Raw genomic sequence first — 486,692 nt, 5'->3', positions numbered from 1 at the left:
TTGCGCAGTAGCGGTAAGAACGCTGCTAGCACGAGTACTACACGTCCTGGCGTGGAGAGCGGGCTTGCGCTTTGCCAAGAGACAAATAGGGAACAGGACCAGCGAAGAAAGAGAAAACAGCGTCTGGATTCCAATGATCGACCAAGGCACTAACCAGGTCTCCCTGGGACAAGAGCTTTTTTGCTTTCTTTCGCCCCCCAAACCCTTGTCACAATGCTTCCAATTGCCTTCTTTTTTTCTCTTTCGCAAGAGGCGTTCGGTGACTATTCGAACCACCGTCGTCATCTGAGCCCTATGGTGCAGGATACTTTATTCCCGTTTGCCCTCTTACTCTTCTGGCGGGCAAAAGACGACTCCGTATTTCGCCCATTGAGTAACGGCGTGCTCCTAGTAAATTGAAGGTTCATGCACGTCTTCCAGGGTAGCAGCAAAGTAGTGGCAGGTTTTCCCTATAATGTGACAAATGTGATTTGATATGTGTTTCGACCCGTCATGGCGACTTCACCGCCAACGGAGAAAAAATAAAAAGGGCCAGCTAGTGGCTGGATAGTGCCCACAAGGGGACCACCCTATCACACAGCCTTTTCTTCTTTTTTCTCAAGGTATTCCGAAAAAGGGTAGAGGGCTGGAGGAGGGTGCGCCAAACTAAGAAGAAAAGAGAGGAGAGCGACCAAGTAGAAACTTTGCCACCTACCGAAGCTACCTAGTACCGCGCAGTGGTGGTAGCTGAGAGGGGGCCGGGGTAAGTAGTTGAGAAAGCGGTGCAAAATCGGTGACGCCGTGATGAAGCAAACTTGGACCAGCTTCGCGATGTCCGAATGATTTTCCGGCTTGTCCCTGGCCGTTGACCTTTGTTTCAGCTCGCCGGGTTTGGACTTGCCAATTGAGACTTGTTAGAGGGCGTCGTCGTGGATTTGTCTATGCGTTGATGGGCCGGGACATTCCCTCGACATTCCTGTACAAGTCTGGAGAGTTTATTGTCTGGGTCTTGCCTCTTATCAGCCATATTCGCATTAGCAGAGACGCCCCATGAAGCTAGTTGGCTGGGTTTCACATTGTCATGTGGCCACAGGGAGAGGCCCCATCCTTCTTCTGGACGGGCCAATGAGGAGGGTGTGCAGCTGCCATCCATGGCTCTTCTAGAAGCGGACGCAAGTTTGCGCTGTTAGGGGCAAGGAGGATCATGGCCGAGCTATGGCGATATGATATATGCCGGGGTGTGATATGATAGGAAGAACGGACAAGAGGGAAATCATATTATTCACCTTTATGACCATGTACACTCTCTCGTAGTTGGCTGGGAGCGGTTTCCTTGGCTTTTTGCGATAATCTGGGGTATGCCTTTTTCGGGAATAAGTCTCACTCTGTGCGTCTCCCTGCAGAAATGCAGAAAATCGATAGCAGCATAAGCCCAAGGGTAATTCGTATGTCGTCGTCGGAATCCGGTATATCTCCGGCTCAGGTAAATACCAGCGGCAGGTATTCTTGTTTCTCTTCTTCTTCTTCCCTATCTTTCGGCAAGGACGAAATAGGTGGTAAGCAAGACAAGGATGATCTTTAAAAAAAGAAAAAAGCAAATGAAAAGCTTCAATTGAAACTAGTTCGTTTATTCGTTGCCGTGCTTTGGTGGACGTGCGCAAGTAATAGCAGAGGCGATGACCGAAGGCGTCAAGCTTGAATCATGGAAAGAAAATACTCGGAACCCTAAAATCACAGCTGCTCAGGGAGGCTATTTAGGGATTTTCGGAGCGAGCGGCAGCTGAAACGAAACAGGACCCGGCAATTGTTGAGAACGTTTGGATAGTCAAAGGGGGCTACGGAAGACTGAAGAAAAAAAATCAGGAGAGGCGCGGAGCAAGCGGCGTCATTGTCGTGTTCCTTGCAGACCCAGGGACAGCTTCATACTTTCCCCTGAGGATGTCACAAGAGGGGCGCTCCCGGGGTCACTTATACGCCATGCACCCGGGCAATGATTTGCTAATGAAGATATACAATCAACGCGTGCTATCTCGAGTGCGTGTGCTACTACCTATTCCGTAGATAGATGAGATGATGATCTTGCTGCAGCGGTGTGACGAGCACCAGCCCTATCTGTTCCCGCAGTTTATTAGTCCCAATTGCTCCTTTTGGCCAGTACCCGTACTTGGCGATGTTTCAGGAGGATGCTCGGGCTGCGATTGAGCGCCGCCATCCGAGAACGCACGTTGGAAGCCTGTCTGCTACTCTACTCTAACAGTAAAGTATGTACGGAGTACGGGCATGTCAGATTGCGCTTACTTGGACGGGGTTTTGCTCAAGACGCGGGCTTATTACCACGTTGCGCGCCAGACAGAGGCTAGCTAAGCCTTAAGTATCAGATCGTTCTTTTTCTGCCGATCTGCCAAGACAACCCGGAGCGCAAGATCTAGAGCTCATCTCCTGTTGCCGCGTGTACAAAGTACGGAGCCCTCTACCTCCCGGATCTGATAACCGCCAAGTTCGTCCGACTCAGTCGCAGAGCGCGTGGTAAGTAAGCATGCGTAGCTTGTTTGCATCCCATCCCACGGGCTAGCCTGGTTCATGGACACATTTTTGTCATCGCGTCGAAGCCATGGCGTGTTGCAGCTCGCGCCCTATTGTCCCATTGACGGGCTGAAAAGACCCTGCGGCTCCGAGCTCGTATTTGAGTGTTGAAATGCGACAGGCATGCTGTAGCTAGTACTAATGCCAAGGCTGGTAGAGTCAGGCTTGGATTCTTCCCGATATTCTTTCCGCGCTAGGGGCAGGTAAAGGCATGCAATGAATTGAATCCATGGTTATGCATTTCTCGGGGCGCACAGCGCATCAACGATATTGCAGTCGGAGTCCGGATTTCTCTCGGAAAACCCAGGTTTGTAGGGTAGGTCACTTTTACCTACCAAGGTATGTGATGTGCTTTCGAAAACAAGCTGCATACAACATTGCCACCTTCGTGAATCATGCATCGTGTGACTGATACCAGAGGCAGGCAATCGGATGCAATGGATCAGTTCGCCATTCGTCTTATCCGATAGTTGGCGTTCTACACAGGAATGCGGACGGATATCGAGGCCGAGGCTACTATATTTTCAACAGGAACAAGCTTCGAAAATCACCTTCGGCTCGCGGGTTGCCACTTGGCGTAGTTAGTAAATAAACCCTTCTGCCACCTTGGAAAGCATACCCGCGCGGGCGTTATTCCATCTGTCACCAATTCGCTTGCCACTGAGAACCCTTTTCGTTCTCATCCTACTCGGGAATCGAGATGATGAATGCGGCATGTCACATCAGTGGAGAAGAGTGCCATCATCTATCGGTCGTTCTGTCAATGGACGGATATGTAAGCAAGTTGGTAAGGCATAGCTTGTCGACGACGGTACTGGTGTGATATGATTGCGGGGAGAGCGGCCAAGTGGCTAGTCGTGCTACTGTACTGCTGCCACGCGAGCTCTTTGCGTCTTTTGGCTCGTCTCGGGAGAGGAGGCGAGGCAGCGAAGCCGCCAACAAAAACGTGTCTCGGGCCTGAACTCCGCATGCGAATCCTCCGCCCCCGGCAGTGTTTCCCCACAGAGTGACTGTGCCGTCCTCCAATACTTTTGTAAGCCCGTATGCACACACCTGCATGCTGGTATCTGGCATGATTTCAATCGCCAGAACGAGAAGTCATGCGTCGAGTGTAACCCCTGCCTCCGCCGGGTCTGGGCGGGTATCGGCCGTATGAGTGAGCGGCCGATGCTGTGACGTGCGAAAAGCCCGTTTGCGGCCGAACACAGCGGTGGATATGGATGGATTCCTTGGCTCGACCTCCGCTCTCAATTACATGTAGCTTGTAGTTGAATATGCAGTAAGCCGCCATCCATGGCACTGCTTGCTTAGCCATATGCCAAGCAGCTGACGATGAGCTTATTCTCTCCGTCTCTCGCGACCAGCCCCAAGTAGGATTCGTTCAGCGCTGTTAAAGAAGAAAGCCATGCCCCGACAGCCGAACCGAGGCTCTAGGCAAAGGCGAGAGCGATGAAGAGCTAGAAATGCTTATGCTGAGACAATGGCTCTGGCCGGACCAAAGTTTGAGCGAGGTGGATACGCTTCACCGACTCTCAATGGCTCCAAGATGCGCCTGTGTGGGCTGTGGACGGGCGCCACAGTGATTCTGCACCTTGCAAGGGCGCTTCCACAGCGCCCATGGTTCCCGTTAGATGCAAAACCTGGCTTCATGTGTGCATTCCACGTGGCAGATCTAACAATCCTGCCACTTTCCGTAGAACCTTGAACGATAGCCTCGATTCTGGAATTCCGAGGCGCGACTGTGTGTGTACCTCCCCCTGGGTACAGGGCGCCTTTGGTTCCACGACGACCATTTTGTCATCATCTGCAGCAAGCAAAATGAGAAAGCGAAAAAGAGGAGCAGGGCGGTGGTCCAAGCTGCTGTAAGCTCTTGTGGGCTGCGAATGAATCAGTTTCTTGTCGCGATAAGTGTTGGAATTCCAGGGTCACCCTGCTTTGCGATAAAAAACCGTAATGAAAACAGAAGCTTTCTCGCTCAGCTATTGACGCCACTTTTCGCAAGCAGCAATTGAAAAGAAAACAAAATACTACTATAGGCAGAGAGGCGAAACATCTTACACCCTCCGCTCAGCAATGGAAAAGCAAAAGCCAAAGCCAAATCAGCAGTGTCTCAATGCGAGAGCTTTCAGTTGGCGATGCCACTGACGAGCCTGACCTTGGCGGGATATGTCATCCCATGACGCAAGGCCGTGGCGGGAAAGAAGGGCGCTAACATCTGCTGCTTCTACTGTAACCCCGACAAAAATCGTCAACGGCGGCTGCTTGGCCCTTCGGTACCAGTACGAGTACGTGCTTTGTGCCAAAAGAAAGAAACCTCAGTAACGGGGCTGTGCTCGACAGGGTTTGCAGGTGGTTGCAGCCAGTCATCTCGCCTCCCTCGGGCCCCGCTATGCATGTAAGAGAACTTTGGAAAGCTGCTGTGCCCGACCCGCCAATGAGACAGGCGGTGGAGGCCGGCAGAACGGGAAAAGGAGGCACCTTGAACTGGTGGATATCGCATTTTGCCACGTGTTTTGTGAAGATGCACCACGGGGTGTCTGGCAAAGCGAGCCAGCCCCAAAAGCGAGTTATTCCCTGTCGGACTAGGGAAAAGAGGAGAAGGAGGGGCGTGTGCAAGACGGGATGCCAGGGAGCTTCGATTGGATCTCAGCCTTTTACTGGACTGGACTTGTGCACTTGTTTGCGCCTCGGGTGGAAGGATGGAGGTGGTATTACCCATTATCGCGTCCTCGTACGTGTGCGTGTACTCTGTACTAAGATGCCGCAGTTGCATTCGGCTCATGACGTTTATCTCAACAAGTCGACTTGACGATTTGCCTGCTGAGTCGAGCAAAAGGGCTCACACAGCCGAAAAAGGGCAGCCGCAGTGCCAATAGACACGCGAGGTGGTTGCACGGCAGGAAAAGGAGGGTTGCTCGCTTCTGCGAAGCTTGTAAGTAGGCTGCTCCTTGAACTGCCGGGCTTCGGCTTGTCCCTTGACAACATGAATGCTTGCTTGCAGTTGGTTAGTTGATTGCGAGAAACTGCCTGAATGGACGGAGTCGGGGTGGTGTCATTGAAACGTTCTCTCTCCTTCACTCTCTCTCCTCAGCCCAACAAAAGGACTTGCGAGCACAACACTCAGAAATCATTCTTGTTAGTCACAAGTTTATTAACCTTACTGGCAGATTGGCAGCGGTACCTTGCAACTCTTCATGCAAGCATACGGAGCGCACCATGTAAGGGCCTTTTTTTCGCATCTTTTAATCTTAGTAGTGGCCGGGCTATCCTGTCCCGACATACGAGCTGTTCGTGGCTCAGGTATGCCGGCCGAATCTCGCCTTCGCTCCCTCTCGTTATTATCCGAAGATGGCCACATGGCATTTGCCGTGACACGTGCGATAAGTACATCCAACAGCCGTGGGATGTGGATTATGTGCGCCATCCAACAAAGTACAGGCTACCGGCCGTGATACAGGACACAAAGAATGCATGTACGGAGGAGTGGCACAAATCGCCAGCTACACGTACAAAGTACCTAACTGCTTGTCCTTGTCCAGAGCATACGAGCACAATGCCTGATACCGCTAGCATGATTCCATCACTGTCGCTGACGGTTACTTGTCAAATCCTACGGCATGCACCATATATTAACCACCGCCCGTCGACAGTGCCGGATACATGAATATTCCACAGCTTTCCCAATAATCAGTAATCCGCAAAATGTGACATGCTTTTCGCCTTGCACGCGGGCGAAATGGCGTGTCAATAAATAGACTTTTGGGCTTATTGTGGGCCGTGGGCCAGTTTTTTGCTTTTTTCCCCAACTCCAACTGTCCATGGATCGTGAATCAGTTGCAACGGTCGGTAATAAAAGAGTGGCCTGATGTTCGTGATGGCCGAGTTTCTGGTCGGTGGATCGGGTTTGCAAACGAAAAAAACAGGAAGAGAGCAAATCCACGAGTCGGGTTTGAACTGCCGGCTGCAAAACAATGCAACGTCGATAGCATCGACACGCCTCTGTCTAGGCGTTGAGGCCGTCCGGAGCATCCGATGGTTTCATTATTGGATTGGTTCCGGTAGCACACCGCATCAATCGCAATCAATTCGATTCTACACAAGCGCTAACTGCGCTGGTACGGCATGACAGTCATTGAGCCCATCCATCCATCCATGCCCTGGCGCATTTCGGCGGTGAGCTGTCGCTGTGTAAGTGTCGACAAGGCGCTTGCGAGCAGTAGTCGCCCGTTAGCAGCTCGATGGATTCGGGTCCAAGATTGCCAATGGTTCTATTTATGGTGCGCTCATGTATCAGGATCCATCTGACGCATCTCATCTGAAACGGCGATGCCAGCAATTGAGGCCGAATCGTATCCAGCTCTGGCTCCCAAACCCGCCTTATTCCAGCAATATCCATGTTCCCGGCACCCCAAAAGGTAACTGGTACACGAGACTCGTTAGTAATGGGCTGCTAGCTTCGTCCAGCCGCCCAAATGGCAGTTCGAGAGCAAACCAAGATCCGCTCGTGTGCAGCCAGGTTGCGAGTACTTTGCCATGTGTTGCGCATGCACTCCCCCAAATCGCAGAGAGCCAACCAACCCCTGGCACCCTGTCTCGCAGACACACACACGCCCCCTGCAACGAACCAGTCGGCCTTCTTTTTGCCATTCTAATGCCTTCTAAAGGGCTTCCCGTGCCAGGAGCCGACAGATTCCGCATCCAAGAGGGTGGAGAGGCCAAATCTGCCGCAAGAGAAGCAGAATAGGAGTTCGGGCCAAGAAAGAAGGCAAGGAAACGAAGCTTGGCTTGGCCCAGTACCGAGCACACGTTATTGGATCTGCAAGCTGCTCTCTCTTACATGTACACCCACGCCCCCCTGTCGGATACCTTGCCTTGCCTGTGCAGTAGGCGTATGGGACAAGTACCTACTCGCACTTGGCTCTCACGCACGGCAGAACCCTGTTCGGCTCTCGACTCAGCCCAGTGCTCCGTGCAATAGAGCACAAGCAAACCAAGTGGTTGGGGGAGCACTGCTAGTGAGGAGTTGAGTGCCTTAGTTTTGAGCGCGTGCGAGTGACTCTGAGCCAGTCGCAACAGAGCACGCACCCAAAGCAGTTGAAGGCTATATTATGTTGTTATTTCCAAAACCCTGCCCGTGTCCAGGAGCCGTTAGGAGAGAAGCACTCACTTCCCTATTGCGGCACCTAGAAGCCTCTCATTGGCTGCTTCGGGAGGGAGACGATACCTATACCTAACAGAGTGCGTCAATGTAATGCTGCAGTTGGGGCGCGACGCATGTGTCAGTCTATGTTGCTGCATCCAACAAATGAAGGAAACATTAATTCCACAGATATGGTACGAAGAACCACCTAGTGGTCAGTAGTTTGACCCGTGAGACCGGCGTTTGCAGGCCGCATCACCGGTGCTGTTGCTGCGACTGTGCACGTTGTTTCGGCAGTTTTGCAGCAATTCTGCTGCCTGTATAAGGCTCCATTCCCCGGCTCCATATCTTCTCTCGACGGCACTACGAATTGCCTATAACTGATATAATTTCAACTTGAGTCTTTAGCTTAATCTTTACCGCTTCGTGTCTCCAGGCAATGGATACCCTACTCAAGCACTTGTATGAGTACTAGGCGACTCCGCCATCTCCACACGCTTGTCGCAGTACCTGCTACACTCTTGTCATGACAGGACGGTGCAGACCGCCCCCAATTCCACCTTTTGTCCAACGTGATCTCTCCATCTTTGCAAACAACCTCCATTCGCCCCCCACCGTCCTGAGTCAAAAGCAATCAACAAACTGGCCTAGCACATCAGCTTTTGATAACTATCAAGTACGTACCGGGCCTGATCCCAGCCCGCTAGGAGAATTCTCAGCTTTTTTCTTCTTTCTTTTTTTTCTCCCGGGGCTGCCATGTGGGTTTTGTCTTGAATCTAGTTTTTCCATGGCCCCCAACTTTCAGCCATGCGAGATTCATGAGATGGCACACGTGGGGGCGTCACGATATCACTACAGAATCTCGCCTGTCCTGCATACGAGTACACAGTTATGCATCTGTCGCCGCAGACGGAATACAGGCTATGATCTTCAGTTGACATAGGCATCACATCAGCGCCATCACTCGCCACACGCTACTATCGGCCTGCCTACCTAACTGGTACATAGGCATCCAAGGCATCGTACGTGCAGAGCTGCCGCCCGTCCTTGATTCAATATCAGCAGCTCGAAACTTGTTGGCTCGAGCTCCCCATGTTTTTTTTTCGGTTAGAAAATGATGTCTTCTCCAGGACTTCGCCGAACTTCTAGCTCCATCAAAACACTCCGCCCACTTCCCGCCGCTTTCTCGCCTATTGAACTGTCGATGTCGCTCTCTGGGCATCAAAGTGTACTGTAGTATTCGGTACAGGCATGCCGATTCGCCGTGTCTGCAGCAGAGAGCCTGTATTTCATACACAGATCCCCAGACGGCCAAAGCGCTGTGATGCCGGAGTTGCCAATCTCGTCATATGGCACTGATCCATGTTGCTCAACTCCATGGCGGCTATGCCATTGTGATACAGTTTCCACTTGCCAGAACAAGGACATGCCGCACCCATATTCGCCGTTGCTTGGCTAAGTACGGGTATTACAGTTATATGTCCTGCATGAAAGATTGAAAACAAGCGATATATGCCTGTCTTTACCCTGGGACTCGGGGGCTATTATGGTACTAGCTGCAACGTTTCTTTCAGCGCGCAAAGCAATACTGTACTCATTGATCCATGTGCTTCTATAACCGACACCGACATCCCCTCGAAATATCGGCGCATCGCCGTCAACAGACCGTCAGAGCATCTGTGTTGCCTACCTATTCGGACACCCCCGAAATGTTTTCCTTCACCTTGGCCGGACACGCCGTTGGAAATTCTCCGAGGCCATCTGCCTGTCCCAATACAGACATGGAGCTTGTTATGGGTGCTTCTGCTTTGGGCATTGGCAAAGGACCAGCGCGGTCCGCGGCTCAAACGCCTCAATTCTTACAAAGGATTCCTGAAGTCTTTCCACCGGCGAAATTTTTCAAGCCACTCCGCTGCGTGGCTGGTTCGACTGTCCCGACAAACTCTCCTCGATAGCCGGGCCGGACGTCGTGGCTTGAGTTCTCTCTGCTCTGCGCCTTGATGAGCCGCAGTTCTTTGGTTGGAAAGTCAGCCTTGGCCGAATCCTCAGAGACGGCGTTTGCGACGCTTGGCTTACATGCGCGCTATGCATATTCGCAATCGAGTCTGTATATCATCTTATACCTAGGTAAGTAGGTAATGTTTCAGACCGAGGCCTGGCTGTCTGACGCAGATCTGCCGCGGCCGTACGTATTGCGCTTGCGCTCTTCTCCGTATCTACATGGCATGTAATATGCAAGGGTCGACATACATGCACCTAACCCAAGACCCCTAGTCAGCGACGCTTTGAGCAGGCAACAATCTCTACATGTACGTGCGTACGTGCGTGCGTGGCCTGCAATAGGTAGGTCATTAACCTCGCCTCTTGTCGATTCTCTCTTCTAGAAGTCATTGTTATTCCGGACAGGGTCCTCCAGGCACGATCGAAGCCCTTAATAGCAGGCTCGTACATACGAGTAGATGTAAGCCGCATCAATACGATGTGCAACGGCAAAGCTCCGTATGGTCATCTTATATCGTATGCCCCCTCGGTCTGGACTGCCTGTGCACGCACAAGAGGTGCGGGACCGGGCTTATCGAGATTGGGGAGACTTTGCCGTTTACAAGACGGACAGATGCATTTGCTCGCAACGTGGTTCGTGTGTTTCCTGCTGCACGATCCCGGTTTCGATTCCCATGGACAAGGGGCATCACAGCATACACTAATACACACAGAGTGACACGCGTACCTACCTGTCTGCGGGCTACCTACCTATGGAGCAATACCACCTCGTTCGGCTGGGCATGGCGAGTGGAATCGGCAGTAAAGCCTCCATCGGCCGAGACTTGTGCAATGACACTCGTTGCCGCCCCCGTGGTCGTTTATCCATCACTTGGTATATGTACTTTGCACACGGCACGCCGGAAGCCTTTCTCTCTCTGGAATCATCTCCGGTCGAGACACGTAGACCACCGAGCCGCTATGTGATCATACCCTATGCGCATGATTCGTTTTCACAGTAGAGGTGTTTTTCTTTGCCGTGTTTCCCTAATAGGGGATAATTAGGAGGAAGAAACTCGTCGGCAGAGCCCTGGCCACGAGGCATCAATTACCGAGAAGGGCGGCCTTTTGCCAAAAACGACCTTCATCATGGACTAGCGAGCTACCCAATGAGGATACAAATGTAGGGTTTGTTCTTTGTGCTCCTTGCCAAGTTAGCGTTGTGCGGGGGATCCTCGTGAATACAACATGAAGTGATTAAGAGGGATATAACATTGGTAAAACGCCCAGAGTTTGCCGATGATAACTACGTAGGTATCTTGTAAGGACCTCCTTGAAGCTACACCGAAGAACGATATATCGTAAAGGATCGCGGGCTCTTGTCATGAAACGCGATCAAGGATTTGGTCGCATGATTCATGATGGGCACCGGCCTAGTCCGATATCCCTGGTCGTTCTCCTGCCGCAACGTAAGATAAGCATCGTGACGGGATCCGTTTATCGGGTCGGGATTATTGGCTAGGAAACATGGCTTTTTAGCAATTATTTGTCTAACAGTAGGAGCGCGGGTTTGTTTACTGGGGGGTTCTGTTTCTCCGTGAAGGAGGGCTTGTCCGGTTTGGTTTGTGTCAAAAGTCTCCGGTTTAGAAGATGGGCAACGTCCTTGAAGGGAGAGCATCTGATTGTATGATGACGAATGGAGTTGGTATTTGATAGAGCGTGGCGATTTAGTTCGATAAGACATTTATAGGGTTAGTTTGTTGAGCTATACAAGCGTATACTATGGAATAGAGGCTCTGTCTCTCTCTATATAATAAGATATAATTAATATGCACATCTAGAGCGGATTATGTGTCTCAATGGAATTTCAAGTATTCCCTTGGCTTGAGATCACATTTAACTCTAACAGTTACTCGTTCTCGAGAAAGGAATCAACCAATAAACCTCTTTAAAGAAGGATGGTAAAACGAAGGCGTTCTGTTTAGAGGAGCCGACAAACGAATACCCTTCTCTGATAGATTTCTAATCAGATTCGGACTGGTGCAGAAGTTATAGCTGATTGTATGCATTATTAATCTATTTAACCTTTCAATCGGCAATCAGGCGCCACCAGAATGGAAATCATAAATGACCTTTGATGCAACGTTGATCGCTTTTGGAAAGATTTCGGCTAGATTGGGTGGATGTTTAATCCACTGGGTAGTGGTAGATGGGTGTATCCTAGAGATAATGGTGAAAGAATCACTAATTTATTAAAAGGTTCCTGAGGCACGTCTTTCTGCGGATCGACGATATCGTGGACGGTGTTTCGAAAAGTGTACTGACGCCGTCTTGATCTTCTGGAGACCCCTGAGATTAATTTTGTTGTAGGATTGCAGAGGTTCTGTCGCGCATGGCGATTTAGAAGTAAATGACACTGGAAAGCTAGAAGGATGTTTGACAACTGTGTTGACAGGCGAGACAAAAGTTTCGTCAAAAAGGGGTTTATTGCATTTTATGGATGTCGGATCACTAGCTGAGGTCCGTATGCGCTTGAGACTTTACGACATGCTATCTTGGAAGAGGCTCATCGCCGTTTGCGCCTAGAGTTATACCCGACTGCGGACACTGACTTCTCTCAGATTCATCAACTCTATACCATACCTAGCTGCTCGTTTCTTCTCCCAATATCCCAATACATAGAAGCCTAATGTTAGAGAAGATTGCAACCAACTGTTCTATGATGGCGTGTAGGATCAAGATAGACGTATGTGCTGCAGTTCTTCCATGTTTGTTTCTCAACTTTGACTTCAACATGTGTCAAAAACCGCTTGGGACCGAGGTCTTCTTATCTTGGGAGATTGGGTTTATGACCGATAGAGCCTTGAAAGATCTCGCCGATTGCGTCTTGATTACCTCTGCGAGCCCCCAAGGGGTCATTGCATCAATCGTACTCGAAAACGACTTCGAGGCGAATCTGTCACTAACAGGCACCTTTCTGTAAGACCAAATCCCTAGACCATCGTGTAGAGCTGAAAGACTGAATCAAGGTAATATCTAGCCCTCATCACTGTACGAAGTGTACTCAGGGAGTATGAGGAGAGGTGGAGATCGTTTTGGCGGATGTCAACACCCCTCCTGGCGGACCATCTACCTGTTAGGAAAGCGACTCCAGAGTTTATGGGTTCCAAAGGCGTCTCATGGATAGAGAATTCCCACCTCCTTTGTTTTTCTTTAGGTATATAGAAGTCGATGATGACTTCTGATTGGAACGAGCACTTTCTTCTTGTTCTTCTTCTCTTTTTGCAACATCAGTCATCCAGCTACCGCAACCAGAAAGAAAAGTCTATCGCCTAATAACAATGATGCTCCCCTTGTGTCCCGTACAAAGAATATCTTCGAGCCTGTCTACTAAGTATTTGCAAGCTTTGCGTGCGCCCTTGGAAGCTTCGCTGGCCACTCAATTGTAGATCCCGGAAGTCCTGTCAAACCTCTGCCTCCAGCTTCTCTGCCAATGGAATGCCACCATGACAAGAACCAGAATTCCCCTTTTAGTACGAAGGCTTTTGGCCACTTCTCTAATTCTCAATATAGGCGGCCTGAACATGACGATGGTACGAAATAATAGGTTGGCGTTAAAGAGAAGACATAGTAGGTGAGATGTCTAAAGAAGAGATAGCCATTTCATCTTATCATGTTGAGTAATGATTTTGAGAAGACCTTTAATTTCCTCCCAGTAGCTTCGGAATGAAGACCTATCACTAAGAAATAGGTTGATCTTTCCAATAGGCTCGGATGCTGAAGTACAAGAAAGTGAGCTGATACTTGATTAGCAACTTTTACTGCCGAATCCAGCAGAGCCTATTGGAATTAATATGAACATTCTCCTCATGATACAGAGAAAAGAGCCGATTGATAACTCTCCAGCACTAATGTATGAGATAGTGTTTTAGTGAAATATTGGCAGAATTGCCTCAGGTCAAGTTTGAGACCCTGCTGATCATTGGCGAGCGCAGTAAGAGATCAATGATGTTATGAGTGGTGGTATATTTGAGGCATTTCAATTATGATAAATCCTCTTGATTCTGACTTGTTATTCTACTTTACCCAACACGTAGACATATAGCCGAGTTCACCCGATGACGCCGTTTTGAAGGGTTTTGGTGAACTTGGTATTGTTTTACCACATTGTGTAAGCTTGACATATGCCATTCAGCATTCTAGAGGATTGTTTCGCCACAAAATATGGAAGATACACGCATCATGAACTCTGCGGAGGAGTCTGGGGAAGTGGGCCGAGTCCTGGGGGGAAATCTGCCCACGTTCTTGGTTCCCCAGCTTTATCGTATGACTAGCTCACGTTGTGGCCGAGTCACGAGCTATATGCGCGGCTCTTGATTTTTTTTTTCTTTGGGACATTTTCTTCCTGAAGCAAGAAGTTTTCTGTCGATGGATAAACAAAGTGCACACAACTAACTTGTTTGTTCTTGACAGGAAAATGTAAATGGATGGGGAGGTCTTTGGCATGTGATTGAGTAATTGAAATGCCCACCTACCAACTGATTAGGCAATCTATCTACTACCTAATTTACTCATTAAAGCCTGTATATCTAATTCTGCCTCGCTTCTTCAATTCTGGAATGATTAATGGGTATTTGTAACCGGGGAACAAAAGAGCCGTTGTCGCAGCTGGACGCCCAATGGGTGTTCACGGCACAGCGGCTCTACACTCGGTATTTCTCGGCTCGGCAGCACTCCAGCTTTTCTCCAGCGGTCCGGAGAACCCCACGCCCTGAACAGCTCCCCTCAGAGTAACCCCTGAGTGACTTGGTCACATGGGCAGGCAGCGTGCGTCAGCGCAGGTACCGCACAGGTATCGCCAAAGTGCGCACAGGCGCATGACGTCTCTCGGAGCCGGAGTTTCGATCCGCTATCGATTCTTCACCAACTTTTTGTTTTCCTTGATCCTTACAATCATTTGCCCCTTAGCATTTGGCCTCGCTAAACCGTTCAACCGTTGCTGCGATTTTTCCTTTTGTTTTTCTCATCCTCTTTTTTTGCCCTCTTTATTTTGCTTCAAGAACCTGAAAACATCTCCCATTCGACTTCTGCGGGCATGTCGTTTCCATAGACTCGTTTGGTCATCGCAAAACTATCCGCCACTGCGCCGCAATGCCGTCCGCCTATGCGGATCCGGGCTCCATGGCCGATATAGCACGCGACAAAGCTCGACAGCATGGCGCGACTGTGGTTGGCACTGCGGCTTCGGCTCCTGCTCCGAGAAGAAAAGAAGCTGCCATTTCCACTGCAAACGATGAGGTCGTGGCCTCGCGCGCAAAGACTCGCTCATGGGATTACATCTGGAGATCCGGTGTCGCCGGGGGTATCGCAGGATGCGCTGTGAGTTTGCTCGCCTGAGAGACTGATTTGTCGAGATATGCAGGAATTGATTCTTGCTAACCGCTTCACGGACAGGCCAAAACGACAGTGGCGCCTCTCGATCGCGTCAAAATCCTCTTCCAGACCAGCAATCCCCAGTTCGCAAAATACACCGGCTCCTCGTTTGGAGTCGCTTCCGCGATGAAAGACATATACCTCTCAGAAGGCGGCAGAGGGCTCTTCAGGGGCCACTCCGCCACGCTCCTCAGAATTTTCCCCTATGCCGGCATTAAATTCCTTGCCTATGAGCAGATTCGCAACATGATTATCCCCGACAAGAACCACGAGACGCCCTTCCGACGGCTGATCAGTGGCAGTCTTGCCGGCGTGACCTCCGTCTTTTTCACATACCCCCTAGAAGTTGTTCGAGTCCGCCTCGCTTTTGAAACCAGGAGAGATGGCCGGTCATCCTTGACATCGATTTGCCGCCAAATCTACAATGAACACCCCGTTGAAAAATCTCGAACACCAAAACTGCCAAATACACCTGGAATTGCTGCAGCCGTAGACTCAGCCACCTCCGCCGTCGAATCCGTTGCGCCACGAGTCGGCCTTGTGAATTTCTATAGAGGATTTGCTCCCACCATGCTCGGCATGCTGCCGTATGCTGGTGTATCCTTCCTCACTCACGACACCATGTCCGACCTCCTGCGCCACCCTTCCATCGCTGAATACACGACTCTGCCGAAAAAGAAGAACCACCCAGAAGGCAAGGCAGCACCGCTTCGATCCTGGGCCGAACTTACAGCCGGAGGCGTAGCCGGCATGATTTCCCAGACGAGCTCTTACCCTCTAGAGGTCGTGCGACGACGCATGCAGGTTGGCGGCGCTGTTGGCGATGGCCGAAGGCTGCGAGTCGGAGAGACAGCGGCTATGATCCTCCGGGAGCGCGGCTTCAAGGGATTTTTCGTCGGCCTCACGATTGGATATGTCAAGGTGATACCCTTGGCGGCGGTGAGCTTCTACACCTACGAACGCATGAAGCTTGTTTTTGGTATATAAAGAAAGAGGAAAACGAAGGCACGGCTGTACTGGCGTTGGCCATTTTTTTGTCTTTTGGGTTGTAAAGCATTACGTGTAAAGATTTCTGTTCTTTGTCTATTTTTTTGTTGCTCTCTTTTTGTATCATTGAGCCTCCAAGGGTACCTCGAAAGGCCGGAGTTGAGGTTGAGCCCGCTTAGAGTGCGGGACATGGTGGGATTGGTTACGTGTAAAACAGCTCAGAGCGTTTTTGTAGAATGCAATAGAGTTGCATTCAATGCATTCAATGCATTCAGCCGTCTCGTGCCCGTACCGGTGATTTATTGGTTGTGATTCATTTTACTAAACCGAGTGTGTGTGAAGTGGTGCTGAATCAGGCGCTTCAAGTTTCAAACTGAACTGGTTGGACTTGATTTCCATCCATGTGAAATGCACTGGCAAATAGTTGATAGTACCGATACTCACTATATATATAACAAATATTACATAAAGAAAATTTCAGGAATCATTTCACTGGATTTTCACTTTCAAACCATGGTTTAAAAGTCCCTCCAATGGGCACCGTCTGAGCTGTGCTGGCTGAGAGTCAAGCTGCAATCTAATTGGCCGACACGGCGCTGCAGCTTTTTAGCCTCCCTCAGCCTTGCTGCGTTACAACCTCTCTTCACCAACTTACATCTCCCAACAAGGCGTCATCCCCCTACAGCCTCATCACCAGCGGGCCTCTTCTCTCAATGCTACGCGGCGCATCAATTGACCTCTCATAATCAATTATCGATAGCATCGCCCTCTTCCATCTCCCCCAGTTGATCGCCTCTCTTACAAAGCTCGGATCCTTTTCCCACCCTCGCGCCTCTCGCGTCCACCATGGCGCCCACTGACCACGATCCCCTCCTTGTCCTTCGACAGTCCATCTCGAGCAGCCAGCCCTTCATCCCAAGCGCGTCTGCCGATGCATCGGCGCCCGAAGTCCCTCTCTCCAAGGCCACGCACCTGCAGTTCACAGGGCTCTCTCTCTCCTTGCCGATAGACTCGCCCACGCGCTTCATCTCGAGCGACAAGCCTGTCGACCTGCGCAGTATCTATTTTGCCTGGCTCAACCGTGAGCTTGCCATCCCGGAATACAATGCCTCGGCAACAACACTCAACGATGACCTCGCCGCCAACGGGTCGAGCGGCAAGGTGCAGAATTTAGGCTTCATCGAGAGGCTAGATCTGATTACTTGGCTGGAAGGTGCTAGTGAAGAAAGCGAGTACATCAAGCCCCTGGCCGGTGATGCGAGCGCGGCGGCTGCTGGAGCGGCTCCGTCCTCAAAGATTGGTGCTGCGGCTTTGGCTGCGCAAGCGAGGTCCGGTAAGGGGACGATTGACCCGCGGCTGGCGAGCGTGTACGATGGCGAGCGCCGGATGGGCGACCGGAACACGGTCCTGAGGGGCATCAAGCCCACGGTAAGTGAATCGATGCTTTACTTGGAGCTGCTTGTACGCCGTGTACCGGTGGACACTTGGCTGACGCTGCTCTTAGGATTTTTCTCACGTCCGAAAACTCGCCATCCCCTTTATTCAAAAGAAGTCACAGTCCTCTTCCGCTATTGGCTCAACACAGTCGCTCTCCATCAATCAAAAGGGCCCCTCCCGACGCCCCGATCCCATTATTCTGCTTTCTCCATCCGCCTCGTCTCTACTGCGCATGTCCAATGCCCGGTCCTTCCTCGAGGACGGCAAATTTGTGCCTCCTGATGCTGGAGCCTCCACCGCCTCGATGCTTCACGTCCAGCGCATCATTCCCGGCATCGATCCCAACAGACCTATGCGATTCATCCTTGTCGAGGGGTCGGAGCAGTTCAAGCCCGAATACTGGAACCGCATCGTTGCGGTGTTTACCACAGGTCAGACATGGCAGTTCAAGAATTACAAGTGGAGCAATCCCAACGAGTTGTTCAAGCACACCATGGGCGTGTTCGTCGGATGGAGAGGCGACCTGCCGCCGGATAATATCCGCGGCTGGGGCCATCGTGTTATGAGCACCAGTGTGGACCGCTGGCGAGGTGAAGACGACGTTGCCTCGCGATTCAGAGATAAGGAGGTTGTGGAGTATATCTGGAAGTCTATTGAGATGAACATGCGGAGCAAGGGATGGAGGAAAGACGCTGCCCCAACGTCGATATAAGCCAAAAACCTGTGTCGGTCCTTTGGGCAAGATTGAAAAAGGATGGGAAATAGCGAATGGTATCAAGGGATTGGGAAGGATGAACAAAGATGGCAAAGATGCCCCAAAGGTGCGAGGCACTGCCGGGGCTATCGGTGGTTTGGGAGAGAATGTACAACAAACTCAGCACGTATACATTTTTCCTTGTTCGTTTTGGAGCGACGGCGTTTTGGTTTTTTCTTTCCTTTCACTTTCTTTTTCTAACAAAGGGTAGAAGAGAAGAGTGGAAGGACGAGTAAAAGTAAGATAATAAAGAAAATGAAAATGAAAGAATCTATTGCTATTTTTAGCCAATTGTATGAACGATTGTAACGAATGTGATTGATGTAATCCTATTGGCCCTTTTATCAGTACTAGCGCTAACCCGTTGGTAAGTAAATCTTCAATCACCTTGATAGAAAGCCTTCGTTTGCTTGCCATTTATTCATGTAGTGACCTTTCCAATGGCTTTGTCTTTCTATTTATGATATGCAACATACACTTGTCATTGCGGATAGCATAATGTTTGTATAATCTCAAGCGCCGACATGGCCTCTGGCAGCACACATGAAGCAGCAGCTCTGAGGTCATCACCCTCGCCACCATCGTCAATCCTCTTCCAATCGAGTCACAGCAACAACAATGACTCTCCTGCTTTTGTCCTGCTCGACATCCCTCGCTCCCTAGAAGAAGCCCAAGTTCCTCCAGGCCACCGGCCTGCGGCTCGTATCGTCTCCGGAACTCCCCTGCTCGAGCCTTTTGCTACACCGGAGCCGCGCAATGGAGCATCGGCGGGCCATGCGCCGTCTGTGGGAGCTCGCATTGCTGAACTGATGGCTGCGGCGGCTGCTCAGAGCGCATTGGATGAGCTTCGGGGTCAGTATTCGGGGCCTTTTTTTCTGGACCGGGTCTGTCATTCTGCAGAGGAGAAGGGGGTATCTATTGATGACGACCATGTTGATGTCGGCGCTGATGAATCGGCTGAGGCTTCTCGCATCAAGGTTCCGATTGGAGCTGAATACCTCCACGGATCGATCCAAGACTTGCGGCAGACATTTGTCGACACGGCACCGCAGTTCAACCTCATTGTCCTTGATCCTCCATGGCCCAATCGATCTGTTCGCAGGAAAAAGACAGGTAGTTACAGCACTGCCTACAACCTCACGGAAATCCAGCAGCTTCTCCTCAGCATTCCTGTCCCCTTACATCTTGCTCCCGACGGCCTAGTAGCCATCTGGATCACAAACAAGTCTAGTGTTTTCGACCTCGTCACCTCTCCCAGAGGGCTCTTTGCATCTTGGGGTCTGGAGCTGGTAACACAATGGACATGGCTCAAGATCACATCCTCTGGCGAGCCAATCTTCGATATGGAATCCACTTGGAGAAAGCCGTGGGAGACGCTTCTCATAGCAAAGCGCATTGGCGTAAAAGCTCCGACCGGGCTTAAACCTCGGGTCATTGTGGCGGTTCCAGACGTACATTCGCGGAAACCGAGCCTTCGGTTCTTGTTTGAGAATATTCTTGGGAGGGATTACGCTGCTTTGGAAGTGTTTGCACGGAATCTGACTTCTGGGTGGTGGAGTTGGGGGGATCAGGTGTTGCGGTTCCAGGCGGCGGAGCATTGGATCAAGTCTTGACATTGATACAATGTTATTTAAAGCAGAAAGAATTGACCTTATAGTCATTTTGTTCAAGTTCAAGAGTAATATACATAAGGTACATACATACATACATACATACATACATGCCACATTCTATGCATCCAAGTCGTACACTGGCCCGTCGCCATCATCCCCTCTTTTCCTGTATGTTCCCGATTCTTTTTGGTATTCCATTTTCCATTATTCTTTTTGTTTATTTTATTCCTTTTCATGAAGTTGTCGTTGTCTTCTCTGCTGATTTCACAGCCTTATCCTTGCCCAGGATCTGATCCCACCTAGGATCCAAAACAACGTTATTCTCCCACTTGACCTCTCCCGCCAGCATCTTCTTCGCCAAATTACCCAGCTCCACCCGCTCCTTAGGCACCGGCTCCTGGCTCTTGAGCGGGATCTGGAACCGCTGCCGCACGAGCTGCTCCTCGTTCCTCTTCTCAATCGTGTCCTCGCGCATCTTCCACAGCTCGTTGCTCCAGGGCTCCAGGTCCGCGGGAACCTCGGGCCACTGGAAGGGCTTGGCCAGCTCGACCGTCATGATCTTCTGCGGCTGCGGGCGGTACCAGGAGCGCGAGCTGGTGCTGCGCTGGGTGAGCGGCTGCTGCTTGACGTAGGACCGGACGGCTGTGACTTCGACGCTGTAGAGGTTCCAGAGGTAGTCTCGTAGATCGAACTTTGTGAATCGCAGGGGAACCTTGAAGCAGGCTTCGTTGGGGGGGAGGTGTTCTTTTCGGAGCATCGTGATGACATGGTTTGGCCTGGGGTACTGGTGGTGAGTTATTGCGCAAGGGGAGTTTTACGGGCTGTAGAGAGAGTTGGCGTACAAGAAAACTTGCTTCTGGCCCAGCTTGAAGGCGGGCAATTGGCGCGCGGCCGCTTTCACTGCCTCGGCCATGGCTGCAGCGTGAATTGGATCTGGTCGAAATGATGCTATACAGGCATATCAATATCAGATCAGTCTGCGATTTCGATATCCAAAGTTTTGCCCATGTGGGGTCAGGATTGGCCGACACAGTGTCGCGCCATGAGTTACTGTGTTTTAAACACTGTACTGCCATCGTCCAGCCATTTGATGTACTGTAACTGTGTATTGCCATCTTAAACAATGCAAAGCGCATGCATGATGATAATTGGATGTTTCATAAACAAGACTCATCGTCGTCGCTATTCACCCGTTTATCCAATGAGCCAATAAAATGTTACCAGTTGGCTCAATATATCCCCCCATATTCACCAATAGCAGCCGTTCATGATCGCCAAGTTCAACGAAGGATCTAAGTGACATAACCGAATAACCTCTCACTTGTGTTGAGACATTTGTTGTGATTGCTGCGTGAAACAATACCGCAAGTTATATGGAAATAATTTTCTATATCTACCGCCCGTAGCCTGTAGCTTATCTTGGTCTCTCTCTGTCTACAACCACCAGCCAGGAGCCAGATTCCACATTCATACCTTGTCTCTTCAATTTGCGTCTTCCCTATATCACGATCAACATGGCAAATTCCGAACCCCAGATCATCTTATATGACCTAGCTTGCACTAAGGACGTCTGCTTTTCTCCTGTCGTCTGGCGCATTAGGCTCTTGCTCAATTATAAGCAAATTCCCTACAAGACAGTCTTCCTCGAGATGCCAGATATCGAGCCTACGCTCAAGGGACTGTGAGTCTCATTCGTCTCTCTTTCAATGATGACCTATACCATTCCTCTCCCCCAATCACATCTCGGCTCTTTACTACACTCTCGACATACAAATATGCAACCCATTCACTCTAGTTAACATGGAACACAGCGGCTTGCCTCCCCATGACCCTGCCTCTGGGAACTTCAACTACACGGTGCCCACCATCCACCATTTGCCGACCAACAAATACATCATGGACTCGAAACCTATTTCGGAATTCCTAGAGTCGACATACCCAGAACCTTCGGTGCCCCTCACTTCGGAACTGGGCACCGAAATCGAGGCCAAGGTACGCTCCTTGGTTGCCCCAACCTTTTACAGGTCGGCGATGCCGCGCGAGGTTCACATCTTGTCACCACGAGCGCAAGAGTACTTCCGACGCACTCGCGAGGGTCGGTTTGGGAAAACGCTGGAAGAATTGCTCGCGGGCGAAGAGGAGCGCTGGCAGGCGGTCGATGCTGATCGGCGTGCTGTTGGAGAGTTGATGCGGAAAAACAGGGCGCTTGGGCCGTTTATACTCGGTGCTCGTCCGAGTTATAGCGATTTTTTCATTGCGGGATCTCTTCAATCTGTGAAAGTGATTGACGAGGGAGTGTTCCAGAGGAGTGTGGAGTGTCCTGGCTACAAGGATATTTATGAGGCGTGTTTGCCGTACATGGAGAAGAAAGACTGAGTGAGCTTGTAGATGGATTATGGATTCACTTGATAGATGAAGAATGGTTGACTGAGTAATGCGATGCAATCCTGACGATAGATAAATTGAGCCCTGGTCCCTGCAGAACAAGAATCCCATTTCCTGCAAACGCTATTCCATGGCCACTCGACCCCAGCTGCATGTTGCTATCCTCCCGCAAGCCATTTTTAGAGCTGTCAACTTCAACGAATGAAAAGTGGCAAATTGAACAGTGACAGTCGCAATGCTGTTTGTGGCCTCTGCACTTCTTTCAGAATAGGCTTTGTCGAGTGTTGTTACAGAATGGATGTCAAAGAGAGATGCGCGACCCCCTTTTGTCCAAATCGACTTACTCTTTATACTATGAAACCAAGAATAGAACAACATCAAAGCAATGTTTCAAGTTGAACAGGTAATTGATTGCTTCATCTCCTGTGCAAGCTGTTCAAATGCTTCTAGTCTCATGGAACATATATTCCGCCTGTTTGGAGGGCTCGGCCCCCTACAGCTGCAATTGACTGCTGGCATCCTCACTGCATTTAGGTACGCAGCTGCCCAGCACCGCCAAACTGCTTCCCATAGCACATACATAGTGCTCGAGGCACCGTATAATCGCATTGATCCAGCCAAGTTACCGAATCTCTCCCCAAGTCATCCACAAACGCACTTCGTCCACCCATAGAAAAGGGACGTCGAACTCATTCGTCAAGACCGTCCTCGAGCAGCATGCACAATCTCCAGCACTATCTGACTCTAACATATATCCGAATATCTAACCATGGAAACGAAAACACAAACCATCTCGGCCTTGCCTCAAAAGAGCCGTAGCAGCACCCCCCTTCGACGCAAAAAAGCCCGTCGATATCACAAAACGTCACCCAAGAAACGCACCCCCACCCCCCGAAGCTCGCCCTACCGCTGTTCAAAGTCGCCCCGGAAAGTCAACCAGCCACTGATGAGGCTATGGGGAGACGAAGACGACGGCGAGCGGCTCGTATACAGTACGATCTTGGACAGCATGGAGGAGGAGAAGAGGCGATATCTGGGCAGCCAGCGGTGGAATAGGCTGGAGGAGCGGCTGTTTGAGATTCTGTTCCTGCGACAGGAGATTCCGCTCTTGCCGCTGCACTGGGAGGTTGACTTTCGAGGTGTTCCTGTTTCGGGGGATTTGTTCTGTTGGAGAGAGGGGGTGAAGCCGATTGTGTATGCGCACACGAGTGGACTGGGCGGATTTCGAGGTACGAGATCTCTGTTTCCCTTCCTTTCCCTTTCTTTATTTGCTTAGACGGAGCTTTCAAACTGATACAGAAGGTAGCAACTTCGGCGCTGACACGACTCATCGACCTCACTGCCAACGTCCGCACGAACTGCCAGTCGGGTCTTCGACGAAAGGTGCCCCAAATGATTAAGAAAGCCTTAACTAACTACCTCAGCTGGGCTGCTGAGGACGGAGGCTACAGCCATCTAAAGTACATCCCAAACACCACAGTCGAGGTCGTCGATAGGAACGGCGAAGGGTCTACGTTGGCGGCCTTTATCGAGACACGCATGAGGGAGCTAGCACAAGCACACCGAGAGCTGCTCGCCATCAAGCCAGAGCAGGGAACTTATTCAACTGACATGGATGTAGACAAGGAGGTCGAGACGCAAATCAAGACTGAAGCAGAGGCATCCGTCGAGCAGCAGCCCGGTGGCAGCAGAAGCAGATCTTGGAGGACGTTTGGGGCGCGGGTGATGAATAGACTGTTCTCACTACTACGGCGGCCCGTCATCAAGCCAGAATCTCATGGAGAAACATCCGTCATTAACAGCGGGGATGATGAGCCCAACAACCACGCAAAGAGTAGAGTATACGTTAAGCGAGAGAAAGAAGAGGAAGCAAACGAAATCGCAATCAAACGGGAACTGTTTGACGGTTCAGACGACGACATCACAATGGCAGACATCCCCATGGCTTCAACAACAACGCTCCACTCACCAGCCCCTCCAACATCATACATTCGTCCGCCGCCCGTCGTGTTCGGCTTCTTTATAGTTGCCACTTCTGTCATTTTACTCACCGCCGACGCTTCAAAAGAAGACGCCGACATGATTATCAACTTTCACGTAGATATGGACTTCCAGAATCGCAGCCTGGGCGTGTGGAATGCCTTGACGGTGGCGATTGCGACGTGTCTTGCGAGGGACGACATGATGAAGAGGATGGGGGATTTTGAGGAGGAGGGGGTTGTTGAGGAGAGTGATCCGGATGCTTGATTTTCTGATTTTCTTTTTTAAAAGGGGTAGAGGTATGAGAAGAGAAGGTTGTTGAGAATACTGTTGCTGTTATTGCCTGGGGATTTCTGTTCGTGGTATCTATGTTTTTTGATACGACGTCTGTTTGCATCTTGCTGCTGTTTTTTTTTGGTCTGGTCCGGTCTGAGATGAGATACCTTTGGTTGATGTCGTTTCCCTGTGTTAGATAGTGGTATGTATAAATAAAGCCCCCCTTTCTAATACACCGACTTAGAATACAGTGATATTTAACAAAGCAAAATACAAACTGAATGGCGAGTGAATGGTAGGTAGTAATAACACATGTTGGAGATTTGGCACGTATGTCCTTCCCATGCCCTCTATCTATATCATATATCAAAGAATGCCATCTTATCATCCCAGTTCTAAACCCCCTTAAAACGCCTCACACAAAGTGACCGGGTCCGCTCCAAATCCTTCCAATCAGTCCTCCCCCGTTCATTTTTGTAAAACTTGAGTCTTCTTCTTCATCTTTCCCTCATCCCCTTCCCCCCTTCCATCTAGTAAATTTATACATGGTAATATCGCCTCTCGATATTCGCTTCTCCTCTCCGCAATGCTGAGTGTATGTCTTCGCATCATAATGCTCACTGTCAATGTACAAATAAGAAATTAAAAAATAGCAAACGAAGAAAGAAAATGAGCAAGCAAGAGTATCTCTTCTTTTTTAAAGTGCTGCTTCATTCTCAGGATTTTCCAGAGGCATCCAAACCTCCAGCTTGTGAAGCAGCCGCTGGTACAAGAAGAGCATACAGCCGCTCTGGATAAAAGTCCACACGCCACGGGGCCCAACGCCGCGGAACCAGCCGCTCATACCCTCGGTATGGTAGATGACCCTCAGTCCAGTAAAGACGGATGATGTCTTGAGCGCGATGGCACCGGGTTTGGGTCTATGCGTGCTTGGTGACGACGTGGATATCAGTCGCTTCTGCGGGTTGGGGTCCTTAGGCCGGTGCGAATGTTCGGGCTCGGAGGGGATGTTGACCTGCGTCTGCAGGCGAGTCTTGACGACGTCGAGGGGACATGTGATGACGCCGGCGAGACCGCCCGCAGCGGCGCCGGTCAAGAGCTCCAGGGGCACGCCGATGTCGCGGCTCTGCTTGTACACTCTTGACCAAGCCTGGAACTGCTCCCAGAACATGAACTGGAGCGCGGAAAACGGCAGGTCTCGATATAGGGTGGCCTTGTAGCCGTGGAAGAGCGCAGAGGTGCCCTCTGTTCGGATGATTGTGCGTGCGGCGTCGAGGGTGCCGCGGTAGTTGTAGCCTGAGACGAAATGGGGGTTGTTGTAGCGCCCCTGGAGTTGCAGTCGGGTTTTGAGGACTTCGGATGGCACGTAGACAATGGAAGCCGCCAGGTCTCCCAGGAATCCTAGAAAGGGGGGAGGTTAGCTTAGTGTCAACAGCGAGGAATCGCAGGTTTGTTCCAATTGTGACTCACCCGCTGAGAGATAAGCGAGATGGTGGTTAAGGCCGTGATCTATCAAGAACCGCTTGCTCCATTCGTATGTGCCAAAGAACATGAGCGTGCCGGGGAATGAACCGCTCAACGCTGGGAGCCAGCCTCCGTACAAGCCCCTCGCAATGCCCTCCTGCCGCCAGATGGTGTGGTAGGATCGTCCCAAGGAAGAGTATTTCGGAGGGAAATGAGGATCTCCCTGCTGTCGCGTCTTGACGGTATCCAGTGAATGCATCAGCATATCACCCGTTGAGCCTCCAAGGCCTCCCGCAATCATTGCCTTACAAGATGCAACCATTAGCCCTGGAAACACATGAAAAAAGGGACCCCTCATTGCAAGAGCCCCAAAATAAACCACAACGTCATAGCTTCGAATAGCAAAGGAACAAAGAAGGGAAGACCAACGTGAATATATGGCGGCCGACCCTCAGCCTCGACATCTTGGCCCTGCATGGCGTGAACAGATTGGCTGTCGGACGAGGCTATCGAGAAGTGGCCGGCATGACGAGGCTCCAGGGCAGTGTCACGGCCTGCCGCCGCAGTGGAATCGCTGGTTGTCGCGCCGTCGGGCTTTGCGGTCGCAGAATTGAAGCCGGCGAGGGGGAATTGCTCTGAGCTGGAGAGGCCTTCGGACATTTGAGAAAGAGGAGAAAGAGCGCCCAATTGAGAGAACTCTCGGCTTTGTCTAGTATGCGAAAGAGGAAGAAAGAAATGACGAAAGAAGAAGAAGAGTAAAAAAAAGGGTCCACGGGAGAAAAAAAAAACAACAGCCCGGCGCACGGCAGCGCAAAGTCGCAACTCGGAACAAAACTTGTCTCCCCTTGTTCGACGGCCGAAATGAAACAAGCGGGAGAGCAAAAATGCTATGGTGAAAAGGTCGAATTCAACGGCAAAGCCTCTTTTTCCAAGGGTCTCGATGCCTTGGGCGGTCGCGTGGGCTCCCGAACGCTCGCTGAGAACTTTTTGCCCTGAGCCTCCTGATAGGCGGTTTTTGGTTGCTAGACTGCGCCACACGTGCTGATCCGCTGTGGCGTGACCGGTGAATTGACGGGGTTTTGCTTCGGTCAACGAGCCATGACGTTGAGTCCCATACTGCAATACTCAATCCAATGCTATAATTGATACAGTGGTATTTTGTTTCTAACTAATGATACATTCATCTGCCAAAGACGCCGCCCAAATGCATCTTGTAGCAGCCCCTATTACTATCATACATGTACACACTCCCGTAACATTGAATCTCATCCATGGTATCCCACACTTGATCATTCCACCAAAGGCCTGTCATGCTCCCACCACTGGACAGGCCCAAATTTCTTCAACGGATACACGATATGCGTCACTCTCCCCGTCAATAATCTTTTTGAAATTGGTCCATACGTGTTGCTGTCCAGACTTGAGCCTGGCGGACCATCTCCTTCCACCCACACGTGTCCCTGCGGTATCCTGACTGTTGGAACGGGATATGGCTTCTTTGTCTTGATGACATCGCCTTCTAGGGCGACAACCCTCTTGACGGCAATTACCTCGGGATGAAATGGGCTCCTATGATGAGACGATTGCATCAGTATATCCCAGTCTCGTAAATATCATATACCAGAGCGACCGTAATTCATCTTCACACTGAAACAGATCACAACAAACTCACCTCAGCGTCACTATCATCCCTCTCTGCAAATCCTCCTGCGGTGACCACTTGTAGTTCAACACCACGTCCCTCCGCAGCGACGAATCCCTATCCGCATTCATAAACGGATACATTGATGACCCGTCCACAACCGTCAGCTCGGCCACGTGCAGGTTGAACCACGCAATCACTGGTATCCACGTCGCAAAGCCGATGAGATTCAGCGCCGTGGTTCGAGAGAAGCTTGGAGTGCCTCCGGCTGCGCTACCTCTTATTCGTGCCCATAGCGAATTGAGTGCCATGGAGGTGCTCCCTAGGAATACTGCAGTGAAAAAGAAATCTCAGGACTAATACAGCTTATATAAATGTCGTCGCAGAGCAGTGAGCAGTGAGTAGCTCAGTCGATCAGTCCATAAAGCGTTGACAATCTTAGAAATAGCTTAAGCCCTTTGCCAGTACTGATTTGGAAAAAAGTTGCTTAGTGGTGGGGTTAGCTCATCCCACAGTAGAGGTAGAGCCTCAGTGACCTCTTCACAAGTGCATTGAAACACCAGGTTGACATGTATGCGGAATCAAAACTACCTGCCCTCAATCGTCACGTCTACGAGCACAATACATGGCGCAATTTAACATTGTTGATTGTTTTTATGGCTTTTTTTTTTTTTCTTCATATACTTAGATTCTCCACGTAAATCAGACGTCGTAGAGTCTCTGCCAAAATCTACCCCTTACAAATATGCCGAAATCCACGGCTTTTCCACCGTCCATCACGCAAAACGACGCCATTACCCGCCACAAAAGCTTCCTAAACCAAATTCTAGGCTCATGCCTCTCATTTTAGTACGAGCGCTGACGGCTTTTTTCCTTCCTCTTTTTTGTTTGTAAAAGATGGTATCCGCTTTCCCCCGGTCCCAAGTGTAAGAACCGCAGTTTCATCGCTGTTGGCATAGAGCTGTGAGACAGCTTAGATTGTCTCGGGAATGTTGTCGTCGCTGTCGCTGACACTCTCGTCACCGCTGACTTCGGCGTTCTCGCGCTCTCTCTTCTCCATGAGTGCCTGCAGCTCGGCATCGTCGCTCTCGGTAACGGCCTTGGGCTCCATCTTGACGGTCAGGTTGCCACCAGCTGCCTCGATGCTCGTTCGGATATCAACAATGGCCTCCTCCAGACGGGTGATACCCAGTGACTTGTCGAGACATGTGCTGGTAAGCACATAAAGTGGCGGCGAAACAAGTCGGACCTTGACCTGCATGGACTCTGTGTTCTTGGCCTCGGCGGTTCGCAGAGCAGCCTTGACAGCGTCGATACCCTCATAACCGAAGCAGGTAACTTCGACGTCGGCACGGACCTTGGTGGGCTGAGGAGTAAGTCGCTTGCTGATGTACAGCTTCAGCTCGTCGTCGACAACCTGGTTGGGGAACTGAATCTCCTCCCACACCTCGGGGTTGCTACATCCACGTTAGTCTGCCACTCATATAAAAATGTAGAATGCTTGACACTGGCCACGTACGTGATGGACAGCTTGAAAGCGTCAATAGCATGGCCATATTTGCGGTTCAGAGGCCAGGCTATGCTCTCGTATAGGGACTCGATGGGAGTTTGGGTCTTTTCGGCAACGTGTCGCATGATGGAGTGGACCATCTTGCTCTTGTTGTAGCGCTCTTCACACTTGACGATATCCTCGGGCGAAACACGTCGTTTTGACAGATCGATGTATCCTGCGATTTAATATGAGCCTCGCTTTTCCATGACATAACTTAGGAACCGATGATCACCCACCCTTCTCCTTGTCCACACGGAGGACCACCACAACTTCGTTGCGTCCGACTCGGATCAGCTTCTGGATACTTCGAATACGTCTTCGGGACAGCTCAGAAAGCAGAATCATGCCGTCGATGTTGTCGTACTCCAGCAGCTTGACGTAGGCACCCATCTCTGCAATCTACCCATTATTTCAATTTTTTGTCAGATTTTCCGTGCATTTCCTTCTGTCGCTCTCTCTCGGATCCGGAGTAAAAACCCACCTGCTTGACATTGACCATCACAAAGCTGTCAATCTCCGGATACTTCTCCTCGTAAAACCGACAGTTTGTTAAAGACATCTTGGCGGTGTTGTTCGACGATAATCTGGGGAAATGAGAGTCGGTTGGCGAGAAGGAGGAAGATAGGAAGTGGGGGCTGGTTTTTTATAGGACCCGAAACTTTCTCTCGTAGCTGCTCACGCGAGTGTCGATGTGATCGCTTGGAAATTGCTGAATTACTCGAAAACGACGGTCGGACAGACTTTACGGGCAACGAGGCTCGTTCGATGTCGACTCGTAGGAAGGACAGAGCTTCTGTATACGCTGCGATTCTAAAAGATTCGAAGTGGGATGAGGAGTCACAATTTTGATAGTATTTTGCGCTTGAGCCAAACCTTCGTGGCGGGGTGGTTGTGGCTCATGCTTCGGTCGATAACGCCAATGCCCACGCCACAGCCATGCTTCTGGCTTATCTGCACGTGACCTCCAAAGTAAACATCCAAAGCTTCCATCCTGGAAGGAGTTGCTGAATCGTCATAGCAGAGCGTGGGCATTGGCAATGGCTCCAGGTACGTTCGCGGCGGCATCTGGCAATTGCGACTTGATGTTTTTCAATGGATAACTGACAAAGGGCTAGCAACGCAATACGAGCTCTCACCGCCCCCCGGCGACGCGGTATCGTCCATCGCATTCGCGCCCGACTCAGGAACGAAGCTCCTCGTCTCATCCTGGGATAATAAGGTGTATTACTATGACATTACAAACGGTCCAGAGGCCTCGAGCCTCGTCAACACATACGAGCACCGCGCTCCAGTTCTAGACGTCTGCTTCGGCGCTGACGACAATGAAGCCTTCACCGCGGGCATGGATTGGACGGTCAACCGGTATTTGCTACCTCCGATCACGAGTTGGCGACAGCTGAGCTACCTGCTGACCATAGAATGACAGCCTCAATCTCGAGACCGGAGAATTAACCCCCCTGAGCAAGCACACCGCCCCCGTCCGCCGCGTTGTATACAGCAGATCTCACGGTATCCTCATCTCTGCGTCTTGGGACAGCACTCTCAACCTGCACAACCTCAACGACCCTTCCAGCAACCCCATTACCATTACCCTTCCGGGCAAACCTCAAGCTCTGGCTGGTAGCCCCAGCAAGGTTGTCGTTGCCATGACGGGCCGCATCATCAACATCTACGACAATAACTCCATCGTCGAGCTCTTCCGTACCGGCAGCACCGAGCTTAAACCCTGGCAACAGCGCGAGTCATCTCTCAGATACCTCACTCGCGCGGTGTCTTGCATGCCCAACGATGCCGGATACGCCACCAGCAGCATTGAGGGTCGTGTTGCGGTCGAGTGGTTCGAGGATACCGCCGAGTCGCAGGCCAGGAAATATGCGTTCAAGTGCCACAGACAAGCAGCCCCCGACGGCGATGGAGATATCGTTTACCCCGTCAATGCTCTTGCGTTCCACTCTGTCCACGGAACATTTGCGTCGGGAGGCGGTGACGGCACAGTGGCCTTGTGGGATGCAGAGGCCAAGAGGAGGTTAAAACAATATCAGAAGTTCCCCAACAACGTTGCCGCCCTGGCATTCTCGAATGATGGAAAGTATCTGGCTGTCGGAGTGTGTCCTGGATTTGAGACTGGGCAGAACGACTACAGCGGGGCTGGACAGACGTCAATTTTCATCAGAGAGCTAGGCGATAACGAGGCAAAGGGCAAAGGCGCCAAATAAACGACCATGATTCGCGAACCAAAGGCCAGTCCGAGTCGGCGTTCGGGTGGGATATAGGATATTTGAATTTGATGATAGCCATGTGACAGTTGATATGCACAAACCAAAATAGGTAATGTAGATACCCATTAATATAATGAGATGGTTATCAATCTCAACTCGGGTCATCTCTCTCACCGTCGTGCCCATGTCACACATTGATTCTTAAAGCTGAAGCGATGTATTGCTGTTTAATATCCTAATACAACTAGCTAAATGCTCCAAGCAAGTCATACCCAGTTCAAGGTTGCGTATCCTTAACCCCTCGTTTCTCGTTACCCAAGTACTGTAATGATGATCAACGACGTTGGCATCACCGGCTCTCAAAATATTTCGCCTTTTCCTCCCATTCACCAGCCAGGGCCGGCGCCACTATGCATACCATGCTCATGATGGATTTGCTGAGTATTTTGGCGTCCTGGCAACCATCTCCAGCACGACGACCTAAAGCGGACGCTCTACTCTCCTATTTTTGTCGGTGCAATAGCCTGTAGAAACAAACACTTCGTTAGATCTCAAACATCATTGCTGGATAATATTGAATAGGGGCAAAACCTACCTTGGGTTCCGAGACATATTCATAGTGAGCAGCAGACTCAAGGAGCCAAATCTTCTGCTGGGATGGGCCTGGTGCTTTACCACCCCACATCATGTTGTGCGGGAATCCGAAATCAAAGGGGTAAGCGCTCTCAATCTCTTCAATGTCCTCTTCAGTCAACTGCAGAGTGAGGGCCTCAATGTTGTGCTTGAGGTGCTCAATCGTCCTTCCGCCAACAATGGGGAAGACGTAAGGGGTCTTTTGAGTCACATATGCCAGAGCGACGCTCGTGAGAACCGTGTTCTTACGTGCGGCAATCTTTTCAAGCACCTTGCTGACCTGAATGTCGGTTTCGGTAGCCTGTACTTTGCGTCCGACTTCGGCCTTGCGCTGCTCTTCCGTCTTGAACTTGCCTGAGCCGAGGGATCCCCAGGGGGCGAGAGCCATGCCCTCGTCCTTGCACATGGGGATGATGTCGCGCTCGAAGTCACGGTTGGCTGCGGACCAGAGGCCTTGGTAGACGGAGAATTGACGCAGCCCGTGGTTTCGTGCATATTCGTTTGCCTTGCTGTAATCAAAACGTCAGAAGACTAGATTAAAAAGACGAACTCTGTGCAGACTTACCTCACCACCCAGGCAGGAGCGTCACTGATGCCCAGATACAGAACCTTGCCAGACACAACAAGGTTGTTCAATGACTGCATCACCTCCGGAATTGAAGTACCGAAATCCCACCAGTGCACGTAAAGCTAGGATGGATTAGTATCATGATCCAGAAACTAATAATATGGCGTAGATTGCCTCACCAGATCGATGTAATCGGTCTGCAGCTTCTTCAGACTGGCCTCAACAGATACGTTTAGACTCTTTGTTCCGTTTCCGGTGAAGTTGGCGGCGATATGAGGACGAACGGGTCCCAATTTGTAGCAGGTAGTGTACTTTGTTGCAATGACTAGACAAAATATTTAGTAAGTTGATGTTGGATGATGAGTAGCTTGGTCTTTGGTGAGACATACTCATCTCATGGCGGTTTCCCCTCTTCTTCATCCAGTCACCAATGATGGCCTCGGACTCCTCGAACTGGTAGTTGTTTGAAGTGTCAATGAAATTGCCACCCTGTTCGTAGAAAAAGTCCAAGATGGCTTCCGAGGCTGCCTTGTCGCAGTCTCCCATGAAGTCCTTCCTATAAAGCAAGGTCAGCAACGATTATATTTTCCCGCGTTTAACATAAAAGCCATTTACTCACCAATTTGAACCAAAGTTCATGGAGCCCAAGCACAGCGGGCTGACTCTCACGGAGGCATTTGGTGACAGCAACCGGTAGCGGTTGAGCGGGCTCACGGGAGGAGGAGGACCAGGGAAGTAGCTCATGTTGACGAGTCGGTGATGTGGTTCCTTTTAGTTACTTCCAAGGGTGTGTAGGTATCTTTCCTTTTCTTTTTAAGCTTTTATCTCCTAGCAACGTGATAGGATCAGGTTGCGGGAATGTGCTTCACTGTCAGAGGAGAAGGTCAGTTGAGGAGATTGATGGGTTCAAGTTGAGCTGATGGCGAGGAGTTGCGGCGCTTTATAGCTGCAAAACGCAAACGCAGGATGCAACAGCTGCTGCTCGCCAAGTCCGCCCAAGACGGTGCTCTGGCCAAAAATTGGCTCATCGCGTGGCGGACTTGAGCCACGCAATATGGGCAATCGCACTCCAGAGTTGCAATGAGTTGAGGCGATCCAAGCGGGCAGTTGTTGCGGGTGCCAATCCCCAGACATAACAACAGCAAGTACATGAGCATCTTGCATGCAGCAGACAAACCAATTACAAGCAGGCGTTTATTGCATGTACAACAACTGTGCCCTGTACCAAAACAACCGAAACAAAGGTGCCCATTCCTCCAAAGTTCAGGTCCGCACAGCCCTCGGTCAATCTCTTAATTCCATGCGGTAGGTTGCATTTCAGCTCCATGCTAAACTCCGAATTAGAAATGCGACGTTTCGCAAAGCGCATCCGGATGGAGCACCTCGGGCCGCCAAACACCGGGACTTGGTGATATTTTCGGACTTGTGAAGCGGGGTTGTTGGTGGCAGAAGCTCATGCTGTCTCAACAATCCATAAAAGCAAAACACAACGGCGAGTTGTCCAGGCCCCTGAAATGCACGGTGATGTGATGTGTCAAAGGCTTGAGAGGGGAAACTCCGCTGCTGAACAAATCGTGGCGTATGTATCGACTGATCATGGATCTAAATCTGCCTAATACCTGGATGACCTGCATCCCGTGTAAGTGACCTCGGACTTGGTATAATTATATGTCATTACCTACATGGACTACTGCAACCCTAAACCGAGACTACATACATGTACTATCCGTGCTACGATTTTAACACCGAAGTGCGACGTGCAGCAGGGCCTAAAGAGTTAACATTGCCCGCCACTGTTCCTAGAGACAGACGTACATCACCACTCTCTGACAGACTATATCCGGAAAATAGAAAGAGGCTTGCGTCTATTTGGGGACCCAAGTGGCTACAAAATCGCAACACAAAGACTCATTTCAGCCTATCAACATCGAAACTGGTTCAAAACGAATAATGTTGCATGCTAACTGACTGTCGAGCCGTCCACACACACACAAAGCAATTGAAGCGACGAATCAACAAGAATTCCGTCCAACGGAAAAGCTATGCGCCTGGCAACTCAACCGGCGGAAAAGCTATAGTTTTACAAGCAATAGGTCAAAAATTATGGGCAAATGCGCCTCTGTCTCTAGTTTGGATGTCACTCGGATAATATTCAAGCCGCCTCTTTTGTCTAGACACGATCGTCGTTGCGGATGTCGATAAATGTTGACCATAGGACCACCATTATCCCGACTTGCTCGCTATTAAATAACTTCATTTTGGTAAAGCTGTATGAGGAGTTTTTGGATATTCCATTATACACACTTGCCGCCATATGTCCTACTATGCATTTGTTGAGGCTACCAGCTTAAAAACTGACGTCTCACCAGAGAACCTCGCTGCCAGCATCAACTTTAGTCGGCCTTCCAGACGTTGCGTTTTGAGATGCTCCCAGGATCTCATCCAGCTCAAGGACTGGCTTTGTGAAGCTAGACCTCGGCGTCTCATTAAGCCAGAACTACAGGCTATCTACTCTGTGATTAGCTTCAACCAGCTTCGCAATCTAGCCACAAGTTTCTCCACAGTACTCTTCCCGTCGACAGTTTACAGAGTTGGCTTGCCATTGTCACTCTAGAAGATCCGATTCTCAAGTCGAGTGGTGTATTCATCAGCGCTTGGAACGCGAAGGCCGACTCCGGGACATACCGTGATGTCGGCGTCGCAGATCGAATCACATCGAGACTCTTCTCCTCTATATATATTTGTGATACCGAAAAGCAGATGCAGAAGCTCAAATAGGATACCTTTGATGTCCTTTTGCTATTCCAGATCCATCGTCTCGAACAGGTTTGCCAACCTCAAGTTGATCCTTGTCCATCCCCACCCATTGCAACGTTTCCATATAACAGTTCTCGAAGCCGGACTTTGGATAGAGATCTCTCGCTTCATTGTCTTCATGCCTGCTATTTCTTGAGTGTGACAGTGCAAATCTTGTCAACATTCCTAATTTGGCCAGCACCTCTACTGCTGCCAGCGCGTCTTCGAAGAATAGCCTTAGCAAACTGTACTAGCCCTTGAATATCTCACTAAATTCTTCAAATGGGCAAGTCCTTACCCAAGGATCCAATAGGCCAAGCTTAGTGTTAAATGTTGTTCCAGAATACATGCTCTATAGTGGGCTGTAGCTGCTTTATGCGTAACGGATCAGTTATATATATCGTTGGCATCGGTATAATTCAACAGAACGATCTATATTTCCAACAACTACGTTAATCGATAGATTTCAGTGAGTAACTTTATCACGGTGGTAACTACAAAAATACTTTATCATGTAATCAATTCCTGGTCAACGGTTGACTATAGCTAAGCTATTTGACTGAGTGCAGAGAATGGCACATAGTTTGATGCCCACTTGGGTTTATTTGATAGGAACGGGGCCATTAAGAGCAGGCAGCCGACCATAGCATTGCCAAGAACTAATCTGATCATTGAACTCGGGAAGTTGAGTGGTAAGGTCGTCAAATCCAGGATATAGAGAGTCAAATGATGGGCCATTACAGTTGATATGTCTATATCTATTAGTAATTGCTCTATACTGTGGAATAATGTAAGGGGAACCCATGAACTGCAACTTACTGAAAGAAGCGGCAGTTTCCGGCCTCTTTATTTGGTTGTAGGGAGGATATCTTATCGTTGTAGCCATCCGGAACGTTGACTTTGAGATAGATTAGCCAACGATCTTATCATTTGGTGATTTAAGCTAGTGGCTCCGTGAGCATTAAAGAGAAACTTACCACATTCGTTGTAATTAGATAGCACAGTATTACAAGGCGGGCCAAAGTTCACGTCTTTGCAGACACGGACCGAAGGGAATACTCTAATGATCACCGGAGGACCTGCTGGAAGACCTACTGGGGTGGCTAACACTGCTCCAGCAAGAAAGGACACGATCATAGCAAGCCTGGAAAACTCCATTTTGGAAAGGGATTGATGGATTGTAAGTATCAGTGCTTGATAGGCTTTATTCGTAAAAGTGAAGAACTTCCTGGGATACTTTATTTGGCTAAATTACAAGAGAAGCCATTGCTCTATTTATACATTCAAGTTCTACAATATTGTACGTATATGCATCACCAAGCTGGAGTACTTCAAGATAGGCGCAAGGGAATCTTAACAGTATTCCGAAAATAACATTCCTATACTCTTTGTTACATGATTGGTTGTAACGACTAGGATCTGAAATGTCTGAGAATACGAAGTGTTCTAGAACATTTAGCTTTGCAGTACATTTTGCAAATCTCATGTAACACTATCACATCCTTCGAAATATCATTGGCTTCATAAGTTCGGATTTAGAACATGGCTTGGGAGAATCATTCCATAGACTTTCACAGCTGGGTGTAATCGAATTCTAAGAATAGAAGACAGTTGACCTATGGCTCTATACCTACTAGGTACTATGCATCAATCATTTTAAGGTAGGGAGGGCCCAGTTCACATTCCAACATTAACCACGTGCCTCCGTCTCCGCCATGTTGAAATACTGGTAGGATTCTCGTAAGCTGTCTAGTAGGACTGCGGATGGTACAGCACTCGTTCAATCTATGTCTTCTTTTTATTGTGTGGGTGTGTAAGTGAATTCATGTGGTTTGGTACTATCGCTGTGCGTATGGCAGGTAGCTTCATACTCCAACAATCGGCTTTTGTTGGCATCCTTGAACCAAAAGAAGAATTCATCAAGACAAGTTCAATCCTAGGCCACACGAAATCTTTTTGTCATCACTACTAGGTATGCTTTGGCAAGCTTCTTCATATCTCAATCCAACCCATGGCCTTTTCCGGGTAACGGAGGTACGTACCGATGTGCTGCTGCACCACACTTTGGCGGGGTGAGGTACGTACCCCCGCAGCTACCATTGAAATTCTCCCACTACGAGGTATAGCCGAAATATTTGCTCCATCATGCCATGTCCAGAAATCTTACGATAGCTCCGGACAAGATCAAACCGCACTTCACCACCTTGGATGCGCCTAGAATCGCTCAATCCGCCGAATCCCAGAAGCTCAGCTGCAGCTATGGGCCGTCGACATGGCCTCCACCCCTCCCGTTCCTTCTAAAGCGGCGCTCAATGCCCTTCGCGGCGTCCTCTTGACCACTTCATGTTCCGTCGTCTTCCTCGCCGAAGAGCGTCGCCGCCGACTCAAGATTGCTCGCGCCGCCATTGATAATGCGCGCAAGCTGCATACCGTCAAAAGCAGCCGGGGCGCCGTCGCGCTGAGCGAAAGCTGGGAGGATAGGCTGGCGGATCTCGGGGATGAGGTTTTATCGCTGCCGTCTGCTTCGCGCCCCAAGAATTCCTATCGGAGACGACGCCGGAGCAACTCTTCCAATACTCTGCTGAGCGGTGGAGATATCCATGCCAGCAGATTTTCATCCGATCATCGTGAAACTACCAGTGGGATCGCGGCTCCCGGCACGGAACAGAAGACTGCCCAAGAGGGACAGAAAACCAACTTCGGATTAGATACAGCCAGGCTTATTCTCCCATTGGCTGATATCAGGCAGTTGGATGTGTCGTTCAAATCTTTAGCAGCTTCCGCAATACCAACTCTTCCGCTGAGTTCCAGGGAAGAGGACTTGCGCAAAATCGAGAAGGATGTGGATACGAGGGTGAAGGTGTCTCTGCATAGAACTACACTACGCTCTCTAGACTCGAGGGTTGGCTCGGCATCTTTTCATGAGCTTCTACGGCCTGATTCTTCTGTTCCGGCACGCCTATCTTTGACGAACATGCCGACTCAGGACAACACCACTCAATCGCGTCATATTGGTAAGATTGCAGAGCTCGAACAAGTTCTACAGGATTTAGAAATGGGCCAGCCAACACACATTTCAATGTCTGAAATGGTGGATTTGGCTCTTGTCCAGCTACAAAGTTTATCAACATCACGGCCTACAACCCCTACATTAAGCAGTCTTGTCAAATCAAACGGATTGCGGTTACTGAAAATTACGATTGAATCCGAGCCTACTAAAACAGACACCGTTCTTACAGCCCTACTCCCAAAGTTTAAAGACCCTATTCAGATCTTGTCACCTCTAACAAAGTGGCTATGGGAGAAGAAGGATAAAAAAGGCTTAGAGCGACTTCTTCAACTCCTGTCCGACCGCAAACAAACACGGTTCTGGATGCATGGCATGACGCTCTATCGGGTGCTTTCAGGTCTCGACGAGGTCATGGGGAGCTTCAAGGATATCAAACACTTGTATCGACTTCTACAAAGTGCCGGACTGTACCAGAGAATTGTTGTACCTCCCAATATCGAATACAAAATACGTCGCCTTATGGTATCCAAGGCTCTGAAAGCAGGAGACGATGCCTTTGCTCAGGAGGAGATGAAGAGCCTTTACGAAGTGGATCCAGATGCAGTCAAATCTGATATAAAGCTCCAGAGCAGGCTAATAGTGCGGGAAGCTGCTCTTGGCCACTGGGAATCAGTCCGCAATGGCATAGAGGCGCTTGAGGCTACTGACGATACTAAGTCAAACGACTTACGATACATGATTAGCAAAATCACGGATGTATTTGTGCAGACTTGCTCCTCAGAAGGGCTTGAGGCTCTCCTTAGAAGATTTGTGCGCAGTTACAAAATACCCCTCAAGTCTAGATGGGTTAACCTCGTTTTGGACCGGCATGCAAGCCGACATGATCTTGACTCGATGTTTTCATGGCTGCAGTTCTGCCATGATGCCGGGTTTCGGATGGATGACACTTTTATGCAGCGATTCTATTCCGGCTGCCGCAAATACTGGAGCTTCTCAGACAAAACTATAACAGATCTACATCAAAATCTCCAAGAGTTGTCGCCGGCTATCTCGAAACTGCCACCTAGTAAAGCTGATGGAAAGGACTCGACTGACGTCCCGCCTCCTTTACTTGAGTCTCGTCTATGGTTGTCTGAGGCTGACGCTTTCGAGTGCATGGAATGGCTCTCTGTTCGGAATGAATGGGAGCGCGTCTGTGAAGCGTATAGCCGACTACAATCAAGCGAGTTGAAGCCATCAGTCCGCTGCCTTCGTCTAGCAGTCATAGGGCACATCAAGAGGCAAGATGGAAGCATTGATGAAGCAGCATCGCTTATTGACGAAGCTCGTGGGAAAGGCCTCGATGTGACGGAAGCCCTGACCCCTCTTTTACTAGCAAGGCTTGAGAAGGGGGATGATGCAGGCGATTTGATCAAGCACGCTCTGCGTCGCGGCGCTCGCATTCACGACAGTGTGTACAACAAAGCTGCGCAAATACTCTCGGCTAATGGCGATTTGCGAGGCGCTGCCACCATGTGCGAGGTAGCTGCCAGAGAAAACGGAAACGGAGAGCTATTGTACAGCGAGTACAATTTTTCCAACCTGGTTTTTGCATATACCGGCTCCGCCAGCTACAATGCCTTGAAGTCTATCCTGTCCAACTTTACGTCGGAAATCCAATGGTGGCGCGGCAGCCGGGCCTGTAAAGAGAGCATCAAGCTGGCCATGAAGACAACGGCGATGCGAGCCGTGGCACATCCCCAAGAGAAGAATGACCACAAGGATGCTCTCTTCAAGCTCGATGAAGCCCTCATTCATGTCAAGAAGTGCCGCTCAACCAAAGATGATCGAAGGGCGGTGACGGAAGCATTCATACGGGTGATTAGGCCACCGGCAGCCGAATCTGAGCAGGATCCCGCAGATGCGCGGAAGCCAAGCCTAGCTACGGCGGAGATATCACTGCCAGAGCTATCGGAAACGAAAACTTACCAGAGATCGGTTCTAGTGGCTCGTCAAGGATTGGCAGTTGCCGGGGAAGCATGATGAACAAGGGGGATGGCATGTATATACATGATTCATATTGATATAACCGTACGAAAGACTATGTAGTCGACTGAAAGCATCAGTATACAGAGCAAAATAAATGCTACTAGAAACTATTGGCTGAATCTGGAACGAGAAATGCGTCTTGCAATACGTACGACATTATTGTCGCCATGAATTTTATCCAACGTAACGACACATTCATGATTTGAACCAACATCTTGAAAATAAAAACCAGCGAATACTCTTAGTTCTTGTACAATAGTATACAAGTAAGAGCTTGGGAGTATATGTCCTCGATTCATAGACACATCGTCTCATCAGAGACTCGATAAATAGATGAAATACCCGACGGATATCGCAAAAGGGAACACAGAGCGACGTTCTAAACGGTGCCACTAGGGGTACAACAATGACCCATGGGAATTCACACGCATTCAATTGGTATATGTTGCAAGCTAATATGTATTTAGATGAGCAAACGAGGTGACCTTTCCATTTTACATCAAGAATTGTCTAGATAAGGAGCTTTTATGTTGTTCAATAACAGCACAAATCGGGGGCATTGTCTTTCCAAGAGAAATGATATTGTGTAATGATTGCAATTATTCAGTTTGATGCTTTCTCTTCATGGTTGCCATCCATTTTCCACGTTGGACCAACAAACTTAATACAAGGTTAATAATCCTCCTCATTCCGCATCGAAATATTTCCGATATAATCCTTTTATTTATAATTCTTTTATTTTAAATTCATCTTTTATTCATTATCTTTTCCTATTTCCTATTTCTTTTTTTCTTTTTCTTTTCTATTTCTCCGACATACATTAATTATGCAGCATCACTTCTCAATTCCTTGTCCTGACATGTCCAAAAGATCCCTCGCATCGGCAATCAAATCTAAGCCCGGCCAGTCCCTCTCAAAACAAGGTCTCGTGATGGACGATCCAAAGTCTTTACGGAACAATCCTTCAGGACTACACTTCTCATTTCTAGCTACCGTGAAACAAAATTCGTATCTCAGTCTCTCTCCGGGCCTGTGATTTAGATGCTCATTCTCGATTGGAAGTGAATGTCCGAAGGATAGGGTTACATATGCAGATGCAAGCCAGGGAAGCATAGGGAATACTTGGCAAGGGTCTTTCGGCATCGTCGGAATGCTGCTATCATGGGTCAATCACGTTCGGCATCTTTTGGCAAAGTCAATCTCGGTGGTTTTCGGCGTCGTGCCTCATCTTCATGATTGTAAGGTGGTCATCGGTGCTGTAAGTGGTGATAATGGCCAGTGCAGAGCAGCATGTGAACGAATTTTACTCTCACTCAAAGTTCTACGAACCAGAACTAAGTTGGCCAGTAAGAGGACAGAGAAGGCAACTTATAAAAATAAAACCAAAAGGTAGTATTACTCCTTCGCACCGCAAGTGCCGAAAAAGCCGTATGCAAGTTAACGATTAGTTTCAAAGTCAACATTGGAAGAAACAACTAGTTCGCACCAATTGCATCGTAACGCTAGACCATGATCCGCCAAGATTGAATCGCCCAAAGACGCCATGTTCATTTATCTCATTCAATAGCCCATGTAGGCTGCATGAAGTGCAGAGCCGCAATCTTCAACGGTCCCTGTTTCTGCTCGCTTTTCGCTTTCCGCATCCCCCATCTCATTCATTGTATTGTGTGCCTGTTTAGTTTCTCCGGAGATCCGTCAAGTAGCTTCGGCCAAAAGTCTAATAATTGCGGCGCCACGACGATGCGTGCCTTGATTCGCAGACAACATGCTTTGCCTCGCAGGTTAGCAAGAAACGCTCAATTGGCGCTTATATGCTACAAGTCTGGGGGAACGGCCATATTCAACGGTAAAAAACAGCCTTTCAACGGCTTCCCTGGGGAAAGCGGGAAGAGGAGCCGTGCTGAGGTGGTTCGGTAGCTTAATAGCTGCGATGTGTTTGTGCAGAATTATATATGGAGGCGGGAACGGTAAGAATACGAGAACTGGGGCGCAATGGCTTGGGGCAGGCAGCACAGCTCTGGCACTTTGCGGAGAATTTATTATTGAATCCATATTTGTTTGATTTTATCTATAGTTATTTTATTTTATCGTATTTGTGTCAGGTCCAATGCAGGTCTAGACTTGGCAATCTGATATCAAGTCGCCTCAGCGGGCGCCGTCCTTGGGTAAAAGCTGCTCGGCATGCCAACCGAATGTGCACGCCAACCTCCATTTCTCCCATTTCTCCGCAGACAATGGTTTACGGCAAAACATCCTGCAGCCATCAACTGTCACGAAATCTCGATATAACAGCGATCAGCTGGCTCGTTGCACGTAGGTAGATGTACAGAGTCCATGGCGTCAGGCTGCGGTAAAACGATCATCAGGATCAGAGGGGTGTTGCCTAAATAGGAAAGCCTCCCAAATTGACTCTCAACGTGTCCGCTGTTTGTTATTCTTACAACAGTGGCTGGAATATCCCAACGCAATTTGATGCTGTTGGTTCTGATGGAATTTGATCTACTCTACTATTTCAATTGCCGTATTCTCTTCCCCCTCCATTTTGCCAATTGAGGGCAAGCCCTGGGGAGACGTCCCGGCGTTTACAACAACAAAAACAACGAAGCTTTACTGCGGATGAGGGGGGCAGACAAGCCGAGAAACAACACCATGATGTCATGGTTCACGATGACAGAGGCAGCCCGGATCAGCAACGGCAAGGCACGTGAACGGCCCTTCCACCCCCTGAGAATTGCATATCGCATGCATTGTCATCTTTCTGTCTGCTCTTGGCCCAAAGCAGCTCTGCACCACTGCATAGGCCCGAAAGGTGGTTGAGGCCTGCATCATTGGTGACGTTTGGCTGTCCTGCTCCTGCTATCAGGGCCAATGGTTCATGTAGTTTGCCACTGCGGCACAGGTAGCTGCCTCTATATCATTGTCTAGCCGAAGAGAACCGCTCCAACCGACAGTCCATGTCCAGTAGAGCGCGCAGCTGAAGAGCGAAGTGAACAAGGTTTTGCTTCCCTTGGAAATACGCGTCAGGTGAGCAACAAACGATGAGGCACAGAGAATATGATGAGGGCAAATCAAATCCCCAGCGTACCGTCGATGGCTGGCTGCTGGTAGTAAGTAGTAATACGAAGTGCTGAGCCCCCCTCATTGCACCGGAATCTGCTTGTCCCCTTGCAGCCAGTTTGCGCTTCGTTTGCGCTTTTCCCCCGCTCTGTGGAGGCGATGAAAAGAGAATCACATGAGAGGGTGAAATTTTCAGGTCTCGTCGCGCTTCTTACTGGAGGATATTCCTTTCTTAGCACAGGTTGGGGGGATGGCGCGTATTGGTGGTTAATTTGACTGTTAGCCTTCAAAGTTTCGGTCGCATTTTTAATCTACCTAAATGTATTTGCCTATTTTATCTTCAGCTTTTAGCTATTAATTTTTTATTCCCGCGATTTATTTTATCTATTTATCTATATTTAAATCCTCTGGCTGATCGGCGCCATACCACTTCGCGCAATGCAATCCGACACAAGCTTCTGCTCGTTCGAAAGGCTATTTTTCCCATCGACATGTGTCAGCGACAAGAAAACAACGTTCATCCCATGCAAATCAAAACACAATCGTAAATCAAGTGACAGCGCACGCGCCCAAGGGCTGCAGCGGGATGAAGGTATAATAAATTAATCAGCATGGGTCCTTGGATGGTCGAATGTCACTTCGTCATCGAACGGCTGCAGGCGTAGGGCTGGTAGTTGATCAACTGCGGGTTCGATGCGATAGGGCCAGCGCACGCAAAATAGGTACAGCAAGCAGAAGCAAGTAAAATACGAAGTTACAGGGATGCGAGTCTGTGCCTGTGACTGGGCCGATTAAGTGATGAGCACATGCTGATGCATGCACAGCGCCGAGGGCCATGCCGCGTCTGCCATCTATCCCGTTTCCCCTGAAATGACAACAGATAGATTACTTTTCATGTGCTTCTCATGGGCAAGCGACGAGAAATTGAAGCTGTTCCGAAATGCTCAATCCAACCGACAACAACCGTGTTGGTTTACGAAACCTTTTGCGCTTGTCTTATTGGCGGGAATAAGCCGAGGGCCAAAGTCGGGGAGATAAAAGCAACACAAGTCCCTTGTGAGAGCCAACTTCGGTAGCAACTCCGAGCAAAAAGACTCTCAGCCTCTTTTGTCCTCGGTGTAGCTGTCGGGTGGCTTCCGGACGAGGCAAAAAAAGAAAAGAAAAAAGAGGCACCTTTAATTGTTGAATAAATGTTTTGTTAGTTAATCCCATCAACGCCTCGATACGCGCCACAGCAAACGCCGCTGAGAATCTCGCTTGACTCGGCAACAAGATGCCGCAGCGGCAACTTCTCAGCAGTTAATTAGGCCCTGAATCTCGAAAGCCTCACTTTCGCAATAAGCTTTAGCTGTGGTTACGTTGCTCCCGAATCTTCCCCACGGGCTGCGGCGAGCTCTCCAGGCCCCAGGGGTCTTCAGAATGCGTCACGCGTACAACATCAAAACAGATGAACAGGCAATTTAGAGATTCGCATTTAATGACAAGCAAGCTTTCGGAGATGCTACTCGTCAAATAATATAATTGATTAATCCTGCTTACTGGGCAAAGCTTGCCCAGCTTACCTCATATGAAAAAGCTGCGTCACGCGCGTCCGCAGCAAGCGTTTAGGGTCAGCGACAAGTCAACTGAATGCGCACGTGTAAAGCCAGATTCGCTCGCTGAAACAAGCGACCGAAGCGGGCTCAGATCCGGCGCCGGGCTCCATCTTGCTTGCCGAGCGCGACCCGGGAAATCGATCCGCAAACCGGACATGGAGCCGGGAGTCGCGCCACGCCTCAGCCAATGTCATGCTTCTGAATGTCATCAAATCGGACTAAAGGGTGGTTTCGCTTGCAGTTGGTGAGAAAATACGATGGTTACGATGATAGAGGGAGGGTGTATCTTGTAATTCTTGATTTTGCTTCATTTGTAAACATCTTGTTTTAAACAAACAGAGTATCGCCTGCAACCGATGTCATCTTGGGTGAGACTGTATATTTGCCTTTCGCAGAAAGAAGCAAGGCGTAGTAATGCTCGCTTAATCATAAGCAACGCAAAAGGAAGTTGAAATATGGGCAAAAGGAAGATGAGAAGGCTCTCGTAATTCAGCCGACCCCCGGTAATAAACTGAATGGGCGTAGCGTCGAAAGAATTCATCCGCAACAGGTCCAATTATACATCCCCCGTGTCCTTTCGTGGCTGAAAAGCCTCTCTACAATCTTACTGTTCTGTGTCCCAAACAACAGCGCCACAAGCAACTTTGCGCGATTGTGCTAAAGGGAGCATTATCCGCCCTTCCCGCGCAGTTAGATTACAGGCGCATACTCGAGATTCACAACGTGGGCAAACCGCCTAAGCCGCCCAAACCGCCCAAACCGCAAAGCCACCGGCTAGAAGCCACATACGCGGCTTTTGCGGATTTCGCGGGAGTTCAGCTTCATATATCTCTATGCCGCAAGGGGACGCCGGCATGCGGCAACAACTGCGGTGCGCTGCCACGTGTGGCGGCGTTTGCTTGAAGACAATCCCAATGTGAAAGAGGCCGCAGAGGCTGAATGAAGTTGGCTCCCTCCAGCAGATACAACTGAAGTTACAGCACAACTACAAGTGTAGACAAGATAGTAGCCTCACATGAACACTCAACAGCTAAAAGTAAACCCAATGCTATGGATAATAGGTAGCATTCAAGAGCCACTTTTCTGGTTCAGTCAACAACAAGCTTATCAACTGTCTGACTTACACAACCACACAACCCACCCCCATTCTTAGTCAAAAGAGTTCAAGCTTCAGGCAACGAGATATTCACAATGCCCCCACCGAAGGAGTGGAACGTGCCAACTTGCCTCATTGTCCTCTGGCTAGACCGCCCATCCAAAAAGACCAGCGAGTTTCCGTCGGAGAATGACATTCCGGTGGGAAACGGCGGAGACTGCCATTAGGCTAATGAGCGGTATGGGCTGACAATGTTTGGCCCCCGTATTCGGGTTTAAGCCATAGCTGACTTGAACATGCATGCCACACACTCCACCACCCATTGACCAAAATTACCCCAGTGGCGACGGGTTTCCCACGTGTCGCAGAAGCATTCTAGAAGAATGGCTGAAAGCGGGGTCTCGACACCCTCTTTGTCCTTTGTTCTTTTTCTCTGGCGATTTTCTGCGGTCTCCCACGTTTGAGTTTAACGCCATCTCCGACATTCCAGCCCAGCCCGCCTTGGATGTGTCATGTGGAAGGGGACATGACTATGTTAGGCTGTTGGCTGGCAGAAGCAATGAATAATGAAATACCCCAAAGGCCCGCCGGAAGAGGAAAAGACAACGTAAAGACATGTCACCGTTCCCAAAGTCCCTCTCCCACCCCAGAGAAGGAGGTTTCTTCCTCTTAGGGATGTAACGCGACAACAAGCGTTTGGGGTCAACTAGCCAAAACAGGCAACTTTAATATCGGAGCGGTTCTTGTGTTGAGACACGTTGCGGCACGTCGCAACCTCCATTTGTTGCAATCCCTGTCAAATGTAACCTCTGCGAGATAAGAGAAAATGCTTGTTTGTTTCCCATGTGCCTGTACCATATCATATCATATCAAAGTAGGGGATCTTTGTGACAAGGAGAGTAAAGCCAAGAGAGGCGGTATCGTTTCGACTTGCTTGATGCGGTGACAGTCTGCTACGGTACAGCCCCCCAAGCTTCGTATCATCAGTCAATAGGATTGATCCCAAAAAGCATCGTAGCCACGAGACTCATTCTCCGTCCGGGAGACCCCCGAATCACCGCCGTGCCACCTGCAGCCACATTCACCCTCGGCTGGTCTTGCAACCGACGATGGCAAACAAAGAAAGCAAACAATTCTTTTATCCTGCCACATGAATGCCACGAGGCGATGTCATCTCCCATCCAGCCACCTCGCCGAACAGAAACTTGTTACCGAAAAGAAAAAGAATAACCGATCATCTCCATAGAAATCGCGGAGTACCGCACTAGATGGGCAAGACGAAGCGCGGCCGAGAAGTCACCGACGCGCCACAAGTTGCTTCGGAGTGCTGCCGCTGACAGGCCAGATGTCAGTGGCGGTGCGATACTCCGCGTGTTGTCTACTTTGACAGATGTAGCTGTGGCTGGAGAAAAGGAAAACCAACGTTCTGTCTGTTGCCACTGGGTGAATTGCCTGTTTGAGCAAGGAAATCCGGGTGCGCGAAAAGGCTTGAATGCTTTGTCAGAAAAGGCACGTATTTTCCAGACACTTCCGCGGGAGCGACAACCAAAAAAGATGTCAAATAAAATAAAAAACAATACTAAAATAATTCCAGAAAAAAAAGGTAAAATAAAATACTCAATTTATCATTTCATCAATTTTTTTTTTCTCAGCTTATTCCCCCTTCTTCAGGGCATTTGTCAGGCGCATGCGTGCAAACAAGGAAAAGACTCGCAAACAACCGAAATACAGACATGTCAATCCAAACCCGGCAATGACGTAGCCACACAACTTCTCCCCATTGGCCTACCATTGATTCACTTGCGATCGAGGTTCCGAGGCTTGTTCCCCCCTTTTCGCAAGAATATGACCGATTCAAGAAAAAAACCACTAACATCCCCGAAGAGGCGCACAGGCTAAGTCAGTCATTCATTCAGTCCATTCTCTGGTTTCGGTATTTTCCGTTCATTTTAGTTTTGATTATTTCTTTTTCTTTCCCACCGCACCGGCAGCCCCTCTTTTTCTTCGGACCGTAATGCAAAAGCTCATCGGTGAAAGGGCAAGCCCATAATCATCAAGCCCAAACTAGTCCGCAGCGCATTAAATACATCATCTACAGCTGCTCAAGTACAGTTACGTACAGCCGCACTTGGAGGGGGGGTAAGCCTTTGGTTCTTTTCTTATTTCATTGCGGCCCAATTCGTGGGATTCTTTTCATCTCGGGAGGCGTGCGCCCAGCAAAGAAGGACGAGAAAGCAAAAGGAAAATTCCCGGGTTTCAATGCCGAATGTCTTTTTTTCCTTATTTCGCTTTGGCTTGGTAATATTACCGTATACTTGGGTTGGCGTACGAAAAGAATAATAATCATAATTGTTTAATTCATTTATTTTATTATTTGTTTAATCTCTTTATTTTATTATTTCCACGTTTTCGATCTGGGGAAAGCAAGATCGGCCAAACTGTGTAGTTCTGTTCCTGTCACATTGGACCTTGCATGTTACCTCTATTCACACAATCATCACGCACTCAATGCTGATCCAATCCTCTACCGCAACATGACCATCCGCTTGCAAAAAATAAATAAAATACAACAAAGAAATAAATTCGTTGCATCACTAGCTCATCAAGAATATAAAATAAATTAAAATAGAAAAATCTGAAACGTCTCTCTGCAGCCAACATGTCTCGCCCTTCACCGCCACGCCCATTCCCATCTCCATGCGCATGAAAAACTGACCCGATGCACCATCCAGAAAAGAACAAAACATCCCTTAACCCGCAACCAAGCCCCGAAAGAGAAGCCAAACTAAGCATCCAAAAAGCCGGATCTAGGTTGAAAATCCTCCATCGGCGCTCGGTACGCCATCGCCGACGTGCAGTTTCTCTCGCTACGGCTTTCCTCCCCCGGGGGCGCTGTGCTTAGCTTCCGGTGAGACTAAACTACTGTACGGTAAATGCAATGCTGAAGAAAAATGACTGGCTCTGGATTGGTGGGCTCTTAAAGTATTCTTTTCGGGTTGGCATGAGCGCCCTTCTAGACGGATCGTCGTCCGAGTCATTTGGACCCCTATGTTGTGTTGAGACGCCGGTCCTGACGTAAGGACCGTCACCGGCAGTCTGCTGGCTTGTAAGCCGGGCGCTGCAGCACTTATTCGCTCGTGACTCGCCGTAGCTAAAAAAAAAAAATCCAAAGCAGTAGCATCGTCATGCACGCATGCATGCTGCCAAGACAAGGCTTCCCAGCCGAACAAAAAAAAAAGGGGAGGGAGCAGCTGGGCGAAGAATAGTGAGGGAGGTGTCAGAAACAAATGACAAGGCTGAGGGATTCAATGACAACACACTCCTCCTCCTTCATCCCACGCCCCCAGAAAAGCCGGCTTCTCGCAATATCGCCCAAAACTGCAAAAGAAGAACAAGCTCGCCCAGGGAGTTAAAAGTTTCAAGGCCATCATTTCCCCATGGGGGGTCACTCGGAAAGGGAAATCGTCAAAAACCCTGACGCACGCCCGCCCTCTAATTTCCGTCTCCAAGCAAAGCCGCTAAAGGCCGCTTTGGCGCGTGATGAATTTATTTCCCTTCTATGAACGACGCCAACGGAAACGGAAGACGGGAGACGGAAAGAGTAGGGAGACGAAGGGAGACGCCAGAGCCAACGAACAGGCAACAGAATTCATCCCATTGCCCGAACTACAAAGTGTTGTTCTTGGTCTTCCAGTAGTGTAAAGAGAAGTGTAAGTGGGGGGGTTGGTTGAGCACGGATGGGGTTCTGGGGATGGCTTAATCGGGATCTTCATTTGCTCAAAGCGTAATACTGGGGTGGCAGCGTGTGTGATCTCGTCCATGATGATCAGTGTCTTGAGGAGCAACACCCTCTGTTACCCTCCTAACAGGAGGAGAATAGCTTCCCACCACGTCGGTTCAACGTTTAGGCTGCTCCATTTGTTCCATTTGTCAATATAAGTGAGTGTGTGTATGGGTGTGTGTATGGGGCACATTTAGCCATAAGGTAGGCCAAGGTTATCTGTATGTATGTATGTTTCGTTTATGTATGTATGTGCTGTAGGAGCAGCAGCCCTATATCACTGGGGCAGGTGATGGCGATCGTCTGTCGGGAGTCGTCTATCGCTCAACGCAGAGCCTGTCGATGAGCGTGGAGTAAGCATCACGGGGGCCCCCATTATTCCCATCGATCGCTTCTGCCGTGATGCTCGCAAGACTCTCGATGCTCATCCCCCCAAGGCTATGACTTCACTTTCATCATCCATCGAGACTGTCCATCTCGTTCCCATCGCCGGGCAATGGCATCATGACCGGCGCAAATCATGGGCCGGCCAAATTTCGCCCGGTGAAATCGCCCATCGGCAGTATTTTCGGGCATCATAGCCCGTGTGTCCATGTCCACCCAGACCAAAAGCTGTCACTCTGACATTCTCCGTCCGGCGTCTTGTTCCCCAGATCCGCAACGAGAGCAAAGAGGGAAAACGAAGCCGCCAATTATCAGCTCAGCTCCAGCTCTCAGCTCCGAACGCCGCCCCCAGATTCTCTAGCGTCCGGGGAAAGGAAGAGGAAATTACGGAGCAGGAAAAAAACTCAAAAGCCAGCAAACGTGAAGAGGCGTTCCCCAGCTAGCTGAATCCAGCCGCAATAACCTGCTGTGTGGTTTCTAGCCGAACGTAATTTTGCCGGGGAAGCGGAGCCCTGTCCTGCGATGGCGGATAGGCAAAAAAGAGAACAAGCCATGCCATCTGATCTTTGACACTTGTTGCTGCCTCGTGCTCGTAACGTGCTGTTCGTGGAGGGATGGGTGGAAGCCGCGTTTCCTGGCTGCTTGGCATGCTTATTGCTGCATGTGCCCTGCGTGCGTACCTGAATCACGATCTCCTAAAGGATCTTCTTGACGCATTTGGCTCCCTCCTCCTCCAGACAAGTCATATACCTATGAGTACTGTAGAACATACATCAGTTATACAACATGTAGCGTCTTGCACGAGTAGATTGAAATAAACATGATGCTCTAAATAAGCTGCACATCCTAATAGCGCAACAACACAACCCAGGCAGCACTCAAACCTGAATCATGTCCCCGACTCGTCCTGAGCAACCTCCATAACGCCATGTCTGCACTATTCACAGGCCCAAGAACGCCTCTTTTGAACCCTTAACCGCGCGAGATCCGGCCATCCAGCCGTTTTAGCCTCTTGTAATGAATGTGTTGTAACCGCCCATCCCTCCCCAAAAAACCCGCAGATTCCAGGCATCTACCAAAAGAAACCGAAGAGCCGCGCCTTGTTTGTTTTAGCATCCATTGCGCATATCCTTAGACCCGACAAGAAAAACGCCCTTCCGCAACGATCCGAACACCATTTCGTTTCTTTAGCAGAAAAGCGGCAGAAGTTCCGTTCACAGGGGGGAAAGAATTGCCGAAAGCCGCTTCGTCTCTCGTCGGCTTATACTAAACAGAATCAATAGCTCATCCGATCATTGTTCTACCTCATTCCGAGGTCCGAACAAGTTGTGCCATCCTCTTGTTATTGCAACCCGCTCTCTTTCCGCGGTAAAAAGAAAAATCACCGAAACTCAGGCTCCTTCTTTGACAGCTGTCAATTTCCCACTTGTTCTCTCCACCTGTTAAAAAATTGCCGCGCCTCAGAATGAATTGACAAGTTCAAAAGCAACAAGCCACAAACATAATGGATGGGGGTCAAACGATTCAGGAAAATCTACCCCAAATTGGGGGAAAAGCCACACAACAATTATCTCTCTTTTTTTCAATTAATTCTTTATTCTTTGTTTGAAATCAATTGTGTCTTGCCCGCCCCAGAATAAATGTCATTTACTGTACACACACGCATGTTATGCCATTCTTCTCCCCCACCACAACCTGTCAATTTTTCCCACTGCCAACGGATCCTCGGATCTCGTGGCTCTGGCTCCATCGGCAAAAAGAAACTCCCCCCTCACAAATTATTCACAACAAACTCGTGGCCGTAGCCGTAGATTCGAGATCCCCCCTCCAACACATTTTGCTGTGAAATCTAATTGCCGTCATGTCCCCAATCTTCCCTATTGGTCATCACTCAATTGCCGATTTGCGCCCCTTTGAATTGAACACTCGCGGCCCTTGTTCCTCAGCCTCAAACCAGCCCTTAGCTCCAAAAACAGCTCGTGCTAAGCTCTCCAGCTCAAATTCACAAGCAGCATCTCACCCCGAAATCGCGACTACTGTACCTTCTCACTCCCGATTCCGACAACCCCGTAACCGATCCGTAGCCGCGACAATCCGGAATACCGTCCACTTCCATCTCCTTCTCTTTGGTACTCCCCCCAATCCCAATCCAAACCGCCCCCCTCACATCTCGTCTTCTCTTGCTTGCACCGGCTCATTCGGTTTCTGTGGAGTCGCGGTGGACTTCCGCTTCCCAAATGCCGCCCGGCCTCTCTGGGGCGGCTCAAAAATTCTGGGCACCTAACTCGTAGTCGTAGTCATTCTCTTGCTTGTCCCTCCTTCACCGCCATGGGGGACGCGGACGGGAATGAGTCAATATGGGGTCAGTGCCAACGGCCCTACTGTACTTGAAAATTTTCTCATGCCCCAAAGCATCTTACGTGCATGCAGGTCGCGGAAAAAGAATGGATTGCATGTTATCGACCTAGTAGGTAGTTTCGTAGTAGCACCGAGAAAGAAGCAGAGAAGCAGCAAAAAGCCGCTGTTACTGCCAAGGGTATGCGAGCAGAGGTGCCGTACTCGGTACTTGTTGGCAGACGCAACCATCAGCCCAGAAATAGAGTACTATATACTGCAGATTAATCGTTAGTCAAGGAATCAATTAATTGCAAAAGTTCACATGAAGAAACCCCCATGCTATTCCGCCATTTCACTTCACATTGGCATGTCATTGGCACACAATCCTTCACGCGGCACAGAGCAAATGAGCAAGAAAATTTTTCATCAAGAATTTATTAATGTTTTTGGCCAGGCTGTCCATCTAAAAGACACCTTTGTTTGGTAATAACCTTTTGGTTGACATATCTCGTAGAAAACAACACATTGTTTTAGAAAAAAGACCCACGGGAGCTCCTCTTTTTGGCCTCCACTAAGCTTTTCCATCTTTTTGCTGCCTTCTTTTTTTTCGGTCTTCTGTAGACCCGCGCATGGGACTTCTTTTTTTTTTGTCCCCGCTTCATGTCTTCGCTGGAAATAAGAGTAAAAAGAAAAAATTTTCCCTGACCAAGGTCGCCCCTGGAGACAACGCATCTTCCCGACCCACTAGAATACACTCGGTTGAAACAGAAAAAATTCGTGAGCCCCTTCAGAGCCACTGTGAACAAATCGAAAGCTCAGGCCATGGTATCATATGAAAAGCAACGCCACGTAAAGTGCGAATGAGTTTTTGTTTTGAAGTGTCTCAACCAGACATTATGAGACCAAAGATGTAACAAGAGAAGAAGAATGTAAAGAAAAGAAAAGTGTTATGTCGCTTTAGTCATGACGTAGTTCCGTTTCGCCTGTGCAGCCCATGTTTGCTGCCATGATGATGTGAAATCGAAACCCCAAACGCCATTAAATGTGATATACACGGCCAAAGGCATATATAAAAATGATTAAAGCCTTGCCTAACAGGTCAATCGTCGTCATGATCGTCTACCAGCCCTTGGAGTGGTAGCCATTGAATGCCTCCTTGGTGAAGTACTGGTTCCAGCTGCTCGCGTTAACATCCTCAGCCTGCTTCAAGCACGGCCTCTCTGGGTACTGCTTCAGGTTGGCAACATCGTGTGATGTGTGTCGACGCTTGAGGACAGCATTGGCGGTGGACGACTTCTGCTGTCGCTCCCAGAGAAGGTGGCGTCGAAGAGACTCGGTAAGCTCAGTGGCGAGCATGTTGCGGCGGGTTGTTCGAGGAGAGAGAGCAGCCTGGGCATGTACGTGGTTGGCGGTGGCGGCAATGGGCTGGGCACTGGATCGAGGAATCTCATTGATAGGCTTCAATGTTGTTGACTGGCGCATGCCCTTCATCATGAGGGGGCCATCGTCGGAGTCGTTAGGTGAAGCAGCCAGTGACGATCCGTTCATGAGAGATCGTGACCTGGAGAGAGCAGAGGTAGATTGAGAGGCTTGGTTGCCAAGGTTCATGGCACGGTCGTTCTGAGCAAGCATCAAGGTGATGAGCGATGGTCGGGAGGTCAGGTTGACCTTGGACTCAACACGCTGGAAGAACTTCTCATCGACACTGGGCTTTCCGCTCTCATCGATGGAGTCCTCCCAGTCAGAGGAGTCGTCATCGTCATCAATGGCACTCTCATCGATGTACTCACCCTCGGTGTCGGAGTCAATGGCAGACTCGGCATCAAGGTGGTGAGTGATGTTGTTGGTGCTGAAGGAAGTCTGCTTGGCTGCATGACCACTGGCGAGGGAGCTCTCCTCCTCGGAAGAGCCACCAATCTGGAACATGGGCTTCTTGGAAGCCAAGACTGACTTGCGAGTCTCGACGCTCTGGCCAGCCTCACTTGATGAGCATGAAGCTCCAAGGGCAAACCTGGCGGGTTGCTTCTTGGCCTGGACGGGCTTGTGGGCTGGTGATGAGCTGGGCTCGGGAATGCAGTCGTCGATGGAGGCGGTAGGCATGGGGGGAGCTTGGAAGACGGGAATGCCGGCGATGTCCTTGGGGGAAGAGGATTCCATCTCGGCAGATGCTAGTGAGACCTCTGAGGGCTGCTCGGAGAAGCGGGACTCGGTGGTGGTGGATCCAGATCGGGTGATGGACTCGACTGGCTTGCTTAGGGGAGAGGTTTGAGTGGGAGCGGAAAGGGGAGCCTTGTCCTTGACAATGGAGACAACCATCTTCTCAAAGTCGTCGGAGCTGATGTGGCGATCCCGGCGGCTAGCGGAAGAGTCTAGTCGTCGTATCCTGGGGCGGATCTCGAGGGGAGCTGAGACGGAAGTGAATTCGGGAGTGTCGTCGTCCGCGAGGGAGTCGACACTGCCAGAGAGCTGAGGAAGCTCGGGAAGGCGGGCCTCTGAAGGGATGGCTCTGGGGGCAGTCTTGGTAGACTGGACTGTTGATGATCTGTGGGCGTTGTCGATGAGTTGTTCTCGTTGCCAGAGTCTCCAGCTCAGGTTCTCCAATCTGCGGCCTTGTTCAACTGAGTCTGCGCAGCGAGAGAAGACTAAACCATAGTGTGTTAGTGTTGATCCTCGGCTGCCTCTTCCCATTCTGATCGCCAAGTCCTTACCTGTCCACATAGAATACAGGTTGGCAGGGTTTCCGGTGTCGACCTTGTGGATGACGTTGGCATCCACTGTTAACACGTGTGTATCTAGGCGGTAGGGCATCGCTGCCGGGTGAAGATGCTCGAGAGTGTCGAGCGTTGGGTCCACGATGATGGTGAGGTTGAGTGTTGCGGATGATGCAAGAAGGTGTCGGTGGTCAAATTGCCCGGTGATCAAGTTTGAACTCTGGCAATTACCAAGTCCAATCGTCTCCGGAAGTGTAGTGCAGTTCAATCGACGTTGAGGATTCGACCAGATGCGAGCAAAGGCCGAATGCGTATTATATGGAGTCGTCGATGAGGGGGCGCTGCGGGTGAATCGAGCGGCGTCGGATTCGGAGAGGTGCTTTGGGCTGGTGAGAGGGAAGGGTGATTAAGAGTAGAGGATGAGGCCCTTCAAGTATGTTGATGTCGTGCCCTCTTTTGTATGGGTATGCGGAGAATGGAGAATAGAGTCAAGAGGTCGTCGAGAAGCTGGGGAACAAGATCTAGTTATTAAGAAGTAGGGTGTATCTTTGGGCCATGACAGGTTTTAAGAAGAGGGTGGAATTGGGGGGAGTGAAGACGAACGTACTGCCTTCACGCAAGGGCAGGCACCACCCCGGGGTGTGGGAGTGGGGAGTGGGGAGTGGGAAAAGAAATGGAAATGGAGGGGGATGGTACCTTGGCCGTTGTACAGTACAGGTACGGAGGTACTGAGGTACGTACCGCGACCCCGGTTGGGAGCACGGAGGTGCCGCCAGGTGGGCAATTGGGATGAATTTGGCGCTAAGGGTGGGCGAGTCGCTGTGGGGGCACGAAAAGGACAGCCCAGGACTGATTCCAGGGCAAAAAAGCGCTGGCGGCAGGGGTCTCAGCACCAGAGATGCCAGAAGGGGGACGAGGGAAAACCTGTGCGCTGGTTCGGAGAGGTGCCGCCGCCTCCCCGGAGAGATTAGCGCGCACGACCAGTCATACTGGCCTTTCCCCAAAGAGGCATCACTCGCGCCCAGTGATATTAAAAAGATTCCCATATAAGATTAGCGCTTGCTTTTTCTTCTAGTACAATTCAGGAACTGTCCATCTACTCCGTTCTCAGCTCTGAAGCCCTGCCATCCCAGCACGACGTTCGGCCCTGTCGCGACGGACACAATCATGTGACGGTCCCCCTTCAAGAGATCCGTTTAACAGAGAGAAGATGCTTTGCCCCAAGATGTCTAGCTATTCCCCCTTTAAGACTAGACGAAGATCGGTCCGACAGCGCTGTGCCTCAACAGGTAGCTATCGGCCAAAGAGGGAGTCTGGAAATTGCAATTCCCGTCACGCGGTGCACTTTTCTTTTTCTCTTCTCGCTGTCTCCCTCAGCGATTTTTCTCGCCCCCGCAAACGGTCCAAGCGCTTTCGCTGCGTTCGCCATGCGGCCCCGAGAAACGGTTCTAGAGCCTCCGTTCTAGAGCCTCCGTTTACCTTTGCCTCCCGAATTGACGGATGCCGAATCCGTACAAACACCACCAGACAGACATACAGGGCAGATTTCACTTTTGCTCACTGGCTTCTCTGCCCTGGCGGCTTTCGGGTTAGTGGCTGGTTTCCGCGAGATGCGCATTCGGCATTCGGGCGGCTTCAGGCTCAAAGAGTCATGTCACGTTCGCTTGCGCAGACGTGTGACGGACAATTGAGATGGACAGAGGCGAGATTGTCCAATGCTGAGCTCAATTCACGGCTTAACCGCCATTGCTGTGCGCATCTTCTCTCAGAAGGTCTCGAGCTAGGCCATGGAGATGGCATCAATCAGGGCCAATCCACGGTCGCGCAATTGGACCGACGGCTATTCAAAGGGTCCCCCCCTCTTCGAGCCGCTCGGCGAATTGAGAGGTGCTACGAGTACGTACAGCCTACCAGTACGGGCACAGAGCGCAGCTTGAAATGAGTGAGTGAGCTGCTGAGCCGCCGTGGATGTGACGTGCCCTGACTGGGGGGCCGGGGGCTCTGATACTGGTCCAGCACACTGGCCAGGTGACCCAGCCCTGTACCGAATCGCTGCTGTCTTTGGTGATCACAAACATCGAGGCCAGGCCAGGCCGCCAGACAAGGCCTTGCCTGTCCCTGCCCTTCCCTCGCCTCTTGATCAGAGGAGAAACGGCCCGGATGGAGGCGCTGGTGCTGATTGACGCCGGCTGAGGCTTGCCGCTGCTTCATCTTGCTGCGCCTGACCCAGCGCAATTGCTCCAAGATCATGGGGTAAAGGCGACCGGACGATGCAGAGCCTCGCAGGCTGCAAACCTTCAAGGCCCAGAAGTCCAGAGGGGGTGACATTGGGGCCTTGCTCGCCCAGTCCCTCGGCGCCAGCGCACCAGCGAGTGTCTGCGACAGTCGGGTCACCTGTCCTCGCCTTCTGGAGGGGGTTTGATATGGATCATTGCACTGACTGAGCGTATGGATGGGTATCAGTCAGTTCCCGTCCTCCTCTCAGGGGGGAGTGGGAGAGAGCCAATGCTCTGCAGGGTCCTCCCGACCCGCCCCCATTGGGTCACCAGGACACCCGTCCAGAGCAGAAACAAGCTGCAAGCACCCAGAGCTTGCCAACGCATAGCTCTCCGCCGCATGACCTCAAAGACTTTTCCTTGGTCCACGGGCTATTGCTTTTTTGCTGCTTCCCATTCATGAAACAGACCAACGAATGCTCACGGGTGCAGCATCCTTTGTGGCTTTTGTGGCCAATGACTTGCCGCAACCGCCCATGTTGGCTGTCGCAGGCTCGTAACTGATGGTTTGCTTTTTTTTTTTTTTTGTTCTATTTACAGTAGGTATGCTGTTATTAATGCTGTTACTCCACGAAAACTGCCTGTACTTGTGTAGCTGCTCGTACATGGACGAAGGGGAGAGGAGAGGAGAGGAGGGGACGAAAACCACGCAGGCCAATCAACGCCGCCCAAAATGGCATCGCCACAGTGTCCAAGCTTTCCCTTTTCAATTGAACCGGACATCAGGAGTTCAAAAGGCAGGCAGCAGCATTATTCTTCCTTTTTTTCCCCACGGGGTTATTATAGTAGGGTCTCGTAGTGAGACTTTTTTCTTCTTACTCTCTCAAGAATGCGGAGTATTACTGCTAGTGGGAAGAGAGTAAGAGTAAGAGTAATACTCGTACGAGTTCCATCAAGAGGCTTCTCGGCCGCAATCACGATACTAGGCTGCTTTGTAACATCGGCTGAAATTAGCCCTGGCTGAAAGAGCCCATGGTCTCTACTGTATTTTGCCTGTAGCTGTTGTACTTCCCTGCTAAGGCTTAGAACCACGACAACTAGCGGTACCAGCATTGCTCCCAAATATTCGGGCCCGCGGAAGCTCCCCGACTACAAGTAACGATTAGCTCCTCAGGTGAATGTCGCGAGAATCCGGGCGTGTGGAAATTAGACAGGACCGGCAACCCGGATCGCGATATTGCAATTAAACAAAGAAATCAATCGGCCGCCTGTCAAAATTGAATCTCTTTGCCTTTTACACGGGGGGAGGGGGGCAATGCAAATTGAAGCAGCAAATCTCCTCTGGATTCGGATTCCTCTCCCTCCTCCCCGCCGACGGGCCCTCGTCTCTGCATTATGCGCGACGAAGCCCGTGCTTTTTTTTCTCCTCCTCTTGTTCCCTGTTTTGGCGGGATTTTGGCCCTGCGAGGCTCCGTTTTCTTCTGCACATTTGCGGAACCTTGTAAGCGGACATGCAGGCAAGCTGAGCAGCGCCAGAGCCACAACGCGCCAGATGTAACGCCGCGAGTCCTCCAAGCCTGTCAGAGGGCCGCCGTTTTACACGTCTCACCGCTCGGGCTTTTCCCGACCTGTTTTGATGCGTTAACCTTGTTTAATGCTGGTTCCCAAACGAGTGCCGGCATTGCAGTAAGCTTTTTTTTTTTTTTTTCTTTTGCTAGCGGCAGGCAATGGCGACACGATTGCCCTGAACGGGGGTCACTGAGGGCCATTTTGGGGCAGGATTGCCGCTAGAATATCTTCCGACGTGGTATAAACATTCACATGAAGAAGAGGAGAATGTAACGTATCCGGCCGTCTGGGGTTCGCGATGGGGCGAAACGGTCAAGGCCGCCTTATCGACAAGCCGGAAACGTGCCTATCAGTTCTTCACAGATATTTGGAGCTTGTTATCGCCCTTTCATTACCTAACACGAGAGATTGCTGCCTTCTGTCTCTTACTTCGACGGCCAGGTTGTTGTTCGTCCCATCGGAATGACCCTCGGAATAAACCCCGGGGGGCAAGCGGGGAAAGCGGCAAAACGGTTGAGTGTCTCTCCTTTGCGTGAAGATGAGATGGAAAATTAAACAACTGCAAAACGGTTGATCGAAATAACTGGGATGTAAATAAAAACAAGGTAAATAATACATAATCAAATAAATTCAAACGGCAGTTAATTATCTGCGACTGTAAAGAGCCATGAAAGTTGACTTGTCGCAAACAGAAACTGAATTAACCTGTTTTAAGTCGACGCCTCATTTCTTTTTTTCTTTTTTCTTGGTCTTCTTTTTTCTATTGTACTTTACCAAGTAGCATTGACGGACGCCCGAGTACGTAAAAACGGCGCATGAATAACAACAACCATGCAAAGGACAACCCCGGGCAAGCCCAAAGACACGGCACTGGAAAGCCGGGGGCCACGATGGCATGTTGATGCGGCACGATGTTTCAGCTCGGTAGCATTTGATTTCGTTTCTTTCTTTCTTTTTCTATTGATTCCTTTTTTCCAAGCCTGATCCCTCAGCTCCCCCGCGTCTGGGGATAACGCACGTTCGCCTCGAGAATATGCAACGGGGAGCCCGGGACGTTACGGAGAACCTGGGCAGCTTCATGCTAGTCTACGCATTTATCTTGTACTCTAACTTATATAGCTGCGAAATGCAACGGCAACGGACGCCATTGGGTCGTCTATTCTATCCAAATACTGCGCCATGCAGGGAGGGGGCAGAAAGAAAACAGGATATCTGAGAAGGGGGTTTATCTCCTCTTCAAAAGCTCACAGCTTTTTTAGCAAAACAAACGGCGCCACGGTGGCGGATCGGAAATGCGTGTCTCAAAAATAGAGGCGATATTGGGGCTTGCAGAAGGGGAGAGGAGCTTGCAAGGCACCTTGTTCAGCCACTGAAGCTCCCGTGACTTGCGGCCCTGCCTTGTCAGCCCATGTGAATGATGAATGATGAAAATCAACCAATTACCGCGGTTCTGGCAGTCCTGACAAAGCAAATTTACCATTTTCAGCTCGGGAAAAATTCCCAAAGCCAGCTCGATCTTTCCGGGCTTTCGTATATTACAGCCAATGAGTAGCTGTGGAAGCGGCCGCAGCAGGTTTCAATAGCAGAGGCACCGCCTACTTTGCGGAAATTGTTTGCTCGCCATTATTTTCTTTTTTGGCTTCTTTTCCGTCCATTCAAACCGCTTCATTTGCAAGGGGGCTTTTCTGCTCTTCCCGCATTATTCTAGTCATGTGTTGAAAAAAAAAAAAATTAACCAACCGCGGCCTTGCTTTCTGATCCAGCTGTCAAACCAATAACCTCTGCACACACATACACACTTTACTCCCGCCATGAGAGGAAACGACGCCGTCCCCTCCACACCCCCTGCCTTGAGCTTTCCTGTGACAAGAGACCCTCCTGATTCGCTTGATTCCGGCGGGCAACCGAATCGGGGCAGACACGCACACACTTCCTGCAAAATGCGCGACCCGGCAGCCGGTCCGGAGGCCCTAGCGTGTCCTGCTGTCGCGCCCTAGCGCTTCTTCCCGTTGGGCCATGAGATGTGAATCAGCAGGAGGAATTGGTGTGTGTGAGTGCGTGAGAGAGAGTCCCGAGGAAGTGTGATGCAAAGGGCTAGTTCGTGATGGGAAGATGGTGGTGATGGTGGTGGTGGTGACGGCTCAAGTGCAGGTGCCGTGTCGCTATTTTGTACCAGCAGGCACAGCTCCTTACAGATGCGAGCGAATGAAGGCGGCCATCACATATTACGTATGGAGAATATTGATGCAAGGCATGTTGAATGTTGGCAACCCGTGAGCGGGGCTGGCCGCCCCTCTGCTCACTGTTTACATGTGAAATTCTCCTCAAGACCTTTTTGTTTTCTAAATCGCTGTGCTATATTTTATTTTCGGTAATGTAATGCGGAAAATCCTCCGTCTCATGTGCCCGAAGGTGTACCGGGCCCATGCGTATACTTGAAAGCATGTCAAAGGGCTATCCGCGGTGATGAATAATAAGTCGTAGAATGGTTACCCTTCCAAGACAAGTTTGGCCATACCCCTTGAACCTTGACTGAACAACTGACACCAGCTCCGGCCAACTAATAATTATGCTAAAAACTATGGATGCGTCCGCACCGATCAGCCGAAGCCTCAAATCACTTTACTGCGACCCGCTAGATTCCCCGTGAGCTGGGCACGATCGCGGGCGGCCCAACCTTGGTCTGTCACATATGATAGAACGGGCGAGATGATACACCCAATTTACCAAGGGCCGGCGGGGGGGCGTGTTTCCTCCTTGCTTATTAGCACAGTGGCGGAAACAAAGGCTTTATAAGGGAATAAGCAAGAAAAAAAAGAAAAGGGAACAAGCACAATGCATGTGGCCGCCGGAACAATCTCACGGCACAGCTTAGGCGTGTGAGGCTGAATCAGGCGGTGATGCGAAGGGAGCCTGTTGCATGTCATGCAATATATGCGAAGGATTGGGCTAGCAATGCCGCTGCTACACCGTATATGCAAGCCCGAAATGCACATGTGTGCTTCGTCACCTTACTGAGAGTTGAGAAGTTGATTGTTTCCTCGAGAGAAGATGGCCTTTCCTCTTTTGGAAGTATGTTTTTCTCAGGCCCCCTCGAAAGCAAGGGAGTTTAAAACAATATCACATATCAGCGTAGCAAATCAAGAAAAAGAAAAGATCAAAAAAGGGGGTTGCAGGATGCAACTCCTAAGCGGTGCCGTTGCAAAGGCTTTTCGCCTCAATCTGTTTTGCACAGATTGGTCCCGTGATGCGTATCGCTTTGTCTCGTCTTCTTACCACTTGTCCCGCGGTTTCGATTCTCAGTCCCCCGGGCTCTGAGCCCGTCTGGCACAGGCATTGCGCTAGTGGATTGGTCTCGGGATTTTCATACCAAACAGTCTCATCGCCCCAGGGTCTCTCATTATGAAAAAGTATAATGGCAGCTGAGACAATTGGTGAATTCTTTAAGTCCATCATGTGATTTACAGCGATCCCCCTTTGCTTGGTGAGCTTGACATGTAGGAGTGGTTTAGATGGCGATCCGGCATGTGTTCGCGGATCACGGAGAGCTTGCCGGGCCGGAGCATCACAACCGGACCCTGATGTGTTGGTCGGCACACCCTAGACCTGAACAACAAAATAGGAAATTTGTATCTACTGCGGGTAAGACATCCCTTTGTACTATGTATCCTTGAAAGTATGGTTTTATTTTGTTTTATTTTTTATTTTATTATTCTCTAGTAATATGACTCAGTTGATTTGTTTCTTGGTGGCGCTATATTACTCCCTTGACTCAATTGTGCCAGCATCCAACCGCGTTTGAAATGCTTGCAGCGCTGATGCTGACGTGGATTACATGCACGCTATTGCATGTATACAAACGATTGGACTCCATGCAACAAGCTTCTTTCCCCCGATGCCAAGGAAAGCTGATGCCGCTGCTTATCGACGAATTAGCAGCTGAAAGCATGCATAACGACTAAAATAGCCTATTGCAAACCCTCGCGTTGGGATCCTGCATACGCCGCGATCGTGCTGTTGGTCCGTTGCAGCCACCAACTTCCAAGGAAGTCATACACCACAATGCGAGGGCGGTGGATCGCCGTCGACCAGTCATTAAGCCACCCCAAAGAGAGGACGCTGACATCTCTAGTATTCTATACTGGGCATGGCATAAAACCTGCTTTACAATGTCCTGTCATATATGATATCGTTGTCTCTACCGCATCTAAACACGCTACGTGCGATGAGGCTGAAGGGCAGCAGTCAATGGCTTTGGGCACATCTTGCGCCCTCGAGAAACCAGCCGAATGAGGACATTTGACTCAGATTTGGGTAAAAAGCAACGCGGCGCACTGACGCAGTAGCTATTTGGCCGATGTGAGGCCACGCTCCTGTTTAGGCACATTCCTGCCCTTGTGCCTGGGGGAAACAATGCATTCGGATCGCCAAGCCTGGGGTGCGTTATTCCCGTGTTCCTTGCTGGCAAGGAGTCCCTTTGTGTTCAGCTGAGAAGCCATGCCAAAGGCGTGCACATATTGTAAAGTGCAAAGACGGATATGGCATGATGCTATCTACGGATGTATTCTAGCTGGGCCACGGTATTATCCTAAATGGAAAGTAATTTTTCCGTGAAGTCAGGCAGGACAACCAGCCACCCCTGGATTGATGTCGAGTGCCTGAGTGCCGATAAGCGAGAGACGACCTTCAGATCGTATGGCGGGGCACGGATGTATCCCAGGGGTGGCGATGACTTGCTGAAGTGACACAGGATTGAGGGGAATTGAAACAACATGGAGCAATAATTGAGAGGATGTGTGGGGGAGATGGAAATGAGAATGCATTGACTTTGTCAAAATGATTTATTTTATTTTATTTTATTTTATTTTATTTTATTTTATTTTATTTTATTTTATTTTATTTTATTTTTATTATTTACACTTAATTCTCTTCTGATGCATTAGGGGGTATAGTTTGGGGCGCGTGTGCATTGATGAATGCGTCCATTGCCTTTCACCGACAAGTATAGCATGCGGCGAACTATCGAAAAGGCAATTGCGGCGACAAGGCGCATAGACTTTTGGAGACTCTCGGTCCTTTTACTTTTGGGCCTGACAAATGCTATTTTTATTTTAATTGGGTTTATTTCATTTTTATTTTATCGATATATTGGATTTGTATTTCGCCGTACCGGTCCCTGAAGATCACGAGGCTTAGATATCAAATAACACTGGGTATTTGGAACAGCTAGTTGTCACATGACTCCCGCAACTGGACGCAGTGGATATCCCGTTCTCGGAAAATCAATTGTCTAGAACGTGGCCCCTCCATTGATCAACTGCATTGAGTTGCCGCCGCCGAGTAATGCATCGACAACTCACGTGAAGCCGCCGTGACAACTATTTCGCACCTATACGCTGGCCAAGACGAAAAGCAGTGCTGACAATCGTCCTTCAGAGCCGCACTTGACGCCGGTCTAGCGCAGTTGACAGTCCAGGGTAAACCGTAAGCTGATCGGCGGTCGAGACTCCAACGTGCCTGTAAACAGCAGTTCTACTAGAGCTGCGGCTCAAGCATATCGCAGATCAATTGGCGGGGAAGCTGGTGGCAATATGGAGCACAATGCCCATGCTCTTTGATTCACTTGCTGGGTATTAGGAAGGTCATTTGTTTGCCACTTGATCCAGCAGAATGGCAGGTTACTCCGTATTCGCATAAATCAAGTGCTATTTCGATGTCGGGCCGGGGTCATCCTGGAGAGAGAGAGCCGAGGCTCGTTTCCGGCAAGGCGCATGGCGCATCGCTCCAGCGTCCGATGCACGATAGTTTGGCCAACGACACATGCCATCCGGTAAGACGAACGTTTTTGCCAAGGTCGGAATCAGCAGACTATCTGGCTTTTGCCATCCCCATTTCCCCCATCTCGTGCAATCGAACTACCGCCCCCCCGCGGGGTAAAACGAGGGTCTATTTCCATTTAGGCACGCTCCTGACATGCCAGAGTTCTCGCCGCCGAGGCTAGAGGCACGAGTATATTCCTCTTACCCGGATTGCCTCTTTCAGGCATATGTCTGATGACTGATGGAGAAGCCCTTTCTGCTGCGGATTGGTAATGACTCAAGTCAAGGCTCAAGTGGAACACGGACACGGCATGAAGTCAAGTGACGGCTGACTAAGGAGGCGAGCACCGTATTCTGCGGTTGAACGGAGACGGCACATGACATGCGCGGAATGCCTTAGGTAACATGTAACGAGCTGTCAAGTTCTGGCAGGTATTGGCGGGGACGGTACTTGGTCTGTGTACTGGACGGTCAACACGGTATTACCTAAGGCAACTAACCTACAGTATTATCCACCATTATTATTTTCCATTTATTATTTTCTTCTTGTTAGCGGAATTGGCCTCCCAAGAGGGGCAGCGCGTGGCGGCGAACTCCTTGGAAGGGGTTTAGCTGCCCAAAAGGGCAATCTAAGCGCTTGGCCGGTATTGACCGAAAAGAAAAGGACTGCACTTTGATAATGCCCCTCCACCAGACTATCGGTTGATCGTGAGCATTTAGCAGAGCTGGGCGGGGGCAAGCAAGTAAGTAGCTGTACAGCAGCTGTGCACGCTTCGTCCAGCCACCGCCGCGTCTTTGCTACCAGCGAGCTGTTATCAGTATCAAGCCATTTCGCATGTGCAAAACAGAAGGACATATGAACGAGCGGGCGAATTACTGCAAACATGATTCTACGGCCGAGTGGCTTGCTTGAACAGGCCCTTTTGGCCTTTTGGCGCAAGCAGAAGTGCCCAAGGGAATTGAGCGAAAAGCGGGGAGGTTCACCAGGGAACTTCTTCAACGTTCTTCTGGAACATGCAGGGCGGTTTCTTCAGCCTGGCCAAGGGGGGAGCTGCATCGGACCGCCTTTTTCTCTCTCTTTTGCACCTGCGTGTGTACAGTACATTCACTCACTCACACACACACTCGCATATCCCGTAATGCGTGTGAATGACACGCCGGTTTCTTGGGAACCTCTAATCTTAGCTCGGCCGCAACCCCATGACTCGGGTCGAAACAGCTATCGCCAAAGTCAAAGCCAAAGCAAGAAAAAAGCATGGCACAGCTGGGCATAATTTCCTTCTAGAAGCCCGCACTAGTTGGCCGAACGATCCCCTTGATTGTGTCAAGAATTCTGTCTGCCTAGGAAGAAGAGGGGCGCGTTTGAGAGCATTTTTCGGCCCCGCAGCCGGAGTAGCGCATCAACAAGTTGGATGAGGCTACTGAGCTTCACGCGCGCTGTTCATTGGCCCTTGGATCAAGCCTTGTGGCTCTTTCGATGGACATGCAGGGACCCCCTGCGGTGCTAGACAATGATCAGGCCCGAGCAATCAACCGAGTGAAAACCGAAGCCGCGATTCATTCGTGGGCACGTTTCCCGGCGTGGACGCTGAACGGAGGGAAATACGGTCAAACTGGCGGAGAGGACTTTGAAGGCTCAAGGTATTACTGCTGGCAATACCTTGTCAGCGTGTACCTGACCTGTGCTTGGCCACCGTTTGGATGCTCCTCACTCCCCCCAGTCTACTCGTTCATGCGCTGCCGGTACTCTGCCCGAGTTCTTGGGATGGGAACAAAATTGAAAAGCCCACATGTTCTGCGCCACACGGGGCATGTCAACGCCGCCACCCGTGTCATTCCGACAGTCCGACTGGATCCGACGACGCAATAGAGGAGAACCCAGCCTGTGGATAACCTCACTGTGTGCGTTCTTTGCATACTCGTGGACACATTTTGTATTTTCCCCATCGTCCCAGTGAAAAGAATCCGTCAGGTGGACACGCAGCGTAAACAAGGAGCCTGCGATAAAAGGCTGAAATGGAGCACTGGACTGGGATTCAGCTAACATTAACGGACAATTACAATTTTGCATGTGTCTGGCTACGGGGAAATGGGGCCCGGGAGGGAATTCCGGGACGAGGCTCACGAACTGGACGTGGAGCTGCCCACCGCTTGGAGGGCTGTGAAGAAACTGGCGAACCGGTAAAACTGGTTTTTGGTTTGTATTGTATTTTGGCTTTTCTCATGTGAGTTCTTGGCTCTCATTTCTTGGCTTGAAGCCCATCGTCAAACTCGGGGAACTGCCGCATTATGCCAAGTTTCTGCCACGCCGGGTGTCCGGCTCTTGAGAGAGAGAGAGAGACAAGAGAGACAGTACGAGTACCTTACCTTCTTCGTATTATCCATACCGGGGGACCGGCTCCGCAAGCTATGGCTATCAAGACCCTTCGCTTCATCCACTCGTCGGTGGACGAATCCGGGCTCCATCTGGCCTGGCCTTGGTTTTCCTGAGTGACTTTGACAGAGGTCACTTTTTTCTCCATTGTTGGAGCGGATCCCCGATGCCCACCTGGCTTTTGTATCGAGAAAAAGGCATTGGCTGGAAAGGATATACGAAGAGGCCCCGCGCTAACAGAGGGCCTGGTGGAGAGCAGTGCAAATGGTGCAATTTTTTCTCGACTCCGTAATTAAGCTAACGATTGGAATAGAAATTTTAATTGTTTGACATGACTTGCGAAAATTAAAATAAAAATAAAATGAAAAAAAAAAAGAATTATTCACACCGACTAGGGGAATTTATCCAGCTTGTGGAATTCTTTTTGCCCGATACTGTACTTGTATAAGGTCCCAGGCACATGGTAAATCACATAATCAAAGTCAGACCCGGCCTACTGCTGCTGCTTCTGGCTGCCCCAACACCGGAATCTCTTCCCCTTTGTTCCACAGGTTGGAACGGAGACTGGCCCGCCCACTTCGGGCCTTTGTGCGAAGTAGCTCCGGACAAACGCCGTTGAGGGAGCCGACCGTGTTGGACGAATGGCCAACTTGTTGAATTGCACTTTGTTTTTTCTTTGCTTTGGGTGGCTGGCTGGCCTTCAGCCCAACTGTATTCTGTAGAGAGAATCCTATTGTACGTGATTGTATGTGCAGAATCACGCTGCGGAATGATCCGGCAGTGCATTGGAGTGTTGGTAGCATGTAAGTTGAAGTCAAAGTATCTGGAGCCGTATTCTGGCGTGTGCTCGCAACGGCAGATGCGTCTTTGTTGGGCCTTGCGAGTCTCGCTGCATGTATCCAAGGCACCTAATGCCACATATTACATACTTGTACTAGGCGATGGAGCCCAACGTGAGTGCTCTGTGCTCGTAGGGCTGGCATGCTCGTGGTTACGCGTGGCGAGGCATGTAAGTGCAAGTGCAAGTGCAAGTGCAAATGCAGATGTCGCCAGTGGACAAAGAAAACCCGCTCTGTCGTGCATGTCGCGCATCAAAGATCGAGATACCCGCCTTACACACGCGTGCTGGATAACAAAAAAACATTATGCATGTCTACGATGAGTCGAGTCAGCGGTCTCACTCGCTGCCCTGCCCTGCCCTGCTATCGATCGAAGGGAGTGAAAATGGTTTATCTTTCTCCTTGAGACATCGCCACGTCAGTAGCTTTTCTGGCATTAAGCGTATCGTAATTCACACGAAATTGGAGATGGACGGTGCTTTCCGGTGAACCATGCCCTCGGGAATTTGGTGGCAGGATGAATAGGATTGTGAGGTTTTGGTGGTCTATTGTGGCATTTCCCGGGACGCTCTTGATGAGTGGCAGGGCAGACATGTTTGTTGCCTTTGATTGTTGCATTGCCGTTGGTGGCAGTGAGAAAGGGAGATTTGAAAAGAAAAAAGAAAATATAGAAAAAAGAAAGGAAACAATTAATTAATAAAATAAAATTGTAATTGTATTATTATTATTCATCGTCCGTTGGTCGAGGCAACTACACATGTGCTATTATTACCTTTCTTTCTTTTCTGCACTTCCACCATCAAACCTCCTGCCCAACAATAAGGCCGCCTCGCTGCCAATGAGGTTACAGCGGCCGCAGTTCGATTCGCGGCTCCGCAAAGAGGCTGCGAAAAGAGGCTTGGAAGAGGCTTGACGGGCTGGCTAATGACAAGTTTGTTGGTTCGTCTCTGCAACCCATTGTTTCCTCTCTCTCCTATTCTACGGAGCAACAACGTTCTGTGCCGCCATCTGCGTCATTCAATTGACAGACAGCCCTATTGCATCGTTTACAAAGCAGGGCAGGATCGAGACTTGCGCCCCGAGCGTCTTGCATTGGCCTGCCTATTGATCTCCCGGCATCTCCCTTGCGCTATGCCTGCTGCCAGGCACGATGTCAGGCCAGCAAGTGTTGGATGAGCTGCTCTATTCGTTCGTTTCTATTTTGCTTTTTCGTTTCTGGCGATTGGCTCAGCTTGGGCACCTCCTCGATGAGGATGGTCCATCGCCTTGTCCGAGTGGCCTGAGGGCAGCATCATGACCCCGTCGATATGCTGGCTCCTGCGTCCAACCGCGGCAGTTCTAGCGGTTTGATACGGAACTGGCAGATGACTGCAAGCTGCATGATGGGGGCCAAGGCCGAACGACAAACACCATGGCCAAGGTACGTTTGTATTGGGTGGCAGACCATTTCTTTCTTTGTCTACATGTACACCAGCTAACGGGGGGCTTCAGATGGAGTGTCTGGCTGGCATGTAAATGGCTCTACGCTAAGGTCGAGAGGCAAGTGTTGGCGATGGCATCGTCATGCCGTCAACGACTTATTCTGTCCAGAAACGGTTCAGCCAGCCGAGACGGTGACCTTTTCGTTGCCAAGGCAAGGCCCGGCGAGGCAAAGGCGAGGCAACGGAATGGCCTCAGAATCTTGATGCTTCGGGACCCGAACAGGCGAGTCTCATGTCATGCGTTGCTGCAAAGCAGATACTCGTGATAAGGCTCCATGGCCATGGCTATACCATCTCCGTTGTCCCGCCGCTGCTCAAAGACAAAGGCTGGCACAGTGGCACAGCCTGACGGGACCGTCTCTTGTTTGCGTTGCTCGAACCGTCCATCAGAAATGCATCAAGTGACCTCGAGCTCCTACGTGGCCGCTGCAGGATGGCGCCCGCTCCGCCTTCCCCGCCCCTTATCATTTGATGTCCAGAAAGTTATCCGCCACTGCTGCAAATCCAGCCCCCAAGGGTTGGCCAGATGCATCTTCATCGTGGCCCTCTTAGGCTGTTTCATGACCCTTTGGACATTTTGCCTGGATGCTTCACCGATGGGCTTGGACTTGGGCTTGGCCCAGCTCAGCGCCAGACACCCCCCGTGGGGAGGGAGGATCGCTGTCAGATGATGACTGAAACGAGGAGCCTTGACGATGAGCGCCTGTGACAAACAAGCCAAAGCGAAAGCGAAAGCCAAAGAGTCGGGGTGCGCGGCTTTGCTCGTGTCGTATCAGGACCATTCGCTCTGCTTCGGGCGGATTCGCAGCGCCGCAGATCCCGCGAGCAGGATGCGATGCGTCGATTCAGTGGCCAATTCGCAGCAGCTATTTCATACGTGCATACGGAGTACATCAATAGTTATTACTACTGCCCGTATCCCGGGCGAATAATGACGTGGGGAGCTTTGACAGACAAAACGAGAATTGGCAGATGCTGTCGCCAGCTTCAACTCGGTTATGAGCGTCTCAAATTCAAATCAAAATTACGTTGGCCATCATGACCATCCTCTGTCTTCGCAAAACTCTTGGCCGTAGCCCCCATGTGGCCGCGGAAGTGGCGCTTCAAAATGTCTAACAAGGAGAAAAAAAAAAGGACCTGACACTGACGCGACCGGGCCGCACCCGAGAGATCATCTGATCGAATTGAGTTGCTCTGCTTACATGTTATACTCGCAGGGTCTTTGTGCCTGAGCTGATAGGCGGCGTCAACTTGCGGGACCCTTGCAAACTTGGCTTCTACAGGACTTTGCTTTTCCCTCTTACTCTGCTGTAGAGGAGGGGGGTGTCAACCAAGCAGTGGAATGTCATCGCTGGAACGAAATCATGTCTTTTTTCGTCCAGACACGGGACGTTGTTAGTATTTCTTCAACATTTCATCTTAATCAACCCCCAGCCAAGGCAAATTTCTGCTCGTCACATTGGTGACAAGCCCAAGCCCAAAAAAAAAAAAAACGCACGCCATTTGTTGACGACTTTGCCGCGTGGGGGCTCCGCTCTTCCTGGTCGCCGATTGCTCGTTATTCTTGTGATTGCGCCTTGCCTGCTGAGCCCGGATCTGACCAATTGACGTGGGCGTCTCCCATATTGCGACGGGATACGCGGGCTTCCCTTCTTCATCACCGAGGTCGCAGCTTTAGCGGGTTTGAATGGACTTTGCGAGGGGATCTCGAGGGGGCACGTGTAAGCCGGCGTAGAGCGAGCGACTCCGGCATCGCCCGAGAGATTGACATGTTGATGACTCTGTGTGTGTGTATTGATGCATTGATGCTCTGTGACAGGATCTCCGAGGTATCAGACATGATCGCATGTAAATGATGGCAAGATTCATGCTTTCTCTCTCTTGAATACAGTATCCGAGGATGTGAAACGGTGGTTTTCGGGTGGTGTTGGCAGCATCTGATCTTGCGCTGAGCCGAGCGCTGCTGAGAGTTGAAAGCGGCTGCAAGGATAACACCATCTCAAACGGCACAGCATCAGGGGAATTTAGCTGAGAAGATACTACTACTAATGAGAAATAATAATGAGAATATTAATACAATGATTAAAAATTTAAAAAAAGAACCCCCAATCTAGTGTCACCGTCAATTTGTCACTCCATGTGATTTCGTTTTATATTTTATTTTATCTATTTATTTCATTTTATATTTACATATATGTATTTTCATTTACAAATTTTAATTCTAGGCATCGGCATCATCCAAGCTACTAGCCGGTCAAGCTGAGACTGTTCTTCCTCGGGTTACCCTTCCCATCTATTCCTACCTAGAGGGTATCACACGGCAAGATGTGGCTCACTACAGAGTGGTATACAGAGGTGTGTACCATGATGAAATTGACTTTTTCACATGAACAGATACAAGTTTTCGAGCCCCCGGCGTTGGCTACTGGGTCAGGGTCGTCGGACAAAGAACGTAGCTCTTCAAACGCCCATTTTTTATTTTTGTCCCTCTCTGTTGAACCCCGTGGGAGATTGGCTTTGGGCTGTTGGTGTGGTTGAACATGCCTAGAAGATCAACTCGTATTCATTTTGTGCTTGGGGGCACCATTGACTGTTGTTGTAACCAGCCTTCTCGACCGAGCGTGTTGTCTGTGACTTGGCAGAGACTTTGCTGATAACAAACTTCCTAATGCTTTCTGGGTGTCACTTGGCTCTTCTGAGCACGGCTGAATCTCTGGAAATCTCAATGACTGCTTGATACTCGCCACTGTGAATAGTAGAGCTGATATTATGAACCCGTGTGAGCTACAACGTCCTTTGTCAGCTTGCAAAAACATCACATAGAGCCACAAGTAGGATACGAAAAGAAACTCTGACACAGACGCTATGCGGGTCTCACTTCAGCCTGCTCCAACCTCATCGACCTTTCCCAGACGAGCTCGTCACCGACTTGCTCATCAAGGAACCTCCCTGTACCTGTACGCACGCACGATTCTGTCGGCGGTCGTCGCTGCTGCTGCTGCGCTACCCTCCTCTCGCAATCATCATCCAACCCCCTTCATTCTTAGAGGGTTCAATGGGAAACGCGGGAAGAGAGATGAAATCTACTGGCCCGCGACTTTCTTCCCCCCCTTTCTCTTCCCGATGAATTGAGTATCCCGGGATTGCAAAAGACGACCTTCCCTACACGGGTACCGACAGGTGCCCCACGGGGAGATGCTGCAAATGAGATGAACTCCATACCATTTTCACTCTTTTGTGGAGTGTAAGCGGGAGAACTGCCCATGAACCTGGGGAGAAAGAGTTTCACAGTCAAGAAGTCGCCGAGACGGGAAGCCGCTGTGAGAAGGCAACTTGTTTGGTTCAACGGGAGGATGTACAAGCAAACAAAATCATACCCCTCCTCTCGTCTTTCTTACCCACAGGCAGAAGGATGAGCGAAATGAAAGCGTGTCACAGCAACGAAAAAAAGGAGGCGCGGACCAAGCCCATTTCCCTCTCTCGAGATTGATCATGTGGTCCTTGGAATCCCCGAGGGCCATGTCAATTTTTTGTTCCTCCCTCTCTCTTATCTCTCTGGATTGGATTTCTCTTTCTGTTGAATGTGTGTTTGTGTCATTCATTACACACGGACGGGCTGAGGCTGGCTTGGGGGGTATATGCGGCTGTGAATCATTTGCTGGAAGACAAGGCGAGACATGTAGTGTAATGTAATTCTCGTCTGTCTCTTCCTTGTCGAAAAGGCACCGATGGAAAGTTTAAGCGGCGTGACTCTTTTTTTCTTTTTCTTTTTCTTTTTCTTTTTTTTTCTTTTACCTTAAATTCCTTTTCTGCATTTGGCCCCCGGATTGGATTGGCTGGTGCAAGACTTGTTCCTCGTGATGCCTGGATGACACTTGGCGAAGGAACAGCAGGGAGAGACATTCTCTTCCCGTTCTAAAAGTAGACTCATCCCCCAGCGAGAAATCGGAGTCGAGACCCTTGGAAAGATTCGGGCGTGAGCAAGTGACTGAGCTGCTGCATACCGGATGAGCAAGAGACCATTGTAACAAAGAAAAAGAGCCACAACGGGTACACGCAACTTTCACACGACCTGCGCCAGCGTCGTACCGTGGATTGCCAGACCTACCGGGTACTTCCTCTCCCGTCTTTCTTCGCAGAGCATTGACTCGGCCTCCACGCGATGGGCGGACAATCTTAGACCGGTTCGTGTCTCACATATGCCCTACCGGAACAGCCACTGCTCATCACACCGACTCTTTGAGGACTGCCGCCTCAGCTCGACCCCGTGAGTGAGCGTGACCCTGCTTTTGTTTCTGATTTTTTTCGGAGGGGGTGTGCTTTCATTCGGGTTCTCTGCTTTTCGGCCCCGTCTTGGCGGTCTGTGCGACGGACGAGAAAGAGGGCTGGAGAGATAGTTGGGGGGAGGAGGGGGAGTGTGTCGTTTTGCCTAGCTGCTGCTGCTGCGCGCGTGTCTGTCCATCCCGTCTTTTTCGTTGGAAATTGAGAGTGTTGGTGTAAGCCGGCATCTGCGGTGTTACGGCATGATGATCATGATGCGCTGAAAGGGGGGGGCGATGATAGATGTTCCCGACCAATGGGTTGTCGGAAGCTCGAGGGTTTTTTGGGGGTGAGATGATTCGCTTGAGAGAGTAGGTGGCTTGATGATGAAGCGACGAATGGGGGGAGAGTGTGCAGCAAGTATCAGCCGTGGAGGATGGGATAATGGTGTTTCTGAGAGAAACAGGAATGACATAAGAAATGGGTGGTGTATTACGTGGGAAGTTGGATGGAGTGCGAGATGGGTTGACCGCCTCGAGGGTTTGTGAGATGGATGAAGGAGGAGGAGGGGGAAAGATGGATAATTGAGCGGGATTTGATGAAGGTAAAGAGCGGGATGAAGAAGAAGTTGTGAGTGGTATGAAGAAGGAGAAGGAAAAAAGGTATGAAGCTGAGGTATTTGCCTGAGGTGGTATTGGGTTGAGACGAGACACGGAGAATGGCGGGGTTGTATGTGTATGCCTGGACAGAATCCACACGGCTGGATAATTATCTTGACAGAGATAACGAATATTGCTACTGCTGTGAGCGCCATATTGGTTGAATATGTATTGATGATTTGTAGATGTATATTTGGTTGATGATGTATCAGTTTACAAAGCGCTTTGCTCCGAAGCGCTGCTTGCGTCTTTTACTCGCAATGGTAAACCTTCCGTCTCTCATGAGGATTTTAAACATGTGTGAGGTTAAAATGGACATGCATAAATCAGATTCTCCTCTAGGTTTTGATTCAAGGGCTCTTGTTTATATCGAATTGATTCCCAGCACGCAATTTCTCTAACTTACATGATTAACAAACATACTCTATACAATGATTGATGAATCAGCATATCCTTTAATAGTATGTAAGGCACTACCAGATAAATAGTCCCAAGTTATATCCAAGAATTTACAAACAATTTCTTGAAGCCAGTGCTGGCCGCTAACAAGGGCATCAATGAGCATCTCAACACTTGCAGTCTAATCCAGACAGCTGCTAACCCACAACTACAGCATACGCTCCATACGATCGATAGCCTATAAATGAGCGGGGCGCTTATAGAAAGAATATGCATGTAATTTCACAAGATCAACCAAGAGTCATCATGATGAATCAATAAAACTTGCCCACGTCTCCTACATCATCCATACCATAACCCCGGAAACTACTCAGCAAGGCAATAACCACGGCTATATAACCCCCATGCCAATCAAATCCTCACGGCAAGCCGGAGATTCCTAACCGTCGCTCACCTTTCAGGCACCAGCCAAGCAAAAATCGATAGCGGCTCATCAAGTCTGCATCCCGGAAGGGGGCCCTATACGCCCGGGCAGGGGTGGAGGTCGTAAATCCCGAAGCGGCCCGGCCCCATCCCCGGTTCCCTTCCCACCCCCGGCCGATTCTCTTTCTAACCGCGGGATGGCTGATGCAATGACCCTCTCATCATATGTAATCCTGTACCCTCGGCTTGCTTGGGAATAAGCATGGGGGGCTAGCAGCAGCACACACATTATCGCTTGTAGGTACGTGCTTGTGGCCTGTATGTAGATTGGATGGGTTGCGGACAGAAGGAAGATAACTGTAGTAAGCAGGAGCTGCGGGATGCGCTCGGCATTTGGGTGGTCTAGGATGAGTCGATCATCCTCATTCGGGACATTCGCTGGTTCTTCCCGACGAGCATATATGATATCTCGCTCTCTCTTACCTGCCGGAATAATATCACGCCGCCACCATGGCGAAGCACCCGAAAGAAGAGATAAAGGGAGCCTGTCCGGGCCAAAAATAATCTTATTCAAAGTAACATCATCCCACGTGGACAGTTGCAAATCCCGGTCAAAAGATGCATGGCCCTCATACGACTCTCCCCAGCAACAAGAATGTAACTGGATGACAATTTCAAATAATAGTGAACAGCGTCCGGCACCGACACTCCCTTATGTGTACTCGTACGTGCATCAAAGAGTATGCATGCATCATCGCAGACGCCGAATCCTGTAGGCGTCAGCAACAGTAACCCTGCTTGCTTTGTTGTTGCAGCAGGGCCACAGAGGGCTTATTCCCACCCCTTCGTTGCAATTCTCACTCTTGCTTCTCCTGCATTTCTGGACTTGCGTTCCAGCGACGCCGCATCAGTGCCCAATGATGCAGAACACGTGCTTTCAGTCCGCGTTGCAGATAGCCCCTTATTCCCACCTTGAATCTAGTAAGCAGGACAAATCAATTGGCGTCTAGAGGCAAAACGAAAGAAAAAATGTCAGCTCATCTCCCCATCAGACCGAAATCGTCCGTCGGTGTCCACGATGGAAAATCATCTCCACCTCGCGGTTTGATCAAATTGTCCGCCGGCGATGCCATTCTATGCAGAAAGTAGAAGCAAAACCTCACGTGGGGGGCCGTTCGGGCAGAAAAAAAAGCTCGTAACGACCCTGTAACGTTAAAGCACTGCTGATGCTGGTGTAATTACTCCATCGGGATGAACGTGCTTCTTGTAGTGGCAAATGACGGAGTATTTGCTGACCACGATTACCGTTTGTGCCGTCAGATTCATCAAAGGGTGATCTTCGATCACGCCTCTCGCAAAAGGGCTTTTTTTCTTGCCTGTAAGCCAGTCCACCTTCTTTTTGGGTAGTGGGTAAATGCGATCCCCTACCCCCTAGCACGCGAGGGCCGGCCCGTATGAAATACGTGCAAAGACTTTAGCCGGGGCGTGGGAGGAGCCTGCGGTGAGAGAAGCTATCGGCAAGGGTCCGTGACCACTCCGATGTGTAATGGTCATTGGAATTTCTCCTTGGATGCATACAGGTATGGTTCTTAGATGACTGTCACATCTCAGATGCTCACCCAAACGCCAAGATGCTGCAGACGATGTATCCCGTGTCACGGATTGGGTAACGGGTAACCATGGCCTTGGATTCCGGGTGTGGGGGTTCCCCTCTGCTCACCCACGGGGATGACGCCCTTGTGCACACACGTTTGTGATGATGGTTCGTGATGGAGGCGGAAGGTAGCATTCGTCATGACCATGATGTCGAAGCTCGTCGTCGGTACGGGCGTGATTCCACAAACAAGGCTGAGGCGATGACAAACTACTACCAGTAGAGGGCGTCTTTTCCGTAACACACGTACCGTTATGGCACCGCCGAGGCCGTATCTCGTAGGGATAACGGTCTGATACTGCTCTGTAGCATCTCTGATAGAATGGTTACCTCACCCTCACTGGTGATGGCGAGAATATGGCAACTGATATCAGAATCGAGCCAACGTTGAGTTTGCAGCTCAGAGAGTAGACCGCAGCTCATAAAGCGCTTTCGAATACTTGTAGTTGTGTCAACTGAGAGCTTGTTGTTGAAGTCGTAGCTTTCCATTAGTACTGGTAGCAACTCTCATCTCCTTCGGGCTATTAATAGCACCTTCAGGAGAGTTCAAACCATCATGCTCATCAATTGTATCTTCCATTCTCATCCAAGCATTTGACAGTTTCGATTTCAACATTCACACATTGTAAACCAGGTTTCCCCAGGTTATGACGCCTGTCAATGCTCAATGCTCTGGGTTTGTGCAACACAAAAACCGGCAGCGTGGTAATACTACCTACCATGCGACATCGTGGTGCCAAGATGCGTCTTCGTCGAACCACTTTGAAGTGGTGCCCATGCTCATGATGTAGTTCGCCAATCTACTGCAACGCTGCCCTATGCACGTCGTCGAACTCGTTGACATGATCTCTACTTCTTCTGCTACAGTCGCCACATCGAAAAGACGTGTGACTTTGAAAGTCACATTTGCCTCCGTGATGTTGATAGAGAGCTGTAGTCACGTTCTCTTACTACTTTGCGATAGTCTTGGAATACGTGATCATCCCACCCAAGCAGCCGAGTTTCGGCAGTTGTAAAGTTCGTCAGATATAGCATCTGGCTTCACCATCAAACGTTGCATGACCAAGTAACCATCTTACACAGCACATGGGCTGAAGCGCAGCTCTCATTCGCAACCTCTAATATGGATGGCTGGTCGGGAGATAACCTACCCGGCGGTACTCTCCTACCTGCCTGGAGTAGAAACAGCCCAATGGAGATGAACATCGCCTTCTGTATGTAAACACGAGACGCCATCAGGTCCATCTCAGTGCATTCATAGTACGTTTCAAGCGTGAAGATCACTCCTCTAGACGATTCACATGCCGACGAACACTCGCACTCGCACTCGACGATCCGGAAACTGACTCTCTCACCGACCCGCCATTGCGGACGATCAAGCCAATCCTCTCAAGGCTTAGGAGGCAAAAAGTAGAGAGCGACGGGTCCCAGGTGAGCACAGACCGAAGTCAGATCTGGTCGGACCGATGTACATGCATACAAAGAAGAGAAAAATCTTCAAGCATCCCGTTCCGCCCCCTGCATTTCTCATTATCCCGTCTCACGAGATAAAAAAATATTCTCCTTTAAGAACCTCCCCCTGCCAGATATCCGACTTCATGGCTGAAAGGCAATAGGGGCCTGAATGATGGCAGAGTTACTCGACGGCAAGGAGATGACCGTTCATGTTCACATGATGGACAAGCCTTCGAATCGAAGGCAGATGCCCTCGCTTAAGTGTCGCCCAGGGCATTGCATAATAGAACTTTTCTCGAATCCAGGGCCCAACATGGTATGACCCGCCTGGCTCCTCTGAAGCACACCCCGGTCCAGGCGAAGTGCCAGAATGGCACATGAGAATACTGTACTGGCAGTAGTAGTATAATTGACTGCCGTGACACGAAGCCGAACTTTGCCGTGACTAGAATGTCAAGTCATCCTCCGGATCCGGATCCGCGAGTCAGCCCGGTCCAAGTTATCGCCAACACGGTACTGTCAGGACGTGGGATGCTCATGGACCGGTGATCCGCCACTCTCTGTGTCTCGTGTTTCTGGTACGATTCCGCATCACGTCGCCGGCAAAATCCTGCTTTTGAGCCTCTTCCGATGCGCAACAAAGATTCCTAACAGCAATCAAGCATACTGATAAGAACACAACTGAAGCGAATGATTCGCCATGTGAAAGAAAACACTCAGCGGCGATTCCGAACGCGCTAAGCAGGTCCTTCTGCGGCCCATAAAAGCAGACATAACAGGGCCGAGCAAACTGGGGCTCAGTTCTTTGTCATTGCAGAATTTCAAATGCTTGCAAGGGTAGACGTGTGAAAGCCCACTGCCAGGGATTGCTCGCGACCCATTGACATTTTTCGTAAATAAAATAAAATAAAATAAAAAACAACTCAATATTTTTATTTTATTTTATTTTATCCATTTCCATCCCGGCCGAATGCCCCGGAAACAGTGCCCACCGTTTCGGACCGTCTCCGATGAATTAATATCAATGGATCAGAGCCAACGCCAAAGTGCTGAGTGGCGTTAATGGCATCGGTGTCGCTTTGGCGATAAGTCTGTTATGTTGGTGTTGTATGTAGTTCAATTCGCCGACAATCCGCGAAGCCGCGGCAGTGCTTGTAGTTGAATGATCTTCAAGCCAAAACGCCACAGCCGTGCGGCTCGCTGCTAAAATCCATTAATTACGGAGTATTTCGCAAGTCAATAAACGGTCATGGTCGCTTCTGGGGAAAACACTCCGTTTTGAACCGACGATAATGAATGCGGTAGGAGGAGAATAATTCGCCGACGGTATCGCATCGAGAATCCTTCAAGGCCACATGGGAAAATGTTGTGACCAACAAAGGAAAATAAATAAATCTCGAAAATAATATGCCCGCGGAATAAAATTAAGGAAATCCCAGTGGATCGCCAAAATCTGCAGCCAAGGGCCAAGCAACAGACCCTGGAGTGACGACCACGTTTTTCAAAAGTGCCTCCTTTTAGCACACCGGAAGGCATCCGGCAGCCAGGGCCCGACCCCATGTCGGAATCTTGCCCTTGATGGCCCTGTGACTATGCAGCGATCTGACTGTACGGAGGGTGGGCTCCGTCCTCCATATGTGGAATTTAACGTTACGTGGAAATCAGATCGATACTAGCTCGTTGACGGAAGAGGATGTTGCTGATATCTGGCTTCTGCCATTGGTTGGCAGAGTGCCGAAATAAACTCGTCGGACAATGTACAAGCTATGCGATTTGCATTAGGAGGCATAGTGCGATTCTTCGGTTACATGAGACTGCGAATGCTTATTCGAGGGTTTTGCCTCCGTTTCGTATTCGACTCCCGTTTGCGAAGCTGTCCGATTTGAGCTCTCAAACAACATAGAATTGCTTCATTTCCTAATTTCGACTCTCTGACGCACTTCCCCCGGTCAGGAAACCCGAGTATAGAACAGAAATAGGAAATGAAAGCGCCCAAGGGGAGGCGTATTGAGCGGTAGGATACCTTGGTGAGCCATGCGTCTCCGAGCAGCACCGGATGTCGATGAGCCTTCTCATTGGACACAGGGAGGGGAGCCTGGTAAAGCGGATAGCTTCTGCTTCTGACAGCTGCGGATCATAGTTCTGATGCGGCATATCACCCTGAGCAGGGCAACAAGGCTGATGAGATTCGAATGGGTTTACCCCTTTGATCGCCCTCCAGGTGGATGTCTTGGCTGGGCGCCCCATCTGAATGTTGCAATACTCCTCCCATTGCCCAATAGCGGGCAGTTGTCGAGAGGGCGCTACCATGATGAATTGTAATCCAAAGCAGTCTCTGCCCTAATAGGCATGCATAAAAAGCATAAGCAGTGATGTAGCTTGAATCTGATTGGGCTTCGCGAGGAAAGGCGTGGCTCCTCACGATGATGTTGAGTGAGTCGTAGACAATCACACAAGGTATGAGTGGTATAATTTTATGATATGACACCCACAGCAGTACGACGTGTCACGACTTTGATGGCCCGGCAGTTCTCTGCACTCAATGCAACAATTCCCTCATTCAGAGATGTGATTTGTCCAAAGCTCTGTGGACACCTGCAAGTACTTTGTAGGTTCATGTAGACTCTTGCGTGTGCAGGTGAGAGGTTATAATCCCGGCCGAGAAAGATCATGTAGATGCCGACGGTTGAATATGCAGCTGTAGTTTAGATTTAGACTGCTTGATACGAGAGACCCTTGGTCAGTAAACGCCCGAATGAAGGCGAACACGATATCGGCCAAACCAAGAGCCTTGAGACGCATAGCTGATTTAGAAACAACTGGCCAGGGACATGAAGCCCTGCCACGAATTCGATGCTCACCAGCCATTGTCGGTGCTTTTATTCGTGATGAGAAATACCAGGAAATCCATGACAACACGGGATGACAGCGGGACGTCTAGCTTCGTGAGCATCTCGGCCTCACTACTCCGTCCAACAAGTATACCAAGACCACCAATGCAGATAAGCATGGCACTAGCGGATATGCTCCATCAGGAAAGCCAAGGCTGCATCTAATACCACTTTACCGCCTTCTGGTGATCTTCTAGAATCGATTTGTCAATCCGTACCTGGAACATGCATGAGTGTCTGGACAACTGCCAGTGGTGGGATTTGACGATTCCTCGAACTCACCTCTGTGATGGACGCATTTGTAACCACACGTGGGCCTGTAAGAGACACGAAACACACAATCTTATCTTTCCACCAGGGTCCTTCAGTCGCCGTTCAGATTTGACCCCAGAGGATACGAGTTCCCTAACAAGAAGGGGGTTCGGCCATTTTGCGGGGGAACGAAGATCCTCACGAAAGCCGCCTAGTCCCAACCCTTTTGAACGAATCAGCATCGGCTGTCGCCATCGTGAAAAACGTGTCGAAATGGGTACAGCGCATGAAACATGCCTTTAGGCCCGCTCGGTCAGAAAGCTTGACAGCTGCTGTTTATTTTGTCTGGACGTGCATGCGCGGATACTCGTATAGCTGTGTGAAATGCCGTAGAGAACGGGCGTGCAGATCCCCCTCACTGACCGTTTGCGAGACTCGCCTCCGTGACAGGGTAGAGCATAGTCGGCGAGCATACGAAGTAGTCGGCGAGATGGGAGGGAATTGCCAGCAGCCCATGTCAATACGAAGTAGAGGCTGTGATTTGTGTTGATTCTCCGTTTTCTCCATGGCACATGTACCGAGTACGTGAGCCTCGACAAGGCGTTCCTCACGTGGCCGCTGTCGGAAAAACGTGAGCCACCAATGACCAACACAGCCTCGTCTGACTTCAACGCTGCCAACAAGTATCTTGTACTTGATAGCCCTTCACAACACCATCCCCAGAATCCCGAGAAAAGACGGCCAAACCGAACCCATTCGTGTTTTGCAATCCAAATTCCCCATTCGGGCCTGTTCATCACAATGGCCCTCCTCCACACAGCCTGATCTGCCCGGACTCTAATCGTCTTTCCCTCCCCCCCTGGTTAATTTGAGACCGGGAGGATCATGGTTCCCCATGGAGACTCAACGTGCGCAGCTCAAAAGCTCCCCCATGACACTCTGTTCCTGCCTCCCACGGGGCCTTTCGGGTTTGTCGCGGGATCAGCAGGGACACATGGAACAGGTAAGACGGAGGGCCGCGTAACGACGGAAGACGGAAAAAGGACGAGCTCGCACTCATACGCCCCTCCCAAGAACAGTTTGCTTCCCCCCCCCCCCAAAACGACCCCCAACCTCATCCCACCCCCTCCCCTTCAAGATTGCGAAAGGGCAAGGAAGACGAAGAGGAAAAGCCGAACACGGTTCGTTCTCTCGAAAAGGGTTCGATGGATGCTAGATTTAGATTGCGCCAGTAGCATGGCGGGTAGATGTCGTTTGGGGGGAGTTTGCGAGCTGTCACATTTCCAATCCGATTTGGGGTTCCCGTTGCATTTAGCCGGTTATTTTTATTTTATCGTTTATTAATTTTCTTTTCATTATGCGTCAATAATAGCCGCTCCAATGCAGTTATTCGTTTCCCTGCTCTCTCCGTCTCGTTACGTGGAATCAGGATCGAATACGTAATGGATCACGGACCTCACTGACAACGCAGACTATGATTCTTCCTACCTCAGATGGCATATGTGTTGTTCCCATATCGGGATTGTCGTGCATAGTCAAAATCATCAAATTTATGCTTGACCTGCCATTGGCACGCTTCTGGCTGTCCTCCTCGGTTGCGATGTGTAAGATTCGTTGGCTCAACTACTCCATATGGGGTATCGCCTTGTTTACTGAAAGCACGCGCCTGGTCAAGTCAATCATCTATCATCTCGAAAATTATACACGTAACAATGAAGTCACACTAATTCAGAAAATCACCTTCATATATTGGATAGCTAATTGAGCATTTGCAGTGATACTCTTCAAACACTCTCCAAGGCGCCCCTTTAATCTACATTAACAACCCGAGACATCTCATTTGACCCGTCTCACTCAATCCTTCTTTGCCGCAGAACCTCCAATCCTCCTGTACTTCCTCGAGTCATTCTTCCTCATCGTCGTCTTATCTCTGTTTCCTTTACCGCCCTCCCAGAATCCCTTGCCTCTCCTGCCAATCACGCTACGGCCGCAGAAGCGACACGCTTCGACGGCGTAGTTTTGCTCACGGCTGCAGAAACCACAGATCATCCTGTTTGCCCACTCGTTGATATGATCCTCAGCCTGGTCGTGGCACTTGTCGCACTTGTGCACACGATTGCAACATGAGAAACGGAACCAGCGGTAGGACTTGCGGTAGTGGGAGCAGGTACCCCTATCTGGGAGTTGGTCGCCTGCATGTAGTCCCAGCTTCTCTTGCTTCCGGCGAAGGCCAGCTGAAGAAGGCGGGGGAAGCGATCCAGGGGAGATAAAGAGGAACTTGACCTCGGGAATTTTAAAGGTGAATTTGCTGTGACAGTCGCGGCAGACATTGGTCGTGGTCTCGCCTCTTACAGAAACGAGCCCTTGACTTGGTGTCGAGCACTTGGCGCACGTAGGCACAAAGGTGCTCGGCAGCATATCTGCCACCTTGCCTCCTGAGAGATCAATGAACCCAGCCCTTGCCGAATTCTCATGAACAAGCTGTTGGTTGAATTTGGCAGCGAGAGGTGTCGCGCATTTCTTGCAGCTCGACGTCTTTTCGACTCCAGGCTTGAGCCCGGTCATGTCATTTAACGTCTTGCATCTCTCGCACTTGACACTCAGACTCAGGATCGATATCTGTAAAAGTTCGACGCTGTGAAGTTCAATGTTTGGAAACGAGATCATAGTGCCGTGTTCAACCGCCTCACTAGACGATGGAACTGCCGCGACATCATCGTCATTTCCCAATATTGCCCCACCGTCTTCATCAGAGTCTTCGTAGCTATCTTCTTCTGATTCGTCTTCTTCGTGGCCAATGCTCCATTCAGGAGGCCGAGGAATGACCTGAATATGACCTTTTCCTTTGATAAGAGGCTGCGATGAGCTGGCAGAAGCCTCTTCGTTAGTTTGTGACTGAGACTGCTGCTCCTGTATCGCTGCCGCAGCCGCAGCCGCCGCCTGCTCCTTCTCAGCCTTTAATGCCAGTTCATGCGCCTGCTTTGCAAGATTATGGAGGTTCTGAGCCAGATAATTGACATGACTCATAAGTGTCATGTTCTTCTGCTCCAGAACCTTTTCTGCAAAGAGGTCTTCAATGGGTTCTGCATCATCGGCGTTTGCTTCATTTAGCTGCACGCGCAGCTGCTGCAGCGGATACAAGAGCGGAATGATTAGATGAATGCTGTTGACCGAGTGCAAACCAGAAGGGAGCTCAGCACGACGTTTTGGCTCGAGTGGTAGCGTGAAAATGACACCATCAGCAGAACGGCGGAACTGAGGCATCCTTCCCATTCTCGCCTCGAGTTGTCGAATCTCCTGAGCTCGCCTTGCTTTCGCCTCGGCAATCTGTTCTCTAGTGTATGATGGTTCCGGGATATATCGTCTTGGAGGAGGGCTGGGAGCAACCTGCGCTTCCGCTATGGGAGACTCGATAGCAGCCGACTGTTTCTGTTCCGCTACTTGGTCGAGATGTCTCGTGTCTTTGAACGATACTAGTTTGATCGTTTCGACTTTCTGCTCCGACAAGAATCGTTCCAGATTCCTGTCCAAAGCATAGACCAATGCTAAGAGAGTTGAACCCTTCTTCTCCTCGGCGAGCCTATCCCAGCCTCTCTCAACATTGATGCTGAACCCCTTAGGGATATCCTTATTCCTGACTAACAGCACCGGCCTTTCTTCCGGATAGTCCTCAGGAACGCGGACATCACAATCCAAGTAGGGTAGCTCAAAGGGAAAATCTGGATCTGAAGGCTTAAGCTTGAATATCAGAGATGTCTCTCCCGCCGCAGTCGTGGACTCTTTGGGTGAGAATCTCCTCTTGAGCTGTTCGATGTGATAGCCGCGCGGGTCCTGAATCTGTGCTTCAGGCACGGGCTTGGACACAACCCGGGCATCGGGGGTGTCTGTTACGGCTTGCCTCCTATCCAAAGGCGACCCGTCTGGCTGCGTCTTGAGTGCAATCATGATTGAAGACGTCGAATCAAGAGAATCCAATATGGCTGAGCTGATAATTGTTGGACAAGTGTCACGGAGGTGACGGATATTGTACACACAAAGGAGAGCCGCAACGCCAAAACCAGGGACAGTAAAACAAAACAAACTCCTGCTATGTGATTCCAGACGATCGAAAAGCAAAGAGCAAGACTCGTAAGATCTTATTTAACTTGAAATCAACACTCGGAGAGCAAAGAGGCGATATTGAATCCCGAAAGCTCAGGTGGGGCTGAGCATCCGTTACAGATGTTGGTGGGGTTTCGATGACTGCTTCTCTACGGACTCCGTACTATGAGTCACTAGCAGCCAGTTGGTCAGCCAACATTTAGTGGTAGTGCTCTAACGGCAATATACTGGGAAAAGCTGCGAAAATTAGTTAGAGCGGAACCTGCACGGCATCTCCAGGCCTCTTAAACTTGGATCCCTTCATTTTGAGGCTTTGTGCTGAATTATAGGAGACAAATTTTGACATTGTCATTTCTGTAGTCATTCAATCCATAGTGAGTCACTGTAGAACTAACCGTTTGAAGCAACTATCCCCTACAGGTTAGCTCTTTGACGCAGTATCGTGCCTTTGCCTTTGATAATGCCATTGATGCTTTTTGTGATACGGACATTTGCCAACGCTCTACTCATTTAATATTGCGCGTCCATACTGGAGCGCTACTCCGCACTGCCGTAGGAGTGAGTAGAGTGCTAATCGTCGATCTGTGGCTATGGGCCGAATAGAGATGCGTCTCAAATTGTATCGATTACAAAGGAGCTATAATCACACAACGTACCATTTGAGCACGTTGGGCAGTTTAATTGGCAGTAAAGAGAGCCTGTGGTTTGAATGACTTGCCTTGATTTTGGTTGGCTGATCCCACGGCTGTACAGCCATGCACCCATCACACGATGCTTGATCTTTGTTCGTATCGGCAATAGACATGCATGCGTCTAGTTCAGGCTCTTCTTCACTTCTTGCAAAACCGTCGTGTTTATGTGCCGATCTAAACGGAATATCCTGATGTACAATCAAGACATAAAATACAAGGATTAGAGCCTGACGGAGTTTATAGACGCAGGGAGGCAATTCGCAGGCATACATATTGTAGCCGGTGCAGCTGCGGCTGCGAGACATCTCAACGGTAGCTCGGCAAAAAGGAAATAAATAAATTGGACGAAAATCTTTTCCTTGTTATCCGCCATCCTGCTCGTTTATCCGGGGAAAGAAGACAATGATCCTATTTGCCTGATGGTGACCTTGTCAGTCAACAGAATGACTACCTGCGAAGCTGTCTGGTGGATGGACATGCAGCAGCGCATGCGTGTGTACTTATTCGGTAGCTATCTAAACACCTGGGTGGCTGAATCGAGAAGGGAAAAAGGAGGCACCTCGGGGCGAGATCGAATCAAGAAAATAGAATCAAGAAAATAGAATAAAAATAAAATGAGTAAAATAAAATGAATAAATAAGTAAATGCAACGCGAGTTAGACAATGCGGAGACGTTTGCCTGGTCGGTGTTTTTCGTGGCAATAGCATCACAACACCCTGCATCACGTTTACCTTTACATGAATGCACGTACATGCGTAGCAGCAGTCTGGCACATACAGTCACGCCCGGCAGTGTGATCCGGGGAGAGGCATGAGACAGCAGCACGCATGAGAGACATGGAGAGATACGCAACGGCAGACAGACAACCAGACAATGTAGGGAGAGAGACCATGTCGAGCTGCCGCCTGCTTGCTCACCGTGATCAGACAGGCACACACGCCCCCCATCTGTAGGTTCGGGGATGACCTGAGGGTATCCGCGAGACAAAGGCATTGGTGCTCTTTCTACCTACTAAGAGCTCCGTGTAATCCGCACACGATGTGTACATGCAGCTTCAGCATTCCAATGTTGTAACTAATGTGAGGAGCTCAACAAACATGAGCCCCCCATTCGCATGCCCCACGGAGAAAAAAAAAAAAAAGAACATCACACATAAGGCGCACATGGGGCAATGCAATGGACGCGAAAGAGTGCTTGAAGAGCATAAACAAGTCAAAAAAAGGACGGAGAAAAAGGGAATAGAGCCAAAAAAGGAGGGGGGCAGCAGATGCCTGGTGCCGGAGTAATTTGCAGCTGGACGAATGGCTTGGTCGTGGAGGTCTGCCAGCTCAGCAATTGTCAGGCAGATGACCTTGGAGGCGGGATGGCGGCTGCATCAGCGCCTGGGGGGGCGGTGAGAAGACTCTAAGCAGGAGGCCAAACCACTTTGAAGGGTTGCAGGGCAGGATTCGGGAAGTGTTGGCCTCATCATGCCGTAAGAGGAATCCCTGAGCTGAGGCCTGTGGTTTCATTTTTCATGCTGAGAGGAGATGCTGCTGCCCTCCACCTCCGAACTGGGAGCAGAGAAGCACATCTTGGGAGAAACAGCTGGTGGGGTCTGACACCACCCGCATGCAGCACAATATAAGAATAGATGCATCTTGCTATTGGCCTCTGTGGAAAAATGGAAAATAAAAATAAATAAATCATATTATTATTATTGTTTGCATTTATTCTTATTTTCGTTTCGTTTATTTTTTCTCTCCGCTACCCTTGTCGGCATTGTTTTTCCACCCCCCGGCCGCCGTTTGGGTATCGACAAGAAAGCAGCCTCGCAGCTCAACAGACCTGGAGCTCCATCTCTTTTCCTACAATTTGGAATGGATATGTGGGAATTGTTTTGACAAGCTGGGCACCGTTTCTCCTGTACTCAACATCCCGTATACGCATCCAGAGTACCTACTTTCCCATCTTCAGCTTACATGTCCATGTGTCCTGTGTCTACAGAGCACTTCTACCGTCATACCTACAACCACCAACTCATTGCGTTACTTGACTCACACCTCACTCAACTCGTCTCATTTAAATCCTTCAAGCCTCCAAATTCCCCGGCTTGCGTTTCCGTTGCATCTGTAGTGGCTGTCTCCCTGCCCAAGATATATTAAGTAGGGTGTATAAGCTTGTGTGTATACAAACAACAAAGCCCTTCTGCTTAGCTGTAGGAATCCCCGAAAAAAGCCCTCGTATATCACAAGCCCCCTGTCCATCGTGTTCTTCTTTTTTGCCTTTTTTCTTTTTTCCCCTTTGGCTAAGCCATCGCCATGGGACTCGAGAGCGTGCGCAATAACGCCGCGGTCAGGCAGACTTTCTGAGGCCCCTTTCCCCCCGCAATGTTCTTTGCTCGCCTTTTGGGCGTCAAAAACGGCCATGGCTGAATCACACGAGAAGCCCCATCTGACGGCCGCTCGTTCGACTTTTCTCGCCAATGCAAGACGGAGCATGTGTTCCTGGCCGCCTGAAGGGCCGCATGCTAATGTACGTGTATGTGCGTACAGCTGTCTGTACATGCATCAAGCTTTCTTTCCCATCACCATCACAGACACTTGACACACACTGACGCATGCACGGACACAACGCACAGAGAGACATGCCTCCGCAAGCACAAACCCCCCCCCGCGTCTAAGCATTATTCACACATCACACATCACGCACCACGCGCATTATCTGCATGCGCTCCGTACGCCCATCACCGGCAGTAAATAGCTAACCTGTACGAGGCTGCGGGCTGGGCCGTCCAGGTCGCGATGGTACCTGTACCAAGACACCTTGTGCAAGCTTGTCGTGTTACTTTGTACTCACTCGGGAGCAGGCTGCTCTCACACACTCACACAAGACAAGACACGCATCAATAATATTCACAGACTCAGACATGGATGCTAGAGTCTTGGCACTTGTGCAAATTAATTGCATCTGCAGCATAAGTTGATCCCCCATATCAGGTGGCAAACTATGTTATCAGCATGATGAGCCTTGGATGCTATCGCCATCTGCTCGGATGCTTGTCAGTCCCGGTTATCACACCGAATCTTCCGTCATCCAATCTGTCGTGCTCTCAAGTGAATGGACAAAATGATATAGGTAGGGTGTGTAGAGAGCTGCCCAAGCATTGAAAAGTCGTGTTACAATGATCATGCCGCTGTTCATTTCTCTGCTCTGAACACGGGCGCCAGCCTTCGTCTTCCGACTGGCTGAACCGTTTCAATGTTTTGGCGCCTCCTCGTCGTAAACGGTCAAGACTCGAAGCTGGGAAGATTGCCGTTGTAATCCCATTCGATGAAATCTGCTGAGCCACTTACTTCATGGATCCCGGCTGCCGTCACACCGGTCACTTTGTTCGTCACATTACACAGCAGCCTCTGTGGTTTCATTCGAGTTTTGTTGTACAATGTAGACGGCGCCTCCATCTCGATTTGGTGCCACTGCACTTTTTATCAGAAGGGAGGGCCTTGGCGTTTTCGAATCAAGTTTTTTTTTCCCGTTGCCTTATCTTGCAACACCATACGTTCTGTTATGAACATGCATGTTGTGTACTATTGCTCTTCCGAGACGTCATGCTTTGCTCAACTTGACCTTACCGACTCTTGTCTCGCATTGGTCACCGCATTTCCGTTTTTGTAATGAGAGAATCCGTTTTGTAAAACATGACCTGCGTCTTCCCTTCTCCGTCCAGGGATCACTCGCTCACCGGCTGCATCAGCCGCAGCTGAAAAAAAAAAAAGGAATTATACGTCGCAAGACCTCTAAGTAGGGACTTGTCACAGTTTTTTACTAGGATCAATGCTTTCAGACCGCAACTTTTCTTTTCTAATTTTAGGTAGGAAAGCCACTTAGTTTAAAAAATGGCTTGATTGACGTGTAATACTGTTTTGGGGCGTGACCGGTTGATGTGCTACGTTGGGATGAAAGTGCTGTATGTCATGGCCTTGAGCGGGCCTCTGTTTTATGGAGCGTAATATTGGGCTTCGGTGGATTTGAGAATTAAGTTGGGGGGTAAGAATTAATTGATTAAGAATAAATATTTTATTTTTCGAAAGTATTCCAAACGGTGCTTGGGCTTTGAAGGAGATAACGGAAGAAAACGGCTCTCCTTTTGGTTTCTAGTATTGATCACTCTTCCTTTAGGTACTTGTAAGAAGCACCCACATCAACCCTAAGTTTAAACAAGTGTATTTAATGTGAAAATCATGTTCATCCAATTAAATCACCTCTAACCCTCTAGATAGATATATGGTAGGACCCTCTGCAAGTTCCTCAAGTTCCTCTTGCAAGATGATTTGTATTCCCAGCTCTTTTTCATTCGACTTGGCGCATTTCGTCTTCGAGATATGGCGTCTACTACATTAGGAGAAATAAACTTCCAAGATATCAGTTTGTAAGGGGATATCATGATGCAGCTTTGGCATGGTTGTGTGAGCGTGGCTAGCCCCTGTCTCATTACAGGGAAAGCAAGACAAAGAAGAGCCGAGCTGAGTGAGCAAGTAATAGGACACTTGCGTGATGTATAACATGATGAAACACAAGAATATGTTGTCGATTGCCTGGAGCAATGTTTGATTCCTAGCAGCAGCGTTGACCCTGCGAGCAACATTATTGATCACCGCTGCTATATTTCTTATCTGGGCGCCCCTTCGTCCTTCATGCCTCTGGTCCATGTTGGCTACCCGTGATTGAGGGTCAAAGCATCTGATAACTGTTGAAAGGTTTCCTTATTAGAATAGTGATTGCATAATCCGTGTAGCTGGACGTTCCAGCTCAATCTTGACGTGTTGAGCGTAGTGGTGAGTGCGATCTGTGACACATCATTTGAAAAGATCGCTACGGCATCTTATAACTTGGCAGCCTATTCCACCAGATTGCCATAGGTACCCTCCGGTAGAATCTTTGAACCTTATTGTATATATAAAAAGCATGATAGTTGTTGACGTTGAAGCTTCTGAGGCGGGCCTTCAGATTGGCTTTCAACAGTGGCATCTTATGTTTTGTGGCTTCTGCCGTTGGTTCAGATCATGCCTTCTAGCAGGTGACTCTAGTCAATTGATCCAAGTGCTGTACAGTCTTTCGTCGAACCATCACTTGCAGCTTATTGAGCCGTAAATAACTTATGAGCTAAAACCTCTATCCCTTAAATAGACTTCAAAGGCTTTGATAGCATGTTGGCAAAGCGCAGGCAAAATGTCTTCATAAACTTTGTAGATTGATTTAGATTATCAACTCGCAGCGACGAGCAAAATGGTTTCTATTTGACCAACTAGGCTTTTTGTATGACCCCTTATCTATGTTCAGACTCAAGCTCCCTTAAAAATCATTCTCATCAGAGCCAGCCACAATGACATTGTTAACCTTGAGAACCATGCGACACAGCTGTGTTGCCAGCTGCAGCTGCTGCTTCTTGCTAATCAGCGGGTCAATGACAAAGGCGGCCTTCATATCGTTGTCGCCACGTCCCATGCAATCAACACCGAGCTTTCCTCTGTCGCTAGGTCCTGCCTTAACCTGCTGGCTCTTCACCTCCGCCAAGGTTGAGATGGAGTTGAGACCACTGTTCTCGGCCAGGGCCATGGGGACGGCGTCCAGGGCTTCGGAAAAGGCGCGCATGGCGTACTGCTCCAAGCCAGGGGTCTTGCCGGCGGCATCTTCAACTGCCAGAGAGCAAGCAATCTCGGCAGCACCACCTCCGTAGACGACTCGATTGTCTTTTACGAGGTTTCTTACAACGCAGAGCGCATCGTGTAGTGAGCGCTTGGCCTCGTCAATGATCTAAACATCCCATGTTAGCTGAAAGAAAATCCGATAGGTATTAAAACAACTAATTCTTACCATCTTGTTGCTTCCTCGTACAAAAACGGTCACGGCTCGGGTGTTGGCGCACTCCTCAATGACCAGCATCTTCTCTCTTGTCGTTCCAAACGACATTTCTCTGACAATGCCGGCGGAACCCAGCTTCTCTGGCTTCAGGTCCTCAAAGCGAGGCACTATCCTCCCGTTGGTTGCAATAGCAATCAATTCAATCTCAGGGCCACCGACCCATCGCACAGCAGGGAGCTGGTTCTGGAGCAACAGGTGGTTTGCCTCGTCATCAAAACCCCACTGGCAGATGGCCAAGTTTGCACCGGTGTCCTTGATCTGCTGAATCATCTCAATAAACTTCTCCTTCTCGTAGTTTTGCAGCTTCTTGAACTCCTCTACACTTGTGATATCGAGGTGGTGCTTGGTCTTGGGCTTGGGGGGCTCGAAAGCGCATGTTAGGATGGCAATCTTGGCATCCTTGACTTCTGAGGGCATCTGGGGATGAGAGAAATCCTTGTCGATGATTACACCCTTGACAAGGATGGTGTCCTCGAGAGCGCCACCAACCTTGCCATCGACCTTGATCAAATCGAAATCCACGTCTTTCCGCTCGAGGTCAGCCACCGACAGAACGGCGTCAACGGCAATCTTGGCAAACTGGTCATGAGCCTTGGAGACAATCTTGCTTCCCAAACTTGTCCGCGCCACCTTGAGCAGGTTAGTAGTCTCCTCCTTTGAAAACTCGATGGTATCTGAGATCTTGTCCAACTCGGCAACAGCAATATCGCAGGCTTGGTCGTAGCCGTCGGCGATGCGGATAGGGTGAATGCCCTTGTCGATGAGGTCGGCGGCCTGCTCCAGGAGGGCGCCCGCCAGGACGACCACACCAGTAGTGCCGTCACCAATCTCCTCGTCTTGTGATCTCGAAAGCTCCACCAGCAGCTTGGCAACGTGGTTGCTGACTTCCATCTGCTGGAGAATGGTAGCTCCATCGTTCGTGACTGTGATGTCGCCGTCTGGAGAAATTAGGATCTTGTCGAGACCGCGAGGACCAAGTGACGTCTTGACGAGGTTGGCAACTGTTCGGGCGGCGAGGATGTGTGACTTGACGGCTTCGTTGCCAAACTGGCGCTTCTTCTTCCCCTGACTAGACCGCCGTTAGATGGTGTTGAGGTGCACACACGACGTCCTGGAACTTACTCTCTGACGACAATGAAGGGCCGACCTTGCTCATCCTTCACCACCGCCGCTGCACGTTGAATATTAGCTGTGGTCTCGAGGTCATCGTCGGGCCAGCATCGATTTACCGTTGGAAACATCTAGATCTAAATTGCGTGTCTGTTAGTTTCCACGCCTCACCCCTGACAAATCGATGGACTGGATCTTGACATACTCAGCGAATTCATTTTGGCTGGGGGAAACTTGTGATCAAATTTACACAAGACAACAGGAATTAATCAATCTCGGCACCAAATGAATAAACCCCCGTGATTTGGTGACAGAGTATAGCTTCAAGCTTCCACGATCGTGCCCGAATTTTTCGACCGTTTGGGGGGGAAGTTGCCTACAACTCCCACTACAACAGGGTGCGGGACACGGACTAAGAAAAGTCCGTCACCGGTCACCCCGCCAAAGTATCGAGCTCCTGGAAATGCCCCTCCATGACTTAATCAAGGAGGCACGAGCACGCTTTAGTACTGATGCGCCTCCGACAAATAAACTTGAGCTAGACAACTGCTTTTATACAACTGACATCGGCCGTTCCATTGTCTGTCTTGTTTACTCTTAATATTCTTCTTTTTGTCTCTACAATTCTGGATCTTGCTACCAGCATTCGCAACAGCTCCGTCGCATCGCAAGGCGCACTGCAACCCAGGAGGCGACGTCTGCCCAAGTCCATGAGTCAACCCCGAACATTCGTCACATGAAGTGCAACTAGTGCCGGGAAATCGCAGGCATTCCTCACCCTCACCTTCACCCTCCCTCTCCCTCTCCCTGCAAACTCGCCACGAAGATTCACCCTCTTTCTACAACCAAGCTCCAAGAACGCCCGACAAAACAAGTCTGTGGGTAGAATCGCAATGGCGCCTCCAACATATGACGACGACGATTTCGTCGACCAGTACGATGACCTTGAAGAGGAGGAGGAACTGAGCCCCGAAGACAAGATCGCCATGCAAAATGGCACAGCAGAAGTGCGCAAGGCTCTTGGGGTGGAAGCAGGCAAAGTCACAGTCGCGCAGATACAGGAGGCACTATGGCATTACTACTACGACGTCGATAAATCCGTCGCCTATTTGACAAAGACCTTCATTGCGCCAGCTCCAAAACCAGCTGCAAAACCAGCGCCAAAGAAGGCACCTGAAGGTAAGCCCGGCGCGTTCTCTTTACCTGCCAACCAAGCCTTGTTTTTGCGAACCTTTGGAGAAGACGATGAATCACTTGGGCACAATGCATATTCCACCACCATTTGCGACATCCATCGTCTCGCGTGCGCGTTTCCCAGCATAGAGAAGCCTCAGCTATCCCTGACCTTTTTCGACGATATGCCATGGCTAGACATACCGAGGGACCGAGAAACCGTGTTTATTGAGCCGCCACGCCCCCGTGGTGGGCTTATGGGAGGTAGCGGTGCCGCTCCCAAGGTGTCTAAGCTTCAAGCCCTGGCTGCGCTGCGGAAGAAAAAGAATGAGGAGAAGAAGGCTCAAGAAAAAGCCATTCCGCTGGAAAGCGAAGTGACAAAGCTTTCTATTTCTGATACAAACAAAGAAAACATTGGCCCGATCTCAAAGCTCAAAGACCAAAGCTCACAACACAACTCAACTGTGGCCTCTACTTTACAAGCACAGGAGGGAGAGACAACATCAGACAACACCGGCAACTCTCTAGGGGAAGACGCCAGCTTGCCAACTATCACTGAATACAAACCCGATGCCGATATCAAATTTGAAGAAGCAAAGCCGGTAGTAGGCCACAGTCATGCTCCTTCTGCATTTGCACGGACGCTTTTCGGGTCGGTTCCAGAGGCAGGCGAAACGCGCAGGCGGGATGTTTTCGCAATGCCCTATACCCAATCATCTTCCTTTCTAGCAGACGCTTTCTCCGAACCCAGCCCAGACGATATTGTGCTCGCGGCCCGGGCCAAAGGTTCGAATTTTGCTAAGGCGAAATGATGGGCTAATTCTAATTTTTTGATCCAGCGGGAAAGAAAGCTCCAGCGGCGGCAGCGAAAGCTCCCAAGAAGTCCCAAAAGAGTGAAGAGGCATCTAAAGAAGCCTCGCTTGCGAGCAGCGTCTCAAGTCTCAAAGTCAGCGACGCCCCACCTCCCAAGAGCAAAGGCCTCGATGTTCTCAAAGAGTTTGAGCAGAGCGCTAGCAAGAAGAATGTAAGCTTTGTAGTAGTCGGTAGGTTTACCCATACCCATACCCTAGGAATTGGCATTACTTGGAAACAATGTCGCTGAAGCCAAGTCGCACAAGGTCACGTCGATGCCGGCAAGAGTACATTAATGGGCCGACTTCTTCTGGAGCTTAAGCTTGTGGAAGAGCGTACAGTGGACAAATACCGCCGGCAGGCCGAAAAAGCCGGGAAGCAGTCCTTTGCCCTGGCTTGGGTCATGGACCAGAGAAGCGAGGAAAGAGACCGAGGAGTGACAATAGACATTGCCACAAACCATTTCGAAACCGAATCAACCAAGTTTACGATTCTAGATGCGCCAGGGCATCGAGACTTTGTGCCCAATATGATTGCCGGCGCTAGTCAGGCAGATTTTGCAATTCTGGTTATCGACGCCAACACCGGAGCTTACGAAAAGGGTTTGAAAGGACAAACGCGAGAGCATGTTTTGCTTCTACGAAGTTTAGGCGTGCAACGCCTGATTGTTGCCGTGAACAAGCTCGACATGGTTGGGTGGTCCCAGGACAGGTTCAAAGAAATCTCAGAAGAAGTCTCTGGCTTCTTAACAGGTCTGGGATTTCAAGAAAAGTTCGTCACGTTCATTCCTATATCGGGGCTGAACGGAGATAATATTGTCAAGAGAACAGAGGATGCTGCTGGGGCTTGGTACAAGGGCCCTACTCTAATAGAGGGTCTAGAAGCCTCAGGACCGTCTACCGTGCGATCCTTTAAGAAGCCTTTTCGGATGGCCATTTCAGAGATTTTCCGCTCGCAACAGGGAACTACGACACTTGCCGGTCGTATCGATTCTGGTACGATTCAGGTTGGAGATGCTCTGTTGGTGCAGCCTAGCGGGGAATCAGCGTACATCAAGTCCATCATGCTCGATACCGAGGCCAAGGATTGGGCAGTGGCCGGGCAAAACGTCAGCGTTGCGTTGACCAACATTGATCCAATTCATATCAAGATTGGTGACATAATTTGCCACACGACTGACCCTATCGACATTGGTGACACGTTTACCATGAAGGCCATGGCATTTGAACATCTGTTGCCCATGCCGGTGGATCTCCACCGCGGCAGACTTCACGCAGCAGGCCAGATTCAATCAATAGCGGCTCTGCTTGACAAGGCCACCGGCGAAGTCATCAAAAAGAAGCCCAAGGTAGTACAACCCGGAGGAGTTGCTCGTGTCTTGATCAAGCTGGAGGCAAAGGTTCCTCTGGAGCCTGGACAGCGGGTTGTCATCAGAAGCGGGGGCGAGACCATAGCTGCCGGCTTACTAGAGTAAAAGCATCATACAACAGGGTTGGGTCTACATGGAATACGGTATAATAATAGACTGGGTATATTGGAATAGCAAAACAAAACAAATGAATATTGATAGACAAAGAAAACATCAAATTCAAGTGTTGAATTGGGTACGCAATTTAGCTCTGCTGGTCCTCTCGGCGGCTGACCAGTTTCACAAGGCCGAATGCGGCAAGTGGTTTAGAAGCGCGATACCCGGCGCCTATTCCCTGCTTTGTTGATAGTACATAATGCAAAGGCCATTGCCGTGGATGCCCCGCCGAGAACGGATTACTCGCCACTGTCTTGATAGTTGTTCGTACGTGTCGACTATTTTTTACCAGGTGTATAGTCATCGTGATAATGAGTAGAGTGTCATGACAACTTGCTCATACTGTATACGAGTAGACTTCAGCCTCGCTGTGGCAAAACTACGTGGCAATGCCGCTACGATGGATGTGATTCCAACGGGCTCTGTCGAATTCTAAGCCAGTATCCACCCGGCTGTCGCCGGTTACTCCAAGTGTGAATAGATGTTCCACGGAGCACAGAATAGGGCGGGCGGCTGTTACTCGGAGAGATGAGATGATACTCGTACATGTAAGCAATAGCAACAACGTGGCCAGAACGGTTTGCCAGAACAGCTTCCCTTTCCGTTGCCGCATTGTGCCTAATAAGCCAAGCCGCCGGGTCTCCATCAATTCACGGCCGAAGCCATCTGAGTCACGTTCTCGGAATGGCATCGAATTTCTTCCGTCAGCGCGGCGTAGTGCGACAAAGGGCGAGAGGCCACATTTGCCTTGTGAGGGGCAAAATGGGGAAATAGGCTGGCGTTGGCCGTTCACAGAAGCTCCGAGTTAGGTAGGTCGGTTGTTTGGCCGGGTCTCTGGGCGCTGTCAACGGTACATTGCACACGGCAGAGTACATGACATTGGATGCAAACTCTATTGAGTATCGACACTGTGAATCATCACCAACCCTCTGGTGTAGAATACAGTGTGAAATGTGTCAGATCGCCTCGTCGCTTTGGCTCCGAAAATAAGACCCCTGTCACGTGGGGCTGAATGCTCCGGGGGCCCTGTTTGGCTCGCACAGGGACCCGTGCCTTGAACCTACCTGAAATCTGGCCTTTTTGAGCCTTCTGGACACCTCAACTTTTTCTGGGGCAATTCATAAAGTGGCTGATTGTCACCTCTCGTCTTCAACCCATTTTTTTTTCTTCTTCTCTTCAGCAAAGATACCCCCCTCATCTGGTTCACAAGCCGGCCCTGAGGACAAATAGAGCTCGCTCGCTGCGTTAGATCGCTGCGCATTTTCTTTTTTTCTCTTCCTCTTCACAGCTGCCGTATACTTTACGCGGGGCATCTAGAGATCCTCTTCACACATATTCTTCACAATGGCTCGTTCACGGAGCTCCCTGGCCTTGGGCCTGGGTCTGCTCTGCTGGATCACTCTTCTCTTCGCCCCTCTGGCATTTGTCGGAAAGGTCAATGCCAGCGATGAGGCGGACAACTACGGAACTGTTATCGGAATTGTAAGTCGACAACCCCGCCATGGGTATTTGGTGGCCGCTTGTTAACACGTTTTCTCTCCCAGGATCTTGGTACTACCTACAGCTGTGTCGGTGTGATGCAGAAGGGCAAGGTTGAGATTCTCGTCAACGACCAGGGTAACCGAATTACTCCTTCCTACGTGGCCTTTACCGATGAGGAGCGACTGGTTGGCGACTCTGCCAAGAACCAGGCCGCCGCCAACCCCACCAACACCGTCTACGATGTCAAGTCAGTTTGAGCCCTTTGAACAAATGTAACCATCTATTTAAACGAGCAAATTGCTAACCATTTCGCAGGCGATTGATTGGTCGCAAGTTCAACGAGAAGGAGATCCAGGCCGACATCAAGCACTTCCCCTACAAGGTCATTGACCGCGATGGAAAGCCCATTGTCCAGGTTCAGGTCAACGGCCAGAAGAAGCAGTTCACTCCCGAGGAGGTTTCTGCCATGATTCTTGGAAAGATGAAGGAGGTCGCCGAGTCCTACTTGGGCAAGAAGGTCACCCACGCCGTCGTTACCGTCCCTGCCTACTTCAACGTAAGTTTTCCTTTTAGTGTCTGAAAAGTAGGAGAACAAAAGAACGAGTTTGCTAACGGCTTGGTAGGACAACCAACGTCAAGCCACCAAGGACGCCGGTATCATTGCCGGTTTGAACGTCCTCCGAATCGTCAACGAGCCCACCGCCGCCGCTATTGCCTACGGTCTGGATAAGACTGATGGCGAGCGCCAGATCATTGTCTACGATCTCGGTGGTGGTACTTTTGATGTTTCTCTCCTGTCCATCGACAACGGTGTCTTCGAGGTCTTGGCTACCGCCGGTGACACCCACCTTGGTGGTGAGGACTTTGACCAGAGAATCATCAACTACCTGGCCAAGGCCTACAACAAGAAGAACAGCGTCGACATCACCAAGGATCTCAAGGCCATGGGCAAGTTGAAGCGTGAGGCCGAAAAGGCTAAGCGAACTCTCTCTTCCCAGATGAGCACCCGTATTGAGATTGAGGCTTTCTTCGAGGGCAACGACTTCTCCGAGACTCTTACCCGAGCCAAGTTTGAGGAGCTCAACATGGATCTCTTCAAGAAGACCCTCAAGCCTGTTGAGCAGGTTCTCAAGGACGCCAACGTCAAGAAGAGCGAGGTCGACGACATCGTTCTGGTCGGTGGTTCCACTCGTATCCCCAAGGTTCAGACTCTGATTGAGGAGTACTTTGGTGGCAAGAAGGCTTCCAAGGGTATTAACCCCGATGAGGCTGTCGCTTTCGGTGCCGCCGTCCAGGCTGGTGTCCTCTCCGGAGAGGAAGGTACTGAGGAGATTGTCCTCATGGACGTCAACCCCCTGACCCTCGGTATCGAGACCACTGGCGGAGTCATGACCAAGCTGATTCCCCGCAACACCCCCATCCCTACCCGCAAGAGCCAGATCTTCTCGACTGCTGCTGATAACCAGCCCGTCGTCCTGATCCAGGTCTTCGAGGGTGAGCGTTCTATGACCAAGGACAACAACATCCTGGGCAAGTTCGAGCTTACTGGCATCCCCCCCGCTCCCCGTGGTGTTCCCCAGATCGAGGTTTCCTTCGAGCTTGACGCCAACGGTATCCTCAAGGTCTCTGCCCACGACAAGGGCACCGGCAAGCAGGAGTCCATCACCATCACCAACGACAAGGGCCGTCTCACCCAGGAGGAGATTGACCGCATGGTCGCCGAGGCCGAGAAGTTCGCCGAGGAGGACAAGGCTACCCGTGAGCGCATTGAGGCCCGTAACGGTCTTGAGAACTACGCTTTCAGCCTGAAGAACCAGGTCAACGATGAGGAGGGTCTTGGTGGCAAGATTGACGAGGAGGACAAGGAGACTGTAAGTTGAAACCCAACACACCATCACTCTTATATGATTGCCAGTTGCTAACATTCAACTAGATCCTTGACGCTGTTAAGGAGGCTACCGAGTGGCTCGAGGAGAACGGCGCCGACGCCACCACCGAGGACTTTGAGGAGCAGAAGGAGAAGCTGTCCAACGTCGCCTACCCCATCACCTCCAAGATGTACCAGGGCGCTGGTGGCTCTGAGGACGATGGTGACTTCCACGACGAACTGTAAAAAAATTGCATAGATGTTTATCTTTTAGAGGAACCAAAAGAAGTTCCCTGGTGTTATCGTCGGTTATGACGCGGATATGTTTTTAGTCTAAAAAAAATATGAATGCAACTTTGCAAATGTAAAGCGAATGCATATACTCCGTATTGAACCTTGAATTAGTAGACTATGTCTGTGATATAATGTGAAGGCCTGTGTTACATATACTAACACTTGATCGAGAGGTAGAATGTCTGCGTAGAGGCGTATTGAGATGATTATTGTGAACTTGTATAGGTAGTCATACAGTTGCTAGCCGATGGAAATACATTGCTATTAAAGCTATTCGAAAAAGCTGTATGTCTCTTCCATCGCGCCCCTTTTGTATTTTGCACTTTACGTTGTCATGATAGTGCACACACCATCAACAATGCCAAAGATATATATGGCTAGATACAAGTATTGTTTCGTAGTGATAAGAGCTGCTAATGGAATTATTCTGTTAATTTACAAGTCATGTTAGCTACAGCAGGCGTAGTGCTCGTTATGCTAATTCACATGGAAGTCATACTCGCTATAGCAGGCGTGGTGTTTGCAAGTTACACAGGCGGCAGTGAATAGAAGTACGTATATACGTCGCGCCTATATCTTCGAGCAGCCAGGTGACTCGCAGCTGGAAAATTCTCTACCTTCCACCACGGCCAAATCTCATTCCATCTGTGGCACAAGGCGATTTCGCATTGTGCACGAGGGAAAGATTTCGGTTTCCTACTCGACAGGAATTTGGGGTGCGCGTGGAAGAAGAGAGAGAGAGAGAAAGTTAACAACGAGAGTCGGTATTTGAGATATCGTCGCTTGGACTCTTGAAGAGGATCACGGGCATAGCTGTTACCACAACCTCGATCTCTCTATCTTCACCATTATTGCAGAATCACGTCTTTTCAGGAGCGAAGCACCACGTTCGCCCTCCTGACTAGCTGACGCAGCCAACGTCTCGAGTTATCATCGCAGTGACTCGAGGAAAATATCCGCAAGAAACGAGCGACCGAGAGCTAGAGAGCTGCACAAAGATATTTCAGGCTCCATCGTCGACCAGACTTCAACAACAGACAACATGGCTGATGATACGCAGAACAATGACCGTCTCACTCTGGATGAGGAATCCGCACCACGCACGGTAAGTTGTATTTTCCTGTGTTGACTCTGTGCAGATATATTACAGGGAACAAACACTTACTCGAGATCATGCTTGTAGGCTAGTCGAGCGAGTGACATTAGCTCGCTGCAGGACACCATGGATCTGGGTGACCCTGTTGCGACAGCTCCAAAATCTCGGCATAGAAAGACTGCTGGCGCCAAGAAGGCTATCGAAATCACGGAAGATCAAGAAGACGATAGCCAGGAACAGCTGGTGATGAACCTCCTCGACATGGTTGCAGATGCTACTCCAGATGAGTTGGTCACTCGACAGGACAAGATGACAAGCACCTTGCTTCGCCTCAAGGAACTCCAAGACCAGCAACCACCCAAGGTCTCGTTCAGCCCATCCATTGCCAATAGCTGCCGTGAGCGCCTCGAGGGTGTGCTCATCTACCTCACCTCTGAGCTCTCGGCCATACCGGCCTCTAATTGGGCGTCTTACAAGAAGAAGCTCATCAAGCTCTGCGAGTCTGAGCAGATCATCAACATGGGATTTCCACAGCGTCTCCTCAAGGTCACGGACATCATCTATCTGCCTGAAGAATTGGAAGCAATTCCCAGAGAAGAGTTTGGCAGAATGCACAGCGTGGCGAGGGTTTGTGCCACGGCTGCCCAGGCCATGGGCCCAGACGGCGAGAATACGGACGGCCTGGTGGAGAAGTGGATTAGTGCCAAGGTGCAAGATCTTGAATTCTTGAAGAAGATGTTTGGCTCGATGCGAAACACCTTCAAGACCTCTGGGCTTGAGAATTCGATGATGCCTTGGGAGAGGCAGGGTTAAGTCCGGGAAATGGTGAGCGAATCTAAGGATTTGCATGGATTTATACGGTGATCTTGGTATCGGGGTGATGGTGGCTAGATTTCGGCCTACCGACGTACTGGAACAAGTTTCCGAAGATATTTCACCGTATAATCACTAGTATTCGTCGATTAGAGAGAAGAATGAAAAATTCGCACTCTCGCTCTCGTTCACCCGAAGCTGCGGTGACTTTGTATGACTTTGTATGAATCCATTACAGGCAGCTTGTCATATAAAATTCTGTCACGTGATAGCGCGGAGGCAGCTCATATCTACGACGCGCTGTCGCGCCATGGATGACGAATGACGACATCGAATCAGCTCTTCACAAGGGCGGCAGCAACAAAAGGCGTTTCTTGTGTCTTTCTTCCTCATCATAGCAAAACATTCAGTCATGCCTGCTGCGAAACGATCTGCTCCTAAGCAGGAGGCTGCTGGTACGCGCCGGCGATCTGGCCGCTTATCTAGCACGCAGGTGAAGAGCGCCTACTTTGAAGGTTCAAGTGATGATGAGGAAGAAGAAGAAAAGGCAGTTTCTGGACGCAAGAAGCGTGCAATTCAGCCAAAGAAGCGGGCTAGACACGCAGAGAGCGAATCCGAAGGAGAGCAGTACAAAGAAGAGTCGGAGGAAGAAGCAGAAGTACAACCGAAAAAGAGATCCCGTGGACGTCCTGCTAAGAAAGCCAAAGAGGAGTCTGATGAGGACCAGTACAATGATGTGCCTGAAGACGAAGACGATAAGGATGACGAGGATGATGAGGATGATGATGACGGACCGAGAAAGGTTACGATCATCCCATTGGAGAAGATGAGAGATACGGGAGGTGTGGAATACGAGGACCATAAGGTACACAAAAACACTATGCTGTTTCTCAGGGACTTGAAGGCGAACAACAAGAGGCCGTGGCTTAAGGGTGAGTGTTTCGAATACTCTAGCGTCCCGATATCTAGCTTCACATCGACTGATGCAGATTACTACAGCACACGATGGAGAGTACAGAAGAGCGTTGAAGGATTGGCAGTCGTTTGTCGAAGCGACAACGCAGACGCTTATTGAAGTCGACGAGACCATCCCCGAATTGCCCGCCAAGGACGTCATATTTCGCATTCACCGTGATATTCGCTTCAGCAAAGATCCCACACCATACAAGGTACGCACTCTTCATTCCAACGTCCTCCAAAAGACTCTCTTCTCACTCTCAATTTTAACATAGCCTCACTTTTCCGCTGCGTGGTCTCGCACGGGTCGCAAAGGTCCCTACGCGGTGTACTACATTCATTGCGAACCCAAGTCCGCCTTCATCGGCGGCGGTCTCTGGCATCCGGAGGCGGCGTACCTGACGAAGCTGCGGCAGAGCATCGACGAAAGGCCTCAGAGGTGGCGCCGAGCCTTTGCTGACCCGCTCTTCAAGAAGGAGTTTTTCCCTTCAGTCAAGGACAAGGATGGGATCGAGGGCGTAGTCAAGGCTTTTGTGGCGAAGAATCAAGAGAATGCTCTGAAAAAGAAACCAATGGTATGTCGTTACGGTGCCTTGTCATTTTGCTGCATTCTCCCACGATTCTAACTAATGGCTGATTGACTGTCGATTACTAGGGCTACGAAGTCACACATCGCGATATAGAGCTCCTCAAGCTCCGAAACTACACTGTCGGGACCAAGATTGACGACGATCTGCTAAGTAGTGATAATGCGCAGGCAAAACTCAAGGAGATACTGAGGGGCCTGTCTGGTTTTGTATGTCTTTTCTATTCGCTACATTTGATCTATCGTCTTTCTCCGTCCAATTTTGAATACATGCTAACTGTGGCTTAACAGGTTACTTTTCTTAATAGCGTTGTTATGCCTGATCCTAATCTCGACGACGATGAGAGTGATGATGAAGACGACGAGGGGGGCGAGGAGCAGCATAGCGGTGACGAAGAAGAGGACGAAGAATAACTGAGTAGCTGTTTAATGCTGCAATTTGGCTAACTTGCGCGAATGATGTATCATACATGTTTACAAATGCAGGGATGGCGATGCATTTATATTTTAGAGGACAACTGGATATATGGCTCAATCTGACAGGCTGCATGTTGTCTGAGCAACAGAAACAAGCAAGCAATTCACCTATCTTATCGTGCACAGTCCCTGTCGAAATCTCACTGGCCAAGCTCCTAGTCGACATGGATGAAACCAAGGGAACAAGCTCCCAGTTCAATCAAAACCATCATGCAGTACCGGTTGGCATGGGAATCATTCGTGCTGCAAATGACATGGAAACACAGCGGTCTCACCGCATTTCTCTCTCCAAGGCAGCAGTCAAAAACTCCCAAGCAGCAAGCGTGAGACCAGGAGCGTCACTCAGTGGGGGCCACACAACTCTCGGCAGAAGGCGATAGCTGACGCCGAGTCGGACGATGCCACCCAAACTCAGCCAGACAAAAGATGGATGTCGCCGAAAGGCACCGGTAAAACGGCCCGTTGTCGCTGTCTCCGGACTGTCCAATGGTAAGATGGATAGCCCCCAAGGGTGGTGGTGCCCCCCCGCTTCCCCAAGATCGATCGCTTAGGCTCTCCGCATCTCCGGTTGATCCTCAAAGGTTGTTGCTGAGAAAAAGGTCATAGGTCTAACAGGCTATTAGCCGCAGGTGCACATGGCGTGTTTTAAGGTGATGTTGTCCAACGATCTTTGTCTTTAGCTCTTTCGTGGGGGACCCCGAGAGATAAGTAACAAATCGCATGACATAACGTCGTCCTGGATGTCTTGGGATTCGTCGCCCGCAAGTGTCAAGGGTACATCTTGTGTTCCTGAATTTTGACACGTTCATCACAAGATGTCGTGTTTGCCCTGGTTCAGCCATAGCGCACGTCAAAGTCCGAGCGGACCCCAGGATTGGAGAGTTTGTTATCTGTTAGTGGTGCAAATGACTGTGCGCGCGTGGCGGCGTCCGGCGTGGTTGAACGAATGCGGCCATGAGGCACACGGCTTACTGAGGGGTCGCGGTGCGTAGCTAAACGTCATATAAGAGACTGTTCGACTGTCTTCTCGTTGAACGAGGGTTAGGAGCGTTTTCTGATATAAGCTCGCGTTCTGTTGTGTCTGCTCTGCTCTCTTCACTTACACACAATTGCTAAGTGGACGTTCAAATTTTGATAATATACATGTGCTGATGTCCGGTGGTTGAGATCATCGCACCTTTGGTTGAATATAATTACTTTGAAAAGAAAATAAAACAAGAATGACCCCAATTGCAACGAGCAATGGCGCCGCCAGAGGTGTTGCCGAAGGCAGACCTCGTATTCTCATCCCAGAAAAGGTTTCACCAGATGGCATGGCAATGCTGGAGCCGCACTTTGACGTGGACGTCAAGCTGGGCATGACGCCGGAGGAACTCATTTCTCAGATTCCTGGGTACCATGGTTTAATCGTCCGGTCCGAGACCAAAGTAACGGAAGAAGTTCTTCTCGCTGGCAAGAAGCTCCGCGTGGTGGCAAGAGCCGGTGTCGGTGTTGATAACATCAACGTGCCAGCGGCAACCTCGCGCGGCATCATTGTCGTCAACTCGCCTTCGGGGAACATCCTCGCTGCTGCGGAGCATACGATAGCCTTGCTGCTTGCTACTGCTAGGCATATTGGCAGGGCAGATGGAAGCTTGAAGCAGGGCGGCTGGGAACGGAGCAAGCTCGTCGGCATCGAGGTTGGACGGAAAATCCTTGGCATTGTTGGGTTGGGCAAAGTCGGGATGAATGTGGCACGAATGGCAAAGGGCCTTGGCATGCAAGTGATTGCGGTCGATCCCTATGCGAACCCGGACATGGCACGTCAGGCGGGTGTTGACTTGGCGTCCAACTTGAAAGAGATCCTACCTGTTGTGGACTTTCTCACTATTCATACGCCACTGCTAGCAACGACGCTCGATCTTGTCGGCGAAGAAGAGTTCAAGTTGATGAAGAAGACTGCGAGAGTGCTCAATGTTGCTAGGGGAGGAGTATACAATGAAGCGGCGTTGGTCAAGGCCCTCGACGAAGGATGGATTGCAGGGGCTGGAATCGACGTCTTTACTTCAGAACCTCCAAAGCCAGACTCAGCGGCTGGACAGATAACCAAGCATCCCAAAGTCGTGGCCACGCCTCACCTGGGAGCCTCTACTGTCGAGGCACAGGAAAACGTATCAATAGACGTGTGTACACAAGTGCTCGAGATCTTACGAGGCGGCCTTCCCACCAGCGCCGTCAACGCGCCAATCATTCTGCCCGAGGAGTATCGCAAGCTCCAGCCGTTTGTGCAACTAATTGAGAAGATGGGGCGTCTCTACACGCAACACTTCGTCAGGACCAAGGGAGGGCTGGTCGGCGGCCGCAACTTTGAGCTGATCTATCACGGCGACTTGGCGGGAATGTCCAACACGAAGCCGCTGTACGCAGCGCTGGTCAAGGGGCTGGTTGCATCGTTCAGCGACTCCCACGTCAACATTGTCAACGCGGCGCTGATTGCCAAGGAAAAGGGCATCAAAATTAGCGAGACGCACTCGCACCAGCCGGGCGAACAGACGTATGCGAACTTGGTGACACTGAGAGCAGCACACGCAGAGGACGGCAGCGGAGAGCAAATCATTGAGGGATACGCCTCGGGCAAACGGTTGTACATCTCCAAGCTGGACCGGTTCAATGCAACGTTTACTCCTGAGGGGACGATGATCTTCCTGCACAATTATGACGAGCCGGGTAAGATTGGAGGCGTGGGCATGGTGCTGGGCTCTCACGGGATCAATATTAGGTTCATGCAGGTCGCCAGCTTAGACGAAGATTCGAAGCAAGCTGAAGCGGATGCGATGAGAAAGGGAAACGAGGCTTTGATGATTTTGGGAATAGACAGGCTGGTGGATGAGGAAGTGATGGAGGGATTGCGTAGGTCAGAGGGAGTGCTGGATGTGGTGTTGGTGCAGCTGTGATTCTTTTATCTTATCGATTAGCCATTGATGATATAACTCGCTTCAGCTTCAAGTTTGGCGTCTATATTGCTGCTTTTGGGTTGGTTTACATGAGAGAGACATTGGAGAGCAACAGCACGAATCAAGCATAGCTTAAATACTACTCTATTTAGTGGTCCCATTTTGAATCAACTGCTTACAATGCGATTGATGCGCTGCCATGCTGGACAGTGGAATGGGGAGCGAGTGTGTTTCAACCAAGCAGAAACACTGAGCTCTTATTAGAGGGCATACACATTGATGGACAGGTACGTACAGTGTACATCGGCCGTAGTGCGCTCTACAGCACATGCTGCCGTACTGCCGAGCGTGGGGCCGCTTTTGGCGCAGGAACCAGGCCAGTCGTCATTGGCGCACGGTCCACTGGATTCCACCGAGGCCGCTAACCTTCCAGCGGCCCACAGGGCTCGAGCGTCCAAAAGCTTCCCGAGAGTTGCGCTGTGTCTGGCTTGAGCTCCGAACTTGGACCTTTCCTGCTGTGCAGAACCAAAACTTTCTCATCCATTCCCAAAACCTCGCGAGGTTGCGCAAGGGCTTTGGAACCCCCCGCGAGGCATCGACATCGGCCCTGACGGACGAGCTTCTCTTTTTCATTCTCACTCTTCTGCTTCTTCTATTTCTTGGTCATTGATTCCTTCGGCTATTCGACATCGTCATCGCGTTTCTGGCGACATCATACGCTACGACAGTCCGCCCGCGACCGTCAGCAGCCAGTGACTGCGGGTCCTCTTTTTTCAATCGCAACACCAGACGTGCCTTCACCAGGACAATTGGTCGGACATTTGACAGCCTCGATACCGGCGGTCTACGCATTCATCGCTCGATCCGAGCCAGCCAAAGATTAATCCTGCTATGCCGAGGAGAGGAGCAACCGGAGGGCTTGCCAGCTTCCGCCCTGCTGTCCTCGGCCTGGGGCGAGTGCTCGGTCTCTGCTTGACGGCTTCAGCAGCGCCAGTGTCGTCCTTGGCGGCGCCTGACCATCATGACACAAACACTCCTGTGTGGGTGCTGGCGGTCTCGTCGATGACGCTGGTTCTCCTAGGCGGTGCCTTTGCAGGCTTAACTATCGCGTACGTTTGTCTCAAACTCAAATATGCGAGGCATGCGAAACTGACATTGCGGCAGATTGATGGGCCAAGATTCCATTTACCTCCAGGTCCTATCCGGCGACCCCAACGAACCGCAACACAAAAACGCAAAACGAGTCCTCACGCTGCTCAACCGCGGAAAGCATTGGGTGCTCGTCACCCTGCTGCTCGCCAACGTCATCGTTAACGAATCGCTTCCTGTGGTGCTGGACCGCTTCTTGGGCGGCGGCGTTGCCGCTGTTGTGGGTAGTACAATTCTTATCGGTGAGCACCCCTGGCCTATCCTTGTCGTTTATTCTTGGTTTGCTTCCGTTGCCGCGTGTCCGAAAACTGACCTTGGCCGCAGTCATTTTTGGTGAAATCGTGCCTCAATCGGTGTGCGTGAGATATGGCCTACCTATTGGCGGATACATGTCCACGCCCGTCTTGATTCTCATGTACCTCTTGGGCCCTGTAGCATGGCCCACCGCGAAGCTGCTCGATTGGATTCTAGGAGAGGATCATGGCACATTGTACAAGAAGAGCGGCCTCAAGACGCTTGTGACGCTACACAAGTCTCTTGGCGAAGTGTCGGAACGATTGAACCAGGATGAAGTCACCATCATCACCGCCGTTCTAGATCTCAAAGATAAGCCCATATCGGAAGTCATGACGCCTATGGACGATGTATTTACTCTTGCCGAGGACCATGTCTTGGATGAGGCCACCATGGATATGATACTCTCTTCCGGATACTCGAGAATTCCAATCTACCGCGCAGGCAAACCGACCGACTTTGTAGGCATGCTTCTCGTCAAGACGCTCATTACGTACGATCCCGAGGACCGGATTCTGGTTAGAGACGTGCAATTGGGAGCTGTTGTGGAAACACGCCCCGAGACGAGCTGTTTGGATATCATCAACTTTTTCCAAGAAGGCAAATCGCACATGGTGCTGGTCTCTGAATTTCCCGGTTCTAACCACGGTGCTCTCGGTGTCGTCACTTTGGAAGATGTTATTGAAGAGCTTATCGGAGAGTGAGTAGAGTAGATGGGACTTTAGTTTCCCTTGTCCCCTCCCCCCTTCCCTGTTCTTATCTTTTTTCCGACTATTTGCGGCGCATTTTTGGTTACTGACGGGAGATATGCAGGGAAATTGTTGACGAATCAGATGTCTACGTCGATGTACACAAGGCCATTCGGCGTTTGACCCCTGCTCCCCGAGCTCACGGTAGACATAGCGACGTGCCAGGCGCGGGTGTGGCAGTTAGGAAGACGCCAGACCATGTCAGCAACCATAACCGTAAGCATGTAGAAGGTCAGGATGTCGAAGTCGGCTCCTACAAGAGCGACTCGGGCCACCTTGAGCGGCCTCCCAAAACTGCCGTATTTATGAAGCGCCAACACTCTGCAGGACCCGACGGTCGCATCGGGAAGAATCCCGTACCTGTGAAAGCTTCACTCGATGAGATGCGACAGCAGCTGAAGCTTGGCCCTGCGAACCGCGCAGCGAACCCGTTGAGCAGCACGCGAGGAAGCGTATTCAAGATCAAGCAGGGTTTAGGAACGACGGTGGTGACAACCACCACCCCTGACGCAAAGGTGACTGGTGTCGACACAGAGAGCACGGAGGAGCACAATGAAAACACGCCGTTGCTGGGCAAGGGCCAGAACGGTGCAAGCGAGCGGCGGTGATACGAGTTGCGGATTCCAAGAGTGCATGGAACAGGAGGAAATACGATGGAGAATGGATGATGTCAAAAAGAAGAAAGAGGGCACTGACGGAACCAAAAATGTTATACTGGTCACTGAGTCGCAAAAAGTGCAGTCTCCATTTTCACTATTTATATGTTAGCGTTTTGAAAGGGTTCGGATGCTGGTCCTCGATACAGAGAACACAGGCCCTTGTTCTCTTTTATTTCAATATTACATGTCTCTTTTATATGGTCTACGTCTTTTCCTCCTCTTCTTTCTTTGGTCTGGACTCTATTATTCTATAACCTTGGAATTGTCCAACTCTTTTCTTCTTCCTCCTCTCTCTCTCTCTTTCGTCATGTCTAATCATACCAAATAGCATTCATGCCGAATCCCGGCTCCGGGACACGCACCCTCGCAACGCGCGCCAGAAACTCGTCCTGCCACCGGTATATCTCCAGCCACCCATCTTGATCATCGGTTATGGCCACCCACTCGTCGGACCAGTCGCTGGGCGCAACGGCGTTGCTGTGCCCGCCGCTAGTAGGCGTGGGATTCAGACAAATCTGGCGCTCGATGGCGCCGCTATCGGCCAGCTTGAATGCGGCGACGTAGCCCGTCAGGTCGAAGCTATTTGCGCGGGACGAGGCGAAGAGGTACTTTCCCGAGTATGAGAGTGCGCAGACGTCGGCGCGGTACTGGGTCCAGCGGTCGGGGATGCCGGGGGGGATGAGCGGGTAGTGGCGGTGGGTGAAGACGGGCATGTGAGTAGTCGGGTCGATGAGGTACTCGCAGATGCGGTTGCCCTTTTCCATGAGGGCGTAGAGGTAGGATCCCGAGGGGTGGATGGCGACCCAGCGCGGGTGGTCGCGCGGGTCGGGGCATTCGACGGAGCCGGCGAGCGTGAGCTCGGGGGAGGAGGCGTCGAGCCTCTTGTGGACCCAGAGCTTGTTGGCCTTGAGGTCGGCGGAGTAGAGGTACGTCTCGGTCGGGTCGAAGACCATGCCGTGGATGCCGCTGTCGGACTGGTACTCGTAGTTTTGGACGTTGTTGGTGAGGGCGCCGGAGTTGGGGTCGGTGGTGAAGACGGAGCCGTGGCCGGCGTGCTTGTAAAAGGGGTTGCAGTAGACTGCGTAGGGGGGCTTGCGGGCGGGGAGGAGGAAGATTGCGCGGGTGTTTGTTTCGGAGGATGCGGCGAGGGCTTTTTTTTTGTTATTGTGTTAGATGATGAGTCTGAGGATATGAGTTGTGTATAGGTAGCTATATGAGATGTGAGACGTACGGTGGTGAAGCATGGGGTGAGACGCTTGGTGGATAATGTCGGTGGGAGAATTGACTTTGAAGCTGGACCATTTCTTCATGGCGGCACCGTAGATGGCTTTCTTCTCATGCTATTGTACAGAATCTTATTGTCAGTATATTATCTTGATAGAAAATAAAAGCTGGGAGCTGTACTAACGTCGAAAGCCATCCACGAGATGGGCTCATCCTGGGCTATCTCGGTGCGCGCAACGAGCTTGAGCGTCAGAGCCTCGTCGTCGAATGCAAACGTGAAGATTGCGCCAGGAGGCGTCCACGTGCCGACCATGAGGTGATGGACCGGCATCTTGGGCAATTTCCTATGGTGTTGTCGAGCTTGGTGTGAGAGTTGAAGAGCGGGACGAGGATGAGCTGAGACTGAGAGTGAGTGTCTGGAGGTGGGATTGTGAAAGAAGAACCGTGTGCAGGAGCCGAGATTGCGATGACAAAAGAAAAGAGAGCGTGATGGCTTCATCTGCACATGACGTTTGAAGCTGGCAACTGGAATCAATAGCCCAAACGGGGTGTCATGGTAGTAGTATCAATGGATACATTGGATAGTAATTGCTTGTCAATATTCTCCAGGTCCAGGATATTCCTTTACCCCCCCGGTGCCTGCATCATCATCGGCTTGCTACTCCAACAAACCCCCAAAAATCCCGAAGCTAGTGCCGCTCTCCCCCTCCAAAACACTTAGCGCCGCCATATCCGAGGCGCCGAATTGTAATTAACGAAAAAAAATCATACCATAGGAAAAGAAAAGCCCGAGTGACTTAGTATTGGAAACACGGGCATTGGATGGTTGCCGCGCGCTGGATCCGGAGAACAGAAAAAATCGCGGGGCAAAAAAAAGAAGAGCTACATAGAAGAAAATGTGGGGGAGTAGCGCTAGAGGGGTTGGAAGTGAGGGGCTTTTGCCGCCGGTTTGTAGGTTCGGTAATTGATTGGGGTGGAATGGGAATGGCAGGGCCGGGTAGATAAAGGATGTAGCCGTGAAGGGGGCCGGAAGGGGAATCCGGAGGGAGTGGGATGGGAATTTGATGGTTGAATTAGTGGGAGTTTAGCTGAGTTTGAGGAGATTACAGTGAAGTTGAGAGAGAATTAGTTGCCAAGTAAATGACATGTAAAAGTAATTAGAAAAGTTGAAGCAAAAAGACAGAAAGAAGAGAGGCAAGAAATGTCGCGATATGTTCTGTACATGATTCTATCTAGGCAAAGCCCAGGTACCTGCAAGTATGCAACCCACCCCTGCAGCCAACCTGCGGCAATACCCAGGAGATACAGTGCAGTACGGCTGTTCCGCGCCTCGTTTCGCTCGCTAATAACGAGTCCCGACATCAGCTCCCGGACATGCTTTCCGTCGTTTTGGGGTCCCAGTCTTAAGCTAGGGTCCACTGACGACGGGGTGGCGCGGGATTGGGGGAGACAGAGAGACAAAGCCTTTATCCGCCTGGGGGATGATGATGGCATGTGAGATCAAGTGGGATGAATACGGAGATGCTGCTGTGCTGGATTAGTCGTATTACAGCTGTTAGACACACTAATTCGAATAACTATTACGGAGCAACTATATACTACTTCCATCTGTCCATTCTCTTATATATATCTCTCGATGGATGCCATTTCCCGTCCATTCCCATCCATCTCACCATCTCTCACACACCTCACTCATCCTTTCTAAGATAGACTCTCCTAATACCTTGGTATATATATATAGCAGCTGCATCCTCTCTCTCTCTCTCTCTCATCTTATAACTTCAACCTCACCTTATCTACATCTTCCTCTCATCACTACCAAAATGGCCACCAACGGCACCACCAATGGCACCAACGGCCAGAGCAGCCGCTTCGACCCGACTTTCACGCAGCGCGTCATCGACACCATGGGCCCCAACATGACGCCGCGCAACCGCGAGGTCATGTCTTCCCTGCTGCGGCACCTGCACGACTTTGCGCGTGAGGTCGAGCTGACGGTGGACGAGTGGATGACGGGCGTGCACTTTATCAACGCTGTGGGCCAGATTTCGACCAAGACGCGCAACGAGGCGCACCGAGTGTCGGATGTGCTTGGTCTGGAGTCGTAAGTCTTTGTAAACCTCTTGTACAACAACACCCCAAACTAACACCATCACAGCCTCGTTGATGAAATCGCCAACAAAATCGTGGCAGAGGGCGACGTCGACCCGACCTCGTCCTCCATCCTCGGCCCCTTCTGGTCCCCCAACGCCCCCTTCCGCGACAACGGCGCCTCCATCATCCAGGATCCCAACCCCTCGGGCCGCGTCGCCCTCATGCACGGCACCATCACCGACCTGCTGACCGGCAAGCCCATCCCCAACGCCGTCTTCGACATCTGGCAGGCCAGCGCCAACGGCAAGTACGACTTCCAGGACCCGGAGAACCAGACGCCCAACAACCTGCGCGGCAAGTTCAAGGCCGACGAGAACGGCAAGTATTGGTTCTACTGCTACCATCCCACGGCGTATTCGCTGCCTACCGATGGGCCTTCGTATAAGCTGCTGTCGCTGATGGACAGACATCCTATGCGCCCTGCCCACATCCACATCATGGTGAGTTTCATTTCCTGGATATATATAAAAATAAAGAAATCAGTATAAAAAGAGGCTAACACCGCTATCAGGTCACTCACCCCGAGTACAAGGGCTGCACCACCCAGCTCTACCCCAAGGACGACCCCTGGTTGGCCACCGACACCGTCTTCGCCGTCAAGGACGACCTCATCATTGACTTTAAGCCCCTCAAGGGCGACGACAAGGCCGAGCTGGATCTCGAGTACAACGTCGTGCTGGCGCCCAAGGGATACAAGGGCAAGCAGTTCTAAAAGTAAAGTAAAGCAAGAAGCAAAGAGGGGAAAGAAGGGACAGTTTAGCGATGAATTTTCTTGTTTGTTTTTCTTTTGTATGATGTATAATGAAAGAATTGCGCGCGCTGGATATGGGATTGTAAGCAAAGACGAAAGAAAGAAGAAGACGATTAGCTGGAGGGGGAAATCATGTGTATTATGTATGGAGGTTTATGGCATATTCACCTACCTACCTGGGTCAATCTGCTCAGGCTGCATAGACTGCAATTGACAAATTAATTCCATCCTTTTTTTTTCTGAGTCTGGATGCATTTAAATGGTGATATAGTAGTAGTGCTTTATACATCTTTTTGACAGAAAACCCCTTGCTCAGAGCAAATCGACTCTTATGCTGTTGGTTTGCTGCTTGCATGCATGCAGATTGCAGTAGAGACGTGAGGCATAGGTACATGTACATGAAGCGCAATGACATGTCAGTTAATGGCTGAGTCAAGGCATTACATATCAATGAGAAATAGTACGAAATTCACTCTTTTCTTGCTTCTTTAATCCTCAAGTCTTTGGACTCCATTAATCTCTGCTGTTTAACATTCTCAACGTCATGTCGGCAATCCCACTGCTCGTCTTCCCCTTCACACCCCTGCAGCTCACCCAGGAATGATAACTCACACGTGCGCCCAAAACTTGACTCAGGCATTCGTAATGTATGCCTCGCTTTTCCTTCTTCCTTGCACGGACGACCGCCGAGTATCCGCCCCCCTCTCTCTTATCTCTCTCATGCCACACATACATACGGCACAACATAGGCTACTCCGTAACATATAACATACATACATACGCACTCACTTACATATACACGTACATACATACACGCATATGCATCTCTCAAGGTTCCCTCCGTCCAATCCATCCTCAAAACGAACAAAACAGCCCCGATTGGACCATCAATTGACCAACCGTATTGTAATCGCCATGCCATGATTCCTCCTGCACGCCATTCTCACCAATCGCCTCACCTCACCCGCTCACCTCACTCGACGCAAGATAAACACAGCCCGCGCCCCCGCCATGTGACGAAAGATGCCGCTCTCAATCTCGTCACAATCACATCCAATTCCTTTCCTCATTTTTCCCTTTTCCTTCTCTTCTTTTCTTTATATTACTATACATGTACTCACCCCCCTCTCACACAAAGCCTGGACTCTCACCTCGACAAAAAAAAACCACCAAGGCAGGGATATTCACTCGTCCCAGCCTCTTCACCAGCCTCTCTCTCAAACTTCCCTGTCCAAAACGTACATCATAGCCCACACACCAAAGGCGAAAAAGAAAAAAGAAAACCACCAGCGTAGAAGTTAAAACGGCTCTACGGAAGACATACCGCATCATCCGACTGGTCCATCCACACACCACATGTCATATGAAGAAAGTTTCCCAGATTCCAAGGAAGAAAAAAGACCTCAATTCTCCACCGCAACCAAGAAAAAAACACATGCACAAGTCACCGTCCCTTTTTTTTTTTTGCTTTTCCCCAGAAACCGGCACATCTTTCTTGCTGCATGTCTCACCTACGCACCCTCTCTCTCTGGCCGCCACGCGCCGCAACGCCAAAAACGCCGCCAGGGAAAACCCACCCGCAGCCCCGGCGCAGCACCGCCCCCGGTTCCGCGTTGTTTCGAGTGTTCTAGCCTCCCAAAAGCACGGGCAGCTTAGCACAGCTCATAGCACAGCTCAGCTGTAGTTGTAGTGTAGTTCCGGACTCGTATATTCTGTACTTACAGCAAAACGCACCTTTGTATGTCCTCGTCCAGCAGAAGCTATCCAGACCAGGTACACAAAAAAAGGTCCCTACGCACATGTACATGCCACCAAGGATGCCTCTAGCACTAGCAGCCAAAGTAAAAATCCACGTACTACTGCACAAGACCCCAAAATGCTTGCATGCCCACCAATACACCCCGGTCACACCTCTCCCCGTTTCCCCGGCAACCGCCTCCCCCACATCAACAACAGCCCGCCACTTCCAACCCCCCCAGCACCAGCCCAGCAAAGCAAATCCGACCGCGCGACTCCCTGAAAGGTCGGCGCTCCCCTAAAGGAACCTCCCCAATTACTCCACTTGACGCAATGCCCGTACTCTTGCAAAAGAACATGTAGGCGCAAGTCAAGGCAAGACAAGGTTGGTCAAAAAAAAGGGTCACCCCGACAAAAAGAGAGAGCGAGAGAGACACAAGCAAACAGCCTTCCTTCCTTTCTGCAATGCCGCGTTGCCTTTCGTAGCTTCGAGGCATCCCCTTTCGGCGCGCTTTCTTCCTTTTTGCTTGTGCTTCCGTCATCCTTCCAACTCATCAAGCTATCATCAAATTCCCCTTTCTGGCCCGTCAAGGGCTTCTTTTTGTTTCTTTCTTCTCTTCTTCTTCTTCTCTTCTTCTCTTCTTCTTAGCTTTTGTCGCGTCATCGTCATCATCGTCATCATCGTATCAGCCGGCTATACCTACCTTCCTGTATCTGTTCCACCACATTTCTTCTACTTCCACTTCTTCTTCTCCCCTCCTCGCCCAAATCCGAGACAATCAATACAATTCCTGTCTTGTTGTTTGTGTAACAGGCAGCTCTTCGCATAGGACGCCCTGGTTGTGCAACGCGGAAGCCGATACACGCACCCCAGACAGAGAGGAACAAAGGGGGGCAAAGGAAAACGAAAGGAAAGGAAATAGAGAGCCGGGTCTGCTCGACGCAGCAAGCCGGGTGCCATGGCCTCGAGCAATGGCGTCTACAACAATCCCACGGCCAACTTCAGCCCTCCGCGGCACCGATCGAAGCCGTCCGTCCTAAAGTTCATCCACCGCCGAGAGCAGTCCGCAAACGACGCCCTGCAGCTGCCCAAAGCTTCACCCCTAGAGGCCCAGTTCTCAAACATCATGCCCGTCGGCAACTTCGCCAGGCACTCACACAACCCGAGCGCGCTCGGCGAGCTGCAGCATAACCAGCAGCTGGAGCCGGCCCCTCGACCCTCCCGCAAATCGCGAGACGAACGCCGACCAGACGTCGAGCCGGCCGCCCGCGACGAATCGCCCACCAAGAAGAGCCTGTTCCTCAGCATGACCAAGTCGCGCGACTCGTCTCCGACCAAGAGCCCCAAGAAGGCGAAATCGGGAGAGAAGCTCACCGGTCTTCTCGGCCGACCCAAGACGATCAAGAGCCTGCACAAGCTGGTGACGGACGGCGACGACGGAATACAGTCGGGAAAGGATAAGGAAAATAGAACGCCGGATGAGCCGCGCAGTGCCACCCTGCCAGTTTACGCCCAGTTCGCCAGCAATGAGTCCATGAATTCTCTCGCGCCCCCCAGCCCAACTAGAAGTTCGAGGAATTCCTCTGAGAGACGTTCAATGGCAAAGGAACGACCGCGTACTTATATGCATCCCACCAGGTCACAGCAGGACATTAAGAAGTCGTCCATTAAGTCGGAATCGCCTAGTGGGTCAAAGTCGGCATCGTCAAAGGGCAAGTCCATTCGCGAACGAGGCAAGGTCTTTGGCGCCTTTGCTAGCTTCGGTCATGGCCGGTCCAAGTCAGAGACGTCGACTCCCCGAGGCGGCTCGCCCACGACAGCAGGCCACGTCCTCGACCTCAAGGACATCAACAAGCAGCTCGAGGCACTCCTAGATCGTCGAAATATCCCAGAGAACCAGCGCTACAAGATGCGGAACCTGAGCGATACCATCAAGATGGAGTTTATCAGACAGGACTGGGCCGAGATGCGAGCCGCCAAATTGGAGCGCAAACAGGATCGTCCACGAACCAGCCTCAGCAGTAACAACACTAACGGTGCTTCTGCTACTGCTGCCTCCTCCTCTTCCGCCGCCGCCGCCGCCGCGAAAGACTCCGCCGTCGTTTCCGATGAGGAGGAGGAAAAGCCGAAGCGGAATCGCGGCAGAAGCTTCACATTCTCTCGAGCGAAAAAGGAAAAGGAGCAGCAGCAAGGCCGCTCAACGTCAAAAGCCCGCTCGTCTTCAAAAGCCCGCTCATCATCAAAAAAGTCCACAAAGGGAGAGAGCACGCTGGGCCGCCATTTCAGAAATAAGTCAGCCGACAGCGTGGCCAGCGATCGGCCGATTTCGAGCGGCAACTCGTCTGCTGGGAGCACTTTGCTGTCCAAGATCAAAATGCAGCAGGGCCCGGCCGACTATGTCGCGTACCTTAGAAAGGTGCGCCAACCGCAGCAGTTTGAAGTGGGCAAACTTCATAAACTAAGGCTGCTGCTGCGGAACGAGACTGTTGCCTGGATTGAAGAGTTTATCCAACACGGGGGGATGAAGGAAATTGTCGGGTTGCTGAATCGCATCATGGAGGTGGAATGGAGGTAAGTTGCCATGTCCCGTCACTGATGTTTCTTTTTTTTTTTTTTCTTTCACTCTGCTCTCTCTCTGTGTCTCTGAGACTTCATTCGTCTAACCTGATAAACAGAGAGGAGCACGAAGATGCTCTCCTCCACGAGAATCTCCTCTGTCTCAAGGCTCTGTCCACCACGGCAAAGGCCATGGAGTATCTCCACTTGGTCCAGGCGGACCTCTTCCCAAAACTATTACACCTACTCTTCGACCCGGAGAAGAAGGGCCCCAGCGAGTTTACTACGCGCAATATTGTCACGTCGGTACTGTATACGTACATCGAGTCCGCCTCGTCCGCCGAGCGCGTCATCAGAGCTAGGAGCGTCCTGAGACACCTGCGGGACCCCGAGCCGGAGGAGTCAGCTCGACCGCTGCCCTTCGTCCTGGAAATGAGACAAGACCGGCCTTACCGCGTCTGGTGCAAGGAGGTAGTCAGCGTGACCAAGGAAGTCTTCTGGATCTTTCTCCATCACCTCAACGTGGTGGCGCTGACGGGCGACCCGGACAGCTCAGGCGATGCAGGCATGGGCCGTCTTACCAACAACGACGACGAGCAGTATGCATACATGCGCCGCCATTTCCCCCAAGAAAAGGCCCCGGTGGCCGCTGCCCCTTATGTGGGCGGCGTGGAGTGGGACGCGACCAATTATCTCGCGTCTCACCTGGACCTGATGAATGCCATCCTGGCATGCACTCTGACGGCCGACGACAGGAACCGCCTTCGAGCCGACCTTCGAATTTCGGGCTGGGAGCGCTGCATGGGCGGCAGCCTGCGCCTGTGCAAGGAGAAGTTTTACGGCAGCGTCCACACTGGCCTGAGGACTTGGGTTGCCGCCGCCGCAGAGGACGGATGGGACGTCAAGGACGTGAGATACGGGCCGCCTGCTGATGCCCGGTCCCCAGTCAAGTCTGGCTCTCCGCGAAAAAAGGTTGAAGAGCCGGCACCGAAGCTCGACATGCCCAAGCTCAACTTTAGCTCAAAGAAGACACCACAGCCGCCTCCACAGGATGGTTGGTTATGAGGCAAATGATGGGAAACTGTTTTTTTTTTACGTATTTTGGAGAAGAAGATGCTCCCGTCTGCAACATGTTTGGTGGCGTGGCTCTATGTTTTCTGACGACGTAAAAAAAACAAAAAAAACAACCGCCTTCAAGGACAAAAAAAAAAATATATGCAAGAAAAAAAAAACTAAACAATCAGAGAAGATTGCCAATGGGGGTATTTTTTATTGCTGGCGTCTCACCCCCTTCTCCCTGAACTCATGGGGCAACAACGAAACCCGGTTGAGGTGGAGAAATATTGGGTAGTGGCAAGGATCATCTTTTTCTTCTTCTTTTTTTGTTCTCTCTTTTGTTGAAACATTGGGGCAAGGGTTCTTCTGTATGATTGCATGTTCATGAATTAATGACACGACTAAGCCTGCGGGCCAACTTCATCTATAGGTATTAACGAAATTTGAGCCAACAAGCTTTGCTCCCAACTCATGAGATTTAAAGATTTTTTTTTTTCGTAACCAAGTTCTTCCAAAACAGGATGCTCAGGTAAGAGTAGAAGAGGGGGAGGAGTGGAACTCCTGAATATTCTATACCATTTCAGAAGAAAACTTACCTTACCCTCGCTCTGAGCCCGCTGACTTGCTGCTCGTCTCACGCTCACCGATGTAGTTTGAACGCTTCATAGACCGACATGCCCTTCAAAACGTCCTCTTTTACCTTGTCATCCGCAGCAACAAGACCAGGTAGCAGCTCTAGAACCTGATCGATCTTATCTCGGGGAATAATCACAACTCCGTTGCCTGGGTCGCTGAAAGCAACGTCGCCTGGGTTGATTTCGACCCCATTGACCTGGACCGTCACCTGGGTCGCCCAGGGCACGCTGCCGCCGCCAGATCCTACGGTGGAGGTGCCGTAGCCCCAGATCTGCAAAGCTTAGGTTGGTGAAAAAGAGCTCGTCCCAGGGGGGGGGAAGTGTTTCAAGGAGTTGAGGGCGCCAAGGAAGAAGAGGAAGGAAGGGGGGTGCTCACATCAGGCTGCAGGGGGGCTGAGGGAGGGAACGGGGAATGATGGTGAGGGGTTCTTACAGGCAGATTGGTGCTTCTCAACTCGTCCAGGTCTCTCACTCTTCCGGCAACGATGATGCCTGTTACCTGGCGCACTTTCATCCTGAGGGCCATGATGCCGCCGCAGACTGCGTTTGTTTGACCCGGAGGCTGCTTGAGCACGGCAAAGGTGCCAGGTTCGGCCAAATCAGCCCAATGGACATCCTTGGGGATGTTTTGCGGCGGGAGGCTGCCACCGCCCTCGCTAAGGCCGGCCGGCTGCCCCTTTGGAGCAAACAAGACTGTGAATACAGGAGCGACGGTGACCCGTGACTGAGTGGCTTGGCTCGCTTGCTGCTGCGGGCTGTATGCTACGAGGTCGGCAATGTAGCCCGCGCCGGGAACTTTGAGCTTCAGCAGGGCGTCCGAGATATCACACGCCGAGTACTTTTCGAGCTGCGCAATGATGCTGGTGGAAAGCGGCGACGACTGGGACTGGGCCATGGCGTGCGTGCTATGATGTCCAATATTCTGATATCTATCGAAGGGGGATGATCTCACGTTGGCATGTGACACCAAAGCCGCCCAAATATCAAAACAAGGGCTGGCCGCTGGAAACTGACGGAGGCTTCTGCCGCCACTGCTACGGGGTCCGGGGGGATATGCAGCACCAAGTCTGGTGCTATTTACAGCAACTTTGCTGGTGAAGGGAGCTCTCCTCTCCTGTCGTGTCCTGTCCAGTCGTGTCGGGGCTTGTCTTGCCGTAGTCGGGCTGAGTCGGCCGAGTTATCGGAGCGCGGAATGCACGACTGAGAAGCACCTGAGGGGCGAGAAATAAGTCGGTGAGCGCAACCAACTCAAAGGGCCCGGGGGTGGGTTGAGGCCGGTGGTGATGCGAAGGAGAAGTGGAAATGAGATGAGCAGTTGAGGCTGGGCCAGGCCGGGTTACCTTGACCGAGTCGCCACAGACCAGGGCAAGCGGTGCAGATGATTCGTGCCTGCCTCGGGGGCTGGACGCTGGATGATGATGCCTCAGGCGGTCGGTTTTTGTGGCGAGCTAGACAGGCAGGGACGCAGGGACGCAGGGACGCAGGAAAGAAAGCAGGTAGGCAGGTAGGCAAGGCAGGCGGGCAAGGCAGGCAGGTAGGACCGGGCCAGCAAACGATGGCAGGTCGGGGGGCAGGCAGGAGCGATGGAGGGCTGGCGGGCTGAGGGAAGCATGGAACTGGAAGCGGAAATACCTAGCGGCGGCGGCAATTGGAGGAAGCGCTGAGGTGTACGAATACAACACTTGGTACGCGTACAGGTAAGATATAGATAGACTGTGCTGAATTGGTGCTAATAAGACATATTAACGCATACTACAGGTATAGTTAGTAGCTGGGCAGCATGTAGACGCAGCAGCTTGTCAATGAGAGTTCGAGTCGAATCGAATCCAGTCGAGTTGAGCCGTGGGCAATGCCCGGCACTGATTGTCGTCGCCAAGCGGCATGTGTCAATTGGAGCTACGTCAGTTGTTGACCGGATGGAGCTGTGGATAAGGCCAGTCCAGTCCAGTCCCATTTGCATGTGGCGTCCATACAGTACGGCTGTATGCCTACTAATACATTGAAAGTTGCAGGTAGCATTCATGTACAAGGAGTCGAGTTGCACAGCAGCCAGCCATCGGCATCTGGTGGGATGGCTGAGACACAGCACGGACGGCATGGCCAGTCTCTCAGGTTCTCCGTGCTTCCATGCCTTGTCCTCATTCTTCCATTCTCCCCCAGTCTCCGAGTCTACAGTGCCTGCAGAACAGACCAGGAGAATAAGAAAGAACCTGGACGAGAAACAAAGTCCTAAGCAAAACTAGAGTCCAGCGGCCGTTCCACGGTGGGGGTTGCAGCAGTGGGGCTTTTTCTTTCTTCTCTTCCTGACCGGAGGAGCTCAAACGGGAGCCGCCGTAATAGCCCGGGCCGCCCAATCAGGCTCCGTACCATCCCGTACGGCCTGCTGGGCCAGCATGTACAAGCACCTCTGCATATCCCCCTCTGGCTCCCCTCTGGCAGAATTCGGTGGAAGAGGGGGGCTCGATAGGCTTGGAGAGTTGTCGGGCAATCGGTCCTGCAGATGATGCCACATTGGTTACGGTTGGCCCCATGGGAGCTGCATCCAGAGTTTGTGCCTGAATTGCCTGGACGTGGGATCGAAGACCTTGCTCGTGGGGCTGATACAATACGAACATGTACAATACAGTAGCTTGATGCTCACTCTCGTAGCGACCAGACAACTACTTACCACCTGAGGCTGGGAGTGCTACCTTGGCCCCCCTTAACGAGGAGCCTTCTCGCACCAATTTGCCTGGAAGACGGGCGTGGATGGCGCTAATCGCAGGATCGTGCATTTCCCTCCTTGGAAGGCGCATATTAATGGGTGACAACAACAGCAGCAGCAGCAATATAAGAACAAGCGGAACGCCAGGGAAACGTTAATACGAGAACCGCGTGAAGGATCCTAGACATGCATGGTGAGGCTGGACACGAAGCGACTCCCCCGATTTGTTACGTCTCTCCGCGCTCCAGCCAGCGTCCAGAGTTGAGGCCAGGGCAAGGGGTAATGGAGGGTCGGCTGAAGCCAAAGCGACAAGCAAACCTCCTAGGGGAGGCGGGAGCGACGGGAGTGATGGGTTGAAGAAGCGCCCTATTGTGACCGGTGAGCTAGCAGCATGTGCGTTGGGAGATGGTGGCGGGCTGAGGGCTGGATCTGTGTGAAACGTGATGCTGATGCCGTGACAAGCCGGCGAAAAAAAGATGAGGTGTCAAGGTGTGTCGAACTTAGAACTATTGAACTCTGGCGTCTCGATCGACGATTGCAGCCAAAAAAAAAAAAAAAAAACTTGTACTTGTAATATACGAGTGTGAGTGAGCAGCATCTCGTCCATTATATCGCCTGACTTCTGCGGGATTCGTGGGCCAGTCGGAGCCTCTCCGACCCGGCGCCAGAGGGGCAGAGGCACGACTGTACGGAAGAGGCAAGGCAAGGCCTTCTGCTATATGTATTGAACTCGTCAGATGCGATAGGGGGCCCCAAATGCGAATCACAGCCTGCCACAATGACAGCGACGAGACTGGCAGAAGCAGGCAACGAAAATAGCCGTCACCGAATGGCTGGATGCTGGGGCCTCGCTTACCCTTGCGCAGCCGATACCAGGGTCGGACTAGCAGAGTAGCAGAGCTTGATGCTTGAATGTAACTGCAGATCCAGCCAACCCCAGGGCCACGTCGAGGGCATCAATGTTGCAATCTGGAGAAGCGGATAGTCGTACGCCCAGCAGCAGCAGACCAATGGCCCCAAGAAGAATCCATTGACTTACCAAACACATCACATGTATACCAACGTGCATAAGGTGCATAGAGTATCCAGTCAGTAGAGATAGTTATCAGTACCTATATGTGATAATTCCACTAGATAAATCTCACAGACTCGACCGGCATCATCAACGCTACTTGGCAGGCATTAGATCGATGACCGATTTGGTGGTGGGCGTGTGCCTCCAGACTCTTCCATGCTGTCTCCCGCCCCCCCGCGCGCCCCCCCTTTTTTCTCCTCTGACCCCCTCCCATCATTTCAACGACGCAAAGCCGCATACAAAGACAAGCCACCGACTCTTGCTGTTGGCTGCTCCAGGCGCGTTGATTCGCCTCAACTGAAGCTCAACTGCACACTTATAGTACGTCACCTACATCTTACCGGGATCCAGGAAGTAAGTCCGTGGGAGCCCTTGTGCTTCGCGCGGGGCACACATTGGTGGTAACGCGAAGGCCATGCACAGCATCTCGTAACAAAATCTGCTGTGCCCCCCGTCGCCAACTAGCCAGGGCAACCAAAAGCATATGCAGCCCAAATCAGGATTTTGAGGGATACACAGGATGTCAGTTCGCATCTCGTGTGCCCACCGTCATTTAGCCCATTGTTGCTATTCTTATTCTTCCCCCCGTCTGCCCTGCAAAGCCAAGTTGCTGCTGCCGCTCATTCGATGCTTTTCCATGCAATTCGCCGTTTGCGGACATGAGTGTGCCCGAATGGCCTCCACAACGATTGGCAAGGTGACGAACGCACAGCACAGAAAATATGACGAGGACATTCGATGGGTGTCTCATAGCTGGACATGCATATGCAAGTATCGTATCGCAAGGCCACGGGTGCTGCCACCGTTACTCATACCCCCCCCTTCGATCTGGGTGGCATGTATTACCGAATGCTTTTTGTACGGAGAGTTGGAGTTGCAATGTCACGAGGAGAATGGAGCCAACAGCCGCAGAGCCGGCGAGTCGGGTCCGTTGGCCATTGTTACTTTAACTCCGTGCTGCCTGGGTTGATGGCCATGTGTGATCGTCTCCCCCAGACTTTATTCCCAAACACGCCCCCTTTCCCCCCCCCCCCCGCCTCTTTAAATCCCCCTGAACACTTGACTAACCTTTCGGAGTAATCGCCCATCGCCCCAAGGTAAATCCCCGATTCGAACATCTCGAAGTGACAACAGTCAAAGAGAGGCTCTAGGCAATGCAAGGAGTACATACGGGGTAAGCTCGACACTACTCCGAGAGGCATGGTTTGCAGGGTCAGGACCAGTCGCCATTGGCCACGCGACGGCTGCCACCCCCATCCAGCGAGTCGACCAATTGTCAAGACGAGAATCCTTGTATCGAGGTGCTGCACAAGCTGCGCGTTCACCTGTTAGCTCCCGCGTGGTTCTCCAGTCTTAGCTGGCGCGCATCGAGCCAGATGATGCAGGCTCTGCGTCGCGGAGACGCGGGCCTTCATGTACAAGGTCTGCTGGCCGTGGTGAGATCGCCTGACTGAGGCGAGTCAGGAAGGGGGGCGTGTAGATGTAGAGGCAGAGGCCCCAACGGCGGGCAGACTCGACTGTTGCAACCGGTGAAGAAAAGAATGCACAACAGCCCGCGCCTTCGATGACCGAATGGGCGCGTGTCGTCGAACGGCGAGAATCGAATTAAGGTTGTACAGGCCTATCGACTGATCAGCAGTCCCCAGCCATTATAGTGGCGGGCAGAAACGAGCTATGGGGCCGGTCCCCCTAGCCCTGGCCTATGGAAGCCGGGAGGAGCAGAAGCGTGGCTGTCCTGCAGGCGCTAATCTGCTAGCAAAGGTACGAAGTAGGTACCAGGGCCGAAGTGTTTAGGGGAGAGCTGACCACATGCAGCCGCTCGCGGTGTCGGTCTGAGCTGTCAGGGCTATGCTTTATACAGAAGATTGAGCATTGCTAGTCACTTCCGTATGGAGCACCTTGCTTCTTAGTCCTGAGAGTGTATCAACATTGCCCATCTTGGCTGTGTGCTTTTGCTCGTGGGCAAATTGGGCTGTTGCTGAGTCATGGTTGATGGAGCAGCCAAGGTAGTGAGAGGTGGTACACGCTGCCGATAGGTGGGAGACAATGGATCCTTGGTGTCCGTATTTTATTACATGTCAATTGCTATTTTGCACTTGAGCAGGTGTTGTGCGACGGGCAGGGATGGAGATGGGATTCCTCTCAGCGCTCAATGGGCCGCTGCTGGCCGAGTTGGAGAGCAGCAGGTCAATATGGTCCATGTCATATGGGATGCCACATGCGCACTCACTGCCGTCGCAGCATCTTATCGCCAGATTGAGCCATTGAGTGTGTACGGCCGGTCGCTTCTTGTCGCAACAGCAGCGGGAGAGGAAGGGGGGGCGTCTTTTCGAGCAGGCATATGTACCAAGGGCCAATTGATTGGATTGATGATCCGTCTGCCTGCTAGTGTTACGGAGAAGCAATTACCTGCTGTCCTGTACAGTCCAGCAACAGCAAGGAAGACAGACACAAGTCGGTGGAACGCAGCAAGGTTCGATGCTGGCGATGGATCCTTGGACCAGACACTAAGGCTAGTACCCTCTCAGCCGCTATTAAAGAAGTGGAGGCGGTAAGGGACCCTGCCTTGTCCTGTACCCGGACTTTGGTAGCACCCTTGGTTAAAAGGCGAGTCGTCAATTGTTTGCGACAGGCGAGCTACGGCAGAGTCCGGCATCTACTAATCTACTCATACTAGATATCTAAGTATCTGCCTGGCAGCTAGGCTGGACGCAATGGAGTGATGTCAAGGTATCTATGAGCTTGCAACCTCTACAGCCATCCAGAGCATCAAGCAACTCGTGTCCAAGGCGTGGAGTGTACATGTACTTGTGACTCTTGTCTCTGCAAGCATGCATGTACGAGCAGCATCGAACCTTTTAAGTTGTCACAACAAGACAGACAACTCAATTGATGCTGTAGACTAACACTGCTGCTCAAGACCCTTTGGTGCTAGTGCCAGCGAGAATCCGCCAAGATGCTTGCCGTACCTAGCTGCGCCGTTCTCCGTGTGCATCTTTTGTGGATAGCTCGGGAATCCTTGCTCCAGCCAGGCCAGGCCAGATAATTCCCATTGATCCATCCATTCAATGACTTGTGCAGGCTCCAGCGCTGATTCAGTCTATCGTTAGACGGAGAGAGGGAGTTTCCGTGAATACCGAGTAGAGCACCTACGTACGAGAGCACTCATATCACCTGTACAGGTACCAAGCATGTACTCGTGCTCATAAGTTCAAACTGTCCGTCTGTTCAATTAGTACTAATTGATGGATTACTGCAACGCTCAACTCGTCTTGTGCCCCGAATTAGCACCAACCGCGCCGCGGATTACATACGCCCGTCCTCTCCAGCCTGCCGCCTGACAGATCACCTTACACAGCAGCATCCAAGGCCCAGGCGCCGCTGTGCAGTTTCTTTCCCCCCACACCCCTCTCTGGCTCCGTCTTTTGCCTTTCTCCTCACTCACTCGTCGCTTTTTTTCCATTTTTTTTTTTGCTTCTGGTCGTCTCGTCACAACCGCTTCCAACGCCCACACCCCCAGCCACTCTTTTTTTTCTTCCCCTTCTCCTCTTTTGGTCCTGTCGCCTTCTTCTCCCCCGTTTGGGCCGCCCAACGTTGAGCGCCTGCGCCGGCCCCACCACACTGGCAACAGACATTGAACAGGGTCTGTCGAGACGACGCTTGCGAGATCTCCTGCTAGTACCAGCTCCAGCACCTCCCAGCCCAGCCCAGGACAGGACAGACCAGGACAGACACAGAACACACCGGCTGCACTGCTGCTGCACGGCGTGCCTGTACGTGGACGGTCCATCGAGCTGCTCTAGCCCAGCGATCCGGATAGGAGCTAGGGTTTGCTCGAATACCCTTGTCGGAGAGAAAAAAAAAACAATGTCAATAAAGTAAGCCTCCTTCGCGAGCCGCCGTCGTCCCGTCTCTTTTCTCTCGTTTCCCTTGTCCCCATCCTGCCGCATCTCTTGTTCACTGTCCCCTTCCATCTTTGTCGTCCGGTGCCTCCCAATCATTGCAGCTGGCGCGGCTTCAACGTCGCCTGGCTCGAGTCCTCCAGACTATTTAATTCCTCGTCACTCTCCTTCCTCTCTCGTCTCCCCCTTCTCTCTTCTTATTCTTGCCCGTCTTCGTCTGCCTTGCTATACAGGAGCAAGCTAGCTTCGTCTCCGGTCCTCTCTCTTCTGCTGAGCCTCTCCTTTACCTTGCCTTGCCTTGACTTGCCTACCTGTCCATATCCACCTCCTCCATCACGTCTGTTCCGCATCGTTTGCCTTTTGCTCGCCTGCCAGAAAGTTGTTCTGGTCAACGGCTTCCTTCTGCCCCGCTGTCGAGCCCAGAGGTTCATGGAACCATGTGCCTGGGCCCCGCCCCACGATGAACAATCCTCATGACTATCTTATCCCGAGCGCCACGAGCGCACCTCCCCCGCGGCCGATCGATCCTGACAATGCCGATAGTTGGGTAATGCTCAACCAGGGCGGATTCGTGAAGCTGCAGAATGAATCAATCCTGTACAAGCTCGATTCGCGCATATCATGCGAACTGTCTGTTCCCCCGGAGCTAAGAGCTCGCTGCGTCCCGTTCCAGCGCAAGAGTGACAAGGGGGCGCTTTTCCTAACCAGCAAGCGGGTTGGTGAAGCCTTTTAGAAACGACCCCGTATGGCCTGGGCGCCTGTATATGCTAATGTGCCTGGCAGATCATCTACCTCCCGGCAAAGCCAACCCAGGAGCCAAAGTTCGAATCCTTCAGCGCTCCCATCCTAAAGTTCCAAGACTCAACCACCTCCTCGTCCATGTGGTGGGGATGGGTTTGGAAATCAGATTGTATTCCCGTGTCAGGCGGTGGAATTCCGCCCGAGCTGCCTCGCGTTGAGGTCAAATTCACCTTCTCGGATGGCGGCATGATCGAGTTCAACGAGGCTTACATTGGCCTGCGAGAGCGTCTCTTCCAATGGCAGGAAATGCGCAGGGAGCTGGACGGCAGCGTTCCAGACGAACCTCTGCCTGCCTACGAGGCCGAGGGTGGCCGCCAGGAGCCGACGTCGTCGGACCAGCTCGCCGTCCCACCACCGAACCGCTCAGACAGCTCCGCGAGCCGCCGTGCTCCCAACGAGCCGCCGCCAAACTACGACGAGGCGCAAGCTCAGCAACTCAGTAACCGACTAGAAGACCACATTCGTGGCGAGGTGGACCGTGGTACCGAAGAAGAGTAGACGGAATAATTTGCGTGCTCCGTAGCGAAGCCAAGCCTGGGCGAAACGATTAATGAGACTACGAACAATCTCTGTTGTGATTTTGCGCTTGCTTCTCTGTGGAATGGACCAACTTGAACAGCTCGGTTTAGTCGCCGTAATATGTTGCTTTTGGATGGATTTGGATGGCGCCGGAAGTACAAGTACTATTATATTCGAACCATGGGTTTATTATTACAGATGGACAAGGGGGGTTATTAGAGCCCGCCAGGCCCTACAGTTGCAGGGTCTGGCTTGATGAAATGCCAGTTTTTGTTTTTGGGATTCACTACTTGAAGCCGTTGCATCTGTCCCACCCTTTGTGTGATATCGTCTCGTTGACGTTTCACTTTGCACACGGCGTCAGGTCCTCCGTTGTCCTGGCTGTGGATGTAAGGGGGTGATACAGCCCCCCAGCTGATCGGAGATCTTAAACCCCAGTCCTTGAGTGAGGATCAGCCAAAAAGGGCAACCCCAGCTCTGCCAATAACCTCCCGACGCTACCACAGCTAGCTTGCCTGGCTTTTGGCTGACAAAGATGAAAGTAATGTGACATATCCCGTGACTTTAGCCGGCCGGGTCGGGCCAATCAAAATGCCTCAATTCCGGATCAGCTTTTCGCGAATTTGACCGACAGCTCCCGATCTGCCAATACGCTCACCCAAAACCGTACGATACCGCACACGGAAACCGATCACACGGCGACATCACCACTCGCCAAACCATCGCAATGGGTATCTGGGACGCTTTCTCCGAGATTGTTGAGGCGGTGACGCCATGGAGTGTTGTGGAGGCCGAAGCTCCGGCTGAGGAACCCAAGGTAGGTGGGATGTGTGCGGCATGAAGGACCGAAAAAAAATACACTTGGGCAGCTCTGCAGCCATTTGGCCTCTGGTCTTTTCTATGGCAAAAACAGGATGAGCGGTCAAATGGCTCTGCGCTGTCGAAGTGTAGTCCCATTCCTGCATGAGAGCTCTGTTTTCAATGGATCTTGGGGCTGATTGACATCACAGGAGGCTCCCGAGGCCAGCGTAGAGGAGACCAAGGAAGAGCCCGAGGAGGAACCCGCCGCCGAGGAGGACGAGGAGGAAGAGGAAGAGGAGGACGAGGAGGAGATCAAGGACCCCAAGGAGGAGCTCGAGGAAGGTTCGTCAATTGCTTCCATCCCCGTCTTGTTCTTTTTTTGCGCAATGTCGTCTTTGAGAAGAAACCCGCGGCCGCGGTGCGGGGCGAGGCATTTCCGCTTTTCATTCGCATCCGGATGCTGGCGACAATTGTCTTTCTTATGGGCGCTATTTGCTGACACGGAGTGTTTTTCCAGAGTGCAAGAACTCTCCCCAGTGCTCCCCCGCCAAGCACCACTTCGACGAGTGCGTTGAGCGAGTCCACCAGCAGGAGAGCGAGGGCGAGGCCAAGGAGGATTGCGTCGAGGAGTGTACGTGGCTCACTCATATCCCCCCATTGTTTGTCATGGATCGCAAGAGTGCTGCACGGCGACTTAATCATTACAATTCATGACTCACAATTATTCTATGTTCTGATAACTGACTTGAGCTCTTTAGTCTTCCACCTTGCTCACTGCGCTACCGCATGCGCCGCCCCTAAGCTGTGGTCCAAGCTGAAATAAATGTTCCATGAAACAATATGAATCATACACCCGACGAAGCATGCCCGAAACCAAGGAAGGAGTTGAAGGAAGAAAAAAAAAAAGGGGGTGTCGACGTAGCGGGCAAAACGCTCAATTACCGTGTTGGGGGTATGCATGTTCATTATATGATCAACTCTTCCGATGGTCAACGACAACTACAGCAGCTTTTGCCATCTCGGCGGGACTGCCCTGTGTGTAATCTTACGCTCAGCGAGCCATGAAAATAGAATTTTTCTCTCTTGCTTGCCTTGGTCCAGCGTTCTTTTCTCTTACTTTGTGATGCTGATGTTACCTCTGCGATGCTAACCAGCTTCACGACAAACGCATGACCTCTATCGAGCTCGAATTTATATTATGATAAAGCGCAATATTGCTTTTGTGCTCATTGTCTACTTTGTGTCCCGTGCCAGCAAAGCTACATGATGGACTAATCCTTCATTTTTGCATAGACTCACTTTCCTGGTTGAGCTGATATGTTGATCTTACTGAGCTACCTTAGCAATCTTTGAAAAAGGCACTTCATCAAGTCGATTCCTTGATATGGCAATGAGGCCAAATTGAGCTCGTACTCGAAGTATACACTATACACCGTGATAATCTCAAACATTGATATTATATAAAGTGATTCGATCAACAAGAAGCTGGTTTCATAGATTAATCAGCTGAGAGGACCCCCATAAAATCTAATGGCATGAACATCAAAATATTCATTTTCCCCTATCATGTTACACCCGGCAGGCTTGTACTGCTCAGCCTCGTACCGTACAACCGTCGCCCCAATGCAATCTTCCGCCAGTTGGAAAAGAAAAAAAACAACACTCGCATCAGGCCAGAAGCAAACATCGAATGACCAAAGAAAAGAAAAGACTTCCAAAAAAAACGCCCGTTTGCTGCTGCTACTGCTCTCTCGTCGTAATGATCCGCTCGGTTTTCACAAAGAAATCGCGCCCCTTCTATTCTCTCGGACGTGGAGCATGCCCTGTAGACTGCAAAACACAAAGAATCCCTGAGCAAAATTAGCAAAAACCAGAACATTTTGAGCCACCCGGTTCGAAGTGTCGAGAGAAGAAACGCACGATGTAGACGAAGACGGCGGTGAAGACGGTGCGAGAGACGGCTTTGCCGTCGGTAGGGTCGTTGGTGCTGCCCATGAGCTGCTCGTGGTTGGAGCGGTAGAGGAGGGCGAGGACGCTGAGGATGATGATTGCGAAGAAGGAGATGACGGTGCTGCCGGGAATCACGAGGCAATCGTTAGCTTGAACTTCCTTCTAATAAAGTCTCTCGCTGTTCTCGGGTGCTGTTTCGCGAGAGGCATGCCGAAGAGTGTTTTGACGTACCACGACCAAGCTTGCATTGAACTAACGACGGGCTTCATGATGGGCGAATTGGGGGCGTGCGAGTTCAAACACGCGAAATCGGAAGACGGGAGGTATGATTCGGTGATTCGCCTTCGGAAGGAAGGAAAAAAGAAGCGAAGAAGAGCAAAAGGGAAAAAGAAGAACAAAAGAGCCTCGTGTAAAGCTCCGTAGTTTTGTTGTGTTCTCCGAGGCTGGCGAATATGCAGAGTTGCGTAGCTTCGAGATTCCAATGGCGCAACTACCTAGGTACCTACCACAGTTGATAGCACGGGAGCTACCCGACAATACGCCGGTGTAGTGCTGGAGGTGAGTTTGTGGCCTTGGATGTTAGGCGGCGAGGTTTCGGGGTGCTATACTGGACTCCGTTGGTAGGCGCGCGGAAATGGCGGCCGCAGGGCGCTGGGGCGCTTAAGAGATGGGCGAGGTACGTACTCGTGCGGTTGTATATAAGACCCCTTCGGAGACGCGGCACTTTGAAACGAGATGTTTTCTTTTAGCGGCGAATCTGCATGCGTCTGTTTGATCTACTGGGCTATTTTGATGTTTTCCTGCATTGGCCATGTTTCGTTTGGCCGCCTGTGAATAAACCGGAGAGAGGTAGAGGGTGAATGCTAGTAGGCTCTGATGGGGCTGAGAGGGATAGTGATGAATCCAGGTTTATTGTTGCACAAAATCCATGAAAAGCGTTGGAAGAGAATGGCTGTTAGCATGGCTTAGTGGCGAAGCTGCAATTGCTTGTTTCACAACGTGGACGAGGCGAGATGGTCGAAGTTGTGCGGCGAAATCCATCTTACACTGGTGTAAGTGCCGTTGCCAGCTCAAGGCGTGGTAGAGAGGCAACCTACATGTGCCCTCTCGCTCTAAGTAAACGGCAGCAGACCACATAGCCACCACTCACTCCTAGGTACATACTACAAAATACGACTCCCAGTATACAGTAGAGATGCACGGATTTATGCGGCTGCTGCTTGACTTACAACACGCATCCATCCCTGTCTAAAGGAAGCACTTTTAGGCTGAGCCGGCCCACCCAGTGTCGCATCACGGCTCGGCTGGCCGCCTATCAATCTCGTCCAGCCAGGGGGGGCTCCCTTGCGCAAATCTCGAGTCGCATCGGCTGCCCTCGCCCGCCCAACCAGCCGTCGTGGCCTCGCAACGTTTGGGGGCATGTACTGGTACTATTTTACGATGGCAGACAGGCTATGGGCGCAGACCGGAAGCCGGCAATCGAAAATGTATTTTTTTGCTGCGAATGGGTGTGAAACAATGGCAGTGCTGATGTGAGGCCTGGGAATATAAAAGGGAATGAATGGGTGGTAGATGTAACAACACCTTTGTGTTCCAATCCCTCTTTGTTGTTGTTGCTGCTGCTGCTGCAAGGTCCCTTTCTTTTCATTTCTTGTGTACGAGTGTGTGTTTCTGTGGGAGCCGGCTACCAACAGATTTGAACAAACGAACAGACAAACAAACAGTTCATATTTTCATTTCATTTTCGTCGAGAATATACCGGGTCATAGATCGGACCATTTGGGAGTATATCAAGGGCGCAAACAGCCCTGTTCATCGACCACGAAGCGAGAACGAGACCATCGATTGCTGTCGCACTTCGCTACAATCCCGCCTCAAAGTAACCTTGCCTGCCACTATTTGCTACCGAGGGTGGGAAGAGACGAAAGGGCTCGGACTCGAAAGTCAGGTACGTGCATGGATCTTGTCGGGATGGAGGATGGGATGCCCTGAATGTCTCGAGCAAGAGCTGTCTCTGAACTGTCTGCCCTTTGCCTCGCTTTGATGTTCATTCATGTTCTTCTTGCTGGTCTCCTTGTTCGTCTGTTTGTTCAGACATATAATTGCTTGGTGTTTCCCTGTTCGCCTGGCTGTTTTGCCACTTTCTTCTTTGTCTCTTCACTTATCGCATCATACTTATATGGCCAACAGCACCAAGTTATCCAAGTTATCCAAATTATCCCAATAATACTTGATATCATTCGTTACATTACCGAAAATCATCAACTTTCCCTCTCTTCACCTCTAAAATGCGAGCCTCTGGAATTTTTGCTATTCTTTCTCTCGCCGTGTCGAGCTGCGTCGCAGAGAAAGATGCCCCCGTCGTAACCGGCAATCCTCAAAGCGTCGAATACAAGGCCACTCTACCCAAAAAGCCCTTCTTCGCCGGCGCTGATCTGGCGGGCAACGTCAAGGGCTCTGTTTCCGCCGTGGCTGCTCCTGGCGGCAAGGGCGTCAGGTTCAGAGTCCAATTCGAAAACTTCCCCAAAAGCGGCGGCCCCTTTAGTGAGTTTTGTTTACTTCTTTTGCTGGCCTGGTCAAAGGTGATGCGACGGCCGTTATAGTTGCTAACCAAACCCCCTTGTATGCAGTGTACCACATCCACGAAGAGCCGGCTACCAATGGCAACTGTACGAGCACCCTGGCTCATCTGGACCCGTATCATCGCGGCGAGACGCCCGCTTGCGATGCTTCCAAGCCCGAGACTTGCCAGGTCGGTGATCTGAGTGGCAAGTACGGCAAGATCATCTCGGATCCCTTCGTGGCCGAGTACTTTGACCTCTACACCTCTCTTTCACCTGACAACCCGGCCTTCTTTGGCAACCGATCGATCGTCGTCCATTATGCGAACAAGACGCGGCTGACGTGCGCCAACTTTGCCAAGCTGCCAGTGTCGAGTGCTGCCACAAAGTCGCATACCGCCACCAGTGCTCATCATTCGGTCCATGGCCCCGTTACCACCGGTTCTCCTCATAATGTCACTGGTGCTCAGAACACCACAAGTCATCACCATCCCACGGGAACCCATTACACCACCGGCTCTCACCACACCACGAGTGTCTCTCCTACAGGTGCTGCCAGTCCAACTGGCGTCGTCACCATCACTTCGACCAGCTATGCTACCGTCCCTCCTGAGATCACTACAAGTGCCACGTCATCCATTGCTCCTTTCCCAGGAGCTGCTTCAGGTAATAGAGTATCCGTCTTCTCTTTGCTGAGTGGCGTTGTTGCTGTCATGTTCTTCTCCCTGTGAGACACTAGAAGGGATAGGCCTGGTAATGGAGTGAGTAGGTAGGGAGCTGAATATGGGCGTCTTTTCTCTTCTTTCCTCTTCTCATACACATTTAATGATAGACGAATTTTTTGCTTTTTTGAGCTGGCTCTTCAGGTAGATTCAGGTAGACATCCGAATTTCATTTCCCTTTTCAAACGGTTGGGGTGGGCACATGCTGCGAGTTTGTGGTTAGCGGGCAGCGGCTGAACAACAGCAAGCAGCAGGAAAAAGGAAAAAAGAATTCACTAATACATGGTTACATTTTTAATCTCCTTCTGCGTGCTTCATTGGTCTGTAAAGGCAGGGCAACTGTTAAAAATGAGGCTGATTGGCCTTGCAGCGCCCCCATGCAGGCAAACGATAACTGTCTGCCAATAGTTTCTTGTTATGCCCTTCTCCTTGCTTCCAAAGCGCACATGCAGTGACAGCTCATAAAACAGTAGCGAAGGCCCGCTTGTTTGGGCCGCTCAGAGGAGGAAAAGTGTACGAATGCCGGTTGTAAGAATTATAAATTGGGCTGGCTCCAAGTTGCTGAACAGCCCAGGCACAAATATGAGATGAAATGAGGAGAGAAATCAAAAGTGTTCAGACTATTGTGAACCAAGGTGAGCTCAAACTTAATCGCAACTCAAAAGGTTAGCTTCACGTGATTGGGATTCCGACCACTGGCAGCCACCACCGGCACCTGCATTTGGCACTGTCATCATAGCAACTTTTTTTTTCTTTCTTTGTTTTTCCCTTCTGAATTTCTGTTGTAAAAATTCTGGGATTGGAGCCTCTATTGCAACACACATGATCCTTTAGCCTTTTTCTCTCCTCATTATTTTTTTTTCTCTCCCTGCTAATAGCTTTAATCCAACACCAGCATCCTCTTTCTAGCATCGCCAATCGGTTCTTGTCGATCTCTTCCTAGCTACTCCACCACCCCACGTCTTGTTGACTTTCTGCCGTCCATCGGAGATTGTACGAGGCACTCGATCATGCCAAGGAGGTAGAACTTCCGGGGCCCTCAAAAAACATCATCATGGCGAAGAAGAAGGTGAGACAGACATTGGTTGAAGAGGCTTCGCTGGACAGTGGGAGTGCAAGTCAACCGTCTGTGCCATCGGCCACGGCGCAAGCGTCTCAGGCATCGTCAAGTTCAGGTCCTAAACCGAGATCTAGAATTTCCCATGCGGCTCCAACGACGGCCATTTCACCCTCGCTCGTCATCTGTCGCAACAAGTATGTGTATGGCAATCCGTTTTTTATATGATTTTACCATCGTTTGTTTTTGGCAAGCTCTTTCGCTGACCTTGATCTGAAACATAGGCACTGGCGCCACATCTCTGCGTATCACGGACCGTGGCTGCAAATGCCCTTTGAGCTGCTCGAGACCCTTGCCAACATCAATTACAACACTCCCGCGCCGCGGCCCATCGATGCTGCCTCCTTCTTCGATCTCGTCAAGGTGCGACGGCTTGTCGACGAGGCCACCAATCTTGCTGTGAGGGCTGCTAGCGACATCGCCTCACCAACGCTGACCAACGTCAATGGTGGCTTCCCGAGCATATCGTCAGCCATGGGCTCGCATGGGCTAGGTGCGCCGCCAGTCCATGGCGGGAAACTGAGCAGAGAGCGCAAATTCCGAATGAGAGAGCAGGCCAGCCAGAAGCTGGGACGGGCGTATCGCTTGGACGAAATCGCCTGCAGCGTTGCGACGATGCAGGGCGCCTCGCCGCTGGAGGATGTGGGCAGCCTTGTGCTGCAGCGCAGCCCCAAGGATTCCGACGCCAAATATGTGCACTTTTTCCATGAAAAGATACCGTCAAGGAAAATGGCCGAATCGACGAGCTTGCAGCCTCTGACGGATATCATTGAGGACCGGCCCACAGAACCAGAGGTGCTGCGAACTCGCGCAACTGTCAAGATATTCAAGGAAGATTTTGACGGTGCCATTTTCGATTTGACACATGCTCTGTCTATATCGCAATTCATTCGCAGGTCTCATGGTCCCAACCAGGAGGAGATGCAAGTTGGGGAGGCGCAACGCACAGCTAGGAGACGGCCCCATGATATCATCTTGTCAGAGAAGGATCAACCTAGCAGCTTTGAAGCGCAGCTATACTTCCAGAGAGCATCGGTGTATCTAACAATGGCCACCGAACATGTTCTGGACAGCATACCAACACCGCCATCTAATCAGGCCAATGAGCAATCTATGGCTAGCGAAGCAGACGATGGCGATGCGGGAGCAGAGGCCAGCGGCAAAAGCTCTCCCGAGCCAAACAAGGAGGGCGCGCGAAAGCAGGCCGAGGCGCGGAAATTGGTCAAGACATTTGCTAAGCGCGCCATCAAGGACTTCCTTTCATTCATCTCACACTTTGATTATTCACCCAATCTCCCCGCCAAAGCAGCCAAGGAGTTTAACGATCGTGTTAACCTAGTCGCGCACGGCATGCGCAGCTCAAGGGCCATTGACTCGAGCAGTTGGACAGAGTCACACACAGTCTACCCCTTATCTGACCTCTTTCGCTCTGTTCCCCCTACCGATCTCCCGCCGTATCCATCTCAGGCCGTGGTGAAGCACGACTCATACCAGTCTCCAAAAGAGCTGTTATCGACGAAAGCAGCTGCTGTATGCGAGTGTGTGACATATCACCCGTTACTCGCCGACGCATTGCACTCTCTTCTCCTTGCCCATTGCCTCGCCCAGACCTCCACCAAAGAGATCCAACGGCATGCTTACATGGTTGCTCGTCTTATCAGGCTTGCCGACGGGTATCCCATCTTTCAAGCGAACCGGTCTCCTGCGCGAGCCGATTGGGCAGAGGTCATCCATCGTACTGAAAACTGGCTTTCCCTCAGTTCCTCGTGGGACACGCTGTGTTCCCCTGCTCCACTGCCCATATACGACGATGAGCCATGCTGTGGCCATCATACATGTATTCACTCTCACCAGGCCCAGACAGCTGTGATTTCGGCTGGCAGGGCCGCTTCTGCTGCAGCAGCACTTATCAACGGCATGTCCTCTGACGCTGCCGGCGAAGAAGAAAAGCGGCGGAGAGAGCTCATACGCGAGCAAGCGATATTGGATGCTCTTGATGATGAGCGCGTTACTGACGAAGCATCATTCCGCGCAGCCATCGAAGCCCACGAGAAGCGTGCTCAGCGGAATGACGCTGTCATTTCAGGCAAGCCTTCCAATGGCACCGCTACCACGCCTAGACCAAGCCCGGGAACAAGCATAAGTCCAAACGGTCCAGACGCCTTGAATGGCACAAATGGCACAAATGGCACAAATGGCACAAATGGCACAAATGGCACAGACAAGCCGATGCATGTATGGGTGGCCGAAGATCTCAAAGAGGATGCTACTGACACTGATATCACGTCGCGCCGCTGGTCTGCCGATGACGGTAGAGACTACCCCCTCATGACAGACCGCGCCAGTGCAATTGCGCGATGGGTGCAAGAAGCTCCCGTTGTTACGGGCACGGCAAAACGCAAGAAGCGCACCAAGAAGACAGGGGCCGCTGGCGAAGGCGCCAATACGAGAGTCGATGAAGCTGGAGAGGGATTGGAGAAGCTTGAAATTTAGGCCTTGGGCCATGATTTGTTTGACTTGTTGCTGTGGGCACGCAGCTAGATGTGATTTATTGAGGCAACTTACTTTGTCACATATGTTTTATGAGGTATCAACACGGCAGCAGGAAGGCATGTCTGCCATATGACTACGGAGTATAGGAAGGGAAACGGGAAGGATTACACAAAATGTTGCACAAGGGCTCAGATATGTAGGCTTGCATTGATGCAATGTATGGGATTCATAGTGATCATATATACATGGTAGTGAGGAAAAGGGTTGAATGATAGAAACCATTCTGCAGCTGAGAAATTCCCCCTTTGTTTGTTCATGAGCCATCACCGAGTATACCACGATAGGAGTCGTTAATCTTTCTTCAAGTCGTCATGCGTATTATTGTTATTACTCTTTCAAAGAGCTCAAGTCATCGAATCGCAATAAGCGATATCCCCTACGACAGTCGATCAGTTACCTTCATCTCGTCCATATCCCAACACCAAATCCACATACCCAAAAAACAAGAACACCAGTACTAATCAGTCACTTCATCACCGTTGTAGATTCACGTATCCCCTCTTCAAACGAATTCTCTCATCAACCAACAAGCGTAACCTCTTCATCACGCCCGTCCTATTCGGCCTCGCAAAGTCTTCCCTAGGCTGTGCTGTATTCTGGACAGACGTGCTCCTATTTGACGTGGAGAGTCTTCGCTTGACGGATGACGAGAACGGGAGAGTCGTTACGAAGTCGTTGTATTCGTCTACGTTGTGGATCGGGACGATGAATCCCGGGTATGACAATCCGATCATACTGCCTGTCTGTTGGTTGATATTGACGTTTTCTTGAATTTCTCTTTAGGATATGATAACGCTGTGAATTCCTTCGCTCTATTCAAACGAACTGGGTTCTTGAATGCCATATAAGTATAAGTGGAAGAGAGAGAAATCAGCAAGATGGCCTTGGAACATGTCAGAAAAGACATAGTCTCCATTCCGGCATGCCATTCCAAGCCATCGACAACGCCTCATCTAGCTAAGCATCACCCAGCTGACAGACCCAACCCCATCAACATAGCAAAGTATAACCCTCGTCCATGGCATAGCTTATAAACAAAGGGTTGCTTGTACTGAGGGTGTATTCCTTGTCCATTGAGTCTCAAGGAGGGCTCTTGTTTTCGTGTCGTCACAATATATAAATGCATTTATTTTATAGTAGAATGTAATGAATACTGCTCCGTCATTAACTCGTGACAATGAATGGCATGAAAGCTTGTCAATCAGCCGTCTTGGAACCATCAGCCGCCACGCGCTAAATCCAGCCATAGGTATGCAACAGTATCATTCCAAAAGCTAGAGTCGTGAGACTCTCCAACACGCAAAGAGAACAAACCAATGCAAGGAGAAAAGAGCTACTGAGTTAGCTGGTGTTTGATAGACACAAATGCGGCAACATCATCTCACAGAAGCAAGCACAGAAGATAATCGTCTTCCTAGAGCATACAGCGGTCAAACATCGTGCTGTATTCGACTGACTAAAATCACATGTAAAGCCAACAGGGTGAACCATCGTCAGCATTGAAAATGCCCCCTCACTGCAGCTATACATCGCAGCTAATCTCCCACTGTCACCGATTCGAGCCCCAATTAGACCTGTTTCTAACGCCCAATTCTAATCCCAAATGCAAAAAGCCAAGACTCAATCGTCATATCATCCTTTGTGCCCATGATGTATCCATTTGCCAAATCAGAAAGAGAAAAAAAGAAGAACAAAACTCCTCCCATGATTCCATGCACGCCATCATATACAACGCATCACACATTGACTCGGGCTTCCGTTAGCTGGTTTCGTCCACCTCCAACCCTTCTAGAACTTTAATAGCTCTTGTGCCCTCCATCTCGAATCGGTTGACCAAAGACTCGCATTCGAACTTGAGCTTCTTCTCTGCCTCGGCTGCGTTAAAGTAAATCCATTCTTCCACAGTCATCCGTCTTTCCGGACTGGTCAATTCCTTTCCTCGTTTCAAAAAACGATCTACCTCATTCTCCTTGCCCGGACTTTCGAGCGGCGTCTCAAATATCGCCTCCAGACTCGCCGTTACCCATGGCGTTGTGCTTCGAACACCGGCCATAACGTTGCGCTTCGAAGGTGATCCATGGGTGGGAGTTGACGCCTTGGGAGCCAGCACAAGGCGCTTGGCAGCGGTGAGATTGGAGGGCGGCTGGTTCTCTGCGTCTGATGACTGAGGAGATTGCGAAGGCGACAGAACCGCCTGCCTAGCCGAAGGTACGGGCGACAAAAGTTTGGACGGAGTACCAGGCAACGCTGCCAGGGACCCAGCCGCTCCCCTAGGAGAGAAAATGGCTCGGACTGGCGACTGCCTAGGCAATCGCATAGGTTCCTCCACTGATTCCTGAGCTTCGACAAAGTCATCTTCGACTTCCGTCTCTACAGGTTCCACGGGTATCGCTTCGACCAATTTCTTAGCCGGTCTTCCGCGTCCACGCTTCCCAGGCGCAAGAGACTCTTTGCTCTTCTCAACAGCCGCGATATCGCGAGGACCGTGTAACATCGAAGTGGTTTTAGACGGCCGTCCCCTACGTTTTGGTGCCGGGGCAGGCGCAGCCAAGATGTCTTCATCCGACCCCGTTGACTCTAGTGACAGCAATGACGCATTTGAGGGTCGAACACGAGCTCGCTTTATGGGGGCATCAGCAGGAGGGGCATCACCAGTCTCAGCGGACAATAGAGATGCTAATGACAACCTAGACGGAGGTCGACCCGGTCCGCGCTTAATCGATTGTTGTGACGACTCAGCAACATCAAGAGTGGCAGATTCATCTTGCGATCCGAGCGAGGCCCTTGGCCGTCCACGCCCTCGCTTTCCAGCAGCAGTGCTGCCCGCACTAATGCCAGCCGATCCCACTCCCTCTTCTTCCTGCTGTGACTCTGGGAATTCGGACTCAGTCTCTTGTTGGACCTTTTGGGCCTTGACTTGTTTTGCCCCTTTTTGCACACCAGCTTTGCGACCTCTTTTAGGTTTCGGGGGCTGCTCTGCTTCGTCAACCTCCATCTCAGCCTGTAAGGCTTTAAGCTCGTCATCAAGCTCATCCTCAGCGGGTTCGGGCACCGCCGGATCAAACATGGCATACTCAGGCGACCTTGGCTTTGCGGGTCGAAAAGCCTCATTCTCCGAGTCTGTCACAGTTCTATTTGCTTTAACCTTGTTTCGTAACAAGTCAGAATCGTATGAAATCTCCTCATCGTCGGTGAATTGTCGATCCAGGTCAGCCTCCAGCTCACGTTCAATCTCATCATCGTCTGGAATCCCCCCGCGAGCCCGTAAGGACGCCATGGATGCATGCGAGATCAACTTCGGGGCGCCCTTACGACCCCTCTTGGAAGGAGGCTGCGCTGCATTCTTTTTGTAGGAAGCCCTAGAGATGTCGGTCGCCTCGGAGTCGTATTCGTGAACACCATCAATGCTACCAACGCTAGGGGTTCGTGACGCTCGTTTTTTCGATATGGGCCCGTCTGTTGAACTCAGTACCGGGTCTTCCACTGCGTCGCTCGGTCTCTTCTTGCCGCGCCTAGCCTTTGGGCGCTGTGTTTCTTCCTCCATCTGGCTACTCTGGTCCAGCTCAGACTGTTCATCTTTCTGGATCTTCTTTCTACCAGCCTTTGCCGCGGCCCCCTTCTTTGCTCTGGGTTTTTTCATGTCCAGTTGTGAAGCCGAAGACGCAGTTGTAAGAACACTGTCTTCAGGTCCTATGCTCACATCACTAGCATTTGAAATGTCGGCGGCGGCTGTCCCATAAGACTGAACAGATGATGCCGAGTTGCGCGATGCTTTTCCACGTCCAGAGCCTTTTCCCAGCGCCCTATATTGGCTAATTAGGGAGAAAAAAGGACAATCAGGGGACCGATTGTAATGTTCATCTCTAGATGACAGTTAGTCAGTCTGTACGGGCCAGGAGACAGATAGTCAAGTCTCACAAAGGTTTGTCACCCTGCTCCCATCCATCAAGTGCCAGTTGACAGTATGTACACGTAGCCATGTCGTCTGATTCTTCGGTCGGGGTGTACTTCCACCCAGCATCCACCAGCTGGTAAGATGTCAGCATGATATTTCAGTTCCTAGGTTTCATCTTCTAGAGCGGCAACAAACCTGCTTAGTCTTGCACTTCCATCCCTTTTTGTTTTCGTGAGGCCATCGGTCCGCAAAAGTCGCTCTACGTGCTTCAATCATCTCGGGGTCGTTGGGATCCTCTCGTCCGTAGTCGCCAATGTCAACCTCAATGGCAGCAACTATTGCCCAGCCGCAATGGGGGGCATGTTTGACGTGCTCGTATATCGGGTCATCGCCTGCTTCCCATCCATCGAGTCCCTTTCCGCATAGAAAACAAACAGTGTTATCTGGGCTATCAGGGCTTGGTCTAAACACAAACCCGGCCCTGGCAAGCTACAGAGGAGGTCAGCACGTCTCCCATCGATGCGCTACCTAATAATAATAGGGTGCGTACGCTTGCGATAGAAATCTGCTTATGGGGCCAATTGAGGGCCTTGGCTGCTCGGCCACCAGTTGTTGATCCGCGCTTCCTGGTGGCTTTCTGAAAGGAAGCCAGGCGGGCTTCGTAGGTAAAATACTGATCAAATTCTGTGGCCATGTTGAGGATCGCCTCAGGCGTAGGCGAGGGATAGCAGCTGGAAGCTTGTTGTTGTATACTCGTATTTGGTTCTGTGTCGGAATGGCGTGAACAAGAGACAACGCAGGCACGAAGGGCGCAAAGCTCTTAACCGACTATCAGAGGCACAAGAGCAGCATCTCAGGAAGTGCCAACTGGGTGTATATCGGCGGTTTGCGAGACGTGATTGCGAGGTATTCGTACTTTGTTGAGACCTGATAGAGGTGGGATATCGAGGTTTCGGCTTCGATTGGGGGAGTCGAGTCGAGATTGGGCCTGCAAGAATGGACAGCAGCTGAGACAACAGTTGATTGTTTGTTTGACGCTGCATCGTGACGTGGGTCCGCGAGCGCGTTTGTTTACTTCCATCGCAGGGGTGGGGCGCGGCTTCAGCCACTGAACTTACAGCGCTTGGCTCCCTGGAAGCCCCTGGAAGCGCCACGCTAGGGAGGGCTGGCATTGTAATTTGCAATCCATGGATCATTGACCAGATAATAGGAGCTTGGTTGTAATAAGTTGGATATACAACTGAACTTACATTACAATTGGCCACAGCTCCTTTTCTCAACTTTCATTTTCAAAGTCCATCATAAGGTAAACGGTAGGTTGGATGGTGACCAAGGGCTGAGGATGCTGTAGTCGCAGAATGGCAGAGCCCGATAGTAGTAGAGCGCAAAGGCATTGTTCTCGGTCTTCTTTAGTATGATGAGATGGATACGATGGTACTAATGTAGTTTATATAGAAGCATAAGATATATAGAATGGAGTAACTTGATATATAGATTATCCAAGGTATAACAGAGAATCTTGAACTGAGCCGCCATCGTCCATAAGAGATGGGGGATAGAGGATGTACTTACGTTGGCTTTCCGGAGGTCTTCATTTAAAACGTACGCCGTGGCATTGGATCTATTTACATAACGTCGCTTTGTCTGGCCTTCTACCCAAGTATCTACTACAATTTTTCATACCAATTGCTATATCTCAATCTCCATGCCATCTTTATATGGAATGTCATTCACACGGCCCATATACCACCCAACGATTTTATTTAGGCGCCCTCTTTCTCCAATTATAATGTGTTCTATTTATAGAGAGCTTTTATACAGCCAACAGGTGCAATGCTGGATTGCATCTGGTGCATTCATATGCAAATAGGTGGTTGTTCATAAGCTGAACAGATGAGCCGTCTCTTGAATTGAAGTCATCACCTCTGTAATCTCATTCGGTCTAATCTCATTCAGCCAAACAGGTGCACGCTAGGGTGAGTCCGATAACGGGCATAATGACCACAGATAGTATTTCAATTGAGAAGACCTCTGTCGGTTTGGCCGTCCAATAGCAGCAATTCAGAGCTACACTACAACTTTCCAGCATCCTTCAAAGCTTTTCCACCATCAACAAGGACGCACCAGCCCTCAGAGCCCCGGCCTCCATCTCCGTAGACAACAGCCTCAAAAGTTCCGTCAGCCAGAGCGAAATCCAGAACATCCTTGTCAAAAGTGCCGGGTTGCAGCCAGACTGCAGGAATACCAACGCTCTTGGCTTCCTTGAGGACATTGATGGTGATGCCGGGGTGAGTGATGATGGAGACAGACGTTTCCGTTGGCTTCGGTAGTGACTTCACATCTGGCAATGTAGGATAATCCTCGTCATTCACCGTGACAGTCTTGGACGCTGGGTTGATGGGAGTGACGGGCAGATCATGATTCAGATACCAGGCATGAACTATTAAAGAAAACGACCGAATTAGTGAGATGCTCTGATATCAAAGGGCATGAAGGAGGGGCTTGTGTTGAACCTTTGTGACCAAATTTGGCGGGGTTGGAGCTAGCTCCCACAACCGCAAAGAAGGGAGATGAGAAGAAGCGCTTGGCCGTGGCCTCGGTGACTGCAGCCATGGTTCCTGTAATTGTGTGATTTGTGAGAGGAGAGGTATTTACTTGTGAGATAATTCGTTTGAGAGGGATTGAGTATTCTTTATGAGGATATTTCTAAGCACCGGAGCCGGCTAGCTGACGTGATTAATCACAGGAAGTCCTCATCGGTTGATTGTCGGAACATGTTGAGGTTATCTCAGGATGGCACTTCAAGGTAACATTTGACGGATGAACGGCATAGACATAGATAACAACTGGTTGAGATTGTAATTATTTGTCATGATCGGACAGAGTAGCAACTAGATGAATACTTTGCTGCCGAATCGAGAAGATGGGGAAACCCTCGAGATGACATAGTGAGCTATAGGGTAGGCGGCCTACAGAGTCCAAGGAGGCCAACCCGTCAGTGTAAACAGAGTTGGCGACAGATCATTACAGTAAGGTTATTGCTCATACACAATATTCAGCTGCAGGCAAATACCCAACAATAAGGCAGACTGTATATCTGCAATGCCCTGTGTAATTCTTATGACCTTATTATCATCTATAGATACTAACAATCCTTGGTGTGATGCTCGCTCTTGTGTTTTGGAAACTGCAGCACTCTACGATAGGCAGTGAGACGGAGGCTGTTTGAAAACCCCGGTCCTGCTCTATTCTTGGTGAACAGCGGCAATACTACTCCAGACTACTCCGTAGAAGATGCATAATCAGAACCGTAGCGTTGTTATGGGGCGCAATGCACGGCATAAACCACGGCAGCAAATCATCCATCCTTATGCCGCCTAATTATACAGACCGCCTCCACGACAAGCGACAGGTCGATTGGCTGCGATGCCGACTATTGACTCGTTGCCCCGTCAGGACCAGGCAAGGGGACCCAGTGGGGCATCAATGTCAGGAGACGCAGACCTCTTGTTGTCATTTTCAACTTTGCATCATTGTTGAGTCTGAAAGACATCATTAACGACGGTTTTGGAACACGCGTGCTGAACCGACTTTGCGACAGCGACACAGAGACAGTCCCATCTGACAAAGCAAAAGCTAAGACACCAATCACAATGGTGAGTTGCCCCAGCACCGCTCGATGTAAACAAAGCCGGCTCGAGTTCGTCTGGTGCTGGCGCCGCACATGATTCGCCAGCACCTGTTGCTTCCCGTTTTGCGCGCAACTCGAAAGCCAAAATATCCCAAAACAAATCGCTTGTCCCCCATTTCTCCTGCGAAAAGAAGCTGCACCACCCGGTCGCATTCGAGAGACTTGCGCTTCAGCCCGGCATTTGCACATTTTCAGAAACGAAACGAGGAAGAAACAAAGATAAAAAACATGGCTTCTAATCAGTTTGATTCCCAGGCCTCGACCAACTACAAGGAGGCTTTTGCCCTGTTCGACAAGCGCGGCAACGGTCGCTGTGCCGTCGACTCCCTGGGCGACCTGCTGCGAGCATGCGGCCAGAACCCCACGCTGGCCGAGATCCAGGAGCTGGAGAAGGGCCTTGGAGGCGAATGTAGGTTTCGCATATCCTCCCGTTCTCGTTTTGTCGATAATGCGCAGCCGTGCTGACTCTTGCCCCCCTTGGTACAGTTGATTTCGAGACCTTCCAGCGCATCCTGAACCGACCCGGCGGATTCCGCGACCCTGGCGAGCCCGAAGAATATTGCCGTGGCTTCCAAGTCTTTGATAAAGACATGACGGGTTTTATCGGCGTCGGCCAGCTCAAGTACATCCTGACCAACCTGGGCGAGAAGATGACGGAGGAGGAGGTCGACGAGCTGCTCAAGGCTGTGGACACCAGCTCTGGCCAGATCAACTACACAGGTACAACCTCACCGGCATGGCTTTTTTTGCCTGCACTTGTCTCCCCATATATCACATCTAGGTTGCTGACCGTGCGCTTGTTTTCTCCGCAGATCTTGTCCGAACTATCCTCGCCAACTAAGATTCCCCTTGTACGAAGAACCTAACCCCCGGTGGCATCTAAGTGCATCTGCGAACGGGATGGCGTTGCTATGTGTTTGTTTTGATTATGGCAGTGAAATTGGGCACGCTTGGGATTGATGAATTTTTCTTTTGTACGGGATGGCCGTAGACTTTGTTTGCTACCAGTGGAATATGAATATGTGTTGGTACTTGGAGTGCACAATGAAATGAGTCGACCAAACACCTCTTGAATCGGAATATTTTACTTGATGTGAGGGTGACTACTACCTTGATAGGCAGTAGTAAATTGTTCCATGCCCATATAAAGTATCAAAGACGTAGGTAGCTACTGTATCTTGCAATTAGGTTGTAAATCAACCTTGTTATAACCGTTAAATTGGCATCTAATTTTCCGATTGCATGGCTGATTAACCTGTCTTCAACCCCCCTTTGCATGCGGAGCAACCCCGCGATGCGGTTGGGCTTAGCGGCTCACCACCTGCCGGATAGAGTCACTCCAAAGTGCAAATACCGGAGCTTAAGGTATTGACATGTGGTAGTGCTGCCCAAACTGAATTTATTGCCCACGCCAGTAAACTGCCTTGACTGCATACGAGTACAATAGGTGGCAATAGCATTACTTGCTGCTTTGGACCGACTTGGCATTTCTTCAGTACAAATCCGGCGTTCTCGGCGCCGTTGAAGAAGCTACTAAGCGGCCTAGCTTAGCATTAATGATGCCTTTTGTAAAGTCTAATAGCTATTATGAGAACAGCCTCTGCCCCATGGGAGGCGAGAGGCGGCTGAAGCCAGCAGCCATTTATCCGCACTAAATAAACAATGCAATACGAGTACAACACAATACTACAGTAGTATAACAATGTAATAAATCAATCTTCACAATTAACGTTTTCCATCTGGGCTCCCAATTCACACTGTTCGACCCAAAGCCGCGTTCTGCCGCGTCAAACTGTCTCGTCTCTGGGCATCACTCTACCTACCCCTCACCAGCACTCAATTTCCGCCCTTCTGGTAGGCTGAAGCAACATCACGCTGTCATACGTCCTGCAGTCCAAGCGGGCCAATTTGGGTCAGAACCTCCGGCCAAGCTTGTACTTCGTACGTAAGGACAGCCCGTCATCGAGCTGGAGCGACCTCGTGCCATAAAGCCCCTCCTTCTCCTCCTCTCCCTCCTCGTGCTCCTTCTCGCCGCAACCCTGGCTTCCCAACGAGCTCTTCTGCGCCTCAACTCTCTTGCGAGTCACGTACGGCTGCAAGGAATAGCCCGTCTTCCGTCATATCGTCGCTTCTTGACCACCAGCAGCATGGCTCCCGAGCAATTTCGAAACCCGCCGCAGCGGCCGCCGGTCTTTACAGCTACGGCTGAATCCATCCTGGCCGATGCGAAGAAGAGCACTGACCAGAGCAAGAGCGTTTTGGATCAAATCGTTGCCAGCGTGACTCCCGAGACTGCCACCTTCGACAACACTCTGAAGCCCATCCTCATTGATGGCAACGATTCCTCAGGCCCCCAGAACATCCTGACCTTTTATCAACATGTATCGACCAACGAGTCCCTCCGTGAAGCTTCCACCAAGGCGGAAGAGCTCTTGAACGATTTCTATATTGAAGCAAAGATGCGAGAAGATGTGTTCAAGCTGGTGGACGCGGCCTATGCCACTCGAGAGTCTCAAAACTTGGACAAAGAGTCGCTCCATATCCTAGAGAAGGAACGCCAAAAGTACATCCGCAACGGCTTGCTTCTTCCACCTGGGGAGAAGAGGGAACGCTTCAAGGAGATCCAGAAGCGCCTGAGTCAACTCTGCATCCAGGGCAAGAAGAATCTCAACGAGGAAAAGGGTGGAGTCTGGTTTACTCCCCAGGAGCTCGAGGGAGTGCCCAAGGATGATATTGATGTCGACACGCTCGAAAAGGGAACCGGCGAAAACGAAGGAAAAGTGAAGGTCACATTCAAATACAACCACTTTACCCCCTTGAGCAAGTATGCTATACATGAAAATACCAGACGCAGATATATGATTGCGGATTCCAACAAGGTATGAATCCAGCCCACTGGGGTTCTCTCTCCAAGCAATATCATAATCTTTGGCTGACACGGAATATCTAGGTAAACAACAATGTCGAAATCTTCAAGGAGATTATGGTGCTTCGAGATGAAGCTGCTCGACTTTTAGGCTACCCGAACCATGCAAGCGTCCGGATTGAGGAGAAGATGGCCAAGTCGCCGACCCGCGTCAACGAGTTCTTGGGCGACTTGAGAACTCGCTTGGCCCCTGGAGGTGAGAAGGAAGTCCAGAAACTCACAGAATACAAGAAGCGAGACTATGAAGAGCGCGGCATCCCCTTTGATGGCAACTTTTATATGTGGGACGCCGGTTACTATACGAGAATCATGAAAGAAAAGGAGTACAGCGTAGACGAGGTCGCAATCTCACAGTACTACCCAGCAGAATCAACATTTGCTGGCATGCTGAAGATTTTTGAAGAAATCTTTGGCTTCGTCTTTGTTGAGCTCGGCCCGGAGGATCGCGCGCGACTGAGCCCCAGTGGAAAAGCTGAAGACATTTCCTGGCATGAAGATGTCATCATTTACAGCGTCTGGGATGAGCCCGCTAAGGGCGGTGAGTTCTGTGGCTACCTATACCTTGATCTCTTCCCTAGAGACAACAAGTACGGACACTATGCAAACTTTGGAATCGAGCCCGGCTTCCTCACGGTGGATGGAAAGAGAAGCTACCCTTCAACCTCCCTGGTGTGCAATTTTAGCAAGCCTACCGCGACCAAGCCGTCGCTGCTCAAGCATCATGAAGTCGTCACCTTCTTCCACGAGCTTGGCCACGGCATCCATGACCTTGCTGGCCGATCTCGTTTTAGCTATACCCATGGCACTGCCACCGTGGCTGATTTCGTCGAAGCACCCTCTCAAATGCTTGAGAACTGGTGCTGGACGCCAAGTGTATTGAAATCGCTGTCGAAGCACTGGGAGACTGGAGAAAGCATCCCCGACGAGCTTGTAGAGAAGCTGGTAAAGACCAAGCATCTCAATTCTGCAATCGGCGCGCTGTCTCAGCTCGTTATCGGAACTTTTGACATGACCGTTCATGGCCCGAAGTCCAATGAGGAAGCTAAAGATATACACTATGGCAGGCTCTGGAACCAGCTCCGTCACGATATCTCGGGCATCAAGGGCCCGGAGGATGCCGGTGAAACTATGTATGACCTCCCCATTTCTCCATTCCACCTGATTGTGTCGCTCGTTACTAACATGTGCTAGTGAATGGGGCAACCGATATGCCACCATCGGTCATTTCCTCGGCGGTTACGATGCCGGCTACTATGGCTACCTCTATTCTGAAGTCTTCTCGTTGGACATGTTCCATTCTTTCTTCAAGAAGAACCCGATGGATGGTAAGGAAGGCCGACGATACCGCCACACCGTGCTGGAACGCGGCGGCAGCATCGAAGAGATGGAGTTTTTGAAGGAGTTTTTGGGCAGAGAGCCTAGCACCGAGGCGTTTTACGAAGAGTTGGGCATTTCTGCCAAATAAGTGTTGGCACCAGTATAGCTGGTTGGTACTCGAATCATACATACCAGTACAAAAAAGAACCATGACAGACACATACATTAGCAACTCAAGGGGAACCAAAAAGTAGTATATCATTCATTCTAAATACATAGAATAGATGACTCCTCCACTAACTCGCTTGACTGATTTTATTTGCCGTGACTCTTCGGCTTGATAGAGTGCCAAAAAGACAAAAAATTGCGACCTGTGTGGATCGAACACACGACCTTCAGATATCAGGTGATTGAAGTTGGAACTTCAGTCTGACGCTCTCCCAGCTGAGCTAAGGTCGCAATCCATTGGTTGAAAGAACAGCGGGATTTTTCGCATTATACAGGCTATGACTATGACTCTGATTGTGGGAAGATGGCTTGGGATCGTGGGGGTTGAAAAGAGTGGAGATCTGGAAAGAGGCGTATTTTGGTGGGGCAGATGCAGCTCTGCCAATCAGGTGGATCATGAGTACGTATCTTTTTTTGTTGATTGGATGAAGAAGTTTCCACATGTTGCAGACAGCGTGGGTGGGCATGTGAGTCCAAGTTGTGATATTTGTGTTTGTGTATACGATGTTTTGTCTATGGAGAGGCTGAGACGAGCGTTGAAATGAATCAATGAACGATTTGATGAATGCATTGATGACATAAATCCGCCAAAAATAGAAAACTACAACTGCAATGTCACTTATACTCTGCACGCCGTCCGAAACCGATGTCTCGGCGGTATCGACGGTGCACCTGCGGGCCATGGACGAGAACCTCCTTACGCACGCACAGTTCCCGAGCCCGGAGGGTCTTGAGTTTTTTCACGGCTGGCTGGAGAGGAACACGCTGGAGCATTTAAGAGATGGGGACAAGGGGGTGCTGGTTGCGAAGGATGGGGAGACGGGGGAGGTGGTGAGTTTTGTCAAGTGGCTTGTTCATAGGCCTGGTGAAGGAGGACAGGAGCAGGTCGAGGAGGAGGAGTGGCCGGATGTTGCGAGGGCGGAGTATTTGGATCCGTATGCGAAGTTGACGGAGAGGGTGAGGGATAGGGCTGTTGGAGAGGAGGCGGCGTATTATCGTGAGTTTGTCTTTTTCACTGATTGTCATTGGATTTGATCGGCTGCTAACAATATGGAAATGATAGATCCGACGTATCTATGCACGGATCCTCGCTGGGCTGGACGCGGAGCTGCATCATTGCTTCTTCGCAAGGTCCAGGAACTCGCCGCGGCAGAGGGTCTCCCTCTTGTGTTGGAAGCTACGATGAATGCAGTTACGTTTTACCAAAAGATGGGTTTCGAAATCAGAGATGAGCTATCGATGATGTTGCCGCCTCGAGGGTCGAGTGAGCCTACAGAATTTTATGAAGAAAGGTGCATGGTGTGGACGCCGAAGATCGGAGCGGCATCATCATGAACCGGAGTTTCGAATGTACAAGGTTATGAATGAGAAATAGAAGTGTTGATAGATATGACGGTTGCATATAGAAGCGAAAGACATTCACCTTGCGGCTTGATACATGTCTTGTCAATCCTGTGATGGAAACACCAAGCTTACACGGCCAATGGCCTAACAAAGCTGCACAGCATCTCACGAATTGCATCACGGGCGGAATCCCCACATGCACGTGGCATATAGCCTGATTTGGGGGAACTTGTCTACACGTATCGATCTTCTCCACGGGGGAATGGCATGTTCAGCTGAATGATTAGCCACCAACGTCTTAACACTGAGTCGTGGCCTCGATGCCACAGATGGGATGTGCGAGACATGGAGGGAACGGAGAATAACGATTCCGGGCTCGGGATAATTCGAAACGACCGAGTTTATTTCACGTCAAACGTGCGGTCAAGAATCAGCAGACGAGCGCGGGAGAAGCGAAATCTCGTTACGTAGTGTCATCTCATCATAGCTGCGGGCCTGCATCCCAGATCGCGTGAGGGAGGAGGAGGGGGGGGGGAACAAGCACCGAAAACAAAAAAAAAAGATGCATGCCAATGAAGAGCCAAGATGTACTTTTGTCGGACTGAATAACAGTTTTGTCTTGATCGAGTCCAGATCCTCATGCAGATGACGTCGCCTGAGTCACTTGAACAAGTTCACAAGTTCTCGACGGCCCCTCGGTTTGAGCTTTTTCGGGGCCGCGGTCGATCCAACGCTGCGTGCGGGAGGGAACTTTGCGATGGGCTTGATTGGAGCACCGGTAATGAAACAAGAAAACGGCCCGTTGCTACGTTGACTAAAGAAGGAGTTCGCGGAGACGACCGAAGAACGGACCACGGAGAAAATAGTACTAGCAATAACGGTAAAGATGTGGCGCGCGCGCGGTTCACATATTTGTTACGTGTTCTCTGCGGCCTTGAGATATTACAAGCACACAATACGAGAGGGAAAACCTGACGGTTGGCGCGGTCGTTTGGGGGAATATCATATCCCAGAGCCAAAAAGGCCGCAAAACGGGGAGTTTCGTTCGATTGTGTGGGGGGCACGTGTATTTCACGGGCAGGGGTTTGGGGCGATGAGCCGAGCTATTTTCGTTGTTCGTTTTCTGTTCCGGCCTCTCTCTCGTTTGCATGAAAGTGATGAGGAACAAAAAGGGGAACAGGGGTGGGCAAGCAAGAGCGAGTTTTCTCGTCTGATGAAGACAGATAAACTACGGCAGACGGCTGTACTCGTATATTGCAATTTGTCACTTAATTCTCGCAAATGCAACATCCGGAGCTCGGCTAACGTGCCTTGACGCCTTGCCTTGTGCCTGTACCGCCAACGGCACGAGATGTGTTGCCAGAACCACCCAATGAGGCTGAATCAAGATGTAGTGGCATATGCCGACATCTGAATGGAGATGGAGTGGTGGTGACATGCCACCTGAGATGGGCACCGGGGGGCTGAGCGCAGGCGTTGGCCATTACGTGAGAGGTATTCAAGGCCTGTCGCAGCGAGGCTTTTCCATTTGGTAATAGTACGAGCTTTACGGAGTAGTAGCAGCTTTTGTGTTTTTTTGGCCTCTTTGCTTAGCGGAACCAATGCAGTGTTGCGTTTGTTGCTTATTTTTTCCTTCTTATTGGGCTGATTTTATTTACACTACCGCCACGCATTGGCCCGATTCGGCACAGAGAGAGATCGGCTGGCAGCACCGGCAAATTTCGACGAGGCTTCACGCTGTTTGAAGGTCCTCATCATGTATCCAGCATCTAATAGTGCCGACGCCCTCTTCCCGAAGCTGCCTGTTTTGGGGCCCGTTGACAGCACGAAAACGCAATTGATCTTGCTTGACTCGAATCCGATCTCCAGTTTGGTGGAGAGAAGAGCATCCATCCATCCCAAGGGGGTAAAATGCACGGCCGGCGGTGACGTACATGCGACACGGAAATATTACTGCTAGCGCTCTTTTGGGCCGGCGCTGCGTTGTACCTTGTACGAGGCAGGGCCAAGATGCCAAGCGCAGCTTTATCTCGAGCGGTTATTAATTTTGATCCGTCACAGATAAGACAAGGTTGCAAGGCCCGATTGACTAGCAGAAACGGCGTCGGTATCGCATACCTGCGCCCGTCCCCACTTGCGACGACAGATGGGTGCATGCATTGGACCCTGATTTATTTGGGTGACTAATTAATTGGAAGAAGCATCAAGACATTTTGGAGCTGTGCTCGTGCTCGTGCTCGTGCTTCCGTGACAGCACTCGTACACGGTACCAATCATAGGCAGAGCAAATCACTGGGTGTTGCATTGCATCTCTCATCTCTTGGTATTACGGATTACTGTAGTTTTCATTTATCAGTGGCACTTCTCGGATGGACTCTCGTGAATTTCTTTTGGTAAGCATGCACGCGCGGATGGGCCCATCTCCGTTATTATGCTAGGCATACCTAGGGATAATACTCCGTGCAAGCAAGCACTAGGCTCTCGGGGAGAAAGACAGAAGCTCAGAACCTGAAACCAGGCGTTCGGAAACACGCACAAAAAGCCACCGAGACACTTTTGTGGGCTCCAGGCACGGCTCGATGTATGAGTCGGATGCTGCGAGGGAAAAGGGGATTGCTACAATATCTCACTGGTCAACGTAGTTTTAGAGCACGCGGGACTATTCTGTGATACAGAAATAGAACAGGTTGCTTCAGTGTAGGAAACGTCAGGATCAAGCCATTTGTGTTTTTCATCATGCCAAGCATTGAGGATGCTGCCGTGCCACTGGGATTCATGTGAAGCATTTTGCGTACGTACAATTTTTTCTTGGACGTCGTACTTTGTAATCGTGCGTCCTCGTACATGTGAGTCTGGAAGGCATCCAAGCATTGCACCCAATCCCACTCAGCGACGGATCCATCCCATCCAATCCAAACGAATCTAGCCTCAGCACTTGCTAGCCTCAGCACTTGTACAGAGTACGTGGGCAGACAAGGTAAGACGTTGAGTAATAGTGACCCGCCAGCAGCGCGATTAGCGAACGACATGCCAGGTACTGCGTACTTGAGCCATCATCGAAGCCATTTGCATTACATTGCATTGCATTGAATTTGCTGCTGATTGCTGTCTTGTCTTACTCGGCCGGCCGCATTTCTCAACAACTCGACGGTCAAGCCAAAATCAGCAAACAAGCCCATCATCATTCTTACGTTTGGACAGCTGCCTGGGCTCTAGAACTCTAGCCACGGGTGGTCGGTGGCGGCGCCCTTTATTGAACGAGAAAAACAGGCCCCCCTTTGCCTAATTCGCACTTCCGGACCTCGAGATCGCCAAGCAAACGCCATTTTACAAACCGCCGCGGTTGGGTTGGCTCAAGCCGAGTCCTCTCTTCTCACTAGCATCGGCGAGGGACCGGCCTAAAAGCGTCCCATCGCTTGTGTGACAATCCATCCACACTGGGTCCGTTCCGGTAAAAAGGGTAGCCCTGGTCTGGGGAAGCACATGTCATTTGTCTAATCCTCATCTTTACGTCCTTCTTCTCGCTCATTCTCACTTCTCTCACCCTCTTAACTTATCTTTTTTCCCTCAAGCTGGGCATCGGTCATTTTCGGAAGCAAGAGACACGACAAGGAACGAAAAAAAAAAAGCGAGCTGCGGCGTGGCCCATCCAGCCTCTTAGATCTCGCTCCTCTCCCGGCCTGTCCGTTCAGCTGCTGCTCTTGGCCATCTATCATCTGTCATATCCTTCGCACATAGTTCAGGCATCTGCTGATACCACCGCCACGTTTTACGTATCTTCACCGGCCCAAACTTGGCCCGATGCTCTCCAGATCCTAACTGAAATCCGCTGGATGAAGTCGATCTAGGAAGGGGACAGAAAAAAAAACATCTGCGAGGTGGTGCTTCCTCCAGCCTTATATACGGTTTACCCCCGGTACAAATGACGCCGATAACCAAAGCCTATCTCATCCTGGCCACCATCATCACCTGAACTGAAGATCCCCAAACGCGTATCTCCTCCTAGTCTGGCTGTCATCCGTTTACTTCTTGTCCCCCAATCCCATCCTGCTGCTCGAAAAAGGCCGTCCTTGGCGGGTACCAGCGACCGGGTCGTCGACCAGTCTTGCTCGTGCTCCTTATCTGCTTCGGACTAAACAAGTAGCGCCACGCCCTTTTTCAGCAACCTTATCACGGACACCCACAAAAAACATACAAGGGCCGATCTCCTACAGTTGACCAACCGTTGCTTTGGCTTTTGTCGTCCCCTTATCTCTCCGCCGTTTCCGTTATCGGGCGACCCGAGAGACGCTCGTTCTGTTCCGTTGCTCATCCAGTCCAGCATTGGATTGGACTCAAGCCTCAGCCTTTGCCGCGTTGCGTCATACCCGAGTTGCCAGGCGTGGGGAGCCTCCTTCATCCAGCCTTGGGGTAGCGAATAGCATCACTTTTGCATCTCCGGGGTGGTTCTCTTGTCACGCAGCCTCCCGCAAGCTTCTTTTTCCTTATCCCCCGCTTCCCTCAGTGGCTGCTCGTACGGCTATTATTATCTATCCAATCCATCTTGAAAGATTACGGAGTTACTAGCTGCAAGCCCTTGCTTGGAGAGGCGTTCCGTATCTGCTTGCTTTTACTTATCTCCAAGTTTACTTACCTACACGCAGCACCTAATACATACCTGCTACGGAGTATCTAGTAGATACATTTGATACCTTAGTAGTATCTATCGCTAATCTATCATACCCGCACATACTTTGACACTTCCGGGTTCATCCTAACTGGCCAAGCCATGGCCCATGACGCTCCTATCCAGCGCACGGCGCCAATCGCCATCGCTCCCAAACCTCCAAGGCCGGAGCCACTCCCACTCCCACGCCGCCAGAACAGCTCCCACAGGTTCGAGATAGGCCCCGCGAGCTTGCATGGCAGGGGATCCATCGACTCCGGCTCATTTCCTGGGGCTGCCGCTCCCCCGTGTCAGGCCTGTCGCTTCTCTGGCACCAGGTGTACCGTGGCCGAGGATGACGATGGCTGCATGCCCTGTCAGCTCAACGGCACCGAATGCTCGCTAGTGTCGCCGAGCCCTCAGACCCGTAAGAGGAAGCTTAACGGGGATTCTGCCGATGAAAGCGTCAAGAGAGGGTCAGTATTATCATTGCTCTTGTGCCTTTTGCCTTGCTTTACCTTGTCTTGCTTTACCTTGCCTTGCTTTACCTTGCCTGGCCTTGCTTAGCTTTGCCTTGTTTTTGATTTGCTTCTCCTTCTCTCTCTCCCCTCGTGCCGAATTGCCTCGCTTCGACTCGTTCCACCACATGATCCCGCCCTGTCCTGTCCCTCACAGCCAAAAGGACGTCCCACGTTGCATAACAATCTGACACATGATTGGTTTTCTAGCTCCCCCGGTATCCCCAGCCGCAGAAATCACAACTCGAGCCTCTCCAGCACCGCTGCCAGCAGCTCATTCTTGGAAGACATGGCCAATGTCGGCGGCCCCACCATGCTCAAGCGGACGCTAGGTCTCCAAGAAGATCGGTACAGCCAGTATATCGGCCCCACGACAGATTTCGAGCCCTCTCTCATCAACCTCTCTCCCTTTGACACGCATGACGAGAGCCTTCTCGCCCGCGGTACCCTCCGCAAGGTCAGCGATTCGGACACCTTTCTCATGCTGCCGGACCAGAGCACGCCCGGCTACGACCATGTAATTGAGGATCTGGACGCCATCGAGGCCATCGTGGCCCCCCATGGCCGCACACTCATCGACCTGTATTTCCGAGTCGTCCATCCCGGAATGCCCATCATCCAGAAGACCGTCTTCATGGAAAAGTATGAACGATCCTATCGCGAGTTCTCACCACCCATCCTCGCCGCCGTCTATATCCTCGCCATCAACTGGTGGGATCATCACGATGAACTATCCAAGCTTCCCCGCCCCGACGTGCGTGAATTAGAAAGACTCGTCCGCACCACCCTCGAAGATGCCATGTACCGACCGAAACTGTCGACAGTCCAAGCCGGGCTGCTTCTGTCTCAGCGACCCGAGGGCGATCAGTGGGCTCCGACTGCGCAGTTGGTTGCTATTGCTCAAGAGCTTGGCCTCCACCTGGACTGCTCGGGATGGAAAATCCCACCATGGGAAAAGGGGCTGCGAAGACGCCTGGCCTGGGCTCTGTACATGCAAGATAAATGGGGTGCTCTCGTTCACGGGAGACCCTCTCACATTTTCCCTTCCAACTGGGCCGTCCGACCGTTGCGTGCCAACGACTTTCCCGATGTCGAATGGGATGAGAACGACCAGGAGGAGCGCCAGGACATAGAAAAGGGTCGTCTTGTCTTTACACGGTTCGTGCAGCTCTCTGAGATTCTTTCCGTGATCCTCGACACCTTTTATACTCTGCAAGCCATGCAAACCGTCTCCAACGCGGGCTCTGGAGGAACACAGCTGGTCCTTTCACTGGCGAAACCTATTCAGCTTAGGCTCAAAGAGTGGTATAGCGGACTACCCACCAATATTCGGTTGGATTCGTACTCGGCAAGCAAAATGTCGGGGAGGCTGTCGTGCATTGGTTATCTTCATTTGGGATACTTTGCAACCGAAATCACCCTCCATAGACGCATCATTCGATCACTGGCATCCAACACATCGTCGGTCGACTCGTACGTGCAACACATCTGCCGCAGTGCCGCCAAGGCTCGCCTGATTTCCGCCATGGATTTTGTCAACCGACTGATGCCGAATCACATCCAGTCGTTTTGGTATTTCGCCTCTAAAACCAACTTTGCCCTCATCGGAACGTTCGGATCTTTGCTGTGGGCGACATCACCTGGCCGGGAAGAGGCAGAGTGGTATAGGCGTCGACTTGGTGAATATCGTTGGACATTGTCGGTCAGCTGCAAGCCAGGCCAGAGCAAGGGCTTGACGGAATTTGCCATGACCATGTTGGATATTTCAACCGGCCTTTTGAAGCAACTTCCGGAAAAGCCATCCATGAGTCGCTCCGGCAGCATGGCAGATTTCTCTGCCATGTCTATGCCCAGTTCATATTCTGGCGGAGTCAACATTCTGGGTAGCTTCAGCAACTTGCCCAGCACAGACGTCAGTAATGCCCAGAGCCCTCTCAGTGAATCAGAGATCAGTGACGAGGGTATGGGAGATGACGATTATGCAACACCGATGTAAAGAAGGTGGAAGAGGTGTTGCCGAATTTGCATATATACCTTCGATTTTTTCGTATTATTTCCTTTCTCTGTTTGTTTTTCTCTTTTTCCTTTCTATTCCTTCGGCTTGGAATATGCGATTTGGAAATGAATGAATGATTTTGGCATCAGTCGTGTGTGGGCACTTCTGGTATTAGTGTTGCATTTCCTCCCCACACTGACGCGATAGAGGAGTTTGATGACTTTACGTTTGATGGTTCTCTTCTTCTTACCCCGTTCTATAGTTTGCATTTTTCTTCGACTATTCTTTCGTTTTTCTCACAAGTTTATTTTGGCATAATGTCATGGGCGGAAGCCAGTAGAGGAGATACCCGCTCGGAGGCCAGCGGGGATCCGAGCGTGTTTACACAAGGCGTTTTAAGGCAAGGTGATGGAATGAATTTTGCAAAGCTAGGATGAAGCAATTGGGTTGACGAAATAGCTAGGTGACTGATAGTCTAACGATGGCATATTTTTCTTTCAATCTTATGCGAATATGGCGTGCTCACCTGTTGGGAAGATGACGTGACATTTGTGCTATTGAACCTCATCCGATGTGCTTTCAATCTGACATGCCGGGAAATGATTATTCAGAGTATTGAAGTCATTTCATAACCAGGTAATAATGCAGACGTATAATTAAGCTCAAGCTACCTGATTCTATATCTCCGAGATCTCTCGTGGGTTGCTCACGGCCCTGGTGCTTATAGCGGAGCTGCTCCATGTCCCAAATAGGTAGGGCAATGTTTGCGCCACAGTTACATGCAGTCGATGTCAGTCGATGTCCGTGCACCGCCACACCGCCAAGCACCTCCTGTTCTCCCAAGATGTTTTGCATGAGGCAGGTGGGATCAATTGAAACGTAAACCTTTGTCGGCCATTCTCAGTATTATTCGATTATTCTTCAGATGCAGGTCATCTGAAGCCGGCTTGCTTGGCATATTTCCGTCTTTTCGTTGTTTTCAGTTCTCATTCATTGTTCTTACCACCTGTCTGTAATCGAGCTTCCGTTTCTCTATATCTGGCCAAACATGGCGCGCCAAAAGAAAGCAGCTAAAGACAATGCCGCGGACACATCCATGGGATTCACGCCGGAGAGGTTTGAGCGGGAGCTGAAGGATCTGGCATCCAAGGCCAAGGATGACACGTGGAGCAACCGCGTGCTTGGCCAGGTTGTGCTCTACGTCAAGACGCTGGTGCTGCTGACCCTGCTGGGCGTATACTCGAATGCATCGCAGCTTGCACTGTCGCCCGTCTATGGCTCGATACCGGCGGCAGCATGGCATTCCAAGGCATTGATGGCTGGCTGCTTCATCGGCTGGGCGGGTAACCTGGCGTTTCGCCAGGTGCTCCCCATATCGACGGAGAAGCTTCTTCCCTTGGTGGCGCTTTATGTGCCTGTGATGCAGTGCTTCTTGTACCGGTTTAGTCAGACTTTGGGGGCTAATTATGGACCTCTTGTTACGGAGGGAGTCACTTTAGTCCCGATGGCGATTCTAACGGCTGCTTCTGTTGCAGACAATTTGGAGGGTGTGGATCTGAGCTCGGTGCCCAAGGTCCTAGCAGATGCTGTCCCTGGCGTTGGATCTTGGGGAACGTTTAAGCTGATAGAGCACATCGCTGAGATGCTCCTGCGAAAACACGTTGGGACAGTGTTTTGGTACACGAGGGTGGGCATGGAGATCCTTCTGGCTGGATCGTACACGGTGTTTGCACCCTCCAAGTATCTTGCCCTTGCAATCCCGGCATTGGTGCATACAGCCATGTTCAATCCTCACGTGGATACACCAACTGCAATGGCGTTGTTGAATACCACCATGTTGGCTGACAACTGGATGATTCTGGACAGGCGGGAGTCTGTTACAGGATACATATCGGTGGTTGAGCAGACGCGGAGCAAGATGCGAGTCTTGCGAGCTGATCATAGCCTGTTGGGAGGCGATTGGGCGGAATGGCGTGGCAATCAAGTAACGGAGCCCATCTACGCCATCTTTGTTATGCTAGAAGCAGTGCGTCTAGTTGAGAGAGAGGTGCCGGTTGCGGATGCTGATGCTAAGGCACTGGTCATGTAAGTGTCGCTTCACCTATCTTCTCTATCTCCGGTAATAAGGTTCACTCACTGAGACTTACATTTATGGCTAGTGGTATGGGTATTGGTACTGCGCCGTCTGCACTCGTGTCTCATGGAATTGAGACCACAGTCGTGGAGATTGACCCTGTTGTCTACGAATTCGCTCAAAAGTATTTCCAGCTCAGAGAGAACCACCCGGCGGTTATCGAAGACGCGGTCAAGTATACCAACAGAGCCGCCAACGAAACCCAGGATGTCTATGACTACATTGTTCATGATGTCTTTACGGGAGGCGTAGAGCCTGTTGATTTATTCACGTTTGAATTCTTCCAAAATCTCTACACTCTGCTGAAGCCCGATGGAGTCATTGCTATTGTGCGTATCTTCTGCTGTATCCTTTCTGAACACATGAGTTGGCTAACCCAGACAATAGAACTACGCGGGCGATCTAAGGTCGCCAACTCCCAAAGCCATCGTGCGGACCATACTGCAAAACTTTCCAACTTGCCGTATCTTTCGGGAGAATCTACCTGACGACAAAGCTATTGCTGAGACGGGTTCCGACTTTACGAACATGGTCATCTTTTGTCGCAAAGCCGCCGGAGCACTGACGTTTCGGAACCCGGTGAAAGAAGATTACCTTAACAGTCCTTCCAGGCAGAATTTCTTGACACCTCAAAATGAAGTCCTACCCGGAGATGTGTTTTCCAATGGCAAAGACGAGGAGGGTTTTTTGTTCAGAAACGGGACAGACAAGGTCAAGGAAGGACAGTATGCTAACGCAGCTGGCCACTGGGCGGTCATGAGGAGCGGCCTTCCGGCTACCTTTTGGGAAAGGTGGTAGATATGAGTTTCATCTTTGAATATTTCGCTGTAAACCTTTGTTCTCTTCGCATCTCTGTTAAAAATTCCCCATCTTGTCTTCTCAATACCTCGCATGTAATATAGACATAAAATTCCAGCAAACTCCGAGCCCGTTTTTGATCTATTTCTTAATAGCCGACAGAACATACTCTTTATTCTCATTGTTATAGTCTTTGATGAAATCAGTTACGTTGGCCGGAACCTCGACCTTGTTGTAAGTCGTCGACACTGGCTCTCCAAGGCTAGAGAAGACAGGCACCACGCCCGTCCAGACGGAATTCTGAGCCTCCTCGTTCTGCAAGTCGTGCTTGTCGTCGGAGACGCCGCCGTCGCGGAATTTGGCGCTGCCGGAGGTGATCTTGACCTTGAGGATGCTGGTGCTCTGCATCTCGGCCTTTGTGGGGGGCTGGCGGGAGGTCTTCCAGCGGTCGGGGACGACGCCGTTTGTGATGAGCTCCATGGCGTAGGTCTTTTCGGCTTCGTCTTCGACGAGGGTGGCGTAGCCGAAGAGGACGACGGAGCGGTAGTTGTAGGAGTGGTTGAAGGCGGATGTGGCGAGGATGAGGGCGTCGACGTGGGAGGCTGCGACGCAGACGGGGAGGCCTTGTTCTTGCTGCTGCTGCTGCTGCTGCTGCTGTTGGTCGTCACCCTCGGGTTTGTCCTTGTTGGTAGCACGAGCGACGTTCATCATACGGGAGGAGACGTAGCCGTGGAGGTAGAGGTCCAGGGGGTCGCCGAGGTCCGCGCTGGGGCGGTCGAAGGAGCCCATGTGGCCGATCATGGGGAGGGTGGCGGGGAAGGGGGAGTCTGGGGGGTTGAAGGAGACGTCGAGGAGCTGGGAGGAGTTGATGAGCTTGTGGATGGTTTCGAGGGCGTAGATTGCGCGCTCGTTATGGCGGCGGACGGTGTTGTCCTTTGTTCTGGGGTATTCTAGCGTGTGGCGGCCCATGGTGGTGGTGATGTGTGTTTGTGTGGTTGATATGTGTTTGTATGTTTGTGTAAGTCGAGGTTCTGGAGATGAGGCTATCTATCTGTGTTACTGGCTGATGACTTATAAGAACGCGGGGGCAAGACACTATGGCAGCGAGGGGGCTTATATATTAAACAAACAAGGTACTATCTTTGATATCATGACATGTGAGTCAAGGAGAGAAACAAAACAAGCGTGACTCCTTTGCAAGGAGCATCAGGATTCACAATGTGAATCTTATTGCCCCAAAGCGGCAATGTGGGCTCCGTGTAGACGCAAGGCGGATGCAAAGCCCGACTCCGGGTCCGGAATTTGGTTGATTACTTACTAGAAGACGTCAATTGGTTGACGTTGACCTTTCTTCGACCGGGTAGCGGCGGGACGGCTTCTATCTGCTTTAGTTGGGTATGCACGTCAAGATGCGATGTGGGCGGAATTGCCTTTTTGAAGGGGAGTGTGGGGGGAAATGGTATAGTAGTTTGAGAGCAACTAGACTAAGAGGAATACGAAATGTATACGGACTAGATACTAATAGTATAAGAGGATGTAGGGAATGTTACATGCGGGTTGAGGAGCTCTTGCATCTTGCATTAGGAGGAGAGAGACACCGGGCCGGCGTGGGGTAACCGGCCCGGCCTGAGCTGGATTGGTTGACCAGTTTGTCTGCATGTAATAGTGTTGATTGGAATGGGCAAGTTGTCTAAGTGAATGCGATTACAGCGGGTAAAAGATTAGACGAGACTTGACCGTGTAACACTATTGTTGTTTTAGTTAATAATTGGAGGAGGAGGGAAGGCACTACTGCTGAGAGGAGTTAGAGGATTCGTTAATCAGATGCCTGCTTTAAGGGCGTTGCTTGTTGTCGGGCATCAATCCGGAGGAGGTGGTGGTGGATTGAATGGAGGGATCGAGATTGGATTTGGATCTGTGAGAAGAGTCTAGACTTTTAGATGATAGGTGATGGGACTGTAATTGAGATAGGTTTGGATTAGTAATATGAGGAAGCGGCTAATTGCTGAGACAATTGCAATGGTGTTTAAGATGTCCATATCCATGACGGCTGGTTATGTTAAGTACATCAGTCTACGGTGAAGGGTTGAAATATATCCGTTTACTCTTGAACAGTTGTGATATTGGCATCATTACATGTTAGTGCATATCACGATAAAATATACTATAATCCTCCAAAGCTGTGTTGGGTTGAAGCTACGGCCGTTCCGTTCTCTCGCTCCATATGATAGCCCACTCGCCACTTCTGCACACCAACGCAAAGGACTCATGCAACGTGTAGATCCAAGGCGCAAAGCCTCAACCTCGGGACGAACATCCGAATAGGTATTTTAAGCAAAGAAACAACCTAAATGTACCTCTTACCTTAAATTCGTTTGTTGCCTGTGGCGGTGCTGTTATAAGCCCTGTGGCTGCTCGCCTCCAATTGCTCCCTTCAACGGTCAGGTAAGGGTTACAGGGGGCTTTACTCCTAGTTGCAATAACCTTCCAGGTTCACTGATCCCAGTTGATCCCCGTCTTCCGGCCTTTGCCATTCATTTCCTAGCCGAGCGGCGCATTATGTGCTTAATCTCGTGTTATCTAAGCCAGGTCCGGACTACGCTGCAGATCTCCGTGCATTGAGATCTAATCTTGCTGCTCCATAGCCGCTGCTAAAAAGCGCCTCCATCGTGGAGCCTCTGCATCAACAGCGTTAATCGAAACACCAAGATGGCAGAATCCAGAATATTAAGACGAAAAAGAAGAACAAATACGACAAAATTTCTCTCTTTGTGCTCGCCCTGCCCTCGCTTCGGGGCCCGTCATGTGCCAGCAGCCGCTTGCTTGCCCCGTCGTTTCGTTTTGCCCGCTAGAACAAGGCCTGCGTCTCGTAACATCGTGACCCCATGCGCATCTCCCGACGTTGGAGGTTTCAAGTGAAACGGCACCACCCCCGGAGCCTCCCCTTCTTAGCCCAATCCAGCTTCTGCGTCTTCTCAGTCCGACCGCTGCCGTGTGTCAAGTTTGATGTCTGCGTTTCTTGGCAGCTCGAGTGAGAAGGGAAAAAATAGCCTCTACGAGTACGGAGTAGCTTTTGCTTGAACCGGCCATGGCGTCGCATCTTGTCGTGCCCCCCAGCCCAAGTCTCCACGGATCCGCCCCAGAATTCGAGATACCGTAGTCGTTTGTATGGCGCCTCGTTTCGGGCTTCTTTCTCTTCTCTTCTCTTTTCTCAACTCACGCTTTTCTCTGCTGCGCTGGAGATTTTCGCGTCTCATTGGAGTTTGTGAGGAGTTGTCGGACACCTTCGCTATGGTTTAGTTTTGTTCTTGTGCTGATACCTTTCTTTTTCTCTTCGCTTCTTTCCACCCCCTTTCTCTCTTTAAGCCGTTCCTCGTAAGCCCATTGACTGGGTCTTCTGCTTCTTTTCGACCGTTAATTCAACTACCATCTGGTGCCGCTGCAATGGCCGGCTCCAGCAGCGCCCCGGCTTTGGTCGCGACTTTCGTTTTGTTCGTCACCCCGATGTTTGATTCGACTTGTGAGGATTGGGGAGGAACCGCCATGTGCTAACATGTAGAACTTGCGAAACACAGTGGTCTTGTTGTTCTCGCCGCCTCTGCGGCCATATTTTTCTTTGTCAAAGCCAGTAAATCGCCTCTTATTCGAGACGAGCTGAGGCTGGCCCTCTCGTTCTTCCTGGCGGCTTCGGCACTCTGGGGAATACTCGATTTCGCTACCACGCTCGTCCACGAAAACTCTGCCTCAGCATGTCAGACCGTCATCTCATTTGCCGCCGTTTTCGATCAAGTCGCTCGCGTTTCGGTGGAACAGTTCTTGCTATGGGCAGTTAATGGCGGTATCAAGGTCACCAAGTTGTCGCTTGCTATGCAGGGAGCTCTCCTCGTGCGATTTATTCTTGGCGCAATTTTTGTGGGAGTCCAACGTCCTCAATTCGAACCTGTTTGTGTTGCTAGAAACCTGGTTCTCCCTATTGGTGTCATCGTCATGGTGACTGACGTTGCCATGGTTGCGGCTCTCTCGACCAAGGTTGTTCTTGCAAAGAAGAGCAACGCCCTCAGGCCAGAGCTGTCTCGGACTAACGCCTTGATCTTTGTTACTGCCGGACTTGGCATCTGGACTGGAGTGAGTGGTTCTGGTACTAGAGTTTGCTAAGGAAAAACGCTAATTGTAGCAACTATAGTTGAGTATTCCTCTTTTCCTCGGACTCAAATCATCTGGCTTCGCTGTCCGAACAATTATGCCTGCTATTGGGCTTTTAATTCTAATTGGTATGTGACAACTATTTACCCCCAAGCATATATAGACTCACATCCAAATAGGCGTCGTTGCCCTGTCCATGAAGAATTTCGTTTCCTCGCCATCGGCTTCTACTCTCAAGATTCAGAAAACCGTGTCATTCGAGTCCACAACACATATCGAGGAACCAACACGAGGCCTCCAGGCCCAGGCTTTTCCCTCGCAGAATGTTACGACAAGAGTGGCCGGTGTTCTGCCTCTTATCAGCCAGCCAGAAACCGGCCAAGCTACCAGGGGTATGGGTGGGCTTCCTGTTGAGGGTGAGTTGTTCCCCCCGATGCGAGCTCAGGTTGCAGCTCCCAGAGTGCATCACAAGAAGCAGATGTCAGATAAGGCTTTCAATGGAGGCAAAGTTGTCATCTCGAAACCAATTGTGCCGGCGGGCACCGAGCCGAACACCTTCGACCACATTCCGACCATTGACCTGGCTACTGCTGCCATGATGGAGCGAGAGCGCCGCGAGCAGAGACCTCTCCCCTTTTCAAATATCGATGCAGCGCTGGATGGGGCTCTATCTACTAGAGATATGATGGACAAGTTGCAGACATCTAAGCGGAAACCGGTCCCCCAGTCTACATCTCCGAAGAACAGTCGAAACCTCCTCTCTGTCGAAGAGCCCTCAGTTGCCATGACCTCGGCCGTGCAGCTCTCCCCTGGTATGGAGGAAACAAGGAGACGGTCCCCTCGACAGCCCTATCAAGGCGATGGTCCATCACCTTCTCCGCCAATGATCCCGGCAAAGGATGAGGCCCGAACGCCCAAATCAGCTCCCCTCCAAGCTGCGACAACAGTGCTGGTACCACCGCCAAGATCTACCAAGAGGCCGCCTCCTATCAAGCCATTACAGTCAAGAACCACCAAGGATATCAACGCATTGCCGGCCGTTTCTCGCTTCAGCGTCAGCACTATGGATCCCATGACTGCACGGATTACGTCGTCAATGTTCAGTCCCCAGGAGCAGAAGTCGGCAAAAGCAGTGCCTCTACCTCGTCAAACACTTCCACCGCCCCCGCCACCCGTCTCTGAGTTCTGGGTAGATCCTCGAACGGCATCTCTACCTCGAAGCAATTCCGTCAAGAACAATATTCGACCCTCTCGGCGTGCGCCTCTGTCACCCCCGGTGGAAAAAGAAGAAGTGAAAGAGACGAAGACCCCTCTTCAGAGGAGGGCAACAGTAGGACTGCCGCAAAATCCAAGGGCCCGAGCAACTCGGATGTTCACCAACCAACGAAGCAAGTCTGACGGCCAGCAAATCATGTTCTTGAACAATGAAGAGGAGATTGCCACTCTTTTGGTCGTGCCTGCACCAGAAGAGGATGTCGAGTCTCCATCCCGGAAATCTATGATTCATCGGCCGAGACCGATTCCTCGCAAATCTACGGCTTCCGCATCTGAGCTCTTGGGAATTTCTGCGCTCCCCTCTCAGGATGAGTTTACCATCGTCTCCACGCCTAACCTCCCCCTGATCTCTCCTGTGGGTGTGAAGACTCTGTCGCAAAGTACTTATGGCGCGACATCTCCTGGATCGCTCACCAGACGCAAGACTGTCAGAAGAACATCCTTCGTTCCCGATTTGCCGGCTGTTCCTGTGGAATACCAGGGACAGCAGCCGAAAATTTCGGAAGATGCTGCTGTTGATATGGCCGGGACAAGCGTCTGGACAGTCGTTCCAAATGACCAAGGTTTCCAAATGCCTAGCTCTGACAACAAGACACAACGCGCCCTCTGCGTTTCAAAATTCAGTGTGGACACTTCTTTGACCGCTGACGAGCCTCGATTGTCTTACAACAGCCGATTATCAGTCAACACTCAGTCATCTTATGAGGAAACCATTGGCCGAAATTCGTCAGTTGTGTTTGCTACCGATTTCAAGGTCACAGCAGTTTCAACAATGGTCAACTCTCTCAGCGAGCGCCCCCTGAAGCACGAGAGTGTCGATTCTGAGTTCTCCATGATGCTGAGAAACGCACCGGTGCCGCCGAAAACTGCCCCTATCGAGAACCGGGTCACTGAGGAAGACGACAGGATGGTGGAAGCTCCCTTTGTGCTTGATATGTCTAAATACGAGTCGTCAACGACCTATGAGAGTGAATACCAATCCACTGCTCAACAGATGGTTTCATGGCACCATCGCGTTGGTGAAGAGTTGCCTTCATTCTCATCTCAGCTCAAGGATAGGAGAAGCCGAAAGCTCTTGGTGCCAAAACCATTGGCCCTGTACAGGCCGGCCAATGTAACTGTCGTGATTGAAGCTGAGCCCTCACCCGTGGAGCCCGACCAGGAGGCTCTCGATAGAATACACGAGCAGCTCAAGAAATTCGACACGGAGAATGGAGACTCTCGTGCCACCATTAGCGAGCAGCAGCGAATGACCATCTTGGCCAATTTGGAATCCGAAATGGGTGCTCAGGAATCTCAGTGGCAGATGCTCAAGGTCGATCTTGGCCCAAGTTCCCCGTCGACCATTGTCTCGTCGCCAGGCATCAACTCGCTACGCAGCAGCGTCGACATTAGCAAATTTGAGATGATCCCCATCACCAAGCTCAACGCAAGTGCTGGCGATTTGATCGTGGCACTGAAGGAAGAAGCCAGCCATCGCCTGTCAAAGTCTTCAGACCAATTACTCAAGGAGGAAACACTTGAATCTGGAGACGACAAGTTCAATCGCCGATCCCTCTCAGCGTCCGGGCGAATGAGCCTGATCTCCGTGACCAACCGGTTATCCCAGATTGGTAGCCCTACTCCCCCGGATACTGATGAGTCGGGCGAGGACAGCGATAACGATAGCATGGTGGAAGGCACTGGTTCAACCAAAGACTTGTCTACAGCTCTGATGCCAAGAAGCCAAGTTTCTACAGTTACAAGCTTTTTGGCTTTGGATGAAGTCCTGAACAGCTCGACTGAGGATGTTCAGAGCAAGCTTGATGTTCCAGTCGAGTTTGAAGACGTTTCTTTGATTACCCCCAAGGCCCAGACCCCCAAGGCTCAAACACCCAAGGCCCAGCCTCCTGCGGTGCTCCCTCAACCAGAAGAGCTCAAGACCGAGAGTGCCAAACCTGCTGAACCCGAAACAATCCGGTTTAGCCTAGCAGACTTGGAACAGCCTGCTCCACGACCACGATCAGTCACCCGACGACCTCCCAGACAGAGCAAGCGCATCAGTGCGCTCCCAGACATCGTCGAGAACCCAGAGCCGCTTGCCGGCAAGACTGGCTCTCTTGGCATCTTCCAATTCGCATGGGGCGAAAAGTCAGACTCGGCCAGAGTCCCTCCCCGGATGAATGGCCTTTCCGGCACCATGTCCAGCGGCCGCGGTCGGATGAACCCTCCTCAGTCCATGCTTCTGGGCTCAGTTCAGGAGGCGCAGATGAATTACCCTCCAGCACCCGCTCAGAGCTTCCTTGATGATGATGAAATCGATAACGGCCTTGACAATTATGAAGATGAGGACTACGATGATGGATTTGACGAGAACACGCTCTGGGAGATTGCCAGCTTGCTGGAAAGCGATCTGGACGGCTCCCGTGACGATCTCTTCATGGTTGGCGAGGAGGAGTATTGGGAGGATCAAGTGTCTGTCACTGACGACATTCCCTCTGCTACATCTCCAGTTGAAGAAGCTTCTGAGAGTGTAAAGGAGGAAGCGTATGATTTCATTCCTGTTACTCTAGCTTCTGAAAACTCCCCTGACGTTTCTCAAGTGCCTACTCTCTGGACAGGCGACATGGAGGGTCAGACAACAAAATTCTTGGGCTTACCGCAGCCCAGTGAGGGAGCATGGGAGTACTTTACCGCTGCTCCTAGGTCCGCACGTACGATTCCTCGGACGATGGAGGAGCATGCTCAGCTGTCAAGCAGCTCGTTGTGGATGGCTGCTTCAGCTGGTATTTCTTACACAAGTGGTCTGTGGGCTTCACTCACGTCTCATCGTGAGGAAGAAAAGGAGATCGAGTCTTCCAAAGTCTCTCTGACTGCCGTCAAGTCTCTGGTCTGGTCACCCCCGAGCCCTGGAGAAGTCTCTGGCCTTGGCCTGCCCCAGCCTGATATCAGACTCTGGAACGCTTATATTCCCCAAGAGACACGCAGCGTCCGCAAGACAACTCAGATGTCCCGGCCCGCGAGAATTACATCAAAATCGCTATGGGCATCGAAGCCCACTGTGAAGCCTAGCATGTCGAATGGAGTATGGTCTCCAGTGAACAAAAGCGAGGCCAAGCTCCTAACAGTTGCTGTTGCTGCGCTGTGGCTGCCGCTCTCTTTCGCCAATGGCACCACGGTGGGACTTCCACAGCCAGATGCCAGTGTATGGAACTCTTACATCACACCAGCAGCCCGCACTGTTTACAGAGCATCTCGGATGCCTCAGCCTGCAGTTGTTGCCTCAACATCTCTGTGGAAATCCAAGTCTATCATCAGGCCCAGTGCATCAACTGGTGTATGGAGCCCTGCACCCAAGGAGACTACGGTGGAGGTAACGAGCCTTGCCACCTTTGCTACCGTTCCCTCATTGTGGTCGCCGATTTCTGCCACTCGCAATGGTGTATTGGGACTTCCACAGCCAGACATCCAGGCGTGGAATGCATACATTCAACCAGGAAGCTGTATCGCTCGCCGAACCTCTCGGAAGGAGCAGCAGTTTAAGACTGAAAGCACTGTGATGTGGTCTGCTGAGCCCCTGAGGACTATTGAGTTGGTCTCTACAAAACTGTGGAGTTTGAAGAAGAAGACTTTGCTTTGGGCGCCCACTCCTTTCAAAGGTGCCAGCATTGGTCTCCCGCAGCCTGATGTCAAGACTTGGAATACTTACATTGTTCTGCCAGCTCGTTCGGTTCGCCACAAGGCGAATGGTTTCAAATACGAGACCATCAAGAGCACCTCATTGTGGCAGCCCTCACCAGCTGCTGCTCCTTACTCAGGAGGTGTATGGAAGGCAAAATCACTACTCGTCGAGCCAACTCGTGAATCTCGATCCGACTCCTCTTTGAAGATGGTAAAGGATCTTATGTGGTCTGCACCATCTACAAAGACGCCTTCCGTCGGTCTCCCGCAGCCGGATGCCATGACCTGGAGCATGTATCTCCTCCCAGCAAGCCGTAGCCATCGAAGCGCTTATGTGCCCAGGCCTATCATGATCACTAGCACATCTCTGTGGGCACCTGCATTGTCCATCGAGTCTCCTTCCGGTGGAGTGTGGAAGCCAAAGTCATTGCCCTCCAAGAGTCAAGTAGCAAAGCCATCTCAGGTGCCTCACATTGAACCTGCCGTAGCGGTGGTCAGGGATTTGTTATGGTCTTCATCGCCTGCAAAGATGATTTCTTTGGGCTTGCCACAGCCAGATGCCAAGTTTTGGACTGCTTACCTCGTTCCAGCTGGCCGTAGCCATCGAAGTGCGTATGTTCCTAGAGTTATTACCATTTCAAGCACATCCTTGTGGTCGCCCACGTCCAACGTTGAGACTCAATCGGATGGCGTATGGAAGGCTAAGTCAAAGGTGTCAGCTACTCAAGAGATCAAGGCAGCTCAGAAGTCCGTCAGGGCTAACAGTAGCTCGCTGTGGACTCTTCCCCTCGCCAAAAAGGCTTCAATCGGCCTACCTCAGCCAGACTCCAAGGCATGGGAATCATACATTCCGCCAATGACCCGCTCTACCTCCCGCAGAGTCTTGACTTCAGAGCCTGCTTCAATCGAAAGCCAATCGCTCTGGTCTCTCCCGCCTAACAAGGAGGCCGCTTCTGGCTATCTTTGGCGCCCGAGCAAGACGCAAGCTGAAAAGAAGCGCCCAACCGTTCAAACTGCGTTCGCAATTCGCTCAGAGGCAACGCCCAGCCCGGCCGTATCCTCGGCCGCAGCCGAGAGCCCTGTCCCAGCCATTGCCGCACGTGCAGCCGGTGTCCGTACTTCCACGCCTGTCCTAATGACGCAAGAACAGTGGAAGTTGGCATTCAAGAGAATCTCTCAGGACGTGCAAAAGGACTCCGCGGCGGCAGCAGCTCCGTCGTCGTCGAATCATGCCTCCAGGCCTCGTCCCACTAGGTTGAATCGCTCACAATCTGTCAAGAGCCGCCCAGTCTTCGATCCCTCCGTCATGGCACTCATCTCCGAGCTGCCTTCCCCCCGCCACCAGGGCCTCGGGCGATCAAAGAGCATCTCCTTCTTGCCGCCCAGCCGCAAGTAGGCTTCTTCTTTCTTCTTCTCACGGCCCTTCGGCCAGCGCTTCCTAATGCGGAGCCCTTCTCAGCCAGCCACGTCCTCGATGATCTAAGCTTCCTTTGGAATTCCTCCCGCATCCCACAACCATCTGATTGTGGCGGCAAGGGAGCCCTTGATAGCGACAAGCCGCGCTGACGTGCATTTCGTCTTGATTTGGAGAAGAGCTATCCTTCTACCCCGGTCATTGATGAACCATGCTGGGCTGGAGGATTGATCAGCGTCGTTGGATATTACATTCTCCACTGGGTTTCAGGGCTGAACAGGGGAGAGCAATTAGATGCGGGAATTTGGGCCNGGGGGGGGGGGGGGGGGGGGGGGGGGGGGGGAGGGGGAGATCCAGACCTAATACGGTGTTATCAATCGAGATGAAAAAGAGCAGGGTTTCTGATATGGGGGGAAAACAAAATAGGACAATGCTACTCTTATGAGTAGGTAAAAGTGTGTAGTCTAAGTTGTGGTAAGGAGGGGAGATACCCTTTTTGTTGGATGGATGATATGAGTAGGAGTTTTTTTTTTTTTCTTTTATGTAGTTGTTGTGATGGAGATTGGAGGATGGTAATGTGGTGGAAGCAGTTGGTACAAAGTATATATTTCAGTAACAATCAATACAACCCAGGTATCAGCATCTATCAGTATCCTAACCCACCAAACCCATACCCCTTATCGTAGCCACGAATCCTGTAAGAGAAGAAAAGGTCCAGTCCGGTGTAAAAGAAATCCAGTCCAGTGTAAAGAGAAAAGGTTCAAAAGTATATACTAGAAGTCAAGCAAGAAAAAACCACATCAAACACAAATCGAACAATTCACTCGCTCAATCACAAACAAACAAACAATCACCCTTCACACAAAAAATCAGCAAGGAAGCAAAACATTTCATGCACCAAGTCATTGTTCATGTCATGGCCATTCAGAGCTCTCTATCCATGCGCACCTCGTTAAGCTAAAAAGAACCTTTCAAAAAAGGCGGGGAGAAGAGAAGAATCGCGGAATGGGATAATAAGAAAAGATAACCACCAGATACGCGCGAGGTGTATTTGCGCCGATGCTTACAGAAAAAATGTTTCAAACACCAGACCCAATGCTTTCGTTTGCCGACCACTGTGTATATCCTGTTGTATTTCCGATCCGACAAGTCCCTCCCCCTTCCTTTTGATTTGTTTTTTCTTTAGTGTTACCACTTTAAGCTTGTTTCGCCTTTTGCTTTGTGTTTTTTTGGTCGTTGAACTTTTTTTTATGCTTTTGATTAGCCGTCGAGGGCATGTTTTCCTCTTGCTTCGCGAGCAAAGGTGCTGATGATGATGCCATCGTTGTCATTAATGGGGATGAGCTTCTGTATCGGCTTGCTCTATCCCTTCTGTGTGTCGGAGCTCATTGATTAGACTCGTTAATAGTTCGATTTTTGTTGTTTTTGGCATAAGGGGTATAAGAGGAGATGAGAAAAGAGATAGCAGCCTTTTGAGCCACCCCTACCCCTTCTCTCACCCTCTCTACCCACAAGTTCATTATTTTCTCGTAGCTCGTCGGCCTGTCAAATGAGACATGGCCAACAACTCATACAAAAAAGGTCATGAAAGACAAAGGAAAACCACTTCACATCTCCTTGACACCTTTAAGAAGCTGTCACATTGCCCTACTTGCTGTTAAAAAAACAGGTGGGCTATATGTCACTGTGTCCTAACCGGACTAATATTATACGCAATGAATTATCGTGGATCTCCTTTCAAGAGGAATCGCAGATCGGATGCGTATGAAATAGGGAAGCGTGAGCAGGATGCGATCGGACTGCCTTGTCATTGCTGTGAATTTCTGGCGGAGCAGGACTATGCAGCAAAACCAAAGACGTTTGGCAGGCTTCGTCGATCGCACTGATCTAAGTTGAGAAGGGGGTTCATCGAATTGGTAAGCGTGTTAGGCATTATCATGGAGCATTAATCGAATAAATGGTAACCCGAAACCGTCGCTATGCAAATAGAACAAACACGGAAGATCATTTTGCTGTACAGAAAATTCCATCAGGCAGCAAAGATGGAAGAAAAGAGTTGGATGCGATGCAGACCATGAACCATCTGCACCAGAACAGTAATAGACTAGCTGGCAATCACTGTCTGTATGCGTCTGTTCATCGGTGAAGATGAGGATGAGTTGTCTGGTGACGATGAATCCAGCAAGGTAGAGAGGTTGCCACGATGTCGGATGGTGCGACGAGACTGGCTTGAGCCAGGTTCATCAAACATTTTCGTGAAAGCGGGACTTGAATCGGGTTGACGTTCGCGTTTTGGAGTTCCGGCAGGGCTCTGCGTTATTTGCTCAGCCCGACGTACAACATCTGACAAGGAATCACGAAGCTCTCCGGCTCTCTTCACCAAGACTCTCAGGCTGTTTGTGTCGAAATGCATCTTGGTATCCGAATGAGGTTGTGATTCCTGGTTGGGGGTAGAGCGATGCATTGCCTCCATGACCGACCGAGCGCCGTTGGCAGCTTCTTGCTGTTTATCGGCTCGCAATTCGGGTGTCCGAGTGCGACTAGGGCGTTCTGAAGGCAGGTTATCGTCCACTAATGGCCAATTTCCACCAAAGATGTCGTCGTCGGGGGAAAAGACAGATCGTCGTTTCGGGGATTGACGCTCACGGACCACAGCCGTCTTTGACATAGGCTCCTTGATATCCCAAGCCATGTCCAGCTTGGTGAATGAGAGATCAGCGAAAATATCTTCTTCATCATCAGAGAACCCATCATTGTTGTCGAATTCATCCATCGTATCAGTAGAATCGCCATCAATTTCTCCGTCTACCGACTCCTCCTCATCAGGCGAGGCTAGTGCAATGACGCCCTCAGCCTCCTTCCACAAAGTCTTTTGCGGGCCATCGAGCATGTCCATATCGCGCCCATGGCGGCACAGTCGCTTGAGGTCGTTGACGAGTAAAGAAAGTTCGCGGATTTGTCCTGAATGCGCCTTCACACTGGGCTGCGAAGCCTGGATAGATTCGGGTACCGAGAACAGCTTGCCGTCGGCTGTGCCATCGTTCTCATTGGCGTTACCACCAAACTCGAAATCCTCGTCCCAATCCTCAGAGACTCCTTTTGAGCCCAGCCCCCAGGTGCCGTACTTGGCACCGTTGGAAGGTTTAGCCTCGTCTATGGCGTGCGAGAGAGGCACACTTTGGCTTCGAATGTGTGCCGGGACAGGGTTGCGAATAACGGAACGTCCGCCCCTGGCGTCGAGCTCCTGCTTTTCGTAAGACGTCTTGGGGCGCAAGGGAACACCGCCCACGTTGCTCTTTTCGTGAAAAGAAGTCTCACTCCAGTCAAACAAGTTGGTCAAGCGCCTGTCATCCGGATCCATATCGGACATGTGGTCGAGGCTCAGATTCGCTAGCGCAACTCTGACATTGGGGTTAATGTGTCGAGAGTCGAGCGAGCTGCCTTTGGAAGGGGGAGAGAGTGGATTGAAATGGGCATCGTCGTCATCGCCCCAATCTTCGTCAAAGTCGTCGTCGAGCGAAATGCGACCAAAGTCTTTGGCATAGAGCGAGACGCCGTTCTGCGACGATTCTGAGCTGATGCGAGGCAGGGTGGTGAAGACGTGGCGGCTAGAATATCTTGCCCTGGCACCGACAGGTTCGACCCCTGTGGGCATCACTGTATTTTCGTCCTCCTCCATGATGTCTGTGTCACCGCCCCAGGTGTGACCCAAGATTTCCTGTATTGAGAGGCGCTTGGTCCTACCATTATTTCCTGCAGTGCTCGGGGGAGAGTCGTCATAAATAGAGTCCAAGGGTGTCTCGACGGCCCTTGTGCGACTGGAAGCTGCCGTGCGCAGCGAATCAAACACAGTATCACTCCTGTAGTCGGCGTCGTCCTCATCCCCTGACGTGAAGCCGCGGGCGTCGCTCTCAAAGCTTTCGGCGACGGCGAAGCCCTCGTGCAATGGCGACGCTCTTAGCTGCGACATGGCTGCGGAGCTTGTCGAGCTCCCCGAGGGCTGGTGCTGCCGTGCTGGGTGAGAGGCCGCCCCGCCAGGCGATCCTAAGCGTGGGACTTCGATTTGAAAACTCGAGTTTCTAGGAGCGGGGAGAAGTGGGGAGGAATGGCTTCTTTTATGCATTGTTAGCTGAACTTTGGCTGCTGAATCCAGCGTCGGCCCCTGCCGTGCTAAAGAGTTGGGTGGGATGGGCGAATGCGCCGGCGCTTTAGAGTCGAGCTCCACGGCGATTTGCGCGCCGCTATTACTGGGGGCTGACACGTGCCGCCTGTCGCTCACACCATCAGGCTCAGCCCCCCGTTTCGGTCGTCGAAGGCTTCCCGACGTTCTCGAGATCCAATTGCCGACTGGGGGGAAGGGCATAGACAGAGGTCGCGCCGCTTTGCCGGTGGGCGTGCTCTCGGGGGAAATTGAGCGATCGTCCACGTGAACATCTGTCTCATCTCGGACCTGGCTGAGTTCCTGTCGTCGCTCCATGGGTAACGGCGCAATTGAAGGCACTGACGTAGCTGATACCAGCTTGGGCTTGACGAGATGTACCTTTTGACGATCTTGACCCCCAACGGCAATGCGCTTCCCGGACAGGCTCTGTCCACGGACGGAACCCTCTCCCAGACGGCTCGCTAGGTTACCACCACTGCCTGTATTCTTTGTGCGCGAATGAAAGAAGGATACCCAGCTGATCTTTTTTGGACTTTGGGGTTGCACAGGCGCCAGAAGATGTTCTTGCAGTGACGCTGATTGGTCGAAGGAAAATGCTGGCGACGGCAGACTCGATAAATCTGCACTCTGGCGGAAATGGTGAAGCGTGGCAGACCTCTGGTGGCTCGTTGCAGGCCGGCGCAGGATAGATAGATGCGATTTGGCTCTTGCACGTGTTGGCGTAGGAATGTCTCCGGCCTGGTCTGATGGAGAGCGCTTCACAAGCTTGTTGGGCGACAAAGGGTTGGCGGCAGTATTCGGCCTGGATAGAATCGGGGCCGACGAGGTGTACGACTGGGCAATCGAAGGCGAATCTGGCCCAACGCTGGACCTGGACCTCACACTCCCCTGGCGCGATAACGGGCGGCGACGGATCGAGAGCCTTCTAATCCAAGATCCGTTCGACGAGGTGGAATCCCTAGGCCCCTCTGGCGTTGGTGATGCTGAAGCTTCCCGCATCAACGACGACCGTCTGTCAGGGATTGACCTGGGCGATGCAACAGGTTGATGCGACGGCCTCTGGTAGCGAGAGAGCGGAGGGCGAGACACGGTGATGGGGCTGGATACTGCGTTCTGCTGCGGGTACTCGGCCTCTATTGAAGGCGCATCGAACTCGGCTTCGTATCGTAGGGGAGACAAGGCACCAACTGAGGCAGTCACCGGCAGTTCGCGATCAAACGAGATTTCTTTTCTCAGCTGACTCTGTCGCTTCTTCGGGGGAGCTGACTCGACAGGCTGGCCAAATACCAAGCCGCTGGCCGCTGCAGCAATGGCAGTGCCGGTCCCAATGAGCTACAGTAAAAACGTAGTGTTAGATCAGGTCCCAAGCAGCATTTGCAGCAATATCAAGATGTTCAAAAATGCTCATGTTCCCGCACCATTTCCTTCCTGCAGCGTGGAGCGGCGCAATCGCTGCCTTGCCGGACGGTTGGGCTGACCTGCGCCGTTTGAGAGGGCAGCAAATGGAACTTACACTGGGGACCGTCTGCATGGTTACTGGCGAGGCGACCACCCTCGAATTGGACAGACGAGCCGGCAGAGCTGAGCAGAGCTGAGCAGCAGGCGCATCGTCAAGTCAATGGGACAGCTTGGGTGCTGTTTGGAGAGGGCGAGTCTCCCTGGGCCGCAGGAGAAAGTGTCGAGTCGTCGGGGTGTTTTTCCGTTGCAAACGTTGGGTCGGGTTTTTCCCTTGACTGGAACTAGAACTGGAACTGCGACTGGAACTCGAGACGCGTGCCGCCGGAAAAAATAAGGCGGTTGTTTTGGGACTGCGAGCCCACCAGCCCGGGGGGGGGATGCAGAGGGTAGATAACAGACAAGAGGCCAGGGAGAGGGGGAGAAGGGAGAAGGGGGAAACGAAATGAAGAAAGGTGGAAAACGAGAGGAAGGGGACAGGAAATGAGGAAGCTATTTCCTGCCTTACGGTCCCTGCTTTGCGGGCAGTTGAGAGGTGAGGTGAGCGAACGAGCGGGAGGATGGGATTAATGACTGGGGATTGATGGGAAGAGAGAGCATGAGCATGAGCATGGGACAGCCAGCCAGCCCAGTGACACACATTGAATTCGACCAGACTCAACTGTAAACAGGCACAGGCGCCTGTTTGATTGACGCTGCAGTGCTACATGTACCGTCTGGAGACTGCAATCTTAGCGGCTCGATCAATGGGCTAATTACAACAGCGGAGCCCCGGCGCTGATGCTCGGGGCGCTGGAGCTTAGGCTTTTAGGGAGGTACCAGCCCAGACATGTACAAAGTTCAATTCGGTTGGCGCGAAACACGACCGCTGGTGGGCGGCTGAGACCAGCTGGACCCCCGCTGAAACGGGCTGTCGTGGGTACAGGTACGTACCGCCTCCCGTTTTGAACGGGGGCCCCCCCTTGAAGGCTTGAAGGGAAACGATGGCGCTTGTGACAGAGCAACATCCATGGAATTGGCTCACAGCCACTCCGTCCCGTTGCTGATGCTAATCACGACTGTTATCTCCCAATGTGGCAGAACAGCCACTCGGTCTACACCGAGCAAAAACGGAGAACCAATTTCGGAGCCGGGGCATTGAAGAAGCGGCCCCCCAGGGCTGATGTTGTGCTGTCGCTCACTACCAGGTATCTCACTCACATGCACAGACGGTCAGTAATCTGATCCCAGAGCGGGCAGCAGCAACAACAACAACAACAACAACAACAACAACAAATCCTGCAGGCTCCCCAGCCAGCTCCGTAAACAACGAGCCCGGACTAAGTTTTCTTGTTTACTACTGTACTCGCGGGTCTCGTCTTCTGGCCGGGTCGTCTTGGGCACCGGCACATCTCAGCAAGAATGTCGCATCCCGGCTGTGGGGGCGGGTCTAATGTACAGTGCCTGGCTACTTGCATGCCCGGGTACATGATTTGATACGGAGCGTCAAGTTCTGGCCGGAGCTTTTCTGTGTCCATGGATGTAATTTATGATGAGTATATTCATACTCATCCATACTTGTATAAGCTCCAGGGCCGAGCAATGCACCGTCCAGCCTATCCTATCATCCAGCACTATCGCTGTCCACCTCAAACCCACCATCTCCGTACCTACTGTACGCTGGGCCTCATGCTCGGCCTTTGGGCTTCAACACACACAACACACACACGCACTCAGCATCCATTACAAGCCAAGTGATCCAATTCCAATTTCCCCAATGGGTGCATAGAAAAACTCTATCTATATCTGGAAGTGCCACACCGCAGTTTCTGGCTGCCAGCACTGGCCCTTTTAGGCCTCCTGCTGCCGCCGGCTGGCCGCAAACAAAAGTGTAAGTGTGTAGAATTTCGGGGTGCCACCGTTTCTCTGTCAGACCAGAACGCTCAATACGGCCCATCGATCATGTTTGGCTAGGCCAAAACTCTGTTTCCTTGCCTTGACGTGTGTCGCCCTCTGAAATTAGCCCGTGGCAGCTTCAGACATCGACGAGACAATGGCACGGGACCCAGAGTGGAGGCCATGAGTGCTTGTCACGAGTCCTCTTTTTGCGTGTTTTTAAGTTTCGTCACAAATCTTCTTTTCAGGAACGATGCCACCACATTAACCATTAACAATTTAACAAATACAACTACGAGTACTGCCTGAATACAGGTACGTGCACATCAACTTCATTCAAACTTGACCATAGACGTGGCACCAATCAATCATCACAGGTACAGTACAGTACCAGTGCTCTGCTGTCTCACCATCTCTCTCCCCCCTGAACCCACCGCATCGCATTCATCTCAAAATCTTGCATCATTCTCTGTGGATGGCATCACCCAACTCAACTCGACAGATCTCTCTGTGAGACAGCATCTCGCTTCGTGCCTGGCCCTCGCCAACAAACGAGCGGTGGCCACATGCGCTATCGAGGCATGTCCGTGTTGCTGCACGTTGCACGCAAATATTTTTAGCTTCGATCCGTGGCCCTCGTCATATTACCAAAGGCCCAGTGCATGCCGCAACATCTTCGTCGTGTCTGTAACGAATTTCCCTCCCTCGTGCGCTGGCTCGCTGGACCGCCGTCCCTGGCATGTGTTTCCCGGAGAACGTGGCCCTCGCCAAGACAACAGAGGATTTCAGCGAGTTGAGGCGCCTAGTCCGCTCTCTGTTCTCTGCTCGATGGCGAATGGAAGCAAACAGCTTGAGCTCCTCTCGCGCGCATCTGCCACAAGCACAAGCGCAAGAGGCGCCCTGTGTTCAATGAAGGCGCAACCTCCAACCAGTAGACGGGCCAGGCACATGCAGTTTCTCAACCTCCAGTGCTTTTTTCCCCAATGGTTTTCCTTCTCCGCCCTCTCTCCCGATGCCATTGGAAGTGGCCGGGCCATCCATGCCTTCTTGTCGGCGCCAACGAGCGCTACGCTGCATAAATGGATCGCGATTCCACGACTAATGTTTGCTAACCGCTGGACCGGCATAAGGCCAGCCCGCCTCTCAGCTGGCAACCTAGCTCCGGCCAAGTTCTGAAGTCAGCTTGACGCAATCACCTCATTTCTCGATAGTTTTCAAGTCTACTGCTATTCAGCATAAAATCATGCCACTTGATGCGGCTACCGTCGCGATGATCGTGCCGATCGCGCTGGCTGTGCTGTTTTTAGAGCCAGTCAACCGGTGATTGCTCCTCGTCGCGATGCTGCCTGAATCTACGATCAAATCTGATGCTCACCCACATCTACAGCTACCCCTCTATTGTGGATGTGATCAGGGCAAACAGACCAGATGCAGCATCAGGATTCATAAATATTCAGCTCTCATGAGCCAATTGACCTGTCATGGATGTCGGGCAGCTTCTAGAACCAGCCAATGGGCGGTAACCGTCGCCTTACATGCATTGGTTTGCTAGCCCGACCCTCAATGACGAACCTGAAACAGCATTGATTTTACCAGCCACAGATTTACTTGCTTCACCATCCAGGTTTCGATCTGGTCTTCCATCGGATCTCCTCCGATGAAGTTGGGTCTGTTGCGTTGTTCTTAGTTGCGGCTCTGTTGCGATTGAGTCTCAGACTGCTTGATCTCATGACGAGACATTCAACTCCCTGCAGCTCTTGTCTGCAAGACACTCATTTCTTGTAGCAAACATTCTACCATACTTCCACGCACGTACAACAGAGCCCTTCTGAACCCTTGTAGACCAGCCGGCTTAGCATCCAACGGAACAGTCATCATTGGATTCCCAGTCTTTACCCCAAGAGACGAGTTCGTTCCTAGGCAACCCGCGGGGATTTACGGAACATTCAAGTCTTCTTCCCGTCTTACACGGTAGGGTTACGACTTGCTTTTTCTAATCATCATGCCTAACGATACTCGTATTCAGCTAATACAGCTTAGCAGTAAAACAGCACCCACTTTCACAGTAATATGCAAGGAAATTTCTCATATCCTTCTCTCTAGCGTTTCAGGTACCATCTGAGAATACCACTCGACAATGTTGCACAAAGCCCATCACAATTCCAATGGTTTTCCTTTCGATGAACTCTCACCTCACCGCAAATGTGTAATCTCGCTAGATGAGCTCATCAGGCTTCTCTGACTCGCTGTTCACTACGTATGTTAGACCTGCTAAGTTAAGATCTTTGCTCCCTGCTGTTCTGCGGAGAACGGCCCCCCGGCTCCAATTCTGCGGAAGCAATGGCAGTGTCAAAAGACCGGACAGCCATCCCTGCTAGATTCAAGCTTGCAGCTCTTCATGGGCAAGCTGCGGTCATGAACTCCATTGTTCTGTCTTTTTTATCTCCGTCTCAAAGCGGGCATGTCTGACACACGTGAGGCAAGGCATTGACTTCCTTGCTGCTTTTGTCTTTTCCGATATTGATCCACTATCCAAGTGATGTACGATGGTGGCGTAAGCAACCAAGCAAGGAGGTAGCACGGCGCTGGGCAACAAGATTTGATGTGATTGCAAAGTAACACATGCGTCGTTTAGTGCGGTATCAAGAGACTTGCGGAAGACATCAATTGCGTACAGTTCCTCAGCAACGATACCATTGGCATACGAGTACTGCGAAAGGGAGGGCTCATGTGCTGTATCCTTCCTGCAAGGCGAAATTAAACGCATCAATGTGCGACAGCAGCAGCCCGGAATCAAGCACACCGAGATTTGCTGGTGAGATCCAAGTTGCACAGCCACTGCCAGCGCTTTACACGTATGCAAAGGTAATAAGAAAATTCTCCGGCCCTCCAAACCCGCGGCGCTTCCTTTACGATGCCACACACACACATCGACACACACCCAGCAGCAGCGCTACGTAACTATTTCGTAGTAGCGGCTCGAAGAAGGGCGCGAAAAACCAACCCGAGAAATTCGATATTGGGCTACGAAGATGCCTCCGATAGCCCATGATTGGATCGGGTAGTCCATCCCGAAATCTTGCTTTTTCTCCAGCGTCAATAACGCGTTGCCTTTTGCGCGCGAACACGCCCGTGGGATTTCGACAAGGATGTTCGGTTTAGGTTTGCGCAAGCCTATTGGCTGCTTCTACGGTATTAGCCTAGGTTTCGGAGCTGGATTTGGCACCTCGAAACAGAGCCAATGGTTCCTTGTCAGCTTAGAGTTCAACGTAGCAGTTTAGAGCCTTCCTTTGGCGGCATGGAAATTCGAAGGGCCTGGGGCTTCGGCGTTCCTTTTGAGAGTTATGCCCTAATTGGGCCGTTTGAAACGTTGGCATTTGAAGCGCCCCGAGCCGTGAGCGCCATGGCGAGATAGTTTGAACGGTGCTGCCGTCGCTGTTGACTTTGGGCGTCAATGTTATTGTTATTACTGTTCTGGGAGCTCAGTTTGACGGATTCAGATGATGGAAGGATAACTCAATTGTAAATGTCGTCTGGTTTGGGATTACACTTTCTCTGGAATTTTCTTCAATGGCAAGCGTCTTCATGACAGCTCTTTGCTGACATCATAAGCTCCATGTAGCTAGCTGAAGCTCTTGGAGATATTGGCTTACAGCGTAATATCGGCTTATCGGGGTCAACACTGGCTATCCACTCTGCCAGCTGCAAAAGTGAGCCCGCCGGACCGTTTCGGCCCGTCCACCCAAGCGTCACCAATCATGGCGGGGCACGCCACGGCCCAGAGAATTTCGAGATTGAAGCTCGTAGATGCGAACATCTCCAAAGCGGGCAAGCTATTCAGACGGTTAGCCAGAGCTTCTGAGCCCTGGATCCAAAATCGAGGTCGCCGACAATTCGTCTGGAATCAGACACCAAAGAGATTCCGTCCTCGTCAAAGCTACACATTCGCCCGCAGACATGGAGGCCGAGATCAGGGCCGTCCTCCCCAACATCGACCCGGTGTTATCTGACTACTCGGTTGGATACCTGACGCACGCTTCTACCGCCTGGTCAGACGAAGAGAACGAGGCGCAAATCTCCCCTCTCAACGAAGCTGCGTCGACAATCACCGAATTGCTTCTCTCTGCTTCCGGAGGCACAGACGCCGCTCAAGAGGAAAAGATCAAGCAGCTCGTGGAGAAATGGGTCGACAAGTATGCCGAGGCGAACGGAGGTGAACGACGAGGGCCCTCCGCCATCAGGAGGCTAGATCAGACCATCCAGGTCAGCTCTCAGCGGAACATGTCGTCCACTCTGGCCGTCGCCGGTGGTGCCGTTGATTTGGAATCTGCCAATGTGAGAAAGGTCGAGTCCAAGGTCGACCGCAAGAAGCTTGAAAAGGCCGAGCGAAAGATTGCCGCCAAGCAGCAGAAGAAGACGTTCAAGACGGTCGAATACGAGGCCTCGAGATTGCTTGACCAGTCCGAGGATGCGCAGTCGTACGAGGAGTTCTACATGGCCGTCAACCCGCTGCAGCTGGGTTCGTCGGGAGCCAACAAGACGAAGGATATCAAGCTGGATAACATTGATGTGTCCATTGGCGCCAACCGCATCCTTACCGACACAACCCTTACTCTGGCATACGGTCATCGTTACGGTCTTGTTGGTAATAACGGTGTGGGTAAATCTACATTGCTCAGAGCTCTGTCCAGGAGAGAAGTTGCCATTCCGACACATATTTCTATTCTACACGTCGAGCAAGAGGTGAACTATACACTCTTACCCATATGTGTTTTTGTTCAACGACTAATTTCTCCATGCTAGATTACGGGAGACGATACCCCGGCTATACAAGCTGTTCTTGATGCCGATGTCTGGAGAAAGGTCCTTATCAGGGAACAAGATGTAAGACTACGTTGGCAACCGCAGTTCCCCTCAAAAAATATCATCTGACTTGTTTTATAGGAACTCATCAATAGATTAGCAGAGTTGGAGGTCAAGCGAGCGCCGTTGGCCGATACCTCGGCAGATGCCGCCAAGCTTGATCTGGAGAAGGAGACCATGGACACCAAGCTCGGCGATGTTCAAGCTAAGCTGGCCGAGATGGAATCTGACAAGGCAGAGTCTCGCGCCGCCAGTATTCTGGCCGGTCTTGGTTTCTCGCCCGAGAGACAGCAGTTTGCAACCAAGACGTTCTCCGGTGGTTGGCGTATGCGTCTGGCACTGGCGCGTGCCCTGTTCTGTGAGCCCGATCTGTTGTTGCTCGACGAACCGTCCAACATGTTGGACGTTCCTTCGATTACTTTCCTTTCAAACTATCTCCAAGACTACCCCAGCACAGTTCTCGTCGTCTCTCACGACAGAGCATTCCTCAACGAAGTCGCGACAGATATTGTGCACCAGCACTCTCAGCGACTCGACTACTACCGCGGAGCCAACTTTGAGTCCTTCTACGCCACGCGCGAGGAGCGCAAGAAGGTGGCCAAGAGAGAATACGAGAAGCAGATGGCAGAGCGAGCACATTTGCAAGCCTTTATCGACAAATTCCGATACAATGCGGCCAAGTCGTCAGAAGCACAGTCCCGTATCAAGAAGCTCGAGAAGATGCCCGTGTTGGAGCCTCCGGAGAAGGAGTACGACGTCAAATTCCAGTTCCCCGAGGTGGAAAAGTTGTCACCTCCCATCATCCAGATGTCAGGGGTCAGCTTTGGGTATACTCCTGACAAGCCGCTGCTGAGCAACGTAGATCTCGACGTTCAGCTGGATTCTCGTATCGGCATTGTCGGACCCAACGGTGCTGGTAAGACGACGGTCTTGAAGCTTCTCATCAGCAAGCTCGAAGCATCAAAGGGTCTCGTCACATCGCACCCACGACTGCGTATCGGATTCTTCGCGCAGCACCACGTAGACTCGCTCGACCTCACTATGAGTGCCGTCAGCTTCATGGCCAAGGCGTACCCCGGAAAGACGGATGAAGAATATCGACGCCAGTTGGGAGCGTTTGGCATTACGGGCACAACCGGTTTACAGAAGATGGTGCAGCTTTCCGGAGGTCAAAAGTCCAGAGTGGCATTCGCCTGCCTGGCGCTGACGCAGCCGCACATTCTCGTGCTGGACGAGCCGTCTAACCATTTGGATATTGAGGCTATGGATGCGTTGGCGGAGGCACTGAACGAGTTCCAGGGAGGCGTGCTGATGGTTTCCCACGACGTGACGATGCTGCAGTCGGTGTGTACATCGCTTTGGGTGTGCGACGGCGGTACTGTTGAGAAGTTTGACGGCACGGTGCAGCAGTACAAGAAGAAGATTGCGGCTCAGGCAGACGCTGCGGGTGTTGTCAAGGCGCATTAGAAGGGGAGAAATGCAATCCAAATCAATTGGTATCAAAGCAAGTCGCTCATGGACCAATTTGTTCTTATTAGCTGTAAATATACCTTGACATGTCTGTCTGTCTGTCATTCTCACTGCGTCGTCAACAGTATTCGTATCTGTAGCACTCGTAGTCGTACATGCAGCGTTGCCGGATCCTCGCTTGAAAGCGGCCAAAATGTGGGGGCCCGCCAGCTCTCATCTCGGCTCATGAGCTGGCGCTGCATGAGATGGAGACCCAAAGCAACAAGTCTGGTGTTGCGGTAAAAAGGGGATTGACTGGGCTGGAGTGCTTTTTTCTTTTTTTCGCACGCTCTGTGCTCTTTTGGGAGGGGACCTGGAGGGACAGGACAGGGTGACGATGCGAAGCCCAAGGGACCAGGCATCAAAACTGCTTAGCGTGGTTGCAGGTTCTGGCTACATGGCTGGTTGGCGCGTGGATGGCGCTTTGGAGAAGTAGAGGATACAGGTTGGGTCCATGGCTGTTTACGATGGGATTTCGATTCTCTGTGTTACTTGAAGGGATTGATTGATTGATTGGATGATTAAGCTATATAATCTGTATTATTGAGTACATGGTTAGGTAGTCCGTCTATATGTTGTCGATGGTCTCTTTTGCACCCGACGTTGGTAAATAGAGCGAGAGAGAATATGGATCAATGGATGCCCATCAGTCAATTGCCTTTTCCCCTATTCGGGCCCTACTAGCACCACCTGTACCGAGCCTTTCAGTGAGCTTTTTCAGGCCCCAACAGCCAAACAAGCCACTCAATGGCTCTCCCCTTCCCTTCCCCATGCTAACATGCTAACAGGCCCCGCCTCGTGATGGGGCCATGGCGGTGAACCATTTCATCTCCACCCGCTTCCCAACTCAAACAAAAACCACCAGCTACCTCGAGCCCAAGCTCTTGTCCTGCCAAACCCGCCACAGCTCCAGCAATAGCTCGCATCTCCTTTGCGTCTCCTTCTGTTCTCGAATCCTAATTTCCTCCAGCATCATCACTAGCCATCATGCGTGAGATTGTGAGTTTCTCCCTCTATCTGTTGTTTACTTGAGCTTCCCGCCAAACGCGTTTGGGACCTGGAGCCCCTGAAATTATACCCCGCCAACCACGACGAAACGAACACATTGGCGTTTTTCTGCGCGGCAATCCAGCGCGATTGAGGCGTGTCGTGATGCTCTGAGGATGTCCGTTTGCTAATTGTTGATTCTTTTTTGATGTATAGGTCCACATCCAGACCGGCCAGTGCGTAAGTTGATGTCCCTCCATAGTTCCCCCCTTAACGACACCGCAGCCAGGAGCTCACACTATTTGACAGGGTAACCAAATCGGTGCCGCCTTTTGGCAGACCATCTCTGGCGAGCACGGTCTCGACAGCAATGGTATCTATGGAGGCTCTTCCGAGCTCCAGCTCGAGCGCATGAACGTCTACTTCAACGAGGTACGTGTTTCCTTTTCCCTGCTAGACGCGCCACTCGAGAAGCCCCTATTCTGACCTCGGATACCGCAGGCCAACAACAACAAGTATGTTCCTCGCGCTGTCCTCGTCGATCTTGAGCCCGGTACCATGGACGCCGTCCGTGCCGGTCCTTTCGGTCAGCTCTTCCGACCCGACAACTTCATCTTCGGTCAATCCTCTGCCGGAAACAACTGGGCCAAGGGCCACTACACTGAGGGCGCTGAGCTCGTCGACAACGTCCTTGACGTGATCCGCCGTGAGGCCGAAGGCTGCGACTGCCTCCAGGGCTTCCAGATCACCCACTCTCTCGGTGGTGGTACTGGATCTGGTATGGGTACTCTTTTGATCTCCAAGATCCGCGAGGAGTTCCCCGACCGAATGATGGCCACCTTCTCCGTTATGCCATCCCCCAAGGTGTCCGACACCGTCGTTGAACCCTACAACGCCACCCTCTCCGTCCACCAGCTGGTCGAGAACTCTGACGAGACCTTTTGCATTGACAACGAGGCTCTCTACGACATCTGCATGCGCACCCTGAAGCTGTCCAACCCTGCCTACGGTGACCTGAACTACCTCGTCTCCGCTGTCATGTCCGGCATCACCACCTGTCTGCGATTCCCCGGTCAGCTCAACTCTGATCTGCGTAAGCTGGCTGTGAACATGGTTCCTTTCCCCCGTCTCCACTTCTTCATGGTCGGTTTCGCTCCCCTGACGAGCCCCGGTGCTCACTCCTTCCGTGCCGTCACCGTGCCGGAACTCACCCAGCAGATGTTCGACCCCAAGAACATGATGGCTGCTTCCGACTTCCGCAACGGTCGCTACCTGACCTGCTGCTCTATCTTGTAAGTGACAAAGGCGTCCGAGTAATACCGAGATGTGATGCTAACAAGGAATGTCTAGCCGTGGCAAGGTCGCCATGAAGGAGGTTGAGGACCAGATGCGAAACGTTCAGAACAAGAACTCCACCTACTTCGTTGAGTGGATCCCCAACAACATCCAGACTGCCCTTTGCGCCATCCCTCCCCGTGGCCTGAAGATGTCGTCTACCTTTATCGGTAACTCCACCTCCATCCAGGAGCTGTTCAAGCGTGTCGGCGAGCAGTTCAGCGCCATGTTCCGTCGCAAGGCTTTCTTGCATTGGTACACTGGTGAGGGTATGGACGAGATGGAGTTCACCGAGGCCGAGTCCAACATGAACGACTTGGTGTCTGAGTACCAGCAATACCAGGAGGCCGGTATTGACGAGGAGGAGTACGAGGATGAGGCTCCTGCTGAGCACGAGGAGGAGTAAAGGCTTTCCTAGCAATGAGCAAGCGGGCTTTTTATCTTTCTTTTTCACTTTAAATTCTTGGGGGTCGCACTGTTCCCGTGTTACCCTTGATTAACGCTGTAGGACTTGCCTTGCGGGGGTCTGTTTAGATGATTGGACGACCATTTTGATATCCACGCGCGATATGACATTCGGTCAGATGGCAAGTGTTTGCAAACCTAATGAAAATAAGAAGAGTACGATTACGGTACTGTAACACATTTTGAATGGCTGGTCCCAGTTTGTGCATGTGTGCATGTTTATATTGTAACTATGTGATGCTTGATGATATCAGAGATGTAATCAATTGCTTGACAGAGCACTCTGCAAGTCCATTATAGGATTCGCCATACAAAGTTTCCCTCTACAACACCAAGGACGCTCATTATCTACTCCATGAATGATCGACAGGTCCTGTCTGCCTCGTCCCCACACTCTACCTGAAGTAACAAAGCTCAAGCTAAATGATTAGAAAATGCTTCCGTCCAATAGCACCACAAGCTATACGATACAAGGCACTCCGAAGATCAAATAGCACCACAAGCTATACGATACAAGGCACTCCGAAGATCAGGACTGCCTTGCTACTTGGTAAGCAAAAAAAAAAAAATTATGAGGCTATATATATACAGGGTAAACATGGAAGACCGACGTCATGTCAGATGAGGCCCATATTCTCACCATACTTTAAGTCCTGCGAACTTGACGACAAAGTCAATGCTATTTTACTAAAATACTACAACTAATTACGTTGAATGAATGGTCACGATGACGGAAACGCCAGCTGATAACCCCAACGACATCACAATCGAGAGAGCCCCTGAGGAACTCTCCAGTAGTCTAGACACAACTTTTGACGAAACTTTACTAAAAATCGACAAGTATCTCCAATCTCGGGTCATAAGCTCGCTCAAATGGCTTGCCTTCTCCTTCGACCGTCTTACTATCGACCTTTTTACCGAAATTCTCGCTCAACACACAGACAAGAGCGCTCATCTTGACGAAGCAGAAAAACTATCTTCTCCTCATACTGTCCTGGAAGGCTTATATGGCTTGATCGTTGTCGATGAGCATCATGTTTGGCTAGCTGAGCCTTCTATCAAGGAGTATCTAACTTCCAGCAGAATCAGACACGGTCCTGCATCAGCTTTTTCGTTTACAGAGATGGAAGCTCATCTATACATTGCTCACTCCAGCTTGATACATCACCTCGAATGCAATCCTCCAAACACTTATGAAAAAGATGAGCAAAACGTTTCAAAATTAAAGGTCTATGCCGCTCGAAATTGGCCTCTGCATCTTGAAATGGTCCCTCGCTCATCATGGCCTCTCGAGATTGCCCAAGCCGCGAATCTTGCCCTGGCTATGCGCAGTCCCAGTCTATTCAGCATGATTGACTCGCTCACCGGTTATCCGTTTCTTAGTACCGATGCATAAGAAAATCCCTTGATTTACACTGCTTATTTGGGGGCAACTCAGCTCACCGAGATGTTAATCTCAGAGGGGCTCGATAGGCACGAGTATATTACTCAAGGGGACTTGGATGTAGCCTTGCTAAATGCAAGTTCAGCAGGGAAGCTAGAAACTGTTCGTCTCCTCGTTGATAAAGGTGCTGGAGTCGACTTGGAAAACGCAACACGTCGTAATCCTCTTACACAAGCTGCCTTGGGTGGCCATATAGCAGTTGTGAGATACTTTGTTGAGAATGAAGTTCTGACTGCAGCTCTTGATGGCACCGATGTACGCAAATGGACTGTGAATGCTGCAGCTGCAGAAAGTCACTTTGATCTCATAGAGCTGCTTGTCCATAACGGAACTGAGGTTGACGAATACACCCTCGAAAAAGTAGCGGGATCATCCAGAGATGAGGCGTCAATATTAGAATGCTTACAGTTTCTCCTCGGTAACAGCCCCGATATCACCAAGAAAGGGGCAATCTGTAAAGCAGCGTTCAGAGGGAATTGAAAAGTATTTGAACTACTGCTAGGTAAAGAGGCTGACATCAACGCCTTGGGGAGCCGTTGGGGCAACTCGTTGCACATAGCGTGTGCAGCCCAGGATATCGATCAGTCACGGATCGAGTATCTACTCGACTTAGGTGCAGATACCAACGTCCAAGGGGGGGATCACGGAACAGCCCTGCAGGCAGTTTGCTACTCTTATTCCAGCAGGGATGAAGACGCTTGTATCAAGGTCGCGAAGCTCCTCATCGCTCTCGGCGTCGACATCGCGGCTCAAGGAGGAGAGCATGGCAACGCACTGAACAATGCCTGTGCATCCAAAGGCTATGATGGTATGTGCTGGTATATTATGGTGGAATTGCTCCTGAAAAACGGCGCCGATGTGAATGCCCAAGGAGGGCCATACAACAACGCTCTACAAACAGCCTGTCACTATGGGAACTCTGACCTTGTGCCGTTACTCCTGGCCTGGGGAGCAGATGTCCATGCCCAGGGCGGTGCGTTTACAACTGCGCTCCACGCTGCTTGTTTCACAAGACCCAAGGAGGGCAAGAATGGAGATGTCAAAATGGTTCAGCTGCTGCTTGATCATGGCGCCGATGTTAATGCTACAGCCAAGAACAAACTGTTTGGAACTCCGTTTCAAGCAGCCTGCGCAGCTGGGAATATGAAGCTGGTCCGACTCCTCCTCGATCGCGGCGCAGATGTAAACCTTCAAGGTGGCGGATATGGATCTGCACTTCAATCTGCTTGCCACTGGGGGCATACCGAAGTCGTGCGTCTTCTCCTTGATAATGGTGTAGATGTTAACGCACCAGTCCCCGCAAGATTGGAGGCAGGACTGGAACCGCGCTCCTGACTGCATGCTCCTTTTGGCGTAACGATGATGAAATGGTTCATCTTCTGCTCGACCACGGCGCACATATCGATGTTCCTGGTGTTTCCCCCGGATCCATTTTGCACGGTGTCAAACAAGAGCAAAGACAACTCCTTGCTGCTGCGAGTTCTGGAACTGGGCGTTGATATCAACCAAGTAGATGAGCACGGTGGCACTGCCTTGCACTACGCGCTCCGGAACATGCGATTCGATAATAAATACACAAAGCAGAGCAGGATCCGGTTCCTCATCGAACATGGCGCTGACGTTCATTTTGCAGTGGGAGAGTTGGGCTCTACACTGTATTCCATATGTGCAGCTACAACGAATCTTTCCGATGTCTATGAGAAAGATAGAACAGTGGCTCTGCTTCTTGAGATTTGCCCGGATATTGATGTAAATGCGCAAGGCGGAGAGTATGGTTCTGCGTTACAGGCAGCAGCGTGGTCTGGCCAGGCTGAATCAATCAAGCTTTTGATCGAGAAAGGGGCTCATGTCAATGTACGAGGCGGCAAGTATGGGAGTGCATTAAATGCTGTCATTATCATGGGTTACTGGAATATTATCAAAATATTGCTTGAGAATGGTGCGAGGCCGGACTTTCACTGGCGGGACGAGATAGACGAAGATTGGTTGGACCAGGTTCAGAAAGAACATGGGCGAGGGGCTGTAGAAAAGTATAGGAAGTTCTGGGAAGTGGTAAAGAGGAAGTTATCTGGAACAAACCCAGATAACAGCGTATGGGTGGCGAAGACTTGAAGTTGCATGTTGAGGAGTTTAAGTCAAAGGACATTTTAATATTATATATATATAAGTGTATCCCTTAGAGAGAGATATTTCATACTAATATACAAGACATAGTTGGTTACACTAGATCGTAACATTAAGCCTAGATACCAGCAAGTCTTGAGTAATGTAAACCTATGTTTTTTTTTTTTTTTTTTGGTTTTTTTTTTTAAATCAAATGTGCCATAATACAATTTGTACTGAGCTTTATAACGGCATGCATATATTACTCTTTTTATTGGTTCCGCAAACTCTGAAGGAACTCCAACTCTCGCCTAACCTCTGGATCTTCATCCACCTTCTTTACTTCCGACTCAGTGAATTCCACGATTAAGTCGGCACCTAGTGTTCTCATTTTGTTGACTGCGACAACGTAGTTTCCATCCTTGAATAGTAATAAGCCTCATTACTGTTTCCACAAGAAAAGTCTAGGAATTAGTCACATGAATGGCAACGATGGTACCGTAGGAAGGTTCGTCGTCGTCGCCCAAAGAAACTTCCACCGTGGTTCCCCTATAGTCTTGTCAGAACAGATACGAGAGAAGAGATAGTCTTAACATACTCTGAATATCGCATGGTGGGCTAAATCTCTGCTCTGTTTAGATGCTTGATTCTAACAAAAACGCAATAAGGAAGTACGGATCCGATAAGCTTTATATTTGCAGTGCCGTATGTAGAAATGCCTTCTTTTTCTTAGGTAGATATCAAATACGTTCAGCTGTGATATCGCAGCAACTAAGACGGATATAGCTCTGATCCGTTGACGTGCATGCATAATAGCCGCCTAAATACAAATGCTGCCTACATGGGGGGTTACACGAGCACAGCTGAAAAGCAAGACGTTATCACGTAGAGAGTAAGGGAATATATGATATCTACTGAACATGTTGAAATGTAATTCCACTTTGTTGCATGTGTACTATACTATCAGAGGCAAAGATTCTCGCCATATGTCTTGGCTCAAAATGATGCCCGTAGGTAGAAAATAATAGTCCAGCTCTTCCCACAGATCAAGAATTCAGCCAGTATAACAATTCCTAACTATTGGCTAATTTAACTTGGCTTATTAGAGACAGACAAAACTATTTTTGACTACCTACAACCTATTAATTTGTTGACAGCTAGGGAACGCACCGTTGCACTGGATCGACTAACACCAGAGACAAAACAAGAAATCTACATTCTGGACCTGACTTACCTTGAGACCAATGACTGTGGTTAAAAGCCCCATGTTCTAATAATTATATATAAAGCAAGAACTAATCTATCGTCACTGTCTCTCATTAAAAGTGATTTAGAATTGTATTTTCTAAAAAGAGTTGAATCGCACCTTGCAAATACATCACCAAAGGCACAGTGCGCATAACCCAACATGCGCACTCCATCTGCTGACTCAGCAAAAACTTCAACCCATCCCAGCGCCATCATCAAACCAGCCCACCTCGAAAAAAGAAACGAACAAACCGCCAGCCATTGAATTGCGCCAGCCCTCCCGGCCCAGCTTCCCAAAGCCCCAAATGGCCGCAATTCTCGCTCCCCGTCGCGGCAAGGCCCTCAGTCAGGCCTTGTCCGCGGCGGCAGCCTCGCCGTGCCCGCTCTCGTCCTTCCTCCCGGCATCATCGACCGCCGCCTCCAGCACATGGCATTCTTCCGCACGACGATCGTTTTCGACGACACATGCCCGGGGATCGAAGCTGGGGAGGACGCCGCTGTCGATTCCTCCTGGTGTGGAGGTTTTGATGGGCGAGCCTAAGACGTTGAGGTCGGCGACGTCGTATAAACCTGTGGTGAGGAAGACGATTACTGTCAAGGGACCTCTGGGTGTGTACCTTTTTTTCTTGTTGGCAGTATATTGCTGTTACGCCTATTGGAAAACTTTCTTCTATACTGAAGAAATGCGATTTCGTGGTTTACAAGGAGTGCGTTGGACTGACGAGTGCGTGCTGTGCAGGAACATTAAACCTCGAAGTGCCCGAGTTTGTCGACCTGGTACAGAGCGAAGAAGACAAGACTGCGACGCTGAGCGTGAGGGATCCGAATGCAAAGGAGCAGAAGGAGATGTGGGGTACGTCATAATCTTGCATCCCCTTTCCCATTGCTCGAGAAAGTCGTCTGGAACACTGCTAACCTCGAGCCCGACATTTTGAAACCATACAGGCACATCATGGTCCTACCTCAGCAACCACATCACAGGCGTCTCCGAAGGCCACACAGCCATCATCCGCCTCGTCGGCGTCGGCTACCGCGCCAGCGTCGAGCAGCGCGGCGCCAAGGAGGAGTACCCGGGCCAAAAGTTCCTCTGCCTCAAGCTCGGCTTCACGCACCCCGTCGAGGTCGGCATCCCCAGGGGCGTCACCGTCACGACGCCGTCGCTGACGCGCATCCTGCTCGAGGGGCCTGATCGAGAGGTGCTCATGAGTTTTGCTGGTGTGGTGCGCAAGTGGAGGCCGCCGGAGCCGTACAAGGGCAAGGGCGTGTTTATAAATGACCAGACGATCAAGTTGAAGCAGAAGAAGATTAAATAAATGACACGACTATGACATGAGAGAGGGGAAAGGGCTTAGGGTCAATGATGATGTGGTGGCTATGAATAAAAAGGAGTGTGGGGGGAGAAACGACAAATGTACAATATGTGGTCTTTTGGTATGGGTGTTTGACAGACTTGTATTATCATCAGTTGAAAACAAAAAGGGCCTCTTTCGCGAGGTATTTAGACACACACACACACACACACACACACACACATATATATATATATATATACCTATATATACCATATCTGTATATTCCCAATCATCATTCAAGATTTAAACATGGGTAGATAAAAATTTGTTTAGTCCCTTACGATGGTATTTTTTACGTTTCTTTTATCAATCACCGCTTATGCAGACGTCTTACAACTTGGCACTCAACACCTCCTGCACCGCTTCCAACACCTTCCCATGCACCGCCAATGGCGCCGCGACAACACCCTTGTTGCCAGCGAGCGTCCGTCCAATGCTAAAGTCCAACCTCTTGCCGTGGATGTCCGTGACCTGGCCGCCAGATTCCCTCACAATGAGATCGCCAGCAGCGTGGTCCCAGATCTTCTCCTGGTACGTCGCGCTCACGGGGAGGCGCAGGTAGATGTCGCCTGCGCCACGGGCAATGGAGCCGTACTTGGCCTGGCTGTCCATGCGAACGCTCTGCGCAGTGATTCCCAACTTCTGTGAGATGGCAGCCTGGTCTCCGTGGGACGAGTGTCCAGCTTCGACGCTCTCGCAAAAGTTGGCCTTTGTCAGATCATCAATGGCGCGCATAGAAATGGGCGTGCCGGCCTCAACGTCGAGATTGACTGTCGCGATAGGGCGGCTCGTGGCGCCGTGGCCTTGGACAGCGGAGAAGAGCACGCCGTGGCCCTCGTCGGTCTGGTTCTCGCCAATGCCGGCAGTGAGGCGGGCATCGTTGTCGATGGGGAGGTTGGGGCATCCCAGGGCACCAACTTTGACGTCACCATCTACCATGAGGGCGAGACAAACGGCATACTGGCCTCCGCGGAGGAAACCCTTTGTACCGTCGATGGGATCAATGGCCCAGATGCGTCCTTGAGAGCCGCCCTGGCTGTTTCCCTTGTCGATAAGCTCAACCATGGCATCGATATCCTTGATAGGTCCACCGAGCAGCGCTTCAGCAGCAGCATCATCCAACTTAGTATCCTTGACCAAATCCCAAATAGTAGCCCTCAAGTTAGCATCCTCCTTGAGCTTCGCAGACTCCTCCTCGGCGACAATGGCATCGTCCGGGAAATTGTGCTGCAGGGCAGCGATGATGAGCGCCTGCGCGCCAAAGTCGCCGATTGTGACGGGGGACTTGTCGTTCTTGTCGACGGTCCCCTTGGCCTTTTCGTGGAAGACGCGCTTGGTGAGGATGGAGGCGCGCTGGACGGCGAGCTGGGCGATCTGCAGCTCCTTTTCGTACTTGTCCAAACGCATGGTTGCGGCTGTGGTGGAGAGGGAGAAGAATCGAGTTTGGCGGAGGAGGGAGGATAGCTGTTGTCCGGGTTGATGGACGAGGCGGGCGATGGAGAGCGATAGAGAAGCCGTTGTTGCGCCTGTGGAGGGGGAGGGGAGGGCGAGGATGAGGATTATGGCGGGAAGGACTAGGAAGAGGAAGAATCGAAGCTTTGGGAGGGAGGAAGATGGACTGGAGGCTGACGGCGGCGGTAGTTTATGTGGAGATGACGAGGAGGACATTCAGCGCGCAGTCAGACGAACGGGCGAGCCTTATTGTGAGCTACAAAGGATGATGTCTCTCTCTGTGTGTACCCTGTTAGAGACCCATACGACGAGTAATGATAATTAAACGGCAGTTGAATGTACAACAATCTTCAGCAACTGAATCCGTATAATATTGTAAAGATCAATTCTCCCCCGATACCGATGGCCCGTGATAGCACTGCCAAACTCGCTGCTGTTTCAATAATTACCCCGCCACCGCCTCCGATGTCCCGCCGCCTTTCCTCCCGCTAACGAGCTCCCTCATGGCGGGGCTCCTCTTCCTCCCCCGGCGCTCCGGCCACCCAATTTTCCGAGCCAGAAAAAAAAAATTCCATCTAAGCACATCAGATGGGAATTGCAACATGCTAACTAATTAACCCGTGCTAACTAATAGCCTCGGAACCTCTCCCAGCTTCCCATCCATCACCACCTCCATCCTCTCTTCCTCTCCCTTAATTCTCCCTCCTATCTTTATATATACGAAAACTCACCAAACTCCCGCAATGGCCTCCTCCCCCGCCAACCTCCGCGCCATTTACCGCTCCCTCCTCCGCGAGCTCCCGCCCCGCCCCATCCTCTCCTCTCCGCGAACTCCTCTCCACCGCCGCATCCGCTCCTCCTTCGTCGACTCTCCCTCTCCCTCGTCCTCTTCCTCTTTTGCGTCCTCCTCACACGCTTTAGAGCACCAGGCCCAGCTCGCCCAGCAGCTCATCGCCTACCTCCGCGCCCAGCGCATGTACGTCACCCTCATCGAGCGCTATAATCCGGGTATGGAGATGGACCAGGACGAGCGCATCCGCTTAACCGCCCGGAGAGTCGGCATGGATCTTCCCTCGGTGCAGAAGAAGAAGAAGACGCAGTGAGCTCGGGCTCTGCTAGGAAGAGGAGGGGGATAAACTACCTTCTTCCTTCTCTTCCTTTTTTTTATATTTTTTATACTTTTTGTTCTACTACTATTCGACTCTTGTCTTTTTTTATACCTGATTTTTTGGGATGGGATGCTGTCGTGTGACCTATCACGACTTTATTTATATGAAATACGTCTTCTGCGAAACGGCGCGGGAAGAGATGGGACACGTTGGAGAAGCCAATGCCGTGTAGCAATGCGCGGCTACACTGGAGCAATTTGGCGCTCGGCGGAAACGAGCGCTCAAGCGGAGAATATATCCATGGACAGGAAACTCTGTGAGCTTCAAATCGGTGCGCCACAATGACGGCGCACATGTACACATACAACAAAAGGGAGGAGATACCACTACACACAGGAACACAGGGCCTGCACAAAGCTGAGAGCATTGAGAGGGAGATAGTGTCGGGAATTTTCTCATCCAAGCCCGGCACTACGCACCGTCCCGTGCTAGAGCGAGGCGAGGGACATGCAACAACGACCACTTTACTAACAACCAACAATTTAAGACGAAGAGACTCTACAACGATATATCCACATCAAATATCCACTCATGTTTTTTATATGTATACACGCGCCATGTTCGGCCATACATATCTACCTGGTATATGTATATATATATTTACTTATATACAATGAAATGTCCGAAAATGCCAAAGCTCCAGGCCAGGTATAAATTTCCTCGGTGGGGTATCAAAAATCAGGCACAAAGCATGTGTGTGCCAATTCCAACTCTTCGCTTGCCAATAATCAGATGTCGTGAAAATCTCTTCTTCTTTTTTTTCATCTCTTTGCATCATCGTTGAAATCGTCGTGAAAAAGTGCTCTTCAAAGTAAAAACGAATGAGCTGAATGGAAAAAGGGGGGTGAAGAAAAAAGTAAATGAAAAAAACAGTCAAAATGCACGCTCACACCACGCCAACTCCGTTATCTTCCAGGGACTCGTCCCATCCTCCCGTCTGCAGCAGCCACTCCCCAGCCCGCTGCTTCACTGCCGCCATGGCCGTTCCCAGTGAGCTGTTCCACTGGTCCTGTACAACCCGTACTTTTTCTTTGAGATCCTCCGTCAGACGGCGATTCTCCACCTCTCGCATCTGCTTGGCCCGTAGCTCTCGATCCTCAGGTCGGATCGGTGTACCGTCGGCTTCGGCAAGCTGCGTTGCAAGTACCCTTGCTTTGGCATTGACAACCGCCTCCTTGACCTCGTGAAGAAGACACAGCTGGTTTGTGTGCGCCTCGATGAATTGATAGGTACTCTTCTCGGCATGGAGTAGCAGGCTGTAGAGGTACTGTAGCGGATGATCATGATACGCCGGGTTCTCCTCGTACTCTGAAGCTGGAATTTGAACACCAAAATCCTCCAGATCCATCGGGATAGTATCCAAAAGACCGCAGAGCGGCGGTGCGATGTCCCAAAACGCCGAAAGCTGTAGCTCGATGCCACGCGCAACTGCCTCTTCCATCACGGATCTGAATTCACGTGCCCGGTTTAGTACCTCATTGGCATACGCGTATTCTCGCTTCTCTGCGTCCTCTCTGAAAAATGCCTCTGCCGACTTGAGTTTCTCCGTGTTGCCAGACAGTCGATATGGTGTCAGCACAACGTCACGGTATCGGGCATTGCGGTCCGATAGCAAGTCGTAGATGGCCCGGTGCAAAGACTCGCGCTGCTCAAAGATCCATTTGAGGAGAGTCAGTTTCTCTAATAGCTCGGGCTTATCGTCTCCTTCTTCTTGGGGCATGTCGGCATCGATCTCGCTGCTGTCGAATAAGTGCCGTGCTAGATCATCGAATAGCTCTGTCGCTCGAGTGATTCGCTCCGTCAGAATGTCGTTCAACGGCAGTACCACTTGGTTCTGAAAATGCTCGTATTCCAGCTTCTCAATCTCCTTCTTCTTATCCTTCTCCTGTTCATTAAAGTCGGATTCAATCGCCGCGGCATCAGCGTACCCCAGATTTCCCGAGTTGATTTCTTTCTGCAGGTTGGACCTCAGCGCCAGGCGACGCTCTCCTGCTGCCTTGGTAGCCTCCTCTCGGCGCCGGAGGCTGCTAGAAGCAAATCTCTCTTTTGACCCCTCAATATCCGCCAGCTCGCTCAAAGATCGTACAGAGGTGCGAATCGATGTCAGCTCAGGGTGGTTATTATTCACCGCAGGATGATGCCTTGGGTAAGGGGGTGGCATGGTGACCAATCTGGAAACATCCAAAAGCCCATGCCTGTTTGTCGCCGTCGACGGAGTAGAGGCCACGGAGGTGTTTGACGGCTGAGGAGTCCATACCGCCTCTCCCTGGTCATGCCAGCCTGTCTTTTCCGGAGGATACTCTGACGAAGAGCCTTGCTCGCTTATAGTCGCATAATGCGGAGTATTCTGCTCATCTTCGATCCACTGGTCCTTGGGAACACCCATGTACTTGGACTCACGCTTGGATCTTTCAAAACCACCACGATTCGGGTCACCATTTGAATCCGTTTCCCACCATCGACTGGGAGGTCTCCCACGTGAGCTATTCTCATGGTTGTCACTCACGCTCATGCTAAGGATGGGGGAGAGGGAGGGCATATAATTTGCGGTGCCGCCCCAGTTAAGAGGTTGCTTTATCCCAGGGGATGGCGGGAGGCTGCCAGATGCTGGGGCCGAGCTCGATGAGTCGTCAGCCTGGTGGACAGAACTGACAGACCCCCGGTGCGATCGGTTTGGTTCCGAAGACTCCGGAGTCCAATCGCCCAGAGACTGTGAAGTCATCGACTCTCGCCGGGCAGCGTTCATGGGGCGAAATAGATCACGGCTCAAATCGAAGATCTCAGATCCCATAGCGCCAATAGCGGACGAGTATCTCTCACGTCGAATTCTGGACTCGGTGACTATGAAATCTGAAAAGAGACGGACTCGGTCTGCGTCTGTGGCAGCCGAGGCTTCTTTAATCGCAAATGATCGAAACCGTTCGATGGTGCCAGTTGCGAATTCAGCAGCGCTCTGGTTCACAATCACTTCTTTGGATGGCGACGCCGCCATGGACGCAGAGAGGCGTGAAGCCTCAGCAATCATCGATCCAGAGGCAGACCTGGTCTGAGGCGGCGGAGTCGGGAGAGATTTTGGCACAGCACCTTGGCTTCCGCCGCGTTGTCGGTAGGCCTTGGCCGGCATTGGCGAGAACGGTGGCGTGGCTGCTTCGTGGTGTAGCAATGTCGCCGAATCCGGTGCCCGAGGTGTCGAATTACGGGAATTTGATGATTCCCCGGTAAGAGGTTGGTCCATGGGGGCTTTCCCACTGCTCCGGGGAGTTGTCTTGCCAACAGTAAGCTTACGGGCCAGGCCACCAGCCGGGGGAACAATAATGTCGGCAATATGCTGTCCTTGTAACGTGCTATCAATAGATCCCCTGGATTCATGTCGAGAACGGCTCTCGCTTCTCCTCTGGAGGATGGTCTTGTCATGGCGCACGGCCTTGGCACGGTTCAAGCCACTTGCGCTGCCCGAAGAATTCAGGGGTGGCTCTATGGGCTCGCTAGGATTGCTCGCGCTCGTCGTATCAATTGTCAGGTTATGAGACCGCCCTTTTGCTGGCTCAGTGGGCTGCGGTAGCTGTATTTGTCGTGACGACTCGCCGGTCTGGACGGACGCGAGAGGATGTAACTGCGCAGAGGATACTTGAGTCTGAGGCCGAGCGGCCGGCGGCGTGTCACTGTCAACCCAGTCGGCGGGCGTTGGAGGAACGGGTCCTAGGGACGATATACCGGAAGGGGGAGGCCTGCGAGTTGGTGGGGAAATGATGGGCACATTGTTCCTGTCCATGCCCTGTACGCTTTGTGATCTGCTCGACGAAGGCGGCGGAGGTGGCCCAGGCGGAGGCGGAGGGAGTGGCATGCCAGGCTCCCACCTCGTCTGAGAAGTAGACCGTGAGCGGGCAGACGTCGGCGTATCGATGGCGCCTGTGGAGGCAGCTCTACGAGATGCTGGCGGAAATGCGTCAACGTTGATAGCAGATGTAGCTGCGGCTCGTTCTTGCTCCAAGGCGTGGAATAAGGCAGGCCCAACGCTCCGTCTAGACGCGGGCATCGGCTCTGGGGGGCTGGCAGATTCGGTGTCTCTCCGTCTTCCCAAAGATGCCAGTGCAAAGAGACGCTCTCGAGAACTTCCCCTACCACTCACACCCGGCGGGGGAGGAAATGAGCGGGTAGCAGCAGCTGGAGGCTCGGGAGAGGGCCGGTGGCCCAGCATGTTAGAGAAGCGCGAAGTAGTAGCGGCGGCCACTTGCGCCGGTGAGTAGTCGAAAGCCATACTGACGGGACGAGGTTGCTGCATGCTTCTCCTAGGAGTGTATGGCGGAGGCGGAGGCGGGTTTGATGGTGAAGCTGTCATTTCAAATCTGGTCAGCACACAACTGTTGCCCATTTGCAGGTAGTCCAAGGGCGATGTTGAAGAGGCCCAGCAAAGATCTAGCAGAGACATAGGAAAGGTTTCTAAAAACAGCTATCTAGGGAGAGTATCAACGAGAGAAAAGAAGAAAAGGTCCCCACCCTGAGCTTCGCTGCCCACAAACTGCAGAGGTCGCTCTGTCGCTGCCATGGCGGCTGGCGATGCTACCCATTCCTGCGGATTGTACGGCAGGATGGCGCTGCCAGGCGTGTGTATCGTCTGGACATGAGAGGAAGCCATGGACACAGCGGATATGGGCGAGACGAGCTGGTTACCGTAGCCCGCTAAGGACGTGGTTGAGAGCGGATGAAGGGCATGGCGAAGACGCGTGGGATCACGGGGAGAGGTGGAAGACATATTGGCTCAAGCTCCCAGAGGCCCAACCGCCCGCGGTCTCCTAAGTCGGTAACCCTTGACCCTTGTTGTTGACCTAGGGGGGGCAAAGACGCTTGCTGAGAAGTGCTGAGGCTGCCGAGGGATGCGACTTGGAAGGCAGGTGGAAGATTGGATCTGGAGATGGGCCCCCAGGTCGGGCCTGATGTCAGAACTATCGGCGGCAGCGCACTCCACACCAACTCGGAGGCGGTATGCCAGATGAGGTCTGTGTTTCGTTCTATTTGGAGGTCTCGCCTGGCATCCCTGGATCCACCCCAGAGCATCGATTTCAGGTGGCGGATAGAGGCCGGTCGACAAGGAGCGCTCGGATTGGCGAGAAGAGGGCGAGGAGGGGGAAGAGCTGGACTAGCGACAAGACCAGGAAGGACGGCTGCTACCATACAGGTACGGTACTCGCACAGGCACGAGATGTTCCCTGTACAGGACTCCGGACGACAGGCACTTGACGCAGGTATGGGCAAACGGGAAGCGATCAAACATGGCGAGTCGCACGGCTTCCCGTAGTGGGAAAAGGAGCGAGCCGCGGCTGAGGTACGAGTACATTCGGCGCGGCTGGGCTTTGGCTTGGCCTGGACGTACCGGTTCGGACACTAACACCGTAGCCAGACACGAGCCATTAAGAAGCCTGCATCAAGGCAGAAAGAGGGAGCATGGCAGCACGCAAGGCAGCGCATTGAGGGGCCGTTTGGTGGTGATGGCGAGATCTGCTTGGCCGAGCGCGAGTTTGGCGGTCCCTGTGGAAGCGGCGCGCTAGGCCGAGCAGGGACGAGGCGACCAGCCTGTGGCGCCAGTGCGCAAATCCCATGTACAGGTACCAGGGATCTTTTGTACCCGCTGTTTCTAATACACATCGTACATGCGCTCTGCATCTGCACGTGTGTTCAATCCCTCCCTATAACGCCTACATAGCACTACTGTATCTATAACTAACACTACCTACTCTGTAGTATTACATGCAGTTGTACGTTTTGTTGTTTCAAGATGGCAAACCAAGGGGCTCGATCGCTGCAAGCTTGCTGAAGGATTCCCGCCGTCGACTCAAGGATTGCCTAAAAGCGCATACCCGGACGCTCCATGAAATGCCAGGGACGGTCCGGTGTGTGATGGAATGTGACGACGACAAAGTGGGCCGCCTCGTTTTCAAGAACACAACCGAACGTGCATTGTTCGTTTTTCCTTATCAATCATGCCTGCACGCGACTGTTGGTTACAGGTTGATTGGGGATTTAGGCTGCATGGAGGTATGAAACTTGCATCTCCCACAGTTTGCCTTGACCTGGTCAATGTGGCGTGCATTCCTTTGCACTTTGAAAGAAAGCACAGATAAGGAATCGAATGTCAAAACGGCGTTACAAACATGTGATGTGGCCTGAGAAATACAGATAGGCAGACATCGAGGCCATCGCGAAGTGCTTGCATTGAAGAAAATCCAGTATTGGTGGGTGGTACGGGGTACATTCAACCAAGTACTTGGTACGAAGGCGTCTGCCACTAGATATGCGACCGCCCCTGCGTGGATCGCGCCTTTTTTTTTTTTTTTCTGCTTTGGACGCAAGTTTATTATCGAGAACCGGCTCCTGTTGGCTGAAAGAAACAAGGCGCTACTAAGCGCCGGCAGCCATTGAACCACATGTGTTCCTAATATAGCTGCCAATCAGAGCTGCAGACGGAGATCCATCTCCAAGAATAGATCGGCGCTCCCACATTTGGATTCTGCATCATTGGAGCGACAAAAAGGAACGGATGGATGGGTTACTCAAAACTCGGTCGATTTTTTGCAGAATCTGCTCGCTTTTAGTTTTCCGAGACTGTTTCTTCAGTGTTTTTGACTTTTCACCTTCTTATTCAATTTTTTTTCATCTCCATCTTCATGATACGATACAGATAACGTACTCAGACATACACGAGAGCACACCAATTCGTCCTCTGTAGCCCTGCTCTTTCGGCAGTTGGTGGGCTTATAACCGCCCGGCCGGCATTCTTGCGCATAATCATCCTTGCCCTTCCATGTTCCCCTTGGTAAAATCACCGGAAGCAAAAAATAGCAATCGATCACGATTTGGAATCTGCTATAAGGAAGCGTCAGATTTCCCCTTTTCCTCCCAACGGCGAGCCCGCCAATGGCCTGTAAGGAGTAACATGCTGTTGATTTTTTTTAGCAGCCGTTATATCTTGAGGTCGTGTGTCATGCAACCGCGCTGATAACGGCACCAGACCCAGATAGTGTGCAGCCTCGCTGACCCGGCACTCGGTCGCTCTACTAATCTGACTTTCAGATTCCTCTGCCAGATTCAGCTTCATGGGCGCTAGCCCCGCCTCTCACTGAGCTTATTGCTGAGAATGAGGCACGGCGGGCAAAGTAGCACGCCCTGTTGCGTCGAATGAATTCCTCAAACTGGTGTTGACATAAGCGGAAGTAATCACGCTTGGCGACTATCGAAGCGGCTATTTAAATCACTAATACGGTACAGGCCGCCTTCTGCGAGTGGTTACATATTAACAGCCGCTCGGTTACAATCTTCCTGCTACAGGGTAAGGATTATACGCAGACGCTTGTACGAGGATAGAAACTGTGCCAGGAACCTGGGATCATGATGTTACTCTGGTGATGTAAGTAATAAGCCCTACGGATATTTCGATGCTTTGTCTTCCATTACATGCGCCTTGCACCTACCGAGTACCCATATACACAAGTGTATCATGATGAATGGCAAATAAGTACAATTATAGAAAAGGGTCTGAGCGGCACAATATCCACAAGTAATCAGAGAGTCTGGATGGGTCGTAAGACCTAGCATTGCAGTACCAGTATATTGATTGAGGATATGTCACTTGACTAACTTTCAAGGCTTAATCTTAATCATTCTTGTGCCACGGGAATGGCTCGGCAAGCACATCGCTCGGACAGCCACAAACCTGCTCGGCCTTTCTTGAGCTTACTTGCACTCTTCAGTTGACTTGCACGGTAGAGCTGCGGGTTTACAGCGGATGTTCCGGATAACATGAGCGTTCCATTCTTGTCTTGTTTGTGAAAGCTCACGGCCAATCGGAGCTGCTCCTTATCTAGCTGTCAAGTTGGCGTCTCAGTGCACCGAACTCCGAGAGAGGTGTGAAACAGATCAAGTATAGAAAGAGTATTTGGACTTTTTAATCACCTCTCTCTGTCCTCGAGCTATTACTATTACCATAATATCCTCCCAATATTGCGTGCACACGGAAAATATGCCGCCAGCCGCAGAGCCACTCAAGTGCACATGTGTCCTGTAGAACGTGCTTGAGTCCATTCACGAATTACGTTGCTCTATATGGCTTATGTAATACAATTGTTTGGTGAGGCTAGGTTGACCAGCCAATTGCACTAGCAGCCAAGTGGGGACGAGGCTCATAAAAATTCTAGAGGCTTCTGAAGGTCTCTTTCTTCCTTCTTCAAGCAGCCCGCCAATTCTCTCCTTCTCTGCTTCAAACCACCATTTCACCTTCACGCCATACTCTTACTTCTTAATCAGCTCTAATCAATACGGTACGTTGAATCCGAAGCTTCCCATACAACTGCCCACCATTGCATAACCCCTACATGATGAGATACCAGCTGGCACCAGTCATAGAGTGATTTGTACTCCCTTTCAGTGATGACCAAAATGCTTAGGTCTTAGACCATTTCTGAACCCTTATTTGCAAGCTCAATTATGCGTTGTTCTTCTGCTTGATCTAGGGTTGACATTGAAGCTGACCACTGGAATCGAACAGGACTTGCCCGCTGCGCGGACGACCGGTTAAAATTTTTTCATTCTCTAAGCCTGCTCGTCAAAATGGTTCTGCACAACCCCAACAACTGGCACTGGGTGAACAAGGATGCGTCTGCCTGGGCAAAAGAGTGGTTCGAAGAAAACTTGACCAAGCTTGAGACCGAAAATGGAGACGTCAAGGCCAGAATCACCAAGGTCCAAAGCATGAGTGGTGACGTTGACGTCAGCCAACGCAAGGGGAAAGTCATCACCATCTTTGATGTTAAGCTAGTGCTGGAGTATTCTGGTATGGTAAACCTCAACGTTCATGGCGAGAGCGTCTGGGGCTGACTTTCCCCCTAGGGTCCACTGCCGAGATCGACGAGGTCTCTGGTAACATTACTGTTCCCGAGATTGCCCATGATACGGAAGAGGACGAGTACGTGGTATGTATAGCTGTCCTCTAGCCTTGTCTTGCTCTCACATATATCTAACAGCCCGTATCTAGTTTGAGATTGACATCTTCTCAGAGTCAAAGGAGAAGCAGCCCGTCAAGGATCTCGTGCGATCAAAGCTTGTTCCTCAGCTCCGAAAAGAGTTTCAGAAACTTGCTGGTGCCTTGATCACTGAGCATGGAAAGGATATTCAGCACGCTCCCGGCTCCAACCCTTCCAGCGGCTTCTCTACCCCACGAACCCTCCCCCAGGCTGCACCAAAAGCTGCAGCTCAACCCACAGCTTCTCACACTAGCAGCTCGGGCGTTGTCAACACGGTAACAGTGCGTGACGACCAAGAGTTCCGCACCACTGCTGAGGAGCTGTATCAGACCTTTGTCGATCCTCAGCGATTGGCTGCCTTCACTCGGGCGCCACCAAAGGTGTTTGAGGGAGCAAAGGCAGGAGGCAAGTTTGAGCTCTTTGACGGCAACGTCTCTGGAGAATACCTTGAGCTGGAAAAGCCCAAGAAGATTGTCCAGACCTGGAGATTGAACCAGTGGCCCGCCGGTCACTACTCGAAGCTCAACATTGAGTTCGACCAGAACGATATCGACCACGTTACCGTCATGCGCGTCACCTGGGAGGGCGTTCCTGTCGGCCAGGAAGACGTGACCAGGCGTAACTGGGGCGAGTATTACGTGCGAAGCATCAAGCAGACTTTTGGGTACGTTGTCATCATTCACTGAATGTGTTGGAGTCCCCCAGAGCATGACTAACTCTTGTGGAATTAGATTTGGTACCATTCTATAATCTGAGAAACATATCCATTGGAAACACATACACATTTTCTTTATAATCAAAGCGCTCTAGATGAGGGTAGAGACAAGGGGTCGGCATCTCTGCCAATGGTGGCGGATGGGTATATACTTTATTACTAGGTAGTCTTGGTAGGTCTACGCAAGACCTAGATGCGTGTAGATACGACGAACATGAATGATGATACGAAGATGTCCAACAAGAAAGAGGAAAAAATACAATATAAAACCCCATTATTCAAACAGTATCGATGAAGATGTCTCTTTCTCGTGCCGCGAATGTAGTACAAGAGAATTAGAATTCATGTCTCTTTTATTGAGGATATCCAGACTTGGTGGTAGAGATACTGCGCCCTCGTGGTCGACGCTCGGCTAGGGGCTCCTCTGTTCCGTCATTAAATGCATAGTTGGAAAAGAAGACATCGCCGAGGTTATGCCACAATCCCATGTCATATAAGTTGTCGACGGTTTTGAGGTCCCATACATGCTCCCACTCGCCCTCGCCTGGGTAATTCCCTTGGTCGCTTGGCGGCTGCGCGTCTTGGGTGGCCAATATGATGTGCTCTGGCGACGAGGGCCACCGAGGACATAGTGGCTCCAAACGCAAGTTACGGGGTCGGTTAGGCGCCAGAGGACGTCGAAAGGCATAGCCGTCCCTCATGTCCTCCTTGTAGTCTGTCCATTTCATGGACTCGTTGGTCGTGGTTCCGCAGTAGATGAGGAAGACGGTGTAGATGAAGAGGGCCCATATTAGAGGTGAGGTGAGGAGGGCGAGAAGAGTGGCAGCGCCGACACGGATATCGCCATGGAGGCCCCAGCCCCAGACAGCAAGATACTCGCTGAACTCCAAATCTTGGCCTGGCCAGACGGTCCATAATGGGTACTCTTCTTTTATTTTCGACGTTAACAGGTAGAGACCCAGGAAGCCGCCGTAGGTGGCCAAGACGCACGTCGATAAAAGGAGGAGAAGGAACCAGTGGTGGTTGCCGTAGCCCACACACGAGTTGATGAAGACGCAGTGATGATCGGCCCTGGCGATGCAGCGTTTACAGACATCGCAGTGCTTTGATCGCGCGGGTTTCAGGAACCGACAGGTGCGGCATTCGTTGCCCGGATGGAAGAGGGCGTAGTCATAGGGGTAGAGAGACATGTGGTACGCATGATTCTCGCGGGTGATGTACCCTGGGTCTGCGGAGCAGGCGAGATACAGGAACACGTACGGCAGGATGACGGCGATGGTGGCGGTGAATTTGGTGAAGAGGCCGATCCTGGGCCAGACATCAGGGAGGTACATGTACTCAGAGACCGTCATGATCAATAAAAAGAAGATCTGGAGGGCATGTGTAAGTCGTGGATCATGTGTATAAAGAGAGCCATTGCAACTACATACCACGATCGTTGGATGACGGTCATACATGAGGCGATTATAAATCCATGACAGCGATCCAGTCACTCTCCCACCAGTGAGTGTCTGGTCTATACTCGACACCAGGTCGGGGAAATGAATCCATATCAGCTTGTATAACCAAGCGATGGGTGTTTTCCTACGTGTCCCCTGTGTTCAGTAACAAGCCCCTCTTGTACACAGATGCCAGTCTCTAACTCACCTCAAAGCCGGAAGTCTGCCGAAGAAGGTAATGAATACCATAAAAGATATGGCCAAAACTACAATGAGAATCTTCTTTAGGGTGTCCATCGTGACAGACGGATCGAGCTGGGCAGGACTACGGCATCTGATGTTAATAGGGCGAGGAGTCCTATGCCGTAATTTCGTATATATGATCCGAATCCAAAATCTATCGTTGAGGGACTAAAAGCTCTTATATCGTTAATTTTTTTTGAGGGGTAAATAAAAGAAAGAAAGAAATAACAAGAGAAATATATGCTACAAAGCTCGTGTACTGCAGCGCGCTGAAAAGAAGCAAAAGGAAACAAAGGAGTAAGGATAATAGAAAGGTGGCTGAGCTGGATGACTGGACAACAGCTGTCACCAGCTGCATCGCAAGCAAAATATCGGTGTTTACTATTCTTATCGCGGGGCGCCTAGGCCCCCGATAATCGATAATAGCCTCCACTGCAACTGCAACTGCACTACAACTGGAGGTCTAGGGAATGCAGCGTATGCATCACGTGACCCCGCGACGTCCGTCACGCGTCTCATGCGTTGGGTGAATGAGTTTGGGAGTTAAAAGTGAGCAGAAAGGCACGGACAGCAAAGAAATGAACGCGGAAGAGAGTGTGGAATTTATTTCCAACGAGAATCGACGCTGAATTTGAGCTCACGCAGCACCGCTGGGGGCGTGTTTCTGCCCTTTTCACTCAGCTTTCCCTTCATTGATATTGGAGAGCCTCGATCCCTTCACTCACCTCGGAGTCGGTCAAAGCTTGTCAGCGCAACAACGCATTTCATCTCATTGAGCATGAATTTTATCGCACTCTAGGGGATTCATATAACTGGGGATCATCGCCACCGATTTAACTCTTAATCCTGCACACCGACAAAGGATTGCGCATCAATCGTATACAATGGCGTCGCACATTACGTATGATGGGGTTACAGGCGCAGCGGCGGGTGGCAACATCTTCAAGGACATCAAATTCTGGGTTTCCAGAAGAGTTCCCCAAAGAGACAGCATTCTCGACAAGATTCAGGTATGATGAGAGCTTACAAGTCTACTGAGCTGTTACTAACATTTTTTTCAGAGCAACTCGGGTGTTGTGGTCGCTCTGGAGAAGGATGCAGACATGCTCATTGCAGACCACGCAAGAAAAGATGCACCACTAGGTTCATATTCGTGGAAGTACATCACAGAGTCTGTAAACGCCGGCATTATCCAGGTCGAGGACAAATATCTCATTGGACCTCCGCCCAACCAGCGCCGATCAGTGCTCACGGGCGCACATGCCAAGAAAACCCGGACACCCTTTACAGAACAAGACGACGCCATCGTTGCCAAGTGGATTCTCAAGCATGGGACCTATACTGCTGGGAATAAAATGTACATGGAGCTAGAAGACGCAGTATGTCTGCATCAATTGCCTCCCGTTCCCTTATAACTCAAAAGATCACATCCTAATCATGTCTAGTATCCCCATCATCCTTGGCAGTCATGGAGGAACCGGTGGGTAAAGGTCTTGTCAGCAAGGTCCAATGCAGAGATAGATCGCCTGGCAAGATTGGCCAACGTGGATGTGGACAATGCACCAATTACCGCGAGACATATTATCAGGAGACACCAGAGAGAGGACTGGCCAGAGGCACCTCAGAGCAACGCAGTCCCCAACACCAACCGAAATCCTCAAAATCACAACGTACCGGCGGCGCCTAGAGTATCTAGAAGTGAACAAACTCAGCCCAGAGATGTGGCACCACCTGATCGCAATATGAGAAACGCCCCAGATGACGCAGCCTCTAAGCCAAACAGTGATGGTGATGAAGAAGAGGATACGGTTATCCACCACGATACAGCTGGTGAAGCGAGGCCAGCTGCCTCCAGAGAGCCTGAGAGGCAATCAATACAGAAGCGAAAGAAAAGTACCAGAGTGGAACCAGGAGGCGAATTAGGAGAAGAAGAGAGAAGAAATGCTGAACAAGGCAATGAAAATGACGACGGCCAAGATGAAGCCAGTGTTGACGAAGGTCTATCTTCCTTCTCGGAGAGAGAGCAGTTCCTCAGCGATCTCCAGGACTACTGCGAGGCAAATGACAGGGCGCTTGACACACGGTGTATTATCGGGGATAAAGAAGTAGACCTATGGGAATTGTTTCGCGCTGTTAGCGTGCAAGAATTACCTCCAGATGAGTTGGACTGGCAGCAAGTGGCAGAGCACGTGGGACTTGGGCGGATGCGGAACGGCGAGGCTGTCGCTGCTTCACTGAGATCGAGCTACGATCGTCATCTCGCAGACTTCGTAGAGGCCATGATGAGCTTTGAAGAGAACGAGGAGGATCCTGATGAGGATATTGCTGAAGGCGAAGAAACATTCATAGGAGATGAGGAAACTGCGGCGGGATCAAAAACACCAAGAGGCTCACAGAGAAACAGCGCAGCATCCCCATTATTGAGCGACAATGGCGGCTCAAATTTGAGAAAAAGGTTACCAGAGGGGCAGCTTTCAACACCAACCAAACTGACCAAGCGAAGGCGAACAGTGCACTCCGAGATTCCAGTGACTCCCGAAGACAAGCTGAGAACCGGCAGGCCCTCGTCCGCACCAGCATCAGCACCAGGTAATCTGCAAAGCATGGCGGACCAAGAGCAAGAATTGCCAGAGATGGAGGACTCGCGGCAAAGGACACCGCGGCAGAATCAACAGCGCCAGCAATCGCCTGATGAGCCAGATATGACTCCCTCTCAACAACTACGGAGCGAGACCGATTCGATTGCGAGCCCCGAACATAATGAATCAAGGACTCCTACTCTCTATTACAGTCCGACAGCATCTTATCCCCACAGACAACTTGAAACAATACAAGAGGAAGACTCTGCCACATCCACGCCGACGAAGTCGAGGTCTAAGAGGCGCGAGCTCCCGGCGTCTTTTCAACAGCCTCGGGAACCTCGGCTCTTGCAGCTTGAGGAGAGGCGAGAAAAGAGGCGGCAGCTGGAACAAGAACGACGACAACGGCAACAGCAGCGACAGCAGCAACGACTGGAAGAGCATCGGCAGCAAGAACTACGCCAGGAAGAACGGCGGCGAGAAGAAGAGCAACAACAGCAACAGCAACAGCAACAACAAGAACAGCAGCAAGTTGATCAAACACAGGAACAGGAGCAGGAACAGGAACTTCAACGACAGCGATGGCACCAAGACGCAGCCGACTCAAGCGAAACCGACCCAGAAGTCGTCCAGCAGAGCCAGGAACAGTTCATCTCCTGGAAAGAACACTACCTCGACCAGGGCTTTTCCGAGGAAATCATCATCGAAGCCATGCGCCGCACCACAATGACCCCCGGCGAAGCCATGGAGGCCGTCCTGACGAGCCTCAGGGACGGTCAAGGCATCCCGCCCAACCACGAGGGCATCTGGACGGACCGCGACGACGCACAGCTGAAATACGTCGTCCGCGTCGGCGATTTGCGGCGCGCGGACGAGGACAACGGCGATACGCGGCGGCGCAAGGAGAAGGCGCGCAAGATGCTTGACAGGCTGCTGTTCAAGCATGATGAGTCCAGGGTCAAGCTGCGTAGGAAGTTTCATCGGGCGGTGGCCTTGGCGGAGAGGGACAGGCGGCGGCGGGATAGACAGCAGTCGAGGGAAGGGAATGATCAATGATTTGCTTTGCTTATGTTACATTCAAACATCGTGTCCAGCGTTTGTGCTTTCCGCATTTTCTCTCTTTTGTTACCGCAACGAATGGAGCAAAAAATGGTATACTGAATGAAAATTAGGCCGGTTTGTTCTGAGTGTTTTACTGTTTTTCTTTCATTTTTATCCCAAGTATATACTTATACATATATACAGAATGTTGGATTTCCGTCATTCTTGAAATCAATCGCTCGCCAACCTTCACTCTCTGCGCTGCAGAGTATGTCCATAGTGCCATCCCTCCATAGCAATATCCGCCCTCACCTTGTACACCTCCTCTGCAATGTCCAAGACCTTCATATCAACGTCCACCACAGTCATCGCCTCCTCAACGCCAAGCTTGCCAAGGGCTCCCTGCAGCGGCATCGCCACCTGTGTCAGCCCAATAAACTCTGTGCCCTCTTCGTCCTTGCCACTCGTTCCGCTTCCCAGCGGTGCGCCCGTGTTGCAGAACACAAAGCCGCACGTGTTCTCAAATGCTCGGGCCACAGCCACGTTCTCCAAGAACAGGCGCTCGCATTCCGGGTTCACATCAGCACCAATGTCGCCTCCGTCGCTGTTGAGCCAAAAGGTAGGGCACACGACAAACTTGGCCCCATCGGCAACCAGCGCACGGCATGCCTCAGGGAAGGCCAAGTCCCAGCAGATGATGAGTCCGACACGACCCCAGGGAGTATCAAACGCCCTGTGCGGCGTCAATCCATCGGCCGTCAGATGATCTCTCTCGGGGTGCCACAGGTTCTTCTTCTGGTAGCGCCCCAGAACGGCGCCGTCCGGACCGATAAAGTACGCCGCATTCGCAATTCCTTCAGTCATGGAGGCGTGGCCTTCTTCCGCAGGGATAGGCTCTAGGATCGTGCCCGGAGCAATGGCGATGCCGAGCTCCTTGGCAATGGCCTGATATTTTGCAAGATATGGCGTCTGCTCCTTGGCCGTTGCGAGGAGGATCTTGGAGTCGGGCTTCCATGAGCCGAGATGGTACTCAGGAAGGACGACCAGGTTCGCGCCCTGGGAGGCGGCCTTGCGGATGTATGACTCTGCGCGAGCAAAGTTGCCAGCTACATCGAGCGGCTAGAGTTGGTGAACAATTAGGAGACAAGATCAGCCTTCATAATTGCTTCCTAGGAGCTGCAGCAGGGGTTGTTGGTGGCACACGGGCGACGAATGCCAAGCAATACGTCAGATATGCAAACTCACCTTGGAATACAGCTGAACCAGCGCAATCTTCAAATTCGACGCCATTGTCACAGAAAATCAAATGCTAACACAAGTCAAAGTGTACTGGGGAATCTTTGAAAGGATGGAGTCAAGTGCCAAGAGATGTTTTCTACCTAGTAAACCGGCCCGGTCGAGATAAAGAAAGTCGTTTATAAATGCGCAACTCCATATGGGGTAAACCCGGAACCGGCTCAAAGCTGACATCAACTACGGAGAGGGCGCCGGGTCTGTCCAATTGCACGGCGCGGCTGAACCCCGCGATTCGGTCACTAGCTGTACTCGATATTTCTGTTATCAAATCCCGGAACTCGAGTCAGGTTCAGGGCTAATAAGCTGCTCCATGCTAATATTCCCCATGATTCCACATAAGAACTAGTAGGAATTCTTCCCCAAGAGACCACGAGGCCACCGTTTTCGTACGGAACAGATCGGAAGGCTGCGTAGTGATCAGCTCTTAGAACGATCCATAACTGTGTTGCCCAACGAACCAAGACCTCCCGCCCACAACTGATCTAGATGATTGCTTGCGTATCTCGAAACCCATAAAACTCCTGGTTCAATAATATTTGGTGGTAACCGTGTCCGTTGAAAACCGTGTCCGTTGAAATCGCTCCTGGAATACTAATATGAAATCGCCACTCCAGAGTATTCATGTCCCAAACGCCATATCCCCATATACCTTCCAAAAATGGAAACCCAATGATTTCCGCTGTTACGCTCGAGCAGCCTCTTCCAGTTTAAATTGGTAAAGATCGCCACGGGAAAGCCCATTATTCGAATAAATAGCCTCATCAAATGACGGTGTCGAGTTCGCTCTGAGGGGCACCTTGCCATGAGACGAAAATGCTGTGTGAATATCACTTCCATAATGCTTGACAATGGATATTCCAAATCCAACCATCTCTCCTAAGTTTTTACTTTTGTTAATATTTCGCACCAAGAAACGCTGGTCCACCTCAGTATCACTCACCTAAACTGATGAGCATAATGTTTCGTGTTGCAGAAGGTGGGAGTCCATACGACCCAACAACCAGAGACGTGAGTGGGCAAAATACGTGCGGCCACCAAGAACCCCAGCCAAAGCTGCTGTAGATTGTGCCACGAAGGGTAACGGCTGATGAAGAAGCCGAGTCCAGAATGTCTATCAGATCCGAAGCTGTTTGCTGGGCAGAAACAAGCTGTTCCTGGTGGCCTTTGTGCTGAGCCAGTAAAGAGTCAGCTAACCTTTCGAGTTTTTTCATGCTCTATTCAAGCTCTATCAGCTATTCGTGTTTGAAAAGGAGCCAACGCGGGCAACGTACCGTCTCTATGCTCTCCTGTCTCAACGCAACTGCTGCAGCTGCAGACTGCGAGATTTCAATTTCTCTATGCAGAGATGTGGACGAGGCGATTGCCGCGCCAAGCGCTCCCAAAATGATATCTACTTCATTGGTGATCCGTATTGTAGCCTCTTGTAAAGCAGACTCATGAGAAGTTGTTAAATCGTGACTCTGATTTTGTGTCACGTCGACCAGCATGGATAGCAGTGTTTGTAATTGCCTTGCCTCTCCAAGCCCATGAGTGACAAAGTCCGCTGATTGCTGCAAGCTCCGTTAGTGCCAATCATGAGAATCAATGAAGCAAATCACATACGAACCTGTACGTTTTGAACTATGTGGTCTCTGAAGAGCGCATCTACCTCTGTGATGCTATTCTTGAGATGATTCACATGAGGCTTTAGATTCTCCACAGTGGCTCCTGCTTCCTCAAACATTTTGTTCATTGATCGAAACCGTGCCTCCATCTCTTCTTCGAGCTGTGTCGTCAATTTCGCAAGTATACTAGTCAGCCTCTGATGGAGTCGAATATTTTGATCTATTATCGGATTAGCTGAGCCCCCTTTATCGTGTTACAGCATTGCACAAGCTACAGACCTTTCTCGTTATCCGCACGAGCTGCTTCGCAAAATCGCAACGTCTTGTGGCGATAGCTCACCCAAGTATTCCAGGCGGAATCTGACTGTGCCAGTCCCTCGAGGCAGCCATCGATCTCGGATGTCGTTACGTGTAGTTGTGGCTTGGTCGGCGGCGACATACGGGCGAGTATCGATTCTTGAAACTTGGAGCAAGAGGAGGGGATAGTGAAGCTTCCTCTTTCCAAGTCACATATGGCTAGGCTTGCAGCATATGAGTCGACAAAATCACGAGCCGCCCTTCCACTATCAGTCAACATTGTTGCATCATTCCGGCCATCGAGTAGTTGACAGTTGTTGATCAAAAGGCGAGCCGCAGTACGGTGGCATAAGGGCTCCGATTCCAGCTCCTGCAACTCGCTGAGCGCAGTGGCATACATGGCAGGCAGTTGTGAAGAGTCAAATCTGGAGGTGCCAGTAGAACGACTCCCAGACGAAGGCAAATCGGCAGAATAGTTAAGCCCTAGGATCAAATCAGCAACAGTTTATATGGTGTAGGAGGGAGGTGTAGTGTGAATGAGATATGCACGACTCACTGCCGCCCCTACGCCCTCCCCATGAGAAGCCGAGAACTCCATTGAGGAACAGGAGAATGATTTGGAAGCTGCAGAAAAGGAACGTCGAGGCTGATGTCATCGTAAAGAACCAAGACTCTAGGCCTCCTGGAGTTGCAGGATATAAACGGTCGAGGGGGGGTCTCTCCACAGGGCTTCTATGTTTTGTCCAAGCTCGAGTATCGTTTCTTACTAAACTTGGGTTGCGATTCGGTTGTGGTGTTTTAATGAGATGTTGAGAAAGAGATTGTAAGAGGTGGCTTCACGGCGGGAGAGGAGTGGTGCATAGATGGGCAGCTGATGGGTCGCTTTGTTTGTGCATAGACGGCGGTCACTTTTCTCCCATCTGATTCTGGTTGCGCGTTTGGCATCTCCAATCTATCACGCAAAACATGATGGAAACAAGGAGATGATGGGCAAACACAGAAAACATTGGCGATGGTACCTGATCGAGCTCGTGCCTGCAGGTCATCGGCGCGGCCAGTCGCACCTGCCGCAAGCGAGCGGGTGTATGACGGCCCGGCACCTCCTTCCTATGTATATTTTTTTCGAGAGCTCCTTTTCACTGTTAAAATCATGCCGTTAACGGAATTCACATACTTGAGGCATTTCTCAAAGAATTTCTCAAAGAATCTTACAGCAAAACTACAAACATCGCGATATTAGACACCCCCCCTAAGTATCGAACAACACCAGAAACCCTCTTTGCCCAAACACGCACAGTCTCATGATTAGCTGCTGAGTATTGCTTTTACATCACAGCTTTGAGTTGGCTCAGTATCTCTGCATCATCTACTCTCGGCTTGATGATGACTTTGGGGTTCGTCACCGGCTCGAGAATGTGAACCGGCATTATCCGGTCGTCTTTCTCGGGAACAGCGACGGTACCTCCATCAGGAGCAACGATTTCAACCGCATGAATGATCATAGCAGCAAATAGCAAAATCTCATTGGTGGCAAAGTCACGGCCAGGACACAAAGTCTTGCCACCACCGAATCCCCGAAACGCTGCTGGGTGAAAGCCATCGCTTTTGCCCTTCTCTTTGAGAAATCTGCCAGGGTTGAACTCGTCTACGTCTTGGCCCCAGATGGTGCTCCTGGCATGAATAGCTCCGCCAGATATCTGAACAACGGCACCTTTCTTCAAAAAGTACCGGTCGGCCAGCATCGTGTCCTCTTTGATCAACCGAACAGAGAAATTCTCAGACCCGACGCGCAGACTCTCCCTATAAACGGCAAATAGCGTTTTGCACGTTTCTTTGACCACTCCAATGCTCAATGAATCTGGTCCAGAGCGCTGGCTGCTGAGTTTTAGCGCCTGACGAATTTCCTGTCGCACTTGGTTAAGGAGTTGTTGATCCGCGAAAATTCTCAATACCACCCAAAAAGTTGTAGTCGTCGCATTTACAATACCAGCAAAAAGGAACGACAAAGCCGACCGAGCTGTCATATCTATATCCATGCCATATTCCTTCTCGATCCGCGCTCTACCTTTCACAATCAACGATGCTGAATCCAAATGGCCGGCTTCCAAATACTTGCGGAACCCCGCCGTTAACCTCTCTCGGCCTTTGTATGCTTTAGGAGCCGTGAGAGATGGCAAGATCCCGATAAGCAGTCCGCCAAGGCCGTGGTCGAATGCCCAGAAATCATGCTCCAAGTCTGGCTCTTCCGAAATAGGATTGTTCGGTCCAAAGAGAAACTTTCCTGTACCCACGGTGACCATATGACGAATCCAGGCCAAAAGATCGACGGGCTTAGAGACATGGCCAGCGTCATTAGAGGCTTTAATCTCTTGAAGCAACTGGTAGCATAACTCCTGCGCCGCCTCACAGCTTAATGTATTCACATATTCACCAGGCCCAAAGGAAGAATACACCCAATCATGGATGTCGGCAAAGAACCCCCGGGGCTCCCCCGGTTCCGGATCCAGATTTTGTCCAATTACGCGACATGTTTTCTCATCGAGTCCTAGAACCCGCTTGGTTATCTCCGGCAGCAGAGGCGACATTGATAATGCCTTGGTATTACGCTGAACGCTAGCGGCCAATGACGGCTCCGTAACCACATATATTCGAGATCCTGGGACGGGCAGAGTCAGAATTGGCTCATCAGAGTAAGACAATCTGGGAGATATTAGTACGACATCTCACAATATATGCAAATATAGATTTGATTCTAACCCAAGACGCTTGATGTAGCGGCCGCCTTGCGTCGCCATGCCCAATAAATGACCTATAAGAGGAACCCATGGCTGAACCACCGTTGGTTCGCTTGGATGCAGCTTTTTTCCTGACGTGTAGCGAAGCACAAAGGCCAGTGTCAACAAGCTAACGGTGATGGTGGTTAAATTTATAGGCCATGCCTCAATATCAAATATTGCCATGATCCATACGAGCGCTGAGCCGATACTGCAATATATCCTTTACGAGCTGATACGACGATGCCTCCAGTCACTTGCTAGGCAACGGTCAAGGCAAAAGAAATAAAGAAATTCGACACTTCTCCCAGAATATGAAATTCTATGGATATCACATGTATCCCGCTTCAGATTCACAGTCAACGATGGTTAGAGGTCGCAGTTGAAATGCAAGGCGGGGTTGCGCGGTTGCATCCTGTAGGATCGTTACAGAATTGGCATACCTCGTCGGTCTATCATTGGCCAATGGCGCATTCTGACTACGCAGCGGCCAGGCGGGACGCTTCCTGGCCAATGAATGTTTTCTGAGAGCTGACAGAGCTCATCTTCACCGTTGATCCCCCTGCAATCGACAGGTGCATTGATGGATAACCCGGGGAGAAGAGTGATATTCCAGACATGAGGCTCAGTCGGAGGTTTTGCTCGACCATTGCAGAACTAACCACTAAATCGCCGAGACTCGATGGCGCGTCTTCCTCTCTCTCAACAAGTCAGCCGTGGCGTCTGGAAAACATGTCACGCCATGTTGCCAATATTTTCTCTATACGTCGTATCCGCATTCAAGACGGGAATGACTGGTCATTGGGATAAGTGGGGGTGGAAATTCGATTCGATGCCGCCTCGAAGTGGAGGTTAGGCAAGCCCTGAATAGTCATAGTATGGAAGGAAACCCTGGCCTCACCGAAATGTTTCTCCGCTTTCGCGTTTTGTCTCTCTTTAACTCTTTAACTCTTATTTCTTATTCTCTTATTTTCCCACTTTAGCTCGTCTTCGGGTGGCGTGCCGGGCGTTGACAGCTACCCTCAAGTCCTGGAAAAGGCCAGATATCTCGGCATTGCGTGGACAAAACGCGGCTTGTTGTTGGGGGAGCATGCCGTTTAAGAACACCGGCTCTACCCGCGGGGCCACTTGTATAAGCCAGCCCAGACCTATCAAGTCATGAAGAAGACCGCCATCACGAGAGCATCTCTGCGGTCAGCGAAGAAAGAACACCGAACCTCGTCGTTTCGGAGGGCGAGGCCCATGTGAAACCGCGAAATCGCCAATCCCATGGTTATTCCCGGTTGCCCCCCTAGGACCGCAGACGAGAAGCAAAGCTTGATTTAAGGGCCGAAGCTCAAGATCACTCCACCCCTGGAAGAACTCGGAGCTGAGGCCATACTGCTCCGCCCCGGGGGCACGGCCAGGCGCCGGGACGGAGGCGGCGTCACGGAGAATCATGTGTGTTCAGGTTGATAAGCAATGGTCGTGTGGACACGTCGGATACTTCCAGATCCGGTGGTGTGAGAAGTTGTTCAAGGGCTGCAAAGGGACGTCAGCTGCCCACGACATCATATACGAGCCGCAAGAATGCAGCGACTGCCTTCGTCGCAAGACACTCCCCAAGCCATTTACTTCTAAGTGATTACTTATAAGTGAGCTATTACTGGAATGATTGAGAGTTCTGGGAGACTTGCTCTCTCTTGCAATACTGGCTCTCAGTCGAGAATCAATTTCAAAACCAAACAAGTTATCGTGGCCATTGGACTACATGGGCGACTCTTGCGATTCAACTGGCGTTCATTAGGAAATAGAACGGAAATCAGTTGAAAATGCCGGCATGAGAACACTTTGCAGCGAACGATTGTAAATATCAAAGTGACAAAAACGGTGACAAAACAGCACCTTGGAGCTAGGAAGCGGCAAATGTCTTTGTTTTATGCAATATGTTTCTCCAGCCTTTGGTTACTAAGATTATAGACATGGCTGTTGCCAATTTAAGCGACGGACAATTCATTTTGTTTCATATAAAAACCAATTCACGAACCAAGCTCTCTGTCTGGTTTTTCTAGTCACAAAGCTGGGGCGGCCCTGAAGCATAATCAAGGCCCGTAGCCTCGGCTCGGGGAAATGGATGGCAAAGTATCACGGTACCGCATGTGTTATTCGGTAGTACTTGCCAACAAAACTGGACTCTGGTGACCTGGCTCTGGTGACCTGGCCCTGGTGACCTGGCTCTGGGCTTTTCCCTTTTCAGGGGTAAACTCGTGGGGGTAGTTTGCCACTGCCTTTGATATTTAGTCCCAGAGATGGCCTCGTAGGAAAAGGATTTCATATGGAGATTGTGCGAGCCACCTGCAGTTAGCTCAAAGAGGGGATTTCGATGGGAACGAAGCAATCTGGAACGTGGTATCCAAGGAGTGTAGAGGTAGTCTCGATGTATACTCGCCACATCGTATCCTGAGCGAGTCCTATGCATTTTCGATGTGTCAACGCTTGGTGATTGGAACAAATCAACCAATGCTGGGCCTCGCGTAATCTGTATCTTGCACAACATTGCGGGGATGATCTTTAGCTGATATCTTGGAAGCCAGCGCGAATGACCATCTACTACGTCCAAACCGGGCGATAAGAGAGGCCGCCACGTACGCGATTCGCGCGGTCCTCGGTCGTTCGGAGTGGTGTTGTGGAGAGTGCCAGGCAACTAATGTCAGTCGTGTCTATTTCTGCAGTCAAAGGGCAGCACGCCATGCCATGTATCAAACCGCATCGAGACACTTTTCCGGTGGGCTTCGGGCTGCCCTGCCACCGACCAGTAGCCGTGTGTACTTGGATGAGATCGACGAAGCTCGGAGATGCCATGGAATGGAGACGGGGCATGAAACCGAACAAAGAGAGAGAACACTGCATCGATAGTTTGCCTCTCTCTGAAAAGGGCGTCACATGGCCCTGTGTCGGATGCCAGTTGCGGCAATGTAGCTTCAAGGAGCTGCCGCATGAGCACCAGCATCAGCATCAGCACCAGCAACCAGATGAATTGCTGCCACCCGTTGCTCTAGATTGGGCGACTGCTCTCTTGGTTTGTCGCCACGGGGATACTGGAGGCGGATCATGAGAAGCGAGCCGGTGATTTTGAGCCGTATTTCTGGGGGATTTTTTGGGGTTGTCTTGTTTCCCAGCTGCATTTTTAGCATTAAACGAACTTTAGTCGTGTATGCAAGGCCCTGCTCGTTTCTGTCTCCCCCGGGGTTCGTTGGTCGCATCTGCAAATGCGCAGTGTCAGTGTCAGCAGTGGATGGGCCCATCTTAGCGACTGATGCCATCCTTAATCTTGCATCTTCCTATTCGATGGTGGCGAGACCTGGCGATGTCAGAGCACTCGTCAACATCGCGACTGAAAAATACTTAAGAAGCAGCTTCCCCGTAGTCGTGGAGATGGCAGAGAAATCGTGGAGGCAGGAACCGCCCGGAGGTTGTTGCAAGATGCCACCACCCAGCATCGTCACTATCTCCTGACCATGCGGCCACTTTTTGTTTTATTTCCCGAAGAGCAAAAGTCGCCCCATCCCATGCGGCCGCCCCTTGCCTAACGGGGTAGCAATAAGCTCGATACCGAGGCGCCGACAGCGGGAAGCGGCCTGGCCAATCAGCGACGACGTGGCTCCTTTGGGCCCTTCAGCAACCTTGCGAATCATACGATATTCGAGCAGCAATTTTTCTTCTTCCCACATGCATGGCATCCATGGCGCAGGGACCCCCCCCTCCAGCGCCTCAGAGGGTCCCCAAAAGCCCTTCGAGACCGCCCGGCGCCTCTGTGGCCTCTGTGGCCGGTGGCAGCCCATTTCGCGGTCGCAGGGGCCCGGCATAGCTCCGCGAGGAAGAAATCAGGCCATTTTCATCATCGACGCAGCGCTGGTAAAAGGCTATCCCTTCGAATTTTTCTCGCTGCCCACCTGCAATTCGCCATTGCGCCTTGCTGATACCCACGGCAGTGACAGGTCATGTCTGGCTCACAGACGCCATCCCCCAACGCCTCGATCCCGGCTCTCGCCGACCGAAGCCTCGTGCGGGACGGGGAGACGCAGCAGGTCGAGGATGAGGATGAGACTGAGACTCATCTAGAGCAGAGCAAAGCATGAGCATGCAAGCGTTTTTCCCTCGCTTGCATGGCATGACTGGAGCCTTGCGATCCACCACTGCCAACCGCGGGTCCTAGCGCCGGGGCCTTGTTCTGGATAGCACCGGTTCCTAGAGCAGCATCCTCGTTCTTCGTAGCTGTGCTGTTGCTGTGCTTGCTGCTGTGCCGTCTGGAACGCAGCGCCGTTCGCTCGGAATCGCAGCCGTCGCGGCGTTGCCCGACCTGTCACCCGGAGCTGGGCCTGCTCTACTTTGCTAGCTGCCCTGGAGGGTTACTGGTGTAATGCTAATGCTGAAACTTCCCGACCCCGTATATTACTTTGTGATGCTCTGGCACCGCATGGGGGCCAGCTTTTCGAGTTTTGCCAATATCGACACCCATTCTAAGTGCATATCGCCAGGTACTTTCTCCGAGTACCTCCTCTGCCCTGTACTCGTACGGATACCTTGCCTATCCCGTTGACTCTTTATCAACGGTACATCTGCATCTACATCTACATTCGCATTCGCATCTGCACACATTCTGCTTTGTTTGCATTTGCATCATCCCGTACAAATATACATCATACAGTTGCACTCATCTCGGCGGAGCTGTGCCCGTCTCTCCCGCCCCGAACCACTCACTGTATCCTCCATCCGTCCGCCAGGGCGCTACCACGACGCATTACTCTTGATAATCAAACGTGGTCCTCTCTCAATCTCAATCTCAATCTCTTTTTTCTTCTCTCCCTCTCTTCCCTCCATACTCAACCCTCTTCATCTTCACCTGTCACCGGCGCCCCTCCTCCTCCTGAAGTAGCCAATTCCACCGAAACCGATCTGTGGATGCCATTGGCTTTTTGGCGCGCACCTCCCTCACGCCACCTGTAGGGTCCCCTTTAATCCCAGCCAGTGCTGCTGCGCTGGGCATGGAACAAGCCCTCGACTACTCTTCACAGCCTGTAACCAACGGCCGCGCTTTCAATCTACCTGAGCGACACCTCACCTCCTCAGCCTCAAAGGTCCAGCGCTCCTGGACTTCACCCGCCATGGACATGTTCAACTTCACATCCGCAGCCTCGTCTTCGGCGGTCCCCTCATATGCCCCCGCCGGCAACGGCAACGCCAGCGGCCTAGGCGGCGACATGAGCTTCTCTCAGATGCCGCAGTATCCCGCCCGCAACCCACTACAGTCGGTCCTGTCTCAGGGCAAAGAGCACGATGCCAAACGGATAAAGGTTGAGTCGCCGCACTCGGCGCTCGACTCGATTGATTCCTGGCTTCAATTCGACGAAGAGGCCGACAAGTTTGGCAGCTTTGAGATTGATTTTTCAAAGCAGTACAACACGGCCAACCAGCCGAGGTGAGTCGGCCCAAGAGTGCTGATCACAGTCCCTCTCACGTTCTAACATGTGCGCATCAAGGCCTGCCACAAACATGACACCAGGATTGGGCAGCGGTCTCTACGCCAATCCCACCGCCCCTTTCCGGGAAGAAGACTTCCTCGATGATAGCGCCTTTGATCATTCTCTGTCCGAGGACGATGAGTTGTTTGACACCGTCAACCTGAATGACCAGCTGTCCAAGATTGAGACGCTGCCCTCGACCGAGCCCCAGTCCTCCAGAAGCCTCTACTCCACACCGTCACTGGGATGGGAGAAGCCCCAGCAGGGCATTCAGCCCAGTTCCATCACAATGTCTGACGAGATCCCAAGACGCATGACCAGCGACTCCTGGGATCCGATTCCACAAGGCACCAACTACACGCTTACTCCGGATGAGCGCCGCCGACTTCTCGAAATCGCCATGGGCCCCAGCAGAATGTCGGCCTATGTTTCCCCCAATCGATTCAACCTCGGATACGGATCTACGATGCAGCCCGGCCTAACTCAGGAGTTTGGCTTTGGCTTTGGCGCCCCGAAACAGGGGCTAAATCCTGTGGGAATGTTCCAGAGAAACAACTCTACCGACACAACGGCATCTGGACTCTCTCAGCAGAATCGGGATCTGAAACACAAGCATCTCAAGAATGAGACGCCGCCCAAAACAGTGCCCGCGAAACGACCAAGCACGCTGTCGGAAACCAGCAGCATCGGCAAAGAAAAGACAAAGTCCGCCGATCGCATGGCGCACAACGATGTCGAACGGAAATATCGCACCAACCTCAAGGACAAAATCACCGAGCTGCGCAATGCGGTGCCAGCGCTGCAGCAAGCCACCGAAAACGATCAGGACAACGGACAGGGGAATGCCAAAGTGAGCAAGGTTAGTGGCAATATACCTCAACTGGGACACATTTACAGGACGACTCTGCTAACCCACGTCTTTACAGGGGACCGTGTTGACAAAAGCGACTGAATACATCCACCAACTAGAGCAGCGCAACAAAGACATCATGTCAGAACATAAGCAGCTCATGCGAAGACTTCAAGCATTCGAAGCACTCCTTAACAACTCGATGAGAGTGGACATTATGCCCAGCCATAGCATGACGCTCTTCGACCCGAGAGGATTCTGTTGATTCACTGTATCAATATTTTCCGTGTTTCACCTACCACTTTTCAACGACTGCATGACAAAATATTTTGACGGACTCTTGTTTTTCTTTTTCTCTTTTAGTGAAAAGCATTTCAACGAGCTTCTTTCTACAGGCCGGCATTTTATGTTTATTCTTTTTTTTCTATTTCTTTTGCCACCATTACAGGGTTTACTTTGGCATTCTGCCACCTATTTAACTCACTACTTTTCGGCGTCAGGTCAGGGTGGACTTTTTTTCTTTTTTTCCTTTTACAAACATGGCATGAAAACCCAGAAAGGATATACTATAACTCGGCATGGGCGGTCTCTTGGGGATTTTTATTCATAGGAAACGGAACGAGATGAAAGGGGGTATTCTTATCAAGGCAATGTGTGGGTCGGTGAAAGAAGGGAATTTTACGGAAGAGGACAAATCTTGAGACGAAAAAATCGGAGCGGTAACATTTGTCGAAGGAAGCGAATTAAGAAGGCAAAAATTGAGCTTTATTCTTATGACAGGGAATATAGATCTGGCGGGCCAATTTGGTTGATAGAGAACGGGAACCCTTATTCTTCTTGGACTTATTACAGACAGAAAGAGAAAGAAACGAAAATTGTTCGGGGGTTTTTTGAGAAAAAGGAGCAATTTTCGGAGGGGGTTGTCGATAATACAAGTGCACGCGAGGCGTCTTTTTGCCTTGATTTGAACTCTCGGAACTGCATCAGAGTCCCACCTTTTCTTTTCTCTTTTTTTCTTTTTTTTTTTTTTTTGGTCTTTATTGTGAAACTCTCTCTTGGGTCTAGGCATTCATGGAGCTATGGTGAGATAAATAAACGGCAGTGATACCCTGGGCACATATGCAGGAGGGGTGATGCTACTGCATCCTCGCATCCGTTTAATATGCGAGGTGCATTTTCTGTTTAATGCAGGTAAGAAGGGGGGGGGGAGAGGGGACAGAATAGGAAGTCCTATGAGAATGATGATTGAGTCCTACGAAAGGGATGATTGTGTCCTATGAGAAGGATGATTGTGTCCTATGAGAAGGATGATTTATCCGCTTCTCGTTTTTTACGTGATATATACAGGTGGTGGCTAGTATTACAGGAGAGATTGCCTGCTAATCAATCTCGTAGCGCTTCGATATCATCGATTTCCTTGACGGCCTCGGTGGTGAGTATGTAGGGCGCGTCCTCGTCCACACAGATGCTGTCCTCGATGCGAATGCCCATGCCCCTGAAGTGAGCGGGCCAGCGCTCATCGTCGGGAACGTAGACGCCCGGCTCGATGGTAACGCAGTGGCCCCTCCGCAGAATCTCTCTCCTGCTGTACCCTGGGCAGTCATGCACGTCCAGGCCGATGTAGTGGCCTACGTGGTGGGGGAACAGCTGGTCGATGTTGCTCACGGTGAGGTTTGTGAAGCCGATGCTCTTGAGCTGGTCGACAAGGCCGCGGACCGTGACGCCGTGGATGTCCTCGAGGGACATGCGGGCGGACTCGCGGCAGAGGGAGACGCTGGAGCGCTGGACCTTGAGCACGGCCTCGTAGAGGTCGCGCTGGGCGGGGGAGAACTTGCCGGAGGCGGGCCACGTCCGGGAGATGTCGGTGATGTAGGTGCCGTACTGGCCGCCGGCGTCGACGAGGATGAACTCGTCGTCGCGGAAGATGTTGTTGTTGACCGTGTAGTGGATGCAGTTTGCGCGTTGGCCGCCTGCGATGACAGGAATGTAGGCAGGCCCGTCGCAGCCGTTGATGGTGAATTCGTAGTCGAGGAAGGCGTGCAGGTCCTTCTCCTTGACCCACGATCGCCGCATGGCATTGGTGATGGCACGGCCGGAGATTTGACCGGCCATCCGCATGTTGGTCACCTCAGCCGGGCTCTTGATGACTCGGAGCTTGTTCATGACGGGGTACAGCGGCGTCTTTGCAGGACCGCTGCCAGAGGCATTACCAGTGATGAAGCGCCATAGGGAGCTGTTTGTAGCCTTTGCCGATTCGACGTCGGTGTAAATGATCTTGGCCGAGTCGAGTAGCTTGGGCAGCACAGAGTCGATTCTGTCCATGGACCACGCCTCGTCTGCATTCCACACGTCCTGAGCGGCCTGGACGCCGTTACGGTAGCCTGACCACTGCTCCTCCCTGGGGTTCTTGGCCTTGACAAACATGCGAAAGAGATAATCCCCCCACTTGGGACCCGTCTTCTCAATGATGGCCATGGCGTCAGGCTCGTCCCATCCCGTCAGCCATAAGAAGTTTGTCTCCTGCCTGTAAGGATGGAAGACAGCACCAGACTTGTACACGAGTGGCGCAGCGTGCAGGACAGCAACGCCGCCCTCGGGCATGGCATCGGCGAGGGCGGCCCGACGATCAGCATATTCCTGAGCGCTGATGCCCGGCGTGACTGATTGTAGCTTTCCAGTTAGCAGATGATTCAAGTTGAAAGCTCTTGGCTCATGGCACGATTACTGAATAACAGTAATAAGATGAAGATGTCAGAATATCAAAGGGGAGACCCACCCTCGCCAGCCTTGAGGATGTGGGGATGTGTCTCATGGACAGGCTGTCCAAACTGGAGGCTGGCAGCTGACACCAGGGAGCTGTATCTCTGTCGATGGGAGAAGATGTAAGACGGTCTTTGGTATTTGAAGGTGGCTTGAGAGATGCCGCGCTGCTGCTGCTGGTGTTGGTGCAAGGGCAGCTTCCGAGGGGGGAGCCCGAGGCTCCGGAATGACGGCCGAGGGAGCCTCATTTTAAGGACTCAGGGCGTTATGGAATTTCTGAAGCAATTGAGGATTGGATTCATTTGTCTAAATAGAAGGAGGGTCCACTGGATGTCTTTTTACCTTGACTTAAGCAACTTTTTTTTTTTCTCAATGACTGGTGATCCACTTGGTTTTTTGTAATATTCGATGGTTATTATGCGGAGTAAGAGGATGAATTGGTCCTCTGTGAGTTGAAATGAAAATAAGTGAAAATGCGTATATACTGAGGGAGAGGGAGAGGTAGATAATAGACAGAAATGACGATGGATTGCTTGGTGTTGGTCGTGATAACCCTGTGAGTGCTGTGAGTATGTAAGCAGACGGTGGCAATCGACATACCTGGCAGCATAAATGGTTAATGCAAGGGCGTTTGATGTCATGCACAATCTGCACAGCATTTGCACAGATGGCGGTACGTACCTCTGCTCTGCTGGCAATCCCCGCGGATGTACCTCAAGAGTACCGCAATCAAATCATGTGCGCACCGCAGAGGCGCCCTAGGAGCGCGTCTTGCATCGTAGGCGCAGCTGTTGCTGGGCACTAACACCAAGTGGTGCTACTGCTGCTACTTTGCATGTACGGGGCGTCTGTTTTCTGCGAGCAGCCCCGCCATTTCTTTCCCACTTTGGACCGCGACGTGTTTTTGGGCTCCAGCGACAAAAAAAAAAAAAAAATACAGCGCATTTGCTAGATGGATCTGTAAGGGCCATTGTGTGAGGACTGTATGTGAGGGATGCAGTATAGAAATCTGCATCTTTAATGAGTTTGACTCACCTCGTGTTGATGATACAATGGAGAAACAATCATGTCGCACTTTTTGAGATGAGCTTGGATTGTATTGTTGCGTGTCTACTGTATAATCGTATCAATCTGGGCTTTGTTGTTTTTCCCAGTCGTAGGTGGCCGCGCTAAGGTTGCTGGCAGGCCTGTTATGGGGTAGAGATGCATCCATCCATGTCGAGAATTGGGGGTTTCAACTTTTTGTGTGATAACAGCCCGAGCTCCATCTAGCGAAACCCAATCGGCCATGGGTGTCAATAATATCGTCAGACTTGAATTGAGTGTAATGTAGAGCATCAGAGTAACTGTAGTCAACTCGCTGTAAATCCCAGGCTTTCCATATTATCATCATCCATGAAATTGAATTGCAAACACAGAGCTACCCTATTGCTGTATTTTGATAGGTGCTGGAGCTTCACAATTTTAATGCTACCCTTACCCGTGAATTAGCGGTTGCTGGTGCGCCGGGCGGGCCCGTGCATGTTTTTGGCAGGGAGGCCCAACCGGGCATAGCGCTGTTGTGCCAAGCGCGAAGGCTCCATCAACACCTCAAAGGCACGCCTCAGCCAATTCTTCCCGCACACACGCAAAACCACATTGATTTCTTTGTCCTCCGAAAAGCCCTCGATAGGCTCGACAAGCTCTCCAGCCAGCCTGGTCTCGTCCCCCAAAGGCTTCCTGGACCTTCAATGTCCTCTTAGCATCCTTTACCTGCCCCCCTCGTCCGCCTCTTCCTCTGCCTCCGAGACGTGCCCCGTTCCCTGCACGTCGCGTGCTTCTCTCCTCCCCAGCCCCTCCTTGGTGCTCCCTGTCTTGCTGCATCTCGACTTGCTCAGCATTTGCACCGGGGCATGCTGATCCCAGAGGCACCAGCTCTCGTACATGGCCACCGTATCCGTGTCTCTGTCTGCTTCCTCCAAGGCGCCGGTTCCCGCCATGGCCTCTAAGCGAGCACCTCTCGCCAGCAATCCCAATGTCGCCAACTCACCTCTTCGCGCACCTTCAATCCTGGCTGGTTACGCCAAGCCGAAGCGGTCCTTTGCCACGGCCCAGCGTGAAGAGCCCTACGGACAGCCTCCGCCGGTGAAGAAGCAAGCTCTCGAAAATGGCGCCCAGCGGGCCGTCCGATCGCCGACCAAGCCATTGACCCGTGCCCCGGCACACATTGTTGTCCCCCGCAACTCGAGTGCTGTTCCACGGCCTGTTGTAAGAGAACGAGCTGCCAGAACAGTCACTGCTTCGACAACAAGAGCTACACAGGATCAAGACACCGATAGGGAGGCGTGGAAGAAGCACCACCGGGCCAAGTTTCCCAAAATGGTCTTTTATTTTGAAAGTATTCCAGATGACATTCGGGCAAAGCTGACCAAGAGGGTCACTTATCTTGGTGCTGTATGTCGCTCCTATGCTGAATTTTACCCATTAAAGAATGCCGCTAACTTGTCATGACTGAAAATAGCGCCAAGAGCCCTTCTTCTCAATTGATGTTACCCATGTCATCACTACGCGAGCCATTCCGCCCGAGAAACCAGAGGCTGGGGAAGCCGAAGCTGAGGTATCCGAGGAACAAGAGCCTGAGGAGCAGCCCCAAACCATCAACCCGTCTCTTCTTGACAGGAACACCGCTGCTAGGCGAAGATTGCTCTTTGATTTTCGCCAGGCTTCTTCGGTGCCTTCTCAGTTGGACGGTCTTGCGAGACGCAACAAGACGGTTCGCAACAATGATGTTCTAACCAAGGCTCGAGATATGGGGAAGAAAATCTGGTCTCTTGATAAGTTTCAGAGTATGCTTGCCGTTCTTCTCGAGTCAGAAACCCAAAACTACAACTCTCGATCTGCGAGCACGAGAAATCACTACGGCACCAAGGGCTCTCACGAGCCTAACCTGTTTCAGCTTCTTCACAACGAACGTATCAATGGACCCTCCGACCGAGACCCAACTGCGATCAACCGGGAGTTGACGTATTTCAAGGGTCCGTATGTCTATATCTGGGATATGGATGAAAAGCAAAAACCCATCATGGTTCGTGAATATGCCAAGGTTGCGAACAAAACCGACGGCGAATGGCCACAGTTCCGCAGTGTTGGGAACGGACGCTGCCCTTTTGTGGAGGAAGTGGATGCTGCTGAAAAGGATTACCGAAAGGCACGGGAGCGGGAAAAGGCGCGCTTGGCTAAGAAGGAAGAATCCGTTCAGATTCTCAAGGCCCCCGAGGTCCCTCCCATGAAACCCGTGACTGGAAAGCGCACCTTGACTGAGATGGAAGAAGCTCACAACCGATCTCGCGCTGCTGTGGCGGCGGAGACGTTCCAGCCAGTAAAGGTCACCTTCTCCAGGCCGGCAGCAGTACCGGCTCAGAATGCCTTTACCAGTCGAGCTGAAGGAGGCCGTATGTTTGGAGGCGAGCCTGTGGCCTCTGGCATTCAGAACACCATTACGTCGGCAATCCGTTCCCAGATGATCTCGTCGACATCTGGCATCAACGGCGCAAAGGCCGGAACCAGCAAGGAAGTCCATGGGCTGCAGAGGAAAGTTTTGCAGATGGCCCAGCCGACCTCACACGATGCCAGCTCTCGCCGTCTTGCGGAAGTTCCTGCGGACGTCGCATCTAGCCGATCGACAACGCTGACCCGAACCACGTCCAAGATTCAGGGCCAGGAGGAAGATGGGCAGAAGGCGGAGAAGAAGGCACCTGCACAGCACCTGAAGAGCAAGCGAGACTTGAAGCCAGGCTACTGTGAGAATTGCCAGGACAAGTTCCGCGATTTCGACGAGGTAAGATTCCATTGGACTTTCAACACCCTTGCTTTGCTACTTGACAAAGACATTTCACTAACTTATACAATAGCACATCTTGTCTCGCAAGCACCGCAAGTTTGCGGAAAATGACGAGAACTGGATCGAGCTGGATGCTCTTCTTACGCAGCTAAAGCGTCTACCAAAATTCTCAGCTGCCACTTCTGATGATTCGGAGGGAGAGTGGTAACGACATGGCGTTATTCTTCTTGGGTTGATCTTGTCCAACTAGAGACTTTATGGGTTATGGTGCCGCGCATTTGGATCTCATTCTTTTTTTCCGACTTGCGTTGGCTATCGCATTCATTATGCTACTTCTCAACACTTTGAAAAAAATCTTCGGTCACCACAACCATCAACTTACATCCTGGAACCCCGGTCAAAGAAACCGAGTGCCAGGCTTTGAATTTTCTTTTGCATCTCAATCAGATTTGCGCGGCATAGCGCAGAAGACACCTTTGTCAATACGTCTCTGATTTGAGCTATACCCTTTTTTGGTCTTTTTCTTGTTCTTTCTTTCAGGGTTCTTTACTTATCTTTCACTCGGCTATAACGAAACAGCACGTGGATTTTGTTTGGTACCACTGCCGGCATGGTTTGGCATTTTGAACCCGCATTACATAACAGGAGGCGTTATTTACAAGCTCGGCTCTTTTTTTGCTGCCGTTTCACAGATGGATGGACTTTTTTGGTGGCGGAGAGGATTTTTGGCAAAGGAGAAGCTGAATGTGGTCTGGATTGCCCGATAGAGGATACTGGGATGCTCTGCGCGCTGACGCAGAATGGGCTTTAATGAAGGAACTTGGCTGGGACGATGTGGCGGGCCCATGGGGGTCGAGAAGAGAGAGAGAAGGATGTGATGGTATGTGATGCTTGCTGGAGCAAGACATTCAATGGGAGGTTGATGGGACTGGTCATGTTAAAAGAAAAAAAAATTATGTATATTGTAGCTGGCATGTTACAATTCACGAAAGTGTATAAGTAAAGGCAGGTCCGGGGGCGTCTATTTGGTGCACGGAACGGACAGGTATTTATGACATGAGATAGCATTTTATGATAGAGATATGTAGCGCTAACAGCAGAACTGGATAGGAATTAATTCTAGGGTGTTGAATGAAGTGTTGCGTATTTTATGTCTTGGTGTTGAGTGAGCTTGTGGTGTTGCATATGTCGCACTGTGTACACTGTACAAGGCAGCCTACCTACAGAGGGGTCAAGATGCACTCTGGCTGTTGTCTCACTCTTTGACATGTCATCCGCTCATAGTCTCATGAAACATTTCACTTTTTGACGCCGTCATCTCAGTTTCTCTTCTTTAAATGCCTAGTGACCTTTCTCTTTTTTAATTTTTTATACAATCCAGATAAATCCAAGCACCAGCTACACTGCAAGATCAACGCAGCCATGGATCCCGACCCCCCCCCTCCGTCCGACTCGCCCATGCCGGACACAGACTCGGACATGAACAACAGAGCCAGCGGCACGGCCTCACCCGAGATCCCGCTGACGCTCAGCGCTTCAGTGATGCTAGCAGACCTGCCACGAGACGCAACGGCAGCACTGGCTAGCGCAGGAGGGTTTCCACCACAGCTCAAGGTCGTGGTCAAGTTCAAGGCCGTGGGGTCGGCGCCGGCGCTGCAGCAGGACGTGTGCAAGATCTCGGCGAGCCGCAAGTTTGAGGAGGTGGTGCGGTATCTGCGGCGTAAATTGCGGTGCCGCGAGACGGACAGCGTGTTTCTGTATGTGAATAGCGCGTTTGCGCCGTCGCTGGACGAGGTGGTGGGCAATTTACACCAGGTGAGCTCTTTTTTTGCGAGGTAGATGGTTTTAACGTAGTTGGATGAGGCTGACGGGATGAACAATGTGCAGTGCTTCAAGAATGCTCATGATCAGCTTGTTGTGGCCTATTCTATCACTCCGGCGTTTGGATGAAACTGCTCGACATGAGAACCGAGACAACCGAACGCGGCGGTGTTCTTCTATATCATCCATCCAGTGCCCCAATTCCTCCTCAGGAAATATCATTACAACGCCACCCTTCTTGCTCATGCTTAAACAATGAAATACACAATCTATATAGACAGGCCGGGACATTATATCATGCAGGATGAAAATCCAGTAAAGCAAACAACGCCACCGCTCCATGTTCTCATACCCATTTTCTCTTTTCTTATCTTTTACAAGTCTTTTGCGGCCTTGGCAAACGCTTCAAACTCTTCGGCAGGCATTGGATAGGTGTGCTCTGGAGCGGGGAACTGCTTGCTCTTGACCTCGTCACGATAGGCCACAACAGCCTTGGCCGACTCGCTCCAGATGTCGCCAAACTTCTTGACAAACTTGGGCATGAATCTTCCGGGAGGAAAGTTGCCAGTTAAGTCGATCTGGACAAGCACTTGGCCTGAGCAGCCGCTGCCAGCACCAATACCGATAGTGGGAATGGATAGCTTCTGAGTAATCAGTGTAGCAACCTCGGCGGGGACGGCCTCCAGAACGACGGCGAAAGCCCCAGCTTCCTGCACGGCGAGGGCGTCCTCCAAGACTCTCATGGCGCCGGCAGAGGTTTTGCCCTGGACGCGGAACCCTCCAAGAGCGTTCTGGCGCTGAGGAGTGAGGCCGATGTGGGCAAGGACTGGGATGCCGGCGGTAGTGATTTTGCGGATGGTTGGGGCAAACTCCTTGCCACCCTCGAGCTTGACGCTCTGTGCTTTGCCGTGCTTGACGAAGCGGATGGCTGTGGCTAGGGCTTGCTCGGGAGAGATTTCATATGAGCCCATGGGAAGATCTCCAACCTGCAATGAATTGTTAGCCGCAATCACATCTTGTCTTGTGTGCTGCTTGGACATGTTATAAGGGATTGCTTACGGTAAAGGCACTCTTGGCGGCTCGTGCTACTGATCGACAGTGGAGCAGCATGTCTTCTACCTCTACTTCGTTTGTGTCTTCCATGCCCAGCGCCACCATGGCCAAGCTATCGCCCACCAGGATGATATCCATGCCGTTTTGGTCGGCAACGTAGGCGCTGGGGAAGTCATGAGCAGTGATCATGGCAATGGGCTCTCCCTTTTGATAGAGCGACTTGATGGTGCTCATGGTGACCTTTTTGCGAGCAGGCCCAAACTGAGAGCCCATGGGAGAGTGAGAACTGTATCTCTTTTGGTGACATGGCGAGGCATGTGATGTAGTGATGGCGGGAGCATGAGACACGATGGAGTGTGTTGATGAAGAGAAGGAAGATGATGAAGGTGCAGTGAGGGCAGCAGCAGTATATCTGAGGCTGGTGTTGAGTCGCGTGCTGCTGCGTGTGAGTGCTGCACACGATCTCGCCGAGGCTCCGATCGGGAACATTTTTTCCCAACTCGGAAATTACTTGGTGTTATGGGGATGCAGTTTGTTTCTTGCAGGTACTCTGCAGTGCAGATTTATATGTGAGAGGTACTAGTGGGGTACCTTGATGTGAGATGTGGGAACAGGCGAGGCAGGTTGGAGGATGGAGGGGGAAATGCGGGAGAAGAAAAAAAAGTAAATAGTCTATTGAGAAGAGGAGAAATGATTGTAGTAATTCATGTAAATGAAACGAAGCAAAAGAAAAGCCAGAGGTGGCGGACGAGGCGCTTTTTTTAATAGTTGAAGAAAAAGGCATGCTGGTTTTTACGATGTAGAATTGAGTATCTTGGGAGGCACAAGGCCAGAGACCCCGGGGCAGGCACTTGTCAGCATTGGATGGCCTTGGTACGAGTACGGCAGGAGTAAGAGTACGAGGTACTGTGCTTGGCCGGTTTGGTTTGGTATTACTACATGCTGCGCAACCACCTGCATCGGCAATTCCAGAGGTGTACTTGTTTTTTATGTTGTTGTTATTTTCTTAGTCGGATTGTTTTGTATTACATGAGATGAGGAGGTAATTTATTGCTTTGTTTGTTGTGATTTTCTTCTTTTCTTTTGAATGTGTTACGGGGGATCAGGTACTGTACTTGAGTCAAGTTACAGCGCTGTTTGCGGGCATGGCAGCACTGTGTGAGGAGCCGTTACGGCTCAATGGAACCGAGGCACGAGGTACGGACCCGATGCGGATTCGCCGTTGCCGCGGGCTGCAGCCTTATGAGAGAAGTCGGATGTTATTTCATGGGGAAAAAGTGAATATGCAATAAGAAATAATACAAATGAAAATGCAAAGCAAGATTCATGATGACGACGAAGATGATGATTGTGAGATGAGAAAGATACAGCCTTGCGTTGAGTTTCTGTACTTCGGATACGTTGGATGACAGAGTAAACATGATTCAGTTTGCGTCGATGATTAATTCTTTTGCTGTGGCTTACATGAATGTGGCTGTGGTTTTCTATTGTACGTTGCGGTAAGTTGTTTAAGGGTAAGGCTGTGGCTGGAACTGACGTCGTGGTTCATTATGACGGCGAATGAATCTGCGCATCAGCTGGCAGTGGCTTGTATTACGAGCTTTGTCTATGATGATTCTAATTGCGTGGCTGTTGACTGTAAATTGATTACTGTTATTAAGTAGCCGAAAGAGTTGTGATATATTATATTGTATCCACCTAATTGTGCGAATACGATAGATGGTGTTATTGGGTATGCACCTTGATAAGTCGATCTGTGTGTGTACCATTACAGCACCCGGCACTCGATATTATTGAACCTTCATTCCAACTCGGCGACACGTTTTACTCAAAAAGATGAACCCTTGATCCTTGCCCCCTTCGGCTGACAACTCGCCTCCAATACAAATACAAAATACCAAAATGGCCAAAGCGGTGCTTAGTAGGAAATAGCGCAAAAGTATGAAAACCCCCCAAATGCTGAGCCCGGGACATGCCGTCACATCAATCGAGCGCATGCAATCGCCATCCAACGGTGCTGTAACGCCGGCGCCTTTCCGCTAAATCCTCGGCGCCCTCAGCGCTGCCCGCCCGCTACAAGGCCGAAATTGTTAGCTGTTAGCCAGCGCCAGCGCCCTCCTCGTGACTCTTCCAGCAGCGGGGAGGGGAGGGGCTGTTTTGGGTCTTTGGTGGAGGAGTGACATGACCAGAACAATTCCAACGGCCACTCGTCCGGTCCGGCTGCTCAACTCAAACCTGCTTTTGTTCCGCTGCATTGCATTCGCATCACCAGAAACTTCGGCCCAACCATCGACTGACTGACTCACTGCTGCTTTTTCGCAACCAAATCACTTGCATTTCTCCCGGTTTCTTTCGCCTCCTTATTCTTCCCCTCTCTCTCTTTCTTCCTGCTCTGCATCCGTCTTCGCCTCCGTTGTTCCGAGTTCGCGACAGCTCCGAAACCAAACGTCCACGATCGATCCCCCTGCTGCAAGCTTTATAGCCACGAGAGACGCTACTGCAAGTGACGACGCACTCTGGCGAAGCCGGGAGCCACACACCTCAAGAGGCTCAGACATATTCAGCATCTCATCTCCACATCTGGTTTATAATTGCCCTTCTGGGCCAGAGAGTCCCTTGACAGTTGCCCATCATGAGCAGCCCACGCCGTCGAATTGAGACTGATGTAAGTCATGAGTCTACAACATTTCACCAGTCTGGGGGGAAAAGACCAAAGGCTAATCAATTGTCTTTCGTTTTGGGACGTTTAGGTCATGAAGTAAGTCGCCTCTTTCTTCATTGCCGTGGAAATGGAACAAAGAAATAAGATCAGCGTTTAGCTAACAACCTTGCAGGATGTACGAACCGCCACTCCCAACAACGCCCGCCCTGGCTCGACTAACATGACCGTGATCTAGGTTGATGAGCGACTATGAAGTGACACTAGTGAACGATAACAGTAGGCAACACCCTGCTATATATCATTTACCCAAAACCAAAGGATGCTGACTGACTGACTCGTTACAGTGTAAGCATCATCACCAGCTACGCTCTTACTTCCTTCTGTCCTCGCACCGATCGATCCATAATATCAACGTTGAATCATTGACAATGCGATTTACTACAGGCAGGAGTTCTTTGTCAGATTCAAGGGCCCGGCAGAAAGTAAGTCGGCAAACAGAGAGGGGAACGGATGCGGCAAGTTTGTGTCACGACAGCTAACACGCCTTGGCAGCTCCGTTCGAGGGAGGTCTTTGGAAAGTACATGTCGAACTTCCCGATACGTACCCGTATAAGTCACCTAGTATTGGCTTCGTGAACCGAATCTTCCACCCAAACATCGATGAGCTGTGAGTCTACACGGGAAGCGAGGCGGCCGATTGTGGTGAATGGTTGTGCTAAGAGTGGCGAATTGGAAAATAGGTCTGGTTCTGTGTGTCTGGACGTCATTAACCAGACATGGTCACCCATGTTCGATATGATCAACATCTTCGAGGTCTTCCTGCCGCAGCTTCTTCGATATCCCAACCCGACGGACCCCCTCAACGGCGAAGCAGCTGCTCTGCTTATTAGGGAGCCCAAGAGCTACGACGCAAAAGTCAAAGGTGCGCAATATCTTGCAGAGTCGAGCGGAGCTGGAAAATGGGGGGATATGAGAATGAAAGGCTGACAGGGTGGCTCAACAGAATATGTCCAAAAATACGCCAACAAGGATGTCGTGGACGAGGCTGGCGCCGAGAGTGAGGATGAGGACGACATGTCCTCCGTGGCGAGTTTCGACGACGACGACGAGGAGCCGGCTGGCCAGATGGATGACGTATAGGGACCATGTTCTTTCTTTTTCTTTTGGTCATGGCAGTCACCATCTGCCGAAGCGCTCGATTTGAAACAAAACCACTGCAATCCAGTCACAAACAGCGGCGTCACAATGGGATTAATTAGTCGACAGGCCAGCCACAGCACCGGGAGTTTTTATTTCTGACTTTTCATTTTTCAGCCCTCGACATAAACCAAGATGGAGGAATCGCACCAGCTGCCCCTTTTCTACTTTTTCTACTTTTGTCTTTGTCGGTATCTCTCTTGCTTGCCTCTGAGATGTGGGAGGAGAGACGACTACGTTTGGGTCACATGTGCTCTGGAGTTTGGTACCTAGGTATTTGAATGGACGACAGCGTGGAGGAGGAAGCTCAGGTAATGAGTGGGATTGGGTTACAGTATGTTGAATAGGATGTCCGTTAGAATGCGGAATGCGAGTAGTTTTCAATGCATCTTGATTAAATAAAGAAATGGCCGTAATGTGCCAGTTGCATCCAATTAAATCTAACAAAGGGGTATCATATCTGTACTAAATATTGTCATAATGTAATTCCATCTCTTTCTCGCTTGGGAATCGTTTCCCTTTTATAAATGCCAAATCTATGCGCCATTGAAACCATATAAAACAAGATGAGGGAAAAGATGCCGTCGCTCACAGCACTCAATCAGAATCATACTGCACCAGTCCTCCGCCAACCGGCATCGCGGCTTTAGTTTCGGGCTTGTCGTCCGATTCGCCGTCAACACGCTTCCTCTTCTTGACGATACCGAGAGACGGTCTGCTGCTTGTCGCCTTGTCGTTATTGTTGGGCTGGACAAGAAAGGGGTCCTGCGCTGCCCGCGTGTTGGAGATGACGCCTGCAACAAAGGTCTCTTTTCTCCTCGACGCTTCCTTTTCGGCCTTGAGCCTGGTGTCCTTCATGGCCGAGGATGATGATTTCTGTTGTGCTTTGGCTCGTGAACTCGTCGTCGTCGTCGTCGATGCAAATAAAGGCTTAGAAAGCGCCTTATCCTCCTCGTCCTCACCATCCGGCCTAGACCCAAAATCCACCAAAGCGGCTCTCTTCGCATCCTCCTCCCTCTCCGGCAGCAACTCCAGCCCCAGCCCCATCCTCTCCTTCAAGTCCTCCGTCGCAGCAGCCATCTTCTCCCTCTCCTTGCGACCCACGCGAAACGCCTTTCTCAGCCTCTGATTCTGCGCATACGGATCATCCCACTGCCGCCTCGACAAGTCCTCCAAGTCATCAAGCCTTTCCGCCGCCATCTCAAGCTGCTTCCTGTCCGCAATCGTCTTTTCCAAACTCGCAAAGGCATTCTTGCGCAGCTCCTCCCTCTCACGATCCGTCAAAATAGCTACCCCCTCTCCTACATCCCCAGCATCACCGGTATCCCGCTTCGTAGCCCCCTCGACAACAACATACGCCGTGTTCTTCGGATCGGTGCGCATCTCAATCCACCCCCCACACTCAACATGCCTGAACCGAAAACTCCATACCGGCGTCGAAAAGTAGTTTCCCGCGCGCTTCTTCTCGGCGTTGAAGCGCACGCCTTGGCTGATGATTGTGGGCTTCGGGCAGTGCGCGCACCAGATGGGGAAGGGCATCTCGAAGCGCACGGTGAGGATGCCGTGGGATGCGAGCTTGGAGGCGCGGTTGCCGAGGGGGTGTTTCTTGTTGAGCTTGTTGCCGGAGGTGGTGCCTTCGAGGTCTGGGGGGACGTAGCGTCCCATGTTGAAGCCCTGCATGGTGGGCGGGTTGTTGTGAGGATGGCGATTATGTAGCTGTTTGTGTTGTTGTTGTTGTTCTTTGCTTAGAGAGGTTGAGGTTGGAGATGAGGATGAGGATGAAGAGAAGAGTTGGATTGTAGATGGTGTTGTGGAGTGCGAATTGATAGCGATACGTCACTCTAGGTAGAAAAGGACCCTGGAATTGGGAGTGGGGCACGCCACTCCGCCTAAAAGCCCGTGTAAGTGCCTGGGCGTTGTGTTATACGTGATTCTTTCTCCAATACTCCCATATACTATGTCGCACGTGAATTAAATAAGAAGGGAATTGAAATAGTTTAGAAAGAAATTCAGTGTTCAACGTCGAATGCTTGGAAGTCATGAAAACCACTGCCAAAAACTTACGAAATATACCAATGCCCACAAGATTGCCTCACGCCGTCTCTCACACCATCATTTCACACAATTCATAATATACTGGTAATTTCTATTTTATAAGTCTAACTACCCAGTGTCCAACTGGGCGGCCTATCCTTCAATGCCGTCCCCCAGCTCGACTCCTTTGCTCCAAGCACCAGCTCCAGCGTCCACCCCTCCGTGAAAAACTCATGTCCAATCCACGACTTCGTCCACGGCTTACCATTCACCTTGGCGCTCTGCACATAAATATTCTTATATGAAGCATCGAACCCAATATTCCTCACCGTCGCAGTCTTGCCCGTCACAGGATGCTTGATGCTAATCTCCTCAACGAACGGCGGCGAGATCAGGTACACGTTTTGTCCCGCGACGGGGAACAGACCCATAACGGAGAAGACGAGGAACGCGCCCATGGCACCGGAGTCGTCATTGCCCGGGAGGCCGCCGGGTGACGAGTTAAAGTCCGAGGGGACGTACTGGTGGATTCGCTCGGTCGAGAGGGCGGGCCGGCCCGTGTAGTGGTAGAGGAAGACGGTGAAGAAGACGGGCTCGTTGGAAATGTCTGCTAGGCCTGAGGTGTGGAAGAAGTCGAGGCGCGAAATCATGGCGTCGTCGCCACCAAGCAGGGAAATGAGGGAAGAGACGGAGTGGGGGACATAGCTTGGTAAAGGTTTAGCTTCGGCATTGCTTCTTCTTCATCATCTTATGGTGACTTACAAGAGATATTGCCAGATGCTGGCTTCAAATGTCTCGCTCGGATTTGTCGTCAATGAACAGAAGTCCGCAAGCGCAGAGCACGCAATTGGGTCCTGGAAACCCCAAGTTCCATTCTGATACTTGGGCTGGAAAAAGCCCTTGAACCCGGTGTCGGTCCCGTTGATGAAAGACGTCTGGTCGGCTTTCCACAGATTCTTCCAGTTCATAGCTCGCTGCTGGTATTTGCGCCGCAAATCACCCCTGCCCAGCCCGCTGGCAAGCTCCGAAATGCAATAGTCGTCGTAGGCATACTCAAGCGTGCGGGAAATACTTCGAGAGTTGGTTCCGAAACCGTACGGATCAAAGTCTAGATAGGGGATATAGTCCAGACTCTTCCAGCTGTGAAGGCCGCCCCGGCCGTGATACGACCACTCTAGTGGCTCGTTTTCAGCGTCCGCCAGGACGGCGTCCAGGGCAAGTTCCCAGTCAATGGTTGTACTGAGATTCTTGACAAACGCATCTGCAATGACAACATCGGCGTTGGAGCCTCCTTGGGTCCAGCCCTTGCAGAGAGACATTCGGCAGTCGGGCATCCATCCTTCGTGCTTGTATATGTCTAGCAGAGCTTCCACCATCTGCATCTGAGCACGGGGATCAAGAATGGTCAACAGAGGGTGCTGGACACGAAAGCTATCCCAAATGCTATACGTACGTATTTCACGGATTAGTACGCTGAATGAGAAAGGCAAATGAATCAGGAGAACAATTCTCTTACCAGTAAAATGAGTCAAAGTAGGGCTTATCGCTACGCCAGAGCGGGTTCTCGCCCGTATAATTCTGCGGTGAAATCATGTTGCGGTACACGCCGCTCCAGAAGCTGGTCAAAAGGTCGTCCGTTGCACCGCCGCTCTTGATAGAAATGGGACTCAGCTTCTCCGTCCAAGCCTTCTGCGCATTGTCAACAAGCCGGTCGAAGTCCGTCGCCGGTCTTGGGATCTCGCTTTCTGCGTTTCGGCATGCCTGCGCGCTGTTGATGTAGCTGATACCCATCCGGACCGTCACCACGCCATTGCTCGGTGGGTTCAAGCGTACGAAGCCGCCGCCTTCCAGGAAGAACAAGTTGAAGCCTCGCGTGAGAAAGATCTGTTTAGGTTCGGTGCCCGCGCGGTTGTTGACCCATACGCCCGTCTCGTGTATACTTGACCCGTAGAAATCGACGCAAAAGTGCATCACGTACGACCCGGCGCCGAAGCTGGGCAGAAACGTGCCGTTGCCCGTCATGCGGCCTGACTTTTCATCGACCTGAATCGAGGCATTCTGCCGGCTCTGCCACAGATCCGTCAAATCTAAGAGAACTAGTGGGTGTTTCGTGCCCTTTGGGAACGTGAAGCGATACAAGGCCGCATGCTGCGAAACTGTCATGTTGGCCCCGATACCAGATTCTAGCTGGAGTCCAAAGTACCCCGGCTGGGCTACCAGCGAGCCATTGACATAAGGAAGCTTCCGGTCGCCAATCCGAAACTTGCAGTTGTTGAGCTCGTCGTCGGGACAGACCTGTGGGAACAGCGGAAAGTTGCCCAAGCTGGGATTCCCGCCGGTGCCACTGTCATGGACTGACGAAAATCCTACAACATTTGGTCCCTCAATTCCGAATCCCCCGGTATTCTGTCCATCTACATCGGCTGATGCCTTTGCGAGGCCGTAGGGAAGCGTTGCTCCGGCAAAGACGTTGCCACCGTTGTCGGTTCCAATCAGCGGGTTGATGTAGGAGAAGCCATTGCTCGACTTCTGGGCTGCAGGCGATGCGGCAATCCCAGGCACGGGGCCAAGCAGGACGAGAGCGAGGAGCTCGACACTCGCACGCATCTTGACTAGAAGAAGCCAATTGGATAAATATGACAAGGAGGTGATCGGAAGAGGGAGAGAGAGAGAGACAGTTCAGAGACACCCGTTGCTATTTGTACGACTCATCCCGGCCAACGCGGGGAGGCATGGCCCAGACCCAATTGCCAATGCACTTCCCAGAGACACAAGACAAAAAGACCCTGCAATAGGCGTAGCGACGTCACCGATCTGCATGAAGAATGCATGTACCTTGCTGGTAAAAGGCACATCTCCAACTCTCTCAATGCATTCTGCCGACGGCTTAGACTCCAAAACTCTTATCATTGCTAGAGTCTCCACTCGATGCGGACAAATGTGATGATGATTAGGCCATGGAGTTGTCATGACCCCCGCCTTGAGCGACTGGGAATTCAGTTGCCTATTGTGGAAAAACGTTGTGTTGGAGAGGAGAGGGGATAGAGACTGGGGACCGGGGTTGTTGGATGGGCTCATGGCTTAACCAAAAGCAAGCCTTTTCAACCATAACCATAACTATTGCAAAGGGTAATCGTAATCCAAACTATTGCGTCGTCATCAATCATGCATACTATCGTTAGATCCAAAAGAATCCGGAGCGCTGCGGCTCCCCATGTACCAATCCATAACAGACCAGATTTCATGATTCTAAACCCCAAGTCTTATTATAACCACCTCAAAATGAATCATCGTGTTTTCGTCAAGTTGGAGAAAAAGAGAAGGAGATATCCAAAACAGAGGCGCCCACACATATAGAGACCAGATGATGAGTTAGGCAATACGCTCCTCTGCCCTCTCACCCAAATCAGGGCATCCCAAACTCGCCATCCTCATCCGGCTTGCCGATAACAGGCTCCAGTAGAATCGGCAGACATTCGGCTGCATCTCTTCCAAAGGCAAAGTCACCCGGCTTTATCTTGTACATTTCCGCCTCGTCTTCCGCTTCGGGGTTGATGGTGACGATGCGCGCGCCTCGCTTTCTCGCCTTGTCGATATAACTAGCAGCAGGATAAACCTGCGCAGAAGTTCCAATGACAAACATGAGGTCCTTTTGCAAACAAGAGAACAATGGTTAGTCACAGTGAGGAGAGATGAAAGGGAGTAAAGGGTGGTGTGTGGTGGGTATAGTACGTACTATTGGCTCAGCACGCATCCATGCCGATATATCCATCATCATATTCGCATCCAAATCCTCACCAAACCAAACAACTCCGGGTCGCTGAATTCCTTTCTTGCATTGAGGACACTTGGGAATTTCATCCTCTCCGATATGCTTAACTCTATGATACGGGTCCAAGAGTGGGAGCGGCTCGCCATTGGGCATATCCACTGAGGCGGGAGCGAGCGCGGCACAAAATGGATCGTCAAAGTTTCCTTTTTGTATCCAGTCGCAGCTCTCGTTTGAGCACTTTATATCATAGAGGGAGCCATGCAGAGACTTGAGTTGTGAAGAAGGATGTTCTGCTCGCTGCGAGAGGTCTAAGAGGTTGAGCAACGATCTTGATTAGCCAATGAGAACAACAGAAGTATAGCCGCCATCAAACCTCAAACACACGCAATTCTGGAGCCAGCTTCAACAACTTACTGTCGACATTCTGCGTCAGGCACAAAAAGTCCATGTTCCGCCTGGCCAACGCGGCCAAGGCTCTATGTCCCATGTTCGGTTCTGCCTTGAGGGCAAGATGTCTCCGATATGAATAAAACAGCCAAACTATACCAGCGTCCATCTTGAAGGCTCGCACCGTCGCCAGCTGTGTAGCATCGTAGTTTCGCCAAAATCCTCCAGCACCACGGAATGTGGGAAGACCCGAGGACGCTGAGAGGCCCGCTCCACAAAGAGCGAGAATACGGCGGCTAGACTTCAGAACTTGGTGAAAGGCCTCGATATCGTTGTGAGGCGCCATCGGGTGGTTCGTTGTGCTCGTTTCTGCGCTTGCGCTTGTGTCTGCCGGTGTGGAATCCATTGAGTTTGTGACTAGCGGAAGCTGTTGTTCTCCCATCCTTTGAACAGGAAACCGAAACGCTGAGTCAGGCCTCTGATGGGAAGAAACAGTCGTCGAGAAGAATTAACGAGCGATGGAGGAATGGCTCAGGAAAAAGGGCGACAGAGATCGACGAGGAAAGGCGCGAGAGAGGGGACACAAAGGAGGGGAAATGCTGGCCAGACGCAGAAGCACAGCAGAAACAAGCTGCTGCGGTGTAAGGCAACAGGCCAGGAATAGTTATTGGTAGCGTCAAGCTCGGTCCGCGCACCAGCAGCTAAGCGGCGCTGAAGATTAAAAAAAAAAAAAGGAACGAAAAGAAAAGGCTGCGAGGCTGGATTGAGGCTTGACGGACGCCAAACCAGGGTCGTGAAAACGAGGGTCAGTTGGGCAGACAAGACAAGAGGTAAACGGAACGAGTAATTGGAAAAGACGCGGCGTCGGAAAAAGTGCAACGCGCGAGTCCAGCTTTATCTAACCTGCAGTACCAGCGAACTGATCAAAACAGTCTCGTTTGTAGGTCGAAGCCTGTTCCTGCGACCTGTTGCCGTGAGAGGATGTACGTCATGCTGTTAATCAGCTGTGAACTGGGATGTATGTCGCATCATTTTTGGAGACGTCGAGGTGGTTGGTGATTGGCCAGGGGAGGCTCCGTAGCTGCGACTCGACCAACAGCACAGACGATCAATCCCCCGGCAAAGATTGGACGAGCAGCGTTAGGACATCCCATTGCATTTAATAGTCTACATGAGACGCAATAAGCAAACCTGTGCTGTCAAACCGGCACTTGCACTCTTGCCTGTATCCTCTTAAGATACCTACTTCGGCATGAATCGACTAACCACGGATATGGGTCCGGCTCCAGCCAGCCATATTCTATATTTAGCAGCGATGGCGAGGTTCCTTATACCCGGTAACTACGGCAAACTATAAAAGAAGGTGGCTTTTGACATCACCAGATCCTAGAGGAATATTACTGTTGCAGCAGACAGACCGTCTTGCACCACTCTCTCTTGGTCTGCGCCAATCTGATCCCCCTAAAATTGTTTGTTAATAAGGATGGCACCTTCTCCGAATTGTTTAAGAGCGGGTATTACACATTGGAAGAGATATGCCGACAGTCTGTGAAGACGTAAATAAGAAGAGGTAATTTGCACAAAATTATTCATTAGGGTCTGTGGTTCCCTCATGATTCACCGGTAACCAGCCTAGACCAGTCAGCAGTGTTTTCATTACTCTTTTCTTGACCAAGATTCCTGACATAGCGGTACTTGATATTGCGCACAATTGTGCCGGAAAAACTATTCTCTTACGTTGATGGCGGTGGCCGTTGATGGCGGTGGCTAGCCCCAAGAAGTTGTAGTACTAGGAAATGGGAAGAACTTCGTACATAGTCAGCTATCCAGCATCTCATGTCTCAGATTTAAAGCTACATAGATAGGTAGTGATAATTCCAGAATATATATTAAAGATATATCGCCGTAGTAGCAGATACTAGAACAATGCGGCGATAGCGTAGATAGTAGAACAAAGTATCGACAATAGCAGATACTATAATAAAATATTAATAATGATAGAAAGTAGCGGTAGTAGCAGATCTTTCAAGAGCTAGGTACAGGAACATATCCACTACCTAGATACCTACTGGAAAAGTGAGTAGTAAATAAAAAGCTTCCCTCTAGAAGAAATTGAAAAGAATACGAATCATTTGGACTTAAGGCCGTCCGAAGGCAGTCTCAGATAGATTAAAAAGGTTTCGAAGGCGATTGCAGCAACGTTGCCAACTGCTGGAGACTTTGAACCATGGCGAGAAATTATCATCAACCGGGAACAATCAGCATGAAATGGGGCAAGATATAAAGGCCATGAAGCAAGAAATGCAGCTACACAGCTTGAGCATCCACAGCACATCATCCGACATTAATCAAATTAAAGAAAACGGTATACAAATCCGGGGAACCACTGGCTTCACATCCTGTTCCTACATGTGACCTCACGCAGTTTCTGAGGTGCTGGTTGGAATTCCCCCAGAAAATATTTTGTCCCCGCCCAAAGGGCAATACTTCCTCACGTGGCCCCATTTGTGCGATACATATGGGAAGGGAGCACGGATAACCTCTGGTTCGCAGGTGGGATCAGGGATAGGCTCTGCTTCTCTTCTGTCTCTAACTCTAAGTCGGCGGCGGCTGCGTGGACCGAGTCATGTTCTGAAGCTAGCGAATAGGCAGAAATTCTGTACTTACATGTGAGTTGTTAACAAAATGAGAAAGGGACGCCAAACGAGACTCTGTATTGGTGTACGGCATGGGATGGGGGGAGGAAAGAGAATGAAAGAGAATATGAAGGTGTAGGAGTAAGAAAGTGTAAGAGTGAAAGGGGAAAAGGGCAAGAGATGAATAGAGGAAGAGAGGAAAGCGGTTGCTGTTGCGGCTCGGGCTCAGGCTCGGGCTCGGGGGCCGGTCCTTCGGCCAACCGCAACGGCAGAGTCTGGGGAGGACGTTGCAGTCCCAATGCTTATGAGCCCAGGGCTATGCTGACCAATATTTTTTTATCTCCTCAAGATCATCACCGCCGTTGTGTTGTTCTCTTCTTCTTCTCTAGTCTTCAAGCACACCTCGTCGTCGTCATTACGCTCGCTCTTCCTCTCCGGATTCTCACGGTTGTCGTCGTCGACTCCTCTGTCTCCCTCTCGTCAAACTACTGGTCCCACATGACAATTTGTCGACATCGTTGTGTCACTATGGCGTCTAAAACAATTGTCGAGGTAATGCGTGAGCTCGTCTCGGCTTGTCTTTCTGTCCCTACATACAAGAACGACAACTTCGACCAGGTGTTTAATTCCATGGAAGCGTTCACCACTATCTTTGACGACGCTACTACAACACCGACTGCTGTCAACAGACAGCATCAGACTAACGCCTACACCAACTCCTGAGCTGATCCCACTCCCCTGGGAGGGACGGTCATGGACACCATCACCAGTGCACCCCAGAAGAGACATGTGACGTGGAAGAAAGTCTACAATGGATTGGTGGCGGATCTTGAGAATGGAGGGTCTGTCCAAACGCCACCAATCCGGTGACCTATCTACAATCTTCAACAAAAGATTAACCTTTTCCAACCTACTAGATATATGCCGTTATTAAAACAGCTTGTTAAAGGAACTAGCTAACTGCAGCTGTGGTTTAAGAGTAGTTGATAAAGATACCGGTAACATACCCCCATTAGTTGCCGATACTATAACTTGGGCCGCTCCAGCGACGGCTTTTTAAACGAGAAAAGCCCGCAGAGAGGTCTCATCGCTTTATAAAGGTGTCTTAGAAGATAAATGCTGATAGACAGAGAAGATACTGATAGATCTAGTGAGTGAGAGTGTGCAAGTGTAAGAGAGAGTAAGAGGAAGAAGGTGAGAGAAGAAGGGTACATTGATGCGTGTGTTGATCGCTGCTGCGAGGCGGGCATTGTAAAACGCTTTCATCTCGATCAGAGGCAGGCCCAGCTGATTTTTTCCCTCAACAAAAAATCGAGGGACAAAATATATGCAGGCAGGGGCACACTCGAGATTGTGAATTTATAACCTTTGTGCTCCTCTATTGGCCTTGCTTGCTGATGCATCACAAAGGCACATCTATGAAAGGGCTGCTAGATGTTCATCGTGTGGTTCGAGATGTAATGTATCAGTCGGCCGTTTCGTTTTCCTGTCCAGCCTCGTCAAGCCGACGCTTTCCCTCCAATGAACCACAATTAGCAAATCTGTGCTATTGAATGGCACTCACAGCCTCGTTTCCTCGCAGGGCTATTCCCTGAATCGAATATGGGTCCCGCTGCCGCCATCTTCTATATTTAGCAACGATGGAGATATCTCATAGCCACCCGCCAAACTTTAAAAGCGTACTCCATCTGGAGCTCGGAATAGACGGGTCGGCATTTTTTCCCTTTCTTTCACTTCTTTATTCTTCTATTTGGTGGGTCGGCTTGATGAACTCTATACCCGTGCTCATATCCACTACTCAACGACATGTGTGACCGATTTCATGACATCACTCTCGTACGTCTTAAACCACAGAGAGAGCATCGCGTGTTTATTCCACACATCTCTATTCTTATACCATGGGCTTAAATGGTCATTAAGCGGACGAATCAACATCAGTGGTTAAACAAAATTCCTGTTCTATACTTGTAATATGTGCATCGAAAATCTCATCCTTTGACTGCAAGTGAGATTTATAATTATAGTGGCTTATGTAATGTCCGACGGAGCATACGGGGACATGTATCTATTCCGTACCTATTTTGAGCAATACATTGCGCTGAGATGCGTCAAGAATATAAATAAGTAAATGAATAGTTCGCATACGAGTACATGAAAGTATTTATTTTGAGGAACTCACCTTGTTCTGTAGTATGTAGAGTACTGCGGTTGGTGCATTACATCAACACCCAACGGAGAAATACTTTTGACATGTCACTGCTAAATGAACATACAACTCAAGAATGTAAACATGACCATTTACATCACATTGTGCTTAATGGCTAGCTACACTATCTAAGAGTCTAACGATTAATTGTATCGTGAAAATATAAGTTAAGCAAATGCACCAAAAGTGGTTGGATCCAATATGTCAACAAGGTAGAGCTTGTTCCTATCTAGTTGCTGGCTGGTATGCGGTATGCTATTGACCTTTGATCACCAGATTCAGGACAGCTACTATTTAAGTGCATAAGGACCTAACCTACATCATTTATCGTTTACATAGTTACGCATAAGTAAGTATAAGTGGTGCTACTGTAACTGATATAATGGTACTACTATATATGCACTTTGCGTTCGAAGGACACTCTGTACGCCTGAACGGCCCTTCCCGTCATCGACAGCTTAATCGTAAAGGTTAATCATCATTAATCTACTCCGTACACAGAGATCGTCAGGGTAGAGTAAAAAACAACAAAAACAATAATAAAGAGTCTTTGTTATATTAAAGCGGAACATGTCTGAGACATTGAATCGATCCCAGCCGAAACAACCTCTCAAGGGATAGCCTACGCACATACATACTGCCTAGCAAGAGAAAATGGAGCACTTCAAACCGCTCTACTCCGTAGTTAGTTGATTCTACTCTTTGTTGTGGTCAAACTGGCCGGTCTGAAGGAAAGACTTCGGCCGCATAGTGGGAGAATACGACCTTTGCTTCCCATTGGGAGGCAACCGGGAACCCGCCATCACGAGCATCCCAATCCAAGTTTACGAGTACTTTTTACGAGACCCTACTGTACGAACAATGCACGTTCCGCTACCCCTCTTTTTGATACGGCGGCAGCAGGATGGTTGAGTTCTTAGATGCTCCTTTGTCGCAGGCGCCACAGCTGTCTCATCCGCCCTGCAGGGAGAGCAAGAACTAGGAAACACCCGGCGCAAAGCACATCCAATATTCTTCCTCTTCCGTCTTTGTCTATGAGCGTAGAGCAAGTGCGTGATTAGGAAGACGGGGGCTGCTGCTCGACAACTGTTTCGTGTGAGGCGCAAATTCGTCTGAAACGGCACCGGATAGGTCCCTTGCGCTGTCGAGCCACTGTTTTAGAATGATCGTCGCGAAACCTTGGCAACAAAAGACAACCGGGCTTTTTTCTTCCCCTTCTTTTCTTCTTTTCTTCCCTTTTCCACCCCCCATCCGCTGGACGAGAGCCGCTGTCGACGCAGGATCTTGCCATATGCGGCCATGCCCGACCGTGCAAAGGGCGACCTGTCACCCAGTAGGTGCAAAGTAAGCCATGGGTAAGAGTCAATGCCCGGGCCCTCAGCGGTGAGGCCGTATTAGAAATGAATACGAGAGCACAACCGAAACGCCGAAGCAGCACCTGGGCAAAAAATGATGTGGTGAAGGTTGCCAATGGGAACCCAAAGCCACGGCATTTATCTGCTGCTGGAGTTTTGACGGGTTTGGAAACGATAAGGACGCCCTACGACGACAGTAGTGCCTCGTACATGCAGGTATGGTGTTAATGCTCGTACGGGTGCTTGTACAACTACATGGTCAGCAAAGAAAAGGCTCACATGCGTCCGGACATTTGGCTGCAGGGAGAGGAGGCTTAACAGCGAAGAGTCCCCTTTGCAGCCTAGCCGGGCCACGAACGTGATGCTACTTGCTTGCGCAAAGAGTAAATATAGAAACATTGAAACTCATGATGCAGGCAAAAGGCCGAACTAGCGCAACGGGATTCCCCGTATCTCTCTCTCTAAAAAAATTCTTCTCTTCTTCTTTTTGCCTCGATAATCTCGTGTCAATGCGACGATCGCTTCGGAGGCTAGATGAGTGCATGTGCCCGGAGGTGGGAAATTTTGAGACCGTCAGATGAGCAACACCGAGTAAGTGCAGAGTGGCACAGCTACGGCAGACTCCGAAGATGGATCCGGAGGCTAAAAACAAGCACGAAGCACTAACAAAAGAGCTTAAAAATGAGAGAGAGACAGAAGGAAAATGGTAAAACAAAAGAAGACCAAAGAGGATAGTATCGGCCTCCCTTGGAACACACTTCGTATGTCATGATCACTCACCTGGTGTCGACGTCAATGGGCCAAGAAACGCCGTGGACGAGAGAAGAGACTGCCAAGGAGTAATTTAAAACAACAGACAATAGACGCTCTGGCACGGCCGAATTCGGTAGTCGCCGCGCCGGGGTCACACAAAGCGCCGCATGGCATTGGATGGGGACTCGGAAAAGGGCTTGCAAGCACAGCACAGCCCCGCGGCTACAGCCCACTGTTTTTCTGCTGTAGATTGAAGAAGAAAAAAGCAGAGAGATAATGCTCGTATGTATGTACAGTAGGTACAGTACAGTACCTCACCTATCAACTCTCAATACGCAATATACGTGTGAATACGAAGCCGCCCCATCCCGCCGGGCTAGCACTGGACGGCGACGGTGCCGGAGTGCCGTGGCCAACAGAGCAGCTGAGGAAGTCGGCACAAGAGTTCAGTTCAAGGCTTGGAGCGACTCGGGTCACGGGGACTGAGTTGGCGACCTGGGCCCTGGACTCGTTCCCTTCATGTGCTGTCCGTTATTTTTGGTCCGTGATCTCGGAATCGATCATGGATGCCGGTACAAGTATGAGTACATCGATGTTGTCATGGGTGACAGCACCTCCAGGCTCCCTGTGCGGGTACATGTACAAGTACAGATGCCAAGCACCGACTTTCTCGTGTTTGCGGGCTCTCGTGAGGTACCGCCCTCCGTATTTGAGTAAAAAAAGAACAAGACGGAGAAAAAAAGGGACAAAGGGAAGAAGAAAAGGGTGTGGAGGGGCAGGAGAGAGAGAGAGAGGCTGGGCCTTGTAAGCTGCTCTGCTGTGCTGTAAGGCTATTGGGCGAGTAATCGGAGCTGGCAACTTCGTAGCATCGGGCTGCAGAATCCACGGCATCCCGCTGTGTCTGAGATTGGACGAGGTTGGATGGGATTGGCGCTGTGGAGGAGGAGTTTCCGATTGAGTCATCTGCGCTTTTCAATCTTTTTTGTGAGACCCAGACCGTGTTACAGACACTTTACATCCAATATACAATCCATGACAGCAACGATCTCAGCCAAGGCGTTTTACTGTTACTAGTGACATGACGCTTTGGCAGCCCCGGCGGAGAAAAAAAGTCTCCTGAGGGGCATTTGAGGGGCTCTCGAGGGGGATCGGATCAGAGATCAGATCAGAAAAGAAGGCGAGTCGAAGAATGGGCAGAAGGGAGGAGGCTGGGCTTAGCGTTGGTGACATGGCGACACACATGCACGAAAACGACGGGACATGCATTAGAGGAGAGAGATATGAGATGTAGATTTGGGTCACCCATAGATACAGAGTAGATTGAGATTGGTGTATTACGGCACACAAAGGGCTCGCAAAAGTCTGGAGAGGAAAGTGATTTGATTGATGGCATCTTGGGGGTGGATTTGACTAGGTAGCACCATGCCGAGGCCGCTTGGCCGATTGAGGCTGGTTACCTGACTTTGGATGGGGCTTCCGACCAGCAGCTTACTCTGAGCCCCATGTAGCGGTACCTGTACTCGTACTTTTTGCGGGTGATCGGTACGCACCTTTTTGGTGGTACGAGCGACGATGAGGAAGACGAGGAAGGGCACGGTGCTTATACTCCGTGTACTGGATATCAGCTCGGACGGTGTTTTGGAGATGGTGGCAACAAGCTCGAAACTCGAGACTCGAGCTCCTTTTTTTTTTTTTTTTCTGCGGCTCTGGACGATCCATCGCGCATCCCATCTCGGGCACTGTGACACACAGCTGTCAACGGCCTGAGCAACGCCGTATCGTTGGCCGTGCTTTTTGTTTCGCTGCTGTACCCGAAGATGGACCCTGCAGCTCGATAGTCGTGTCCATCCAGGGGCCGGAGCCAATGACGTACCAGTACAAGCAGGGTCTCTAACTTGTACCGGTACAGGCGTCAGGTTGAGGCGCTGTGCCTGGGCTGGGCATGTAGGTACAGTAAGAGTACATGTAACCTCCCTAAAGCAGCAGGTCCTGTAGCAGCGATCCCAACGGCGGTTTCGAAAGAGCGCACATCCTTCTTTGTGATTATCGTGATTGACAGCCAACGGACCGAAACGGAGCACAGGGCATCGTGTGAGCTGACGGTGCGATTATTATTCTGTGCGATTTGTTTGCGATCGTGTTGCGCGTCGGCGTCATGGACTGACCGTTCGATCAATTGGTTCCTAAGTGACGTATTGTACAGTATTGCAAAGTGCATGTACTGTCACAGGCCACGAAGCGTCTCTCCCATTCACTACCACGCGGAAGCTGATTAAAATACGAGTCTAATGTGTGGGTGCTGCTGCAACTGCACCGCTCGTTACGCGTACCAGAGCAACAGCATCACTCGTATGAGCGTCGGATGTACGAGTACTCGTACAAAACGGCTGATAACGGCAAGCCACCACGTTGGCTGCAGTTTTCTGGCAGGAAAATGGGCGGCTAGGCAGGAGACACGAGACCCGATTAGGCTACCGGAAAGTCGGAAATGGCATCAATCGAGCAATACGATGCGGAGTACCGGTACAAGGCCAGCCGCAGCTGCGATGACTGGCGGGCGAGTAACACCTCGTACCTCGTTCTTTTGCTGTCGCTGTCTAAACGCCAGTAGCCATACAGTTGAACGCCACCTGGGCACTGACTGGGGGTCCAGAACGGTGGGCGACTTTTTTTTTTTGGGCGGGCTCTCCACCAGCCGGACCCATGGAGCCGAGGACAGTTCTTGGGGCTTTGGGGGCTCTCTCTCCTACTGTACGAGGACAACAGCGCTGGCAATGGGCTGGGCTGGGCTGGGATCTTTTCAGGCGTCGTATCGGACTGCACTCAGCCTGGTTGGCCACCGCAGCAGCGCGCCATGACGGACAGGGGGAGGCGAAGAACAGTCTGAACAGATGCAGGGGGCTAAGTCAAAGATAGGCGCCATGTACTGTACTCGTACGAAAAGCTGACATGGATCCCCTGCCTCCGCCAAGACAAGGGTCCACAGCAGGGGGCCTGGACCCCTGGAAGGTCTCGAGGTTCCTCCAAAGCCTCTCAAGTCGGCGTCCCTTCTCTCTAGGTGTGTCTTGGAAAAAGAATAATAAGACACTCACCACCAGCCTAGCCTTCCCTTCTCTTTTCCTCTCTTTTTTCCTCTCGTCCCTTTTAATCGTCATCACACTTTCTCGTTAAAAGCCTCTCGAGCTTCCTCAACTTCTCCTCGAGTCCCCTCCCGCGTCTTTTCTTTTGCGCAGTCTCTCGCTACCAGCCTTTCGGATTGACCGACTATCGCTTGGTTTTTGCAGCCATAATCCTGCATAGGTTAATAATATCTTTCGACCGTCTTATACTTGCACATTTTCCACCCGTCAATCCGGTTATTTATTTATTTTCGACAATCCGTCGCTATCGTATAATCATCTGCAACCATGCTTTCCAAGACCTTCACCACCGCTGCTCTGGCTCTTGCCGCCTCCACCCTGGTGTCTGCCCAGACCTCCACGGACTGCAACCCTCTCGAGAAGAGTAAGTGAATTTCGAAAGGGGCATCTCATTTCTCCAGCACGGATTATGAGATATGTCACTCCATAGCCAACTAACACAAACCTCACAGCTTGCCCTAACGACCCTGCCTTCGGAAAGAACGACGGCGACTGTGACTTCACCAAGGGCGCCTGTGGCAACTTCGAGAGCCTTCCCGGCACCACCCTCAAGTACAACGGCAACGGTGCTGTCTTCTCCATCAGCACCGAGAAGGAGGCCCCTACCATCCGCACTGGCAAGTACATCTTCTTCGGCCGCATCGATGTCGTTGTCCAGGCCGCCGCCGGTGCCGGTATCGTCACCTCTGCCGTTCTCCAGTCCGACGATCTTGACGAGGTATGTTTGCTTTCCATTCTTTGCTACCAATGTCGAAATGTGACAGTATGACTAACTGTGATGATGTAGATCGATTGGGAGTGGGTTGGCGGTGACAACGCCCAGGCTCAGACCAACTACTTCAGCAAGGGTAACACCGCTACTTACGACCGTGGTGCTTTCCACCCCGTCTCCAACCCTCTGGGATCTTTCCACACCTACTCTGTTGAGTGGACTTCTGCTGGTGTCAACTGGCTGATCGACAACAACGTCGTCCGCAGCCTCACTGCTGCTAACGCCGAGGGCGGTGCTGCCGGCCTTCCCCAGACCCCCATGCAGGTCAAGCTCGGAACCTGGGTCGCTGGTCGCAAGGATGCTCCCCAGGGCACCGTCGAGTGGGCTGGTGGTTACACCGATTTCTCCAAGGCTCCCTTCCTCGGCTACTACAAGAGCATCTCCATTGTCGACTACGCCGGTGCTGATGCCCCTACCTCCAAGAGCGTCAAGGAGTACATCTACGGCGACCACAGCGGTTCCTGGCAGAGCATCAAGGTCTCTCTCGGAGACGGCAGCGATGACAGCAGCGACTCTTCTTCCACCACCGCTGCCCCTACCTCCACCAAGGGTTCTTCCTCCTCCACCAAGGCTCCTGCTTCTTCCACCAAGGCCCCTGCTTCCACCACCGCCGCTGAGCAGCAGACCACCACTGCCGAGCAGACCACCCTGGCTTCTTCCACCGCCGCTCCTACCAAGAGCTCCGGCGGTGGCAGCGCCAGCAACGGCACCGTCTCCTCCACCGGCTCTGTCCAGCCCACCAAGCCTCCCACCGTCCCCGGCAGCGCTGGTGCCCGCACCGCCGCTACCCTCGGCAGCGTCTTCGCTGTTGGTGCTGGCCTTGCCCTTGCTCAGTTCCTCCTGTAAACGGGACCCTCAAGTCACACTCCCCTTTTGTTTTGCTTTTTAGGAATGTACTTATTGTTGCGGGCATGAAAAGCATGTAGATGGGGCAGATCGTTTGCGTGCGGAGAAGAGAGCGGACCAAGCTAATACTATACAAATTCGGGTTTTTTACACAAGCCGCCGTTTTTCTTGTTCAATTGTACATTCTGGCAACGGACACCAAAATCTGTGGCAAGTCGTATTCACTCGACCGAAATATTCCACCCAATTTCCTTTTATTCCTATTCACTGCAAATTACTTCTGGACGAGAACGCCTATAATGATTTTTTTTTTTTTAATGGGGGAGGTCTGCTCTTCTTCCCGCCGAGCCGATTTCGGGTAATGACGTTTGCTTGGATTGATGAAGAGAACAGGATCGATGATTGTTTTTTTGCCGTTGGTGTTTTTGTTTTTTGGTTTGATATCCTCTTTTGATGTTTTGTTATTGCCTGTTTTGGATCATGTATTTCCCGGCGCATGCCCGATTGGGACGCTGCCTATTTGTAGAAGGACGTTACAAAAATGAGAGAAACCTTGATTACATCTTACCCTTGCCTTTCTCCATGTGTGATTCTGTTACCAACAGCAAAGTGTTACTAACAGCCAAGAGTCGGGTATCATAACTCTCTTCGCTTGGCTGTCTCTTCTCCATCCCCCCATACTCGTGTCAAATTGCCATCTGCTGTGAATACGGGGTACTGCTACTCCGTCCCGGGCCATTAATTACACCCAGACGCAGCTAGTGGCTGCTAGTTGGTGCCTCCCCGCGCATAGGCGCAGTTGGTTAGGCCCGAAGCGGACGATGCGATGCAAGGGTCTGGGGGCTTTCATTTCCTTTCGGTGCCTGCCAAGCTTGGGAGGCGTTTGCGGGCTTTTGGGGCGGCGGATTTGTGTTTGGGGCCTTGCTTGCATGGTACGTGTACGGGGGATGGGATGATGGTTCGTGACAACTGGAGAGGACATGGAGGCATGGGCGTTGAAGGGGCCTGTGCGTTGGTGATCGAGTAATACGATACGAGAGGGCATGGGTGTGGATGAGGTGAGTTGAGTGAACTGGACTCGTGTTGGATGAGGTGAGGGAGATGGAGAAATTGAGATGAATTGTTACGAGTACAGAGGGCGTTGAATCTCATGCCCGTTGTGGGAGTTGGTTGGTTTGGATTACAACGGTGAAGAAGTAAATTACGTGCATGAACAATGAAACGTGCAAGAGTCTCGCGATACGAGTAAGCCCTCTGCTCTGCTTACAGCATTTTTTTTCTCTCTCTTTTACGTGCGATTACTCACGACAAGTCAATGCGACCACCTCCTTTTCCATGGGCTAAACGCGTACTTGGCTGCATTGGGCAAGAGAGAAATGGGTGGTTTTGTTATTACTGTTACACTGGTACCTGTACTGGTACTGGGGGGACGAAGCTATCGAGTGTGAGTGAGTGCTGGTGGTGGGTTTTTGGGTGGTGCTATGCGGAAATGAGGGTAGTGCGACTTGGGCGCGTGGGAGGAGAGATGGTTGCATGAATGAGTGATGCTGTGCATGATGAAGGAGATAGAGACTGTCAATTGGTGTCATTGGCGGTGGATTGTTTCTTCTTCTTCTTCTTTTGGTTCTGTTTAGGTGAATGCAGCTGAAGTTGTGTTGCCATGAAATTGCTCGTATTGCTACTTGGGCAGGCCGTCAAGTACACGTTATTTCAAGCACCTCCCCAAGACGAGATAACGCGAGATGGCACTTCATTGCCGCGCCGATGATAAGAGGCATTTATTCCGCCAATGCAGGTACCAGTACCTGCTATCTCGATCGAGGTGCTAAGGTACGGAGAACGCCGTGGTTTTGCCTCTACCTAGCTCTATAGGTACCTGAAAGCTATCTTGGGCTGCTTCGAATTGAGCTCGGCCTTTTCGCACAAGCTGATGGCGCCGAGTCCGGCTTGGCCTCTTCCAATGCCAATGCTTGGCTACCTTTTTTTTCATCCTCACTCATTGAAGCCTTTAAGCGAGCCAGCAGCCTGTAGTTTCCCCCATGAGTTACTTTGAGCACTAGCTGCCGAAACATTTGGGGAGATGCAACGAATGAGCGCGCAGAGACGTGAGTTCTGAGTCATGGAGCTTTTTCAGCTGTGGTTTTCGAAGGTGCTTAGCCTTCTACTGTCTCTCTATCTCTCGCTATTTGTTTCCTAGAATGGGACTTTTTGACTACGTTGGTAGAGTGTTACTTTGTTGTGAGCTGAGCTGCCCATGATTGCGGTTTTGAGTGACGCGACTTGGCTTTTGACGTGACGGTTGCACATGGCTTGTCGCTGTTTTGGGTGAGATGCCATTTGGAATGAAGTTTTTACTTTTATAGATGTCATGTCCATCCATAAGAAGCATAAATTATGGAATGGTAGTTCGTAGATTCATAGTGGTTTCTTGGTAGAGAGTGTGTATTGCTTCTCCAAGATGTACATACACATTTGGTGTCTTAAGCACACGTATAGGCACAAATTGACGATATTGATAGTGTCGACAATTAGTATCTGGTATAGAAATGTCGTGACTGAGCCTTGCTGGGAGGTATGTAAAAGCTGTGGCAGCCGCAAACTTCCATTATATGTTGCCATGCTTCGCTATCATCGCCATAGCGGGAGAGTCTCAGCTGAGTGTGCTCATACTCCTGGTAGGAGACCTGCTATTCATCTCGGACACAGTGAATATTGTTAAACAGCTGCGCTATGATTTCACTTGCTTGAAACACTCGAACGCATCTATATAATGACTCTGTCCAACGTCACATCCCCCTCTTCGGGAATTCTACTCCAAAGAGACTTACAAACGAAAACTTTTCTGCTCTTGTGAGGTTCTCACGAATAAAACTCTATTAGTTCGATCTTGCGAGTGTTGCACATTCCTGCTGTCTTTGAACAAAGATACAATGTGACTGATATGACGTGGCTCGAGCATCTCATCAGCTGTGGAAGGCACAACCATCGTCTCTCGTAGTTGACAAGATGCATTTTGATATAAAAAGGGAAAGAGCATCTCAGGATCATGGTTCTGCTTTTCATATCCCAACGCAAACCTGCATCTCTGCACATCAACACACACTCTATCATCATCACTACAATCACCGGCTTACTGTGGTATTGTGTTATATTTCCTGGAATCACATTATTTTTATCATAACGTTACCATCTCAACATCTCCACCATGTCCTATCGCTGCTACATCGTCCCTCCTCACCTCCTCAAGGCCATTGGTGAATCCTCTCACAATCCCGACACCATCCGTGAAGCTGCTCGAGCTGCCCTTCAGTCTCATCACGCCTTTACTGCCAAACGCAAGAGCCACATCGAGGCAGTGATACAGAGCCGACGCAGCAGCCGCGCTCCACCTCCCACTCGTCCCTTTGTTCCCGCCCATGTCCTTCGCCATATATCAGAATCGGAGCACGTGGACGAGGAAGCTCGAGCACGCGCTGCGAGAGACCTAGAACATACCCTTCACCTTGAGTCACGAGCAAAGCATCGTGAAGAAGGGGCTCAGATCGCGGCAGAAGTAGCAAAACTCGGCAAAGATGCGCCACAGCGATCAATCTACGATGCAGAGCATACCTCAAGCGAGAGACAATTGCCTGGTAAGCTCGTTCGGGCTGAGGGCGACAAGGCGGCCAAAGACAAGACTGTCAATCAGGCATATGACAATGTCGGAACAGTTTTGGAATTTTACAAAGACAAGTTTAAGTGGAACTCCATTGACAACAAAAACATGGATGTTATCAGCTCTGTCCATTTTGGTCAACAGTATGAGAATGCTTGTAAGTGTTTGATCGATAGCCCTGCTTCAACCCCAACCTATTGCACTGGCTAACACGAGGGCAGTTTGGGACTCGGAAGAACGCCAAATGGTGTTTGGAGACGGCGGCGAGTTCCTCAGCAACTTTACTGGCTGCATCGACGTTATTGGGCACGAGTTGACGCACGCAGTTACTGAACACACAAGCGCCCTCGACTACCAGGGACAACCAGGTGCCTTGAATGAGCATATTTCCGACGTGTTTGGCATCATGATAAAGCAAAAGGTACAGGATGAAACATCGCAAAATGCCGACTGGCTCATCGGCGAAGACTGCATTCTTCCCGGTGTCAAAGGCGTTGCTCTTCGAAGCATGAAAGCCCCTGGAACAGCATACGATGACCCTCGATTTGTGAGTTGCAGAATGTTATCCCCCAGATCATTCGAGACTGACAATTTGAGTAGGGCAAAGATCCCCAAGTCGACAACATGAAAGACTATGTCACAATGTATGAGGACAATGGCGGTGTACACATCTACTCTGGCATTCCCAACAAGGCCTTTTACCTGGTCGCCAAGGCATTCGGCGGCTACTCTTGGGAGAAGGCCGGCCAGATTTGGTGGAAGACGATGCGGAGCGGCAAGGTGCCTGAGAGTTCCACGTTTCTCCAATTCGCTGATGCTACCGTCGATGTTGCCAAGAAGGAGTTTGGCGAGGATGTGGCCAAGACGGTTCGGAAGGCTTGGGATGATGTTGGCGTGCGCAGGAGCATCTAGAGGAGAAGCCCGGGTGGTTGGTGCACCATTCTCTAGACACTTGTCTTGCTACGATCTTCCCTATGATGAAGCCGCTCCCTAAGTTGTCCTTTTTTCTCTCCTCAAGTACTGATAGTTTGAATTGTATTCTTCAAAGGCTGAGGTCTGAATGATGTGCTTTCTGATGTGCTTGTCTAATTTAGCCACTGTGACAAGAGTTTGCAAGTACATCACCCCTATACGCGCTAAATAGCCTCATTGTCTGAGTGATATCTCTATGATGGCCGACTGAGTGAAGATATTGCGGCAATTGCTTGTGTGAGGAGAGACCGATATATTTATCAATCTGCATGGAGAACCAAGTGTCCTATCAAAGATAAGATACGGGTACCTCGGAACGCCCAATGGAAGGAGCAAAGGGTGAGTGGATGGAGCATCAAGACAGAGCAAATATGAGGAAGGAGGTGCCTGCCTGGCATTGAGCTTTGGCACCTGTAACAAAAGACAGATGTGAGAATCTCTCCGCATTTCCAACTTTTGGCGATCCTTCCTCTTCATTGCTTCACTCGAACTATTTCACGCCATTTGTCAACATTTACTGCGTTTCATTAAACCCTGTTACACATTATTAGAGTGCTTCAGCCAGTTGGATTGAACTCTCCATTATCAAGCCCAAGAGCAAGACAATGGCTTCTTTCTTCACGCCTTTAAACCGCAAGGCTGACCAGAGAGCGCCGCCTTCTACTCCAGCAGATGACCCGCCACAAGAAGCGCCGAATAAACCGTCTCCAATCGCTGTCGGGAAAATAGAATCACCAAAACACAACGAGATCAGACTTCGCTACCAGCTCTCACTGCCCACGCTTAGATCGCTTTCTGCAATTGACAAAGCGCCCAACCGACGAAAGGTGCTGCAGACCGCGTGCGGCGCAACAGAGTTTCGATCTTTCCCAATAAGACAAGCGGAAAAGAATCTGTTTCGAGAAATCAACGATCATACAGGAATCCCTTATCCAGTCAACGGGCCTGTCACTGAACCTTGGCAGAAGGTATTTTTGCTCATTCAGATTGATCTGTCGCGAGGAGGATGGCCGAACAAAATATCTGCCAATGGTCGCAAAGAGCTTATGCGAGACAGCGGCCGAATTTACATCGTGATGGATCGTGTATTGAGATGCATTGCCGACATCCTTGGAGAGAGGGAAGACGGCAGGGGAGTCACTGTTACCTTGGATGTTCTCAGGAGCGTTCATGCAAAAGTATGGGAAGGCTCCGAAATGGAATTGCTACAGGTCGAAGGAATTGGCGCGGCAAAAATGAAGCGCCTTACTGATGCAAGCATCAAGACCATCAAGCAACTTGCCGGATTGGAGTTTTATCACATTGAACGGTTGCTTAGCAGAAACCCACCCTTTGGGCATCAAATGTTAAATCAGCTATCAGGATTCCCGCTGCTACACCTGCAGGTTTCTGTGATATCCAGTTATACTCCTGCCCAGGATGATAAGGAAGACGCTAGCATGCCAGGACCCTGTCAATCTTGGGTGACCAGAATCGTACTGGGGTACAGCAATGACATTATACCGACCTGGTGTAAAAAAAATCCGTGGGCAACTTTGGTGATAGAAGGAGATGATGGTCGTCTCCTGTGGTTCTGGAGGGGAAGCGTGAAAAGGATGGAGGGCACCAAGATCATGTTTGTCCGTCTGGATGCCAAGAAGGGAGAGAGCGTCAAGGCTACGTTTGCTTGTGAAGGCATTGTAGGGACTCTTGTACGATTTACACTGACCATCTAAAACCTACTAGTAGCCTCATGTATACCAGATTTGCATCTCAAATTGGCAGGTTAGAAGGCTCTGCTCGCGCTCTCACGCCACTACTTCATCATTGTGTCGAAAAAAGTACCGATATATTAATAACTTTACGAAATAGCCAATGTGGGTGACAGAACAATACAGAGCTGTGCCTTGAGGAAATTGGAAGGAGATTTTCGACCACTCTGGCTTGCAGCTGTTGAAACCAATGCAACGACCGGTCTGCTTTTGCTTTTAGCGCAAATGCAAGGCAGACTGCCCTGACCTCATTGTCGCTGACAACTCACAGACAGACTAATTTCAGCCGCAATTATCCTAGTTAGCCCCCCTCCGTAAGGGAGGAGGAATTATATGCCGAGCTCAAGAGAGAGAGAGAGACAGAGAGGAAAAAGAAGTCAAGAGTGGGCGAGTCGGGAGAGCTTACAAGAATTAAATATGAAGAAAAAAGACCAACCTTCACTTACATTCGAAAGACAGCATCGAAAGTATCCAAGAGCAGGAGACTTAACCGAGACTCTCAGGTTACGAGCTATACTCCTCTATACCGGAGCCTGATCCAGCCCGATGGAGTTTTGCCTTGCAGTCGATGCATAAGGAACATTTCAGCCCCATGGCCACCTGCTGCTTGCCACTGGAAACCAAGTCTCATGGGCACCCATTCACAACTGGCGCAAATACGATATACGATCTGGTTAGCGAGCGCCTGTCGGCTGAGGCTTGTGCTGGCCTTAGTCTTGTAGCTAAGCTTAAGTGCGTCTCCACTGCGACATCCGGCTTGAGCAATGGAATTATTTTGCCTATTTACTGCCGATGCTATCAACGGAAGCGGCCCAAGTATACAGCGAAAGATTGAGTCATCAGTCCAACATCTGCACATCCGCATCCAGTTGAGGACAATGGCTGCTGGAGGCAACGAGATCGAGAGACAGTCTGTCGGTGAATACTCTCCAAGGCCTAGAACTTGACGATGCGAGTGCCGGAATATTGCTGGGGTATATCCACAACCCATTGGGCTGCTTCATAGGGAGATCATCCGCAACGGTCTGGCCCAGCCCTGGTCTACAACCGACTATCGCTGGCATTATGGAGGCTAGAGTGATCCCATGTCTCACATCCTATAAAACCATCCAACTGTTGCCTCGCACTATTCCCAGAACTGCTCATCCCGTCCACATGGTCCCTGCGAGCTGAAAGAATCGACCCCGCTCTATATTTTCCTTCCCTCTCTGGACCCCATCGTGGGAGGCAATTGTTATTCTTGGTCACCGCGACTTTCTATTGTCACTGGCAAACATACCGCATCAAGGCAGACCTGACCGCCTCAATGTGAGGGGAGCGGGAAGAATTAGCCACCCACCCTCCTCAACTTGGGTGTCATTGCTCAATAACTCAATGGCCAAGCAATGCCACTTGGCTGGGCTGCATGAATATGGGCAGTAGCTCAAGCCACCAGTAAACCGCAGCATACTGGTATAAGCTTTCCTCTGCCCTACTGGAAATACTTGGCGAAATGGGCTGAGGGATTAGTGCCGGCATGGGCCTTGCCATGACTCCAAGCCGTCCCTGTGCTTCACCAATCAAGGCTGGATGGAGTGTCGCTTGTTTTTCGACCCCTGGACAGGATTGCCTGCTAGCTTGTGATGGCTTCTTCTGAACCCCAATGGGTGTATGAGAAGTTCAGGGCTACTGCAGGAGTTTTGAAAAAGGAAATTGTTGAGAGTCCCTTTTTGCAGCTTTGCGTAGCTGCCTATAAAGACGGCTGAGAACCTGCTTCAACTCTGGTTGTTGCACGTCTATTGCCGTTAAACACTCTTGGAGTCCGAGGCAATCTTTTGGCCAAGCAACATTGTGTGTCGTCCACTCAATTCTTTCACGACCATCATCTTTCACTTCTCCATTATGACTGTTTACTCTACTCTTCTCCTGGCTGCGGCTGGGCTCGCCGCCGCCGATAAGCTGGCGGCCATGAACCTCGGCGAGGCCAGTGGTCGAGGCATCACCGTCGCCGCTCCTGGTTCATCAGACTTCGGCGTCCATTCCCCCTTCGGCGTCCACTCCCTTTCCGATGGCTGTGGCATCGGAATGACTACCTGTGATTCCAACTGCATGCCCCTGACCGGTATTTGCTGCGGACTTGGTTCGGGAGCCTACTGCGATATCGGCTACACGTGTGAGTCGGACGGATGTTGTCCTGTTGGCAAGGTCTGTACTGGACCTCCCACGGGCTGTGAGGGCGATCGTGATCTTTGTGGCGAGTTTTGTGTACCTAAGGGCACTTGCTCAAGCGGTGGAGGTGGAGGTGGTGGTGGAGGCAGCGGAGGTGGTGATGGCGGCTGTCCTACCGGATACGAAGCGTGCGACGACGAATGTATGCCCACTGGTTCAGTCTGCTGCCACAATGGATATCACTGCGATGCTGGACAAACATGTACGGCCGACTTCAAATGCCGGATCGGTAGTGGTGGAGGAGGCGGTGGCAGCGGAGGAGGCAGCGGCGGCGATGGCGGTGATGACCAGACTACTTCCAGAGGAGGATCCAGCGGTTCTCAAACCACCTACAGTCTCTCGCCCAACCCTGAGCCTACTGCTACGTCTTCTACCGAGTCGAACCCCTTTGGCGGCGATGATGCTACCACTACCAGTCAAGACAGCTTCCCTGAGCCTACTCAGCCTCCTGCCACCACCTCTAGCAGCAGCAGCAGCAGCAGTGGCGGTAATGGTGGTAGCAACGGTGGCAATGGTGGTTCCAACGGCGGCAACAATGGTGGAAACAATGGCGGCAGCGGAGGTAGCAACGGCGGCTCCAGCGGCGGTAGCAGTGGTAGCAGCAGTGGTGGCAGCAATGGAGGCAACGGAGGCAGCGGTGGCTCAATCGTCGCTCCCAGCATCCTCGTTGGCCTCCTTGCCCTCGTCCCCTTTGTTCTATAAACGGGCTTCTTCATCGTGGTGTTCAGGGGTACCAAACACGCAGCCATCAACCGCAAATACGGACCGATGTTGGCGATATACGAGAGTGAAGGACATGATCTGGTAATGATAATAATGGAATACAATGTTGGTGGAACGGAAATTGAAATTGAAATGATACCTTTTTTTCTTTTCTTATATACTTGGGAGAAATCGAGGGGCTGTGTCGGACTTTGACGCCCCCGAATAGCCATTAGATATATATACGCGATTCTAATGCATTAATTACCTTCACGTATCTTTTCTGTTCCTTTCTATGATTTGACATTTCTCAATTTTCAGCTGCCTCTTAAGTACGGAAAGTGGTATTCGCCTATTCATACAATCTTCGTATGTGCCTCTTCCACCACCCCCTTTTTATCATTGTAGTTTTACAAGCTAAAGGATAAAAGATGCATAAGCAAATAGTAAAGATAGCAAAAATGGTTGTATGATGAGATTTTTTTACAGGGGAGAGGGGAAAACCAAGAAAAAAGATAAAAAAAGAAAAACCACACACATGCGAACAAAAACGCGCATTAAACGCCGTGTCTGCCCAAATCTTCGCTTTCCCTATAGTGCAGTCGTGACGTGGGCCAACAACGCCTTCCATACTCCCCTCGTTCTCTCTTCTACCCTTTTCACATGTCTAGAAGGTAATCCTGTGGCCCCTATTTGGCCCATGCGTTATGATAATTGTAGAAATTGTTTCGTGCTTTGATTTATACAGCTTGGTGTCCTCTTGCCCCTTACTTCTTCTCGGCAACCTGGTTGAAGCTTTCCAGCACCTTGTCCTTTAGATCGCCCTTGTTTTCGTTGGCAAACTCTTCAGAGGGCGTCCCTGTGACGGTCTCGGCTTCGCTGCTGGAAGATGATGGGAGGAGCTGCTTGGCCAAGACCTTTGCCTGAGCCTCGCTGACTTTGCCGTATACATTGAGACCAGTGGCAATCATGCCGCTGATGTCACCGACGTTTCCAGGAACCACAACAGCCGTGCTCTCCTTGGCAAGCTTGCTGAAGGCCTCGACATACTTCTCCGCCACCGTCAAGCTCATGGCGCCCTGGGCTCCGTGAGAGCCCTTGAGAATGCTTGCAGCCACGGCATCAATACCTTCGGCAGTGGCCTTGGCCTTGAGCAAGATGGCTTCAGCCTCACCATCTGCCTCGTTGATGCGCTCGGCACGCATAGCTTCGGAAGCGAGGATGACACTCTGCTTCTTACCCTCGGCGATGTTGATGGCACTCTGTCGCTGACCTTCGGACTCGAGAATCTCAGCACGCTTGGAGCGCTCAGCGGTGACTTGGCGGTGCATGGCTTCCACGACAGCTCCTGGAGCATGGATATCCCGAATCTCATATCGAAGGCAAGTTACTCCCCAAGCTTGGGCGGCTTCATTGATTGCGGCGGTAATGTTGGTGTTGAGAGCAGCACGCTCTTTGAGGACGTGATCGAGAGTCAGTTGGCCGATTTCGGATCGCATCGTGGTCTGGGCGAGTTGGGAGATGGCATATTCGGCATCTTCAACGCCGTAGCTGGAAACACATTCCTCGTTAGTATGGATCTTGCACCTAGTAGTTCAGCTGTAAAGGAGTATGCAACTCACCTAGCTTTGTACGCATCAAACACTCTTGTAAACAAAACACCATCTAGCTCCAATGTCACATTGTCCGCCGTAATGGCACTCTGACTAGGAATCTCAATTGCCACCTCCTTCAAGCTCTTGACGTATGCAATCCGGTCAATGACGGGCGCCAGGATTGCCAATCCGGGCTCTAGAATGCGGCTAAACTTGCCCATTCGCTCGACAATCCATGCTGTCTGCTGCGGCACAAAGCGCACAATGGTGTTGGCGGGCAGCCGAGGCTTCTGGAAATATGAAGGCAGAGGACCACCAAAGCTGCCACTGGTGCCCGAGAAGCTGGCGGGGAGGAGAGTGCGAGAAGTCGTAGAGAAGGAAAGACGAGATTGTGGCCGCAGGAGGAGAGCCGTGGGTTTCCTGCCCGCTCGGAGGGCGGCTCTGGGTGGCAATGAGGGCATCGTGGAAAATGTGTGGCTGCGTGTATGCGAGTGCCTGCTTGGGCTAGCCGGTGGCCGAGAGTTGCGGATTGCTCCCTGGTTTGCTTTGGAGCTGCAGCTTGTGCTTGTGTGTCAGCGTATCTGGTATGTCGAATTGAGCTGCAGCAAAGCAGGGAGGACAGCAGATGGCCAAGAGAAGAGAAAACAAAAGGAAAAACTTGTGCTGTCGTACGAGGAACCAAGTGGTGTAGATGGCTATGATTTGTCGTTTCGGGAAATGCTTGCAGGTTGCAGCTTTCGGAGAGCTTCGGTGCTCCCGGCATTTACCCATTCAGCTGTAAATCCCATGGAGAGCACTAACAATCCGCTGAGCCGCAGACAGGACAGGGTACCTCCGACCAGGTACCCCCGAACCATTCCGTCATATCACTCACTGTCCTGATTCTTGTTCTCCATAATAGTGATTCGGCATACAAAAACTGCCCCGCGCCAGGAATAGCTGCACAGCGGTGATCCCATACTAAACAAAACCTGCGATAATACGAGTACACTGCGATATTTCGACATCGAATCTTCTATTTGCGTCTAGATCCGCTCGATCGAAAAAAAAAAAAAAAACAGAAATAAACGCATAGAGACGAGAGAGTCACCGGGTGGTTACTGCGCCACGCAACGACGAGCAGCAAAGCATCACACACGCAACTCATCGAGGCGATAAGGAGAGAAAAAAAAAGGAAAGGGAACATAAAACAGGAACCATGTCTGCCAAGGTCCCGCGCAACTTCCGCCTGCTGGAGGAGCTCGAAAAGGGCGAAAAAGGTCTCGGAGCTGAAGCCTGCAGCTATGGCTTGGAGGACGGAGAGGACTTGCTCATGTCCAACTGGAACGGAACCATCCTGGGACCTCCTCATGTAAGGCTGACTCACTGCATCTGCTTTCGTTTTCCACACACGCTTTTTGTCGTCCTCTTATACACTTCTGGGCCTGCAGAGCTCAGGAGTCGTGTAAGACGAGAGATGAATAGCCTGCTTTCACCCCCTTGGCGTTGATGTCCGGCAGAGCAATACGCTCTCCATCAGTTCAACATGTAAATCAGAAAAGCTAACCTCCAATACACCTGCAGTCTGCCCACGAGAACCGCATCTACAGCCTCAAAATGCACTGCGGCGAGAAATACCCCGACGAGCCCCCGTCCATCCAATTCGTCAGCCAGGTCAACCTCCCCTGCGTCAACCCCCAGAATGGCGTCGTCGATCCCAGGCAGCTGCCCTGCCTGGCCCAGTGGAAGCGCGAAAACACCATGGAGATGGTCTTGATTGAGCTGCGAAGGTGGGTTTACATGTCCCCTTTTCTTTCCTCATTTGCCCATATTCGCCGTCTTGTTGCGGCTGGCACTTGAGCTATTTTGCACTCTCCTTGACCGCCATAACTGACTTGATATGACAGATATATGGCCGCTCCCGCCAACAAGAAGATCCCCCAGCCTCCCGAAGGTTCTACATACTCATAATCACCAAAGGTAATACCGGGGAGCAGATAAGATGAGGAGAAGAGGGGCGTTCGTAGATGGGAAAGGAAACAGGGCAAGCAGACACACGTGGAACCTCTCTTTCAGCCAACAATACATGGTTCCACAAAGACCACACACCGTCACTCACGAAGAATTACGTAGCACGTCTTCTTTTAAAGCGCAAAATCTCATCCACAATTTTGTTCAAGAGTTTTGGAAGCACGAAAATTCACATTTCTCATTCCAATCGTCAACTTTCTTCCTCGAATAGTTAAAATTGTTGCACATGAGCAGACCATAAGTTTGACGTTATATGAGCGAGCACCATGAAATCCCGTACTCCCCCCACAAGACACCCATTCATTCCATGCCGTTTCTCTCATCCTTCCTTCCCGCTTGCTCCAACCATTAATCCAACCGATGTTTCTTTTGTTTCGCTCCATTCTATCCCCTGTCATGCATAGATAAATAAGAAGAGTGGAAAATGAATAAACGATAAAGAAAGAGAAAAAAGGGGAAAAGCCAAAAGAAGATTCCCTCCAATGACGCAGTTTGCTCCGGGTATCAGCTTGCTTGTGTTTGCCGGCAAGTTTGTGACAACCAACCCAATATATAGCAATGTTCGACATAAAAAGAAAAGTAGTAATTAAAAGGTAGTAGTAGACGTAAAAATTGTGTGGTGTAGTAATGAACTAGAAGATACTTTGTTGTAGTTTGCGGTAATGCAAAACAGTTCGTAATTTCGAGAAGCAGAAAGCATAGGCGTGCATATGAGAGTAATAGCGAGGTTGCGAGTAGTTCGTTTAATCGTCATCTCCCCACCACCCCATCTCAGGATCTCTTCGCACGAATCCCACGGCACTGAGACGTGCTGTGTTGAGCACAGCGCGACGTTGCTGTCGTGGCTGGAACGTATCATTAGATATCGGACTGTCTGGTCGGGGCACATCTTCGCTTCCGTCTTCGGAGAGCCTAGTAAGCTTAGAAGGAGACATGACCTCGGCTTGCATTTGCTGCCGGGCTGATGCTCTACCCTTGAGCTTGGATGTGCGCTTATCCTCTGGATAATCCCACGACGAAACGGCGTGAAAGCCCGACGACACAGCCGCCTCGTCAAGAGCCTGGCCTTCGCCTCCAGACTGACTCCATTGGCCACTAGCGTGCTTGCTTTGGTCAAGATACACAAGGACATCCTGCTGTTCGCCAAATTCGTCTGGGCCACGAATGGAAGAGACGAAAGACGCCCTTTCGGATCCAGTGTCCGCAGTCAAACGAGAAGGTGCTCGGTAGGGCTCGTCCTCGCCAAATTGATGCTCCGTAATGGGTGCACTTAGCATCGAACTCGCTCCCGATTGTCGTTGTTTCGAACCATGGGATGGTGGCGCGGGAAAGTCGAAGTCGAGCATCGAGTCCGTCACCATTACTTGAGATGGACTTGAGACGTGTCTTCTGCCTTGACGGCCATCCGACTGGGGTTTGCCAGCGGAACCAAGCTGTGACTTCTCACGCATTGCCTGGGTCTTCTTGCGAAGTGCTGATATCAACATCTCCTCTTGACGAGTAAGTGCCATAATGCGGCCTTGACCATTCGAGTCGTCGATGGATGACCGAGCGGATCGTAAATAAAAGTTGACAGAGGATGGACTCAGTGGTGGCGTTGGTTCGTGATCGGGCTGGTCTGATGACGTTGCCGCAGATTCCCGGCGCAACGAGGGCCCCGTTAGCGCTGCCAATGCCTTTTGACGATCCAATTCCGCCTGAGATGGGCGACGAGCTGGCAGAACTGTCGTAGGAACAGAGTCTTCTGCGCCGTAGCCGATCTGACCCGTCATGCCTGACCGTGTCGAGTTCGTAGATCCAACTGAGGGTTTGGGCGAAGAAGCGCGGGAGCCATCTCTGAAGGGCGGGTTCAGACGAGAAGGAGATGGCGACAGTCGCTTTCGCTCGGCGCTAGGAATAGCGATGTAGGTGTTAGATGGCGCGAAGCTTGCCTTCTTGTTCTGCATCCCACCTGACTCATGTCCCGAAACCTGTCGTGATCGCGACGATCTCGGCTGGCTGTGACTTGGTGGTTCCGGTAATGGTCGTGTGGGAAGAGGGACGTGGTCTCTAGTCGAGGACTTTTCATCATCCTCGTCCTCTTCCGAGTCTGATGACAAAAGCAACACGCTTTTATCATGAAAGTCAGCTTCCTGGATGAGCCCGCTGTCGGTCTGCCTGGAAGCCCTAGAAGTTCGAGTATGTCTGCTCGAAACACTTCTAGCACCATCGCCTGGAGACGACGAGTATTCTGAATGAGACATTCTTTTCGACTCGTGTGATTCATTGAGGGGCTTGTGAAGCCAATCGAGATTCTGTCGTACTTGCGGTTCCCGCCATTCAGATTCACCCTGGCCGCGACCGTCTGTTTGGTCCTTCTTGTAGACAGGGCTACCCATGACATCAGAGTCATCATCCATAGCGTTTCGGAAGGTCATCTGCTCATAGTGGTCATATAACGTGGAGAGCCCGTTGTCTGAAAGTTGTGTAGTCATTCGGCGGGCTTCTCCAGCGTTTGATGGTGAGGCATCAGGCACCAAAGACCTGAAGCTGTCCTTTGTCCGTCGTTTGAACATGCCGCGTAGGTCGCTCTGCCGATGGGACACAGTAGAATAGGGAGATGACACCGTCGGGGTTTTTATCGAATTGCTAGATGCACTGGGATTGAAATTGTCCGGCTCTTTTCTTGATAACCGGGGAGACGGTCCTATTGCAGTAAAGTCGAGTTTGGGGGGCTTCTTTCTTAACTTGGAAGACTCGTCGGTATCGGGGAAAGCATGCGGGTTTGATGAAAAGGCAGTATTCATGAGTGGAATCGAGGCTTGCCGTGAAAGAGAACGAGAATGTTTTGATTTGTCGTGCCAAGATTTAATGGTAGAAGACGACTGGGCTTTCTTGAGAGTACCGGACGAATTCTTTCCCCCAAAGTTCATGCTATCGGTAAGGGCACTCAGCCTCAGGTTCGAAGGGGACGGTCCGCGCTCTTTTCTCCGATCATCATCAGTTCTTGTCATCCTTGTTTGGCGCAGATTCAAATCCAGATCGCTTAGGGTCTTGTCTTCGTACATACCAACACTCACGGTTGGCGGCGGGGCGTCATGAATTGAAGAAGGGTCGATACTGAGCGGCGTTGAACCCAAGATTTTATGAGCTTTGCTCATAGGCATCACGGGCATTGGCTGCTGCTGCTGCTGGGGCTCCTGCGGCTTCTTACGTGCCGGCCGGGAAAAGTTGAACTTCCTCATCCTGTAAGATTTCCCCCAAGGCGCCTGGATTAGAAAAAAAAGGAAGAAAAAAAAAGGTTCCGTCCCAACCCTGGTAATCGAAACACTACCACTCCGTCATCTGACAAAATGTTTTAAATAACGTATGTAAGGACGGAATTAAGTCTGTGCAGCTGTATTCTAAACTCCAGGGATTCCAAGAATTCGATTGAAACGTCGAGAGTGTGAGGTGGTTACGTCGGCGAGTTCGCAATCGCAGAAAAAGGAAATCTGGTAGTGATTTTGTCGTTCGCGAATTCCGGTTGCCAGTGGGACCCTGGTCGAATCGCGGATTTTCGCCTCGCTTTGGCCGTGATAGAAACCGCAAAGCGAAGAAGCAAACACGACGACGCGCAGCAGAGCACACGATTCCTCTGGCTGGGAGGCGCGTGGTAATGGCGGGGAAAGATGCAAGTTTGTAAAAGAGACAGGCAAGATCGGGAATGGGGGCTCTCGTGTAAATGAACAAAAGCTGCGGGTACCGCCTGGGATGTGGTGAAGCGAGGTCTAGTGTTCTGCCATGCTGAATTAGACCACTGCAGAATCCGCAGCCAGTCTCCACAGTCTAATTACCTGGAGCAATATAGCCAATGCGACCAGCCGATCAGAATGACCAGGGAGAGCTAGATGCGAGGATAAGGCCGTGGGCAATTGTCAAGCCAGCCTGGCCGTGCGTGCGTGCTTGTCGTTCTGTACTTGTAGGTACGTGCTCCGTACAGTATCATGGAACAAAGAGAAGCGGTTCAGGAAACGATGCGATTGCGGGCAAAGGTCGAAGCGAGCCTGTCCCTTTTCCTCCTCTTGCCGGTTCCCTTGGTCGCAATGGGAAGAACAAGCGAGAGAAGCAGGCCTGGCTGAATCACGAGGGGAGGGAAATGGCGCTGCCGTCAACAACAAGATGGGAGTCTCAGACGATGTCGACAACCTTGCAGGGCCTGGCGCCGGATCACCGACTTGGATGCAACACCATCGTCTCCTCAAAGGCAAGGGTTTGTCGAGCTACCGCTTCCCGCTGCAGGCTCGAAGGCAATTGACCGGCAGTAATGGTGATACCACCTGCACCAACATGCAAGTACTTTGTATCACAACCACATCCGCGGTGCTGGACTCCGTACTACTGGAGTAGCGTGTGCTTGTCGGGTCGGTGCTAAGGGCGCGTTGCTGTACTTGTAAGAACTTCTGGGACAAGGCCATTTAGCCTACCGGCGCACACCTGAATCCCACTCGTCGGGAGCAACAGCTCCTCTCCTTAGGCCTTAGGGCAGCACACGGGCTTGTGCATTCCATCAATGCTTCGCGTCGGTACTCGTACTTGGCACCTCTCGAATCACTCGAATCATCTCGGACTGAGGCCTTGTTGGGGTGACGCTAGCCACGATCTCCACGGTAGACCCATGCAGTCTCTGTCTCCCTGTCACCACCTGGTCCGGGCACGATAGGCTTGCATGCTTGCAGACTTTCCTGTACAAGTACGCGATTTGGAGCGAGAAGCAATCAAAGCAAGCACGCAATGGCTTCAAGGCGTGAAATCGGCTCGTTCCACCACACTGTGTGTCTGGGCTTGTTTGGCCCATCCGTATGCGTCTTGCCCTCGGCCCGTGACTGTGCGCACGATGGCATCCAAGCCGATTTGAGTCGGTGTCGCCTGCTGACCAGGCATTGGCTGTCTAATTTCCGCGGGGGGCCCGTCTTTGGGGGCTTCTCAGCCTTTCTGCAGTGCGATGCAACACATGGCCAGTAATGTGATGACTCTCGGTTGGTGGCAACGAGCGAGCAGCGCAGAAATGGGAAATGAGGAGTGAAGTCAAGACCAGCAGCAAGCAGGGGTTCCCCTTCTTAGGCCCATCCTGGGTGCCTGAGGTCGGCGGACATCCCCTGCACGGGCCGTTATAGTCAGGTAGGGGCTGCTTTCAGGGCCTTGGCGCACCGGGAAGCCCAGACGAACCACTGAAGCCACTGGAGGATGCTCAAAGTGATCAATCAGCAAATTCCACCAGAGTCAAATGACCTGTGCTTGAATCTCAAATCGCATCCATGCATTGAAACTTCACCGCTGCAAATTCTCACCATGATTGCCCGACTTCATCTACATCGTATACCCGCAGTACTGTATCTGCTACACAAGATGCAAGAGGAGGGATACCGCTCCTAGATCAGCTGTTGCGGAGCTTGCCGACATCGACTCGGCTCCTCCGCCCTTTTACATGCATTTCCAATTTGATGTACTTGTAGACTCCAGCAGTGATTACGCCATTTGATTCACACGAGAACAACAACAGCTGAGACATCTCACAGCAAGCGTCCTTCATCCTCCACCTCCTTCTGCAGGGAAATCGAAATCCTACAGGCTTGTCCCTCGCACGCTTACTTTGAGTCTGGGGCGCCCACGTGTCTCTCCCCATCTGCGTTAGCCATCCCGCTGGCAGTGGGAATGGAGCATCAGCTCGTGCCTCAGCGTCCCATTGGGTCCGTCTGTGTCTTTAATGCCCGTCCGTCAATTGCCGTATCGGCAGTTCCATCAAATTTCACCAACAGAAAAGTTGGTGTGCTGTCGCGGCTGTGATATGTTCATATCATGTCTAACGGTCTCATTGTCCGAGCCACGCAAGTTCCCCTACTCGGGAAGTTGATATACCAATTTCGCCCGATGAGATTAACGACGGCCGCCGGGATGTGTCGAACTAATAATTTGCCATCTTTTGTCTGTTGGCGAGATATGACATCCTCCTTGCCAATACGAGGCAGAAATGCCTGCGTATGAGTAACCTACCCAGGGTTCAATACAGGGAGCATTCGATAAGTGTGTGTTATATGCAGGGAAAACACAGCCTGATCCTCACAGGGCAAGGGAAGACGGCAGATCGCCAGTCCTCTTGCAGACGATGTCCCCGGCCAAATAAATGACCAAGTGCATCAACTAGGTGCCAAGCTGCCTAAGAGATGACATCGTCAGCGCTTGCTAGCAGTCATGATAAGCTTTGCTGATGGCAAATATCGCATCATCAGTTGTTGAGGCTGTATGTTTGCACTCTCAGCCTGAATGTTGTTTCATCGCGCAAATCTCAGCTCGCTACGATCCGTTTGTCCGCTGTTAACCCCGTTTCCTTTGCCGTTTGATTGAAACTAGAAACATTCATTGTTTTGTACTAGCATTCTACAGCTCGAGCCCTCCAATTTAAAATCCGGTGACATATGCCCTCAAGGGAAGAGCGTGTGGTGTGGTTCACTCCACCTCACAGAAGTCACGTCAATCCTTTGTGTCAACTTGAATATCAGTCGTCGCCAAGAGGGCAGCAACAAAGTTAAGACAATCTGATTGTCAATTAGCCATGCAGAATATTCCTTACCAACGCTACTGTGCCGTCCATCTTCAACGTCATTTTCTTTTTCCTTGTCCGTTCGTGCGCGTGATTCGTCCCCTTATCCATGTCCATATAATTACGGCTCAATGCGGAGCCCGCTGACTTGCCGGAATGGGATCGATCTATTGCTGCACGTACCTTTGACTGGTCCGTTCACCACATATACAGCTTTGTTTGTTTTTTTCCCTTTTCTTCCTTCGGGCTCGCCTTGTTTCTCTTTTTGACTCGTTACTTGTACGAATCTGGAGGTGGGCGCTGAGCTTAGACGATCCTTGGACAACTCTTGGCCGTGCCATGTGTCCAAAGTGATCAGTGTGGCCTCAGGTCTCAGTCAGCCACAGCCTAGCCCCTCGAGCTCATTTCAATTTCTAGTAGCCTGACGTCTCAAGGGAAACCAGAATACGGAGTGCAGGGCTATTTATTATGTGAATGACTCGATCCCAGGGTGGAGGCCGCTACGGTGGGAATTGATCCATTCATTGTGTCTTCGCCACAAGCCGAGGTGCCTCGACTCATTAGTTCTGCATTTGACAGCTGCTCCATGCCGGGAGATGTGGAAAGATGGGAAATAAAAAAACGTTTATTGACAACGGCACTATAATATTTGTAATTTCAAGCTCTGCTGGGTATACTAAGCTTCATTGCTATTAACAGTGTACATAATTGTATGAGTGTCTCAGGACTCTTTCCCTGCTGCGCATGACATCAACAAAGCTCCAAGAATCGGGCTCGATATTACCTTGTCCTAACGTTACCTCTACCGTCTTCAGATTTCAATTTGCTGAGAAACTAAGAAGCCCACCGTTGTAGTTTATATACGATATCGTGTTAGTCGTGACGCATCATAATGCTAGATAAGAAGGCCACCAGTCCTGGTCTTTCCCAATACTTAGTCTATAACGAAACCACCATTCTTGAGACTTGGGAGCAGATTCAACAGCCTCTTGGATTCTTCGCGTTCGAAATTTGACCTTGACTCCTCGCCCATTCATGCCGTCGAGCATACCCCGGGCAAACTGCCGCCACCACTCGAGGACTTCCACGTGCTGGCGAGCTGTAGCGATGTATATGACTTCCTCGGCATCAAATAAGACGTTGTCATCACCTTGCAGCTTTCGCCAGGTCTCCAAGACATGGACATGTCCCCACCGGCTAGCTGTAAAGGCCACACCACCGCTGTACCCCATTTCAATGCCAGAAGCATGCCACCATCGTAGCACATCTGCTTGGCCATTCGTGGCGGCCCATAAGAGCGACCTGCCAGTCTTCAACACGATATTGTGGTCTAGGGCAGCAGCGTCGCGCCACCACTCAAGGACCGAGATGAGGCCGTTACTGCTCGCCTGTTCCAAAGAGACCTTTGTGTATAACAACGGTAACCCCGATTGCTTCCACCACTGCAAAATATGCACGTGGCCATTCTTACACGCGCCATCTATCGCTTCAGTATCGTAGACATGGCGATTCTGGAAGTGAGGACTGTTTTTCCAGTAATCCAAGACTTTGACCTGGGGATAATATGCGGACGCTTTGATGGGAAGAAAGGCCCCATCAAATGCCTTGAACAGCTGGGGATGGTTGTTTTCCAGATAAGTGAGCACCTTAACTAAAGCGAATCGGGTGATGAGCTTCACGACCAGCACTGGTAAAATCTGGAAATCGTCTGGTGCTTGTGATAACTTCCGACAAATGGCAGCCGTGTTGCATGTGAGGACCGTCCGCTCGAGTTCATGTGAGTATATGAGCAAAGGATCACTCATATCTTCGACACGTACGTTCCATTCTGTTGGCACGGGCAGACTGGTGTTGATACCAAGCGCAGCGGCCAGCTCCCAATCACCTGTGAAACTCAACACTTTGCTCCATAACTCGAAAGGTAGCCCTGGCAAAGTAGTTGCATGAAGTTCCGACATGGCAACGGCTCTTCCTGTTGCTTCCCCATCGCGGCCGAGATTTAATAGATCAGCCTGGTTTTGGATAAGATCAAGCAAGTCTCTGAATCCATGCCAGTTCGTTGCTTGTTGTGGATGTGCTGCATCTTCATAGTGCCACAGTATGGGCTGCATCACACGGATACATGGCCATTCTCTCTGAACTTCACCCAGTTGCTGTTGGACTAGAGGACTCAGCCATGCGCTGTCGTCCATTCCAGGCACCATGATACACCCTTTCTGAGCCTCGTTCCAGCTTCTCAGGAGGTCATCAAGAAAAGTGTCGCCTCCGCCCACCAATAGGGTTTCAATTTTTCTGATATCTAGCGGCACACAAACCAAAAGGTCAGCCCATTCAACTAGGTCGTGTATATTTAGCCCAGTATGTTTAGAAGATATGTCTTCCGGACCAATTGGTTCTTGAGCAATGGGCGTGTTTTGGATGGTAATAATGAGCTGATTCAGCCTTGGTGATGGATCATCAACCACCGCCCTCATCTCTATACGACGATCCTTGGAAAGCCGCACCACGAGTGGTTGAGCCCAAGACGAATGCCGCGTGCCCGTGGCAGTGATCAGCAGCCGCAAGGGGCGGCTTTTCAGTGAGTCTTCGCGCAGAGAAAAGCAAGCCATCATGTCGGTTGCAGTGGGCCGCGGAGACTGGTGAGATTGAGACTGCATGGTGAAAGAAGCAGTTATGACGACACACTACGCTCTGTATGACGGAGAAGCGCATATAGATATCATGTATACTCTTGTGTAGTCCTTTAGATGGCAATTAATGTTTCAATTGTCAAATCCAAAGCTAGCTTCGATGAATTGGCCTATCATCGGACTATTGATGGATTTAGTTCGGTGTCGTCATGGAGCCTCTGCCGAATATCTCACGGCATGCTCTGAAGCGCAGCTGTCATCTTATGTATCTCATCGAGTTGCTGTCGTCTACAGAGTCGAGGTTTATAGGATGAGAAAAATCTTATATATAAAATAGAAAATAGAAAAAACATCAATTGTTACATCGCCCGGCCTCCGTAGCCCCGGCGAGAATGTTCCCGATTCTCGCGGTTCAAGGGAAGCTGCTTCTTATCGTTGATGTAACTGTACGGTTCATGTATGTGATAGGCCGAAGCTCCGCATTCAAGCTCGATAGTGGTGCTCGGCAATTCATACAGTGTACAAGAGGCGTAACCGGCTGTCACATGACCGCCCCAGCGTCAAGACTCATGCTTAACTCATGTACTTGGTACGTGCAAACTTCCATCGAAAAAAAGTCAATCTAGCAAGAGTCATGCCGATTTCAGCTTCAAACAACTTATAACTGCGCGTTCTGCAATCGCCAGCGAACAACTTTAGCTTCCTCTTTTAATTCCTTCAAATCGAGATCAACACTTGCGTCTTTGCTTCCTCTGCACACCACCCAATCCTACTCGCCCCCACTCTTTTTTTTTCTCTTCTTACTTTTTTTCTCTCTCCGGCAGAAGGGATTTCTGCTACCCTCATTAACGATGTTGGACCAAATGGCAAACGAGATCAAGTTAATCTCTGGGAGCTCCCACCCGGAGCTGAGTGCTCTGGTGGCCAGTCGGTATGTCTCGCAAGATGGTCGTTGAACGAGATATGAGACAAATAGCGCCAGACGTCACTTGACTGATGACTGATTCTGCGGCAGACTTGGCATCAATATCGCCAACACCATGAGCCTCAACTACTCCAACCAAGAGACTAGTGTTTCCATTGGAGAGTCCGTGAGAGACGAGGACGTCTTCATCCTTCAGTCGACAGCGCCGGGTGACGTCAACGATGGCCTCATGGAGCTGCTCATCATGATCCACGCTTGCCGCACTGCGTCTGCTAGACGCATCACGGCCGTCATTCCTAATTACCCCTACGCTCGCCAGGACAAGAAGGACAAGTCCCGTGCGCCCATTAGTGCCAGACTGATTGCAAACATGCTGCAGGTGTCCGGCTGCGTGCGTTGAGCCAACCTCTTTTTGATTCTGATCAAGAAGCTAACATGCGGTAGAACCATATCATTACTATGGACCTGCATGCCTCACAGATCCAGGGATTTTTCAACGTGCCTGTAGATAACCTGTATGCTGAGCCATCCGTCCTGCGGTGGATCAGTGAGAACCTAGACGTTGAGAACTGCGTCATCGTCTCTCCCGATGCTGGCGGTGCGAAGCGCGCTACCTCGCTTGCTGACCGTCTCAACACCGGATTTGCTCTGATTCACAAGGAGCGCCCGCGACCTAATGTTGTCGGCCGCATGGTGCTTGTGGGTGATGTTCAAGACAAGGTAGCTATCCTTGTGGATGACATGGCCGACACCTGTGGAACTGTAAGTGATTATACCTATTTCCTGATTTCGTAATCATGCAATTAATGGCCTTCAATAGCTGGCCAAGGCGGCGGAAACCCTCAACAGCCACGGCGCTCGCCAAGTCTTTGCTATTGTCACTCATGGCATTCTCAGCGGCACCGCCATTGACACCATTAACAACTCCCATCTATCTGGCCTTGTCGTCACCAACAGTAAGTGACTTCCGAAAAAGCACCCTGTTCTGATATCACATTACTAACATGTAACTAGCCGTTCCTCGTAGGTTTCATCAAATTCCCCCATGCAAGCATCCAGAGTCTAACCATGTGTGATGTTAGTTGGCGATAAAACTGAGCGGTGCCCTAAGCTCAAGGTCATCGATGTGTCTGGCACGCTTGCTGAGGTAGGCTCATCTCTGCTGGATACTCTTTTATTCCAGACACTGACTTCTCTTAGGCTATTCGACGAACCCACAACGGTGAATCGGTGTCATACCTTTTCACCAATGTTCCCGTCTAAACGACTTGATGGGTTGTTATTTTGTTTGGTTAAACTCTTTAGTATGTGAATACATATTTTCTAATTCCAGGGGCTCTGCTAATGCTTTCCGAAGCTGTTTGTCTTGGTTGGCGACGATTAGATACTCGACCAACCAATGCTTGGGATAATTAGGTGCACCGAATTCCTTTTTTGAGAGAAAGTTTCTTCAAAGTGTCAAGGATGGTTAGATTGATCTCCATATGGGTATTGGAAAACACAATCCTAGCTATTTAGGGTACTGCCAGAAGCTTCATCATTACTTAAACTGCTGGTACTATTCGCAGAGCCGGTTCTGCCTCCTTTGCCGGAGAAAGTATTTTATACCAGGCCAGCTCATGCAAAAAATGCTGCAACTACTAGATGCTGCTATGGGATTTGATTGAGAGAACAGAGAGGGAGACGATTGGATGATTTTTATGGTTACAGAAAACGAAATGCATTGGGCGTAAGGGGTATGAAAATTTTAGCAGAGACAAAAAGATTGAGAGCAATACACATGAGCCAATTTTTTAGCGGGCGACTCACGGCTGCTCTCTCCGTGTAAGTATGTATATAAGTTAGCTAGCTATACTTCCAAGTTGCCACCGTTCAAAATAAAAAGACAAAATAAGATGACATTTGAGTATTTTCTCTTATTTTATTAGATTGAAACGAAATAGAAATTCACTGGATGATTAGGTAGTTCGCATACTCCAATGAATGAAGCTGCAATATCTCGACAGCCCAACAGAGTACGCTAGTCCCCATGCAACTAGCACTAAACAGGCAAAAAGCGGAAAGGCGGTGAGCTGGTTCTGCCGGCTTGATGCTGCACCAAGCATAACACCTTACACACTACCGATGCGCTGTCCTTGAACATGAATGAGACCTGATTGGAGCGAGGAGCATGAAACCGCGGTATTCCACCATTATTCCGACGCTGAAGCTGCATGAAAGCGATATAAACGTCGCCCGTACGTTGAATGCCCATGGGCAGACTATTCGGCCGGACCCAAGATGACGACGCAGCTTCTGGCCACGGAGCTAGCTAATCTCATTCAGGAGAGCAAGAGGAAGCACAATGACCTTCGACAAGTACGCACTTCCTCTTCAACTGGAGCTTCATTGCTCATCGGCTCACCTTGTTCTTTTCTTATAGGCAGCCGAAAGATCTTTAGAAGAGCTGAAGAGCCTTGGCAATGTCCCCGAAACGGCAGCTCCTGAGTGTATGCGCCAGTGGATCCTTCTAAGCCCAAGTGACATCTCGTTGACATTGAACCCCCAGTGCTCTCGCAAAAGCCCAGCTTTGTGAATCCCTTCATCATCGCGTGTGGCACCAAGAATGCAAAGTTTACCGGCATTGCAATCGTCTGTCTGCAGAGGCTTATTGTTGCGAAGGCGCTGCCCAGATCGAAGCTCAACCAGGTCCTGGAGGCGCTGATGCAAGCGTCCTCGGCCGGGCTTGACGTTCAGTTAAAGATTTTGCAGGCGTTGCCTTCGTTGTTGCAAAACTACTCCTCAGATTTGAATGGCAATCTTCTTGTGACTGCTCTGAATATCTGTTTCATCCTGCAAAGTAGCAAGAATGCCATTGTGAATAATACCTCAGCTGCCACTCTCCAGCAGCTTGTCGTTTCGGTATTTGACAAAGTAGTCGCTGAAGATAGTGAGTTCATTTACATTACCATCGACTTACATTTTCTGACGTTGGTGTAGAGAATGGCGGCGATGCCCCTATTGCAGTCGAGGCGCCATCAGCCGACGGCAAAGTAGAACTCCGCGCAGCCGCATTAGATGCGTACCGTGTTAGTGATCTATATATCCAGACATGCATCAGGCTTTGAAACTAACAGTTTTTAGATATTCAACGACTTGTGTCTCTTGACAGAAAACCAGCGGTCCGAATTCCTGCGTTTCTCTGGATTACAGCAAACATTTGGATTAGAGCTTATTGAGTCGGTTATCACAAATCATGCGAGCGTCTTCCTCAGCCATCCCGAACAAGCTCACATTCTTCGCGACCGCGTGATGCCTCTTCTGATGAGTGCACTCAAAGGCAAGCCCTCATTCGCCACAACTGTGAGGCTCGTCCGCATCCTCTATACCTTGTTGCGCCGCCATATCAGCATCTTGCCTTCAGAGTGCGGCGATGCACTGTCACTTCTTACAACTCTCCTGGATCAAGACACCACCATCTGGAAGCGGGCGCTATGCATGGAGGTATTCCGTGGCATATTTGCCGAACATGCTCTCGTGCGTCGCATATTCACCATGTACGACGCAAAAGAGGGCGAGAAGGACATCATTAAAACACTTATTGCGACTTTTGTACGGCTTAGCACCGAGAAGCCGGCAGTCATCGGCTTAGGCCATCAGTCTTCAATACCAGTCGCTGATCCATCTGGTGGCTCTGGCTTGTCTACGGATCAGGCATTGATCGAAGCTACTAGTGTTACTGGAATCATCAGCGGCTCTATTGGGTCAGAGACCTCCAATATAGGCATCAGCGTAACATGGAGCTCTGTTCGAGTTCCCTGTATAGATCAACTGGATAAAGCCGAGGCGCCAACGATTCCTGAGTCGTACATTTACAGTTTGATATTGGCATGCCTCTCGTCTCTATCAGATGGGCTTGCCAAGTTTATTCTGCCGCTCACAGTTCCTAATGAGAATCGAGCTCGGAAAAAGACCTCAAAACAGGATATGGGGCGTAGCTCGCCTGCTCCGTCCCAGCTGGAAGCTGAAGGTCCATCTCACGGAGGAGCGCGAGAACGGTCAGCTTCATTTAAGAAGAACCCAGTACCAATCAATCCATTGGAGCTGGAAGACCATCCTGCCTATTCCGAAGTCAAGGTCTGCTCTGACATCGTCAACGAGTGTTGGCCTGCTATATTAGCTACTTGCTCAACCTTTTTATATGCCGCCCTGGATTCGGAGTATTATCACGGCTTGGTTCGTGCATTTCAGAGATTTGCCCATGTGGCAGGCTTATTGCAGCTCCCAACGCCACGAGATGCCTTTTTATCTACGCTTGGAAAAGCTGCAGTACCTCCAAATGTTTTAAGTGCGTGTGTCAATGCTGGTCAGTCACGATCTACAGTCACTACTCCGACGGAAACACCAAGCAGCGTTTTCAGCAATGCTCGAGGCCTCTTGAGCGTCGAAAATCTGTCCCAAGTGTCCAGCCCTACGGAAAGACAGCGTCAAGGTCCTATTGATGCGTCTATAACTCTAAACACACGGAACCTCCTCTGTTTGCGAGCACTGCTTAATCTCGGCATTGCTCTTGGTCCAACGCTTGGGCCTGCCTGGGGTATCATACTTGAGACCTTACAACAGGCTGACTTTGTGCTCTATGTTACTGGGAAGGCCCCCGGGAGAACTCAATCTCTGGGTCGCGGCGGACAGGACTATCAAAATGAATCAGACGCAAACTCACTCATGGCCAATTTTGGCAGCGAAGTCCGATCTGTTGAAACAGCCGCGTCCAGACTAATTGAAAGCAGTGTTGACTTCCCCAATGAGTCATTCGTCGAAGTCGTTCAAGCTATATGCGGCTTGCTACCAGATGAAGGCGAGGTAAAGTCTAACGCCGACGACAAAGAGCCATCGCGGCAGAGCCAGCATGCGAGAAGCTCGTCTGGCCAGCATCGGCGAGTACTCAGCTTCTCTGGCCAGTCGACAGCATCCAATCAAGAACTCCAGTTTGCGCTAGCAAAAATGGGGGAGATTGCCATGATTAATCTTGAACGACTGTTGGCATATGATCCGACAGAATCAGGCTGGGACCTATTGGTGCACAAGCTGATTCAGATGTTAGACTCAAGTGTTATTAGTCCATCAGTCAGGACAAGAGCCTCTGAGATACTTGCTAAGCTGGTGCTCGAAGCAGCTAATGCTGCAGGTACCCTCCCTCCCGACATTCGCGGAGCGATTCAACTCCGGCTATTCGGTGCCCTTCGAGACTCGTTGAAACCTTTACAGAAGGGTGGCCGGGACATTTCTGTTTCAAACGCAACGACTGATATTGAGATTCATAGAATCATTCTTGATGGTTTGCGAGGCGTTATTGAGGACTGCGGGCAAACTCTCGTCAGCGGTTGGGACGTCACGTTTGACATTATTGGAAGCGTCTTCACAGCAAGAGAAACTGATTCGGGAGATCACGAATCAACAATCAGTGCTCGAAACCTCGGTACACGATCGTCAAAGCTTGTGCGATCTTCTTTCAGCTCACTTCAACTAATCTGCTCGGATTTTCTACCTTCATTGCCTAACTCCTGCTTCCTAATTTTGGTGGATACGCTCTACAAATTCTGCTCTCAAGACGACGATCTCAATATTGCACTGACGGTAAGGCTTGGTATCTTTGAGAAAATAATTCATTTTTCTAATGAGAACGTATTCCTAGACTGTGACCTTTTTCTGGGCTCTTTCCGACTTTCTATCCGGCAAGGATAAGTCGCTTGATATTACGATTGACTTATTCCAAGACGCCGATGTCGACGCGCTAGAGCGCCTAGCAGCAGATTTCGGTGGCCGAGGATCCGACGCAGCGTTGTGGATGCTATTGCTGTTGAGGCTCACAGCTGTCGCTTCTGATGACAGAGTTGAACTTCGTAACACGGCTATTCAAACACTTCTTCGTATCTTTGATGCTTATGGGGAAAGGCTCAGCCCTGAAGCATGGTCAATATGCATCAAATCCGTTGTTTTCAAACTATTGGCTTCACTTGAAGGAGAGTTGAGGACCACCCAGGACGAAGAAGTAGACGAAGCCGATAGGGTAGAGTGGCACGATACTGCAGTCGTTGTGCTGAATGGCATATCAACTTTGCTCGGAAACAACCTTGAAGTACTTACCGCACACTCATCTTTCAACGAGCTCTGGAATAAGCTGCTTGAGCATCTGGCTACGTTACTCGATTTCAAGGTTCTTGATATTAATACCGCAACTTTCAAAGCATTAAGTCATGTGCTTTCTCAGTCAGGAAGTGAAGAGAAGCCCGTTTTCAACGAGACAACTGTCAAGTTCGCCTGGGACTTGTGGTCCCGAGGTATCCCCATCACAAAAGCTCCCAGTGGGAAAGCTCAGGACAACCAAAACTGTCTAACCGCCTACGTGGCCGCTCTTCGTGAGGTTTACAGGCTGATCAAGTCTGATCTAACGGTGGAGAGAGTCCAGCGAATCCTTAGTTTATTGCGCCTTACTGTTGAGGAAGCTTCTGTGGGAAGTTATGCTACAGATATTGACAATCTGACGCAGCTTCAGGCACAGGTATTGGATGCCGTGAAAATGATTCGAACCGACGTTAGCGGCGTTCCATCGGCCTTGATCAAGCAGGTTTCCGAGTTTGTAACTTTGGCCTACGACCAAGATTATGAAGCTCAGCCTCCGTCAAAAAGGACATACGTTGCAATGTCGAAAACCAGTATGCAAATGCTGGAGGGCCTCGTGGTGAGCCACTCAACCGACACTGATATATACACGAGCGGATCAGTCAGCGCAGCTCTATCCGCTCTCCTCAGACCTATCACTCTCAAATATCAGTTCCCTATTACTACAAGGTCGGTCCAGCCTTGGAAGCTGGCGACATCGACAGTCTTGACAATCGCCGAAGCGACTCTGTCAAAGCTTGATGATCTAGACATACCCACAGACACCATTCAAGGCATTTGGCAGCTCATTGCCGAGATTGCGGATGGTATTCTGAGTGCAGATTGCGATAATCCACCACCTGGCACAAGCGTTGCAGAAGATGAAGCGGCAGATATTGCATGGTTTCACAAGTTGGTAGAACTGGTCATCCCGTCAATGGGGTCAGAAAAGGTGAAGGAGGAGACTCGAAGCGCATATACTAGAAGTCTGTTCAAGACATCAATCATTCATGACCCTCCATCGACGGACAAGGTCATCATTCAGGACGGAGGAGCCAGCCTGCCAAAGTTGTACCAGCCACGAACCGGACTCACAAATTCCGTCCCACCGACGCAGCGTACGAAGATGGCCTACGTCGCATTCGAAGAGCTCTTCTTGCTTATTTCAATAGACGAGCCGGCTGCCCATAAGCCGTCTGCTGCCAAGGCCATGGATGATCATTCTGCTTCAAGAACCCGCATTGCGTGTACCGCAGCCCCATTCTTAATTCTCCGATGTGCGTTGACTCTTCGCGCATATGTATCTGACCAGCCGCTCCGAGGCAAAATGCCGCAGCCACTCAGCCAGAGGAAGGAATTGTTCTGGACGCTGCAAAAGCTGGTTGATTTGCAGAGCCAGAGCGAGGCGATACCTCCTCTTGAAAAGGCACAGAGCGATGTCAGAAAGCACTTGCTGAGGTTGTACCCCTTGATTGTGAAGGCACTGAGAGTACAAGGCGATGAAAAGGTCCTGTCTCTTCTGAGGGAGGCTTTAGATGTGATTGGTGTCGAGTTTGGAGTTGTTTAGAAGATAAATATGGCTTCTTTATAGTGTTTGAGGGTAATACGCTGCAACAGACGCAAGAATTCTACGATTAATACAAGCTTTATAATATGATCGCCTTGTTTAGAATGTAGCGAAGATAGAGTGTGCATACAGCATTGCTTCAACGCTTTAGCACTAGATAGAATGTTGAAAATAATACATATATAATATCCATTTTCCTTCAAGTATCTAGCTGACAGTTTATAAATTTATTGCCTTCTATGAGGATGCTGATGGAATTCTCTTCTCCTGATGCAGGGTAAATAATCCAACGCTCACATGTCAAAATGAGATCCACCCCCACCATGCCACAAAGGTACATGCGCTGCAGCAGAGCCACCAAAAAGTGACATCGCGGGGCAGAAAAAAAAGTTGCACATCCAATATTTCGTCTACATAGAAGTCATCTAACAGCATCCCGTATTCTCCTCAGCTGCAAAAAGATAAGGGGAAATACAACATCTATCTGTAATGGGTAAATCCTCCAAAGACAAACGTGACGCCTACTACCGGCTCGCCAAAGAGCAAGGATGGCGCGCAAGAAGTGCATTCAAGCTTCTCCAGCTTGACGAAGGTACTGCCCCTCCGATCCCTCCACCTTTAAGAGTGTGAGATGCCCAATTGTCTATGCCTTGTCCGCTAAATCAAGTGTCTTGTGACAGAATTCGACCTCTTCTCCAACGTCTACCGCGTCGTCGATCTTTGCGCCGCCCCGGGCTCCTGGTCCCAAGTCCTTTCGCGCGTGCTCATCAAAGGCGAGAAGTTTGGCCGCTCGGCATGGCAAGATCGCGACGCCAAGGTCCGGCAGCAGATGCTCGGCGTCTTCCCCGAGGCCTTCACACCCGAACAGAAGGCGGCTATAGAAAAAGAGACGAGCTTGTCCGCGGCGCAAACCGGAGCCGAAGCGACGACAGCGGCCAACCCAGATGTTAAGATCGTGTCCATCGATCTCCAGCCTATTTCTCCCCTCGCGGGCATCACAACTCTTAGAGCGGACATTACGCATCCTGCAACAGTTCCTCTACTACTCTCTGCCCTCGATCCATCCTACGATTCCGCAACAGCAGCGGGAACACAGGCCCAGCACCCCGTCGACCTCGTTCTCAGCGATGGCGCCCCCGACGTCACGGGCCTGCACGACCTCGACATCTACGTCCAATCGCAACTCCTCTTTGCGGCGCTTAACCTTGCCCTTTGCGTTCTAAAACCAGGCGGCAAGTTCGTCGCCAAGATCTTCCGGGGCAGAAACGTGGACATTCTATACGCGCAGCTCAAGATATTCTTCGAAAAGGTCATTGTGGCGAAGCCAAGGAGTAGCAGAGCGAGCAGTGTCGAGGCGTTCATCGTGTGCCTGAATTTCCGGCCGCCGGCGGGTTTCCATGCAAGCCTCGAGGAGCCCCTCGGGGTAGGACAGCGACTGGATAGGCTGGTGAAAGAGCGGGATATGCAGCTACCCATTGTCGCTGAAGCAACCATGCAGTCAAGCAAGGGGACATGGGATTACAGCGTCAAATCAACGCCAACGACATCACGCGAGGGCGGAATCACAGAGGTGGAAGTTTACGACGAGACGGAGGGCAACGACAAGGTCAATGGGTCAAGATGGATTGCACCTTTTATCGCTTGTGGCGATCTATCAGCTTTTGACTCCGACGCTTCCTACCAGCTGCCTGAAGACTATGTCTCGCTGGACCCCGTGCAGCCTCCTATTGCTCCGCCTTACAAGAGGGCTCTCGAGATGCGGGCTGCCATATCTAAAACTACCAGGTAGAGACATAAATGGTAGGTATAAAAGAGAAAAAAAAAAAAGAAAAACATCAATAATATCCAAGAAACCCAAGAAACCCAAGATGCAAAAAAGCTAACCGTGCCTCGTCGATGAGCGTCGAACGAGACTTATGCAATGCTGAAAACATGCGACAATAAAGAAAAAAGGGGAGGCAAAACAAAAGTAAGCGGCGCGCCAGTCTCATTTGTGATCCTCCGGGATATCCTTGACCCCCCCGCCCGGCATCTCCAACAACACCAAGCCAGCGGACGGACCTTGGTCCCAGTCGAGGGCTTTCAGCTCGCGCTGGTACATTTTCGCGGCGGACTGGTCGTGCGTCATGAGGACGAGGCCGCGCAGGTTGGGCCACTCGTCGACGATTTCCTTGAGCCCTTGCATCATCCAGCTGGCGAGGCCGCGGCGCTGGAACTCCTCGATGATGAAGACGTCGGTGAGGTAGGCGAACGTGACGTAGTCGGTTACGACACGGGCGAGGCCGACGAGTTTTACGTTGGAGCCGTATGGTCTCCGCGGAGCTCCGTTGTCTGAAGATGATGTTAGCTGGAATATTCTACACTAGAATGGTGGAAAGATGGTCCTGGGCGTGGTTCGAGCACAAGCAAGGATTTCGTCTGGATGGAATATCACAGGCAATGGGGGGGCGACTAACTCTGCATCTGCTTCTCCGACTCGGGTACGTGGTATATGCTCATTGTCATGCAATTGGACAGCATCTTGCGCATCTGTGACTCCGGCAGCGGATCGTTCCACCACATGAGGTCTGATTCAAAGACGGCGTTGACGGCCTGGGGCTCGAGATATTTCTTGTCGTTTGTGAGGAAGAAGTTGTCGCGGAACCAGTACCGGGGCTCGCCCTCGGGGTTGGTGGCCTTTGAGCTCTTTGAGGATTTGGAACCCATTGTGGAAACGAGAGAGCCCATGGTTGCTGTCTCGTGTATGTCTTTTTTGCTTTCTTGAATATAATGTGCTGGGTGTTCTTTTATGTATAGATACTTGTTCTTTTTTTCGTCTCTTTTCTTCTACAAAAGAGTACAAATGGTTTGGGTGTCGAAGTGGAGGAGAGAAGGGAGGAGTAGTACGATATATGTTTACTTTGGCGGACGAGAGTTTGACCCCCGGCTCATCCTTGCTTCTTCTCAATAGTCCCCCCCTAGCGCTTAGTTCCCCATCTTCCCGCCTTCCGCCCTGCTTCTTTTATTCTCCCCTACCCCAGCACAGCAACCTAGGTAGATAGATGGCCAAGATTAGAAACACGGGGGAGAAAGTCCATGGCCCATACGACTACGTGCTACCTCCATCATGGGCCAATCCTGTGGCGTTTACTAGCACGGTTAGCTACGGCTCTTAGAGCGACGGACTGGGGTGTCATTCTGGGAACTTTACGTTATCCATTGAAAGTTGTTGTCTCTTTTGCGGAGTGTTATATTGAATGGGAACGCCCAGCGAACAGGGTCAGGTGCACCAGCGCAGCGGCCGGAGCTTGTTCGCGGCGCACGCAACGCACGCAGGCACTTACTCTTATTACTTCGCGCCGGCGGCTCTGGGCCTATTGGATGCGTTCGTTTGGCGTGGGCCTGGCCCTACTTGGCTGGCGATCGCCTTTTGATGCTCAGGACAATATGCAAATCCAGTCAAACGGCGGAGAAGCGGGTCGCACGGGGTCGGATGAGGAAGGTCGCGGCGGTTCCGGATTCTTATGCCAGTGATGCTATTGTTGCTCCGGCCGATGGGGAAAGATAACATATCATGCAGTAATGCTACGATTTAACAACCCTTCTCGTCTTCCTTTCGTCTTCTATTCTCCGATTTAGCTTGCTACCCAGCACATGGACACCGCCTCTCCCCTCGGATGGAAAGGCAAGCAAACATGAGCCAAAGGACCATCTATTGGTAAAGCCCGGCACTTGCTGGCTTCGCGAAAACCCAGGGCGTGACAAGATCGCGCGCCATCATATCCAATCGCCGCCAGCATGACCGCCATGATTTCCTGACAAGGTAACTGTTAGGCAATCATTACATACTCGTGGTGTGTCGTTGGCAGCACAAGCTCCAAGCAAATCGTTGGACTTTTGGGGTGCAAGTGGCGGATGACGCCGGCTGGAGTGTGGGGTTTCACCGCGTTACCGAACCGGTCTGACGGCATGGGTGGACACCACTGAATAGATACCGGAAGGGGCGATTAACGGTAGAAAATGAGAGGCTAAGGATGCATCTGGCTGTTGCAAGGGAACCTATCGCGTCGATAAGATGTCGCAGAAACGGGCTGCATGTTTGCATGTTTGCATGTTTGCTCGAGAAGCCTCGGAGTTGAAAAGATGGCCCGCGCGGGTCTTTGAATATCGTATCATCCAGGTACCCCATCGCTCTTTCATCCCTTTCGTCCTGCATCTTTCTCAATCACTTGTCCTGGCAGGTCCTTGCTCCGTCAGGGCTGAGATGGTCGGTGAGAGAGCTGAGGCTGCGCGGTGCCTGGACTCGTTACCCGTGCACTGCATGCTGTGGCTGTTATTTCGTACGACATAGCGATAACAACAACGGGCGTTTCTCTCCCCCCTTTAATGGGAATATGCGCCTCTCCTTTCCGACTGCATGTATGACGGCATGGCTTTCCGCAGCGCCTAACAATCACCGCCTCGGATGGTTTGCACGACAAGCGCCTCTTTGGGGTTTAGCAGATGAAGCAGCGACGGAGATTCAAAGGGAGATCTCATCTGGCTGGGTGTGATGGGTCTAGCCGTATTAGGAACATATGATGGATGTCTTACATAATGTCTCGGCTTGGCCATAATTCCGGATTCCTTGTTACTGGACTATCACGAGGGTAACTTGCGTCACACAGCGGAATCAAACATCACCCCTTGCATGACGCTGTATTTATTCACAGGCATACGATTACATGGATACGCATATTTACGTCGATACATCACTTGTGCACATTCACATTGGCTTCACTTTCAAACGGCAAGGCAGATATTGTCAAAAAGTCCCCAAAGGGTTTCCTTGAATATTGAATCCCATCTCTACCTCTTTTTCCTCCTCTTTCTCTACATGAATTGGCACTCATGATAGGATTTCCTTCACAATTTGTCAACGTACATCACCTCTTTACAGCATACCAACACAGGCCGCAACACCAGCAATCAGGCATGAGCCGAGGATGGCAACAGCAGTGGGAGCAGCGCCGTTGGTCGTGAAGGTGCTGGTGGGGTGAGTGCCGGTGGAAGTGCCGTTACGTCCAGGCAGTCCCTGAGAAGCGGTCACTGCGGATGAGCTTGCGCTCGACTTGACGGGAGGGACAACAGCCGTGGTTGAGGGGGCCGCAGTGGTCTGGGCGGCCGAGTCGGTCTCGGAGGCCGTCTTGGACACGGAAGTCTCCAAGGTCGTGGACGGAGCGATGGTAGCCTTGGTCGTAACCTGAGACTCGCCGGTGGTTGTGGCACCAGATGAGCCAGTGGCTGTGGCCTCACCCTCACTACCAGCAGCAGCCTTGGTCTGGAGGTTGAGGTAGCTGGGCGAGTAGGTCTCGGTGCCGGAGTACAGAGGGCAGCCGGGGACATTCGTCTTGGGGGGAGCTCGGCCGCCACCGCAGTCCAGGAAGTCGCAGAGCTCGCCGGTGCCGGGAACGTACCAGATGCGGCTGGCATAGGCATCGTAGGCGGGACGGTCAGTGGGCATGACGACGACGTCGGTGTAAGTGCAACCGGCAAGGTCAGTCTTGGCCAAGGCCGAAGAGGCCAAAAGGAGAGTCGCGACGAGAGATCGAACAGCCATAGTGGGACTTTGAAGATTGAATTTCAAGTGAAATGGATCTGGTTGACAATGGATTCAATGGCCTAGCTTTTAGCGGCAAACGAAAGAATGGACGATCACTGGAGCGATCTTGACGATTGAGCGAGCGACTGGCAACGAGGAGTTGTCTGGTGAAAATCAAGAAGCGCGATTCCCAAACGGCGACGGCGCCCTTTTTTAACCAAACCCCAAAGGCCTGGGCTATGTCCCGTTTAGCGGCGTCTCATCTTGGACCGGAGGCGACGGACAAACTGGAGCCACCAAGTCGAACCCGTTCAGGCAATCGCCGAGCCACGGTGCCCTGAAATCAGTGGACGTTTGTGCTTAGGGACCTCGAAAATGGCCTCCCTTCTGCCTGGTTCGGTATTGTCCTCTCCTGGATGACTTGACATTACCTGTTTTGCAAACACCTACAGTACAGTATCATGACTTTGTCCCCCTTTTCTGGGCTGGACGTGTCACGGCGCTATTGCTTGACATGACGCGGTCCGATCATTGTCGCGTCTTGCTGCCTGCCTCCTCGCCTACTGACACTGCGATTCAAGGATTACCATGAACGCGTATTAACCTCAATGCTCCAGGAACTGTTATGCCATAATAGGCATTATACGAGAAGAGAAGTGAAATGAAAAACTTGTAGAATCGTGAGTGGAGTAGCGATGAGACCGAAACCCGAAGCTAGCACAACTCACGCCGCTAAGCGCCCGTCCAAAAGTAAACTGCTCATATCCAAGAACCTGGCGGGACATTGATACGCCGAGGAGTAAAAACAAGGTTATTTGAATGCAGTGCTATGCTTAAACGTGTAATTCACCTGTAAAATCAACCATGTTGGCTGTGTTCAAGGAAAGCCTGCAGCCCGTAATTACACCATGCAACTTCGGGATTTTTTCTGGCCTGTTAGTGGCGAGTCATTGAGGGTCTGTCTAATTGCTCCAAACGCTAGGCGTATCATGCATGTCAGCCCCTTGTTTGGGGGCCTCGGCAGACGCCGGGCGTGATGTTGGTTCGCATGGCTACATGTATTCTCATGAGAATATAGCAGAGTAAAGGCAGACCAACAACGGCGAGTGTCCAACCCGATGATGGGGATATTTATCCGGTGGGATCTGTAGCTTGGTCATTTCAACTTGAGGAACGCAAGTATGATGGCTACTAAGGACGTCAAACCGTATCCCGCATATAAGACTATTCAGCTCCCCAAGTTTGCTATTCAGCATTCTGAGTCTCAAGTTCAAAGCCAGATGCGTAATAGCAGATGGTAGAATAAAGTATCGTTAGTATCAGATATATAAAGAGTTGGGTATATACCTAGATACTACCTATTGGACAAGTAAGTAAGTTAGCAGCCTTCCGCCTCCTCTTCAAAGAAGCACAACAGCTCAGTTGTAATGGCCAGGTGCAGGCCCAAAGAACGCTCCCTCGGGGAGCTTCTTGAGAGGACAGGCAGTGCCTTCGCATCCCATGTTGACCACGTTGTTACCCCACCAGTCCAAGGTGATGCCCCGATATGTGAGAGCAAAAAATTGGATAATGGCCGAGATGGCGATGCCGGCGGAGAAGGCGGCAGACAGAACAAAATTGTACTTCAAAAAGAGGTGGATTGTTAGCAAGCTGGATAATGCACCAAAGTGAGTATGTAGTGTCTTGCATACCTTGGACCACAGAGTCAAGAATCGCTTCTTGATATAAATCCAGGACAGAAACGCGACAGGCACAGCGGGCCAGATATAGCAAAGATTATACGGCGCCCAGTACATGCCCCCATTCAACAGAGCAACGGGATGTGTTGCGCGAAGCACGCGGTTCTTGGGAAAATACTTGCCGAGGACCCAGAATATCACCACAACGGCGATGCCAAGGGGGAATCCGACAAGAGTTGCTGCGTATTGGCCGCCCACGCCCCAGAGCCTTTTGGGTCCTACGGTGCCCCAGAGAGTGACACCAGTGAAGAATGAGGTTTGGCTAGGGCATGTGAATTTGAACGGAGCGTTCTCAGTACAAATATCTTTGAGGTGGACTTGGTACGAGACGATGCCGACGCTGACAAACGTCGAGACCAGAGTCGGCACCATCTGCGCAAAGAAGGTGAACCGAGGCGAGATCTTGACGTAATGGGCTATCTTGAGGTCGATGCTAAACGATAAAGCGTGAGAACAAGTGACGAAGCCGTATGTCTTGAAGAAACACAGGGCGAGTGCGTTGCCTTGCACAAACGATCCACCGATCAACTCGGCCAGGATATCCAACATCGTCTCAATGCCAGTCATGGCGTAAATAATCCCAGTAGGGACCATGAAGACTAAACAGAGACCGATGCCATAAAATACAACACCGGGGCTCGTGTATGTTGGCCAGTGAGCAATTGCCGCACAACCGAGCGCAACCGAGAGAACAAGAACAATCATGTACCACCACTCTGGAACTTCCCGATACTTTCTCATCAGGCGGTTGTGAACATCAAGGACCTGTCCCTTTTCAATTTCGGCCTTTTTAGAAGGGCGGAAGCTGTTGACAAGGTCTCTGAATCCCATCATGATCTCCAATCGATGGTAGAGAAACCCATATGCCAAAGCGGCGCTATAAGTGCTAAAGCTGAACATGTAGTATGTGACATACCCAGCCGAGAGGTATGGCTGTGAGTATGTTTGATACTTTTCATTGTCGATGATTCCACGGCTGTCGAGGATGGAAGTGACATTGTAGCGTTTGCCATAGTGATCGTATGGCTCATTGGAGTTGATTGGTAGATACGCAGTCTCATACGTGTTTGTGTAATATATCGCGATGATGATAAACATGGACAAGAACATGCCGATGAACAGGTTGAAAGTACTAAAGAATGGCGCCATGAGGGGGTCTATGGCAAATGTGAAGATGTTCCAGTCAAAGGTAGACAGGGGGTTGAAGCCAAGGCCGTTGACCGCGCCGGTGATGTGATTCAACCTAGCATTATTCGGAGCGATCCAAGTCATCCAGCTGAAAAGCCCAAGAGCTCCGAAGATGTAGTTGGGAAACCAAAAGTATATAAACATAAACACGAAAGCATAGAGGAAGAATCTGAATCTCGACATGCGCCAAGTTATGCCGAATGGACCCAAGGCCAGGATATTCCCTTCGGTGTGGAACGCGCTGTTCAAAGCAATAGTAACAAGAGCCTGCGGCCATACGCAATACGATGGGTAGACCAAAAACCTCCGGCAAATCCCGGCAAGACTGTAGCCGATGAAGTTGCTCGATAAAGCAATCAGAAGCTGGTAGCCAAAATTTAACGCCCAGGGCTGGTTGAAGTACTGCGGGAGAACTTGGGCCAAGATGACGTTGTTCGTGTACGGTGTACTCTTTGCAATACTCGCCATCAACGTGATGAGCATGTGCTCTTTCTTATTGAAAGGGCCAGGGTTTAAGCTATGTCGGACTCCAAACAGCGTGATTCCCACGTCAGGCAGAAGCCATTCCAACAGCTTCCCCAGGGGATACGCCAACAGTTGAGGGACGTTAGACGTGACGTAAATCGCAGGCTGACGAATGCCAAAGAAGCTGTTTATGAAAGCGATGCTACCGGAAAACAGAATTCCCAAGACCCAGGCTCGGATTGTCGAGCATGGCATGGTAGGGTCATCGTGGGGGGAGACAACGCTTCTGACTTCGGCGTAGGGGCTGTTGGTGATGATGAGAGCTGCTTGAATCTTCATTTCGGAGATTTGCTGCTCATGTTTTTCTGGGTGCGCAAGAATGTCATCATTATCTAGACGCCACGAGTTAGAAGATGATATGAGATTTCGAATATAAGTCTTCGAGAGGGAGTAATAATAACTTACGGAGAAAAGCTTCGATTTTCTCAATGACATCCAAGGGGAAGTTGGGATCTCTCTTGTGAAGCCGATAAAATGTGCTGAGGAGCTAATCAAGCAGAGTAGAATTAATCTCAATCTCTCGTTGAATGGATTGGTATATGTAAGGGGTTACATACATCTCGCACTTCCTCGAGAGTGTATGTTGTCGCAAGTTCCCTGGCTTCGAGGAAGTCATCCTCGGTCACGTGTAGATCACGCTCCGCTACTTGATCCTCGACCATGAGATGTGGTGGCTCATCTGAATCTTTGTGGCCCTGATAGAATGTTATTCAATCTTCTCAAGGTATTCTCTATAAGATAGTTGGGTAATAAAAAAAGAAGGGCAAGACTGGCGATGATGTCAAATAAAATAGAAGTATATAAGCATAAGGAATCACATACACTGCTACTCTTCTCACCAAGAGCACCGCCAATGTGCTCCTGCTCTTGGACGACAGGCTTCTCGATTTCCTCAGGCATATCGCGGCCCTTGATCCAATAGTTCTCTCTCTCGAATAACCTCGGATGGCTCGACAATAGGCGAGTAGGTCCGTCAAAGATTCGATCAAGGCGGGCCAGGGTCAGTTATTTATCCCTGTTCCCATAGACAACCTTTCAGCGACTTATTCCGAACCAAAGGTCATCTATGGGTTGTACGGAGACACATATATGTGCAGTGTAACCGAGGGAAGCCAGATTCCGACATTGACAGGGGGACTACATGCAAGATAAACACAAGCGCAACATGAATGATAGAGAAAGGCCCCAAGAAGCCGAGGGGCGGCAACTTTTACCCCCTTATTCGGGTGGTTTCCTCCAAGGCAGTGTCGCACAATTCGGCCTCCACTTTGCTGATCCAAGACATGTCTTAGAACCCGCGATAGCACCGTAAGTTTAGGCTGACACAGTAATATCGTATCCATATAGTAGTAATATTAGGTAGCAAACGGGTATCCCAAATTACAGATGCATACATTAAGCGCGTTCATACCATGGATGAAAAGCTGAGTCCATATGTGATCCCTACCGGTTGGTTTCAATATTCGAAGTCCCAAACCGATGAATCACCAGGCCTCAAAGAGTTGCTTGACGAGTTCTTATAACCTCATGTTATGGCATTTTATTTCAAGCCAGCAGCTTGAAGTTAGTAGGGACAAGTCTCGCTGGTAGAAAATGACAAACCGCGGAGGCATATCGCTATGGATGAGTACGTAAACTGACTTTAGAAACAAACTGTGGCCGTGCTCTCACTACTATCAGTCATGACGTTCTAATAAGCTCGTTGAGATACCCCACAGACTCTTAGTTAGAATGAGTAACCATTCAGCATCTCAAGTTGGCTACATATATCCGGCATCCTAGCGACTACTTGGAATTCAAGGTATCGGAACAGGAACCGAGGGAAATCCCTTTATTTACTACTACACGGACTTGACTAGGTAGCATCCATCTCTTATTGGTGGATGCCCAGAACCCAGTTCCTTGTGTATCCGCTACTATCATTATGTACTCTCTGCTACCATCGCTATATTCCTCTAGTATCCGCAACTAGAAATATATTCTCCTAGTATCTGCTACTTTAGCTATCTGCCTCTACTCTCTGGTACTACTATTGAACGTTAGCCAAAGGATGCTTAATAGCAGAATTGGAGCGCTTAATAGCCATTCCCTAGGTAGAACATGTCAGGATATCCATGGAATCAGAGCTCTACCCCTCCAGGAAGAACCTAAAGTCGACGCCTCCCTTTACAATACTTCGCGTCTATGGGGGATTAACTTTTTCTTAAGCTTCCAAGCAAATCATTTCGAGTATATATAGAGCAGAGTATGTCATCTGAAAAAAAAAAAAAAAAAAAAAAAAAAAGTTAAATACAGCAACAATCATTGCAACTCTCCCACCCCAATATACGATGCCCAACTTCAATCCTTCCATCTACCCAAATCTTTCCCCATCCGCTACGCCTAGCAGCAGCATGAACATGGAGGAAGATCGAGTTGAAGTTTTTTTAAGACTCCTTTTCAACATCCTAGGCTGCATCGCCATGCCTGGCTTCTGGATTGAGACCTTCATCTTCAGGATACTCGGCCTCAACACATCGTCGAGCTTCCGCATGTTCCCTCCGGCAGACATTGTCCCCGGCCACGAATATCCTACAAGCGTGGCCTACAGCTTTGTCTTAATTACTATCTTATTTATACCCAGATTTATTGCTTCGGATCGATATTTTGATGGCGCAAACACCCTTGGGACGGAGCTTCGTCCTTTGACAAGAAGGGCCAGCCCACTCGTGGAATACGTCGTCATGTTTGCCCGTGTTTGGCTGGCAGCGGCTTGGGTAAATATGGCATCGGCTCAATTTATGATGGACTGGGACCTTGTGAGGTTTTCTGTGAAGCTTGGGAGCGTGTACTTCATCTTGTGACCTAGTCAGGCTCAGAAATGTGATGCCTAGGATGTCATCTACAAGGCAGGCATATACGGGGTGTTACGGAGACATCTCGATAGGCTACTTGCATTATGGAAAATTGAACTTGTTATTACAAATTCATGGAGGAGAGTTTTCTAATACGAGCAGTGTAACGATTCTTTTGTACACAGAAAAGATCTTGAGACTGCCGCTCTTGAGGCATGGGTCGAATATCGAGCCTAGAGATACACTCATAGACAAGTTCAGCAGGAAGCTCTTTCTAGAATAATTAAGGAAACATGTATTCAACGAGTGAACTTGAGCAATGTGATCTTTAACAGATAATTCTATTATTCACTTCACTCTATATGGTCTAAGTGGGCTACAAATGAAAGGTGTCGATTGCGATATCACGACTCCATGTTCAAGTGTATAGATGTAAACCAACGAGACATAACATACATCAAATCTTAGTCATGCAGGAACCCTCTCCAAAAACATGCGATACATACACAGTGTGGTAACAATTGGATTGGTTGCTGCTGGTTGATATCATACGCAGCAACGTACGCATGTACGCTTAACACATGGCTGCCAGAATAGAAACCATGCTGGCGTCACAGGTATGAATAATATACGAGGTCACATTAATGCGATAGGAACATCAAGGTCAAATGAAATAGTAACATTTACACTCTGAAAAAGAAATGAACTACTTTAGTAGTATCAGATGCGCAACATTGCGAATAGTAAATACAATCTTCCCTCGGAACCGTTTTTAGTCAAACATTAATAGCGAAAAAGGAAAGTGAAACAACTTCCGTCTTGATTACTTCTTCACTCCGACAATGCTCCAGATTGCGACAGTGCAATCCTCTTCCAGTGATCACGCTCTGCCTCCAGCTTCGCAATACGCTCTTCCAGCTCTTCAAATCGCTGAGCCTTTCGCTCACGCGACTTTCGAGCAGCCAAGGTATTGCGAGCTCGCTTCATGGCAACGGTGTCATTGGCGTCCTCCACAATGATAGGGGGTAGGGGCTTGTCTCGTCGGCGAGAGTTAACACCGGAGACGGAAGAGTGTCGCGTAGAACCCGTGGGGGATCCAGACGACTTCTTCCTGCCGCTACCGCTACCACTGCCACTGCCAGAAGATGATGATCGATACATGGGCTCTGATTCCAAAGGCTTCTGAGCAGGCGACTCGCTTGCGTTGGCAAGCTCTTGGCTGCCTGCATCAGAAGGAAACAGTGAGTACCAGGCGTCGCTAGGACCGTTCTCAAATTCGGCATTGCCAAAGTTGGGAGAAACATCATATGAATCAAACTCAGGGCTGCCATTGTACAGCGAAGGAGAGGTCAAGGCAGTCAGCGCCGCTGAGTTCGGCGCTGACATGAAGGGCTCCTGAATCAGGAGGTCTTGGGGAGACACAGTGCCAAGATTAGAAGCAGCGCTGGAAGCGCCACTGCTGAAGTCAAAGTTGGAAGCGACTGCCGGAGAAGAGAAGGCCGTGGAGGCACCTCCTTCAAAAAAGGTGAAGTCGTCCAAATCGACGTCTGTTGGAGAGTGTGAGCGAAAGTGATCAAGCTGAAGCAAATTAGAAGGGTTGCACAAACCTGCAGCGTTCATCATCTTGGCGGTTTGATTTTGGTTACCAGCGTTTTGATTAAACAAGGGTACTGGTGGCCGTGCAGTGCGAGAAGACCGATTCAAAGAAACCGTTGAAGATGGAGCAGAGGATGCGTAAAACTGATTCGATAAACGATTGCCGTATGCAGAAGACAGTGATGGGTGCCCAATAGCCTGGAGTATCTGGGCCACTCGTTGATTTTGGACTGCGTGTGAAGCGTGCTTCTCGCGACGGGTGTGACAAGAGTGACGACGTTGGCTAGGTAAAGGAATACTCCTATTATGTTGACGAGGCTGAGGGTTGTCGAACAAGACAAAGTCCTGCTGGGGATTCTCGACGGGGTTCAGGGAGAGGTGCTCGGATGGTGCCGGCAGGGCGGAAGCTGAGTTGGGAAGCCATGTTGACTGGGAATCCGTGGTGAAGACTGGGAAGTCTTGAGCTGAAATGTTGGCGGTGAGGAAGGAACTCGTGCTGATGCTATTCAAAGCAGTGCTGAAGTTCAGATCGACCGAATGGTGAACTGAACGAGAAGGTTGAGTGGGGAGAATGTTGTTTATGTCCTGGGACTGAATTTTGACGGAAGGGGGAGAAACGCTCGGGGAGAGGTTTGTTTAGATCATCTTGAAGGCAGCCTGAGGCTTCTAACGCTTGTGTATTGTATGTGATGTGAATGCTTGGGGGTGGAGGAGAAAGGAAAAGAAAAAAAAGACCAGAAAAAAATGTGGCCGTGGCGGTTATGTATTTCTCAGGCAGCAACTCTCGTAGCGGGCACACCAGCGGGTACGTACCCGGGCGGCACGGGCTGTGGTACAAGGCGAGGGCATTGGGGGCTTGTGCAGCCCTAACATGCACGGCGCCAGGCTGCCTGCCAGGCTGTTAGGCACCCGCTGAGCGGACCACTGGCAGCCAAGTACAGGCACGTCGCAGGCGCTGTCTCAATTGGCAGGCGCCCTTGCCAGAAGGCGTGGCCCCGCCGGTGACTCACACTTTTGACACCAGGCCGCTTCTGGACTGGCCGGAACAGCGCCAGCCCCAGTTGGTGGCACCGCGCCTTTTGAGTCTTCCCCAGCCGATCCAAGTTGATTGCAGCGAGAGCCTCACAGTGAGGGGCCGTACTGTGCGATTCAACGCCTCATCCTTCACGATGCAGCTGCCGGCATTTGCTGGGACTGAACTGCGTACTCAAAGTCATTGGAGTCATATTAATTGATTCAGATTGGTTTCAATTGTAAGCGTCAATTCCACATGCGACACTTGATATTGACTATCTTGATGAAGAAAGCGGGCAAAGTAAAGAAGCAAAGAAAACAAGAAAAAAGTGGTCTTTGTTCGTCAAGTGTCTGTGCTAAAATCGTTTCTTTGGTGTTTTGGGTGGATTAGCAATCTTTCATGCCGTCTCTCGCTAGTCTCTAGTTCTAAAGCCAAGCGCGAATCCTACTCGAATTTCCCCATACAGGACGAGGCCTTGCCGGGTACACGGTGCTGCGATGCCAGCTCAGTGAGATATATACTGTCCATATGCTTAACAATGCCTGCGCCAGACAGACGGATCTCAGCGGGATTCGCTTCCCGTGATAACACGTAAACCACAATAGTTTCAGCTTCAACGCGCGTAACCCGTCTCGTATTACTATTAGATCTATGTATTCTTATTCTGCATATTACGAATTCTGCTATTAATACCAAGATTGGATAGCACTGAGCTGCAATTTTACAGCGACATGGGGAAAGCCCGTCTGAATGCCCAGCGCTGAGGCGCAGACTCATGTCTCATCTTACTCTTTGGATCTGGACAAGCACAGTAAGATTAACTTACCCGCTTGAGGAGGTCTCAAAAAGTAAGCAGAATACCAAAAAACCACGCTCGCCTACCATTCGGGGGAAACGCAACGCAGCACGAGGCACAGTGAAAACCTGCTTTGGCGGTGCAACCCCCGGACGAGGAAGAGGAAATCCGCTGGTGCCAAATGCAGCTCTTCGGAGGCCGAGAGCCACATGCCCTGCAGCCTCGCGCATTGAATGGCCCAGAGCGCACGCAATCTGTGACGACGACACATTGCGACGTCCATCAAAGGGGAGACGAGCGCCGTCACATGGAGGAGAACTGCCCGCAAAAGGCCTCGTTTGAAATTACTCCGTATGGATTGTCTCGTCCGCCAACTGTGTGGCCGGAATGCTCTTCGTTCCTGGTTGTCTTGTTATACGACACAAATACGACCAGACGCCTCACATTCCCTAGCGCTTCCTCCCTGCTTTGGACTAGAATAGACTTGCATGCTACACGTAGTTTTCAAGTCCTTGGTTTTCTGCCCTTCTTGTTTCTCGTCGTCGCCGGCACCATGAAGGCCTTCCATTGGCTCTCTTTTGCAGTCCGGACTCCCATCCAACTCCGCCCCGGCCAATCAGCGAGTTGAGCTCCATGGCTAAACGGGACGAGGGAAATATTCAAAACCAGAAAGAACAAGAAGAAAAGATGGAAGAGAAAAAAAGCCTCCTTGCCGCTACCAGCCCGCGATGGAGTCTGACCCGTGTGGCTGAAGCGATGGCGCGCTGCTTTCAACACTATCGTCTCGGGCTACGAGTTTCTGGTTGGCGGTGCCTGGGCTGGCGCTGGGCAAGCGGTTGGCCTTTTGGGCACACCAAGTCCATGTGTGGCGCCGCTCAATCAAATCACAATACAGAGCACGCTTCGACTTGTAATAACAAGTGCCCCGGATCAGATGCAACCAGGTGTTAGTCCTACTACTAGTACTGCATAGCACTGCTACCATTGAAACCAGGTGTCCTCTGTCCTTGGTCACGTAGGACCGACTTCCTCCCGTCTCTTACAGCCCGTCCAGGAAGCTGTCGGCCTGCCGCTTCGCCCGCCTCTCCCCCATATCCTTACGGCGCTGTTCGATTTCGCGCCGTCGTGCAGCCCGCTGTTCCTCGCGCTGCTTACGCTGCTCCTCGGTCTTGAGCCTCTCCTCCTCCAGCGACTGCATCTCCTTCGTCCGCGTCTCCTCGCCCTTGCTGAACTTGAAAAAGCCAACGCCCTTTGTGCGGATCTCGTTGTCGGCATCGTAGTGCTTCATCTCGGGCGGCGTAGCGCTCCTATCCCGCCTGCTTGCCAGCTCCGCCATCTTGTCCGGATCATCCGGCGCAAACGCCATTGCTTGAATCGCGTCGCCGTAGATGAGGTTGCTGGGAGCACTAGGCCGGGCTGACATGCGCTCCAGTTCCTCGGCGCCCAGCAGCCCTCGCCGTATGCGACGTTCCATCTTTTCCTTGTCGGCTCGCGTGCCTCGCCGTGTACGACCAAACTCGTCCTCATACTCCACCATCTCGTCGCCGCCGCTGCCATTTGCATCCTCCTCATCTGAGCTGGTCTCGTAGTCGTCGTGGCCTTCCACTGTTTCAGCCCACTTGCGGTCAAAGTCCACCAGCGGCGCCGCCTCGTTCTCCTTGGGCACGTAGTCTCCGCGCTTCATGGCGGCATAGAGCCGTGCCTTGCTCTCCATCTTTCGCTTTGCGCGCTCGAGTTCCTGAGCCTCCTCCTCTGTCCCAGCCACTTCTTTAAGTACCAGCTTTTCTGATTTGGCATCTCCCTCTTTGCTGCTGGATGTTGTCTTTTTTGATTTGCTGGAACCACGGAAGATGTCGTCCTTTGACTGTTTCGGCCTTGCGCGTCCAGGCCCCGTTGATGTTGATCCTTGAGGGGTGGCATTTGATATAAGTGATGTGAGCTGGGCAGTAAAATCTAATGATGACGATAACGCCTCTCGTTTTGTTCGCTTTTGCGGCCTTTGGCCGTAGAGATTCGGATCCTGAGGCATTGTGTGATCTCCCTGGCGTAGATGCGATTTTCTTTGTCCGCGGCTATTGTATGTGCACTAACGGAGGCTGTATTTACTCCCTGGAAATGAAGGATCCTTCTTCAGAGTAGAGCGCCAGATAGGGTGGCTTATACCGTAGAGGCCACAATGGATGGTTTGGTTTCTAGATATTGATCAATGAAGCCCAGAAATCGATCTTATCGCCGCCGCGCTACCGGGAAGCTGGACGTCACTGATTAAAGTTGACGGGTCCTGGTGACTAAGCGTCTTTGTTGATGACCCTTCTGGTTGCTCGCACAAACGAAACCATAGCATACATCACATCCATCTTAGACTCTCGATATTTTTCAGCGGCGTTTTTGTTCAGATGGTCCAAATTCCATATCTAGGTCGGCCTAACTTCTTGAAACTCCTTGAACGAATTGGCATTTCGCCAAATTCAAGATTCGGGGAATTGGTGTAGGGGTATCACGTTTGCTTTGCATTTGTTCAGTCTGAGTGCGAGTCTGTAAAAGGTCAGGGGTTCAAATCCCTTATTTTCCAGTCTTTTTGCTCCTCTCGATGCAAGGCATCATTCATATCTATTCCATTTCCTCTCGCATAGTATAGAGAAATGATTATTCGGACGTTTCTCACTAAGAAAGAGGATCTCGAGACATATCTATGGCACCAGCATATCATCATTGATGATTTAGTAACGCCAACCTTAGCAGAAGAGATAGTGTAGTGGCATACCGTGATGGGAAAGTAAACACGAAAAGAGACTATGAATAACCCAGACACATTATATAGATTTTTTTTTTTACTTCATATCGCACAGGAAACCTCATTTATCAAACAATGGTACAGGTTAAGCCGACTCAAGTTTTAGAGCTGTTAGCTGCAACCCCATCCCACTAATTCCATCACCCCGCTATCGGAACGAAACCCATCATCTTCCATCCAAGCTACCTGTATTTTCGCAGCATCCGTTCACCCACAAGACAAAATGGCTGCAGTCAATCAGGTTTACATCGCCATCATTGGTACATACTCCCGGGAGAGTTGATTCATACAGCGTGCCAGTCGTCAATGGATTAAACTAACTCATGATTATACATTAGGCGCCGGTGGTGTCGGCAAATGCTTCCTCTCCCAGCTGCAAGCGCTCGCCGCTCGCAGGCCGTCTCCCAAGCTGAGCCTCTGCTACATCTCGACAAGTCGCAAGGCCCTATACAACGTCGATTACTCCCCCGTGAGCCTTGATGGCGTCACCGAAAGCCTCGCTGCGTCCACACAGGCCCCTCCTCCTCTGTCGCAAGTGATTGACTACCTGGCTTCCGCCCCCGCCAAGGTGATCCTGGTCGACAACACGAGCTCTCAGGATGTCGCCGATGCTTACCCACTGGCCCTGAGTCGGGGTCTTAGTATCGTGACACCTAACAAGAAGGCCTTTTCCGGCTCATACAAGCTCTGGCAGGATATTTTCACGGCATCCGCAACCTCTGGTGCCAAGATCTACCACGAGTCATCGGTCGGCGCTGGTCTGCCAGTCATCTCCACGCTCAAGGATCTGGTCGATACAGGAGACAAGGTGACCAAAATCGAGGGTGTCTTCAGCGGCACCATGTCGTTTCTCTTCAATTCGTTTGCACCGACCGAGGGTCAGGGCGGCAAGTGGTCTGAGGAGGTGAAGAAAGCAAAGGCACTTGGCTACACTGAGCCGGATCCCAGAGATGATCTCAATGGCCTTGATGTCGCTCGCAAGTTGACTATTTTGGCCCGCTTGGCAGGTCTGCCTGTCGAATCGCCCACATCTTTCCCTGTCCAGAGCCTTATTCCCAAGGAATTGGAGGCTTGTTCGACCGGAGATGAATTTCTTGAGAAGCTGCCTGCCTTTGATCAGCAGATGGAAGACACCAAAGCTGCCGCCGAGAAGGCTGGAAAAGTTGTTCGATTTGTTGGCAGTATTGACGTGGCCACCCAGCAGGTCAAGGTCGGACTGGAGCAATTTGATCGCTCACACCCCATTGCTTCCCTCAAGGGCAGTGACAACATCATCAGCTTCTATACTGAGAGATATGGCAGCAATCCTTTGATTATCCAGGGCGCGGGTGCCGGCGGAGACGTGACGGCCATGGGTGTGACAGGAGATCTCATCAAGGTGCTTTCGCAAATCGCTTAGAACCGTATCCAAGATATCTATGTGACATATATGTATCTGATAATAAAAAAAGACCAATTGTTATAAGTCATGATCGCTTATCGTCGTCTCGCTCGCTGATCGCCATGTTCGGAACCGATTGTTGTTGTTGTTGCTGCTGTTGCCGCGACTATTGCTGCTGCCGAACCGGCTGCGGCGGGGGCCCGTCCATCTGGGGCTTGGGTAAACGTTCTCCAGATCCATAACAGAATATCAAAAACGACGGCAAGGAGAGAAGGAACAATAAAAAACAAGCCCAGGGCCAACTATGCATGGAAGTCAGCGACGAGAGACGAGAAAAAGGAGGCATCTAGGAGAGCACTCACGCTAATCCATGATATGGCATTGACGAGAAAAGATGAGCCGGGGAACGATAGAAATGCCAGCGCACCAGAGACATCCCAGAGTAGCACAGCCATGGCGCAGAACTATGGAAGAAGTTGTCGCGATGATGGAACAGAAAGGGAAGTATGCATTGCCCAGCGAGCACAATGAAGAAGCAAAGAGATGCCCAGGAGCTGTCTCAGCTAAGGTATTTTTTAGGCTGGCGCTCGCAACAGTCCAGTCGCGATGTCCAGGGGTCGAGCCGTTATTTTGCGACGCTGTAAGTACTCGGTACTTTATGGGTTGCTTTCCAGGAGCTCCGGTCTCACCACCCAGATCTCGCCACTTCAGACCGCTTTACCTTAGAGTTCCATACCAGTGAGCTGACATTGATGGGTAGCCGGCTGAGCATTGATATTTGGCTGACATGTGAAGTTGTATGTTCTCTTGGATGATCCAAGTGCTATACGCTGTAGTCACCGGTACCTGGCTGGGCTGAAGCTGTCAAGGTGGGCCAAGTGCGGCTAAACCCAATGTAGCTTTGTGCCGTAAAATGCATGCACTCACTGTGCCAGACCGCTTTCCTATTTCGCCTCCACCAAACTTTCCTTGGTTGCCAGCCAAAGTCAGATATTGAATCTCATCAATAAAATTTCCGTCTGCTGTCCCTCAAAGCTCAACACACGAATTGCTACCAAAAATTCTGGACTAGCACAATGGGCAATCAGACAAACAAGAAAGAAAGGCGAGATAGGTTTAGAGAAAGAAGAGGCCAAGATGGCGTCGTATTGCTACCCCGAAAAAAGCTTTATCGCCAGAGAGCTCACGCAAACCCTTTCTCAGACCACATGTTAGAGTAGTAAGTATGCCTCTATGTGATTTTCTGTATCTTGTATTAACTTGTTTGCAGCCCAATCTCACCTGAGTATATGGATTGGTCATCCTATTATCCTTCTTATGTGGACGAAGAAGCGCCGCGGGATGAGTCTAAGCCTCCGCGAATGAAGCAGGATGTTGAGATTGTCGACATCGGATGTGGTTTTGGAGGTCTCCTTGTTGGTCTCGCTCCTATTTTCCCAGACAAGCTCATTCTTGGTGAGTGCTTCCTCATCTCTCCTTCGTTCGGCCAAGAGGATTTATAATTAACATGTTTCTAGGTCTGGAGATTCGTACTACAGTAACGCAATTTGTGCAGGAAAAGATATGGGCACTGCGCGCACAAAGCTCTGAAAAACTCTATCAGAATGCTGCCTGCATCCGCGCAAACACCATGAAGTTCTTGCCCAACTTCTTCAAGAAGAGCCAGCTGAGCAAAATATTCATATGCTTCCCTGATCCACATTTCAAAACGAAAAAGCACAAGGCCCGAATTGTTTCAACAACACTCAATTCCGAATACGCTTACGCCCTACGGCCTGGCGGCATTGTCTATACCATCACGGATGTCGAGGCATTGCACGAGTGGATGGTGGAGCATCTCGACGCTCATCCGTCCTTTGAGCGGGTGAGCAAAGAGGAGGAGGAAAACGATGAGTGCGTCAAGATTATGTTGAACGAGACGGAGGAGGGTAAAAAGGTGGAACGAAACAAGGGACATAAATTTGTAGCTCTATTCCGCCGTATGGAAGATCCCCCGTGGTAATTGCACGAAGTTGAAGCATGATAGATGAACGAATGAAATACCCTTTTAAGCCCGTCTATCGGCGTAGAGGATAGGATATGCAAGATCGGAAATGACAGTCGTGAATATTGTTAGTAGAAGCAATCGCTTGTATGGTGCATCTCTGCTAGATTGTACCCCATATCATGGCGCCTGCAGTGTTATAGGTAATGTACAAAGGCTATCCCATTGACGAATCGGATGAAAATGACACATCAGGTGAAAGTCGGCTCATGTGCAGCAGCATCATGCGCTCATATCCATCCTTTCCACGGCCTGTAAGCTGTGCAGAGAGAGATGCTGTACAATGGCTGCGAATGGAGTGCTTGCAGGCCGCTACGTAATGGTGGACCTGCCGCTAATCGATAACGGTGGGCTTGCAACCACACCTGTTTATAGCGTCGCAATCGCGAAGCTCCCACCCCATATATGCCACTACGATACCCTCGCTCACCGTGTCTTTCAACAATGATGCTTAGGAGGCGACGATGGCCCTGAAGCGTAGAGATGTAGCCCTTGCTGGAGTGGCCTACTTCATTGCGTGGGGCTATGCCGTGAGCTGGTTCTCTGCGCTGCGCTGGGTCGGATATGCCTTCGTGGGCGGTATCGTCATCAGCTTCCTCTCGCTTATCGCGGCTCTTGTTTTAACCACACAGCATCCTCGCGGCGATCGACCGGCACGGCCGGCCAGGGTCTCGTTTCTGAGCTCCCAGAGATGGCGCGCCGAAGCGGAAGCGTTACGGCAACGGCAGACTTACCACAAGGAGCCCTTCGATCCTAGCTTCCCCCAGGCATCTGAAGCTCTCGATGAGGTCCTAGACCTGATCTTCCGCGACTTTGTACGCTCGTGGTATTCCCACATCAGTCAGAACCCAACATTCGAACATGAGGTAGATAAGGCTATTCGACAGGCACTGTTCAGCCTCGTGGGCTCGCTCCGCAACAAAGACCTTGCTGATCTCGTCACGAGCCGTTTTGTGCCCATCTTGACGGCTCACTTCCATGACTTTTACGAAGCCGAGAAATCAGTGCGAGGGAGGAAACTAAACCGATCTGTGACAGAGTCTGAAGAGCTTGATCTTGCCATTGCGTCCAAGTTTCGAGATGGCCGGCTACACCCAGCTGCTTCGCTGTCCTTTCCCGACACCAAAATGGTTCAGCAAGATTACTTACGGTCATTGGTAGAGCGGCTCCTGTCCAAGATCCTTCCCAAGAAGATGCTTTCCAGCCGGGCCGTCTCCATCATAGTGCGGGAGATTGTGGGCTGTGCTGTCTTATTTCCCGTCGTTCAGCTGCTGAGTGACCCTGACATGTGGAATCAGTTGATCGAGAACCTTGGTCGCTCAATGCTTCAAGATAGATCTACTGTTCGCAAGCTCAGGGCAGCACTGGACCAGCACGCTTCTCCTACGCCAAGATCCAACAAGCTAGCCATGGCTCCGCGGTTGGCGCCTGGGGATAACGAGCGCAAGTTTGAAAAGTTCATTCGAGCCATCCGCAGGGTCAATAACCTCTCTGACGCACGTCGATTCCGCAGCGAAGTTGCCAGTCAGCTCAAGCGCGATTCTCTGCAGGAGAATCAAGATCCAGTCTACCTTCGTCGACTGGAAATGGGAAAGCGGCTACTCGATGAGAGAGTACATAACTTGGCCGCAGGTGGAAATCGCCATTCGCCTATGCCAGCTTCTTCGGCGCCGCCCGTTTCCACTTCGAAGCTTGAAAACGCCTCCCTCGTAGAGCTGTTGCGAGATCCGGCAGGTTTATCATACTTTATGGAATACATGGACCGCCAGCGTTTGATGCCCATGGTTCAGTTTTGGCTGGTCGTTGATGGCTTCCGTAACCCCCTGGAAGAAGATGGCCAAGACGACGAGCTCCCCTCTACATTGCCCATGTGGACAGACTCGGATCGTCTAGACTTGCTTCAGATTCACCAGGCATATTTGTCCAAGCCGGAGCTTAACGTGCCGGAAGTTGCTAAGAAGGCTGTCAAGGAGTTTCTCCAAGCTGGTGTATCTGCTACACCAGCTGAATACTACAAGGCTAGGAGAGCTATTCTGAGAGCTCAAAGTGGTGTTCTGGAAACAATGCGCTCTCAATATTTTGAAGGATTCAAAAAATCAGACTTGTACTACAAATGCCTCGCATCGCAGGAGATGTCGCGCGCTACCATGTCACCGCCGCCCCCTACGCATCAGGCTCCTTCAGTATCAAGCAGGACTCAATCATATCAGTCCAAGCCTAAGCCCGCGCCACGGTTTGCTCCATTGGCCGCCGGACCGTCTAGACGACTCTCTGGATCAATTTCGGATCTAAGATCAGTGAATTCTAATGGCAATGGCTCGGATCCGCTGACTTCCTCACGGAGGTCTCTTGATGACGATCGATCTGCGAATCCTCTTTTCGACGACGATGATGTGGATAATTATGGGATGATGGATTCGGTGCAGAGCTTGGACCAAGCTCTGTCGAGGCAGCAGACACCTGACAAACAAGTTGTCCAAGCCGTGGAGCAAGCACTAACAAATATCCTGGAAGATGACAGGCCACAAACCGCCGAGGATCTACGAGCCTCTCTGTTCGATAATGAAGACAACGTGTCGAGCTTGTTTGGTAATGATAACGAGTCCAATCGAGGTTCGTTTGACGCCGGCAAACCTCTGATACCGGCAAAAGAGGCTGGTAAGCCCACTCTGTCGTCGTTGGGGCTTGTCAGCGCCGCCTCTCGAATCGGTGTGTTCGTGGACGACGACCTTTTTGGGGACGAGGACAAGTATCTCCCAGGCGAAAGGGACGACATAGATGAAGAGGCGCAGTCCGATGAGGAGGATGAAATTCACGAAGCCGCTCCAGGTGATCTTGGATTGGCAGAAGCCATCACGGCACTGACAAACGACATTGATCGCTTGGTGGCACAGGACGCGGTTATAGAATCGCTAACAAAGAAGGCCGAGCTTACAAACAATGCAGCAGAGCTGCGAATTCTGAAAAAGTCAAGGACGAGTCTTCAGAGAGAGATTAGGCGCAAGGAGTTACAACGGCAGCAATACGTGATACAAGAGAGCGACAACAGCCTCTATGGAAGATCGGAAATCAGGATCAAATCCATTCAGGTGGGGCGAGAAGATGACGGCCGAGAGTTTGCCTTGTATGTCATTGAAGTCCAGAGGAATGCGGGCGAGCAGATGCCAGCGTCATCCTGGGCGGTGATGAGAAGATATAGCGAGTTCCACGAGCTGCACCAGAAACTCCGCTCGATGTATCCTTCAGTACGGAATCTCGATTTCCCTCGGCGCCGCGTGGTGATGAAGTTCCAAAGCGATTTCCTTCGCAAAAGACGTACAGCGCTAGAGAAGTACCTGCGTGAGCTCTTGCTCCTACCCGAGGTGTGCCGCAGCCGTGAACTGCGAGCGTTTCTATCGCAGAGCACCATAGCGCAAGGCGAGGACCCGATGAGCCGAGAGAACAAGAAGGACATGATGACCCGCTTGTACGACTCGGTCGCCGACGGCATGGAAGACATTCTAGGCAACATCCCAGTGCTAGATCAAATATCGGTCGCGGGGCAGAACCTTATTGCTGCGGCGACAAATCAGCTTAACACGATGCCGCTCAACGTCAGTGAAGAAACGTTTCCCGCTGCGGAGGCGGAGGCGGAACTCGATGCTTTTGAAAACAAGGAACTGGAGCCATTCATCAAGCCCATTTGCGACATATTCCTCGAAGTCTTTGAGCTCAACAAGGGAAACAATTGGCTGCGGGGAAGGGCGGTCGTGGTTGTGTTACAACAGCTACTTGGTGGGACCATTGAAAAGAGAGTTCGAGAAAACATCAAGATGGCGGTACAGGAGGACTCGCTGGTGAGATATGTGGCCATGTTACGAAACGCACTCTGGCCGGACGGAGAGTTCGCTCGAGATCGAAAGCCGCGCACCACGGCGGAAAAGAAGAAGACGCGGACCGAGGCCAGTCTAATGTTGGCGACTCTGGTGCCGGACCTTGCGGGGAACGTTGTAGGACGGGTCAATGCTCAGGCGGCAAGCCGACGCCTCTTTGCAACGTTTAACAACTCCAGACTCAAGTAAGACACTCTGGCCTTTATATCTCGCCTGTACATGTTTATATGTGGATGTGTTGCTAACTTAAAATTGTGTAGTTCTCACCTAGTATTTACGATACTTGATGAGATTGTCTCGGTCCTTTTTGATGAGGCCTGAAGTGTCGTCTGAGCATCCATGACCTATGTTGGGTTAGCATTTTAAACATTAACGAAGCATGGCGTGGGCGTTTTCCCGTTTAATTCAATCTTTGTATGCTCCTTGCCACCACCTCATTTATTTTTTTTCTTCCCTTGTTGGACTCCGGTGGATCTTATGTTGAATCACCGAGCTTACTGGGAGGTGATGGGTACAAAGCCTTATGATGAACGTTGTTATTAGTCGTTGTGATACGTGTGACGATTTGTTTGGAGGCACATGCAAAAATAAGTTGGCTGTAATTATTACAGGTTCAGATTATTGCCCATCTTAGCAATGGAGAGTTTTTTGTACTTGGATGCTTTAAGGCGACGCGAAGTCTATTGCGTTTTATGCATTGCGTTGAGGCCCAACAAAGACTATTGAGGAACCACTTTGTTAAAATAGAATTAGACACATATTGTACTCTGATTTTAAGATAAGAAGTATCTATACTACTAGGTATATACGCCATAAAAGAGGACACGTCGATGCAATATACTTTCATGCCATCCCCCAACCTTGATAAATTGCAAGCCCCTCGGTAGGTACACAGGTACCGAGTTGTTGGGTCAGAGTCGCACCAACCGGCACCTATATAAACACAACAGCATACGGGATGATGATCAATCTGGAATATGAAATATGATGTAACTTGCTGTTGGCCAATGAAAGCAAAAACCAACAGATCCGATTTGCGGTACGTGTGCCTTATTCAGCCTGTGAAGAGCCTCAATACGTGCCTTGCCCAGGTACCGGAGATTGATTAATCCCGATCCGTGTGGGCTTCGCACTTCCTGGGCGGTGGGGGTTTGGCCTCGTTGCTTGAACCGTCAGCCATTTACAAGCATCTGCCAGCAAAGCTGCATCGAAACCCACACGAACCTCTATCTCACCTACTTTTCGATCTCCAACCTCTCGGCTCTCTGGTCGACAATCGTTGGACGCCATTTGCCAAAGGGGCATCGACTGCTGCCTGCTTTTCCCGCCAGAGCCTGGTGCCTCAGCCTTGCAATCCCGGCCTTTACCCGCGACCTGCCTCGACAACATCTCTCTCCCTTGACTCGCCTTGGGAACGGTGACGACGAATTCCTCAAGCAGGATATCTCTCGCAATAGATAAATATCCCCCGCTGTCGTCAAGGAGGCTGTTTATCTATCCAACCCTGCAACTGAATAATCCCTCCTGCCACTGTTGGTCTCTTACGGAGCCCCCGAAACCGCCAGGATGATGCCATCCGCGCACGTCTACGGCCACCACCAGTTTAATCCCCAGGCGGATTCGTCCTGGATGCACCAGCAGGCGGGCCATCACCAGCAACACGCCCACCAAGCTGCTGCCGCCGCGGCTGCCGCTCAGCAACAGCAGCAAGCTCAACAACAAGCTCAGCAACAGCAAGCCCAGCAGCAACATCAGCAGCAGCAGCAACAGCAGGCCCAACAAGCTCAACAGGCTCAACAGCAGCAGCAACAACCTCACTACGGACGCATGCCTGGTGGCCACGCCAACGTCAACAATAGCATTGCCGCTTCCCATGGGCAGGATGGCGGGCACGATAACATTTCGGAGGACAACCGGAGGACAATGGCATACATCGCGGACCTTTTGAGCGAGAATACCAGAGAGGCAGCCCTGTTGGAACTCAGCAAGAAGAGAGAACAAGTGCCCGAGCTGGCGCTGATATTGTGGCACTCGTTCGGTATGGAGTTTCTCTACTGCCCCCTTGGAGACTAATATCTACTACTTCTGAGGTGGTACTGACCGAGGATACTCGCAGGCGTCATGACATCTCTGTTGCAGGAAATCATTTCCGTATATACGCTTCTCAATCCTTCGCAGCTCACAGCAGCTGCATCAAACAGAGTGTGCAACGCGCTGGCTCTGCTCCAGTGCGTGGCATCCCACAACGACACGCGAACCCTATTCCTCAACGGTAAGCGCAATCCTAAATCTCCCTCTACATAGCGAATCAGGGTGCAGATTGACTGACTGACTTCCGACAGCGCACATTCCTCTCTTCCTCTACCCTTTCCTAAACACGACGTCCAAATCGCGACCGTTTGAGTACCTCCGCCTGACAAGCCTAGGCGTCATCGGGGCCCTAGTTAAGAACGACTCATCCGAGGTTATCAACTTCCTCCTCACGACCGAGATCATCCCCCTCTGCCTTCGAATCATGGAGACGGGATCGGAGCTCAGCAAGACGGTTGCCATCTTCATTGTTCAGAAGATATTGCTAGATGACAACGGCCTCAATTACATCTGCGCCACCTACGAGCGTTTCTATGCTGTCGGCACTGTCCTGAGCAATATGGTTGCTCAGCTGGTCGAATCCCAGACTGCTCGCCTGCTTAAGCACGTGGTGAGATGCTTTCTTCGGTAAGGATCCCCAGGAAATGATTGTGTGACGCCCAAGGGGAAAGTTATTCTGACAAGAAGACGGCGCAGATTGAGTGACAATGCCAGAGCCCGTGAAGCTCTCCGCCAATGCCTCCCAGAGCCCCTGCGGGATGCCACCTTTTCGTCTGTCCTCCGTGACGATGCGGCCACTAAGAGATGCCTTGCTCAACTTCTGATTAATCTCTCCGACAATGTTGTGGACCCTAATTCTGCCGTATCTGCCCTTTAGACGAAGATGAAAATAAAAGAGAAACCGAAAAAAAGGAGAAGAAGATGAAAGAAAAAAGATGAAGAAACCAGACAAGATACGCAGAATTAGTGGGCACCATGATTTGCATTCACGGTAGAGATTTACGGGAGTTTAGACGAATGGTTTTCACGACATTACGGACGGCAAAAAGAACCAGTTGACCCAAAAAAGTAATCTGCATTATTGATACCCGCAGCTGCTCGACACATCTCATCGCAGCATATTTCTTCCCATCTTCTTCCGAGGCGCTCGACGTTGTCCTTTGCCTCTACATGCTACGAAGAATGCGGGAGTCCTACTCTAAAAAGCCTGGGCAAATCCCGGGTCTTGAATGTACCATTTTCCTCAAAGCCAAGGTGAGGTGGCTCACGTACGCACTGTGATTAGTGCCCGACTTTTACTTTTCTTTTCTCCTCGCGATATTTTTGCTATATTTTTTATTGTACCCTTTCTCGCTTCTCTCTATGCGTTTCATATGGAGGGGGGAAAATCACGTATATTAGCGGGAAAAGGTTTGCTTATTCTAGGGGCTTGCCGCACACGAGTCTTCTTGGACCGGGGAGATGTGCTTGGCAGGAAGGATTCCAGGCGGCGGCAGACATGGGCTCTGTATTGATCTGTTGATTGCTGGCACGGTTATATGGATTCGCGCTGTGTTGCTCTTGGACGGCGAGAGATGACTCGCCCTGGAAGGCGTCAAAGGTCAAAGGCGTTGGTTACCAAAGGGGGCGAAGGGGTGGGATAAGTGAGGTTTTTTTGACATGGCCAAAAAGAGAAAAAAGGTGAGCGGGAGTTGGGGAGACTTGATAGGAAATGGAGTACGATGGGAGTAGATAGGTTTGTGTGTACGAGTGTCTGTATGTATGGGTAGGGGAATGTAACTATATTGTTTCTCGCAGCCTTGCGTGATTTCTTGGGTCCTCGGTATACGTTGCTACTGCTTTTGCTGATTGTGTCTACAGATGATCTGACAGACAGGCTCTTTTAAGAACAACCATGTTTTAGGTTCGAGCACGTTACAGTACGCAGATGAACGATTGGCGCCAGGTTATTGGCAGGGGATGACAGGCTCATCACTTTATCTCGCGTCCGGAGGCAAAGTAAGATTCTACATGGCCCCGTCTCCCCCTCATCCCCAAGCTTATTCCCAGCAACCGGCATTCATAGCATTTTGATGCCATTTCCCTCGTGTTCATTTTTCTTTTCTTTTCTATTCAAGATTATGGCGATAAACCTTTTTGCCTCTTTTTTTCTCCTCTTCCTTTCATCCAGGTCTGCCGTGTTTGTGCTATCTTGGACACATTCCCCTTTTTGTTTCCTGTGCCGTGCCGGCAAGAGTCCGAGAACTTCCCCCAAGATATGACACAGACGCGATATGATACGATGGGGCCGGGTATATATGTTGGGAAAAAGGGTGGACGATTTAGCGGGCCGCGGGTGAGGATGCCGGGACTTTTTCTGCCTTGTATAGGCTGTTGTTTTGGGCTTTTGAGAGGGGGGGGGGGGGAGGGGAAGGGATAAAACCCTCGCGCCTCTTGTGTGTGGTGTGTATTACTCCTCGGGGAGAGACGGGTGAGGCGGGTAGAAGGGGCAAGGGGGATGAGAAGAGGGGGAGGGGGTGAGCCGTCTGGCGTCTGTGTGTTGAGGATATTCAAGGCCAAGGCCAAGGTCGAGGTCGAGGCTGTTTGGAGTGGATGAGGTATGGATGGTATCAGGAGGCTCATGGCTACAGACGGCATCTATCCGGATCTCGTCGACGAGGGGGGCGTGTAAGATGCCTAGATAGGCAAGTTTTGTCGAAAGAGAGGGGGTGGCGAGAGGCTAAAAAGAAAGGACGATGGAGATATGAAGTTGAACAAAAGAGGCAGAAAGCATGTCGTCGAAAGTTGGAAGTGGAGAGAAATACAAGCAAAGAGACGATTTTCGGGAGTGAAAGAAGAAGAGGGGAGGGGGGGCAAGTCTGGGCCGCAGAGGGGTGTAAGGCGAGATGATTCACGGAGGGAGCCCGGTGAGGGGAGGGTGTGTTCACCTTGTTTTGGCCGTTACGGTTAGGTTAGGGGGGGGGTTACTTGAACCAAAAGCTGTCCATTTGTATTTAGTGGTTTTTTTTTATTTCGACTTTTGAAACTGGGGCTTTTTGATCGTCTTGCATTATTATAGTTTGAGTGACCGGTTTTTTGATAGACGTTCTAACATACGAGTCTCGATATGCCGAAGGGTGGTTCGAGCAATGAATCTGGTTTAAGTGGAGTCTTTGAACTCTGGTTGGTTGGATTTTTTAGACACTGGTGTTAATTCCCAAACGGGCAATCCTGATTACCGGGCCCCATGGTCTTTTTGACGAGAGGCAAAAGACTTGACAAAAAAGATGAGGAATAAAGTATCACGGTGAGGTTAGAGTTGGGTAGCACAGGTTCGGAATTTCGGGATTACGGCTACGTGGATGAAAGAAACGAGTCGTGACATGTTATTATCCGTTCTTTTACACTTTGACAAATACTAGATGGGTATCGAGAGAGTCCGTGTATACGATCCTTTGATGGAGATGCGATGTGGGAATAAAAAGCAGAAGAAAAGGGGAGATGGAGGGGAGTGTGAGAGTGAGAGTGAGTACATCGCATGTCGTGCCGCACGCATCGCGTATCGTAGCGTATTGTATTGTATGGAGACCCCCAAAGTATTTGCATTTCCTCATCTTGTTCTTCCCTTTCACGGCTGCTTCTTCCCACCCCGTATTCTTGGCCTCCTGCTTTTTGGAATCAGGTTTGCAGCATTTGCCGCTGTTGGTCTTGGTCTTGGCTGTACCGCGCATTCATCTCTTTTCGCCACCAGGGGGGGTTAGAGGGCGAGGGGGGGCGTATAAGCAGTTCATTTTGGTCAATTTTGAGGCTATCTACTAATCTATCGGGCCCTCATCTCATGCAGATGTGCCTGTGCCTACAGTATGCATCTGGCCAATTCCCAAGACCAGACCAAGAATATGTAACCATAGATGCTACCTGTACTAACCTAACCCAAACTACTCGGTGCATAAGGAGCCGAAAATTAAATAAAATAACAAAGCACACCGAAAATGGAATTTCAGCATCTATTTACGGAGTGCAAAAAGGCCAGAGTGGCGTGTCCCTGAGCCCAAACTTGCTGCTCAGAGCTCGGCAATTGCCACAGGAAGATACTGATATGGAAGCAATTCGCGCCTAATACGAGAGGGTGACCCCATCCATAACTCCGTAATAGACAGAGATTGTTTCGGGGCTCCGCGCTCCGTTTCCCGGCCCCCAAAAAAGAGAGGCATCGCCTAGGCGAAAATAAGCGTCGAGGTTGGCTACTTACTACTTGCAATACGGCCGCAGAAGGGACGACGATCCTCATGATGTGCGCGCCTAACTCAACGTGTTGAATTTCCGCGCCGCAGGAATAAAATAAAATAAACCTCCAGCGGCTCTCGGGAAAATTATCTATGCGGGATCCGGAAATTATTCAAGGGTAAGGTAGAGCAAAAAGAGAGGGAAGATGAAGGAAGAAGGATGAGCAATATCCTAAAGCAGAAAGAAGATGCGCCGGCAGATGAAGGACGTTGGATTAGCTAATGATGGTATAATATATGATACTTTTTTGGAATACATGTACTTTTGACACATGACACACGGAGGATGCTACAGAGTTTACTCCAACGTAGCATCGCATCGACATCTCGTGCCGCAATCGCTTCGGGTTCCGTAGTTTCGCGCCCTTATTATTCAGGTACGCAAAAAAACGCACAAGCCAGCCTCTCCGCGGAAAAGAAATGGACTACACCCGGACCAACCAACCAGTATCAAAAAAATCCTCCATTCTATTTGCAAAGATCCCCCAATCTCCTACCTAGCCTCTGCTGCTATTCGGGCCGCCAACCTGCGCCCGCGCGCACGCGCACTACAAGAAAAAGAGAAAGTAAGAGAAAGAGGAAGCACATGCTACTCGTACACAGTCGAAATTGAAATTGGTCCCTTCTTCGTGGATCCGGCAAATCGCTAGGAGAGATGCGGCGGGCGTGGCTAGCGTCATGATCAGAGACAGGCATCTTGGCCCTCGGGCGGAGATGAGACGAGATACAGTGCTCATACATTGATTAGCTCAGGGCCGTATTCCAACCTACGGATACGCAGTGCAGCCAAATTGTAGGCATGGTCAGGGCATCAAAGGATCACTAGCGAGCTCGAGCTCGATCCTTCGAGCACCAGGTTGTCGACGAGGGGTCGTCATTGGCATGCTCATTCTCAGTCTGCATGCCCAGCATCCATCTCATAACAGAAGAGCCAACACCTATCTACCTCTCTCAATTGCCGGCCGGCGAGCTAGCAACCGCGCGCCAAGTCGTAAACTTCCGACTGCACTAGAAATCATACAAACACAATCACACATGCAGCGCCAAGTACAGCAGATGGCGAGGGTTTATACGAGGACTTGCACAGCGTCTCTTGAGCTCTAACGAGATGCTAACGAGATGCTGTGGAGGGGAGGGAGAGGGGCAATTCAACAGCTTCACTTTTTTTTATCTGCTCTCAATCATCTATGGAGACTGGTACTTGTATCCGTATTGCTCCTTCGCGGCATCGACAAGCTTCTTATCCTCGGCCACCTTGGCAGCCTGCTCCTCGCTCAGGCCCTGTCTCGGGTCATAAAACGGAGCCGAAGTGAGAGAGAAGCCCCTCTGCACCGCAGGCCGGTCCCAGAGCCGGAGCAGCCACGCCTTGACGTTGGGGAACTGGTCGTACGAGGTGCTGGTAAAGGACAGGCCGTTGACCCAGCCTACCAAGGCAATGTCGGCGATGCTGTACTTGCCGCGACCAGGGCCAACGACGTAATCGCGATCGGCCAGGCGGGTGTTGAGGATACCATAGAGACGCTCCGTCTCTCCCACGTAGCGCTGCATGGCATATGGAATCTTCTCCTTGGTGAAGCGCACAAAGTGGTTGGCTTGGCCCTGCATGGGACCAACACCACCGTGCTGCCAGCCAATCCACGCTTCGGAACGTGTGTAGTCGTCCGAATCGACTGGGAATGAGAAGAGGTGCTTGGTATCATAGCGACGCGCCAAGTATCCGAGAATGGCGTTGCCCTCGAACACGGCCAGGTCGTTGTTGTCATGGTCCACAATGGCGGGGATGCGGCCGTTGGGGTTGATGGCCGTGAACCATGGTTCCTTTTGGACGTTTTGCGAGATGTTGACGCCCTGGAAGGTGTACTCGAGCCCGTATGCCTCCTTGAGCTCTTCCAGCAGGATGTTAGCCTTGTGGCCGTTGGGGGTGCCTGTGATTTTTGGACAGAGTCCCTGGTCAGTGACTAATGATCCTCGAAGAAGGGGGTGGTTGATTTGCACGCGAGCAAGGAGGGCCGGGGGATCTTCTATTTCCCCGGGACTATTGAATTATTTTTCCCGGTGAACAAGCAGGTATCACTGCCATCATTGGGGCGGAAGCGACGGGAACTCGATGAAAAGCGTCCTGGCCTAGCAGGAACTTTTTGAATCCTCCTCGTGGCGAGACAAGGTTATGGCTGGCAAAGAGCCATGTGACGCCGTTTGACCACTCGGCCGGGACCCGTGGCGAGATGATGGGAGTCTGAGACGAAGGAATGGCCCTTGCCATGGCACTGGGCAAAGCTGGGTTGCTGGGATGCTGGGAGAAGAGATGCCGGCTTGATTTGCTTTGCATATCTGCCAGGGCTCTACTTCTAGACTCCCATCCTTGGTCGTTGCTGCGGCATTGATGGGCGCTTACTTGGCCACATCATGAAGATCACCGGGCGGCATCCCTCCTTCTAGTACGTCATCCAAGCTGTCTCTTGGCCGTGCTTGACCTTCCTTGTCCCTGCAGTCGCCGGCATTCTCGTCTTTACGGGTATTCAGGGTATTCAGGGTATTCAAGGACCCCGAGCGCAATGCAGGCACCGGGGGCTGGAGTCATGGCCAAGGGGTAGAGCAGGGCAGTAGTTTGCGATCACCTTGGATCGTTGATAAGGATGACAAAGAAGAAGACGAGGGCATAAAACATGGTGATACCGGCGGTAGATGCAAATGTAGATGGCTGTGCAGTGTGCTATGTATAGGTGTATGTGGTGTATATGATGTGCAGATGCAGATGCAGCGAGTAAGAATAAGAAGAAGAACAAGGCAGCACAAAAGCGGCTGCTAGTGCGGGACCAGCTTGCTTACCCCAGGTCAAGAGCTCGATGCCCTTTGTGGCAATGAGGCCAGTTGGACGCGCCATTGCAACGGATTGATGCTGATGCGATGCTGTAGCGAATAGAAGAGCTTGCGGTTGCTGTCGTAAGCAGGACGAGGCGAGGCTGAAGAGGGAGCAAAAGGCGAAGAGGAAGAGGAAGAGATGAGAGAGAAGCTGTCTTGCCGTCGTCATTGAGGAGAACAATGAGGAGCGAGGCCTTGTATCGATTAAGTACTAACGCGGGACAGCTTCCCTCCTTCAGCCCTTTTTTTACCCCTCCATACCTGTAGGAACTTGCCTTGGAGAATCGCGGAGAATTCCGCATTACCAGAAGATACCCAGCAGCAGGCAAGCTCTGCCCTATCAGCTCAGGTATTCGCACCTACGTAATGCTGGAGCTGTTTTGTGCTGGGTGCTTGGATTTGTCATGGTGGAGGGGCACGCAGAGGGAGATTACACATCAAGCACAACACATCAGATAAACCGCCAGCGTTACATAAGGCGGCCAGCGGCAAAGAAGCAATGCATCTCTGGTTGCTCAGCACGAGCAACAATTGCCGCGCGGGCCAATCCGTCTTCCGTTTGATACGATGGGATGGGATGCAATGCAATGCCATTAATCAGCCCTCGCCCTGGAGACGTTGCTTTTTCCACGGAGGTACTTGGGGTCTGCATAGCTGAATAGCGTAATGTGGATGTACCGTTGAAGATTCCAATTACCATTGCGACTCCATATGGAGCACTTACACACTATGGAGCAGTGTTACTAAGGAATCCGGTCCAGCGTCTCGGCAAGTTGTTTCTTGTGAAATTGTTTTGCGGGGGCATAACCGGGCGGCATTCGATTCCACGTGGCAGTGAGATTTGTGCACAGCTGTGTTGGACCAACTGTCTTTTGGATAGCCTATCGACTCCAGATTGCTTATACAAGCACTCGTACTGGCTGTAATATGATGTAGCATTATTAGCATTATTCGCAACAGATAGGATGGAGAGTCTATTCCTCATTCTGCAGAGACAAGGGAGATGAGGGGCATCCGGCGCTACCAGAAGCATTATTAACACGCGCGCGTCTTGCATTTTGCTTGGCTCCAAGAATAGTATCCTCTAGTCAAGTATCAAGGCAACAAACAAGGACGACGACGGCAAGCTTCACGGGATCTGCGGCTGCAAGTTTAGCCAACTTGTAAGTTATCACTAGGTACCTAGTAGGCAGTGCAAATATGATGGCAACACAGACGAGGGGGGGTAGAAAGAAACAATCGACAGAGAGGGTTAAAGTGATGGCCTGTCCAAGTTTCAAGATACCTACTAGCCACTAGGTAAATCCTACCGTACATTGCCGTACCTTTCCATTCCATCGTCCGACGGGCATTGTGATCGTCATCTCATTCCCCCGTGCCCGTGCGTGCTCGGCACATGGCAAAATCCCGCCGGTGAATCAATTGAGTTGCCGGGCTTCGCATGGCATTGGCATGGCATGGCAAGGCCAGGGCAAGGCTCTATTGGAGGGGAAAGGACAAGGAGAGAAGCGCGACCATCCGCTTCTCCGTGAATTTTGTGATTTCCTACAAATACTACCGCTGCTGATGATGCCCTGCTCGAATGCTACACTGCGATGGGCATCGGACGAGGGGGACGTGCACATAAGGAGAAATCATGTAAACGAAGACTTGAGAGATAGAGGGTAAATACAAGGGAAACAAAAAAGGGAGGGAGCAGGGCAAGGGGACCGTGATGCAACGACAGGGCCATAGACAATGAGGCCAAAGAGGCAAATACAGACAGTCCAGGAAGAACAAGACAAGGGGAGTGAGCACAGATGCTTGCCCTTGCTTCTGGATGGGGACCCCCACCCCTTGCCATGCCATGCCATGTCCATATACCATTGATGATGATGATGATGATGGTGTATCGAAGCGCAATGGCCTCGCGTTCGTTTCCCAAGTTTGTTGTTTATTGCTGGACGAGAGATTGGCACAGTAGCATTGCATGGCATCCCCAATCCCAGTGCCTCATCACCGGGACAAGAAAGATTACAGAGATTGCAACACGTTCCTTTGGACATTCCTAGTCTTGCATAGGCTGCGTCCGAGTCTGTCGCCGTGCATTTTTACTAGTCTGGGGCGGCCTCGTATGCACTCATACATTGCCGTGGTATGTCTCTGTACATACAATCTGCATCTACTGTAGAGAGTACTTTATCATTACTTGTACATATTGCATCTACAGTGCTGTGTACCTTGTACGAGTCCCATCTTGTTTACATGGACTGTTCTTTTGGCGTGCACCACTCGGAATTTGATTTTCATGCACGTCGTACGTTTCCATCCCACTTGGGAAGCGTGAATCGGCGTCGCAAACATGTCCAAAAGTAAATGGTTGGAACCCAAAACACACACTCCCACCCCCTTGCAATACAGCCACGAACAAGTCCGGAGGAATTAACTAACCAAATAAAAATAAACCGATGATGCAAATCAATTGAACGAACGAGAAACAAGTCGTTCGTTGTGGACAAATCAATTAGAAACAAATCGACGATTGTTTCTAAGATAAAAAAGAGACTTAGGCTAACACGCCAGCCCCGGTGCAGTCTCGAGTATTTTTGGATAGGCGAGGGTGAGGCGCAGTAAAACCCCCGACTAGCTAGACTAACGAATGGGAAGAATTGTATCGTATGGTCAAGACTTGACCAGCCAGAAACTGACAAAGAATCAACCCACAAAAATAAACACACTGACGGGCGATCAAACAAAGTCCTAGACTAGGTAGATGTAGAGTAGAGTATCTAATATCTACACCCTCGCTCGAATCACGCTCTGTTTTCTGCCTGGTGATATGCACACTGGACCCTGCTTGCACTAGGTAGTACATGGATGTATGTCTTACAGTTGAACATACACCTGTGCAGTGTTACCATGAGGTGTAGGTGTACAGTATTAGACGCTGGGACCCCTGGCCAGAGATCAAGCAGGGCAAGGCGTGCTTGTACTGTACAGGTTGTGGGATAATATGCCCGTCGACGAATGGAGTAAATCGTCTATCCATTCCCATCAATCCTCATCCTCATCCTCCATGTACGAGTATGTACTCCATGCAATACTCCATGTACTACTCCATCCTGATGTACCGGTAGATTCACCATCTTGCTACTCATTATGATGCTGCCTCATGGCTCATTCCCATTGCCTTGGTCGCGGTTCTCGAGCTTGTACCACTCGTTCATGTAAATCAACGTCTATCTTACTTAATATACCTGGCAAATACTCCAGACGTCAATGTAACCTCCAAGTACTAAAACCAACCGCATCGCTTTAATATTCTTACTCATCAAATCCCTTCTTCCCCTCCCACCTATGTCACTCGCTGCTACGGTACGAGTACATCATCCAAAAAGAAGAAGCCCAGAAACCGATAGATGTTCGGCATAAACATCAAAAAAAAGTCGCAGATTGTAAAAACGTGGCCATCCCGCCCTTGTCCATCCCAATCCTGCACCCTCCGCACGTGTCTCAATCCAGTCATACCGCCCCAGCCCTTTCATTTTTCCTCTTCCCTTCTGCTTCCTCTCCATGTGCAGATGCTAGATGCATCAAAACCCATCACCATCAATCACACTTGACATCTTTCACACGCCCCTCCCTCGGATCCCTTCCGCTTCAATTCGTTGACCCCCATTGCTGTCTGTGTGCACTTTTTTCTAAACCAACCTGAACTCTGCCTTGCGTTGCCTTGCATTGGCCTTTACAGTATCTCGCTCATCTCGCTCATCTTCCTGCGGTACTTTGCATTTCTCTTTTGGGTCTTCGGCTTGACATGTGCCGCTGTGCGAAAGCGGCCTCGGGGCGCGGCTGGCTCACGCGACTTCCGGAGGCCCATCCCATCCCGCATCTGGGGCCATTTAGTTGCAATTCTGCACACCCGAGGTAGTTGTTCCCATACTAGGGCCTGCGTCTCGGGAGTTTTGGGACGAGATAAATAATGTCCAAGACGAGACAGGTAACAAAGAGGAGGGCAAAAGAGACACCCCCGACTATTACCTTTCTGTCATTGTCGGCGAGTTAACAAGTCCGGCAGCCCGTCTGCTCGTACGCGAGTTTCCTTCTTTTACAATGCAAGATACAGAGTTAGATACACCCCGGAAAAACAAACCATCGTCATTACTGTAGAGATAGAGATACTAGATACATGCAGTATACAGAGGTGGACGATACGGGATAGGCGATGCCGTCACTGCTTTGCTTTACTTTACTTGGCAATTCCTTCACACCCACCCTATACCTCATCACCTCGCTTCAGCAACCTCTTCATGCAAACTCAGGAAGAAGAGCTGAAAATGTAGCCCAAGCTCAGCTCAAAGCCCTGCAAGTGAGCACAAACCACATACAACACATCACGCAGTAGACTCCTGCAGCCGAGTTTTCTAGAACAATGTGCGCTCAGGCTGAGGAAGCGACATGGAATGTGATGAGAAGAAACAAAAGGATCCTCAAGGGGCACAGAGAGGGAAGCGTGGGAGTGGGAGTGGGAGGGGTTAAGCCGAAGCGAATCACATCTACGAAGGATGAAGCTACAGTAGTGCCGTCGTTGCTGTACTATCAGAGGCGGGAACTTGGCCAGATCTTGGACGGTCCTCATTGGCCGCCTTCTCATTCCTTCAAAGATAGCTTTCCATCTTTACAGGCAAACGGGTTACAGCTCTTGCAGCTGTATGTCATTGCGCATCTTTTCTGCTTCCGCGTCTGCTTCTCTCGCTTCTTCTCTGGGGATCGTTGCAGATGGGACGAGATGGCGTCAACCCCCCCTCGTGTAGGAGGACATGCTCCGTATCAAAGGGTGTGAGTGGTGCCGTGTCGTCAAGTTTCAATATTGTTCCTACCGTAAAGTTTACTCGTACTTGTCGTATGCGAAGGAGTTGAGGAGGGGAAAGTCCGTCATTCGGACCGCGCAGCCCCGAAAAATAGCAGAGGCATCTCGCAGAAAATCAACACATGACAATTAATAGACGAAGAGGGTAAAAAGTCAAATCAACACGATCAACAACCCTAAAAACCTGTTTTTCATGGGTCTAGACGTTCATCCCCCGCAAATCCCGAGCAAAAACAAGCAAACGCCTTGCTGCACATCCTGCTCTGAAAAGAGCAACTCTAGCGAAAAAAAAAGGAAAAATAAATCTCACCACGACCTGGGGGGAAGGAACATCCAACAAAGACCACGCGTTCTTCCCAAGAGCTTTGACATTGACATGCCAGATTTCTTTGCTCCCACCCCCAAATCTTACGGGGGTTTCCCTTCTTCTCTTTCGTCTTCATTTTCAACCCCTCTCTCGATGCAACCCCCTCCCAGAAAAAGATGCAGGACCACCAGAACAAGGAAGCTCAGAAAGAGGCAATACCGACAGCAGAAGCCGGCCGCGAATCAGCGGCCCCAGGAACAAGGCACAGCACATCAAAGGTCGCTAATGCTGCCCTGAAACGTGCAAGAACGTGGCATCGGGGTCTCTCCCCCCTCGTGGAGGGTGTGAAGGAGCAAGAAAGAGTCATCGTGAGAAGCAGTTCAAGTCGAGAAGAGAAAAAGAAGAAGAAAAAGCGGCATGGCGTCGTCGTCTTGGATCAGAATGGCGCGCTTCAGCCCTTGTTCTTGTCTCCCACCCCTTGCGGCCCCATGCCATGATTTTCTTTGCAAATGCCTCTTCGGAAGGATTCACCTCGCCGTCCATCTCCCATCTCGTTCCCATCCTCTTGCGCGATGCAATCTGTCTGTCCGGTCCATTTGGCCAAGTCGTGCCGCTCCCCGGCTCTCTCTCTCTCTCTCTTTGCTTCCCCCCCTCAACTTCACGCCTCCATGCATGCTCTGTCTCTCTCCCATCCCATCATCCCGCATCTCCATCTTTTCTTCATCCCACTCCACGCCCGACGAGATGAATATGGACAGACGGGCAGATGATGCGACTGCTAGTGCCTCGACGCACGAGCCCCCCAGATGAGGTGCCATCAACTCTAACCGGCGCCCTGACAGGCCCGTTTCTCCAATCATTGCTACCAGACGCATTTGCTGTGCAGCGGCTTGCAATGCCGGCTCCTTGTCCGAACCATTTGCTGTGCCCAAAAGCTACCACGCCCATTTGCAAAGGAACCCACTTGCCTGTCAGTTCCGGCAAATCCTCATCCCCATGTCACGTCTCCAACTCTCTGCTACTTCCTGTACGCATACACACGTTAATTAGTGCAGTACAGGTTAATGCCACGCTCTCTGCAAAGGGAAACTCTGGGCGGGATATGGCATGACCCCCCCTGGTCCGATCTTGTTGAGCCTATCCTGGGCAATTTATTCTACTTGCTTGGAACAATGGGCAAAGCCATGCATTGATCTGGCCCTCTTTTTTTTGTGCCTCTCTTTCTCTTGGTCTCTCTTCTTTCTTTCTGTCCCTTGAAGATGTGCTAGTGCACCAGGGTAGGATGACAAGGGACGACGATGATCCGCCAAGCCAGTGGGAAGTGCTAGTAAGCACAAGGCCAATTTGGCCGGAATCAGACAGAGAATGAGAAAGGGGAAAACCACCACTCCACAAGAAACAGAGACAGCCTCAATGGGAATAAAATGGAAACAAGAAAAGAAGTGAAAGAAAGTGAAACACGAAGAAAAAAAAGCAAAACTCAACAGCGCATCATCACAGCTGGATTCTGGGGTATCCCCTCACCCCTTCTTTTCCTCCTCCTCTCTCTCCAGACGCTTCATCTCACGGAGCATCCCATCTCATCCCATCTCATCCCATCTCATCCCATCAACCAGGCCGAGTCCCAGAGAGAGTGACCAAAACTACTCGCACCACTCCCAGGTTCAGGTCCCTAAAGCATGGGCCAGATACCCATCCGTGATCCACACATCACAAGATGCTCCTCGTGGAGTCTCAAGTCTTGTTCCTACCTGCCCATCCCCCCTTCTCCGCGGTTCTACTCCCGGTGGCTTGGCACGTCTAGTGCACCTATCTCGAAAATCGAACACGCAAAAACAAGGTGGCAAATTGAGCTCGCCTTGTCCCATGCGATGCGATCCACCATGCAGCGATTACCTGTGCCTGTCACGTACGTGGCTCCCATGTAAGCCCACCAAGCAGAAAAGGGCCTGGGCAGGTTTATGGGGACACTTTTTTTTTTCTTGCTGTCCCGCGTACAGTAAGGCAATTACCGCGCAAAATTGATGACGGCACGAGGGCTCTTACAGTCCCAGCGCAAAGAAGAGTCCCCAATTAACCAGATGAGACCAAAAAAAGGGCCAGTCGAGAATGAGGCCGAGCCGGCAGAGAGGCGGCAGACATGGGGGAGACGTGGGCAATCTCATCAGCAATCTGGGGGGGCTGCTCGCCAACACGGAAGATGGCCATTCTGCAATGTGCCTCGTATCGACGATTGTGTATACGGCATCAAAAAACACCCCTCCCATGAGCAAAAGACAGAAAAAATCAAGAGCAAGAATAAGATCATGACATACCTCCTTGTCCTGTCTGAATCTTCAGCTCAAACGACCCGCCCGTGACAGGCCCAAATCACGCACACTCCCCGTGGATTCTTTGCGACGCGAGCCTCAATGCCTGCCACCATCGTCCTTTCGACATGCCATCTTGAGCGTTGACACTGCCCCGGTACTCACACCAAGAAGCCTCCAAAACTGGCCCACGACGTTGCATCGGGGGACCCCTCCCCCCCTTCCCTTGCCGCGTACAAGTGTGGCATGTAATACATGCTCTTCCCGTACAGTTTAGCCTCGCAATCAACAGAGCCAAGATCCATCCGTGCACGAAGTCACTCGTCGTGCTAACACAGAGTCGCATCGCACATCTGCAAGCGCTCGGGGGGATCTACTGGGAATCCTTCAAATCCCCTCCCACGCTGCTGCCACGTTCTCTAGAGTAGTGCCACCCTCCCTCTTCTCTCTTGAGGGCCCTTCTTTACTACCTTACTAAAGACGACTGGTACCTGGATTAGCACAGTCTTACCCCTGGGGGCTTTGCTATGGGCTCCTCTCTGGAGAATGCCACTTAACCATGCGATGCCGGCTCTTTCAGCTCAGTACGCGTGCATCTGGAAGACACGGTAGCATCGTTCTACGGGGAGTTCTGTCATTGCTTTGAGCTGGGTCACGAGCCTCTTTCGCCTCTCCGTGGGTTCTCACGGAATACGATGTCATGGGTGAACCATGCCTGGCCTGGCCCAGCTTGTCAAATTTTACACAACATGCCGACGAATACTCGTACAAGCAATGCGTGCCAGCGAGTTCTACTCCGTACTGAGTATTTCGTCCCTTGTAAATTGACGAGAGAGATTTCTCCAGCCGGGCAACTAGGCTTGCTGCCGCTGCATATTACCACGTGCTCTGCCAACCCTCCAAATCTCTCCCGGGAGCCAAATGGTGTGTACCAATGCTCCGTATTGGTCCGACACTTGGTTTGGCCCTTACTGGCTCAAGACTTTCGTGCAGTAACGCGTCAACTAGTATCGTGCAAGAGACAGGGCCCCTGGTTGCGGCTCCCCGACCCCCATGCTCACGGCCATCCCAGCCATCGCCGACCTATCCGGGAATCAACTGGCTGGCTCTTGCTCCAGACGCCTGATAGTCAGTCCTACGGAGCAGATACGGCGCCTTTCTCTTCCTCGACGCCGTTTCAACTTGACATCGGCGACTTCACCTCGGCACAGCCCTTCACTTGCTGAACATCAAGGTGCCATGTCCATGCATGAGACTCTTTCTGGAAACGAGGGACCCCCCATGCTACATACCGTGGCGAGCCCATTGGAACACAAGTTCCCCCAGCCCACATTTCATTACATACTCCGTACGACTATCACTGCAGAATACAACGCTCTACTTGGTACTCCTTGAAGCTTAGACCTTACCTAGCCGGATATCGCGACGGCAGCCGGGTGTCTGTCTTCCGCCTACGAGTCGCCTGCCGTGCCTCTTTTAGATATGGTTCTGACAGTCTGACTCGACAACTGGCCCCGCAACAAGCACAGAAAACGGCATTCAATGCTTCGCTTCACCTCAACCCCGGCAGCATGAATCATGAAGAGACTCCATGAAGCCATATGCCGTGTCAATAAGTCGTCAACGATAGATAGCTTCACTTGGCAAGCGAAGAGGGACCCGCGCGTCTGTCTGCTTTGTATGAACAGATGATCCCCGTGGCCACTTACTGATTACTAGGTAGTTCCTTTTTTTCCCTCATCTCTTCTTTTGTCACATACCATGTCTCTTTTTGGCAGGCAGAACCCCCAAAGCAGACACTAGGTCAGTGGCTTAGAAAACGTGAACCACGTTTACAGACCACATACGCCCTAGGACACATGATATGATAGGATTTTGTCTTCTGCTGCATGCATGAAAACATGGGTTTATAGGCAAAAAAACAGCCCCCAGGTATAGGGAACCTGGCCAGCACTAAGGCATCCCAGCGTAGTCCAGGGACGCTTTAAGGACGCTTTAAAGGGTTACAAAGGCGCAATTTTCAGGGTTGACAAAGCTAAGGAGAAGGAAAAGAAGGTGAATGGAAAAGAAAGGCGCATGAAGCAGAAACACGCCAAGGCATGGGACGCAGCAACTTAACTGTCCTATCGACGTGAATGAGGACTAGCACGCCACGGAGCAGGAATCGTCAATTAGGCCGTTCGGTAAGTAGCATCATTGGCGTAGGCCGGCAAATAACCATGGTTAGCGTTTTTCGGGGGCATCATCGGAGATGTGGATGTGCCTTTTCGTATGATCCGTCGCCGGGGTAAGCGATTTGTCGAGATTCCCTTTTCAGTCAATCGTATACATGTACGATCGCCGTCGATCATCAATCACAGGAAACAACCATTCCCGACTCTGATGCTTGCCGTCGGAAGGAAGAGAGGAGGCATCTATTAGTCCAGCATTAGTCCAGCTTGCATTTGATCTGACCAAGGGGGAGAGACAACGTGGATGGATATATCCCACGATGCCTTTTACCTGTACCTCCCCCACCTCACACTCAAAACCTCTCCCTCAAAAAGAGAGTTCTATTAAGCTTGAACATTTGTGCCTAACATTTCGAGGGGCCGTCTCGCTGTAGCAGGCGGTGGGCGGCACTACTTCTGCCACCGAAGCCCAACCTAGCTGGTTAGTTTTGCATCTAGGGTTTAGTTTCGTCTGTCATTCGTGGGTTAACCAATCCCCCAATGTCTCTGTTTCGACTAGGGGGATGGAGAGAGCTGCCGGCCCCCTAAAAGAAGGGGAAAAAAGATGAAGAAAGTTGCCCTTACCTGCTTGGCTAGTTTGGTGGCTGCCTGAAGAGAAACACTCCATTAATGCCGAGCAAAAAAAGGAAGAAAGAAGGCCAGTGAAGGGGGGAAAGAGGCGCTGGCTAGCCTATTCCAAATGTTTCTGGCGTGTATGAAGTAGAGACAAGAAGAGACGAAAAGAGGTGGGAAGATAATGGGCCGATGTAGAATGCGAGGTAGGTAGAGTAAGGAGGTGGTATCAGGGAGTAAAAGTCGCGGCTCAGAAGAACGGTGTACGCTGCCTAAAGGTACAATCTAGATACATCGTCAATGTTGCCCAAAGGGGCCGGAATGTGACGCTGTATGCAATGCTGTATGCAACGCTGTATGCAAGATGCTCCTGGCAGGTGCATACGGCGACGCCGTGGTTAGAGGAGAGGCCAGCACGTGTTGAATAGTGATAGGGACAAAAGCCGTTACCTCATCTGGTCCGTCCTGCAAAGGAGCAGTGGCGTTCATTGACTGGCTCGTACTCGCATTGGGGGGGGACGGCGGATGCGGCAGATTGTAGAATAGCGACATGAAGGTGCAGAAAGCGAGATGTTTTGGCATGGCAAACATCTCGGGCAGCACAAGAAGGATTAGACGGGCTCTCTGATATTAAGTTGTTCGGTATTGGAGCAAAAAATAAAGTGGCCTGGATAATGACACACTGCGTGACCCGGCACTCGCCAGGCTCTGTGTCTGTCCCCCAGCTTTCCCAGCTTCCCTGGCGCCCGCAAAAGACGGCCTCGGACGGGCGGCAGTGCCAGTACGGGATAATGACAAAAGAAACACCACAGTACGGGTAGTATGCCAATGATTTTGGGGACCCGGGGAGGGGCAAATGCATGTCTAGCACTGCAGAGTGTGCAGCATCTTGATGAAACACAGCCAGCCTGATTGCCACTACTGAAGGCGGTGTTGTTATCATTTGTGATATCACGATGGCATCTCGTGCGCAGTGACCGCAAGAATAACTAGAGACGCAAAGCAGCACCAGCAAAATTAGACGGTATGCTCCTAGCCTCGGCGAGACACCGATCACCAAGCGTTGCTGGCATCCTCCACAAGACTAGTCCACGACCTCCCTGTGTGCTGCAGGCTGCTGCGACTGAAGCTGCATTCCGGGGAGGCAAGAAGCTTTAGGGAAACGTGGACACTGCAGAAGCTGCATGCAGCCAGCTCTTTTCCCTTGTTGCCGTGGCCAGTCCGTCTGCCTCTCGCTGTGCTTCGAGGCCCACACCAGCTCCCAAAGTTTGTGTGCATTGTCACGGGCTCCATACCTTCAGGCAGAGCCCACATATGCAGTGCTGTGCTGTGTGTTGCAGTGCAGCGCACGAGGCGTGCCCGCTGCGGCGGTGCCCATCCCGCCTTTTCTCCCGCAAAACTGAAGCTCCCGCACTGAAAAAGGGCGGTCGACCAGGGAGCAGTCGTCGAGAGTCAAGATGGGGCCGGCTGGCCAAAGTCCACCAATGGTGGACAAGGGTGCCAGACAGGGCACCATTGACGCACCGTGAACGGGTTGCACGGCATGAGCGCACTGGGCACGAGTTGTTCTCGTCGTCGAACAAGCTTCGACGCCGCCTTTCTGTGCTGGGGGTGGTCCTTGAGCCATGACGACGACGACGAGACGGAGGCGATGGGACAGCAGACAAGCATCGGAGTAGATGGCAATGCTAGGAGGGGGCGGAAGTAACAGCCGCCGCCGGGCTGCGTACGCAATCCAGTCTCGGTCGGATCCCAGGGAAGGACGGCGAGCCGTTTTGCTCTACTTGGCGGTGTCCGTCCTTTGTTACAGGAGCCGAAATGCCAACATGGCTAGCAATAGCTCCATGCGACCAAGCAAGCCAGTCGCAGCGATTCCTACTATTTTCGTAGTCTCTGGACAGAGCTTCAAGACGGACCCCCTTTTCCCCTACTAGCGCTAAAATGTCGAAATAGCAGGATAGAAGAAAAATAAGTGATGATACCAATTACCGGCAGAGCTGGATATCGGTGACTCGAAACAGCCCAAGCTGCCATCTCAAATCTCCAGCGACAGCCATGACGCGATACCTGTTTCGGGGATCTGAAGTAAACGCTGTGGGAAACCCAACGGGCTGGGGAGTTTCCCCTGGTTGCTCGCCGAATCTCTGGCACTGCACCACCGATTTCGAGACGGCGACCCATTGCAACGCGGCCAATGGCAGGGGAAACGCCACGTCTTGCCTGGCCCGCAGATGGAAACCAAACGGTCTCGTTGCACCTTGTCTGCTTCCCGGGAGAGGGGAGCGGAGGCAGATCATTGGATCGTTCAGAAAAGGCTCTGGTGCCTCTGTTCCAAAAGAANGGGGGGGGGGGGGGGGGGGGGGGGGGGCGCGTGTCTAAACCAAGTTAGCACAGATGCGACGGCAAGGATCATGGGGAGAGGAGGGGAGTGAACAGAACGTAGGGCTGAACCAGGCCAGGCCATCCCACCTCGTCCCAGAAGACAGCACAGGTCGATGCCAGGATGCGGCCAGGGCAGCCAATAGGCGGCCACGGACAGAGCCCTGGGATTCTGCTGGCCAACAACATCCTTGCCCAGACCTCCCGCACCGCGTACGCCCGCTGCACAGCGTCCCGCTCGGCATCCCCGAAGAGACGTTGAATTAATTGCTAGACTCACCGCTGGAACAGCAGAGAATGGGTGAGTTTGAGCTGGGGGCCGCATCTCTGTCGTGGCACTGCACTGTATCGGGTAGCGAAGTCAACCTGGCGGCGTCCAAGAGCTATGGCCACGGTCCAGATTGTTGCATCTCTTTTTCTCACCCAGCCCTACAGCCCGAAATCAAGTACCGACCGACACTCTGGGTCAGGCAGACAGATGAACCGGTGTGAGCCTGACAAAGCAACAGGTACGACGACTAATCCGAGCTCGGTGAGCTGCTGCTCTCCCTTTCGATTAGCTTCAAACGCAAAAAAAGCAAAAGCAGCTCTTGCAAAAGGGAGCTCTCGTTTACCCAATTGCTTTTGTGAATTTCAATAATTCCTTTATTAATTTCATTTCCTTCTTCTCTTCCTAGTGTCGGTCTGTTTGTAGGGCACCGCGATGCGTTGTCGACCGGCGACGGGCTGCAACTGCAACAGCAGGGTCTCTGGCTGAAGCAGATGGGCTGCAGCAGCGCCAATGAGCTGTTTCTCAAATCGTACGACGGGGGGAGCCTCCTCGTCGATCAAATCTGCATTCTCGACGAGGGGGGTCTGGGCTGGGACTCCGTCAAGGAGCATGATTGCGTCTGCGGCGTCTGCAGGAGAGAGAAGCATGGAGCATTGAAGCATCTGCCACCCCCCTTTGAGGGCGTGGGAAGAGCGGCACCTCACGTGATCGGCCCTGGGAAGACGTGAAAGATTTAGCCCACAATGTCTGGGGCTACCAATCAGGCTCCGCCCTGAATACGGTTTGCTGTTTTGGAACAAGCTTCAAGGGCCAAGCTGCCAAAAATAAAGTACTGGGTACTTAATTGACTACGATAAAATGCAGGCAAGATTAAGTACTCGCAACCCTGGGCCGTCACGGAGAAGCTGCTCCTCATCTACCCGCCTCTCCCAGGCAAATAGCAGCCGGCCCCGCCCCGTCAAACTAGCCCCCAAAACGAAGGGTCGTGATACTGCTAGCGACTGCTCGCTGCTGCTAATAAAACTGCGTCGATGCGAAAGCGAAAGGACTGATAGGGCCACGACAATGGCCCTTGGGAAATTAGTTGAATCAAAGGATGAATGATGGCACCGCATTGAGAAAGAGTAGAGACTGCACAAGCTTCAGCCTCAAATCCTGCCTGGCGGTCTGGAACCCCCTGGGGAACAAAAGAACCTTAAACTCGCCGTGACAAGATGGACGGCGAACGCCTTGTGGACGAGGCATACTCCCTCCTGACGAGGTTAACGAACCCGTGATGCTGTCTGTCGCTCACAGCGATGTTCGGCAGCTCCAGTGCGTAGTGCGTATTACTTTCGTACAGTACGGTGCAGGCGCCGGCGGCCCCCTTGCGACAGGGGCAAGCGTTCGGGGAGCAGAAGCATTGACTCCGGGCTTGGCACCATGTCTGTTGATGATCGAGTTCCCTAATGGCATCACCGAGATCTGATCAGTGCGTGCGTGCGAGGGTTGGGGGGTCCCACGGCCACGGAGGAGGAGCCAAAAGAAAAAAAAAATATCGAGCTGGAAAAAGAGATAGCCGGGAAGAGAGAGAAAGAAAAAATTGCCATGGAAATTGTCCCAATCCGTGGCACCGGGTCTGGATATCCGGTCCGGAGGTTTGTTGTCCCTGGGACTGGGAACTCCATTGCGACTCCATGCATCACCACTTTTACCCAGATTTTGGCTTTGCACCCAACAGAGTGAAACGGGCGCTGTTTCTGGCCATCTCTCCATCCCATCTTGCCGCCGGTGGATCATCTGAAGCCTTCGCGGCAGTACTGTGCAGTACATCTCCCTCTTCTCTTTTTGCCTGCAGCATCAATTGATCCCCGGGCGTGGGGGCCAACCATGCGACACAGTAACGACCGGATCCGGCAAGGTGAAGGCCATCGAACTCTGGGCCATTCTACCACCTCCTTGTCGCATTCGCCAAGAGAGAAGAGAGAGATGTCACCAGTCTAGTTTAGCAAGCACCTTGCCATGCTCCGTTCCAGACAAGCCCTCCCCTTCCCGCGGATGTACTGCGCCCTTTTTGTCTTGTGCTTGATTGATTTCTTCTTTTTTAAGCTCTTCGCTTGGGAAGCACGGCACGAGAGGAGAGCACGGCGCCCGCTCCGGATGCTTGGGTCCCAGGGTAGCTTGGGCCCTTTGCCTATGAAAAGACCTATGAGAGAATTCCCTCTTTTCCCACCATACATACTTGCAGGTAACAATTCATTCGCCCGGGACTGCGAGTTACACTGGTTCGACGCAGCTCTGCCAAGGACGGGAAACGTTCCAGAGGGGGATCAGAGGGGAAGGGGGGAGAAGGGAGAGCAGCCAATCATCCGCGTGAGAACCTTATAAACTTGCCATTCGGGGAAAGATGCAAGTCAGAAAAGGAGGTGTTTGATGACGATGCTGTCATTCTTTGGCGCTGTTTTAGAACGGCACTGCCGGACGACGTGGTAAGGCTGAGATGCGCGCCGGCAGCTGCAGTAGCAGAACACACAGACGCACACGCAAATTACTACGAGACGTTTTGACAGGTTTTGGGCGCCTTCTCTCCCCAGGCACACTAGGCACACGGTTGGTGCGAAGAGCTTTGTCGTCGCACGTTGAGGCGAAAGATAAGATACTTGGTTTAATGCCTAGGTAAAAAATGTCACGTCCTTGTCCATGTCCCGTGAGGTGGCACCTAGGTTGTAAAAGAAGGTAGCCGGATGACGGGGGTGGAATGTGGAATGGAACAAGCCCAGAGTTGGTGTGCAAGCGAGAACGACATGTACATCTAGGGCGCGCAAAGGGAAAATGGGAGTGGGTTCTTGTTTCTCGTCTGTCTCGTTTGGCAACGCGGCTATACGGATATCAACTCCAGTCTTGAGGTCATTTTGTGACTCTCTGTATCCGTACCTGGGTATTTTGGCGTTTGGGTAGCCGAGTTGCGAGTACCTGCTACGGCTATCGGCCATGCACGATATCGGACCTTTGATTTTGTCCCAATTGCTAACTAAACCATGTCGTAGAAACTAGCAAGGGACGAGTACCTAAAAAAAACCAGGCTGTGTGCACTTTACAGCGGCCGCCTGTCGCCGCAATTCCAAATCTTGAATGCCATTCATTGGACTTTAACCTTTCCAACCCCAAATTTCCCGTTTCGGCGCCTAGTTCGTTTGAATCTGGCTTCCGGAGGAAACAAGTCCCGAGGATTGATTACAAGTAACAATGCAATTTCGAGCGCAGACGACAGACGACAGATGTACATACACACACCCCCAATTATCATGTTCCGAGGTATTTGGGTTTTTTCCATACCCTTCACCTTTAAACCTTGCAGGCGCGCGCGCGCGCAAGCACTTGGCGTGCGGCTTAAAACCCAGCTTTTCTTTGCTGATGATGCACCACTGACAAGGCTTAGCACGGCCACGGCACGCACATCATGGGTGGCCCAGATGCTGCCAATCTGCCCTTTGCACATCATCTCATTGGCGGCGTTTCTTTTCTTACACGCTGCCAACCTTGAGGCTTCTCGAGTTCCTCCGAAAGCTGTTGTGGACATGCCCCCCCAAAAGTACAATTGGTTTCCTAAAGCGAACAAAGCTCAAAAGGCAAATAGATTAATTGGAGCGGTTGCTGGTTTGCCAGCAAGTAGCACGTTGTAGAAGCGAGGGGGGTGGTGTGCGAGCGATGCCCTTCCCGTCGCTTGCCGCTTCCGACGACCTGGAACACGAATGTCTCAGATGCCTTTTGGTTCTTTCTCTTGTGTTGTATAATTTCCCCATTGGAACGCCGAACCCCATGGCAAATTGATGAACTGGTCCAAATCGGACACAGATCAGCCCTGAAATCCTGCAGAGATGAGATGGTGGAATTGTAATTGTAATCACCTCCTGGCATTAATCAGCACAGCAACTGCATCCCATCTGCATCCCGATTTTGATTTGATCAATGTTTGTCCATTGTTTGTAATCATCCTAAGCGAGGGTCAAGATGATTACACAACACGAACAATTATTCCAGTTACTGTACGAGTAACTACGTCGTCAGTTTGACAACTACAGGGTACATGTTCCGTTCTTTGGGCTCCAGTTGCAATGCCACCACTAAAAAGGTCTCCCACCACGGCGGTAGCCTCAGGTACGTACCGTGGGATTGAAGAAACGGAAGCGAGGTTAAAGATGTGGAACCCCAAAGGCCCATTCCAAAAAGATACAGTTACAAAGTACATCCCAGGCGAGCCGCGTCCCAGACGAGACGGACGAAAGTGGAGCACGCTTTTTCGATACGCACTTTCGCGCCTCTTTGAAGCTGTGCGGCAGATTTCCCTTGGGGTCTCTTGGGGTATTTTGATTGACCTCATTTGCAAGGCCCCGACAAACACGAGCCCCAATTATGGAGAACCCCCAAGGTTGGCGGCAAATCGAAGCGGGAGGTGGGGGGGAGGGGGGGCGGCCAGAGAAAGGCGCAGGCTAGCAGCTGTTCGATACTGTAAATTCCGGAAGCGGCTTAGTCGGTTACTGACTAACCAGGCCCCAAAAAAGTAGGGCAAAAAAAGAATTTGAGAAAGCAGAAACGCGGGGGGTTCGCCTCTCCAATTGGCTCCAAGGGGTGTGGTGTGGGAACCAATCAGGAGCCCGGGAGCAGCTTAAAAAAGAGGGCCCAGAGAGGGGAGGGGTAAAATGGAACTCGGCCATCTCCCGAGCGCAAATTGGAGCTTATGGCTGTCGGGTACGGGAGAGCCAAGTTCTGACTAAGTCAAGTTGGAGAGTTCGAAGTTCGCCTTTATTCCCGAGTTAGCCTCTCTTTTTGATGGCGGGAGATGAAAGGTGTAGGTTACGGAGCACCAAAGACCCGGCCCTCTTCGTGTGCGGTCTTTTGCGCACATTCGACGGAACTACCACAAGTACAGCCCGAGATGATTTGCGCGGCAAAGAGACCAGTGAGACGGAAAGACAGCGAGATGCGGAGTTTCGGCGTTTTTTTTGACTTTTGGGAAATCCCAAACCGCAAATCTGTCACATCTCGAAATAAGCTTGCGGCACTCGCAAAGTTGGCAACGAGATGCTGCTCTGGTTCGGGAATAAGGCTGTGTTTGCTTTCCCTTTGCTCCCCGATAAGGCCCTGTGGGGAAACGCTCGTGGGCGATCAAAGTCCCAAAGTTGACCTTGGAGTGTTGCTCAAGCTCAAAGATGGGAATACAAGTGGCCAACCGGAGTATGGGGGAGGGCGTTACGGCTTTCTGGAGCTCCGTATACTCCGTATACTCCGGCAAAACAAATTCCCTGTTGCCTGCTGGGAACTGCTCGACTGGAGAGATACGATACCTGTCGTATGCTTGCTTGCGAACAGGTGCACGAGTGCTACAGCATGCAAGTACATAGGTATTTTACCTTGCCCTTGACTCAATATTGGGTGGAGAGTCCTTGGCGACTGACTGACTGACTGACTTACATGATCCTGGGCACCACTAACCTGCACGACAAAGAAGCGGTACAGTATGCCTTGTCACGATCCCGGAGTGCCCCACGAGATACCAAATGAAAGTGCCATGGGAAAATGAAGGGAAAAAAACAAAACAAAACAAAAAAAGGCCGAACGGCACGATAGTGTGTTCCAAAAATCGTACGACTCTGTAGGGCGCCGTCGCGGATAAAGTTTGGATTCTCTACACTCCATTGTCCTTTTTTTGCTCTGCTTTGCTTTTTTTAGCTAGCAAATAGCTAGTAAGGTGAACTCATCCACATCCGTAAATAGATTCCAAGCTGCCGGACATGGATATGTGGTATTCCCAAGCGCGTTTTTTCCACGGTATAGCCTCCCACCCCCCAAACCGTGACGACGAGTAGGTTACCAGGATCGGAAACCCGAAGGCGCTGTCGCCTGGACCAAAAGGAAAAAACCACAAGACGAAAGTGGGAATAGGGAACAGCATTGAAACAAACAATTCCACAGGCTTTGTCCCGATGGAGCTAGGAGTTACTGACGGGACTATACCAAAAGGCCGGTAACCCCTTGCTTTCAATGCAAGAGAACAGGAACCAACGAAAAAAAAAAAAAAAAAGAGATTATACAAGGTGCTGTAGAATGTCTGTGCCCCCGTAGATTATTCCCAGTTCCCAAATGATGCTCGGCACGCAGATTAATCAACATGAACCCCATTACAGTACTACAATTTTTTTTTGACCTGGGTATCGGAGCCCCGACAAAACCAAAGGGAGCTGGCGAGACCACTCACGGCTGTCGCTGAGCTCCGTGATTGGATCTCCTCTACCGCTGTGGACCATGGAGATCCCGACCTCATATCAATCCATGGGCCCAGCCAATCAGTGTTAGAGCATGGCAGCGATTACCAAAGGAGCCCGTTTGGGAACGCTGGGAGAACCCACCGCGGTCGGAGCAAGATTCGCCCGGCGCACAATTTCATGCCGCCGGATGGCCGCAGCACGCCGCAAGGGTTTTTGGTCTACGAGTATGGTGGTGTATTCCGGAGGTTGAAGCTTGGTGGTTGATGCCGTGGAGAGGGACCTTGGGGGAACTTTGCGGCATGATTTCGTGGTTTGTCGGTTTTATTTTGGTGAATTAGGAGGTTCTGTCGGATTTGCTTGTGATTGCAAGATGGTGGCGACGGAGATAAACTGCACATGTTTTTCATTCATTTCCTGATTTCTGGTTATCTATTGATTTGTATTTTTTATTTTTTTTATTTGTATTTTATTTTAGTTAATGGATCTTCTTCTTCTTTGGTGTTGATTGACTTCCTCGCAAACAACAGCCTTGTCGTCACCACCCATGTAGCTATGATAACATCGTCGTGCTTGGCAGTCTTAGGTCCCACGTCCTCGCTTCATCATGTCTCGGCAGCATTTTTGGCATCGTCACACTAGCGGCGCCCAAGGAGATTGCAAAGTCGTAGCCTATGGCCCCCCTCGTAGCCCATCGTTCGCAAGGCAAAGCTCATCCTCTGCCCATCTCCCCGATTGGGGCAGCCGTCTATATTGTCCTTGAAGCCTTGCTTTCTCGTCTGGTACTTGCTCTCCCCGCCCCCCTTGTCCGCTCAAGGGGGTCCCAGTCGTACGGATCCAGTCCACCGGGAGTGGATCGTGCCAAAATGCCGGTTATCCGCCAGCAAAGTTGTTGGCACGAGGAGAGAAGAGAGAGCGAGAAAAGGGAAACAGGCAGCGAAGCCAACACCCCCCCGGGACTCGCTCAAAAAGTATGGCTTACCTAAAAGGGTAATACTTGAGATTCCCAGCGGGATGGTTAGGGTTGATGGGCGCCGCATTCGTGTTAGGCACGCCTGTCCCGTCCCTGTCCTGTTATCAAACCTGGGATATTGCAACTCAGTTTTAGTTTGTATTAATCGTGATTCAAGAAATATAGTATGGTGAAGCGACGGGGGGCAAAGAGCAAGCAAGAAAAAGTCGCCGCCGTGGTCCGATTCCCCAATAGCACCCCATGAAACCTCAATCAACCCTTTGCCAATCTCTCACACACGAGATTCTACTTTGGGCCATCGATCTCATCGTTCCCTTCTGTCGGTACACCCTCCTCCCCACCTGGGGATCCTCTAGCAATTCCCTCGCTCTCGCTTGCCTTGCCTTGCCTCGTTTATTATTACAGGTAACTTTTTTTCATCATGTTCTTTTGCGCATGGGCAGCTAGCCGCCTCTGCGGGCGCACACCGAACCTGCTTTTTCTGTGACCTACAAGCATGCGTGTGATATGGTTCTGACACTCACATGGCCGAGATTTGGGGTCCGTTTTGACGACTTAAGCGATGTCGTTGACGCCGTTATCATTATGCGACCCTTTTTTTTTTTTTCTTGGTTTTTTTTTTTTTTTTTTTTTTTTTTTTGCCTCACGAGATGGGCGTGGGACAAAGAACTGTTGCCCCCGACATGGCCAGTTGGTACTTTGTCGTAGCTCGACGATCCCCCTCTTTCAAAATCAAATCTTAAACCGCCCCTCATCAACTGGGCAAAAAAACTACATTACGAGTTACAGACAAAGAGAGAGAGGGAAATAAAACTAGCTTTTTGGCAAAATCCATGCAGCGGCATTTGCGCCCGCGAATCCGCGGCTGCTCGAGTTTTGGCCATGAGGGAAATAGCCAACAAGCCCACCCCGTGTTTCCGTCATTGATTTGAGAATGAAGGGCAAAGCTTCTCTGCTTAGACGCGTTTCATCATCAATCATCCGTTTTCCCTTTTTCGCACGGGCAACTTTAACAGAAAAAGGCGCGGCAGTGCGGCAGGTTTTTGTGGCTGGTGGGCGTGTTCTGTAGCGTGTGTGATGTGGTGGCGCCACTAATGGAAACTGGAACGGCACTTAGGCAATCTCTAATCTCCAATCTCCTACCCCGTACTTGTTTGGACATCAATAGTCCGGTTTGTTAAGTCCGGATTCCATAATAGGCAAACGATTTCGAGGTGTGGTTGCGACGTGAAATTAATAGAACCATCAGATGTTATGGAATCGTAACCATCGGCGTCACCTTTATTCCCGTGCGTCTCTTCTCGGCCATTCTATTTCTCCCTCCCACCGTTCCATTCTGCTTCTCTAGTCTGCGACCCTGCATATTTTGTTTTGCAAGCAAGCTTTATTTAGACTCAGGGGGGAAGAGCACTCCGATTATTATGGCCGGTTGTGGTAAGAATTAAGGAGCTGAGCACTGCACAGGAAGCGTGTCGTAGGGCGAACCAGATCCAAGGGATACGATCCCCTCCCTCCCCCCCCTTCCCGTTGACGACAGCACGAGAACCAACCGGGCTTTTGCCTATCCACAGCGTTGGGATAGTAGGGCTGAGAGGGAGGCTCGGCAGAGGTTGACATGTGGCAGATGGCGTCCCGACGGCTAGGGAAGACGACCCATTGGCTGGGCTCGGGGCCCCCACACCCCTGAAGCTTGGTGAATGATGACAAAAAAGGTCACCGGTGATCTAAAGCCCTGTTCAGGCAAGGGATCGGCCGCCGCTACTTTGTGCTTGTAGTGGCCAGTGCCAGAGTTTCTCTCTTCCCGGCCCTCGCTGTGGTACGCCGTCCGTCCGTCTTGGTCTTTTGCGACGGCCTTTTTTTGCGAGCCGGGGTCGGGATCTTTTGGAGGAGCTCCCGGGATGCCGCGGTGGCCTGTGGACGTGGGATGACCACCCAGCCCAACCACCAGAACCTGCTCACACTCACACACATGGTTCTGGCACGGCACAAACTGGACCCATACCCTCCAAAGTTAATGAAAGGGGTGCTCATGATGATGATGCTGATACTTTGGCCCCCTTGCCCCCCCGGGGAGTTTGGCTGGCAGCCCTGCTGGATGGAGATGGTATCGATTTTCACGACAGCTAGCTACGATACGAGCGATTATTTTCCCCTTTGTTGTTTTTTGCTTTCTGGAGGCGAAAAGATTGATGCGAATCATTTCCCATTTCTCCCCAAAGCCAGGAGGCTGGATTTGGAGATGTGGGTGCTTGGGCCTCTTTACCTCCGTAGGGCTCTGGTGCTGCTGCTAGTATGCGCTTCTCGCTGGCAGATGTGCTGCTAGCTGCGCATCAGATGTCGGTTGGGGAAATCGTGATTACACGTACAGAACGAACAAGGGGATTAGTCACCGGTCTATCCACTTTGGCCGGCCATTTTCTGTGCCTGAGCCTGAGCCTGAGCCTGAGCCTGTGCTCGGTACGAGTACGTGTACGTGCAGTACTCGTATGTACTGCTTTCAAATAAAATATCAGTGTGGGAGTCCACCTGACCCGGGCAGCAAGGTCGTCTAATTGGGGCCAGGCAAGCTCTGGCAGAAGCACAGATGGAGAGCTCCATACAAGCCGGTTACTCGTACAGGCCATTCGTACAACACAGCAATCCCCGCGCATCTCCATGCCGCGCAACTCGCCCAGTAAAAGAGGCAGAGCGGCAAGATACCAGACGGGAAAAACGGGGGGAGGGTCCCCCTTCTGGTTGCAACTTGGGAGAGACTCGGCGTACAGTACCGAGTTAGATAGGCGCGCATCTCGCACGCATCAACAACTTCACCCAACGCTGGCCAAAACCGTGGAATGGGAATGGGGGGAGGTGGGTTGGGACGGCACGGTTGGGCGCTGACAGTGGTGCCATGAAATAGCCATGTGCTGCAAATGAAAGGGCCCCCCCCGGGGGGTGGGGAGGGGAGTCTCTCCAACGTCGCAGAAATCTAGAGTGTTAAGAGTGGGAGATGGTTAGCCATGTCTCCGGAGGCTCTTTTGAAATTGCTATAGATAGGAACCAGTGACGGGATCATCAACGAGGGCGTCAGCGTGAAGCTTTTTGGAGGCCGGCAATGCTCGTCAAGCAAGAGCATTTCCACCCTCGCTTGCTAGACTCGGCGGAATTCGATGAAGCTAGGCGAAGAACCTCACCCAAAGCTGTGTCCGCGTGTAGGACTGGCGTGATTGGGGGTGCTAGGCGCTTGTCCGCGGCTCTTTTTGGAGGAGCCCATTGCCGGATTGTTGGAGAGCAACGCGCGCTGTTCCCAATATCGCCAGTGCACTAAGTTAGTCGCAGGCGCAATAGGTCCAGAGTCCAGAGGAGCAGGGATTTGGGGGAGTTGGGCGGGAGAAGGCCAATCACAGGCCCGAGCACTACCGATCCGTTTCTTTGGCATCGCTTTCGTAATGGGCGTCATGAGCGGGCCAAAAATAGCTGCCCTTACACAAGCACGTGTGCTGCCACGAGTTAGGCTGAATTCAACCTCCTGGTGGCTGGCGCCTTTTGCAAAGGTCTGGGAACACCGCCAGCCGGCAGCGAGAGTCTCCGGTGAAGGCTGAGCCCAAGCTTTTTCCTTTTTCTCCCTCGTCAACTCAAATCCAAGGTCAAGGTGGCCACGCACACCCCCTCCCCGCTGGAAAGCTCCTGATTAGCATTAGCAGGTAGTTTGGTTAGTTACGTTAGTTGGCTCCTCTATTTACAGTGCAGTATTAGACAAATGGAGGAGTAGAGGAGAGTCATGAACATGGGGGGGATGAGGATTTGAGATTTGGGGAGACGGGCAGTGCTCTCTCTCTTGGCGACAGCCGGTCGCTGTTCCAAATTCCTGCTTGCTTGCTAGCTGCCGCCTTACGAGGCTATCCTGCGTCACCGTTGACGATTCGCCTTTCATGGCGCGCCATGGCTGCTGCAAACCACGCTTCTCATTTGACGTCGGCCGTTGTCTCGGGATGAAAGAGACGCCACGCCGCCAGGGGCGTTAACCGTTTGACTTGATTACATATTCAAGACGGTTCTCTAGCGACAAGCGTGCCAAAAGAGTCGCACGCCCGTCAGTCACTACTTTTTCTATACTTTTTTCCCTCTTCGTTGCCTGTCTGATGCCGCAACCTAAAACTTACGTCCGTCCGGTACTCGTAGCCCATTCATGATGTGCCGCTTGAGCCTGGAGCCATTGGCCCTACGGGCGGAGACAGCATGAGCCCTACAGCGACGCCACCGCAAAAGTAAGGTACGGATACATGCTGATGCCCTTTGTTGGGGGGCTTGCTCTTTATTTCGAGAGAGGAGAGAACAAGACCAAGCCCGCCGCCACCAGGACGGCAAAAAGGTTGGCCGCGATAGGTAAACGTGGAGCAAAGACACGACACACACACGCCTGGCGATAGCGATGTGATTTGGGCTTGCACTTGGTGTTTGTATGTACCTTTTCCCACACAGCGCCATATTCGTACGGAGCTGCCTGGCCATTTGCATTGATGATTACTAAATAATTCTAATAATACTCATACTACAATCAAATTCAACCCTTTTTTCACGGCCTCTATCAAGATTCCGGAGACCAAAACGTGTTATTCGTGCTGCCGCTGTTTTGGGAGCTGTGTCGAGTCATGGGCCAAGAAGAGCGGGACGAGCGAGAGCCATCCGCATTGATTGACAAGGACAAGATTGGAAGGGGGGGCGCATCGGAGCCAGGTCGCCCCTCTCGCGCCGATTCGAGCAGTTGAGCCCCAATCCTTTGGCTCGGGTTAAGCAGCGAGGAGTTGCGATTCGATGTCCGAAGCGGCGACGCGGCAGTAAAGCCAAGGACAAGAATAACTCGCCATGCCGCGACGGGTTTACCAATGATTATCGGGACTCTGAGTGAGCGAGAGCGATATGGAGCACAGTATCCCGGCCGCACAGTTATACTTTTGTTTCTTCGAGCAGCACGCTTTCATGTTTGCCGATTTTACCGGGAGCCGGTAGAAAGCCTAAAGCACACCGGCGCCGTCTCTGCGTGCGTGCCAGAGCGGGCTGCGGGACGCATTGTAGACTGCCATTGCCAAAGACACAAGACACAAAGAGGCATTTCTGCCACCGTATCGTACTGTAACACATGTATTCACGGGCCTCCGGTCGGAGAATGGATGCCGGCAAAAGGTCCGCCAACGCATTCCATCTTCCAACAGGTGGCGGCAAGCCCTTCCTCCCAAGGCGCATTGGCCAATGCGAGGCGCGGAATGGCCAGATGCGATTTCGTCCGAAGATCCTTCTACACCGTTAGCCCAGCAAAAAGGAATGGCCGGTGCCTTAGCCGTGGTCGTTCCTTTCTGGGCGCAATGTTTCGAATGCAACGTCTCGACGTCTAGAAGGCTACCCCCCTACTAGGAGCAATGGCTTGGGCCTAAACAAGACACTTGAACTGTGTGCTAGCTAGCAAAAATAGGAGAAGTCGAAGCAACTCGCACTCGCGCTTGTGTCTGCTAAGCATTCTGAGCATCGAATAGCATTAGAGCCATGTCAGCGCAGCCCTATGACGACGACGGCACAGCGTTGGCTTTGCATCCTAGCCCGGCCACTTGTACCTTACTTGTTATGCCTGCCGGTAACCTAGCAGACCGACAGTCCCAGTCCCCATACCGCATCTTTGCAGCTTTTCACATCACATCACATCGTATAAAACCGCATCGTATCACGCCTAGGACACGCGGGCGGTACGAGTCCATGCTGGTGCGAGTTGCGAAACAGCCAGCGTATGTTTGGACGAGTACGAGGTGCCGACAGCCAGCGGGTATACGTCGGGCGGAAAGGCGGAGAGGGCCCAACAATTGCCCCGGCGCACGGCCTGCTCATCATACTGTAAACAGGTGCGAGTACCCACGTGGTGGTACCTACGTTTGGCATCCGGGCTGGTACAGAGCCATAGAACCGTAGCGGCACAGGTACCTGCCGGGCAACGATAGGCATGTAGGGGGGAAGAGGCGGGAGAGGCGGACTGGTCTTTTGGCGCTTCTTCTGGGACCCGCGGCTGGTCTGGTGGCAGTGGCAGTAGCAGCCAGGCAAGGCAAGGGAGAGCAGCCCAGCAGCAGACAGCGATGAATGCTTGCCAGATGGGGCACTGGCACTGGATGGGATGTGCGAAAAACCGGGCAAATTTGGCTCATGACAAAACCAGCGACCAGAGCCAAAGCCATGTAGTGCTACAATTAGTAGCGGCACAACAGCAAACACGCGCTAGGCACGTATTGGGAGGGGGGCAGCACTGACACTAAGAAAAGTACCTCCCGGGTGCCCTGTCCCTAAAGCTAGAGGCTAGAGGCAGAGGCAGGCAGGACCTAGAGAGTTGGTCCTCACGCCTCCCGACAGGCGGCAGTAGCGCCACTCCCCCCCTTGTTGCCTTTTGCTGCTCTGGCCCCCCCCCGCTCTATCCGCAGTATCCAGCACCCAGTATCCCACTCGCAACTGCCTGCAGACTCCCACACCATCGCCTACCGTCACTGCAACAGGCACAAAACATGCGTCGATGTGCTGGCCACACCCCCCTGCACAAGTGCAAGTGCCTACTGCAGCATAGGCCACTCCTGCCGCACCCCCTGTCCAGCCAGAACGCACAGCCAGATCCATCCGCGCAGCCCAAAACCTCGTGTCTTGTCCTGCTACCGCCACGCCCCGGCACCGATCGACCATGCTCCTGTAGACGGGATGGCCTGTCACAGCGTTTTTCAGTGCACGCCTCACCCCCCTCCACCTCCAGAACAACGCTAATTACATAGTACAAAGCCTTGCTGGGCGGGCTTCACAAGGCCTGCCCCATGCAGCCCTGCAGCATCCGTCCAGGGTCTCGTCGCATACACACTGAGCTTTGGACTGACACAGGCAGATAAGTCGAGGCATCTAGTATTTAACTCTCTCATCCTCCCATCTTGGTCCAACCCGTCATGACCATTCCGATCCAACAATTGCTCAGACTCACATCTGCTATATAATACCAATCGACATCTCATCCCAATCATCCATCTTCATCTTTACTCTTCAAGTCAAAGCAGAGCCTCTTTTACTTTCTTCCCAAGGCCGGCTTTGCTCAGCACCCCTCCAACAGTCATATCGGCTCTTATCTCTCTACTACACAACATCATCAACACATCAACACATCACACAATGGCCATGTACGCCATCTCACAACAACACCCCTACGCCTACGCTGCAGTTGCAGCACCGGCTCCTCCACCTCCCAGGCACTGCTCAAACCACGGCACCAGCAGTGCTTTCAGCAGCTCTGCCCACCCTGACGAGGATTGGACCAAGATCTCAGATCTTGCCGAGCGCAGGAGGATACAGAACCGCATCGCTCAGCGCAATTACCGTATGTCTCACTCACAGCCTCTTTGGAATTGGGAGCGCAATCTTTTTTCCTTTTTCTCTTTTTTCCCTCCCTCTAACACTCATTTGCAGGCAAGAAGCTTAAGCGCCGTCTGGAGGACCTTGAGCGCCGCGCTGGATCCGAAGAGGGCGATGCTGAGAAGCAGCCTTCGCCAGTGCAGTCCAACACCAGCCCCAACAAGATCACCAAGCGCCAGTCAATCTCCAAGGCACACAAGGCCCACCAGCCTGCTCCCGTCCGCCTGCCGACTCCTCCCAAGGCCATCGTGTCTCAGGGTCAATTCACTCCTCCCATGGAGTCGCACGAGGAGCTTGCCTTTGCCCCTCCCGCCTACCACCACCACGACGAGCGCGAGCGCTCCAACACGCCGCCCGTCTTCTCCTACACAACCTACCCGGCTCCCGATGAGCTGCTCATCAACCCTTACGGATCTGCTCACGCCTATCCCACCATGACCACCGCTGAGGCATACCCCAACTACCTGACGGCCACCGCCATGCCTGCTTCGCTGCCTCCTCTGGGACACTACAGCGAGCCCATCAAGCGGGATCTGTATCCCGACAACGTCATCAGCCCCTACATTGGCTATGGCTTCATGCCCACTCACGACATGGGCATGCCCACTCCCTACGACCCATCCAACCCTCTGGTGAGTTCGGCTAGGCATCTCTCCTACTCTCGGGATCTGCGTTGCTGATTCTGAATGCCACAGACTCCTCCTCTGTCGCACTCATACGACCACTCGGCTGCCTGCTCTGAGACGGGCTTCGAGTACCCTACAACCCCGCTGTCCATGCCCGGATCTCCGGCCATGATGCAGCACCAGCATTAAATGGAAGCAAAAAACAGAAAAGCAAAACGAAGAAAAAAACACGCAAAACAGAAAAAAACACCAGATTTCATACAATTCATCATCCTCCCTTTCCATCTACACTCCGAAGTACATATGCACCACCTTGTCACAAACTACTCTACCCGCCTCTTCACCGAGTCCGATCACCGGACTCAACAAGGTGGTGGTGATTTGACATCACGAAAAATGATTTCTGGTTTTATGCACGGGGTTCACAGCACTACTAGTGCGCAAAGGGTTACTTTTTTATTATTTTTTCATGAGGACAAATAGCATGGCGATTGTGGGTCTCGTTCACTCTTCTTGGGGAGCCTTGGTTGAGCTCAATATTTGTGTTACCACCTTTTTTATACTTTTTTGTTTGTGTTCTTTACGAAGTGGAAATTGGGATGACTTGAAAGATGGGTTGGGTTGGCGGGCGTTCCAAGGAGCAACGGATTGATCGATGTGATTAGCATCTCATCTGGCTTGGTCTTTTGGGTACATGTACTCTAACCTGATGCTCAGCACAGGTTTGTTGGATATAGCTTTTTTTGGTGTTTTCTCTTTTTTTTTACTTTATTCTCCATTTTGGATTATACTAGATATCCCCGCCGGAATACTTTACGGATCGGGCACTAGAAGCGTGCTCAAATATCAAAAAAACACACATTGTTCTTACACTTCATCATCTTGTGCCTACATCGTGCCTGCATCGTGCTTACAGCTTGCCTACAGCTCTACCAGGCAAATGATGATTTGGAAGTGAAGTCAAACAGCTGCTGTCCCGACGCAGCGGACGAACCGGCGACGCTACTGGCATGGCTTGGTTGGCTTGGGTTCACTGCCCAACTGCCATGTGGACGAAGCCACACTACCTCGAGATAGTTTGGTTGCGGCCGCAGCGGTAAAAATAGTAGCGCCACATGCGCCCGGCGCTTGGAGTGCAAGCGAAGGCTCGTTGCTTTCTTGTCCCTATTCTTTTTTGCTTGTCTACGGAAAGTTTCTGCGGGGAGAATTTGGCCGGAGAAGCGGAGGCTTTTTCTGCGTCTCGAAGTGGCATTTTCTTGTTTTGCCCATGGACATGCGTGTTGCGTGAAGGAAGGATTTCTAAGTAGCGCTTCCTTTGTTTCTAGGGAGCAGCCATCCCCGTCACCTATCAAGCACGTGGGAATGGAGGCGTTTGGGCGAGTTTGTTGCGTGTCAGTGTGTAGGTATTTGGCATCTTTTTTGGGGTTTGCTGGCTTTTGTGGCTCGTGGCTTGAGATCGGATTTACTTCGCCTTTGTTACGCCCCCCCGAAGTTTGGTTTTGACAGGTTTGTCTCCGCTGGAGTTTTCGGAGCTTAGAGCCAGAGCAAAGAGGGCATTACTAAGGAATCTGGAGAAAAAGTCCGGAGTAAGAATACTCCGCTCCAGCTTGCCTCGCCCGATCGGAGTATCCGCACGAGACCTAGCCGAAGCTACAACTTACTCGCTGCAACATTGAATCTTGACCCAACAAGGCTACCGCTGGCGAGGCTACGGGACTCTAGAGCAGCAAGTTTGAAACTTCGCCATCTCTTGCTTGCAATTAATAATTCAATATCAACAAAAGAAAAAAAAAAATCGCCGCCGCGCAATCTCTTTCCTTCGAACAATGATGCACGCCACGACTCGCTGGCAGCAACTGCTCTATCTGTATGGTGGAGACCAGTAAGAGACTCCCCTCCCTCAACTTTGCGCTGGTTCCTTATCCGCCTTTTGCCTGCGCCGCGATGGCTTCTTTGTGTTTTTTGTTTTCCTCACCCCTCTACCTTTTTTCCTCATTTGGTATACACACTGTGGGAGCCTATCATGCCCTAATCTGATCATTGGCTCGATTGGGAATGAGTTGGAAGCGAATCGGAAGTCTAGACCACACGGCGGTGGCTTTGGGGTTTGGAATCTTGCCTCTTTCCTTCTTGGCACCGCAGCACACCCCTTGATGGTATGAATAACTGGGGAAAGGGGGAAGATGAAGCCATTGGAGGTAGCAAGCAAGCGAGCGGGCAAAAAAGAAAATGAAAAAGGAAAAAAGTGAAGCATATCGAGGCTAACTGAAACCCGCCCCTACCAACAAAAAGACCGTGGGACTCTTCATTATGGGTCACTTCAGATGATCGCGTCCGCGGAGGCGCCAGCCAGTCCCACCTCTCCGTGATAAACCCCGAAAAGGCCCGGTTCTACGGCCATCTCGATACCCAGACGCTTGGAGGTGCCGGCTTCGCATCGCAGCATAGCTTGGGGGTGTTGGACTGGGACCTGTCGGGCTACGAGGGCATCATCGTTTCGGTGGCCGAAGCCGATGGCAAACGATACGCGCTGACGCTCAAGGACGAGATACCCCCGAAGAGGGGCGACGGGCGTGAGGAGGCTGGTATCAGCTGGGAGGCCGAGTTCACGGTCTCGGAGGCGGGATCGGAGATTGACTTGAAGACGGTGTTTTTGCCGTGGACTGCGTTTGAGCCGACGTATCGAGGCAGGCCGAAGCCGGATGCGAAGCCGTTGGATCTGTCTAAGATCAAGCGAGTTGGTTTGATGATGCGAAGGTGAGGAGAACCCACGATCTACCCCCTTTGAAATGACTCGATGCGTGGGGGACTCTGGAATTGACTCGTGAGAATTATAGTTTCTTTGGAGACCAGGAGGGGGACTTCTCCATCGAAATCCATGCTATTGCCGCTAGGAGAGAGATTGAAGAGGATGAAGAGGAAGAGGACGACGATCCTAAGGCTGCTATTGAAGCTGCGGAGTTGAACAAGGTGCAAACCTGCCGGCGTAGTTGGTTTCGAAGGCTGCTATGTGGGTTAATTTGAAGGAGCTGCATCAATTGGATTAATGATGGGCAATTGAAATAACGATGAAGCATATGATTTGACCTATAGCCGACTTATACGGCTTACGACAACTTATTCACAAAACAGACGGACAACTGCTCTACACAAACCAACTACTTAATCAACATCTGCTTTGGTCATTCGACGTCCTATATTGTGCTTGGAATGTGAAACTGTCTTGATAACGAAAATGTCTGTCTACACAGTGACCAGTTGCATGCGAATGGCTTCCCGCAGCTGGATCGCAACAGGTTGCGGCAACGATGTCGTCACTACTTGAAGCTCGATTTAGCTCTTCCAACGCCATGCTGCATTGTTATCGGACAAATTGCACCCCCTGCTCACGGCAATGACAGGTAGGTAAAACTACTAAACATTTTATTTTAAAACCTCGCTTTGAATTGATTATACCTAGGTATCGGTTATCTGCTGCTAGTTTCATCCAAGGCTGGTATTCTTTCCGGTTCTCACCAAAGCTGCCATTGCCACGCAAAGCAAGTTCACAACAAAATAGCATTGACACCACAACCATAATCCGATAACTACGCAATACAGTCAGACTCTAATCGTGTAATCGCCTCAGCAGCCATACCTCTACTCCGTACTCGACCGACTTTCACTCCCCCCTTCATGCGATCCTTGGCCTTGCATCGCCACCGCCTTTGCCCTACCAAGGCGCCGTGGCGATCCTTCAAGTTCGCTGCCCGGATCGGAGCGCTTCGTTGACGTGTCCGGGTCCGGGTGACCTTACCTGGCTGTCGGCGCGCTAGGCTTATATCTCCCCGCGACTTGCGAGCTCAATTGCGTTGCTTTGCTTACGCACGCCGGCGCGAAGCTTCCTGGGCTGCCGGCCCTCTGCTGAGAGGAGGGAGGGGGTGGATGGGCGGGCGCGGGTGCGGATGTCGCTGGCGGGAATGCTGAGCTCAAGGCAGCCCGTTTGACGGGAATGACTGCGGCATGGGCTGTGCGGCGTGAGAGCTCTCTTTTGACCTGTTAATCCCGGAGTTCCTCACGGCCGGAGGAGGGGAGAGAATTTGATCTTCTTACTTCCCCGGCTGTCATCCTCCGAAACAAATCAGACTCAGACACTTATACACACTGTTTTCTCTCTGTGTCCCCCTTTTTTGTAACAAAAGGCTGAAACTAATTGCTCTTCCACCACCAAAACCTAAAGTTGGCTCCTTCGAACCTCTTCCACCGCATTTCTTACCAACAAGCCATGATTCCAGATTTGCTTCCATCCGCCACAAGCCTGCTGCCTTCTTTTTCTAGGCCATCTGAGTCTCACTCGAGCTTATGCCCGTGATTTTATGCTCAACGCCGTTCCCAGCGGCAGTGCTGTCATCTGCTACTTCCCGAGAATGACTGCCGGGGAGGCTTTCGCTCTGGCTTGCGTGCGAGGTTGTTGGCAGATGCACAGTGACGAAAGGATGAGAAGCTTAAGCTACATGATGATGAAGAGTTTATGACACGCGGGCTTTTCTCAAAGAGGCATGTATAGAATCCTACGAATCGAGATCCTATAGGGAGAGTTCGAAACACATGGATGAAACTAACGGAGGATGATGGCTGATTGTCGGTTCTCCAACTACATACTTTGGAGAAATCGTACTCTGGACCGGCCTAGTTACTGCGACAGCCGGGGTGCTCGCCCGACGGCCGATGCAGCAATCTCTTGGTCTATCTGGGGGAGTCTTGGGTATCCTCGCGACCACTGCCTTGTCATTTCGTCAGTCCTGCGTTTGCAGCGTTTTTGCTCCTCAAGGTGTCTGGTGTACCCCTTTCTGAAGCAAAGTATGACAAGCGGTATGGCGACAGAAAGGACTATCAAGAGTGGAAGCAGAATACGCTGAGGCTGATACCGAAGCTTTGGTAAGTTGCTATGTGAGTTTCTCCCCATGAGTGTTTTGAGTCTCTCTCCTCAGGAGTTGGTTACTTGGAAGAAGACAGCAAGTTGCAATATGAGATTTGTACAATTATATATAAGTTTATATGATTTGAATCCATCTAGAAGAGATGGTGATATAGACGTCATGCTTGGTGCAAATCAATGGACCATGATGCAGTTTTACTCATGTCATGCATTCCACTCCACTCTCCCATTTTCATTCGCTACCTTTGCTTATTTGTAAAAGGACTTGACCTTTTCAATCTCGTCATAGCTGCCCATGAAGATACCTGACCTGTCGTGGATGTGCTCTGGTACAACCTCCAACATTCTGTTCATTGTGCTGTCAACAGCCTGGCCGCCAGCTATCACATGCCAAAGTTAGTCTCCAGTCGAATTTTACCAAACGGGCTGATATGACGACTTACCATTCTCAAAAACCAAGGCCATGGGCGCACACTCATACAGAATACGAAGCTTGCCCTTGGGGCTCTTCTTGTCCGCCGGGTAGGCGAAAATGCCTCCGTACAGAAGCGTACGGTACGCATCGGCAACCATGCTACCAATGTAACGGGCGCTGTAAGGCTTGCCGTCGGCCTGTGCCTGCTTGAGCGAGTTGAAGTAGTTGATGGTCTTGTCCTCCCAGTACAGCGAGTTGCCCTCGTTGACGGAGTAGATTGCGCGCGACTTTGGGATGCGCATATCCGGGTGAGACAGGATGAACTCGCCGATGCCGTTGTCGAGCGTGAAGCCGTTGACGGTGCTGCCCTTCATGGTCATGACGAGCTGTGCGGAGGCGCCGTACATTGTGAAGCCGGCGGCGACGAGCTCAGTCCCGGGCTTGAGGATGTCCTCCTTGCTGGCGACGTTGACGCCGTCGGGGATCTTGTGGATGGCGAAGATTGTGCCGACAGACACTCCGGCATCCAAGTTGGAGGAGCCGTCGATGGGGTCGCAGGAGACGATGTAGCGGGCGCCGGCGGCCTGGGGGAAGTGAATCTCGGTTTCTTCTTCCTCGGACACGAGCATGGCGACTTTGCCGCAGGAGCGCATGGCCTCGATGAAGAGGTCGTTGGAGATGACGTCGAGCTTCTTCTGCTCGTCGCCGGTGGTGTTGGAGGAGCCGGCCAGACCCGTCAGGTTGACGAGGGTGGCGCGGCGGATGTAGTAGGCGATGGACTTGAAGGAGTATTGGAGAGCATGGCAAAGCAGTCTGTTTGAGTTGAATGTTAGTCTTTTGCTGTTTGCTTCTTTTGTGGGAGAGTGGGATAGCAGTGGTAACGCAGTGCAACTCAATGGAGTGACTTCATTCAATGCTCGTGCAACTCGTGCAGTGGAAAGTCAGCAGGTGAAATTTGAAAACGTACGTGAAATCACCAGTGGCTTCTTTGTGCTTAATCTGCTCTTCGGTAAGGAAGCGCGTGAGTGTGATGATGTGGGTGTTGACTTTTTCGCCCGTGTCTGCGCTCATGGTGGCGGTTGTGAAGCGATGATGTAATTTGGGAGAAGCTTGGTTTTAGTTATACAGCAGAGGAGCTTGCTGGTGGTGGTGAATTCCGTGTCCCTGGATGTAGATCTCGGCGACGCGGGTATTATGGGAAGCAATTGGATTGAAATGAATCGAATTGAGGTTGAGAGAAAGAGTTTGGGGATTCTATTTGGAGAAGAGGGTAGAGCTGTAGTGAGGCAACGGCTAGCACTGGTACAGCTCGGCAATACAAGCGATGACGCGGGGTATATCGTGGGGTTTTGGAGAGAGTTTCAGAGGGCAGCTTTTTTTTTTTAGGGGCGAAGAACCACGGCTCATATATAAAGACGAAGAAGAAGAGAAAAAAGGGGCAAAGGGAAAATAGAAAAGTTCCCTGACTACGGACAACTGATCACAAGACTCCCGAAAATCGAAAACGATCGCGTAAACCCGCGCTGTCCATCCGGCCGGAACTAGAACGCAGGTCCCTCTTTGGCCAGGTTAAGTTCCCTCAGGATGGCTTGTGCGGTGCGGCTTCGTTCAACGGGAGCGGCTACTCTAGGCCCTTGAATTTTGATTTGCATTGGGATGTGCCAGGCAGGGGTGGGAGAGAGAAGGGAAGATCCGTCTTTGCATTCTTTTGGCTTCCTTTTCTCTCCTATCAAGTGACAAAACTCTTACACAGCATAGAGTCATGCTTAACCGACTATACCGAAGGGGCACCGGGCATGAGACTTGGCTTCCGGGCTACGGTATTCACCGGATGAGGGGAGCTTTTGCCCTCTTTTCTTTCGGCCCCCCTGGAGCTTCTTTCTTTCTCTATCGTGTTGATAATCCTTCCCCCTACGGACGGAAAAAGATTCAGACCCTTTTTTCTCCTTTGCCCGGTTAAGCCCGTTCGTTCGCTACCCAGCTGCCGAAGCAAAGTACAAGTGCGCAATCTGTGTAAGAGGATTTCCCGGGAAGAAGAAGCCAAGGGGAAGCTAAAAGATTCCCGTTTCGGGGCGGTGGCGCGGAGGGTCCACGTGAGTTGGGCTGCAGCTCGGGATGGGGAGCCGAGCGGTGCCGAGAGGGAAATGATAAGTAATGATAATGATTAGCTAAGGAGTGTGTCAGGGCGAAAGCTTCTTGGAGATTTATCCGGCATTACTCCGCTGAACATATTACATAATCTTTCAACTTACATAATATAGTTCCATTACATAAGCTTTCTCTGATTTCACGTGCCAATTGCTGCCGGTTTGCGGGCGGGTCTACTCCGGAACCCGGCCTCTCTTACCCCAGCCCCAATTCTTTTTTCCCTTGTCCAAAACCGATCATAACTCTCCCTCTCCAGTTTTTTGGGTGGTTGTCTCTTGTGGGGGAAGTTCAAGTCACTCACTCACTAACAAAAGTTATACCTCGGCATGTGGCCTTCGCACGCCAACGACTTGCCGTCGGCTTTGCGACTCCAACGAACTTCCAGTCGCGGCTAAACCATCACCCTCTCTCTCCAAACTTTCCTCACGAGAACTTGTTCCTTTTTTGCTTCTTCTTTTCTTCCCCCATACTATTCATTCTTGTTGCTTCAATTTGATACCGCCTTTTGTTACCTTTTTGTTTCAGAGGAGGAAGAACAGACGTCATCACTCTTCAGCGATAAACTGCCAACTTTTTTCTCCCCGTCCGATGAGCGCGTGCTCTACTACACATCTCACCTAAACAACATACCCTCCAAAAGAAAGACGTCAAACATGGTTGCCGACACCCTCGTCTACCACCCCACGGTGGCCCATTACCTGCGCTTCGTCGCCACCACCGTCGGCCGCGACAAGATCCTCCGCACGATCCAGTACTTCGCCCGCTTCTACGCCTGGTACCTCCTCCGCACAAACGGCTCCCCCTCGCAAATGGCCCCCTGGAACGCCATCAAGAAGCAGTTTGGCCTCGCCCGCAAGATCATGCGCGTCGGCAAGAACGTCGAGCACTTCAAGGCCGCCGCACAGGCCGCCGACGCAAAGGCCGTCGAGCCCTTCTTGCGCTACGCCGCCGTCGGCAGACAGGTGGGCTATGCAGGGTATCTCACCTTTGATGCCCTGACGGTGGGTGATGCTGCGGGTATTCGCAAGTGGCATGCTGCCAAGACGCTGCAGCAGCACGCTTCTCGCTTCTGGGCCATGGGCCTCATCTTCAGCATTGCCGGCCAGGTCTACACGCTGTACCGCCTCAAGCAGCGCGAGGCCAAGATTGATCGTAAGGACGGCGAGGGCGTCGTTGAGAGCAAGCAAATTCTCAAGTGAGTTTCCCCCCTCCACACAACCATTCACCACCTCGTAGAAATCTCGTGCTAATGTGTGTAATCTCTCCAGAGAGCGAGCCGCCAGCCATCTGCAGCTCATCTCCGACGTCTGCGACCTTACCATTCCTTCCTCTGCCCTCGGCTGGGTTGGCTTCGACGACGGCTTCGTCGGCCTGGCCGGAACTGTCAGCAGTGCCATCGGCGTCTACTCTCAGTGGAAAAAGACCGTCTAGACGGACGGATTCGAGACAAATAACGAGCTTCTAATACATGTTCGCAGCACCAGCAGCGCCCATCCTTGGATAGAAGCGAGCATGTTGAATGAGAATGTGTGAACAGGGAAACAGAAACAAGGCCTGTGTATAATACCAATGATGATGACCGGCCATATGTGGATTTGTATATCGCGTTTCACCATGTCCTTGTCAAATATTTGCATCTTTTACGTCATCTTTATTTACTCTTCGACTAGCACGTGCCTGGGTCAACACATCTTTTCTTGCAAGAATGTCAAAGTAAGATAAAAGAAGAAAAAAATCAAAATAAAAGCAATCAAGTGCAAAGGAAAAAGACCAAATAGAACCCTGCGTAAATCCCGTTAAATCATACAGCCTGACTCTCTTGCCTCCCATGTGATATCATGTGTTCCGGAGCTCCCCCCCTTTCCAGCCGGTTAGTAGTCCCATGTTCATTCTGCTCATCAAGAGCCTCGGTCCTGGTATATCGTCCTCCGGTATCCATTCTTATCGAAATAGCAACTAGCAGGCTGCTTGACCTATTGTTAAGTCCAAAACTCCCATCCCCCCACCTAGCTACGAACCCGTAAGAACCAGTCTGTCCAGGCCAGGCGGCCAGCTTTTCGAATTGAGAAAAAGATCCGTGTGCGGTCATCTATCACCTTTGGTCAAGGCCAATTCCGCCAAGAGAGCGAGTTTATACATAAAGGACACGTTGAAGAAAAACGGGCGTAGGGGAGATAGAGTAAAGGCTCTATGACATGTGCTCTGAGACAAGAGACAGAATAGAGAGAAAAATTTACCAGTAGCGCCCGCCACGATCGTAATCACGCGCATACCCTCCCTCTCGGGGGTATGCTGGTTCTCTTGGAGGGAATTCTCTTGGTGGCCGATCGTACGCCGGTCGACCACCGTTTGCGTAAGGGTCGGGAGGTGGCGGGTAATCGCGGCGGTAAGGCTCCTCATAACGGCCTCGAGGCGGCGGGTAATCTTCCACCGGTCGCCGGGGAGGCGAACGATAGCGCGGTGCTCTATCATCGTAGTACTCGCGACGGGGGCTTCGGTCACGATAGCCGTACGACGGGCCAGCTTCGCGGCTGTATCCTCGGTGAGGGGGTCCTCGGCGGTCATAGTTATCAAACGATGGGGGAGGGTAGGGTCGGCGTCCTGGCGAACGGGATCGGCCACGGTCCCGCGGTGGCATATCGGGTTGAGTCTAAAAGTCACATGGGTGAGCAAGCGGCCCATGCGAGGGAACATGCCAACAACTTACGTCAACGAGGCACTGGACGCGACTTCCTTTGAATTCGCGGCCATCTAGCTTTTCGACAGCTGTTCTCAGGTCTGCGGCAGTCTCGAATTCGACAAAGCTGAAGGGCGTTTTTGTTAGCAACAATGGCATGAGTTGAAATGACGGATTAAAACTTACCCTCGACCATTGGAGTCACGGCCAGTCTCAGAGTACACCACGTCAAGGCTTGATTGACGGGCGAAATCTTTCAGGTCCTATTCGCAGAATCCACGTAAGTCGTTGCCAAGGAGGAGGAGAAAAGCCTCGAGTAAAAAAAAGTCCACGTATCGGCACGCCAAAAAATCCATCAAGTCAGGAACCAGGGATGCCAGGCCGGAGTCGCCAGTCCAGAACGAAGGGGGAGGGAAGGACGATGCCTGGTGCATACGTCGACCCAAAGCAAGGCACAGCAAACCAAAACGCTCCAAGTATATGATAGAAAAGGCACGCAAGTCCCGTGGAATCCAGGAGCAATAAACTGGGAGAGGGAACAGACCTGCCAACTGGTATCATTCGGAAGTCCTGTAATCTGCATTCGATGAGGAGTTCTACGCGGTCGCGGCGGAGCACGCTCGTGCCCCATACCGCCCTCTCGGTGTCGAGTTCCACGGGCAAACTGAACGGTGAGGCGTTCTCCCATAAAATCGGATCCATCTTTATTACAATCGCGGATTAGCATCCAAGCAGAACGAAGGCGACAGGGTCATTGGACGGGGAAGGCAAAAGATGTTGGGGTGATGACGTACGAAAGGCTATATGACGGCGGCAAGAAAGCGCGACTGGTTAGCAACGATGGACCCCATAGCAAGCATTGGTTGGACGGGGCGGGCGAACCTGGGACGACATCGCGGGCGTCCATTGCGTCCTTGTACTCGATGAAGCCGAAGCCATTCATCAGCTTTACTTCGGTAATCTCTCCGGTACCGTGGGTCGCAAAGTGAGCCTCGACATCGGCCTTGGTAGCTGCGGGAAGCCAGTTAGTGGTAGCCACGGGGAGCGGGAAGCAATGGAGATGGACCATGTCGAGGGAGGTTCCCCAAGTACAGCCTGGTGGACGAAACCTCAGTCATGGCGGGCGACCTAGAGTCCGCGTCTGGTAAGAGTCCGGAATCTGGTGCTTTCTCGTGAGCACTGGGCCAGTGGTTCTGGTTCCTTTTTTTCTTCTTCTTCAGCGGTCCGGTGAATTCGTCCAAGGAACACGGCGGGCGAGCGAAATATCACAAGCGCAGCCGGAGGAAGGATGAAGAAAATGGACGGCGGCTAGTGTGAGGAGCTGAGAATCAAGGCCAGAGCTGCTATCTATCAAGCGAGAGGAAGAGCGAAAGAGGCTGGCGGCTGCAAGGTTGCGTGGGGACGGTCAGAGGCGGCAGAATCGCCGAAAGCGGCATAGTAGGCCCCGCGTTTGAGTGTGTTAGCGGCAAAGAGGCAAAAAAAAGAGGCACGAGCAAGAGCAAAAGAGGGTCGAGATGCTGCCACCTGCCGGGCCTTTTTTCTGCCGTCCGCGTGCGCTCGCAGAGACGCAGGTGACCATGCAATCGGGACCCGCCTAGCCCATGCTCTCCGCCTGCTCTTGCCTTGCTACTGTCCTGCACCTGCGTACATAGGCGACCTGGTAGGCGAGGACCCGATTACGTAGTTGGAGGTACGGAGTGCGATGGTGTGCATGAGGCGCTGGGAAAAGTACCAATGGACCGCAGTCCATGGTATGTAGCTCTCAATTACACGCGCATACACGTACTTCGCACTACCACCACCTGCTATGTACCTTGTCCTAGACTGCAGTTGCCTCATCCAGACAGCGCGCTAGGGCCCTATCTGTCACCAAGCACGAGTTACTCAAGTTACATGGTATCATTTGTCTCAATCTTCCTTGCAGATCCAAATGTCATGGGGTGAAAAAACACTCACAGCCACAACCCAAGCGAGCAAACCTACATGAGACAAAGCAATTGCGCTTCTGCGAGTTACCTTATCTCTTCCTAGGGTTTCATAGCCCTCGTCACCCCTACCAATTGCCATCCATGACCAGCTTGCATGATGCTCTAAGGACTGACTTGGATGGCACGGAGCGCTAAGAGGTTTGTTTGCGTATTGATGTCATTACAGTACGACTACGCAAACAATGGATTAATGAGAAACACGGCCAGACAGTGTTTCGGAGTGAAACAATTCTTGATAGTACAGACTGTACTTGTGCTAGGTAGTATTTGTTAGTGCAACTCGCCTTGCGTGAAACATGGATGCTTCCTCTAAATACGGTCAAACATCACGCATCATGGGTCAAAGGGATAACAACTGATAACACATGTATACTCCAATGACTATAAGAAAAGAACCAAACAACAGGAAAGAGAAAATTCCCATATCGCGAATCATATTGCTATTTATTAATACGTAATCTAAGCGTGGATGAGTAACCAAGATGTATGCCTCATGTGCTCCCCAATGTGATTAAAGCGCCACCCCCAAACAATTCTCATCCCTTCGCTGGCGCTCATCCGACTGCCAGTCCCGAAATCCTCACACCAACAAGGGTAGAAAAGAAAAGTGGAAAACGAAAGAAAAGAAAGAAAAAAACTCCGGCTACGTACGTGAAATGCCGCAACATGCCATATACAAAGGCGCCCTCTCCCTCTATTTTCAATAATTGTCATTACTCGCCAGCATGGCGAGAGAAACTTTCCCCTCTGCAACATCAGATGGAGGATCCCTTTCCCATCCCTCCTTTTCCCGTCCTTTGCTTTCGCTCAAGCCAACTGTCCCATGCGTTCGCCGATGATATCGCTGGCCTAGAATATGCGTCTCCTTTTTTTTCGTCTTTCGTGTCTGAGAGAATAGATTAAAGCCTCAGCTCCTTGAGGATCTGGTCCGCCATATTTTTGTACTGCCAGGTGTTTCCAGTCATTCTCTTGAACTGGATGCCGTGAAGAGAAAGCAGAGGAACCTTGACGATAAAGATCTCAAACTCCATCACCATGCTGCCTCCCAGATCGCTCTGTACTTGCGTCGTCGTCTCTCCAGGCACGCGTCTCGAGACTCCTCCGCTCCTTCGGGGGATGCTATCCACCGACTCCTCGGAATTGGAGTAGCTGTGATCACGGGTGCGGTCACGATCCTGTCGTCCCGGGGTCCTTGGGGTTATGGGGGATCGTTCCATCTGGGGGATGTCGTCGCGATCACGGTCCTCACCTCGCATGAGGCCACCAAAGCTAAAGCGACGGCGGTGCCCCGGAGTGTTTGATGGCGGGCTGCTAGGGGTATCATGAACCCTGTTCAAGTCGATGCTTGGGGTGTACTTGCAGCTGAAGCCACCTCGAATTTCGATGTAGTCGACATTGAGTTGCTTCAAGACCCTTCGAATATCGGTACGAATGGCTGGAACCGTCTTGCCGGAGGTGGTTGAAACGCTGAAAAGACCCTTGAGGTATACTGGCTTGGCCAACTCAGCGCTGTCTAATCTATCAGTGGAAACGCCACTTTGCTCCTGCTCCAAGTCCGTTTCTTCAGGCACATTAGACTCTTGGGCAGCTTCTCTACGAAGTCGACGTTGCTGAACGCTCTCACGGCGGGCGTGTCCCAGTGATTTAGCTCTCATTGCCACCGACTGCGAATGCCCATGGCCCCTTTGCACCGTTGAGGACTGGTCGTCTGAAACTGATTGGTCCGAGCCGCCCGTCAAGGGTGGCTCTCTCGCTGACATGCTGCCATTGTCTCGTCGACGAAGGTCTGCTGAGTTAACGCTGGTCGATCGTCCGAGACCTGATTTCCGCGATCCACGAACGCCGCCTGCAGACATCGGGGGGCTCAGAAGCTCGCTATGTTGCGGCTGGCTGCCGCCAGACGGTAGTGCGATGCGGCCTTGGTCGTCACGGTCTCGCCGTCCTCGTCGGATGCTGAAGCTCTTTCTAGGCGCTGTAGGAGCACCTTCAGGTGGAGAGTGAACATGTACCACAGGAGGGTGGGAGCGGTCTCTCTCCCTTTCCGTAGGCTCCCTGCGTTTTCGAGTGCTGAAGCGGCGCAGTAGGCCGGCAGCGGTGCCTTCTTTCTTCTGTAGCTGATCGGCCTTTGTCTCTGGTGGTATGGGGACATGCTGCTGCTTCACCAGATCCGGTGCATCATCTTCACCATGAGTACGAGCTCTGGGCCGAGTTCGCCCGCCCGTAGGTCTCTCGCCCGGCATTTCATACGCTGCAGGATTGGTGTGAGCTGCCTGCGGGGGTGCCAAATCTGGCACGCCCTCTGGTAGTTTTTCACGTTCACGCTCACGCTCACGCTCGCGTTCTTTCTCCTTCTCCTTCTCCTTTTCGCGCTCTCGTTCCCTCTCCTTTTCACGTTCCCGCTCGCGCTCGCGCTCTCGTTCCCTTTCTCGCTCCTTCTCCTTTTCCTTGTCGCGTGACGTAGTCGGTGGTGGGCTCATCTCCGCATGTTCACGATCTTGCTTCTCTTTGACGAGATAGTAGATGGAGGTGAGCGGGTTGAATGCGTTCAGCGGATCAGCGCCAATTTGCAACGCCTCAGAGCTAGGCCCGCTGAGGGTGTCGCGACTGTTGGAGTTTCTTCTCTTGTAAAAGTCAAAGCCAAAGCCGCGCTTCTTCTCGCTGTCTTTGGTGGGTTGCGGCAGCTCCTTTTCTCTTTGGTACGCCTTGACAGCCGCTTGGTAGTCCTCAGACTCGATGACTTTTGTAAGCTGAGCACGTATGGTCTCGGGCGAACCAAAGTTGAATCCTTGCATGGCATGAATAACTTCGGGCTCGAGGTCTGCGGTAAGCGGCTCTCGGACTGGAAGATAGTTGTCTGGAGGCCCACTGAATCCCTTAACCATCCATGGGTGGTTCATAACTTCTTGCATGGTGGCTCGCTGCTTGGGATCCGTTACCAGCATTCGGGACATGAGGTGTTTGCATTCTGGATGAATCAATGTCAGCCAGTACTCAATGACGAAGCTTTGGGTGCGTGTCAGGGGATCATGAGTACTCACCATTTGAAAGCCAGCTCGGGTAGTCGACGAGTCCCTTCTTGATCTTTGCATGCAGAGCAGGCATGCTCTGATCGTCGAAAGGCACTTTACCACAAACGAGAACGTAGAGGACGATACCGAAACTCCACACGTCGACTTCGGGCCCCGTATATGCCCTTGCCTGCAGCAGCTCGGGAGCGGCGAAGTAAAGACTGCCGCAAAAGGTCTTGAGATGGCCGCGAGGCGAGAACAAGTTACTCAAGCCAAAATCGATGATCTTGATGTCGCCAGTCTTGCTGATGAGGATGTTTTCGATTTTCAGATCGCGATGCACGATACTGTTCCGATGACAGTAATCAAGAGCACTGGCTATCTGGCGACTGAATTTGCGAGCCTGCTTCTCCTTGAGTTTGCCGTGGGAGATGATGTAGTCGAGCATTTGACCACCGTTGACATACTCAAAGAGCATGTACCAATGGTAGTTTGTGCGGACCACATCCCGCATCCCGCAGATGTGAGGGTGGTGGAGAAGGGTGACAATGGCAGCTTCGCGAGCCGTTCGGATCTCCTTGGACTGATCCGCGCGCTCCTTTTCCGCCCGACTCTGGTGGCCATCGTCGGTAGAGCCACGAGGGATGATTTTGCAGGCAACCTTGAAGCAAGGCACAGAGTTAGCAGACAATGTCAAAAACCAAGAATATCAAGCTTAGTATAAAGGGGGTTTAGATGCGCACCTGTTCACTCCCATCTTCCTTGCGAGCCAACTTCACCTTGCCCATGCTGCCAGCGCCGATGGTCTTACCCAAGATCCACTTGCCAGACTGCGTGGGAATGGTGGTGCGCGACCTGGATTGTTTGGCGCTGGATGAGGCGTGAGTCGCGTCGGCGGCGCCATGGGAAGCGCTGTGCGACGCAGCAGCAGCGCTGCCATTGTTGGCGACGGCCGAGGGAGGCATTTCGGAGTGGCCTTGACGATTGTGTGCGGAGCGGATGCTGGTGCTCCTGCGATGGGATCGAGAGGCGTCTGCTGCTCTGTTATTAGAGGAGAGCGGAGGGCGATCTCGGCTGGAGCTGCGCTTGGACTGGGATGCGGCTAGATGCGAAGTGTCGTAGTCATTTTGAGCCGACGGAGGCTCCTGAGCTGGGCGGGACGAGGAGGAGCTGCGGCGACGGTGGCGAGGCTGCTGCTGCTGCTGCTGCTGAGCCTGTTGAGCCTGTTGAGTTTGGCTTTGGCTCTGGCTCTGAGCCTGGGCTTGAGCTTGGTTTTGGTAGTGGTGATGATGATGGTACGTGGAGTTGGAGTTGGAAGACGGGGCAGCCGCGCCGCCAGAAGAGGATACTGGCACGGGAGGGGGGCGGGAGCGTGTGGAATATGACCGGGATGGGGCTCGCGAGGGGGAGGTGTGGGAGAAGTCGGAGCCTTGAGACGCTGTGGTTGTCATGGCGAGCGGTCAAAGTGCACTGGTCAGGTCAAGCTGTGCTTGGGCTTGGGATGCCAGGGCCGGCCTCGGGCTGCAAAAAGGCTCACAGAGGCCGTCAAAGGCTGGGCGAGGCGAGATTAAGCAAGACCCGCGTGCGTCACGGAAGCATCAATGTCCCTCCTCTCTGCTGCGAGATAAAAAAGGAGAAGATCCACGCGTTGTCAGGGCGAGGGCTGGGGGAGAGCAGGGTGAGAATGGATGGATACAAGGCACAGAGGATGGATGAGGTAACGCAGTGCAGTGCAGCGCAGCGCCCGGGGGGGGGGCTGTACGGAGTATCCCACGAGGTATTGAGATATCACGGAGCGGCAATGTCAGAGGTACTGCCAGCACGGAGAAACGGAGAGATGGGCGAGATTTGGCACGGCTGGGTACGGGAGCTGATGCTCCGCAGTGCTATCCATGAACCTTCTAGCCGGGCAGCGCTGCGAATCCACAAGCAGCGGTACTTCGTACCTGCGTACGAGCACCTGTCAGTGTACAGCTGCCCCGACTCAGCATCAAGGTACAAGTACAGGCAACCTACGTCAGGTACCGCCTCGCCTCTCCTCTTCGTGCACCAAGACAAAAGCATCACACACATTCACAGCTCAAGCCGCTTTGTCGCCCAGCTTTGTTGCATCAGGTACTGCAAGGCTCGTGGCTAAACCTGGCTCGCTGGAACTAGCACACCAGGGGCCGTGAATCGCTCAGTTGGTTGGATGGGGGCTGGGGACAGCTCATCTAGGCGGCATCCCTCAGGCCCCTCAGGCGCCATCCACAGCTGCAGGCTCCACAGCACATGTCCAGTTCGTTTGGATGGAGTCATTGATTGAACCTGAAGGTTTGTTTGCGCAGGCCTGAGCTGGCATTTGGGTTGGGCATCTGTGCTGCAGCTGTCTCTGTCTGCCGTCCCACCACAAAGGCCTACTGACGGCGTGCCAGCAAACTCCATCCCTTGTCCATCCCGTCGACGATAAACAAGGCTTGAAACATCAATGCACCAGCTTTCTTTCTTTCTTTTTGTCTTGGCCCATTGTTGACCCTTTTGTGCTCTCCTTTCTCCCTATTTGTCTTTGCTTTGTTTTCCCCCGTCCTCTACCCTATTTCATCATTGTGCTTGCGGTGGCTGGGTGTCCAATTTCTATTTCCGTCGTTCTCAGACACCACCGTCATGAATCGTGGATGGATGCATTACCAACTGGGGCAGTCAGCAGAAAAGCGCCCCTATTGCAGACCACTTATATGGATCTGATTAGGGAGCTGAAAGCTAATTGCACTAAAGGAGACTTCGTGTGGCTTTTAGCAGCCCGTGAATCAAAAGGGCATCGATAGCTCCGACTAGGCGCAGAATCAACTGCCTTGGAACCACATCTGATGCCCATCACTGAGAACAGCAATATGCCTCTACTGACTGACACGTAAGCTGGCTGACGAGTGAAGCCCATCACCATGACCAGAGCATGCGCAGTGCGTCTTGCAAAGAATGGCCGTCAATTTGCTTTTCATTGTGAATGATTCACTGAACAAACTCAAAACAAAGCCGCAAACGGAAATAACACCAGACACAAAAAAGCAAAAGGGCACTGACTTTAGGTTAGAGGATCCGAGCAGCTGGAAGCACTCGGTAACAAGCAGCCAAGCGTCTGAGTGCGTCATGCTGGAGTTGCTCTGGTCGATACGAGTGGGTCAAAAGCCGGCACCAGGCGGTCCAGTAATGTTCAAAGTACGAGTAATAGAAACCTTGAAGGCGGCAGTAGGCTTAAGGTACCTTGGTAGCATTTCTTCAACTTTATCGATAGCGCATCTACAACAAGCCTGTTCCTGATTTGTGCCGACACTTGCAAAACTTGCCCATTTGTTCCACGCCTGACATCGCCATCCCTTTTGCGGCCTCGTTGCTGGACCGCCGATTGACGCGCATTTGCCATGCTCTGAGCTGCCTCGAATTTCCCTAATGCCACAGACACTTGCTCGCGGCACTTAACCGAATACGAAAGCCTATGTCCTACAAACGATCGCGGGCGACATTTGAGGCCGACCTCCATGCGCCTTACGCCATCTTCGGCACCCCTTTGCCTGAGGACGGCGAACGCGACGATGGCTCATACCTTCCATTGTGGAAGCAGGAGGTGAGGGATGATAAGGGCAGGCGGAGACTGCATGGAGCCTTTACCGGTGGCTGGAGCGCAGGGTAAGTCGCAGCTCTCTCGACCTTCATCTAAATCACTAACGTCTGACTATCAAGAAAGCTACTTTAACACGGTTGGATCTAAGGAAGGATGGACACCATCTACTTTTGTGTCGAGCCGCTCGAATCGCCGTAAAGATGAAGCTGGCCAATCCCAGCAGCGTGCCGAAGATTATATGGATGAGGAGGACCTTGCGGATGCCGCGGAAGCGCAGACGCTCAAAACCACACAGGCGTTTGCCGGGCTGGGATCGTCCACCCAGGAAGAACTCCGTGCCGGGGGCCTGATGGGTCTCTTCAGAGCCGACGGAGATACAATGGGCCTAAAGCTGTTGCGAAGAATGGGCTGGAAAGATGGCCAGGGCATTGGACCAAAAGTGCTACGAGGTGCACGCCTGGACCTCGGCGGGAAGTCTAACACGATAGATGGAAAAACCCATCTCTTTGCACCTGACAATACCGAGGTCCTGCGATTTGTCCGCAAGACAGATCGTATGGGCTTGGGGCATAATGGCCAGGGCAAGCTTTTTTCATTGCGCCGAGAAAGCAAAGCAGATAGCGACAAGGAGGCCGATTCTCGCGATGGCGCGTTGTCGATATTATCTCGAACAGAGACCAAGAAGAAGCCACAGCGAGGCGGCATCGGAGTTGGCATCCTCAACGACGACGGCTCTGACGACGAAGACCCTTACGAGATTGGACCCAAGATCAAATACAATCGTGTTGTTGGCGGCGACAAGAAGAAGAAAGGAAAGAAGCTATCTGCAACAGCGAACCCGTCGCTTAAAAATGCTCCAGTATTCATACCGAAAACTTCCAGAGTTGGCAGCAACCTGCGGAGATGTCAAGACGGGCGGCTTCCTCTGGATGGGTTTGTCTTGGCAAATGCCATGCAAGACTTAACCATTACTCTAGCAAAATATGCACCACCGCCAGTTCCCCCGGGCTGGATGTCATCCAAGGCCACCAATGTTGAAGATCGAGCCAGTACATTTGTTTCGGCCGCCGAGGCTGCCAAGTCGTCAACCCTCGATGCAAAGTCTCGAGCCGCTATCCTTGGAGAAGCTGCCCTCCCTGGAAAATCTGTGTTTGACTACATATCTGCCGCTTCTAGAGAGAAGTTGGCCGCGGCCTCAGGAAGGGTAGATTTGCCCCCTGGCCTCGGCGAGATCCCTGAGAAGTTTGCAATGTCAGAAGAAGAAAAGCAAACAATGTTATGGGAGCAAGTCCCCAAGCTCGATCGTGAAACGGCAATAGCGGCCATTGCGAGGGGATTGCGAGGACCGTACGCAGACGATGAAACTAAGAGGGCTCGCTACAAACGCTACCTGGAACACCACACGAATCCCAAACTGTCACTTCCGGATAAACCTAGGGGAATGTCGGATGACGAGTTTCTTCGAGAAATGACAGAATTCCATAATTGCGCGAGGATATTCAAACCTATGACTGGCTTCATGGCATCAAGATTTACGACGGCTAAAACACCACATAGCGTTTCTGCTGAGCCAACAAGAGAAAGGGAATTAATCTCTGTGCCCGAGCCAAAGATATCAGACCCGGCAGAAGAGGCTGCCAAGATGGGCATGTTTGGCAAAATGACGAGATCTGTGGAAGACTTTTACCCTACGCGACTACTCTGTAAGCGATTCAACGTCAAACCGCCGTCACACGCCCGTCGAGACGACGAGCCCGAGGCCAGCAAAGCAACCCCAGGTCCGAGTGCGAGGCCGGCTTATGGCAGTCCCATGGAGGACGTACAGATGCCCTTGCTCTCGGCATCTCGAACTCGAGACGAATCTCCTGTGGGCGTGGACACAACGGCTGCGATAGCGGCAGGGGCGACGACACAATCGGGCAAGCAGAGCCCCGTAATGGAGAGCCAAGTGAATCCAGACCGGAATGAAGCCGTTGAAGGTAAGACGGCCAATGCTGACGTCCTACGGGCGATCTTTGGCGACAGTGATAGCGAATGATGCGGTTAAGGATTTAAAAGAAGGGACTGGAGTTTGATGGTGTTGTGGTGTTGTAGCATTTGTGGGATGGAGTTTTACAGTATCAAGGTACAGAAGATCTAGGATTTGTTTCATGGAATCAAATCCATCAATATTAAATTGATGTGCTCAACTGCACGAGCACGTACAATAACAGTTGTGGCTTGACCTTTGGATGCTTCTTGCCCATCAGCCTCGTCCTTGGCGGATCAAGTAAAATGAGGAAAATTTCAGGCTGGCGTGAAATTGGCCCCTATACTCTTTGAGATGTTCAATTTCATTGGCGGTTCCGCAGGTGCTCTGTAGTTTTGTTCCCAATCACTGTTGGCTCTGGCGGCTAATGTGAAGCTTGGTGTGGCTGGAGCTCTGCCATTGGCTGGCGAGTGTGCCCAATTTAGCTACCCGTTCCATCTGCAGTGGGGCTGATGACCAGCCAGGCCGTTTGGCGAGAGGCTAACCCGCCTGTATTTGGCAGAGGAGCCCCTAAAAGGATGCTGGAGCATTCACTGGCCAAGCACCAAGGCCTGTGCTGGGTACGGAGTACGAGCATCATGCACTGGCGCTGGTTCGGTGGGCAGCCTATGGCAGTTCAAGGTTGACTTGGTTCGTCCCCACCCAAACCATCAACTCATCAGCGGCAATCCCATCGTCAACATATCAATCGACCAGACCAATCTGCACCCATCAATCAGCGGGCTCACAGCGCTTAGTTCGCCCCCCGAAAGACGACGGAAATCCATCTTCAGTCGCTTGCATCGTACCGCCGCGAAGCCTTTGTTTAGCACGCGAATGCCCGCCTCCTTTCCGCACGCCTACTACTAGCACCATCCATCTCTCGCCCGGTGATAGAGCCAGATGCACTGACCCGCCCGAGTCAATCTCCCTTGTCAGCCCCCATCGCCATCGACCATCACCGCTTCCTCGCCGAGACGAGCTCCTGTACTCGTACAGCACAGTCAAGAACAATCCGCCACGTTGTCTGAGACGGAAGAGTCTGGAACCGGACCGTCTGAGTCCTCGGAGCTGATCGAGGCCAAGGTGCATCACGAGCACGCCGCTACGGCCACCGCTGCCCGACAACAACTGGATCTCGACCTAGATCGCGACGCCGCAGAGAACGAGAGTGCTGCCCACGAGGCCGAGCAGTCGCCGCCGCCACAGTACCCCATCTCGGAGGCTTCGTCTTCCCGCCCTCCGCCGTTCTCGTCGCTCTTCTCGTCGGTCCAAGATCATCCCAGTGGTGAGGCCTTTGGGAAGTTTCCTGCCGTCGTTCCAGAAGGAAGTGCTTCTTCCGCATCTGTCGCCGCGCCAGCTTACGGCTACGACTCTCACGCTCCCGAGCCCTTTGACCCTGATCAGACTGCTGCGCGTGCCTTTCAAGGCCCCGTAGCCGAGACCAAGCGTGCGCTCCCCAGGGACACCAAGGGAGAGTCAAGTCGCAAGGACGACGACGCCGAACCGCCACCTGCATACTCTGAGGGAGACAGTCCTCTCCACGCATTCTCATACGTAATGGCGGCCGCAGGAGGAGCCTCGAGTATCATTACTCAGGTACAGCAGGGTGGACCACCTATCAATGCCATCGGAGGTGAGCTTCCTTGTCAAATCTATGTCTCGATTTCCAAAAAGAAAATAAAAAAAGGGGACAATGGGAGAAAGCAGCGAATAGAGCAAATTTGCTAACAATATCCTAGATGTCGGCGCTGATGAGACAATTACCATGGACCTACGGTAAGTGGCAATAATTCTCAAAAAGAATGCAGCGAAGAGACTAACAAACGGGAACAGGGGTACCAGATTCGTCCTTTCGCGTGATGAGCTACTCACTTTGCCCGAGTTTGTCCTGTTATCTCTATTTCCCAATGGGTTATTCCCAGAAGGCCACATGAGCGGGTTTCCTGATAGCGATGCGGTGCAAGTTGACGTTAGTAAACCACCAGTCTCAGATCCCTAGTCATTTACTAACGACAACACAGTATGATCCTGCATCACTGCAGTACATGCTGGACTTCTTCCGGACTGTTGCTCAGTCAATCCCTACTGAATCATCGCCCGGCACGTCTCAAGATGGTGAAATTGTTCCCCTGGATCCAATGGGCTCCCGTGAAGACGCTTCAAAGAGGGCTGGCATTATCGTCCTAAGAGAGGATCTTGACTTTTATGCAATCCCACCCAAGTCAGATATCAGCCAACCCGACATGATTGAAGTCAAGCGCGCAGCGGCACGTGCCCTGCTCAAGCAGGATGGCATCTTTTCTGGGCTAAAACGAAGCGATGAACCCGGAACGACTGAAGCTCACCTGATTGAGATGCTGACGGCAGGGTATGTTATTTCCCCTAACGAGTCATTCTCTTCTTGTAGCTTGCTTTGTATGGCTAACTTGGTATTTAACAGTGGCTTTAACCACGATGACTGCTGGGGCCACCGGGCTGGCGAACCTAACAAGGCCGTCATCTGCAGCCTGGCACTCGCTCGATTGCGTAGCGACATTCGTGGTAACGAAATGGGTAACAATGCCGTCGGCATGGCACAGAAGCTGCTGCTGTTCTGGCGAAAACCGGCCAGACGATGCTGGTGGGAGGGCATCGAGCTGGACAACGTCGAAGGCGTTGAGGGCAAGCTCAAAGTATGGATCAGGCGAGTGTGGACGTTGGAGATGAGTGTGATTGGACTCCGTTGAAAGACGGGGGGTTAAGAGAATTTATTGAAAAGCGACTTGCGGCTGTTGGCATTTTCTTTTGTTGTCTTTTCTGTTCTTTTCTTGTTGAAGGGCGTCAGGGTATATAACAGATCCGGATTGGTGTCGAATTCCAGCGCAGAACGCCTGGGCCATATGTTACTTCTTTCATTTTTATTCCCTTTTTTATATAGCTACCTACCTTTTTCTGAGTTTGTGCTTTGCAGGGGATTATGAAGATTTTGCTCTTGTTTTGTTTTGTTTTGCTTTAATTTTGCAATTCCTTTTTTTCGGCTTTGCGTTGGGCATCATATGTCTCTTACTGTTTCACGTCTCCCTAGCCTCGTCTAATGAGTTTCCTCCCTGTTTTGTTGTATATAGGTGGTTCCTGGCATTTTGCATTTCCATACCGTGTATTGCCTGTAGAGGTAGCGTTGGAATAAGCGAAGCTCGAAGAATCCATCAATTGTTGAGTAAAGATGTATGTTGAGATGTTTATTCAATGTTATTTGTCTAAGGAAATATTATGTTTATGGGCTTTGAAGATTTCGTTTGCCTGAAGTAGTTCAAGTGTATATGGATTTTTGGGTTAATTTAATCTCTACGTATCAATTTGATCTCGCCTTCTATTTATTTATTTAGGTTTGCATTCATCTTAATATGGTTTTTTTACCATACAGATATCAAGTTGATATGCTCGCATGATGTCTATCTGTATTTGGGCTAAATAGGTAGAGCTGCAGCATACACTGTCCACTATAGGCTAATGTCGCACTATTCACTTTGGCCATCCGACAAATCTTACAGGCACATGGCAAGCATAAAGTACCTCCTCGTACTAAGAATGCGCTGCGGGGAGAGTTAATGACACGGAGGTCGATTCGGCCGGTTGCCCCCCTTAAACAATTGGGGATCGGCGCCGTGTTTGAATTGGGTTTTGGCTGGCTGGCATTATTACACCTTCACAGTAACAGGCCAATCCCCGGTGTATTTGTTTTGTTTTTATGTCTAAATTGGTAGTCTTGGCACCGCCTTTTTTGCTCTTTTTATTTTATTTCTTCTTTCGACGCCAATTGCAGTCGAGATGAAGAGGAGCGTCGACTCATAATGGGGATAATCAATGGTCTGAGCTTGCCGCGGAGGGTTGGGCGCCTGGTGCTCTTCAGCGGCTTCCTGTTGGCTGCATTGGCTGTCTACTACCTGACATCGTCCAACATACCGCAGCCTGTCTTCGTGCCGAGCTCGTTCAACTGGTCGACGGTGCAGCAGCATCATGGCGTCAAGGACATCAAGCCGCTACCTACGGGCAAGCCAGCAGCGCTTCCTCAAGTCCAGGCGGAAGCCGGAGCCTTTGGCCATTCTGCGGTCAACGAGAAGCGCCGCAATGCCGTGCGGAGGGCCTTTAAGCGCAGCTATGATGCCTATAAATCACTCGCCTGGATGAGGGACGAGCTCACGCCCGTGTCTGGATCTGCAAAGGATCCGTTTGGCGGTTGGGCGGCGACGCTGGTCGATTCCTTGGATACGCTGTGGATCATGGGCTTCAAGGACGAGTTCGCCGAAGCTGCAGGCGCTGTGGGCGCGCTGGATTGGTCTGTGACGGATTCGACGGCGGCCAACATGTTTGAGACGACGATCCGCCATCTGGGAGGCTTGCTGAGCGCCTACGACCTGAGCGGCGAGCGAGTGCTGCTGCGCAAGGCGGTTGAGCTGGGCGAGATGCTGTACATGGGCTTTGACACGCCCAACAGGATGCCTGGCTTCTGGCTCGACTTTGAAAAGGCCAAGTCGGGGAAGCTGGTCGCCGGCACCAACGATCCGTCGGCGTCGCCTTGCTCGCTGAGCATGGAGTTTACGAGGCTGTCGCAGCTGACGGGCGATAGCAAGTATTACGATGCGACGGATCGCGTGACTCGCTTTCTGGAGAAGATTCAGAACGACACGCTGCTGCCGGGCATGTGGCCGACGACGCTCAACTTCAAAGCTGAGATGGCTGTCGACAGCAGCTTTACGCTGGGTGCATTGGCCGACTCGCTCTATGAGTATTTGCCCAAGATGCACGCGCTGCTTGGGGGCGTGGACGGCGTCTACGAGAAGCTGTATCGCCCAGCTATGGACGCGGCGGTGAACAATCTCCTGTTTAGACCTATGCTGCCGGATCAAGACGACATCTTGTTCAGCGGTGAGTTCAGTGCTGGCAACGGGCTTCAGGCTGACAGCCAGCACCTCACATGCTTCGTCGGAGGCATGTTTGCGCTTGGCGGGAAGCTCTTCGACATCGACGGCCATGTCGACATTGGAGAGCGTCTCGCCCGCGGGTGCGGTTGGGCGTACGGCCGCTTCCCCACGGGTATCATGCCCGAGATCTTCGGCATGCTGCCGTGCAAGACATTGGACAAGTGCGAGTGGGACGAGGCGCGCTGGGCGAAGGAGGGAAGCAAGATGATGCCCAAGGGGTTCAAGCACGCGCGGGACACGCGATACATTTTACGGCCGGAGGCGATTGAGAGCCTGTTTGTGCTGTATCGCATCACGGGCAAGGCGGATCTGCAGGACACTGCGTGGGACATGTTTGAGGCCATCATGAAGGCGACGGAGACGGAGCTGGCGAACTCTGCGATAGAGGACGTGACTGTTCAGGGACCGACGAAGAAGATGGATTCCATGGAGGTGAGTTTTTATTTTTCTTTGTTTTATTGGGATGGAACTTTTTTTTTTTTTACTTGGGAACAGCGTTTACTAATATGTGCTCTCCTCGATTCTAGAGTTTTTGGATGGCTGAGACGCTCAAGTATTTTTACCTCATTTTTTCGCCTCCTGATGTTATCAGCTTGGATGAGTATGTGTTTAATACCGAAGCACACCCGCTCAAGAGGCCGAGGGTAGGGTTGCGATGAAGCGGGAGGGGAAGGTAGGAATAGATGAGGGGATTGGACTTTTTGTTGGACTTGGCGATTTTCTATACTACCATCTATCTGCCTTGTATATTGAAGAAGAGAATTCTCTTTCTTTTGCCGAGAATGAGAATGAGCTTTTGTTCACAAGGATATGAAGTATAAGTGTACTGTTATTTGGTATTGGCTAACATGCACATAGACTCTGCCTAGGTACATACAAGATTTTTGATTCATTCTTCTCCTCGTCACTATTCCAGATTGCTGCGTGTATTTGGATCGGCGTCCTAGCATTGCGCATGCCCACATGGACCACGGAAGTTACGTGATTCGATGAATCACCAACAGTTTACGATGGTTGCATTATATGCTTAACCCTTTATTCCGCTACTCTATTTAGCCCAAATCCGGGGCAAGCCCCCACTCGGCCAACGACTATCCAGGATCTCAAAAGCTTGGCTTCTGACAGCAAGTCTCAGCCTTCAGCTTTCCCCTCCCCCTTCTTTTGGATGTTGCGACGGAGATCTCGCTTGTCATGAGTTTAACCACGGAATGAACGACGTCTTTTAGGCGTAAGGAAGGATGAAAAATGGCCCGTTGCTGCTACCTTTTTTAGTCTGACGCGATGTCTCGGTCTTTCAAACCCTCCGTGGTTCCTTCTAGATGCGTCGTTGACGTATATCTTGTTGATTCGCTCAGGACGGTTGCCGTTGTAACTTCGATTCAACAACATTCTTTGAACATTCTTTGGAGAGGCGGCTTTTGATCATCATTTCTGCTGACCACCGCCACGATGAACAAACTCTTATCGTTATTGATATACTTGCTGATGCAGCTGCTCCAACGGCGCACCGCGGCACAGACATGCTCCAATAATCCCAACGTTACGTACCCCGCGCCAGTGGCGGCCAGTGGCTGGGAGTACCGCCTCATTGCGAATGGCTTGACCAGGCCCAGGGGCATTGCCTTTGATGCTGATGGGGGGCTTTTGGTGGTGCAATCAGGAGTTGGGTTGACGCATCTGACGCTCGACGATGGCGGCGGAACCTGCTTGGCGGTGATGAGCAACACGACACTGATTGCTGATCCAAATGTAAGTGATGATATGATGATCCTACATGGCAAGGATTTAGCTAAGCTAATGAATGGAACACTAGCTCAACCATGGACTTGCTCTCTCGGGTGATGGCAAAACCGTCTACGTCTCCTCAGCCGAGAGCGTCTTTGCCTTTGCCTACGATAGCCAGGCCGTCTCTGTTGACCTATCTTCCAATGTCACTCTGGTCACTAACATGAGCAACACGGATCACACGACTCGCACGCTGCTCGTGTCCAAGAAACAGCCAGGTACACTTCTCGTTTCTCGTGGCAGCAGTTCGAATGAAGATAACGATGCCCATGACATCAATAGCGGGCATTCCCAAATTCGTAGCTACAACATTGCTCAGATTGGGCCCGGCGATCCACCATACGACTTTCTCGATGGAAACCTCATTGGTTGGGGGTTGAGGAATTCTGTGGGTGTTGCTGAGCATCCTTCTACCGGAGGTATCTGGTCTGTCGAAAACTCAGTCGATCAGCTTCAGCGCCAAGGCCAGGATATTCACCAAAACAACCCTGGCGAAGAGCTCAATTACCACGGTGTGTTGGGGTCTAGTGGTAACCAGGGAGGCAACTATGGCTATCCTGACTGCTATACACTCTGGTCGATGGCTGGTTTTCCCGACCTAGGGGATCTCCAGGTTGGAGACCAATTTGCCGACGATGACGCGCCGTCCAATGTGACGGACGCAAGCTGCAATACTGACTATGTTCCTCCTCGAATTGCTTTCCAAGCGCATTCGGCTCCTTTGGACATCAAATTCACCCCCAATGCCTCGGAGGCGTTTGTGACCTTTCACGGTAGCTGTAAGTCTCCTCTGGGCTGTCTATAACCATATATACTGATGCTCACTCAATCAAGGGAACCGAAATGAGGCTACTGGATACCGCATCGTCTCTCTTGCCTTTGACTCCAATGGCCAGCCCACCGCTCCACAGAATAGCACCAACGCTGTTACCGACATCATCGCCAATGCAGATGTTATAAATTGTCCCGATCAATGCTTTCGCCCTGTAGGATTGGCTTGGGACTCTGCTGACCGCCTGTGGTTCTCATCTGATGCTACTGGAGAGATTTTTGTTCTTGAACGAACGAATGCTAGTAATGGTGGTGGTGGCAATCCTGGTGATGGCAACCCCAATGACGGCAACCCCAATGACGGCAACCCCAATGATGGCAACCCCAATGACGGCAATCCTAATGACGGCAATCCTAATGACGGCAATCCTAATGACGGTAATCCCAATGACGGCAACCCTGGTGATGGTAACGGTGGCGACGGTAATGGTGGTGATGGCAATGGTGGTGGTAATGGTCAAAATGCTGCAGGCGGTTTAATCTCAGAGCGACATGGCACTGTGGTAGTTGCCCAGGCCGCTGTGTTGGCGGGTTTGCTGCTTGCTTAAGCCTTCTCTACTGCCTATGGACTTGGGATGTCTCTACACTTTTACCCTGCGATAGGTCCCCGAGTCTTTCTCTCTTTTCATTAGTTTATCAGTAGTACATATGCAAATATCAATATCTTTTCTTACTCCCTTTAGCGTAAAGTGTTGTGAAAGTGACTTGTTACATCCACCTCCTTTATTTCTCGAATAGCTGCTTATTCGGTAAAACCGATTCACGATTATAATTCTCAATGTCCAATGCGAGTGATCGTATAGACGGTGATTACACATTGACTGTGGCCACCACGTTGGCGCAAGGAATTCGGAGCTCAAGTCTTGGGCAAAGCTTGAGACTGTAGACGGAAGGCCAAGGTTCTTATGAGGATCACAAGGACAAAGGCCGTTGAGCTGGCATGTGAGTGACGTTTCGGTTAGGCATTTTAAAAACATGCCGTTGAATGAGACTTGGTCCTTGTGCACATTCTTGGGATAATCTGCTCTTGATCTAACGGTATGGGTTAAGAACGTAGATGTCTCAGCGCCTCACCGTGTTCTCTCAAGTTAGGAGATGAATGAAGTCATTAACACGCAAGGTTGAAGATTCCGAGTCTCTGTCTAGAAGAAGAGTTGTATAGAGAAGGACTATAAAAAGGTCGAAAAGCGACTCTGAAAAAGCATACACTTCACTCTCCCGTCTATAACGACAGGTCACCTAATACCAACATCCACACAAAACAAACAAACATCTTCTATTCAGCTTCTTTGAAAGTCAATAGTAAAGATGAAGTTCTACTCCGCAATCTTCGCCATCATCGCCCTCTTCTCCGCGGCAGAAGCCTGCAAGTGCTGGAACTCGTACGGAAGAGCCGTCTCGGAGTACACGCACGCCTGCTGCACCTACACGGGCGGCTTCTTCAGCGACCACAACTGCGACGGCGACATCTTTGATAAGCTCGACGTGTTTCGAACGTGCTGCGAGAACTTGGGCACTGAATCGGATTGTGATTGTCCGGATTGTCCGGAGGAGGATGCGAGGCGGAAGGCTATTGGTCTTGCGCCGATGACGGATGCTGAGAGGCATGAGTTTGCGGTGAAGAAGAGTGAGGGGAAGACTGAGAAGCAACGGAGTGTGCCGTTTATTGGATAGTTAAGGACATTATGCTTGAATTGGGCTTGTTGGACCTTGAGGGCTTGTTGAGGCATCCGGGAAGTGGAATTGGTATTGTTTGCTGTTAAGTGATTTTGGAAGCATGTTGGGAGGAAAAGGGCACCATTTATGTATTAATGACCATCTGTATTCGAAAAGATAAATTTGATGATAACTGCTTACACACTCGCATAATGGATTATGATTTGTGTTACTGAACCGCTTCCTTTAAGTGTTGATGTACAGGTTCAAGCTACATTACCCATCAATGTGCTGAACATTATAATTCTGGGATTTATATCGCATCCACCATCAGCATGTCAATAGATTGGATGTGAGAAAATGAATAAACGTTACTACATCGATATAGGTCTGTCCATAACTTGATAACCAATAGACGCCATGAGTGAGAATACTTACAGCGTGCATGCGAGCTCGGTCAATAAATATTGCGGCTACATTTGATTTGACGTCTGAGATGCAACTCATTTGTTGGAGGAAACACGGTTGTGTGCAGCAGCCTTTTGGCGGGCGGCCCATTATCTGGCCCAATTCTCCGCGTTTGCTGCATCATTCACATCAACTGAGCTCTCTCCTGAGAATTTATTTTTTCATACCGCCCAGCAGCTTTGTAGCACATCTGGGACCTGTCGTTATTTTATACTCTCTCCATTTTATGGCAGTTGGTGGGAAGGGATAGCCTCTTTTATCGCCTCCTCCGCATGTGCGCTTCCATATCGTGCGTTCTTTCAGACATTTGTGGACAGCATTTCCGAAGTACAAGAGAAATCCAAGAGAAAATGAGGATAACTATCCCCAAGAGCCGTTTTGCCGTGGCATTAGGGGCGGGACGGTATTGGCAGGGCGTCGCTCGAAGCGAATATCGGCTCGCAAAGAGGTCGCCCTGGTCAGATCCAAGCCGACCGCATCAAGTGAGGTACGGATTGAATATCGGTCAGATGCCTAGGCACTACACCACAAGGCCCAACAGCAAAGATCGATCAACAAACATATCACATGAAGCACCGAAATCGGGAAACATTCGCCTATCACCCACAAAAGGGCTCGAACTGCCCATCTCCATGCCCTTCACCCGCCTTGACGAAGGCACATGGCTTCACAACCGCCCAGAAACCGACGTATATAAGCTTCTCATCGACTCTTATCGCCTTCGTGTCGAGGATACTCATGTTTTCAAGGGCGAAGCGATGGAGGACAGTATCTATGCAGGTTGCAAGAACGGACGGCGTGGTTTTCGGAAGTTCTTGAGAAGGGCTGCTACTATTCCTGGTCTGCTGCCTCCATGGTGGACCAAGGAGAAGAGCACAGCCTGCGAGAAGTTTGGAATGGTCCCGTCGCAATGGCAAAATCTGCGATACACTGCCAGGAAAAGAGAGATCATGGAGCACTATGGGGATCATCTATTTCCTATGCAACTACGAATGCTGGCTGAGGCGGTCTATGGGATTCATCCCTGCGGGACTGCTGGAACAAAAGCGAGAGAGTATATGATGGCAGAAGAGCGAGGAGAAGGAAAGACTACTGTAATTGATATGTCTGAAGGTATAAAGGTCGATTCTTTTTTTGCTATGCTCATGGCCATCATGTTCAAATAACAGGCGAAGAGAAGAAAACATTAAAGTAACGCATGTTATTGTCTATTGCAACTCGATATGAGAAATCTCTTAGTTCAACTCGACGATTCAATAAGTCTCAGGGCCTCTTTCAAAACAAAGATATCTCGCTCCTTAACAAAAGAGCCAAATTCGGTCGTTGGCTCGGCCGCAGACATGGCATCCAAAGCCTTGTTAACCGTCATCCACTGGTGAACAAACCCATCAGCAAGCTCCTCTTCCGTCAAACACGGCTCCCCCGCATCATCAACAACGTCAGCCAAATAGCAGTAAGAAATCTGATGCTGCTGGAAGCGAAACTCTTCAGTCGTGGCAAAATAGTCGGTGCTGCGGAGAACGACTATCGCGCCGGTTTCTTCCTTGACCTCGCGCAGAGCGGCATCTGTGGGACTCTCTTCTCCCTCGATGCCGCCGCCGGGGAGTTTGTAATAGTTTCCCTCTTTGACGTAGATTATTGCGACTTCGCCTGAGGGTTTGAGGGCCACGACGCGAGTGGATTTGCGGTCGGTGTAGGATTTGGCTGGGTCTTTGGTGCCGATGATTTTGTGGTTTGGAGCTTTGCTGCTTGGAGTTGCCATGATATACGATGAGAGCTGAGAACGGCGAGTAGATTCGCCCTTGAAATTTTCTCTTAGGGTGAAGATTGGAATCGAAGGAGCAACGAGAAGAGAGAAAAGCAATGAGAAGAAGTGAAAGGTTTGTGTCGTTGGTTGTCGTGAGCAGGCAGCAGCGCGTCTCATCAACAAACTAGGACGCATGCAAACAAACTAGCCCTTGAGTTGCCAAATAACAATCGAAAATTTACATGTCATGATAGGAAATGATCTTTTAAATGGCAATGTATTATCCGGTAAAAACAAACATCTCTATTTAACATCTTGCAAGTTAGTTTACATGTTATCAATAAGACAAAAACTCCCCCAGATCCCCGTACCAGTATTCAGAACTCCAGTTAACAAGCAGAACAATCACGCAAAATCCTCCTCATCCCATTTATCTTGCCCAAATGAATAGCATTAGCTTAATCTCGCCTCAATTTGAAAGATAGATATTAGAACGTCAAAACTTACCAACGATCGAGTGGTTCTTGGAGGCGTCAACAATCATGTTGCGTCTCAGTCGAGCGATGCCATCGGCCTGGAGTAGATTATGTCCAATGATACACTTCTCAATCGAGCCATACCTCTTTCGAAGCTTCATCAAAAAGCAAAGCATATTCTCCTTTCTATAACATAGCTGTCAGTAAGTCAAGAGCCCACGTACGCCTTCATATCTATAACATAGAAGAGCAGCTACTCACCGCGTTCGGACCAAAATCTCTGCATCATTACGAGATCCTTTGAAAGCCCGGTTGCCTGAAAGTTTTTCAGCATGCGATGGAAGAAGCGGAGCCAACTCTTTTTCCGAGAAGGAGTAGTCCTTGGCCACGTCCTCGTCGCTCACGCCGCAGAGAGATAGAATCAAGGCGCTGATGACGCCCGTTCTGTCTTTGCCTAGGCTGCAATGAATTAGCATAGGAGTTGGAGGGTTAGTATCAGAGGACAAATGCTCAAGAATGGTTGCAAAGGGGCGCGCTTTGTTCTGGACATGGCTTGCTGAGAAGAGAATCTCTGAGAAGGCTTCGGCGAATCCCTTTCAAAAATGGTCAGTAAAATGTCATTAAGCATCTATTCAACATAGACGTCGTCATGTTTCTCATCTTCCAAGTAGAAACAACTGTCTTACCTCACAACTTGCCCCGTGCTTTGCGAACCTCGCAACGACAGCGTCAGGGGCATACTCCTCGGGCCGGAACACCGGTACGGACACTCGAGTTGTTGTGCCCGCCCAAATCAACTTGCTTCTGTCATAGGACTTCGAAGAAGAAAGCTCCTGTGTTGAGCGGAGATCATACGTGTGAGTGATGGCGAGCATCTGTAGCTTTTTCTTCCCGCGAGATGTCGAAATGTCAGGCCGGGCTGAACGAAAGACAATATTGCGCCGAACCTCCTTTCCCGGATGAGAGGCGATGGGAGTGCCGCCAATGTCACGAAAGTTGGCCACTCCTGGGATGGAGATATATGGTGCGGACTTTGCCATCTTCGCTGCTGAGGAGAGAGTAAGTGCCTTGTGAGTAAGATGGACGAGATTGACACGATTATAAAGACGGAACCTGGACGATATCAGTAGGACTTGGGAATTGAGAAGACTGGCGATCAAAATGTTAACTCGGATTTGACAACTTGATAGCATTTATATTAACTCGATGCTTTGAACATTTCGAGACATCAACACCTATCCTGTCGCGTTCATTTCCGACGTTGGACGACATTTTGTTCCCTTTCATCATTCTTTCTCAATCTTTTGTTGTTTCTCTTTTTGAACGTATTCGCTATAAATATCTTTTGAACGTTCTCGTTTTGTTTTTCTATATATATCTGGACAAGGTCAATGCCGATGTTAGACAAAGGAAATAATAATAGCTACTCATTGACAAGTCAGTAATCAGCAAGGTCAAAGGCAAGGCGATCCAGCATCATGGCCATGGTAAACTCATTATGTCTCTTGGCTCAAAGTGAAAAGTTGTTGCTTAATCTCTATGTAAAAGCTCTCCAAAGAATTATTGTATGCAGCCATAATGGCTCCATCTAACGTGACCAGTTTGCCGTTAGGCATTGACATCGTATCCGCCCGCAGTGCTGCGCTCTCTCACTGGATAGGGTACGCATGGTAAATCGACTTATCCTATCCATTATTGTTTCCTCTCTTTTTCCTCTTCTTGCCTTGGACACCTAGCTCACCAACAAACGCCAAGTCATGATATCAAATATTTTCGCATTTCTTTCTCGTCTCCTCGTCATTGTCTTACTCCTCAATCGACTTGACGCACTCCCATTCACCACGTAGATTCTCTTGCCACAGGGACACCTTGTTGTCCGCGCAGCTAACAGCAAGGACATTGCCGCTCAAGGACCAGCTAACACGCCAAACAGGGGCATCAAAGTTGAGCACCTTGCTTGCCCACTGGCCACCACTAGACTGGTCCGATGTCCAGATGCGGACAGTCTTATCCTGGGAAGCTGACGCAATATATGACTTTTGCAGGACGGTAGGAGACCACGCGACGTCGCGAACCCAGTCGCTGTGACCCGTCAACGCTTCACCCTCTTGCTTGTATGATTGCGTGGCAGGGTCGAAAGTCCAGATTTTGATCAAGTTGTCAGAACCACCGGTAACGAACCGTCGGTTACCGGTTGCACCAGGGCCTGGGGCGCTGCTAACGATGCTGCCAGGTGAGGTGGCCGGGGCCCAGGAGACGGAGTTGACGCCGAGGCCGTGAGCCTGGAATGTGACATGGTCGACGCTATTGTCTTTGAACTCGAGGACGCTGACGTTGCCATCAGACGATGCGCAGGCGAGGAGGCAGCCTGCCTCGTGGGGAGACCAGGAGACAATGTTGACCGAGGCCTTGTGCAGAGGGAAGTCGTAGATTCGCTGCCACTGGCTGTTCTGGGCACCCTGTTCCTTCCAGATAAAGACCTTGCCATCGTAACCGGCCGATGCCAGGATATTACCATACTTGGGGTGTGCCCAGGCGACGCACCATACAGCACCTTCGTGACTAAAAGGGACGTCATATTAGTGACTGTGTTGTCGGAAAGGTAAGGGCATCGGCATGTCCCAGATGTCGTCTCACCCTTTCAAGGTCTCAACTAGGCGTTGTGTCTCGCCCTCAATCTCGAAGATCTTAATCGTTCGGTCGCTTGAGCAGGTCGCCAGCTTTCGTCCATAGTAATCGAGAACAGCATCGTGCTAGATTCGGTATTAGTTAGCCAAAGCGCACTCTTTGTTGCTTATCGCATAACTGTGAATAGCCATAGAGAGAGAGGGCACAGCAAGAATTCGAAGCGTATTATATAGCGATATCAAGCGGGATCGAGGTGAAGGACGGTAGAGGTCGAACATACAATCATATCATCGTGGCCAGAGTTGGAGATGACCTGCGCCGCCTGGATGAAGATGCCTTGGTTAGCCACCTCGGGAATTGCGCAACGGGAGGGGGGAAGGAGCTGCAAAGAGCTGCGCTTCTTACCATCTTGAAGGTATAACTGCGAATAGACTGGAATATAGAGGGAGAATTGGGGTTTGCGGGTGGAAGAATCGAGACAAATGCGATCTGGCGAATCTGGCCTGTGCTGCTTTCCTGCCAGCAAGCTACGATTCGATACGTAGAAGCGCCACTGCGATTGGAGATGGACAAGGTACCGACCGGGCTAGTGGGGAGCTTTGGTATGTGCACGTGATTTGGTAGACGGGACAAATGTGCAGGGGTTAATCGCGACAGGGAGTGAGAGCTGCTAGGACATGCAAATAAATAGTATGGAAGCAAACATCACGGTACTAGGATATATATAATTGTTTTGTTTCATTCATGATATCTGATTGGATGAGATACGACAATTCAGTCAATCCAAACAATGTAATGCAACGATGCTATTACACAAGATGAGAAATATAGACAGACTAGTCATGCATGTGTGCCATCGTGGACCCTTGTTGAAACCAGTGGATTTAAATACAATAAGGATTAGCAGCAAGCAAAAGAAGAAATGAATGATCTCCGATTATAAGATAATTTGAGTCGAAAAGAATTGTTCAGCAACACAAAGAGGAGCGGAAGATGGGCTAATCAAGAAACAACATGAGACAACATGTGACCCCTCTACACTCCGGCTTCCAACGGATCTTGACGCAACTGCCGATCCATCACCCTCATTTGCGTCATCCTCCTCCATACAATCACAAACTTTATTACCAATACAAACTTGGCATAAATTTCAATCCATCTAGCCATCAAAGAAGAACATCAGCAACAACAATTGCCCTCCCCTCAGCTTCACAATCATCCCCACCAAGTCAAAACGCCATGAATCTCATCTTCGACTTCGACGGCACAATCACCGCCAAAGACACAATCTTTCAGCTTGCCCAGTCCGCAATCTCCTTCCAATCTCAGCGCAACGACAAACATCTGCAAACAGCATGGGATGATATCGTCCAAGCGTACGGCGATGACCACAAGGCCTTTGCAAACGCTTTCACGCCGCCTACGCACGAGCGCTGCTCGCCCAGCCAGGAACTCGCCTACCTCTCCAGTCTCACCGACACGGAGAATGCGTCGCTGGATAGAGTCGACGAGTCCGGTTTGTTCAAAGGTCTGACGAGCCAGGATCTGTTTCAGATGGGCAGGGACCAAGTTTGCAGCGGCACTATCGTCGTTAGAGAGGGCTTCATCGAAATGCTTGACATGGCGCGGGAGAATGGGTGGCATGTTGCTGTCATCTCCGTGAATTGGTCCAGGGCATTCATAGAGGGCGTGCTTCATCCGCACAATATCCCAATCATAACCAACCGCATCTCCGCCGAGGGTACGATCCAAGGCCCTGACGAGTTCAACGACGGCGTGAGGTTAACCACTTCGCGGGACAAGGCCAACTCACTGAATCAACTCATCTCCAAACAAGAACACTCCTCTAATCCGACCGTCTACTTTGGCGATTCAACTACCGACATGGAATGTCTCCTTGCCCATCACGGCATTGTCATATCCGCCGACGCCAACTCGTCGCTCATGCAAACACTTGAGCGAGTGGGCGTCCACGTCCCGCACGTCGGCCGCCCCGGGGACGGAGCAAACATCTTTTGGGCACGAGACTTTCGTGAGATTTTGGAGAGCCAGACCCTGGATCGTATTTTCAAAGCTTCATGATTTATGAAGCAACGGTCTCGCCATCGGAGCCAGGCAAATAGCTAACCCGGATTCTATAACTACCTATTGAGACCACTTTCATCTTCTCAAAGCCAAAGAACATTCCGCCTGTCAAGCCATACCTCTCCCTTCATCTTGCTGCTACTCTCTACTTTGAGATTGCCAACCTTCATCAAGACCTTTATCTCTTCGGAATCTTACTCCACGTACAATTCCGAGGCACAATGTCTACCATCTACATTCTGACATCGCCGAGTCACACAACCGAAGCTCGGAGTCGGCGTCTCAAATCATGCGGCACCAATGATTATGACGAGATGGGCGGTCACTATCATCAACTTCACTCAAGAATTCCGCCTCGAAAATGCGAATGCTGTGCCGCACCACGCCATAAAATCGCATGGATTAGGACCAGTTCCAATGAAAGTGGCGAAATGCTTTGCAGCCGCTATCCAGGGTTGAATGGGAGGAACCATGGTGCGGTCAAACATGACGTTCTTATCTATCAGCGGCGAAGGCTATCCGCCATCTTAGAGGAGCCATGTGTACAGAGTTAGACGAAGGAACGAGATTATACTGAGATGAGAAAGCGAGATGGAGAGATTTGTATATGGATTCCCTCTTTTTTTTCTTTTCCGATTTTTCATATTGAAAAGCACATAACTTTACGTCAGGGACATCAACAATACGTGCGCAAACATATAGATATTAGAATTGGCATTGGCATCTGAACGTTCAATCAGGCATCCCAAAAGGGGAAATAAGAATACAGAATAAATAAATTGACATAATTGAAAGCTTCGCCGCCATTCAGAAGAGATATATCAGCGAGAATCTTGCCATCCTTCAAACACGCGGTCAAGATTGAACGCCGCACTGATCAGCGACAAGTGACTAAAAGCCTGTGGTGTGTTGCCTAGCTGTTCACCACTTCGAGCAATCTCTTCCGAGAACATGGACAGGTGGTTTGAAAACTGGAGCATATTCTGGAAAAGATTCAAAGCTCGTGGAAGATACTTGGGTTCGTGGATACTCGCGCGGGTCATGGCTTCAACTAGCCAAAACGTACAGATCGAGAAGGCTCCGTCCCTTCCTCCAACACCTTTGCCAAAAGAATTTGATGGTTAGCTTCATCGAACTTTCTATTTCGATATTGGCCCATAACTTACCGTCATCTGACGCATCAGTGTCATATCGGTATACCAGCCCAGTACTCGTTAGTCCTCCCTCTTCTGGTGGCAGCATAATTCGATCGAGCGTGCTCGTAAAACGAGGGTCGCTTGGGGAAATGAAGAACACAAGAGGCGCAAGCAAAATGGATGAATCCAGCACAGTATTGGCTTCATAGCTTTGGATGAACGACTTCATCTCTTTGTTGTATCCTTGGGGTGTGGTGAGAATGGAGTATTGACTTTTAATAAGACAGAGGTGGTTACGTACCTTTTTCCATAATCTCTTCATAAATGCTATCGCGAGCTTCCAGCCATTTTGCTCTGTTGGGACATGGGAGACATCTCTTTTCTGCGAGTCGAAGACCGCGATCAAATGCCACCCAGAGGAAGACTTGTGAAATGGTGAACCGTTGCTTATCACCTCGCACTTCCCAGATGGACATGTCGGTTTCTACACTTGGTCAATTAAATTGCCTAAGATACGTAGCTTAGCAGTGTACTTACTGCCAATAATGGTCAAGACATAGTCTGCCAGATGACAAAGTCAGCGAATCATAATAAGCGACAAATTGACGGACGATACAGACCTAGCATTCGCCGAACAGCACACCAAATTTCCCAAGACACTGGCTTTCCATATTTGTTGTACAAGTAGATGGAATCCATCAATTCACCATATACATCAAATTGAAGGTGGAAAGCAGCACCGTTACCAATGCGGACGGGAGCACTACCTCGATAGCCTTCAAAGTGATCCAAAGTGATCTCGGGGATGTCAGTCTCCCCACGAATGGTAAACATGATGGGCAATCCACCATCTGGTCCTATGGATTGAGTGAAGCGCTCCATGATAAACTCCATGTAGGCGTCGGCCTCAGCTTTGAAACCAAGGCGGAGAAGAATGTATATAGTAAAGCTCGAGTCTCGAACCCATGAGAAACGATAATCCCAATTTCTCACGCCACCTATGTCTTCGGGCAAGGAGAAGGTAGGGGCGGCAATAATGGCGCCGGTCGGTTCTATTGCGTGTTAACAAGGCTTCTAAAGATTTGTGGTTCTTTATGGCGGTTTACCATATGTTAGTAACTTCAAAATCATAAGGCTCCGAGCCACCACCTCTCTCCATCGCCCCTTGTATTTGGATTGGGTGATGAAGTTGTACCAGAACATCTGAGTATCGTGCTGTTGGTGGTCCACGATTTCATCCGTGATAACTTCGGCGATATGATCGGGGATGTCGTTCCTCAAAATGAATGAGATGGATTGGCCAGCAGTGAGAGTAAAACGAGATACCAAGCCCTCTCCAAGCATCGCCTCTTTCTTGACTTTTTGAAAAGTGATGTCGGGATAATGATGCCCCATTTGGTTGTCAACCGCTACATCAAGCTGAAGTTTAACATCCTGGCTGTGAAAGGTCCCGATCTTGCTTTCCCGATCATTCGATGAGTGTGTGGGCCGTAAAAGTGTTGTTTCATGGGGGTGTAAGCCATAGCCAAAAGCAGGGAATATTTCAACATCTGTGGCAGTTGTTAGAGTAGTCCTATTGCACATGTTCAAAATGATTCTCAAATCTTGCCCATGAGAAATGACAGTGTTTCATACCTACGGGCAAAGATCCACGAATGCACTCCACACGCCGGACGGTCCATTTCTTCAACTCTTCTTGCACAGTCGTGGCCTCACGATAGGCATTCTGCTTGTAGCCTTTGGTCATGACTTTGGCGCTCTTGGGCCTAGGAAAAAAGTCCACGACATCGACGACGCCTTCCTCGTGAATGTACCTGGTCTGTAAAATGCACGAGGAGGGCAGATACTGCTGTTTAGTAGTACAACCGAGATCATGAGGCGGAGAGACACTAAAGTAGCCTCCCTTGTTCTTGTCAAGAAGGCGGCAGAAGACAGATGGCGAATCAAAATCAGGCCTGGATTGAATTCAACATCAGATGGCCTGTGGCATTGTGAGTCGGCCTTTAATGACTCACCAGCACATGAAGTCGATACTCCCATCAAGGCCAACAAGAGCACAAGTGTGCATATTGCCCACCATGCCATAGTCTTCAATGGGAAGATATCCGCCCGACTGGGCACGGCGATTGGTTGCGGAGTGCATCGCCATTGTGCAGGCCGGTAGTATCAATCTGGTATGTTCCAATTATTCAGCAACAAAGGCGGTAGCTGTATTGCCGTACGTTCACGATATGATCCGGGTTGAGTCGCTGCTCTGTTTACTAGGTTCTCTCTCACAAAAGGCCGCGCTTCGATGAGAGAGCAAATGGACCCCGGAACCGCGGTTTCCCGTTCTATTATAGCTTCTATTATGGCACCGGTCTCCAATGCCTGCCACACGAGGTGGAAATACATTACGAGCATGTCCACCAAAGTAGTGGGAACTGCTGGCATGTTAACACTCGTATGAGGTCATCACTGGCAACACTAACGACTACCAGTCTATCATTATGTACGGAGTACGTTGGGGTTGTGTATTAGGCAGTGAGGGGTTCGCAACCAATGGCTTCAAGGTTGCGACTATCTTGGCTTGGGAACGGCAACTCGCAAGATGGCAGCTAGGGAAGGAAGGGACAAGCTGACTCCCGTATTTTGGCTGATGCAGAAGTCTCGATTGATGCTCATCGATGACGTATTAGATGTGATGCTGTCATAATATCTGTATCCCCGAGCTAGAGATAAGATATGTACTTATATGGAAGACACAAAAAAAGCAAGCAAGTCGGTGGGCAACTTCTATCAAAGTGATCCGACATTACCGTCCCTGAATTGACTATCTGGATGTAACCCATAATGGCGATGGCATGCAGCCCGTAATTAAAGATTGATGGCTTACCCCGGGTTAATCGATTCTGACATGACGTACCTTGGGTGAAAAAACGCCGCTACTTCCGAGACAGCACAAGCAATTGCTGGCCAATCAAGAGCTTGTTGCTTGTAGTAAACCGGGCAAATCAATATCATGCTGCTCTATATATGGCTATTATGTAATAGTTAAAATTACAAGGCTAGGTCAGTTACTAAGTAGCTCTCGTCTTTAATTCTTGATACCAAGCTCCATGTGAGCAGAGCAGTAAATACATAGGTGTTAAGTGAAAGTCAGTCATAATCCTTTGATTCGATCTATCCCCTTAACTAGGATCATCTATCATGAAGGGTATCAAATGCTCTAAGCGGCATGAACCCAATATCCAAACGCCCCAACGCCAATCGACATCCATTGAACCTGTTTTCACAATTAACTGTTTTCGTCACCTCCTCCTTTGAAATATAAACACCCCTCGGTGTCTTATACATGTATTGCCTCGTCAAAGCATAGGCAAGGGCATATCGAAGAAGCGTTCACTGCATAACCAGAACATCCTCCATTTCTTCTCCCTCATCGTCGTCCCCATCGTCATCCAAGGCCTCCGCAGCAGCCTCCTTGGCATCGTTACCACCCTTATCTCGATATGCTTCACTTAAGCAGTAGTGGTTGGCAAACGGGCCACTCTTGTTGAGCACGGCAACTTCTTCCAAGACCTGGCGTAGGTACGAATCCGGCTGCTGAGTTCTCTGTCGCAGTGCCTTCATTGACCAATACTGATATTGACGGAAACAATCGAAAATAAGATCGAGAAGCTGGTTTTTCGGAATACGAGTTGCCTTGAGAATTTCGCCCTTCTTGGGCTTGACGGTGGAGGGAGCGTTTTTCTAATCGGGCTTGTTAGCAGCAACATCAAACTATAGTGGGGAACAGGCACACGCACAATGAAGTTGCCTCCCCAGCTGACAGAGCCTGCAGATCCGGGGTTGATAATGGAAGAGGCCTTGTTTCTGCTAATGATTTGAAGCTTCGACTTGGAGTTTTCTGCTTCGAAAATACGCTTCGCCAAGAGCTCTTCTTCCTCTCGAAGATTCCGTGGTTCGACGCGTAGATCATATCTAATCTTGCCAAAGATTTTCGTCTTCTCTGTGGAGAATATTCATTAGCATCCCGCGCGAATACCTGTCTTGTAAATGATTGCCAACATACTCGGAATAGCTTTGCGGTAATAGGGTTGGTATCTGCTCCTTCGATCGTAGGTTGGTCTCTCGGAATTGCCGTTTCCTCTTGATCGTAAAAGGGCCAGTGGTATACCGGCACTTGCAGCATCAGCGCGCGCCTTGTTCTTGGATTTGAAGCCCGGTAAATCTTCTTCGCTGAAGATGAAGGAATTATTCACATCCTGGTCGAGGATTTCCAGGTCGTACTCGCGAGGCAGAAGCTGATGCTCGGGAGTGTTTGCTGTGAGAAGCATGCGTAGTTTGGTGAGTTCGCGAGGGCTTCCATCTGTCATTGAGTCCATCTGTGGCTCGTTCCAGGTTCGTAGCGTGCCGATCTGGATCTCGTCATCGTCGCCAAGCTTCTCCGTTAGCTTGATCCAAGCATCCCACATGTACTTGGGGACGCGCGCAAGATACAGTGTCTCGAATGTGTTTCCAGGAGTTGTCTTGTCATAGAAATCCAGGTCGCCGGCATCTTCGAAGAGGTCGTCCTCGTCAATTGCCATTGGCGATGCCGCCGGCTCGGGCTTGACGAACTCGGACTTGACGAACCCTGAGTCGGCCATCTCGAGTCTTCTCTCTGGAGGTGCGAGATATTGTGTCGGGCGATTCGATTGGAGCGGCACAAGGAGGAGCTGCGGCAAGTCGGCGAGCTGCTGTGTGTTGAGTTGTGAAGTTGCAAAACAGAGCACCAGGCGTCACTGTGAGCCGGAGCTTGGTGGTGACAAAGAACATGCACCAGCGCTAGCCTGAGGTTCCCAACTTGCAGCGCTGCTCCAGTGGCTCCTCTGCACTATCAGACTGCTGAGTGCCTGTCGAGCCCCTCAAGGTTGCTGCGCACTGTGTACAGTGACGAAATGCTTGAGCTCGATTTGCGATACTGTGTCGGTACTTCGTACTCCGTACTTGCACTGCCAACCTGCAGCAACAGCTTTAGTACTAGCGGATGCAGAGCTGGTCCGTGCACGAGGCTGACGGTTTGACCCTTTCCATACCTAGACGTCAGATGCGCCCCGTAGCAACTGCAAGCAATTATCGTTACCGCGCATTATTATATCCCCATTATCCAGTCTCTGACTCATATATAACCTCGTTTTCCTCTCATACTATCGTGATGGTTTGCATGGCGTCCGATTAACTGCCCCGATAGGCTTGGGGGGTGGGAGATTCAAGCCACGAATCGCCAGGGCACTCGCTGGTCCTCACTTTCTACTCACTTTCTACCACCTTATCGACGCCGCCTCACTTTAGACTCACTACCTGTTCACTGCTACTTTGTCCGTTGCTAGGGGCTTGATCAAAAACTGACTCTTTGTTGATTTTGTTTTGAAAAGCCTATCAGACGCCATTCACTTTTGTTTACCCATCCGTATTTACTTCCTATATAAGTCGTCGGCTCCCCCGACTCTCATCCTGCCCATCATGTCTTTCCTCAAATCACTCAGAGAACTCGCGATCATGGCCTGCCTTAAGAATATCCGGGATATCGACAACATTGGCTTTCTCAGTTATGAGACTGTCCGCGAAATTCTTATCAAGGTGGACAATCCCGCTCAACTCCGACAGATTGAACTCAATTCACCTCAAATCGAAGGCCAGACTGCAGAGATATGGCTGAAGTTCATTGAGCGCGACTTCCCTTTAGAATCCAAAACCAAAGCATACCAGCCAAGGGACCCCAAGAAATGGTACAAGGTCTGGGAGAAGTACAAGAATGAACACGACACGGCTCTCCAAGAGAGCGAGAACAAGCTCAAGTCCGCCCTCGCCGGCCTCCGCCAAGATAAGGAGAAAAACACCAGCAAGATTGTCAGCGGCAAAGCCCTTCCCAGTTCCGCAAAGTTCGCCATCAGACGCTACACTGGCCCCCGTGAGGGTAGTTCCAACGCCCTGATGTTTGGTGGTGGCAGCCGCACAAAGACTGCAAATGGAGCGAGCGTGATGCGAAAGGTCCGCCGTGAAGTCAAAGAGATTGCCAATATCCACGGCTCCCTTTCACGGCCCATCAAAGCTCCGTCGAGGCGCCCCATCGTCATGAAAGCCCCAGCGGCCATGATCAATGACCACAAAAGGGCTGCACAGCCAGCATATCGACCAGCCCCCAAGGAAAAGGTCTCGCATCTGGAAGCTGCCCTGGAAGAATTTGAACGACGAGCCACCTTTGTCTCTGATTCTGAAGACGACGACGGTGGCAATGATGACTACGATAATTCGGCCAAATCAAAGCAACCTACTCCCAAATCCGCTGCCAAGGCCGCACCAAAGGCACCTACCAGCTCCCTCCAGCGAAAGTTTGGAGGTTTCAAGCCTTCTGTCAAGCCTGCAGTTATCACCAGAGCACCAGAGTCGAAGCCGTCAAAGGGTCTTTCGAAAGCTTCGTCAAGTCACCTACCCACGACGCGCACCACCCCTCCCATGGACGAGGGAAGCTCGCCTCAGTCAGTTGAGGAACTTCTGGCAGATGTGGACGCTCGACACGAGGCCGCGGCAGCCTCCGTCTCAGCTCCTCGCAAACGCAAGGCGGTGGACATTTTCATGCGACCCAAGCGGAGATAGAGTGAAAGGCTGGGGTGTGTTCTTTTCCTTTGTCGTGGGGATTTGCTGCGTTCTCGCATTGTCTTTCTTCTTTTGATACCTGGGGCGAGATGTACCCATACCAACCGCATGGTGAAGGGAGTTTCGGCACGGCCCTCGAGGCTTAGATATTTTGGTTTGAATAAAGGAATAATGATCTTTGTTTTTCAATTTCTCTTTTGTTTTTTAGGCAGTGACACAGGCAAGATGGTCGAATATCGCCAAACATGACACAAAACTCTATGCGAATTATTAGAGACAAGTGGAAAAGGGTTCAAGTAGGGAAGGATTCAGGCAGTGCTTACTATAACATATGTGATTAAATCAATTCAAGGTCTTTTGAACAGATATAAATATTCCTTTTTGCTGTGATTCGTAGCTGCGTCATGCCTGTCGTCAGTTTGCTTGCGTTCTCGTCAGTTCAAGTCGAAATATGACTTCACAATCCATTTGTCGCAAATTACTATCCACGTCATTCTCAACACGAAAGTTCCGCGATAATAGAGCTTTCCAGGGAGAGCTTGTCATAAATTTATGGAGCTCAATCTATCAAATGACCAAATGTACGCAACGTAACCGGCAGCAAGATACCGTATATCAACCACAAGAATGATGGCCCTTCCGCATGTTTGCCTTCTCTCTCACCCCCCATCTACCGCTCTCCTCTCGGCTCCCTTAGAGACATGTCGACATATTCGCTTCGCTTCCGTCGCTCGTTTCATTGAAAGTGCCGTCCCCCCCTAAGGGCGAGGACGAGATGCAGAGTGTCGCCGGCGACAAGGTTGTACTCGGCCGCGGTCTTGTCATCGGTCCTACATTCGAGAATTAGTAAGCTATAGTGTCACTCTTTCCGCTGGCTTCGGATTTTGGGAGAAATCGGTCGATGGAAGGGGGTTGAACGCCATACATTTGCTTGCCGCCGTGGATGAGGCGCTGCTGCACGGGCGGGATGCCCTCCTTCTCCTCCACCTTCTCCTTGATCTGGGAGACCTGTAGGCAATATGATTCAGTCGCCGGTTCTCACGGCAGGAATAAGAGGTAAATGGTGAGCGCATGTATGTATACCTTGTAGTCCGACTCGATGTCGAGTTCGATCTCCTTGCCGGTCAACGTTCGCACCCTGCAGGTTGTATGCTCTGTCAGCCTAGTTGCATCACTCTTGGGTCGAGGGAGCTCTCTCACTTGATCAACATGTTGGCGGTGGTATCGGGCGATGCACTGGTTGGCTATCAGACTGTCCAAAGAAAGAGAACCGTGGACGCGTTTATCCCGCGCAAGTCTGGATGCGTTGATGCTCTGCTTACACAGACAAGGCTCTGTCGGGATGACTGTTTGTGGAGTTGACAGGTCTGGGATCACAAGGCTGAAAGTGACGGCACGGAAGCTGGAGGTGGGATGTTGGAGCTGGCCTGGTGGGGTTGCAGATGGGCGCCTTGCGCCACCCAAAAGCTGCTGTTAGGCATGCAAACGAGGGAAAAGCGAATACTTTTTCGGGAAAAAAATGAGACAACAGAAAGATAAGAACTTCCAAGGTTAGAAGAGATGTAGAGAAATATAGAGTCGAAAATAATCTGTCTGATAATCTCAAAGGTTAGGTACTATTAGTGCAGATGCATTCGCAGACCTGCCTGAATCGCCGGCATGATACTTGCAGCATGAATCATAGAAGAGAGTTCACCTGATGCCGATGACAGTATATGCTTTGATATAATCTGAGGGAGGATTCGTGTCTGTATATTTCAGTGGCCAGTACCCTGAGCCCATTACAGCCTCCATATAGATTCTTATAATACAGTTTTCATTGTACAGACAAGCATGCAGCGGAGATTATCTTCCACCTTCACCAGGTTTCCTCTCATTTCTTCTCCTCCTCAAATACGTTCAGACCCAGGCCCTCAGAATCTAGCATCAGCCTGTTCTTGGCTCCAGATTCTTGCAGCTGCTGGGCAATGAGTCTGGCATTCTCAATCTTCTTCAGCTCAACGTAGGCCTTGCTCTTCTTGATGGCCTCGCCAATCAGCTCGGCGGATCGAGCCTCACCCTGAGCCTTGACAACCATGGCCTGCTTCTCCTGCCGGGCCTTGTCGACAACAAAGGCTGCTCGCTGTGCCTCTTGTTGCGCAACTTGCTTGGCTTCGACAGCGGCTGTGAACTCTGGGGAAAAGGCAAGATGCTATATTGGAGACGAGACATTAGAAGATGTTACATAGACATTTGCACTGGGCGCTGCTGTTTGGGGGAGGAACTTACCGTCAAAGAGACATCGTCGAGTAGGATATTGAATCGCGCAGCTCGGCGAGACAGGTTCTCCCGTACTAATCGGGCAACCATCTCTCGCTGTGTAATGAGCTGACTGGCATTGAACTGAGCGACCACGCTCTTCAGGACCTCGTTCACAATTGATGGCAGCACTCGCTCATCGTAGTCGGTTCCGAGTGTTCGGTAGATCTGAGGCAAAGCTTCGACATTCGGTCTTGACAGAACACGGCAGGTGATGTTAACCATCTGCAAGTCTTTGGTGCCAGTCAGTGAAGCAACGTTGCGCGGCTTCGCTCGTACATCGTAGATGACGGGTGTCTCGAACCAAGGAATGTTGATGTGTGTTCCTAGAGCAGTATTCCCATGGTCAGTTTATCTTTCTTCCATTGAATGTTATATTGACTGAATGTCCAGCATAACCCCAAAAGGTTTCCAACAGCTCCCTCATCTCGATCCATCCTTACCTTCGCTGTAAATCTCCTTGCTCACGCCTCTTAATCGCTGGTACTTGATCGCTCGGTGACCACCGTCCACGTTGAACAGCGAGTTCGACAGCACCCAAGCGCCGCCCGCCAGCAAGATTCCTCCAATCAAGGCGCCGTTTGCTCCTCTGGGCATCTGCGGTCCTCCTCGTCCGGGATACCCGCCCCGCGTCTGCATCTGGCGCAGACGCCGCATCGCCTCCTCCTGCCAGTTGTTTGGGTTCGACATTTGCCCTCTTCCTGTGCTCTGGTTTGCGCTCGAGTTCGAGTTTGGGGGTCGTGGTTGTCGGTTTCTGCCGCTGTCTCGAGGCATCAACTGAGCTTGTTCGCTTTGATGATGTTTGCGATTGGATACCTAGTCGGATGGTTCTTCTACATGAACTAGCTCGGGCGGCACCAGCCCCAAAATTTCGGCGAATGGAATGCGCCCACTCTTCCCCGCGCTGGGTCCCGTGCTTACCCTAGAACTTAGAAGCAACCGGAATTTCTTTACAGAGAAGATAGCTACGAACAACCCAAAGCTTCATAAATGAGGTTAATTCATTCGGTAGGTACTAGATCTATAGAAGCAGAAAGTGAATAACTTTTGAATAACCAAATCTTGGATGGTGGCAACGCTGGTAGCAGATGATTGAATACTCGGGTAGATAAAAGATGTTTCCCCTGTTTCTCATTATGGCACTTAAATCGTAGTCACTCGGGGGTTAGATATCCAACTTAAAATCAGGTATATAATCGTATTCCATTCATTTTCCTATTTAAGCTTGGGTAGTTATAATTTGTAGGTGTATACTATCATTTGGATTCCGTGCAATCATCATATTTCCTCCCCTTGCCCCCTTAGGATAACTCCAAATACAACAAGCTCTTGCGAGAACACCAAGTATTACTCGCTATCCCAAGAGTATCTCGTCCATCCAGGGACCAAACAACGCCGGTAGCTTGACATTCAGTCTTGATATAGACTCCCAAAGCAATACATGGCAAAAAGGGGAGACAAAAGAAACAAGCAAAAAGAGCGTCCTGGCTCATCAAGTGTTCAAAATAGCTTCATAACATAGCGGGCAATCATGCCTTGGTCGCTAGAGGCTTCCTGGCATACCCGTTGAGCATCCGGAAGCCTGCTCTGCTGTTGCGTCCCTCCTCCATCACAGCGTGGACACCCTCCAGACACTTGCCCGCTTCCTTGATGGCTGGGCTAGCAGTCACGGTGTCCACAAGTCTCAACTCTCCGGCAACTTTCTCCATCTCGCATCGGAGGAGCCAGCGCTCCCAGCTCCAGCCGCCAGCGATGCTGCAGACGCTAGCAATATCATCTGTGCTTCCCATAACCATTGCGTCCATCTGGCAGACCTTGACATCTGCTCCGGATGGGCTGTCCTTGGGAGGAGTGGGAGGCTTGACCACTGGCTTGGCACCAACAGGAAGACATACCCAGGCGCGACGGACATCGTGGAAACCAGCACGAGCAAGCCGGCCCAGCCACAGCTTTGTTGGGCTAGGGTCATAACCGAGAGTCTTCAGGGTGAAACCAAACTCCACGCTCTTAGCAAGGCCCAATGGACCAGCGTTCATGATATCTGAGTCGAGGAGGGAAAACTCAAGGTAGCCGCCAGGCTTCAAGACCCGCATGCATTCGCGAAGGCAGTTCTCCCACTCATCCTCACCGTTCTCTCCAATAAACTTAAGGAGGCTGTGGAGCTCACGAGCGGAAATCAGATCAAACTGGTTGTCCGCAAAGGGAAGCTTGGTCAGTCGCTCCACGGCAACTTGGCGGTGGTTGGGTGGGCCTCGGATGTTTGAGTTGGAGAGCTGGCGAACCGCCTTGGTGGTGACGGTGTAAACCTTGGTGTTAGGATAAAGGAGGGCGCAGTGCCATGCCCAATCGCAGCTTGACTGGCCGCCAAGGTCCAAAATCCTGGCTCTATCGCGAGCAACACCATCTTTGCCGGGTGCCATTCGCGAGAGCCGGGCCAGACGCTTGGTGACTGGTGCAGAAATGAGTTTCCCACCGTTGAGGAATTTCACTGCAGCCACATGCCACGAAGCCATGGTCATTTGCTTCATGGCCTCGGCCTCCTTCTCCTTTCGCAGCGTTTCCGGGTCATCGGTTAGAATGTCGTCGCCGCGCACAACGTTAGCACTCAGGCGCTTCTTTGCGGACTGGGGAACAACACTAAGTTGGTATTTTCCCAGCAGTTGGCTGTGGTGAGCAGAGCGAAGCGCAACCCTCTGCGCCTGAAGAGCCTCGAAGCGGGCCTGTTGGAAAACAAAAACATCGCTTTGCTGAGTTCGGACGACGTAGTCTTGGAAGGCTCGGTAGTAGGCGGATTCCTTACGAAGAAGCTTCGATGGGAGGCTCTTTGGCACCACGGTTGTGGTAATGATGTTGGAAAACCGCACAGTCTTCTTTGCCACAACATCCTTCTGGCCATGCTTCTGCTCGGATTCAGGCTCGGTTTTGGTCTCCAACTTGACGTCCTCTTCATCTTCCTCATCCAAATCTTCCTCAATTGTTTCCAAAGCGCCATTAGTCTCAACATCATCTACGCCTTTGAGATACGCTCGCTGTGCCATAAGCCACAGCCCAGTGCGGTCAAGATTGGAAAGGGCTTCCAGTTGTTGCTTTCGAGCATAGCTAGGGTCGTAGTCTTCCACGAGTTCGGTTGGGATATCGTCCGCATCGGGAGAAGAAGGAGACTTGGCGGCCTCGCTTACTTGGGTATTCGTCTGGAGATTTAGGATGGGCCTAGCAGTAGGTAAATCATCCTCGTTGATCTCATCGGCTTGAACCTCTACGATATGCTCAACAGGGGCAGACGACATCAAGCTCACGCTTCGGTAGAAGTCCTCAGCTTCGTCCCGCTGAGGAACTGGGGGAATGGATGCATCGATGCTGGCGTTCCAAGGGCAACGATAAAACTGCTCTGCTGTCGTAGATGTCGGAGGGATCAAATCGAGCGGCGAGAGGGTTCTAGGGTGCCAAGTATTCCTGCTTCGAGGTGACAATCCAGAAAAGAAGCCGCCGGGAGATGGAATGCTGAGCCTTGTAAGCCCTGCCAAAGACTGACGGGCAACATTGGTGTTCTCCCGAGTTGCCTGAGATAGAAAATTGGTAACGAGTCGCAGAGAACTCTGTTGCATTTCAGGGGCCTGCTGGGGTTGCGCCTGATTGAATTCGGCAGCCTCATCACCTTGCTCCTCAAAATCTTCATCCTCATCCCTACCAGACAAGGCGTGTAAGGTTGCCAGAGCACCAGGCTGCAAATGGACGCCTGTCCAGGGGGCTTCGGTGTTGGTCTCATCGTTGCCGATCACTGGAGTTGGAGGGGAACTCATGGTAGCGAGTTGCTCGGATGACAGGCTTCCATCAAGAGACGGTGGCGCTGAGATTGTAGGGATATCCAAAGCTTGCTGCTTGCCGAAGAAGTCCTTCTGCGCAGGGGACATGGGAAGATTTGCAGATGGGGTCAATGGAAGCGGAGAGGTAATTTTCTTGAGCTCATCGACGGCAGTCCAGGCTTCGTCACTCTCATCTCTAGTAGGTGGGATCACGAGAGGAGTGGGTTGTCTGATGACCGGTTCAAAAACCATGGACGTGCCTCGAGATCTTCGGACGGATGATGAACGGCGCAGCCCCCGATTCGCTTCATCGTCGGATACATCATAGAGATCGTACAACTCATCGAATTCGGTACCATCGGTAACTGAACTGGTTCGGTTCCACGAGTTCGAGTTGGAGAATGATGTTGGTGAACTCTCATCGGCAGATACTGTCGATGGCGATGATGGAAGGATCGGGGCAGCGAGATAGTGTACTCCCCTTGGAGTCGGAAAATGGTCACTCATTGGCGATAGCCATGCTGTGATGTTGAGATGCGACGTATCGGCCCTCTTTCCCTTTGCACTGGCTTGACCATGAACACTCTCGGTTTCCTCTTCTATTATGGGATTAAGACACCTCCTTGATCTTCGATCCAGCGAAGACTCTCGGGGTTGACGGTTGTTGGGTATAAAGTGTGTTGGCTCAGCCATTGTGAAACGTAGACACTATTCCGGATAGTGGCCAAAAGAGATGTGATATAAAAGAAAAATAAGGAAATAAACAATTAATATGTATCGTAATCGAGAGGAAATAAAAAAAATAATTAAAGTATTAAACTCAAAAACGCTCGACGGCCGGCGACGATATGCAAAAGCTCGAACGATGGGCTGCTTCGATCAACAAAGCGTCTATTACTGCACACAGACACACGCCGCAAAGAAGAGAATTAGGAGAAATAGAGGCAAAGAGATAGAAATGCCGACACTGTTGGTTCGGGCAGGTTGGGTCTTATTAGAAAGCTAGATGGCGCTCGATTGGGGATGGGCGGCTAAAGGTTACTCGGCGCCTATGGACGGCCCAGCTCTCGCTCGTATGACGAGGCGGTGCATATTGGGCACAGGGTGATGTGGCGGACAGCAAAGACGACAGAGCCAAGTTGCAAGGTAGTGCCGCCGCGCCGGCGCATCTAACCCTGGCGATGCCTCGAGAGAGGGCGGCTTGAAGGGCATCAGGACGGGCTTCATGACCTGATCTGAACGATGTCCATCGCAGGCGAGATCGCGGTCAAGTCACTATTGAGAGAAACTCGTCCAATCAGCTATTGAGGTTTGCTTCTATATTTAGCCAATTTCCTGGCCGCCGTCTTGGCACAGCGATGACTGGCTGGCGGCTGCACACACACTCTCGCCGTCGTGGGGAGTCCAGCGAGAGAAATGGCCAATGGCGATGGCCTCCGCCAAAGCTGGGCGGCTAACATGCTGGTCGTCACCAGGGTGCAGCTGCAGCTGGGAGGGTTTATTGCAGCGCCAATTCCAATAGACGAGATCGCTTGTTGTTGACGCCTGGAAACCTGGTTCGCAATCAAGTGACGGCAACTATTGATGCAGAATGAAGTGGCCGCGACTGATGATGAAGCTTGGAAACAGTACAAGCTTCTTGCTGCAGATGCTTGCTCACCAGCTTCAGTGTGCCGACTGTCGACCGCGCAGCGCTACTGACGCGGGTATGCACCAGGAATTTTTCATCACTTGATGAAGAGACTGCTAGCGCTGCAAGATAAGGTTGTCAACAGGATAAACGAAATGACGAATTTCTTCATTATGCTCATGTAAGGGGACGGCGGCTCGACTGCGACAACTTCTTCAATGAATGGAGCGAGTATTCACCTGAATGTTTACTGTACTCGTGTTAGAGCTCTCAGCACTTTCTGGCCTCAGGCGTCCAGCCGCTGCACCAGCACGGGAGGAACCCGCTAGCAGGTACGAGGTACATCTGCCAGGTACCTCAGGCAATTGACGTCGCCAGCAAAAACGAGCCCCGCCATGCCTCGCTGAATTTACCCCGCCACGGGCCTGGTTGTGACTTGACGAGAGATACAAGGAGAGAGTGCACGCGTCTTGCTCCTGTAGCTCTACTATAGAACAGCCAGCGTCTGCAACCAACAATGGCAGACACAGAACAACCCGAGGCGCCCGTGGAGCTTCAGAGCAGAAATGTGATTTACTGCGGAGGTACGTTGCATCCCCCTGTGCCCCTGATTATTTTCTCCTGGCTGCTCAATCATCTTGGTTTGTTGGTTCTAACCGGTGCTTTCTTGCTGCAGTGTGTACTCTACCTCCAGAGGTATGAAAAAATCGACCACGTCCCCGCTGTTTTTGATGTCTCGAGCTCAACTGTGACCAAGTAGTACTGCGAGTATGGAGGCACCGTCAAGAAGTGCCAGGAATGGCTAGAGAAGAACCAGCCGGCCATGTATGAGAGGATATGGTCCCCCGAGGCTTTGGAAGCCGCCGCCTCGTCTCTCTCGATCGATGCCCAGAAGAGAGCCGCCAAGGACGCGCAGAAGAAGGCTGCCAAGGCCGAGGCCGCGGAGCAGAAGCAGGCCACCAAGCTGGCCACGAGCGTCGTCACCATTAAGCGGATCGAGAGAAACAAGAAAAAGTTTGTCACGGCTGTCATTGGTCTGGAGGCGTTCGGTCTGGATCTGAAAAAGGTGCGTTGTTTGGTACAGCTTTGGATTCTGACGCTGGAAGGTCTCTAACCGGTGTTTCGCTATAGGTTGCCAAGGATTTCGGAAAGAAGTTTGCAACAGGATCCTCCGTGACAAAGCTCCCCAGCGGCGGCGAAGAAATCGTCGTCCAGGGAGACGTAAGCGACGAGCTGGAAGAATTCATTCTGGAAAAGTACAAGGATGTACCAGAGGACAACATCGAGTTTGTTGATGACAAGAAGAAGAAATGATATTCCTTATGAGCAATTAATCGAAACAAAACGCCTGATTCCCGTTGTTTCTTAGTCCAACAATGCCTAGTGTTGTTACATGCCCAGACTCCGTGTATCCCAAGTGCCAATCAAAACAGATTTGAACCGCTTCCAGTAAAACACGCCTACCGGCTGCCTGCCGCCGAGGCTTCCCACGCAAAATTTCCCGATGCCTAAACCCCAAGATCCTCAAAATTTCAAATCCATTCCTCATCCTCTCTTTCTCAATGTTCTCCCGGTAGCAGTGGTAGACACAGCGGTTCCTGCCTTCGCTGTTGACTTCACTATGCCTCCTGAAGCGGGTTTCTTCGCACTCCCTGGGACAGGTTTTCTTGCAATTGCACTGTTGTCCTTCCCTGCAGTCTTTTGGAGCACTGTATTTGCGCTTCCATCACTCGATTCGGTATTGTCGCTAGCCTTGCGCGTTGTTCGAGCTCCAAGCTTAGTTCGGAGGCCAGTAGGCACGGCTATTGCGGTACGCTTTGTCCGCGCTGCCGCTGCCGGTGTTGCTCCACTGGAGCTCGAGCTTGAGTTGGATGTTGTAGTGACCTTTCTGAGCCCTCCCGTACGCGTCCCCAGATTTGTGGCAGTTGGTCGAGTTGGGCTACCAGCCTTTAGAGGAGAGTTGGATTTATACAGATATGACTTGGTGGGGGACGTTGCGCGACTGCGGTTTGCCAAACGAGAGTTGGACGAGGTAGGTGACAAAACCTGTGCCGGGTGAACCAAGCCAGCATCCTCGCCGCGAGTCCTCTTCTTAGGACGCTCGCCTTTCTGAAGCTCATTCTCTTTATCCATAGTGATTTCATTGCTAGAAGGTCAGTTAGTCTCAAAGGAAAGAAAGAGAAACAAAAATTACAGCGTATTTAGACGCAATTCACCTCAACCGCTTCTGGGCGCGTCCAACCTGTGGCGCGCGAGTGGTTTGGTGGATAGGCTTTTGAGGACTTGGAAGTATAGGCAGATCTTTGACAGGCTGCGGTAGCGGGCGGTTGGGCCCTCCTTGCGCCTGATCTGCGTATTTGAGGAGTAGGTCGCCCATAGTGGCCTTCCTGAGAGCAGTTGGTATCCGGTTGAGACGAATCTCAATTCGCGACCTGAGGCCCTGCGCCTGGAGATGATACTGGGCGCGTAGTCTGCGGGCTCGCTCAGTGACTACAGGAAGGCAAGAAAAGAAAAATGTCAGCCTGTTTTACACTTGTAGAGGTCGAAATCGCGTACTTTCTAGTCGCAGGTTCTCGATCAAGGCTTGCTTCTGCTGCAAGGTGATTCCCGTCTGTTTCTTCTTAATGGGAGTTCGTTGTGGTGTTGAAGGGGTATCGGAGCCGCTGGATGTCGCGTGTTTCTTTTGCGAAGCGCTCGACTCGGTCGAGGCTTGCTTTCTTGGTCGTGTAGGAGCCATGGCTTTGAATGTATTGTGGTTGTGCCTCTCCTTGAAAGTACTTGTAAAGGAGGGAGATCAGGAGTCGCAATGCGAATGAGGGAATGCGAATGCGTGCATGCGGTCGTGCAACAAGTGAGACAATGACTTGAAAGTAAACAAACTAAATCAATGAGTGAGCTACTGCTTGCTACTGGTTATGTAATCAACACAATCTGACCCGCATAATAGGCTTGTTAGTGAGTTAGTCTCTATACCTAGAATGTCACATTTTTGCACGTAAAACAATACACTAATAAGTGCATATACATTATTTCTTAGCCATTTCTGCATGCACCGATCTTGCACCTACCAGGCTGAACCGGCCTTACGACACTCGAAGCTCCAACAACCAGATTGTCAAGCATCAGCTACCAACTTGTCTCTCCACATCTCCTTACCTCCCCGACTTGCAAATTCTCTACCAACGGCGACCTGAATCTCTGGACGTGAATACCATACCCAAAGTCACCAAATAAACAATCTAGTGGCCCAGCGCCCTCATTCGCAGCTACAATGGTTCTCGAGGCTGTTATGGTGGTGGTGGACAACAGCGAAAGCAGCCGAAATGGAGACTACCAACCAACCAGATTCGACTCACAGGTGGACGCCGTAAATGTGCTGTTCCAGAGCATCACTCAGGGCAACCCAGAGTCATCCGTCGGCCTGATGAGCATGGGCGGGAAAGGTCCTGAAGTGCTCGTCACCCTCACCACAGAGCAGGGCAAGATCCTGGAAGGCCTGCACAGGACAAAGAAGAAGATTGGAGGATCGTCTCATCTGAAGACGGGTATTCAAATTGCGACGGTATGTTGCTTCTCCCATGCATATGTGTTGTGTTGATGTGTGTGTGCTGACTTTGGTTCGTAGCTCGCCCTCAAGCACCGACAGAACCGATCCCAGCGCCAACGAATAATAGCATTTGTTTGCTCCCCCGTCGAAGATCAAGAGAAGGAGCTAGTACAGCTAGCTAAAAAGATGAAGAAGGGCAACATTTCTGTTGATTTCGTTCTGTTCGGCGACCTCGACGATGATGCCACGCAGAAGAAGCTGCAGGCATTCAACGAGGCCGTCAAGGGCAACGAGGGTTCACACTTGGTCGTCATCCCGCCTAGCAGCAAGCTGTTGAGTGACCAGCTGATCTCTACACCCATTATGCTTGGCGAAGGGGCTGGAGCGGGCGCAGGTGGTGCTGGTGGCAACGACGAGTTCGAGTTTGGATTTGACCCGGCGATTGAACCCGAGCTGGCTCTTGCTCTGCGCATGAGTATGGAGGAAGAGAAGGCCAGACAAGAGAAGTTGGCAAAGGAACAGGAAGAAGAGGCAAAGAAGGCATCTCTAGAAAGTGTCAAAGAGGAGGCCGAAGGCAGTGGCAGTGGAGGCAGTGCGGACAAGGACAAGGACCGCGGCGATAAGATGGATACTTCTTAATGAGCATCATAATCTTGGTGCCTTGATTGAAAGTGTATACTAAATATCCAGATCCAGTGGAACCTTAGAGGAGAAACGCTAGACATGATAATCACGATTAATTTGAGGACTGGATATTGAGTCTAAGTTTGATGCCCTGATTATCCCGCTCCACGCAAGCTACCGACCCTAACACTTCCCTTCTCACCGGTTGTTAATCTCTCTAATGTATGACAGTAGCTTTCTGTCAAAGATGTCGCATCGTACAGGCATCTCTAGAGAGTAAAAGGGATTTTTCATGACGTAATCGGCGTACAAGTCGTATATCTTCTTGATGGTCACGTCCACATTGGTCTGGGTGGTCTCAGTGAAGAGCAGGAACTTGGTGCCCGTTAGAGTATTAAAGCACTGCATTCGAAAGTTCTCCGTCTCCAAGACCTCCAGTCCAGATGATGGCTCTGGTCGGCCAGGTGGATCGTTGGTGCCAGGAGCAGGGGGCTGTGCGACTGGCTTGACCGGATTCAAACGTGCGGTAATGGCATGAACACTAGAAATAGGAGTAATGAGCCTCTGCAGAACATGAATCCCTAATAGTGTGTATCTTACCCGTGGAAAGTTCCGGCTAGCACAAGATAGTCATTTGTGCTGATTTTGTTGAGGCCGCCGTCGTGGAATGTCTTGTTATATATCAGACCGCCGGCCTTGTTGATGATGATGAGAGAGAAGACAGTCCTAGGTGATATGAGTTAGATTTGGTGGTGTCTAGCTCGTGGGGACACAGGACGAATGACATACATGTTGTAAGTTGGATTAAGGTATGAGTAGATGTGAAATGTTGTTCTCTATAAGGCCCTTGCAGGCTCATGAATCCATAGAGGTGAGACCATGAATCCTATGATGAGTGAGTTCGGTGCTCATGCCTGAACGACGCAGGCCGACAATTCCACCTGCAGGGGTACACAGAGCTCGCATACCTTGTATCCACTCCTGAGCCCTTCTTGGTGTGTAATTTCTTCTTTTGCGGTCCTATATCGATTCTCCGTGTGTTGTTGATCGTAGAGAGTGGCTGGCTACTTTGAAGCCACCTTCATGCGACGGCGGTGCTGGAATATAGCGAGCGATGAACAGAGCGCCGCTGCTTTTAGCGCCAGATTGTATATATCGGTCTCCTATAAGGCTTCCAGGGGCAAAACAACAGCTTTGTTTGTCGAGAATAGCTTGAAATTTAATGGAAACCAAATTACAATTAGATAACTTATCTTCTGAACAGATGTTATCGCACAAGTACACCTTGCGTCATGAATCTATCAGGTCGCAGTTGCAGGTGCAGTTGCAATACGGAGAAATAGCACGGAGGGAGAAATACGGCAGCGGCAGCGCTAGTCCTATTAAGGCAACGTTGAACGCGCCTTGAGCACAGGCTTAGAAAGCGGCTGGTCGCCAGAACTTTGCGAGAGTCTCACCACAATCAACTTCCTTGCTGCAGCTACATGCCCGGGGGATTGCTCAATCGTTTGCTTTCACAATTAATAAAGAGCAACCCCATCTGCACTCTCCTTCTGATGACAGTCGCTCTCTAGAAACTGCAGCAGACGCACTAAACACAGAGCAACCATGTCTAATCGCACGTCACGCCCGAAGCCTCCTCCGCCAGGCAACGAGGAAGCCTCTGCGACCCTCAACCTGGGCGAATTCCAGCACGTCGACACCCTCACTCTTTCAGAAGCCGCGCTTGTTCTCAATGCGCTGGTTGCGAAGCGCCGGAACGATCGCAAGAACGTGAACGAGACAGAGTATGTGCAGAATGACTCTTGCAGCTGGAAGATGGAAGACGAGGCAGAGGACGAAGGGTCGCTTTCTTTGACGGATGGCTAACCGTGGAATCGCCTCTTTTTTGTAGGATGCTGAACCAAACTCTGAACTACCTGGATCACTTTGCGCGTTTCACGCAGAAGGAGAACGTCGAGGCCGTTGAACGCCTGCTCAGTGCGCACAAGGACCTGGCGAAGTTCGAACGCGCACAGCTTGGTACCTTAACCCCCTAGATTGCGGCGAGAAGAGAGAAGGAAGGAGGCAATATGACGGAATGGCTAACAATGGTTGTCTTTACAAGGGTCACTTTGCTGCGAAAACGCCGACGAGGCCAAGACGCTGATTCCGTCCCTAGCGGACAAGATCAAGGATGAAGACTTACAAGACCTGCTGGACGAAATATCGAAGCTCCAGAACCGATGATGACGAGGGGATGTGTTATGTTTTGTCTCTCTCTGCCGAGGTATATGGCCATCACGAATCGTTGATATATTGCTCCACGAGGAACCGAGAACTCTAGACTGCTGATATACGGATACGCAAGACGGATGGATACAGCCGGATTAGGGCCGCAGGTGTTTGCATCGTCTTTCTCTTTTTCACATTTTCTTTTTCCAATTGTTCTCTGTTTTCTTGCTGCTTGGGCGCTTGGGAGAAGGTTATATAATTTGTTTTACGCGCGGACAATTGTAAAAGTACGGTAGGGCAGCTAAATACCCCTGATAACCTATGGGAAAACGAATTCGATTATATTGTCTTGTCGACCTATACTCTGTGCCTGCCCTGGAACTTGCAGAGTTGGTATGAAAGAACGAGGAGAATATTATTATTTGAACAGTCGTTTGTCTCAGGCCCAATTTCCCCATGTTGCTGCTATTAATTCAAAGCATAGATGTACCAACGTCAGAATTCCGTCGTCTGATTTAGGCATTCATGCTACATGAAAGAGCAGCTTATATGATATGGCCTTCTCTATCCCCTTCTCTCTCCTTTCTCTCCTTTTTTTTCTCGAGAAAGATTGTCACCGCCGTACTTCTCGTCACCCCTTTCTTACATCTATCCGATCCAGTCTCTACGTCTTATCCCAGGTGCTTATACTGATTCCAGTGATTTACATACACAGGGTGGCCATCGTCTGTCGGTACCGAAGTGAGGTTAGCACGAGGGTCCGTACAGGTGGCCTCTTGGACGGGCTCAAGACGAGATGCTTTGCGATCAGCCTTGCCTGGGCTCGACGCGCTCACGGCAGGTAACTCGACCGGGGCGGCGCTGCTTCCGTCCATCTCAAAAGCACCACTGGCCGGTCGATAAGGATCTTCGGGCTGATCTGCTCGACCTAGGACTTATTAGTCAGGCAATACGGATACATACATGGTTACAGTTTCCAAACGGGACTGAATCTCACCTCCAAAGGGCGCAAAGGGATCACTGCTTCCTTGAGTGCCGTTGGCGCCAGTTGGCCCATTATTGGGGAAGTGCTTTTCGTCGACAGCGTCATCTCGGCCGTTATCTTGGCGGAGAACAGAGTCGGTCTCGGATCCGCGACGCTTCTTGCGGCGTACCAGCGCAAGCATCAGGACCACGGCAATGGCGATGAGAACGGCACCACCAACAGCAATTCCGACAATGGTTCCTGTTGATAGAGGACTTGCGCCTGGAGCCTCAGAGGAGCTTGCTGTGCTGTTGTCATGGGCAGGTGAGGATGGTGGCACATCCGTGAATGTTGCTGTGATTGATGCTGTGGTTGGCGTGCCAGTTTTCGTCGATGCGGTATCTGTGAGGTCTGAGGTGGAGGTTGATGGCCTGCCCGTGGTGATGGTTGTGTGCCTAGTGATTGTGACGATCGAGTTGTTTGGGATCGTGTGGGTTATGCCAGAGTCCGTCATGATTACAGAAGATTTCTTCGTGGTGGTTGTTGGCTGCGACGAAGAAGTTGTCTCTATTGCCTGTCGGCTCTGATCATCTTCAGTCGGAGTTGGCGTCACCTCGTCAGATTTCGGCTCTGAGGTTGTCGAACTGTCATCTTCTTTGTCGCCGTCATTGGGATCTTTCAGTGATCCGAAGTAATCTGGACAAAAGCGCAGGGCACATGGATCCACGGAGCAACATCCTCTAAATTTGTTGGCACCACAGGCGTAGAACGTTGTGCCTGGCGAGCAGACATCTTCTTGACGGGCAACAAAGGGGCTGGAAAACATTGTGGATGAGAGGCGATGGCGAAATGGGAGTTTCTTCTCCTCGCAAAAGAGAAGGAAAGGGAGATGTTCGCCCGCTTCCCTGTGATTTCTTTCACCAAACAAGGCTACCTAAGTAGGGTTGGCAAGAAGGTTAAGTCGGGTTGCCAGCCAGCTGGCGAGTGTCTTAAGAGGTTTGGCCGGCAACTGTCAGGGAATTCAGGGAACCGTCTGCGTCGCATTCGACAAGCCCTGGAGCTTGTCCAAAACCGAGGCTGTGGCAACTTCCTGCCAGTAGCTGTGTGAAACAACGGGTAGAAAATAATCGATAAGGAAGTAAAGAAACGAGAAATGAACGAGAATGAACAAGAAAAGAAAAGGTGTTGGTGAGGCAGTGATGCAGAGTCAGTGTTTGGCGCTGGAATGGCTCCGGTCTGCGTGATGAACACTGCCTATTAGTGCCTTTGGAAGAGTTGAACAAACGTAGACATAGGGTCCATTAACGTAAAGAGAAGTCGCTGAAGAAAAAGAGACGAGAACAAAGGAAAAATGCTGTTTGGGATCAATGCCTGGAGACCAGAATGGATGAACCTTGGGGGTGAACAAACGCAGGCGTCAAGCAGGAGGCAAACGAAACGAAACGAGAATTTGAACAGTAGAAAAAAAAATTCTGATTCTGCTATCAACCGAAATGTAGTATTAGAAGACGTCCAATCCCTTACAGAGACGCTTCTTTGTCAGCCAAAGGCGAGGCATCTATGTCATATCAGGGGCACATCTCGAGTTGCCTCGTTTCTTGATTTCTTGCCTTGATGTTTTCGTGCTACAACGCCTTGACCTGGTACAACTATGCTACATTTCTATAGATATCTCGGGAACAGATACATACCGCCGTCCACCATAAAACACTCTCTCTAGCTTCTATTCTCGGAATCATTTGCATCGCTTCATGCAGTACCAGTCAAACGCATCCTGGCGGCAACTCGGGCCAATCTGCGATCCCATATCTACCCCCTACATCAAGAGCCAGCCGCTATCAGTTCCCTTGTGTGACTTCTCGTTGTAACTGTAAGTATTCTTCAATGGTCTCTGGCACACCTTTCTCAAACTCGCAAGGGGGGCGATTCGTCAGAGCACAAACAACTCGGCTGCTTGCAGACATCCAAAACGCAAACCAACCGAAGCACCACCTACTCCCCGCGAGGCTTCGCCCGTGTAACAAACATCTGCGTGAAGAAAAGCTTTCTCCTTGCCTGATAATTTTCTTCAACTTGGTTATATATAGACAGTTTCACGCCAAGGCACTTGTTGGGTTTATAAAACAATTGAAAAATCATTATATTAGGCTGCTGCGGTGAAAATGAAAGAATGGAGCGATAAGAGGCGTGGCTCTCATCATATGCTCCGCCGGGGGATATGAGAAATATGATGACCATTTGCAGCCCTTCATAGCTTTTCTAACAGCAGCTTGCTACCCTTGTTGCCCACAGGCGCCTCCGTCTTCTTGCCCTTCTTCCCAGCCTCGCCACTCTCGTTAGCCTCCTTGGCGGCCTTTTGCTCCGCGGTGGGTTCAGTCGCCGCCGTTTGCAGCTGCTTCTTGTTCTTCTTCAATGTCTTCTTCAGTTCCTCTGCACTAGTGAATTCTTCGCTCTCAAGTAAAGCCACGACGACGAATGAACTAGGTCCAGTAGCCCAATCCATGATGTGCTTCTTCACAATAGGGTACAGAATGTTGGAAAAGCCCAACGGTGGCTCAACCAGCTTCACCTTTCCAGTGGCTCTGTCAAAACGGCCACCTTGGATAAGAGACTTGAGCATGCGGCCTCCGAATGGTGTGTTGGCAATGTGCGACCTAGGAGCGAGTTCGTCTTCTGCTGGTTCCTGCTTGGGGCTACCGCTGACAGACTGGGCGAGGGCCTCGAGCGCTTTCTGCTTGTCTCCGAGTCCAGAGAGAAGAACATCGGCGACAAACTGGCAGCCGAACGGTGTTGCTGTGAGGTCAGAAGGTGAGGCCGCAATTGCATCTATCAAAGAAGGCGATAGAATTGCCGCAAGCTCTTTGCGTCGAACGTCATCCTCCTTCTTGCTTGTGGATTTGCGGATCTCATGTACCTCCTTGAGCACCTCCAAGTCATAGGCGTTGCTGGCAGGGAACAGTGACTTGGAAAAACCTTCGAGTAGATAGAGAAGTGTAATTCTGGCATTGGGGTTGTTGGCGGCGGCAACAATGTTCTGTGCGACTTCCTCTTCTTTTTCTCCAACAATCTCCGGGAATATGGCTTTTGAGGTGAGCTTCGTGTCGTCGATAACATCGTAGGCTGTCAGGAGCACGATGTGACCGTATTGATCTCCCGACATCAGCGTAAAGGTATCCTTGTAAGCTTTCAGCAGCACCTTTCGATCCTTGGCCGTACCGTATGCCAGCAGCAGGCAGACGAGCCTTGCGCCAGAGCGAGTAAAGGCAAGGTTCTTCAGCAAATCGCCTGCCTCGTCGCCCTTGACCAGCTCCATAAATTCATTGAATTCTTCGGATCCTGGCTGGGTATTGGTGTAATACTGGAGCATCGCGTCGTGCAGCATGGTGAAACCGGTCATTCGTTTCTGGACTAGTGAGTTGATAAGGTCCAACAGACTCTTCATGATTGGTCCTCGCTTGCTCGGCTCCTCCTCCAGGATCTGCTTCAGATCTGAAGTTGTCTTGATGTCCTTGGTCAACTCCTTCAAAGTGAACTCGGGTCCATACCACTCGCGCAATAAGAGGGCTTTCTGCTCCTTGGTCGCGACCGTCCGGTAAATGTCGTCCAAGATCCACGAGGCCTCAGAGTGGTTTATGAGCTTTCGAACTTTGCCGTAGAAGTTGGGGATGATGATGTCGCGGATTTCATCGTCATTGTGAATAAGGAGCTTTCCAATAAGGAACTTGGCATAGCGTCCTTCAGCAAGCTGCGCATAAGTTCCCTGGAGCTCCTGAGCAATCTGCTTTCGCTGCTCCGGTGTGGAATATTTGATCGCGGTTTGAACAGCTCGGACAGCGTCATGCTTCAGGACAAAATCTCGGATGCGGCCTGTAATGATTTCATATAGCTCTGCCACCAACTTCTGTCGCTCATCCTTGGGAACGTGGGACTTGAGGCGCAATCGTTCCCAGATCTTCTTGGTCCGCTGAACTTCGTCGGCTAGAGGTTTGGCAGCTTTTCGCTCTAGAGCAAGTTGCTTCTGCTTCGCATGCGACTCCCGAGAGCTTTGTTGCTCTAATTTTAAGTCAGCAACAAGCCAACAATGCAGGCGCCAGAAGAATAAAACATACCTGATCCAGATGCCTTCCCATTTGATGTCTCCTCCAAACGAGGCTTCTTATTCTTAAAGTCACCCTTTTCTTTCCCGTCTGAGGCAACCTTTCGTTTGCTATTATACGTAAGGGGTTTGGTCGCCATTTTGGTTGACGTATTACTTGTTTTAGAACAAGCAATTGAATTTGATCCTTTGAAGTCAGTCAAGTAGACTCAAAAGTCCAGACATCTGATATCAATGGGCCGTCGGCTAGTGGTAGAATAATTTTTTTTTTGGAATATTGCCGGGCGGTGAACACTAAAGTGGAACAGAAATCTTTATCTTATCTCACAAGCGCCACCAATTATGGCCAAAAATGGATCCACTACCACGTACGAAATGTCCAGCGTCTAAAAGCCAGGCGTGAAACCTGACGTCTATGTCTGTATGGGTATCATATTAATACTTTCTCGACATTTTCCCTATACCAGGGAGAAAGTATTATATACTGCTGCATTATTCCTTGAGAAAACGCAAGCTGCGATAAATCTACATTGTTGCCATTTTTTGGTATCAATTCAGTCCAGACATCTCAATATATAAATCCGGCAACTCGATCAATATGTACATATGCATGCCAAAGATGATGAAATGCTACCAACTAAAGCAGAGAAAATAAGAAAAAAATCCCATGAAACAGCTCAATTCCCCTTAAAAGGTGGGCCCTTCGTTTTTGAAGAGCCAATCGCTATTGGCGTCAATCATGAAATTGGTAATGTTAAACTCGTTTGGCTGGTACTGAGGATGATCCAGACTCGCGTTTCCCGTAGGTATGTCAGAGTTTGACATTAGCCCTTCGGTGGCTCCAGAGAGGTTCTCTCCGCCAAATGGCAATCTTGGAACGTTAAAGAAGTTAAAAACGTCCAGATACTCCAGTTCATTCTGTGCTGGCGTCTTTGCGGGAGTCATGCCCCCTAAATGCCCGTGACTCTGGGGACCATTTCTCGGCTGTCGCGATATTAGGAAGTCTAGATCAAATGCCGTCCGACGCATGTCGGCTAGGATTTTGACTGAGCTGGGTGTGACTCCGTTGCCTTGTCTTTCGCTGTCTCGATGCTCGTCAAGAACTCGCTGTAGTAGCCCAGAGTATCCAGCAGCCACAGGCCAGTACCGTCCCATCTCGCGCAAGATGTCGACTAAAAAGGAGATTTGGGGAGAAAGCTTATGCTCGACCGTGGACCCATGGACTAGAAGCACCCGCGCAGCAACCCAAATTGTGAAGGCAAATGGTGGGCCTAGTTTTGGCAGGAAGCCATTGTTCACAACAAAGTCTCCCAGTGCAGATATATTTTCGACAGCGCCGTGGCATCTTTGTGCGGCAGAGAATGATGGCGTGAAGATGGCTGATCGAGTTGTTGGGTAGGCCGCCGAGGAATGCAGTCGAATAACAGCGGTATGGTAGGTCGCATGGAGCATGATCCAGTTACAGTTGAGATTTCTGCTTCCTGGCTGAAAGACTTTGCCCATATTCCCAAACTCCCCAGGAAGAGCGAAATTCCAAGATGTCAGCTCCTTGTCAAGCTCCTTGTACTGAAGCTGCCACTTTTCAACATCGGTAAGCTTCCCGATATCAACAGGCCGCTTCAAGAACTTGTGTATCTTTGAAAGGATTCCGAGGATTTCAATGTAGTAGGCGAAAGCACCCAGATTCTCAGGCCTCCCAAGTGTTTGCTGGTGGCTTTCGTCAACGTTTTGAGCGCTCGTGACGAACCATCGTGTTTCTACTTTTTGGTTCTCCATCCACATGTCGTCACGACAGGGAAGCATTCGGTCAATCTCCGTATCGGCCAACGCAAACTCAAAGGCAGTAGCGATAGTTGCGTATCTATCGAGAAGATATATCATCCAGAATATCCTCCTTCGTGACTCCTCTTCTATAAAATCTTTTGGCTCGGGAAGAATCATGGCGCGAAGCGTGTATATCGAGGTATAGAGAGGCGCCACACTGAAAGAATTGGTCTCAACGGCCAATCCCAGTTGCACCACCGACCTAGTGATGAGGGCCATAATGTTCCACCCGGGAGGGCCATTGCTACTACCGCATAGATCCAGGGCGAGTATGAGCAATGCCAGAAGCGACTTAACAGATGAGTTTTCCATTCCGTAAAGCAAGACTTTCTGCTTTGAGACGCGGTGATAATGCTGCCGCCGCTCTTCAGTAAGCCTAGGGTCGCTGGAGAACCGCATAGTAGTTGCAACTATGGCATGAAGGAGTATTCTGTCTGCCTCTTGAAGATCGGAGATTCCAAACAGATTATCCAGAGTAGTCCTTCGGTGAAGTATTGGACACCAAGTGTTGATATGTTTAAAATACAGGTCCACTAGATTGTACACTAGATTGTACGGTGGCAAGTCATCAGCATCGGTCGAGGGTAAAGGCGCGCCTGGCGTAGGCGTAACCGTCGACATGGAGATGCCTTGCTGAGCCGGAAGGTCGGATACGGGACCGGAGATGGAACCGCCAGGCAAAGGCGTTCGGCCCTGGTACTCGTTGTGAGCCTGTTCGGTAGAGGCAGGCCCAGAAGGGCCATTGCTTGGATGAGAATTATAGAACAAATTGTTGTTCATGTGAGACGGTTGATAAAGCTTCGACGAGCCTAGATTATTGCTGGCCTCGCTTTGAGTATCGTGATCGCTCGCAAGATTCTGGCGTCCAGCATGCGCACCAGCTTCGGAGTTCTCTGGACGGAGCGATGGCAGCGGTGATGTTTGGAGCAATTCAGAATGCTTCCGCAGAATTTCTTCCATTTTATCCAGCCTCAGTTCCATTTCACGGCTCCGATTCTCCAAAAATCTTCCAAAGCCTGCTCGCAAACCCGGCGGTTTTCGTTCCTTGTATTCGCATTTCTGGCCATGACGTTTACACCAACCACACGAAGGCTGGCCGCGATCACATTTCACCTATAACGTAGAAGACCGAGAAAAACGTGTTAGACAAGCCAAAGATATTCGAGTAATCGGGTAATAGAGAGATGTAAAAGAGAGTAATACCTTGCGCTGCTTGCATAACTCGCATCTGGTGGTTAATTGGTTAGCAACAGATTGCAATTGGAACGAAATCAAGCAAGATGAAGTTTGTTGCGGACTCGATTTAATCAAGCTATGGGTTCGTGCTTCGGCCTAGGGTTTCGCGCCAGGATTGAATTTCACACAAGGGTTCACCCATAACGCCAGGGAGAAGATAGGGCAGCAAACGTACGAAACTGAGATGGGCCGCTTGCGCTTGGCCGTCTGAGAGGTCTGGTCCGCGTCATTGTCGCTCTGGTCGTCGCTGTCAGGCTCAGGCTGGCGATCAGCGACGGAGGTGGAGGACGGCGGCGACGGTCGTTTGTTATCCTCGCTACCGCTGCGCATGACGCCTCAGGCTGACAAGAGACGGAGCCTCGTAAGGTGAGCCCAGGTTGCTCGAACGAAGCCTTGTTCGGTGGATTGACGATCCGACACCGACAGCCGTGATGATTGGGTGGTCGGTAAGCGGGGCGAGTAGATAGACGGCGAGCGGTGAAAGGCGAGCGGCGAGAAAGGTTTGGAGCATGCGCGCGCGTGGTTTCGGGATAAAGACGAGCGGGAGGATGTTGGGCGTCCGGGTCAATGATACTAAGCCGATGATGCGGAGCTGATGTTTGTCCTGGGGCAGAGACGGAGCAGCCAGGCCGCGGCAGAGCTGACGAGAAGCTCATTGGTGGCTGCAAGTTGACGAGAGCCGGAGGTCTGGCCTACTGCGGGTTGCTAGTGTGCGGAACCCACAATGTGGAGATGAATGAACTGATGGGGAAGATGAATGAGGAGAAGAGGAGATTCTTGGACGAGAATTATACACGTGAGGCTATCGAATTGCTGAAGCCGATTTCGCTGAGCTATAGGTACTCGAACTCGTAGTTTTTGGGTACCTACGAGTTGTCCATAGATCTCTTACCAGATTCCTATAGTCACCATTTCGAAACCACTGCTAGAGCCGTTCATTGCCATGCATCATTTCTTACCCTAGGCGCTTAGGGGGAAACCTGCCTATTATACCTAATAGCCAATAGAGAACCATAGGGCTTAGCAGCGGGATGCAGTAGGTGAACAGGTGTGATATTCATCGAATGCTGTGTACTTAGGTAAGTCGAGTATTCAGGCTCATCATAACAGGCTGTGTAAAAAGATCAGGTAATTACTGCTCACTGCCTGCATGTGCATGCCAATTCTATATTATCTATTATTACTATTAGGTAGGCAGGCACTATCTTGCCGCCGAGTCTTACCTCTCTATCTTTCAATTGCTATCTCTGTAACTCGTAGTTTTTCTTCACGACTCGTAAAGCGCCCGTCCCTGGTCCGAATCTGCATCGTTCGACCACGACACATATCGTCACATCTCGACAAGGCGGCCTTCGGGTCATCTCAGCCCGATACTCGTCAACACCACCAGCACCCCACATGTGTGATTTGTACACAGTTACCCGCATCTCCAGTGGCCGCCTTAAACCCATCTCTACAAATTAAATTCACCAGATCTCGTCTTTTTTCCGCTGCTGCAAGTTATTCCTTCTGTCGATTTGGCCTGTAATCATCATGCAAGGCTCTGTAAGGCAGTTTCCTACGATTAAAGCCATTCGATCCTACGTCATTGGCGGCGTAGGCTCCGGTATGTACAGACTTCAGATATATTTACGGCTCGAGTCTCAATTGGCATGTTCTTACCATTGATGTGCAATAGGCGGTGATTATCACAATGTCAAAGGAGGTCACTGGTATGTAGCATTCTTACGAGGGCTTATTGCACTTCTGAATAGTGATCGCTGATTCTCTTTCCAATAGGCTCATTGATAGTGACATCTCCACGCCATGCTCACAATGGGCTCAGTACCGCAAGTCGCGTACTAGTTGGGGTATCAACGTTCTTGGCTCCTTTCTGGTTGAGATAGAGGCATCTGATGGGACTGTTGGCTTTGCAACTGGCTTTGGAGGTAAGAATCCTAGCAAGTCAGATCTAAAATCGAATCCCCTCACAATCCCAAAATCATTGGAGCTCTTACGGTATTAACCCAACCTTCTACTAGGTCCTCCTGCCTGCTGGCTGGTTCATCAGCATTTTGAGCGATTCCTGGTTGGAGCTGATCCGAGAAACACGAATCTTCTCTTTGAGCAGATGTATCGTGCTTCCATGTTCTATGGCCGCAAAGGACTTCCCATTGCCGTCATCTCTGTCATTGATCTTGCACTCTGGGATTTGCTAGGCAAGGTCAGGAACGAGCCTGTCTATCGACTTATTGGTGGGGCAACCAAAGAACGCCTCAACTTCTACTGCACAGGACCCGAGCCAACCGCAGCCCGAGAGATGGGCTTCTGGGGTGCCAAGGTGCCGCTTCCCTTTTGCCCTGAGGAAGGCCACGAGGGACTACGGAAGAATGTCGAGTTTTTGCGCAAGCACCGTGAATCTGTGGGCCCAGATTTCCCCATCATGGTGGACTGTTACATGAGCCTCAATGTCTCCTATACCATTGAGTTGGTCAAGGCGTGTTCCGAATTCAACATCAACTGGTGGGAAGAGTGCTTGTCTCCCGATGACACGGATGGCTTCGAGCAAATCAAGCGTGCGCACCCGACGGTGAAATTCACGACTGGTGAACATGAGTACTCTCGCTATGGATTCCGAAAACTCATCGAAGGTCGCAATCTTGACATCATTCAGCCCGATGTCATGTGGCTGGGCGGCATGACGGAGCTGCTCAAAGTCTCGGCCATGGCTGCGGCATACGATATTCCTGTGGTTCCTCATGCCAGTGGTCCTTACAGCTACCACTTTGTCATTTCGCAACCAAACACGCCATTTCAAGAGTACCTCGCCAACTCTCCCGACGGCAAGAGTGTGCTTCCCGTCTTCGGCGACTTGTTCGTCGACGAACCCATTCCAACCAAGGGCTATCTTTTGACGAGCGATCTGGATAAGCCTGGATTTGGCTTGACCATCAACAATGCCGCACGCTCCAAACTCATTCCTTCGAATTACCTCCTTAGCCCTCCACCTGTACAGCAGCCCGCGCCCCCCGTTAATGGCGAGGGCAAACTCCACAATGGCGATTCAGAACACGCGCCAACGGCATGAACGAAGTTGCATGCTAGAAGAAGAATATATGGCGATGGTTAGTAGTGTCTACGTACATAAATAGATGTGTCGTCAGGCGATCTAAGCGAGCTCATGAAGCTACGAATATTGTTAATAGTTTTTAAAGGGGAGGGCCATCAGATAGCAATGCAAAGACTGTAGCAAAATTCACACATATGTACAAGTTTCCACAAGAGTAGAATTCCGTCACAATTTGCCAACAACACGATTTTGTCAACTTTTCTCTCTCTGTGCATATCTCAGTGTTGAACAAGGCTCCTCCTTGCGTGATAGAGACTTCAATGTTGGTTAAAGCATCGAGCGCAAAGGGCCTACGAGTGAGGACATGGATATTACGGGTAATACTCCATAAAATTGCATCGTGCTAAAACCTGGGGAAGTTTTGGGGAATCAGCATGAAAAAGCATCGTGACCCACCAAATTGAGATGACTTGCCTGCACTTTTTGCGCTCACTCCCCTCGATCGGAAGAGATCGTGAACAATTTTACGGTGGCCGTTTCGACCCGCTCTCCAGCCAGGACCCAGAACTTCACGATAGTTCACCATCCCACCGTATTGTGGGCCAAGCAAAAACGGTGGCTGCTTAGTCGGGGTTTCCTCGCCCTAGCAGGCCCCGAGAGCTCGGATTGATTTCTGCCGCAGATTAACGGATCTCGTCAACGGGGAGCCGCATTTATAGGGCCATCGGAATAACCTCACGATAGATCTGGCATCTAGAAAAGAAGACATTGACCAGAAAAAGGTGCCATTAGCCGCCGCGTCTACAAACCTTTTACACGCGCCTAATTAGACTGTTTCCCCGCATTGTGAATACGGCAACAAACAACATCGATTCTGTGAGACCTAGTGGCCTCTGTTTCTTATTACATATTGACTTTTGAAAAAGTTCTATATACAAGCACTTAGCTGCTTAGACTTGGCTTCTATCGGGAAATTTCAGGTTTCATCTCAGATCGACACAGGACTACAGTCGCCACTACTATCGCCAGTATGCCGCTAAAGGGCCTTCTGGCAGGCAAAACCGCGATTATAACAGGCGGAACAACTGGTATCGGACGTGCCATCTGCCTCGGCTATCTTCGTCAGGGATGCAACGTTGTTGTTAATCACCTCGGTCTGGAAAAGGACCAGAAGCACCTAGACTCGCTCATCGCTAAAGCGGGTGCCATCCTAGCAGAGGACCCTGCCGCTGGTCGTCTTGCTCATGAGGCCGGAGACGTGCGCCAAGTTGAAACAGCGGCCAAGCTGGTGGCTGCGGCGGTTGAACATTCAGGCCCGGCACGGCGCCTCGACATCTGCGTCTCTAATGCCGGAGTGTGCACTTTTGCCGACTTTCTGACGCTGTCGCCGGACTTGCTCGAGACCACGTTTAGGACGAATGTTGATGGAGCCTTTTACATCACACAGGCGGCCGCTCGACAGATGGCACTGCACCAGAGCCCCTCAGGCGGCAGCATCATCGGCATGTCGTCCATCTCGGCGCTGGTTGGTGGCGGCCTCCAGACGCATTACACACCGACCAAAGCTGGTGTGACGAGTCTGATGCAGAGCACCGCGGTGGCTCTGGGCAAATACGGCATCCGTTGCAACGCGTTGCTACCAGGGACGATTCGCACGCAGCTGAACGAGGAGGATCTGGCTGATGACGCCAAGCGGAGCTACATGGAGGGCAGGATACCTCTTGGGCGAACGGGCGATCCGGCGGATTTGGCGGGGCCGGCCATCTTTCTTGCTTGTGAGGAGCTGAGTGGTTACGTGACGGGTGCGCAGCTGCTGGTGGATGGCGGTCTGTTTGTTAATCTACAGTAGATTTGGCATCTTGGGCAGCGTGGCTATGTATTGTATCTGGATTGTTTATGCATTGTTTCAAACATTTAATGAGAGTGTTATACTCCATAGATATGACTTCCAAGTCTCACCACCACAACGGCGTCAGTGAAAGGGCCATCTACATGTACTTGACTCTGTAAGAATGGTATGACTTGGCTTGTTTAATGAAACAGCGGCGGCCCTTTTGCGGTAAGAGTTCTGAATCAAGGAAAAAGCGCGCAGGGTCCGTATGTCATTATGGAGCTCATGGTGTTTTGAGCCCACAGCAGCTTGCTGCCGCCATCCCTGCAGGCCCCTGAAATCTGTGACGGCCAACGGTGACTGTTACATACTGGAAACGCTGTAGACGTCCCAGACAGGCAATGCTCCGAGCTTTCACTCTATTGTAGGCGTACCGTATTGCCGTCTTTCATTGTTGGCCTCTCGGTTTGAAGAATCAGCTACCTTGTCCGTTGGTTTCCGTGGGGGATCCGCAGCCCCGTTCCCGGAGCCGAGCGTGAGCAGCTACAGGCTGCCGTGCCGGAAAAGGTGGGTCGGTATTGACGTCACAGTGGAACCGCCAGTCTGGATGCCTTTTTTCTCTTTTGCATGTGTCAATCAAGGCGGTACTTGTTCCTTACCAATTAATCAGGCCGGATTGGAAGCGGTCTACATGTACTCACTCAGGCTTACGGCGATCCATGCGGGATGTTGGCGACTTTGTGGTACTGTGCGTATCTCGAGACATCCCCAGACATCATCATACATAGCAGGCAGCTTTAGGTACCGGCATCACTAAAACTGCAGGCGAGCATCCTCCTGTTCCTAGATGTCGCTCAGATCTACGCCCTAAGGTGATCTGTAAAATCTCAACTCGGCCGCTTATCATCTTGGCCTTGTTCTCTCGTTCGTCGTAAAATTTTTCTTTCCGTCCAAGCCAATAGGTTGGCTTCCCCTCCCACCATAAGAGTTACACGAGCCCAGGGGTTGTAAGACGTCTCCGATGAGATCGCCATTTGCCTCACCTCATCCGAGCCAGCTGTCACGGCGGTCTTATCAGTACTTCGTTATCATTCGTTCACTGATACAAAAAATGCCGCTGGAAAGTTCCAAAGATATCCACTTTGGAAGAGCGGGAAGGGCGATTGGAGGGAACGTCATGATACGTATATTTTCGTACTGTATCCTGTTCTTGGCGTTTGCCACTATGAGCGCCGTTCGCATGTGGTTGTGACGACGTAAATGGTAATGATCCGCGGCTCTCCCACGTCCAGTTATTTCCAAGCACGAAGCTGATAACGAGGCACGTAAACGCGGCTGTATACTGTGGCAGGTGAAGTATAATTCAAGTACTGTAATAGTATCCAATTAGGGTATTTCTTATGGCGCCTCTATCGAAGAAATACCAAATCACTACCTAGGTATTCCCCGAGTTATCGCCAATGACATGTCAAGGCGCGCCACCTGCCATCACCGAGAGGCTTCCTTGGCTTCGTTCCTGGGCCATTTCCTGCTAGGTAGTTTCACCAAGGCTCTTCTCAGACCGCAAGGCGCAAGCCTCTTCAGCCCGCCTACGTAGTGACTACGCGCAATTCTCCACAGCGCCGTCATCTTCCCACGACTTCACGCGTGTGGAACCAGACTGTGGATAAACAACTGGAGACACATCACTGCTTGCCACTTTTCTTTGACGAAATACAGACAATGAAAGACAGAAAACCTGGAGAATGAAATGACTCAAGATGCTCGAGCAATACTCGAGTGGAACCACGTGGAGACCCCCAGAAACTCTGTGTGCACTCAGGGGGTGCGAGATGGAGTGAAAGATCGAGACGGCGAGAGGTATAAAAGACCCAGATATCCTCACCGTTCGAGACGGTAGAACCATACATCCACAGAAGCCTCACTAACTATCTAATACCTTGGAGAGTTGTTATTTATTTCCCCATCACTCTTCCACTTCTACCCCACAAACAGCATTGAATCATTACACCAGCAACAGGAGTTATCAAACTCATCAACATGGCAACCCTCAGCAAGGAGCAGCAGACCGAGTTCTACCAGCACGTGGCTCAGGTCAAGAAGGACATTGACGAGAGAGTAGCGGATTCAGACTCCATGCCCAGCTCACCCGAGTTGGCGTCGTCAGTTAGCTCTAGAGACAGTGTCTCCTCCAGCATCCCAACTCCCATATCTCCCATCGATTCTTCTGCTGTTGCCGACTCTTTTGTCTTTGCATTTGATATCGATGGCGTGCTTGTCCGAGGCGGTCGCCCTATCCCAGAGGCTATCGAGGCTATGAAAGTCCTTGACGGCGAGAACGAATACGGAATGAAGATGTAAGTCAACATCACAACACGCATACCCATTGAATTATGTGTCTAACTTTGAATTTGTCCCCAGTCCTCATATTTTCTTGACCAACGGTGGTGGCAAGACTGAAGAAGAGCGCTGCCAAGATCTATCAAAACAACTCGAGCGAGAGATCAAGCCCGGCCAGTTCATCTGCGGACACACTCCCATGAGAGAAATGGCTGAGAAGTACGGCACGGTCCTTGTCATTGGAGGCGAGGGTGAGAAGTGCCGTTTCGTCGCCGAAGGATACGGCTTCAAGGACGTCGTTACACCAGGCGACATCATCAAGCACAACGCCGCCACAACACCCTTCCGGAAGCTGACACCTGAAGAGCTTGCCAACTCCCGTGAGCGAGATTTCGATGATGTTGTCATCGATGCCGTCTTTGTGTTCGCCGACTCTCGTGACTGGGCCGGTGACATTCAGATCATGCTGGATGTGGCCATGTCTAAGGGAGGGCGACTTGCAACTCGCAGCGAGACGTTTGATGAGGGCCCCCCATTCTACTTCTCTCATAACGATGTCGTCTGGTCTGCTGCCCACGAGCATGTCCGTCTCGGCATGGGAGCTCTCCGACGCATGTTTGAAATCACATTCAAGGACCTCACTGGCGGCAAGGGCAAGCTGCACACGCACGCCTTTGGCAAGCCTCAAGTCTCGACGTTTGAGTTTGCCGAGCGACTGATGCAAACCTGGCGAAGCACCGAGCACGGCATCTCTGGTCCTCCCCAGACGGTGTACTTTGTTGGTGATACACCAGAGAGCGACATCCGTGGCACCAACGCCATCAATGACGTTGCCGACAACGATTGGTACAGCATCCTGGTCAAGACCGGTGTGTATCAGGAGGGCACAGAGCCGACTTACAAGCCTCGCGCTACCGTGTCTACCGTTCTTGATGCCGTGAACCACGGTATCCAGCGTGAGATGCGCAAGAAGGTGGTGTCATCGCTCAAGCGAGACGTTTTGGGCAAATCAGACTGTGTTGCAGCTGACCCAGCCATCTTTGATGAAGACATGCTTGTCTCTGCATAAAGGTTCAACGATATAAACACTTTGAAATGGCATATTACGAGCCGGAGTATTTGGAGTTCAAAACGAGGAAATTGAAACACTTGGATTCGCTAATGCGACACGACTGGTTCTTCCTTTTCTTTACACTTTCTCTTTAAGATTGGTTTCAGAGCGCAAGTGTTGGCAAACACTTGTATATCATGACGGGAGAGGATAGCTATACTTCTCTCATTATTTTCTTTCTTCTTTTTACACTTTCTTTCTCATCAGATAGACTGATGCCCCTTTTCATATACCCAAGCGATTATCAAACTGATATTAGAGCGCATTACAATGAGATACTAGACAGTCTCTTCTACATAGATTTATAGATTGGTCTATAGATAACTAGTCTTTAAAGTATACGCAATTGTCTACAGGATCCATGACCTTTGCTCTGTACAAGTGACATGAATCAATCGTCAAAAGTAAACTTTCCCCATGGTGATGTTGCAACCCAGCCAGCGCTGTCAACGACTTCCTGCCTATTAGAGCGTCTTTCAAAGGCCTCTTCCATAGTCACTCTCATAGAATATTCCGCAACGTGATCACGCTCAACATGAAGCCAGCCTTTCCATCCAGCAACCAGGTCACCCGCTCCAAGTCCGCCCAGCACAATCGTACCCCAGAATTCACGAGAGAGAGACGCCGCCGAGGAGCAGTCGTAGACCAAGGAGCGTTCGGCATCTGCGATGAGTGATCGGATGAGTTCGACGTCGGTGCCTGAGACTTCGCCGTATGGCGGCTGTTGGACATAGACATGCTGCAAGTCATCATCCGTGCATGTGAGGCGAGTAGTATCAAAGCGGCCGTCGAGATCGAGGACAAACAGCGTCATGGAATGAGGCGGCGATACGAGCGTTGATATTACTTTGTATATCAGTGGGAGGCTGCGGCCAGACACGGATATTGTGGGCGCCTGGGTGGCTCGAAATTGCCGGCTGGCGAGATGATCAAGCTCATCCAAGTGCGTGCTTTTGACTCGCCTGGTACCGGTCCCGATTGCCTGAGTCTTTTCTATGGAGAGTGACGAGCGAAAGCTGTCAAGGATCTATTGTCATGTCTCAATATTAGCATCGATTATCGTAAAAAGTAGTGGCCGAGTGTATTGGTTTAGAGGTGTTGACAGCTGAGGTGGAAAGGAATGTCCTTTTCTTCTTCCTTTTTCCCTCTTCATCTACTTTTTTCCCCCATATCTTTGAAAATACACCTCTGCTGCTTGTTTTTATCATACAACCCCATATTTGTGAAAATTGTGGCGATTTGTTGCACCTTGGGTGATTTTTCGCATCTCCAGTCACACCTCTCGGCGCATACGGAAACTTTCCCAAGCACCACCGTCGGAATCTCATCAAAAACTCACCTCCTCCAAACTGGCCTCCTCAACAGCCTTCAGCAACTGTCCGCCTATCGCCGCCTCCATCCTCTCACTCTCTCAATCAGGATCTCGCATATAACCCAGCCGCAAATGACGCCTCCCTGCCGCTCATTCCCCGCGTCGGAGCTGCCTCTTCGGATCCAGCAGGACGCCTCGGGCCGGCGCCGGAAGGTCGATGGTGCAGGCTCAGTGTCCCGCAAGATTGATCTCTCGGCGTGTGAGCTTTTTCAGATGCTGCAGTACAAATGCGAGGTTCAGCGGCCGCTGTCGCGCGAGAGCCCGGTTCGGTGCTTTGCCGTAGATCGGCTGTTTCGAAGGTAGAGTTTGAGACCCCACCAAAGCAAATGACTTTTGAGCTGTCACTGTCTGCCCCTCGGTTGAAGCATTGAGTCGCCTGGTTAATGCAATCGTTACTGACGATGGGGGGAAAAAAATAGGTGTAAGGACAAGCAAGGCACGTTTACTGTAGAGACAACGGCATGGGAAGGGGAGAGGGCTAGAGTGGACAACGGCCCTGAAGGTACCAAGACGAAAGAACCGCCTAGGCCGCACCAGTGGTCATCGAGCTGGCATGATGCCGACGAAGCATCGCCATGATGCGCCTGGCTTCTTATATTGCGACAGACGGCATTACAAGTTCTTTACCGCCCTGGACACTTGATCCAAACCTACAACGCCTGAGAGGGTCCCCGCGCCACCAGGATGAGCAGTATAGGGGATGACTCGAGCATACATCTTAAACCCAGACGCTCACATAATGCTACACACTACAGCCACCTTGCTCAGCGAAACGATCATAGAGGCTCTCTGAATTGATGATTGCGCTCATATGATATCGAACGTTGGTTTATAAAGCTTACAAAGCTTCGTGACGACGAGGAAGCTATAAACCCGTCGGCACAAGAGTCACATAGAATAGCTACGGAAAATTGTATTCTCATAGCACACAATTTGCATATAATTGGAAAGGAACCACCAGCGCCATTTCCAGCAACAAGCAAGAGGGGTCGGTATAGCAATAAATATAATAAGCCAAGTGAGATAATTGAATCGTATTGCCCCGAGACTTATTGGTCTAAGTAGAGGTTCGCCTGGCTGCCTTTCTTCCGTGATATTCGACATCTGTCCAGCAACTATGCTCCTGCAGGCATGAACAGTCCATTGGCCCATTCATTTCCCATCTATTCGACCAGCAGTTGTCCATGCCGCATTCCCTCTCGGTCCATCGATTATACAAATGCCCTCCTTACTGTGACGCCGCGGCGGCACGCTCGGCCTCCTTCTTGGCGTAGTAGGCGTCTCGGCCGTTGGTTCGGGGCATGTGGTAGCCGTACCTATCCCATTATTAGACAGTCTTCCCTTGCAAATCAGAGTCGGTTCACTATTTTGAAGTTCCGTACCAGTACCAGTTGGCCATGATGAATCCAGATCCTATAACGAGACGTGAGCCAAAGCGGATAAAAAGCCAAAAAGTCGCATAGCTGTGTCAAAGCTCTGCGGACAATCGGGGGCCAATATTTACCAAGACCGACGCCGAGGTCAAGGATGAGCTGTCGCCGCAGCATCTGCACCCTGTGTTAGCTACTCCAATGAATTTATAGCGGGACCTGCCTCGATTCCCAGTGCGATACTGCGCCATTGGCCGGAATAGGGACGTACTCCAGTGATCGGTGCGATAGCCATTGCGAAGAGAGAGCTTTCCAAGCTGTTATGAAGCCGTGAGATGCGTTGTTTGGCGGTTTGGTGAACTCGGTACAGCGGAAATGGAGAATCTGCTATGGATCAAACCATGGTATGGTCTGATGTTAATCCCGCTAAGGCACGTCACGTGACAGCACAATACCGGCCGTCGGCGGATTCTCGGGTGTGCGAAAAAGAGCGTCTGGAGCTATGCGATGGGTTTAGTAAATTGGGAAGATTGAATCATTCGTTTTCTTCAATGGGTTGTAGATCAGCTAGTTGAGACTCGTTCTTCTTGCTGCTGCCATCTCGGATCCAATGAGTCTACGGCTGGCCACTCGGCGGCTGGCGCTGTCAAGTAATACCTCTACCGAAGAAATACATCGTCTTATATCAAAAGTTCGCTGGCTAATCAATAGCATTAATTGGACACAGGCCCGTCTTCTTCAGCCTCATTGCTGACGCCGATTAATGGAATTTCACACGGAACCGTTGGCGTACTGACTCAGCGTCGTCACAAATGGTCGATCAATGTGTTTAAAGGATGGGGTAAATCCAGTTCCAAAGAATCTGGCGACAGAGGCCAGGACCCATCCGCCTCTGAATTGGACGATCCCAAGAAGCGACAGCAGTTCTTGCAAAGGAATATGCGAGGCGGAGTCGAAGACAACATTTTCCAGGACGAAATTGAGGCTGCGAAGCCGGTAATCGATTCTCCAGCCGCCCAAACGACAGAGGAAAGGACGAAGGAGAGCCTAGCAATGGTGGTCGATCCAGATGCCCGGAGCCGTATCCGGTGGCAGCGAAGAAAGGTCATCCAATCAGTGCGCCGCAACGGGCAGCTGACGAGAGAGGAGAAGATCAAAATGACGGAGCGCGAGCTCATTCACAAGAGCGACTTTTTCCCAACTAGCGTCAAGAAGCTGGTCATGTTGGCACGACAGATTGCCGGCAAGCCCGTCGACGAGGCTATCCAGCAAATGAAGTGGTCAAAAAAGAAGTTTGCGGCCGAAGTCAAATATCACCTGGAAGAGGCGCGGGACATGGCTGTTGTTCGGCGTGGTATGGGCCTTGGAAAGGTCAACGGTGACATTCTAGACAAGCCTCGCAAGGTGCGAACCAATGATGGCAAATGGATTGAGATTGAAGACCCGACCCGCCTCTATGTTGCTCAGTCATGGGTTGGACGCGGACCCTGGCGTGGAAAGGAGATTGACTATAAGGGACGAGGGAGAATGGGTGTCATCCAGCATCCCAGCACCAGTAAGACATTACTAGCCCCCCCCCCCTTCTTTCAATAGCACACTTCAGATTCGGATTCGCTAACCCATGTGGTGATATAGGCTTTACAGTCATTCTGAAAGAGGAAAAGACCAGAATTCGGGAGTATGAAGAGGAGAGGGCTAAGGAGGCACAAAAAGGCCCTTGGGTTCACTTACCAAACCGCAAGGTACATGGCCAGAGACCATATTATTCATGGTAAAGACAAGAGAATGAGGATGGTGGGAATTCGGAAGCAATAGAGTTTGCATGACAATGAGCATGTACCTGTATCAACATATGTACAATGAAACGAAATAACGCACTCGGGCAACTGGATAGAGTATTTCAGTTCTGGTTTCCTGCACCACGCAACTTCAGACTCTTTGAATAGTATCCGTGCTCAAGAGATGAAGAATACACACACCCCGTCTTGGCTTGAAGCGGCCCATCACCGATTGTATTTTGTAGCAAGCGTCGGTTAATACATTACACAGAGGCTTACTCCGGGGGAAGAAAGGCGTTGATCTCTGACCGTCACTTTAAGCCCATGATTAGAGTTTGCAACATAACCCATACAGTTGGAACAAATGGAAATTGGATCAAAGCTGGTCCTCACTCGTGAGCTAATCCCACTACCAGAGCACAGATGGCTAGTTCACCTGAGGACTATCAAAGACACGAGCTGCAGCTACACCATGGCTCTTGGCTGCTGCCGAGGTACCATATCTTCGTACCGGTTAGAAACCAGTTCGAGATCATTCGAATACTTTTCAAACGCGCCTTGGCCACGACCAGAACTGGGAGGCGGCGCAGAGATGTCGAAGGAATCGTGAGTTCGGCTGCGGTTTTTCAAGAAAAAGAAGACGCCGGCAAATGCAATTGCAACTACACCACCAGCAACTCCGACTCCAATTCCAATAGCCGCACCTTGAGACAAACCACCTGCCGGAGCAGCTGCGGATGTTTCAGTAGACGTGGGACTAGAGGTAGAGACAGAGGTGGAAGAAGCAGCAGAGGTTGTCGTAGGAGGCGGGGAAGTTGGTTTAGACTAGGTTACCCAAAGTTAGCAACGTTGAAGAGCCTAGGCTATAGGACGAATGTGAGGACACATACCGCGGGGATTGTAGAGTTTGAGTGTAGAGGGGTTCCTGTCGGCGGAGCAGAGGGTTGGGTGGGAACGGAGGCCGGTCCTGTCGTGGCCGACGATGCTGTAGTTGGTGGCCCTGTGGCCGGTGGCGATGAAGACGGAGGTGCAGTTTCTGAACTCGGAGCAGATGTCGTTGGCGGCGATGTTGGACTTGGGGTTGTTTCGCTTGGAGGAGCCGTCGATTCAGACGCGCCTGGAGTCGCTGGTGGTGTTGAGGTCGGAGGAGCTGATGCACCAGTTGGTGTAAACGCCAATTGTTGACCTATGGATGGATGAGTATACAACATATCTTGTCCATACATTTGGATCCTTACCCTGACAAAAGTTCCCAGCAAGAAAGGCCTGGACCTGGACGTCCGTAGAGCCGCAACCAGTCTGACCACAGTCTCGAACGCCAAATCCGAAGTTGGCGTTTGCACAGAGACAGGCAGCGTCATCTGCACTGACGCAACCATACTGAGTGAATTGGCCTCTGACAGTGTTCGCACAACCAGGCTATGACAAGGTCAGATATTGCTGAAGCTTCAATAGTCGAATTGACCTACCACACAGGTGGGCGTGTCCTGGGCAGCAACACCATCGACGTAAAGCAGGCTCAGTGCACCAAGCACTGCTGGAAGAAGGTAGCGCATATCGAATAGATGGCTCTTAGTCGCCGGTCTCGCACGCTGAGATTGAAAATTGAAAAGATATTGAAGCCTGTTTTCTAGAACGAACTAGATGATCGGAAAGATAGGCTGGAGCCACCAGACCTATTTTTCTCTTTCTCTCCTTCTCTCTATCCCACTATCCCTCTCTTTTTAATGCAACGTCACGAAGATCCGGAAGAAGAAGGTTGAAAGGACGGGGAATCTGGAACAAAATGTCGACCGAGAGTTACCAGCACACACGGTCAGACAGCAATCGAAAACGGACTCGTAACAGGCTGCGCAATGTACGAGCAAAAGAATGAGGCTGAAGGAGTGGAATGCAGATCTCGCAAGTAAAGGGAGAACAGGTTAGTGACAATAGTCGAGGTCTGCGGATGGAATGGCCATAGAAGGGGGCTCGAAAAGGGAGGCAAAAGGAGCGTAAGAAGTGTAAAATTCGCAATATATTCGTAGGGAGCGTGGATGGTCTATACAAGACCGTTGTAAGTTGAAGAGAAGAAAAAATGAATGAATGAGGTGAATACAAGGCCGAATCGCAGTCGCTACAGAAAGACACGATGGAGGATGAAATTCAGCGAGAAAGAATGCCAGTAGTGGTCGCTTTACTTTAACCCCCCAGCTCCGTGTTGGGCTCCGTAGATCATTAATGATAGGGATGCAATCCCGGTCTGCGGGCCCACCTCCAGCACCTAGCCAGCGCTAATAACGCGCTCCAAATGCGCTGCTGTGCCTGGCTCCGTAGCGGTTGGGTACCTGCTGCATTCTGCAAAGTAGGGGGGTTGATCTGAAACAAGGAATCATACAGGCAAGGTCACCTTCCACGGTGGCTTCCAGGCGCCGTACGAGGCGGAAACAGGACTAGCATGGGAGTGTTAGTGTCGAGCTGGTTATTGCTTGACAATTTCATGCCCAAACAATTACGAGGCGTCCATATCTTGTATATTTATAACTCTAAAACTCGAGCTACTGCTTCCCCCGATGCGAACATTTACCAGGTAGCAGGTAGGTAGACGGATATCGCTACATATTACATGTACTGATTCACAATGAGCGCCTTAGGGAGCCGAACACTTTTTCTCAGTAGGTACATGTAATTACTGCTATCCACTGATCTGCGTCATACACTACCTTCGGTAAGGGCTCAACTGTCTGGGAGTCATCACAATTTGGAACATTCAATTACCATCAGCCGCGGCTGCAAAGCTGCCTATTACCTGGGCTGCCTAAAACTTACCTTAGTTCTACTACCTAGTAGTAGGTACCTATTAGGTACTTGAGTAGGTAAATTACCAAAGAAATCCTACCAGAAAGCTGCGAGAGGAACTCAAGCAGGTACCTGCCGAGGCCACCGCCAAGCTAAGGTGGGTAGCTCGGCCTTGCATTAGGTAGCGTAGAGGTACCTAAACCAGGTATTAGTAGAGCAGCACAATCAGCTTTTTGAGTTTGCAGATCCCATCCATCTCAACAGCTTACCATCGACATCATCCGAATCTGCTCTTCTTCTCACCCAATCTCGACTTTTCTTCCATCGACTCCCATATTGCGGCAACTCTTGATTTATGCTGCAGGCACTGTGATGCCGCATCGGAACGGCCGAAGAGGATGACCATGGCCAATCCTGTAGGCGAGGAGAGCTGGCTGGCCTATCTCGACGAAACCACACGCAACGCCCCCGATCTCGAGCAGCGCGTAAATGTCGTCGAACTTTTCAAACGCGCTGTCGGCGCGGAGCCCGGTAGTCTGCAGATCTGGCTGGCATACTGCAACTATTTCTGGTCTCTTTGGGCGGATAGTCAATCCGACGCTGCTGGGTGGCCTGAAGAAGAACAAATGATGGGTCGTGAGCTTTTCTCGTTCGGATCTGCCCTTGACCTGTGGCAGCAAGGGTACGAGGCTATCAAGTATCGCATCAACGACAGTCATATTCTCTGGAACCGCTGGATATCTCTAGAAATGGAGCTCCTGGAGAAGACGAAAACTCCAGAGGGTGTTAAGCGCATCACGCACCTGTACCGTGACCGACTTACGACGCCTCACATCACTTGGGACGAAACATCGCAAATGTTCTCGAGCTTTCTGTCGGAATATAATCGCGCAGCGTGGGAAGACTCCATGAAAGACGTCACCGCACTATCCCAGGATGCAAAGCGCCTGATGGCGGAGCGGGATTCTTTTGAGCTCAAGCTCCAACAGGCATCCAGGGCCGACGATGCGGAAGCTCAAAAGAAAATCATGACCGAATATCTTGAATGGGAAGCGTCACGCGCCCATGGTGGACAAGGCATCGCTGACATCAATTTCAACCTTTGCTGTGGACTCTATGCTAGAGCCTTGACCGGGGTATTCGCATCCGATGAATCGGTTTGGCACCAACATATAGTCTTCCTCTCATCCTCATACGCCGATACAAAAGCCCCTGAATATCTACTCAATGCCCTCCGCCGGGCCGTTCAGCATTGCCCCTGGTCCGGTCGCTTATGGAATAGGTTAATTCTATGCGCAGAAGAGGCGAGATTAGATTTTGCTGAAGTGGAGTCCATTAAGCATGCCGCGACGAGCGAGAACCAGCTGTACAAGCACGGCATGGAGAGCATGATCGAGATGTATGTGGCATGGTGCGGTTTTCTAAAACGAACCGCGATGGATGCGAGCGCTACAGATGAGGCTGTAGATGTGGCTGATGTAGGGCTGAGTGCCGCTCTCGAGGACGTTGAAGTTGTGGGCAAAAGATTATATGGCAAAGACTTTCAGGGCGACCCCAAGTTCCGGCTGGAGCGCATCTATATCCAATACCTGACTGAGAAGAAGGGAGCGATAGACGAGGCGAGAATGCAGTGGAATAAGCTAGCCAAGGCCCAAATCCACGCCGACAGTCACGACTTTTGGTTCCGCTATTATATGTGGGAGATGCTCATATTCTCTTCTACCAACACAAGCAACAGCCCTACACCCTCTTCTGGAGGTGGCAATTTCCGGATACCCGTGCTTGCCACCGCTGTTCTTCAGCGCGCTGTAAACCGACAGACCATTGACTGGCCCGAAAAGGTGCTGGAGGTTTACATGCAGCATTGCAATGATTATGAACAGTCGCATTCTGTTCGCAGAGCGGCTGATGCCGTGCAGAAAGCTGAAAGCAATATTGCGAAGCGACGTGCTCTTGAAGAAGAGGAGAAGGCTGCCGCATATGCTGCCTATTATAGCGCACAGCCAGCAGGTCATGGTGAAGCAACTTCAGGAGATGTCTCCCCAGGCCAGTCTAAGAGAAAACGGGAAGATCCAGTGGATTCACAGGAGCCCAACAGCACGAGCAGTAAACGCCAAAAGAACGAGCACGAAACGCAGTCTGGATCGCGGAGGGATAGAGAGAACACATCCGTGCTCGTCTCAAATCTCCCTGCAGAAGTCACGCAGACAAAGCTCCGCCAATACTTTAAAGAGTATGGCCACATCAATAATGTCACAGCTCTAGTACGGGAAGAAGACGGTCTCTCATCAACGGCATTGATTGAGTTCAGTACTCCAGAAGAAGCACAATCTGCATTACTCAGAGACGGCAAGTTCTTCGGGGAGTCCCAGATTAATGTGCGATCAGCGCATGATTTAACCATCTATGTCACCAACTACCCACCTGCGGCTGATGAAAAGTACATCCGTCGATTGTTCAAGGATTGTGGAGAGATTTTAAGCATTCGATGGCCCAGTCTGAAGGTGAATACACATCGCCGATTCTGCTACGTCTCTTTCCGTGAGAGTGAAGCATCCGCTAGAGCAGTGGCAAAAGAAGGCACCATTCTCGACGATAAATGTAAGCTCGTGGCCAAATATTCCGATCCCAATCGCAAAAAGAACCGCGAGGGTGCTGTTGCTGAGGGCCGAGAAGTTCATGTCTCAGGCTTGAGCCCCTCTGCTACAGAAGAGGAAATCCGTACAGTATTCTCAAAATACGGAACCATTTCGAGAATCAATGTTCCTCGAAACATAAGCGGGAAGGGCCGAGGTTTTGCATTTGTCGACTTTGCAACAAAGGATGAAGCTGAAAAGGCTACCTCAGAACTTGACAAGACCAAGTTTCTCAACCAAATAATCCGCGTCGAGATCTCAAAGTCTTCTAATGTGAAGCCCACGGCCCATAGCGGATCACACGACCGTGCATCTCCCGCACACCAAGCGAGCAATGATGCCGATGTTGACATGGCCAACCACGGATCTGCCAGTGACAAGTTGTCAGGCCCTTCAGCTGGCGACATCGCCGCGCGTACTATCGCCCTCATGGGCCTGCCTGACACGGTCAACGACGCTCGAGTGCGAGCGCTTGTTGAGCCGTTTGGGCCTATCGTTAAGCTGATTCTACAACCAGGGCATGGTGGCGCGAAGATAGAGTTCGCAGACTCTTCTGCTGCAGGCAAGGCAAGCCTGCAACTTAGCAATGTCGAGTTTGAAGGCCGCAAACTGCAGGTCGGGTCTCCCAATGACCTGCGCCACGCCAAGGTTGAGAGAACAGAAGATCGCATTGTCCCACGTAGCCAGAGTTCGGCTAAGAAAGACAAGCCGGCCGGCACCACGGCGAACAGTTTCTTACCCTCGTCGGTGATGAGGCGACCTACCGTGGGAAGACCAGGTCCAAAGCGAGGGCTCGGTTTCTCTGCCCCGAAAGTAATACCCAAGTCTGATGACACAAAGGATGGAGAGAGTACAAAGCCAGCGCCAAAGAGCAACGCTGACTTCAAAGAGCTCTTTTTGAGAGGCTCAAACCCCAAGAATAATACCGACAAGGCCGATACCGAGAAGACCGAGTAAACAGGAATGTCTTCCGTGGCTTGCCTCCAATTGAACTTGATATATCAGGAAGTAGCTATAGTGTTTTCTACTGAATTGACAAAATGAATTCTATCAAGTTCCAAACCTAGTATTCCCTTATTATCTTGCTCCGAAATTGCCATTTCGCCCAAGCAGTTGTCCCCTATCCCAATGTATGTTCCCTAGTAATTCTATGTTCTGTGGCTGGTCTCTGTAGTCCAGCTCCAAACGCAATGTTCTAATTCAGGTCCAAGTCTAGAGACTGACGGTGTTGACAATCTTATCTTGGTTGAAGTCCTGGGAAAATAGACGCTGCCACACGTCGAACCACTTCTCCTGCTGTGCAGTGAGCAGCTTGCCGGGTTGCTTGAAGGTTCTAGTAAGTAGTTCTCGCAACCGCGTGCGCAAGACTTTAATGACGAGCATTGTCTTCCAATCCGGAATGGCGAAACGACCCCGGTTACCATCCAACACTATAACGCCAGAGTATAGCTAAAAACAAATTGTATCAGTACGGTAACTCAACCGGTATGGGCAAAAGGCAGGCCATAAATGGAAATCCTCTTGACTTACATCGCAGCGTACGTCACCACAAAGCAGTGCTATCGAGAAAGGTTCCGTGGCACTGGTTTCATGTGCACGATAAACCCTACATCGATCATTAGATAAACGCCAACAAAGAGGCGTACAGATAGAAGGATATTCGGCAACTCACGATTTGGTTTGCATTATAGTATAATACGATAGCCATTTGATCTCGAACAGCCCTCGATTGACAGAGCTTGGGTGAAGGCTAATGGATTGGTTGTTTCCTATATTGCGGAGCCCCTTGGAACCTGGTGCATCTCTCACGAGAAGCTTGGGGTAGAAGCTCCATGCAATAACGGAAGTTGATACAATATCGTTATCGCTGTTGAGGTTGACTCGTTGGGGTACCTCGACAAATTGCTGCTGACGACGGCTGCGACCACCGGAAGAAAATCGAAGCTTCAATAAAGCTCGCCGCTCATCCTCCGTCAGGGATAGAAATCCGGAGTCGGCCAGGGACGTCAAAAGTTGCCCCTTTAGATCTTCAATGTTGGTGAGCGTCTGCTGATTGAGATAGTTCTTTCTGCAGAATTGGAATTCTTTTCCGTAACCTCCATTCGCTTGGCATACTCGCTTCCACGCTACATATGCATTGTAAGTTGTAAGGACATCCGAGTCTGCACGGCGGAAAGCTGCTCTCGCATTATTTGCTTGCGTCTGCTGTCCGAACGGAGCAGAAAATGGCGATTTGGACGATAAGATTGCCGCGACGGTGATGGCCATGTCTAGGCATTTAAATACGCATCCCAAGAGGATGAGTTTTCCCAAGAAAACATCCAGAGGCAATCTTGCCAATTGATAACCAAGAGGGGTGAGATCTTCTGTGCCAGTCAAGGCCCGCACATCCACAAGTGCGTCAACAGCCCGACGTATATTCTTTGCCGAGGGAGGATCCAAAGCGTCACCTAGTGTCTCTTCGATGCCGCCTATCTTACAGATCTTGACTCGTATCGCCAAGTCTTGCAAAGAAAGCCGGAGCATCTCCGGAGTTTGCTGATCACTCATAAGTGTATCGTGCCTGTACCGGGAGAACATGTGGAAACATAGTCCATTCTGCACACGACCAGCACGCCCTCTTCGTTGCTTTGCATTGGCTCTTGATATGAATGTGTCGATCAGCCTGGAAAGCTGCTTCTTCTCATCGAATCTCATTTCGCGATGTTTGCCCGTGTCGATGACACAGGTAACATCTGGAATAGTGATTCCAGTTTCTGCAATATTCGTCGCCAATACGATCTTTCGCATGCCTTGAGGTGGTACAAGAAAAGCTGCCTCTTGGTCCTCCATGGCGATCGTAGAGTGTAGAGGGTAAACAAGCCAGCCAGCGGAAAACCGAGGGTCTCCCAATAGCATATCGTTCAGTGATCTTATGTCTGCAATTCCAGGTAAAAAGACCAGGATTGCATTACTGTACTGCTGTAGTGATTCATCTATAGAAACTCGAGCGATCAGTTCCACAATAAGGTCGAGGTCGATTTGGTATTCGTTCATCTGAGCGAGAACCGTCTTGGTTCTGTTTGAATAGCCTGCGAGGCTCTGTGCCATTTCTGTTTTCAAGCCCTCTACTTCGATCTCGCCTACATCGTCATCAAGATCAACAAGCCGATCAGATTCCGAATTGGCGGGGGTATAGCCAGTAAGCTCAACAGCATCTTCTAGATAGCGGACCATGACCGGGAATGTTCTTCCTGGGACGTTAAGAACAGGCGCACCACCTAGGTATGCAGAAAATCGCTCTGCATCAACAGTAGCAGACATCAAGATAACCTTCAAGTCTTTCCGGCGTTTCAGGAGACGCTTAAGAACGATAAGAAGGAAATCGCTATCAATGGAGCGTTCATGGACCTCGTCGAGTACTAGGTGTGTAACTTCGCCAAGGTCGTTTGAACCTTCAAGCATTCTCATAACAATTCCCGTGGTAGCATATACAAGCCGTGTTTCTTTGGACGTGTTTGATTCAAGGCGGATGGAATAGCCAACGAGGGATCTAGAAGTCCCCAAGTCACCCCTTTCGTCGCCCAACTCCTCGCTTACCCGACGAGCTAGGGATATGGCTGAAATTCGACGAGGCTCCGTGCAATATATTTTACATTGTCTGCCTTGTGACAGCTCATGCTCCAGCAAAAACGCCGGGACTTGTGTACTTTTGCCGCTGCAACATTGTAAGCGAGGCGCAACTTGGACAAAAGACAAGCCCTCCACTTACCAGCCGGTTTCTCCGCAGATAATTATAACTTGATTGTTATCTACAGCATCCAAAACATTGTTTTTGAATTTCCACATGGGAAGCTGTACTCGATATTCCTAACAGGCGCGTCAGTTGGCCGTAGCGGTGCACCGGAAGAAGCATATGCTGATAACATACTAGCATGGCTGCATATTTCTTCCTGCCCGACTTCGATGCCCATAACTTTTTCAAATTGTCGTCGCTCTCAATGTTCTTTGATCGCTCGACATGTCCTGATTCGGCAGCCTCTGGCGAAGCCTTGGTATTATTGCGACCCCGGAACGCACCCTGCAGAACAACGCCGTCTTCAAGCTCTTGATCCTGCCTTTGACGGACAAGAGCCTTGAGTTGTTTCACGGCTAATCGATCTTGCGCATCAAAATGGCCCTTTTTGGCTTCAGCCATCTCAGACCAAAAATCGCGCCAGACAGTTGGAAGCCTAAGGTTAACTTTCTCTTCCTTAGGATTACCATTGAATATGTGGAATAGCGCCGCTGTGGCAATGTAGGCCTCTGATTGCTTCGTATCCGGTGTAGCAACCTTGGTCATAGTAAACCTGAAGTGTGAAGGGTCAATCACTGCTTCAACGTCCGCGCTGGCCACAATCTGGGCAGGGTCCTGCGGCTTTGACCACAAAATATCCACCGAATGGCGGTTAGCAAAACTAGCCTCGGAAACAACTGTAAACTTGATATTGACAGATGGGTCTCTGATTAAGGTTAGCACCTTGAGGACGATGCTGCAGGCGAGAGACCTAGTGTATCAACTTGCCTAGAACGACAGGCATCTTCCAAGATTCGTTTTGGGGTGACTCCTGTCCATTTGGAAAATTCTCGAATAATAAGCTTTACTCCGTCTGAAGAGTTTACTACCGTCTGGAGCTTTCCTGTGGTCGGGTCGACTTCGCTCTGGGGGAGAGATTCGAATAAGCCTGCGATATCGTCGTCTTCATTACTCTCGGCGAGGAGCTCTTGAGCCATCTTCTCAGCTATAGCAGTAATATCGTCGTCCGCTTCTAATGGTGGCGCGGGGTCTTCAGATTGTGACGGGCTGTTTGAGTCAGTGGCAGCACTCTTCCTAGCCAAAGCAAGTTGCTTCTCCAAAACAACTTTCTCTTTCTTCCATTGTTGCTCTGCCAAGAATTTGTCAAACAGAACATCAGATTCTATGGCCTTAAGTTTGGATTCCAGGTAAGCCACTGCTGCCATGTCCGTCTCATTTTCCTTGCCCTGCGGCTTGGTGGATTTGGACTGCGCTCCTTTTTCCAGGTGGCCAAGCTCGAGTAACTTTGCTTTTGTGGCGACGTATTCTGGTATCAAATCCTCCGGCTCAATATCACCATCGAATGTAGCAATTGGAGATGCCCGGGCTTTGCCAGGGCGAGTATTTGGTGCATTGCCTTTCTCCGTACGACCGGCTTGAGCTACGTTTAACTTGGGGGTGCTTGTGCGAGACGGGGGCCCAGATGCACTATCGGTAGCGTCTAAAAGAAATATATCAGAAAATGATGAGGATAAGGTCTACCCCTGGATCCAGTATGGGAAGGCTGACCTTTGGAAACTGCCTTGGTCCTGGTCCCGTACGTGGGGAGATCTTCAAGCGGAGATTCACGAGCGAGCCATTCCAGAGCTTCTTCTAGACCCCATATATAATCTCGAGGAGCAGCCGATATGTTTGGTGCGATATCCAAGATATGCTGTATAGCGCTTTCGACGATTTTTTCAGAAAAGGCGGCTCCGGAGAGCGTCTGCTGCAACGTCCAGATGCGTGATACCAACTCTTCTTCAGACGGCATCTTTCCAGGCCCAGCGTTTTCGGATGAAAGGCTAGAGGCATAGAAGCGACTTTCAGCCTTGATCAGGTCAAGGATATGATCCATCAATTCCCGAGGCAGCCATTTTGGCGTGTTGATAGTTTCAGCCTGGCTCCGAAGCAGGCGCCGATCGGTCTCCAATCGAGAGCACTGGCGTTGAGCATCTCGCTTGACTTTCTGCGAGTATTTTTCTACAAACAGCTGCAGTTCTGATTCTTCAAGCTGTCGTTCGAACTCTTCGGGGCTCAGTACGGCTTCTTTGGCTGTTGTTTGCTCGCCACTCGCCACGGTTGGCTTCGATGATAGCGGGGTTGCTTCTGATCCAACTGGAGGGGCAGTCTTGGGGGTGCTGACACCCGAAGAAGGTTGAGATCCTGTCGGCTCTGCTATTTCTAGGCGAGGCTTGGACGCAACAGAGGTCGTCGCAAAGCCTCGCGCCGGATTGGCTGCCGGCTTCTTCTTCTTCTTTGCGCCAGCCATGAGGTGGCTTGGGAGAAACGTTCGGCGAACGGAGGAGGGGGGAGAGGGGAATCGAGATCAACAAGTGCCTCTGGATAAGAACATGCTCGAAGGGCAGGGGTATTCAAAGGGCAAGTGAGTACTCGTACTCCGTAGATATGCAACAGTGGTGCATCAATATTATGGCCTTGCGTTTGCTTTATTCTAGCTACCTGGCAATAAGTTAATATTGTTTAATCTGCATTATATAAGCATTCTGACCTAATATATGGTATTAGAGGTAAATGGGTCTTCGTCTGCACGGATATTGACATTTATCAGTCAATTTTTTAGTTAAAAATTTACATATATAACTTATTTCTACCTGTAAATTCACATAGAAAAGTTAAATCTTCAAAACTTACGATAGCAGAAGCCATGGCTTTTCTTAAATTCCTTCTTTCAAGTCTGTGAATTCTATTTTTAGCCACCACTGGTGCGGAGTCGCATGTGACAGCGTTCGGATGGCCGCCGTACCTGGCATGCATGATTGCTCGGTACATGGAATACGGGTAAAGTGGTCAAGGAGCAAATGCCGAATCTCCAGCATCTCATCGCTGCCCCGGCACTTCCACATCGAGCCAAAGTTCATATTTTTCGTCACAAAATCAAGCATTTTGTCAACACGCTTAAATGGCATCTCGGCTGTGTCAAAACTCCTATCCTTGCCTGTCTACTTGGCGCTACACTAAATTGTGTCGACTAGCGAACCTAGTAGTTAGCCAATACTTTGACACCTGCGCCTCCTTGTCCGTTGGCCATGACGCCCGGGTATATTTGGTCATTTCGACCCCATCACGCTTTTATTCAGCTGGCTGACGTCGCAGTCATTTTGCTCCTCAACTCACGACTCCATCATTTGGTTTTGTTGGTCAATGAGCGGCGCTTCAAAGTGCTCAGAGAATCGTTCACAACGTACTCAAGGGTTCAGCTGAATAGCCCCCTCTTTACTTGCCGGACAAGGTTCAGGACTCAGCTATCGTTTGGGTAAAGGAGGCGTCTCATTTCCGCCTTGCTGCCTGCATATTCATATCCTCGTGATATGCTTCATGACTAGAGTCGTTCGCCAGCTGCCTGGATACAATGTTTGCCTTCGACCAAGCCGCACTACCTCAACTCACAACCCGTAAGGCTCTCATACTGGTTGACTTTCAAAACGACTTCCTTGATCCTGTTGACGGCGGACTGCCTGCCACCAAGCCGGAAGGATTTGTCAATCGCGCAACTAAGATAGCAGCAGCTTTCCGCTCGGTGGGAGACGTCATCTGGGTTCAGTCTCAGTTTGACAAAGCTCGTCCAGTTGAGAGCGACCAGATTGTGTTGTCTGAGAATGGGCCGGTATCCCAGTCTAGACCTGCTCAAAGCCGCAGGAGGAACGTCGTGGCTGAGGCTTCTTCTGATGAGCCACTGGACAATGAAGCCTTTCTGAGTCATGAGGAGCCCCTTTGCGTGAAGCCTTCCCACACGGGATGCAACATGCCCCCGGCCGTTGCGGAGGCCGTCCAAAAGCGGGACACGAAATTGACAAAATCTTATTACTCCGCGTTTCATGGCACGCAGTTGCTGCGCGCCCTTCGCGGTAAGATGGTCATGGAAGTCTTCATTTGCGGCTCCCTGGCCAATATTGGCGTCTACGCCACCGCCATGGACGCCGCAGGTCATGGCATGGCTATTACAGTCATAGAGGATTGTTGCGGCTATCGCCTAGAATCTAGGCGGGATTCAGCTATAAAAAGCCTGGTCGAGCTCACCGGCTGTGAGATTTTGTCCTCGAAAGAGGTTCTCAGCACTCTACCTTCAACTCCACCAGTAGTCGAAACACCCAAGAAAGCAGAAAATACGCCACCCGCCCCGCAAGCAAAAGCAGCTGGTGTTTGTAGTGATAAAGATCTTGTACAATCACTCCTAGAACTCAAGCTGGATTCTGGCTCATCTGGCCCTGCTACCACCGTGAATGAACCAAGCCCGAAGATTACTCCCAAGACACAATCTCAAGATCCCCAGAAGGAAATTGAGCAGACGAAGAAGATGGATATGGAGCACAAGACTCCAGCTGAGGCCGGCACGGCGGAACATGTCGAGCCAGTTGATAGCTCTGTAAACGAAGGCGATTCATCCTCTCAGCAGAAGCTTTGTGAAGGCGATGCCGATGTCATTCTCAATGCCTTGTCAAGCGGTTTAGCAGATGAAGCTTTTGAGAAGCTTGAAAAAGAGGTAGTTTGGCAAAGGATGTCACACCAGGGCGGCGAGGTTCCTCGACTTGTCGCTGTCCAAGGCAAGGTGAGCGAAGATGGCACCATGCCAGTCTATCGCCATCCCGCTGACGAATCTCCGCCACTGCTTCCATTCTCCCCAACCGTTAGAGCCATCAAGGATGAGATAGAGAAGCATCTCGGCCATCCCCTTAATCACGTCCTCATTCAATTCTACCGTGACGGAAACGACTACATTTCCGAGCACAGCGATAAAACCCTGGATATTGTCAAGGGTTCGTACATCGCCAATGTCAGTCTTGGGGCGGAAAGAACCATGACTCTTAGAACTAAGAGGCAGGTAAAAGATTCTACTGGAGTGGTATCGGATGATGGAAAACGAAAAATCGAACGTGCCAAACTCCCACACAACTCGCTCTTCCGGATGGGCTTGCAGACAAATATGAAATGGCTGCATGCCATCCGACGAGACAAACGTGTAGACCGTGATAGGTCGCCTGCTGAACTGGCTTATTCAGGCCGTCGGATATCTCTCACGTTCAGGCAGATTGGCACATTCCTCGATCGTGAGGAGACTATTATCTGGGGCCAAGGAGCAACTGGCAAGACTCGCGCCACTGCGCATGCCATAAATAATGGACAGAGCCCTGATGCTGTGAAGATGATTCAGGCGTTTGGCATGGAAAACCATTCGTCGGATTTCGGTTGGCAGGCGCATTACGGCGGCGGCTTCGACGTGTTGCATATTAGCAACTCTCCTAGATTCTTCGCCTCTGCGGATCCTGTAGTCAATATGCGCATTGTGCTTATGCTGGCCGAGTTTGGTATTCAGTTTGCCAAGGGCAGCATGGCTTCTGGCAACGATGTCCCCAGCGGCAATCAAAATAACCTTCCTGCGTCCTGGTCTACGCCTGTAAAGTTCGTTGATAACGACGCCGCTAGATCCGTCGTTCAGGGGGACATCGCCATCATGCTATATCTGCACTCCCGCTACGGGTATGGGCGCACTTCTGAGACAGATTCCGCTCCTCAAGGTCCAGAAAAGCTTGCAAGGCTATACAGCCAGATGCAACAAGGATTGAATCTACTACATGCCTGGCGGCAACTGAGGAGCGATGGGGATACTAACAGTCGAGCACTGCCCGGGAAGATGAAACAAGAGCTCGCTGTTTGGGACGAATATATCGTCGACAACCTGAAACAAAAACGTCCTCCATATCTTGGCGAAGACAAGTTGACCCTTCCCGACTTTGCCGTATGGCCAGTCTTGCACTCCATCGTAGAAGAATATGGCCCAGAAGTAACATTCAAAGGTCTGGATGGATTACGAACATACTATGAGACTGTTCGACAGCTGGACACTGTTGCCACGGCTTTAGGAAATCGATAATTCCCCAAGTCTACAAGGGAATATATTATTTCTGCTCCCTACCACTAGATTGATACCTTGCTTGCTTCCCGAATACCTACCTAGTCGTTTGGATATTCGCTGTTGGTCTAATCTTGTTGAACGGTCGAAATGGTAATGTTTGGATTCAATAGGTGCCAACTCCCCCACCTCCTTCATTACACGCTGTCTTTACATGTAAATACCCTTTGAAGCTGCACAGAGCAATCCTTATATTTAGTGTTGAACAACAAATAAGAGCGGCGTGTGAATGATCGGCCCACAACCTGTATACCCACAATAGGAGACGCAATTCTCCGAAATAGTACATTTTAATATAGCTTCAGAAAGGAACTTGCCGTTTGATGTTACATTTACTGAGCCGAGTCCCAGGGAAGAGGATATGTGCCTACCCAATCCGCGACTTCGCTCCTCAGCTGCACAATCTCTGGATCTCTATCCCCATTGCCAAGATGGTCTACAAAAAGCTTGAGTTTACCAGGCAACTTTTCGCCTCGCTCCTCAGCTGATGCTCTGACTGTCTTGTTAATACGGGTCGCGATGGTGACGGCGCGGTCAACAACATCAGCCACTCGTACAAAGTCGTCCTCGTGGAATCCGCGAGTTGTCATGGCAGGCGTGCCCATCCGAAGACCACCAGGTACCAGAGCTGATCGGTCACCCGGCACGGTATTCTTGTTTGCGGCAACGCCAACCAGTTCCAAAACGCGCTCTACTCTGCTGCCGTCGATGCCGTGGGGCTTGAGGTCAACAAGGACTAGGTGGTTATCGGTGCCGCCGCTGACAAGGCTATATCCAAGACCGCCCTTACCCTTCTCTTCTCCGAGGCGCTTAGCAAAAGCCTTTGCATTTGCCAACACTTGGGACTGGTAGGCGTGGAATTCGGTCGTCTGTGTCTGCTTCAATGCCACGGCAAGAGCAGTGATGGTATGGTTGTGGGGACCACCCTGGTGGCCCGGGAACACGGAGTTGTTGATTGGGCCCTCAAGGTTGTACATTTCATCTTCTTTCGTCTTCGGGTTCTGTCTTCGTACGCCCTTGCGGAAGAAAATCAGGGCTCCTCGAGGTCCTCGAAGACTCTTGTGGCTGGTAGTAGTGACGATATCGGCGAAGGGGAAGGGGCCCGGCAACACCTTGGCGGCGACAAGACCGGAGATGTGTGCCATATCTGCCACCATATAAGCGTTGACCTTGTCGCAGATGTCTCGGATGCGCTTATAATCGATCAATCGGCTGTAGGCACTAGTTCCAGCGACGATGATCTTGGGTCGGTAAATAGTGGCCATTTTTTCAAGGTTGTCGTAATCGATGTAGCCGGTGCGCTCGTCTAGTTGATAAGGTAGAGTTTCAAAGTACTTGGACACGGCGGATATCTTTTTGGTCGGCGTCTGATAACCATGAGAAAGATGTCCACCGTGAGGCAAGTCAAGGCCCATCAGTCGATCATGAGTATCCATAAGCGCCGAGTACACATAGAGGTTGGCCGGGGCTCCAGAAAGAGCTGTAGATAGGGTATCATTAGATCGAGTGCTAATAAGAGGAGATATGTTGGAACATCAATATTAAACCTGCCTTGAACGTTGACTCCCCAAGACTTGGAATCCAGGCCGAATGCTTCTAGAGCTCGCTGCTGGCAAAGTCTTTCAGACTGATCGATGAACTCGTTGCCGCCGTAATATCGTGCGCCGGGGTAGCCCTCAGAATACTTATCTGCAGGTAATGTTTGTTAGCTTAGTACTTTGAGTGGTCATTCTAAAGGACGGAGAGCTTCGGTGACTTACTCTGCATGACGCTGCCCAGCGCATCTAACACGGCTTGAGAAGTGAAGTTTTCTGACGGAATGAGGTTGATGAAATGCTTCTGTCGGTTTTTCTCCTGCTCCAAGGTTCAGCATGCGTAACAATCGCTGCGCGGTTCCAACCCTAGGTAATCAGAAACACGGACTTTTTCGATGATGTCAAAAACAGCCGGGTCGGCCTTCTCCAGATGCGCCGCAAGAAGCTGTCAATCCCAGTTAGCATGAAGGGCATGTCGTTGCCAATTGGACCTCTCCTGACCTGTTGCTGGCCATCCTGAGCGAGCGAGGCCTTTGTCCGTCGAGCAACGAGACATGCTGTGCTCACAGACGGCTTCGCTGCTAATCTCTTCAAGCCGCTGAGAGGCATCGTCGTGCTTCGCAGATAAGAGGCAGCCATGATGGGCGTTGGAACAAACAGACCAGCCTTCAATGGCGAAAGAGGGGAGAAAAAAAAAGACAACAAGAGACGGCACTAGCAGAAGTTGCGCCTGCGAAGGTTATGACAGAATAGAAAAACCTTGGAATATACCGGCGATGCTTGCCGCACATGCAGTTCCGATCGGCGCGATTCAAAAGCGGCGCTGCGTAGCCTGACCGTGGCTATCCGCCTCCAAAAAGTCTCGTCCCATCCCCCGCATACGAGCCCTGGCACTACGCCTACAGGATCGTGCACCGTTACAAATAGTTTCTGTGTTATAGTGGAATGAGTTACATAACACACAACTCCGTTACGTGGAATTATGGGAAATACAAGCTGGATGTCTTCAATTCCTGTTATCTAAGTGGACTCTGGGCCAACAACGGCCACAAAGTTCAACCGCTGGTGCAGAGCAACGATGTAGCTGGATTAACAGAAGAGGCATGTATGTACTCGCACATGCCACCAAAGCTTGCTCATCTGGCGATTCACGTCGGCTTATCCTTTTCCCGCCTCCCCACAGCTCCCCATCAGGTCCACGCATCGTGCTTATACTCTCTTTCGGGGGAAATGAGGCTGTTGGTGTTGGCTCTGCTCATTGGAATCCCGCTCTCGTTCCACGGGAGGGAGCATGCCGAATTGCTCTGCCGCCTCTTGACCACCTTATCTTGAACGGGGCACTTCGAGGGACCCTGATTCAGCCAAGGATTTCATACCCCGCTAGCTACCAAATGGCGCTCGGACTGATTAGATATAACAAATTGGATGTGATTTTCTATCTCACTGTTTCTTTTACAAGCCGCATTTCACCCGTTGCTAAATCATACGATATCTTTATAAGAAGTTATGCATCCATTCCATATCTCAAATCTCTCCTGTCTAAGTGTCACCTAAGAGTCATCAAGTCATACCTGGTACCTATGCCTATCACAGGTACGAAATGCTCGATATAGTGCAACACAGATTGAACGAATGAATTACCTCGAGCATTTACCATTTCATTTTTTTTCAATGCTACATGCCACAAACCCACCGGTACGACTGTAGAAACCAGAAGGGCGTAGAAAAAAAACCCAACCCGTAGACTCCAAATGCAGCCCCTCAGACCGAGAATGTCCTTCAAAATGGTTTTACTCGTCATCCGCCAGCAGGGCATTTCGCTTTGCCGCCACTCTCTCCAACTTGCGCTCACGGGCAGCCTTGGTCTTCGCACGCTTGGCGTCCATCTCATCCTTAAGGGCCTTCTCACGCTGCTTCTCGGCCTTGGCACGGTGAATCTAAAAGGGATTTGTTAGAACAGCATTTCTCTCACGGGGCCAGCCCAAAGTCTGATAAGAAAAGGTGAAACGTACGTGCTCAACCAGAGCACGCTTGTGCTTGAATGTGTTACCCTTGCTCAGGTGGTAGAGCTCGTGGTAGAGGTGCTTGTCGATCTTGCCGCTGGCACGGTACTTGACCAGAAGGCGTCGGAGGACTCGAAGGCGGCGCATCCAGAGGACCTGAGTGGGCATACGAGCGTCGGCAGTACCCTTTCTCTTACCGAATCCACGGTGTCGGCCTTCTCTTCGGGACAGGTTGAGCTCGCGGGCGCGGGATCGCGAGTGCATCGTCACCGGCTTTCGGATAATGAGGCCATCGGCGACGAGCTTTCGGATGGTCTGGCGAGAGTTGGCGTTTGAAATCTCGCTCTGCTCGCTGGGATCAAGCCAGATCTTGCGCTTGCCGCAGCCAATGACCGACGCGGCAAGGCGCTTCTGAGTTCGCAGGTTGACCCTAAATCGCAAAGAAAAAAAACTTGTGTCAGCACCACATCTCTTGCCAGCCAAAAGATTTGAGCTCAATCAAGGACCATCGTCTTCATCGCCCAGTTGCTGTCCATCCAACGGTAGTGGAATAAAGGCTTACATCTTGAATAATTTCGGTATTGATGGCCGGCCCTCGATGGCGATGAGGTTGGATGAAGTTTGGGGGGAGGGTTTACGAGGCCAGAATTTCCGGAGGCTCGTAGCAGTTCTGCTCAAAGTTTGTGGGTTCACGTGCACTAGGCCCGGAATTTAGCACACTTTCAAAGAGTGGGCTAAGCGAGGGCTCTGAAAAGTACTTAGTCTGGCACTTGCATTAATCGTATCACGTGACTCCCTGAACAGTTTGACGTAATCTCGACATTCGCGCCCTAAGTTTCACTCACGTACCTAGTAGTATAGTCTTATCACAGTCATCACAACGCCGCCTCTGTTGTACTTGAGATACGAATAGGACCTTATAGGTAGTCTCTGGATATACTGATTTCTGTACCTCTATTTTACACGAACAAGCCGCCATTGAGCCAAGAATAATCAAGAATAGCCTGATTATTCTACCTCACACAATCATTCATACAGTCTTCTTAAATACAATGAATGCCCACATAACATGTGTAGTTAATTACATCTCATCTCAAGTATTTTACATGATTGCTTTTTTCTATCGCGTCAATAGATACTGATACAATCCTGCCACCTCTCTTGGGCATGTATCTGCTTATGCAAAGGTCTCTCCATCAATTTCCACTTTCCCCACGCTCCATATCTCCCGCTCATCTTCAACCTCATCATTGGACAGGCCTAAGCTTCCTTGCCCACCTTCGGCCTCCCTCCGCTCTCGAGCTTGGACGCCAAGCCTCATGGCAACTCGTTTGAAGTAGTCGCCCATGCTTCTCTTAACATTTGGCGGTAGATCATTGCCCGGGCCCGCCATATAGTTATCGAATATCCGGCCCTCTTCATCTGCGACGCTGAATAACTCAATGAATGCTGCTTCAGCAGATAGCTTCACGGGTATCACTGGATCCCTGACACTCGCGAAAATCGGTGGTGCCAAAAGTGACACATGAGGTCGTACTAAATCGGCGTTTTTTCTGCTCAACGTTCGAATAATGACTAGCGCCAGCCGTCGTGAGTCTGTGGCATTTCCAGGTTGGATGACAACTGCCAATGTGTCGAATATCTGCTTGATGTCATCGAATGACTTGGGGGGTGATGAGAGCAGAAGTTTTCCCGTGGCAAGAATGAAGTTGTCCGCAATATATGGCTACACGAAATTTATGAGATTAGGGATAACAAAGGGGGGGTTAAAGGCAAACTTACTCTTTTATCACTCATTCCCCCACAGAGCAAGCTTGGCAGCTCATCGATGATACCACTTGACTGCAAGATACTTGGCGATTCAACCAACACAGAGTTCAAAGCCAAGGTAGATGAGTGACTTGGCTGAGGAGTAATGACTCTGTTCCGGAGCAGGCTTATGGCAACATCCTCGGCCACATTCTTAATCAAGGCACCGAGAAGCTTTGCATTGGTTACTACCATGGCATCATCTTTCTCATCAGCGTCCGAGTCAATCAATGACAAGATAGCTGATCTGGAGGATTCGCCCATGTTCGCGCCAGCTCTGCTGACAACTTCATACAAGGCCTTGAACATTGCCGTCCTCACACCGGGATCAGTTGTCCTTGCTCCTGTAACCAACTCGGTTATCAAAGGATCGATTCGAGGCGTGTAGTTGATCAAAGTCCCCAAAGCCTTTGCGGCTCTAGTCCTCAAAACTTCGCTAGATGTGTCCGCTAAAGACTTGGCAAAAGTGCGCTGGAGTTGAGGTAAGAACGGCTTAAGTGCCGTCGGCATCTTCTCGAGTAAGTTGTTGAGCGTGAGCAAAATAGCCGATTTGACCTCTGTAGCACGTTCTGAAACTACACGAATGAGCGGACCTGTGATTTGAGTAACAAATGGTTTCAGCGACGCTTCGCTTGTACGGTCCACGATATCCGAGATACCAAGTGCCGCTTGTACTCTTTGATCAACAGTTCCGTTAATGAGGCCCTGTAGGAAGATTGGCAGTATAGCACTAATGCCCTTAGGAAGCTCGAATCCTCGCAAGTTAGCACCTGCAACGCCAACACGCTGAAGTGTTTGTCGGGTTGACAAAACGAGCGATTCCATTTCTTCCTTTTTAAGTCTCTTCGTGAATTCGGCGAGGGCAGCCCAAGAAGCCTTCACCACATCCGAGTCTCCGTCATCAAACGAATTCAACAATGATCGAATAATATCCTGGTTATAGCGAGAGTAGTCCACACTAGAAACAGCGAAAAAGTTACCCATGTGTCGAGCTGTGGCAGCTCTCCGCCGGTGATCTTCATGCTTAAGGAGACTGAGAAGAACATTCATCACGGTATTGAGGCCATCATATTCGTCAATCGATTGGATCACGGTGTCGAATGATGTCGCCAGCTCCTCACGTAAATCGTCATCGCTACAATTGATCTCATTCTCCATCAACGACTGAATGATGTTGGGGAGACGGCGGTTCATAGATGCACCAGCAACCTTAGATAGGGAAGCCAGAGCCTTTGCATCAAACGCTGATATCGGTGGAGTTGTTAGAGTTGGGATAAGATTGGGTAGAATGATGTTGGACCGGGTAGCCTCGGTTAACAGCGTGAGAAGTGCCGATAGAGCATTATCTGCTTCATTCTCGGATCGCAGGAGATTGAGCAGGAAGGGAAGAACTTGATCAACTGCCCGCTTGCCAAATATCTGTTGAAGGGAGTCAAACGCCTCGGCGGCAGCCTCTCTAACCTCCGCATCTGAGTCTATGAGTGCAGTGCGGACAACAGAAATGAGTGTCTTATCATGGTCCTCAAGAGATTCTGGTGACGCAGATGAAATAAGCTCGCGCAAAGCAAGACATATGCCCTGCTTTGCATCCGTATCTGTTGAAGTTTGCAACCCCATCTCTAGAGTGGGCAGGAGAGTGGCGAGGACACCGTCGCCAGCTTTCCGAATCAGCTCACCGAGCGCGTTACTGGCAATAACTTTATGCTCCATGTTGGAGCTTCCAAGTCGCTTAATCAGAAGACTGGTAAGGGTTGGCACCAGCTCCTTCAATGTTCTGGGGCTGTGGACCAGAGCTTTCCAAACTGAAATCGCAGCGGAACGAACCGCTCCAGCAGTGTCGCATCGGCAAATATAAAGAGTTGACAAGATCTTGTTTCGCTTCTCTTCCCCAAGCACTTCCTTCAAGGAAGCACTTGCCTCTTTAGCATTCTCATCTTCCTCGTCTCCTGGTTCAGCACCAGCTTTCACACCTGTGAGGTTGAAGAGAAGATCGCCAACAAGCTCAACAGAGCTAAGACGAATTCTGTAGCTGTCATCTGCCAGGCCTCGCTCCAATTCAGGCAGAAGAAGATCGACAGCTCGAATTGCAAAATTTTTGACAAGCAGCCGTCCAGCGCGAAGAGCTGTTTCGCGAATAGACTCCACGTCATCTGCCAGACCGGCGAGAATAGGAGGGACTATACGGCCCAGATATGCGGAAAAGCTGTTGCCAAAACAAACCGGGAGGAAAATGAAGAGAGACATGAAACCTTCGCGGACTGCAGGCTTAGAGGACTCTACATTTTGAAGAATGGTTGGCAAGGTTTCCTCGAGTCTGCTCGTGCCCAAACCTGCTAGGACTTCGCTCAAAGCCTGTGCGGATCCTAATCGGTCACCAGCGCCAGTATCCGACTTCAAAGTCTGCATCAACTCGGGGATTAAGTTGGGCAATGCGTCCTCTCCCAGCTTTTCAACTAAGGAGCCGAGAGCTCTGGATGCTGTCGCTCGAGTTGTTGGTACCGGGTCAACAGCCGCAATCTTGAGCCCAGAAACGAGGACCGGTAAATGCATGACAATGTCTTTCTTTTCTGTCAGATGGGCTAGACTGCCAATCACCTGCGCTGCCTTGCGCTTTGTGTTGGAGCGATCGCCTAGACCGCGTTGAAGGATTCGGGTGATCAAGGCCAGAGAGGGGGCGTCAAGGTAATGCACAAACTGAACCTTGATCAATGACTCCAATGCCTCATCGGTGTATTTGGTTGGGTCGCTGAGAGCTTTCAAAATCACATCCACCAAACTCTTTACTTCTGGATTGTTAATGACATCACCAAATCTCTTCAAGCTTCGGTTGGCGGCGGCCCTCACTTCCTTGTGACTATCGTTAAGCACACCGGTTAAGGGAGGAATGATGTCCGGCAAACTGGTCGCGAGTTGGTTTGGATCAAGGTATGCCATTGCACCGAGAAGATCGCAAGCACCTCGCTTGCTACGCCATTGTTGATCATCAAGTCCCTCCAAAAGCGTTGGCATGATCTTCTTGACACCATACGAGCTCAGATTACCAAAGCAAGCTTTCGCGGCTGCCAAGCAAGCATCTCGGACATCTGCATTAGCATCTCCAAATCCGCTCAGAAGCAGCGGCACTATTTGAATGACGTATGGTTCAAAAAGGCGGCCAAGCATAGTGGAAAAAAGTTCAAACGCCAAAAGAGCAGCCTCTCTTTGGTGTGAATCCTTCTTATTTTCCATAGCTCCTCTGAGATCTGACATGATTCGGAGTTCCTTGATAGTAGATATGCCGCTACCAAGGATCAATCCTGCCAGACCGTAGGCGGCTCCTCGTTGGGTGGCATACTTCTTGGAGTTCAGAAGCTCGTGCATCATTTGTTGTATATATTCGGACAACTTTGACGGATAGGCTTTGATCAGAGGAGGTAAACATTGGGCAATGGCATATTGGACCATCTCAGAGGGTGTACTCAAGGTTGCCAAGAGACGCTCAATCACAACGGGAATCTTTTTGTCCCCCGGCTGAAGGTGGCGAGCCAGGGCACCATACATAATAACCACCGCCTCGTTGACGCGATCCACTTCGTCGCTATTCTTGTCAGGCTGCTCCAGGGTCGTTTCGAACTTCTTCATCAGCTCGTCAATTATGTTGCCTCCTTGGAATTCGATGACCCGAATAGCAGCATCAAGTGTTTCCGTTCTAACGGAGGCATTTTTGTCTGCCAGAGGTCCAGACTGGATCAGAAAATCGAGTAAAGGACCAACTTGTGTAGATTCTAAGATGTTTGCCAGTTCTTTGATGGCGGTCGCTATACCATGCCGCGCTTCCCATGGGTCAGATAAGTCCATTTTCTTTGGCATCCCGAATTCGTCAAGAAGTTGGACTTTTGGCTTCGCCATCTCCAGATAGATAGACTGCAATGCTGGAATCACAGTAAGAAGGCTTTCCTTGTAAACTGCCGCTGCCTTCGAAAGTGAACGTGCTGCTGCCCGTCGGAGTTGTCCATCTTTGCTGTTCAAGAACGGCACCATGAGTAAGGGCACCTCAGCATTGAGTTTAAATCCGCTCTCTTCCCAGATCTCCATTCCGAGCTCTTGATTTTCTTCAATATCATCATGGCTTGCAAGCCAAATCTCGCTGCTGTAGCCGAGTTCACTCATATCAATGTCTGCACTAATGGACTGCAAAACAGCGGTTCTGACGTTTGCTTGTGGTACTGTAACTCCCCGAGCAAGGACCAGCATTTCATCAGCAGTGATGTTAGGTGCGATGCATCGGCAGATGTCAGAAAAGCAGTCTTTGATGATTTTGTAATGTTGAGCATGGCTTTGCATTGATTGGATAAGGACATCCAGGAGTTCTGTGCGAGGTATTGACTCATCAGCAAAAGTAATGCTGTGAAATGAGATAAACTCGACGGCCAGCACGATTTGGGTATCCCGATCATCTAAGGTCTCTCCAACACCCCCCTCTCTCAAGACATGAAAGAGGAGTGGGAAGATGTATATTAATGATACCGCATCAAAGGGCCGCTGCTCACCAGCAAAGCGGAGGCGATAGAGTACCCTTGTTGCAAGGTCGGCGAGTGATTCGTCTCCATAGGTCCCCTCCAAGGATAGGCCTCGGAGCCTGAGTGTGGCAATTCCAATAGCAGGGCGAGTTGCTCCCAGCCTAGAACTCACTTTCTCAGCGCAGGTGATGTAGACTTTGGAGGCGGCATCGCCTATAATGAGGTTCGCGCCAGCTTCCATAACAGCAAGAAGTGAGTTGATGGCTGAACCAAGCCAAAGTGACGCATCAGTGGGTGGTCCAACCGCCAAGGAGTGTATAATCCCGATGCTGCGGAGAAGTTTGGCTTCGATTGATTGGACTGATGCTCGTATCTGAGCCTCTTTCTTCAACTGAGCGTTCACTTTAGACGTTTCCTCAGCAGTGAGCTTTCTTTGTGGGCCCTTCTTTTTCTCAAGTTGGTCTCTCAGTTCCTTTTCCCATTTCACGATGTCGTAATCCTTGGTATTCTTATTCGGAGTGTCGTTTTGGCCCTTTTTGCTCAGTACATCCACGAAGCAGGTACCTTCTTGAGTTCTAAAAATTGCAGCGTCAACTGGTCCAATTGCCTTTACCGGTTGCGGATCTAGATCTTGGGTTATAAGATCTATCAGCCGAGGGATGATAGTTTCTGGAGCAACGAAGGCCAATTCTGCTGCTGCATTGTATGCAGCAATCCGAATAACATCGACCTATGATTATACTTGTCAGTGCCGGTTCTACTCTTGAGAGATACAGACACTCGTACCTTTTGATTGACCGACGTACGCTCGCTAATCTCATTCAGTAATATGTCGGCATATTTTTCGGCAAGTTTTCCAGGGTCAACTCCCATTCGAATACAGGAGTCTATCCAATTGGCTCGCGATATCAGCTCTGTACGGCAGATAATGAGTAGGGAGCAAGCTTGCTGCTCCAACATCTCTTGCGAGGCGATACCCCCGAGTGCTTCCAACTCCTTGGAGCTGATACAAATCGACTTTATAACTTTAATCAAATCACGCGTCTCAGTTGTCGAATCTTTATCCCCGACATTGATGGTCTGCGTCAAATGCGCCCACAGGCCATTGATAACGATATCTGCCATAATGCTAGGGTTCTGAGCATAAAGGGAGGTGAGGGATTTGGCACTTTCTTGTCGCACGTTTGATGGTACAGTTGAGACTGTAACTATATATATCATGGCTTCCGACCACGCAAGAACGATCTCTTTCGCGGTATTTGTGCTCAGTCCCGCTGCAACAGAACACAAAGCAAGACGGAACCAATCGAAGTCTTCCTCACTTCCAATCTTACTGAATATTTTGGGGTTCAAAAGAAAGGATTGTGATGAGGCTAGAGCAGGAGATGGCGTCGACAACTTCAATAAATCTGCTTCAACCTTCGAGCCAGTGGACCACTGTTGCAAAACAGGGGTTAGAGCAGTAAGAATATACGCTCCAACAATCGTCCCGCTCTGGGCAGTCAGTGTAGGGTTGGCAACAACTTCACGGAAATTGTCGATAAATTTTGGAATGACAGCTTCCGTGAACGAGGTCAACGCAGCGTTCAAGTCTGGGCCATCTATGGTCCGGAAGACAGAGCCTACACGAAGAAGCCAAATTTTGCGAGTTGTTGCCTTCTTATCTGCCAATCCTTTGAGCAATGCGCTCAGGACGGGCTGCGAGATTTCGCTGTCGCCCTTAATCAATACATTGATGGCTCGACAGAGTGTCAACGTCTCGGCGGCCAAGGCTACATCGTTTCCTTCCTTGCTAGCAACGGCTGCCAAAATAGTAGTCGTCTTTTGGGCATTCGGGCAAGACAGGGGAACAGCTTCTAGCATTTCTGCATGAAGAATGCGCTGATCAGCGGAGGCCAGCTTGCCCGTTTTCAGGGGGTTCCCGATCTCCTCGATAATTTGGTCGACTGAGCCTGCGTTGTGGCATTTTGCAATAATGGCGCGGAAAGAAGAGAGAACTCCGGCGCGTATCAAAGCATTGGTAGATTTGACATTTGAAAGTAACTGCTTCAGGAGCTTGCCGGCCAGCAAGTCTGAGAGATCAAATTCGGTAGGCAAATCTTTCACTAGGCTTTGGAGAACACCGTCCAAAATAACTTCCGGTGTACGAAGCAAGCTTTTCTCCAAAACTGGGGCAACTTGAGTCTGAAGTTCATCAAGTGTTGCAAAGCTTGAGAAGAAATCGCCCAGTCCGGCGGAGATGTGCCCTGATAGCGCAGTCCTAGAGCCCAGGATCTCACGGTTGTAAAACTCGTAATACAGCGGCTTAAGAGTTTCCAGGGTAGGTCGTACTACGGGCCGACGAGCAGCAACTCCGGCAATGACTCCTAGAATAACAGAATTTTTTGCCGTCGGCGTACTGCGTTTGGACGTTAAATTCGTCACAGCATCGGTTAAATTCTCAGGCCCCAGGGTTGGGGAGCTGAAAAGTTTTCGAAAACCTCTTCGAGTGACTATTATGGCTGAGTGTGCCAGCGTGGGCTTCGAAGACGGCCGTAGACATTTCTCCAAGACATCTGCATATGCCAATAGAATTTCACTTCCAACTTCTTTCCATGAAGGTTCGGTTAGGTTTTGAAGCAGAACGCTGCACCACTCGACCAAGACAAAGGCGCTCGACGTAGCAATACCCTGCTTCGAGGACTCTTGTCGTAGAGTTTTCACTAATAGTTGCAGTGTTGAGGAACTAGCCTCTCTCGTGACGATGGATACCAGGCATTTCTGGGCTGCCAGCCGAGACTCGCGGTCCTGGTAAGCTGCATGGGTGTTGAAGAGGAGCTGTAGAGCCTTGGAGGAGAATTCGTCGTCAGATGCTAAGGCAGGAGTCAGCTAACCCGGGATGTATCGAATTGAAGCCAGTGGGATGTTACTTTTCCGAGCCACTGCCTCTCCCACAAGCTGCAGCTCAGCGATGCGCACCGCGGGGGATGACGAGGCTAGAGCCTGGGCAGATAGAGACAGGTCGATAGAGCCCTCGGCAGCGTTGCTGCTGGGGGCATGTTCAGACATATCGATTCACGACCCTAGCAGGTAGTGGTGGACAAGTCATCGGGCTACTAGAATTTTCGACAAGGCGATGTCGATATTGAGCCAGGAAGTATTTCTTCCGTGTACCTTGCTTGTTGCTCTAGCTCGAATTGCCCCGCAGTTACCAGAAAAATGCCCCGCACAACATTGTCAACCAAGACCTTTTTTTCTTCTTTGTGCTTAGACCACCGACCTTGGACGGCACGGGATGAATAAGACGTGTGTGAGAGCTGGCAATAGCTGGCATAAGCGCCTCTCAGTGCCGTTCCTACATGGTATCCTTGATAGTTCTCGGTGAAGCTCTCAATTAAGTACCAAGAGGGTTACCCTATAGCGTGGGGGGCAAGGAGTTAATAGACGTTTCCCCCCGATATGGAGCATCGGCTTTATTGAGCCCGGCTACTGGTAGCTATATATATCAATTGACATCTGTGATTCTATTTGAAAATTTTTGATCGGCGCCTTTTGCCCAGGCTCGGCGTGGGATGGAACGTGGTGGTCAGTTGCGTAACAGATAATATGAAGCGTTGGCGGGGAGAATTGGAGATCAAGATCGTGATGACACTCTCCATTCTACAATGCTGCTACCAATTATCCCAAATGGCAAATATTGGGAGATAACGCGCCCGCCCAGAGCCCTGTATATCCTCGACAAATTGAAATACAAATGCAAAAGGGAGACAGACACATGATCCCTCCACGATAGTATTACCCACTGGGTTAGGTAGTAGTGCTTAGCATCAAATTCCCCAGCTCATGCCCTTGGGGGGTCTTTTAATTCTGCTGCCTGATGCACAAGTGGCTTCGTTTTCCAGGCGAGGGTCACGCTAACCCGGCTATCCACTCTAAAATTGGATGATGCCTGGAAGCAATGATCCGAACCCAGCAGGAATTTTCAAACCTGGTATCATGCTCATACACGAAGAAGGGCCATTGAACGGATAGTGTTCCGTAGAGGATGGAACGGCAGTTAGGTAGGGGCAGCTAGGGCCAGTAGCTGTATCCTAGACCACCAAATACTGGGGTGGTTGGAAGCTATCCGTCCTCCCACGCGGAACGTATCAGAGAGCAGCACAGGCACACAATATCTCGAGCGGGATCCAAATGGCTGATAGGTAGGCAAGGTTCTGCTGGGTCGCAGTGCAGAAAGCTTGCCTCCACAGCCACTACTGCTAGCAGCAGTCTATAGCACAACCACTGTAGCTATCCGCACTTCCCTTGGAGAATTCTTAGCCGCCTCCACTGACCACCGTAAGAGCGACATCGGTAGATATACTGGCAGGTATAGGAGGCAATTCATCGGCGATCGTATATATATCATCTCTTCTCCCACCTTGAAGCTTCTGCAACATCCTTCTCCAAATACACAAACATGGTTGCGACACTGAAATCGTCCGCGTCCATGCTCCGGCTGGCGAGCCGAGCCTTTGCGCTCAGACCAACCAGTCGACTGCCATTGGCCGCAGTTAGACAGTTCCATTACGTGCCGCCACGACAGGATAAGCCTGGAAGCCACTCTCGAACAGACTCTGAAGTCGAGATTGAGTATCCTGCCGAGCATGAGCTCCCGAGCAGCAAGCCGGTCTCTGCTGGTGGCCAGTATGTTAAGCCCACGCTTCCCAGCTTCACTCTTGACGGAAAGGTTGGTGTCGTCACAGGTGGTGCAAGAGGATTGGGGCTTGTGATTGGCCAGGGAATGGTCTACTCCGGGGCCGATCTAGCCTTGGTTGATATGAACAGTGAGATTCCAAGTCACTGCTGAGGCATTGTTCCCAGACAGCTAACATAGCAACAGAGGAGGAGGCTGAGAAACAGGCAAAGCTGATTGTAGATGCTTTCGTCAAGGAAAACCCCAATGCCGAACGGTTAGTGCCCAAAGCGGGCTGGTATCTTCAGATGTCGTGTCTAACAGATCTTCAGCATCCCCAAAGTCACGGCACACTACGCCGATGTTGCTGATGCCGACTCTGTCGAACAGTGTATAGCTGAGATTGTCCAGAAGCACGGCAAGATAGACAACTTGGTCACGTCGGCTGGCTTCACTGAAAATTTCGAGGCCGTCAACTACCCAATTGATCGCCTTCGAAAGCTTTGGGCTGTCAACGTAGATGGCACATATCTGTTCGCCACCTCAGTTGCTCGTCATCTGATGGAGAGGAAGAGCCCCGGTAGTATGGTCATGATTGGCAGCATGTCGGGATCCATTGTCAACGTCCCCCAGCCCCAAGCGTGAGTGATGCTGATTCCATCCACCTGCTCGCACAATATAGAACCCCATGAAAAGGGGAGTTAAAAGAGTCTCGATGAGCTAACGATGGAACGAACTAGTCCTTACAACGCTTCCAAGGCAGGGGTTCGCCATCTAGCAGCATCCCTTGCCGTTGAGTGGGCCCATGCTGGCATCCGGGTCAACTGCCTTTCCCCAGGATACATGCTGACAGCGCTGTAAGTTAACTAAACAGGGTTGTCCTTTATTGTGAGACCGGCCAGCTGACTTGGTATTCCATCTAGAACCCAGAAAATCCTGGATGAGAACCCAGATCTGAAGCAGAAATGGGTATCTCTTATTCCCCAAGGCAAGATGGGCCTACCCCAAGATCTCATGGGCCCTGTGGCCTTCCTGCTCTCTGATGCTAGCAGCTATGTAACTGGCGCTGATATTCGAGTTGATGGTGGCTATACCGTTACATAAGTTTGGGATATTTCATTGCTACGGGGACTCAAGCCTAATATACTACACACTAGTCCACCAATATCAATGAGACATGCTTAAACCATATCTACTTTCAAGTAATTCATATTTTTTTTTGTACATATTAAGGCCCAATATCAAACCAGGCGGATTATCGCGTAGGCTAAACCGTAGGCGATACTAGTCCAGCAGATAATCTATATATAAGAATTATCATCATCACTGACCAGGAGAAACCAATTTTCCATGGGCCCTTGAATCATGTTGCCACCCACCAGCCAGAGCAGCCCCCCCTCGGGCTTTGGCATAGCTCTCCATCCTGGCTTCTAGCTCAGGTCTGAAATGGCGGATGAGGCCCTGGATTGGCCATGCAAAGGCTTCGCCGAGCGCTATGGGATGTTAGAAAAACTGAAGATGTGCAATGGAGAAGTCGAAAAGCACTTACCACAAATAGTGTGACCCTCAACCTGCTTTGTCAACTCCTGAAGCATGTCGATTTCCCTCTCCCGTCCCTGGCCCTTTTCGAATCTGCTCATTATCTGTTCCGTCCACTTGCTGCCTTCACGGCATGGTGTGCACTGGCCGCAGCTCTCGTGGCGGTAGAAGTGGCTCAAGCGGCTAATTGCACGCACAACATCCGCACTCTTGTCCATGACAATGACTGCAGCTGTGCCTAGACCTGACTGGCTATCCTTCAAGGCATCGAAATCCATCAATTGGTCGTCACAGACATTCTTGGGCAAAATCGGAGTCGAAGAACCACCAGGAATAACGGCTAGCAGATTATCCCAGCCGCCTCGGACTCCACCGCAGTGTTTGTCAATAAGCTCGCGAAGGGGAATGGACATTTCTTCTTCAACGGTGCAAGGGTTGTTCACATGGCCTGAAATGCAGAACAGCTTAGTCCCCTGGTTGCGCTCGCGGCCAAACCCAGCAAACCAACTTCCTCCACGGCGACAGATTGTCGGCGCAACAGCAACAGTTTCCACGTTGGCAACAGTTGAGGGGCACCCGAAAACACCGACCGCAGCAGGGAAAGGAGGCTTGAGTCGAGGCTTTCCAGGCTTTCCTTCTATAGACTCGATCAGAGACGTCTCCTCTCCACAGACGTAGGCACCAGCACCGCGGTGAATGTAGACATCGAAATCGTATCCGGAACCACACGCATTCTTGCCAATCAGCCCATCTGCATAGGCCTCGTTGATCGCATTTTGGAGAATGGCGGCTTCGTGGTAGAATTCGCCACGGATATAAATGTAGGCGGCGGTGGCGTTCATTGCTCGGCCTGCAACGAGACAACCTTCGACGAGTTTGTGCGGGTCTTTCCTCATGATTTCTCTGTCCTTGCAGGTACCGGGTTCACCCTCGTCAGCATTTACCACGAGATATCGCGGTTTTGTGTCCTTTTCCCAGCCCTTGAAGTTCATGAAGGACTGCCTAGAAGTTAGAAACTCATCAAGGTCGATATCCAGGTCGAAGATCGTGACATACCCACTTGAGACCAGAGGGGAAGCCCGCACCACCTCGTCCGCGCAAACCAGAGGCCTTGACTTCGTTAATAATCCAATCGTCGCCCTTCAAGAGGATCTCCTTTGTCTTGTGCCAATCGCCCATTTTCTTAGCGCTCTGGAGGTTGGCCGGGTATCGCCCATAGAGGTTCTGGAAAATCCGGTCCTGGTCCTTCAGCCCACCATATGTTCGTACAGGGGCGGCATCCTGAACAGTGGCCAGGCCTCTCGTGGCGCCTCGCGAGAGACTGACGGCCTTTCTGGAAGTTGCTCGGGCAGACAGCATGGTGTTGTTGCGATTGATTGGCAGGGTGGCAGAATGACAGGACAAGAGCTGGTGGGAGAGTGCTGGCAAGACTCTGAATTGGAATTGGATTTGATAATGGAGCTTCCTGATTGGCTGCCGAATAGCCTAGTGCCCATACTTGAGAGATTTACAGAGGGACAAAACCATATATAATGCTTAACTTGGGTAAATACACTAAGGAATTAGGAGTTTATTTAATCACATGTAACTATAGAATTATTATTATTTTTTAATAATAATAATAATAATTATACTCTTCTTTCTTATTTAATGCAACACGTAATACATTTCCAAATGATGTGTTTTGAAATTGCCATTGCAAATATAGAATATACTCCAAAATCCAATATTATGTAATATTTATGACTCTTTAAATACATATTTCACTTATGATTTTAGGCCCATGTCATAATCGGTTAGTGCAAATTTGTGATGCTGTGCGTGTAAGTAGAATACAGATAGCTGTGGAGCATCACGCCCCCCAATGCGAGTGACATTGAGCTCGCAGCTTCATTATACGGAGCGCTATTCATGATCCTGCACGCGTCATAGCTTGCACACAATGTTGGAGCCGGGCGGCTTGTTTGAGTTGTTGACCTAAACTATCGATCTCATTAGTGGTCTCTTTTCTGGATTTCAAAATGGATTATTCAAGCACAACTGGTTCCAACACGGCCGCCACGAGGGCGGAACGGTTTGAGGATGAGAAACGTCGAATCATTGACAGCTGCTTCAACAAAAAGGATACAGATGGCTTGCGTAGGGCACAAAAGCTAAAACATGGATTCTTGCCTTGGCTAATCTCTCATCATAGTCCATGAAACTTATATTACCCATATTCGCGTCACCGAGTTCTCCTCACATTCATCGATGCCGCCTCCTCCTGAAGCCCGGGGCCAGAATACGGAGAAGCCTAGGATTATTGTCGTGGCGGTACGAAAGTCCGGAAGAGTTCGAGTCCACAAAGCCAAGGAGAACAATAGTGGATCTTTCTCAATCGGCAAGACATGGAATCTAGACGATCTCTCACACATCGAATCTTATACGGGGCCCAAGGTAAGCCCGAATCTGCGAGAATGGGCTGGAGAGACTGGCTTCCTCGTTACACTGGGGAAGCCTTATTTTTGGCAAGCTCAAACCGAAAAGGAGAAGAAGTTCTTCATCGCAAGTTTGATCAAAATCTATGGCAAATATACAGGAGGTAAACTGCCCGAGCTATCAGGGTTCGACGTGAGGGAATTGGACCAAATTCTAGGGGCAGGCAAACGCCCAACGGGAACTCCGCCTCGGCAGCAAACGATTGATCCGGCAACCAGCCAGCAAACTATCGCCACATCATCAGCCGCCCCCAAAAGTAGTCTTGGAGAAGCCCCACGATATCCCAGGCCCTCCCCTCTTGTCCGGCCTTCGGCAAATGAAAATAGGTCTCCTGCTGGAAGTTTCGACTCTACTGCATCCAGAGAACGATCCGTTCCCCGATGGACGGCCCAAAACAACAAAAGCCAAGACTCTATTGCCAACTCTACTGCAACAAAAGGCGATGACACGTCGAGCATCCCACCGCGTTCGCGCAGCGGCATGAGTGGACCGAGTGGCCTAAGTGGCCTAAGTGGGTTGAGCGAACCTCGAGATGTTCCCGATTCAACTCACGATTCTATACCTGCTTTACCTCGCCCATCACTGGAAAGCAAACTACCACCCGAGAGAAGGCGCCCCCCTATGGATCCTTCAAGACCACAGGATAGGGATTTGGTCCCTGCCCCCTTAATGAGCTCACCAGCTAAAAAGGAGCCGGTGGCACCTCCACCACGGAGTATCGATCGGGTTGCCTCTCCAGCAATTCCATCAGTGTTACAACCAGGGATAGCTTTTGCTGGCAGAACTAGCCAGGACGGAAGCCCACCACGTCTCACGGAGCCTCTGGAGGACGTGGAGAAAAAACCAAGAAGCATCAGTATCAACAGCGACGTGAAAGATTTATCCACAGCTTCGCCGGTGGACACAAATCTATCAGATAAATCAGGAACAAAGGATACGACAACACTTGAAAAGCAGTTAACTTCGCCAGATGAGGAAACCCGTCCTGGTTTAGGCCCTATGATAAAGTCTAAGATATCCAAAGGGGATGTTGCCGGTGCATTTTGGAAAGCTGCATCTGCCGCAAATGCTTTCCGTCCACGACCGGGAGGAGCCGGAGAACGCCTCCGCCAAAACCAAGCCAAATCAAACGAGGGTCCTGATGGCATTACAAGCGTTGTCCCGGCACCGCCTAGACCTGCCTCTCGCGACGCAAACCCTCCCACCATTGAAACCCCAAAGCCGACCGTTAGTGACTTGACAATACCAGAGGTCAAAATATTGGTGGCTGAGTCAAATACCCCTGGAAATGCACCGGCACCAACTAAAGAAGTTAGTGAGCCCGAGAAGGATGTAGCGGCTTCAAAAGAAGCCTCTCGTCGGCCCGTAGTCGTTGGGCAGGATGCTAGGTATCTTCAGAGGTTGGGTGTTGACCCAATTATCCTTGATGATCGCAGTGAAGAATTCGGCAAATGGCTGGATTTCTTCGGTTGGGTTCCTGGTGATCAGATGCACTGCTTAAATATGGAGGATATAGGCAATGACCTGGAGCGAGAATTAAACACAGTCCAAGCGGGGGGGTGGCTAGCACGCTTTCGAGAAGAGGATGAGAGGGTAAATACGATCAAACGTGGAATCGATCTTGCTATGGGTGAATGCGAAGAGCTGGATAATTTACTCACGTTATATTCAGTGGAGCTCTCGGTAGGTTTCCTTTTTCTTTGTTAGAAGGTTATGTTCATCTCCGGACGTCAAGCTGACAACCTCAAGACCCTCTCAGACGACATTGCGTATATTGAAGCTCAAGGCCAAGGCCTCCAGGTACAAACAGCCAACCAAAAATTGCTAAGGAAAGAACTGGAGTCATTGCTGGAAACATGCGCCATAACTTCAACCGATCTCCAGGCACTTCAACAGGCACCCTTGGACAGTCTTCGAGGCTTGGAAGAAGTTGAACTCTCCCTTGTGACTCTATTTAGAGCCATGATAAAGATTGATCCCTCTCTTGGAGGGGACGACACCGGAAAGTCTATAGATACTGCTCTGGACGCTGACAATGCCTTGGGGCTAAACAGCAACTACGGCAAGATGAGAATTGTGCAAGAGAAGAGAGAAATGTACCTGCACGAAAGCAGGCACTTCATGAAACGACTACTGGACTTCATGACCGGCCAGTTTGCCGAAGCTTATGTCGAAACGAAGCGAGCATTGGATGGTGCTCTTTCGAAAAAAGTTGATCCTGCACATCACAGCATTGGAAGAGATCTTCTGTGGAAGTACAGCCCTTTAATGCTCTACGCGAGAGATGCGGATCTAGAAAACTGGAATCGCCTCATGCAAATTTATCAAGACAAGAGCTCTCCCGTGTATAAGCACGAATTTCAGCATGTGATTACTCTTTGGCGTAAAAATGCGAGGAAATTAACAGGAGATGAAGCAGAGGTTATCTTCTCGTCTCAAGTTGAAAAACAGCAGGAGGGTGTGGCTACAGCGGCTAGGAAGTTGACCGTCAAACGTAGCCAAACGTTAGCTAAGGCTCTACGCTCGCCATTGGCAGATGGTGGTACCAGAGCGCACGTTGAAAGGAACACTACGGATAATAGAAGCCTGCCATACGAAATCTTCTCTGAGGCCTTGGAAGATCTTCTGCCTCTGGTTGAGATGGAACAGAATTTTATCATCGATTTCTTCCATGCGACTACACTGGAACAAGCAGATTTCCCAGAGGCAGTTGCAGCATCTCCTCCTCGAGACCGCCGTGGAGGCGATTTGAAACGCCATAGGCTCATGGAACCTGACCGAGAACTTGCTCGCCGTGTTACGCGGTCCATGGAGGCCATTTTCGCATTCCTTGAGGCTGAGTTACGAAGACTGATGGAGTGGGCAATCGCTCAAGATCCGCTGTAAGTTGAATAGCTGTTCAATGCATATTGGATAAAGACTGACTGGTTGGGACTTAGTCAAGGAGTTGGAGTGCTCGCTACACTCGAGAGAAAATTGTCTGAAATGGGGCAATCTAATCAAGATTTCTTGAACGCCCTTCTCCAGAAGCTACATGCATCATTGGAGGGACAATTCAGAAAGTTTGTTGATGAACAGATACGAGCCATCGAGGAAACAAAGGTTAAAATCAAGAAGCGCAAGGGTGTCATATCATTCATACGAATATTTCCCGCTTTCATGGCCGCCGTCGAAAACATGGTCGCTGGGTTGGATCATAACCTAATCTTGCGGCGGACGGTAAATCGGGAGTATGATCGCATTCTGAAGACAATGTTCGAATCACTCATGGTGATTGCGCGTGAGCATCCGGCCGTTGTCGGGGTTGCCGGCGGAGCGGCTGATCCAGAGGACAAGGAGGCGCTGAACTTTCACATTTTACTGATTGAAAACATGAATCACTTCCTCGAAGAGACTGATGCTCGCGGCCTAGAGGTTCTTGAAAACTGGAAAGCACAGGCGAATACCGAATATCATGAGCATATGGCGCTCTATCTAAATGCGGTGATGCGGCGACCCCTGGGGCGACTTCTGGAGCAGATTGAGAATATCGAGGCGCAGCTGCAAACCGGCAAGTCCGCAATGGCAATCGCTCGACAGCCCTCAAACAATAAGACGGCATTCAATAAAGTGCTGGGCTCTTATGATGCGAAGGAAGTACGGAAGGGAATTGAAACTCTACGGAAACGCGTGGAGAAGCATTTCGGCGATGCTGACGATCCAACCCTCAGCCGGGGCCTGGTCGTCAGGGTGCTTCAAGAATGCGAAGAGTTCTACACCGAGGTTGAAGGCAGGATAGGTAGGATTATAACTGATGTCTACGGCGGGGAGGTATTCTTCGAATGGCCTAGGGTAGAGGTGAAGGCTGCCTTCAGGTAATAATACATGTCATATATACCTAGTAATACATAATAATTCAACAACCTGCTGTTCAAGAGTATACACATGTGCGCATCAAGCGCCAAGCAAGAGCCTACGGTTCCGCTTAATGACAAGGTTCAGGCCCTTTTCAAGCTTCTCCGTCTCTCTCTTTGCCGCTGTTAACGCTGCCTCGGCATCCTCAACGCTCATCAGGGGCATATTGCCGATTGAACTGGCCGCCGCGCCTTTACCAATCTCGTCAAGTGACATGCCCGGGGCAGCAAAATCCTGTATCGCTCGAGCGCTTTCTGGTGTACTGTAGATGCCCACTCCGGCGGCAGCATCCGGGCCGTAAAAATACGGCGCGAGAGAATTGAGGCTCGCCGAGTCCCGAGTAGAAGATGCCCCCTTTGGGAATCCCATGCTGGTAGCCCCAAGACTGAGCCGAGGTAGTACATACTGATTGATGTAACTTAAAGCATCCTCTCGTTGAAGCTTGCCAATGGGATCCTGAGATTGTGGCTGCACGGTAGAGGGGAAAATGTTTGGTCGCCCGTTGGGAACCGCTCGGCCCTTAATAAGTGAGAAAGCTCCGCTGCTTGGCTGATGTCTTGGTGCTACGAACGCAGCAGGATTCTCTGCCGTTGCAGCAATTGCAGTTTGGAGGGCCAAAAAGGTATCCTCTTCTTCTGGTGTCAACCCGCGGATGCAGTCTCCGTGAGGGGTGATCAGCATGCGGCTGCCATCAGTATGGAATTGTTTACGGACAGGCCTTCCGGCTCGCAGTGCTGCAAGATCAGCATCTTGCATCTCACCACATCTGCAAGAGCTCTCCTTGCAGTCTCCCCTTTTGCTTAGCTGGTTTAATGAGTTGTGCTCTGGCCTGGATGAATTGCTCGAAACAGGCTTTAACAGCTGCAGTTTATCTGGAGCAGATGTGCAGAGCGACTCTCTAATATCGGCAAAAACGGACGCAGGGCTCGACTGTGGTCTTTCAACAGTTTTGTCTGCAGGTTCAGCTGCTTTGGACAATGAAGGTGTCGGTGACGACACGATTGCCTCGTTTACCTCTTTCGCTGAGTTCCTAGTATCTTGCTTGTCTTTGTTTGTATACCCCCTGCTGTCTGTTTTCAATCTTTCATTGTTGCTATCAACTAATGGCTTTCCATCGTCTTTAGACAGGGGTATCGCTTCGTCCTTCAGCGCTTCTGTGGAAGTGGTCGCAGAAGACATGGCATTAACCTCTTTAGCGGGCTTTTCCTTCTTCTGTTTTTTCTTGCGTCCAATGACAGGAGCATGTTCAGCTTCTTCCGTCTTGGGTGTTTCAGCTAGGGTCTTTGTTTCTTGCTTCAACACATCTTTGCGCTGTTTGCGTTGCTGACTCTTCGTGGTACCTCTGATTGGAGCGGTGCCAACCTTGCTTAGGGGAGGGGATCCAGCTCGAGAAATGGAAACCGAGAACGAGGTAACAGAGGCGGTATCGCTAATCATTTCGCTGGCTGGTGTGCCAGGTCGGTGTGAATGTCCCGGCTTTCCCACTGCAGGTACGTTGGAAATCGGAAGAGGAGACGGTGAAGCTGGGCGAGTCTCCGTCTTGATTGATGAAGGAACCACTCTTAAAGTTTTGGGTATACTTCGCGAGGGCGTGGCCACTCCACTGCTGATTGCAGGAGTAGGCAAGGGGGGAAATCTGGAAGCCTCTGCCAATTCATCTACTTTGGCAGCCTCTTCTTTGGGTTGAGAGATGAAAGTAGCTCCAAAACCAGGAACCATGGGGCCCAGAGATTTGGCGTCGCCGCCTCGTGTAGGCTGAGATTCATCCGCGTTAATGATATCCCCATGATCTTCATGCACAGTTTCGGAAATTTTATCATTTTGCCTCTTCATTGCCGATATAGTTTTCGATATTATGGTTTTAGGAGTAACCAAACCAGTGTTGGTGCTTGTAGTTTCAATTGTCCTCGGCGCGCCTAAAGCAGGGAAATCCTCTTCTTGAAGTATAGATCCTCTAGCAGAAGTAGGCCAAGGTCCGAGCATCGCAATAGGAGAAGAGTCCTTTGCTGCATGAGGTTTGGTGTGGATGTCGACCTCATGGTTGTCGGTACCATCCAACTTTGAAGGTGCCTGAATAGACGAGATTGGGTCATAAATAGAGCCAAAGGTTGAGATGTGAGGCGAGCTTGGAATCAAATTGGAACGCTGTGACTGTCCCTGCATCAGTACGCCTTTAGAAGTCGAGTGATTGAGGGTATCCGGGTTATCCAAGTAAGAAGCCAGACGACGGGACTCCGCGTTGGTGGCTAATGGAGATGATACCAGGGCCGGTAAGGACTCATCTGAGACCAATGCATCCACTGATAACTCTGCCTCGTCCAGTAAATTAAGATCATGGTCTAAAGAACACATTAGCAATGTGCAATACAATGAGGGCTTAATACAAGGGCAGTGACGGGATAGCGGGCTACGGATTGGGGAGTTTTATGACACAAAGGCAAAAGGAGCCATCCTACGACCTCCATCATCGTCTTCCACGGGGAACAACGAGGGGAAGGTAGAGAAGTTCGGTATTATATATTGCGACCCAAGGAGACACCAATGCTGGTGGCTCCGTGCAATCCGTTAACATACAGGAGGACTTGTGTGGAAGACGATGATGGTTTGCCTTACTGGATACTCCTTGCGTCAAACCATAAAACTCGGTCCGTAGGAAGAAAAAGAGAAAATGATGAAACAAGAAAGGAGGACCACCCTCGCCGGCTTTAATGCAATTGACCGAAAGAAAAAGGAGAAAGAAAATGAAGTGCTCCTCCAGCCGTTATCGTGGATACACCCGCTGGAATAAGGGTATGCCTCGCGAATCCATAAAAATAGCCCCCAAACTTCAAATGCAGGTCCTCTTGAGCGCCTCTCTAGTACAGTATAAAAGTGTGCAATGAATATCAACATATCATGCGATACCCTTGGTCATGCTACCATCGGGCATAACTGGAATTATACATCATGTTCGGGACATACCCACCTTGGCTCTGGCCGCTGAAAACTCCCTGATTGACTCCGGTGTTGCTTTGCGATTGGTGCTGCATCCTCGCCTGCAGTATACTCGGGTCCGCAAGATCCACTAGACCACTCCCCCCCGAGGAGGAAGTGTTAGCATGTCTATGCTTCTTCCCCTTCTTCTTCTGCTTCGAGCCAAAGTCTTGGAATGCTCCGGGGTGGTTACCGTAGAGCGATGCCAAAAGGCCAGAAGTAGGAGCTGGGGTAGAGGTTGAGGGTGGTGGATACTGATTAGAAAAAGAAGAGATCATGTACTCACGCTTTCCACCATCATGAGGCTGGTTACCACCGCCTCGGCTCCGACTAATTAAACTCTGTAATAAGTCGCCAGGTGTGTCTTTCGTTGCAGGACCAAATGCCGAGCCGCCAAATCCTTGACCAAAAAGGTTTGGAGGTGTGTTTGTGGACTTGAGGCCTGGCGGCGGCGCTGGCATAGAGCTGCCAAAAAAGTGGCTGCTACCTGAGGATTGCAACGAGTTAGATACCATGGATGATTGTTGGCCCATGATTCTTTGATTCGTGGCAAATTTGAGATTCGTTGCTGCTGGTGGGCTGTCAGCCATAAAGCCGAATCGGGATGATTGACGATTATGACCTTGATTTTGGAACGTAGCCTGGCTAGATAGGCCCGAAGGGACCTGATCGCTGAACCCTGATTGAGGTCGCAAAGACATTAACTGCGGAGGGGCGACTCCTCGACCCATCTGACTTGTACCTGGATTGAAGTTTGAACCACTAAGAGCAGGACCAAAGAGAGTATCGGCATTGCTTCTTTGAATGGGAGGAAATGAGTTGATATGCCGGTGCTCAAACCCCTGCCCATCACCGATCACATCGCGTTCTTCAGGTTCACCACCAAGAGCAAGGCTCCCGCCTGTCTCTGCCTCGCTTTCCGGTTGAATTTGACCTTCAGTTGCGTTCTTCTGGTCACCACCGATCCGTGCATCGTCATCCTCACGCATGGCTTTCCGCTTCTTTCCTCCCCGAATATCGAATAGTGGAGGTTCCAATTCGTTGAATTGCGGAGTAACGAGGCTCGTAAATGTACAACTTTGTAACGCCCGTAGAATTGTCGCCAGTGAGCCCTGTGACGGGGGCAGCTGGGGTTCTTCGGCAGGATCTTGATTTGAGATATTATCATCTTCGGGAGGTTGGGTAGAAGGAGGAGATTCGGTATCTTCCACAGCTTCTTGAGCAACTTCTGTTGTAGTAGGTAATGAGGCTGAAATAGCGGGGCTGGATGGAGCGCCGCTTGTTGCATGGCTACCTCGGCGGCTGCGCTGGGGGTTTCGGGCCCAATTGGCTGAAGAAGGTAAAGCAGAGCCATCCAATCCATAATCCGAACCATCTTTGCTTGAAGAACGCGCCATGGTCTGCGAAATGGCCGTAAGGGTTGGCTGTGAGGCTTGCTGCCGAGGGGTTGTCCGGAAAGAGCTGTTGTTTCCTCCAGGCAGCGGCCGCTGTGTGTGAATGCTATTCATGGATGACAAATCTTGGCGAGTATAGCTGTCCTCCTCATCGCCCTGTTCATGTAAGAACATGCAACCAGGGTTGTTGCATTTCTCGTTCTTGAGCCATGCCGAACAGTATTTCGTCGTTCCATATTGAGCTTTTAGTATTCGGTCGCCGTTTTGTGACCCATGGACAGCTTGGATACACCTTGTTGCTTCATCGGGTTTTTCAAAAGTAACGTAGATGCCTAACGAGTGGTGTTGACCATCCGAACTTTTTCGATTACTAATCGAAATCTTTTGAATAACGCCGTACTGCCCAAAAAACTCGGGCTTCCGAAGCGTCTTAAGGAGTTCGTCTTCACGGACGGTAGGTGCCAGACCTGTAATGTAAACGAGATTCTTCTGCACAACACGTACTCCGATGAGATTTTTGCGATTCTCTTTCTCAGCTTCGCGTTTCTGAACCTCCTTCTGGCGCTGTTCCTGAGCTCGCTTGCGTTGATTTTTTTGTATATTTGCACGGAACTCGGCAACCCTAAAAAAAAGTCAGCTCGAGAAATCTTGATAAGAAAGATATAGAGCTTACTCCTCTTGTGTCACGACTTTCCACTGGATGGTCTTCTCGTCGTAAGGTCGTCGACATGCCGGACATAGACCATTCATATTATTTTTTATATTATTGAAGCAAAATTGGCAGACCTAAAAACGTTGTGTTAGAAGTCTTTGCTCTTTTGTTTATGGGATCAAAGAGATAGCTACCTGGTAGCCGCAAGGACAAGGGCGGAAGTTCCGGTCGGATAAATCGAACTCTTCGATGCAAAGAGGGCTGTGACGGCATTAGAGAGTGGCTTCTTCTCAATGAGTATCCTCCTCCACGTTCACTTACCAGACATCTTCGTCTTCCTCTATGAAAGAGTCTTGCGGCGCCATGCTTATGGTAGAGGTATGTTTGCTATCGTTAGATATGGGAAATAAGAAGAAGAAAAAATCGTGGTTGTGCTGGCCAAGTGGTTGATAGCTAACTGATGATGTTTGTTCAGAGCGTGGTGTGTGGGACGAGCCAGCCGTTTGGTCCCAAATCTGGCGGGCTCCACAATCACGTGATTCTAGCCTCACTTATTGCGAGGAACAGGTATAAAATCATGACTTGCCAGGATAATTATTATAGTGCTACCTGGTAAAAAGTGCGAGAAGATGGGAAAAGGGTAGGTGGGTTTTCCTCTTATTAACTTGAAGTTATTGCTTTTGCCAGGTACCTGGAGCTTCAGACAGTAGTAGGCACTCACTGTACAGTTACCTAAGTATGCAGCTTAAAAGCCACCTTACAGTCGTACCCAGTACTTTATTTTGTGATTATCAGATGTACAGTAGGGCAATCTAAGATATACTGTAGGTGAATGCACTGGGGCCTACTTGGCTACCAGACGCATCATGCTGAGCTGTACAGTGCGAGCTGTGACACACCATCATCTCTTACGGCAAATCACCGGAGACTCAAACCGAGTTCATGGATCTGAGCTAATTGCTTCATGGAACAATTCGGCTCCCCCACCAGTTCAACCAAGTCTCGCAGCCATTGCATCCCGGCAGACAATTCGCTATGGCAAGCAAGGTCCCATGGAGAGCGACTTTGAGCTCAACTCTTGAGCCTGCAAAGGCCTTGACGCGAGCTCGCGCTGGACAAATCACCAGAGCGATATCAATCTCCTCTCCTCGAATGGTCGCAATGCCCCAGGAGTCCCATAACATGAGAGAAGCCCCGAGAGACGCAATTGGAACCCTCAAAGCGCCCATCGTCAATCCGACAGCCAAATACCAAAGCAAGGCAGACAATCTTCATCGATATGGAACCTGGTTAATGGGATGCCTCCCAAAGTACATCCAGCAATTCTCTGTCTGGAAAGACGAACTCACCATTTACATTTCGCCATCTGGGGTTATCCCGGTCTTTTCTTTCCTAAAGTGTTTGTATACCACTTTCTGCTGCTTTGGCAAAGTCTAACCTTGCATGCCTCTAGATAATACGGCTGCAGAATTTACTCAAGTTAGTACTGTTACTGCATGCGACTACCCTACCCGCAGTAATCGATTCGAGGTTGTTTACAACTTGCTCTCCGTTCGATACAACTCTCGCATCCGAGTCAAAACTTACGCCGACGAGTCATCCCCTGTGCCAAGCATCACCAGCCTATTCGGCGGCGCCAACTGGTATGAACGTGAAGTCTACGATCTATACGGCGTCTTCTTTACGGGCCACCCTGATCTGAGACGTATCATGACGGACTATGGATTCGAGGGCCACCCTCTACGAAAAGACTTCCCACTTACGGGATACACCGAGATTCGCTATGACGAGGAGAAGAAACGAATTGTCACCGAGCCACTAGAACTTACCCAAGCTTTCCGAAACTTTGAAGGAGGATCCAGCGCTTGGGAACAAGTTGGGTCGGGCGAAGATCGCAAACCTGAGACCTTCAAACTGCCTGCTGCTAAGCCAGAGGAAAAGAAGTAGACACGTTACTTGGAGAGCCACTAAAACAGACACTCATATGTATCATATGGCTAAAATACTTTTTTGGAATTTATTTTTCCCCGACCTGATACTGTGAAACATGAAATTCCTAATTTCCCAGTTCATTGGTGTATAAGTCCATTACTTGAGATCCATGAATAGTTTTTAATATGGGCTACAGCTCTTATCATGGCCTACATGTACAGCATCATCCTTCGCCGCAGTGAGGGAAGTTGAGCCTTGAGGAAATCATTGGGTGGCCGTTGTAATATAAGAAATGTTTAACATCGCAAAATAGGGCGAGTGCCTACACGACTACACAACTATGCTATGCTCATAAATTCCAAATGTTGCTGAATGGCTTATCAATGCAAGGGTGCTTCATCTCGTAGTTCCACATTAATATCATCAGAGTGTTTAACAGTCGCGACTTCTAGTCGTTTAATCTATATCCCACAAGAAATGGCCATGGCACCGCTGTCTCAACCCTGCACGCTCCCCATCAACTCCCAATGAAGGAGAACCAAGACGCAACCAAGCTCCTAAAACGCCGTTGTATACTAGATTTCCGCCACCCTCAATCCCACCTCTTCTCTCAAAACAAGACCTACCCGCGGTCGCGCCACAACACGCGCTGAAAATGTTACAAAAAGTGATGACTACCCGTGAAGCTGAGTAGATGGGCAATCCTGTGGCTAAGCATCACCACACGCCATCCTGGCCAGTGTGTCGATCTGAGACATCGTTCTGATACCGATAATAATCCTTCACCTCCTGGCTATAGCCACCAGAATCGTCATCGCCGTAACCACCATGGCTATCGCGTGTGTGATCATCTTCATATATCTGAGCATCATCCACATACTCGACGGGTTTATCGGAACTGGAATCAGCGTATTGCACTGCCGTCTGAAAGAACTTAGTATGCTTCAAATTTATAGAAAAGGGGGTAACTTACACGATGGTAATTGAAATCGTACTGCTCAAGACTCTGATGTTGGTCTTGTTCATCTGCCTCATCCTGTGCATCACGCTGAGCCATGTAGTCTTGTTCTTCCTGCTTACGGCGTGCCTCTTCTTCTAGTCGCTTTTGTTGGGGTGAAACTGGAACATTCATCTGGGGATGCATAGCTTGAACAATCGCCAAATAGCTATACATAAAGTTGCTCAGAAGCACCTGGCTGTGGAGGGACCGACGAGGGTTTGCTAATTTGATGTGTGCCATTCGATAGATTGCGCGCTCCTCCAGAAGTGGAAAGCGGCTCCAGTTGTAGTCAACATCTGGTTGCAAAGGCTTGTAAGGCACAATGTCTTCTGGAACTTGCAACAGCTGCTGAGATTTTTTGTTCTTTTCTTTCTCTTCTCTTTTCTTGCCACCGCCAAAAATGGAAGAGAACAAACTTCCATCCTTTTCCTTCTTTGAGTCACTTTTGCGATGGCTCTCTTTCTTTCGCTCGTCCGAAAGCTTATTGTCGATGCTTTCCCGGTCAAGGACTAGGCTTTCGCGACCCTTTGTAGCAGTCTTTTCAATTGAAGTTTGGATCACATCCAATCGCACATTATCTTGGGCTTTTTCGGATGCGGATTTATGCTTGGATTTCCTGCTCTCATCTTTCTTTTTGTCCCTATCGTCTGCAACACCTTTGAGCCACTTCCACGCAGAGCCAGACCTCGTGGAATTATGAGAGTCCTCATCCTTATCCCTTTTCGACTTTTTGTCCGATTTTTTATCGTCTCGCGTATGCGCCGGGGTAACGGTTGAGGTATCAGAGCGAATAGCGTTACCATTTGAAGCGCCGGATTGGACCGGACTCGCAACAGCAGCTGTACTGGTTTGCGCCGCGCTGGGAATTGGCGATTTCGCAGAGCTAGGCGAGCTGTTATCCTCGAAATTCGCATTGCCCGATAAGGAGTGGTAATTCGAGTGGCTCAGTGTATCGTCGCCAATATTATCCGTCGCAGACTCCAATCCGGCCTCTTCTGTCACGGTAATGGCCTGAGATGAAGAACGCTGTGGGAATTTTTCCGGATATCGATTGTCTTGCGAAGCGCTTGCTTCATCTGGGTTGGAGGTATTATTGTTGGATGTAGTAGATTGAGCAGAAGGTAGTCGACCAGAGAACTGTGACGGCCTTGAGGAAGAGGAAGTGTCGAAATCTGTTGACGTTGCGGTCGGTTCTTGTGAAAATCTATCTTGTCTTCGATCTGGCCGGGTAGGCCTTGAGAAATTCTCAGAAGTAGGTTCTGACTGCACTTTAATCAGCGGATATCCCCGAGGAATATCTTCGGCCGCCGGAATAGGTGGCTCTATAGATTCGCCGCTTTGCTGGCGTTGTGCCATCCGCTTCGAAAACGATGTCTTGTCCCCAAATCGCAAGCTCCCTCCTTTGCGATAGGTTGTCCGAGTTGATCTCCGTAATCCGCTACTGGGTGCAACAGGGAGGATAGGCATGTCATCCATCCCAGTCTCTAAACTGCCTGAATAGTTATGGGACTCTTGAGCAAGCCTCTGAACTGCTTTTGAGGGGTCTTTTACTAGCTCATCTAGACTCAGTTCTCGGTCTTGTTGATTACCCTTGAAACCATGTCTCTCTGATCTGTCTATCCCACCAGCGAATCCTTCAGGGGCTCGTTCTTCTGAGTTGTCAATCTGGCGTGAGAGTAAGGACTTCTTTCTCCTTAACGAAGAAGCGTTTATAGGATCCGATTCATTGCCATATTTTTCATCCGAGACGGAAAGAAATGAATCCCCGGATCTCCTCCGTATTGACTGAAGGCGGCTTGCTAGAAAGGTCTTGAACTCGGTTGGAGCAAGCTCCGGGTGTACCCTGGCTGGCACCCAAAGCAATCTCGATGGGTCGTTTTCATCGTCGTCTCCTCTCGGCGCCACAGCCGGCATAGCTGCTAATGACATTGGCGGTATATCTGGATCAATACTGTTGCCCACATCCATAGATAAACGCCTCAGCGCTTGCAAATTGCTCAACTCCTGGGCGATATCATTCGGGTTATCTATATTGGTCAGGGGAAATTGCTGCCCGGGTGTTTGTGTATGAACTTCGCGCAGAGATAGGGTGGGAGATGTCACGGGCATTGTGTGTTGGTCCATTTGATCGCCCCAATGATTGTTTCCTATGGCGAGTCGTATCGGCGAAGTTTTCGAACTACCATTATCATTATGAGTTATAGCTTGTGTGGGCTGATCCGACGCTGGTTGAAGAAAGAGATTTGGCGATTTGTTCGAGTGCGAAGGCCTTTCAAGGCGTTGATGTTGTGGTTGGGGTCCTCCTTCTTGATATGCAGGGCCGGGAAGGAAACTCAGCGGGCGACTTGTCTCGGTACTTGAGTCTTCATCTTCATCATATAGATTGCCGATTGCCTCCGTTACGTGATGACTGGGATCCGAAATTGAGAGTTGGCTCGAGTGGCCACGTCGTGTGGAAAGGGTGCCGGCAACTTCGCCATGAGGTCGAGATGATGTCTATTCGCCGATTTCATTAGCGACGGCTGAAGAATCGAGATCGCTACTACTCTGGTTTTATTGGATCGATTCTAGCCACGGGTACGCTACCGACATGTTCCGTTCTACATTTGAACTCCAGCTCGGTAGCGTCTTCTGCGTTCTGGCACGAAATACACTAGAGAACATACCATCATCGAGGGTGACGTGAGGGCCGTAGGGAGGCGGGACCCCCGGGCAAAAGCCGGTACAGCTATATTATCTGGTTCTAGATAGCAACTTTCGGAGTCTTGGGTTTGGGTTGGTCACGGCAGCCAGATGAGCGAGTAACAAGTTGCAGATTAACCAGCAACAGATGGTGGGCTAAGTAAACACCTCCTGAGCGGGATGTCGTCACGATGTCTACCGCCACATGAGGGCGCCGTATAGAAGATCTCCAGCGTAAAATCAGGGTTTGGTCGAGCGGATGACAAGAAAGGAGGCCGTTATTCATTAGACATGAACGCGAGTATCTTAAAACGTTATTTCTTTAGACAACCAGAACATGAGACATAGGTAGGTCGGCGATATGAAGCACATGACAGTTATCGCATCCCTACCTAGAGTCTACTAGGATAGTCCTAAAATGCATGAACGAAATGAAATTTGATTTGTAGCCATTTACAACTGTATACTTAAAGCTATTAAATAAAAGCAAAATTAATAATATTTACATTTATATATTACTATTATATATATTAATAGCGAAAATAATATATAAGTCTATTGTTTTATTTTTTTAAATTGTTTATTTAAGTAATTAATTATTTGATTATTTAATGATTTAATTATTCTTATATTTACTAATATTAATAATATTAACATTAATATATAAATATATACATCTAAATTATTTTAAATAAAACAAAAGATATACATACTAGTTGTACTCCGTATTTATTGACTATGTCTAAAAATAGTCATAATAGTCACACTGCTTCCAGCTGCTTCGGTATCCTAGGACGGTTCTAAGACAATTTATCAGTTTGCGACCGAAGTACACTGCTTTACGGCGCTCACCATAAAAAATCCAGACACCTCCTTTAAGATGTCCCATGTTCAGAATTGGACGTCTCTTCGTGTTATCGACCCGTCTTCTCCCCCTGTCTTCCAAACACCGATCAAACGCATTCATCAGACGGATGATGTGCGCAGATTCCTTGTCAGCGAAGCCTATCGCGATATCGGCATATTTATTCTCCAGCTCAATCACGCCCTTTGCCCTCGACAACCAAATGGCGATTCAGTTCCGTCTGTATTTCCCTTGAGTTCTAGATCTACCACGACGGCCTCTATCCAATCGTGTCAAGCGCTACTATCTCGCATCCACAAGCTCATAGGCAACGCACCACCAGATCCTGGGTCTCAAAGATTTGGAAACGTGAGCTTCCGTAAATGGTTTCAGCTATTGAATAACGAACTGGACGATTTTCTCGATCATGGGTTGCTCGGAGAAACTCTACGAATAGGCAATGGGCATGCCAAAAACGAAGTAGCAAGCTACTTACTCGGAGCGTTTGGCAGCCCACAGCGCCTAGACTATGGGACCGGTCATGAGCTCAACTTTATTGCTTTCATTGGCTGTCTATGGAAGCTAGGGCATTTTAAGGACGGCATACAAGGTGGTGATATTGAGAGGGAGATTGTGCTCTTGGTCATCAAACCGTAAGTAACAAGAACATGAGGTACTCGCATAAACTCACTACGTTAGGTATCTCGACATTGTAAGGCAGCTCATAACGACATACACTCTTGAGCCAGCAGGATCCCATGGTGTATGGGGTCTAGATGACCATTCGTTTATTCCATATATTTTCGGATCTGCGCAGCTTACTCGCCCAATTAGCAGCGAGCTTGATCCGATGCCCATTGAAGGCTCTGTACGGGGCGCACCAAAACCAAGCGATGTTACCAACCCAGGCATTGTTGAAGACTTGAGGCAAACCAATATGTACTTCTCAGCCGTTGCGTTCATCAATGACGTAAAAAAGGGGCCATTCTGGGAGCACAGTCCCATGCTATTTGATATTTCCGGCATAAAAGACGGATGGGGGAAAATTAATAAAGGTATGATCAAGATGTTCAATGCTGAGGTTTTGTCAAAATTCCCAGTCATTCAGCATTTCCCATTCGGTTCGCTTTTCGCCTGGGATGAGAATAGGCAGGCTCTGGACCAAGATCTTCGCAGAGACAACAGGACCACATAATCAACTGAACTGAATGCTTGCCTACCGATCTACTATACGAAAGGGGTACATCGTCGCAACAGACATTACTCGCCGAAAGAGGCGTGTTACAAATAATGGCGAATCAAGCTAATGAAGCAAGAAGAAGAAGAAGAAGAAGAGCCATATTGTGGCAATAGTGAGACGCCTAATATACTCATGAGCGTCTGTAATCAACTCGTGTTTGCTGAAGCAGGGCGAATGCATACTGGGTCTATCCCTATCATCATCTACCGATGCATTGTTATAGTCTTGTGGCGGCAATCGTCAACTGAAGAAATCCGTTATCTTCTTGACGCCTGGGGGGCCTGGCTTAACCTGTCTCCTTTTTGACGTAGGGCTAGAAACGTCGGAGATCTTGTGCTTTTTGTTGGTCTCTGCTCTTTCAACAGGACTGAGCTTGGCATTGGTAATACTGGTATCTTGATTACCCTCGTTTTCATGCTTACCCATCCCAGTCGGTTTTTTTGGCTCCGAATTTTGAGAGGTGCTGGAGAAAAACCGGGCTATATCACGCCCATTGCCTTTGTCACTCAATGGTAAGATGAAGGATGGCGAGCTACGACCAACTTTTCCAACGTCCTTACATACTGGGTATACCTCTAGGTCTCCTTCGTAGGGCTTTAGTAGGGACTGTAGATCATGGGTCCATCTAGTTTGCTGTGGATGTAGCCACTGTCGAAAGTCCTTGGAGTCAGCATCAAAGATAACCGGCATGCGGTTGTGCAGAAATCGGAGCTGTTGGTTTGAACTGGTTGTGATGATCGAATACGTATAACGTTTGTCTCCAGTGTCTTCGACAATAGAGTAAGGTCAGTAGTTAGCTGGCAAGTTCTCGCAAACATGCAGGCTCATACCTTCGTGCTTAATAGCGTCCCAGAGGCCAGCAAAGCACATTAAGCGGCCATCTCTGCGCTTTACAAAATGCGGGACTTTCTCCTTGGGGCTCACATGAAGCCACTCGAAGAACCCCTGAGCTACAACGACACATCTTTTACGGGTTTTCATTGACTGCCACATGCCACCGGGTGTCCTCAGAGAATCATCTCTGCAGTTGATGGCCTTTGGGGTCGGGGCAGTATTCTTACTTGACCATGAAGGTACAATTCCCCAGTTCATTGATTGAAGTTTGAACTCGACTTCCTCGCCACCATGCTCCTGCGGGTCCTTTTTCGTTTGGTGGGGTTCGCAGTCTGGGGTACTCGTATGAGAGTCATTGGGTGTTGGCTGTGTGCCGCGGTGATGTGTACCGGCCGTACAAACAACGCCATTAGAACCAGGAGCAAAGTTGTACGATTGATGGGGAGCCTCAGAGCCCTCGTCATCAGGAGCATCCGCTATTGGAACGCCATCATCTTCCAGCATCTGGCGAATTAAAGACGGAGACTAAGCCATTAGCGATGTTCTATTTAGCATAGCATGTAGAAAGACTTTACTCCTGGTGCTATTAACTTACAATTGCCAACGAGTATCGACCACACATGGAGAAGGTTTAAAGTGCTACGAGATAGTGAAATAGGGATGGATTAAAAAGTATTACCTTTAGATTAGAAGGTATTACCTAGGTAGCTAGGCAGGGGACCTGTGGCTATATAGCCTACCTATTGGCTTTTCTTTTAGTTAGTAACTTAAAGTCTTTGCCTCTAAGTTAAGTCTAAAACCCTTAAAATACCCTAAAATATAATATATAACTTTTACTAATTTTAATTTTTATATAATATATATATATATATATATATAAATAATAATAATAATATTAAAATAATAAATAAATTTCCTATTATTTTTAAAATTATAATTATTATTTTAAAAATTTTATAATTAATTTTTAAAACTTTAAAAAATATATTTTATATATATTATTATTATATATTTTAAATTAAGTTTTTTAAATTATATAATAATTTTATTTTTACTTTAATAAAGTTAAATTAAATTTTTAATATTATTAAGTAATTAAAAATTTTATTAAATAATAAAAATAATATTTTAATTATATAAAGATTATATTTATTATTAAAAAAGTTAATAAAGTTATAATAGTTAAGTTAAAGAAAATTTATATTTTAGTTTTTAATTTTAATTATATATATAATATAATTATAATAAAATCTCTCCTAAGTACAGAGGATAAACTACCTAAAAGAAACTAATTATAAAAGAACCTTTATATATACCTTTAATAAGCTACTTTATTAGCTTTTTTAATAATTTTTTTAATACCTTTACTTAGCTTAGGGTTTTTAATACTCTTTAATGAATTTAGCTTATACTTTACTTTACTTAACTTAAGTTTTTCCTTTTTTAAAACTTTTAATTATAGGTTTATAATTTTATTAATTATAGATTTAATTATTTATTTAGCTATTTTACTATTATAATTAAGTTATAGCTATTACTTTTTATAAAGGTTATTTTTTAATTAAGAAAAAGTAATTAAGGTATATTATTTTATTATATAGTTTTTTAAAAGTATTATATATATAATTTATTTTTAAGAATTATTACTACCTTTTATAACCTAACGAAAGGATATTTATTTAATTTAGTTAAATTATTAAATTATAAGTTATAGGGCTTAAAGTTAATTATATTATACTTAAACTTTATTATTTAAGCTATTTTATATACTTTAAGTTTAGTTTTAAACTTTAATATAATAATTATATTTTATAACTTAAATTTTTAAAGTTTAACTTAGTTAGCTATAATTAATTAAGTTAATCTATAGATTAATTTTAGATTTTGAACTAAAGGCTAAGGTATAGCTTTTTTTTAACCTAGTTATTATAGCTTTATTAACTCTTTTAATAATAAATATAACCTTTATAATAAAATAAAGATTTTATAATTAAAAATAAATTTATTATTATTAATAATAATTTTTTATAATAATAAAATTTTATTACTAAGGATTTATATAAAAATTAATAATAATAATAATATTATTATTATTATTACCTTAAATATTTATATAAATATAATTATTTTTAATTCCCTTATATATTTTTTATATAAAAATATTAAAAGTTAAGTTAGTAAAAAAAAGTAAAAAAGAATAAAGGATAATTATAAAGTAATTATATAATAAATATATAAGTATATAATAGTAAAATAATTATATTTATCTTTACCTTTCTTAATTCTTTTTTAAAATTATAAATCTTTAATAATATTATTACTAAGCTAAAGGTTTTATAACTTTTAGCTTATATTTTTATAATATAATTAATATATAGTTACTATATTATTATATTTTTTATAAATAGGCTTTAATATATTACTTTTTTTTCTAAAGTATTACCTTAGTACTTTTAATTATACTTCTTCTTTAACTTTATAATTAGCTTTTTTTATTAAAAATATTAACTATATTGAACCCTTAGTATAATTAAAGCTTTATATTTATTTTATTTTTATTATAAATAAGTTACTATTCTAAGTTTTTTTATTATATTTTTAAAAATAAATATAAATAAAAAATTAAATATAATAATAATTTTATAATATTTTTTTATTACTTTTATAACCTAAAGTTTTTAATATTTTTTTATAAAGAATAAAGTAATAAAAAAGTATATAACTTAAAGGGTTTTTTATATAATTATAATATAAAATTATTAATATTATTTTTAATTACCTTTACTTTTATTAATAAAATTTAATATTATATTAATATATTTACTAAATATTATTATAAAGGTAAACTTTTTAAAGATTATTAAATAAGGGTTTTTTTTTATAATAGTATAATAAACTAAGTCTTATAAATTAGCTATTTCTAAAGAATAAACTTTAGAGTAGTTCTATAGTTTATATTAGTAAAGTAATTAAATTAGTAAATAAATAATTTTATTATTAATTAATAAAGTAAAGTATTTAAATATTTAATTTAATTATTATTATATTAATAATAACTAGTTATTTAAGTATTTTAATAAGTAATATAAAATAAATTTATATATTTAATTAACCTAGCTTAAATTAATAAATAATTGATTAATTTATTATTAAATTAAAAATTTATATTTTAATCTTTCCTTAATTAATTAAAAAATTAAAGTTAATTTAGTTTAAGCTAATTTATTAATTTATTATTATAACCTTAAGAGCTAGGTTATAATATAATATTTATTTTTTATTAATTTTATCCTTAAAACTTTACTAAATTTAATATAAGTAATTACTTTCTTTTATTTTTATTAATATTTTTATTTTCTTTTATATATATATATTTTTATTAATTATTATATTAAGTATTTATAAAAAACCTTATTTTAAAATAAAATATTATAATATTTTTTTAAAAATTATTTTATTTTATTTTAGTAAAATAAAAAATTATATATATTATTTTAATAAAAAAAAGCAAAATTTCCTAAAATATTAAATATTTAAGGAAGACTTTACTTATTATATTAAATATATAAAGGATAATAAATCTTTATATAATATATATTTATTATTATTAACTTAGTTTTAAAAAATTACTTTATTTTATATTTAATATAAAATTATTTTTAAAAAAACTAAAGAAAAATATAAAATTATTAATATAAAAATTAAATATTTTTATAAATAAAAATATCTTTAGTTAAAAAAAATAACTTATATAATTATATAAAGTATTAATAATTTAAAAAAGTTAAATAAAATTAAATATAAAAAAAGTAAAGGTTATTTATTAATTTATAATATTATTACTTAATTTAATAAATTTTATAATTATAAATTTTATAATTAATATTATTAATTAAAATATTTTTAATTTTTTTTATTAAACTTAAATTTTAGTAAAAGTTATTTATAAAGTTTTTTAAATATTTAAAGTTTTTAATAATTTACTATAAGTTTTTTATTTTATTATAACTTTTTTATTTTACTAAGTATTTAATTTATTAAGTATTTTTATTAAATTTTATTATTTTAAGTTTTTTAACTTTATCTTTAAGTTTTTTACCTTAAATAATAATTTTATTTTATATAATTTTATTTATTTTTTTATTTACTAAAGTTTTTTTTAATAGTAAAATATAAAAATTTAAATATATAATTTTTTTTTATTTCCTTAAGGTAAATAAAAAATTTATTTTATAATTAATAAATTTAATTTTCTATATAACTTTATAAAGTTTAAGTTTTTTAAAATTAAATTTATTACTTAATTTATTTAATTTAATATTTAGCTATTTATTATTTTATAAATATTAAAGTAAGTAAATTATATTTTCCTTTTTAAAAATTAATTTTTAATTTTTTTATATTTATAAATTTAATTATTTATTTTTTAATAAATTTAAATTATATTTATAATTTTTAATATAATTTTTTAAGTTTATTAATTATAATAATAAATTTATTAATAATTTCTTTTTTAATAAATAATTAATGTAAATTTAATTTAAATATATAGTTTATATAAAATAATAAATAATTTATAAATTCTACTAGTATACTATTATAAAATACTTAAGTAATTAATAAATATTTTACTTAATTATTTTAGTTAAAGTTAATATAATATTATAAATATATTTTAATAATTTAGTTAATTTATTTTATTTATTTATTTATTTA

The 486,692-nt window shown here is 50.4% G+C and overlaps 172 protein-coding genes and 2 non-coding genes across 174 annotated transcripts; 89 read left to right on the top strand and 85 right to left on the bottom strand.

Moving 5' to 3' along the window:
* Window positions 1–4,728: 4,728 nt before the first annotated feature.
* M431DRAFT_529255 (hypothetical protein) lies at window positions 4,729–6,243 on the top strand (the record flags this gene model as incomplete). The annotated part of the gene is made up of 7 exons (XM_024920760.1): window positions 4,729–4,847; window positions 4,912–5,293; window positions 5,410–5,494; window positions 5,654–5,697; window positions 5,730–5,780; window positions 5,818–5,862; window positions 5,960–6,243. 7 exons carry the CDS (start codon window positions 4,729–4,731, stop codon window positions 6,224–6,226), a joined length of 993 nt encoding a protein of 330 aa, XP_024776048.1. The 3' UTR covers window positions 6,227–6,243.
* An 8,620-nt stretch (window positions 6,244–14,863) lies between these two features.
* M431DRAFT_81719 (hypothetical protein) lies at window positions 14,864–16,102 on the top strand (the record flags this gene model as incomplete). Its single annotated transcript, XM_024923071.1, has 2 exons — window positions 14,864–15,061; window positions 15,137–16,102. 2 exons carry the CDS (start codon window positions 14,864–14,866, stop codon window positions 16,100–16,102), a joined length of 1,164 nt encoding a protein of 387 aa, XP_024776047.1.
* A 659-nt stretch (window positions 16,103–16,761) lies between these two features.
* M431DRAFT_506126 (hypothetical protein) lies at window positions 16,762–18,581 on the top strand. Its single transcript, XM_024918757.1, has 2 exons — window positions 16,762–17,530; window positions 17,607–18,581. Exons 1-2 carry the CDS (start codon window positions 16,949–16,951, stop codon window positions 18,249–18,251), a joined length of 1,227 nt encoding a protein of 408 aa, XP_024776046.1. The 5' UTR covers window positions 16,762–16,948; the 3' UTR covers window positions 18,252–18,581.
* Window positions 18,582–18,817: 236 nt separating this feature from the next.
* Window positions 18,818–19,906, top strand: M431DRAFT_492833 (hypothetical protein; the record flags this gene model as incomplete). Its single annotated transcript, XM_024917043.1, has 2 exons — window positions 18,818–18,855; window positions 18,904–19,906. The coding sequence occupies 2 exons, from the start codon at window positions 18,818–18,820 to the stop codon at window positions 19,904–19,906; spliced, it is 1,041 nt and encodes a 346-aa protein (XP_024776045.1).
* A 27-nt stretch (window positions 19,907–19,933) lies between these two features.
* M431DRAFT_506125 (hypothetical protein) lies at window positions 19,934–20,877 on the bottom strand. The gene is made up of 2 exons (XM_024918756.1): window positions 20,749–20,877; window positions 19,934–20,682 (listed from the first exon to the last, which is right to left on the bottom strand). The coding sequence occupies exons 1-2, from the start codon at window positions 20,817–20,819 to the stop codon at window positions 20,139–20,141; spliced, it is 615 nt and encodes a 204-aa protein (XP_024776044.1). The 5' UTR covers window positions 20,820–20,877; the 3' UTR covers window positions 19,934–20,138.
* Window positions 20,878–21,215: 338 nt separating this feature from the next.
* On the top strand, window positions 21,216–22,510 carry M431DRAFT_138482 (hypothetical protein). Its single transcript, XM_024912577.1, has 2 exons — window positions 21,216–21,587; window positions 21,718–22,510. Exons 1-2 carry the CDS (start codon window positions 21,421–21,423, stop codon window positions 22,280–22,282), a joined length of 732 nt encoding a protein of 243 aa, XP_024776043.1. The 5' UTR covers window positions 21,216–21,420; the 3' UTR covers window positions 22,283–22,510.
* A 790-nt stretch (window positions 22,511–23,300) lies between these two features.
* On the top strand, window positions 23,301–24,548 carry M431DRAFT_550413 (hypothetical protein; the record flags this gene model as incomplete). Its single annotated transcript, XM_024921316.1, has 3 exons — window positions 23,301–23,520; window positions 23,598–23,908; window positions 24,059–24,548. 3 exons carry the CDS (start codon window positions 23,301–23,303, stop codon window positions 24,536–24,538), a joined length of 1,011 nt encoding a protein of 336 aa, XP_024776042.1. The 3' UTR covers window positions 24,539–24,548.
* A 215-nt stretch (window positions 24,549–24,763) lies between these two features.
* M431DRAFT_506123 (hypothetical protein) lies at window positions 24,764–26,974 on the bottom strand. The gene is made up of 3 exons (XM_024918755.1): window positions 26,441–26,974; window positions 26,018–26,315; window positions 24,764–25,948 (listed from the first exon to the last, which is right to left on the bottom strand). The coding sequence occupies exons 1-3, from the start codon at window positions 26,669–26,671 to the stop codon at window positions 25,245–25,247; spliced, it is 1,233 nt and encodes a 410-aa protein (XP_024776041.1). The 5' UTR covers window positions 26,672–26,974; the 3' UTR covers window positions 24,764–25,244.
* A 187-nt stretch (window positions 26,975–27,161) lies between these two features.
* Window positions 27,162–28,102, bottom strand: M431DRAFT_138478 (hypothetical protein). Its single transcript, XM_024912576.1, has 2 exons — window positions 27,684–28,102; window positions 27,162–27,580 (listed from the first exon to the last, which is right to left on the bottom strand). The coding sequence occupies exons 1-2, from the start codon at window positions 27,962–27,964 to the stop codon at window positions 27,301–27,303; spliced, it is 561 nt and encodes a 186-aa protein (XP_024776040.1). The 5' UTR covers window positions 27,965–28,102; the 3' UTR covers window positions 27,162–27,300.
* Window positions 28,103–28,442: 340 nt separating this feature from the next.
* On the bottom strand, window positions 28,443–30,053 carry M431DRAFT_506121 (hypothetical protein). Its single transcript, XM_024918754.1, has 4 exons — window positions 29,687–30,053; window positions 29,442–29,604; window positions 29,173–29,380; window positions 28,443–29,110 (listed from the first exon to the last, which is right to left on the bottom strand). The coding sequence occupies exons 1-4, from the start codon at window positions 29,762–29,764 to the stop codon at window positions 28,627–28,629; spliced, it is 933 nt and encodes a 310-aa protein (XP_024776039.1). The 5' UTR covers window positions 29,765–30,053; the 3' UTR covers window positions 28,443–28,626.
* Window positions 30,054–30,216: 163 nt separating this feature from the next.
* Window positions 30,217–31,599, top strand: M431DRAFT_111212 (hypothetical protein). Its single transcript, XM_024911791.1, has 3 exons — window positions 30,217–30,252; window positions 30,321–30,567; window positions 30,632–31,599. Exons 1-3 carry the CDS (start codon window positions 30,243–30,245, stop codon window positions 31,419–31,421), a joined length of 1,047 nt encoding a protein of 348 aa, XP_024776038.1. The 5' UTR covers window positions 30,217–30,242; the 3' UTR covers window positions 31,422–31,599.
* Window positions 31,600–31,918: 319 nt separating this feature from the next.
* On the bottom strand, window positions 31,919–33,369 carry M431DRAFT_80093 (hypothetical protein; the record flags this gene model as incomplete). Its single annotated transcript, XM_024922899.1, has 6 exons — window positions 31,919–31,948; window positions 32,020–32,566; window positions 32,623–32,747; window positions 32,805–32,950; window positions 33,015–33,181; window positions 33,245–33,369. The coding sequence occupies 6 exons, from the start codon at window positions 33,367–33,369 to the stop codon at window positions 31,919–31,921; spliced, it is 1,140 nt and encodes a 379-aa protein (XP_024776037.1).
* Window positions 33,370–36,022: 2,653 nt separating this feature from the next.
* M431DRAFT_480048 (hypothetical protein) lies at window positions 36,023–36,579 on the bottom strand (the record flags this gene model as incomplete). The annotated part of the gene is made up of 3 exons (XM_024915831.1): window positions 36,023–36,173; window positions 36,241–36,319; window positions 36,399–36,579. 3 exons carry the CDS (start codon window positions 36,577–36,579, stop codon window positions 36,023–36,025), a joined length of 411 nt encoding a protein of 136 aa, XP_024776036.1.
* Window positions 36,580–37,576: 997 nt separating this feature from the next.
* Window positions 37,577–40,577, top strand: M431DRAFT_506117 (hypothetical protein). The gene has a single exon (XM_024918753.1). The coding sequence runs from the start codon at window positions 37,694–37,696 to the stop codon at window positions 40,451–40,453; it is 2,760 nt and encodes a 919-aa protein (XP_024776035.1). The 5' UTR covers window positions 37,577–37,693; the 3' UTR covers window positions 40,454–40,577.
* Window positions 40,578–41,805: 1,228 nt separating this feature from the next.
* Window positions 41,806–42,458, top strand: M431DRAFT_373844 (hypothetical protein). The gene has a single exon (XM_024914667.1). The coding sequence runs from the start codon at window positions 42,041–42,043 to the stop codon at window positions 42,374–42,376; it is 336 nt and encodes a 111-aa protein (XP_024776034.1). The 5' UTR covers window positions 41,806–42,040; the 3' UTR covers window positions 42,377–42,458.
* A 1,700-nt stretch (window positions 42,459–44,158) lies between these two features.
* M431DRAFT_373839 (hypothetical protein) lies at window positions 44,159–44,393 on the bottom strand. The gene has a single exon (XM_024914666.1). The coding sequence runs from the start codon at window positions 44,351–44,353 to the stop codon at window positions 44,195–44,197; it is 159 nt and encodes a 52-aa protein (XP_024776033.1). The 5' UTR covers window positions 44,354–44,393; the 3' UTR covers window positions 44,159–44,194.
* Window positions 44,394–52,690: 8,297 nt separating this feature from the next.
* On the bottom strand, window positions 52,691–53,104 carry M431DRAFT_373818 (hypothetical protein). The gene has a single exon (XM_024914665.1). It carries the CDS (start codon window positions 52,956–52,958, stop codon window positions 52,725–52,727), a length of 234 nt encoding a protein of 77 aa, XP_024776032.1. The 5' UTR covers window positions 52,959–53,104; the 3' UTR covers window positions 52,691–52,724.
* A 530-nt stretch (window positions 53,105–53,634) lies between these two features.
* M431DRAFT_373805 (hypothetical protein) lies at window positions 53,635–55,751 on the bottom strand. The gene is made up of 2 exons (XM_024914664.1): window positions 55,418–55,751; window positions 53,635–55,351 (listed from the first exon to the last, which is right to left on the bottom strand). Exons 1-2 carry the CDS (start codon window positions 55,515–55,517, stop codon window positions 53,829–53,831), a joined length of 1,623 nt encoding a protein of 540 aa, XP_024776031.1. The 5' UTR covers window positions 55,518–55,751; the 3' UTR covers window positions 53,635–53,828.
* Window positions 55,752–58,729: 2,978 nt separating this feature from the next.
* M431DRAFT_506106 (hypothetical protein) lies at window positions 58,730–59,258 on the bottom strand. Its single transcript, XM_024918752.1, has 2 exons — window positions 59,041–59,258; window positions 58,730–59,017 (listed from the first exon to the last, which is right to left on the bottom strand). The coding sequence occupies exons 1-2, from the start codon at window positions 59,147–59,149 to the stop codon at window positions 58,908–58,910; spliced, it is 219 nt and encodes a 72-aa protein (XP_024776030.1). The 5' UTR covers window positions 59,150–59,258; the 3' UTR covers window positions 58,730–58,907.
* A 14,669-nt stretch (window positions 59,259–73,927) lies between these two features.
* On the bottom strand, window positions 73,928–75,012 carry M431DRAFT_373707 (hypothetical protein). Its single transcript, XM_024914663.1, has one exon. The coding sequence runs from the start codon at window positions 74,790–74,792 to the stop codon at window positions 74,235–74,237; it is 558 nt and encodes a 185-aa protein (XP_024776029.1). The 5' UTR covers window positions 74,793–75,012; the 3' UTR covers window positions 73,928–74,234.
* A 6,998-nt stretch (window positions 75,013–82,010) lies between these two features.
* M431DRAFT_492807 (hypothetical protein) lies at window positions 82,011–82,508 on the bottom strand (the record flags this gene model as incomplete). Its single annotated transcript, XM_024917042.1, has 1 exon — window positions 82,011–82,508. One exon carries the CDS (start codon window positions 82,506–82,508, stop codon window positions 82,011–82,013), a length of 498 nt encoding a protein of 165 aa, XP_024776028.1.
* A 939-nt stretch (window positions 82,509–83,447) lies between these two features.
* Window positions 83,448–86,106, bottom strand: M431DRAFT_506095 (hypothetical protein). The gene has a single exon (XM_024918751.1). It carries the CDS (start codon window positions 85,654–85,656, stop codon window positions 83,566–83,568), a length of 2,091 nt encoding a protein of 696 aa, XP_024776027.1. The 5' UTR covers window positions 85,657–86,106; the 3' UTR covers window positions 83,448–83,565.
* Window positions 86,107–86,455: 349 nt separating this feature from the next.
* On the bottom strand, window positions 86,456–86,776 carry M431DRAFT_480043 (hypothetical protein; the record flags this gene model as incomplete). Its single annotated transcript, XM_024915830.1, has 1 exon — window positions 86,456–86,776. One exon carries the CDS (start codon window positions 86,774–86,776, stop codon window positions 86,456–86,458), a length of 321 nt encoding a protein of 106 aa, XP_024776026.1.
* Window positions 86,777–91,710: 4,934 nt separating this feature from the next.
* Window positions 91,711–94,018, bottom strand: M431DRAFT_529239 (hypothetical protein). The gene is made up of 5 exons (XM_024920759.1): window positions 93,725–94,018; window positions 93,639–93,656; window positions 93,532–93,580; window positions 92,362–93,478; window positions 91,711–92,301 (listed from the first exon to the last, which is right to left on the bottom strand). The coding sequence occupies exons 1-5, from the start codon at window positions 93,735–93,737 to the stop codon at window positions 91,840–91,842; spliced, it is 1,659 nt and encodes a 552-aa protein (XP_024776025.1). The 5' UTR covers window positions 93,738–94,018; the 3' UTR covers window positions 91,711–91,839.
* A 394-nt stretch (window positions 94,019–94,412) lies between these two features.
* M431DRAFT_3526 (hypothetical protein) lies at window positions 94,413–97,018 on the top strand (the record flags this gene model as incomplete). The annotated part of the gene is made up of 3 exons (XM_024914491.1): window positions 94,413–95,478; window positions 95,532–95,735; window positions 95,811–97,018. The coding sequence occupies 3 exons, from the start codon at window positions 94,413–94,415 to the stop codon at window positions 97,016–97,018; spliced, it is 2,478 nt and encodes an 825-aa protein (XP_024776024.1).
* Window positions 97,019–98,413: 1,395 nt separating this feature from the next.
* Window positions 98,414–100,664, top strand: M431DRAFT_81081 (hypothetical protein; the record flags this gene model as incomplete). Its single annotated transcript, XM_024922998.1, has 5 exons — window positions 98,414–98,551; window positions 98,614–98,798; window positions 98,867–99,107; window positions 99,175–100,422; window positions 100,485–100,664. 5 exons carry the CDS (start codon window positions 98,414–98,416, stop codon window positions 100,662–100,664), a joined length of 1,992 nt encoding a protein of 663 aa, XP_024776023.1.
* A 1,090-nt stretch (window positions 100,665–101,754) lies between these two features.
* Window positions 101,755–102,621, top strand: M431DRAFT_480039 (hypothetical protein; the record flags this gene model as incomplete). The annotated part of the gene is made up of 2 exons (XM_024915829.1): window positions 101,755–101,817; window positions 101,896–102,621. The coding sequence occupies 2 exons, from the start codon at window positions 101,755–101,757 to the stop codon at window positions 102,619–102,621; spliced, it is 789 nt and encodes a 262-aa protein (XP_024776022.1).
* Window positions 102,622–103,036: 415 nt separating this feature from the next.
* M431DRAFT_69320 (hypothetical protein) lies at window positions 103,037–103,510 on the top strand (the record flags this gene model as incomplete). The annotated part of the gene is made up of 2 exons (XM_024921784.1): window positions 103,037–103,307; window positions 103,368–103,510. Coding segments are annotated over 2 exons (414 nt in total), but the record flags the coding sequence as incomplete, so codon positions are not given.
* On the top strand, window positions 103,502–104,578 carry M431DRAFT_80130 (hypothetical protein; the record flags this gene model as incomplete). Its single annotated transcript, XM_024922905.1, has 5 exons — window positions 103,502–103,553; window positions 103,621–103,790; window positions 103,854–104,153; window positions 104,234–104,374; window positions 104,456–104,578. 5 exons carry the CDS (start codon window positions 103,502–103,504, stop codon window positions 104,576–104,578), a joined length of 786 nt encoding a protein of 261 aa, XP_024776020.1.
* Window positions 104,579–105,861: 1,283 nt separating this feature from the next.
* On the top strand, window positions 105,862–107,574 carry M431DRAFT_81673 (hypothetical protein; the record flags this gene model as incomplete). Its single annotated transcript, XM_024923065.1, has 1 exon — window positions 105,862–107,574. One exon carries the CDS (start codon window positions 105,862–105,864, stop codon window positions 107,572–107,574), a length of 1,713 nt encoding a protein of 570 aa, XP_024776019.1.
* A 164-nt stretch (window positions 107,575–107,738) lies between these two features.
* Window positions 107,739–108,355, top strand: M431DRAFT_373406 (hypothetical protein). The gene has a single exon (XM_024914662.1). The coding sequence runs from the start codon at window positions 107,903–107,905 to the stop codon at window positions 108,242–108,244; it is 342 nt and encodes a 113-aa protein (XP_024776018.1). The 5' UTR covers window positions 107,739–107,902; the 3' UTR covers window positions 108,245–108,355.
* A 387-nt stretch (window positions 108,356–108,742) lies between these two features.
* Window positions 108,743–110,374, top strand: M431DRAFT_80758 (hypothetical protein; the record flags this gene model as incomplete). The annotated part of the gene is made up of 3 exons (XM_024922973.1): window positions 108,743–108,965; window positions 109,048–109,717; window positions 109,831–110,374. The coding sequence occupies 3 exons, from the start codon at window positions 108,743–108,745 to the stop codon at window positions 110,372–110,374; spliced, it is 1,437 nt and encodes a 478-aa protein (XP_024776017.1).
* A 362-nt stretch (window positions 110,375–110,736) lies between these two features.
* Window positions 110,737–111,980, bottom strand: M431DRAFT_3520 (hypothetical protein; the record flags this gene model as incomplete). The annotated part of the gene is made up of 3 exons (XM_024914488.1): window positions 110,737–111,575; window positions 111,657–111,765; window positions 111,834–111,980. 3 exons carry the CDS (start codon window positions 111,978–111,980, stop codon window positions 110,737–110,739), a joined length of 1,095 nt encoding a protein of 364 aa, XP_024776016.1.
* Window positions 111,981–112,564: 584 nt separating this feature from the next.
* On the bottom strand, window positions 112,565–113,265 carry M431DRAFT_373396 (hypothetical protein). Its single transcript, XM_024914661.1, has one exon. The coding sequence runs from the start codon at window positions 113,141–113,143 to the stop codon at window positions 112,775–112,777; it is 369 nt and encodes a 122-aa protein (XP_024776015.1). The 5' UTR covers window positions 113,144–113,265; the 3' UTR covers window positions 112,565–112,774.
* A 207-nt stretch (window positions 113,266–113,472) lies between these two features.
* Window positions 113,473–114,515, top strand: M431DRAFT_80449 (hypothetical protein; the record flags this gene model as incomplete). Its single annotated transcript, XM_024922946.1, has 3 exons — window positions 113,473–113,753; window positions 113,808–114,243; window positions 114,315–114,515. 3 exons carry the CDS (start codon window positions 113,473–113,475, stop codon window positions 114,513–114,515), a joined length of 918 nt encoding a protein of 305 aa, XP_024776014.1.
* A 2,903-nt stretch (window positions 114,516–117,418) lies between these two features.
* On the top strand, window positions 117,419–119,913 carry M431DRAFT_81658 (hypothetical protein; the record flags this gene model as incomplete). Its single annotated transcript, XM_024923064.1, has 2 exons — window positions 117,419–118,863; window positions 118,968–119,913. 2 exons carry the CDS (start codon window positions 117,419–117,421, stop codon window positions 119,911–119,913), a joined length of 2,391 nt encoding a protein of 796 aa, XP_024776013.1.
* Window positions 119,914–120,544: 631 nt separating this feature from the next.
* M431DRAFT_82125 (hypothetical protein) lies at window positions 120,545–121,434 on the bottom strand (the record flags this gene model as incomplete). The annotated part of the gene is made up of 3 exons (XM_024923120.1): window positions 120,545–120,811; window positions 120,973–121,191; window positions 121,234–121,434. The coding sequence occupies 3 exons, from the start codon at window positions 121,432–121,434 to the stop codon at window positions 120,545–120,547; spliced, it is 687 nt and encodes a 228-aa protein (XP_024776012.1).
* A 445-nt stretch (window positions 121,435–121,879) lies between these two features.
* On the bottom strand, window positions 121,880–122,472 carry M431DRAFT_506082 (hypothetical protein). Its single transcript, XM_024918750.1, has 2 exons — window positions 122,296–122,472; window positions 121,880–122,234 (listed from the first exon to the last, which is right to left on the bottom strand). The coding sequence occupies exon 2, from the start codon at window positions 122,149–122,151 to the stop codon at window positions 121,963–121,965; it is 189 nt and encodes a 62-aa protein (XP_024776011.1). The 5' UTR covers window positions 122,152–122,234; window positions 122,296–122,472; the 3' UTR covers window positions 121,880–121,962.
* M431DRAFT_373318 (hypothetical protein) lies at window positions 122,140–122,765 on the bottom strand. The gene has a single exon (XM_024914660.1). The coding sequence runs from the start codon at window positions 122,635–122,637 to the stop codon at window positions 122,269–122,271; it is 369 nt and encodes a 122-aa protein (XP_024776010.1). The 5' UTR covers window positions 122,638–122,765; the 3' UTR covers window positions 122,140–122,268.
* A 1,021-nt stretch (window positions 122,766–123,786) lies between these two features.
* M431DRAFT_506080 (hypothetical protein) lies at window positions 123,787–124,372 on the bottom strand. The gene has a single exon (XM_024918749.1). It carries the CDS (start codon window positions 124,289–124,291, stop codon window positions 124,127–124,129), a length of 165 nt encoding a protein of 54 aa, XP_024776009.1. The 5' UTR covers window positions 124,292–124,372; the 3' UTR covers window positions 123,787–124,126.
* A 1,584-nt stretch (window positions 124,373–125,956) lies between these two features.
* M431DRAFT_372950 (hypothetical protein) lies at window positions 125,957–127,046 on the top strand. Its single transcript, XM_024914657.1, has one exon. The coding sequence runs from the start codon at window positions 126,394–126,396 to the stop codon at window positions 126,871–126,873; it is 480 nt and encodes a 159-aa protein (XP_024776008.1). The 5' UTR covers window positions 125,957–126,393; the 3' UTR covers window positions 126,874–127,046.
* A 1,717-nt stretch (window positions 127,047–128,763) lies between these two features.
* M431DRAFT_506075 (hypothetical protein) lies at window positions 128,764–129,977 on the top strand. The gene is made up of 2 exons (XM_024918748.1): window positions 128,764–128,935; window positions 129,004–129,977. Exons 1-2 carry the CDS (start codon window positions 128,771–128,773, stop codon window positions 129,517–129,519), a joined length of 681 nt encoding a protein of 226 aa, XP_024776007.1. The 5' UTR covers window positions 128,764–128,770; the 3' UTR covers window positions 129,520–129,977.
* A 290-nt stretch (window positions 129,978–130,267) lies between these two features.
* M431DRAFT_138419 (hypothetical protein) lies at window positions 130,268–131,238 on the top strand (the record flags this gene model as incomplete). Its single annotated transcript, XM_024912575.1, has 4 exons — window positions 130,268–130,357; window positions 130,551–130,683; window positions 130,859–130,972; window positions 131,100–131,238. The coding sequence occupies 4 exons, from the start codon at window positions 130,268–130,270 to the stop codon at window positions 131,162–131,164; spliced, it is 402 nt and encodes a 133-aa protein (XP_024776006.1). The 3' UTR covers window positions 131,165–131,238.
* Window positions 131,239–131,736: 498 nt separating this feature from the next.
* On the bottom strand, window positions 131,737–132,923 carry M431DRAFT_111159 (hypothetical protein). The gene is made up of 3 exons (XM_024911789.1): window positions 132,523–132,923; window positions 132,262–132,412; window positions 131,737–132,191 (listed from the first exon to the last, which is right to left on the bottom strand). The coding sequence occupies exons 1-3, from the start codon at window positions 132,558–132,560 to the stop codon at window positions 132,117–132,119; spliced, it is 264 nt and encodes an 87-aa protein (XP_024776005.1). The 5' UTR covers window positions 132,561–132,923; the 3' UTR covers window positions 131,737–132,116.
* A 657-nt stretch (window positions 132,924–133,580) lies between these two features.
* Window positions 133,581–134,501, top strand: M431DRAFT_372941 (hypothetical protein). The gene has a single exon (XM_024914656.1). It carries the CDS (start codon window positions 133,853–133,855, stop codon window positions 134,333–134,335), a length of 483 nt encoding a protein of 160 aa, XP_024776004.1. The 5' UTR covers window positions 133,581–133,852; the 3' UTR covers window positions 134,336–134,501.
* Window positions 134,502–134,579: 78 nt separating this feature from the next.
* Window positions 134,580–135,583, top strand: M431DRAFT_80837 (hypothetical protein; the record flags this gene model as incomplete). Its single annotated transcript, XM_024922984.1, has 3 exons — window positions 134,580–134,835; window positions 134,922–135,222; window positions 135,334–135,583. The coding sequence occupies 3 exons, from the start codon at window positions 134,580–134,582 to the stop codon at window positions 135,581–135,583; spliced, it is 807 nt and encodes a 268-aa protein (XP_024776003.1).
* A 1,045-nt stretch (window positions 135,584–136,628) lies between these two features.
* On the top strand, window positions 136,629–139,184 carry M431DRAFT_492779 (hypothetical protein; the record flags this gene model as incomplete). The annotated part of the gene is made up of 2 exons (XM_024917041.1): window positions 136,629–136,834; window positions 136,916–139,184. The coding sequence occupies 2 exons, from the start codon at window positions 136,629–136,631 to the stop codon at window positions 139,182–139,184; spliced, it is 2,475 nt and encodes an 824-aa protein (XP_024776002.1).
* A 1,470-nt stretch (window positions 139,185–140,654) lies between these two features.
* Window positions 140,655–144,144, bottom strand: M431DRAFT_15029 (hypothetical protein). The gene is made up of 4 exons (XM_024912813.1): window positions 143,690–144,144; window positions 143,335–143,628; window positions 143,163–143,272; window positions 140,655–143,107 (listed from the first exon to the last, which is right to left on the bottom strand). The coding sequence occupies exons 1-4, from the start codon at window positions 143,831–143,833 to the stop codon at window positions 141,004–141,006; spliced, it is 2,652 nt and encodes an 883-aa protein (XP_024776001.1). The 5' UTR covers window positions 143,834–144,144; the 3' UTR covers window positions 140,655–141,003.
* A 1,067-nt stretch (window positions 144,145–145,211) lies between these two features.
* M431DRAFT_492777 (hypothetical protein) lies at window positions 145,212–145,752 on the bottom strand (the record flags this gene model as incomplete). The annotated part of the gene is made up of 2 exons (XM_024917040.1): window positions 145,212–145,579; window positions 145,653–145,752. 2 exons carry the CDS (start codon window positions 145,750–145,752, stop codon window positions 145,212–145,214), a joined length of 468 nt encoding a protein of 155 aa, XP_024776000.1.
* Window positions 145,753–146,515: 763 nt separating this feature from the next.
* M431DRAFT_372884 (hypothetical protein) lies at window positions 146,516–147,306 on the bottom strand. Its single transcript, XM_024914655.1, has one exon. The coding sequence runs from the start codon at window positions 147,017–147,019 to the stop codon at window positions 146,573–146,575; it is 447 nt and encodes a 148-aa protein (XP_024775999.1). The 5' UTR covers window positions 147,020–147,306; the 3' UTR covers window positions 146,516–146,572.
* M431DRAFT_3509 (hypothetical protein) lies at window positions 147,059–147,671 on the top strand (the record flags this gene model as incomplete). Its single annotated transcript, XM_024914478.1, has 3 exons — window positions 147,059–147,239; window positions 147,317–147,550; window positions 147,643–147,671. 3 exons carry the CDS (start codon window positions 147,059–147,061, stop codon window positions 147,669–147,671), a joined length of 444 nt encoding a protein of 147 aa, XP_024775998.1.
* A 1,306-nt stretch (window positions 147,672–148,977) lies between these two features.
* Window positions 148,978–151,221, top strand: M431DRAFT_480024 (hypothetical protein; the record flags this gene model as incomplete). The annotated part of the gene is made up of 3 exons (XM_024915828.1): window positions 148,978–149,709; window positions 149,781–150,886; window positions 150,948–151,221. The coding sequence occupies 3 exons, from the start codon at window positions 148,978–148,980 to the stop codon at window positions 151,219–151,221; spliced, it is 2,112 nt and encodes a 703-aa protein (XP_024775997.1).
* Window positions 151,222–151,438: 217 nt separating this feature from the next.
* M431DRAFT_t64 lies at window positions 151,439–151,532 on the bottom strand. Its single transcript has one exon. It is a non-coding gene; the product is annotated as a tRNA-Phe (tRNA).
* A 191-nt stretch (window positions 151,533–151,723) lies between these two features.
* On the top strand, window positions 151,724–152,732 carry M431DRAFT_138396 (hypothetical protein). Its single transcript, XM_024912574.1, has 2 exons — window positions 151,724–152,298; window positions 152,365–152,732. The coding sequence occupies exons 1-2, from the start codon at window positions 151,914–151,916 to the stop codon at window positions 152,634–152,636; spliced, it is 657 nt and encodes a 218-aa protein (XP_024775996.1). The 5' UTR covers window positions 151,724–151,913; the 3' UTR covers window positions 152,637–152,732.
* A 2,428-nt stretch (window positions 152,733–155,160) lies between these two features.
* On the bottom strand, window positions 155,161–155,934 carry M431DRAFT_372815 (hypothetical protein). Its single transcript, XM_024914654.1, has one exon. The coding sequence runs from the start codon at window positions 155,672–155,674 to the stop codon at window positions 155,279–155,281; it is 396 nt and encodes a 131-aa protein (XP_024775995.1). The 5' UTR covers window positions 155,675–155,934; the 3' UTR covers window positions 155,161–155,278.
* A 1,479-nt stretch (window positions 155,935–157,413) lies between these two features.
* Window positions 157,414–159,804, top strand: M431DRAFT_492773 (hypothetical protein; the record flags this gene model as incomplete). Its single annotated transcript, XM_024917039.1, has 2 exons — window positions 157,414–157,766; window positions 158,019–159,804. The coding sequence occupies 2 exons, from the start codon at window positions 157,414–157,416 to the stop codon at window positions 159,802–159,804; spliced, it is 2,139 nt and encodes a 712-aa protein (XP_024775994.1).
* An 889-nt stretch (window positions 159,805–160,693) lies between these two features.
* Window positions 160,694–162,736, top strand: M431DRAFT_111130 (hypothetical protein; the record flags this gene model as incomplete). The annotated part of the gene is made up of 3 exons (XM_024911788.1): window positions 160,694–161,889; window positions 161,964–162,267; window positions 162,326–162,736. Exons 1-3 carry the CDS (start codon window positions 160,853–160,855, stop codon window positions 162,734–162,736), a joined length of 1,752 nt encoding a protein of 583 aa, XP_024775993.1. The 5' UTR covers window positions 160,694–160,852.
* Window positions 162,737–162,877: 141 nt separating this feature from the next.
* M431DRAFT_79939 (hypothetical protein) lies at window positions 162,878–163,705 on the bottom strand (the record flags this gene model as incomplete). The annotated part of the gene is made up of 1 exon (XM_024922880.1): window positions 162,878–163,705. One exon carries the CDS (start codon window positions 163,703–163,705, stop codon window positions 162,878–162,880), a length of 828 nt encoding a protein of 275 aa, XP_024775992.1.
* A 3,826-nt stretch (window positions 163,706–167,531) lies between these two features.
* On the top strand, window positions 167,532–173,543 carry M431DRAFT_506058 (hypothetical protein). Its single transcript, XM_024918747.1, has one exon. The coding sequence runs from the start codon at window positions 167,562–167,564 to the stop codon at window positions 173,208–173,210; it is 5,649 nt and encodes a 1,882-aa protein (XP_024775991.1). The 5' UTR covers window positions 167,532–167,561; the 3' UTR covers window positions 173,211–173,543.
* Window positions 173,544–175,332: 1,789 nt separating this feature from the next.
* M431DRAFT_518072 (hypothetical protein) lies at window positions 175,333–179,576 on the bottom strand (the record flags this gene model as incomplete). The annotated part of the gene is made up of 2 exons (XM_024920357.1): window positions 179,354–179,576; window positions 175,333–178,489 (listed from the first exon to the last, which is right to left on the bottom strand). The coding sequence occupies exons 1-2, from the start codon at window positions 179,485–179,487 to the stop codon at window positions 175,333–175,335; spliced, it is 3,291 nt and encodes a 1,096-aa protein (XP_024775990.1). The 5' UTR covers window positions 179,488–179,576.
* A 5,101-nt stretch (window positions 179,577–184,677) lies between these two features.
* Window positions 184,678–187,050, top strand: M431DRAFT_81354 (hypothetical protein; the record flags this gene model as incomplete). The annotated part of the gene is made up of 3 exons (XM_024923029.1): window positions 184,678–185,463; window positions 185,524–185,604; window positions 185,665–187,050. 3 exons carry the CDS (start codon window positions 184,678–184,680, stop codon window positions 187,048–187,050), a joined length of 2,253 nt encoding a protein of 750 aa, XP_024775989.1.
* Window positions 187,051–187,891: 841 nt separating this feature from the next.
* Window positions 187,892–190,059, top strand: M431DRAFT_506053 (hypothetical protein). The gene is made up of 5 exons (XM_024918746.1): window positions 187,892–188,091; window positions 188,296–188,319; window positions 188,389–188,511; window positions 188,581–189,371; window positions 189,430–190,059. The coding sequence occupies exons 1-5, from the start codon at window positions 188,080–188,082 to the stop codon at window positions 189,818–189,820; spliced, it is 1,341 nt and encodes a 446-aa protein (XP_024775988.1). The 5' UTR covers window positions 187,892–188,079; the 3' UTR covers window positions 189,821–190,059.
* A 547-nt stretch (window positions 190,060–190,606) lies between these two features.
* On the top strand, window positions 190,607–191,833 carry M431DRAFT_550349 (hypothetical protein; the record flags this gene model as incomplete). The annotated part of the gene is made up of 2 exons (XM_024921315.1): window positions 190,607–191,246; window positions 191,277–191,833. The coding sequence occupies 2 exons, from the start codon at window positions 190,607–190,609 to the stop codon at window positions 191,801–191,803; spliced, it is 1,167 nt and encodes a 388-aa protein (XP_024775987.1). The 3' UTR covers window positions 191,804–191,833.
* Window positions 191,834–191,923: 90 nt separating this feature from the next.
* M431DRAFT_81069 (hypothetical protein) lies at window positions 191,924–193,435 on the top strand (the record flags this gene model as incomplete). Its single annotated transcript, XM_024922997.1, has 3 exons — window positions 191,924–192,326; window positions 192,450–192,578; window positions 193,038–193,435. Coding segments are annotated over 3 exons (930 nt in total), but the record flags the coding sequence as incomplete, so codon positions are not given.
* Window positions 193,436–194,979: 1,544 nt separating this feature from the next.
* Window positions 194,980–195,987, top strand: M431DRAFT_81249 (hypothetical protein; the record flags this gene model as incomplete). Its single annotated transcript, XM_024923019.1, has 3 exons — window positions 194,980–195,283; window positions 195,414–195,527; window positions 195,620–195,987. 3 exons carry the CDS (start codon window positions 194,980–194,982, stop codon window positions 195,985–195,987), a joined length of 786 nt encoding a protein of 261 aa, XP_024775985.1.
* Window positions 195,807–196,314, top strand: M431DRAFT_372509 (hypothetical protein). The gene has a single exon (XM_024914653.1). The coding sequence runs from the start codon at window positions 196,004–196,006 to the stop codon at window positions 196,271–196,273; it is 270 nt and encodes an 89-aa protein (XP_024775984.1). The 5' UTR covers window positions 195,807–196,003; the 3' UTR covers window positions 196,274–196,314.
* A 42-nt stretch (window positions 196,315–196,356) lies between these two features.
* On the bottom strand, window positions 196,357–197,433 carry M431DRAFT_3495 (hypothetical protein; the record flags this gene model as incomplete). The annotated part of the gene is made up of 1 exon (XM_024914468.1): window positions 196,357–197,433. One exon carries the CDS (start codon window positions 197,431–197,433, stop codon window positions 196,357–196,359), a length of 1,077 nt encoding a protein of 358 aa, XP_024775983.1.
* Window positions 197,434–198,221: 788 nt separating this feature from the next.
* On the top strand, window positions 198,222–198,581 carry M431DRAFT_81761 (hypothetical protein; the record flags this gene model as incomplete). Its single annotated transcript, XM_024923076.1, has 1 exon — window positions 198,222–198,581. The coding sequence occupies one exon, from the start codon at window positions 198,222–198,224 to the stop codon at window positions 198,579–198,581; it is 360 nt and encodes a 119-aa protein (XP_024775982.1).
* Window positions 198,582–198,616: 35 nt separating this feature from the next.
* Window positions 198,617–199,273, bottom strand: M431DRAFT_372492 (hypothetical protein). The gene has a single exon (XM_024914652.1). It carries the CDS (start codon window positions 199,012–199,014, stop codon window positions 198,652–198,654), a length of 363 nt encoding a protein of 120 aa, XP_024775981.1. The 5' UTR covers window positions 199,015–199,273; the 3' UTR covers window positions 198,617–198,651.
* A 260-nt stretch (window positions 199,274–199,533) lies between these two features.
* M431DRAFT_80246 (hypothetical protein) lies at window positions 199,534–203,400 on the bottom strand (the record flags this gene model as incomplete). The annotated part of the gene is made up of 3 exons (XM_024922922.1): window positions 199,534–202,096; window positions 202,178–202,993; window positions 203,168–203,400. The coding sequence occupies 3 exons, from the start codon at window positions 203,398–203,400 to the stop codon at window positions 199,534–199,536; spliced, it is 3,612 nt and encodes a 1,203-aa protein (XP_024775980.1).
* Window positions 203,401–206,872: 3,472 nt separating this feature from the next.
* M431DRAFT_506046 (hypothetical protein) lies at window positions 206,873–208,662 on the top strand. The gene is made up of 5 exons (XM_024918745.1): window positions 206,873–206,959; window positions 207,187–207,471; window positions 207,528–207,610; window positions 207,673–208,325; window positions 208,393–208,662. Exons 2-5 carry the CDS (start codon window positions 207,249–207,251, stop codon window positions 208,409–208,411), a joined length of 978 nt encoding a protein of 325 aa, XP_024775979.1. The 5' UTR covers window positions 206,873–206,959; window positions 207,187–207,248; the 3' UTR covers window positions 208,412–208,662.
* On the bottom strand, window positions 208,503–210,375 carry M431DRAFT_518063 (hypothetical protein). The gene is made up of 3 exons (XM_024920356.1): window positions 210,024–210,375; window positions 209,807–209,960; window positions 208,503–209,746 (listed from the first exon to the last, which is right to left on the bottom strand). Exons 1-3 carry the CDS (start codon window positions 210,110–210,112, stop codon window positions 208,730–208,732), a joined length of 1,260 nt encoding a protein of 419 aa, XP_024775978.1. The 5' UTR covers window positions 210,113–210,375; the 3' UTR covers window positions 208,503–208,729.
* Window positions 210,376–210,942: 567 nt separating this feature from the next.
* M431DRAFT_550341 (hypothetical protein) lies at window positions 210,943–213,851 on the top strand (the record flags this gene model as incomplete). The annotated part of the gene is made up of 3 exons (XM_024921314.1): window positions 210,943–211,068; window positions 211,120–211,437; window positions 211,504–213,851. 3 exons carry the CDS (start codon window positions 210,943–210,945, stop codon window positions 213,691–213,693), a joined length of 2,634 nt encoding a protein of 877 aa, XP_024775977.1. The 3' UTR covers window positions 213,694–213,851.
* Window positions 213,852–213,927: 76 nt separating this feature from the next.
* Window positions 213,928–214,968, bottom strand: M431DRAFT_492755 (hypothetical protein; the record flags this gene model as incomplete). The annotated part of the gene is made up of 2 exons (XM_024917038.1): window positions 213,928–214,797; window positions 214,924–214,968. The coding sequence occupies 2 exons, from the start codon at window positions 214,966–214,968 to the stop codon at window positions 213,928–213,930; spliced, it is 915 nt and encodes a 304-aa protein (XP_024775976.1).
* Window positions 214,969–215,906: 938 nt separating this feature from the next.
* Window positions 215,907–217,275, bottom strand: M431DRAFT_81895 (hypothetical protein; the record flags this gene model as incomplete). Its single annotated transcript, XM_024923091.1, has 4 exons — window positions 215,907–216,188; window positions 216,246–216,524; window positions 216,581–216,798; window positions 216,858–217,275. 4 exons carry the CDS (start codon window positions 217,273–217,275, stop codon window positions 215,907–215,909), a joined length of 1,197 nt encoding a protein of 398 aa, XP_024775975.1.
* Window positions 217,276–218,004: 729 nt separating this feature from the next.
* Window positions 218,005–220,265, bottom strand: M431DRAFT_111097 (hypothetical protein). The gene is made up of 2 exons (XM_024911786.1): window positions 219,633–220,265; window positions 218,005–219,575 (listed from the first exon to the last, which is right to left on the bottom strand). The coding sequence occupies exons 1-2, from the start codon at window positions 219,833–219,835 to the stop codon at window positions 218,201–218,203; spliced, it is 1,578 nt and encodes a 525-aa protein (XP_024775974.1). The 5' UTR covers window positions 219,836–220,265; the 3' UTR covers window positions 218,005–218,200.
* A 508-nt stretch (window positions 220,266–220,773) lies between these two features.
* M431DRAFT_372264 (hypothetical protein) lies at window positions 220,774–221,484 on the top strand. The gene has a single exon (XM_024914650.1). It carries the CDS (start codon window positions 221,088–221,090, stop codon window positions 221,271–221,273), a length of 186 nt encoding a protein of 61 aa, XP_024775973.1. The 5' UTR covers window positions 220,774–221,087; the 3' UTR covers window positions 221,274–221,484.
* On the bottom strand, window positions 221,485–222,397 carry M431DRAFT_372395 (hypothetical protein). The gene has a single exon (XM_024914651.1). It carries the CDS (start codon window positions 222,183–222,185, stop codon window positions 221,697–221,699), a length of 489 nt encoding a protein of 162 aa, XP_024775972.1. The 5' UTR covers window positions 222,186–222,397; the 3' UTR covers window positions 221,485–221,696.
* A 245-nt stretch (window positions 222,398–222,642) lies between these two features.
* On the top strand, window positions 222,643–223,251 carry M431DRAFT_372233 (hypothetical protein). The gene has a single exon (XM_024914649.1). It carries the CDS (start codon window positions 222,740–222,742, stop codon window positions 223,142–223,144), a length of 405 nt encoding a protein of 134 aa, XP_024775971.1. The 5' UTR covers window positions 222,643–222,739; the 3' UTR covers window positions 223,145–223,251.
* Window positions 223,252–224,793: 1,542 nt separating this feature from the next.
* On the top strand, window positions 224,794–226,265 carry M431DRAFT_80211 (hypothetical protein; the record flags this gene model as incomplete). Its single annotated transcript, XM_024922917.1, has 3 exons — window positions 224,794–225,107; window positions 225,169–226,009; window positions 226,077–226,265. The coding sequence occupies 3 exons, from the start codon at window positions 224,794–224,796 to the stop codon at window positions 226,263–226,265; spliced, it is 1,344 nt and encodes a 447-aa protein (XP_024775970.1).
* Window positions 226,266–227,216: 951 nt separating this feature from the next.
* On the bottom strand, window positions 227,217–229,319 carry M431DRAFT_506036 (hypothetical protein). Its single transcript, XM_024918744.1, has 3 exons — window positions 229,103–229,319; window positions 228,777–229,036; window positions 227,217–228,660 (listed from the first exon to the last, which is right to left on the bottom strand). The coding sequence occupies exons 2-3, from the start codon at window positions 229,006–229,008 to the stop codon at window positions 227,384–227,386; spliced, it is 1,509 nt and encodes a 502-aa protein (XP_024775969.1). The 5' UTR covers window positions 229,009–229,036; window positions 229,103–229,319; the 3' UTR covers window positions 227,217–227,383.
* Window positions 229,320–229,748: 429 nt separating this feature from the next.
* Window positions 229,749–230,131, bottom strand: M431DRAFT_372207 (hypothetical protein). Its single transcript, XM_024914648.1, has one exon. The coding sequence runs from the start codon at window positions 230,096–230,098 to the stop codon at window positions 229,871–229,873; it is 228 nt and encodes a 75-aa protein (XP_024775968.1). The 5' UTR covers window positions 230,099–230,131; the 3' UTR covers window positions 229,749–229,870.
* Window positions 230,132–230,737: 606 nt separating this feature from the next.
* On the top strand, window positions 230,738–232,788 carry M431DRAFT_81137 (hypothetical protein; the record flags this gene model as incomplete). The annotated part of the gene is made up of 3 exons (XM_024923005.1): window positions 230,738–231,193; window positions 231,261–232,577; window positions 232,651–232,788. The coding sequence occupies 3 exons, from the start codon at window positions 230,738–230,740 to the stop codon at window positions 232,786–232,788; spliced, it is 1,911 nt and encodes a 636-aa protein (XP_024775967.1).
* A 300-nt stretch (window positions 232,789–233,088) lies between these two features.
* On the bottom strand, window positions 233,089–233,825 carry M431DRAFT_372187 (hypothetical protein). The gene has a single exon (XM_024914647.1). The coding sequence runs from the start codon at window positions 233,646–233,648 to the stop codon at window positions 233,388–233,390; it is 261 nt and encodes an 86-aa protein (XP_024775966.1). The 5' UTR covers window positions 233,649–233,825; the 3' UTR covers window positions 233,089–233,387.
* A 234-nt stretch (window positions 233,826–234,059) lies between these two features.
* Window positions 234,060–234,530, top strand: M431DRAFT_492747 (hypothetical protein; the record flags this gene model as incomplete). The annotated part of the gene is made up of 2 exons (XM_024917037.1): window positions 234,060–234,395; window positions 234,468–234,530. 2 exons carry the CDS (start codon window positions 234,060–234,062, stop codon window positions 234,528–234,530), a joined length of 399 nt encoding a protein of 132 aa, XP_024775965.1.
* Window positions 234,531–234,775: 245 nt separating this feature from the next.
* M431DRAFT_80335 (hypothetical protein) lies at window positions 234,776–235,727 on the bottom strand (the record flags this gene model as incomplete). The annotated part of the gene is made up of 2 exons (XM_024922931.1): window positions 234,776–235,387; window positions 235,461–235,727. 2 exons carry the CDS (start codon window positions 235,725–235,727, stop codon window positions 234,776–234,778), a joined length of 879 nt encoding a protein of 292 aa, XP_024775964.1.
* Window positions 235,728–238,086: 2,359 nt separating this feature from the next.
* M431DRAFT_479998 (hypothetical protein) lies at window positions 238,087–239,256 on the top strand (the record flags this gene model as incomplete). The annotated part of the gene is made up of 8 exons (XM_024915826.1): window positions 238,087–238,119; window positions 238,205–238,212; window positions 238,352–238,392; window position 238,461; window positions 238,561–238,598; window positions 238,669–238,783; window positions 238,857–239,038; window positions 239,120–239,256. 8 exons carry the CDS (start codon window positions 238,087–238,089, stop codon window positions 239,254–239,256), a joined length of 555 nt encoding a protein of 184 aa, XP_024775963.1.
* Window positions 239,257–239,457: 201 nt separating this feature from the next.
* Window positions 239,458–241,231, bottom strand: M431DRAFT_372103 (hypothetical protein). Its single transcript, XM_024914646.1, has one exon. The coding sequence runs from the start codon at window positions 240,991–240,993 to the stop codon at window positions 239,911–239,913; it is 1,083 nt and encodes a 360-aa protein (XP_024775962.1). The 5' UTR covers window positions 240,994–241,231; the 3' UTR covers window positions 239,458–239,910.
* A 241-nt stretch (window positions 241,232–241,472) lies between these two features.
* On the bottom strand, window positions 241,473–243,954 carry M431DRAFT_79963 (glycoside hydrolase family 92 protein; the record flags this gene model as incomplete). Its single annotated transcript, XM_024922884.1, has 3 exons — window positions 241,473–242,052; window positions 242,110–242,790; window positions 242,864–243,954. The coding sequence occupies 3 exons, from the start codon at window positions 243,952–243,954 to the stop codon at window positions 241,473–241,475; spliced, it is 2,352 nt and encodes a 783-aa protein (XP_024775961.1).
* A 799-nt stretch (window positions 243,955–244,753) lies between these two features.
* Window positions 244,754–245,912, bottom strand: M431DRAFT_3478 (hypothetical protein; the record flags this gene model as incomplete). The annotated part of the gene is made up of 3 exons (XM_024914458.1): window positions 244,754–244,996; window positions 245,084–245,427; window positions 245,534–245,912. The coding sequence occupies 3 exons, from the start codon at window positions 245,910–245,912 to the stop codon at window positions 244,754–244,756; spliced, it is 966 nt and encodes a 321-aa protein (XP_024775960.1).
* Window positions 245,913–248,322: 2,410 nt separating this feature from the next.
* On the top strand, window positions 248,323–248,865 carry M431DRAFT_479994 (hypothetical protein; the record flags this gene model as incomplete). The annotated part of the gene is made up of 1 exon (XM_024915825.1): window positions 248,323–248,865. One exon carries the CDS (start codon window positions 248,323–248,325, stop codon window positions 248,863–248,865), a length of 543 nt encoding a protein of 180 aa, XP_024775959.1.
* A 6,690-nt stretch (window positions 248,866–255,555) lies between these two features.
* On the top strand, window positions 255,556–257,600 carry M431DRAFT_15000 (glycoside hydrolase family 16 protein). Its single transcript, XM_024912807.1, has 3 exons — window positions 255,556–255,960; window positions 256,049–256,314; window positions 256,384–257,600. The coding sequence occupies exons 1-3, from the start codon at window positions 255,864–255,866 to the stop codon at window positions 257,212–257,214; spliced, it is 1,194 nt and encodes a 397-aa protein (XP_024775958.1). The 5' UTR covers window positions 255,556–255,863; the 3' UTR covers window positions 257,215–257,600.
* Window positions 257,601–260,419: 2,819 nt separating this feature from the next.
* M431DRAFT_82169 (hypothetical protein) lies at window positions 260,420–263,556 on the top strand (the record flags this gene model as incomplete). Its single annotated transcript, XM_024923128.1, has 4 exons — window positions 260,420–261,026; window positions 261,091–261,416; window positions 261,470–261,763; window positions 262,591–263,556. 4 exons carry the CDS (start codon window positions 260,420–260,422, stop codon window positions 263,554–263,556), a joined length of 2,193 nt encoding a protein of 730 aa, XP_024775957.1.
* A 459-nt stretch (window positions 263,557–264,015) lies between these two features.
* M431DRAFT_371877 (hypothetical protein) lies at window positions 264,016–264,729 on the bottom strand. The gene has a single exon (XM_024914644.1). It carries the CDS (start codon window positions 264,581–264,583, stop codon window positions 264,104–264,106), a length of 480 nt encoding a protein of 159 aa, XP_024775956.1. The 5' UTR covers window positions 264,584–264,729; the 3' UTR covers window positions 264,016–264,103.
* Window positions 264,730–265,473: 744 nt separating this feature from the next.
* Window positions 265,474–266,778, top strand: M431DRAFT_111064 (hypothetical protein; the record flags this gene model as incomplete). The annotated part of the gene is made up of 2 exons (XM_024911784.1): window positions 265,474–266,287; window positions 266,363–266,778. The coding sequence occupies 2 exons, from the start codon at window positions 265,474–265,476 to the stop codon at window positions 266,500–266,502; spliced, it is 954 nt and encodes a 317-aa protein (XP_024775955.1). The 3' UTR covers window positions 266,503–266,778.
* Window positions 266,779–267,269: 491 nt separating this feature from the next.
* Window positions 267,270–268,558, bottom strand: M431DRAFT_81683 (hypothetical protein; the record flags this gene model as incomplete). Its single annotated transcript, XM_024923066.1, has 2 exons — window positions 267,270–268,053; window positions 268,125–268,558. 2 exons carry the CDS (start codon window positions 268,556–268,558, stop codon window positions 267,270–267,272), a joined length of 1,218 nt encoding a protein of 405 aa, XP_024775954.1.
* Window positions 268,559–268,810: 252 nt separating this feature from the next.
* M431DRAFT_506021 (hypothetical protein) lies at window positions 268,811–270,345 on the top strand. The gene is made up of 3 exons (XM_024918743.1): window positions 268,811–269,448; window positions 269,661–269,866; window positions 269,984–270,345. Exons 1-3 carry the CDS (start codon window positions 269,296–269,298, stop codon window positions 270,045–270,047), a joined length of 423 nt encoding a protein of 140 aa, XP_024775953.1. The 5' UTR covers window positions 268,811–269,295; the 3' UTR covers window positions 270,048–270,345.
* On the bottom strand, window positions 269,748–270,763 carry M431DRAFT_371883 (hypothetical protein). The gene is made up of 2 exons (XM_024914645.1): window positions 269,996–270,763; window positions 269,748–269,806 (listed from the first exon to the last, which is right to left on the bottom strand). Exon 1 carries the CDS (start codon window positions 270,674–270,676, stop codon window positions 270,236–270,238), a length of 441 nt encoding a protein of 146 aa, XP_024775952.1. The 5' UTR covers window positions 270,677–270,763; the 3' UTR covers window positions 269,748–269,806; window positions 269,996–270,235.
* An 87-nt stretch (window positions 270,764–270,850) lies between these two features.
* Window positions 270,851–273,331, bottom strand: M431DRAFT_479987 (hypothetical protein; the record flags this gene model as incomplete). The annotated part of the gene is made up of 1 exon (XM_024915824.1): window positions 270,851–273,331. The coding sequence occupies one exon, from the start codon at window positions 273,329–273,331 to the stop codon at window positions 270,851–270,853; it is 2,481 nt and encodes an 826-aa protein (XP_024775951.1).
* A 3,970-nt stretch (window positions 273,332–277,301) lies between these two features.
* M431DRAFT_506018 (hypothetical protein) lies at window positions 277,302–279,720 on the bottom strand. The gene has a single exon (XM_024918742.1). The coding sequence runs from the start codon at window positions 279,276–279,278 to the stop codon at window positions 277,554–277,556; it is 1,725 nt and encodes a 574-aa protein (XP_024775950.1). The 5' UTR covers window positions 279,279–279,720; the 3' UTR covers window positions 277,302–277,553.
* Window positions 279,721–279,904: 184 nt separating this feature from the next.
* Window positions 279,905–281,621, top strand: M431DRAFT_371826 (hypothetical protein). The gene is made up of 8 exons (XM_024914643.1): window positions 279,905–280,227; window positions 280,312–280,612; window positions 280,666–280,983; window positions 281,042–281,177; window positions 281,236–281,244; window positions 281,304–281,368; window positions 281,422–281,525; window positions 281,579–281,621. Exons 1-7 carry the CDS (start codon window positions 280,148–280,150, stop codon window positions 281,482–281,484), a joined length of 972 nt encoding a protein of 323 aa, XP_024775949.1. The 5' UTR covers window positions 279,905–280,147; the 3' UTR covers window positions 281,485–281,525; window positions 281,579–281,621.
* A 758-nt stretch (window positions 281,622–282,379) lies between these two features.
* M431DRAFT_506015 (hypothetical protein) lies at window positions 282,380–288,121 on the top strand. Its single transcript, XM_024918741.1, has 6 exons — window positions 282,380–282,579; window positions 282,644–282,710; window positions 282,770–283,150; window positions 283,201–283,289; window positions 283,345–285,837; window positions 285,896–288,121. The coding sequence occupies exons 1-6, from the start codon at window positions 282,502–282,504 to the stop codon at window positions 287,927–287,929; spliced, it is 5,142 nt and encodes a 1,713-aa protein (XP_024775948.1). The 5' UTR covers window positions 282,380–282,501; the 3' UTR covers window positions 287,930–288,121.
* A 242-nt stretch (window positions 288,122–288,363) lies between these two features.
* Window positions 288,364–289,889, top strand: M431DRAFT_506014 (hypothetical protein). The gene is made up of 2 exons (XM_024918740.1): window positions 288,364–288,521; window positions 288,610–289,889. The coding sequence occupies exons 1-2, from the start codon at window positions 288,419–288,421 to the stop codon at window positions 289,716–289,718; spliced, it is 1,212 nt and encodes a 403-aa protein (XP_024775947.1). The 5' UTR covers window positions 288,364–288,418; the 3' UTR covers window positions 289,719–289,889.
* Window positions 289,675–291,057, bottom strand: M431DRAFT_506012 (hypothetical protein). The gene is made up of 2 exons (XM_024918739.1): window positions 290,386–291,057; window positions 289,675–290,260 (listed from the first exon to the last, which is right to left on the bottom strand). Exons 1-2 carry the CDS (start codon window positions 290,633–290,635, stop codon window positions 289,917–289,919), a joined length of 594 nt encoding a protein of 197 aa, XP_024775946.1. The 5' UTR covers window positions 290,636–291,057; the 3' UTR covers window positions 289,675–289,916.
* A 1,297-nt stretch (window positions 291,058–292,354) lies between these two features.
* On the bottom strand, window positions 292,355–292,522 carry M431DRAFT_492726 (hypothetical protein; the record flags this gene model as incomplete). Its single annotated transcript, XM_024917036.1, has 1 exon — window positions 292,355–292,522. One exon carries the CDS (start codon window positions 292,520–292,522, stop codon window positions 292,355–292,357), a length of 168 nt encoding a protein of 55 aa, XP_024775945.1.
* A 319-nt stretch (window positions 292,523–292,841) lies between these two features.
* M431DRAFT_479982 (hypothetical protein) lies at window positions 292,842–293,507 on the bottom strand (the record flags this gene model as incomplete). The annotated part of the gene is made up of 1 exon (XM_024915823.1): window positions 292,842–293,507. One exon carries the CDS (start codon window positions 293,505–293,507, stop codon window positions 292,842–292,844), a length of 666 nt encoding a protein of 221 aa, XP_024775944.1.
* Window positions 293,508–294,907: 1,400 nt separating this feature from the next.
* M431DRAFT_3464 (hypothetical protein) lies at window positions 294,908–297,841 on the bottom strand (the record flags this gene model as incomplete). The annotated part of the gene is made up of 5 exons (XM_024914449.1): window positions 294,908–295,111; window positions 295,181–297,273; window positions 297,347–297,428; window positions 297,499–297,636; window positions 297,764–297,841. The coding sequence occupies 5 exons, from the start codon at window positions 297,839–297,841 to the stop codon at window positions 294,908–294,910; spliced, it is 2,595 nt and encodes an 864-aa protein (XP_024775943.1).
* Window positions 297,842–299,340: 1,499 nt separating this feature from the next.
* M431DRAFT_492723 (hypothetical protein) lies at window positions 299,341–299,784 on the top strand (the record flags this gene model as incomplete). Its single annotated transcript, XM_024917035.1, has 1 exon — window positions 299,341–299,784. One exon carries the CDS (start codon window positions 299,341–299,343, stop codon window positions 299,782–299,784), a length of 444 nt encoding a protein of 147 aa, XP_024775942.1.
* Window positions 299,785–300,402: 618 nt separating this feature from the next.
* M431DRAFT_550313 (hypothetical protein) lies at window positions 300,403–302,597 on the bottom strand (the record flags this gene model as incomplete). Its single annotated transcript, XM_024921313.1, has 2 exons — window positions 300,403–301,916; window positions 302,579–302,597. 2 exons carry the CDS (start codon window positions 302,595–302,597, stop codon window positions 300,607–300,609), a joined length of 1,329 nt encoding a protein of 442 aa, XP_024775941.1. The 3' UTR covers window positions 300,403–300,606.
* A 1,271-nt stretch (window positions 302,598–303,868) lies between these two features.
* On the bottom strand, window positions 303,869–305,378 carry M431DRAFT_506005 (hypothetical protein). Its single transcript, XM_024918738.1, has one exon. The coding sequence runs from the start codon at window positions 305,209–305,211 to the stop codon at window positions 304,222–304,224; it is 990 nt and encodes a 329-aa protein (XP_024775940.1). The 5' UTR covers window positions 305,212–305,378; the 3' UTR covers window positions 303,869–304,221.
* Window positions 305,379–305,659: 281 nt separating this feature from the next.
* M431DRAFT_t74 lies at window positions 305,660–305,754 on the top strand. Its single transcript has one exon. It is a non-coding gene; the product is annotated as a tRNA-Ala (tRNA).
* A 402-nt stretch (window positions 305,755–306,156) lies between these two features.
* M431DRAFT_506004 (hypothetical protein) lies at window positions 306,157–307,794 on the top strand. Its single transcript, XM_024918737.1, has 3 exons — window positions 306,157–306,236; window positions 306,315–307,659; window positions 307,720–307,794. The coding sequence occupies exons 1-2, from the start codon at window positions 306,200–306,202 to the stop codon at window positions 307,373–307,375; spliced, it is 1,098 nt and encodes a 365-aa protein (XP_024775939.1). The 5' UTR covers window positions 306,157–306,199; the 3' UTR covers window positions 307,376–307,659; window positions 307,720–307,794.
* On the bottom strand, window positions 307,453–307,812 carry M431DRAFT_3460 (hypothetical protein; the record flags this gene model as incomplete). Its single annotated transcript, XM_024914446.1, has 2 exons — window positions 307,453–307,659; window positions 307,720–307,812. The coding sequence occupies 2 exons, from the start codon at window positions 307,810–307,812 to the stop codon at window positions 307,453–307,455; spliced, it is 300 nt and encodes a 99-aa protein (XP_024775938.1).
* A 621-nt stretch (window positions 307,813–308,433) lies between these two features.
* M431DRAFT_82085 (hypothetical protein) lies at window positions 308,434–313,462 on the top strand (the record flags this gene model as incomplete). The annotated part of the gene is made up of 5 exons (XM_024923114.1): window positions 308,434–308,576; window positions 308,628–308,812; window positions 308,875–309,336; window positions 309,661–309,662; window positions 309,860–313,462. The coding sequence occupies 5 exons, from the start codon at window positions 308,434–308,436 to the stop codon at window positions 313,460–313,462; spliced, it is 4,395 nt and encodes a 1,464-aa protein (XP_024775937.1).
* Window positions 313,463–314,839: 1,377 nt separating this feature from the next.
* M431DRAFT_81193 (hypothetical protein) lies at window positions 314,840–316,241 on the top strand (the record flags this gene model as incomplete). The annotated part of the gene is made up of 4 exons (XM_024923012.1): window positions 314,840–315,311; window positions 315,390–315,545; window positions 315,616–315,991; window positions 316,061–316,241. The coding sequence occupies 4 exons, from the start codon at window positions 314,840–314,842 to the stop codon at window positions 316,239–316,241; spliced, it is 1,185 nt and encodes a 394-aa protein (XP_024775936.1).
* Window positions 316,242–320,799: 4,558 nt separating this feature from the next.
* On the bottom strand, window positions 320,800–322,952 carry M431DRAFT_505998 (hypothetical protein). Its single transcript, XM_024918735.1, has 2 exons — window positions 322,459–322,952; window positions 320,800–321,554 (listed from the first exon to the last, which is right to left on the bottom strand). The coding sequence occupies exons 1-2, from the start codon at window positions 322,658–322,660 to the stop codon at window positions 320,815–320,817; spliced, it is 942 nt and encodes a 313-aa protein (XP_024775935.1). The 5' UTR covers window positions 322,661–322,952; the 3' UTR covers window positions 320,800–320,814.
* A 7,753-nt stretch (window positions 322,953–330,705) lies between these two features.
* M431DRAFT_492713 (hypothetical protein) lies at window positions 330,706–331,182 on the top strand (the record flags this gene model as incomplete). The annotated part of the gene is made up of 1 exon (XM_024917034.1): window positions 330,706–331,182. One exon carries the CDS (start codon window positions 330,706–330,708, stop codon window positions 331,180–331,182), a length of 477 nt encoding a protein of 158 aa, XP_024775934.1.
* A 2,854-nt stretch (window positions 331,183–334,036) lies between these two features.
* On the bottom strand, window positions 334,037–334,366 carry M431DRAFT_3454 (hypothetical protein; the record flags this gene model as incomplete). The annotated part of the gene is made up of 1 exon (XM_024914443.1): window positions 334,037–334,366. The coding sequence occupies one exon, from the start codon at window positions 334,364–334,366 to the stop codon at window positions 334,037–334,039; it is 330 nt and encodes a 109-aa protein (XP_024775933.1).
* Window positions 334,367–335,415: 1,049 nt separating this feature from the next.
* Window positions 335,416–336,117, top strand: M431DRAFT_479971 (hypothetical protein; the record flags this gene model as incomplete). Its single annotated transcript, XM_024915822.1, has 3 exons — window positions 335,416–335,419; window positions 335,475–335,627; window positions 335,813–336,117. The coding sequence occupies 3 exons, from the start codon at window positions 335,416–335,418 to the stop codon at window positions 336,115–336,117; spliced, it is 462 nt and encodes a 153-aa protein (XP_024775932.1).
* A 1,130-nt stretch (window positions 336,118–337,247) lies between these two features.
* Window positions 337,248–337,898, top strand: M431DRAFT_371373 (hypothetical protein). The gene has a single exon (XM_024914642.1). It carries the CDS (start codon window positions 337,391–337,393, stop codon window positions 337,754–337,756), a length of 366 nt encoding a protein of 121 aa, XP_024775931.1. The 5' UTR covers window positions 337,248–337,390; the 3' UTR covers window positions 337,757–337,898.
* A 2,037-nt stretch (window positions 337,899–339,935) lies between these two features.
* Window positions 339,936–340,992, top strand: M431DRAFT_371362 (hypothetical protein). The gene is made up of 2 exons (XM_024914641.1): window positions 339,936–340,772; window positions 340,837–340,992. The coding sequence occupies exons 1-2, from the start codon at window positions 340,209–340,211 to the stop codon at window positions 340,858–340,860; spliced, it is 588 nt and encodes a 195-aa protein (XP_024775930.1). The 5' UTR covers window positions 339,936–340,208; the 3' UTR covers window positions 340,861–340,992.
* A 4,781-nt stretch (window positions 340,993–345,773) lies between these two features.
* M431DRAFT_479969 (hypothetical protein) lies at window positions 345,774–346,774 on the bottom strand (the record flags this gene model as incomplete). The annotated part of the gene is made up of 2 exons (XM_024915821.1): window positions 345,774–346,270; window positions 346,747–346,774. 2 exons carry the CDS (start codon window positions 346,772–346,774, stop codon window positions 345,774–345,776), a joined length of 525 nt encoding a protein of 174 aa, XP_024775929.1.
* A 511-nt stretch (window positions 346,775–347,285) lies between these two features.
* M431DRAFT_371341 (hypothetical protein) lies at window positions 347,286–348,120 on the top strand. The gene has a single exon (XM_024914640.1). It carries the CDS (start codon window positions 347,470–347,472, stop codon window positions 347,974–347,976), a length of 507 nt encoding a protein of 168 aa, XP_024775928.1. The 5' UTR covers window positions 347,286–347,469; the 3' UTR covers window positions 347,977–348,120.
* A 1,315-nt stretch (window positions 348,121–349,435) lies between these two features.
* Window positions 349,436–350,834, top strand: M431DRAFT_505991 (hypothetical protein). The gene is made up of 3 exons (XM_024918734.1): window positions 349,436–349,970; window positions 350,060–350,637; window positions 350,701–350,834. The coding sequence occupies exons 1-3, from the start codon at window positions 349,766–349,768 to the stop codon at window positions 350,818–350,820; spliced, it is 903 nt and encodes a 300-aa protein (XP_024775927.1). The 5' UTR covers window positions 349,436–349,765; the 3' UTR covers window positions 350,821–350,834.
* Window positions 350,835–352,290: 1,456 nt separating this feature from the next.
* M431DRAFT_138272 (hypothetical protein) lies at window positions 352,291–354,106 on the top strand. The gene is made up of 3 exons (XM_024912572.1): window positions 352,291–352,513; window positions 352,924–353,388; window positions 353,469–354,106. Exons 1-3 carry the CDS (start codon window positions 352,458–352,460, stop codon window positions 353,653–353,655), a joined length of 708 nt encoding a protein of 235 aa, XP_024775926.1. The 5' UTR covers window positions 352,291–352,457; the 3' UTR covers window positions 353,656–354,106.
* A 1,692-nt stretch (window positions 354,107–355,798) lies between these two features.
* On the bottom strand, window positions 355,799–357,035 carry M431DRAFT_492706 (hypothetical protein; the record flags this gene model as incomplete). The annotated part of the gene is made up of 3 exons (XM_024917033.1): window positions 355,799–355,929; window positions 355,993–356,777; window positions 356,932–357,035. The coding sequence occupies 3 exons, from the start codon at window positions 357,033–357,035 to the stop codon at window positions 355,799–355,801; spliced, it is 1,020 nt and encodes a 339-aa protein (XP_024775925.1).
* A 1,730-nt stretch (window positions 357,036–358,765) lies between these two features.
* M431DRAFT_79865 (hypothetical protein) lies at window positions 358,766–359,543 on the top strand (the record flags this gene model as incomplete). Its single annotated transcript, XM_024922872.1, has 2 exons — window positions 358,766–359,307; window positions 359,381–359,543. 2 exons carry the CDS (start codon window positions 358,766–358,768, stop codon window positions 359,541–359,543), a joined length of 705 nt encoding a protein of 234 aa, XP_024775924.1.
* Window positions 359,544–360,345: 802 nt separating this feature from the next.
* Window positions 360,346–361,907, bottom strand: M431DRAFT_80599 (hypothetical protein; the record flags this gene model as incomplete). The annotated part of the gene is made up of 6 exons (XM_024922959.1): window positions 360,346–360,762; window positions 360,820–360,916; window positions 360,976–361,052; window positions 361,334–361,491; window positions 361,672–361,800; window positions 361,856–361,907. The coding sequence occupies 6 exons, from the start codon at window positions 361,905–361,907 to the stop codon at window positions 360,346–360,348; spliced, it is 930 nt and encodes a 309-aa protein (XP_024775923.1).
* Window positions 361,908–363,192: 1,285 nt separating this feature from the next.
* On the bottom strand, window positions 363,193–367,559 carry M431DRAFT_505984 (hypothetical protein). Its single transcript, XM_024918733.1, has 3 exons — window positions 366,529–367,559; window positions 365,816–366,446; window positions 363,193–365,742 (listed from the first exon to the last, which is right to left on the bottom strand). The coding sequence occupies exons 1-3, from the start codon at window positions 367,234–367,236 to the stop codon at window positions 363,677–363,679; spliced, it is 3,405 nt and encodes a 1,134-aa protein (XP_024775922.1). The 5' UTR covers window positions 367,237–367,559; the 3' UTR covers window positions 363,193–363,676.
* A 1,698-nt stretch (window positions 367,560–369,257) lies between these two features.
* M431DRAFT_492701 (hypothetical protein) lies at window positions 369,258–374,120 on the top strand (the record flags this gene model as incomplete). Its single annotated transcript, XM_024917032.1, has 7 exons — window positions 369,258–369,448; window positions 369,507–371,407; window positions 372,539–373,027; window positions 373,134–373,170; window positions 373,228–373,363; window positions 373,416–373,762; window positions 373,835–374,120. 7 exons carry the CDS (start codon window positions 369,258–369,260, stop codon window positions 374,118–374,120), a joined length of 3,387 nt encoding a protein of 1,128 aa, XP_024775921.1.
* Window positions 374,121–375,224: 1,104 nt separating this feature from the next.
* Window positions 375,225–377,014, top strand: M431DRAFT_81428 (glycoside hydrolase family 47 protein; the record flags this gene model as incomplete). The annotated part of the gene is made up of 2 exons (XM_024923040.1): window positions 375,225–376,787; window positions 376,883–377,014. The coding sequence occupies 2 exons, from the start codon at window positions 375,225–375,227 to the stop codon at window positions 377,012–377,014; spliced, it is 1,695 nt and encodes a 564-aa protein (XP_024775920.1).
* Window positions 377,015–377,840: 826 nt separating this feature from the next.
* On the top strand, window positions 377,841–379,519 carry M431DRAFT_82004 (hypothetical protein; the record flags this gene model as incomplete). The annotated part of the gene is made up of 3 exons (XM_024923106.1): window positions 377,841–378,104; window positions 378,169–378,919; window positions 378,975–379,519. The coding sequence occupies 3 exons, from the start codon at window positions 377,841–377,843 to the stop codon at window positions 379,517–379,519; spliced, it is 1,560 nt and encodes a 519-aa protein (XP_024775919.1).
* Window positions 379,520–380,135: 616 nt separating this feature from the next.
* Window positions 380,136–380,765, top strand: M431DRAFT_505981 (hypothetical protein). The gene has a single exon (XM_024918732.1). It carries the CDS (start codon window positions 380,280–380,282, stop codon window positions 380,643–380,645), a length of 366 nt encoding a protein of 121 aa, XP_024775918.1. The 5' UTR covers window positions 380,136–380,279; the 3' UTR covers window positions 380,646–380,765.
* Window positions 380,766–381,445: 680 nt separating this feature from the next.
* Window positions 381,446–382,261, top strand: M431DRAFT_479959 (hypothetical protein; the record flags this gene model as incomplete). The annotated part of the gene is made up of 1 exon (XM_024915820.1): window positions 381,446–382,261. The coding sequence occupies one exon, from the start codon at window positions 381,446–381,448 to the stop codon at window positions 382,259–382,261; it is 816 nt and encodes a 271-aa protein (XP_024775917.1).
* Window positions 382,262–382,298: 37 nt separating this feature from the next.
* Window positions 382,299–383,408, bottom strand: M431DRAFT_370853 (hypothetical protein). Its single transcript, XM_024914638.1, has 2 exons — window positions 383,350–383,408; window positions 382,299–383,276 (listed from the first exon to the last, which is right to left on the bottom strand). Exon 2 carries the CDS (start codon window positions 383,035–383,037, stop codon window positions 382,336–382,338), a length of 702 nt encoding a protein of 233 aa, XP_024775916.1. The 5' UTR covers window positions 383,038–383,276; window positions 383,350–383,408; the 3' UTR covers window positions 382,299–382,335.
* M431DRAFT_14969 (hypothetical protein) lies at window positions 383,218–384,358 on the bottom strand (the record flags this gene model as incomplete). Its single annotated transcript, XM_024912805.1, has 4 exons — window positions 383,218–383,276; window positions 383,350–383,504; window positions 383,580–383,911; window positions 384,005–384,358. 4 exons carry the CDS (start codon window positions 384,356–384,358, stop codon window positions 383,248–383,250), a joined length of 870 nt encoding a protein of 289 aa, XP_024775915.1. The 3' UTR covers window positions 383,218–383,247.
* A 439-nt stretch (window positions 384,359–384,797) lies between these two features.
* M431DRAFT_505979 (hypothetical protein) lies at window positions 384,798–386,586 on the bottom strand. Its single transcript, XM_024918731.1, has 4 exons — window positions 386,352–386,586; window positions 386,227–386,268; window positions 385,956–386,071; window positions 384,798–385,880 (listed from the first exon to the last, which is right to left on the bottom strand). The coding sequence occupies exons 1-4, from the start codon at window positions 386,352–386,354 to the stop codon at window positions 385,124–385,126; spliced, it is 918 nt and encodes a 305-aa protein (XP_024775914.1). The 5' UTR covers window positions 386,355–386,586; the 3' UTR covers window positions 384,798–385,123.
* Window positions 386,587–387,185: 599 nt separating this feature from the next.
* M431DRAFT_79990 (hypothetical protein) lies at window positions 387,186–388,028 on the top strand (the record flags this gene model as incomplete). The annotated part of the gene is made up of 1 exon (XM_024922888.1): window positions 387,186–388,028. One exon carries the CDS (start codon window positions 387,186–387,188, stop codon window positions 388,026–388,028), a length of 843 nt encoding a protein of 280 aa, XP_024775913.1.
* Window positions 388,029–388,852: 824 nt separating this feature from the next.
* On the bottom strand, window positions 388,853–391,316 carry M431DRAFT_81370 (glycoside hydrolase family 15 protein; the record flags this gene model as incomplete). The annotated part of the gene is made up of 8 exons (XM_024923030.1): window positions 388,853–389,130; window positions 389,198–389,410; window positions 389,469–389,651; window positions 389,705–389,728; window positions 389,788–390,219; window positions 390,274–390,717; window positions 390,803–391,122; window positions 391,183–391,316. 8 exons carry the CDS (start codon window positions 391,314–391,316, stop codon window positions 388,853–388,855), a joined length of 2,028 nt encoding a protein of 675 aa, XP_024775912.1.
* A 1,232-nt stretch (window positions 391,317–392,548) lies between these two features.
* M431DRAFT_479954 (hypothetical protein) lies at window positions 392,549–393,798 on the bottom strand (the record flags this gene model as incomplete). The annotated part of the gene is made up of 3 exons (XM_024915819.1): window positions 392,549–392,899; window positions 392,956–393,158; window positions 393,222–393,798. The coding sequence occupies 3 exons, from the start codon at window positions 393,796–393,798 to the stop codon at window positions 392,549–392,551; spliced, it is 1,131 nt and encodes a 376-aa protein (XP_024775911.1).
* A 430-nt stretch (window positions 393,799–394,228) lies between these two features.
* M431DRAFT_505974 (hypothetical protein) lies at window positions 394,229–396,148 on the top strand. Its single transcript, XM_024918730.1, has one exon. The coding sequence runs from the start codon at window positions 394,655–394,657 to the stop codon at window positions 395,786–395,788; it is 1,134 nt and encodes a 377-aa protein (XP_024775910.1). The 5' UTR covers window positions 394,229–394,654; the 3' UTR covers window positions 395,789–396,148.
* Window positions 396,149–396,175: 27 nt separating this feature from the next.
* Window positions 396,176–397,255, bottom strand: M431DRAFT_505973 (hypothetical protein). The gene is made up of 4 exons (XM_024918729.1): window positions 396,989–397,255; window positions 396,872–396,926; window positions 396,714–396,796; window positions 396,176–396,618 (listed from the first exon to the last, which is right to left on the bottom strand). Exons 1-4 carry the CDS (start codon window positions 396,997–396,999, stop codon window positions 396,525–396,527), a joined length of 243 nt encoding a protein of 80 aa, XP_024775909.1. The 5' UTR covers window positions 397,000–397,255; the 3' UTR covers window positions 396,176–396,524.
* A 406-nt stretch (window positions 397,256–397,661) lies between these two features.
* On the bottom strand, window positions 397,662–402,582 carry M431DRAFT_492690 (hypothetical protein; the record flags this gene model as incomplete). Its single annotated transcript, XM_024917031.1, has 5 exons — window positions 397,662–397,979; window positions 398,057–398,412; window positions 398,530–398,863; window position 399,008; window positions 399,650–402,582. 5 exons carry the CDS (start codon window positions 402,580–402,582, stop codon window positions 397,662–397,664), a joined length of 3,942 nt encoding a protein of 1,313 aa, XP_024775908.1.
* Window positions 402,583–403,576: 994 nt separating this feature from the next.
* M431DRAFT_370644 (hypothetical protein) lies at window positions 403,577–404,949 on the top strand. Its single transcript, XM_024914637.1, has 4 exons — window positions 403,577–404,103; window positions 404,196–404,215; window positions 404,280–404,585; window positions 404,651–404,949. Exons 1-4 carry the CDS (start codon window positions 404,037–404,039, stop codon window positions 404,831–404,833), a joined length of 576 nt encoding a protein of 191 aa, XP_024775907.1. The 5' UTR covers window positions 403,577–404,036; the 3' UTR covers window positions 404,834–404,949.
* Window positions 404,950–405,064: 115 nt separating this feature from the next.
* M431DRAFT_110962 (hypothetical protein) lies at window positions 405,065–406,362 on the bottom strand (the record flags this gene model as incomplete). Its single annotated transcript, XM_024911781.1, has 3 exons — window positions 406,076–406,362; window positions 405,736–406,009; window positions 405,065–405,665 (listed from the first exon to the last, which is right to left on the bottom strand). The coding sequence occupies exons 1-3, from the start codon at window positions 406,254–406,256 to the stop codon at window positions 405,065–405,067; spliced, it is 1,056 nt and encodes a 351-aa protein (XP_024775906.1). The 5' UTR covers window positions 406,257–406,362.
* Window positions 406,363–406,790: 428 nt separating this feature from the next.
* M431DRAFT_81451 (hypothetical protein) lies at window positions 406,791–407,705 on the top strand (the record flags this gene model as incomplete). The annotated part of the gene is made up of 2 exons (XM_024923045.1): window positions 406,791–407,081; window positions 407,145–407,705. 2 exons carry the CDS (start codon window positions 406,791–406,793, stop codon window positions 407,703–407,705), a joined length of 852 nt encoding a protein of 283 aa, XP_024775905.1.
* A 91-nt stretch (window positions 407,706–407,796) lies between these two features.
* Window positions 407,797–408,668, bottom strand: M431DRAFT_370630 (hypothetical protein). The gene is made up of 4 exons (XM_024914636.1): window positions 408,659–408,668; window positions 408,480–408,576; window positions 408,291–408,416; window positions 407,797–408,231 (listed from the first exon to the last, which is right to left on the bottom strand). Coding segments are annotated over exons 2-4 (471 nt in total). The 5' UTR covers window positions 408,482–408,576; window positions 408,659–408,668; the 3' UTR covers window positions 407,797–407,888.
* A 630-nt stretch (window positions 408,669–409,298) lies between these two features.
* Window positions 409,299–409,919, top strand: M431DRAFT_3428 (hypothetical protein; the record flags this gene model as incomplete). The annotated part of the gene is made up of 3 exons (XM_024914424.1): window positions 409,299–409,477; window positions 409,585–409,712; window positions 409,798–409,919. 3 exons carry the CDS (start codon window positions 409,299–409,301, stop codon window positions 409,917–409,919), a joined length of 429 nt encoding a protein of 142 aa, XP_024775903.1.
* A 656-nt stretch (window positions 409,920–410,575) lies between these two features.
* On the bottom strand, window positions 410,576–411,694 carry M431DRAFT_517999 (hypothetical protein; the record flags this gene model as incomplete). The annotated part of the gene is made up of 3 exons (XM_024920355.1): window positions 410,576–410,832; window positions 410,902–411,543; window positions 411,625–411,694. 3 exons carry the CDS (start codon window positions 411,692–411,694, stop codon window positions 410,576–410,578), a joined length of 969 nt encoding a protein of 322 aa, XP_024775902.1.
* A 1,422-nt stretch (window positions 411,695–413,116) lies between these two features.
* Window positions 413,117–415,104, bottom strand: M431DRAFT_80299 (hypothetical protein; the record flags this gene model as incomplete). Its single annotated transcript, XM_024922926.1, has 2 exons — window positions 413,117–414,921; window positions 414,978–415,104. 2 exons carry the CDS (start codon window positions 415,102–415,104, stop codon window positions 413,117–413,119), a joined length of 1,932 nt encoding a protein of 643 aa, XP_024775901.1.
* A 547-nt stretch (window positions 415,105–415,651) lies between these two features.
* Window positions 415,652–418,354, bottom strand: M431DRAFT_3425 (hypothetical protein; the record flags this gene model as incomplete). The annotated part of the gene is made up of 3 exons (XM_024914422.1): window positions 415,652–417,901; window positions 417,992–418,016; window positions 418,200–418,354. The coding sequence occupies 3 exons, from the start codon at window positions 418,352–418,354 to the stop codon at window positions 415,652–415,654; spliced, it is 2,430 nt and encodes an 809-aa protein (XP_024775900.1).
* Window positions 418,355–419,557: 1,203 nt separating this feature from the next.
* On the top strand, window positions 419,558–421,091 carry M431DRAFT_79940 (hypothetical protein; the record flags this gene model as incomplete). The annotated part of the gene is made up of 4 exons (XM_024922881.1): window positions 419,558–419,630; window positions 419,703–419,736; window positions 419,804–419,952; window positions 420,046–421,091. 4 exons carry the CDS (start codon window positions 419,558–419,560, stop codon window positions 421,089–421,091), a joined length of 1,302 nt encoding a protein of 433 aa, XP_024775899.1.
* Window positions 421,092–421,635: 544 nt separating this feature from the next.
* On the top strand, window positions 421,636–422,985 carry M431DRAFT_505964 (hypothetical protein). The gene has a single exon (XM_024918728.1). It carries the CDS (start codon window positions 422,104–422,106, stop codon window positions 422,920–422,922), a length of 819 nt encoding a protein of 272 aa, XP_024775898.1. The 5' UTR covers window positions 421,636–422,103; the 3' UTR covers window positions 422,923–422,985.
* Window positions 422,986–424,944: 1,959 nt separating this feature from the next.
* Window positions 424,945–426,313, top strand: M431DRAFT_82084 (hypothetical protein; the record flags this gene model as incomplete). The annotated part of the gene is made up of 2 exons (XM_024923113.1): window positions 424,945–425,261; window positions 425,326–426,313. 2 exons carry the CDS (start codon window positions 424,945–424,947, stop codon window positions 426,311–426,313), a joined length of 1,305 nt encoding a protein of 434 aa, XP_024775897.1.
* Window positions 426,314–426,382: 69 nt separating this feature from the next.
* M431DRAFT_370449 (hypothetical protein) lies at window positions 426,383–426,704 on the top strand. The gene has a single exon (XM_024914633.1). The coding sequence runs from the start codon at window positions 426,493–426,495 to the stop codon at window positions 426,661–426,663; it is 171 nt and encodes a 56-aa protein (XP_024775896.1). The 5' UTR covers window positions 426,383–426,492; the 3' UTR covers window positions 426,664–426,704.
* Window positions 426,705–426,746: 42 nt separating this feature from the next.
* M431DRAFT_14952 (hypothetical protein) lies at window positions 426,747–427,755 on the bottom strand (the record flags this gene model as incomplete). Its single annotated transcript, XM_024912801.1, has 2 exons — window positions 426,747–427,382; window positions 427,695–427,755. Coding segments are annotated over 2 exons (697 nt in total), but the record flags the coding sequence as incomplete, so codon positions are not given.
* A 44-nt stretch (window positions 427,756–427,799) lies between these two features.
* On the top strand, window positions 427,800–428,306 carry M431DRAFT_81748 (hypothetical protein; the record flags this gene model as incomplete). The annotated part of the gene is made up of 2 exons (XM_024923074.1): window positions 427,800–428,026; window positions 428,147–428,306. The coding sequence occupies 2 exons, from the start codon at window positions 427,800–427,802 to the stop codon at window positions 428,304–428,306; spliced, it is 387 nt and encodes a 128-aa protein (XP_024775894.1).
* A 649-nt stretch (window positions 428,307–428,955) lies between these two features.
* Window positions 428,956–429,392, bottom strand: M431DRAFT_3420 (hypothetical protein; the record flags this gene model as incomplete). Its single annotated transcript, XM_024914418.1, has 4 exons — window positions 428,956–429,043; window positions 429,110–429,140; window positions 429,232–429,274; window positions 429,369–429,392. The coding sequence occupies 4 exons, from the start codon at window positions 429,390–429,392 to the stop codon at window positions 428,956–428,958; spliced, it is 186 nt and encodes a 61-aa protein (XP_024775893.1).
* A 26-nt stretch (window positions 429,393–429,418) lies between these two features.
* Window positions 429,419–431,085, top strand: M431DRAFT_370513 (hypothetical protein). The gene is made up of 3 exons (XM_024914634.1): window positions 429,419–429,747; window positions 429,825–430,652; window positions 430,733–431,085. Exons 1-3 carry the CDS (start codon window positions 429,708–429,710, stop codon window positions 430,870–430,872), a joined length of 1,008 nt encoding a protein of 335 aa, XP_024775892.1. The 5' UTR covers window positions 429,419–429,707; the 3' UTR covers window positions 430,873–431,085.
* A 255-nt stretch (window positions 431,086–431,340) lies between these two features.
* Window positions 431,341–432,431, bottom strand: M431DRAFT_80112 (hypothetical protein; the record flags this gene model as incomplete). The annotated part of the gene is made up of 4 exons (XM_024922903.1): window positions 431,341–431,700; window positions 431,766–432,061; window positions 432,114–432,294; window positions 432,345–432,431. The coding sequence occupies 4 exons, from the start codon at window positions 432,429–432,431 to the stop codon at window positions 431,341–431,343; spliced, it is 924 nt and encodes a 307-aa protein (XP_024775891.1).
* Window positions 432,432–433,907: 1,476 nt separating this feature from the next.
* On the top strand, window positions 433,908–437,373 carry M431DRAFT_370296 (hypothetical protein). Its single transcript, XM_024914632.1, has one exon. It carries the CDS (start codon window positions 434,052–434,054, stop codon window positions 437,244–437,246), a length of 3,195 nt encoding a protein of 1,064 aa, XP_024775890.1. The 5' UTR covers window positions 433,908–434,051; the 3' UTR covers window positions 437,247–437,373.
* A 128-nt stretch (window positions 437,374–437,501) lies between these two features.
* On the bottom strand, window positions 437,502–442,354 carry M431DRAFT_492672 (hypothetical protein; the record flags this gene model as incomplete). Its single annotated transcript, XM_024917030.1, has 7 exons — window positions 437,502–437,738; window positions 437,820–437,895; window positions 437,962–439,986; window positions 440,041–440,138; window positions 440,200–440,770; window positions 440,833–441,544; window positions 441,613–442,354. The coding sequence occupies 7 exons, from the start codon at window positions 442,352–442,354 to the stop codon at window positions 437,502–437,504; spliced, it is 4,461 nt and encodes a 1,486-aa protein (XP_024775889.1).
* A 782-nt stretch (window positions 442,355–443,136) lies between these two features.
* M431DRAFT_110924 (hypothetical protein) lies at window positions 443,137–445,975 on the top strand (the record flags this gene model as incomplete). Its single annotated transcript, XM_024911779.1, has 1 exon — window positions 443,137–445,975. Exon 1 carries the CDS (start codon window positions 443,456–443,458, stop codon window positions 445,973–445,975), a length of 2,520 nt encoding a protein of 839 aa, XP_024775888.1. The 5' UTR covers window positions 443,137–443,455.
* Window positions 445,976–446,346: 371 nt separating this feature from the next.
* M431DRAFT_492670 (hypothetical protein) lies at window positions 446,347–448,188 on the bottom strand (the record flags this gene model as incomplete). The annotated part of the gene is made up of 5 exons (XM_024917029.1): window positions 446,347–447,494; window positions 447,566–447,703; window positions 447,775–447,868; window positions 447,938–447,994; window positions 448,051–448,188. The coding sequence occupies 5 exons, from the start codon at window positions 448,186–448,188 to the stop codon at window positions 446,347–446,349; spliced, it is 1,575 nt and encodes a 524-aa protein (XP_024775887.1).
* A 776-nt stretch (window positions 448,189–448,964) lies between these two features.
* M431DRAFT_138179 (hypothetical protein) lies at window positions 448,965–450,266 on the bottom strand. Its single transcript, XM_024912571.1, has 3 exons — window positions 450,115–450,266; window positions 449,562–449,982; window positions 448,965–449,486 (listed from the first exon to the last, which is right to left on the bottom strand). Coding segments are annotated over exons 1-3 (570 nt in total). The 5' UTR covers window positions 450,117–450,266; the 3' UTR covers window positions 448,965–449,339.
* Window positions 450,267–450,478: 212 nt separating this feature from the next.
* M431DRAFT_110917 (hypothetical protein) lies at window positions 450,479–459,046 on the bottom strand. The gene is made up of 4 exons (XM_024911778.1): window positions 458,770–459,046; window positions 456,647–458,712; window positions 451,335–456,590; window positions 450,479–451,278 (listed from the first exon to the last, which is right to left on the bottom strand). The coding sequence occupies exons 1-4, from the start codon at window positions 458,906–458,908 to the stop codon at window positions 450,730–450,732; spliced, it is 8,010 nt and encodes a 2,669-aa protein (XP_024775885.1). The 5' UTR covers window positions 458,909–459,046; the 3' UTR covers window positions 450,479–450,729.
* Window positions 459,047–460,328: 1,282 nt separating this feature from the next.
* Window positions 460,329–461,618, top strand: M431DRAFT_492667 (hypothetical protein; the record flags this gene model as incomplete). The annotated part of the gene is made up of 5 exons (XM_024917028.1): window positions 460,329–460,665; window positions 460,722–460,791; window positions 460,847–461,155; window positions 461,255–461,371; window positions 461,438–461,618. The coding sequence occupies 5 exons, from the start codon at window positions 460,329–460,331 to the stop codon at window positions 461,616–461,618; spliced, it is 1,014 nt and encodes a 337-aa protein (XP_024775884.1).
* A 219-nt stretch (window positions 461,619–461,837) lies between these two features.
* On the bottom strand, window positions 461,838–463,412 carry M431DRAFT_81906 (hypothetical protein; the record flags this gene model as incomplete). Its single annotated transcript, XM_024923095.1, has 3 exons — window positions 461,838–462,007; window positions 462,064–463,051; window positions 463,110–463,412. The coding sequence occupies 3 exons, from the start codon at window positions 463,410–463,412 to the stop codon at window positions 461,838–461,840; spliced, it is 1,461 nt and encodes a 486-aa protein (XP_024775883.1).
* Window positions 463,413–464,074: 662 nt separating this feature from the next.
* On the top strand, window positions 464,075–468,389 carry M431DRAFT_492665 (hypothetical protein; the record flags this gene model as incomplete). The annotated part of the gene is made up of 4 exons (XM_024917027.1): window positions 464,075–464,192; window positions 464,248–466,214; window positions 466,281–467,413; window positions 467,471–468,389. 4 exons carry the CDS (start codon window positions 464,075–464,077, stop codon window positions 468,387–468,389), a joined length of 4,137 nt encoding a protein of 1,378 aa, XP_024775882.1.
* Window positions 468,390–468,464: 75 nt separating this feature from the next.
* On the bottom strand, window positions 468,465–473,809 carry M431DRAFT_81915 (hypothetical protein; the record flags this gene model as incomplete). Its single annotated transcript, XM_024923098.1, has 6 exons — window positions 468,465–470,764; window positions 471,391–471,624; window positions 471,685–473,414; window positions 473,466–473,578; window positions 473,639–473,705; window positions 473,766–473,809. 6 exons carry the CDS (start codon window positions 473,807–473,809, stop codon window positions 468,465–468,467), a joined length of 4,488 nt encoding a protein of 1,495 aa, XP_024775881.1.
* A 670-nt stretch (window positions 473,810–474,479) lies between these two features.
* M431DRAFT_3408 (hypothetical protein) lies at window positions 474,480–475,391 on the top strand (the record flags this gene model as incomplete). The annotated part of the gene is made up of 2 exons (XM_024914417.1): window positions 474,480–474,843; window positions 474,898–475,391. The coding sequence occupies 2 exons, from the start codon at window positions 474,480–474,482 to the stop codon at window positions 475,389–475,391; spliced, it is 858 nt and encodes a 285-aa protein (XP_024775880.1).
* Window positions 475,392–476,093: 702 nt separating this feature from the next.
* On the bottom strand, window positions 476,094–479,048 carry M431DRAFT_479924 (hypothetical protein; the record flags this gene model as incomplete). The annotated part of the gene is made up of 3 exons (XM_024915818.1): window positions 476,094–476,300; window positions 476,350–478,872; window positions 479,043–479,048. The coding sequence occupies 3 exons, from the start codon at window positions 479,046–479,048 to the stop codon at window positions 476,094–476,096; spliced, it is 2,736 nt and encodes a 911-aa protein (XP_024775879.1).
* An 890-nt stretch (window positions 479,049–479,938) lies between these two features.
* Window positions 479,939–481,097, top strand: M431DRAFT_479923 (hypothetical protein; the record flags this gene model as incomplete). Its single annotated transcript, XM_024915817.1, has 2 exons — window positions 479,939–480,555; window positions 480,602–481,097. 2 exons carry the CDS (start codon window positions 479,939–479,941, stop codon window positions 481,095–481,097), a joined length of 1,113 nt encoding a protein of 370 aa, XP_024775878.1.
* A 285-nt stretch (window positions 481,098–481,382) lies between these two features.
* On the bottom strand, window positions 481,383–482,598 carry M431DRAFT_3405 (hypothetical protein; the record flags this gene model as incomplete). Its single annotated transcript, XM_024914415.1, has 3 exons — window positions 481,383–481,909; window positions 481,973–482,501; window positions 482,572–482,598. The coding sequence occupies 3 exons, from the start codon at window positions 482,596–482,598 to the stop codon at window positions 481,383–481,385; spliced, it is 1,083 nt and encodes a 360-aa protein (XP_024775877.1).
* Between the last annotated feature and the right edge of the window lie 4,094 nt (window positions 482,599–486,692).

This window comes from Trichoderma harzianum, assembly GCF_003025095.1.
Source record: "Trichoderma harzianum CBS 226.95 unplaced genomic scaffold M431scaffold_4, whole genome shotgun sequence".
In the NCBI taxonomy this organism is placed as follows: domain Eukaryota; kingdom Fungi; phylum Ascomycota; class Sordariomycetes; order Hypocreales; family Hypocreaceae; genus Trichoderma; species Trichoderma harzianum.
The sequence above is the reverse complement of the archived record's forward strand: the minus strand, read 5'-3'. Positions and strand labels throughout refer to the sequence as shown.

Coding starts and splice junctions, on each gene's coding strand:
- M431DRAFT_506126 (XM_024918757.1), top strand. CDS start 16,949: ATGGCGCCCACTGACCACGATCCCCTCCTTGTCCTTCGACAGTCCATC. Junction 17,531..17,606: donor TGAGGGGCATCAAGCCCACG/GTAAGTGAATCG, acceptor CGCTGCTCTTAG/GATTTTTCTCACGTCCGAAA.
- M431DRAFT_506125 (XM_024918756.1), bottom strand. CDS start 20,819: ATGGCCGAGGCAGTGAAAGCGGCCGCGCGCCAATTGCCCGCCTTCAAG. Junction 20,683..20,748: donor GGCCAGAAGCAAGTTTTCTT/GTACGCCAACTC, acceptor CCAGTACCCCAG/GCCAAACCATGTCATCACGA.
- M431DRAFT_138482 (XM_024912577.1), top strand. CDS start 21,421: ATGGCAAATTCCGAACCCCAGATCATCTTATATGACCTAGCTTGCACT. Junction 21,588..21,717: donor GAGCCTACGCTCAAGGGACT/GTGAGTCTCATT, acceptor CATGGAACACAG/CGGCTTGCCTCCCCATGACC.
- M431DRAFT_506123 (XM_024918755.1), bottom strand. CDS start 26,671: ATGTCCGAAGGCCTCTCCAGCTCAGAGCAATTCCCCCTCGCCGGCTTC. Junction 26,316..26,440: donor GTCGGCCGCCATATATTCAC/GTTGGTCTTCCC, acceptor GCATCTTGTAAG/GCAATGATTGCGGGAGGCCT. Junction 25,949..26,017: donor TCTCGCTTATCTCTCAGCGG/GTGAGTCACAAT, acceptor CCCCCTTTCTAG/GATTCCTGGGAGACCTGGCG.
- M431DRAFT_138478 (XM_024912576.1), bottom strand. CDS start 27,964: ATGGCACTCAATTCGCTATGGGCACGAATAAGAGGTAGCGCAGCCGGA. Junction 27,581..27,683: donor GGGATGATAGTGACGCTGAG/GTGAGTTTGTTG, acceptor GTCTCATCATAG/GAGCCCATTTCATCCCGAGG.
- M431DRAFT_506121 (XM_024918754.1), bottom strand. CDS start 29,764: ATGTCTTTAACAAACTGTCGGTTTTACGAGGAGAAGTATCCGGAGATT. Junction 29,605..29,686: donor TGATGGTCAATGTCAAGCAG/GTGGGTTTTTAC, acceptor AATAATGGGTAG/ATTGCAGAGATGGGTGCCTA. Junction 29,111..29,172: donor GCTTTCAAGCTGTCCATCAC/GTACGTGGCCAG, acceptor ACGTGGATGTAG/CAACCCCGAGGTGTGGGAGG.
- M431DRAFT_111212 (XM_024911791.1), top strand. Junction 30,568..30,631: donor ATGGATTGGACGGTCAACCG/GTATTTGCTACC, acceptor ATAGAATGACAG/CCTCAATCTCGAGACCGGAG.
- M431DRAFT_506117 (XM_024918753.1), top strand. CDS start 37,694: ATGGCCTCCACCCCTCCCGTTCCTTCTAAAGCGGCGCTCAATGCCCTT.
- M431DRAFT_373844 (XM_024914667.1), top strand. CDS start 42,041: ATGAAGTGCAGAGCCGCAATCTTCAACGGTCCCTGTTTCTGCTCGCTT.
- M431DRAFT_373839 (XM_024914666.1), bottom strand. CDS start 44,353: ATGGCCCTCGGCGCTGTGCATGCATCAGCATGTGCTCATCACTTAATC.
- M431DRAFT_373818 (XM_024914665.1), bottom strand. CDS start 52,958: ATGGTTGCGTCTGCCAACAAGTACCGAGTACGGCACCTCTGCTCGCAT.
- M431DRAFT_373805 (XM_024914664.1), bottom strand. CDS start 55,517: ATGCCCTACCGCCTAGATACACACGTGTTAACAGTGGATGCCAACGTC. Junction 55,352..55,417: donor CCTGTATTCTATGTGGACAG/GTAAGGACTTGG, acceptor ACTATGGTTTAG/TCTTCTCTCGCTGCGCAGAC.
- M431DRAFT_506106 (XM_024918752.1), bottom strand. CDS start 59,149: ATGTCCGCTTACAAGGTTCCGCAAATGTGCAGAAGAAAACGGAGCCTC.
- M431DRAFT_373707 (XM_024914663.1), bottom strand. CDS start 74,792: ATGGCGCTCACAGCAGTAGCAATATTCGTTATCTCTGTCAAGATAATT.
- M431DRAFT_506095 (XM_024918751.1), bottom strand. CDS start 85,656: ATGATTGCACTCAAGACGCAGCCAGACGGGTCGCCTTTGGATAGGAGG.
- M431DRAFT_529239 (XM_024920759.1), bottom strand. Junction 93,479..93,531: donor CCCTTCATTGTCGTCAGAGA/GTAAGTTCCAGG, acceptor ACGGCGGTCTAG/TCAGGGGAAGAAGAAGCGCC. Junction 92,302..92,361: donor TACGAGGAAGCAACAAGATG/GTAAGAATTAGT, acceptor TGGGATGTTTAG/ATCATTGACGAGGCCAAGCG.
- M431DRAFT_373406 (XM_024914662.1), top strand. CDS start 107,903: ATGCTGCCGTACTGCCGAGCGTGGGGCCGCTTTTGGCGCAGGAACCAG.
- M431DRAFT_373396 (XM_024914661.1), bottom strand. CDS start 113,143: ATGCCATCATCATCCCCCAGGCGGATAAAGGCTTTGTCTCTCTGTCTC.
- M431DRAFT_506082 (XM_024918750.1), bottom strand. CDS start 122,151: ATGCTTCCCTCAGCCCGCCAGCCCTCCATCGCTCCTGCCTGCCCCCCG.
- M431DRAFT_373318 (XM_024914660.1), bottom strand. CDS start 122,637: ATGCCGTCCGTGCTGTGTCTCAGCCATCCCACCAGATGCCGATGGCTG.
- M431DRAFT_506080 (XM_024918749.1), bottom strand. CDS start 124,291: ATGTGTTTGGTAAGTCAATGGATTCTTCTTGGGGCCATTGGTCTGCTG.
- M431DRAFT_372950 (XM_024914657.1), top strand. CDS start 126,394: ATGTCAATTGCTATTTTGCACTTGAGCAGGTGTTGTGCGACGGGCAGG.
- M431DRAFT_506075 (XM_024918748.1), top strand. CDS start 128,771: ATGCTCAACCAGGGCGGATTCGTGAAGCTGCAGAATGAATCAATCCTG. Junction 128,936..129,003: donor TTTTCCTAACCAGCAAGCGG/GTTGGTGAAGCC, acceptor TGTGCCTGGCAG/ATCATCTACCTCCCGGCAAA.
- M431DRAFT_111159 (XM_024911789.1), bottom strand. CDS start 132,560: ATGAAGCCCGTCGTTAGTTCAATGCAAGCTTGGTCGTG. Junction 132,413..132,522: donor TCAATGCAAGCTTGGTCGTG/GTACGTCAAAAC, acceptor GATTCCCGGCAG/CACCGTCATCTCCTTCTTCG. Junction 132,192..132,261: donor CCGCCGTCTTCGTCTACATC/GTGCGTTTCTTC, acceptor AATTTTGCTCAG/GGATTCTTTGTGTTTTGCAG.
- M431DRAFT_372941 (XM_024914656.1), top strand. CDS start 133,853: ATGGGTGGTAGATGTAACAACACCTTTGTGTTCCAATCCCTCTTTGTT.
- M431DRAFT_15029 (XM_024912813.1), bottom strand. CDS start 143,833: ATGGCCACAGAATTTGATCAGTATTTTACCTACGAAGCCCGCCTGGCT. Junction 143,273..143,334: donor GGAAGTGCAAGACTAAGCAG/GTTTGTTGCCGC, acceptor ACATCTTACCAG/CTGGTGGATGCTGGGTGGAA. Junction 143,108..143,162: donor GAGCAGGGTGACAAACCTTT/GTGAGACTTGAC, acceptor ACTGTCATCTAG/AGATGAACATTACAATCGGT.
- M431DRAFT_372884 (XM_024914655.1), bottom strand. CDS start 147,019: ATGTGCAAATGCCGGGCTGAAGCGCAAGTCTCTCGAATGCGACCGGGT.
- M431DRAFT_138396 (XM_024912574.1), top strand. CDS start 151,914: ATGTCACTTATACTCTGCACGCCGTCCGAAACCGATGTCTCGGCGGTA. Junction 152,299..152,364: donor AGAGGAGGCGGCGTATTATC/GTGAGTTTGTCT, acceptor TGGAAATGATAG/ATCCGACGTATCTATGCACG.
- M431DRAFT_372815 (XM_024914654.1), bottom strand. CDS start 155,674: ATGTCGTTCGCTAATCGCGCTGCTGGCGGGTCACTATTACTCAACGTC.
- M431DRAFT_506058 (XM_024918747.1), top strand. CDS start 167,562: ATGATGGACAAGTTGCAGACATCTAAGCGGAAACCGGTCCCCCAGTCT.
- M431DRAFT_506053 (XM_024918746.1), top strand. Junction 188,320..188,388: donor ACATCCAGACCGGCCAGTGC/GTAAGTTGATGT, acceptor ACTATTTGACAG/GGTAACCAAATCGGTGCCGC. Junction 189,372..189,429: donor CTGACCTGCTGCTCTATCTT/GTAAGTGACAAA, acceptor AGGAATGTCTAG/CCGTGGCAAGGTCGCCATGA.
- M431DRAFT_372509 (XM_024914653.1), top strand. CDS start 196,004: ATGAGAGAGGGGAAAGGGCTTAGGGTCAATGATGATGTGGTGGCTATG.
- M431DRAFT_372492 (XM_024914652.1), bottom strand. CDS start 199,014: ATGCTCTCAGCTTTGTGCAGGCCCTGTGTTCCTGTGTGTAGTGGTATC.
- M431DRAFT_506046 (XM_024918745.1), top strand. CDS start 207,249: ATGGTTCTGCACAACCCCAACAACTGGCACTGGGTGAACAAGGATGCG. Junction 207,472..207,527: donor GCTAGTGCTGGAGTATTCTG/GTATGGTAAACC, acceptor CTTTCCCCCTAG/GGTCCACTGCCGAGATCGAC. Junction 207,611..207,672: donor CGGAAGAGGACGAGTACGTG/GTATGTATAGCT, acceptor GCCCGTATCTAG/TTTGAGATTGACATCTTCTC.
- M431DRAFT_518063 (XM_024920356.1), bottom strand. CDS start 210,112: ATGGACACCCTAAAGAAGATTCTCATTGTAGTTTTGGCCATATCTTTT. Junction 209,961..210,023: donor GGCAGACTTCCGGCTTTGAG/GTGAGTTAGAGA, acceptor GGGGACACGTAG/GAAAACACCCATCGCTTGGT. Junction 209,747..209,806: donor ACCGTCATCCAACGATCGTG/GTATGTAGTTGC, acceptor CATGCCCTCCAG/ATCTTCTTTTTATTGATCAT.
- M431DRAFT_111097 (XM_024911786.1), bottom strand. CDS start 219,835: ATGGCAATATTTGATATTGAGGCATGGCCTATAAATTTAACCACCATC. Junction 219,576..219,632: donor CGCTACATCAAGCGTCTTGG/GTTAGAATCAAA, acceptor AATATCTCCCAG/ATTGTCTTACTCTGATGAGC.
- M431DRAFT_372264 (XM_024914650.1), top strand. CDS start 221,088: ATGTGTGTTCAGGTTGATAAGCAATGGTCGTGTGGACACGTCGGATAC.
- M431DRAFT_372395 (XM_024914651.1), bottom strand. CDS start 222,185: ATGTTGTGCAAGATACAGATTACGCGAGGCCCAGCATTGGTTGATTTG.
- M431DRAFT_372233 (XM_024914649.1), top strand. CDS start 222,740: ATGAGAAGCGAGCCGGTGATTTTGAGCCGTATTTCTGGGGGATTTTTT.
- M431DRAFT_506036 (XM_024918744.1), bottom strand. CDS start 229,008: ATGAGGCTCCCTCGGCCGTCATTCCGGAGCCTCGGGCTCCCCCCTCGG. Junction 228,661..228,776: donor CATCCTCAAGGCTGGCGAGG/GTGGGTCTCCCC, acceptor AGCTACAATCAG/TCACGCCGGGCATCAGCGCT.
- M431DRAFT_372207 (XM_024914648.1), bottom strand. CDS start 230,098: ATGCTCTACATTACACTCAATTCAAGTCTGACGATATTATTGACACCC.
- M431DRAFT_372187 (XM_024914647.1), bottom strand. CDS start 233,648: ATGCTATCTCATGTCATAAATACCTGTCCGTTCCGTGCACCAAATAGA.
- M431DRAFT_372103 (XM_024914646.1), bottom strand. CDS start 240,993: ATGCAGGGCTTCAACATGGGACGCTACGTCCCCCCAGACCTCGAAGGC.
- M431DRAFT_15000 (XM_024912807.1), top strand. CDS start 255,864: ATGCTTTCCAAGACCTTCACCACCGCTGCTCTGGCTCTTGCCGCCTCC. Junction 255,961..256,048: donor CTGCAACCCTCTCGAGAAGA/GTAAGTGAATTT, acceptor CAAACCTCACAG/CTTGCCCTAACGACCCTGCC. Junction 256,315..256,383: donor AGTCCGACGATCTTGACGAG/GTATGTTTGCTT, acceptor GTGATGATGTAG/ATCGATTGGGAGTGGGTTGG.
- M431DRAFT_371877 (XM_024914644.1), bottom strand. CDS start 264,583: ATGGGTTGTGGATATACCCCAGCAATATTCCGGCACTCGCATCGTCAA.
- M431DRAFT_506021 (XM_024918743.1), top strand. CDS start 269,296: ATGTCTGCCAAGGTCCCGCGCAACTTCCGCCTGCTGGAGGAGCTCGAA. Junction 269,449..269,660: donor CCATCCTGGGACCTCCTCAT/GTAAGGCTGACT, acceptor ATACACCTGCAG/TCTGCCCACGAGAACCGCAT. Junction 269,867..269,983: donor GTCTTGATTGAGCTGCGAAG/GTGGGTTTACAT, acceptor TTGATATGACAG/ATATATGGCCGCTCCCGCCA.
- M431DRAFT_371883 (XM_024914645.1), bottom strand. CDS start 270,676: ATGTCGAACATTGCTATATATTGGGTTGGTTGTCACAAACTTGCCGGC.
- M431DRAFT_506018 (XM_024918742.1), bottom strand. CDS start 279,278: ATGATGGCTTGCTTTTCTCTGCGCGAAGACTCACTGAAAAGCCGCCCC.
- M431DRAFT_371826 (XM_024914643.1), top strand. CDS start 280,148: ATGTTGGACCAAATGGCAAACGAGATCAAGTTAATCTCTGGGAGCTCC. Junction 280,984..281,041: donor TGGCCGACACCTGTGGAACT/GTAAGTGATTAT, acceptor GGCCTTCAATAG/CTGGCCAAGGCGGCGGAAAC. Junction 281,369..281,421: donor TGTCTGGCACGCTTGCTGAG/GTAGGCTCATCT, acceptor GACTTCTCTTAG/GCTATTCGACGAACCCACAA.
- M431DRAFT_506015 (XM_024918741.1), top strand. CDS start 282,502: ATGACGACGCAGCTTCTGGCCACGGAGCTAGCTAATCTCATTCAGGAG. Junction 282,580..282,643: donor AGCACAATGACCTTCGACAA/GTACGCACTTCC, acceptor CTTTTCTTATAG/GCAGCCGAAAGATCTTTAGA. Junction 283,290..283,344: donor CCGCATTAGATGCGTACCGT/GTTAGTGATCTA, acceptor AACAGTTTTTAG/ATATTCAACGACTTGTGTCT.
- M431DRAFT_506014 (XM_024918740.1), top strand. CDS start 288,419: ATGGGTAAATCCTCCAAAGACAAACGTGACGCCTACTACCGGCTCGCC. Junction 288,522..288,609: donor GCTTCTCCAGCTTGACGAAG/GTACTGCCCCTC, acceptor GTCTTGTGACAG/AATTCGACCTCTTCTCCAAC.
- M431DRAFT_506012 (XM_024918739.1), bottom strand. CDS start 290,635: ATGGGTTCCAAATCCTCAAAGAGCTCAAAGGCCACCAACCCCGAGGGC. Junction 290,261..290,385: donor GTCGGAGAAGCAGATGCAGA/GTTAGTCGCCCC, acceptor CATCATCTTCAG/ACAACGGAGCTCCGCGGAGA.
- M431DRAFT_506005 (XM_024918738.1), bottom strand. CDS start 305,211: ATGCCTCAGGATCCGAATCTCTACGGCCAAAGGCCGCAAAAGCGAACA.
- M431DRAFT_506004 (XM_024918737.1), top strand. CDS start 306,200: ATGGCTGCAGTCAATCAGGTTTACATCGCCATCATTG. Junction 306,237..306,314: donor GGTTTACATCGCCATCATTG/GTACATACTCCC, acceptor ATTATACATTAG/GCGCCGGTGGTGTCGGCAAA.
- M431DRAFT_505998 (XM_024918735.1), bottom strand. CDS start 322,660: ATGACGACGGCAAGACAGCTTCTCTCTCATCTCTTCCTCTTCCTCTTC. Junction 321,555..322,458: donor CATCGAGCTCTTGACCTGGG/GTAAGCAAGCTG, acceptor CAAAAATCACAG/GCACCCCCAACGGCCACAAG.
- M431DRAFT_371373 (XM_024914642.1), top strand. CDS start 337,391: ATGCTCCGTTCCAGACAAGCCCTCCCCTTCCCGCGGATGTACTGCGCC.
- M431DRAFT_371362 (XM_024914641.1), top strand. CDS start 340,209: ATGAAAGGTGTAGGTTACGGAGCACCAAAGACCCGGCCCTCTTCGTGT. Junction 340,773..340,836: donor CAGCATGCAAGTACATAGGT/ATTTTACCTTGC, acceptor TGACTGACTGAC/TTACATGATCCTGGGCACCA.
- M431DRAFT_371341 (XM_024914640.1), top strand. CDS start 347,470: ATGATTATCGGGACTCTGAGTGAGCGAGAGCGATATGGAGCACAGTAT.
- M431DRAFT_505991 (XM_024918734.1), top strand. CDS start 349,766: ATGGCCATGTACGCCATCTCACAACAACACCCCTACGCCTACGCTGCA. Junction 349,971..350,059: donor CATCGCTCAGCGCAATTACC/GTATGTCTCACT, acceptor ACTCATTTGCAG/GCAAGAAGCTTAAGCGCCGT. Junction 350,638..350,700: donor ACGACCCATCCAACCCTCTG/GTGAGTTCGGCT, acceptor TGAATGCCACAG/ACTCCTCCTCTGTCGCACTC.
- M431DRAFT_138272 (XM_024912572.1), top strand. CDS start 352,458: ATGATGCACGCCACGACTCGCTGGCAGCAACTGCTCTATCTGTATGGT. Junction 352,514..352,923: donor TATCTGTATGGTGGAGACCA/GTAAGAGACTCC, acceptor ACCAACAAAAAG/ACCGTGGGACTCTTCATTAT. Junction 353,389..353,468: donor GTTGGTTTGATGATGCGAAG/GTGAGGAGAACC, acceptor TGAGAATTATAG/TTTCTTTGGAGACCAGGAGG.
- M431DRAFT_505984 (XM_024918733.1), bottom strand. CDS start 367,236: ATGACAACCACAGCGTCTCAAGGCTCCGACTTCTCCCACACCTCCCCC. Junction 366,447..366,528: donor AGGAAGATGGGAGTGAACAG/GTGCGCATCTAA, acceptor CCTTGCTTCAAG/GTTGCCTGCAAAATCATCCC. Junction 365,743..365,815: donor CCCGAGCTGGCTTTCAAATG/GTGAGTACTCAT, acceptor TGATTCATCCAG/AATGCAAACACCTCATGTCC.
- M431DRAFT_505981 (XM_024918732.1), top strand. CDS start 380,280: ATGAAGTTCTACTCCGCAATCTTCGCCATCATCGCCCTCTTCTCCGCG.
- M431DRAFT_370853 (XM_024914638.1), bottom strand. CDS start 383,037: ATGCGTCCTAGTTTGTTGATGAGACGCGCTGCTGCCTGCTCACGACAA.
- M431DRAFT_505979 (XM_024918731.1), bottom strand. Junction 386,072..386,226: donor CTGGCCACGATGATATGATT/GTATGTTCGACC, acceptor TACCGAATCTAG/CACGATGCTGTTCTCGATTA. Junction 385,881..385,955: donor CTAGTTGAGACCTTGAAAGG/GTGAGACGACAT, acceptor CGTCCCTTTTAG/TCACGAAGGTGCTGTATGGT.
- M431DRAFT_505974 (XM_024918730.1), top strand. CDS start 394,655: ATGTCTTTCCTCAAATCACTCAGAGAACTCGCGATCATGGCCTGCCTT.
- M431DRAFT_505973 (XM_024918729.1), bottom strand. Junction 396,797..396,871: donor ACATCGAGTCGGACTACAAG/GTATACATACAT, acceptor TATTGCCTACAG/GTCTCCCAGATCAAGGAGAA. Junction 396,619..396,713: donor ATCCACGGCGGCAAGCAAAT/GTATGGCGTTCA, acceptor TCTCGAATGTAG/GACCGATGACAAGACCGCGG.
- M431DRAFT_370644 (XM_024914637.1), top strand. CDS start 404,037: ATGGCAGACACAGAACAACCCGAGGCGCCCGTGGAGCTTCAGAGCAGA. Junction 404,216..404,279: donor TGTGTACTCTACCTCCAGAG/GTATGAAAAAAT, acceptor GTGACCAAGTAG/TACTGCGAGTATGGAGGCAC. Junction 404,586..404,650: donor TCGGTCTGGATCTGAAAAAG/GTGCGTTGTTTG, acceptor GTTTCGCTATAG/GTTGCCAAGGATTTCGGAAA.
- M431DRAFT_370630 (XM_024914636.1), bottom strand. Junction 408,232..408,290: donor CTAGCCGGAACTTTCCACGG/GTAAGATACACA, acceptor TCCTATTTCTAG/TGTTCATGCCATTACCGCAC.
- M431DRAFT_505964 (XM_024918728.1), top strand. CDS start 422,104: ATGCCGCTAAAGGGCCTTCTGGCAGGCAAAACCGCGATTATAACAGGC.
- M431DRAFT_370449 (XM_024914633.1), top strand. CDS start 426,493: ATGACGGGAGAGGATAGCTATACTTCTCTCATTATTTTCTTTCTTCTT.
- M431DRAFT_370513 (XM_024914634.1), top strand. CDS start 429,708: ATGAGTCTACGGCTGGCCACTCGGCGGCTGGCGCTGTCAA. Junction 429,748..429,824: donor TCGGCGGCTGGCGCTGTCAA/GTAATACCTCTA, acceptor AATTGGACACAG/GCCCGTCTTCTTCAGCCTCA. Junction 430,653..430,732: donor CATCCAGCATCCCAGCACCA/GTAAGACATTAC, acceptor GTGGTGATATAG/GCTTTACAGTCATTCTGAAA.
- M431DRAFT_370296 (XM_024914632.1), top strand. CDS start 434,052: ATGACCATGGCCAATCCTGTAGGCGAGGAGAGCTGGCTGGCCTATCTC.
- M431DRAFT_138179 (XM_024912571.1), bottom strand. Junction 449,487..449,561: donor AGCGTGCTCTGGTTGAGCAC/GTACGTTTCACC, acceptor AATCCCTTTTAG/ATTCACCGTGCCAAGGCCGA.
- M431DRAFT_110917 (XM_024911778.1), bottom strand. CDS start 458,908: ATGTCTGAACATGCCCCCAGCAGCAACGCTGCCGAGGGCTCTATCGAC. Junction 458,713..458,769: donor AGAGGCAGTGGCTCGGAAAA/GTAACATCCCAC, acceptor CTCCTGCCTTAG/CATCTGACGACGAATTCTCC. Junction 456,591..456,646: donor GTACGTCGGTCAATCAAAAG/GTACGAGTGTCT, acceptor GTATAATCATAG/GTCGATGTTATTCGGATTGC.